General features: G+C 44.9%; 3 protein-coding genes and 2 long non-coding RNA genes across 19 annotated transcripts; 2 read left to right on the top strand and 3 right to left on the bottom strand.

The window, feature by feature from the left end:
- Positions 1-81143: 81143 nt before the first annotated feature.
- On the bottom strand, positions 81144-191945 carry PCGF3 (polycomb group ring finger 3). Of its 12 annotated transcripts, XM_043546303.1 has the most exons (14): positions 189590-189708; positions 159102-159216; positions 151946-152101; positions 151578-151769; positions 148213-148319; positions 129251-129293; positions 110290-110407; positions 106199-106295; positions 102023-102078; positions 100769-100879; positions 98253-98341; positions 91574-91711; positions 89051-89131; positions 81144-86347 (listed from the first exon to the last, which is right to left on the bottom strand). In XM_043546303.1, exons 7-14 carry the CDS (start codon positions 110396-110398, stop codon positions 86300-86302), a joined length of 729 nt encoding a protein of 242 aa, XP_043402238.1. In that variant the 5' UTR covers positions 110399-110407; positions 129251-129293; positions 148213-148319; positions 151578-151769; positions 151946-152101; positions 159102-159216; positions 189590-189708; the 3' UTR covers positions 81144-86299. The 12 variants fall into 12 exon arrangements, with proteins under 12 accessions (XP_043402238.1, XP_037758154.1, XP_043402237.1 ...); XM_037902226.2 differs by lacking the exon at positions 151578-151769 and having other exon boundaries at positions 148213-148267; XM_043546302.1 differs by lacking the exon at positions 151578-151769.
- LOC122465775 lies at positions 130798-138704 on the top strand. The gene is made up of 3 exons (XR_006290817.1): positions 130798-130976; positions 131190-131192; positions 138694-138704. It is a non-coding gene; the product is annotated as an uncharacterized LOC122465775 (long non-coding RNA).
- Positions 191946-239392: 47447 nt separating the features above from the next.
- SLC49A3 (solute carrier family 49 member 3) lies at positions 239393-282050 on the top strand. 3 transcript variants are annotated; one of them, XR_006291115.1, is made up of 11 exons: positions 239496-239916; positions 252584-252742; positions 253647-253866; positions 256109-256185; positions 256292-256429; positions 256694-256810; positions 258239-258391; positions 261869-262026; positions 263324-263469; positions 264473-264585; positions 278003-278020. XR_006291115.1 is itself a non-coding variant. In XM_027819230.3 (10 exons), the coding sequence occupies exons 1-10, from the start codon at positions 239770-239772 to the stop codon at positions 278152-278154; spliced, it is 1434 nt and encodes a 477-aa protein (XP_027675031.2). In that variant the 5' UTR covers positions 239393-239769; the 3' UTR covers positions 278155-282050. The 3 variants fall into 3 exon arrangements, 2 of the variants coding, with proteins under 2 accessions (XP_027675031.2, XP_037758162.1); XM_027819230.3 differs by lacking the exon at positions 263324-263469 and having other exon boundaries at positions 239393-239916; positions 278003-282050; XM_037902234.2 differs by lacking the exons at positions 258239-258391; positions 263324-263469 and having other exon boundaries at positions 239509-239916; positions 278003-282050.
- On the bottom strand, positions 256205-260696 carry LOC122465955. 2 transcript variants are annotated; one of them, XR_006291116.1, is made up of 3 exons: positions 260329-260696; positions 257938-258065; positions 256205-256786 (listed from the first exon to the last, which is right to left on the bottom strand). It is a non-coding gene; the product is annotated as an uncharacterized LOC122465955 (long non-coding RNA). The 2 variants fall into 2 exon arrangements; XR_006291117.1 differs by lacking the exon at positions 260329-260696 and adding an exon at positions 258194-258325.
- Positions 282051-287146: 5096 nt separating the features above from the next.
- On the bottom strand, positions 287147-467470 carry DGKQ (diacylglycerol kinase theta). Its single transcript, XM_007056846.4, is given in 24 exon segments — positions 287147-295704; positions 297020-297172; positions 299693-299804; positions 301009-301155; positions 308046-308146; positions 309872-310053; positions 317543-317691; positions 319324-319475; positions 327132-327247; positions 328643-328681; positions 329769-329919; positions 330230-330291; positions 332565-332619; positions 342116-342206; positions 343202-343425; positions 344943-345043; positions 357021-357077; positions 364184-364262; positions 364264-364338; positions 366982-367107; positions 369260-369345; positions 372176-372275; positions 414259-414338; positions 467195-467470. Coding segments are annotated over 24 exon segments (2745 nt in total). The 5' UTR covers positions 467403-467470; the 3' UTR covers positions 287147-295605.
- Positions 467471-476535: the final 9065 nt, after the last annotated feature.

Here is a 476535-nt window from a genome sequence, read left to right on the forward strand (position 1 = left end):
TCCAGTTTTGGGCCCCACACTACAAGAAGGATGTGGATAAATTGGAGAGAGTCCAGCGAAGAGCAACAAAAATGATTAGGGGTCTAGAGCACATGACTTATGAGGAGAGGCTGAGGGAGCTGGGATTGTTTAGTCTGCAGAAGAGAAGAATGAGGGGGGATTTGATAGCTGCTTTCAACTACCTGAAAGGGGGTTCCAAAGAGGATGGCTCTAGACTGTTCTCAATGGTAGCAGATGACAGAACGAGGAGTAATGGTCTCAAGTTGCAATGGGGGAGGTTTAGATTGGATATTAGGAAAAACTTTTTCACTAAGAGGGTGGTGAAACACTGGAATGCGTTACCTAGGGAGGTGGTAGAATCTCCTTCCTTGGAGGTTTTTAAGGTCAGGCTTGACAAAGCCCTGGCTGGGATGATTTAACTGAGAATTGGTCCTGCTTCGAGCAGGGGGTTGGACTAGATGACCTTCTGGGGTCCCTTCCAACCCTGATATTCTATGATTCTATGATTATGATTCTATGTCCTGGCCAGACCAAGTGCGAGAAGGCACTGATGTCACAACCTCCACTGGGTCAAGCTAAATCCCAACCACCATCCAAATGAGAACCTGAAGTTCCTGCTGTCATCCTCTCCTCTCGTGTGTCATTTTTCTCCCTCCTCGCCTTATTTTTCCTCTCATTTTGTGTCTCTCTATTAAGAGAGTCAGGCTTTGCCACTGAGAAAACTCCACCTATGGCAGCACTGCTGTGAACTTGTCACAGGACAGGTGACGAGCCGCATATCGGCACAACTTTGCCAAGACTCAGGGTGACCGAATGGACTGTGCGCTGGCCCTGTCATTTCTCAGCTTCAAGCACAAAAACCACGGATACAGAAGACACCTTTGCTCTCTTTCATGATTGTCTTTGTCCCATTGCATGTGTTTTGGTTTTGTCTTTAAAGGGAAAAGATTGAACTAGTCAGCTCCCAGACAACTGCACTGGGCAGCACAGCATGGGGAGGAGGTGACCAGCCCTCTGTGGAGAAAGAAGTGGTTCGGGACTATTTAGAAAAGCTGGACCAGCACAAGTCCATGGGGCCGGATGCGCTGCATCCGAGAGTGCTAAAGGAGTTGGCAGATGTGATTGCAGAGCCATTGGCCATTATCTTTGAAAACTCATGGCAATCCGGGCAAGTCCCGGACAACTGGAAAAAGGCTAATGTAGTGCCCATCTTTAAAAAAGGGAAGGAGGAGGATCTGGGGAACTACAGGCCAGTCAGCCTCACTTCAGTCCCTGGAAAAATCATGGAGCAGGAACTCAAGGAATCAATTCTGAAGCACTTAGAGGGGAAGGAAAGTGATCAGGAACAGTCAGCATGGATTCACCAAGGGCAAGTCATGCCTGATTAATCTAATTGCCTTCTATGATGAGATAACTGGCTCTGTGGATGAGGGGAAAGCAGTGGATGTCTTATTCCTTGACTTTAGCAAAGCTTTTGATATGGTCTCCCACAGTATTTTTGCCAGCAAGTTAAAGAAGTATGGGCTGGATAAATGGACTATAAGGTGGATAGAAAGCTGGCTAGATTGTCGGGCTCAATGGGTAGTGATCAATGGCTCCATGTCTAGTTGGCAGCCGGTATCAAGCCGAGTGCCCCAAAGGTCAGTTCTGGGGCCGGTTTTGTTCAATATCTTCATTAATGATCTGGAGGATGGCGTGGATTGCACCCTCAGCAAGTTTGCAGATGACACTAAACTGGGAGGAGAGGTAGATATGCTGGAGGGTAGGGATAGGATACAGAGGGACCTAGACAAATTATAGGATTGGACCAAAAGAAATCTGATGAGGTTCAACAAGGACAAGTGCAGAGTCCTGCGCTTAGGACGGAAGAATCCCATGCACCGCTGCAGACTAGGGATCGAATGGCTAGGCAGCAGTTCTGCAGAAAAGGACCTAGGGGTTACAGTGGACGAGAAACTGGATATGAGTCAGCCTTCTTGGCAAGAAGGGCACACTGTTAAGGGCATTTTGGGCTGTATAAGTAGGGGCATTGCCAGCAGATCGAGGGATGTGATTGTTCCCCTCTATTCGACATTGGTGAGGCCTCATCTGGAGTACTGTGTCCAGTTTTGGGCCCCACACTACAAGAAGGATGTGGAAAAATTGGACAACGTCCAGCGCAGGACAACAAAAATTATTAGGGGGCTGGAGCACATGACTTATGAGGAGAGGCTGAGGGAACTGAGATTGTTTAGTCTGCAGAAGAGAAGAATGAGGGGGGATTTGATAGCTGCCTTCAACTACCTGAAAGGAGGTTCCAAAGAGGATGGATCTAGACTGTTCTCAGTGGTAGCAGATGACAAAACAAGGAGTAGTGGTCTCAAGTTACAGTGGGGGAGGTTTAGGTTGGATATTAGGAAAAACTTTTTCATTAGGAGGGTGGTGAAGCACTGGAATGGGTTACCTAGGGAGGTGGTGGAATCTTCTTTCTTAGAGGTTTTTAAGGTAAGGCCTGACAAAGCCCTGGCCAGGATGATTTAGTTGGGGATTGACCCTGCTTTGAGCAGGGGGTTGGACTAGATGACCTTCTGAGGTCCCTTCCAACCCTGATATTTATGATTCTATGATGCAAACACACAACCCACAATGAACGGTTTGTTGTAATAGTAAACAATCATTTTATAAGACCTCCAAGTCTTTTCGGCCTGGCACAATCCCCCATGCCCTCAACATCACAATCAAGAGTCAAATTGCCTTTTAGGAACACAGAAACTGCACGGTAACATTCATGACTACAGCATTAGTCCCTTCTGTTTACTTCCTAAAATAAGATAAATATGATCAGAGAAAAACTACATTTCCACATCTATTCAGTCAGATATAGTGGAAGAAAGAAAACAGAGCTTCTTCCACAAACTGCTTGAGGCAGCCTATGGACAGGCATAATGTCCCAGTCTGGAGCAGTACATTCCATTTTAGACACCTTGGTGACAGATATATTGACAGGCTGAGAGCAAAGAAAGGCTACAAACATAATTGAGGGTTGGAGAGAGCAACTTCTGTGGAGAGAGGAAGAAAGCTACATATGCACAACTTGACACTGAGACAACAGAGAACTTAGAGACGTATGTAGAGTTGAAGGGGTGACTACCAGGAAGGGAGAGGAAGCATTTAGAATAGTACAAAGAATTTAACGGCGTGGCGGGGGGGAGAGAAAAATTAAGAAATCGCAATTTACCAAGGATCACAGCAGATACTCCATCACTGGAAATTTGTAAACATCAAGATTGGATTTTTTCTAAAAGACATGCTCTCGTTCAACCAGGAATTAATTCAGGGGTGTTCTCTGGCATGTGTTACGCAGGCGGTCAGACTAGAGATGATCACCATGGTCCCTTCTGGCCTGGAAATCTATGCAAAATTCAGGGTGGATATCAGGAAAAAACAATCTTACCAGTAAGGTCTCTTGGGCTTAAGGGAAGCGGTGGAAGCCCTGTTGTGCTTGAGACATTTAACACACAAATGGACAAAACCAGAAAATATAGTCTAGTGAACAATCCTGATAAAATGATGGACTATCTGATCTACTCATTTTCTCTCTGATCTGTATGGTTCTTGTGTTTTAGGCGCACTTTAGAAGAGTTATTTCCACATATTGACTTGGACACCTAAGAAAGGCACAAAATAGCCTCGATACATGCATGCAACATCTCATTAAAAGAAATCCATCTCTGATTAGCAGAGAAGAGCTACACTAAAATTCTTTACCTTCTCCCCACAGAATCTCTGCAGTTTAGCAAACATTTACCCATGAAAAATCCCTGCTCAAGTTTAGGTCACTTCTAAAATCTTTAGGTTTTATAAGAAACAGCGAGGTAGCTAGTTAGACATCTATATGTTCAGGAGGTTTAAGGGGCTTGTTCACCAAACTTTGACTCAATGAATGTACAAATAGTACCGCAGAGCTGCAACCGACTTTGCTTATCGGGGTCACAAAGACCATCCATGAAGGACAGGCCTGAATTATCTAAAGCACTTACCTTGTAATTCACTTGGAATCACTTGGCCTTTTGCACTTGCACTGACAGCAAAATCAGAATGAAATGAAAATAGAGAAACTGTTAAGTGCCCCTGCAGTCCATCACATAAAAGCATAAACCAAAGACAAGCACAGGTAATTAATAAAGGTCTGGTGTGTGAGTGTAATCCATGCATATGCACCATGGAGCTCTGTCTCCTGTATCAAGATCTATTAGTCTACTACTGCCTCTTTGCTCATGGGTATGGTCCTTTAGCTCAGGCAACAGAGACTCATGCTTTTAGATCAAGTGGTCCTATGTTCCATCCCCACTGATGACCCAGTCAGAAGGCTTTGTCACATGTGCTGTACACAGGCTGCACTGAGAGAAATTGTACCTGAGGGGAGACAGGGTGCATGAGGGAATCCTTGGCCAGCATAGTTGGCTCAACCCCCTCCTTCCAAATAGGGGTTGTGGTGGGGAAGAAGAGGGTGGTTGAGTGCACTGTGCCCTGGCAATCCCTCACTGTCATAATGGCTCCTTGGGAGCTCTTACAAGCTGATATAGTAGAGCAGTCGGGGGGGCTGCTCTAAGTTATACTGGGGCCAAAAATTGACACCTCTGCCACTCCCACCCCCACTGAAGTGCACTAAGATCAACATTGGTGCCTCTGAGATTTGATCCCAACATAAGTAAAGGTTGCAGAAAAATAAAAAAGTATGTAGAGGAGATTATCAAATATCTATAAATCTGCTTTACAGTCTCAGTAGAGAAAGTGCTATTGACCATCCCTCCTTGCTTACTAATGTAAAAGGACTATGGATAATAGCTACCATCTGTTGGGTGAGCAATTTGCATTCCCTAGACCCGATTCTTGAAGCGTTCACACACACCCACATGAGCTGTGGGTCCCTTTGCCATCAGTAAGACTACTCCTATGAGCCAAGACTTTAGGGTCAGGCCCCCATTACTACAGTAAGCATGTAGAGTTGCTGTGCCCCTTTATGAGGAAGCTGGTGAGTGCTTGGAATAAAAACAATTCCATAGCTGTACGAGGCATCCATTCATAATAGCAACCACATTAATTTTAGCAAGATACTGATAAAGTGGCATAAGGAGGGCAGGGCTCACTCCCAATGCAAACTATGCCTGGGAGAAACAGACAAGAGAAGTTGTCTCCTTTCTCTTTAAACTTTTCAAAGACTATATTTTTGATTGATTTGATAAGTTTCAAAAAAACAAAACCATCTGCCTAGGCCACTTTGTATAATCCCAGCCTTCTGGCAATAATAGTCATCCAAGCTCAGTCTAACCACAGATACAGCACAGGGGAAAGAGATCATCAACATCATCATCATCACTCCCATAACCGCATTGGTCATTGGGGCACCATCATTGATGAGCAATCAACCAATTGTCTCCACGCCTGACGATTGTGCGTCAGATCTTGAGTCTCCGTGAAGTCCATTCCTGGCCATTCTTTTATGTTGTCAATCCATCTTTTCTTCTATCTACCTCTTCTTCTCTTCCCCTGTACTGTCCCTTGGAGGATGATCTTGGATAGGCCACATGATCTTGTTACATGGCCATACTACTTCAGCTTGTGCTTCTTCACGGTCTTCATGAGACCCAGCACATTGGGTGATGATGTTTCAGACCTCTTCATTAGTGACATGGTCGAAGTAGGAGATGCCCAGGATTTTACGGAAGTATCTCACTGGGGGGAGGGATAGCTCAGTGGTTTGAGCATTGGCTTGCTAAACCCAGGGTTGTGAGTTCAATCCTTGAGGGGGCCATTTAGGGATCTGGGGCAAAAATTGGGGATTGGTCCTGCTTTGAGCAGGGAGTTGGACTAGATGACCTCCTGAGGTACCTTCCAACCCTGATATTCTATGATACTACCTGTATTTTCTGTTCAAGTTCTGCCATAAGGGTCCATGTCTCACATGCATACAGAAAAATGGAGATGATCAATGCATGCAGCAGTTTCAGTTTGGATTACAGGGAGATGTTCTTATTCCTCCAAATTGGCTTTAGCTTTGCCACTGCTGCTTGTGCAGTTTTTGCCAGAATTTCTGCCTCGGATCCTTCATCAGTAATGATTGCCCCCAAATACTTGAACGGTTTCATTGTCTCCAGCTCTCGTCCACTGACAATGATATGTGAGTGGATCCCATCGCGTTTGTTTGTCATCAGCTTGGTTTTCTCTGCACTGATTTCCATGCCATTTTTTGTGGAGGTTTCATCCAATCATTTCACAAGGTTGGCAAGTTCATCTTCGCTGCCTGCCAGGCCATCAATGTCATCAGTGAACCAAAGATTTGAGATTGTTTGCCTCCCAGTGCTGACTGTGCATATGTAATCTTCTAGGGCAGCAGTCATTTTGCGCTCCAAGTAGACGTTGAACATCACCATAGCCACATGGACTGTAAGGGCATTGAGACAAATAGGGACGTTGAAAGAACTCATGTACAAAATGGAACAATACACCTGGTACCTCCTAGGAATCTCTGAGTTCTAATGGAAGAACGTTGGAGAGGCATTAATGGAAGAAGGCCATGTACTCTATTACAGTGGAGAGGACAAACATGTCAATGGCGTAGGATTTCTTGTGCATAAAGATATCAAGAATTCAGTCTTAGGATGCCGCCCAATGTCCAGCAGGCTTATTTCCATCTGTCTAAAGGCAGTACCGTTTAATATCACAGTGGTATAAGTCTACAACAGACTATGATGATGTGCAAATTGAAGATTTTTACAATCAGCTCCACGACATCATTGATAAGGTGCACAAGAAAGATATCCTGATTGTACAGGGAGATTGGAATGCTAAAGTGGGTTCTGATGCACAGGCAGATTGGCGAGATTATTGTGGCCTTTTCTGTAATGCAGTAACCAATGAGAGAGGATTGAGACTTCTGGAGTTTGCTAGCTATAACAATCTGGTTCTTGCAAATACATTAGGAGCACATAAAGCATCTAGATGATGGCATGCACCTAATGGTCTACATCACAGCCAGATCGACTACAACATGGTGCAAAACCGATTTCATTCTAGGATTAACAGAGCTAAAACAAGAAGCTTTCAAGCAGTAATCGGCAGAAAATTTGCCCTGCTGCTTGTGCTGGAAGAAAAACGTAGAAACAATGACCAAAAATTTCAGCACTGTAATGAATGAGACAGCAATAGACATCCTTGGGAAACATGGTAAGAAGACAAAACCATGGGTCACAAATGAAATACTACAAATGTGTGACATTAGAAGAGAATTTAAGAGCCAAGAACAGCACTGAGGGAGCTGAGAGCAATTGGCAGAAAGATCAAGAAAGGAATGAAGGTGGCCAAGGAGATATGGATTAAAAACAAAAGGGGAAAGAGATAATATTTGACAAATAGCTAAATCATAGCAAAAAGAGGAATAACGAGTAGATTAAGATGGCAATAAGTGATTAGCAAAGGTCAAAAAGAAAAGCAAAAACAAAACTCAGTCATTGGGAACTGGGGATTCAAGGCAACATTTCTCGTTTCCACTTACTATGCAAAATCCAAGATCCTACGCACGCAGCTCAAAACAGAAACAAATGGGGATAAAATGAATAGTCAACAAAGCAACACAGGTCTGTAATTATCCAGACTGCAGCCTTTTAAAGGACCTTCTGTAGCTTCTGCAGGGAGCTTAATTTCTACTGGAGATTCAGCCAACTTCTGCCAAGTGATTCTCCCATCTGCCTGAAGCTGAAAAGCCTCTAATGGAGGAATTCCTTTTTCTCTCTAATTAGAGCTTGGTTAGCTTTCAGAGGAGATTTCTCTTTCTCAAAGAGTAGCTCTGATAAGGCCCATTGGGTTTTCTCTCTATTTCCTTGCACTTAAAAAATAATTTTCTTTCCAGTTGTTTGCAAACATGCTGACGTTCTTTTGTCTCTAAACAAAACGAAACATTCTCTGTCAGTTTCTTGCGTTGCTGCTAGCCCAGGGGCAAGGAAAACCACTCTTCTCCCAGAGGTAGTTGAACATCTTTGTCCCCCTTGAAATACGACATGCTTGGGAATTGAGTTGGACACCATGCCAACAAATCAGCAGTTCCGGTGATGTTGATCTTGAGGATTTCCTAATGCCTGCCACGGTATGAGCTGTATGTTTCCCAAGTGAAACATATCATCAAACAGATACCTCTAGTGCCCTTACTTCCTGGAGTCTTCTGTTCTAGTCCTTTCCCTGGTCATCAGAAGCCTTGCTTGGTAGCTGTGCATAGAGAAGTCATTTTTAGTATCCTTCTGATCCTGGTGGGAAAACTTTCTCAAAGAGGAGGTGTGAAGAGCATGGAAGGTATCTGTATTATTTTTATGAACACTGTGTGTATCTCTATCTGATAATGGAGTCACTGCATGTTCATATGGCTCATATCTCCTGTAGGGAAGTCTAGGGCAGGGGCCAAACCCAGGTGGACTGGCTGAGGAGAAACGATTGATGAATAGCAATGCTGTGATCTGGAGACCCGGTCTAAAATGAAGGTGAAACATGGGATTCTACTCTGAGAGAAGTGTAGGCGCCAAATATGTTATGGCAAAGGGTTGTTGGGAGTTTTAGCCATTTTGTTTTTGTCACTGTCTTTTACCCTCCGTTTTGGTACACTTCATGCTTGATTTGGAGCCCTTTTTGTGGAGTCCAGTTTTTGACTGGTTAATGTTTATGTAATCCTGCCCAGCAGCAACTGAGCAAAGCACCCAATTTTGTGTGCAGGTCGCGGAGTCCTGCTCAGGTGCACCAGAGGTTGGTCCTGGCAGAAGTCACCAGAATCAGAGACCTCCTGGACTACGACCGGGGAGATTGGCTGGATCTCATGATGCTCACTCAGCGCATGGGGCTCTCCACCCTTTGTACTCCCCGGCGCCTACTTCAGGAGGTGAAGGCAGCCTCAGTGCCCACTGCTAGCGTTTACCTCGACTGGGTCCTGTGGGAAGGTACTCCCTGCCCAGGATGCACCCCAGGTCCTCTGGACCTTTACATCGGGCCCCTGCCTCGTGAACCCCCCCGACAGTCCCACCCATACACCACAAGCCAGCTACATGACTTGCAGCTGGTTCACTTCTGGACTGCACCAAGGAAACATCTGTACATGCTCATGCTCCACATCCTGCATTTCCTCACCCTCCTGTCCCACCCCGACATGAAGTGGTGAGACCTATTGCCCCCTGTTGAGGGTGAGGAGCCCCAGTCGGCCAGCCTATACTCCACCTTGGTCCCATGGCCCACTGGGCATATCAGCTGGCGGCTCCTCCACGGAGCTGTGAGCATGGCATGTACTTGGCAGGTTCACCTCCGTCCTCGACACATGTCCCTTTTGCGGCATAAGGGAGACCCTGGCACACGTATATCTGGAGTGCGCTAGGTTGCAGCCCATAGACATCCTTTAATGTTTTTGGCTGAATTTTTCCATTCACCTTCTTATATACGCACACCCTATCCATGGCTCCACTAAGTCGCGGGACCTCCTTGTCAATCTCCTCCTAGCGCTGGCCAAAGTGGCCATCTATAAGACCAGGGAGAGAGAGTTTCCTGCAACTGTGAGGCCTATTTCCGATCCTCCCTCCATTCACGCATCCCGGCAGAGTTCCTCTGGGCAGCGTCCGCTGGCTCCCTTGACACTTTAGAGGAGCAGTGGGCACTGTCCGAAATTCTCTGTTCATTGCTCCATTAAAAAGAGCAAAGGTGGGCAGCTCAGACAAAAGACAGGAAGGGTCACATGATCCTAAGTAATCCGCCTAGTAACAGGACATGATATAAGTGACTGAAACAGCGTGACAGGTTGCTGTCCGCCGAGGAAGCAGCCCGTGTTCCTGCGTTCAGGTCGTGCGGTTCTTCAAGAGAACATCAACCACCTACCATCTGGTGATGGTTACCTGCTCCAGACATCTGTGGTTCCTGATCCCTGGTGGCGTGGTCCTTGGAGTTTCCTGATCCTGGTTCCCTTTACCTGCAGGAGATATAGAAATGAGCTGATCCCATCCAACCTATGGTCATCTAATTGTAACGTTGAGACTATTTGCTTGTTAGCCCATTTATCCTTGTTGGGCCTGGTCTTAATGCCCGTTGTGTTTGGTAAACCACCAAGCTGTTTTCCACCTGTTTCATATCTGTTTTAGATCTGTTCCATACCTGCCTTATATCTGTTTTACCCTCCCTGTTAATAAACCCTATCTTAGTTTATCCTTTAAAAGTGCTTCAGGTTTTTTTTTTTATTGCGGCTATAGGTGATAGACCCGAATTCGGGGGACTCGAGCTTGATTTTGAGAGCAGGGGTCCCTAAACATCTCTTTAATTTTCTTCTGGTAACAGGGTGTCCATGGATTGAAGGTGTGAGGGGTCAAAGGTATAGCTAACCACAACAGGTGGCTCTAACATCACACCCTGAAGGCGGTCATAGCATCTGGACGGGAGGTCTGACTGAAATATCTTAACAGGCGTGATGTTGAAAACACTGTGGTATATGAAAAGGATGGGTAAAAAAGCTGAATTCAAACTTCCAACTACACTCATAAGTAGAGCTGATGAACATTTTCTCATGAAAACTTTTTTCTTTTGTATAATGAAAAACAGGATTTTGACCAAAATGACCAGTTTTGTGGCAGCCCATCTGCAAACCCTCTGTGCACTTCAACCAAGAACAGGGTGAGCAGAGCCATTCTGGGGGCGAGCAGATCAAAGTCCCTAAAACCACAGGACCTGCTGAGCTAGGCTCAGGAGCACCAGAGCCAGTGCCCCTGTGCCAAGGTGCCAAACCATATCCAGAGCACCAATTTCTAAAGAGAAAGAAAAGCCAATCCTGTAGCCACCTAATGTAGGATGTCTGCAGGGGACTGAGTCTTTAGAAGGAGTCCACAGACTCAGGCCCAGCTTGTTCTAGCCCAAAATGAACAAGAGATCCAAAGATGCCTCACCTTCGCCCAACTCACCAAGTCCACAGACGTTTCAAAGTCAGACACACCTGCTGTTCGGCCAGCCAGAACCCAAGACAGAGTCCAAAAAAGGGTGGATCCCAAAACTCTGATGAGTCATAAACCAAAACCCAAAAAGGAGGCTGCCTTCATCACCTCCAGCAGAGGAATCAAATCCATCTCATCAGAGAAAGAAACCAAAGAGCAATGCACAGAAGCCAAGAAGCAAATACTCTTCAACTGTCATCCTTTTCTTTCTCTGAAGATGGGGGAAAACATCCTGCTCAAACCCAGAAGAGCCGAAGCTCAAGGGAGACTCTCCCACACACAAATTGGACACAAGGTTCTCAAAGATGTAGATATCCTCATTCTGCAGCCTACCCTTGCTGTTTATGACCACAGATGAGCCAATCTGCAGTTGTGTTTAACCCCACTCTGGACAGTCTAGTGGCAATTTTCTGGATGAAATTCCTGAGGTGGTCCCCCATGTGGCCATGTGGAATTAATCTCTCTCTTCCCGATCTGTGCATCTCAGCAATTGATGTGATGATTACAGCTTTGCCCTCAAATGGCTGCAATTCTGTAAAGGGAACCACATCTTCAGGAAGACCCAGCAACTGCTGACATTTGCCATATCAGCCCTGACAAGTGACTTGACACCAGTGCACATGAAAGAAACACCAGTAAAACTTCTTAAAACACCATGATGATGGAAGCAGATGGAAAATGCTACTGCCTGACTTAAGATACTTGAATCCTCCCAGAATAGCAGTCCTGGGGCAAATGATTTGCAGGGAAAGACCCCAATCTGACAAATTGCAATTCACCCCTATGTGGGCACACAGCCTAAAGGAAGTCTGTCCACCTGCACAGAGCAGTTTGAAGTGATGCGATGTTGGGAATACACAGTGTGCCTGGGCCAAGGAATAGATCAAGAGCATTCCAAGCAAGATTGAAACGGTAAAGAATACGTTTGTTCGATGATAATTAAATTTACAAAGATGTTACCCTGTCTAATCAGTCATCTGTCACATTTATATTAAAGCTAGTTGTACTTGGATCCAAGTTATAACAACTTTTCCATGTTTCAGGGAATTTAAAAAACAGCCCTTGAAAGAAGGTGGAGTCTTGCAATTTTTAGGATGAATTCAAGGTGGATAGGCCTATATTCCAACGGAATTAATTTTTTCATTTAAACTTCATCTGCCTTTTACCAAAGGTAAAGCAATCATCTTTTTTCTAGTAAAGCTGCAAGCCTTTTCTATTTTTTATTGGGAAGCATTCAGGATTGCTCTGTTGTTTACACTAGAATGGTTTTAGGATAGCATTTGCTTTCCACCATAGTTCTCTAGACTTCTCCATCAGTTTATTAGAATAGGCTTTTTCTCCCTATCTTTTATTACTGCAAATCAATATTTATCGAATATATTGTTACAAGTCCCTTTGTAAATCTGGATTTATTCCTGAAGTTACCAACTTTCAAATGTTGCCCAGAGCCTGCAGAGGGTTTGTGCTAACTTTTGGACAGCCTATCTTAAGAGGTTCTCTTTTTAAATAGCAAAATTAAATTAGAAATAAAAAATTGAAGAGCTGAATAAAGATCAAAGGAGGAAGAGTATTAAAGTTAATCTTCCTGAAGTCCGCTGCTCAGCCATATAAAATTAAGTCTCATGCAATTTAATGATTCAGAGTTTCACATTTTTCCGAGTATTAAAATCCATTCAAAAAAATAAAATAATCATTTCCAATGGCTCTGTCTTAAGAGATTCAACCAGCTAAAAGAAAAAAGGAGCATGCAGCAGAGTTAAAAATGACAAAATATTTTAAAAGATGAAACCAAAATGGACTGCCCTGTTGCAAAACAGTTACAACACACATTGGTGGATTTAAGTATGCGAATTAGGTTCTATCCTGCCAAGGGGCAGAGAAGGAGAAGAGCACGACACCGAGTCACTGACAGGGCTGCCGAGCATGGCATACTGTCATGATCCAATCAGACCAATAAAGCGGAGCAGGTCAGTAAGGATCCTACATGCAGAATGTGTCATGAGGCTGGCTGGGAGAAACACTGTGTTCATTTCTGAACCATTTTGCATTAGTGTCTGGTCCAGCCCAGAATCAGAAAAATTAGAGGAGGGCCAGACCTAGTCATGCAGGTTTCTTCCTTACAGCGCATTCCCTAGCACTTGCTTCAACTTTCATCAAACTGCTCCAAGCAATCCAGGCTCCAGCACCGCCCTGCGAGAGCCAATAGATCTCATTGTCAGGAGATTTTCAACCTAAATATTCCTTTTCCAAAGTTCACCCCATTACTTTTCCACTCTATTCCTACATGCTATCCAAAACAACTCCTTGCTGCCCTTGGCATATAGGCCGTTGTTAATAATAATCTACAAATATTTAATTTAAATTGCCCCAATCATGCTAGGCACCCCGAAGAGTTCATGATGTCAATAGACAAACGACAGCATGGAAAAAGCAGCAACAGGGTGAGCAGTGGAATTCTGCCTTGACTGAGAGTGGAATAAACTGTTGATATGTGATTTTCTAATGGTGATCATCATCCATGGCTGAACTGCTGTCCATAAGATCCAAACCACTAGAAAGCTTCTAAGAACTAATAAGAGAAAGACGCTCTCACATGTTGACATGAAGCCAGACTTCTTCTGCTCCTTTTAATTTAGTTCTTAATTTCATAATACAAAGTTACAAAAAAAAACCAGATACAATTGTAGAATTTCAAAATACATCTAAAAATAGGAAAGGGACAAGCCAACACTTAGTACAGCCCCTAATCCAGTTCTATGAAGCCCATACTAATTATGTAGTAAAGCACCACAGTTTACTTAAACAGACTAAAATGGGGGAGGGTGCAGAAATGTTCACTATAGAAAACACTTAGATATCAAGAACAGCTCAAATATAAGACTGTACAATATGCTACAGTATTAGCAAGCTCACTGCAATAACTTTGGGCTGCAGCATTCCAGAATCTGTACCATTCCATATGGAATTAGTGCCGGAGAAACAACAGAGACCAGAATAGAGGTGGACTTGAAAACAAACAGGCCAGATCAGAATTCTGGTGTAAGAGTTTCCCAACAAGACCTTTCTCCATCAATTTAAGCACTTGAGTAGCCTACTTTGACTTCAGCAGGTCTGTTTGGGCACTTAAAAATAAGCATGCACTTAAGCGCTTTGTTGGATTGGGGGCCACAATCATAACGCAGATCAAGCAAGTTCTCCAAGTCTTGGTTCTACTATTTATTATACACTCTTGACTGCCTCACCTACTCTCTGCCCATTCACCCATGTCTCCTCCCACCCTACCGAGGAGAATCATAGTATATCAGGGTTGGAAGGGACATCAGGAGGTCATCTAGTCCAACCCCCTGCTCAAAGCAGGACCAATCCCCAACTAAATCATCAAAGCCAGGACTTTGTCAAGCCTGACCTTAAAAATATCTAAGGAAGGAGATTCCACCATCTCCCTAAGTAACCCATTCCAGTGTTTCACCACCCTCCTAGTGAAAATTTTTTTCCTAATATCCAACCTAAACCTCCCCCACTGCAACTTGAGACCATTACTCCTCTTTCTGTCATCAGCTACCACTGAGAACAGTCTAGAGCCATCCTCTTTGGAACCCTCTTTCAGGTAGTTGAAAGCAGCTATCAAATCCCCCCTCATTCTTCTTTTCCGCGGACTAAACAATCCCAGTTCCCTCAGCCTCTCCTCATAAGTCATGTGTTCCAGTCCCCTAATCATTTTTGTTGCTCTCTGCTGGACTCTTTCCAATTTTTCCATATCCTTCTTGTAGTGTGGGGTCCAAAACTGGACACAGTACTCCAGATGAGGCCTCACCAGTGTCAAATAGAGGGGAACGATCACGTCCCTTGATCTGCTGGCAATGTCCCTACATATACATCCCAAAATGCCATTGGCCTTCTTGGCAACAAGGGCACACTGTTGACTCATATCCAGCTTCTCGTCCACTGTAACCCCTAGGTCCTTTTCTGCAGAACTGTTGCCGAGCCATTCGGTCCCTAGTCTGTAGCGGTGCATGGGATTCTTCCATCCTAAGTGCAGGACTCTGCACTTGTCCTTGTTAAACCTCATCAGATTTCTTTTGGCCCAATCCTCTAATTTGTCTAGGGCCCTCTGTATCCTATCCCTACCCTCCAGTGTATCTACCTCTCCTCCCAGTTTAGTGTCATCAGCAAACTTGCTGAGGGTGCAATCCACACCATCCTCCAGATCATTTATGAAGATATTGAACAAAACTGGCCCCAGGACCGACCCTTGGGGCACTCCACTTGATACCGGCTGCCAACTAGACATGGAGCTATTGATCACTACCCATTGAGCCCGACAATCTAGCCAACTTTCTATCCACCTTGTAGTCCATTCATCCATCCCATACTTCTTTAACTTGCTGGCAAGAATACTGTGGGAGACGGTGTCAAAAGCTTTGCTAAAGTCAAGGAATAACACGTCCACCGCTTTCCCCTCATCCACAGAGTCAGTTATCTCATCATAGAAGGCAAATAGATTAGTCAGGCTTGACTTGCCCTTGGTGAATCCATGCTGACTGTTCCTGATCACTTTCCTCTCCTCTAAGTGCTTCAGAATTGATTCCTTGAGGACCTGCTCCATGATTTTTCCGGGGACTGAGGTGAGGCTGACTGGCCTGTAGTTCTTAGGATCCTCCTCCTTCCCTTTTTTAAAGATGGGCACTACATTAGCCTTTTTCCAGTTGTCCGGGACTTGCCCGGATTGCCATGAGTTTTCAAAGATAATGGCCAATGGCTCTGCAATCACATCTGCCAACTCCTTTAGCACTCTCGGATGCAGCGCATCCGGCCCCATGGACTTGTGCTGGTCCAGCTTTTCTAAATAGTCCCAAACCACTTCTTTCTCCACAGAGTGCTGGTCACCTCTTCCCCATGCTGTCCTGCCCAGTGCAGTAGTCTGGGAGCTGACCTTGCTCGTGAAGACAGAGGCAAAAAAAGCATTGAGTACATTAGCTTTTTCCACATCCTCTGTCACTAGGTTGCCTCCCTCATTCAGTAAGGGGCCCACACTTTCCTTGACTTTCTTCTTGTTGCTAACATACCTGAAGAAACCCTTCTTGTTACTCTTAACATCTCTTGCTAGCTGCAACTCCAGGTGTGATTTGGCCTTCCTGATTTCACTCCTGCATGCCCGAGCAATATTTTTATACTCTTCCCTGGTCATTTGTCCAATCTTCCACTTCTTGTGAGCTTCTTTTTTGTGTTCAAGATCAGCAAGGATTTCACTGTTAAGCCAAGCTGGTCTCCTGCCATACTTACTATTCTTTCGACACATCGGGATGGTTTGTCCCTGTAACCTCAATAAGGATTCTTTAAAATACAGCTAGCTCTCCTGGACTCCTTTCTCCCTCATGTTATTCTCCTAGGGGATCCTGCCCATCAGTTCCCTGAGGGAGTCAAAGTCTGCTTTTCTGAAGTCCAGGGTCCGTATTCTGCTGCTCTCCTTTCTTCCCTGTGTCAGGATCCTGAACTCGACCATCTCATGGTCACTGCCTCCCAGGTTCCCATCCACTTTTGCTTCCCCTACTAATTCTTCTCGGTTTGTGAGCAGCAGGTCAAGAAGAGCTCTGCCCCTAGTTGGTTCCTCCAGCACTTGCACCAGGAAATTGTCCCCTACCCTTTCCAAAAACTTCCTGGATTGTCTATGCACCGCTGTATTTCTCTCCCAGCAGATATCAGGGTGATTGAAGTCTCCCATGAGAACCAGGGCATGCGATCTAGTAACTTCCGTGAGTTGCCGGAAGAAAGCCTCTTCCACCTCATCCCCCTGGTCTGGTGGTCTATAGCAGACTCCCACCACGACATCACCCTTGTTGCTCACACTTCTAAACTTAATCCAGAGACACTCAGGTTTTTCTGCAGTTTCATATTTGAGCTCTGAGCAGTCGTACCGCTCCCTTACATACAGTACAACTCCCCCACCTTTTCTGCCCTGCCTGTCCTTCCTGAACAGTTTATATCCATCCATGACAGTACTCCAGTCATGTGAGTTATCCCACCAAGTCTCTGTTATTCCAATCACATCATAATTCCTTGACTGTGCCAGGACTTCCAGTTCTCCCTGCTTGTTTCCCAGGTTTCTTGGATTTGTGTCTAGGCACTTGAGATAACTCGCTGATTGTCCCTCTTTCTCAGTATGAGGCAGGACCCCTGCCCTCTCGCGTGCTCCTGCTCGTACTTCCTCCCGGTATCCCACTTCCCCACTTACCTCAGGGCTTTGGTCTCCTTCCCCCGGTGAACCTAGTTTAAAGCCCTCCTCACTAGGTTAGCCAGCCTGCTTACGAAGATGCTCTTCCCTCTCTTCATTAGGTGGAGCCCATCTCTGCCTAGCACTCCTCCTTCTTGGAGCACCATCCCATGGTCAAAGAATCCAAAGCCTTCTCTCCGACACCACCTGCGTAGCCATTTGTTGACTTCCACGATTCGACGGTCTCTACCCAAGCCTTTTCATTCCACGGGGGGGATGGACGAGAAGACCACTTGCGCCTCAAACTCCTTTATCCTTCTTCCCAGAGCCACGTAGTCCACAGTGATCCGCTCGAGGTCATTCTTGGCAGTATCATTGGTGCCCACGTGGAGAAGCAGGAAGGGATAGCGATCCGAGGGCTTGATGAGTCTCGGCAGTCTCTCTGTCACATCGTGAATCCTAGCTCCTGGCAAGCAGCAGACTTCTCGGTTTTCCCGATCGGGGCGGCAGATAGATGACTCAGTCCCCCTGAGGAGAGAGTCCCCGACCACCACCACCTGCCTCCTTCTCTTGGGAGCGGTGGTCGTAGAACCCCCAACCCTAGGACACTGCATCTCATGCCTTTCAATCGGCGGAGTCTCTGTATGCCATACAACAGGATGAGGCAGCAGGCTCCTTGAGAGCAAGCCTCCCCCCACTGAAGACAAAGGGCAATTCAGCCTTTTGTGTCACACCTGCTGACTCTAGCACCCAAAGGAACATTTTATGACTCTTCGCTCCCATTAAGACACAAGTGGAATGACATTTTATGGATATTTATTCAAGAACAGGTTGCGTTTTGGCATGCTGAATCCCCTGGGACAGTCCAGCTAACATGGGTCTATGCCTTAAGGGCACAATGAAGACTTGTGGGCTTGATCCTGCACCATTAAAGCCAATGGGATTTTTGCCATCGACTTCAGTGACAGCATGATTAGGCCCGAAAAAAGGCCAAGAAAAACACAAATAGTAGTAAATGCAAAGCAAACACTTGACTGAATACCAGGACTCATGCCAAAACCTATCGTGTGATGAACTTCTTGTCACACCAATAGATAAGCTATTGTCTATAGTGAGAAAGTGAGGGAGGGGACGGTGCGATATGGTTCGGTTGCATTACAACTGTTCTATCTATGGGCACCAGCAAAATTTTACATCACGTGACATGTTGCAATCAGTTAGATTGCAAATTATAATTCCAGGTTGTGACGTGCTGTGGTGGACAATGTACATGGGCAATACAGTCCCTCTGCTAACAGGCTGGCTTCTGAGAGATGGTGGGAAGTTTTCAAACAGAACGTTCTTCCATCTGAAAATGCCAATTGGTCAAAACTGAAATGTTCATCAGGAACATGTCAATTCTGATGAAATTTCGGCATCCCAGGGAGGCTTCAAAGGGAAACCTGCCTGGTTCTCTGCCAGCTTGCTCACCTCGCACCCCCCTGGTGCTGGGGACCCTGAGCTTCTGGCTCCTCTGCAGCCTGCCAAGAAGGCCACTGAAAATCCAGGACTGGAATTATCCAAAAAAAAAAATCTGTTTCGATTCCCTCCCAACCCACCCCCCAAATGTTAATTTCCCATTCTGTAGGAAATGTCACATTTCCGATTCTTCATTCAGAATGGGAACACATTTCTTTTTCAGAAACCTGCCATTCCTGGTGGACAGAAATTCCAGTTCCAGCCCAGCTCTATGGCTTAGAGAGTCCTCAATGCTCTCTGGCCCTCACTGTTGCCCATAGTGCAATGAGCAGTGTCACGCTATCTGGAGTGGCTCACGACCATGAGTGCCTACTTGAGAGCAGACTGTAGAAACAGGGCAGACACCTCAAGATGGCGGTTTGTTCTATAATTAGATTTCATCAAGCCAGTGACAAATATGAACTCCTGGATCACTGTAACAGTCCCACCATGGAGCCACAGGCAGTCCCCTTAGACTCTCCAGTCTATCTTGCCACCCAGACAAACTGGACTTCGTGATAAACGGCCACAAACCAAAAATCACACCTCACCAGGTCAGTCCCAAAAGACCAGTCACTTTCCCCAGATCAATTGGAACTTCAGACCTTACACCCTGGCAGTCAATTCTGTTGTAAACTAACTAAAGATTTATTAACTAAGAAAAATGTTATTGAGAGGTTAAAACAGGTAAAATATATTAACCGGTGAGTCACAGTTTGTAAGTCCAAATGGTGGCAATGATGTACTGTACTGAACTGCCTGTTTCCCAAAAGTCTTTTCAAGGTACCCAGATTGTCTCTGGGGATCTCTGCTTTGCATCCGGCACACTTCCCTGTAGGAGTCCAAACAGTTCAGAGCTAAAGCCTCTTTCTTTGAATCCATATTTATAGCTTTTTCTGATGGAAAACAAGCTGACAGTCTCTCTACCCACATGGGCTTTTCCTTTGCTGATGGTGTGGGAGGAATGCACTTAGTCTTTTAACCTCCGACCATGATACATAATGGCCATTTGCTTTGAAATGGTCCTTATGTTAGGTCCTTCATTAGCATTCCACAAGATTTCTCTGATGGGTTACTAGTTATATGGGCATACACCATGGAAATGTTGGCTGTTACATTATAACAGGAACAGATAAGTGAAAACAATACAAGTAACATTCCACTAGTTTTCATGAAGTTTAAACATCTGCATACACACTTATACATTTAATACTTGAGTCTGTACTAACACACAAGTGACTTGGCCTGGGATTCTGACCTGAGCTGGCACCTGGTTTGCCAGCGGCACAGCTGTTAAAAGGTTAAATTTGATCATGAGGGTTTTAAGGATTAGAGAGTAGTCGCAATGGGTGAATCACAGTCATACAAGGGTCTTGGGAGAAAAGATCTTGAGGATTTGTGCCTGCAAAGGGGGTTGTCCTTTAAGAAGAAAACCTCAGATCAGGAACAGAGAACATCGCTCAAAAATCAGGGCCTGACCCCCCCCCCCCCCCCACCCAAATGTGCAATTTTCTCCTGGATGGAAATTCCAGTTCCTGCCCAACTCTCCTACTTACAGGTTCCTCGAGTCTCTCTTCATAAAGCAGCGCATCTGCCTTTCTAAAATTGACCAAAAGAATCAACTACTTCTCCTTTAGAATAAATGAGCTGCAAAAGCATCCCAGGTTGGAAACAGACAGTGAAAGATCATCCCACTTTGCTCTCTCACGCCCCCTTACATTGTCTACTGCTCTGCTAGCAGTTCACTAGGCTCGTGATGGCCTCACCAGCAAAAAAGGAAAAATGGTTGAAGCTGCTGCCATGTATTGCATAGTAACACTACCCAGGGTCTTCCTTGAACACTTTTCCCCTCGACAAGAATGGTGCAAGAACCCTGAAAGGAGCAGCACTGCATTGCTCAAAAGAGCAACCCGCCTCCCATAGAAGCCAGAACTTCAGCTGTAGCCAAAGAAAGCCACAAAAGACACAAAGACCTCTCAGCAAAGATACACTGAAGTTACACCGGGTTCTACAACATGACTGGAACTCTTAGGCTAAGACATTTGGAGTTAAGACTCCCATCAGCCCCTAATTTTCCTACTTCCCCCTTCCCACACATGTACACGCACCCACACCTGCTGTGTTCTGGTATCGCTGCTCATACCAAGGGCCAGATCAGGCGTAGAAACTATAGCAAATGCCCCTTCTCCTGGACTCATGTGATTACATCAGAATCTCAGCTTTTGTGGGGGAAAAGTAACTTCCTAGCTCTCCCTGTTGCAAAGAAAAGCTTGGAAAAGTATGAGCGAAGAGCAGTGACCCGGGCCTGAATCTGCAGACGTCCTGAGTCAATCCTTTGGAGGGACATGGACAGCCCTATGATGCATCTCTATGGAGCTTTAATGCCAAGACCCACTGCTCTCGGGGCCACCACCAACACCACCATCATTCCCAAGGGAGAGCTTGCTGCTGCTTCTGAGAGGACTGAGGGGGTGGGGGGCAAAAAAGGTCTCATACCCCTGCCTCTCTGGGAGGCGACGTGGCAGAGGACCCTTGTCAAGGTGTCTGTAGGATCCCGAGTTGTCTCAATGTCACTCTGCTCATATGGTCTCCTGTAAGGGCCTCGGGGGATGGAGTGATGTTACAACCACACATAGCTATTATAGAGCATTAAGAAAAGAGTGAAGTCCCCAACGCTGAATTCCTTTGCTGTTGTGCATGTAAATGGAGCCCTTACTGCTATTTTTTACACAATAAGGGCCATTGGAAGCTCTGCTCTTAAAAAGCAGGTGTTGAATCTGGGGAGGAACAGGTTTGCACTCCCCCCCGCTCTGGAGGGCAGTCGGTCAGGAGTGATGAGGAGAACAAGGGATTGGAATGTGGGAATCATAAGCAAAGCCCAGACGATGGATCTGCTGTTCCACAAGCTGGGAGAAGGATGGAGACACCGACTTCCCAGCATAAAGCGTCCCATGAAGTGCAGCAGCCCAATGACACCTGGCCTGATCCAGCCTTGAACAAGGGCTGGCGAACAGGAGCCTGAAGACAAGGGGTGTGTGCTCTGTCACACTGTGGTCCCCAAAGGGGTGGTGCCTGAGGTGCCTGGGTCACAAAGCAATACCACAACCGGTGGCTACTGGCCAGGCTGGCACAGGTCGGAGGTGAAGCAAGGACTGTTTTGCGAGGGACTCCTGGGAAGTGTTTGAGGGCATGTTGGGAACAATTGCTGTCTGACACCCAAACCAGGCAGAGTGCGTCAATCGGCAACTCTTCTCCCTCCTGCTCTGTGGGTGAGGAGGCAAAGAAGGCTCTGTGCGGGGAGGGTTGCAGAGACTGGGAGGCACTGGGAGAAGTTAGCAGAGTGCTTTGGGGGCCCAGCAGTGGATGACTCACACAAGGCCCTAGCTGCTGAAGTGCCATCAGTGCTTGCCCTTGAGCCATGGGACGCACGGTGCTAACACACACAGTACCTGACATGGTTGCTGTTCCTGCCCCGCCCCGGTGACATGAGAATGGCAGCCATTAGCTAAGGCTGGCACCTCTTCATATAGCAAGGGAAAAAAAACTTCAGTGAACTTAAAAATCAGGTCTGGCAGCTCCCGCTTGCAATGCTTCACCAGTTACATCAGTAAGCCCCGGTGGTGAGGACCAACTCCGACAGGGGTCGATGACGTGGGCCATGTGATGCAAGCCGAAGAGTCTTGTGCAGGTTGTGCTATTGCTGCTGGATAAGAAAAATCAGACACAAAAACGATCCCAGGTGCTGAACATCAGCCAAACCCAGCTATCCCTCCCCCTTTCCCTTCCAGCAAACCCTACTGGGAGCGGCAGGGTGCTGGAGTAGCTGGGTGACTCCTTCATAACCAATGCAGCACTTACACATCAGTTCCCACAGAAATCCTCTCCTGGAAGTGGCTGGGGACTGATTCTCTGCGAGCTCCCTGACAGCCCAAATTCCCATAGCATTCCCAACATTGCCATCTGCTGGGCTACTGGAGATGAGCCACCCGAATGCTCTCCAGTCAGTGCTGTTTCCAGCCAGATCAAAATGCCAATACAGAGCCTTCTAATCCACATCTTTGACCCTGGTCTTCTATGATGTCCCTCCATATCCCTGGAGGCAAGAAAGAGCCAAGATATAACCCCTGAAAATAGGGCTTAAAATAGAAAGACTAATAGACCTAATATATTAGAGAGACAAGGTGGGTGAGATCATATGTTTTAGTGGACCAACTTCTGCTGGTGATAGAGGCAGGCTTTCGATCTTGTCTTGAAGAAGAGCTCTGTATAAGCTCAAAAGCTCATCTCTCTCACCAACAGAAGTTGGTCCAATAAAAGATATCACCTCCCCCGCCTTGTCTCTCTAATATCCTGGGACTAACAGGCTCCAACACTGCTACTCATACATGATGACAGAAGCCACACTCTTTGCACAGTAAAGAGAATTAAGAGGACTTGTGGCACCTTAGAGACTAACACATGTATCTGGGCATAAGCTTTTGTGGGCTAAAATTCACTTCATCGGATGATTGCAGGGGAAAATACAGTAGGAAGATAGATATATACACACAGAGAACACGAAAAAATGGGTGTTGCCATATCCACTATAACGAGAGTGATCAGCTAAGGTGAGCTATTATCAGCAGGAGACACTATTATCTAAGGTGAGCTATTATCAGCAGTGTGACAGCTCTGACAGGAATCATGGTAGCTATACGGGCAGTTTTGTAGGCCACAAAAATAAACTAATGCCAGCAATACTTAGCACTTTCCATCATCCCAGGGCTTTACAAACATCAACTAATTAATGCTGAAACATGCACATAAAAGCATACGTCCCAGACAGATATATTTCTTCCAGATTTTGCACAGACAATACTAATCCAGAGGCAACAATTTATAACATTCATAGCCAAGTTATCAGCTACAGCACCATTCTGCGCCCTTTGATGTGAATGCACAACTCTCCTTAGGTTCAACGATATAGGGGCATCCCTATGTGATTTGCCATCATCCAGGGTCAGATGTAGGTTTAAAAATTATGACATGGCAGATAATTCTCTCAAGGTACTTTTTAAATTAAAATTGGATGTTTTTTCTATAAGATGTGCTCTAGTTCAAACAGCAATTAGTTCCGGGACTTCCTATGTGACACAGGAGGGCAGACTAGATGAGATTACAGTGGATCCTTCTGGGCTTAAAATTTATGAATCCGTGATCTAGTCAGCCCAGAGGACTCATTGCCACTAGATATTGCTGAGGGCAAAAACTTAGCAAAATTCAAGAAAAGGATTGGACATTTACATAGGAAACAAGAATATCCAGGTTTCAGAGTAGCAGCCGTGTTAGTCTGTATTTGCAAAAAGAAAAGGACAGTCTCTACATAAAAGAATAAATGGACACAAATCAGATGTCAAGAATTATAACATTCATAAACCAGTGGGAGAACACTTCAATCTCTCTGGTCACGCATTTACAGACATGAAGGTCGCTATCTTACAACAAAAAAACTTCAAATCCAGACTCCAGCGAGAAACTGCTGAATTGGAATTCATTTGCAAATTGGATACTATTAATTTAGGCTTAAATAGAGACTGGGAGTGGCTAAGTCATTATGCAAGGTAGCCTACTTCCCCTTGTTTTTTCCTACCCCCCCCCCAGACATTCTGGTTAAACTTGGATTTATGCTGGAAATGGCCCACCTTGATTATCATACACATTGTAAGGAGAGTGGTCAGTTTGGATGAGCTATTACCAGCAGGAGAGTGAGTTTTTGTGTTTGGGGGGGGGGGGGTGAGAAAACCTGGATTTGTGCTGGAAATGGCCCACCTTGATTGTAGGGAGAGTGGTCACTTTGGATGAGCTACTACCAGCAGGAGAGTGAGTTTTGTGTGTGTATGGGGGTGGGGGGGTGAGAAAACCTGGATTTGTGCTGGAAATGGCCCACCTTGATTATCATGCACATTGTAGGGAGAGTGTGTTTTGGGGGGGGGGGGTGAGAAAACCTGGATTTGTGCTGGAAATGGCCCAACTTGATCATCATACACATTGTAAGGAGAGTGATCACTTTAGATAAGCTATTACCAGCAGGAGAGTGGGGTGGGAGGAGGTATTGTTTCATGGTCTCTGTGTATATAATGTCTTCTGCAGTTTCCACAGTATGCATCCGATGAAGTGAGCTGTAGCTCATGAAAGCTTATGCTCAAATAAATTGGTTAGTCTCTAAGGTGCCACAAGTACTCCTTTTCTTTTTTTAAAAAGAAAAGGAGTACTAGTGGCACCTTAGAGACTAACCAATTTATTTGAGCATAAGCTTTTGTGAGCTACAGCTCACTTCATCGGATGAATATCCAGAGTGGCAATAGCAAAGATTTTTTTTTTTAAGTGCCCAGGGAGTTTGGGAAGGGATAGAAACTCATGTTTCAGGTCAAAAGTCAACAGCTAACTATCCAAAATTCTCATTTTAATTCAACATTAAGGTGGAGAAATCAAGCATTTAAAAGTCAAGAAATGAAATGTTAAGGTTGAAAGCTTAACTTCATGCCTTGAAAACATGGTCCCGTCTTCATTCAGGGCCTCCAAAGAGCTTAACAACATCCTCCAGGAAAGAGAGGGAGGCCAGATGTGCTGACACTGCTGGTTTAAACGAAAAGAAAAACTTTAATGGTTCTGAAGCAGAAAGGACAAAGCTAACAGAGCTTCTCCTTCTCTCTTCAGTTTACTTTTGGATAAAGACAAATCAATACACACTTTAAGACTTACCTCAGAAAGATCAGCATTATTTAAGGTCAGAGCACAACTCCCACACAGTCTGAGGAGGTGGCGTTCCTTCGCTGGGGGCGGGGGGGGATCAATCCAAACCCTGAGGCAAGAACAGTTGACAATAGAGAGTGTTCTGGCTAGGAGGGGCGGTTTTGATCTCAGTTAAGTTAGAGATGCAGGATGAACAATAATTTCCTCAGACAGGTTCATTATGCAGTACATAATTGATCATTCCATTCTTGAACTCTTTTTCTTGCAGACAATCAGATACTTTCTTGGCTCTAATTTCTCTCTCTCTCTTTTTGTGGGGGGAGGGGAGGGAAACTCATTTCCTTTCCAAGCATCCCTCAGGAAGCTTTCGTAACCAAGACAGCGTTTCGTTAATGGAAGATGCATTGTATCTGGCTGTTCAAATTCACTCCACCTCTGCCATCCACCTGGTGGAAACATTTCCCTCTTTGCTTCACGGACATTGTGCAAGACATAGCAGCCAGCTATAACCATTGGGATATTTTTTCACACTGAGGTCCAATCTTGTGAGTAAATAGTGTGCTAGCATCCCTTCAATTGACCGAAATCACTTCCAACTGTCATTCTGCACCAGCTGAGCTGATAGCTGAATCATTCGGTGGCTGGTGTATGGCTTCATTAGCCAGGGGATCAAGGGGTACACTTGGACCACAGGATCACTACTGGTATTTCAACATTGCCAAGGGGAATACACCCATCGAGAAAGAAAGTCCCTGCTTGAAAAGTCCTATGTTCTTAAAGATGCCTGTCATGCATCTTCAGCCCACACTGATGCCAGTCAAGCGTTCCTGGTGATCTGCTGGCACTTGCATAATCATAGAAAAGCAGCCCTTCCTGTTGGTGTACTCTGTCGCTAGGTGGACTGGTGCCAAAATAGGAATGTGTGAGCCATCTATTACTTCCCCCCCCCCCGCCAGTTCGAAAGCCCCATTGCTGCAAATCCATGCACTATGTCTGCACATTGCAAGAGTCACAGTCCTGCATCTAGCCAGACCATTTGTCATGCACATAATGCACATCTAGATTAGGAAGAGGAAAAATATACACATTTTGCTCCTTGATCAAACACTGCTGAGTAGCTGTAAGTACTCAGCAAACGCAAATGGGATTGTATGTCCTCACAGATCACATGCCACCGCTAGGGCGGCATCGTTTTGAAGATGGTGAGATGGGAGCGTCCATCAATGCACAGAGCTGCCGGCATGTGTAACCAATTCATGATCTGCCAACTTCTAAATGGGCCAGTCTGAGAAACGGGTGATAACATGGGCTGGGCTCCATCTGAAGCTGTAAGATACCCCCTACCTCATGAGGCTGAGTGCCGGGACAGTCTCCAGTTATGTTTCTGATGGTCACAACCCTGCCTACCTGAAAGTGCACCTTCCACCCCCGGGGAGGGCTTCTGAGCTCAGTCTCCAGCAGTGTCACAGCATTTGCTAACCCCACTGTTCCACTAGGCTGTTGACAAGTTGTTGGGGGAAGAGGGAGCTGAAGGGGATCCCGATACCCAGCCTTGGGTAGACTTAGAATGCAGCTTTCCAAGCCCTTCCCAATAGCCCACTAGAGCGAGCGGGGTGGGTGGGGGAAGCAGGCAGCCATAGGAGCCTCACCATGCACCGACAAGCTTAGGCAACTCTCGAGCACACAGCTTGGCTAGTACAGTGCTACATTCGGTGACCCACCAGCTTTGTCCTTGCCTCAGCCATCTGACAGGGTCAGCAGTACACAGCCCGGAGTCACCAGCACAATTAGACAGTGCATGGGGAACATTGTGTGTATCTACACATAGAATATGTCGGGGGGGGCGGGGGTTGGCTCATACATCAAAACGCCGGGACAGTTCTTTTGTATGTACTTGAATGCTCTGTAGAGTGTTTTCTATGGTATTTAGCCATACCTCCCTCTCCCAATCCTTCCACCGCAAGCAGCCAGGATATTCATAAACCAGGCCTGTTCTGAGCTCAATGTCAGCCAAATACAAATTCATTTAGAAACTGCTGCATCTGTGTATGATCCCACCTTTGTCCCATCCCTCCCGTACAGAGCATAAATACAATCTGTGTCACACAAGCCACCCCTGGGTGCTAAGCTAGTTCAGAAGGAGAACAGCACTTCTGAAATAAACAGGCTTCCCTCTAATCTTCGCAAATTGGCTTGCCTGAATCTCTAGTTTCATGAATGGAAATATTTTTCAACCTTAATCTTAGGATCACTCACGACCATGACAGGAAAATATCCGAGTTGCTTTATATTTGGGACAAAGTACGACTTAAGCATGAGAAAGTCTTGCAGTAAAGTATGCTGAGCCATTAAGATCAATTATTTCTTATGTCCCTTGAATATACTAGGTTCTGTCCCTGGGCTAATGGCTCATATCCTGTTTGTTCTATTCAAGCCAAACTCTTAGCTGTAAGGGTAACTCCACAGTGGTATTTTCGTGCATTTTGTTCATTAAGATTATAAAACTTCTTCTCAGTGCTCTACCGTGTGGGTGGACAAATTATGGATACAGCTGATGACACAAGATTCTGGTGCAATGTAACGTAGACAAGAGTCTGCAGAAGTTAAAAAAGACAGATAATATTGAGCAACTCTTGCTAGCTTTAAAGCACATTAGCTGCAATGGTAAACAGAGCAATAAGCAATATGTAGTGTAATTAGGTTTGCCAAGTTGGGATCAATTGCTGAAATCTCCCCAGGTATCAGGAATATGCTGCAACCTTGGCTTTAGGTTACAGCTAATCTTATCTAAAAGGGACCCACTGACAATTCAACTTCAGAGTATTTGGGGTAAGCAAGAGGAACAGCATCCCCATGTCATTTTTAGGCAGCATAAGAGGCTAATATGGGAAAACTGAAGTAGCTGAAGCCTGGAAAAGCTCTTCAAATATGCCTCAATGACACACACAGCCATAGGTACAGGCAAAGGAAACAGACATGTCCTTCACTGATGAAGTGACCAAAGGATTTAAAGATACAACAAGACTGAAATGTGGTCAGGTAACCTCCGTGGTAAACTTTTAGGGGACAATGAAGTAAGTTTATCTGTTATGACCCAATCTAGGTGGCCCTGGTTAGTCAAACGTGTGTGCACATGCCCATTTCTCCACCTGCGTCATGTCCCACCACAAATGATACAAAATCATCTTGCTCCATGCATATACCACAATGGTGAGCAACCTTGTAAAGACGGATAGAGCTGCTGGACTGGGGAGCTCAGACATCTGTTTTGATCGACTTTCACCATTAGTGTTGAGCTGGCTGAAGAGGGATAGAGACCTGTGCTGTCCCATCAGCCCGGCATGTTAGAGATGCTGCACCAGCCGCCCCTCAAACCTCTGCAAGAATTCAAGTGAAGTGGGAGTCAGCTCTTTAACTGTCCCCACAGACCCATGAGGAACAGTCGGGGAATGAGGGGCAAGCAGTATGTGACCAGTGGAGCCTCTCCCCTCATATACAGGTGAATTGGTCCCTGGCTGGGTAAGCAGGTGCCCAGCCCTTAACTCCTGGATGATGATCCATTCACCAGAAGCCAGGTCAGCTTTGGGGTTGGATTAGAGGCTGTGTGTGAGGAATAATGGAGCAGTGCCGGGGTGAGAATCGAGTGCTGCTACTCTTGCCTTTCTGCGCAGGAGGGTGATGGGTCACCAGCTGGGGAAGTTCCCTGGCAATTGGGGAACAGTGTCACGGGGCATGGGGCTGGAGTTAGGAGGCTTGCCAGCCTGAATCCGTCTAGATTTGGTGGCAGTGTCCTTCCCAAAGGCAGAAACACCCCTTCCATGGGGTCTCTGGGCATCCCCAAATCCTCCCAAATTCCCCTCCCTGCTCTTTAGGGAGGACCTTCTGAAATGATCCATGCCTCAAGGTGGGAGATCAGGTCAGAGAGAGATTCCCCTCTGCTGCTCCTTCTGGGGCCAGTCACAGCAGCTGAACCAAAAGATGCAGGCCCAGCAGCACCCTGGCAACACCGAGGATCCCAGGACGGAGCAGCCAGGTAACAGATTCCAACGAGGACAGGAGCTGTTGTGACCTGGGACCCTGCTGGAATTCAAGTAATTCCAAACTGGAAGGGTTACTTGGCCCCACTGCCCGTCCTGAGGTTTTGTCGTCTCTGACACCCAACAGATCAAATGGCACTTGCACCTCACCAAGCCCTGTCCCTGCCTTTCAGGCTGGGGGTGGCTGCACCAGAGAGCTCACAGAGGTTTGCACCTTGGACAGCCTGATGAAGGGGCTGGGCAGGTGAATACTCTAAGTCCTGGGACATCAGCCCAGACGTGTAGAGCTCAAAAAGAGTTAAGGACCTCTCATTTGCTACGTGCCAATGTCTCCCAATCTTTCTGAACCACCAGGAAGAGAAGGGTCCATGGCACTTGAGAACAACTGGGGACCTGCAGGGAAGGTAACTGATCCTGGTGACTGCACAGGTTGCCTGAGTCTCTCTCCCAGTAAGATCCATGCACCTGAGTTCTGTCAACAAATGACATCCAAGCTGGCTGACCATCACTTTCTCAGACACTGGAAATTAACATAAAATCAACCTCCACTCAGCTGAGGCGATAAGACTTACAACATCAACCCTGCTAACGATTTCACGGGTCAAAGCCTGCCAGGAAGGAGATGAAGGATCGCCGTACCTACCCAAAGTGCACTCGCTTGGGTCGGCCTTCAACGGTGCATGGCTGGGTTGCCCGGGGGATTGTAGTCTTCCCTTTTTTGCCAGTCCTAGCAAGTTTTCCTTTCATTAGCGCTTTGCAGCTGGTTGCTTCCCGGGAACCAGCAGGAGCTAGCGCCGTGAAGGCCATGGGCCTGAAGCACCTGCAGTGGCTGCTCCTGAGCTGGCATGCTGCCACGTAGCCAGAGATGTCAGGTGGCCCCCAGCACTTCAGAGACCCCATGGGCCGGGACAGTGACACGTACTCTGTGCTTTCACTCGACCTTTAGCCAAAGATTTGAAAGAAAACACACCAACATTACGTGTGAATTCCCTCCCGTCCCTGGGAGTCTCTGCAGGGCTCATGCTGCATGGGTATGAGTCAACAGTGTGCCCTTGTTCCCAAGAAGGCCAACGGCATTTGGGGCTGTATAAGTAGGAGCATTGCCAGGAGATCGAGGGACATGATTGTTCTCCTCTATTTGACATTGGTAAGGCCTCATCTGGAGTACTGTGTCCAGTTTTGGGCCCCACTCCAAAAGGATGTGGAAAAATTGGAAAGAGTCCAGCGGCGGGCAACAGAAATGACTAGGGGGCTGGAGCACATCATTTATGAGGAGCGGCTGAGGGAACTGGGATTATTTAGTCTGCAGAAGAGAAGAGTGAGGGAGGATTTGATAGCTGCTTTCAACTACCTGAAAGGGGGCTCCAAAGAGGATGGATCTAGACTGTTCTCAGTGGTAGCTGATGACAGAACAAGGAGTAATGGTCTCAAGTTGCAGTGGGGGAGGTTTAGGTTGGATATTAGGAAAAGCTTTTTCACTAGGAGGGTGGTGAAGCATTGGGATGGGTTACCTAGAGAGGTGGTGGAATCTCCTTCCTTAGACCTTTTTAATGTCAGGCTTGACAAAGCCCTGGCTGGGATGATTTAGTTGGGGTTGGTCCTGCTTTGAGCAGGGGGTTGGACTAGATGACCTCCTGAGGTCCCTTCCAACCCTGATATTCTATGATTCGATAAGCATCTCCAACCACAGCACTGCAATGTCATCACCAGTTGTATGAATCCCGCTCCTGGTTTAAGACAGAAGCCGCCTAAGCTTCTCACGCTGAGACAGGGCACTGCAAGCTGAGCCCCTTGGACAGAGCGATGGGTCTTTTACAGGTTAGGGATGTGGTAATGGATACACCTGGGTGCAAAGCTGGTTTCCTTTGAAAGTTACTGCCAGTCTCGTGTAAATAAAGAACAGCGGGCACCAGTGTCAGGAATGAGAAACAAAGGCAATGCAGACTGGTGGCTAGAAAAGGGTTAAATTGGGAGCGTTGTGAAAGAAGTGGCAAAAGCAAATGAAGCTGGACTGAGCTGAACTGAGAACAGGTAAATACATAAGAGGCAGCTCTGGGATTGGGTTGGTAAATCCCCACCCTCCCGCGTTCAGCACCTGGGGACTTCATTTTATGTTATCAAACAGCAGGAAAATTATCGTCACTAGGTCTGACACAGAGAGATTGGAAAGTGGGTATTTCAGACCGGGGAGAGCAGGAACGTGATCTTGGGAAGCTGCAAAGTCTGAGGAAGACTACAAATAGATTAAAAGCTGGCTACATCCGTCGTTCTCTGCACTTGAGGATGTGTTGTGAGAACTTAAGAACGGGGTCTGCAAGAATATTTTCTTGTCCAGAAGGGAAGCTGGTGTGAATAGTAGCCTTAGAGGCTGAAAAATAAGCCCAGAGGATGCTATTACCACATAGACACAAACACGGACTCAGATGGACCACTCCCATGAGAACAGCTCTTTGTGTGCCTAAGTCCCTGCAGGATTTGGCCCAAGATTCATAGAAGACCTAGTCATTAAAGCGCAACCCTGGCCCTCCTGCATCCTGCACAGCCTGCCCTGAGTGCCTAGCACAGGGGCCCCACACATCAGGGTGCCAGCTCTTTCCCACTGACTCAGTCAACAAGGACAATCAAGGTTAGCCACCAAGAAGCTGTACATAGAAGAGCTGATTGACTCAGTTTGATTTTTTTTCCTCCTCCCCCAGATTTTCAATTCACAAAAAATTTCAAGATGAACTTTTTGTCCTGATGCAGAACAGGAAAATTTTTTGAAATCTCAAAAATTCTTTTGGGACAGGAAAACCATGAGCCACCCCACTCTAGTCCCTGGGGTCCATCACAACAAAAGTCCCCCATGACAACCAGAAGCAATACTCTTCCACAACCCACACTCAGTTCCCCCAAGAGGCATCTTCTCCTGGGAAAAAAACAGCTTGGAGACCCGATGAAGCTACAGTAACTCCTGGGCTCTAACCCAGGGAACCACATGGGTAATCTCTGCTGTGAGGCCAGGAGATGAATGGATCTGGAAATTAAACTCTCTCTCACCTCTAGAAGTGGATCCTTCAGGGGGTGCTGTGGGGGAGCATACACTGCCATGGCTTGGGCTAAAAGATCCAGGGTTTGCAAGCCAATACATTTACCGCAGAGAGGAGATTTTGAAATAGTCCTTATTTTAACGTAATTGTCTGTATACACAGAACTCATGATGTTGGAGGATGAGATAAAGGTCACATCAGCTTAAGTTTGAACTTGCTGCATTACTCTCAAGAGAAACAGCAACTACTGAATAACAGGCCCATCCCTAACACATGCTACTGAAAAGGTGATACCACTGCAGCAGGTCATCAGTATGTGGCATAACTTTTATAGGGAAAAAAACATTTTATGAATGTTTCCAACATGTTTTTACAACGCTCTTGCAACTCTTCCCAGCATTCCCCACTCAGCTGAAAAACCAGAAGAAAATGCTTTAGTTACCATGAGACCAACTCTACTCAGGGGTGAGAAGAACATTTGAAAGTTACTGATAAATATAAAACATCCCTAAAAAAAAAGAACCAAAACAACTTCTCTGTATAAGAATACCATGGCTTTAAAGTCCAACATTTTGGGAGCTTATGAGCCTAGAAACATTTGAAAGATAGGAATCTCACCTTTCCAGTGGAATGAGGCTCCCATGTATCCATTCAAAAGGGACCACAGGGCATCAGACCTTAAACCTGCCTCTGGACAGTTCTCTCTTCAGGGCAGGGACCACTTCTCATCATGTGTCCAGACCACATATTGCCCAAGGAGGCCCAAACTCATCTGGGACTTTATGCACTAGTGTAATGGAAATGAATAATCTCTCATCCAGGGCTAATACCACCTATCCTGGGCCTCAGGCCAGTGCTGGTTGTGTGGTGAGCGAACATTACAATTCCACATTTGTGGCAAAAGAAGGAAAGATTTCATGCAAGGTGTTTTGTTAGCACTGTTTGAGAAAGTCCTGCTGCCAATGGGGGAAAGGGGAAAAGGGCACCACAGGTGCCCAGAGCGGCATGTGAAATGCCATTTTGGCCATGGCTCTGCAATTCAACACACAGCTCTCGCCTCCATAGCACATATGCGCTCATGCACAGAGAGAGCATTCGATCCATAAACACAAAACTGCATGAATACTGGTAACTTTGTTTTCTCTTCCACATTTTGTCATAACAAATCCTCGCCCATCGAAAAACAAGACAATCATCCTTGCCAGCACAGATTCATTTTATTATTGATTCTTCGCTGCTGAGGGGACAAACCTGGCTTTGAGATTTAAATCTACTTAATTCAATTGTTTTTCTATTGCTGCTAGATGAGATGAAAATTGAAGCTTCTCTTGTTTATGACTCACGCAGGCTGCTCTGAGTTAGGAGCTTGAAAACCTTATTTTCCTTAACAGCAACGTGGAAACCTGACACAGGCTGCAACAAATCTGAATCTTAACCAAAGCTCTGACTGTCAAATCCAATTGTGCACTCCCCAGGAGACCAGCAAGCAACAACCAACCACCGTACCGCCCCTGAACAGAGCCCACCCTCTCTCTAAGGCCACCCAACATTCCCCTTCCAGCCCATGTCTCTCGCTACAATATACCACTAACTGTCCCCTCTTCTTCAAGTCCCCTCTCTTTGATGATCCATGGGAAGAGGCAGATTTGCTAGCCTCACTCCTGTACCTTGGACTCTTAACACCTTGCAGCTTCTACCCTGGTCCCACCATCTGCCTTAAGATCTGAAAGAGATGGGAGGTGGCCAGTGAAGATGGGAAGTCCCACATGAACGCTGCTTCCTTCCACACACAAGTTCTCTTCTCTGCAAGCCTCCAGTGAAGTCTCTCTCCAACCCTTACTTCACACGCCTTGTCCATGGTAGAGCTGGGAGGGACACTGTCATAAATATAAAGGGAAGGGTACACACTTTTAAAATCCCTCCTGGCCAGAGGAAAAACCCTTTCACCTGTAAAGGGTTAAGAAGCTAGGATAACCTCTCTGGCACCTGACCAAAATGACCAATGAGGAGACAAGATACTTTCAAAGCTGGAGGGGGGTGGGGGGAAGAAACAAAGGCTCTCTCTGTCTGTGTGATGCTTTTGCCGGGAACAGAAAAGGAATGGAGTCTTAGAACTTAGTAACTAATCTAGCTAGATATGCGTTAGATTCTGTTTTGTTTAAAATGACTAATAAAATAAGCTGTGCTGAATGGAATGTATATTCCTGTTTTTGTGTCTTTTTGTAACTTAAGGTTTTGCCTAGAGGGATTCTCTATGTTTTTAATCTGATTACCCTGTAAGTTATTTACCACCCTGATTTTACAGAGGTGATTCTTTTACTTTTTTTCTTCAATTAAAATTCTTCTTTTAAGAACCTGATTGCTTGTTCATTATTCTTAAGATCCAAGGGTTTGGGTCTGCGTTCACCTATGCAAATTGGTGAGGATTTTTATCAAGCCTTCCCCAGAAAAGGGGGTGTAGGGTTTAGGGAGGATTTTGGGGGGAAAGACGTTTCCAAGCGGGCTCTTTCCCTGTTATATATTTGTTAGACGCTTGGTGGTAGCAGCAATAAAGTCCAGGGGCAAAAGGAAAAATAGTTTGTACCTTGGGGAAGTTTTAACCTAAGCTGGTAAAAATAAGCTTAGGGGGTTTTCATGCAGGTCCCCACATCTGTACCCTAGAGTTCAGAGTGGGAAAGGAACCTTGACAGACGCCGAAAGAATGGGTGTTACCATACAGACTGTAACAATTTCATGTTCTCTGTGTTTATAAAATCTCCCCACTATATTTTCCACTGTATGTATCTGATGAAGTGAGCTGTAGCTCATGAAAGCTTATGCTCTAATAGATTTGTTAGTCTCTAAGGTGCCACAAGTACTCCTTTTCTTTTTACAGATATAGACTAACATGGCTGCTACTCTGAAACCATTCTAAAGAGAAGTGATACAGTGATATACATGCAGATAACTAGAATCCTTTGTCAAGTGCTAAATGTTTTTCAGAACTCCATGTTTCTCTCATCCTAGCTGAAGGTCTCTTTGAAGTTGAAATTACTTTAATTCTAATATGTCAATGCAGGCAATATACAGTGACTGTTCCTACAAAATGTGCACATCCTAGTACTTTAGGTACCTCGTCTCCCTCAACCTCAGCTGTTACGTCTTTTCTTACATTGTGAACCCTTTGGGACAGGGACAGTCATTTATGATATATTTGCGCACAGTACCTAGTGTCACGGGACCCAGACTTGTTTGGTATCTAGACACTGTCACAACACAAATGCTTAATAATGACACATTTGCATAGCTCTTTGCAGCAAATCTTCCAAGTCCTGGGCAAACCCATCTATTTTAGATCATCATTATAAGCTTAGCACTATGGAATAGTAACATCTGCCAAAATCAATAATGTCAAAAGATGGACATAATTAAAACACTATAATTGCAATTCTCCCAAAAATCAGCTTTGGCACACTGTTTGCTGTAGCTTGGAACAGAGCTATTCCAGTGGGCTCAGATTCCTATCTAAACCACTGTCGTTTATGCGTGAATGTTTGAAATTACTGCAGTAAGGTAATGCAATTTGCTTTCTTTAAAAAAAAGGTGTTCCACTACCCTGAAGTTTGATGTGTGTGGAATCCAAGCACAGACCCATATTTTAATCGCTGATTTCTGTTGTTAATACGAGCTAAATCAAAATCTCAAATCCAAACATCCCTAAACATTGGAAGTTTTGAAATCCTGATTCAGTTCTGAATTTTGCTGCTTGGGATCACAGCTAATAAAAACTAAATCTTCATCTAAAACCTGAATGGAATATTTTTTAAGATTCTGAAAACTGGGGCTTGTCTCAACTTTTGCGGGGGTTGATTTTCAGATGCCTTTGTGATCTCATGTGTGGACAATAACTCAACCAAGAGACAGGCTGTTCTGCAATTAATTCTGTCTCAGTTGAAAACAGGACACACTATCCTGGAAATCTCAAAAATCTCCCATATTCTCTCTCAAAGATCTGATCTCACTGAAATTCCAAGAAATTAGGAGAAATGCAGGTCAGTTCTTGGCTCTCTCACCTCGTGGTGCATCTAGCTTGTATCTATTTTGACTTGTTCTGTTCTCTTAATATACAATGAAGATCATTCCAAATCATAAGTCTATTGCTGGTAATTTGAGTATGAAACAACATGGACACATACCTTTGATTACTTATCTAAGCTGAGCCAGTATGACACAACTTGTCCTCTCCACTCATGCTTTCCCCTGAGATGGGATGGAATCCTACTGGATTCCTTAACTACACAGTTGCAGCTGGTTCAACCCTCCTGACTCTCCAATGTCGCTCACTGGATAATTGATGGATGATGTTCAGGAAGCCAATATTTGGCTTGTAAGCACAGACACAGGCTAAGTATATGCTGCCATGGTAAAGCTGTGTGTCTTCATACTGCTCTAATAGGGAGTCTTCATTTCCTTTCAAGAGAAGAAAAATTGTTTGATTTATTTCAAATAAAAGCTTTACCCTATGGATATGTCAATAGTTATTCTTCAAATGGCTTTCCACCCACCAAAAGTTATACTGATTTCAATTTGGGATTTGCACTGGCTGCGTTACAAAACCCTTCCAACTGAAAATGCCTATTGGAAAGTTTTGGATAAGCCCAGAGCTTTCTCTACTGAGTCCACAAGTTTTATAACATAGCCGTCTGCTCTTTATTTACTTCTCCTGTCCCGGTTACTTTATCACTACCAAACTTTACAGCCTCTTTTCAATGGAGGAGAGATTCCCCTTCACATCTACCATTTTGAACAAGTCAGCTGATGGCTGCATCTCCATGCCTATCACTTAAGTGATACAAAGGCACAATAGCAGCTCCCTGGAAAAAGGTGGGGCAAAAGGAGCATGTCCAATTCCATTTCCTCTATTCCCCTCCTAGACTCGACTCATGTCTCCCGGTTGATCTTGTTCCCTTAAGTGTCATATCTGATCTTGAAACCTCATTCACCTGAATCTAATACAAGTAAATCTGCTTCCCCTACTCTGGGCAGAACAGGGTGGGGCTGTGGGTGGGGCCGTGGTGGAAAGGGGCAGAATGGGGGCGGGACTGCAGGCGGAAGGGGTGGGAAGGGCCCCCTCCCACCCACTTGTTCTGGCCCAGGGCCCCACGAAACCTTTATCCACCTCTGCTTTTCACTGCGGGGTGCAGCTACATATTGCCACCAGTGGTGTGAAGTAGACATAGCCTTGGAGTGTCTTTAAATGCATTTCCCAGTATTTGCCATGTAAATCTGCCAATACCCAAGACCTTTTTATCCCCATTACGGCTGATAATGCTTTGTACATTTGTCTTTATTAGTGGCGCCCTTAGGGAGGAAATGCAGCTCCAAACATTCTTCATCGTTATTTACTGGGTGGTCATATATGCGGTGAGTGCTTCACAAAAACAGCTAGCACTCCCTTACAGTGCAAACCTAAGACCAGACACAAGTGTCAGTTACAAACAATGAGGAGTTTCAGAGTAGCAGCCACGTTAGTCTGTATCCCCCCCCCCCAAAAAAAAAAAAAAGGAGGACTTGTAGCACCTTAGAGACTAATAAATTTATTTGAGCATAAGCTTTCATGAGCTACAACTCACTTCAATGGATGCATACAGTGGAAAATACAGTGGGGAGATTTATATACACAGAGAACATGAAACAATGGGTGTTACCATACACACTGTAACAAGAGTGATCAGGTAAGGTGAGCTATTACCAGCAGGAGGTGGGGTGGAATCTTTTGTCGTGATAATCAAGGTGGGCCATTTCCAGCAGTTGACAAGAATGTGTGAGGAACAGTGCGGGGGGATAAACATGGGGAAATGTTTGTGTACAAAGTAAAACTATTTCCCCATGTTTATTTCCCCACCCCCGACTGTTCCGCACACGTTCTTGTCAACTGCCGGAAATGGCCCACCTTGATTATCACTACAAAAGGTCCCCCCCTCCCCCCCGGCTCTCCTGCTGGTAATAGCTCACCTTACCTGATCACTCTCATCACAGTGTGTATGGTAACACCCATTGTTTCATGTTCTCGGTGTATATAAATCTCCCCACTGTATTTTCCACTGTATGCATCCCATGAAACGAGCTGTAGCTCACGAAAGCTTATGCTCAAACAATGAGTAACAGGAAAAAGGATGAAAAATGAGGATGGTTGGGCAGGTGGTCAGGGCACTAGCCTAGGACCTGGGAGACCTGGATGCAGTTCCCTGCTCTGCCACAGAATTCCTGTGTGACCCTGGGCAAATCACAAACTCTCTGCGCCTCAGGTCCCCAAACATAAAAAGAGGATAATAGACCTGCCCTGTCTTACAGGGCTGCTGTGAGGGTAAACACATTAACAAGTATAAGGTTCTCAGATACCATATTAATGGGGACCATAGAAGACACTACGATAAACAGAAGACAGACAATACTCCCAGACTGAGGTTTGTTTGTTTTTTAAACTGTCAGGATAAGAGAACATTTTTAATACCAAAATCATAGTATAAATGTAAGCAAACCCAACTTATTTTTAAAAAATTAATAGTAAGTTTAAAATTATGCATTGTCATATTTCAGGGTTTTTTTTTTTTTTCCTGAATGTAGAACAGTTATATATCAGTGAAAAATAATAGAGGTTACTTATGTGAAATTCACTTTAGTACTATTCCCTATAAATTTCAGCTACATGTCTTCCTTGATCCCTATGGACTAAAAAGTTTAATTAATAAAGAACACAGTTATCAGAGTGCTTCCAGAAAACTCATTTTAGCATGAATTTCAAGGTAGGGTTTGGCTCCCCCTGGGTAACATTAATTCACTTTTTTTGACCTTACCTCTGGAAGCAGATCAGGGAAAGGAAAGATATAGAATCCTAAAGAGCCACATTAACAGATCTTGCAGTGCAAAGTGTGATCTCTGCATAAATAAATGCAGTGTAGATTTTGACAAGCACCAAGACAAGAATGGAAGCACTGAAAACAAGTAACAAAAGTCTATGGCGAACAGGGTTGGGTGGGAATGAAAATACAAGTAGTTTCACCAGGATCTCAAATTAGCACAAATTTTATTATATTCAATATTAAATTAACAAAAAATCTCTTATGTTCAGTAAATATTTCTTTGTTGATGGCCAATTATTATATTTTTCAGGAAGGTTACAAGTCAATTTTTATTATTCACTCAAATTCTATATTATTCACAAACAAAAAACTTTGTTTCAACATTCTTTAAGGTTGCTCTCATCAAAGTAAACCATAAAAATAGGAAATACAAATTTAAGGATTAAAAAGGTTCAGAAGGTTGCAAAGCTGAGCACTCTCCAGCTAGGATATGTGAGAATGAACATTTCCCAGGCAATCTTAATTCAGCCCCCTTTTGTGCGGTTGCAATATGACACCACCTTTACTAACATTGAATGAAGTTTTTTGTTCCCTTCATCTTTCAATAGAAATAAAATCTTTTATATATGTACTATTTAAGTAACAGAGCACTAGCACATTTGTGGTCTTAAATGTGTATTTTATTGCTAAAATCAACACCGTTTTTAATGCAACTTCTAAAGGACTTTTTTTTTTTTAATTGTGCAACAGAAAACTAAGTCAGGACTCAGCTAGAATTTTGCACTTTTTGAAAAGGTAAACATTCATGAAGACAGAGTCCTCAGTTGGGAAGAAGCAGGGAAACGATCTACATGAAAAGGAGCTGGAATTTTGGGTTTTCTTTTCATGTCCCCCTCTTGAAGAAAGTAACGAACAATTACCATTTGAAAAGAAACCGTAGAAATTTATCCCAGTACAAGCCCAAAGGAGCACAGCTGGAGCTCCTCCAAATCCAGTCTGCTCCGTCCCAGCTCCTCCTGGGACCCTGCATTATGGTCAGCTGAAGGAGACCAGTTATCAAAGTCAGCTGTTGCCATGACAACCAGGGCACTAGTGATTCTCCCCAAGTATGCAATGAACTGGAGGGAGGGAGTGGTGAATGGCTGATTATCTCTGATGTCACAATGTTACTGCTCAGGCAGCCACAAAAGGACGGGAAACAGACTGCGGGGGGTAGGGGGGGAGGTGTCAGGTTTTGCCAAATTTCCTGAAGAAACAACATACAAAAATACACATTGGAGATCAGCCACTAATTAATACCTGTGTGGAATAAAATTTGGTTCAAATTCCCCATAGTATTTTTACAAAAAAGGGTTACATACAAAAAAAAAAAAAAAGATACTGAGGTACAGACCCTGTAAAACCGACACCGCCCTGGTTAACTGTGGCCTTACTACAGCACACTGTGTTTTAAATAAGTCAAAGACCACTGAAATATGAGTCGTAAATTAAACAGGAGTTGGACCTTCTCACTAATATAGTTTAATTAGATTATTATTAAGGTGGCAGTTTAAGTATGGTGCTGCCTACAGTCTGTTGTTTTTGTCTGAGAATATGGCGTGACCCCGGGGCCTCTTGATGCCAACCAGCAGAGAGGTTGCAGCACTCCTCTGGGTCTGGTGTTTACATTCTAGTTCAAAGAGTATCCCTGTGAAGTCTCTAATGAAAGCCTGTGTCACGCTGGTCATCAACATCCTTGTGAAACACATGTATGGATGTTGTGTGAGGTGTTATGTATATACAAATATTAACGTTCTTCAGGTCTGTGACTCGGGCCTGGTCCTCAGAAAAGGCAAAAGGCAGGTTCTCTTTCAGGCAAGAAATCATTATCTGTCTACATGTAAATTAAGTTTTGAGTGGTTCACACTGGGCCTTCACTCACTCATTAGCCAAATGCTAATGAAAGACTGGGAAATCTTCAGTGAGAAAACTAACAGGAAAAGGTAAACAGCAGGAGTTATCCTGTGTATGGGCTAAGACAATAAACTTTTAAAGCTGTACCTGAGGTACAGATGAATCCCTAGGTATTCCTTCAGTCTGAGGATAACCTGTCAGCTGGCTTGATCTTATGAGAAGGGGTCTCAACCAAACTGGCTGAAAATGCTAGGGAAAGAATTTGGGGTAAGGTTTCTTGAAGGAGATAGCACAATGCCTTGTTAGTTATGTTCCATCTCTAGAAAGCCTGTCATGCTTTGGTTTTACATGTAACCTTTTGTTTCTGATTTTCTTACTCACAACCACTTGAATTGCTGTGCTTTGATAATAAACGGAGTCACATTTTCACTATAACCAAAGTGCTGTGTGGTCAGCAGAGCTGTGGTCTAAGGTGTAACCAATACACTGGTGTGGACGGTTCCCTTGGGGACAGCTGGCCTGGTAATTCCGGGAGAGTGTTCAGTGGAACAGGGGCTGGATACTACAGCGAGCACTTGCGGGTTGGTGAATGCAAGTCACTAACCTGTACAGAGAGCACAAGGAGGCCTGGAAGGCAGAGCTTGTGTGGCCAGAGGCTGGTGGATTCAGGGAGCTGATCCACCGCAGGCCCGGGCAAGACTCCCTCAGGCTAAGGGCAGGTTGTGGTGAGGTGCCTCACTCCCTGGGTACCCTGGGAATGTCAGATACGGCAATCATAGTAAAACTGAAATTGAATTGATTCTGTCAGTTCAGCTGCCTAGCCAGGATAAGTCGAATGTATCAATTAAATAATACAGCTCTCAAGTAATATAGCAGTTCCATATGGTATCTCATGCCAAGAAACAGCTCGAGTACCCAAGTCAGGAAAGTGGCTAGTGATGATCAGATTCGTGAGCCCTGATGTTATCTATGTAGTTCTAGATGTTCTAAGATTAACTGTAATCTGCAGAAATTCACGCTATTGCTAAAAAGTTAAGCAATGCTAGTGACAACGAAGAGTTTTACATGAACGTCTCTGTATTGCATCCAGGCTCTCTAGCCATACACTGTGACTGAGTTTTGGCACGGGCAGTCTGAAAAATGTGGGAGAAATTTCTGGCATCAAAATCATGTAAAAACTAGAATTTTAGGAGCAGCATTTGCTGCAGTCTTTGGCGCTCCCCCTATAGGGAAAGTGACTAGTAAGAGTGCTAAGCTGATGAATGAACATACAAACTCAGCGTCCAGAAGAAAAATCTCTGTTTTGGGCCAGGACATGTAAATATTTAAAATAAATCAGCTTCCCAAATAGAGGATCCCCTGGGAAATCTCAGTTTAAAAGTCAAGGCAGAAGAGCCTTCAACTGGGCTGGTATACTCTGAAATGGCAAACCTGGGAAACTCAAGAAAAAGATCAAATTGACTGTGTTCAAAAGCCCTCAGGAGGGAACCAACACTAGCCACAATCTAGATAATTTGAAAGCTATTTAATTGGTATCACCAGCTACACAGGAAGAGCTTTGGATCCTGCTGTCTGTCTTTGAAATTAGTCTCACGACACATTTGCCCAAACAAGAATGTGCGCTCACGTCACTGTCTGAGTAGGAGCAGGGCAGGTAACGAGTCGACAGCAAAGGGCTGGCAGGTGATGCACACCCCTTATAAAGCTCTTCCATATGCGGGGCAGGCCAGAGCACTATACTTCCTGCAAAGACACTCCTCCTGAGATGCCCATAAATAGTGAAACACTTGCAGAAGGAAAAAGGCCCCAAGTCAGACGCCTCCTTTAGGGGTCACCATTTTCTTGGTATCCGCCTCCTAGACTGGAAGCTCCTCCCGGCAGGGACGCTCTTCATTTCTGCATCTTGCTGAGTGCCCAGCACACCCCATAATACCTGAAAGTGATGAATCAAAGAGTATGATGAGGTTCTGGAACAGCCTTCCAACAGGAAGTGGAAGCGACCTATCTGGTCTGATAATGCAGCTTGATAGGATTATGAACAGGATTATGTGAGGAGAACTGCCTTTGACGGGGGGACTGGACCCAGTGACCCAGGAGGTCTCTTCCAATGCTATGTTCTTTCAATACAATTGTCAGAACAATAAGCATTAAAATGTTTAAAATGCTTTTAAAAATGGACCAGAATAACACTGTCATGCCTGGCACTGTGCAGGCTCAGAGTTCATCTCTTACTCCCCACCCAGGTAGGGGCTAGACAGGAAGCCGGCTGAGGCCCAGGCTGGATATGGAGCATCCTGCAGCCCTTTCCAGTAGTTGTCCATGCTTGAGTGAAGGCCCTGAAGGAATCCAAAAGGAAACTCTCACCCATCTCCTCCCCAAAGGTTCAGCTGCTATTGTGTTTCAGGTTCCTGGGGGCCTTGAATCCTTGTGCTAAGTGTCAGTATTAAGGATCCAGATCCAGACACTACACTTTGGGCAAGTTCTGAATGCTGTGGCTTTTGGCTCATCTCCACTATTAACATAAAGAATGAGCAGCTGTTATGACATATTGCCCAGGCACGTACTCCCCAGCTGTCCTGCTCCCGTATGCACAGGGCCTGAGGAGCAACTGAATTGCTCAGGGGCTGCCTCTGCTTAGTTCGTTCCTGAAACAGAAAAGGCCTTTCAGGGCCATCACATGACAGAAGTTCTGAGTCAAAGATTTTCTGGGAGAGACAATTCAAAAAGCAAGAAGGGATGGGACACAAGAGGCTCCCTCCCCACAAGACAACACATGATGTGGGCAACAGAGTGAAATCAACAATTCTCCATTTGTTAGGCTTCAAGTTTTTGGTTTGTTTCTCTCCTGCCTGAAGCATCTCATGGTCAGCGGAGCAGTCACAAGGCTGGCCCAAATGGGGGCACGGGAAAGAATCCATCAGGCTCTCCAACATACCAGTCCCAGCGTAGGTGGTACATATTCATTACACAGTCGGTGTCTTAACAGATTCACCTTCTGGCTTTTCCCCAATCTCTCTAATTTCTCCTCGCAGCTGCACCCAGAGAATTAAATCAAATTCACAGCCACAAAGTTGGGAATAGCTGCTGGCATCCCAAAGCTGACAGCAGCTTCCAAGTGAGCAGATGGCCACATGGAATCTCTCCTATGGCAGAGGTTTAAACTACTCCAGTTAGTAGCTGTGTAGTCCCACAGAATCCTATTGTCCTATAACTTTTCTTTAAGACAGGCAACAGTCCTACGTGGCTAAAAAAATAAGGTTGCGGAAAAACATGTGGTTATTTAATCCTCCTGTGATGATTGGTTTTTTAGCCTGGCTGTATTACAAATATTTGGAGAACATTGGCTCTGCCTTGCTTCAAGTGCCACATGGACTATGCAACTGGAACTGAAGAGTCTTGGTATTAAAAATACCTCCCTGCAGAGATATTTGCATGTGGTTTACAAAACTGCTGCATTGCATCTTTTCTTACCATATCCAGGCAGCAGCACATGAAGGAGCCTTGTAAATGTTTCGTTACGTCAGGCACATGGCACATTTTCAACAACTGCAGACTACCTTGATCGAAAAGCAGTTGTGAAATGTCCCTGCGAAAGGTGCAAAACAATATTCACCTGTATTTTACACACACAAAAACTATTCAAAATGGGTGAGCAACACTGAAGATATTGAGACCCACAAGCTATATTTTAACTTGTGGATCTGAGGGTTATGTTCATTTCCTCCAAAGAATCTGTCCTTTTTGTTATAAATGTAACAAGAATAAAACGACATGAATTTACAGCAACCAAACATACATGTGCAGGCAGAGATGGTTACAGACAGCATTAGGTTCAGGTAAACTGTTACCACTGAATCTGAAATATAAGACAGAGAATTTAGTCCAGCTTTGGAACAGCAGTATCAGGATAAGATTTCATTAATTCTTTACAGCTTGACGCTGCTCATAATGGTTCCTCGCTGCACTTGAACATACATATTAGCTCCTTGGTGGTAACCTTTAAGGCAGTGAACAGAGCTAAGAAGAGTTAGGAAAAGCCTGAAGCAACTTACCATCCAAGCCATGATAGGAAACTCAATCTAGTCAAATCCTGCCTGGCCAGCATTCCTTACACTCAGCTGCCACAGCCAGTGTTCAAACCAGTCCAAGAAGCTGGAACCCAGACTACAACGGCAAGAGGCAAAAACCAAGGAAAGGCAGCTGATTAAGGGAGGCCTTACACAGAGTGGTGGGAAAGCCCTGAGTCTACCAAGACTGAAGGGACAAGTGAAATGGTAGATCTAATCAGCACACGAGACTAAGGTGGTGTTCTCTTACCCGCATTATATATTCAGCAGGATTCAGTGTTAACTCCATAAAGCTACCCTCACCAGCTTACCATACGTACAGGGCAGCAGGCAAATGCAAGCCAGCAGAAAGGACAGCATAAACAGCCAGACATCTGGTGGGACACACTAAAAACAAATATCCCCTTCTTCACAGCTAAGGCAAATGACCTGCCCCCGACTGTGTCTTCGGCTTGCTTTGTCTAAAATCCATTGCTCTCATCTGGAGAGACCAATCCTCTCATGGCCAAGTCTAGTGGTTCAGGAAAGGAGTCTTTGCAGAGCATTTAACAAATGCAAATATTTTTATATACCTATCTGTATAGACATATACACGTGCATGTGCCACATTCTGCTGAGGTTTGACTTTGGCTGCAGCCTGGCAGAATTTTCCCCTGGCACCACCACCCCTTGGCTGTGGCTCAAACCACTACTATGGCAGCACACTTTATAGCATTTGACACCAAGACCCCACATCGCTTGTGTCCCACAAGGTCACTTCTCATCAAGATGGCTGATGCCAGTTCAAAGTCAGTCAACTTCTTTTCATGCACGTTTTAAATTTCTGTCATCTATATCTATATTGAAACATGCTTCTTATGCCACAACCCTTCAGAAAGTGGAGTTAAACAAGATGAGTAGTAGTACTTGCCAACAGTAAGCACTCAAAAATCATGAGGCAGGCCCCAAAAATCATGAAAGGCGTTTTTTGTTTTGTTTTAGATAATGAATTTTGGGTTTCTTATTTACCTCATGGTTTAAGCCTTTAGAGGTCATATTTTCAAGCTTATGGCTGCAACCACGGTTGTTAGAAACTTACCTCTCCTAATGAAAACTGAGAGTCTCGTGTGATCACATGACTCCAGGTACTGGGTCTTTACGAAAGAAACCAAATATCAGTGAGACTCACGATGAAACCACAAGAATGGGCGACACTGGGTAATGTTTTTAACTAACTTCCCAAGACAATAACATTCTCCCAAAACTTATTTCCTGAATCTTTTCTGTAGGAGCTGGAAAGAAAATTGGCTTGGATGACCAGAGGAAGGTTTATCATTTCTGTTCATTAATTAATTTCTTTACCCAGGAAATCTACCGTCTACATCTCTTTGTGCAGCAAAGATCCAAAGTGATTTGACAAACCAGCAGCACATGACAAATGGAAACAAACTACCATGTTTTGCTTGAGCTGTTATACACAAAATTGTTCTCTAATTGCAAGGTGTGATGTTGTGAGGTACATCATCAAAGGCCAACTACTTGAGCAGCATGATTGTGCCACAATTATATCTTACAGCAATAAGAAGGTAAAACTGTGTTGGAACAAACCAATACAAGACACTTCTGAAATGATTTCATGGGCTGCATTTGTCAGATCATGGCACATGTAATTGCTAGAACGTAATCACTCGATTATAGCTCAGCAGTAGCTTGGTAACTCTTGCTCACAATTCACTGTCATAATAAGTAGCATAGAAGTTCAGAATGGGTTGCAAAGTGGCATCTCCATCATTTTCTGCCACCTACTGTCCCCAAAGGCCTCTGCTCAGAGCAGTAAAACTTTGGTCCTCTCTCTCTCTCTCTCTCTCTCTCTGCCCTGCTGCTGCTCTGTGGAAAGATTATTATTCTGGGGGGAGCTGGGCACCTCAGTACAGACAGGAGGGCCCGGGCCCCAAAAGAGTTTACAGCCTTTTAGAGGACATACAGGCTTTGCCCTCATTGAGATTAGAATAGAATTGTTCACCAAGGCCAGTGCACAGCATGCTGCAAGGTTTTGCAATTGGTGTTTTTTAAATGTTTGATTCATTTCTTTTTAAGGCATCACAGCAGAAGTGGGCCTTGCAGACGAAAGGTGGAAGATTCCCTTATTGTTGTGCTGGATGGCCCAGAGAAACACTAGCCATCTTCATGGCAAATCTGTCGCTTTCAGTCCATCTAGGCAAACATGCAACACCCTGCTGTTGGTTCTTTAGCTCTCCAAGTTTCATTATTCGTTCATTCTACTCAATTTTCAGACTAGTTTGTATCAGAGGCTCTTTTTATTATGAAACAGCTGACTGTTCTAGTTTATAGTCTTTTTCCCCTGGAAAGCAGCTGTGTAGTAAGAAAAGCAACATTAATTTGCACAGACATGGTGGATGAAGCCACATCTTTTATTGGACCAACTTCTGCTGGTGAGAGAGACGAGCTTTGAGCCACACGGAGCTCTTCTTCAGAGCTGGGAAAGGCACTCCCAGCATCACAGGGATGTCTAGTTGGCAGCTGGTATCAAGTGGAGTGCCTCAAGGGTCGGTCCTGGGGCCGGTTTTGTTCAATATCTTCATAAATGATCTGGAGGATGGTGTGGATTGCACCCTCAGCAAGTTTGCAGATGACATTAAACTGGGAGGAGAGGTAAATATGCTGGAGGGTAGGGATAGGATACAGAAGGACCTAGACAAATTGGAGGATTGAACCAAAAGAAATCTGATGAAGTTCAACAAGGACAAATGCAGAGTCCTGCACTTAGGACGGAAGAATCCCATGTACCGCTACAGACTAGGGACCGAATGGCTCGGCAACAGTTCTGCAGAAAAGGACCTAGGGGTTACAGTGGACGAGAAGCTGGATATGAGTCAACAGTGTGCCCTTGTTGCCAAGAAGGCCAATGGCATTTTGGGATGTATAAGTAGGGGCATTGCCAGCAGATCAAGGGACGTGATCATTCCCCTCTAGTCGACACTGGTGAGGCCTCATCTGGAGTACTGTGTCCAGTTTTGGGCTCTACACAACAAGAAGGATGTGGAAAAATTGGACAACGTCCAGCGGAGGGCAACAAAAATTATTAGGGGACTGGAACACATGAGTTATGAGGAGAGGCTGAGGGAACTGGGGATGTTTAGTCTATGGCAGAGAAGAACGAGGGGGGATTTGTTAGCTGCTTTCAACTACCTGAAAGGGGGTTCCAAAGAGGATGGCTCTAGACTGTTCTCAGTGGTAGCAGATGACAGACCAAGGAGTAATGGTCTCAAGTTGCAGTGGGGGAGGTTTAGGTTGGATATTAGGAAAAACTTTTTCACTAGGAGGGTGGTAAAACACTGGAATGCGTTACCTAGGGAGGTGGTGGAATCTCCTTCGTTAGAAGTTTTTAAGGTCAGGCTTGACAAAGCCCGGGCTGGGATGATTTAATTGGGGATCGGTGCTGCTTTGAGCAGGGGGTTGGACTACATGACCTCCTGAGGTCCCTTCCAACCCTGATATTCTATGATCACAGCAAAACACAAGGTGGAACAGATTGTAGGTAGTTAGCACATATTGTAAGGGACCATTCACGGTAGAGTGGCCCGTTAACATCTCTGCAGTCATAGGACAAACAGAAGGGGTTAGTGTGCTTGTTGTAATAAGCCATAAATCCAGTGTCTCTGTTCAGTCCATGATATTGAGTGTCTCACAGAGTCATAAATTTAAACTCCCAGGCTTGTCTTTTGAAAGTGTTGTGCACAGTTTCCACAGCACTATGTTTTATTTGGAGCAGGGTCAGATCAGGGGCTCCTCAGTAGAAGTAGGCGAATAACTGACTTTTTGTTTGGCTGGCAGTCCCCAACAACCAGGGGGGAAAATGCCTCATGTTGAACTGAATTCAAAAATTCCAAAAAGTTTCAGTGTGCTGAAAAAGTCCATTTCAGGTCAAATGAAAAATGTCATTCAATCTGAAATGCTTTGTTTACAGGCATTTTTAAATGAGTAGAATCTCAAAACAGCCAGAGGAGGCAGCAAGGGTAGTGGCAGATGACACAGCCTTCTTATACCTTTTAGCCCACTGGTTAGGGAGCTCACCTGGGATGTGGGGGAGACAGGTTCAGTTCCCCACTCAGCCTGATGTTGTACTTAGGTCTCCCCTCTCCCAGGAGGGTGCCCTACCCACCAAGCTATAGTCATTTTCTCCCTCTGTCAATTCCTGACTATTCAAGTGTTTCATACAAAGTAGAAAAGCTTCGAAGGGGGAGACTGAGCTAGACATTCTCCAGGGTATTCCATAGCCCAGACGTTAGGGCGCTCTCCAGAGAGGTTCAGAAGGCGATGTAAGAGGAACTTAAAATGAGGGACTTTAGCAGGAGTTCTCTGGATCTCTGCTCAAGCACATGGAGTCTATGGTTTTTCAACACACAGTCCAAACTACAATCCATACTCAATGGAGACCCCCAACCTGAAAGAAATCTTTCTGAACCCCCACTTCTGGTCTTCAAACAAACCCCTCAACCATCATCACCTCTCCAAACTCATCAGAAGTAAGCTCCCCACAGACCAGGACACACCAACTCAAAGCAGCACCAGACCCTGCCATAACAACAGATGCAAAACCTCCACTGATACAATGATCAACATCCCCCACAACACACCTTTCAGGATCAAAGGGTCCTACACATGCCTATCACAACAAGTGGTGTACTTCATCCAGTGCACTAAATGTCCCAAAAACAACTATTTGGGTGAAACCAGACAAATCACTATGCTCTCGAATGAACGCACACAGGAAAATAATAAAATATCACTCTATATCTGACCTATCAGTGCTCATCCTCAAAGGAAACCTGCATCACATTTTCAAAAGACAAGCCTGGGAAGCTTAAATTCATAGCTTTGCTAGACACCAAAAATCATGGACTGAACACACACACTTTTACAACAACCTATAACCTACTAAGCCCCCTATGACTGCAGAGATGGTAACTGGCCACTCCACCTTGAATGGCCCCTCATAATATGTGCTAACTACTTATGCTTAACAATCGGTTCCACCTTGTGTTTTACTTTGACACTGGGAGTTCCTTTCCCAGACCGGAAGAAGAGCTCGGTGTGGCTCAAAAGCTCATCTCTCTCACCAACAGAAGCTGGTCCAATAAAAGTTATCACCTCCCCCACCTGTCTCACTAATATCCTGGGACCAACACAGCTACAACTACACTGCTTAATGCAAACTTCATAACCTCACAGGTGATCTCCAAATACTGCAGAAGGCAGAGCTCAGGCTCAGAAGCTGGCACACTCCCCTGTGAATCAGCATCGAGCCAACATCTCAGCAAGCTCTTTACTGAAGGAGTTCCCACCTTCCAGGTGAGCCGTAAAACTGAGGTCCCTAGAGTAGACGTGTCAATTCGGGAATCCTGAAGCCTACATTCCTACTAGAATCATAGAATATCAGGGTTGGAAGGGACCTCAGAAGGTCATCTAGTCCAACCGCCTGCTCAAAGCAGGACCAACCCCAACTAAATCATCCCAGCCAGAGCTTTGTCAAGCCGGACCTTAAAAACCTCTAAGGATGGAGATTCCACCGCCTCCCTAGGTAACCCCTTCCAGTGAGTAGTTACATGCTGGCTACCAAAATTCCCCCTACCGCACAGGGGCATGTGCAGAAATTTAACTTTTAGCCCTTTTGGGGGGGGGGACGTTCTGTGGCAGGAGCTCTGGCCACTCTGGCAGGAGCTCAGTCTTCATTCCCTCCTGCCCTCTCCCTCCACTCCAGCAGGAGCTTGCTCTCCTCCGCACAGCCCCAGGAGTGGGAGGAGCTTTCTCTCCCCATCACCGCCGCCCCCTGGAGTTCTGTGGATGGAGGAGTTCTGTGCCCCTGACAATTATTGGGGGAGCATCACCCTGCCCGACCCCCCTTGTACATACCCCTACACAGCATCAGGGTAATCAGGGGTTCTTCACTTCCTGTCCTAAACTGTTCTCTCATGTTGCTAAGCCCTGATTTTCAGTATTGGCCACCTGATTCCTTCAGAGTGCTTTGGGATCCTCACGGCTGAAAGGTGCTATATAAAGACACTAGCTCGAGTTACTAAAATAGACAAACCTAGGAGCTTGAAAACTAATTTCTCTCCCATTCCCCAGCACAGGTAAGGGGCTGAAACAGGATTTGTTCCAAACGCCTTGGAAATCTGATAACCTAGTTTTAAAGCTGAAAAAGACCCAAGTAAGCATCAGACAGAGGCACAAACTCACACGCAGAGGATAATCCTTGCAGCGTTCAAACCATAGGGACAATGTACACATCCGTAATGCAGAGTCAGCAGCACATTAGCAATACAGTGCACGCACCCGCACGAACGCTCCTGGCTTCATTTAATACTTCATGAGTCCTGCTTGGGAAAACAGATAAAGGTTTGAGCAAGTCGCTAATTCAGAATGGCAGTGTCCTTTTAACAGCAGCATGCACAGGAGACCACAAAATGGTGACAGTGTGGGTCAGGGGAACCGAACAATGGACGGGGAGTTGGGTTCTATTCCCAGCACTGTCACTGGCCAACTGGTTGACTTTGGGCAAGTCATTTCCCCCTCTGTGCCTCAGTTTCCCCCAAAACAAAATAGGGATGACTTTCCCTTGTAAAGCGCTTTGAGTAAGAGTGGAGTATTGTGCATCACTAAAAGGAATACATTTAATAGCCGCAAACGTAAAACCAATTTGCCATGTACATTGTGGGGCTTGAACTTGCAGTCGACAAGAATACAAGTACTAAGATTTTAAAAGGTTAAGCCACTGAGAAGAGTGACTTGGTATGGCACTGCTGTCAGAATACAGCCCAGTCCATATACCATGTTTGCTATCCCATCTCCTTTAGCCTGGCTTCTCGCTCTTCTAGACTTCACATGAACATGTCCACAGTTGCAAGTGAATAATTTATTTGTACTAGAGAACAATTTTTTTTCCGATTTAATTTGTGAGGGAACAAATCCAGCCCTTTGTGACTGTTAATTTACTACCCACTTTTACTCATAGGTGCTTTTGGGAACCTCAGAAGGCAGGGACAACGCACAGTAGAGGTCAAATAATTAGTTTCGGTGCGCTGAAAAAGTCCATTTCAGGTCAAATGAAAAGAAGAAAAGAAAAGAAAAAAGGCAGCGGGAATGCAAATAGAGTTTGTTCAGCATTCTGTGCAGCAATTAAATTCTATCATTTGGAATTTAATTTACCAGCCATTATTTAAGGATTTCAGTCACACACAGACGGTGCCAGGCTAGACAAAGAGCATATGAACAGGGAGATGAAGGTGGGAAACTACTAACTAACTTTGATATAAAAAACAAGATCATCAGATAGTGACTTCAATTAAAGATGATCAGGGAATCATAGAATCCTAGACCTGTATCTAGTCCAGCCCCCCCCACCCCACCCCCCCACTGAGGCAGGACCAAGTAAACTTGGACCATCCCTGGCAGGTGTTTGTCCAACCTGTTCTTAAAACCCTCCAATGACCAGGATTCCAGACTCACTAGGTAACCTGTTCTGTGCGGGTCCACTGCACTGGAAGAGCATGCTGGGGAGAGCCAGGCTCTGTGTTTGATCCATCTGGCAGCCTCAAAGGGGCTTTTAGTAGGCAGGATGGGGAAGAATGGGAGAGGAGAAGGCATGTGCCACTGAAGATCCACCCGCCGTCTCCTACCCTATGCACACAGGAACCCACCCCCTGCCCTCAATGCAGTGCCCATTTAACGGAGGCTCTGCATAGCAATGGAGGGCTTGGGCCAGAGTTTAAAGGTGCACCAGGCACATGTGTGGCTGCTCATATTTAGTACTTGGCAGTAAGGTTTCTACACGTAAGCTGGGGAGGAAGTTGGCTGACCTAGCTGCCGGAAAGCTCCCAGAATTGGGTGTCCGGTGTATTACAGGCTATTTTTATTGCCACTCACTGATCAAGGACTTACAACTGACGTCTCCACCTTAACCCTCCTCTACCAGAAAGGAACCTTAAATGATGGAGAGGCCCAAAACTCCCTCATGCCCTATTTCTTGATGCCCAAGTGAATCCATGGAGACCCCCCACCCCTGCCACTGTAACTGTCTTTCAGGGGATGCAGGGGGTCAGTGGCCTGCTACCAAAGCCCCACCACCACCACATCCCCAGAGTATTCAGGAGGAGAATGCTAGGGCCTGTGTTCAGTGTCCTACGCCATAGCCATCAGCACACCAAGAATGTTGCCTGGGGGAGTTCTCCAGATAAGGCCGGGGCCTGAGGGCTGGGGTCACCTGTGCTTCTCCTGAGGAACTTTACGCTATTTTCTTCTCATGAAGAGAGGCTGGAGCGGGGCAAGCAGGAGCACCATTGAGAATGGCTGCAGACTCGCACACACCCCTCTCCCTGGGCACACGTTCCGGATTCAATTACACAAGACCCTCCAAAAGCCCCGTCACTCCCTGTCACAGAGGCCAAGTGGCTGGGGCAGTGCTCCAGGCCAGGTAAAGAAACACATGGAGTCAGCATGAGAACCTCTCCCACCAGAGGAAAAGGGTCCAGAACAGAAACTGAGCTACCACGTTTCCAAGCCACATGGAATAAAGCTCACATACCAAGCTCTGCAGCTGGCTCCCAACCCTCTTTTCAGGGCTTTCCCAGCCATACTCACCATCTCCAGGGGTTCCTGCTTATTTCCTGCAGCTGCCGGTGCCTCAGGTTCGCAGGGATTGTTCCTGGGCTGCACCTGAGATGGCATCAAGGCTGGGCTCATGAGGCTCTACCAGGCCTCAATCGTCAGACAACCACCAGCATCCACTCTCTTCCTTCCTTCGGGATGGATATTTGCACATTACTGCATTTCCTAGTCATGGGAAGACCGAGTGAGAGAGCAAACGCACACTATGGGCCCCTGCAAACACATGCCCCCAAGGTAGCAGATATTGGAGTTCTACTGAGAGAAATACAGATAGGTCTACCTGTGGGCAATTAATAGAGAGTGCACAGTCTACTGGCATACAGGAATATGCAGCATGGTTCATAGCTTACTCGGTTCAATATGTTGCATCAAGGCCAGTCCCATCCATAAAGTTAAGCACTTGCAGGATGAAGGACTTAAAAATAAACCAACCGAGAGGTCACCCCCCTCCCCTGTCTACTCGTCTCAGCCAAAGCCCAGAGAACAGATGAAAGACTGCTCCTCAAGGAAAACACAACAAAGATCAAAAGAGCATCTTGGGGTGGCTGGCCTGCCAGGCACACATTCCCTCCTCCTCTAACCTGACAGTTTCTCCCCACACCACTTAGCTCTCACTACAACCTCAATCCTCTTCCCCCATTCCCCTTTTTCTACCTATAGCTTCTGCCCTCCACATGCAGATTGCCCCTCTCAGTCCCCAGCTCCCTGCTCTGTACCCCGCTGCCAAGAATGGTGTTCAGTGGGGCACGGCTGGCTGCTGAGAGAAGCAGCTGGCAGGGAGCAGTAGAGGAGCCGGGACAGGGTGTGCAAACCCAGGAGTGTCCCAGGCAAACCCCACTGCTGCGGGGATTGCAGGGGAACGTCTCCAAACCTCCGGATAAGGCTGCACTGGGGTTGGTTCTTTACTTGAACTAAACAAGTGTCCTGTTTCCTGGAGACAGCTCTGTTGGCTAACCTGAGGCAGGAAACTCTGCACCCAGCACGGGGAGGGATCCTTCCAAGGAAACCCCTTCAGCCAGCTCGCTGTTCCTGCAAAGGCTCAGAATCCCCACCTGAGCAAAAGCAGCACATGAAAGAGCCTAACGGCAGACCGCCACTAAAAAGCCACACCAAGGCACAATAAAAAACCCAGCCCGGAGGCAACCTGTAGGGTCACTCACTGAAGAAATGACTGGAGATAGGTAGCCTCTCTGCCTATCCAAAAAAGTCCGAACTCTCGCGACAGCAAAGCAACAGCAAAAAGAGATCTGCCTAATACTTCACTCTTATTGAGTGCTTTTCATCCCCAGATCTCACCTCAAGTATGAGGGCGCTTTGTAATGCATCACCCCATTTTACAGATTGGGAAACCGAGGGACCAAAGTGAGTTGGGCTGACAAATTGACCCTAATTGTGAGCTCAGCTGTATAAAATATGTAAGCATTCATAAGACGTCCTGATGACCTATAACAAAGGCTAATGGGAAAAGACACGAAAGGGAAAAGACAGACTGAATTAGTCTAAACAAAAAAGCCTCCTGATACAACATGAAGACTATGTTAAGCTCATGCCCGGTAAACATGAAAACGGGGGTCTGGAAATCAGAGAACTAAAACCAACGGTTTGAAAACTAGGTGAGATTGGTGGACAAGATAAGGCGGGGCTGGGCTACTCCAACCAGCACTCCCTTTCTACGTCCTTACAGAAAGGGACTTTGTGGGGCAAAGGGCGGAAGAACAGACGAAGGCTACTGGAGCGAGCTTCACCATCCTGGCTGCCACCCCCACCATCTGCTGGGAGCCCAGGCCTTCGCCATCCAGAGCTTGACAGAGGTTCTGGCCAAACCGGGCCAAAGAAAGGGATCCACCCATACCAGCTCCAGCTGAATCACACTTAAACAGCCTCAGCAGCTCAACTCACTTCTTATCTTTTCCCCCAAAGGACAGTTATCATCGCCTTTGATAGGGTGTCAAACAGGGGGGTTTTCCTTCTGAAACTCTCTACAGACGAAGGGAAAGGAAACAAGGGATGCTGTTAAAATGAAAGCCTGACTTCAGAGTTTACAGTTGAAATGTTTCATCTGTTTTTCCTTCTTTTCTGTCCCTTCAATAAAAGGTTAAAGGATTTTTAACGGTGTGTTGCCCTGGCTGAAGTCTCTGTATACCAAACCCTGAACTTTGTTCAACTCTCTTCAATGTTGGACAGTGACTGGCTTATGGTAACACCTCTGGCCCATCTAAATGTATTCCATTTAAATTACACAACAGTTGCTCAAGGTCACCCAGCAGGGCAGAGGCAAAGCCAGAAACAGAATCCGAGTCTCCTGAGTACAAGCCCAGTGCCCTAGCTATTAGACCACACTGCCTTACTGCCCCAGGCAAATTCTGGTCATTTCCTGACTTACCCATTTAGTTATTTTTTTATTGGTATGACTGTAGTACCTACGAGCGCTAGTCCAGGACCAAAACCCCATTGTGCTGGTTGCAGCACTAACCCAGAACAAAAACAAAGAAGAAAGTGCCTGCCCCAAAGAGCTTACAACCTAAGAGCAGCGATGGGCCTGCACCAAAACCCTAGATCCAAACGCCACCAGCAGCTGGGGCATCTTGGATGCCGATCCAAGTATTGTGGCTCTGGCCCATTTCTAATAGAGAGATAGTCAGAATTTCCTTTTTCTATTTGTCATCACTGAGGTTCCCATGGAATTTTTCACAAGCATCAGGCCCCGGTGTCCTGGCAGGTTTCCTTCTGGATAACCCTGCCCTACTGGAATTGCTCACGCAGTTATAATAATCCTATGGTTCTTGGTTTCCATGTGCCAGAGCAGAAATGTTGCTTTGCTGTAGCAGTTCCTTGGCTGCATTCTTGCTCTCTCAATCATCCTTCTCATTTCTAATTCCCAGAAAGTATTTGGAGTCTTGATTCAGCTTGAAGTTCTGATAATACAGACAGATTAACCCTGCCCTCTGACAAATCATCTTCCCTGCTCCTGCAGCCAGCACACATCAGAAATATTGGGCTGGGAATAGCACAATTGCAGTGCTATTCTAAGTATCAGACGGGTCATACCAAATGGACCAAAGGTAAAAAAATCCATTCCCATCAACATACTACACTGGCTATGGTGAGAGATTGTGCCACACACTCTCAAAGAAACTGAGGAACCACCTGATCAGCATCCTGTACAGCAGACAGGAGAAGATCAAGAATGAGCTCTCAAAACTGGAGACTCTCACATAAAACCAACCTTCCACACAAACTCCCACGTGGCTGGACTTTACAAAAGCGAGACAAGCCATTTACAATGTACACTTTGCTTCTCTACAGAAGAAAAAGGACAGTACGCTATCTAAACTCCTACATGCCACAGGGGGCTACAATAGTAGTACCCTTAACTCACTCAACAATATTGTTAATCTATCCAACAACACACCTAACCCAGCAGAAGACTCTGTCCTATCTCGGGGACTCTCTTTCTGCCCAACCACCCCCATGCACATGATACAGTTCTGCAGTGATCTGGAAGCCTATTTTTGCTGCCTCCAACTCAAGGAATATTTTCAAACACACCACTGAACAGTGCACTGACCCACAGGAATCCTCCTACCAACACTACAAGAAGAATAATTCTGCGTGGCCTCCTCTTGATGGTCAAAATGACAGACTGGATTTCTACATAGAGTGCTTCTGCAGACGTGCACAGGCTAAAATTGCAAACAAACAGCATCACCTGCCCCATAACCTCAGCAGTACAGAACGCAACGCCACCCACAGCCTCAGAAACAACTCTGACGTTATAATCAAAGGGGCTGACAAAGAAGGTGCTGTAGTCATCATGAACAGGTTGGATTATGAACAGGAGGCTGCCAGGCAACTCTCCAACACCACATTCTACAGGCCACTATCCTCTGATCCCACTGAGGGGTACCAAAAGAAACTACACCATCTGTACAAACTCCCTGCTATAGCATGGGAACAAATCTACACAGACACACCCCCAACCAGGGGTATTCTATCTGCTACCCAATATCCATAAACGTGGAAATCCTGGACGCCCCATCGTCTCAGGCATTGGCACCCTGACAGCAGGATTATCTGGCTATTTGAACTCTCTCCTCAGACCCTACGCTACCAGCACTCCTAGCTATCTTTGCAATACCACCAACTTCCTGAGGAAACTACAATGCATTGGTGATCTTCCTGAAAACACCATCCTGGCCAGCATGAATGTAGAAGCTCTTTACACCAATATTCCACAGGAGGATGGACTACAAGCTGTCAGGAACAGTATCCCTGATGAGGCCACGGCACACCTGGTGGCCAAGCTTTGTGACTTTGTCCTCACCCACAACCATTTCAGATTTGGGGACAACTTCAAGTCAGCAGCACTGCTAGGGGCACCCGCATGGCCCCACAGTATGCCAACATTTTTATGGCTGACTTAGAACAACGCTTCCTCAACTCTCGTCCCCTAGTGCCCCTACTCCACTTGCACTACATTGACGACATCTTCATCATATGGACTCACGGGAAGGAGGCCCTTGAAGAATTCCACCATGATTTCAACAATTTCCACCCCACCATCAACCACTTCCTGGACAAATAAGTAATGGTCACATAAATACCACTCTATATCGGAAACCTACTGACCACTATACTTACCTACATGCCTCCAGCTTCCATCCAGGATACATCGCATGATCCATTGTCTTCAGTCAAGTCCTAAGATACAACCGCATTTGCTCCAATCCCTCAGACAGAGACAAACATCTACAAGATCTTTATCAAGCATTCTTAAAACTACAATACCCATCTGGGGAAGTGAGGAAACAGATTGACAGAGCGAGACAGGTACCCAGAAGTCATGTACTACAGGACAGGCCCAACAAGCAAAACAACAGAACACCACCGGCCATCACGTACTGCCCTCAGCTAAAACCTCTCCAGCACATCATCAATGATCTACAGCCTATCCTGGAAAATGATCCCTCACTCTCACAGACCTTGGGAAGCAGGCCAGTCCTCGCTTACAGACAGCCCCCCAACCTGAAGCAAATACTCACCAGCAACCACACACCACACAACAGAACCACTAACCCAGGAACCTATCCTTGTAACAAACCTCGTTGCCTTCTCTGTCCCCATATCTACTCTAGCATCAGAGGACCCAACCACAGCAGCTACAACATCAGGGGCTCATTCACCTGCACATCTACTGATGTGATATATGCCATCATGTGCCAGCAATGCCCCTCTGCCATGCACATTGGCCAAACAGGACAGTCTCTACATAAAAGAATAAATGGACACAAATTGGACATCAGGAATGGTAACATACAAAAGCCAGTAGGAGAACACTTCAATCTCCCTGGACATTCAATAACAGATTTAAAAGTAGCCATCCTTCAACAAAAAACTTCAAAAACAGACTTCAAAGAGAAACTGCAGAGCTACAATTCATTTGCAAATTTAACACCATTCATTTAGGCTTGAATAGGGACTGGGAGCAGCTGGCTCACTACAAAAGCAATTTTCCCTCTCTTTGTATTGACACGTCCTCATCAGCCATTGGGAGCGGGCCACATCCACCCTGACTGAATTGGCCTTGTTCACACTGGTTCTCCACTTGTAAGGTAACTCCCTTCTCTTCATTGTCAGTATATTTATACCTGCATCTGTAATTTTCACTCCATGCATCTGAAGAAGTCGGTTTTTTACCCACGAAAGCTTATGCCCAAATAAATCTGTTAGTCTTTAAGGTGCCACCGGACTCCTTGTTGTTTTAGTGCTATTCTAGGGTCTCCTTAGTTCAAATGACTGGGATTAGTGGGAGAACAGAAGTTGAAAAAGGTACCACATTCCTATAGAAAACTGGGAAGTGTTAAAAAATACATCTGAAAAAAAAAAACCCATAAAAATTGATGTGTGTATCTAAACATTTAACTCCAAGTAGCCCTTTTGCTATAGGAGTTGGTTCACCTCTAGCTCACAATAACCTTCTCTCTCTGCGGCAGCCTGGTATCAGGAAGTGGTGTGCCTTCTCAACTCCAGCTGAAGCCAGTAGGAATTCATAGCACTCACATATGAGAGGCTGGATAGCTCCTTTCTAAAGAGCTGCTGCCCTCTTCAGGCAATTTTTGGTTAACCTGATCTCTATTTAACTTTTATTTCCTATTCTTGCCAATTACCAAGATATCTGATTATAGAGGCATAGGTTATAAAGCCAAAAGGGATCATTGTGATCATCTAGGCTGAGCCCCTGCACAACACAGGCCATAGGACTTCCCTGAATTAATTACTGTTTGAACTACAGTACATCTTTTAGAAAAACATCCAACCTTGATTTAAAAATTGACAATGGTACAGAATCCGCCAGAGCCCTTGCTACGTAATTCCAATGGTTAAGTACCTTCACTGTGAAACGTTTGTGCCTTATTTCTAGTCTGAATTTGTCTAGCAACAGTTTCCAGCCTTTGGTTCTTGATATGCAAACTTCTGTTCCTCACATAAAGAACAGGAGTACTTGTGGCACCTTAGAGACTAACCAATTTATTTGAGCATAAGCTTTCGTGAGCTACAGCTCAACTGGTTAGTCTCTAAGGTGCCACAAGCACTGCTTTTCTTTTTGCGAATACAGACTAACACGGCTGTTACTCTGAAACCTGTTCCTCACATAGATACTTATAGACTGTGCTCAAGTCACCTTGATGCTTTTGTCTTTCTAATCAGGCAGTTGCTCCTGCTCGTTCTATACACATCCAGGGTAATGAATCACAATGTCACACTGGATTGGGAGGGCACTGATCTATTTAGGGAGCAGATAATGAAGGCAAGAGAAAAACACACACTTCTTATACTTAAAATCAGCAACGAGATTGCAAGAGAAAGTAACAGTCGGTAGCATAAAGGGGTATATACGAAAATATTTACAGCCAGCAGGAGTCCAATGAATGCAGAGCTTGGCTATAGTATTTTGAAGCGTTGCCCAGATCTGACAGCAACATTTTAAAGCAGACTCACTTTACCCTAAAAGCATGGCCCAAAGCCTGGATTATTTGGCTATGTAATACGGAGACCTTTTCAGATTCTAACAGCTCACTCATTGCTATGAAACAGTCCTGCAACTGGGCTTTCTTAGAAGTGATAGGAAGAAAAGAGTAAGTCACCCAAACACGCAGGCCCTGGGACAAATCAATGGCCCTATGATAGGGCCTTCAGTGGCCGGGCAGCCTAGTGGCTAGATTGTTGGTTGCGGGGGCTGAAGGGGGGAACCTGACCTCTCCTTCTCCCTCAGGTCCTGGTCCAGGATCCTGTGTCACTCACCCAGCCGTGAGGAGGGCTTCAGGGCCTGTTTTCCTGGGCTTCTCTCTATGCAAGTCCTTTTAGTTTGGGGCGTGGCCCCGCTAGTCCAGTTTTCCCACAACTGGGGCTAGTCTTCAGGCTCCCCTTAGCAGGGGAAGATTTACTTGCCTCCAGTGGCTGCGTTGGCAGGTTGCTGGTCTGTGCCTTCAGGCAGGCACACAGAGAGCTCCTGCCTCTTCACCAGTCAGCCCGCGGCTGAGCCAGGCTCCCTTCTTTTCTCCCCCCTCCAGGCCTGGCATTGGCTGCAGGTATAATGGAGCGGGGCTAGCTGAACCCACAGGTGTTCTTTAACCCATTGTGCCCGGCTGCAGTCTCTCTGCTCTTTCATAGGTCCTAACAGTTCAGCAAGACAGACTTGCTCCTCAAAGCAGGAGTTCCCAATCAAGAGAACAGCCACACATCCCCAGGGGCCCTACTCAGATCAAGCGAGCACATGGCTTAGTATTAATGCAATAATTGAGAAGCAAGTCCAAAGGGATTTTCAAATTCAGAAATTAATGGGGGAATGAGAATCATTAGCATTCAACCATGTGCCGGCACTGGCACTAGATCAGTTCATCAGCTAGCACTGTTCTTTACAGCACTCATTACCAGATCGTTAGTGTTTTTTTAGGGGCTGGCCTGTTGTAACTCCAATTTTGTATTCCCAATCCACCCAGGCCGTCTCTCTGAATCTGACACCACAGGCAATGAAGCACATTTTATTTATTATTGTCTAAGAGCTCCTTATCCAGTATTATGTGGTGTTTTAGCAGGAAGTTTGTCCCCAAGTCTCAGACGGCAGAAATCAGTCTTTAGTCTCAGATTCTAAGGCCAGAGGGGACCATCATGATGGTCTAGTCTGACTCCTGCCCACCGTAGGCCACAGAACCTCATCTACCAACTCCTGTGTACTAGACCCCTAATCTTACAGAGGGAGCAGAGAATTCCCTCCTCCTAAGTCTCCTGACCCTGTGGCTTGCATGTGTTTGTAAAGCATGTTGACTCCTTCAGACTATAAGATTAAACCTACTGTGTGGCCTTCCCCTCCCTCATTACCTGGGTAATTACCAGCTAATATCTGGGTTAGGCGTGGGGCCCAAAGCCTTTTATTCCACCCAGCTCTGCATGGGAGAGGGGCAACAGAAAGGCCCCCTGCAACTCTATCTCCCTGAAATTGAGGGTAAAAACCTTCCCAGGCCTTTTTGCTATAGAACTCTAAGGATTTCATACTGCTGCCCATCACCATAGTATTTGGGTTCCTTCCACGTAAAATCCACAGCAGTAACAGACTTCTCCCTGAAAAGGGAGAGGGGGCCAAAAACTCTACAGGCCTTGTGGGTTTTTTGGGGGCTTGGGAACAAGGGGAGGGTTAGAACTCTGAGCATGGCTTGTGGTGGAAAGGGTCTCACATTACTCTCTGAAACGCTCCCCCAGCTCCTGACGCTACCGGCCATTTAACCATCTTGGGCTGAGATGCCCAAGGGTCCACTGGGGTTACAGTGATGTCTCACTCAGCGTTCCATGGGGCATTTAAATTCCTAAGTGTTAAAAAGCAAGACTGGGAGCTATAGTTCCTATCCTTGTATGGAAGAAGCAGCAGGCAGGTTGTCAACTTCTCAGATGGTCCTTATAAGGCATTGCTGGGTTGTGGAAGAGCAGTCTCAGCTTAGCTAGTGAAAAGACAAGGGAGGGACATGGCCCTGGAGCCTTTGGGAAAGTGATGGACAGCTGTTAAGCTACTTCCCCTGCTGCACCATCAAACAGCTCAGGGTAAGACAGGAGACCTTGTGGCCTATTGAATGGATTGGGATCCCATGGGTAAGACGCCCCACGGGGAGGAGCAGAGGGCTCCAGACACTTGAGAGGAAGGATGAGAGGGGGCTGAAAAATCTTAAGATCCCTGAACATTGAAGTCTGCCTATTGGCCTCCACCACCAACTCAACATTAGCCTGTCGGTGGAGACTTGGTTGTCCCCTGAAGCCTCTGTCACTCTTACAGCATCATTGTTACTCTGTTTCATACAACATCTTCTAAAGACATGTACCACAGAACTCTTTAGAGAGCAGCAGCTACAGAAAGATGTCATAGGTAGGGACCACTGCCACGCCGGGCACAGAGCAGCTGAGGTGTGCAATTCTCAAGACACAGAAGGGTTTTCCAGTGACATTTGAAGAGAGATGGAAACACATGAGTGGCGGGGGGGTCGAACAAGGTGGGAATGGAGGAAGTGAAGGGACAAAGGGCAGCTAGTGAGGATTAGGAAGAGAGGAGATAAGAGCACATGGGGAGTTTGGAGGGCTAAGAGTGGATATGGAGAGGGAAGCATGAGACACCAGTTAGAGTAAGATGAAAAATGCAATATCCACACCGGAAGACAATTTAAACCTATCCGATGCTATGGTAATGGTTAGAGTGAAGCAGGGACAGTCTAAGAGTTCTTCACTCAAATGCCACCAGTGCCTGATCTTGCAGCTGTTCAGAGAGTGGGCTCCCAGAAAGGGGCTGGGGTGGATTGCGTCTGCCCTCTGCTGGGCTTTCTGATATTTATTGCTGGCCGGTTTCTCCGCTCTAGACACACTTGGCTGCCTTGCAGTTCAATCGTTTTCACCCCACTCTGCTGGGATAGCAATCATTTAGCATCCTCCAAGAAGCTTTTCATCTGAATTTGATGAATAGAGCTTGCTGATTTCTCCAGTGTTACTTCTCCCTTTTTGATCTTGAGGGATTTTAATTTGCTTATTGATTGCTTGTCCAAACCTTCTGGCTTCAGTTTTAATGGGATTCTGGGGCCCCTTGCCTTGAGGCAGAGGGTGGGCTAAGGTCACTCATTCAAGCTGGCCACTGTCTTGACCCCATTTTTATACAACAATGCCCTGTTGTCGATTTGCTGGGCTAACAAGCTGTTACAGTCAAAAAAATCAAACCAGGTTCAGAGCACAAATGTTTAACACTTTGGCTCCTGCATTCCACTGCCGTGGTACATGGTAGGAGTTTCTCTGTGGGAATGAACATAGCAAGAATGGATTAACAATGGATTAACCATCACTTAACTGCAGAACATGCCAGAGGGGACAAATGTACCTGAGAAGCTGGCCCATGGCCCAGTTGATTCTCTGTAACGTACCGAGAACATAGGACAGTATCTGAGGTGTATTGGCCTACGCGTGCAGCAATTCTCCAAGAGGGACATATTTTTGGTTTACCATACTCATCCTGCACACAGCCACATCAGATACCATTTGAAAGCTTAGTTTATGTACTGTGACGGGACAAGGCCAGATGTCTATAGAAAAGTGGTGAGAGATAGATATATTAGCTCCAGGCTAAACAAATCCCTGGTACCAGGATAAGTTAAATGGCAGCTGCTCCAGGTCAATTAAGACACCTGGGGCCAATTAAGAACTTCCCAGAAGGCAGGGAGAACACTAGGTTGATTAATCACGGAGACTGGGAGACAACAGAGACTGTGCAAGGGAGGATAGCTTCTCCTCACCTCCCTCGCTGGCTTATGATGAAAATGGCTCAGTAGACTGTGACCCTTGTCTCTAGAGAGAGAAGGGTTACGTGGAGGGTCACAGTGAGCCTCTGAGGCTAGCGAAATCCACCAGGAAACGTGGGACCCACGGAGACAAGGACAGAGCTTTGTCACAGTATGTATAGATGAGGTTTGATGTGGAACTGTTAAGTGGTCCATAAGTCTGTAGGTGAGGTGAAACAATGGAACCGACATGAGAAAGTGTCACTTTTTGCACAGTTGCAGAAACACTGCAACATGACTATGACTACCGTTTTTACGGTTTAAGTTAAACACCTTAAGGTGGTGTTTACTGCTCAAAGCCACCAACTGACAATGTATTAAAAGCTTTGTTATTGGTTTTGCATGAGCAATTTTTTTTTTTAAGCAATGCTGAAGCTGAATATTGTCATCTCTAATACCGGCAAATATCAACATTTTGCAATATACTAAACATGAAATGATTTCATATTGCATTTTCTTAACTGTCAAAGTATCTCACATGTGATAATACTTGTCTATATTTTCAATTGAAATTCATTGATGAGATCCGTCTCACACTGAAAGTTGTGCACCAGTAGCAATGGATTGCGTGCTTATAGTTGTATTGCATAGTAGGTAGATATAAATATACGTGAATTCCTAATGTTATGCTTCTCTGTGCTACTCCACAGTATTCTTGCGAGCAAGTTAAAGAAGTATGGGCTGAATGAATGGACTACAAGGTGGATAGAAAGTTGGCTAGATTGTCAGGCTCAACGGGTAGTGATCAACGGCTCCACGTCTAGTTGGCAGCCAGTATCAAGTGGAGTGCCCCTAGGGTCAGTCCTCGGGCGAGTTTTGTTCAATATCTTCATTAATGATCTGGAGGATGGTGTGGATTGCACCCTCAGCAAGTTTGCTGATGACACTAAACTGGGAGGAGAGGTAGATACGCTGGGGGGTAGGGATAGGATACAGAGGGACCTAGACAAATTAGAGGATTGGGCCAAAAGAAATCTGATGAGGTTCAACAAGGACAAGCGCAGAGTCCTGCACTTAGGACGGAAGAATCCCATGCACCGCTACAGACTAGGGACCGAATGGCTAGGCAGCAGTTCTGCAGAAAAAGACCTAGGGGTTACAGTGGACGAGAAGCTGGATATGAGTCAACAGTGTGCCCTTGTTGCCAAGAAGGCCAATGGCATTTTGGGATGTGTAAGTAGGGGCATTGCCAGCAGATCGAGGGACGTGATCGTTCCCCTCTATTCGACACTGGTGAGGCCTTATCTGGAGTACTGTGTCCAGTTTTGGGCCCCACACTACAAGAAGGATGTGGAAAAATTGGACAACGTCCAGCGGAGGGCAACAAAAATTATTAGGGGACTGGAACACATGAGTTATGAGGAGAGGCTGAGGGAACTGGGGATGTTTAATCTACGGCAGAGAAGAACGAGGGGGGATTTGTTAGCTGCTTTCAACTACTTGAAAGGGGGTTCCAAAGACGATGGCTCTAGACTGTTCTCAGTGGTAGCAGATGACAGACCAAGGAGTAATGGTCTCAAGTTGCAGTGGGGGAGGTTTAGGTTGGATATTAGGAAAAACTTTTTCACTAGGAGGGTGGTGAAACACTGGAATGCGTTACCTAGGGAGGGGGTGGAATCTCCTTCGTTAGAAGTTTTTAAGGTCAGGCTTGACAAAGCCCAGGCTGGGATGATTTAATTGGGGATCGGTGCTGCTTTGAGCAGGGGGTTGGACTAGATGACCGCCTGAGGTCCCTTCCAACCCTGATATTCTATGATTCTATTTGTAAGCTTTTGTATGTACAATGTAGCATCTAGTCTTTCCGGTAGACTGTTTTAATTTGTAATTGTTTCCTCATGCAGTAGTAGCCTTTTAAAAAGCTAGTTTCTAAAATATTTAATTCACAAATCTGTATACTTGTACAAAACAAAAAATTGTGAACAAAAAAAATGCTGACAATGTACTTTGGGAATTTTACCTCTACAGAAAAGTTACAGTATATGAAGACATGGAGGATACATGCTCCTTAAAGCTTACGTCAAAGAGAAAAAGTCTCTCCACAAACTTTGAAAAACGTGTTAATTTGCCAAGAAAATCAAAAAGAAAGAATGAAAAAAAAAAACTGTCAAAAGCCAACAGTGCTGGGCAGAATTCAGTCATGATGGCAACAGAGGCCAAGAGAGATTAATTTTTTTGATGGCTACAGGAAAAGTTTTCTTGTTTGGATGATGTGCCACCAATACTTTCCACAAGGACTGCTTTCAGCAATACATAAGCATGTCAAATTTGGCACACATCAGAGCTGTATTGAACTCATGAATGAAAACTGACTCTGAATCCGATCAGAGAGCATGATATTCACCTGCTTCTATAGCCATCAGAACAAGTACATCCTCTAGCGATTGGTCTTGTTGCATTGTTTGCTTGAGAAAACCCAAGAGACAAGAAATTTCATAAAATAGAAACATTTGAGAGAGCAACCAACCTAAGGGAGGCAGCACTTCAAAAGAAAAGATGACAACATGTTGTATAGAATATCTGTGGAAGATTTGGCCCTGGTCTACATGATGAGTTTAGGTTGATTTTAGCAGCATTACATCGATTTAACCCTATACCCGTCCACACAACGAAGCCATTTTTGTCGACTTAATGGACTCTTAAAATCGATTTCTGTACTCCTCCCTGATGAGGGGATTAGCACTGAAATCGACATCGCCGGGGCGAATTTGGGGTAGTGTGTACGCAATTCAACAGTATTGGCATCCGGGAGCTATCCCAGAGTGCTCCATTGTGACTGCTCTGGACAGCGCTCTCAACTTGGATGCACTGGCCAGGTAGACAGGAAATGCCCTGAGAACTTTTGAATTTCATTTCCTGTTTGGCCAGCATGGCAAGCTGATCAGCACAGGTGACCATACAGATCTCATCATCAGCAGACCTCACCATGGAGTCCCAGAATCGCAAAAGAGCTCCAGCATGGACCGAATGGGAGATACTTGATCTGATCGCTGTATGGGGAGACGAATCCATGCTATCAGAACTCTATTCCAAAAGATGAAATGCCAAAGTATTTGAAAAAAAATCTCCAAGGGCATGAAGGACAGAGGCTATAACAGGGACCCGCAGCAGTGCCATGTGAAACTTAAGGAGCTCAGGCAAGCGTACCAAAAAACCCAAGAGGCAAACGTCTGCTCGGGGTCAGGGCCTCAGACATGCCGCTTCTATGATGAGCTGCATGCAATTCTAGGGGATGCTGCTACAACTACCCCACACCTGTACATGGACTCCTGCAAGGGAGTCTCACGCAACAGGGATGAGGATTTTGGGGACGAGGAAGACAATGAGGAGGGGGAGGTTGAAGATAGCACACACCAGGCAAGCAGAGAAACCATTCTCCCAGACAGCCAGGAACTGTTTATCACCTGGAGCCAATACCCTCCCATCCCGGGCTCCCAGACCTTGAAGGTGGAGAAGGCACATCTGGTGAGTGTACCTTTGTAAATATAATACATGGTTTATAAGCAAGTGTGTTTAATGATTAATTTGCCCTGAAGACTTGGGATGCATTCACGGCCAGTGCAGCTACTGGAAAAGTCTGTTAACGTGTCTGAGGATAGAGCAGAAATCCTCCAGGGACATGTCCATGAAGCTCTCCTGGAGGTATTCCCAAAGCCTTTGCAAAAGGTTTCTGGGGAGGGCAGCCTTATTGCGTCCTCCATGGTAGGACGCTTTACCACAGCAGGTCTGTAGAATGTAGTCTGGAATCATTGCATAAGAAAGCATGGCAGCATGTGGTCCCGGTGTTTGCTGGCATTCAAGCAACATCCATTCTTTATCTCTCTGTGTTATCCTCAGGAGAGTGATATCATTAATGGTCATCTGGTTGAAATAGGGGAATTTTATTAAGGGTACATTCAGAGGTGGCCGTTCCTGCTGGGCTCTTTGCCTATGACTGAAAAGAAATCATCCCCGCTGTTAGCCACGCAGTGGGGAGAGGGGTGAAGTGATCATCCCAGAGAATTGGGCAGGGGGAGGGGTTAGCTGGGTTTGTGCTGCACGTTAAAGCAAAAACATCAGCTTCTCCTTTTAAATGGCCAGTGTGTCTTTCAATTTTACTCTCCCTTTTTCCTCCCACAGCTGAAAATGTTTCAACACTGCCACTAGCATCTCCGTGCCAGAGGCTAGCATAGATAAGACAATGAAAAAAAATGACTCACGATGAAATGTTCTCTGAGCTCATGCAGTCCACCCAAACTGAAAGAGTCCAGCAGAATGCGTGGAGGCAGACAATGGCAGAGTCCAGGAAAGCACAAAATGAACACAAGGACAGGAGGGACGCACAAGAGGATAAATGGCTGGAGCAACAGGAGAGGTGGCGGCAGCATGATGAAAGGAGGCAGGACGCAATGCTGAGGGTACTGGAGGATCAAACTGATATGCTCCAGCATACGGCTGAGGTGCAGGAAAGGCACACAGACGACCACTGCAGCCCCTGTGCGATCAACTGCCCTCCTCCCTGTGTTCCATAGCCTCCTCACCCAGATGCCCAAGAACACGGGGGCGAGGGGGCGGCACTCCGGGCACCCAACCACTCCACCCCAGAGGGCTGCCCAAGCAACAGAAGGCTGGCATTCAATAAGTTTTGAAGCACAGTGTGGCCTTGTCCTTCCCTCCTCCTGCACCCCTCCTGGGCTACTTGGCAGTTATCCCCCTATTTGTGTGACAAATTAAGACAGAATGCATGAATTTGAAACAATGATGACTTTATTGCTTCTGCAAAAGGTGATCGAAGGTGGGAGGGGAGGGTGGTTGGCTTACAGGGAAGTAGAGTGAACCAAGGGGCGGGTTTTCATCAAGGAGAAACAAACAGAACTGTCACACCGTAGCCTGGTCAGCCATGAAACTGGTTTTCAAAGCTTCTCTGATGCGCAGAGCAACCTGCTGTGCTCTTCTAACTGCCCTGGTGTCTAGCTGCGCGTAATCAGCGGCCAGACGATTTGCCTCAACTTCCCACCGCGCCATAAACGTCTCCCCCTTACTCTCACAGATATTGTGGAGCCCACAGCAAGCAGTAATAACAGTGGGAATATTGGTTTTGCTGAGGTCTAACTGAGTCAGTAAACCGCACCAGCGTGCTTTTAAACACCCAAATACACACTCTACCACCATTCTGCACTTGCTCAGCCTATAGTTGAACAGCTCCTGACTACTGTCCAGGGTGCCTGTGTATGGCTTCATGATCCATGGCATTAAGGGGTAGGCTGGGTCCCCAAGGATAACTATTTCATTTCAACATCCCCAATAGTTATTTTCTGGTCTGGAAAGTAAGTCCCTTGCTGCAGCTTTTGAAACAGACCAGAGTTCCTGAAGATGCGAGCGTCATGTACCTTTCCTGGCCATCCCACGTTGATGTTGGTGAAACGTCCCTTGTGATCCACCAGTGCTTCCAGCACCATTGAGAAGTACCTCTTTCAGTTTATGTACCGACTGCCTTGGTGCTCCGGTCCCAAGATAGGGATATGCGTTCTATCTATCGCCCCACCACAGTTAGGGAATCGCATTGCAGCAAAGCCATCCACTATGACCTGCACATTTCCCAGAGTCACTACCCCTGATAGCAGCGGCTCAGTGATTGCATTGGCTACTTGGATCACAGCAGCCCCCACAGTAGATTTGCCTACTCCAAATTGATTCCCGACTGACCGGTAGCTGTCTGGCATTGCAAGCTTCCAGAGGGCTATCGTCACTCACTTGTGAACTGTGAGGGCTGCTCTCATCTTGGTATTCTTGGGCTTCAGGGCAGGAGAAAGCAAGTCACAAAGTTCTATGAAAGTGCCCTTACGCATGCGAAAGTTTCACAGCCACTGGGAATCATCCCAGACCTGCAACACTATGCGGTCCCACCAGTCTGTGCTTGTTTCACCGGCCCAGAATCGGTGTTCCATGGCATGAGCCTGCCCCATTGCCACCAGAACAGCCAAACTGCCAGGGCCCGTGCTTTGAGAGAAGTCTGTGTCCATGTCCTCATCACTCTCGTCACCGCGCTGCCGTCGCCTGCTTTTGCAGGTTCTAGTTCTGCATATACTGCCTGATAATGTGTGAGGTGTTTACAATGCTCATAACTGCCGCAGTGATCTGAGCGAGCTCCATGCATGCCATGGTATGATGTCTGCAGGAGAGCAGAGTTGCAGGGGAAGCGGCGATTGGATGACCAGTTTTGCAGACCTACTGCACAGTCTGCTGCCAGGACACAACAGCTGAGCGGGCTGCACGCTTGCCATGGTATGGCAAGACAAGAGCAGGAGAGCAGAGTGGCAGCGGAAGCGGTGGATGACGATGGTCATATACAGGACCTGCGAGGTGGATTCATAGCAGCAGGAGAGCAGAGTGACAGCGGAAGCGGTCGTTCGATGACAACGGTTTGCAGCCCTACTGCACCATCTGCTGAAAGCAGTATGGCGCCCGCATGGAAAAAAGGCGCAAAATGATTGTCTGCCATTGCTTTCACGGAGGGAGGGGCAACTGACGACATGTACCCAAAACCACTCGCGACAATGTTTTTGCCCCATCAGGCATTGGGAGCTTAACCCAGAATTCCAATGGGCGGCGGAGACTGTGGGAACTGTGGGATAGCTACCCACAGTGCAACGCTCCGAAAGTCGACGCTAGCCTCGGTACTGTGGACGCACTCCGCCGACTTAATGTGCTTAGTGGGGCTTAGTGGGGACATACAATCGACTGTATTAAATCACTTTCTAAAAAAATCAACTTCCATAAATTCGACCTAATTTTGTAGTGTAGACATACCTTTGGTTGCTAAGGATGCAGTTTATCACTCAACATGCCGCTCTTCCTACTTGAGTAAAGCAAATCATCTAGTTACACTGCACCAATAGTCATCTTATGACATTGCGTATTATCAGCTGATTGAAGAGATAAACAACAGTACAAGATGTCTCTTCTCTTATCCAAGCTGCTACGAAGATATAAAGCCCTACTTCCCTCAGATGTAGCAACTGCAAGCTATTCCAGTAGCAAATTACAGGCAAGATCAGAAAAACATTATGGTTCCACAATTTCATTCCATGCACAGCATGGACAAGGCAAGTCTACCATTGTTCTATGCAGTTCAACAACATTACCTGATGCTATCCACACTGCTAGTAATCTGAAGCAGGAACTTAAGTCGTCCAAATGTTTTGTGGAAGATCTAGCAAGTGATCCTGATTTCAAATGAATGAGTGGTTTTGTATAATGCCGCTTCAATCCTTTGATCTGGAATAGCCAAAATGAAAGCCTCAGAATATTACCCAAAGCCAGGTCACTGACACAGGTGAGCTACTTTATTACCCTAACCAGTGCAGCAATTTGTCCTTTGTTTGATAAAGAAGCATATAATTCAGCAGGCAATGAGTATCATCCTTCAGAAGACGTACAAAAAAGGTGCAGAGTCCATAGTATTTAGCACCCTCATATATAAGCCTCGATGCACAGCAAGCCCATGAGTTTGGGTCTCACAAACGTACTACCACTTTCATGGATTCTGCATCACTTACAATGAGCTGAGGAAGTTCATCACTGGTGCTGCAGAAACTGAAGTAGAAAGACTCCTAGGAGGTGTGTTTATTCCAAATGGAATGGTGCCACTTCATGCCGGTGGAAATCTCATCCATGAAGGAGAGGATGATATAGACATCAACCCAGAGACCATTGATGGAAAGAACACTTTCCATTCAATGGCTAGAGTGATATTGAAGAACAGTCTGCAGACAGTTCAACATCACAAGAAATATCACTGAAGCACGGGAAAGAAAAGTCACTCTCCCCAGGCAATCTTCCCTGCACAGAACCATGTACATGCCAAGGCAATGAAGACTGTGTCAACCCACACAACGTCAAGAGAGATCATAATGAGGAACGATGATAAAAATGTTGACTAGAAATGTCATCAGCCCTATTACATTTCAGTGATACCTGTACACATTATATTTTGTTTTACATGTTAGCGTGTTGTGATGCTTTGAGGTCACAAATAAATCAATTTTTGTGTCTTAAAATAATACAGTCTCATTAAGCTAAAAAAAAGCAAATATTTCAAAGTGGTCATTTTAATGTGTTGATGGTGTCATTATTTATCCCATTTCTATGGTAATGGCACCACTTGACAGCTCTACATCATACCTCCTCATAAAAGTAGGCATAATAAGCTTTCAAATTATGTATGATGTGCATATATGTAGAGAGGGCATATTAACTCAACCAAATCAATGGTGTCTGCCATTCGCCTACACGTAGGTAATGCTCTAATTCATCATGGATCCAGTTGGTTGTCTCCCCCCCCCCCCAAAACTGCCAGATTGAGGGCTCCTCATTGGTCCTATCCACATCTTCTCTGAACAGCTTAACACCCTTGGGAGGAAGAGCTGCTAGTTTAGACTTTGCACCTACATCTGCGCCAGAGCTTTGATTCCAGCTACAACAGCACTCGAAAGCAGCGTCCAGTGGGTCTGACAATAGCCCAGGCATTATCCAAAATGCATCATGTAGGTAGGAGGCTGTCAGAGTAGGTTCTACTAGGATGCCCACAGCTGCTTAGTTTGGATCTAGATAAGCAGGCTGGGAGGACTGCAACAGGCTTGACACTCTCATCCAATCCGTTCCAAAGGGACTTAAATGCAGAGGCCAAAAGACAGTCATGGTAACAAACTCAGACAAAAGCAGGAGTGAATAGGGGAGCAAGACAACTGTGGTGAGTTCTCTCCCCTAAGCTCCAGAATACTGGTACAAGTACTCAGTTTTGTAGTACTGGTACAAGATTCAGTAATTTGTGGATGCCGAGATCTGGAAGCTGTAACAAATGCAGAAATTAATAGCACTGCCTGTTGCTGAAAGTGAGAAATGCAAGTGCTTATAGAACATTCTCCTCCTACACTATCTACCTACTTTGGTACAGGGCAAATGATGATTGTTCACCAATGTGTGTTCCATGCTAAAATGTCCAAGTGTACACGTTCCTTTTCCAGAACTTTCTAGTTAGCCTTTGCTTTGGCTAAGTGAGAACTTTAAATATCTGTCTCTAGTTCACCTTGACAACTCACCCAACATTTTCTAGACTCAACCTATAATGTTTTTGCAAAAATTAAGTTTTTACAGCTGTTGTGTTCTCTTCTCCTCCTAATTTTATTATTCTATTCAAAAGCAGTTTGCCAATTAGCACGATTTTCACAAACAGTGCAGGCCTCTTTTTTAAGTTAGTTATTCATATAAGCTAGGTGTTAAACTACCCTTCTTGAAATACTCAGTGATTTTATTTATATCAAAAGCTTGATAGAATCTTATCTGCCTACATCATCAGAAACCAAAGCAAACTTTCAGTCAAGATATCTTGTACTCCGGTCACTGTTTAGATTACTATGTCTCTTTACTGTGTGTTTCTATGGCATCTAACACAATGGAGCCCTAACTCCTAATTAAGTCTCTTTTACTCAATGCCTCATGCACAAATTACTGCTTTTAGCTTTCCGGCAGGTCCTCTGGGATTTCAGATTCCAAGAAAGCAGCTCTCAGGGTCCAGTGCACATCAAGTTAGTTGAAAACACAAGGGATGAGGGCTCAGAAGGAACTCAACTGTGTGTCTGTTTCAAACCACCATTGCAACAGCATCTAATGAATTGCACTGCCTAGGACACCACCAAGGTCATGAGACACACTCCAAACTGAATTTGAGTGCAAGACTAGAGCAGTAAGGGAAAGCTTTCAGTTAAATTCTTTGCAGGCATACACTGAGTGGACAGCTAAAATCAAGCATAGGAAAGAGTCTTGTCTGGAAGGTAAAAAAAATTGCTCCTGGGGGTAGCAGCAGAGGAAGGAGGTAGAACATAACCAGAAGCTCTTCTACTGGGTCCCAGTACTAAGAGGAGGAAGACAAGACTTAAGGGAGCAGGTGACTGCCAGATTGAGGGCTCCTCATTGGTCCTATCCACATCTTCTCTGAACAGCTTAACACCCTTGGGAGGAAGAGCTGCTAGTTTAGACTTTGCACCTACATCTGTGCCAGAGCTTTGATTCCAGCTACAACAGCACTCGAAAGCAGCGTCCAGTGGGTCTGACAATAGCCCAGGCATTATCCAAAATGCATCATGTAGGTAGGAGGCTGTCAGAGTAGGTTCTACTAGGATGCCCACAGCTGCTTAGTTTGGATCTAGATAAGCAGGCTGGGAGGACTGCAACAGGCTTGACACTCTCATCCAATCCGTTCCAAAGGGACTTAAATGCAGAGGCCAAAAGACAGTCATGGTAACAAACTCAGACAAAAGCAGGAGTGAATAGGGGAGCAAGACAACTGTGGTGAGTTCTCTCCCCTAAGCTCCAGAATACTGGTACAAGTACTGCCTGTAACTGACTCTGCCTCTGAGATAGTAGACGGAATCACAGAGCCACTGCTGTTGCTGGATAGGATGGGAGAAAAGCAACATTCAACAAGCATGTGAAATGACCACATAGTGCATAAGCCAGGAGTTATTTCTTCCTGATACAGTATTACCCAACTAGGCAGTACACTACTGCTGAGGCCCAAAAGAAAGCAGCAATTGTCTGATTCATTAACATGAGGTGCCAATGGGTTCTCTAAGTTTATTTTAACATAGCCCCAGTGTTTGGGCCTCTAAGATGTTAAAGAAACAACTCTCAACTAGGAAGGCTTTACTACCTCTTAATAGATGCTTCAGGCAGATGCTGCAGTGATACACTGAAGGGAACTTTTGAGGTCTCCAGAGAGTACTTTGTTAAGCTTGGCTACCAGAGACTGTATGAAGCTGGGGTGTTTTCCCTGTTGCTGATGGAATTCTCCTCCTTGCTGAATATTGTTAGAGCATTCTTGACTTATTCCTGAGCTCATCAAAATACTTCTGAAGAGCAAATCAATAAAGAGTCTTAGGAAAGGACTATATTGCCCCAAATAGCTAGTGCTTCCAAAATATTTTGGTGGGGCGGGGGCGGGGAGAAATACTCCTAATCTTCCCCTTATTGACAAGTGTGTTATTCCTGCTCCTATTTCAACTTATTTCATTCCAACCCTGGCCTATCAGTGCACACGCTGGATTTTTCAGGAAAAAGCACAAGCCCTCAGATACTCAGCTGATAATCCAAATGATACTGTCTCCCTTCCTTTGTTGTTTGAAGACTTGAAGACATTTGTTTAAATGGGAAACTAAATATGACACCTGCCCCATTAAATTACATTCTTTGCAAGCTCACACAACACACACTACCGTGGATATATTGTGTGGCAGCTCATTACTGAAGGATTGTCAGCATATCACTGAGGTACTGGTACCACCTTAGATGCACTAGGACAGGGGTTCTCAATGCCTGGGGGTACGCAGAGGTCTTCCAAGGGGTACATCAACTCATCTAGAGATGTGCCTAGTTTTACAACACGCTACATAAAAAGCACTAGCAAAGTCAGTACCAACTACAATTTCATAGTCACTGAAATGTAAGTACAATGTTTATAGTCCAATTGATTTATGATTATATGGTAAAAATGAGAAAGTCCATCATTTTTAAGTAATACTGTGCTGACACTTTTTTTCTATTTTTATGTCTCATTTTGTTTTTAAGTGAGGTGAAACTTGGTGGTACACAAGACAAATCAGACTCCTGAGAGTGGTACAGGAATCTGAAAAGGTTGAGAGCCACTGCACTAGGCCATCACTCATGAAAGTAATGGGGACCCGACTACGGTGTATGCTAGAGTCACCAAAACCAGAGGAATTGTTTCTGTTTTCCTGTTGATGAAATACGCAGCAATTCTTGCAAGAGAGAGTGAACCTTATGTCGCAAGAGTGCAAGTATCATTGAAATCTTACTTAAAACTTTGCTCCTCTTCTGCACATGAAGAAACAATGGTAATAGTGATGTCATGGCTATGGGGTTAGCCACAGCTCTGGCCTCTTTCTGGCCTCAGAGCATCCCATCAGGTATTAAAACTCTAATGCTTACCCGTCTTGGGGTGCAATCTCCGTTCTCCCATTCTTAGACCAGCATATGCTTACAACACCCCATCGATGCCAACTGCTTATTACTGGTCAGTCCCCACACGGGGATTTAGGTGCCTGCTTGATCCTCCATTCAGGAGCCAGCTACCAGTGGTAGCGACCAACCACCTTCTTAAAACAGTTACATTTATTAGCAAGTGGATCAAAGCATTTGAGAAAATGATTTTGAAACAAAAAGCCTACACGCATCTTTAGTCTCATCTAATCTTATGCTTCATGACAAGCTATATTAGATGGGCTTTCCTTGAAAGCTACAGGAAACAACATTTACTCTTAGGAATTCCAGGAACTCTTGGGACCCAGGCTGGTCACAGTTTGTGTCTAAATGTCTGTCCCAGTCTGTTTTCCCTCTTTAAGAGAAGCTGGTATTTTCTCCAACTCCACACTCCATGTGAGAGTCAGTGGCCCCCAGTTACGACACTGCTTATGGGTCTGTTACAGGCCACGGTGTGAGAAGTCTTCCTTTGCTTGAAACTGTTTTTTCATGATTGGCCAGCATGGGCATCTCGGAAAATAACCCCACCATGGTGACTCCACTGTTTGGCAGCTAAGCCCATTCAGCCTCCATGGCTTGCAATCACAGGTCTTTTGACTGTACCCACCTGTGTGTGGAAGGAAGTGTATTGAAACTGTGTAATCCCCATGTTGGGGACACTGGGGCATGGCCACTAGGTAACTCAAGCGGATGGAAGACCACGAGTGTCAATGAAGCCCCCTTGCTCTAGGCCCAAGTGTCCTTGGCCCCCCCCCCCCGACCCCGCCTGGAGGCACTCGCAGCAGCTCTGCGTACTAGGCCCAAGTGTCCTTGGCCCCCCCGCCTGGAGGCACTCGCAGCAGTTATGCTGAGGATTTGCAACAATATGTTGTAGAATCAGACTGCCTGAAACTAAGCAAGGCCGAACAGCGCAGATATGGAAGAACAATGCTGAATAAAGCAGCTTTATGTATGGTTTAACAAATGATACAGAGAACAAGGGAACTAGCTGGGAACTGGATTGGCTGGCTATATGGATACTTAGGGCAGCTTGCTATTGAATAAGTATGCTGGAAAAAAGGATGTATAAAAGCCAGTGTAACTTCCTGCTCTGGGTGCAGGATTTGAGATCTTATTCTCCCTGTACCTTTTTGCAGCTGCAAATAAACCTTTCTGCTTCTCCACCCCGTTGTGATTATTGGGTGTAGCACACCGGGTAGCAAACCAACCCCAGCTGTTGTTTAGCCTCTCGGCACTGGGTGCCGGCAACACCCAGATATTTGAAAACATCTCGGAAATCCTTAACGCGAGCCACATTACAAGGTACAGATTCATTGCTGAGCATCCCCACATTTGTCGCAACTGGAAATAACAGAACCAAAGAAGAAAGCTTGGTACTTCCCCCACTTTCGCTGTTTGTCGACCACCCTATCTTCTCAATTCTCTCTCTCTCGCTCTCTCTCTGCCATAGATACTGAAAGTAACTTCAATTGCACAAAATGCACCAATAAGTCTTTCTTTCCCCCTCAAGCATGGCATATAAACAACCTTCATACAAGCATAGACCACAAAATATATCCAAGAAAAACCACCAGGTGAAAAACTTCTGTTTAGAACAGTCTCCAAATGTGAAATGCCACTCAAACCTCATCGGCAGACATCTCTGAAGCATATTATATATTCATAAATGCCTCATCAACACTGTTGACAGCATGTCAAAGAATGTGTTTAACTTCAAAGCATGCAAAACAGCTCACTTCAAAGTCAAAATCAAGCAAACTGTTCTTCCTCTAAGCCCAAATATACTGCAGCTGGGGATTTCTCAGATAAAGGAAAATAAAGTTTTTAGGGTAAATGGCCCACATATTGGAAACCTGAAGACACTGAGTAAGTTATAAGACAGAATAATGAGACCGTCACTTTTGATGCCAGCCCTAAATATTTTATAGAAATTTCTATCTATCTGAACCACTGACTATGAGAACAATTAACCAATTCTTTGACTTAGCATTAACCCACCACTAAAAAGGGTACTACTTCAGATGTATGCAGGTAACGGAACTTCCATATACGAAAGTTACTGAATTTAATTTTTTTTTAAATCAATTTTTAGCTTAAGTGTTGTTCTCACTGAAGAGTATTGGAAATATTCAACCAGGGAGAGTCACAGTAGGCAAAGGACTATTAGGATTTCTGAACTTTTCCAGGGCTTGCTTACCTCTTGGGAGAATTTTAGTTTGTTGCTCAATAAGAGCTGCATTGGCAGATGGATAGCTTTCAGAGCTCGATAGGAGCATGGGTATATTCACACTAACATGACTATTAGGCTATGTTTGTGAGGCTCTGGGAATTCCACAACCAAGCTCAAGTAGATTCTACTATTGTCCTGTAGAATAGCAATTGTGGTTTGGGATGCTAATTTTTTTTGTTTTGTTTTGTTCCCCCTACATTTCTCCTGTTTAGTTTTCTACGACTCACAATCAAACCTAATTTAGATCCATCAGTTCAGACTAGCACAAAAATCATGGAAATTAAAATTAATGATCAAAGAATTTATTTTTATGTCCAAAATCAACGCCAAAGACAATCTGAATAACTACAAGTCGAATATATTGTACACAAAGCAATACAAAACATTAGCTTATAAAACAAGTGTTGCAAGAGCATATTTCAAAAGGTCCCAATCACAACAGATGCCAATGGTGGTGCCTTTATCCATTCCTGAAATGAGGTATATGTGCGCATCATTCTTACTGTACACCTGAGCAACTTTCTCACCATGTAGATGCTTATTAAAAACAGACTAGAGTGCAGATTTGTGTTCTTATGTATTTTTGTGTAGAGCATGGCTCAAGGGTCACAGCTGGCAAAGACATTTGGTCATCACTTAACTATTCCAGCAAGTTACAGGAGGGGCAGTGTGGAACATACAATTACACTATTGGGAAATACATCCGCTGGTTTCGAGCGCTGTTAATTTCTCTCTAGATGCCTGGAATACTTGCCAATAGTGCAGTGTGCTGAACTGAACAGAAACACCCATGCATAAATCACTAGTCTGTAGGTGCATTTCAAGCAACCAACAAAGGAAAGTCATGGAGAAATGATAGATCAACCAACAGCGAGAATAAGGAGATGAAATATAGTGCTTGCTGACACAGCAGAATTAGTGCTAAACTTAGAAGTTTATTATTTATTCACTTTTTAGTGACACACATGAACAAAGGGACCTTTCTGAGACAGATTTCTCCCACCGGTATTTAAATGGCCAATCAATGGCAGAACTATCTAGTGGGCCTCATCTCCTGAGGAAGATTACACATCACTACCATTAGTGCAAGTGAGAACCCTGTGCAGGAACAGACCGCTACATGGTTTAGAACCAGAGTTCCTTACAATTCCAAGCAAAATGGCAGAAACATTAAACCTTTTGCCTCTCCCAATAAGAAGAAAACACCACACACAATTCTGAAAATATACATTACTGTATGCAGATATTGCAAAGAAATTCACCTAGGGTTTTATATGCTTTGCAGTTTACTAGAGTATCTAGATTAACCTTGAGCTTCATTTAAGCCAAAAACAGTAAATCCTTTTGAGGAGTTCCTACATAATCCTTGATGATCTTAAACATTTAGGGAAGAAACTACTAAAATAACCCAGAAAGCAACCAAAAATTAGATCAACACTTTGAAGGCAAATTTACCTCTGGTTAATGAGCCAAAGCTCTCTGGAGTGGCATTTTATAGCTACTCTAAGACCTTTTTCTATCTTTCAACCAGGGAGGAAATAGACAATCAGTATCTGTCAATCATTAACAATTAAAACAAAATAAGGATTTCGGCAGGTTTGGTTTTTTGATTTAACATTTGTCAATTGTGTCCAACAGAACGTTGGACTCCAATATGACCCCTCACAGCGACGTTAACAGATGAGGAGCAAGTCTGATACCATGTACAGCGTGGCAAATATATCCATACACACAAATACAGGAAGAGTCCAAAGCACCTAAAATAACCTCCTCCATCCAACAGAAGTCACTTTATTTGCTAATGAATAGACTGCCATGTATTTGACAAAAACATTTTACCAATTTAAGGAGTTTTGTAGTTAGTGTAACGTTTTGTTCAGTGCTAGTGTTGGATTCAAGCAAAAAAAAAAAAAGTGGTATACATTTCAGGGGGAAGATACATTATAGAACTATATAAGGGGAATGTTCTGGTTTATGCAGTATTGTATAGTACTGTTGTATTGTACTAGCTAGTCCTTTAGGTTCTTGGGAAAAAATGGACAAACTTTCAGCCTGACAGAATTTTAGTTAGCTTTTTTGCTTTTATTCACAAGCATATAATATTAATTGGCAAAACACTGAATACAAGCTTCACTATCATAAAATCAAAACATTAAGCAATAATCCCAAAAGGCTTATTCAGACAAAAACTAGCCACCAATAGTACAAAAATTACACAGCAACACAAAGCATAAAAAAAATGTAAACTTTCAAATGAAACTAAGTCAAAAATATGATTTTATACTGTGATAGTTTCAGTATCTTTATTTTACCACATATTGAGGATAAAGGCTTAGTGGTTGCACTGGCTTATTGTCCCTTAACCCTAAATTAATCTTGTTCCAGAAAAAAAAGTTTTCTTTTGTCCAGTTAAATCATTTGGATGTTCAGGATTATATTAAACCAATGTTGTAAATCATAAGAACTTCTGCAGGCATGCTGCTAAGTTACTCTGCTCCTGTGAATAATCCCACTGGACTGAAATAGAACCATCCATGTGAGTAAAGTTACAAGGTCAGCATTTGCAGTATTGGACATTTACGCCCCAATCCTACAATCTGCTCTGGGGCAGGCCACATTGACTTCAACTGGATTCTGCGAGGGCATAAGGATCTGCCAGGTGGATCAGATTGCAGGACTGGATATTAAGTTTGTACATGAGCAAATTCAAACTCAATAATATAAAATAAAAATAAAAAAGTGGGCTTACCATGAGGAGCAAGTTTCCAGAAAATCTGTACCTAATCTCCGCTTTCATCAAAACGCAGTTCAAAGTTAAATTATGCACCTTAAAATAAGCGTTCTCTCTGCACCTGGTACCTAAGGAAATGTTAAGTGAACCTCTCCGTTATAGTTAAGCATAGTTAAGTTATGCAAAAATTCTAGCCTATATGGGATTTTTTCTTTTCTTTAACTTTGAAGCAGAGGAACAAATGAGTAGGTTGCTTTAAAACTTCCAGTGAAGCATCTGAACTGAAGTGATTACCTGAGGAAATACAGAAAGTGGATTTTTCTGTAGAGTACAGTTTACGCTGTCTGCATTAAATGCATTTCTTAAGTACTGATTACAATATAAATTTATCAAAGATTCATCTGTTGATGTAAAAACTGGTTGGCTTTTTCCTATTACATTTATCTCAATGGTAAGATTCTCCTAAGACTAATTATGCTGTTACGAAGACAATAGAGCCAGATAAGCTTTCAAAGGCTCATAGCCTATTGGAAAAAATAGCACCATCATAGTTGTAGTCTGATATTTCATATGGTCCCATATCCCCAGAGGTTATAGTGTTGTGTATAGTATTGCACAACCAATAAAAAATAAATATTCCCAGGTTAGATGGTACACAAAGATACCAGACATAACAATGGCACAAAAACAATTTCGGATAGGCTGCAAGTCTTGCAGATTGCTTCCACAATTCACATTAAGGTTTCTTGCCAGATCATTTATTTTAAAATATTGCTGACAGGTAGTTCTTGCACTTACACACAATTTTAAAACCCCAAACTTCACTTCAAAATAAAAATAAAAAAAAAATAAAAAATGAAAATTAAAAAAACCAAACAAAAACCCATTTGAATGTACATTTTAAAAATCCCACCTACATTCCTTCTCAATTTAGCGGTAAGTAGATGCTACATTTACAATTTAAACATATGCCTTATAAATGCATGTTTCAAACCTATTGCACAAAAGCATAAGTAATGCTCTTTATCCATACAAAAACATCAAATAAAAACTACTCAAACTCAAAGTAAAAGGAAGAAGCTTGTAAAAACATCTCACAATTTCATTTTATATGCCCGTAAATAAAGCTGGACCATAGAAACCAAAATACTTGGATGGTAAAATAAGATAGAAGGCTTAAAATAGAATAAATAATTTTATAAAGTTAATTTTTTTTAAAACCCCCAAATCTTATTTAAATTCAATATTATATATTCTATCTGAATTCTCTATTTTAAATGAAAACTATATCTAGTGAGACTATGAGCCTGGGTAATTAGTCTCATTGCTGCTGAGGATAATGCAACAAGATACTTGTACTGCAATTATTTACCAGCGTAAGCAGTTGTGAAAACTACTTCACAGTAACTCCATCTTCACTAAAACCAAAATAAACTGAACATGACCAAGCAGGACCAAGAGATATCTAAGCTGAGCCTGACTTTCAGACCTTAAACAATACTTAAAAAAATCAATAGTTATTTTTCCCCAATATAGTTTTGACATTAAATCAACTGTCTCTTAAGCTTCACAGAAGTAAAACAGAACTTTCAGAAATAGAATCCTTAAGGTCTCACACTGACTGTTGAATTTAATTGTATGCTACTCTTTCTACAAAGTTAAAATGAAACCAAATGGTGCAGCAAACCCCTCTGGGAAATAGTTTCTGTAGTGAAGCTATTCTGACATGATGCAATTTAGAAAAATAGGTATTTTTACCACTGAGGTTTTATCAGGTTAATACATTTAAAAAAAGCAGAGTTACACACAATTATGAGCTATAACCAGCTGTTGGTGTCAATACAGGCTTCAGATTTACGTATCTATACAGATATCAACAGATATTTAAATATATTGATATAGCACCATAGCAAATTCAAGTGATTCCAAAGATAGCTACAAACTTACAAATATATGTTCTGTACTGTAGATTGCTACAGTGAGAGTTAAAACTGAATGGCAGAGGGTTTTTTGAATTTGCACGTTCATCTGTTTAATTGCTCCTCAGTTTAATTACACAGGAAAATATTCAAATTCTGATGTACTTCAATGGCACTACAGTAACGTCTGGTTTTACAAAATGCTGCTGCAGTGCATGTTTTGAGGTAGACACATCATGTATATATATTTATTAAACCCTTAGATGCAAATTAATCAGATTGATTAGGATAGGGTCATTTGGTTGAAGTTCTCTGACGCACCCCACAATGCGGACAACTGATTAACAGTTCCACAAAGTCCTGGTAAATCAACGGACTTATAGGGTCACGTCGCCTAGGTTCATTTTGTGAAAAGCTCACAAAGGGCCAGTTGCTAGAACTAAACTACTGAAGTCTCTCCTTTCCTCTTCTGACACTTCTATTTTTTCGTCATGTTATACATAGATAAAAGCTGAACTGCAGGTAGGTGCATATAGGAACAGAAAAATCAAACCAAAGCCAAACTCTATTCCCCACACCCTCCAAGGCCTAGATGTGAAGTTGTCCTGCCTAGCCCAATGAGCCCTCAGTACATTTACATCTCTCCTGCCCTAGATTTGCAGAGATGGCACTCCTACTAGTCCAGTAGATTCCCTTGTTTCTCCATTTGCACCCATTCTGATTTCCGCCTCATTCATCTCTACGATTATGAATAAAAATAAAAGAACGCAGCTTTATAACGCTGTTTTGAAATATATACAGGTGAGATTGTGTTCCCTCTCACAAGTGTGGCAGTAGGAAAACTAAGAGAGGAGTCAAATGGAGGACCGGCAGGCTCCAGGCAAGTACGTGTAAGGAGGCACACAGGAACATGCTGTTTTGGGGAGGCGGTGGATTTCTTTCAGACCCAGGAGAAAAGCGAATGTACATGTTTGGATAAGCCAGTATTTCTCAGCATTTACTTCCTGATGTTAAATCTAATTTTAAATAATGATTTCTTGCAGGGCAGAGGAGCACAACTGGATGGAGTAGGGTGGTGCCAACAGGCATAATGCTTATGTTAGCCAGTGAGATTTGCCTTATGGAGGAATAAAAGGGTTTAATAATATGTATACAAAACTGGTTTTCAGCTGACAGGGGAACTTTCCCTCCTGAGCATTTAAAAAGAAAGTAATAACCTCCAGCTGCCAGTGTGTCATACTGCACACCCTCTTTTCAGTATCTTACAATCCCCCATGCCAGTCAAACATTTTAACATTTCATATTTTTATTATGTTATACAGTATATCGCCTGCAGAAATCACTTTCAACCAATATTAACAGTTTTTTTAAGTCACCTATTTTTAAAAGCCTTTCAAGGTTTTTTTTTTTTTTTAGTTAACACCCCTCTAAGCATTATCTGAGCGCGGACTTGATGACATACATAGTGTCCTGCATCTCTCGAGGCTGAACACAAAATCTAGATTAATAGATTTAAGGCCAGAAGGTACTGCTGCGATCTAGTCTGACCTCCAAGATAGCTAATGATGACACTAAAGAAAACAATGGCTTTTTAAGGAAACCATTAAAGGAAATCTAGAACTGGTCAGTAATTAACAACTGAATTTTTAAACCAGTGAAATGGAAACTTGTGTAATGTTTCTATGGGGTGTTTCTCAAAATAAAAATGCTTTAACCACTAGTTACAAATTTAGCGAAAAAACATTCTCCGTGAAGAAAAAATAAATTTCTGCAAGCCCTTACTGTATAAGACAAGTCTACCTTAAAATTCACAAATTTAGCACTTGGAGTACTCTTGTGTTATGATCGGATGCAATTTATGTCACAGCAAAATATTGGGCCATGTTAAAAAAGTAAACTCATTTTCATTAGCCTCATCAAAACATGCAGAGGATGCCAAAACATTAATGAAATATAAAATGAGATCAAGCACTGTGTGAAACTCATGAAGTTTTCAGATGCCTAGTTTTTTAGGAAGTTTTTAATGCAGCATAAATATCACCAGTCTCTATAATCATAAGGTACGTTCAATGCTCTTCAAAGGGCTCAATGAAAGCCAAAGTAACTGAGCCATACTATGTCAGACGGAACACCTTGCAGAATATCTCAAAATAAGCTTTAGAAGTTTCAAAAGATGGAAAGTAACTAAAGGTAATTTTGGTGTCAAAGACAACCTTTAAACCCCTACAACATTTTAACTTATTTTTGTGGAACTGCAGCAAAGAGATGAATGAAGTTGAGCTACATGGAACTGTGAAGTGTTTTCAGGATCTGTAAACTTAGTGCTGGTAGTGTCCTCTTGTGATTTATTTCTTTCGTACAAAAAAAGTATAAATATTTTCTGTCCAGAAATCTGGGCAACACATCTCCAGAAGAAATATTCAGAAGGTTGGTTGGCTGTGAGAGCACTATAGTCTTCCAAAACAATTCTGCTGGTTCGTGTCACATGTGAGTTAAGTGATGCACTAAGAAGGTGCCTGATGATAGTCTCTGCAAAAAACGCTGTCCAGAAGGACAATAAAGGTCTCTTACAGCAAGTCCATTTTGGGTCTGTAATGTAGCAGGAGAGGTGCTTTCTGCAAGATAAAATAATGAGCTAATTTAAAAAGCAAAAGCAAAATGAATCCTCCTATGTGATAGGTAATCAACTCATCAAAATATGTTATCGATTAATATTTTAAGGCCAGAAGGGACTGACCATGTATCATCTAGTCTGACTTTATGTATAACAGATCACAGAATTTCACCCAGTTAGCTGTATACTGAGCCTAACTAGAACATCCAGTGTGTTTTGAAGAGAAGAGATGGAGAATCCACCACTTACCTTTGTAGTTTGTTCTAAAGGTTAACTACCTTCACTGCTAAAAATGTGTCTTATTTCTAATTTGAATGTGTCTGACCAACTTCCAGCCACTAGTTCTTGTTATGTCATTCTCTGCTAGCTTAGAAAGCCCTTTAGTACTCAGCAGTTTCTACCCATGAAGGTACTTTTACACTATAAGCAAGTTACCTCTCAATATTATTTCTGATAAGCTAAACAGATTGAGTTCTAAGTCTCACCATCAGGTATTTTTTCCAACCTACAGACCATTTTAATAGCTTTTCTCTTCACCCTCTCCAATTTTTCAACACTGATGCCACATATGGAAGTAAAATCACTTTCCTATTCCAGTTCATTACTCCCCTGTTTATATGGTCAAGGATCACATCCACAGTATCGTACTTGGAGCACACACTGAGCTGCTTGTCCACCACTACGACCCCATAATCATTTTCAGAGTCATTGCAGCCTAAGATACAGTCCCCCATTCTGTAAGTATGGCCTGCATTCCTTCTTCCTAGATGTGTCATTTTGCTTTTGGAAAATATAATTTGTTTGAATGGGCCCAGCTTAGTAAGCGATCCAGATCGCTCTGTATGACTGCTCTGGCCTCATCTTTATTTACTACCTGGCCAATCTGTGTCATCTGCAAATTTTATCAGCAATAATTTTATATTCACTTTCAGATCTTTGATAAAAATACCAAACAGCATAGGTCTAGTACTGATCACTGGGGGACCCCACTAAAAACATCCCACTCAATGATTATTCCCTTTGGACCATTACTTTGAGATCTGTCAGTCAACTAATCTATTTAAGGTATGTTTTGTTGATATTGTATAGTTCGAATTTTTAAAACCAGAATGCTGTGTAGTACTAAGTTGAACCTCTTACAAAAGTGTAAGAATATTACATCTACGCAACTACCTTTATTAACCAAATTTGTAATTGTCAAAAAACAAAATCAGGCTTAAGACATTTTCCATAAAACCATGTTGGCTAGCATTAATTATTTTCCCATCCTTCAATTCTATATTGTTTGAATCCTGTATCAGCTTCTCCGTTATTTTGCCTGGGATTGATGTCAGCTATTTACCCACGTCATCCTGCTTGCCCTTTGTTAATGTTTTGCCCATATGCATAGTTTCAGGCGAGAAGGGAACATGAGATCTTTTAGTCTGACCTCCTGCATACCACAGGCCATTAGTTTTCGTCTTTTTCTATTAAGGCTGAAGACTTTAAGTTAGACCAAAGCATTCCAGACCTCAGGAAACTAAACTATTGTGTGCCACAGGGAGAGAACATGAGAGACCAAGGTGCCACCAATGCCCAAAGCCCCTGCAATGGCAGGGAATGGATCTGGTGGAGTCATGCCCAGATGATCCCAGCAGGCAAACCACATCCCATGCTGCAGAGGAAGGCCAAAAAAACCCCGAAGTCCCAGCCAATCTGACTTAGGGGAATATTCCTTCCCATCCCCAAATCTAGCAATCAGTGTGACCCTGAGTATGTGAGCAAGACACCAGCTGGGCACTGAGAAAGAGGATTGTTGGAACCACCTCAGAGCGATGGCCAACCCCACCAAGTGTCCCATCTCCAGTTGTGGAGAAACTCTTCTCATCTCCCGGAATTTCCCCATTATTCCAAGGGCTCCTAGGTGCTATGGTAATATAAATAATAAACAGCACCAGCAACCCAGAGATGTCCTGAACCAACCCTCTTAGGGCTCTTGGGTGCACACTATCTGGGCCTGCTGGATGACCTTTGGTAAGTCACTTCATTTCCATGTGCCTCAGTTTTCCCATCTGTAAAATGGGGACAATGTTTCTTATCTGCTTTGTAAAACACTGAGATCTACTGATAAAAAGTACTATATAAGAGCTAATTATTATCATCATCATCCCTAGCATCCTTAATGCCCTCAATTCCCAATGGACCGAAAAGTAGTTCATCATCGTCACGTAACACAAGTATATCATCTTGCTTCTTTCCAAATACAGAACTATACATTGATCGCTTTTACCTTTTCTGCATTATTAACATTTGCACCATCTCCATATAGTAAAGAGCCTATACCACTGTTAGAATTTCTCTTTTTCCTGATTTATCTGAAAAACCTACTGTCCTTAGCCTCGCCAGCCATGGATTTTTTTCCTGTTGTCTTTAGTTTTCCCTCTCCAATTTTCTACACTTCATAATTTCTAATTTATATTGATAGCTATCTACTTCCCCCTTTTTCCCCAGTTGTTATATATTGTTCTTTATTTCGAGCTGTTGCCCTCACTTTGCCCCTAAACCAGGATGGACTTTTAACCAATTTTTTAGCCAGTTTTAAAGTTACTGCAGGTATAAAACTGTGTACGATAGATACTTTATGAACTCTGTTCTATAACCAGGTTAATGACTTAATTTTCATTCTAAATATGAGTGAATTTATGAAAAAGCAGTTGTGTCGTACCTTAAATCTCCATCTAGTGACAACTACAAATTTGAGCGTATGGTCCTTGCCAAGAATTTCTTCATTGCATAATATATCCAGCTGATTGAAAAGGGAGAGAGACTTAAATTCATTAAGAGACACATAGAACACACTTCTGTGACAAGACAATGCAGATGGATAAAAGTCATGTTAAACATGTCCAAAATCAACTGAAGACAATGGAAAAATCCTAATGCTTCCCACACTGTGTGAAATAAAACTTTCAGTCCTAATGGAGAGAGCACCTAGGTCTGTTCTCTGATTTCTGGATGTTGAAAGACATCCTCAACCCATGAAAGTCCACCATGGGAATGTTTCTTAATGTAGACCCTAACTTTTTGATCCACTGACTCTTTATGTGATATTGACACCTTCCCCTAACTCCAAACCATCATCGGGACTTAAAAAACCTGTACAAACTTTACTTCCTTCCAAGTCTCATGTGAAGACAGCTTATCCTGTTTGACATGCTATGAAAACTGTTTAGCATCATATGTATGCAATGTTGTTGGTCCTAGGACATTAGAAAGACAAGGTGGGTGAGGGAATATCTTTTATTGAACCAACTTCTGTTGGTGAGAGAGATGAGCTTTTACCTTGAAGTGGCTTTCACCTTGAATGGACCCTTGAAATGTGTGTTAACTACTCACGCTAAACAATCTGTTCCACATTGTACTCAGAGTGACACAGCTAAATACATTTCCCAGACCTGAAGAAGAGCTCTGTGTGAGGTCAAAAGCTTGTCTCCCTCACCAACAGAAGTTGGTCCAATAAAAGATATTCCCTCACCCGCCTTGTCTCTCTAGGCATCATATGGCAGATGACAACCAGGGTTGGAAGCTGTATTTTTAATGGTTGGTCTCTTCCACACAGGGACTACGTTTTATATAAATTAACATTGGCTACAGTACCTTTTTGCAGATTTGAAAACTAACATCTTAGTAAAAAGGTGTAAGAACTAGTAAGAGTCTCTGTGATAATTTAAGTGTGCAATTACTTCAGTCCTTAAGTCTATTCTTCACTTGGTACAGGAATGCAACTTCCCTTTGTGAGAACTCCATGCGACCACACAGGGGAAAAGACCACTTATAAATACAATTAAGAGCCAATAAAATTAAGCATGTTCCTTCCTTCACACTACCCAAATAAGTTTTTTAATTGGTGATCGTAACAAGAGTACAGGTGGTCTTCTCTTGTTATATACATGAACAAGTGAAGCTGTTTCAGTTGACAATTTCTATTTTAAGTAAAAGTAGCCTTCACAATAATTTTGAATAGAGGTAGGTAGATAGATTACACACTGGGGGGTGCAAGGAGTGGGTGACTTCTGAGCCAGGTGACAGTGGCTGTGGTCAGGTAGGAAGGGGAAGGGTTCAGAGTCTGAAAGGCTGGCTGTTTTTGTAGGTTGTATTCTGAGCATGGGAGAGGATGTTTCAGAGCTGTGGAGAGGTTAGGTAGGAAGAGGAGAGAGGTGTGCATAAGTGGGGACAGGGGTATTTCTGAGCAGGAAGGAGGTTCTGAGCTGGGAAACAGACAAGGAGTTGGCAGGGCTGAATACCAAGGCAACACTCAATTGGGAATGAGGCCATGAATGAACTGGTGGTATGTTCTTTGGGCTAGGACATGGTAGAGTAAGTACTAGGTTGTGCGAGGAGAGGATGGGACTGTTTATATGGCTGCTGCCCTTCATAATAATGTGCCCTAGTTTTACAATCTGAAATGGAGGAGATCAGAGGGAAGATGACGACCCCCTTTTTCTTCCTACTTCTTCATTCACCTCTCTTTCCCCCCCACCAAATGGCTTCCCAGTGACCCACAGTCTCCTAGTTTTTCCACTTTGGAAGCATGATCAACCTGCAAGGAAACGTAGGCGCATGACCAGCAGTCCCCCCAGTTTATGTTGGATACATGCTGACCCTATACTTTGGGTGAAATTCATCCTTGTGCATAAGAGCAACGCAACGGCTATGGACCACTTAAGCTATATGGCTTAAAAAAGACTTCAGTGGTGGATAGGCCTGGCACTGGCCTTATGCACTGGGGTGAAATTCTCCATTTTCACTTACACACATGATCATATAAACATTAACACTAGTGGAAGCCTATGCCAAAGCTTACCTTAATGACAATGATTTAAAACTGGATGTGGAAAAAGGTGTTAAAGTATTAGACAAGCCATGTGGCTTATATTACTAGCCCAAGTACCAACAAGGGCTGAAACCCAAGGGGATTAAGTTGGGGAAGGAAGGAGGTAAGTGCTTTAACATTCATATTTTGCCTTTATATTTTTATAAAAAGGCTACAGATTTGCCTTGATCCAGCTCAGATGAAAAAGCTATTTTAGTCCTACTACAATAATCACATTTTACCTTAAAGTGGTTTGTTCAGTTCTCTCTAAGAACAAGATTACAAGGAAAAGCTTTGCTTTTAAAAAATGAGCTTCATACACTTGCTACAAGCTTTTTATTTACAGTGCGATTTTCTCTTATGTTAAAATATTACCTCATTAAAAGAAGAAAGATTAAGTTTTTTGGCAATGAACTTCTTCAGATGTAAGACTGTTGCTTGTGCTGAGCAGCGGATCCATTTTCGTTTCAATCCACGCAATTTGCTGCTATTGCATTCCAAGCAGATGCTCACCTTTAGGGAAAAGCAAACATAGTCCTGAGTTGGTTAATAGGATTTCCTGCAATCCTGATTATGCATTCTATAGGCAGCCTTCATTGGTTTAACAAAATAAGGTCAAAACTTAAAAGTTAAGCACCTTTGAAGTCAAATGTTCACCGTCACCTTACTTAAAGCAAACGAGTTGTCTATAACTTGTGAGCTTACAGTTACACTTCATTTACCTCTTAAATGTCTGGACAGAAGTTGGCAGCCGCTAACCTGTTCATTTTAGAGGTCATTCTGACTAACTCAGGAGTAGTCAAGGTCAAACCACAAACCAAAGGTGTAAACACTAACAAGTGTACAATAAAAAGAAAAGGAGTACTTGTAGCACCTTAGAGACTAACAAATTTATTTGAGCGTAAGCTTTCGTGAGCTACAGCTCACTTCATCGGATGCATTCAGTGGAAAATACAGTGGGGAGATTTATATACACAGAGAACATGAAACAATGGGTGTTACCATACACACTGTAATGAGAGCGATCACTTAAGGTGAGCTATTACCAGCAGGGGGGGAAAGGGGGTGGGGAGAACCTTTTGTAGTGATAATCAAGGTGGGCCATTTCCAGTAGTTGACAAGAACTCTGAGGGGGGGGGGGGGGGGGCAGGAAATAAACATTGGGAAATAGTTTTACTTTGTGTAATGACCCATCCCAGCCTAAGTTAATTGTGTCCACTTTGCAAATTAATTACAATTCAGCAGTCTCTTGTTGGAGTCTGGTTTTGAAGTTTTTTTTTGTTGTAATATTGCGACTTTTAGGTCTGTAATCGAGTGACCAAAGAGATTGAAGTGTTCTCCAACTGGTTTTTGAATGTTCTAATTCTTGACATCTGATTTGTGTCCATTTATTCTTTTACATAGAGACTGTCCAGTTTGACCAATGTACATGGCAGAGGGGCATTGCTGGCACATGATGGCATATATCACATTGGTAGATGTGCAAGTGAACGAGCCTCTGATAGTGTGGCTGATGTGATTAGGCCCTATGATGGTGTCCCCTGAACAGATATGTGGACACAGTTGGCAACGGGCTTTGTTGCAAGGATAGATTCCTGGGTTAGTGGTTCTGTTGCGTGGTTGCTGGTGAGTATTTGCTTCAGGTTGGGGGGCTGTCTGTAAGCAAGGACTGGCCTGTCTCCCAAGATCTGTGAGAGTGATGGGTCGTTGTCCTTCAGGATAGGCTGTAGATCCTTGATGATGCGTTGGAGAGGTTTTAGTTGAGGGCTGAAGGTGATGGCTAGTGGCGTTCTGTTATTTTCTTTGTTGGGCCTGTCCTGTAGTAGGTGACTTCTGGGTACTCTTCTGGCTCTGTCAATCTGTTTCTTCACTTCTGCAGGTGGGTATTGTAGTTGTAAGAATGCTTGATAGAGATCTTGTAGGTGTTTGTCTCTGTCTGAGGGGTTGGAGCAAATGCGGTTGTATCGTACAGCTTGGCTGTAGACAATGGATCATGTGGTGTGGTCTGGATGAAAGCTGGAGGCATGTAGGTAGGAATAGTGGTCAGTAGGTTTCCGGTATAGGGTGGGGTTTATGTGACCATCGCTTATTAGCACCGTAGTGTCCTGGAAGTGATCTCTTGTGTGGACTGGTCCAGGCTGAGGTTGATGGTGCAATGGAAATTGTTGAAATCATGGTGGAATTCCTCAGGGGCTTCTTTTCCATGGGTCCAGATGATGAAGATGTCATCAATGTAGCGCAAGTAGAGTAGGGGCATTAGGGGACGAGAGTTGAGGAAGCGTTGTTCTAAGTCAGCCATAAAAATGTTGGTATACTGTGGGGCCATGCGGGTACCCATAAGAGTGCCACTGATTTGAAGGTATACATTGTCCCCAAATGTGAAATAGTTATGAGTGAGGACAAAGTCACAAAGTTCAGCCACCAGGTTTGCCGTGACATTATCAGGGATACTGTTCCTGACGGCTTGTAGTCCATCTTTGTGTGGAATGTTGGTGTATAGGGCTTCTACATCCATAGTGGCCAGGATGGCGTTTTCAGGAAGATCACCAATGCATCGTAGTTTCCTCAGGAAGTCAGTGGTATCGCAAAGATAGCTAGGAGTGCTGGTAGCATAGGGCCTGAGGAGGGAGTCTACATAGCCAGACAATCCTGCTGTCAGGGTGCCAATGCCTGAGATGATGGGGCATCCAGGATTTCCAGGTTTTATGGATCTTGGGTAGCAGACAGAATACCCCAGGTCGGGGTTCCAGGGGTGTGTCTGTGCGGATTTGTTCTTGTGCTTTTTCAGGGAGTTTCTTGAGCAAATGATGTAGTTTCTTTTGGTAACCCTCAGTGGGATCAGAGGGTAATGACTTGTAGAAAGTGGTGTTGGAGAGCTGCCTAGCAGCCTCTTGTCAACATGAATAGGTCGGAATATGAACGACAGCACCTCCTTTGTCAACCTTTTTGATTATGATGTCAGAGCTGTTTCCGAGGCTGTGGATGGCATTGTTTTCTGCACGACTGAGGTTATGGGGCAAGTGATGCTGCTTTTCCACAATTTCAGCCCGTGCACGTCGACAGAAGCACTCTATATAGAAGTCCAGTCTGTTGTTTCGACCTTCAGGAGGAGTCCACCCAGAATCCTTCTTTTTGTAGTCTTGGTAGGAAGGTCTCTTTGGGTTAGTATGTTGTTCAGAGGTGTGTTGTTCAGAGGTCGAAAATAGGATTCTAGGTCACCACACAACTGTATCATGTTTGTGGGGGTGGAGGGGCAGAAGGAGAGGCCCCGAGACAGGACAGCTGCTTCTGCTGGGCTAAGAGTATAGTTGGATAGATTAACAATATTGCTGGGTGGGTTAAGGGAACCACTGTTGTGGCCCCTTGTGGCATGTAGTAGTTTAGATAGTTTAGTGTCCTTTTTCTTTTGTAGAGAAGCAAAGTGTGTGTTGTAAATGGCTTGTCTAGTTTTTGTAAAGTCCAGCCATGAGGAAGTGTGTGTGGAAGGTTGGTTTTTGATGAGAATATCCAGTTTTGAGAGCTCATTCTTAATCTTTCCCTGTTTGCTGTAGAGGATGTTGATCACGTGGTTCCGCAGTTTCTTTGAGAGTGTGTGGCACAAGCTGTCAGCATAGTCTGTGTGGTATGTACAGTGTGAAAACCACCTTCACTTTTTCAATGACTGTTTAGAGTGTCATCTTTACATAATTTTAAAGGCCATGTTAACATACATTCAGATTATATGCATGTTTTAAAAAGGATCATCAACTTGAAAGTTATTTTGTCTGAGATTTAAAGGTGTTACAAGAAAACAGGTAAAAATTTTTCAGAAAGAAGCTAGTAAAACACCAAAAGATTTTTACTCAAATTACTGATAGGCTAGGCTATGATTTTTTCATGGAAATTTTAATAAAGGTCATGACAGAGGTGCGGGAAAAAAGGCTTATGTCACAGAAATGGGGGAAAGCAGATGACCCATGGGGATGTGAGGTGGCTTGGACAGCAAGCTCTCTCCACACTCCCCCCAGTGGCAGCTCCTCTCCCACAAGGCTAAGCCGAGTTTTTTGGTCCGGGCACCCTGTCACCATCCACACGGGGTGGAAACACCAAACCTGAGTGGTCCTGCAACCACGTGGGCCAGATTGCAATATTTGGAAGGGAAGGACGGGTTGACTAACTTTATTCAAATTTACAATTACCATGAACACTGACAGCTGTCCCAAAATCATAGCCTTACTAACAGGTACTCAACCGTAACAAGGTACTTTTATATTACCGTTTAATTTTTAACTAATCCTAACCTAAGACTGTGAAGAACACTGCACTGTGGGAAGCATGAAAAGCAGAACAGAGGGCAATCTTCATGACTTCCAGGAGCAGAGAAGGTTTTGCCATAGGTGGTGCATGGCAACAGAGCCCCACTTAGCAAAGTGCCATCAGCCCCCCCAAAATCTTAGTGGTTTGTCACCAAACCCCACCACCTTAGGCACCTCATCAGGGTCCCCATCCCAAATGAGTAGGGCCTTACCAAATTCACGGCCATGAAAAATGCATCACAGACCATGGAATCTGGTCTCCCGCCATGAAATCTGGTCTTGTGTGCTTTTACCCTATACTATACAGATTTCACAGGGGAGATCAGCGTTTCTCAAATTGGGGGTCCCAAAAGGGAGTTGCAAGAAGGATCACAGGGTTATTGGGGGGGGTGGAGGGGGAAGAAATCGCAGTATTGCCACCCTTATTTCTGCACCGCCTTCAGAGCTGGGTGGCCGGAGAGTGACGGCTGTTGGCCAGGTTCCCAGTTCTGAAGGCAGCGCCCCGCCAGCAGCAGCGCAGAAGTATGGGTGGCAACACCATACCGTGCCTCCCTTACTTCTGTGCTGCTGCTGACGGCAGCTCTGCCTTCAGAGCCGGGCTCCCGGCCAGCAGCCACCGCTCTCCAGTTGCCCAGCTCTGAAGGCAGCGTTGCTGTTGGGTAAGAGTAGCAGTACCACAAAGACACACTCCCACACAACCCCACCCCCCCTCCACACACACACACACACACCCCTTCCTCCTTTTTGGGACAGGACTCCTAAAATTACAACACCTTGAAATTTCAGATTTAAATAGCTGAAAACATGAAATTTACTATTTTTAAAATCCTACGACCATGAAATTGACCAAAATGGACCATGAATTTGGTAGGGCCCTACAAATGACCCTTAGGCGCCACATATTCCTGCATGAAGTTATTAATGCTCACCGGGGGCTGGCAAAGCTTACCGAGGTTCACGGCGTTGAGCCCTACATGAATCTCCTAAGGCTTGCAGGGGAGTTGGCTGTGGGTCACAAGAGGTACAGTGTCCCCTCACACAATCCTGAGCCACTGTATTAGGAAGGGGAAAATCCCCCTAAAATTCTCCCACAAAGCCCTCTTGCAACCTCCAAACTTTAGGTATGCAGGAGAGGGTAACTCTCCATCTCCTCACTGGGCTTTGCACAGGAGAACTGACGAACAGGCAACCCCTCCCTTTTTGCTTTCTTTTGCCTCCCCAGGCCTGTCTCCGGAACTTGCAGCAAGTCAAAGCAAGCTCAGCAGCTCCTGACATTCTATTCTGAAGCTCCTGTTTAATGTGTTAATAACCTTAAAATTAGACTAACCAACTAGCATCTCTTGTTTACACACCCACACGCATGCAAGCACTGGAAGTGTGGAGATCCTTTGCTCGGAACGCTCCTGGCCACATGATAAAAGTATAGTTACAGACTGCTCCCACTTTGGACTTTATGGACTCCCACTTTGCCCAGTAAAAAGCACTTAAATCCCCACCCAGCAGGGGTAGACATGGAAAAGGTGTATAATCAGCTCCTACTAGCATCCTTCCAACCCTTCATAGCTTGGGAAAACACAAATGGGACTTGCAGTGTGCCACGAAGTGGATTAATGAGAGCAGCTTCAGACAGGGAGCGAGTATCCCAAACCTAAAGGAGCCTTCAGAAAATGCTTTGCCAGCGGCCCTGTATCTGGGTGGCATCCCCACTGATCGCAATGTGGCAGGATGGCACAGGGAGAGAGGTCATCTTTCAGAAAAGTAGGTCCCAGGCCATTTATGCCTTTATAGGTAAAAGGCCAACACCTTCAATTGTAGCCAGTACTTGGGGGATGGGAAACCAGTGTAGATTTAAAAGCATGGTTTCCTATGCTATATTGGGGGGACAGGGGAGGGAGGGGGAATGGATGGATTCCATAACAGATGAGTTAGTTTATTCTTCACTTTTTTTTAACCGAAGAGTGGTTTAAGCTGTAGTGCGGTTAACAAATACAATCTCCTGGCCATACGAAAAGGTGAAAAAACTGACCTACTTTACTAGCAGATGACAGTCCAGACAGACTGATAAAATGCACACCTGCCCCACAAACGGCAACTGAACACCCTCAGCAGAGGTGGTATCTCTGCCATTTTTTCCTGTTTTTTCCCAATCAACATCACAACTCCAACTTCTATGGATTTTGCCTCAGCCATCTGGCTCTCATCCAAACAGCAGGCTAGGCAATCAATTGCTTTGCCTAGGTAAGGGGCTATGGAGCTGGTCCTATGACAGCTATTTTGGTCCTGATCTGGAGTATAAAAAGATGCCATTAGTTCTCTTCCTTCCTTGCTGTTTTTGCTACAAAGTAGCAAAAAAAAATCATCATCTGTATTAAATATCTTTTAAGGTGTTAGATAAAGTTCTAGATTTAAATTACTTTGCATTTTTAGAGAGTAATTTTCTCAGCCACAGACCTCACATACCAGTTTTGAGGCACATTTTTTAATTCACTTCAGGCTAGAGGACAATCAATCACAATTATAATGGCCACTGATCCTTAATGAGATTTTCTTGAAAAACAAACGCCACCCCTTCCCTCCACATAAAGGCACTTGGTTCAACTTTATACATTCTACTAAAAAGCATGGAAAAACAGTACCTTGCTTCCATCAACTGATGAAAGTATGGATATAAAAGATTATTCGTCCTTCATAGCACATAATGAAAATAAAGTTAAATGGCAACCTAAAACTAAGTAAAAGTTGCCTGAAAGATATTCTACCTGTTCATCACTTCTGTGATAGTCATTATCTTCTTCCTGTTTTTCTTCTGATGTTTCTTTGTTTGAACTCTCATCAGCTTTAGTTTCACCTTAAATAAAAAAGGAAAGCATTATAATCATGAAATTAAAAGACGTTAAACTATAGGTAATCTCAATCGATAGTAACAAAAATAAACTCAAGACAAAGCAAATGGGGTTTTATAAGTTTCTGAATGCGTCAGACTGGGGGTGAGCTCATTTTATAAAAGTTAAAAAGGAGCTTAACCATCTTTGGGATTTTCTGGATGCATACTTAGCTAGGTGTAGATTCACAGGCAGTGCACCTATGTTTCAAGAGCCCTAATCCAAAACCCACTGAGGACAATGGAAAGACTGACACTGAGCTTTAAAGCAGGACATAAATGCAGAGCTAAGGAAGAACGCATTTGTTGCTTTGAAGGACTTACAAGCTCGACAGTCACCATGTCCAAAAATAATTTTCTCCTTAAAAAAAAGATTATCAATGCACCATTACTGTCCCAAGATTGTATTCAAAAGTCAGGAAGTTCAAAAACTTCAGGTTGCCAAAGAAATGTCAACTCTGCTAAGTATTATATACACAGTAATTTCTATTCCTTTTCCTCTCAAAAGGAAGCCTTACGGTATTACATTTATTAGTAAAATATAATTCCAGCCCTAACTGCTCATATTTCCTAGTATTAGAGTGTGATATCCCTAGCTTTATGCATTGATGTGCTGTTCACTCAAATTTTAAGTAAACTCTGAAAACTGTTGTGTGATACTTTTTTTTTTTGGTCACTAAAACTATATTTAATGGGAAATTTGGGAGGGGGCGGGGGGTTGAATTATGCATGCACAATCAATCTCTACCGACAAACAAAATTATGGTCCAAATCCCTGGATATAGCAAGAGGGGAAATGACAGCTCAGGAATGTGATCTTTGCTCTCCACGAAATCTTGGGCTTGCTACTTTAAGCGACTGTCAACAGCCCCACGGGTCCATGGTGGCAACTGGGTATCAGCAGATCATAACCCTCATCATGGCCAACTTTGCTAGCAGCCAGTATCATGGTAGTGTAGGAGCCCCTACACCAGCACTATTCCAAAAGATCTCCCATGCTGGGGTGGTCTTCCTATGGCCAGTTAAGATGGTTTCAGAGTAGAGGTAGTGTGATGCAAAGCGGACTCACCACACCCTAGGAGGTGAGCATATAGTACTCCTGAGGGAATTCTGCGCCAAAAAATTAAAAATTCTGCAAGTTTTATTTATCAAGGAATAAATGTGGAGGTTCCAGCATGGCAGCGAGGAACACAGGCCACTGGCTACACAGAGGTGGGAGATCACCCTGCAGCCTCCCTCCCCCATCCCAGGATACTGACTTGGTGCTGAGGCTGCACCCAACTTTACGTAGCGCAAGGGCTGAGCCTGCCCCAGAAACACTGCGGGGCCCTGCCCCTCCATGCCAAATGCACCAGGTGTGGGGTAGGCAGGCTCAACCAGGCAGGTACCAAGTGTGGAGGGGCTCAGTGTGTGGGGATCCAGGTGTGGAGTGAGAGGGTTCTGTGTGGGACAATCTGGGTGCAGACAGCTCAGTGAGGGATCCAGGTGCGGAGGTAATCTGGATGCACAGAGGCTTGTTCTGGGGTTTCAGGTGCAGGGGCAATAGGACTCCGCAGGGGAGGGTCTGAGTATGAGGGGCTCAGCGGGAGGGTGGGGGGCTAGGTGCTGGGGGAGTGGGGCTTGGGGGTCCAGATGCAGCTAGCTAGGACTCAGTGGGGTGGGGGATCTGGGTATGAGGGAGCTCATTGGGGTGGTCCAGGTGCAGGGGGTGGTTTGGGCGCAGAGGTGGAGGTCTGGAGACAGGGCGTCTGGGTGCAAGGGGGTCTCCAGATGTAGGGGCTGAGGTTCAGCAGGGTAGGATTCAGGTATGGAGGGGTGTGGGGGGCAGATTCTGGGATGAGGCTTGGCAGGAGGGGTCCGAGTATGGGGGGGTCCAGATGCAGGGGGTTGGGCGGACAGGGGAGCAGCTCCCCATACAGTGACCCCTTCCCTGCAGCTGAGGCGTGATGAGGGCAGGAAGCAAGGGAGGATGCTGAGCTTCCTGCAGCCAGGGGAGGTTTCTGGGGGTTGGTCTAGCAGCTGATCCCAGTGCAGGGTAGGAGCCACCATAGTGATTTGCCTCTCCGCCAGCTGCTCCAGGTGCATGAAACTATGTGCCTGAGCTGCTAGGGAGAGGTGCGTGACCGCTCTTGCAACTTCCCTTTGCTTCCCCTGTCAGAAAGTCATTTTTCTGAGGGGAAGCAAAGAAATCCGTGGGGGACATGAATTCTGTGTGTGCATAGTGATGCAGAATTTCTCCAGGAGTAGTACAACTTAACACCATTAGATGTTTAATGCAGTCACATTCAGAATGTACAATACTACATAACAATTTCTATAATTATGATTGGTGTTTAGAATAATCTTATTAGCATAATGGCATTTTTCCAAAGACAGCAAACAAAAATAAATTACCATTCCGATGCGAATCTAAATGTTGCTTAGCAGAGCAGGTCTCCCCTTTGATGTCCCCTGGTACTTCCATGCCTAGTTTATGATAGAATTCTCTCTGCTTTCTCATTTCCGCTGTTTAAAAATTTAAACAGTTTCATTAATAAGTGTCAATGTAACATTTATAAAATTGTTTCAAACCCCTCCCACTTCCTCATAGAAGAAACTTCCCAGCAAGAAGAGGCACTTATCGGAGCGTGAACAACACTATCCCTTCACTTTTGGCTGCCTCTCTGCTTTTCTTAATTGCCATTTTATCAAGTTACACCACATATCTTGTCATTCAGCTGTAGAATAACCACCTCATCTTCCCAGGCTGCTATTACATCATTTCTGTGATTTCAGATCATATGGATTTTAAAGCTACTCCATATTTTTCCATGTATCCTTCTACAAATCTCTCAGTTGAAGTACATGATACATGCCTGTTTAGTTACACATGTAAGAGATTCTGAATTTCCTTTTTTCTCCCTACTTCTAATTTTTAGCCTTAAAGAATTTCATTTATATATAGTCTCTTTACTTAAACTTGCATATTTAAAAAAGTGAGAGAATGTCCTCTTGACATGACAACTTAGTTTCAGTGAAAATTTTCCACCTAAACAGGTAGTAAAACACTACTGAAAAAAAATGAGAATGGTCCAGTAGTTGGTACAGAATATTCCTTCAGCTCAAGACACCCAATATCGTCAAACTATTACTGTTATGAGAAGAAGCACACAAATTAGAAGTTACCTGTTAGCAAAGGCCTAAAGTACAAAAGGAAGAAAATTATGCTGAAACCAAACATTTTCTCTGCATTAAATGTTTCACTTTTGACAACTTGGGAAAGCAGCAATGAAATGACTGAATAAACGTAGAATTTAAAACAAAATGTGCATACAAAATATAATGCCAACACAAAAAAAGTTTGCTTTAAGGTGTTACACAACATTATACAATGTTTTAATTTTCCTGAAACATCCCCACAATTTTCATTACTGGAACATTTTCTAGTACTGGGTGTCTAACATTAACAGAAAGCACATATTGAAGGATAAAGTGAAATCAGTGCTAGAATTTGAATAAGTGCAGAAATGCTTCTACTGTATATTTTTCACCACTATCTTTGTCTAAAAGCAGCAAACAGGTGAAAAACCTATGCTATCCCTTAAACATGCACAGTAGCTCTTTGTAAATCTAATATTTACAGCTAAAAGACGACATACCAAGACTTACCATCTTGAAGGCCTGGCACAAGTTTGTAAACAATATCTTGCATTGTTCTGTCATGACTGGCAAAAAGAACAAAACAATTAGAATTTGAAAACTTCCTGTTTTTTAATCAATCATCTCTATTCTAAATGTCATCTCATTTAAAGAGAAAGACTCCAATATTAAATAGATTATGCAAACAGGAATATAGACTTTTAAACATCACAGTAGAGAATATTCAGATTTATAAATGGTAATTGAACATCAGAAAGATGTAATATGAGAAAATGATTTTAGTGGACTGGAAGGAGCAAGATGAGAAAGGAAGCCTGATAAGGCCCCAACAGTCAAGGCAGAAGGTAATAAAGTGGCCCATGTGACGTGGAGAATGACATACTAGAATGTTAACAGGCTGTGTGAATTTTCTGAAGTCCACCCTTAACAGAACACAGAAGAACATGAATGATCCGTCTAGAGCAGACTGTGGAATTGCGCCCAACTGCATCAAGGTACACATGTTGGTAATGCACATTTTACTATACCTCGATAGAATTTTGACCTAAGGCAGGCAATTTTTGGCTCAAGATGAGGAAAAATACACTTTAACACGGCCTTCCTATTCAGCACGGTATCAGCCAAAGGATATTACTGAAGGTTTGCAATGGTACAAACATCTTTATGAATAACTGTACATTTCTCATACATGTGGAACAATACTTAAATCAAATTTTCATTAGTTATAGTACACTGCACCAGAGAATCTGGTCCCAGCTATTTCTGCTGCTATGCAGCTTGACTATCTAAATTACAGGGTCCCTATTCTGTTACAAAATTCTTATTTCTCTTACAGCTGTTTTAAATAGAGTCTAGAAGATTTTGTTTTCCTCCATACACAGCTGTTTCATGAAGTTACATACCACATTCTTTACTGGTGATAAACTGGTGCAACTACAACAACTTCAACAGATATTTACCTATTTCCACCAGCAATGAATTTGCCCATATGGGATTAGACCAACATTCCTATATAAATAGATAGAGATAGACCATTTTGTTACGAGAATGCACAGAGATACTAGGAGATGTTAACATCCCCAGGTCCTTCAAGCTCGCATTTGGGGATGTTTGGGGAAATTATCCATACTATGTTCCTTTTCTAACGAACAGCTAGAGAAAAGCATGCACAGGAAAAGCATATAAATCAAGAAAAAGGAGTTAAGCCCATACATTAGGCTGTTTATAGGCAGAGGTAGTAAATTGCTCTTAATCCAACCACTTCCATTCAAATTTAAGAGCAGCAATGAGCAGCTCACAAAGCTGTGTTGTCCAGTGATTCTTAAGCAGAAAGGTAAGGTGGCCTGACACTAGGCATGGAGGGGGAAAAAAGCAAAATTGGTCAAGACCCTAAATCTCTAGCCCTCAACCTCCTTGGAGAAACTAATCTACTGATTTGCTTTCAACAGAAATTCAAACAAAGAAAAATCAAGAAAGGGCAATTCTATCTAGAAAAGTACCATTTGAAAGGGCCAGAATGTTACCAGACCTCTGAAACGATACTACCAAGTTCTAATATTAAGCAAAAACAGTGCAATAATTTTAAAAATACACCCATCCCAGCTGGAAAAATGTATTACCCTGGGCATTACCCTGGAAAAATGTACCATGTTGAGGAGTGGCTCTGACTCCACAGCAGGAGTGTATGCTCATAACAGAGGTCAGTTCTCAGCAGTACTCCACAACAGTGGAGACCACTCAGACAGAAACAGCAGTAACAGTTAGTAGCAGTTTATTAGTTACTTCAACCTTTTAAACAATATTTTAAGAGCATGAGGAGAACAATTAGGTTTAAATGAACTAATGGAACATCCCCATTTTAGCTAAGTCTCTAACATGAGTGTGAGGGGTCTATTTCCAGATTGCAGACGCTTCACCAAGAGCATTTCAATATAAATGAACCACAGTCAAGCAGTCAGTCAATCTACAGTAACCAATACATAGCAGCAAGCAGGTATGAAAACTTAACTGCCTTCTCACTTCTGAATCACGAGAGGTGCTTAGGTTACCTATTTCCCAGCTGGACTGGGGGCTGTGGAGGCGAAGAAGTCAAGCTATGGGTCTGCATAACAAGTGGTTAACAGAATTAAGATTTATGTAAAACAATTTCCTTCCTGTACACATTCTCTAGTGCAAAAATCTTATATCTTCAACAGCAGCCTGAACAAAGGAACCATTGTGACCATCTAGTCTGACTTCTATATAACACAGGCCAGACAACTTTCCCAAAATAATTCCTAGAGAATCTCTTAGAATGACATCCAATTTTGATTTAAAAGTTACTAGGGATGAAAAATCCTCCGCGACCCTTGGCAAATTTTTCCAATGGTTACTTTCTCTCTCTCTCTCTCTCTCTCTCTCTCACTGTTAAAAATTTACACCTTATTTCCAGTCTGAATTTGTCTAGATTCAACTTCCAGCCGCTGAATTATCTTAAGCCTTTCTCTGCTAGACTGAAGAGCTTATTATCAAATATTTGTTCCCATATAGGTAGGTACCTACAGACTGTAATCAAGTCACCACTTAACCTTCTCTTTGTTAAGCTAAATAGATAGAGCTTCTTGAAACTATCACTCTAAGCCAAGTTTTCTAATCCTTTACTCATTCTCATGCCTCCTCTCTGAACTGTCTCCAATTTATCAACAGACACTAGAGCTCTGGATACAGTAGTCCAGCAGCGGTGGCACCAGTGCCAAATACAGAGGTAAAATAACCTCTCTGGGAAACTCAAGTTTTCCATTTTTATGCATCCCACGACTACACTAATCCTTTTGGACAGTGTCACACAACAGTTCATGTTCAACTGATTATTCATCAGGATCCCCCAATCTTTTTCTGAGTCACTGATTCTAGAATAGAATCCCCCATCCCGTAAGCATGGCCTACATTCTTAGTTCCTAGATGTACACAGTTACATTTGCCATATTAAAAAACACATTGTTTGCTTGCACCCAGCTCATCAAGTGATCCAGATCGCTCTGAATCAGTGACCTGTCTTCTTCGTTATTTACCACTCCCTAAATTTGTGTCATCGACTAGAAAATGGGGGGAAGGAAGGCAGGGGGTTGATTACACTTTTCAAAATCCACTGCTTTCAGCATCTGTGCCAGGGACTGTGGGATACATATTCAAAGTAGTGCAACTAACAATTTCATCAAATACTTTGCTTGGAGGCAGGGCAGAAGTGCACCTTAAAAGAAATAGCTGGTGTGGATGCACTGCCCCGATCCAACTTACAGCGCTGCATTTTCAGTAGTGAAATCTGCAGTGGTACAGTTCTTTAGTGTGGACCAAGCCAGGTGAGGAAATAGCAGCAGTTGATTATCATGGTGACCGATGCCTTAGAAATATTTAAGTTGAGAGGAAACTGTAGGAGAAAAAGTAAGGGAAAGCACAACCTGCAAAAATATATTATACAGTAGAGACACAGAAAGAGAGGACAATACAAGCAGGATACCACAACCATGTTAGGGCATGTTGTGAATGGACATTGAGTGGCTGTGGGCTTAGAAAGAGGGCAGGTACAAATCCTTCAGCATTGGCTCCAACCAAAAGAGGTCGGTCTAACCTTTCTGCTGCTCTACCTCTTATGTGTAAATAGATTATCCTGCAAATTAACTGTCACTCAGAAGACTAAACAATGACAATGCTGCTACCTTCAGATTTCAGTCTTTGAATAGTACCTCAAATAAAAGATTAAAACCACAGTGCATCTGCCATAACAAAAAATACATTTGAACTACCAGTCATGTGAATATAATGAAATATTAGATAAACATGTAATTCGCACAATCAGAAATAGATTATATATAACCTATGAGAGCCAGATAAAGTCTAACCAGAAATTACTAAATCCAACTAAACTTCAGTAGAAACTGGTAAAAACTAGACAAATATTTTGCTTGTTCTTAAATTTGACCAAACACATTAAGTTTCAAAGATCACTTCAAAGTTCAATCTCCCACTTTGCTTACACAGAACCATTATTTTAATTTCAAATCAAGCTGCTCGCTTTTAAGTATTTAAGAAAGAATAGCAGGGAAGTAAGAAAATCTGGTAAAGAATCGTACCATAATCGGAGATATCTACACATGACCTTTAATGATTTTAATTATCTGTGATTTTCATTTTATGCTGCACACTTACCCGATATACTGTAGTGGATGGCTCTGATGTATAACAATTCTACATGTTGGACAGGTGTTATTTTCCTCCAAATACTTCACCAGGCAACTTCTACAGACTGCAGACACATTTATAATTAGGAAGAAAAAAAAACTACTAAAACAAGTTTACATTTAATTTCTTTTCAAATGTTCACAAAAACACAAATTGCATAGAAATAGAAACAGAACTCACACACAATTCAGATTTTGTCCCTTATATTTTATATAAATAAGTTTAATATACCACTGAATAACACACAATTTCTATTATCTTTCATGGGAGTTCTTAGAACAATGGTAGATTACAATCACGTATGAAGGACATATTATGTTATTGTCCTGTTCCTGAACAGGTAAAGCTTACTTCAAAACTATTAGAATACATAATACACAACCCAAAATACCATATGCTAGAAAGAAAGTTAGAGCTGTGGTTGTAAACGAAAGGAAACTTAGCCAAGGAAATAAACTTTGGGCAAAGAAAATATTTCCTTCCGAGAAGTTGCTGTTTAGTGAACATGCAGCTCCCAGCTGAAAGTGCATTCAGGTGCTATTTCACCTCAGACCAAATACAACGTACGTTATAATTACAAATATTAAAACAATCACAATAGAGCACTACACAATAGTTTGCTTTTGGACCTGTTTCAAAGTCTGCATACATAATTGTATTCATTTCATTTTACATAAATTTACAAACAAGTTACTCATTTTAACCAAATACTATTAACTGTTTAAAGGAAAATCATACAAAATTATTTACTTGGACAGTAATTGCTTATAGAGACAAGATAGGCGAAAGAGACAAGATTTTGATCTACAAAGAGCTCTTCTTCTGGACTGTGTAGCTCAAAACTTGTCTTTCTCCAACAGAAGTTGGTCCAATAAAAGATATTACTTCACCCATCTTGTCTCCCTAATATCCCAGGACCAACACAAGTACAACACTGCAAACAGTAATTACTTATGTGATAAATGAATTCCAGCTAAAGATTTTTCTTTTTTCTAATGATTTTTGAGTTACTGAAATTTCTGTGCAAATATAAAGTGGGAAATTTGGGTAAGTGAGCATCTTTCCAATAACTCAGGCTGATTCATTATTTTTACCCAACAGTGCTATAAGAGTTCTAAAGACTAAGTTACAGAGGTATACTTTCTGCAGTTAAACAGTGCCATCTACCTCTCACACAAGTTGATGTATGTTTGAAGAATAATTACAAGTCAAAAGCCAAAAGTCAGCGAAGGTGTAATGTATGAACGGATTACAGTATTTTCAGTCATTACATTTAAGATAACATTGCTAGCAGCTGTTGTCAATGACTTAACTAGTAGGACAGCATTCTTATCCTGAACCATAAACCAAGTCTAGTAGCACTGCTCACTGAAGCCCAGATCCTGCAGAGGAATCTGCCTCAGTGGGACTTTACACAGGTGAAGGGGTCCAGACTAGCAGATTCTCATGCAGAGAGGAAGCCCAGGAAGGCAACCAGGAAGCCCAAATCCTGCTCTCAATGAGTCAATGAAAACAGAATCAAACCCATCATTTATAGCTTTAAACTCAATTGTAAGTTTTTTTTCTTAGTTTAAACTATAATTCAGAATGTTTATTTTAAAAAGCATCCACTAGAAAATAGCAGTCACTATCCACTGTAATCTCCTACACTACCTTTCTTACATTTTCATTCCTGCTAGCTTTTTTTTTTTTTTTTTTGGTTGTTTATAACCAAGAAATCTATCTTTCCTCATTCTTTTATTATCCCTTTGAATGATGAAGATAAAAATCTATATTTGGAGCATAACTTTTCATGACACATTAAGACAGCTTTCATATACATCCTGCCGTCCAAGTATCAAGGTAGAAGATGAAGTATTAAAACAATTTTAACAGAAGCTGCATTTTGTTATTGCCATTGTTAATAAAAAGGCATGAATAGGAAAAGACTGTTAATAGCTACCAAAGCACAGTATCTGTTGGAGTTTGTCCTGGCCATGTCATAAGACTGGAAAGTTATAATTACCAAGATACATGTGAAGGAAGAGAGCATGGGAAGAGATGGAGGAAATTTACTTTCCCCATAATTCTCCTCCTCTGGAGGGCATCTTGCAGGGATTCTCACTCTAGTTTTAAGCACCTAGCATGACAGATGGAATCCCTGAAATTCTAAAGGTTTGAGTAACCCCGAAAGCAATAAGTAGCAGCCAGACATGTGAGCCACCCCGCCAGTGCCCATACAGTACCTTGGAATCTTCCAGTTTGGTTCTCAGTTAGTAGAAAACAAAATTAAAGCCAGACACAAAAATAGCATTGATTGAGAGAAGTCAGTGCCTTGAAAGCATGTAATATATGTAAATGTTGCAAATAATCCAACATCTAAAACAGACTCCTCCAAGATATTTCCCAAAAGGGAAAATAAAAAAGACAATTAATTTTCCTTCCTCTAAAGATACTTTACAGCAGTGTGTCCTGTATAGAGTGTCCTGCATACTCAAGGAATATCCCAAAAGACAAACATAGTACTATCCAACAGCACATGCAATTTGAACAATGCCAATACCAACAAGATTTGTTGTAGTTTTTCAATTATAGTAAGGTAACATACCTCCTGTCACCTGTCCAGCTTAACATAAGACTAAAGGATGGATCCAGAAGTAACAAAACTTTCCAAAAGCACGGACAACACAAATGAGCGACAGACCTGAAAACATAAAAGCTCGAGGGGCTGGAGATTTGAGCTTTCTTATTTCAGATACAGGTTCTGCATGATTGGTCACCCCAAAACAGTATTCTTCTCGAGTCCCAATCCAAGAAATAGTGCTTGGCAAGCATATGTAGCAACGACCATATGTATGCCTTGCCTACATGAACGGAACGTGCTTGCCTGCCATGCACAGTTCTGAGCTACAGGCAAGCAAAGGCTTTCCTGCTTCAGATCGAATGAGCCTTGACATGACTTTCTAGCCTTAGGTCTGGCAGATCGTTTCAATCAGCCATTTAAAACATAGTCCTTTTAGTGACAGCGTTGCTAAAGTTTGGTACTAGATGGATCAGCAAAAAAAACCCTTTCAACTCATTCCACCAGGGAGGAATCATTCCAAAACTAGACTGGTAATTCATGAAGCAAAGAGTAGCAGCCACGTACTGGCAACCTCTTCATCAGAGCAGATCCCAGCCTTGGATCATAACATTTCAGGGTTATGGGGCACAGTACAGCCCAGGCCACCTGTACAACCAAGTTCTTGCATTGGGGTGGGAGAAGTAAAAACTGGTTACAGGATAGGGTGGCAAGACTGGACGGTGTTTAATCCTAGTACCTCTCTCTGATGGCCCTTATCAACATAATCAGAATAGACAGAAAGCAGAGAAAAACCACTAGAAAGAGACACTGCACCACCCCAAAGCTGGAGGAGATGAAGAGCTAGAGTGGTAATTGAAGAAGAAGTTGACCAGGTGGTTTAAAGGCAAGTAGTAAGGTTACTGTAAGGGTAGGGCATGACCACCAGTTTGGGGAGAAGGGACTAGCACTCATGGCTGCTACTGCCTATAGTGTACTCTAGAATTTCGGAGCTCTGCCCATCTCACTCCAGCGTGAGTTCTGAACAGACACAATAACCAGAGAATAAGGTTTGGTTTTTTTCCAAATCAACTTAGTTACAATTCAAAGTCCTTTTAGCATTTGTCTTCATATTCTGACGTACAAATTTTCTAACAAGTATTTAGTATGATTTTTTTTTTAACTACCAATATTGCGTATGTGAAAAATCAGTCTGATTATTGCTGTTGAGATAACTACTACTTTTTTAATCAGTGCAAGATATTTTTTAAAACCACTTCCATTTATTATATATGGTGTCAGCTCTGTGCAACACATCTAGGGCTCATGGTTTTGCTTCTCTTGTTCTCTTCATGAGAATATAATTTTTGCTTAAAACATGACGTATATAGCAAAATTTGCATTGTTTTGGCAGAGCCACAATAGATTTTTAAACGTCAACTGAAAACTGAAGTGTCTAGTATGTGAAGTAAAAAAACATTAATTTTCTTTAACACGCTATAGAATCAGTCATACTCACAGGTATGCAGGCATTCTGTTACAGTGGTGGCATCAATAAGGTATCCATTGCAGAGACGACAGGTTATATGGGCATTAATATCCCAGAGTTTAATCTTTCTAGTCAGCATCTTTGGTGTCTGTAGAAGAAACACACAATTGTTAGCATGTCAGGTGTACTGATTATGTAGCAAGTCGTGGAGTAACCTAATTACAATAATTTGTATTAGGGATATCAATATGCGACTTCAGGCTCCCAGGCATTTTATGTATGGAATAAGGGTATTATATAATTTTAAAGGATTTACCTGATAAAAATGGGCAGTGAAACAAACAATGTAAGACCTACAGTATTTTGAGGTTTGAATAATGTAGATGAGAGGATTGGTAATTACTACATTAATATAGCTCAGATTCCGTAAGCAACTAGAAGGAGTTTGATATTCTGATCTTAACAGTTTTTCTTCTAAGTTATGCCAGCATGTGGCATAACAGAGCTCCTTTACTGATGAAAAAGACTAAATTTTAGGGCGAAATCCTGCTCGTTTTACTCATGTAAGTAATCCCATTCAAGCCAATAATTAAAGTATATGAAAGTGAGAAGAGTGGACCCTGAAGAAAGTTCATCAGAGCACAATATCAAAAGGAGTAGGTCTGGCTGGGTAAAATTTATCAAGTTGTACTTTGTATTTATAGCCTATTTTCTCTATAGTTAAAACTTCACTTCGAAATTGAAGAAAAGTTGTATTTGAATAAAGTGGCTGTAAAGTAAAACAGAAATGGTTTTCCTAAAAGCTAAAACTAGGTTCTGAGAAAGAAAAACAGATGACTTCAAACATAAAATTAGCTATATACCGACAAAGTTACCTCCTATGAAACTAAGAAATCTGAACTGCATGTGTTTTTCCTTCCAAGGTGAAGGAGATTACAAATACCATAACGAAAGAAAAGGAAGACAGGGATTCTAAAACAGAATAGCTCTTTTCAAACCATTTTTCATAGCATTTCTGATATCGCTGGCAGAGCAAAGAGAAATCTGCAAAAGCCTTTTTAGGGGATGGTACATGCCTCTGATTGTAAACTGGATAGTGGTGTATTTTAACTAAGAAATAGGTATGTACTTTTTCCTCTTCTGGAATCGCAAGAAAGTCTGCTTGAAATTTTAAGAACTTTGTACTTCACCCTTAAAACCATTTTAGGATGACAGATATTTATCAAGAGCACTTGAAGCCCGAGAGCCAAACTTGTAATTCACTAGTATTACCTTTCACAACATAATGTTTTTGATAAGCTGTATTTTTTTTTAAAAAAAAAAAAACAGCTTTTCGATTCAGAGAACATAATGATATATTTTTTTTAACACTACATACATTTTGGTGCAAAACTGAAATATTTTGTTGGAACTGTGTGGGAAAACTTCACAAGAAAACAAAGTAAATGGTTAGGATAACGCATTTTGTCAAAAAACAGCTTAACAAAGTTGGTTAAACTAAGGGCTCTCACACAAACAAGTAGCTCATACCTGAAATTAGACTACAGCGCGCAACGCTATATAGCTTCCATATCCCTTTACTTCCATAAGCATACAGTAAACAAGCAACATATATGGATTTAGATTTAAATGCTGGCCCCTAGAATATTTTAACACACTAATCTTTTCCAAAATGTCAATAGATGAGCACTTAGTGTATAATTTATCTCCTCTGTTGCTGTTAGCTGATCCTCCTGGAAAAATGTGACTTCGTTGCTGACCCAATTAATGCAGGTAGTTTGTTAGCCCCAGCCAAATATTAAGGAGCAAGGATTGGCTCTGTAGAAAGGACCCAGGGTGTGAACTGAGCAGCCCACAAAGCAGAATATGGGAAGCAACCAAGTCTGAGGAAAACGCTAAATTCTGCTAAATTAAGCCAAATTCTGTGCATCATTTTAGATCCTTTTATTTAAACAGCAGACCCAGAAAGGGCCAAGCTATGACCTGCTAAAATCTGTGCAATTTTAAGCACAGTAAAGAAGCCACCACTTACACATTCTTGCTGTAAAGGAACATATATTGGTAGAATAAAATGATAGAACTAACATTAAAGCAGGAAGAAAAACTGGTTTTACAATGTGTTACATTCAGCTCCCATACTGCAGGTATCACCAAACTGCTTTTCAGTAAAATGATTGACAGTGTTTGGTTCAGAACTACAAATTTTAGTTTATTTTTGAATACATTTCATAATCTGAATGAAGTTCTTCAGAGCATGCAAGCTTTCCTATTTGTATACAGCAAGAAGATAGTGTTTAACCTTTACCTTGCACTCTTTGCTTTTTTATTCTTTCCCTCTGTTTAATTCAAGTATGTAATTAAACATAATGGGCCAGCGGAAACCAAGCTTTTGAACCAATGGGAGGAGTAATGGGACTGAAAAAAGTACATTACTCTCTATTTTAAGCCACTAAAATGCATTTCACCTCTAGCACTGTAAAAACATAGCATGTGACATGAGAAAAAACTTGAAGTACTTCAAATTCTTAAGGCTGAGAAGACAAGTAAATGTAAAAAGAAGTGTTGTATGGAATTCTAAGGTTTCATAATTAAATGAAGTAGTGAGTAGCTGCTAAGGACACACCAAAAGTGCATTTAACTTGTGCTGTATAACAGATAGGTCAGAATCTAATTCCGTAGCATAAATTACTCCTTTTTCAATATTCATTTTCTAGCTTAGTTTCCAAGCAACTGAAAGATTTAGCAGTTCATAGATAGTAGGAGTCTCGTTAAAAAGATTGTTGCATAGAAGACAGCTATGTTTACAGAACCCAAAGAGGAGAGACTATTTGTGACTTATTCTTAAAATGATGTACAGTAGTTGGTATAAGTAGTAGCTACTGTTAAACCACTAGATAATGGTGATCACAACAGAATTAGGTTCCACATCTTTGTGGGGGGAAGGGAAAGAATCATACTGTCATGGTGACAGCCAAACCTTAGAAAAGGGCATTTTAAAAATGATTAAGCTAGCCAAATAAAACTAGTGTAAGTAAACTTACACGTAGCCATACAATAATCAAAAGGCACACATATCACTAAACAAAGTAAAAAGGTAAAAAAGTCTGGTGAAATGGCAAGTTTCAAGAAGTTGATCACGCCAAATAGGAGTCACTCAGAAAATGGGAATTCAACACTAGAAGCTCATAGAAAGTATAAATTAGAATAGATAACATGTTAGTTAGGAAGGCTAAGAAGATATTTGAAGGGCAAATAGCCAAAGCCATAAAAACAAATATGACTAAGTATTTTAGTAGGAATCCAGCCAAAGAACTGATGAGTCCACAGAAACAGCAAGGAGTAAACAGAGTAATTAATAAGGATAAAAATACTCGTGAACATTTACTTCTCTAGAGAATGATGGGGGAATTCTTCACATTGTAAAGATGAGCTATCATCAAACACTGAAGGATCAACATAAGTGGTGCTAGAACAATCTGAGCAGTTAGCTAGCAAAAGGCTACCAGGACCAAGTGTTATACATCTACCAGGTTTGAAAGAGCTAACGAATGAAGCAGCTGAGATACTAACAAAAATACGCAACCTCATTAAAATCAGCTATTATACCAGAAAACCAGAGGTACCAAACGTTGTACACCAATATCTAGAAAAATGCAGTAGGGGCAAACCTGGGAATGAATTAATAGTTTAACTAACTGTTCTGGTAGGGGAAGTCTTAATTAATAAATCCCTGAATGAACAGGAAAGCAGAACAAACCAGCATGGTTTCTGTAAAGGAAAACTACACATCTACAATCCATTAAAATTCCTTGAGCATATTAACGAACTAGAAAACAACACTGGTTGACAAACTTTCTTAGAACTTTCAAGGAGTCTGGATAACTCACAAAAGAGATTTAAAGCAATCAACTACTGTGAAATTAAAAATTGGCTAGAGAATAAAAAAAGAGTAGACATGATTGTTCAGTTTTCAACATACTGTAGCTGTTAACAGTGGTGTGCCTCAAAGTTCTGTATTACAACCAGTGCCAGATATATTTGTAAATATTTGGAAAAGGGGTGAGCAGCAAGATGTCAAATTATGAAGTTCCCAATTACTTAGTCAAACCTAAGACTGAGGTAGTACAGAGGGAAGGTAGATAAATGGGGACATAATGGTAAATTCAATGTTAATAAATGCATATTAATGCACATTGGAAGGAATAATTCCAACCACTCATATTACTGGGTTCAGTATCACCTGTAAGCACTTAAGCCCAGATTTTACTCCACTCAGCGTCACAAGGCTTGAGTCACTTAGGAGGTATCTGCACCACAATCAGGAGGCATGATTGCAGTTTAGGCAGGCATATCCACACTAACCTTAATCTAGCTACTGCTACTAAAAATAGCAGTGAAAATGCAGCAACACAGACCCCAGCACAGATGAGCAACGTGAGTCCTTACCCAGTGTTCTGGGCAGGGTTCTACAGCCCACGTTAAAGCCTGTGATTACATACTCTTAGGTACTTAGGCCCTATTTTTTATAACTATTTAGGCATTGCTCAGCTCAGCATCACAGTGCCTGACTTAGGAGCCTAAGGAGATGTCTATACTACAAACTGCAGTTGACGCAAGCCACATCAGCATACAGCCGCCAAACTTCGCATATTGCTTAGGCATGTGGATACTTGGCTGCTTGTAGCAGCACTGCACACAGACACGCATTCCTGGCGAACATGTAAATGCAGGTAGGAAATTATGATGTGATTGGAATAACAGAGATTTGGTGGGATAACTCATGACTGGAGTACTGTCATGGATGGGTATAAACTGTTCAGGAAGGACAGGGAGGCCAGAAAAGGTGGGGGAGTTGCACTGTATGTAAGGGAGCAGTATGACTGTTCAGAGCTCAAGTATGAAACTGCAGAAAAACCTGAGAGTCTCTGGATTAAGTTTAGAAGTGTGAGCAACAAGGGTGATGTCGTGGTGGGAGTCTGCTATAGACCACCGGACCAGGGGGATGAGGTGGATGAGGCTTTCTTCCGGCAACTCACAGAAGCTACTAGATCGCACGCCCTGGTTCTCATGGGCGACTTCAATCATCCTGATATCTGCTAGGAGAGCAATACAGCGGAGCACAGACAATCCAGGAAGTTTTTGGAAACTGTAGGGGACAACTTCCTGGTGCAAGTGCTGGAGGAACCAACTGGGGCGGAGCTCTTCTTGACCTGCTGCTCACAAACCGGGAAGAATTAGCAGGGGAAGTAAAAGTGGATGGGAACCTGGGAGGCAGTGACCATGAGATGGTCGAGTTCAGGATCCTGACACAAGGAAGAAAGGAAAGCAGCAGAATACGGACCCTGGACTTCAGAAAAGCAGACTTTGACTCCCTCAGGGAACTGATGGGCAAGATCCCCTAGGAGAATAGCATGAGGGGGAAAGGAGTCCAGGAGAGGTGGCTGTATTTTAAAGAATCCTTATTGAGGTTACAGTGACAAACCATCCCGATGTGTAGAAAGAATAGTAAATATGGCAGGCGACCGGCTTGCCTTAACAGTGAAATCCTTGCTGATCTTAAACACAAAAAAGAGGCTTACAAGAAGTGGAAGATTGGACAAATGACCAGGGAGGAGTATATAAATATTGCTCGGGCATGTAGGAATGAAATCAGGAAGGCTAAATCACACCTGGAGTTGCAGCTAGCGAGGGATGTTAAGAGTAACAAGAAGGGTTTCTTCAGGTATGTTCGCAATAAGAAGAAAGCCAAGGAAAGTGTGGGCCCCTTACTGAATGAGGGAGGCAACCCAGTGACAGAGGATGTGGAAAAAGCTAATGTACTCAATGCTTTTTTTGCCTCTGTCTTCACGAACAAGGTCAGCTCCCAGACTACTGCACTGGGCAGTACAGCATGGGGAAGAGGTGGCCAGCCTTCTGTGAAGGAAGAAGTGGTTCGGGACTATTTAGAAAAACTGGACGTGCACAAGTCCATCGGGCCGGATGCGTTGCATCCGAGAGTGCTAAAGGAATTGGCGGATGTGATTGCAGAGCCATTGGCCATTATCTTTGAAAACTCATGGCGATCGGGGGAAGTCCCGGAAGACTGGAAAAAGGCTAATGTAGTGCCCAACTTTAAAAAAGGGAAGGAGGAGGATCCTGGGAACTACAGGCCGGTCAGCCTCACCTCAGTCCCTGGAAAAATCATGGAGCACGTCCTCAAGGAATCAATTCTGAAGCACTTAGAGGAGAGGAAAGTGATCAGGAACAGTCAGCATGGATTCACCAAGGGAAAGTCATGCCTGGCTAATCTAACTGCCTTCTATGATGAGATAACCGGTTCTGTGGATGAAGGGAAAGCAGTGGACGTGTTATTCCTCGACTTTAGCAAAGCTTTTGACACGGTCCCCCACAGTATTCTTGTCAGCAAGTTAAAGAAGTATGGGCTGGATGGATGCACTACAAGGTGGGTAGAAAGTTGGCTAGATTGTCAGGCTCAACGGGTAGTGAACCAATGGCTCCATGTCTAGTTGGCAGCTGGTATCTAGCGGAGTGCCCCAAGGGTCAGTCCTGGGGCTGGTTTTGTTCAATATCTTCATAAATGATCTGGAGGACGGTGTGGATTGCACTCTCAGCAAGTTTGCAGATGACACTAACCTGGGAGGAGTGGTAGATACGCTGGAGGGTAGGGATAGGATACAGAAGGACCTATACAAATTGGAGGATTGGGCCAAAAGAAATCTGATGAGGTTCAATAAGGATAAGTGCAGGGTCCTGCACTTAGGACGGAAGAATCCAATGCACCGCTACAGACTAGGGACCGAATGGCTAGGCAGCAGTTCTGCCGAGAAGAACCTAGGGGTGACAGTGGACGAGAAGCTGGATATGAGTCAACAGTGTGCCCTTGTTGCCAAGAAGGCCAATGGCATTTTGGGGTGTATAAGTAGGGGCACTGCCAGCAGATCGAGGGACATGATCGTTCCCCTCTATTCGACACTGGTGAGGCCTCATCTGGAGACTGTGTCCAGTTTTGGGCCCCACACTACAAGAAGGATGTGGAGAAATTGGAGAGAGTCCAGCGGAGGGCAACAAAAATGATTAGGGGACTGGAACACATGACTTATGAGGAGAGGCTGAGGTAACTGGGATTGTTTTGTCTACGGAAGAGAAGAATGAGGGGGGATTTGATAGCTGCTTTTAACTACCTGAAAGGTTGATCCAAAGAGGATGGATCTAGACTATTCTCAGTGATAGCAGATGACAGGAGAAGGAGTAATGGTCTCAAGTTGCAGTGGGGGAGATTTAGGTTGGATATTAGGAAAAACTTTTTCACTAGGAGCGTGGTGAAACACTGAAATGAGTTACCTAGGGAGGTGGTGGAATCCCCTTCCTTAGAAGTTTTTAACGTCAGGCTTGACAAAGCCCTGGCTGGGATGATTTAGTTGGGATTGGTCCTGCTCTGGGCAGGGGGTTGGACTAGATGGCCTCCAGAGGTCCCTTCCAACTCTGTTATTCTATGATCTGTCACTCTCACTGTGCCACCTGTCACTGTCCAGCACAATAAGTTTTGGGAAATTTTTGCAACATATTGTGGGATAGAAATGGCTTGCCCAGGGATCTCCTGGAGCTAGGGGTCGAATTCCCACCGTGCAACTTTCTCCATCCCACAATGCCATCCATATCCCATAATTCTGACACCACTTTTTTAAAATCCGACAAACCCACGAGGCACTTTTTGGTGCTTGCCATCTGTGACATGCATGGAGTTTGCAGAGCTCTGCACTCTTCTCATGAACACTGCAAATACCCGATAAACGATTCTCCTGTATTTGCAGACCTGGAAGTAGTACTGCAGCAATGAGGGACAGGAGGATCTCTCCAAGGACAGCTTGCTGAGAGACACAGAGAAAGAAAATTCAGGGTTGCTGGTGGCATTCAAAAAGCAGTTGCAGACTGTGCAGCACTGCTTCTGGGCCTGAGAAACAAGCACCGACTGTACCACAGGTATGGGACAACAAGCATCAGCGGCTGCAACACTTTAAGATGCAAAAGGCCACATTCCAGGATCTGTGTGCAGAGCTTGCCTCAGCCCTCGAGCACATGGACACCAGAATGAGAGCTGCATTGACAGTGGACAAGCAGGTAGCAATCTCACTCTGGAAACTTGCAACATGGGACTGCTACCGGTCAGTGGGAAATCATTTTGAAGTTGGAAAATTCAGTGGAGTGTTCTTTGTGCCTGGAGCTTGGGACGCTGTTTGAATTGTGTAGTGCTTGTTGTACATTCATATAGATGACAGGGTTTTTCCTGAAGCTATGAATTCTTTGGTGTGTATTTATAAGTACTGTATGCTTTGACTGACTTGGCATTCTGCAATCTTTGTTGTGAACTAATATAGATAATAAAATTACCCCAAAATAGACTTTACTGAAGGAGGAGGTAGGGTAGTGCAGAAAACCAATGTGCCAAAAACATAAACCAACCTTGTCCCCACCCCACACACACACACACACAAAGTTAAACAAATTTCTAACATAAAACAAAGATAAAAATTTAAAATTAGAAGAACAAATAATTTTGTCCATTTGAATGCATAAATGTAGTCTGTTATGGCTACAGATATATTGAGCTGTGTAAGCCACAGATTAGTGTATGTGAAAGTGTGGTTTTCCTTGCTGTCCCCTTACGTGGAGTGGTAGGAGTAAGGATACAGTCTGTGATGACACAGGATATCTGGGGGGGGGGGGAGGGAGTAGTGACCAAGGAGTTCTCCAAGGACTGCAAAGGGTAGAGTCCAGCATTTTTGGACTTGTAGGTCAACCAGGGTCTGCAGCATTTGGGTATGCAGCCTGAGAAAACCCATTATGTCCAGGTGCATTTCCCTCTTTTCGTCCTGCTAGGACTCCTGGGTCTTTTCCTATCCTCTCTGCCTTTCTCCATGCTGTCAGTCATATTGGCCCTTCAAGCCCTTTGTTCAGTCTGATGCAGCACTGGCTTGAAAGATCTCACAGCACACGTCCTCCTTAGTCCTCTTCTTTTCATCAGGGTCAGCCATTCTGTGAGTGTGGAAGGGACATCCCTCAAGTCCACCATGCCAGAAGCTGCTGATAAAAACAGACAGACTAAATCCAGTGGTGCCAGTCACAATGGAAAGGGAAAGAATTTTCCAAACTCCCTTCCCTTATTCCCATAAATACTTTTTAATAAGAAATTCTTATTGACACTTCAGCTTCAGAATGCATCGGCACAGCATCAATCTCCTGCCCCAGCCACAGTGAGCATGGCCCACGAAGGGCAAGGGTGGGAAAATATTTTCTCTTGCATGAAGCTATAACATTTCAGTCCTTATTCCATGGGTAGGAATATAGGACAATGGCATTGAGCATTGGCACTATTTTCCACAGGTGGTGGTTATTTCAGCTGATATCTCACTCCTGAGCATCACAAAGGCACAGCTGCTACTGGCATCCCGAAGCTGCCATGGCCTGCAATGCTTCTTGCCTGTTTAGTCTCAAAACAGATCCTGGCTCATGGCATGGCTGGAGCCCCTCCCCACATCTCCCCCTCCTCCTCACTGTTCAAGTCAGGGGTCTGTGTCTTGGACTCCTCTGAGGTATCCACAGTCATCTATGCAGTGCTGGTGGGGTCTCCACCAAGTATGGTATCCAATTCCTTGTAGAGGCAGCAGGTCAGCAGCGCAACAGCAGACCTATACTTGCACTCTCAGGCCTGGGGTATCCCTGGAAAAGTTCATTCACTTTCACCCGGTACTGCTGCTGTACCCACTTGCCTGCATCATCTCTCCAATCTCTGCTCATAGGTGTCCACATTTCTACAGCTGTATTTGCACTGCCTCTTCTCCCCACAAGCCCAGGAGAGCCAATACTTCATGTTTACTCCAGGCACGGGTGCATCTGGTGCATGCAGCCCACATGAGTTGGGCAATTGCACACAATTGCTAAGTGTGCTCACCATGTTGGCCAACTGAAATATTTTTAAAATGCCTCTTCAGGGGCTTTTAAAGGGGGGTGGCTTCCAGTCTCTATGCCCCTGTGCAACGGAGTTTAAAATTGTGACCAGAGTGTTCACACCAGTTAGTAAATATTAACCCTTTTAGTCCTCTTTTCCTTTGTATAGATTATATTCATTTGCATATTAACTATTCTTTATGATATTACCAAAGAGCGTGTTTGAATTTTAAGGCCAAGGTTTTGCTGTTTAATCTGGGAGGAACCTGTATTCAGGAATTTCATGTGACCAAATATTGGGCTGTACTTTATGATGGCTGGCATCGCCAAGTCTGTGGGAAAAATAGATGTGTAGGGAAAGACCTCCCTCAAACTACAGAAATATAATACCAGAGAACCTCAGAGTTACGAACACCAGAGTTACAAACTGACCAGTCAACCACACACCTCATTTAGAACCAGAAGTATGCAATCAAGCAACAGGAGACCAACAAACAAAAAAAAGGCAAATACAGTACAGTACTTTGTTTAATGTAAACTACTAAAAAAATAAAGGGAAAGATTTGACAAGGTTAAAAAAAAGATTTCACAAGGTAAGGAAACTCTTTGTGCTTATTTCATTTAAATTACGATGGTTAAAAGCATTTTTCTTCTGCACAGTAAAGTTTCAAAGCTGAATTAAGTCAATGTTCAGTTGTAAACTTTTGAAAGAACAACTATAACGTTTTGTTCAGAGTTACAAAAAACCTCCATTCCCAAAGAGTTCGTAACTCTGAGATGCCACTGTAAAAACAACACAGTGATTGATAAGGGGTGCCTAAGATTTAGTTATGCTCTTTGATTAAGTAGGATCTTGTTATTGCAGATATTTTCTCTTATGGATAAAATAAGGATCAAATGAAAGATGTTTAGGTTAACTCAGTTAGAATTACTGGTTGTCACAGCTGTCAGTAATTATGACTGGATTATAAATTCCCTTTATTTTACCAAATCATGTAACCCAAAGATAAAGGCAATTCCAGAAGTAATCAGGTAAAAAGAAAACATCAAAATAGGACACAGTGGAAATTAATTGTGGGAAAGATTTTTCCCCTCCAAAAAGGGGGTTTCTGTGTCTCAGACCCTATTTTAAAAAAGAGAGGGGTTTGGAAATTAGGTAGGGAGTGCAAAACTGTCAGCATCCCACCAGTTACAGAGGTGAAAGACACAGAGGCCAGCTCCTTCCCTCACATCCCACAATAATGTATCTATTATTTCTGTATAATGTTGTACTAATCTCGGATTGATAATCTTTGACTAAATAATACTGTGATCAATGTGGGGGGGGGGTGGGAAGGGGGGAGAAAAGTAGCTCCCTTTTATGGACACCCAGCTAGCCAACAGCTATAAAATCCCTCTTCGTAGCTGTTCTGTAATTGCTCTACCTGTAAAGGGTTAAAAAGTCTTACTGCTACGCATAGGTAAAAGGAAATGAATGGGCACCTGGCCAAAAGAGCCAATGGGAAGGCTAGAACTTTTTAAAATTGAAAAGAAGACTCCCCTTTTGTCTGTCTGTCTTGTTCTCCCAGGGAGAGGCGGACAGGGCAGCAGCTATGATGTAAGAAGCTTGGGCCAGGTATGAAAAAATCATCAGTATCATACCTAGAAACTACTCATTTAAAACCCCAGATATGTAACTAGATCAGGAAATGTCTAGGAAGACGCGATTAGGTTTATCCCTTTTATTTCATTATGGCTTGTGGATTCCTCTGTGCCAATCCCAAGTGCTTTTGTTTTGCTTGCAACCTTTAAACTGGACCTCAAGAAAGCTATGCTTGGTGCTTAATCCTTGTAGTTGCTCTTTTAAAATCTAGCCGTAGCCTGAGTTCCCACATGTATTTTCTTTCTTTCTTTTTTTTATTAATAAGATTTACCTTTTTTAAGAACAGAATTGGATTTGTGTGTCTTAAGAGGTTTATGCACATGTTGTTTAATTAGCCGGTGGCAACAGCCTTTCCCCCCTCCCCCCTTTTCTCAGCTCTTCCCTGGATGGGGGGGTGAAAGGGCTTGAGAGTACCCCACAGGAAGGAATTCCCAAGTGCGCCTTCCTGGGCTCTCAAAGGGGTTCTGCACTTGGGTGCTGGCAACATCTACCAATCCAAGGTCAGAGAAAAGCTGTAACCTTGGGAGTTTAATACAAGCCTGGAGTGGCCAGTGTTAATTTTTAGAATCTTTGCGGGCCCCACCTTCTGCACTCAAAGTGCCAGAGTGGGGAATTAGCCTTGACAAATACCATTTAAACCTGTTGTTTAACAATCAAATTATTAAAATCAAACACGCAACAGTGTACAGGAACTCCTCACTTAACATTGCAGTTATATTCCTGAAAAATGCGACTTTAAGCAAAACGATGTTAAGCGAATCCAATTTCCCCATAAGTCTTAATGTAAATGAGGGGGTTAGGTTACAGGGAAATTTTTTTCACCAGACAAGAGACTATATTTTACACACACACACACACACACACACACACACACACACACACACACTATAAGTTTTAAACAAATAATTTAATACTGGTACACGATGATGATTGTGAAGCTTGGTTGAGGTGGAGGAGTCAGAGGGTGGGATATTTCCAGGGAATACCTTACTGCTAAATGATGAACTAGCAATTGGCTGAGCCCTCAAGGGTTAACTCTCCCACTCTACAAGGCAGCAAGAAAGGAGGGAGAGCAAACAGAGACAGAAAGACACACCCTGTGTGTGTTTGAGAGATAGAGATGCGCATTTCCCCTTTAAGTATGAAGAGTGGGGTCAGAAGTACACTGCCTTGCTAATTAGATCAGCAAGCTGAGAACAGACCGCACCTCCCTCCCTCCATGTGTGTCCCCTGCTCTATGGAAGATGGCGTAAGCGGGGTGCAGGTGCAGGAGCAGGGGGACACCCTGAAATTAGCCCCCCTTTTCTTCCCCTTCCCCCCACACAGTAAGCAGTAAGTCTCAGGGAGCAGCTCCAAGACAGAGGGCAGGAGCAGTACATGGCAGTGGGAGGAGGGACAGCTGAACTGCCGGCAATTGATAGCCTGCTGAGCAGCTGCTGCACAGGGAATTTAGGGGACCGGGGAGCTGCTGGTCCACCCTGGTTCCAACCATCCACCAGCTAGCTGCAACGAGCTGCTCTTCCTACAAGCAGTGGACAAAGCAGGTGGCTGCCAAATGATGTTAGAAGGGAGCACTGCACAACTTTAAACGAGCATGTTCCCTAATTGATCAGCAACCTAACATTAACAGGGACAACTTTAAATGAGGAGTTCCTGTACACTGTTACAGAGAATGGGGCACTGTGGGATAGCCTGGAGGGCTGTTGGGGTTGCCAGAGGTCATGCAGTGTCTACACTCACACTAGTGGTGGACCTCAGTATGCTGACCACGCCTCTGTGCCATTCAGGGAGGTGGTTTTACTGTGTCGTTGTGAAAAGGCACTTACATTGGCCAGAGACAAATTGAGTGTTAGAGACCATACATGTAGAGAGACACATCGACCTAACTTTGTAGTGTAGATCAAGCTTTATGTCCCATTAAGTTTCAGTGAGAATTAAATTCCTAAATGCTTAAGTCACTTTTGAAGAGAAGACTTAAGCCTTGTAACGTTGAGCTGAACAATGACTAAATACTTTAAAAATCTGGTCTTTAAGACCTGGCCCTTACTGTGGATGGCTCCACATTGGCAGTCAAATAAAGGAATGAAGTGTTAGTATACACAGAGAATACCGTATCATTGATTTAACATCTCAAATGCTCTTTTCAATTATCGTCACACTATCTCAAAAACTATACAGCAGACAGAGGGGTTCTGAGCCATTAAAGAGTGACTTCTACAAGATTTGACCTAGAAAGACCTGACACGGTTTCATTTAGAGAGGAAATGAATAAGGAAGACATGAAGAGGTACAGCAATTACTGATATACAAAAAGTAATTTGAATCTTATTCATCCTCCCTCATAGAATCATAGAATATCAGGGTTGGAAGGGACCTCTGGAGGTCATCTAGTCCAACCCCCTGCTCAAAGCAGGACCAATCCCCAACTAAATCATCCCAGCCAGGGCTTTGTCAAGCCTGACCTTAAAAACTTCAAAGGAAGGAGATTCCACCACCTCCCTAGGTAACGCATTCCAGTGTTTCACCACTCTCCTAGTGAAAAAGTTTTTCCTAATATCCAACCTAAACCTCCCCCACTGCAACTTGAGACCATTACTCCTCTTTCTGTCGTCAGCTACCACTGAGAACAGTCTAGAGCCATCCTCTTTGGAATTCCCTTTCAGGTAGCTGAAAGCAGCTATCAAATCCCCCCTCATTCTTCTCTTCTGCAGACTAAACAATCCCAGTTCCCTCAGCCTCTCCTCATAAGTCATGTGTTCCAGTCCCCTAATCATTTTTGTTGCCCTCCGCTGGACTCTCTGCAATTTCTCCACATCCTTCTTGTAGTGTGCGGCCCAAAACTGGACACAGTACTCCAGATGAGGCCTCACCAGTGTCGAATTGAGGGGAATGATCACATTTCTCGATCTGCTGGCAATGCCCCTACGTATACATCCCAAAATGCCATTGGCCTTCTTGGCAACAAGGGCACACTGTTGACTCATATCCAGCTTCTCGTCCACTGTAACCCCAGGTCCTTTTCTGCAGAACTGCTTCTGAGCCATTTGGTCCCTAGTCTGTAGCGGTGCATGGGATTCTTCCGTCCTAAGTGCAGGACTCTGCACTTGTCCTTGTTGAACTTCATCAGATTTCCTTTGGCCCAATCCTCTAATTTGTCTAGGGCCCTCTGTATCCTATCCCTACCCTCCAGCACATCTACCTCTCCTCCCAGTTTAGTGTCATCTGCAAACTTGCTGAGGGTGCAATCCACACCATCCTCCAGATCATTTATGAAGATATTGAACAAAACCGGCCCAAGGACCGACCCTTGGGGCACTCCACTTGATACTGGCTGCCAACTAGACATGGAGCCGTTGATCACTACCCGTTGAGCCCGACAATCTAGCCAACTTTCTATCCACCTTATAGTCCATTCATCCAGCCCATACTTCTTTAACTTGCTGGCAAGAATACTGTGGGAGACCGTGTCAAAAGATTTGCTAAAGTCAAGGAACAACACGTCCACCGCTTTCCCCTCATCCACAGAGCCAGTTATCTCATCATAGAAGGCAATTAGACTAGTCAGGCATGACTTGCCCTTGGTGAATCCATGCTGACTGTTCCTGATCACTTTCCTCTCCTCTAAGTGCTTCAGAATGCAAGAGAAGGTTCAATAATATAAAAACAACAAATATAGGATTAATTAATTAATATACAAAGGTTCAAATAATATAAAGACAACAAATTTTTAAAAGAACAAAAGGAATTATCTTGTAGGAATCAGTTACCCAAGTTGATTATGTATTAGGTATAGTATTGAGGGCAGGTGCATGGAATTATTGATACCAACATAACCATGTGGAATTTTTTCTTGAGAACTATGAAATAGTTGAGTAGAACCCTCTCCCTTGATACTGAGGTGGCACTTACTGTACAGCTCCTCACTCAAGGAGAGTCTCCACCTCCTGCTGGAGGATCTCCTTGGGAGAGTGGTCCCTGAAGATGGGCCTGGAGCAGGTTTTGGAGGAGGTAGAGAATGGCTACAGCTCTGAGTTTCTAAGTGGATGATATTTGGTACCCACGTGTCCTTTGTTACAGCATTCCAGTTGTGGGCAAAGTAAGGTAGGTGGATGCCAAAAGGGGAGTTTGGAAACAGGTGGCGATGGCGTCACTGTCAGGTTGCATCTCTCAAGTGTCCTGTCAAAAGGGATCTTTAGAAGTGAATGAGGTTGGGTGACTGTCATTGAGGTGAATGTAACTGCATACCTTGACCTGCACCCTTCGATGCTTGCGTGGTGAATCGTATGGTTGCTGGTGATAGAAAGGCTGGGGAAGAGGCCTTGGCTTATATATGCCTGTTTGTGTTACCTTCCTCTTCAGGGACAGGATATAAATGCCCAGAGACCAGAGGGCTGTCCTGGAGTCATTTTATGAGTGCAAAGACTGTTTTCTCATTAAAGATATTGGTTTCATCAAAGGGCAAGTCCCCAATGGTGCTGCTCACAGTTCAACAGGCTCCATGATAAGTCCCCAGTTTATAAACTGTCTCTTGGAGGAACCCCTTCACCTCTGCAAGTATCCATAGTGGCATCCAAGCAGTGTTTTCAAAACAGCGTAGGATTTATTAGTCAACTGGAACACAGCACTGGAAATCCTTAGGTTAGCACAGAAAAATAAAGGTTAATGCATAGTCAAGCCAGATCAATTCACCAGCCAAGCAATAATGAACTCCATTTTCAGGCTCTGTCTCTCTGATTTTCTTATTCAGTCCCAGTAGACAGCAGCCTGCTTCTTCCAGAAATTCACCCCCACCTGAAACCTTAGTCTTTTGCTCTCAAGCCGGTGACTCTGCTCAGCTTCCTTCTCCTCTCTCTAGGTCATTGTTTCTAGGGTTTTCCATTGTCTCCTCAGATTTTCCACTGATATGGGTCTGCCTGCCAGTCTTTTTAATGACCCAGTCAGTCTGCTCAGATAGACCTGGGGTTTTTATAACATACGGCTTCCACAAACCCAATCTTCCTACCTCCACAGCATCTTAGTTGTGGGTGATCAGCAAGCAGCAACAATTTTCAAAGGAGGGAGGCTAAGGAGCTGGTAGAGGATTGCTCAGCCAATGCAAGCAATCCAATCTAGCTTTGACACTGAAAAAGGAGTGCTGAATAATACGTATACGTTCAACATCATACAGCCATCTCACAATTTCTGAATATTGTAACATTCTAAGACAAGTTATTATAGTGCTCACAAGTACCACCTGGAGCCTTACCTGGACTGAAGTTTAAATGCAGTTATATATTTTCTGTTTATAATAAATAAAAAGTATCCAAACAGAGACTAAGCACCCTGCCAATTATTTAAAATTATGAATACAAAGCACAATAAAAATAATTCACACCTACCTAGCAGCAGCAAATCAAATACTAAGGCATCATATTAGCCTATTTAGGCAATATTTGAACTGAATTTTCTTACCATTTGGACTTCTCTCCAACTGCAGTGAATACCTAGGAAAATCTAAGATCCTTTGCCGAATCAAAGTATAAATTAACAACTCTCTATGATCAATTAATGTAGTGTGGACACACTAGGTACACTGTTGTGTTAGAAGACTGGCAGCATATGATTCAAATGGAAGTCAAACACTAGTTCTGGCAAGAACTTGAAGTAGAATGAGGATGTAAATTCAGGCTTTCAGGGTCTGGAGCTGAACTGCAAGCAAACTAGACTGCATCTGAGATATTTTAATTGTCATTGTAGGGATCTGTATGGGAGAAACTTACCCTGCATCCCTACCCCCCATTTAAGGTGTTTTAGCAATAGTCCACAACAGCAGAGACTCCCAGACAAACCAAACAATATGTAACATTTTGCCAAAGATTTTTATGATCTAGTGACTACTGAGGGTTGGATTTGAAAACTTGCATTCTTAACCTAACAAAGGCGCAAGTGCCCAAGGTCATGAGAGTTAACATATGTTAGTATTGTAATCTAGGTTCATGGACTATAAAAATAAGACACTCTGGACTTTACAGTAACTCTTTCTAACTCTGATAATCATAAAACCTTTGTAAACTCTAGGACAGACCTGAAATTAATCTGAGTCCAAGTTGTTCAAAGAGGGAACAGGACGCCTGAAACATAGGTCAGCCCTTGGCAAAACTGAGCTCTGGTGAGCCAGCCTTTCAATTGGGAGGTTCTTGATGACCTTGACAATGGAACTTAATAGCAAGTGATGCCAGACTCTTAGTTAACAGATGGAGAGTCACTGCTAACCCAAACAGAAGCAGTTTATACTGGGAATGGTCATTGTTCAGTCTGAACTAAAGGTAATACTTGTGGCCACGGTGGAGAAATGTGAAACCTCCCAAAGTTTGAGAGTTCTGAACTAATCCTGACAAAAAAAGGAAAAGATTATAGCTGTTACTTTGAAAAAGTTGCTGAGCTCTCACTGCACTAAAATTGGTTGACTGTTTTCTTTTTGTGCATAAGGGGAAAAAAAACCCTATTCTTGTGAAGTTCTCCAAAACCTGGTTCTATTGCTTCGAATTGCAGAAAGAACACTTTTCCTGTTTGAGAGTCATCCTTGAAATGGATAGGAAAACAGTAGGGTGAGGAAGCAGCACAGATTTAAATTGTAGAGGATTGCCATCTCTAGCATCTGTAAAACTAAATTTAGAAGTGATAAATGGACAAAATCTTGGGAGAGAAAGGAAAGCAGGCCCCTAAGAGATGCAACATGGAGGCCAAACAGGAATCAAAGAGCAATACCAAGCTCCCTCTCAACATACCTAAGTTATTGCTTTGATAGAAGCTGTGGCTGGAACCAAGGCAGTTGAAAAGAGTACTGGTGAAAATATGATTTTATGGATCACTGGGACTGTTTTACAGTGCTTTTTGCATCTGATACCCCAAGTAAGCCAGTGGGGGTGACTAACAAGGGTATTTGGAGTACAGTCCCATCCTAAAGGAAGAAAAATCTTTGACTGGGGGGGATCGGCTGGGTGTTAAGTTACAGTCCTAGTCATCTTGTGGTTTCCCAGAGTATTGTTCTGTCAACAAGAAAGAGGTCAAGATCATCAAACAGAAAGTTAAGCAGTTTATTCTGAACCTCTTATAGAAAACTGAAGATTTTAAGTGGCAACAGTGATGAGACATTCTTTCTGGTGAAACTGAAAGCCTTCTGTTCAGATATGCAAAGAGACTCCGGCGCTGAAAATAGAATTTTACTTTTTAGCATGGACTATAGATGTACTGCCCATAGATTTTGAGAACCCATTTTGGTCTAGTGGAAGTTCAGTTTGGAGCCTCTTCATATTTTCTGGGACTTGAGTACAGGACAAGCAAATGGACATCCCTTGAAAGAATGGCCTTGTCCCCAGTGGCGTACATGCTAGTCAGGAATATTTCTGGCTATATGAGGCATACCTCTTAAAACTGCATTTCTTTTCAGAGTCTGCCATCCAGAGACCTGAAAAGACAGAAAAATAATCTGAAAGTTAAACACTAAAGTGGCCAGAAATCCAACCACCGCTAATAAGATTTAGCTGACCAATTTACCTAATACTAATCTAAATTAGCTAGTTTAACAGTCAGCAGCAAAATGTGTTCCGTTTCTCTACAAAAAGTAAGGGAAAACCCTGACATAGTAGTAGAAAAAGGAATTCCGGGAAGCTCTCATATGATGTTCCTTAACATGGCTCATCATATCATGGGAAATTACTTAAAACTCAAGTGTTTCTGTCACCATACAGTGGCAAGGAAGACCAATATCCATTTATCTGCACAAATAAGACAATGACAAAAAACTCAGCGGGACCAAAAATTGCATGCTTAATTTAATAGACCATTCATTTCCCATCTGAGGTCAAAAGATTTTGGACGAGAGACAGTTTATCGACCTCCAAAGTGAATTTCAGTATTTCAATTTTCAAGTTTAGACAGAGCCTAAGCTTTTAAAAATACACTACAGATCTTACAGCAGCTCAGCTGTACCACTGCAGCTGTGCCCCTGTAAGGTCTCCCGTATAGCTGCTGTATGCCGACGGGACAGAGCTCTCCTGTTGGCATAAGTAAGCCACCCCCAACGACGGCTGGTAACTATGTCGGCGGGAGAGCATCTCCCGCCAACATAACGCTGTCCACACCTGTTCACTGTCAGTGAAACTTATGTTGGTCAGGGGTGTGTTTTTTCACACCCGACTGACAAAAGTGCTGGTGTAGATATAGCCTTATCTGCTATCTATTTCTATTAGTTTGCACAAATATTTCCAAAATGAAAAACTCCCTATTCCATTTATATATATATACATATATACACACACACACACACTTGAACACTTTTACAACTTAAGGGTCATAAAAGGAAATCGTCTCCATTATTTTTGGGGATAAAGTCATCGCATGTTAATGGTTTTAGTTTGACAAAAGAAGCAAGTTTTTTATTACAGTAACTTTACACAGGAAATACTCAGGTATTATAAAGAAAACAATGAGAACTCCCTCTTCAGTCTCTTTCCTTAGGCTATGTCTACACTTAAAATGCTACGGCATGCTGCTGTAGCACTTCAGTGTGGTCACTTACTATAGCAATAGGAGGGGTTCTCCCATCGCTCTAGTAAATCCACCTCCCTGAGAAGCACAGAGCTAGATTAACAGACGTCTTCTATTGAGCTAGTGCTGTCTACACAGAGACTTGGGTTGGCTAAGCTATGTTGCTCAGGGGTGTGGATTTTTCACACCCTGAGTGACCAAGCTGGGTCGATCTAATTTTTTAGTGTAGACCAGCCTTTAGAAACTGAAGAAATAGTGAACAGTATGTTAAAGGACTTATTTCTTCACCCTCCCACTTCCCTGGTCCTTCTCGCATGAACAGAGAGCAACAATACCCGAAGTCCGAAAGTGCAAATAATTCGATGTTTATTGGAGTGAACTTTCAGCAAGCTTAAATCCAAGTTCTTTTTTCCCAAATCCCAATTTACTTCCTGTTTGCCCCTAATTTATATAGTAATATTTTCAGCTATACCTTAACCAATCATTTTACTGAAATTTACCTAACCAATCCTAACATATTGTAACATGATTAGCTAACCAATCATATCCCAACACCTTAATTAGTTTAGATCCAGCAAAATTAATTATACATCCTAACACAGTAAGGTACAATTCACAACCACCCTTGCATTAGACCAGAATTGGGATAACATGCAACAGAAAAATCTACCAGCAACCTGTGTGGGAACATTTCTGCTGACTGCATTCAGAAATGAATTCACCACTGCTGTATTAAAAGCAGCTTAGATTCTTTGGAGTAAATGACATGAAATGTCCCTGTGCTGAAATCAATAACTCGGGGTTTTAAACTGAGGAAGTTCCTGGACGCTCATGTATATAAGAGTAGGATTCTAAAAGGTATCATTTGACACCCCAGCAAAAAAAAAACAAAACCACGAACATTAATGCTGGCAATAACATTACAATATTGTGACTATAAAAATTGAGTCAATTTTACAAATAGAGCATTTTCGAAGTGTTATGTGTGTTTTAAGAATACATCACTTATCTCTTTACAACCCAAGCCTAATAAGCAAAAGTCAATCCAGGTGTCTGTAAAGGATCACTAACCTTCTCTCCCTTACTGCTTCCTGGCTGCCTGGAGGGGATGTAGAGCACCCCGTGGTACTCCCCACTCACGTGACCCATGGGAGAAGGGTGTGTGACTTTCCTCCATTGTGTTTTTGGGTTTTATTTTTGTTGTGTGTTTGGATGGGTAGCACATTCCAATTCTCTGCTATTGAGGCAAAGTCAGGATTGATCATAAGCATGCCTTTGGACTTTCCAATACACATGTATCTGACATGGCTCAAGTTGGACTGTGATGTGAAAGTGCAAGAGTACATATACACACACTGGGGAAAGCTGATAGCTGCTCATCTGTGTAAATGCATTTCTCAGCAGCTCTCACTATTTCTGCCTGCTCTTTCACTAGTAGCAGCATATGGGTAGTTCCATTATTATTGTTGTTAAATATTTAGGCAATAGTAGTGTCCAGAGACATCCTGAAGGATCACGTGTCCTCACTATGCTCAAAGCCATACAAGAGACTAGAATACCCTATGACTGGGACTAATCTTCACGATCAAAGCATTTAACAGGGCCTGGTGGCATAGGACCTTCATGCTCTGGGCATGACTCATCAGTGATGTGCCTGGTCTACGCTTAAAACTTATACTGGCATAGCTATGTCTGTTAGGGGTGCAATATTTTTACCAACACAGCTACGCTAGTATAAGCCCTAGTACAGATGTGCTTTTATGCTGGTATAAGGTACTTTTGCTGGTATGTCTTATGTTTCTCATTGAACTGTTGTAAGCTACGCCAGCAGAAGCAATTTTATGCCAGTATAAACTGCAGCTACACTAGGAAGGTTTGCCAGTACCGTTTTGCTGGTAGTGCTATACCAGCAAAACTTTTCTCGTGTAGACAGTGCCATGGAGAGAGAAGAGTGAAATTGATCACTATTAAGACTGGCTGCTGGTGAACAGGCAAGTGTGTTTTTGAACATGTACAATAACTTAAAATACGAACACAGCGACTTGGTCCTAAAAATGTAAGTCAAACAATATCCATATTAGTAGAGTCACAGCCTTCTCAGGGGCTAGCACAGGATTGGGCTGAATTCCCTCAGGAACTATGAACCACCACAAAAGTCATCACCTCACTTTCCACATGCAAAGCATACTCTGACCTTGCTTTTACCAATATAAATACAGTGCAGTATACAGTTTTTTTTATAAACCAATGCCAACAAAACTACAGTGTACACACAAATTCTCCTCTTGGGGAGAGGGTAAGGGAAAAGAGGGAACCCCACGTGACTGATGTTCATCACGGTGCTCAGTGAACTACTGGAAGGTGCTCAGATGTTACAGTGATGAGAGATTACAATGTCAAAACTTTTATAGAATAGAATACGTATGCTCTATTTCATAACGGTTGGCATTAAAAGAAAGTGAAAATGCCAGCTTCAGGAACAATCACCACATTACACATTCCCATGAGTCAACCAGACATCTTCGAATGTGTGGAGGGTTCGAATCAGGAGAATAAATCCTGCCTAACACACACTTACTTGACCTGTAGCCCTATCTGACATCCTGTTTCTGCTTGGATGCACCAATCAGATGAACCGAAGTGGCCAAACCTAGGGCAAGGTTTAGAAACAGACACTGCCTGCCCTGGTGACCAGCGTTATTACTCCTATTGACTACCAACAGTTTTCAGTTCAAAAACAAGCTCTCTTCAGACTTCACAGCTCTTTTCATCTGGTTCAATAATTACCAGCTCATGCTAGCTAGACAGGAGATACCTTCAAAATTCTGATTCCAGAAAGAAGAGGCTATCCTGAATCCTTTCTCACTATAAACATACATTTCAGTTTAACTGAAGTGTAAGATCACTGCTGAAGAGATCATAATCAAGACTTAAAGCATAATGTAATTGGATGGCAGTATTGCATTGCCATTCGGTCATAGACATGAAGTATGAAAACCCAGAACCTTAACCTTATTTCAAGCACCAGGACTGCAGTATACAAGTGAACAAGACAACGACATCATGATTGATCAAGTTCAGCCACCACAATACCACCACTATTTTTCACAGTCTTGATATCAAAGTTTAAATCAAAATGGATGTCCTTTTTTTACCAACACACTTTAAAAAGCCACACATAGCACACATGCATACTCCTTGATGTTCTGATGACATTTTCATAGTATTTATATCTATTCTGCATAGTTTTCTTCCTTTGGACACTGTCATCTATGGTTAAAAAAAGAAGATTTAAACCTAGATTGTAAAGGATGAACGAAACAGGTTGTGCATCATCAGGTCAAGCCCTGCCCCACTTCCTCACTCTGCTAACCACTGAAGGAATTTCAAAGGGCAGTCTCACGCCCAGCTGCTACAGGCCAAAAATCAAGGATAAGTTTAATGAATTACATTGCCACCAGATAAATGCTAATACTTGGCACCATGCAAAACCTTTCCATCCAAGTATATCACCAGTTGACCTCCAATACACCTGGGGATAATATCCCCTATTTTGTTGATCATCGCTTTCTATACAGCAGGGTGAACCAATTTTAATCAAAGTGATTTAAATCACTTATTTTAAATCAATATTTAAATCACCAGGCAGGAAACCTTAATTTAAATAATCAATTTTAATGATGTTTGTATTTATACTTTTTAGTTAGTTATTTTCTTAAAGGTTGATTTCACTGGTTGGTAACCATTAAAACATGTGATTTGTAACTAATTATACCCTTTACACTAAATGTGGTGCTTCTTTTTGCTAACCAGGAGGACATGCTTAAGTCTGTTATTGAGTGTCCAGGGAGATCGAAGTGCTCTCCTACCAGCTCTTCAATCTCCCTGGACACTCAGTAACAGACTTAAAAGTGGCCATTCTTCAACAAAAAAACTTCAAAAACAGACTGCAAAGAGAAACTGCAGAACTGGAACTAATTTGCAAACTTGACAACATCAAGTTAGGCCTCAATAAAGACTGGGAGTAGCTGGGTCACTACAAAAAGTAATTTTTCCTCTGTTGATATTCACCCCTTCTTGTCAACTGTTGGGAATAGGCTGCACCCACCCTCTTTGAATTGGCCTCGTTAGCACTGACCCCCGACTTGGTAAGGTAACGCCTATCTTTTCATGTGCTGTAATATATATACCTGCCTACTGTATTTTTCACTCATGCATCTGATGAAGTGGGTTTTAGCCCACAAAGGCTTATGCCTAAATAAATTAGTTAGTCTCTAAGGCCTGGTCTACACTACAAGTTTAGGCTGAATTTAGCAGCGTTATCTTGATTTGACCCTGCACCCGTCCACACGATGAAGCCCTTTTTTTTTTTTTTTTTTTTTTTTTTTTTGACTTAAAGGGCTCTTAAAATAGATTTCTTTACTCCACCCCTGACGAGGGGATTAGCGCTGAAATCGGCATTGCCGGGTCAAATTTGGGGTACCGTGGACACAATTCGACGGCATTGGCCTCCAGGAGCTATCCCAGAGTGCTCAGTTGTGACCACTCTGGACAGCGCTCTCAACTCAGATGCACTGGCCAGGTAGACAGTAAAAGGCCCGCGAACTTTTGAATGTCATTTCCTGTTTGGCCAGCGTGGCGAGCTCACCTGCACAGGTCATCATGCAGAGCTCATCATCACAGGAGACCATGCAGTCCCAGAATCGCCGAAGAGCTCCAGCATGGACCGAAGGGGAGGTACTGGATCTGATCGCTGTATGGGGAGACGAATCCGTGCTGGCAGAACTCCGTTCAAAAAGACGAAATGCCAAAATATTTGAAAAAATCTCCAACGGCATGAAGCACAGAGGCTATAACAGGGACCCGCACCAGTGCCGCGTGAAAATTAAGGAGCTCAGGCAAGCCTACCAGAAAACCAGAGAGGAAAACGGCCGCTCCGGTTCAGAGCCCCAGACATGCCGCTTCTATGATGAGCTGCATGCCATTCTACGGGGTGCAGCCACTACTATCCCAACCCTGTGCTTTGTCTCCGTCCAAGGAGTGGGAGGCAACACGGAAGCGGATTTTGGGGGCGAGGAAGATGAGGAGGAGGAGGAAGTTGTAGATAGCTCACAGGAAGCAAGCGGAGAAACCAGTTTCCCCCAACAGCCAGGATCGGTTTCTCACCCTGGACCTGGAGCCAGTACCCCCCGAACCCACCCAAGGCGGGCTCCTGGACCCTGAAGGCGGAGAAGGGACATCTGGTGAGTGTACCTTTGTAAACATTGTACATGGTTTAAAAGCAAGCCTGTTTAATGATTAATTTGCCCTGGCATTCATGGCCAGTACAGCTACTGGAAAAGTCTGTTAACGTGTCTGGGGATGGAGCGGAAATCCTCCAGGGACATCTCCATAAAGCTCTCCTGGAGGTACTCCCAAAGCCTTTGCAAAAGGTTTCTGGGGAGGGCAGCCTTATTCCGTCCTCCATGGTAGGACACTTTACCACGCCAGGCCAGTAGCACATAGTTGGGAATCATTGCAGAACAATGCATTGCAGCGTATGGTCCCGGTGTTTGCTGGCATTCAAACAACATCCGTTCTTCATCTCTCTGTGTTTCCCTCAGGAGAGTGATATCATTCATGGTCACCTGGTTGAAATAGGGTGGTTTTAGTAAGCGGACATTCATAGGTGCCCGTTCCTGCTGGACTGTTTGCCTGTGGCTGAACAAAAATCTTCCCCGCTGTTAACCACAGCCCCTCCTTTTAAATTGCCAACCCATTTTTAATGGTCAACCCAATGGCTACTTCGTATGGGAAATGAGGGCACTGCTGTTTGAAACCATTCCCACATGTTATGAAGGTTAAAGAAGCCAAAAGGGGAAAGGAGTCCAGGAGAGCTGGCTGTATTTCAAGGAATCCCTATTGAGGTTACAGGGACAAACCATCCCAATGTGTCGAAAGAATAGTAAATATGGCAGGCGACCAGCTTGGCTTAACAGTGAGATCCTTGCGGATCTTAAACATAAAAAAGAAGCTTACAAGAAGTGGAAGATTGGACAAATGACCAGGGAAGAGTATAAAAATATTGCTCAGGCATGTAGGAATGAAATCAGGAGGACCAAATCACACCTGGAGCTGCAGCTAGCAAGAGATGTTAAGAGTAACAAGAAAGGTTTCTTCAGGTATGTTGGCAACAAGAAGAAAGCCAAGGAAAGTGTGGGCCCCTTACTGAATGAGGGAGGCAACCTAGTGACAGAGGATGTGGAAAAAGCTAAATGTACTCAATGCTTTTTTTGCCTCTGTCTTCACGAACAAGCTCAGCTCCCAGACTGCTGCGCTGGGCATCACAGCATGGGGAGTAGGTGGCCAGCCCTCTGTGGAGAAAGAGGTGGTTAGGGACTATTTAGAAAAGCTGGATGTGCACAAGTCCATCGGGCCGGATGCGTTGCATCCGAGAGTGCTAAAGGAATTGGCAGCTGTGATTGCAGAGCCATTGGCCATTATCATCTTTGAAAACTCGTGGCGAACGGGGGAAGTCCCGGATGACTGGAAAAAGGCTAATGTAGTGCCAATCTTTAAAAAAGGGAAGGAGGAGGATCCTGGGAACTACAGGCCAGTCAGCCTCACCTCAGTCCCCGGAAAAATCATGGAGCAGGTCCTCAAGGAATCAATCCTGAAGCACTTACACGAGAGGAAAGTGATCAGGAACAGTCAGCATGGATTCACCAAGGGAAGGTCATGCCTGACTAATCTAATTGCCTTCTATGATAAGATTACTGGTTCTGTGGATGAAGGGAAAGCAGTGGATGTATTGTTTCTTGACTTTAGCAAAGCTTTTGACACGGTCTCCCACAGTATTCTTGTCAGCAAGTTAAAGTAGTATGGGCTGGATGAATGCACTATAAGGTGGGTAGAAAGTTGGCTAGATTGTCGGGCTCAACGGGTAGTGATCAATGGCTCCATGTCTAGTTGGCAGCCGGTATCAAGTGGAGTGCCCCAAGGGTGGGTCCTGGGGCCGGTTTTGTTCAATATCTTCATAAATGATCTGGAGGATGGTATGGATTGCACTCTCAGCAAATTTGTGGATGATACTAAACTAGGAGGAGTGGTAGATACGCTGGAGGGTAGGGATAGGATACAGAGGGACCTAGACAAATTGGAGGATTGGGCCAAAAGAAATCTGATGAGGTTCAACAAGGATAAGTGCAGGGTCCTGCACTTAGGACGGAAGAACCCAATGTACCGCTACAGACTAGGGACCAAATGGCTAGGCAGCAGTTCTGCGGAAAAGGACCTAGGGGTTACAGTGGACGAGAAGCTGGATATGAGTCAACAGTGTGCCCTTGTTGCCAAGAAGGCCAATGGCACTTTGGGATGTATAAGTAGGGGCATAGCCAGCAGATCGAGGGATGTGATCGTTCCCCTCTGTTCAACATTGGTGAGGCCTCATCTGGAGTACTGTGTCCAGTTTTGGGCCCCGCACTACAAGAAGGATGTGGATAAATTGGAGAGAGTCCAGCGAAGAGCAACAGAAATGATTAGGGGTCTGGAACACATGACTTATGAGGAGAGGCTGAGGGAACTGGGATTGTTTAGTCTGCAGAAGAGAAGAATGAGGGGGGATTTGATAGCTGCTTTCAAATACCTGAAAGGTGGTTCCAAAGAGGATGGTTCTAGACTATTCTCAGTGGTAGAAGAGGACAGGACAAGGAGTAATGGTCTCAAGTTGCAGTGGGGGAGGTTTAGGTTGGATATTAGGAAAAACTTTTTCACTAGGAGGGTGGTGAAACACTGGAATGCGTTACCTAGGGAGGTGGTAGAATCTCCTTCCTTAGAAGCTTTTAAGGTCAGGCTTGACAAAGCCCTGGCTGTGATGATTTAATTGGGGATTGGTCCTGCTTTGAGCAGGGGGTTGGACTAGATGACCTCCTGACGTCCCTTCCAACCCTGATATTCTATGAATCTATGATTCTGTTATTCAAAAGACTGTGGCTTACCGTGACTCCCTGCAAGCCAAATTCTGCTGCCTGGCTCTGCGTGACTGATCTCTCACACCAAACTGGCATACCCTCAGTAAGAGGCAAAATGCGACCTTGTAATGAAAGCACATGTGCTATGGAATGTTAACAGCAAGGTTTACCATGAAAAAGCGTACACTTTGTTCTATAAAATGTGTCTAACTACCACTCTCCCTTTTTTTCCCTCCACCAGCTGCATATGTTTCTCCTTCCCAGAGGCTAGCAAAGATTAGAAGACGAAAAAAAGCACTCGATGAAATGTTCTTTGACCTCATGCTGTCCTCCCACACTGACAGAGCACAGCAAAATACGTGGAGGCAGACAATCTCAGAGTGCAGGAAAACACAATATGACCGCAAGGAGAGGTGGCAGGCTGAAGATGGTAGGTGGCGTCAGCTTGCTGAAAGAAAGCAGGAGTCAATGCTCAGGTTGCTGGAGGATCAAACGAATATGCTCCAGCATATAGCTGAGCAGCAGGAAAGGCAGCAGGAGCACAGACCACCTCTACAGCCCCTGTGTAACTAACCGCCCTCCTCCCCAAGTTCCATAGCCTCCTCACCCAGATGCCCAAGAACGCAGTGAGGGGGCCTCCGGTCACCCAGCCACTCCACCCCAGAGGATTGGCCAAGCAACAGAAGGCTGGCATTCAATAAGTTTTAAAGTGCTGTGTGGCCTGGTCCTTCCCTCCTCCACCACCCCACCCAGTGCTTCGCTCCTCAACACCCCTCCCGGGCTACCTTGGCAGTTATCCCCCTATTTGTGTGATGAATAAATAAAGAATGCATGAATCTGAAGCAACAATGACTTTATTGCCTCTGCAAGCGGTGATCGAAGTGGGGAGGGGAAGGTACTTAGCTTACAAGAAAGTAGAGTGAAACCAGGGGGGTTCCATCAAGGAGAAAAACAGAACTTTCACACCATAGCCTGGCCATTCCTGAAACTGGTTTTCAAAGCTTCTCTGATGTGCACCACACCCTCCTGTACTCTTCTAACCGCCCTGGTGTCTGGCTGTGCGTAATCAGCGGTCAGGCGATTTGCCTCAACCTCCCACCCAGCCATAAACGTCTCCTCCTTACTTTCACAGATATTGTGGAGCACACAGCAAGCACTAATAACAATGGGAATATTGGTTTCGTTGAGGTCTAACCGAGTCAGTAAACTGCGCCAGCGCGCCTTTAAATGTCCAAATGCACATTCTACCACCATTCTGCACTTGCTCAGCCTGTAGTTGAACAGCTCCTGACTACTGTCCAGGGTGCTTGAGTATGGCTTCATGATCCATGGCATTAAGGGGTAGGCTAGGTCCCCAAGCATAACTATAAGCATTTCAACATCCCCAATGGTTATTTTCTGGTCTGGAAAGTAAGCCCCTTGCTGCAGCTTTTGAAACAGACCAGAGTTCCTGAAGATGCGAGCGTCATGTACCTTTCCTGGTCATCCCACATTGATGTTGGTGAAACGTCCCTTGTGATCCACCAGTGCTTGCAGCACTATTGAAAAGTACCCCTTTCAGTTTATGTACTTGCTGCCTTGGTACTCAGGTGCCAAGATAGGGATATGGGTTCCGTTTATCACCCCACCACACTTAGGGAATCCCATTGCAGCAAAGCCATCCACTATGACCTGCACATTTCCCAGAGTCACTACCCTTGATATCAGCAGCTCAGTGATTGCGTTGGCTCCTTGGATCACAGCAGCCCCCACAGTAGATTTGCCTACTCCAAATTGATTCCCGACTGACCGGTAGCTGTCTGGCGTTGCAAGCTTCCAGAGGGCTATTGCCACTCACTTCTCAACTGTGAGGGCTGCTCTCATCTTGGTATTCATGCGCTTCAGGGCAGGGGAAAGCAAGTCACAAAGTTCCATGAAAGTGCCCTTACGCATGCGAAAGTTTCGCAGCCACTGGGAATCGTCCCAGACCTGCAACACTAGCGGTCCCACCACTCTGTGCTTGTTTCCCATGCCCAGAATCGGCATTCCACGCCATGAACCTGCCCAATTGACACCATGATGTGAACACTGCAGGGGCCCGTACTTTGTGAGAAGTCTATGTCCATGTTCCCATCACTCTCGTCACTGCACTGCAGTTGCCTCCTCCTCGCCTGGTTTTGCTTTTCTTGCAGGTTATGGTTCTGCATATCCTGCTGGATAACGCATGCAGTGTTTATAGTGCTCATAATTGCCACGGTGCTCTGAGCGGGCTCCATGTTCCCAGTGCTATGGCATCTGCACTGAAAAAAGGCGCGAAACAATTGTCTCCTGTTGCTCTGACGGAGGGAGGGGCAACTGACAACATGGCTTACAGGGAACTAAAAATCAACAAATGGGGTGGCTTTGCATCAAGGAGAAACAGAATGGCCCCCTCAAGGATAGAATTCAAAAGCCTGGGTTTAGCAGGTCGTTGATTTCACAGAGGGAGGGAGGAAGGAAGGAGAACATGAATACAAAACAAATCTCGTCTATTTTTTGTTTTGATCCACTTCATCTATCTTTATACATCTTGCTGGCAGCAGACGGTGCAGTACGACTGCTGGCCATCGTCATCTCCTGGGTTCTCGGCAGAAGACGGTGCAGTACGACTGCTGGCAGGACTGAATCACCATGAGACGAAACTTAAAAGGGAAAAGACCTGGCTGAGTCACTCCCATGTTTTCCCAGGAGTCGCTGACCGACCACACCGAGGTCGGCTAAAAGAGCACCCTGGAGTATGGCGACAATGGCTACCAGTCATACTGCACTGTCCACTGCCGAAAGGCAATGAGCTGCTGCTGTGTAGCAATGCAGTACCATGTCTGCCAGCACCCAGGAGACATACGGTGACGGTGAGCTGAGCGGCTTACGGCGTATGGCAGCGTATGGCGTCTGCACGGGTAACCCAGGAAAAAAGGCATGAAACGATTGCTTTCATGGAAGGAAGGAGGGAGGGAAGGGCTTGCCTGACGATATGTACCCAGAACCACCCGCGACAATGTTTTTACCCCCATCAGGCATTGGGATTTCTACCCAGAATTCAAATGGGCAGAGACGACTGCAGGAATTGTGGGATAGTCAACGGTTACCTCGGTACTGTGTATGCACTCCACCTACTAAATACCGACTAAATGCACTTAGAGCATTTGTGTTGGGACACACACAATCGACTGTATAAAAACGCTTTCTATAAAAACGCTTTCTACAAAACCAACTTCTATAAATTCGACTTAATTTCGTAGTGTAGACTTACACTAAGATGCCACAAGGACTCCTTGTTGTTTTTGCTGATACAGACCAAGACGGCTACCCCTCTGAAATGTGACTCATGTAATTCTGCATAAAGTTGTTGGGTATGGTGTGCAAGCTTCATACATACGTATAGAAATATATATTATGCTAGCCTTATTTTTTAAATTCTCAAAAATTTAAGTAGTACTCTTAACAACTCAACAGAAAAATAATAGCTCCAGTGGAGGGCACCAAACCACCAACTTTATAAAGCAAGCATATAAGCTGCTAATAGATTCATTTTCTGCAGATCTGGGGAAAGAAGAGACTAAAAGCCCAGTCATGCAAGCTCTTCTAATGCAGTCAAAACCAGCTTCATACCAGGCACCTGAACCTGAGAGGTGCCGAACACAATAGCAGCATACACTTTTTAAAAGACGTACGCTGTGCTGTATTTTGACAGTACTTGAAACAATTATGACCCAATCAAAATCCTCAGTAATCAGAGCTACAAAGACTTTCTGTACAAAACAAAGTTGTGAGGAATCCATTTCAATTCCAAGCCCATTGCATTCCAGTTGATTAATTGGTTGTGATCTCGGACATAGAAACGAGATCATTAGCAGTTCAGTTCTCACCGGTTCTTGGGAAGATCAGTATTTTAATGATTTTCAAGATTTAAAAGTCTGAGCTGCTCTCATTTCTATGCCACAGTAACAGTCCACCATCTGTTTTGTATGTCAGAGAACCTACTTCTCTCCTGAGCACTGATAAATTATTAGCTAAATAATTAAGCTGAAAAGCTGATCATATAAGGAATGTTCCTCAGGTGACTACTAAGTGATCTGAGGTTAAAAGAATAGATACCTTACTTTAACACAAACCATTTCAAAGCAAATCAACCTGTCTTCTCTGGCCAAGACTGAAAGGACACCAGGATATAGGTCATTGAATGCAGCCCTAAAACATTCAGTAGGGCTCACTCGCTTGCTCTCTCTCTAGAAAGCTACATTCTTCTCAAGTGTTTCAGGGCAGTCTTCGGGGCAGGGACTGTCTTATTCACTGTGTTTCCCCAGCAAAATAGGTCCCTGGGACTTCAAGCACCACCAGAATACAAGTATTTACTCTCTACCACCTTGAGCCTCATACCCTACGATACAGGAAGGGTGTTAGTGTCAAGTACAAGCAAGTGGGTACATAATTCACTTACAAGTCAGAGGACAGCAGAAATGAGGAAATACACACTAGCCTTATTTTAAAGAGCTTTATTCTAATAAGTATGACGTTTATAGCACAAAGTAAATGGCCTTGAGGTTCTCACACAATAGACTTAGGGTATGTCTACACTATGAAATCAGGTCGAATTTATAGAAGTCAGTTTTTTAGAAATCGGTTTTATATATTCGAGTGTGTGTCCCCACAGAAAATGCTCTAAATGCATTAAGTACATTAACTCGGCGGAGTGCTTCACAGTACCGAGGCTAGCGTCGACTTCCAGAGTGTTGCACTGTGGGTGGCTATCCCACAGTTCCCGCAGTCTCCGCTGCCCATTGGAATTCTGGGTTGAGATCCCAATGCCTGATGGGGCTAAAACATTGTCGCGGGTGGTTCTGGGTACATATCGTCAGGCTCCCGTTCCCTCCCTCCCTCTGTGAAAGCAAGGGCAGACAATCGTTTCGCGCCTTTTTTCCTGAGTTACCTGTGCAGACACCATACCACGGCAAGCATGGAGCCCGCTCAGGTAACCGTCACAGTATGTCTCCTAGGTGCTGGCAGACACGGTACTGCATTGCTACACAGTAGCAGCAACCCATTGCTTTCTGGCAGCAGACGGTGCAATATGACTGGTAGCCGTCATCGTCATGTCCGAGGTGCTCCTGGCCACGTCGGCCGGGAGCGCCTGGACAGACATGGGCGCAGGGACTAAGTTTGGAGTGACTTGACTAGGTCATTCTCTTTAGTCCTGCAGTCAGTCCTATTGAACCGTCTTATGGTGAGCAGGCCGGCAATACGGATTGCTAGCAGTCGTACTGTACCATCTTCTGCCGGGCAGGCAAGAGATGGGGATGGCTAGCAGTCATATTGCACCATCTTCTGCTGGGCAGGCAAGAGATGAGAATGGCTTGCTGTCCTTCTGCGCCGTCTGCTGCCAGCCAAAGATGTAAAAGATAGATGGAGTGGATCAAAACAAGAAATAGACCAGATTTGTTTTGTACTCATTTGCTTCCCCCCCACTCCCCCGTCTAGGGAACTCATTCCTCTAGGTCACACTGCAGTCACTCACAGAGAAGGTGAAGCAAGGCAAATCTAGCCATGTATCAATCAGAGGCCAGACTAACCTCATTGTTCCAATAAGAACAATAACTTAGGTGCACCATTTCTTATTGGAACCCTCCGTGAAGTCCTGCCTGAAATACTCCTTGATGTAAAGCCACCCCCTTTGTTGATTTTAGCTCCCTGAAGCCAACCCTGTAAGCCGTGTCCTCAGTCACCCCTCCCTCCGTCAGAGCAATGGCAGACAATTGTTCCGTGCCTTTTTTCTGTGCGGACGCCATACCAAGGCAAGCATGGAGCCCGCTCAGCTCACTTTGGCAATTAGGAGCACATTAAACACCACACGCATTATCCAGCAGCATATGCAGCACCAGAACCTGGCAAAGCGATACCGGGCGAGGAGGCGACGTCAGCGCGGTCACGTGAGTGATCAGGACATGGACACAGATTTCTCTGAAAGCATGGGCCCTGCCAATGCATGCATCATGGTGCTAATGGGGAAGGTTCATGCTGTGGAACGCCGATTCTGGGCTCGGGAAACAAGCACAGACTGGTGGGACCGCACAGTGTTGCGGGTCTGGGACGATTCACCAACATCAACGTGGGATGGCCGGGAAAGGTACATGACACTCGCATCTTCAGGAACTCTGGTCTGTTTCAAAAGCTGCAGGAAGGGACTTTATTCCCAGACCAGAAAATAACTGTTGGGGACGTTGAAATGCCTATATGTATCCTTGGGGACCCAGCCTACCCCTTAATGCCATGGATCATGAAGCCGTACACAGGCAGCCTGGACAGTAGTCAGGAGCTGTTCAACTACAGGCTGAGCAAGTGCAGAATGGTGGTAGAATGTGCATTTGGACGTTTAAAGGCGTGCTGGCGCAGTTTACTGACTCGCTTAGACCTCAGCGAAACCAATATTCCCACTGTTATTACTGCTTGCTGTGTGCTCCACAATATCTGTGAGAGTAAGGGGGAGATGTTTATGGCGGGGTGGGAGGTTGAGGCAAATCGCCTGGCTGCTGGTTATGCGCAGCCAGACACCAGGGCGGTTAGAAGAGCACAGGAGGGCGCGGTACGCATCAGAGAAGCTTTGAAAACCAGTTTCATGACTGGCCAGGCTACGGTGTGAAAGTTCTCTTTGTTTCTCCTTGATGAAACCCCCCGCCCCTTGGTTCCCTCTACTTCCCTGCAAGCTAACCACCCTCCCTCCTCCCTTTAATCATTGCTTGCAGAGGCAATAAAGTCATTGTTGCTTCACATTCACGCATTCTTTATTCATTCATCACACAAATAGGGGGATGACTACCAAGGTAGCCCAGGAGGGGTGGTGGTGGAGGGAAGGAAAATGCCACACAGCACTTTAAAAGTTTACAACTTTAAAATTTATTGAATGCCAGCCTTCTGTTTTTTGGGAAATCCTCTGTGGCGGAGTGGCTGGTTGGCCGGTGGCCCCCCCACCACGTTCTTGGGCGTCTGGGTGTGGAGGCTATGGAACTTGGGGAGGAGGGCGGTTGGTTACACAGGGGCTGTAGTGGCAGTCTGTGCTCCAGCTGCCTTTGCTGCAGCTCAACCATACACTGGAACATACTGGTTTGGTCCTCCAGCAGCCTCAGCATTGAATCCTGCCTCCTCTCATCACGCTGCCGCCACATTTGAGCTTCACCCCTGTCTTCAGCCCGCCACTTACTCTCTTCAGCCCGCCACCTCTCCTCCCGGTCATTTTGTGCTTTCCTGCACTCTGACATTATTTGCCTCCACACATTCGTCTGTGCTCTGTCAGTGTGGGAGGACAGCATGAGCTCAGAGAACATTTCATCGCGAGTGCGTTTTTTTTTCTTTCTAATCTTCACTTGCCTCTGGGAAGGAGAAGATCCTGTGATCATTGAAACACATGCAGCTGGTGGAGAAAAAAAAAAGGGACAGCGGTATTTAAAAAGACACATTTTATAAAACAGTGGCTACACTCTTTCAGGGTAAACCTTGCTGTTAACATTACATACACAGCACATGTGCTTTCGTTACAAGGTCGCATTTTGCCTCCCCCTACCGCGTGGCTACCCCCTCAACCCTCCCCCCCTCCCCGTGGCTAACAGCGGGGAACATTTCTGTTCAGCCACAGGTAAACAGCCCAGCAGGAACGGGCTCCTCTGAGTGTCCCCTGAAGAAAAGCACCCTATTTCAACCAGGTGACCATGAATGATATCTCACTCTCCTGAGGATAACACAGAGAGATAAAGAACGGATGTTGTTTGAACACCAGCAAACATACACTGCAATGCTTTGTTGTACAATGATTCCCGAGTACGTGTTACTGGCCTGGAGTGGTAAAGTGTCCTACCATGGAGGATGCAATAAGGCTGCCCTCCCCAGAAACCTTTTGCAAAGGCTTTGGGAGTACATCCAGGAGAGCCGCGAATGCCAGGGCAAAGTAATCCTTTCACATGCTTGCTTTTAAACCATGTATAGTATTTTAAAAGGTACACTCACCGGAGGTCCCTTCTCCGCCTGCTGGGTCCAGGAAGCAGCCTTGGGTGGGTTCGGGGGTTACTGGCTCCAGGTCCAAGGTGAGAAACAGTTCCTGGCTGTCCGGAAAACCGGTTTCTCCGCTTGCTTGCTGTGAGCTATCTACAACCTCATCATTATCATCATCATCATCTTCTTCGTCCCCAAAACCTGCTTCCGTGTTGCCTCCATCTCCATTGAAGGAGTCAAACAACACGGCTGGGGTAGTGGTGGCTGAACCCCCTAAAATGGCATGCAGCTCATCATAGAAGCGGCATGTTTGGGGCTCTGACCCGGAGCGGCCGTTCGCCTCTCTGGTTTTCTGGTAGGCTTGCCTCAGCTCCTTCAGTTTCACGCGGCACTGCTTCGGGTCCCTGTTATGGCCTCTGTCCTTCATGCCCTGGGAGATTTTGACAAAGGTTTTGGCATTTCGAAAACTGGAACGGAGTTCTGATAGCACGGATTCCTCTCCCCATACAGCGATCAGATCCCGTACCTCCCGTTCAGTCCATGCTGGAGCTCTTTTGCGATTCTGGGACTCCATCATGGTCACCTCTGCTGATGAGCTCTGCATGGTCACCTGCAGCTTGCCACGCTGGCCAAACAGGAAATGAGATTCAAAAGTTCGCGGTTCTTTTCCTGTCTACCTGGCTAGTGCATCTGAGTTGAGAGTGCTGTCCAGAGCGGTCACAATGGAGCACTCTGGGATAGCTCCCGGAGGCCAATACTGTCGAATTGTGTCCACAATACCCCAAATTCGACCCGGCAAGGCCGATTTAAGCGCTAATCCACTTGTCAGGGGTGGAGTAAGGAAATCGATTTTAAGAGCCCTTTAAGTCGAAATAAAGGGCTTCATCGTGTGGACGGGTGCAGGTTTACATCGATTTAACGCTGCTAAATTTGACCTAAAGTCCTAGTGTAGACCAGGGCTTAAGTGAACAAGATTAAGATAGTTTGGGGTTTGTGAACAGGATCAAGGTGCTCCACCAAGATTTAAAATAAATGCTCATTCCATAAAATCCTCTTAATTAAGACATCCTATTACATATCTTTTCCCAATTAAGAGAAGATGCCATTTTTATAAAACTGAAAATCCTTAAAATATACTAAATTAATAAAAACACAAGACAAATCCATTTTAATTCATTCCATCAGAAAACCTAATTGCTCCCTGCAAAAAACAAAAACCTTCAGGAAAACCTAATGAATACACCTGATAATAAGCATGAAGAGTTCCTTTAATACAGGATTTTTCTGGAAAGCTTAAGGGAAGTCAGCCACAGATTTAAACTTGGTGATTGGAGTTAATGGTCTGCACTTACAGCCACAACTGAACCTTAAGCGATCAGAAACCTGGAGTTTAGACTGGGTAATCATTTAACCACTTTATATTGACTAAACAAGTCCCTATTTAGAACTTTAGGGTATGACTACATTGCAATTTAAAAAAAACCATGCCACCATGTCTCAGAGCTGACTCGGGCTCACAGGGCTAGGGCTGCAGGCTTATAAAACTACAGTGTAGAAGTCTGAGATCAGGCTAGACCCCAGGCTCCGAAACCTTGCAAGGAGGGGAGGGTCTCAGAGCCTGGGGTCCAGCCTGACCCAGAACGTCTGCACTGCAATTTCATAGCCCCGCAGCCCCAGCGTGAGTCAGCTGACCCAGATCAGCTGTCGCGGATCTTTTATTGCTGTCTAAACATACCCTTAGCTAATACTATTCCAATTAAGCAGAAATAACTGTTCATTAACACTGAGCTAAACTGATTCCCCTGAAATGTCTCAGGGATTGCCCGTCATCTGTACAGTAATGTGAATCAAGTCCAACAAGCTATACCCTAAAAGGATGAATAAACCTACCCTAGTTTCTCCAGTATTTGAGTTTCCATCCAATTTAAGCGCTGGGTCTCCTCATCTGAAAAAAATTTACAAACAGTATTCCAAAAATCGGTCTCAAGTTCTCTTCACTAAAAGGGAAAAGAGGACAGGATATGACATACAAAATGTTTAAATCTCCACATATAACCCTTAACATCAACATACATCTCTTACCACGTCATAGAAAGGCCAGAACGTGAAGTCCCAGGACCCCTCTAAGTTTAATTAACGTGCCTTCACATGCACAAAGAGAGACAAGTATTTTTCAAGTGTGGTGGAAACGAAGAATATTCTCCCATAAAACCCAATTAATTTTGAATCTGGTGCAAAAGCAGACCACACTTGTTGCCTGAAGAAGCATGTTTAAAACTGTAACAAAGATGCTTTTCACAATTACTTTAGGGAGGACTTAAGTGCCTGAGGCAGACTACTGATTTCTTCCTAGTATTGTATATTAGATGAAGTTCACACCTTAGGTGCACTCTATTGACATAAACGTACTTCGTCTATTTCCTAATGAGACCAGAAATAACTTGCACAGCAGCACAACTCTTAATGCACACTTAAGAGGCAAGCAGAAGGTGGGAATATGAAAGCATCTGGAAAATAAATTTGTATTCAAAGCTTTAGACCTTAGAGTGTTCTTCACTCTTGGGACTCTCTCAGTTCTTCACTCAATACTGCAGGGTTTTCTTTTTTAAGAGAGACACCATCATTAACTTACACACATTTCTTGTTTGATGGACAGCAGAATAAAATCATTAAGATAGTAGGTAGAAACTTTTCACTAATATCTCAACAGTACTACTGTTACACGATGGCCAAGATTTTAGAAAACTGGTAAAGTTAGGCTCCTAGGCTAGTATTTTTAAGGGGCCTCAGGCAGTTGGGTGCCTAAGCTCCTTTGAATATCCCAAGCAAAGGCCCATTAGACAGCTCTTAAGTGGCCTGATTTGTTATGGGTGCTGAGAACCCAACAGCTCCTGTTGACTTCAATAATTTTGTAATTAAATGGTTGATAAGTAGTCATTGCCATGTAACTAGGTCTTAATATGGCTTCCTGAGTAACTGCTTCCATGCCATGTTTCAGACTAGCCCAATTTGAAATACTGGCAATATTTACTATTTTATGCAAGTTAAAACATCCAGCTTACATAAGAATGGCCATACTGGGTCAGACCAAAGGTCCATCTAGCCCAGTATCCTGTCTTCTGACAGTGACCAGTGCCAGGTGCCCCAGAGGGAATGAACAGAACGGTAATCATCAAGTGATCCATCCCTTGTTGCCCATTCCCAGCTTCTGGCAAACAGAGGCTAGGGACACTTCAGAGCGTGGTTTTCCATCCCTGCCCATCCTGGCTAATAGCCACTGATGGACCTATCCTCTGTAAGTTTATCTAGCGCACTTCATGCTACTCTCTGAATTGGCAACAGAACATAAACAGTCAAACATCAGAAACACTCAGGGAGGTATATTTTTATCGGATTCTTCAAACAGTTGAACCAATGTAACTTTTGTTAAGTAAAACAAAATACGTCTAAACAGGCCTGATCTTCAGCCACAGGCTATTTGAAATGGTTAAGGTATTAAACCCTTAAACACAGGTTTTAAGAATAAGAAAAAAAAAAAAAAAAAAAACCTGACAGACCTTAGTAGTAACATCAGCAGTCAGGTAAGACAAAACAAAGAACAAACAGATGGTAGGAGCATATCACTTCTCTGTAAATCTCCTGTGAGACTCACTGTGTGATCAGATACATAGATTTTATTAAATTTGTATCTACTACTAAGTCAACACCAGGTTTTACTCAATACTGTGGCTTAGCATGCTCAAGGGGCCAGATCTAGTGCAGGTTGCATTTACATCTACTTTGAATAGACTTTTATGATTCTTAGGTTAAGGGATATTTTAGTTTACTCCTATGATCCTGGCTGGTAACACTGTTTAAAGAAAGTCATAATTAGATTTAGTGACATTCAACATGACAAAGAAATAAAAATGACATGGTGATGAACAAAGACGAAACGGTCACGACAGAACATGAATGGACTTCACAAGTTTTGTAGCGTATCACCTACAAAGAATTTATTTGTAGATTGAGAAATAAGACAAAATTCAAATTCTTGGCTAGACACTTGACCTAAGTACTTCCGATGTCTTCACAGCAAAATATGGTGTGTTAACTATCACCATTTATAAAACACACCCTTTTTTCCCCACTGAGGATATAGCCTTAATGCTACAGTTACAGACACTGTATTAAACTGAGCACAACTCCTCACAATAAGGCACTCTATTAGGCAACTGCGTCTTTAACATACATATATGTATTTTAAAGCAGCAGCAACTATGGTGATTTCAGAGTAGCAGCCATGTTAGTCTGTATTCATAAAAAGAAAAGGAGTACTTGTGCCACCTTAGAGACTAACAAATTTATTTGAGCATACGCTTTCGTGAGCTACAGCTCGTAACACTTTTAATAATTCCTCCAACCAATTTGCAGGCGGGGGAGAGACTTCTATTTCCTCCATGCACTGCAGCAATAGCTTGAAACTTGCTGGCAGCATAAAACCAATCCAGCTTTGGCCAAGTTTTGGAGCTAAATTAAGATGGTAATTTTCCACCAATGATTTGACCGGTACAGCTTGCTCCCAGTTTGCTGCCAAAAACCTCTATAATTCTGCCAGCACTGTGTCTTATTCCAGCCAAACCACGGCTCCAAATAAGAAAAAAAACGTGCAACTGATTTATCAAAATAGGCTTTGTACTAGGCTAAGGTACAACAGACTGGGAACCCAGAAATCATGTGTTCGAATTTAATGTTTACCGACTTGTGATTGTCCTATCTACCTCACTACTAATTGAACAAAGCCTCCTATCCCACTGAGGGATTATACAACTGGGAATAAAACAACTCTCTAATATGACAGACCTAAGTCCCAGTCACTTCAGATACAATGGGTATGTCTACTCAGCGTTTTGGAGCGAACAGGAGCAAGCCTCCCAGCCCACATTGACAGACTGTGTAGCACGGCTCACTCTAGTGCTCTAAAAAGAACTGTAGAGTCAGAACTTTGCAGTTGCAGCTCAGGCTCTGCAACCCCGAGAGTAGGGTGGGCTTCAACATCTGGAGCACAACTTCAGAGCTCGTCTATAGAGCTATTTTCAGAGAACTAGCACAAGCCCCTCTAGTCCGAGTCTGCCAACCTGAGCTGGGAGGCTCACTCCCGCTCGCTCCGGAATGCTGTGTAGACATACCTAATGTCCCAATGGAAAAAAGTTGGCCCAACTTTAATTATCTGCTATGCTGTTCAAAATGGGGCTATTCAGGCATATAAAACCTACTGTTATGGCGTATTATGCAACAGCATCTCCTAGTGGGTGATGCACAAATGGTAACAGGTTATTCCTTCTGTCAGCATTTGTAATTAATATCTTAGCACAGGTGCTAGTAATCTGTGCTGCAATGCTGGAAGCCCAGAGTTCCAACTCTGCTGATTCTGGAGGGTTATTTGCACATAATTCTCTTTATTTTACCTTTAAAAAAAACAAAGCAAATTACATATAGAAAGTGTCAAAAAAGTTAAGGTTTGAAAAATCAAATACATTAGGACAACTAGAATAAAGCTTACTTGTTTAACTTCAATTCACTAACCACCAGCCCCCCACCACTTGCTATGAATTATGAGAGTCTGTAATTACAGAGCACATACTATTTTTTCCACAGGACCCTTGCTTCATTCAGTGGACAGGATGGATGCTGCTCAGGGAATAAATCAGTGCTGTGTAGGGAAGCAGGCTGTTGTCTGTTGAACTTCTGTCTCATCTGTTGTAGAAGTTGAAACGTGTATAGCGAATGAGACAGAGGACTGCAAAAAGAGAAAGGACGGTCATAGGGTTAAAGCACTTGAATACCTACACCTCAGGGAATTCTGCACCAAAAAAAATTCAAGTTTCTGTGCACAATATTTTAAAATTCTACAAAATTCTGCATTGTTTTGACAAAACAACACAATATAATCACTCTGGTTTCAATTATTTTGGTAACTTATTTAAACTACAATACAATGGATGGAGAATGGGAAGCAATGGAGGAAATTCCCAAACACTAATGTACTAGGTTTGACCCTTTATTTCTAGGTTATTAGTCAACAAATGTATGCAGCCATATGCTCAGTGCTACATCATAGGTAACTGAAGAGCAAGTGAGGGCTGGAGAATCAAACTCACAATTTATACTGGCTACTGACCATCTCCAGAAAGGTCAGTAGCAAACAGTTCACGGAGCATATTTTGACAGGAAATTTTTTCAGTCCAAAAATGTAGACCAGTTCTAATCACGAAACCACCATAAGCATTTATAAGGCCATACTGTCCTTTACACCCCTCTGGCAATGTGAAGGAGCCCTAAAATTTTTTACACCTCTTTTATACTCCTGTGGGAATTCACAAAGACAATGGGAACAATTCACAAAGCAGCCAGAGCAGAAGGGACAGGGCCTGCCCCCTGCCTACCTCCTCAGAAACACCCTGAAGCCCTGCCCCTCCATGTTGACTGTGCTGCAATAGCGAGTGAGAGGGACAGAGTCTCTCTCTCTCTCGCACGACTGCCCAGCCCTCTCCCCCCCGCCACACACACACCCCCAGGCAGTGATTTACACCTCTGCCGGCTGCTCCAGCACCCGAGCCAACCTGCCTGTGCTGCCAGGGAGGGGCACATGACCTCTCCTGCAGCTTCTCTTTGCTTTCCCATCAGAAGTCATTTTTCTACAGGGAAGCAAAGAAATCTGCAGGGGACATGAATTCTGCGTATGTGCAGGGACGCAGAATTCCCCCAGGAATAGAATATCACTCAGAACAACTAGGTCCTACCTCTGTTTCTCTCATAGCCCTTTTACATGATGCTGGGCAATGCACTTTACCTTTGTTTCAGTTTCCCATCAGAAAAGTACTATGAAAATGTGTGTTAAGTGTCATAGTTTCTGGGCAAATGAACCTGTTTTCCCCTGGCATGTTCCAGCAAGGGCACTCACTTAAGGCTTCCAGCTCCCACCAGCCACTTCTCTTGGGTGCAGACTAGTGTCTCTCACCCTCCTGACCAGGGATTTTCAGACTGCACAACTCCCTGCCTTACACTGTGATATCCCCAGCAAGGCAGACTGCCTAAAACAGGCCAGCACCTGCGCTTTGCTTTCTCTCATAAGGCTATAACCACTGTATTGCCTACAGTTATAAATTACCACACAATTCCTTCCAAGTAAGCACATTTATTCTGAAGATAAAAGCATGAGAAAAACAAAAACAAAAAACCACCAGTAAGAGTTCCTACACACATACTAAAAATCTTACCAGAAGTGACCCCCAACCCCAGCCTAGGGCTCAGGTAGGTTTTAGTCCTTCAAAACCCACAGATGAGTCTTCCCCAAGGTTACGAGTTCATATTCAATTTAGATCCAGAACAAGAACAAAGGCTGGGCAAATCAGCTGTTTCTTCGAACTTGGCCTTCTGTAACAGATAATCCGCAGACAAAGACCCTCGTCTCAGGGCATAGATAGTAAAAGCTGGGGGGTTTTCATAACTGGAGTTGGATAATTTCCATTATTCTCTCCCTAGAGATTCCCCAGGGAACCCACTTATTGTCCAAAAATTCCATATTCATCTGAGACATTTTCAATACAGTCTTTTGAACTCTCAGGTCTTCCATCGGTTACATCTCCCCACTATTGACATTACAGGCAATCCTGGCACACAATAATACATAAACTTAATACTATATGGTCTTTCAAGGAAATTGCAGGAAATTGCCCTATTGGTCACATTAAGAACTTTGAAAAATTGATCTCTGAGGCCTCAAGTTTGGCAACCAATCAGTAGACACACAAGATTAGCAGAGACTTGCAAGTTTTGGTCTGAGGGCCTCAGTTCCCAGTATATGAAAGCCCTCCATATCTAGAAGTGTGCTGAGGGAATCCCATGGAAAAAAAAAAAAAACAGTGTATAACCACAGCGCTACCAATTCGTTTTATGACAAGTTGCATGATATTTGGTGTTTCTTAAAGCCCCAGATCCTGGAGTCCTGCAACTACATGTAGGTTTTCAGCTCTCATTTAAAGTTTCTAGCTCTCAGGTTTGAGAGAAAAGCTTGAACAAATGACAAACTGTACCTTAAAAACTCAAAACCCAAACGTAAATAAAAGCCCAAATCTTTTTTCACCCAATCTCATGATTTTTTCCAACACTTGGGATTGGCAATACTGCAATCATGTAGCTGAAGCCTATAATGCATAAGCAGGAAGCCAAATTATGTATAATCAAAATTATTTCAAACATTTAACTTTTTTGAGCTTGACTTTGCAAGCTTAAAAACTTTAACCTAGGTTTTCTGGAAATAAAAGACCTTGGTAACAAGTGAATCAAAGTTATGTCAAGTAACAGCTTTTCCCAATGATGAAGTAAAAAAGTGTTTGGTTTATCAGTGACAGAGGAAGGCCGAAAGAGTAAATGGGAATCATAAAACACTAAGAACTCGACCCATTTACACGTGTGCTTAGGTACAACTAATACATTTTTTCATTTGATCTAGTGCAGTATTGAAGTTACAGCCTAGGGTAATAATGAACATTTACAAGAAAGGAAGTATTAGGCTGCTTATATCTGAATTTGTGACAACCACGGAGTAAGCTGCAGAATCATGAAATTTGTGATAAGACCTTCCATCTGAGGCTCTCATAGCACCTTACAAAGAAACCTGTTACATCACCCATGAGATAGGCTAGTATTACCCCTATTTTAAAGGTGATGCAGAGCAATTTGCTCAAGGCTACACACAAAACCTGCGGCAAATCCAGGAGCAAGAGCCATGTCCCCTGACTCCCTGTTCCATATCTTTAGTTCAAGACCATCTTTCCTTCTCATGCAATCAACTGCAGATTGACATATGAAGGCATACTATTGCGTATCTTTGACCTTCTCGTCTGCACAATGCCCACTAAACCACTCAAAGCAGGACTACTTCTAACTCCAAATTTAGGAGGAATTTGCCAATAGTCCTTTTTCTTTGAAGAGTCTGCGATAAAAGAGATTTCTTTCACAAATATGGGGAGTGGGGGGAACTGCCTTAAAAATCACAGATAGGCTTTTCAAAGAAACCTAAGGGAGTTTGGCACCCATTATCAAATGTAAATGGGATCTTGGTATTAAATCCCTTAGGCTCCTTTGGAAATCTCAGCCTTCAGAGATCACAGGTCTGATGTCCAAGATTTACATTATTCAATCCTGCATTACTGACCAATTTAAGATCTATTACCTCAACATCTAGAAACGTTCATCGCTGGAGACCTGAGCTTCATAGCTTTCCAGTTAAATACAGCACTAGACATCAGACCTTAGGACCATTCAATCTTGGATGGGAGGCAGGGAAAGGAGTATTTTAGGGGCGGGGGGAGGTGTCTTCTAAAGCTATTTAAAGTCTATACTACTACTAAGTTCGTCCTCCCTCTGCATGTATAGTTGTGTTCATAGTACTAGAGTCATCTGGCTCCTCAGGAAGAAGGATGTTAAAGAGTATCTTTTAAAAAAAAATAAGAATAAAAAACTCTACAAAACTTAAGTGAAGCATGACTTCACAGTCTGATGGTTTAAAAGTTTTATAATCTTTTGGAATGACCATACTTCATTTCTGCCCATTTGATTCTGAAATTAGGTGGAACAAGCAGAAAGTCAAACAGAAGTTATTTCAGCTCCCTTCACCAAGGTAGTACGATTGTCATTTATTAGTGAGGTTGGCAACCTAAAATCTTGTTCTCTGCTACTCTGATATCCAAATAGGAAAAGCTGCCTTACGTGATTTCGCACTGAGCTCAGCAAGGTGACCACCTCCTCATTCTAATGTGGACCTCACCAGAGTTATTCATGCCTTTGTCACCTTCAGACTGAATCACAACAATTGGCTTTTGTGGATACAGAGCCAATGTAGTTTTTATACATTTTCACAAAATGCACACTTAAATCTTAGAAATATATTTCAGCTTGCCAATGTGTTATAAACTTGTGGCTTGTGATTTTCAAGAACCATATATTTATGTTTGTGGGTTATAACTTGACACACACGACTATAATATTTGCTGTCCAAAGCGCAATGTCAATTCTACCACACGTGCAAACTGGCTATGACAAGTTAACTCAAATACCCCCAACTTTCCAAAGCAGAGTTAGAAACCACTTCTGAAGTTATGTTACTTTCCACAAGTGATGTCAGCAGCTTTTCACAGTTTAACTGGTCAGAGCATAGCTAGCTCTTTGTAAATAAATTTATACTGTCAGTATAAAGTGGAGTCAAACACACTTGCTTTTACAAGTTGCTTATTAGTACATAACTCCTTCACTGAAAGACACGTTACTCAGTCTTACCACTTGTCAAGGTTGCTTCCCCACTCTGAACTCTAGGGTACAGATGTGGGGACCTGCATGAAAGACCCCCTAAGCTTATTCTTACCAGCTTAGGTTAAAAGCTGCCACCACCAAAGTGTTACACAAAGAACAGGGGAAGTGCCCATTTGGAAAAAAGTCTTCCCCCCTCCCCCCCCCCCCCAAAAATATCCCCCCAAGCACTACACTCCCTTTCCTGGGGAAGGCTTGATAAAAATCCTCACCAATTTGCATAGGTGAACACAGACCCAAACCCTTGGATCTTAAGAACAATGAAAAAAGCAATCAGGTTCTTAAAAGAAAAATATTAATTAAAGAAAAAGTAAAAGAATCACCTCTGTAAAATCAGGATGGTAAATACCTTACAGGGTAATCAGATTCAAAACATAGAGAATCCCTCTAGGCAAAATCCCTTAAGTTACAAAGACACAAAAACAGGAATATACATTCCATTCAGCACAACTTATTTTATCAGCCATTTAAACAAAACAGAATCTAACGCGTATCTAACTAGATTGCTTACTAACGCTTTACAGGAGTTCTGACCTGCATTCCTGCTCTGGTCCCGGCAAGAAACATCACGCAAACAGAGAGAACCTTTGTTTCTCCCCCCTCCAGCTTTGAAAGTATCTTGTCTCCTCATTAGTCATTTTGGTCAGGTGCCAGCGTGGTTATCTTAGCTTCTTAACCCTTTACAGGTAAAAGGGTTTTTCCTCTGGCCAGGAGGGATTTAAAGGTGATTAGCCTTCCCTTTATATTTATGACACCACTACAGAGTCATGATCTACTTATTTCTCACTTCTCCATTCTTCTTTTCATCTGTTTTATTTTTGGCAATTCTATCAGTGTTCATAGGCCCAGCCTCCTCCAAATTATTAAGAATAGTTTGCAGCGCACCATTACCCTTTACACACAAAAAGGCATCCCCAGACAAGTTATTCAGTAAATCAGGAAGTGTAATCAGCACCCCCCTTACAAGCTTTGTAGAACAGTAACACCTTCAAAAATTTATGCTCTAAAGAAAATAACGATACATTTTGAGAACAAAGACCAGAATTAGAACAGTTTTACTGTTCACAGGGCTCATGAGGATAGAATCATAGTCCCATCATACAAGACACTAATACAATAAGCTCTGCAGGGGACCCCAAAGGGCCTGATACACCCTGTCACAGCCCCTTAGTTGTGTCTTTTCTAAACTCAACAGCGCCACGTTTTTTAATCTCTCTTCATATGGAAACTGTTCCATACCCCTAATCATTTTTGTTGCCTTTCTCTGTACCTTTTCCATTTCTAATGTATTTTCTGAGATGGGAGACCAGAACTGCATGCGGTATCCAAGGTGTGAGCAGATGTATATAGTGGCATTATGATATTTACTGTCTTATTATCTATCCCTTTTCCTAAGGTTCCTAACATTGTTAGCTTTTGTGACTGCTGCTTCACATTGAGCAGATGTTTTCAGATAACTATTCATGATGACTTCAAGATCTTTTCTTGAGTGCTAACAGCTCATTTAGACCCGTAATTTAGTTTGTTGAAGCTAATGCCTCAAACCTTTCTAAACCTGTAGTAATCCTATCCAAATAAAGAACTGTTACAGGGGCAACCTTTTTTTTTTTTTTAAACCAATCCCATTGTATTCTTCTCTAAATACAGTCTAGCTCATTAATAAGTGATCAAAATCACCGCTGGAGGCATCAGGCTTTTGGGGAGAAAAGCTATTCATTTTCATGTGCTATCCCAAATTAAGTATTCTAGCAAAAGTTACAGAAAGAATTTGTAATATACTAGGAGAAAATGTTACAATGGATTTTTTTGTTGGGAATTAAAAGCCACAAATTACCAGTCATTAAAAAGGCACTTGGATTCAATTTAGATCACACTCTTGTGTAAAAACATGTATTAAAAGGAGATGAAGATTCTTAACTTCCAGTTATTAAAGAATTGTTTAAAGAACCCTTATACTATTATGTCATGAAGGACAAAGTCCCTTCAAAATCATCAAGATGTCAACGGAAGGCAAAATCTGTGGTGAGACACCAACCACCACTAGCTGCTAAAAGCAGAACGGTGCTGGAATTTAATTGATTGCACCTATTTTATTTGTAACTTCTCATTTTTACTGGGATGTTAAAAGTTTTATTAAACAAAGCCTGAATTAGAGCATTACAGTGATTCAGCTCTCACTAAACTTCAGGCTTCAACGGAAAATCTGAATATCTGTATATTTGTGTCACCAAAAGTCTCAAACAATGATCAACGTCTTCACGTTCCTTGAGCTTTCTGACCCAGGGACAACTGTCTCCTATTAATTGGCAAATCAGAAGGTGAAAAAGGTCATTCTGCTGAAATGCTCCACAAAAATCCTTGTAACTGCAAGAAAATCCCCCCCAATCCCTTCCTAGGCTTAATATTTAGACATTTGAGTAAAGGGATACCTTCATTCAGACTTGCATGAAGTGAAGTCATCCAAGAGCCTTACAGAGCTCAATGCAAAATGAGCCTTCCATAAACTCCTCTGGTCAGCAGCTCTTGAAACCCACAGGATGGTGCCTGCAACAACATACAGAAGTACTATGCTCTCATCTTGCCACCTACTCTCCCCAGTATTTTGGTCTTTCAGAGAAACTGAAGCAGCCATGAGAATATAGATTGTACAGTTTGTTGACCTCATTTAACATCTATATCTGGGGGCTTGGAAAGCTGCAGTTCAGGTTTCTGTGATTTAACTATCCTGGTCCTCCAACGACATTGTCAAACTCCAACAAAAAAGAAAGGTTAGAACCTGATGTTCTGCTTTGTTTACTTACACAACTTTTTTTTTTTAATATGGCTTTTTTTAAAACCCAAGATTATCTTTAATCATGAAAGTATTAATAGGCCCCCAATAATTGATTTTCAGTTATTCTTTAAGCATTCTCCATATTTAAGTCTTATACAGTTTCATACATGCGTTCAACTTGGGGCCATGAAACAAATTTTGAAAGATTAGCCTTTAACTTTCCTAAACTTTAAAGAACTATGTAGCTAAAGAGGCAAAACAGATTAATTGTTAGATTGTAAGCACTGAGGCAGGAATTCTCTTACTATATGAATGCACAGCTTTTAACAATGGGACTTTCTTCTCAACTGGGGCTTCTGGTACTGCTGCAGATATAGCCAAAACAGAATTACAGAATGTGCATTTAAATGTGGTATTGCACCCAAGATACAAAACTTTCTCTTTGTCCAAAAGAAATTCAGCTTTTCAGAGACAATAGGCAAATTGATCTGTTGACCTGTAAGTTTCCTTTCTTCATGTAATTAGATCCAGAGATGCGTTACAATGAGTACTTCAGCCTGTTTGCAGCTCAGGGGCGGAACCAGACCTGTCAGCCACTGGAAGCAGAAGAATGTCCCACACTCCAAAGCTGCCTCCAGTTGCCATCTACCACCTCTCTTCTCCACATTAAAAGGTTGAACAAACATGGCAAACAGCTTAGATTCATCAGCAGAAAACTAATCACTTGCTTTACTTAGCTACCGAGTAAGAAGTCTGAAAATGTATCCAGAGTAACAATTCTTCATATGAGGACTTTCTACTTTGCTGATACAGAAGGATTTTGCATTCCTAGCAAAGGAGACTATAAAATTCAGTGAGTAACAGACATATTTCAGCCTATGCATAGTCTCTAATTTCCAATTAACTTTGACTTCTAAACTTTATTACATGAAAGCATTTAAACACTGCCCATAAATTCAGAAGTCAAGCTATTTATTAAACATTACCAAGTCTGCAGAGATACCGTATGCTTAGAAACTATGACATAGCTACAGGTTAATCTAGATAGAGTAGAAGTTTATATTCTTAATTTACTTTGTCACTATCATAACATTAGTGTTAAGAGAATTCCCCTTTGTAAACTAAGAAAAAGTTTCACAGTAACGGTTTCCAAGAAATCATGAATGTCGATGTGAACATAAGACATTTCAAATCAATTTAAACACCTTCAGTTGAAAACATATGGGTTTTACCTTCAGATAAGTGTACAACAGGTTACCATCTGAAGTTACTATTTATTGCACATATAGCAAGAAAGTGTTCTTATCATTATTAGTCAAATCAGAACACATAAGAGCACACACAGCACTGAGCAGTCTAGTATGAAATGTAACTTTCACTAATCTGTTGGGCTTGCCTTGTTTCAAAACAGATATAGTTAAAGCAGAACCACCAGCTACACAAATTTTGTCAGCATAACCCATGTATGTTAGCATGGAACAGGGGAGGAGCACACCCACATTTGTAACCAGCCTAGCCATGCAAGCAAAAGATCTGGTGTAGATGCAGGCAAAGAGTTATTTTGCAGGAATAGCTGATTTTGTTCAGAGAGCTAGTATAAGCTACCCTCTTGACAATATAAACTCCATCTCCCCTGGGAGATTTTGCTGGACCTAGCTACTATTGCTCAGGGAGGTGGTGTTCCTACAGTGACTGAAAAACCCTTTACAATTTAAAGGGTAGCTGCTTCTACACTATGAGCTTATACTGGCATAGTTATGGCACCATAGCTATGCTGCTGTAGTTCCATGGTGCAGACATGGCCTAAACTATAAACCACATTTACACCCACTGCATTAAGTAAGTTGTTTTAATTCACATAATTGGTGGTTTATCTCATATTAGCATCCTAGTATAAACAGGGCAACTTGTAGTTTTCACACATTAGCAGGTCAAAAACTGTATTTATCTAGATCTGCTAATATATGTAAAAATTACAAGCTGCCTTGTCCACACTAGGATTTTACCAGGTATTCATTACCATGAGATTGATCCATCTTTTTCCTAATGAAAAGTCACAGGTTATACTTACACTAGATAACTTTGGCAATCAATTAACTCAAGGAAAGTAAACTACCTAGTGTAGACAAGTCCCAAGCATAGTACACTTCTAGTGATATGTCAGGGAAATAACATAACTATTTCTAGTTAATGACATTTGGTATAAATGTTCTATAGCACTATATATTTAGTGTAGTGGATTTCTCAAGTTAATTTCTGGAGAAAATAGTAATAAGTAGTGTAAAATTTTGGTAAAGTGGGTTAAAAAAAAAAAAACTTAATAGCCTTGTTTTCTGAAATCTTTTCTTCTCCCTGCTCTTCAAAACACCAAAAAAAAAATAAAAAAAAAATCAAGGTCTCCCTCTGCCTCTCATTACCGATCTCACATCAAGAGGGAAAACCTAGAGCACAGCCTTTCAATGGGTTGACCAGTCAGGAAGCAGCCAACAGTTGCCTCCTGGGGATGAAGAATCTACAGTCACAGTCTCTTGCGCCATCAAACATTCTGGCCTACAAAGGGTGTCAAAAGAAAATTAAATGGGTAGCTAATACAAAGACTTGAGCACAGATGTTGCACTCAGAGCTGCTTGCCCTACATAGGTGGTGGGCAACTATACTGTAAATTAGCTATACAGCCGAAATATTTGAGAATCCATACTCCACACAAACTAACAGGCAACAAACTCTCATTGGCAGACACATTTTGGTAGCTCCCTGATGATTTAACTGTCACATACAAAGGTGGGCAATGCACACAGAAATGTGTGAACAAGGACAAGTTGTAAATTTTCAAGAGGGTCTGAGACCGTACTTACAAGTTGTTAAGTACAGTTTCAGACCCTCTTGAAAATATGGCTCACACATTCTAGCTTCACTTCAAGTATGACCCTAAGCATAGTTTCTTTTACTAGTTTATCTCTGAGATGTCCAGGTCAGGGAGAACCACTGCAAAGTCTGCTTTCGAGAGAAATGTCACAGCTTTCCAACCAGCCGTAGATCATAAGGCACTACAATCCATAAAACCTAGGAACAGAGACAGATATCTGAACTCTAAGGTTGTAAACCATTTTGGCAGAAGGTGAAGACGGGCCAACAAACTAGAAAATCCCTTCATGCCCTGCTTCAGTTCACTTCAATCCAGAGCTCAGATGCTAGAAGACTAATAAAGCCTGCAGAATCTTGGTTTGGTAAGATTCTATGTTTTTATACAAAGCTTAGCACAATGGGGTCCAGATTCAGGCTTCTAGGCATTACCAGAATACAAATCAAGGGTATCTACAGCTAAGTATCAGCATATTGAGGACACTGCAGCCCAGAAAATCATATTTCTCTCACACATACATTGAGCAAAAGAGGATGCTGTGGAATCCAAACACTACCCTCAAAACTTTTGGGAGATAAGCAGCAAACCCAGTTGGGTCATGCAGGAGAGAACAGAGCAGCACCTAACAAGCAAATTAAGAGGACCTTGTGGTTAATGGTATAGAGCAGGGGTCGGCAACCTATGGCACGCGTGCCAAAGACGGCACATGAGCCCATTTTTAATGGCACGCTGCTGCCTACCGGGTCCCAGTCACCAGCCCCGCTCAGCCCTCTGTCCCCCCCAGCCTGCTCTTCTCCACCCCCTACTGCGGGGGCAGGGTGAAGAAGCTTGGTCCTGCCGGCTACTGTTGCAGTGCAGGAAAGGTGCCCCCGCCCCGCCTTTTCCCCAAGAGTGCTGGGTCCCGGCCACTCCTCCTCTCCCTCCCTGCCGCGCATCAGCTGATGGCCCTTGCGAGAGAGGGGGAGAAGCAGAGCTGCAGCGCACCTGCTGCTCTGGGGAGGAGGCGGAGAAGGGGTGGGGACGGGGCCATGGGGTGGAATCAGGGCCTATCCCCTCCAGCCCCCTGCCATGAGCCACTCTGGACAGGGGGCTGGGAGCACCCCCAGGACCCTAGCCCATGCCCCCAACCCCCTGCCCTGACCCCTGCACCCCCACACACCCCAGCCTCCTGCCCTGACCCCCACGACCCCAGCCCTGACTCCAGCACCCCTCACACACCCAGCCCCCTGCCCTGACCCCTGCACCCCTCACACACCCCAGTCTCCTCCCACAACCCCAGCACCCCCACACATACCCAGCCCCTTCCACACCCTGACTCCTGCACCCCTCACATGCCCCCAGCCCCCTGCCCTGACTCCTGCACTCCTCACACCCCATGCCCTGGCTCTTGCAGCCCCCCACATTCCCACCCCCACCCTGAGCACCAAACAGGAGCTCCTGCACCCCCCCCCCCCACATCCCTCGCACCAAATGGGAGCTGCCTTGGTAAGCACTCCACACCCAAAACTCCTGCCCCAAAACTGAGCCCCCCCCCCCCCCATTCTAGCTGCTGGCCAGACTCTACACCCCAACCCCCAGCCTGATCCTTCACCCCCAGCTCTGTGCTCCGTGCACTCCCACCCTCAGCTCAGTGCAGAGAGGAAGAGAATGGTCTAGAACCAGGGAGAAGCTAGGTATCCGCTCTATGTGGGCAGGGCCGGGATCCCAGAGCGGGCTGAGCGGGGCCAACAGCCAGGACCCTGGCTGGCAGGAGCCGGTGGATGGAACCCCAGACCGGCAGCGGGCTGAGCAGCTCAGCCCACTGCCAGTCTGGGGTCCCGGCTGCCGGCCCCGCTCAGCCCACTGCCAGTCGGGGATTCTGGCTGCCGGCCCCTTGCCAGCCGGGGTCCTGGCCACAGGCCCCGCTCAGCCTCCTGCCGGCCTAGGTGAACGGACCCCCAGGCTGGCAGCAGGCTGAGTGGGCCGGCAGCATAAGATCAGCATTTTAAATTTAATTTTAAATGAAGCTTCTTAAACATTTTGAAAACCTTGTTTACTTCACATATGACAATATTTTAATTATATAATATACAGACTTATAGAGAGAGACCTTCTAAAAAACGTTAAAATGTATTACTGGCAGGCGAAACCTTAAATTAAAGTGAACAAATGAAGACTCGGCACACCACTTCTGAAAGGCTGCCGACCCCTGATATAGAGAATTGCTGGCAGGCACAGTACAATCAGCATGAACCCCTCTACTTCACTATCAGAGGGGTAGCTGTGTTAGTCTGGATCTGTAAAAGCGTCAGAGTCCTGTAGCACCTTATAGGCTAACAGACGTATTGGAGCATAAGCTTATGCTCCAATACGTTTGTTAGTCTATAAGGTGCTACAGGACTCTTTGAAGCTTCTACTTCACTAGAAGTTCAATCAACAACGATATTAGGCTGTATTCTATATCAAAGTCTGAACACAAACTGACAAAGATTAAGAAAAATCTGACAAATCTTTGAATTGCCGAGTTGGCCCAATACCACCTTCTCAATAGCTTTATGTAAAATCTACAGGGAGGTTAGAGACCATAGTAATTGGCGAGGTTATTAAATTCCCAATATATTTATTTCAGCAATAGCTTAACCACAATTAAAACATGACTGTACATTGCCTTTTGGATTGATCTCTATTCTCATTTTAGCTATGAAGGTCATAGGTTCAATCTACCAATGTTTCCCTAAAGTTCCCAAATACACTAAAAGCCCCAGTAAGTGCAACTGGGTAAAATCAAACCAATGGATTTTACTTCTCACTGAAGTCAAAACAGCCCATATCTGTTGAACTTCACCTGTTAAATCTGGCAATGCCTTACCAGTGGAACAGGTTTGAAAAACACTTGTTTCTTCCCTCCTCCAATCCCCTGCTTCCCGGATCTGTTACAGCCTTACAGAATTCATGTGTTTAGTAGTCTACACACATTTGTCTGTCCTCTGTATCAGGGTAGGGGGGAAAACATTCTACTCCCTTAAAAAGAGATAATTTGAAATAACTTGAGTTTTGTAAAGCTACTAAAAAAATCCACCTCCAAATCTTCACTCACTAGAAAAACAGCCAGCATAGACTAAAGATGAAGTTTTCAGTACCGAGTACCTACAGTTAAACACTCAAATTAAAAAAAAGCCTTATTTTCAGAGGTACTATGCACACAGATCCCACTGACCAATAAAAAAAAAAAAAACTGACCTAAGTAAAGCCCTTTGAGTTTACTTGGGATAGTAATCTTACCTGGGAATCTAATAATCAGTTTCTAGACAATAAATATTACTTCACCTTCACTTTTGTAGGCGTTAGATGTGCATTACTGCAGTTATTTAAGATTTCTCATTAATATACCCATTCATTAACTGTTGGGTCGCCCTCACAGTTATATGAGTATGATAGAATTCTAATTATGTAGTAGTAGAAATAAAGATAAACAAAAAAGTATATAGGTATTGTAAAAAGGTATGAACAGCAGTTCCATGCTGTTGAATTTCACTCTGTAACAAATGCAAGGCCAAAGTGCTAATTATTTCAGCCCGGTAAGGGACAGCTTCTGTGCTGGAAAGTGATAAGAATTTTGAGAAAAGAATGCTGTTCTTTAAAACAACACTCTGATGCTCTTCCCCCGCAGGGGCCCCTTGTCATGCCTATGTAAATCTTGGTATCCAAAGAGGGAAAAATAGATAGTGGGATAAAACTTGTTAAACAAATCAAGAGCCGTAGATTGTGTTGTTAAGTAAAAGAATGAATGATGAGTGCATGGAATTGAGAGCCTGAAGCAGGAAAATAATTGGTTAGTAAATGGTGCCAGCCTAATCCTAAGAATTTCAACCTTGGTATCGATGGGCCGAAGAACATACAAAGTGGAGATAACCGGATGACCTGCGGAGTACAAACCGGAATCCACCCAAAACCCATCAAGGAAGAACAAAAAGATAACACCTAGCCATCATGGAGCCGTCATGGATGTACCACCTGCTGATTGATGGTAATCTCAATTGTAAATTCAGCATGATGAAGCAACTTCCATAGACTTGTATTGAACCAGAGACCTATAAAACTTGGGTCCAGGGACTGTGTTCTTTGAGTCCGGTTCTTCGACCACCCTCCAGGAGTATCGGATGCGCATCTGACAACAACTCTGCTCCACTCTTGTGTCCAGGCCACCTGGCCAGTGACTTGGCACGAGCAACGACTAGACTGGTAACTATAACAACCTTTTTGTAGAACCTGTGTGTGAATGTCTGTGTGTGTGAATGGATCTATATAGAAATTGCATATAGGAATATTTTGTTGTATTTACAATAAACGTGGCAAATTTGCCTTGTCCCTCTTACAAGATCCTGTTGGTATCATTTTTATTAGTGCAATATTAACTACAAAAGTAAATGGCACCAAAAGACAACATTTGAAGTATCAGTTCAATGTACATAATCTGCTTTGAGGGAATAACCTGCAATACTGCAGTCAGATTTCAATTACAATTCTAATAATAGAATCCTAGAATATCAGGGTTGGAAGGGACCTCAGGAGGTCATCTAGTCCAACCCCCTGCTCAAAGCAGGACCAGTCCCGAACTAAATCATCCCAGCCAGGGCTTTGTCAAGCCTGACCTTAAAAACTTCAAAGGAAGGAGATTCCACCACCTCCCTAGGTAACGCATTCCAGTGTTTCACCACCCTCCTAGTGAAAAAGTTTTTCCTAATATCCAACCTAAACCTCCCCCACTGCAACTTGAGACCATTACTCCTTGTTCTGTCATCAGCTACCACTGAGAACAGTCTAGATCCATCCTCTTTGGAACCCCCTTTCAGGTAGTTGAAAGCAGCTATCAAATCCCCCCTCATTCTTCTCTTCCGCAGACAAAAACAATCCCAATTCCCTCAGCCTCTCCTCATAAGTCATGTGTTCCAGTCCCCTAATCACTTTTGTTGCCCTCCGCTGGACGTTTTCCAATTTTTCCACGTCCTTCTTGTAGTGTGGGGCCCAAAACTGGACACAGTACTCCAGATGAGGCCTCACCAATGTCGAATAGAGGGGAATGCATTATAAATTCAAAGCACTGTCACAAAAAGTGAAATATTATTTTGATCACAACAATGTCATGAAATTTTTCAAATTTTACCATGAAAATTCTTAACCTTAATTATGCCACCCAACTCTGTAAGCCAAAGAGCACTGCAGGCCTTCCACTATTATTTAAGCAACAACTGCTTTACATGGACAAGCAGGAAACGATCATTCATTTTAGACCTACAGATTGTTTAATGACAAGTACAGTATGCCCTCTCTTATTCTTGCAGACACTAACACCTATTATGAGCCCCAAGGCCATTTGTAGCCTCTGATTTCTTGTGGTCAATGATACCACGCAGATACCAAGCATTGCAAAATTTTAAAACTCTCCTTGTATAGACTGTAGGTTACAACTCCTGTGAGTCAAAACACCATTTTCACTGCCCTGCCCCAGATGTACAATAATTGTAAAATCCCCACAACCATTGTGTCTATTTACAAGGAACGCCTTTTTCGTGGCAGGACAACATCACAGGTTGATTCTCTCTCCTCTACAGAGCTAAGGAGCACTTGAAAAGATAACAATACACCTGTCAGCCTTCCACAGAAAGGAAAGAGCTACCAACACAAAGCACACTCAGAACGTGTGCTCCTTTTTCCCCGCACGACCACGACCACATTCCATTCCCCGACACACACGAGGTGCACATTTTGGGCTAGTCTATGTGAAAAAATCCACACCCCAAGTGCCATAGCTATGCTGGCTGAACCCCAGTGCAGATGCCGCTAAACTGACTGATCAATGCTTGCAATGCTGAAATCTTCATTTTTCATGTGACACTTGGGTATTCAACAGGAGCAACTGCTCTTCAATTAAGCTAATTTTGAAGAACAGCATGAAAGGCCTAAATTATTGTGGCTGGGTATCAAGGTCAGTGGTGGTCTCAAAAAGTCTCAAATGCACGAATCTCAGTGTGGAACCCTGGCACTCGTGTAATTCAATGGCATATCTGATTTTGAAAATCTTTTTAAAATCTATATTTGTGATGAGCATAAATCTTTTTTATCTTGCTGCTTAACTCCTGACAAGGTTTATATTTTACTTCCAATGGACTGAAGTTCCAAAAATAATTTTTAATTGCTTGTTGCCAATCACTTCATTCACCTTCAGGGAAGGAAACTGATTGCCAGTTATCTATGTGTGAATGTATCCAACACTAATTTCACTATTGATCAGCAGCTTTCACATTTACTAGTTAGAATGACAGGTTTCAGAGTAACAGCCGTGTTAGTCTGTATTCGCAAAAAGAAAAGAAGTACTTGGGGCACCTTAGAGACTAACCAATTTATTTGAGCATAAGCTTTCGTGAGCTACAGCTCACTTCATCGGATGCATACTGTGGAAAGTACAGAAGATCTTTTTATACACACAAAGCATGAAAAAATGGGTGTTTACCACTACAAAAGGTTTTCTCTCCCCCCACCCCACTCTCCTGCTGGTAATAGCTTACCTAAAGTGATCACTCTCCTTACAATGTGTATGATAATCAAGTTGGGCCATTTCCAGCACAAATCCAGGGTTTAACAAGAACGTCTGGGGGGGGGGGGTGAGAAAACCTGGATTTGTGCTGGAAATGGCCCAACTTGATTCTCACCCCCCCCCACCCCGACGTTCTTGTTAAACCCTGGATTTGTGCTGGAAATGGCCCAACTTGATTATCATACACATTGTAAGGAGAGTGATCACTTTAGGTAAGCTATTACCAGCAGGAGAGTGGGGTGGGGGGAGAGAAAACCTTTTGTAGTGGTAAACATCCATTTTTTCATGCTTTGTGTGTATAAAAAGATCTTCTGTACTTTCCACAGTATGCATCCGATGAAGTGAGCTGTAGCTCACGAAAGCTTATGCTCAAATAAATTGGTTAGTCTCTAAGGTGCCACAAGTACTCCTTTTCTAGTTAGAATGAGAAATGAGCACCTCATGAAGTGAACACGAGACTAAAAGCTGTGCCAGTTTTACATACAACCATATAACCACATGCCATGCTCACTAGTATTCTAGAAAGTTAAGAGATTCTAGCAACCAAGCCGGCCTATCCTACTATTCACAAAATCAGCCCACTGCCCTCTTAAAGAGCCAATGACAGTAGATTCCACCCTCTAGCCCACTTCTAATTAGCAACACTCAACTACTCCAGGTTTCAGACAATATTTACTGTTTTCTAATAGGCCTAACAAGAACCTGAATGTTGTCATCCCTTCCCTTTTAACTTTTAGGATAGTTTAGCTTCAGTCAATTAATGGAAATGTTTTGTCTAATATGCCCATTCTCAAACCTCAATAAATGTTGTTTTCTTGTAATTACTCCATAATGATATTCAAAACCACCAAGAAAATCCCTAGAAAAAAAGCACAGAAGACGCTAGTTTTTACCCAACCTGAGGAAGCATCATTGGGGAAGAATGAGGATGGAGTAGATACAGGAAAGAAAACAGATGGAGTAGAGGTTCCCAATTCGAGATCTGCAGAGAGCTGACTGCTAACATGTTGCTGACCCTTTGTTCCATCTGACAAAAATTGAACAGATGGGGAAGATGATGAAGAAGTGAAGAGCGAAAGTGAATAATGTGAGTAACTGTTTGAAGGGATAAAACACAGACTCTAAAGACAACTTTAAAATACATGGGAAAGTAAGAATGAAGTTAGATAAGCAATGGTGCAATTAGGCTTGTACAGTCCCTTCATATACAAATAGGAATATTTTAATGTATTAATTTGCCAGTGTCACATAAACATTACATGGAGACATAAGCTAATTGCATGTACAGCACAGAACCTCACTAATTCACAAGAGTGATTGAGAAGCCTATTGAAACTAGCAAGTAAAGAAAAGAGCAAAGTGATCTATCTAAAAGTATAAATAGTTGATAAATAGTTCAGCTTGGTTGTGTTCCTTTCTTATATATGTAATACACTTGGAGATATGAAATCAATTTGAGAACTTTTGACACTACTATAACAGCCTTGTTGATAAGTAGATAAAAGCCACCATTTTCAGCGTGCCAGTTAGCAAGGTTCTGCGTATACTGTATAGAGACCTAGTATTTGAACTAAATGTCGGATGGAGTTCATCCCTCTGTAAAGAAACTGACACTCCATACCATATAGTTGACATATTCTTAGCAACAAGACCCCTCTAAAATCCAGTTGTTTGCCTTTGCAGTATAGTATCCTATTATTTGATGACAGGTACTTTCTAAAAGCATTCTTAGGGAAATTAACCCTGAAGCCTCCCTACTGGCCCTCATTCCTTCCTCACCTCAAAACTACTCAGTTCAAACACTGGATGAAAAATGAAGGTGGTAGACATGAGAGGGGAGATGGTGATTTTTAAATGTAAAGATGCCAAAAAACTAATGCAGTCCCTTCAGTGGTACTCCAATGGTAGAATTTGGATCCTGGCTGTAAGTCATCAAGTACCACTCTGGCTGATCAATTTGTGCCATAAAGCAAAATTTGAAATATCAATCATTATGCTCAGCTTAAACAGACAGAATAATCCAGAATAATCCTAACTCGCAGAAACAGTTTACTTACCTACATATAGCCAAGTTATATTATTCATCTAGTGGGACCTCACTTTACTGCATCAGTCTAGCCTTTTCAAGCTGAGATAGGTTTTCCTTTCATTTTATGGCTATACATACAGAAGACCAATTGTTATATAGAACAGCCCATTTAATAACTTATTTAGACTAAGTATAATTTATGTCTATCCTTGGAGCTTGTAAAAAATATGACGTTATTTAATGAAGCAAATGTTTTCTCTCATAAAGTCAGAAAGTGCAACTACTATAAACCTAGAGTTCTACAATCTGTTACAGTTGATGATCCTCCAAGGTGGCCAGAAAAGATCACAGATGCTCCAGAGCTGCAAGTTGCATTGCTGGTTTTAGAGGCAGGAAGACATCTTTTATCAACATGTTCCCCTTAAATTATTAAAAAGAAGCAGCGTATTGTGTGCTTTATGTTGAAAATCCACTTGACCAGGCACAAGTGGTAAAACACATGTTTTCCTTGTAAGTGAGGTGGGCCTAAACTGCTCCTGCAGAATTTAAATAGTTTCTAGCTGCAAAGGTAACTATCCATATGTTAAAAGAAAAGGAGTACTTGTGGCACCTTAGAGACTAACCAATTTATTTGAGCATAAGCTTTCATGAGCTACAGCTCCCTTCATCGGATGCATTTTCCACTGAATGCATCCGATGAAGTGAGCTGTAGCTCACGAAAGCTTATGCTCAAATAAATTGGTTAGTCTCTAAGGTGCCACAAGTACTCCTTTTCTTTTTGCGAATACAGACTAACACGGCTGCTACTCTGAAACCTATCCATATGTTAATTGTCTCTGTTTTTAATTTGCTTTCATACCAATATAGCACTGCTCACCACCATATCTAGGCACTGATGTCACCTTCCTCAGTCTGGAGACAAACAGCTCCAGTGCATCTACCGCTTTCCCTAAGCCAGGGGTGGGCAAACTTTTTGGCCTGAGGGCCACATCGGGTTTTGGAAATTGTATGGAGGGCCGGATAGTGAAGGGGGAGCGTGGCCTGCTCCCACCCCCGACTCCTGCCCCATCCAAACCCCCCTGTTCCCTGGGACCCCTGCCCCATCCACCCCACCCTCCCTGCCCCGACTGCCCCCCACTGCTCCATCCAACCCCTCCTCTCATTCCTGACTGCCCCTTGGGACCCCAGCCCCGTCCAACCATTCCTTCTCCCTGACCACCCCCAGAACCCCTGCCCCGACTGCCCCCTGCCGCCCGATCCAACCCCCGCTCCTTCCTGACTGCCCCCATTCAACCCTCCTGTTCCCCACTCTCTGACCGCCCCGACCCTTATCCACATCCCCACCCCTTGACCACCACTCCAAACACCCCTGCCTTCTATGCAACCCTTCCGCTCCCTGTCCCCTTACCACGCTGCCTGGAGCAACAGTGGCTGGCGGCGCTACAGCCACGCCACCCGGCTGGAGCCAGCCATGCACCGCGCAGCACAGAGCACTGGGTCAGGCCAGGCTCTGCAGCTGCGCTGCCCTAGGGGTTCGCCCCTGCCCCCCATGCCGCCCAAAGCATTGAGCCAGTGGCACAGCATGCTGAGGGGGAACAGCGGGGGAGGGGTTGGGGGCGAGCCTCCTGGGACAGGAGCTCAGGGGCCTGGCAGGAGGGTCCTGCGGGCCATAGTTTGCCCACCTCTGCCCTAAGCAGAGGCAGAGCAAAGTTAACAAAAACACCAGTCATATTCTCAGCTGCTATTCAGAATGCTGAGGGCAAACTGTGAAACTAACAATATTCATTCCAGTCTTGCTTAGCTGCTATGTGAAGAAGCTGCAAGCACCTAAAGTAGGCACTGGGAGTTGTTCAAAGAAAGATTTCCAAAAAAAGAATGCTAGAGTAGCACAGATGCACCAGTCCCAACAGGTCAGGAGTTTCTGGTCCAACAAGTTGTTGTTCTTGCACCAGTGAAGTACCCCCCTACAATTTGGTGCACACTGCCCAACTCCTACTTTTTCCACCCACCCTTTTTGGGAAAAGCTGTGGCTTCTCAGAACTCTACTGGCCTCTGACTAGGATGTTATTCCCACTGGCTAGCTGGAGCCTAGTAACTTTTTCCTGCTTTGCCCAGACACTATCAATTATTTAAAAATAAAAACAAACAAACCTTTCAAATCAATTCAAAAATATTTTAATATTGAGGGGAAAAAAATATAAATGTTATCAGATTTAAACCTACATCTATTCACACTTCATTTTATTTTTACTATCTTTGCTGTTTAAATTGTTTTAATACAAACATTTTCCCTTTTTCTATTTGAATCTACAGTGAAATAATAACGCTGAATAACAAAATTTCTATGGTAACAAATGTCAGAAGGAGGAGGATTATGATTTAACTGAGAGATCAAATAGAAATATAAACCAGACAGAAAAAAATTATTAAAATATAAGCAACTTTTGGAGGGATAGCTCAGTGGGTGGGAGGGATAGCTCAGTGGTTTGAGCATTGGCCTGCTAAACTCAGGGTTGTGAGTTCAATCCTTGAGGGGGCCATTTAGGGATCTGGGGCAAAAATTGGGGATTGGTCCTGCTTCAAGCAGAGGGTTGGACTAGATGACCTCCTAAGGTCCCTTCCAACCCTAACCTTCTACGAATCTATAAGATAGATCCGTATGAGGGATTTTTTTATTATTTGTTTTAGGTTGAAAGTATCTCTTAAAATAGGACTTGCACATTGTGACAATCAGAAATTTATAGTTATCCAACACTGCCACTACAGCCAGATTTTTTCCTTACTCTTTGTTTGATAACCTTTTGGACCATTTTGTTATAAAGTGAAGTGTTAAAAGCGAAAAGTTCGGATGGCTGATAGGAGAGAGGATCCCACTTGGGAAGCCACATGAACAGCTCTGCACACAATACACCCAGATAATCTAAGAGTGATTCTCAGCAAGGGGCATGTGTACCCCAGGGGGCACTCAGAGTTCTTCCGAGGGTACATCAACTTAGCTAGATATTTGCCTAATTTTACAACAGACTACATAGAAAGCACTAGCGAAGTCAGTACAAACTAAAATTTCATACAGACAATGACTTGTTTATACTGCTCTATATACTATACACTGAAATGTAAGTACGACATTTATATTCCAATTGATTTATACGTATATGGTAAAAATGAGAAAGTAAGCAATTAAGTGACAGTGTGCTGTGACACTTTTGTATTTTTATGTCTGATTTTGTAAACAAGTAGTTTTTAAACTGAGCCGAAACTTGGGGGTATGCAAGACAAATCAGACTCCTGAAAGGGGTACAGTAGTCTGGAGAGGCTGAGAGCCACTGATCTAAGAAACTCTTTTCAGAAACATTTGGTCCCTTTTTGCTTTTAGGTCTAGAGAAAATCCAGGGAATGTTTTTGAAAATTATTTCCTTTTCAAAAAAAATCTTTAATATTTGTTAATGGCCATACTGGTGATTAGCTAGGGAAGTGGTTCATTAATATGGGGAGCTTTGAGTGACTAAGGCAGTTGTGAGAGAACTCACAGAGCAGCTCACCCTCACTTATTTTGCACCAATTAAAGGGTCATAGAACAATGCCAAGGCCAACTGATTAAGGCTAAAATGGAGAAACACTTTCCTCTTAAAAAGAAAAAGGAGTACTTGTGGCACCTTAGAGATTAACCAATTTATTTGAGCATAAGCTTTCGTGAGCTACAGCTCACTTCATCGGATGCATCAGAAAGCTTGTGCTCAAATAAACTGGTTAGTCTCTAAGGTGCCACAAGTACTCCTTTTCTTTTTGCGAATACAGACTAACACAGCTGTTACTCTGAAACTTTCCTCTTAACCACTTTAAAAAGATTGCATATCCACACTTTAAAGAGTATAAATATATTTGCATGATGCCTTTTTGGTCACTGTAATGTATTCAGTTCAAATTCGCTCATATTATGGAAGCATCATAGTGGCTCCATAGTTATGGCTGTATTTAAATTTACACTTTTAAATTTAATCTGGTTTTATGTTTGCGTGATATGAGAGGAAGAATTATGCAGCGTTTAAGGCAGTAGCCTAGGATTTAGGAGACCTACTTCAAGTCCCTCAACAATCTTGGGTAAGTCACTTAACCTATGCGCCTCAGTTCTCCATTTGCGAAATGGGAACGGTACTACCCAACCTCACCAGAGTGTTGCGAGGATAAACACACTGCAAGGCTCTCAGACATTACATTTTGGGGGTCATAAGTATAGAGTAACTCCAAACAGAATATGGTGTCTCATTAAGAGTTGCTGATTTTACTGGGACTACTACTGGGATAAATGAATACCCAGTTTGAATATTGGTAACACAGTATTATCCTCTACATGCTTACAGCATTTACTCCAAGTATAGTCTAATTTTCTGAAAAGTCTCAAGTAAACAATTCATGAGATAGCATTTACAAATGCTCCCTTTAAGAGATTTGAGTAACATTTTTAGCTCCCTATAGCAAATACATTCCAGATTATAGAAATCATTATTCTTAAAGGTAGCAACAACTAAGATTTAGTGGCTAAAAAGTTACTACATTAATAACGGATTACGACCAGTAGGCTACTTTTTAAATTTTATGTATATCACAGTGATAGCCAATATTCAGTCAATGAAAGCTTCAAAATGCAAGCCTTTCATTTAAAAATACACCAACATAACTTTCCTGGCCTTCAGGAGTCTTCTTGAAATCAAGTGGTAAACTAACCTTAGTAGCACACAGGAGTGTAGATACATGAAAATTCACTCACTTTGGCTGGCTAAAAGTCTTTCCAGTTGACCACTGCATAGTGTGTACTGCCATAGGAAGACTCCCATGTTGGTCTAGACCAGTGAGCCACAGTCCTGTATCCTTGTCTGACGATGGCCAACATAAGATGCTTCAATGAAGCTGTAAATCATCTCATAAAGGGACAATTAAGCAATAACCCACCCAGAGAAGAAATTTCTTCCCAACTCCAGGCAGTTAGTGACTATTTATACCCTGAAGGATGAGGATTTGTGAGGTGGGCCCTATAAGCATACAGCAACATAAATACAAAACTAAGTTTGATTATAAAGCATTTTTCAGTTAGGCTGCTCTTGTACAATGATGGTTAAATCCAAACTTTTTGACAGGGTACATAACGATGCTATCATCCACAACTTCAGTTAAGAAAAGGACTTCCCAGACATTATACAGGTGGGTTGCATCAGTAACCAGGAGTGACACAAATTCCAGACACAATGACAGTTCACTAAACTTATAGATCTTTCGGAGGGAGAGAAAGGGAGGGAGAAAGAGGGAAATGCTTCACAATCAGATTATCCACGGTGTCTGCTGCGGGGGGGGGGGGGGGGGGGGGGGCGGGCATAGGGAGGCTGCCTGCTGTGGAGAAAGCAGGCAGCCAAAACAACGTAAGAGTGGAGCATTGCTCAACTTTAAACGAGTGTGTTCCCTAATTGATCAGCAACGAAACAACATTAAACCGGGACAACTTTAAGCAAGGAGTTCCTGTATTCTCAATTCATTACAATACAGCAAGTTAGAGCACCTATTGGATTTGATTTTGAGAGTTAAAATATACTTTGCCAACTTTATCACCACCAGGTTGTCCTTTCAGAGGCAGCCTTACTCCAACTGTGGGACACAACACGTGGGGAAAGCAAACCACCAACTGGGACGTGTGGAAGTATTTTGTAAGATGGGTAGGCTTTTAACAAATGGCATGGGCGCACACTTTATTTATTTTTCCTGAAGGAGGATTATATAGCAAGGGTTTGTGAAAAACTGTGCATATGGAAACAATTCAGGGTTCACAGCGGACAAGTAACTCATCACAAGATCCAAGTGCAATGCTTTGGCAAAAAGTGCTAATGTAATCTTTGAATATCTAAACAGGAGCAGGAGTAATGAGCAGGCTTAGGAAGCTGGTTTTACCTCCGTTTACAACATTTGTGAAACCAATAATGAAACACTGTATCCAGTTCTGGTGTCCGTATTTTTAAAAGGATGCTGAAAAGCTGGAGAGGTTGCAGGAAAGAGCCACAAAAATGCACAAGCTAGCGTAAGTGCCTTACAGTGAGATTTAAACAGCTCAATCTGTTTATTTTATCAAAAAGATAGATTATAGTGTAGAAGTACCTTCACAGGAAGAAAATACCAGTTACTAACGGGTCTTTAATCTAGCAGAGAAAGGCATACCAACAAATGGCCAGAAGTGAAAGCCAAACAAAGTCAAATTAGAAATTAGGCACAAATTTTCAACGGAGTACATGATTAATCATTGGCACAAACTATCAAGGGAAGCGATGTCTTCAAATCAAAAGTTCTGGAACACAAGTTATGTGTCTCAAGACAGGGGCAGCTGCGTGAAATTTAATGGCCTGTGCTATACAGGAGGTCAGACTAGATGATCTAATGGCACCTTCTGGCATTAAACTCTATCATTGGAAGCCTCACTTCCAATGGCCTGAGATATTCTGGGGTTTGGACAAGTCATTCAGAAAGAATGAAGCATGCCATCATTTACACCACCCCACTCCCACAAATCTAGCCTATTCATAGCCACTGTTAACTGGTAGAACACAAACTTAGTATATAACACCCAGGGTGGATAAAAATCAATGATTTAAAAAAAAAAAAAAATCAAAAAACTCGGATGTTTTTTTATTTAAATTGGATTTTTTTGGATAAAATGCTTTTTGAGGAAAAACCCTATCTCATCATGGAATAGGGATTACAAATTCTAATTCTATAGTATGAGACAATATATTCATGTAATGTTTAAGAACAGTTTTGTATATGAATTCCAATAGTTCATGGATTAGGGACCCAATCTTATGGGGTTCCAAGGGCTTCAGTATAGATTATTTAGGTTAATCTTTTTATCTACCCAATGGGACTCAGTGCTCAGTCTAAAAGATACCATCAGAGATGCTTAGTTTTGCAGTTCTCAAATGGTGGATTTGTGTCTCCAGAGATAATATGCTTTTTAACAGCACAAATGTAAGTAAATAAATAAATAAAGGTGAGAAATAACAGACCTCAATCCTATTGTCCCTCTGCAAATGTGTGTACACAGAGTCAACCCCTTACCTCTCTCTCTAAAGGTGCAAAGTTTCAAAAAGTTCAATGAATAGAAGATTGTTGGGAGTGAAATAGATCTGGACAAGGAGAAGTCTGGAGATAAATAAATGTGAGAAGGGAGGTACAGGTAGTAGAAACAAAAGTGAAACTGTTTGAGCATCATATTCCAGAAGTCTTCAGGTCTTTCTGAGTGTAGCCTTCATTGATCAGAGATCTACCATACCATTCTCTCACTGGAAGGAAAAACCTATAAGGGCAGCAGGCTGTAAAAGAGGCCCCGTTTGGGAATATTTTAATGAAGTTCCTCTACCTGTGGGTAAGACAGGCATGCGTGCAAAATGCAAACAGTGCAACAAAGGAATGCAAGGCCTGGTTGCCCTAATGAAACAACATCATGAGAAGTTTCAGAGTAACAGCTGTGTTAGTCTGTATTCGCAAAAAGAAAAGGAGTACTTGTGGCACCTTAGAGACTAACCAATTTATTTGAGCATAAGCTTTCATGAGCTACAGCTCACTTCATCGGATGCATACTGTGGAAAATACAGAAGATGTTTTTATATACACAAACCATGAAAAAATGGGTGTTTACCACAACAAAAGGTTTTCCTCTCCCCCCACCCCACTCTCCTGCTGGTAATAGCTTATCTAAAGTGATCACTCTCCTTACAATGTGCATGATAACCAAGGTGGGCCACTTCCAGCACAAATCCAGGGTTTAACAAGAACGTCTAAGGAATGGGGGGGGTAGGAAAAAACAAGGGGAAATAGGCTTGAGTAGAGACTGGGAGTGGCTAAGTCATTATGCAAGGTAACCTAAGTTAATTGTATCCAATTTGCAAATGAATTCCAATTCAGCAGTCTCTCGCTGGAATCTGGATTTGAAGTTTTTCTGTTGTAATATCGCAACTTTCATGTCTGTAATCGAGTGACCAGAGAGACTGAAGTGTTCTCCGACTGGTTTATGAATGTTATAATTCTTGACATCTGATTTGTGTCCATTTATTCTTTTACGTAGAGACTGTCCAGTTTGACCAATGTACATGGCAGAGGGGCATTGCTGGCACATGATGGCATATATCACATTGGTAGATGTGCACGTGAACGAGCCTCTGATAGTGTGGCTGATGTTATTAGGCTCTGTGATGGTGTCCCCTGAATAGATATGTGGGCACAGTTGGCAACGGGCTTTGTTGCAAGGATAGGTTCCTGGGTTAGTGGTTCTGTTGTGTGGTATGTGGTTGCTGGTGAGTATTCGCTTCAGGTTGGGGGGCTGTCTGTAGGCAAGGACTGGCCTGTCTCCCAAGATTTGTGAGAGTGTCGGGTCATCCTTCAGGATAGGTTGTAGATCCTTCATAATGAGTTGAAGGGGGTTTAGTTGGGGGCTGAAGGTGACGGCTAGTGGCGTTCTGTTATTTTCTTTGTTAGGCCTGTCCTGTAGTAGGTGACTTCTGGGAACTCTTCTGGCTCTATCAATCTGTTTCTTCACTTCCGCAGGTGGGTATTGTAGTTGTAAGAATGCTTGAAAGAGATCTTGTAGGTGTTTGTCTCTGTCTGAGGGGTTGGAGCAAATGCGGTTGTATCGCAGAGCTTGGCTGTAGACAATGGATCGTGTGGTGTGGTCAGGGTGAAAGCTGGAGGCATGTAGGTAGGAATAGCGGTCAGTAGACTTCCGGTATAGGGTGGTGTTTATGTGACCATCGTTTATTAGCACTGTAGTGTCCAGGAAGTGGATCTCTTGTGTGGACTGGACCAGGCTGAGGTTGATGGTGGGACGGAAATTGTTGAAATCATGGTGGAATTCCTCAAGGGCTTCTTTTCCATGGGTCCAGATGATGAAGATGTCATCAATATAGGGCGAGTAGGGACGTTAGGGGATGAGAGCTGAGGAAGCATTGTTCTAAGTCAGCCATAAAAATGTTGGCATACTGTGGGGCCATGCGGGTACCCATAGCAGTGCCGCTGATCTGAAGGTATACATTGTCCCCAAATGTAAAATAGTTATGGGTAAGGACAAAGTCACAAAGTTCAGCCACTAGGTTAGCCGTGACATTATCGGGGATAGTGTTCTTGACGGCTTGTAGTCCATCTTTGTGTGGAATGTTGGTGTAGAGGGCTTCTACATCCATAGTGGCCAGGATGGTGTTATCAGGAAGATCACCGATGGATTGTAGTTTCCTCAGGAAGTCAGTGGTGTCTCGAAGGTAGCTGGGAGTGCTGGTAGCGTAGGGCCTGAGGAGGGAGTCTACATAGCCAGACAATCCTGCTATCAGGGTGCCAATGCCTGAGATGATAGGGCGCCCAGGATTTCCAGGTTTATGGATCTTGGGTAGTAGATAGAATATCCCAGGTCGGGGTTCCAGGGGTGTGTCTGTGCAGATTTGATCTTGTGCTTTTTCAGGGAGTTTCTTGAGCAAATGCTGTAGTTTCTTTTGGTAACTCTCAGTGGGATCAGAGGGTAATGGCTTGTAGAAAGTGGTGTTGAAGAGCTGCCGAGCAGCCTCTTGTTCATATTCTGACCTATTCAGGATGACAACAGCACCTCCTTTGTCAGCCTTTTTGATTATGATGTCAGAGTTGTTTCTGAGGCTGTGGATGGCATTGTGTTCTGCACGGCTGAGGTTGTGGGGCAAGTGATGCTGCTTTTCCACAATTTCAGCCTGTGCACGTCGGCGAAAGCACTCTATGTAGAAGTCCAGTCTGCTGTCTCAACCTTCAGGAGGATTATCATACACATACCTTGATTATCATACACATTGTAAGGAGAGTGATCACTTTAGATAAGCTATTACCAGCACGAGAGTGGGGTGGGGGGAGAGAAAACCTTTTGTAGTGATAAACACCCATTTTTTCATGGTTTGTGTGTATAAAAACATCTTCTGTATTTTCCACAGTATGCATCCGATGAAGTGAGCTGTAGCTCACGAAAGCTTATGCTCAAATAAATTGGTTAGTCTCTAAGGTGCCACAAGTACTCCTTTTCTTTTTGCGAATACAGACTAACACGGCTGTTACTCTGAAACCTATCACTACAAAAGGTTTTCTCTCCCCCCACCCCACTCTCCTGCTGGTAATAGCTTATCTAAAGTGATCACTCTCCTCACAATGTGTATGATAATCAAGGTGGGCCACTTCCAGCACAAACCCAGGGTTTAACAAGAACGTCTGAGGAACAGTTGGGGGGGTGGGGGGGGAGGAATAAACAAGGGGAAATAGGTTACTTTTTATAATAACTCAACCATTCCCAGTCTCTATTCAAGCCTAAGTTAATTGTATCCAATTTGCAAATTAATTCCAATTCATGAGAAGTGTTCCTTCTCAAGAGGAAGCTGCGTTGAAGATGATGAAAGGAACAGGTCTGAACATGCAGAATCTTCAGGTTTGTAAACTTTTTTTTATTTCATACTTCTTTCTTAAGGACTGCCTGTCTTCCCTCTGGACTATTCTTGAATGTTTGAGCAAAAAAATATAGTTGTTACTCTATGGTACTATCAATTTTAGATGCAGTTGTGATAAAAAAAAAAAAAAAAACAGCTGAAATAGGCAGATCTTCCTTGCACAATTTCACCTTTGAAGTAGTACTGAGTGTTAGTGAATGCAATAAGTAATACTAAATGAGCAGTATGGTAATAATAATTAAATAACTGCATTGACTTATTTTGTTTAGGAGAATCGATCCTCAACATACAGGATTCTGAAGACTATCCACCTTCAAGATCACCATCATTTTCTATAGTTTCAGAGCTATCTGACAACGATAGTGTTTCAGTCACATCATGTATGTCACATAGCCACAATATAACACCTGTAGCAAAGAGGGGAAAAAAACTCCATCATCCAAAAACAACCATAGATAAGTTTGTGATAAGAACCCAGCAGATTACAAAAAGAGTTAATTGATGAAAAAATTGCCCGGTTTGTTTATGCAATAAACTCTCCTTTTTGTATGATTGAGAACCCACACTTCATTAACATGGTTCAGTCATTAAGACCAGGATACAGTCCACCCAACAGAGCAGATATTGCAGGCAAATTGCTGGATAAAGTGTATGAAAGAGAAACTGAGCAGTGTGCAAAAGGTCTAGAGGGTGAAATTGTTAACCTGAGTCTTGATGGGTGGAGCAATGTCCACAATGATCCTGTTGTATGTGCTTGTGTGACAACAGAAGAAGGGAATGTCTTCCTTACAGAAACAACTGATACATCAGGAAATGCACATACAGCAGAATATTTACAAGAAGTAGCAGTAAAAGCTATAACAAACTGAAAAAAAATTCAAATGTCTAGTACGCCGCTTGGTCACAGACAATGCTGCAAATGTATCAGAGAAGAAATTATTTAGGAGAGAGTGAAGAGAGTCCCAAGCTAATAATATATGGTCGCAGTGCTCATTTGATGCACCTCCTAGCCAAAGACTTCAGTGTTCCAGAAATAAAGGCTAATGTTGTTGAAACTGTAAAGTACTTCCCGTAACAACCACTTTGCAGCAGCTGCTCTGAAAAAAGTGGGAGGAACCAAGCCAACTCTCCCACAAGACGTGCGATGAACTCAGTAGTGGACAATTTTGAGCACTATATCAAGAACTGGCCTAATCTCATGACAGTTTGTGAACAAAATCGTGAAAAAATAGATGGCACTGTCATAGCCAAAGATCTCAACATTGGGCTTAAGAGAAATGTAGAACACATGCTGAGTACCCTGAAGCCTATTTCTGTAGCCTTGAACAAAAAGCACAGAAATAGCTGTTTTATTGCTGACACTGTTGAAATTTGAAAGGAACTGAGTGAGATCTTAAAAAGAGAAATATACAATGACAGAGTTAAATTACAAGCATTAAAAAAAACGAATGGGACAAGCACTATCTCCAGCTCATTTTCTTGCAAATATTCTCAGTACTTGGTACCAGGGTCAAACCTTAACTGCTGAAGAGGAGTTGGCTAGGACATGGACATCCAGCAATCATCCCTTCATTAATGCCAACTATAATAAACTTCAGAGCTAAGGGTGAACCGTTCAAGAAATATATGTTTGCTGATGATGTTTTAAAGAAAGTCACACCAGTGAACTGGTGGAAGTCACTTAAGCACTTGGATTCAGAGACTACTGAAGTGATAAACTCACTTTTAACAACAGTAGCTTCTTCCACCGACGTAGAAAGAACATTTTCTTCCTTTGGACTAATTCATTCCAAATTGAGAAATTGTTTGGGACCTGAAAAAGCAGGAAAGCTTGTTTTTCTTTTCCAGATTATGAACAAACAGGAAAATGAAGGTGAAGACAACTGAGTTAGCTGCAGGAGCCAATATTTTAAGTTTCTCATGTTGACCTGGCCGATATAGTCAATTTAATTTTTTTTTAATATTTCATTTAACTATTTTAGTTAAAATCAATTTTAAACACAAACAAACCTGATTTTAAAAAACTTGAATGTTTAACTAAATTCAAAAATTCATATGCTTGTTTTGTTAAAAAAATTATACGTTTGCTGTTGGAAGAAAAAAATCCAGAATACATAACATTGTTGTTTTAGTTAACTAAAACAATTTAAATGTCTGCCTGGTGACGTTCTCGTCCTAATACAGCACGGCAAGAAAATCCTCCAAATATTAATGAATTGGAGACAGTTCACCTCCCAATTACTTCATAAATATCTGCTTCAATTACCCTTGGTAAATGATATAACCAAACAATCATTCATTTTCTGATATAGCTGTAAAACTAATCTGAAAAGTTTTCAAAATAAATCACTTTAAAAATATATAGTGTGTACCTTCTAAAAATGAAACCTACATCTATCTCTGAGTTGTGAAGAATATGTTTTAAGGTTATAACAACCAACAAGCATGCACTTTTATGTAGAAATCTATGACTAAATCGAGTCTTCCTGACTAGTGATTTAAATCAATTTGATTTAAATCAAATCCACACAGATTACACCACAAAAAATGCCTTGTCTAATACGTTAACACATATAGAATTATTTTGGCAATACAATGCACTTCAACTTAGTAATCAATTTACTAATAGCTTCAATTATGACAATCTATGTACTTAAACCAATAAATGACTCCCACATATTAGAAAACACTATCAGCAGAAGTGAACCATAGCTTTCTAAATAAAATACTTGAAAGTACAAGAGAACTAACTAACTTCAAGTTGTTCCTTCAGCTGACAAAATGAAAACAGCGTTGTACAAGAATGACATTTCATACGAAAGCTGTGCAATCTGGGGACGCCGGCTGGGTTTACATATTGTTCTAAATAGGCTGAGGTTTATATTTGTACATGGGTAGATTATGTTTTTGAGTGCACGCTGTTAGAGAATCTCTCAGAGTCTATTGGGCTAGGTCTTTTTTCATTTTGAATTACAGTCATAATTCACCTAAGATTTATAATACATCCACTACCACCACAATGGATATATGTTCTATTGAAGATACAGAAGAAGTGTCACATATTGAATATCTGGATATAAGAATAAGGGTGAAAAATTATTCATGTGTAGGTTAAATTGAGAGGTTTGTCGACAAGATAATCATTTGCAAGCCAGCAATTCAATGATATTCACTTTTAGCTAGCTGAAAAAACTTGCTTTCATAATTAATCAGCTACTGCATATCAGCATCAGGTGTGTATTAAGGAATAAATGTTTCCCATCTTAACAGAAGCCAAGACAAAGCTATGTTATTAGTGAAGTGTAGACAATTATCCCCAAGTTCATCTGATACAAATGGAAGTTATTGCCACTGAATTACAAGTTTTAACCTTAAAACTTTGGGACATTTTAAGTTACTGTCAGTCACAAGGTTAGAATATGAAAGGATCATAAAGTTATCTGTCAAAAGCAGCTCAAATGCATGTCCATGGGGATATCATAAATTCACTTCCTGTCACTCTAGAGCGAGATGAAAAATAATGATTTTGAGGTAGTTGAAAGAAATATGGAAGGAACTTTCAGTTGAGAGGGCTTTAAAACACACACAGACTATAATGATGAAAAGTACAAAGATGTGGAACTGCTACTTGGGGTTTCCTTAAAGTAAACTATTCTCTTGCAGCAAATCCACTTTTCAAATTAATCTTCTATAAATGTTTAAAAATTATGTATTTGAGAATATCTTCATTAATAAAACTCTCAGAAAACAAATGGGAAGGCTGCATTCCATTGTCAAATGCTTCATACCCTCATCAAAACAATGCAAATGCACTGTACTGACAGTACATGGGCTCTTACCATATGATTTAACATTTTTCATGAATCAAGTTAATTGCAGTACATACATAGGTAGATACATTTCCAGAGTTTGCATACATAAGCACAGCTCCTGATCAGAAGCACCTCTGGGGAAAAGCACCATTAGCACTAGTTCAGGTATACACAGCAACACAACAACTGATTTGGTTATAGTAGGAGGTGGCCTTTTTCAATAAGCAAATACAGTAACCTATTTTGTCTGGCAACGGCTGACAAGTCAATTCAGGAACTGACAATTTTCTGATTTTCCTCTGAAGAGAATTTTCACTATTTTGCACAGTACATAGTTCTGTCTCTGTAGTTGCTTCAGAAAGGTTAGAGAACTCTCACTCTCAACCAAACAACAGCCTTTCTAAGAGTAAAAAAAGTGTCTGAATTATCAAGCCATTGTTTGCTTCTGTTCCACTCCCTCCTCCCCACAAACTTAGCCCTGTAACATACCTGGAAGAATTCTAAACCTCTGAGATGAGGGGTTTTGTTAAACTTTTCTCCAGTTTGTTTTCCCCCTTGTTACTATATATGCTGTGAACTTGACACACACAGGTAGAATATTAATTAGGAAATATATGAATTATATTTTCTTGAGAGAATCTAAGTATGGCAATGTTCCTAAACTGCTGAAAATTTGTACTGTTTCACTGCAGTACAAGAGTGTAGTGTATGGATCTCTTCTACCAGACTAGTGGCATCATCTCTAACAAAAAGCCAGTGGCATTTCACAACAGGTGGGATTGCTTTTGATGCAAAGCAACTTTCTTTTATCGTCTCTAGTCTACATGAACGCAGCAAATAGAGAGTCTTTAAGCCAATCAGCCTGACCCTTATTTAATTGCTTAACATTTGCCTTTAGTTTTACTATGAATTTAGTTTAGACAGAACTTTTGTTAATAAAAATGCAACACATAACTAGCAGATTCTGGACATTGACAGCATGTGCCCAGATCTGAACTTATTTTGATCAGACTGAAGGACAGCCAAGCTAGAGCACACTAGCACAAGACAAAATTGACAGTGTACTTATACCAACACTACTGCATAGCCCTAGATGACATTCAACCATTTTTGTAGTGATGTCAAAAAGTAGTAAACATTCAAGAGCATCCGGAGGTGGAAGATCTAAAGTTAGTCGTATATCACCAAGCACAATGTGCTCCAAATTATTAATAAATGCTTCTAAGTATTTCTGTTTCAAACTATGTACCAACTGGGCCCCCTGCCCAATATGAAAGAACACCAGAAAATGCTGGTGCTCAAATTCCTGCAAGACATCTTGCTCCACTTCATGTTTTTAAGATATTACAGCTTCAAAGACGCAGTTGATGGGAAGCAGATGATTACAGACTTGAATGGTTTTCAAAACACAGGTTCACATCAATTCAACAGGTGACTTCTTCCTAACATCAATAAGCCAGTTGGAGTTTCCATGCAAAGATTTATTTTAATGTATTCCATGGGTGGTTTACTGTAGAGTCCAATTTTCAAAAAGATTCTAGTTTTTCAGCTCTTAGTAACCACCAATTTTGTCCATTTTTTCCAGTTAACTAAAGACCACCTAGTTTAAGGAGCCATTTGGGAACACAATATTGAAGTCCATTAAAGCAGAAATGTAATACTCAAGTATGTTAGTGGAGAAGTAATATTTAGTAAGGTTACCTGTTTACAATATAAGTCTGTTTCACATCTAGTGGACACAGTTTGGGCAGGTCTACACAACAGCGGGGATCGATGCTTTGAGATCAATCCACCAGCGGTCGATTTAGCGGGTCTAGTAAAGACCCACCAAATCAACTGCAGATTTCTCATCGGGGGTGGACTACAGTGGTGGACTGGAGAGCAGAGTAAGGTAAATCGATGGGAGATTTTCTCCCGCAGACCCCCCGGTAACTCAACCTAAGGTACGTCGACTCCAGATATGTTATTCACATAGATGGAGTTGCATAACGTAGGTCGACTTACCGCAGTAGTGTAGACATAGCCTTAGTCGGATGAGTCTACGAAAATGCAGGATTAAGTTGATCAGAACTAATGATTATAGTACTGTACCTTGAGGTTCTGGTTCAGAGTTTATCTAGTAGTAAAAAACCTTCATACAATGGTGTTTAGTTTTATCTAGATAGGCATTTATACTGTGCTAGCATTGCTATCAAATCTCAATCAACTTCAAGACTCACATGATAAGATTTGGCTAGATCAGTCCATATGAATAAAAAATATGACAGATTTTTGGTCTGATAAGGGCTTTGAAAAAAAAATGCAATCTTTATACCAGCACCCAAATTTAAATCAATTAACTTTTCTGCTGTAGCTTCTGAAGGGCACTCTTTAAAAAGATTGGTGTCCCCCACCCTACTGAAGTAAATGATCACTGACTTCTTCCAGTTCCACACAGAATGTATTCCCTTACATACGCTTTTAATTAATATGTTTTAGTGGGCAACTAAGAAATTTAAACAAGGCCTTTCTATGAAGCATAAAAGTCATCCATTACTAGAAAGGAAACTTCTAACCTATCAAATAAGTCTTATGAATTACAAACAAACCTTTACAAGGCACATCACTAGCTAAAACAGCTTTTTATTTAAATCAGTCACTGAGGGAATGAGAAGTTCTCATTGTTAAAAGACCCAATACTGGTCAATATGGAACATACAACACTTAGCACTAAGAAAAGTTGTATTTAAGTCCTCGAAGTACACGGAATTCCAATTAATAATCTGAACTTTAGATTGTTTTACAGTGTAAAACAATGTAAGTTACACATCTGATTTACAAGTTGTAGTATACATTACATCTTGAGGTTTACATGCCTATAGATGTGAAGCGTTTTTCTAAAAGGATATTTGTTTTTCTAACAACAAGTAGGACAGTTTAACAGTAATAAACCTGGAGAACAACAAAGTTAAAAGTTTTCAAAAGGAAAAGTCCAGAGCACAATGTGATAATTAAGCAAAATCTATAAAGACTGGATTTGATACATTGATAACCAGGGCCCTGAGTGTAGAAAAACAGTTACACTAACTCTGGATTAAAGTTATGTTAAATTAGAAGTATTTAATTTTTTCAGAGTGAGTTCCACTTGCACTAGTAAAAGGGCATTCAAATAGTAATATGGTGCAAGTACCAAGACCTTTAACCACTATAGCATCAAGTTCACGATACACTACATTTCTTCACAGGCCAGTTTGAGGTGACCCTAATCACTTGTGGACTTAAAAGACACTGCAGTGCTACTATTAAATTGCACCTTGCTGAGAAGACACAACATCACAGCTGAAAACAACCAAACTTCACTGTGTAACATCAGGGCCATGAGAAAATTTTGGCAAAAAAAACGATCCATTATTTTACCAATTGGTACCACCTTCGGGTGATGCTTTTCACAAGCCTAAAAACCTATAAGCTATTCCAGATTCCTACACACACCTCATGCCACTAAGAGCCATAGCTATCCACAGCTCAGGTCACTTCTCACGCAGTTTAACCCTACTTCTCTCGATGGACGCAGGAACAGACATTTTTCAAAAGATGGGGGGTTTCTTAGCAACGTAAACCAACCCCTGATTGGGGGGGGGGGGTTCAGAAGGAGACTCCGCCAGCCCCCACCCCACACCAGACCCAGACACACCTGAGATACTGCACAGCAGGGGCGTCTGTGCCAAGCTTGTGGGACACACGGAGCTGGGGCCAGGCACTACCAGGGCAGGCCGAGCGGGCTCCCCCACATGCCAGGCGGCTCTGCACCCTGGGAGAAGGGGGCTGCAGAGAGGAGAGCCCTTGCCATACAAAGCCGGGAGAGGGACGGACGGACGGACAGACAGCGGGGGGGGGGGGGGGGCGAGCGGACAGAAACACAGACAGACACCCACAGCGCAGCCCGGGGGGGGGGGGGGACAGACGGGGGCGGGCTGCTAGAAGCGGACAGACAGACAGAGGAGGGGACGGACAGACAGGCACAGCGGGGACGGACGAATGGACACACACGGGGGGGACAGAGAAGCGGACAAACAGACAGACACAGCCGGGGGGGAGGGGTGCAGACGTCCTTGACAAACCCCGCTGTTGCCGCCGACGCAGAAAGTTAAAGCGCCCCCTCCCCAGGCTAGGGGGACGGAGGGGCCGGCCCTGCTCCCCTCCCGGCGCCCACTCCCCGGGGAAAGGCTGGGGGAGACGGGGGAGGCGACGGCGGCGGCGACTCCCGGGGGAGCGGGCGCCGGACCCTCCCCCGCCTCGCGCCGGGGGTCTCGGGGCTGCTCCTCGGCAGCTTGCCATGGCGCGGCCCGCCGGAGCGGGGGCAGCCCCGCGGGGCCGCCGCGGGGGGAAGGGGGCCCGGCACTGACCTGGCGGCGCGGGGGCCGGGCGGCGGGGCGCCGTGTCCGCCCGCGGGGGGGGCCTCCACTCCCTCCGACTCTCCCCCCAAAAGAAGGAAAAAATTCCGGCCGGAGTTTAAAACAAAGAGGCGGAAATAGCCGAGCGGCGCCGAGCGCGGCCGAGCGGGGGCGCCGCGCACCGGGAGCATGCGCACTGCCCGCGCCCGCCTCCCACACGCGCGGAGGGAAGGGGGCTGCGCTCGTGTCGCCGACCGCGGGGGGTCGGCTCTCAGCCCTGCGCGAGGGAGGGGAGGTGACGTGCGCGCGCGGGGAGCATTAGAGCAGCCGTGTGCCCCCTCCTCCCTGCGGGGAGCCCTACCTCCCCCCTCCCCCCGCAGGGAATCCCCATGGGAACCTGCCCCGTGCCTCCACTAGTGCGGGGGGGCTGGGAACGCCCCGCCCACCGACAGGGGGTGCGGGCTTCAGAAGCACCTAGCAACAGCCTGCGCCCCCCCTCCCGCTAGACACCCCCAACCCTCCACTAACCCCCACCCACACACACACCCCATCACACAGAACTGGACACCCCCCATCTCCACTAAACCCCTTCCCCCACACCCACCTTCATCACACAGGGCTGGACACCCCCATCCTCACTGCCAGACCCCTCCCCCAACTCTCCACTAAACCCCTTTCCCCCCACACACACACAGCCTCATCCTCACTGCCAGACCCCTCCCCCAACTCTCCACTAAACCCCTTTTCCCCCACACACACAGCCTCATCCTCACTGCCAGACCCCTCCCCCAACTCTCCACTAAACCCCTTTCCCCCACACACACACACCCTCATCCTCACTGCCAGACCCCTCCCCCAACTCTCCACTAAACCCCTTTCCCCCCCACACACACACACCCGCATCACACAGGGCTGGACACCCTGATCCCTACTGTCAGACACCCCCCAATTCTCCACTAAACCCCTTTCCCCCACATACACACCCTCATCACACAGGGCTGGACACCCTGATCCCTACTGCCAGACACCCCCTCCCCAACTCTCCACTAAACCCCTTCCCACACACACATCACACAGGGCTGGACACCCCCATCCTCACTGCCAGACCCCTCCCCCAACTCTCCACTAAACCCCTTTCCCCCCACACACACACAGCCTCATCCTCACTGCCAGACCCCTCCCCCAACTCTCCACTAAACCCCTTTTCCCCCACACACACAGCCTCATCCTCACTGCCAGACCCCTCCCCCAACTCTCCACTAAACCCCTTTCCCCCACACACACACACCCTCATCCTCACTGCCAGACCCCTCCCCCAACTCTCCACTAAACCCCTTTCCCCCCCACACACACACACCCGCATCACACAGGGCTGGACACCCTGATCCCTACTGTCAGACACCCCCCAATTCTCCACTAAACCCCTTTCCCCCACATACACACCCTCATCACACAGGGCTGGACACCCTGATCCCTACTGCCAGACACCCCCTCCCCAACTCTCCACTAAACCCCTTCCCACACACACATCACACAGGGCTGGACACCCCCATCCCCACTGCCAACCCCCCCCCCAACCCTCCACTAAAGGCTCTAGGACAACCCCTCCCCCCACATACAAACACCCCCTCACACAAGGTTGGACACCCCAATCCCCACTGCCAGACAACCCCCAAACCTCCACTAGCTCTAGGATAACCGCTCCCCCACGCACGCCCTCACACAGGGCTGCACACCCGCATCCCACCAGGCCAGACTCCCCCCAGCCCCACACACACACACAGCCAGATACCCCCGAACTCTCACCAACACCCTCAATGCAATACAAAAAGCTCTGTGACAAACCACTTAGACACACACCCCCCATATGAAACAGTCAGACACCCCCAACCCTCCACCCTAGCACTAAAGACTCCTTGACAACCCACCAACACACCCCAACAATCTCATCACAGACTGCTAAACACCCCCTACTGCCAGCTCACCATAACACCCAGGCATGCATGAACACCACCACAAGCAAAAGGCTCCAGAAATATCTGCTGGTGCCCACTCCAAAACACACAGCACCAATCCCCTACACACTGCTAAAGGCACCAGAAAAACATCTACTGAAACCCCCACACAGCACTGCCAAAACACTCAATTCACTTAAAAATCCTGACCATTTAAAGACAATTTTGGGGTGCTATTTACTTGCTTTCCAGTTTGAGGCTCAGGTTACACATCTTTTTAAGGTTTTTTTCCTACAACTTTGAGGGCTAGAAACCTAACTTTTTAAATAAAAAAAGAAAAAGAAGAAAGCTGAGACATTCAATCATATACCTCCATGAGCTGAGGTTTAAGAAATACACCAGTTAATGAGAGGCTCACAAGAGCTGGCAAAACTGAATTATATGCAAATTACCTAATGAGCTAATTTGCGGATAGACCATACACTGCAGTTTATGAAAGTAGGTGGATTTAGTGCTGGTGAAAAGCATTGACTTCACAAGCGTACCTGAAGTCCTCTGCACTTAGTGGACAAGCTTCCTGCATTGCCATTAGAGCAAAAGGCAATAAGAAGAAGGATAGCTCAGTGGTTTGAGCACTTTGCTAAACCCAGGGTTGTGAATTCAATCCTTGAGGGGGCCATTTAGAGATCTGGGCCAAAAATTGGGGATTGGTCCTGCTTTGAGAAGGGGGTTGGACTAGATGACCTCCTGAGGTCCCTTCCAACCCTGATATTCTGTGTGAATACTGATCTGGGGGAGGAGCTTCCTCTAGGAGTAAAAGGAGGGGGTAGTTCAAACTCCATGCAGTTATTACATTCTATCAGGTCTTTCAGATCTGAAGAAGAGCTCTGTGTAGCTCAAGAGCGTGTCTCTTCCTCATCCACCTTGTCTCTCTATCAAGTCTGTCAATTCATGCAAGCATCATGGTGAGTTTGTGATGTGGGATCTGTAACTGAGGACCAAACTCATCCCAAATAGGGGATACTAATCATCATCCCTTCGACGGAAAATTATAAACTCTACTGAGCTGGACTGGGGTCAAACTGGTGACCTATAGATGAAAGGCTCTGTAGCTCATTAGTAGTGCCCTGAGGCATCCAATCCCTCACAAAAATGCTAATAACACACCATCAAAAATTAGGCTTGTTTTCTTGAAATATAAATTTATTAAATGCAGTTCTAATACAATATTAACACAACAGCCAAATTCTCTTCTCCACAGATTGTTTCTGCAATATAATACCATTTCCCATTAGAACTATTCCATGATCACATTTGGGGTGGGGGGGACACATACATACACAAAAACCACGTAAAAGAACATTAAGATTGCAAAGACAAGTACTCCAAAATTAAGACTTTCCGGAATTAAAATTACCAGTGCAAACCTGCATCTTCCCATATGTTCATGGTACTCTTTAGTTACATGCTCACACACTATTTTCCCACATAGTTGTTCAGCAGTATTTTAACCCAGGACTTTCAGAGCCAAAGGATAGGTGGCTTCCAGTTCAACTAGAAGAGCAACTGGTAGCACAGGTAGGCTGTCCTGTGTGGTACAGTCCCTAGAGGGGACATAGCACTTTGCCCATTTGTTACCCAATATTCCACTATTGTCTTAAGCATTTATGTATCTACTCCTGAGGTCTTTTCCTGGTTCTAAGAGCAAAGTGTTATCTAGTGGCAAGATCAGTGGGTACATACAGTAAGCCAAACCTATAGAAGCTGGATATGAGTCAACAGTGTGCCATTGTTGCCAAGAAGGCCAATGGCATTTTGGGATGTATAAGTAGGGGCATAGCCAGCAGATCGAGGGATGTGATCATTCCCCTCTATTTGACATTGGTGAGGCCTCATCTGGAGTACTGTGTCCAGTTTTGGGCCCCACACTACAAGAAGGATGTGAAAAAATTGGAAAGCATCCAGTGGAAGGCAACAAAAATGATTAGGGGACTGGAACCCATGACTTATGAGGAGAGGCTGAGGGAACTGGGATTGTTTAGTCTGCAGAAGAGAAGAATGAGGGGGGATTTGATAGCTGCTTTCAACTACCTGAAAGGGGGTTCCAAAGAGGATGGATCTAGACTGTTCTCAGTGGTAGCAGATGACAGAACAAGGAGTAATGGTCTCAAGTTGCAGTGGGGGAGGTTTAGGTTGGATATTAGGAAAAACTTTTTCACTAGGAGGGTGGTGAAACATTGGAATGCGTTACTTAGGGAGGTGGTGGAATCTCCTTCCTTTGAAGTTTTTAAGGTCAGGCTTGACAAAGCCCTGGCTGGGACGATTTAGTTGGGGATTGGTCCTGCTTTGAGCGGGGGTTGGAGTGGATGACCTCCTGAGGTCCCTTCCAACCCTGATATTCTATGATTTGGCACATTTAGCTTCAAAGGCAGTATGGCCAAGTGGAGGAGACTTGTCTGGAAGAGAACTGGGTCCTATTCCCAGTTTTGCCTCAAATGACCTTATGCAGTTCTTCTGTTACCTTATTTAAAACATGAAAACTGATGGTTGCCTGCCTCCTGGGGTTGGGATATGAGACGCTGATGAGTAAAAAAGGTAGTGAACTGCACAGAAATATTAACAGCACTTAACAGAAGTGAAACTAAAACCCATAGTCTCCTGGCTTTTTCCAGCCCAGTGTGTCTTCTCTTAGGCCAAATTATCTTTTTGGTGGGGAAAGGTCTCTGGGCAAGCATGGCAGAGCTAACAAATGTGCAAGTGTCACAAGGGGAGATGCAACACCAACTGACCCCAGTCGGCGGTGGGCGGGATCAAAGCTGGCAGCTCTGGAGCTTAGTGTGTGAGCCTCTGCATGACCTAAAAGCCATATGGCTATTAGCTAAGGCTGTAGAGCAGACTCATTAATCTCTCTCTTTAAGTGGTATCGGTGCCCCAAGATGGGACAGAACACCACACCCAGGTGGTGTGTGGGTTACAGAGACACTTAACTAATCAAGTAAAGGCTGCAAGACAAATCCATCAGCACCTCCCCAGTATGTATGTCAAAGGCTCCAGGATATTAAGGTTCCATTACCTTCTATCAGTTCTTTTAAAAGTTTATATGACGTTTTGTATTACTGAAGGGCCTACATCCCACCCTAGAGCTGGGGAAAGATAAGGTCTGAACTCTGCAGCTCCATCTCTAGTTACAAATATTTTGTAAGAGTCTGCTTCCTTGGGATGTCTACATCAGAGAGAGATGACAAGACCATGTCTGCTCAAGGAATTAATTTACTTTAAAAATACCCTTGAGAGCAAACATGTGAAGTGACTGTCCTGACCCTTCAGTGAGAGCTGAGGCCATAGTTTTTTCTCACTGTAACCTCTTTGCCCTAACATTAGTTCTGCTGCTGCTGCTACCCATTGAACAGTGATTTAACCTGTAAATAACATTTCTGACAGGCAAGGTCAGCCTGTAACTAAATACAGTTCTACTTACATTGTGATTGAACAGGTACAAGCAGTCATAGGAACTGTAGCATTTGGAACAAATGCTGAGCTGGAACTTCCTGTTAGCATCTCAATCATCAACAGTATTGCACTAAGGGGAAAGCAACAAGAAGAGGGAAAGAGATCTGGATGGAACAACAAGAATTAGCAGTTAAAGAATTTCTCCTTGATATGTTTGACAAACTTTAATCCTCAACATCCCTGTGAAATCAAAGTGTTACAATTATAAATGAAGCTGAGGTTAAGAAACTTGCAGAAGATTACAAGGGGAATCAGTGTTAGTGCTCAGTACTGGAAACACTCCAGGCTGAATAAGATTAAAGAGCAAAAATCCTAGCTAAAACTGAGGGGGGGAAATAGTTTTCGCTTTTTGGTTGCAGAGAAATATGACAATATATCCAAGCAATACATTTCTGGGCAGTGTCAAAACACAGCAAACTATACAACATTTTAGAGATACCAGCTAAAGTACAGGATGGTCCAAGAATTATTTTTGGAGATATCATTTACAAGCAACCGAAGCTTGAAGTAGACAAAGTCACCCTAACTTGCAGAGATCTAAACTGCAGTCCCACAAAAGTAACAAGAAGGGATTACTTCTCAAGTACAGAAGCCAGAATGGCTCAGCAAAAGGCTCCATTTGTACAAGCATAAGTGTCCAGAGTGGCTAATAAAAGAATGCATGGAAGACAAAACCACACCTTTACTGATCTGCTCTAAGGGAGCATTACCGTTCAGCTCATGAGGTGAAAAATACTATTCTAGAAGAGTAAGCCTTAACATTTGACCTTTGACATCTGGACTATGACAGCATTCAGTATTGCCAACTCCTGCAATTTCATCATGAGTCTCACGATATTTTGTGTTGTACTTCCTTAAAGCCCCAGTTCCTGGAGATAAACACTTAGGCAAGAGTCTCAGCTTGAAGTTAAAAAGTTGGTGCAACTTTGAGAGCTAGAGAAAAAGCTTGAAAACATGACTTGAGTGCACTCAGAGTTTCAAAAATGGATATTAAATAACTCCAAATTATGTAAGATTTACTCAGTTTTAAGCTGATTTCGTAATTTTTTGGGCTGGACTCATGGATTTTTAAAAACATTTGGGCTGGTAATATTAGCATCTCAGCCTCACTGAAGTTTAAGGGAAATTGAAACAGAGCACAATTTCCTCATGGGAACTGGAGAAGCACATATGAATGGAGGAAGGGATAACACACAGGGCAACCTTATCTTTGGAAACACCAGTAATGAAGGTTTAATGAGCCAGAGACAATAGTTTATACACTGGGCACACCAATATAATGGCTTTTAGAAGAACCTACTTAAGAGTTAAATATTTCAGAGAAACAAAGCAATGTTCATAAGTATTGATACAGAGAAGATGTAGTACAGGAATCTGTCTCCATGGAAATCCTTAATTCTCACTATAGCTCTAAAGGAACATTTGAAAGAGGACATTGACGTATGAGACCCCCTTGAATACTTCCTGATAGCCAAGCTTGCATCAAAACTCTGATAAAAGAAACCCACGGTCTTGTTGATGGGGTCCTTGAGCTTAATCATAGAACCATAGGGTTAAAAGGGACTGCAAGGGTCATCTAGTCTAACCCCCTGCTGAGATGCAGGATTTGTTGTATCTAAATGGATGTGTCACACCAGAATGACAACTTGCTCAAAATTCTGTAAAACAGGAAACAGATGGTCTCATGAACCTTTAAAGTCATAGATTCTGAGGCCAGCAAGGACCACTGTGATCATCTAGTCTAATCTCCTGTATAGCACAGACCATAGAACTTTCCCAAAATACTTCCTAGAACATGTCTTTTAGAAAAACATCCAGTCTTGATAAATTGTCAGTGATGGAGAATCCACCACCACCCGTGGTAAATTGTTCCAGGGGTTAATTACCCTCACTGTTAAAAACGTATGTTCTATTTCCAGTCTGAATTTGTCTAGCTTCAACTTCCAGTCGTTAGATGGTGTTATACCTTTCTCTCCCAGACTGAAGAGCCCATTATCAAATATTTGTTCCCCATATTGGTACTTATATATGTTTGTAATCAAGTCACCCCTTAACCTTCTCTTTGTGAAACTATATAGATTGAGCACCTTGAGTCTATCACTAGAAGGCAGCTTTTCTAACCCTTTAATCATTCTCAAGACTCTTCTCTGAACCCTGTCCAATTTATCAACATTCTTCTTGAGAATAATGCTCTCAAATACATCTTTAAGGTGACATGGCATCCTAGAAGCTGGCTATTTGGGCAGGGGAGGATTCAGTTCCAGCTCCCAACAAGTTCCCCAATGTACAAGCTTGGCTCTCAGGAGGGCAGAATTTGTGCCCAACAATGAAGCATGATGCCCTTTTCCTGACTCCTGTTCTGCTACTCTGGTTCCTCGTCAGTTAAAGATCTGGCAGACAGTCTGGTATGACAGCAACAGCGAGGCTAAAGTGCAGTGCCTCACCAATAAATAAATCAAACAATGAACATGAATTCACAGTCTTCTCCACCTTCTTGGCTATTTTAACATCCCATGAATTTGAAGGCCTGTCTAGACTGGCAAAATCTGAGCTAAGAAAGCAAAAGGTGGTTCTGGACAAGATGAAATCTTTTCCTCTCCACCGTGCAAGGCAGAGCAAGAGTGGGATGTTGACAAGAGGCTCCAGCACAGCTGGACCAGCACACCAAAATTATGCCATTCAACTGGTAGATGGTGCTGCTTCTCAAAGCAGTGAGAGAGTGGAAGTGAAGGACCCAGTCCTTTTCACCCAAAGCCCAATTAATTTCTGTTTGTTCATTCTGGATTCTCTGTGTGTCTTCTCCATGCCTAGACACATAGCATACAGTTAGAACAAGCTTTACTACAATACCAGCTTCATCCACTAAGTCTTAAACTTCCTAAAGCATCCACAGGATCACCAGCACATCACAATGGCCATGCTAGATCAGACCAATGGTCCATTTAGTCCAGTATCCTGTCTTCTGGCAGTGGCCAATGCCAAGTGTTTCAGAGGGAATGAACAGAACATGGAAATTATCAAGTGATCCATCCCCCATCATCCACTCTCAGCTTCTGGCAGTCAGCAGTTAGGGACACCCAGACCATGGGGTCTCATCCCTGGTGATTAACCATTGATGGACATTTGCAAATTCTTTTTTGAATCCAGTTATACTTCTGGCCTTCAGAACATCCCCTGGCAACATGTTCCAAAAATTGACTGTGTGTTGTGTGAAGAAAGGACTTCCTTTTGTTCCTTTTAAACCTGCTGCATATTAATTTCATTGGGTGACACCTGGTTCTTGTATTATGTGGAGGAGTAAATAACGTTTCCTTATTCATTTTCTCCACACCATTCATGATTTTATAGACCTCTATCATCTCCCCTCTTGGTCGTCTCTTTTCCAAGCTGAAAAGTCCCAGTGTTTTTAATCTCTCCTCATGTGGAAGCTCTTACATATCTTTAATCATTTTTGTTACCCTTCTCTGTACCTTTTCCAATTCTAATATATCTTTTTTGAGATGGGGCAACTAGAACTGCATGTAGTTTTCAAGGTGATGCTGTACAATAGATTTATGTAGTGGCATTATGATATTTACTGCCTTATTATCTATCCCTTTCCTAATGGTTCCTAACATTGTTCACTTTTTTGACTGCTTCTGCACATTGAGCGAATGTTCTCAGAGAATATCCACAATAACTCCAAGATCTCTTTCTTGAGTGGTAACAGCTAATTTAGACCCATCATTTTGATGTATAGTTGGGATTATGTTTTCCAATGTGCATTACTTTGCATTTATCAACACTGATTTTCATGTGCCATTTTGTTACCCAGTCACTCAGTTTTGTGAGATCCCTTTGTAACTCTTCACAATCTGCTTTGTACTTAACTATCTTGAGTAATTTTGTATTGTCTGCAAATTTTGCCACCTCACTCTTTACCCCTTTTTCCAGATAATTTATGAATACGTTAAACAGCACTCGTCCCAGTGGGACACCACTATTTACCTCTCTCCAGTCTGAAAACTGACCATTTATTGCTACCCTTTGTTTCCTGTCTTTTAACCTGTTACTGATCCATGAGAGGATCTTCCTTCTTATCCCATGACTGCTTACTTTGCTTAAGTGCCTTTGGCGAGGGACCTTGTCAAAGATTTTCTGAAAGTCCAAGTACACTATATCCACTGGATCACCCTTGTCTACCTGTTTGTTGACCCTCTCAAAGAATTCTAATAGATTGGTGAGGCATAATTTCCCTTAACAAAAGCTGTTTTGACTCCTGTCTCCAACAAATTGCGTTCATCTATATGTCTGATAATTCTGTTTTTTATTATAGTTTCAACCAATTTGCCTGGTGCTGAAGTTAGGCTTACCAACCTGTAATTGGCAGGATCACCTCTGGAGCCTTTTTTTAAAAAATTGATGTCACATTAGCTATCTTCCAGTCATCTGGTACAGAACCTAATTTAAGTGATACATTACATACCACAGTTAGTAGTTCTGTAGTTTCATATCTTAGTTCCTTCAGAATTCTTGGGTGAATATCATCTGGCCTGATGACTTATTACTGTTTAATTTTTCAGTATTTTCCAAAACCTCCACTATTGACACCTCAATCTGGGACAGTTCCTCAGATTGGTTCCTTAAAAAGAATGGCTTAGGTGTGGGGATCTCCCTTACATCCCTTACAGTGAAGATCAATGCAAAGAATTCATTTAGTTTCTCAGCAATGGCCTTATCGTCCTTGAGTGCTCTTTTAGCACCTCGATGATCCAGTGACTCAACTGATTGTTTGGCAGGCTTCCTGCTTCTGATGTACTTTAATAAGTTTTTGTTGTTAATTTGAGCCTTTTGCCAGTTGTTCTTCAAATTCTTTTTTGGACTCCCTAATTATAGGTTTACACTTGACTTGCCAGAGTCTATGCTCCTTTTTATTTTCCTCAGTAGGATTTAATGTCCAACTTTTTAAAGGATGCCTTTTTGCTTCTAATTGCTTCTTTTACTTTCTTGTTTAGCTATGGTGGCACTTTTTTGTCCTCACCATGTTTTTTAATTTGGGTATACATTTAATTTGAGCCTCTATTATAATGGTTTTAATAAGTTTCCATGCAGCTTTTGGGCAATTCACTTTTGTGACTGTACCTTTTAATTTTCATTGAACTAGCCTCCTCATTTTTATGTACTTGCCCTTTCCTAGATTAAATGCTACTGTGGTGGGCTTCTTTGGCATTCCCCCCACCCGCCAAGGATGTCAAATTTATGGCTGCTATTACTGAGCAGTTCAGCTATTGTCACTTGTTGTACCAAATCCTGTGCTCCACTTAGGACTAAATCAAGAACTACTTCTCCTCTTGTGGGTACCAGGACCAGCTGCTCCAAGAAGCAGTCTCTTTGACTAGCCAGATGTTTCTATCTTTCCCCTCATTGCCCCTGCTACACAGCTGACAAGGTCTCGTGTCTCAGCCTCTAGCTGAACAACTTTAGCCACTGTTCTGATCTGCAGTGTTTTTTATTTTCTTGAAGGATAACAAACACAATACCCCAGGCAATTTAAACCTAAAAGACTGGTATTTAGCTGTACCTTCAGTCCTAACAACCCAGCTGAGCTCTTCATTCCCCACTTTCATTTTCCTCAGATATACCTACATTCCCCATCAAAAAACCTTCTGTTTTCTCTCTATTGCCAAATTCAAATAACCCATTGGTTTCTTTACAATTTGTAACAAAATCCATTAAGCTGCATTTAATGAGATGAACCTAGTTATAGATCACTGGAAAAAATGCAATATGAACATTATTTTAGCAAGTATGACAACATGTGAAATAATCATATTCCTGGAAATATCCCCACTAGTGAGAGATCAAAATTACTGGGTTGGCTTATTAGCCACTGTTAGCTGGTATAGTGGATCGGTTTATTCAGCAAAGAGCCATCCAGGAGTTTATGGTTCACTGGGGTAGTAAAAACTCCTGAATCCTGCTAGAATCTATGCTAGTGGTAGAATCCCTACTGGGAAATGACACTAAATTAACTTCTGTAAATATATCCTGGGTGTGGAACACTCCTTTCACAGAGACTTTAGTCCCCCTACTTAGAGAATAGCCATCCTTAGCTTCCAATATTAGTCATCTGAACCTATTGGCCCTTCTACCCACCAGTCCTGCTTTCTTATTTGCTCTAGATATTGTGTTAGACCTAAGAAGGGAGATAACTTCCTGCTTGGTATAATTCAGCTAGAGAATGTGCACTGTCACAATCACGAATGATTCATCAACTGATGTATCAGACTTTGCATATATTTAACAGGGGGAAGGATTTTTAACTGCAAGGTCATAGCACTCCTCAATGTGTGGAAAACACTCCAAGTCCCACCTTATTTCTAACCATCTTCATTGTCCTTTTCTAGAACTTTTGCATCTAAGTTATGTTTCTAAGATGACTCTCAAGGCTGGACATGCAACTCCTGGTCAAATATAGCATAACATTTTCAAGTTCTTTTTAATGCACCAAAGTATCCGATGTGACTGTACAAACTGATCTCTCCCACTGGGCTGACGTCTGTTCAGCTACCCACCACTGTTGCTCCTGAATCTTCTTCCTAACAGTTCGGAGCTCGGCCTGAGAGTCTGAGGAGCCAAATTGACTACGTGCGTTGAACTCCACTGAAGCTAATGGATTTATACCCACTTATGCCAGCAGTGTATTTTGCCATTGTGTACTACCTTATACCTACAGAAATATCATCAGTCATGTTTATTACACAACATGATCAGCCTGCAGCTATCCTCCTTCAGTCTTCCACATATTTTACTACCCAGAATACTGGATTTAGGACTCTGCAGACTTCATCAGCTCCCTGTCCACTTCCTCCCTCAATGGTTTCTATGGATCTGCAGCTCTGGTCCCAAGACCAACCCCTGGAGAGTCCAGGCATCAACCTCTCTGCCCTAAGAAACAGCAATTTACTACTGGCCAGAAACAGCCTGGTGTAAAGCTCTACTGACCTCAACTGAGTTGCATTTGCTGATTCTAAGGCTAGATTTAGTCATATGACTCTTGTATTAATAACCAGTTATTTCACAACCAAGCTTGCGTGTTACCCTGTTTATTGCATTCATTATTTATTTTCCTTATGACTTTTTGAGGAACTCTGCCAAAAGTTCTTGTTTAGTTTTTTCAATGCATTCTAGAGAGGCACAATATTCCCTTGCGGACACTGTGCTGGCGTAACGTGTGCTGACCGCAGTCTCCTCTTGTACACTGAGTGCTAACAACACTGTACATCCCGACTGAAGCTTTAGACACAAGCTCCTAATTTGTCTCCATGCCATAGGCTGTGATGCTTTTTCCTCTCTGGAGGGATATGCCTATCAACCCTTGTCAGGTTACCATAGCCCTAACATGCAACTCACTCTTTAAGATGACTTATCCCACTCTAGATAGAGAACACCAAGGATACTAATTAGGTCCCACCTTACAGAGAAATCTGAAAGTAGAGTGCAGTATAACAGGGTTCATTAGGGTCAGGTCCAATACAAGACACCATACCACATTCTTTAGTAAACTGTATTGCTTCAAGAGATACCACTTTCTTTAAGCTCCATTGTCTCCACATGTCCTGCGCATCTAAGATCAGATCTGCTTTGATGCATGGATTTCAGGTTCAAATGACAGTTCTTGCCAGTATCCCAAACCTCTATGCTTTCCTGGGTCAACATCTCTGCCAGGCGAAGACCAGTGATTGGACTTTAAAGGACTTCAAGCAGAGAAAGCTTTTGACTAAACAGAGTCACATTCAGAGGCCTTAGGAGATCTCAGGTGCTCTGCTCTCTCTGGACAGCTTGGGTTAATACCTTCAGGACAGGGAAAGACCCTAACAATCCCAAAGGACTGAATTCATGAACACGATTTCAGGCCAGTCTAGGAGAAGACAAACACAGAAACAATCTCCAGGTGCTCAGAAGATCCAAAGCTGATGGTCAAGAGCCAAGGCCATCAATATGCAGGATGTTCAAAGTATCACCCTGCCAGGAAAATCTGGCCACAGAGAGCCACAATCAACCCAGATAAACTGCTGCAGCCCAGAAACATGCTGCTTCTGATGCAACTCAAGTAACCCAATTTTTACAGCTAAGTGTCAGCGGAAACTAGAGAGTGAGGAGATGCCATGGGGAACTAAAGGGGAACAGGACAAACCAGTTAGAGGCCACACAAATACCATCCAAACCAAAGCTGAAGTCCATGGGGCAGCAGTGGCTGGGACCAGGCTAAAAGGATCCAGTTCCAGTGGGGAGCCCCTTAGCTGAGTGTGGACAGAAAGTAACTCATAGAATGTTCAAGAGGTGGGTGCTGAGGCCCTGGCAAAAAGAAGCTGTGCAGCTAGTGGCTCAAAGGGCCAACAAAATCTGAGAGTTGGGGCAGTTCTTACTGGTCTCACGCTGCAACCCAAGACCTGGGAGCAGGAATCCAGCCAGCATGATGTTCTCAGAGAATCAGCCTGTGTATATCAAGTACTATATCAGTGTACATATCAAGTACTTTGAGACCACTGGCTGAAAGACACTAGGGGTTTGTGGCAGGATCTCACCTCTTTGCCATAGGAATACAGCCATTTCCTTGCTTGTTTTCTCTCTCCAGCAGAACTAGACCACCCCTCTCCATAGTACCTATCATCCAAATAAACCAGAGACCCAAATCAAAATGAACTTGGTTTTTACTCTTAAATTAGAGAGGTCCTCTCAACATTAACCACAATTTAAAGTCCTTTGTGGCTTGAATTAGGAACTGTGTGATTTAGAGTATCTATCCTCAGCTGGGAGACAGTCTAAGGAACATTTTGTTATCCCTTAAGTCATTCTGGACCATGAAGATCACTTTATGCAATGTAATGCCCTGGCTCCAAAGTTTTGCCAGGCCAAAATCATTGTTTGAAGTTCCCTAAAGAGCCGTTTAAAGAGACATGCCCTTGTTTACTCACCTTTGACAAAGGTTTTTCTGGGTTTACCAATACCATCTGTGACCTTTTCCCCAGTGTTGGTGTGTTGAAACACCTCTTAGCTTGAGCAGATTAAGGTGGCCCTAGGCTCCCCACTTCAACCAGCTCAATGGAGGGAAAGAGGGACTGCGATGCCTGCTCCCTAGGGAGGAGGCAGTGGTCACACAGATGTAGAGGTTTTTCCAATGCAGACATGCCCCTTCATAGCTATAAGCTGATGTGTCACCACAGGGTAACGCCACCTCCATGACACTGTCTGGCCAGAGAGCTCCCAGCAGTAAGATTCTTCTGCAGAGTCCTGCAGTCCCCGCCCCTGCCTGCCAGACAGGGCTGTGATCATCTGGCTCTTCCTGCCTGTAGCTGGCAGCAGCCGCTTCTGTGCCTCTCCCCATGCTGGCTAGCTGCTCCCAACTATCAGTGCCTCAGGAGACAGCCATCCATCCAGCACCCCTAAGATGGGGCTGGGTTCAAAGGGGGAGCAGAGCATGGTTCCTAGTGGGAAGAAAGGAGAAGCAGATAGGGGCTGGTGCAGAGAGGCGCAGAGGCACTGGCTGGGTACTGAGGGTTTATGGAGGGAAAGCAGGGGCCAGGACTTAATTCTGAGCAGGAGACAGAGGGGTGGTTTTTCGGGGTATAGGGGAGGGAGAGGCAGCTACTCCCTGGGAGTTCCGCAGCAGGGCAGGCAGGGGCAGAGGAGGGTTCCTGGGGGCAGCTGGATGGGTGTGACAGGAAGTTAGGAAGTGCTGGAAGCAGAATTGCTCGGGGTCATGGAGCAGAATGAGGAAGTGACTGGCTGCTACCGGCACAAGGAGCAAGTTGGAGACGGGGTGCGAAGAAGGGGAAGAGATGGGCAAATGCAGACAGGAGAGAAACTGAGCAGGAGAAAACAAGGGAGGCTAATGGAATGGAAGGGAAGGCTGGATAGCGGGTACCTAGTAAAGAGTGACTGAGCAGGGGCTGCTGCTGGAATTTGGTGGAGGGTGGGCTGAAGGAGAGGGGGGCTTTGAGATCAATGAGGAATGAATGGGTGGGGTGACAAAGTTCCTCCTCTACCTTGGTGGGTCTTGTGCTTATTGGTGGATTTGCTTGCCTTGGAGCTTCACAATAGCCCTTAGTTTGGCCGTTTTCATGAACCCACAGTCCAGGTCAACTCCTCCTGTGTCTGACCAGGAGTTGGGAGGTTTGGGGGGAACCCGGGCCTGCCGTCTACTCTGGGTTCCAGCCCAGGGCCCTGTGGAATGCAGCTGTTTAGAGTGCCTCCTGGAACAGCTGTACAACAGCTACAACTCCCTGGGCTACTTCCCCATGGCCTCCTCCCAACACCTTCTTTATCCTCACCATAGGACCTTCCTCCTGGTGTATGAGAATGCTTGTACTCCTCAGTCCTCCAACAGCATGCATTCTCACTCTCAGCTCCTAGTGCCTCTTGCTCCCAGCTCCTCACACGCACACCATAAACTGAAGTGAGCTCCTTTTTAAACCCTGGTGCCCTGATTAGCCTGCCTTAATTGATTCTAGCAGCTTCTTGATAGGCTGCAGGTGTTCTAATCAGCCTGTCTGTCTTAATTGTCTCCAGAAGGTTCCTGATTGTTCTGGAACCTTCCCTGTTACCTCACCCAGGGAAAAGGGACCTACTTAGCCTGGGGCTGATATATCTGCCTTCTATTACTCTCCTATAGCCATCTGGCCGACCCTGTCACAGAGCCCAGATTAGGTTGAATTGACTTGTAAAGATGTTATATTACTTTTCATTTTATTTTTGGGAGAGAATTCCGAGAAACTCCCCCAAATTTTTTTTAACTGCCTCCCATCAGTTCCCTCCAGCCTCCCCCATGGGCTAGCTGCAAGCCTGGGCCTAGAAGAAACATTTGCAGAAACACAGAGCAATGTAGCGTTTGAATGGAAACAAACAATAAAACAAATTGCATTGGAGTTGTGCAGCTCCCCCGTAACGGAGGCAGTAGAGGACTATCAGTCTGGAAGCCCAGAACTGCCTTTCCAGAAATCCTCCTCTAACAGAGATTAGGCAGTGCACACCACCTGCCATTAGCATGAAATGTAAGGTAGATGAGCAACCTATCTCTAACTAGAACAGTACACAACAATTAGCACATGGGTTTCTATTAAACTATATACACCTTATTTTAAGCAGACACTCCCAAAAGGGAGCCAGTCTGATGCATCGCTTTCTGGCGTGCAAACTAGTCACCCAATGATTAACAGTTTGTCCTAAGGATCAGTGAGTCAGCCAAATCACCCACACAGTATGAGAGCCAGCCACACATCTGAAAATTAAATGTGCACATCACTTCCTTGCAAAAAAGGCACTTCTGCATAATGAATCTCAGTCCACTGAGGCATCCAATTGTGACAGAGGCATACTTTACCCTTCCTGTCAATGGAGCCTGAGATTTTCAAAAGTGACTAGCAAGTTGGGTGCCTCATTGAGAGCCCTGAAGAGACCACCTGAACACGCACCTTCAGAAAGTCAGGACACCTGTAAAGGTGTCAAGCTGGGAACTCAAAATTAGTCACTCGAAACATGCTGGCCTTTAATTATTTTTAAACATTTTGGAAAGGCAATGTCCTCTCCATAATTAAAGTAACAATCTGCTTTCATGCTGAAACCCTGGTTTAGCAGCCCCCAAAAGCATTGCTTACAAGCTTGCTTTGAGTGGAACTTTGTCACATTTCTCTGGAAGCCAAGGAAAAGGTTTGTGAGGCTTGAAGAAAATTGAAAAGACTTTTGTTAGAGGTCATTGAAAAGTACCCTGCTTTGAACCATTGATTTTTGTCTGCTATTTCTATGTCTCCCTGTAACTCAAAAAAAGTCTTGTTATCGCCAGTTCAGACTTCCCACATAGTTACACCCCCTGAAGAACTCACGTACTGACTATATTGGAAGAAAATAGGTTGAAGTTAAGCTAAGCTAAAGGATTTAGGGGTATAGTTTGGGCCCAGCTGAGCAACCATTGAGTTCAATGAGAGCTTTTTGCCGTTGATTTGATGGGAGTAGGTTCAGCCACTATGGCAAAATACTCGAGCTTAAGTGCCTAAATTAAACATTTAAATCCATACTTAAGACATTATCTTGAAAGATTGTCAAGACTCTACCTCTAAAAATACACAACTTACTGATCGAACAGTTTACTCAAACTACTCCCATGCAGCTGTGGGCTGGAGGTTTTATCTTAATCTTTGATTCACATGATTGGCTCACCCAAGAATTCTAAATTCTTAGCTAGCTAATCATAGAATATCAGGGTTGGAAGGGACCTCAGGAGGTCATCCACTCCAACCCCCTGCTCAAAGCAGGACCAATCCCCAACTAAATCATCCCAGTCAGGACTTTGTCAAGCCTGACCTTAAAAACTTCAAAGGAGGGAGATTCCACCACCTCCCTAGTAACACATTCCAGTGTTTCACCACCCTCCTAGTGAAGAAGTTTTTCCTAATATCCAACCTAAATCTCCCCCACTGCAACTTGAGACCATTACTCCTTGTTCTGTCAACTGCTACCACTGAGAACAGTCTAGATCCATCCTCTTTGGAATCCCCTTTCAGGTAGTTGAAAACAGCTATCAAATCCCCCCTCATTCTTCTCTTCCGCAGACTAAACAATCCCAGTTCCCTCAGCCTCCCCTCATAAGTCATGTGTTCCAGTCCCCTAATCATTTTTGTTGCCCTCCGCTGGACGCTTTCCAATTTTTCCACATCCTTCTTGTAGTGTGGGGCCCAAAACTGGACACAGTACTCCAGATGAGGCCTCACCAATGTCGAATTGAGGGGAACGATCACGTCCCTCAATCTGCTGGCAATGCCCCTACTTATACATCCCAAAATGCCATTGGCCTTCTTGGCAACAAGGGCACACTGTTGACTCATATCCAGTTTCTTGTCCACTGTAACCCCTAGGTCCTTTTCTGCAGAACTGCTGCCTAGCCGTTCGGTCCCTAGTCTGTAGCGGTGCATGGGATTCTTCCGTCCTAAGTGCAGGACTCTGCACTTGTCCTTGTTGAACCTCGTCAGATTTCTTTTGGCCCAATCCTCTAATTTGTCTAGGGCCCTCTGTATCCTATCCCTACCCTCCAGCGTATCTACCACTCCTCCCAGTTTAGTGTCATCTGCAAACTTGCTGAGGATGCAATCCACGCCATCCTCCAGATCATTAATGAAGATATGGAACAAAACCGGCCCCAGGACCGACCCTTGGGGCACTCGGCTTGATACCAGCTGCCAACTAGACATGGAGCCATTGATCACTACCCGTTGAGCCCGACAATCTAGCCAGCTTTCTATCCACCTTATAGTCCATTCATCCAGCCCATACTTCTTTAACTTGCTGGCAAGAATATTGTGGGAGACCGTGTCAAAAGCTTTGCTAAAGTCAAGGAACAACACGTCCACTGCTTTCCCCTCATCCACAGAGCCAGTTATCTCTTCATAGAAGGCAATTAGATTAGTCAGGCATGACTTGCCCTTGGTGAATCCATGCTGACTGTTCCTGATCACTTTCCTCTCCTCTAAGTGCTTCAGAATTGATTCCTTGAGGAACTGCTCCATGATTTTTCCAGGGACTGAGGTGAGGCTGACTGGCCTGTCGTTTCCAAGATCCTCCTTCTTCCCTTTTTTAGAGATGGGCACTACATTAGCCTTTTTCCAGTCGTCCGGGACTTCCCCCGATCGCCATGAGTTTTCAATCACATCCGCCAACTCCTTTAGCACTCTCGGATGCAGTGCATCCGGCCTTATGGACTTGTGCTGGTCCAGTTTTTTAAATAGCCCCGAACGACTTCTTTCTCCACAGGGGCTGGTCACCTCCTCCCCATGCTGTGCTGCGCAGTGCAGTAGTCTGGGAGCTGACCTTGTTCGTGAAGACAGAGGCAAAAAAAGCATTGAGTACATTAGCTTTTTCCACATCCTCTGTCACTAGGTTGCCTCCCTCATTCAGTAAGGGGCCCACACTTTCCTTGACTTCTTGTTGCTAACATACCTGAAGAAACCCTTCTTGTTACTCTTAACATCTCTTGCTAGCTGCAACTCCAGGTGTGATTGGGCCTTCCTGATTTCACTCCTGCATGCCCAAGCAATATTTTTATACTCTTCCCTGGTCATTTGTCCAATCTTCCACTTCTTGTAAGCTTCTTTTTTGTGTTCAAGATCAGCAAGGATTTCACAGTTAAGCCAAGCTGGTCTCCTGCCATACTTACTATTCTTTCTACTCATCGGGATGGTTTGTCCCTGTAACCTCAATAAGGATTCTTTAAAATACAGCCAGCTCTCCTGGACTCCTTTCCCCCTCATGTTATTCTCCCAGGGGATCCTGCCCATCAGTTCCTTGAGGGAGTCAAAGTCTGCTTTTCTGAAGTCCAGGGTCCGTATTCTGCTGCTTTCCTTTCTTCCTTGTGTCAAGATCCTGAACTCGACCATCTCATGGTCACTGCCTCCCAGGATCCCATCCACCTTTACTTCCCCTACTAATTCTTCCCTGTTTGTGAGCAGCAGGTCAAGAAGAGCTCTGCCCCTAGTTGGTTCCTCCAGCTCTTGCACCAGGAAATTGTCCCCTACCCTTTCCAAAAACTTCCTGGATTGTCTGTGCACCGCTGTATTGCTCTCCCAGCAGATAGCAGGGTGAATGAAGTCTCCCATGAGAACCAGGGCCTGCGATCTAGTAACTTCCATTAGTTGCTGGAAGAAAGCCTCGTCCACCTCATCCCCCTGGTCCGGTGGTCTATAGCAGACTCCCACCACTACATCACCCTTGGTCGCGGTGGTCGTGGAACCCGCATCCCTAGGACAGTGCATCTCATGCCTTCCAATCAGCGGAGTCTCCTTCTGCTCCCTTCCCTCAGATGTATCATCTTGTCCACTCTCCGCATTAGTACCTGTGGAGAGAACATGAAAACAGTTACTTACCTGGATCTGCATTCCTGGTACATGGACGCTCCCCTTTCTTCTTCTGGAGGTCACATGCTGCCAAATTTCTTCACCGTCCTTCTGTCACCGCTGCGCGGCCTGCTCTGAATCTTCAGAACATTGTGTCGGTAGAAGCATATTCTGACGTCTGTCCAGGAAATCTTCAGTTTCTCTTATGCAACACAGGGTCAATACTTGTTCCTCCAGACCTTGAACCTTCTCTTCCAATATGGAGACCAGTTTGCACTTTGTACAGACAAAGTCGCTTCTGTCCTGTGGAAGAAAGACAAACATGGCACATCCTATGCAGGTCACAACAGCTGAAAGCTCACCATCCATATTATCTTCCTTCTATGAGCTTCCTCAGGAGTTGTAGTAACTACTCAGAGAAGCCTGCAAGATGTAAGCCTCAGTGAGCTCTCCCCAGACGAACTCCCAGGCAAACTCCCTCTGTTGGCCTCTTTGCTGTTCACCCATGGCAGATTCTGAAATGAGCATCTTTTACAATTGGTACCCTGAAAAAAAATATACAATACAGCCCAAATCTGTTGCAAAGAAGATTCCTTGCCATTTAATACTGCAAAGTAGAATTAAAGCGATACCTGAAGAGGAATCTCTAATGGTTAATCCACACCCATATATTTGAATGCCAAAATGAACAATTTCCATTCTAAATATGCTTCTCTTTAGTGAGATCTAGTGGCACTGAACATTTGTAGACTAGCTAACTACACATAAGAACATAAAAGCAGCCATACCGGGTCAGACCAAAAGTCCATCTAGCCCAGTATCCTGTCTTCCGACAGTGGTCAATGCCAGGTGCCCCAGAGGGAATGAACAGAACAGGGAATCATCAAGTGATCCATCCCCTATCACCTATTCCAAGCTTCTGGCAAACAGAGGCTAGGGACACCATCCCTGACCATCCTGGCTAATAGCTAGTGATGGACCTATCCTCCATGAACTTATCTAGTTCTTTTTTTAACCCTGTTGTAGTCTTGGCCTTCACACCATCCTCTGGCAAAGAGTTCCACAGACTCACTGTGCGTTGTATAAACAAATACTTCCTTCTCTTTGTTTTATACCTGCTACCTACTGATTTCATTTGGTGACCCCTAGTTCTTGTGTCATGAGAAGGAGTAAATAACACTTCCTTATTTACTTTCTCCACACCAGTCATGATTTTATGGACCTCAATCATATCCCCCCTTAGTCATCTCTTTTCCAAGCTGAACAGTCCCAGTCTTATTAAACTCTTCTCATACAGAAGCCGTTTCATACCTCTAATAATTTTTGTTGCCCTTTTCGGAACCTTTTCCAATTCCATTATATATTTTTTGAGATGGGGCAACCACATCTGCACGCAGTATTCAAGATGTGGGCGTACCATGGATTTATATAGAGGCAATATGATATCTTCTGTCTTATTATCTGTCCCTTGCGTAATGATGCCCAACATTCTGTTCACTTTTTTGACTGCTGCTGCACATTGAGTGGATGTTTTCAGAGAACTATCCACAATGACTCCAAGATCTCTTTCTTGAGTGGTATCAGCTAATTTAGACCCCATCATTTTATATGTATAGTCGGGTTTATGTTTTCCAATGTGCATTACTTTGCATGAATTAACATTGAATTTCATCCGCCATTTTCTTGCCCAGTCACCCAATTTTGAGAGATCCTTTTGTAGCTCTTCGCAGTCTGCCTGGGACTTAACTATCTTGAGTAGTATCAGAAGTTGTTAAACAAGCCATGCTCATTCCATGGTTTATGAAATCCACCTGGAGAATCAGACAGTTAATTGGGAATGTTTGCATTTAATCCTCACATATTATAAAATAGTTTAGTGGATGTATTTATGGCAGTGACCAAATTCTATAAAGGCTAAATTATGCAAATACCAAATCACTAAGTGGAGTAATAAGCTATTAATCAGATATTTTTATTGTCAATAATATTACCAGCTCTGGTGACAGCAAGTGAACACTTTGAAAATAATGGAACCATTACAAGAACAAAGCACCACTTGGTGTTTCTTTCTGACGACAGGGAATTCTGCTACTAACCATTTTAGTAGCTTAAAACTACAGACACATTCAGACATGAAAGCATTGGTTGGAGTCAGATAATAGGAGTGAAGGAATTCTGCCAGGTCCAGCTCATCTTCCCCTTTCCTTATACAGGTGCTTAGGGAGAGGCTGCTTAGCAGACAGAGGAGGGGGAGAAGGTTGCTGCCCCTGGTCCCTCTTCTGTGGGTAAACAGGATGACATTACTCTGAGCTGCCACTGGCACCTACAGAAGCATAAAAAGAAAACATTGTGACAACCTTTTTCCCTGGAAATCTCCTCCTCTGTCCCCCTTGTGGATTCATCAGACATTCTGAGAAGTCTGTTTGTGTTGTTTTATTTCCTTTTGAAGGGGGAAGATACCTGTTTATCTGGATCACTCGATCATACGAAAAGCCCACTGCGTGAGCTCCACAACAACTGAGGTCCATGGAAGGGCACAGGCACATCTGTCCCCTGCTTTATCCTCCTCCCTCCAACCCCACAAGACTGCAGTGAATCAGTTTGCATTAACCCTGTCAGGAGTAACTCAGCCACTCTCTTTCTCCAGCGTGGAATCCCCACTGACAGCACCTGCCATATTGCCATGCAAATGGGGGAGGAGCTGCAGACTACATAAATATGTTACTGACCTGGGGCCTCCACAGATGTCTTGGGCTCTTGCAGACAGGGGTGAAAGTAACTTAAAGGATTTACCGGTATGCTGGAGTTCTGAGCAGGGGGCGGGGCCTCAATTGGAAGAGGCAGGGCCTTTAAAGCCCCCGGCCCTTTAAATTGCCGGCCTGGGGAAGCCAGTACGGTCGGCGGTGTATCAGCTCTTGTCAGGACGCCGGACCAGACCGGACCAGCTTACTTTCACCTCTGCTTGCAGATCTCTGGGGCTGAAAGTCCAACTCATGCTAAGTGCAGGGAGTGAGAGGAAGCACTCTGCCCACCGGGTGTAACAATCTGGTGGGAAGCTGACGAGTGCAGAATCATTGGGTTCCCAGTCTCATCCGTGGGTGTAACCTATACAGTGGATACTGTAGCCTGACAGGGATTAATGTAGCATACCTCAGAGACCTCATTTAAGTGCCAGTTTAAATTAAGATACAAAATTTGAAAACCAAAAATGTTATGTACACTGAAAAATGCACCTGGATCGCTAGTGTGAAAGTTCATAACCGTGGTGATTAAATGCAGTGCGGGATATAGACTAGAACAATGAAAGGGGCTAATGGCTTGCCATCAAGTGAGTCTTTGATCCAAAGACAATCCCAGACCTCACTGAAGTCAGTGGGTGCACCAAAGCTCTCTTTCAGGCTCAAAAAAAAAGGAGCAATTAGGTCTCTTCCTATAGACAACAGCTACAGACAACAGCAGGACTGCCCAGGACGCATGGCAGATCAGAGCTCAGCCATGTGGGTGATTGCAAATGCAGGGGCTAGGTTAGGGGTATCGCAGCCTGCAAGCTAGGATATTGGGTTTGCAGCTTGTGTGAGAGGCCGAAAGCTGCCCAGCTGAAGCAGTGGTAAGCGTGACAATCACCAAGTATTCCCCGGTGGGCCAGGATGACCCAGCCACAACAGAAACAGGATGGGAGGAAAGGAAGCCAGAGATGGAGCAGTTCTTGAAAAAGGTGTTGGTAAAATAGGTACCAGTGCATTTGCACCAACTTACTTTTAGTCCCATTTGCCTCCATAAGACCCAAGCACAGCATCCTAAGTGCAATCAAAGTCTTTGCCCTTTCTGGGAAGCCCTCAGTCTTTACAGGCTGGCTCCAGCTTGTGCCCAAAGGTGGTACTTGCTTTTCCAATGTGTTGTTTCTCCTCAGATGCTGACCTGGTGCTGACTAGAAGTGGGCGGAAAATGGCATTTCTCCCCTAATGTACAGAATCATAGGACTGGAAGGGACCCCGAGAGGTCATCTAGTCCAGTCCCCTGCACTCGAGGCAGGACTAAGTATTATCTAGACCATCCCTGACAGGTGTTTGTCTAACCTGCTCTTAAAAATATTCAATGATGGAGATTCCACAACCTTCCTGGGCCATTTATTCTAGTGCTTAACCACCCTGACAGTTAGGAGTTTTTTCCTAAAGTCCAACCTAAACCACCCTTGCTGCAACTTAAGGCCATTGTGTCTTCTCCTATCCTCAGAGGTTAAGGATTTTATAGATATATAAACATTTTCATCCTGAATCAAGACAACGAGTCAAAAGTTTGATTTTTGCACAGGAGGAAATGGAATTTTTCAGCTGCTCCCAATTGCCCAACTCAGTGGGCAGCTGCTTGACTCCCCAGACCTCCAGCCCAGGGAAGTAGCTGCTCAGGGAGATGGGCAGCCAGAGGAGCCCAGACTGGCACTCTGGTCTGCCTGGTTTCTACTGGAAGTTTCAAGGGAATCAACATGCTCCCACAGAACATTTTGACTCCATCAACTCAGCATTTTCCAGTGGAAAAGCGCTCTGTTGGCCAAGTGGTAGCAGATGTCTGCAGCCTTGCATGCTGCTTTTCCGGTGCAGGGGAAATCAGCAACATGGAGTCTGGGTATATTCTAAGTGTGACCTATTTTACTGACACGTATCTGCCCATTCTGAAACAGAGGAGGACTGACAGCATGTGGGGCAATTGTCCTTTCAGGAACCTCAGCCCAGCACCAATCCATGGCTCCAAAGCAGCAACTCTGCCGTAAGAACTGACTCCAATCAGAGAGAGCCCAAGACAGAGCAAACTCTCCTGTGGTCATGCAGCTCCCACTTCTTCACCACAGCCTTTACACAGAACCTAACTACCCCCACTGCATAACATGTGTTCTGAAGACTGAAGATTTGCTCGCACACTAAAAAAAAGTACTTGGGAACACATGGTGACACCTGCCATAATAGCTCTTTTATATCTCTAATTTATATGGTTCTACAGGAAGTGTAATTTTTTAAATAGCTTCTTAAAAAGGGACTTATAACCGCAACTCACTTTTCCAAAAGACTTATTTTTAAAGAGCCTAGGCTGAACTCCACATCCTGGCTTAAGAACCTGGCACATTTCATTCCAACAATAGCTATTTTCAGGACTCCAAAAGATGCATCTAAAACCATCTTTAAAGCTTCTCTCAAGAAGCAGGCTGAGATTTAATTTAAAATGTAATAAAATAAAATCTTAAACTTCGCTACCAGGCTCAACAAATTTATTGCTAGTTTCATTTAAAAAACAAGCATTTACACCTGTGATTTAAGTGGTGCAAGGAGGAGTCAAATGTAAACACTCAAAACAACCCTTCTAGCAGCCCTGGGGTAAACAGGCCCAATTCCACCAAGCTGAGCCTGAGTTCAACCAGTGGAATTTGGTCCCATGCCACACCTGGAGTATTGTGTCCAGTTTTGGTCCTCCCCAAAACAGAAGGGATGTGGACAAATTGGAGAGAGTCCAGCAAAATGCAACAAAAATAATCAGGGGGCTGGGGCACATGACTTACGAGGAGAGGCTGAGGGAACTGGGGTTATTTAGTCTGCAGAAGAGAAGAGTGAGGGGGGATTTGATAGCAGCCTTCAACTACCTAAAAGGGGTTCCAAAGAGGATGGAGCTCGGCTGTTCTCAGTGGTGGCAGATGACAGAACAAGGAGTAATGGTCTCAAGTTGCAGGGGGGAGGTCTAGGTTGGATATCAGGAAAAACTATTTCACTAGGCAGGTGGTGAAGCACTGGAATTTGTTACCTAGGGAGGTGGTGGAATCTCCAACCTTAGAGGTTTTTAAGGCCTGGCTTGACAAAGCCCTGGCTGGGATGGTTTAGTTTGGGTTGGTCCTGCTTTGAGCAGGGGATTGGACTAGATGACCTCCTGAGGTCTCTTCCAACCCGAATATTTTATGATTCTATGATTCTAATAAATTACAGTACAGAGTAAGAAAAAGGAAATAAATACTGTACACAAGGTAATGATCGACATTTAGAAGCCAAGTTCATTTCTTATTTAGAAGCCAAGCGTGAGTAACTATTACAACTAGTCTTAAAAACCAGCATTGCTTAACTTTCTGACTAGTAAATGCAGATCTATCACCTCTTAGGACAGAAAATCTGTCTAGCCATGATGTTAGGATGTTTGCTATAAAAGCCACAGAATTACCAATAGAGGAGACAACATACTCCTGTCAATGCTCATATGTCTTTGAAGGCCTAGGATGTCTGGAAGGAGTGTGAGCAGATGATTTCATGTGCTTAAGTGCTTAGCTGAATCAAGGTCTAGATCAACTCTAATGATCCATGCACAAAGAACAGAGCCATTTCTCCCAACAGATAAAGAGCAGACTTGCGGGAAGTATGGATAAGGTGGCACATATAAACTACATCCAGGAATTACACGCCCCTCGGTTGCCCCATGCAATGTGGTGCCAGTCCATAAACTTGCTGTGGCCCTGCTCTACTCCTATCTTTGCATCCCTCTTTTGTTGGGTTTTCTGCTTCACTTGCTTCGACCTTTGCTGTTCCCGTGCCCCCATTATATCACATTATATTACTCCCCATGTAAAACATGCCACCTCCGTCCCCCTTTCTCTCACCTCCCCCATACCAAAAGCCACTTCTGCAGCAGGTGGGAGAAGGGGAAGGACAGACAGATGCCAAAGGGGTGATTCAAACAAAGCCCCCAACATCAACTGTATCTGATGCAGGCTGTTGAACCAGCAGCAGGAAAGCTACCAGCAGCAAAACTATGTCTGTTTAGACAAAGGACATACAGTTTGGCAAGGGAAGTTCACACAAGTCAAGCTCTCAACTGGTGACTTTCACTGCCCCCATTTGGACATTATTAAGATAAGCAAATCCTTAGTGTGTTTAGTTCTACTCCTGAGGTATTTAACAGATCACATGGCCTTGACCTTCTAATGACTGATGTTTTAATTTGGGCTACTGACCTGAAAGAGCACAATGACAGGCCGGGTGGGTTCCTGCTCTCTGCACAGTTTGTTCAAGACCACACAATATAAAATATTGGTATAACAAATCACCCCTACTGGACATAAATTGAACACAGATAGCTTAACGCTGAGCCAGCTAAAAGAAAAACAAGCGCCATGATTCCTAAATACAGAGCGTCCTGCAGAGTTGTGTGTGGGGACGGCAAGACCTAATTTGGAAAGTTTCATTCCAGGGTCAAAAAACTCAGAAGGTAAAGCCTGGAAAGTGACACAGCCCAGGGCATCAGAAAGCCAAGCAAATGGGAAGTGATCACAGTGTGGTCAACTCTCACAGTTTTATCACAAGTCTCACAATAGTGATGTTTTAGCTGAAGATCACAGAATCTAGTGATTACATGAGAATCTCAAGCTTTCAATTAAAAAAAAAAAAAAGGGAAGTTTCTAGCCCTCCTGGTTACAGAGAAAAACTTGAAAATGTGAACCAAGTGCACCCTAAAATCTTAGACACCACAAGGCAATTATGAAATCAACCATATTTTATAGTTCTTTACAATATCATGATTTTTAAGCCAATCTTGTGATTTTTGGGAGGGAGTGGGTGGAAGAAAGGGTTTATTTTAAATGCTTGGGGTTGGCAAGATGGTTATTTCCAAACCACCAGTTTTGAAATGTTCTACTGTAACTAAGATGGTTACAGCGCCTGGAAGAAGATCTTCTGCATCATGTTTCTTGCACAAAGATGTTTTGTTATTTGTCTGTGAGGGGCAGGCTTTTTCCAATCTACGTAAGGCAGAGTTTCATAAGGCCATCATTTTTCCCACTTACATTTTTGTGTGGCTGGCTTCCAGGTCTACATCCTCTCCTGTTCAAAGCTTTTCATTTTCAAAAGTGCTAACATTAAAAATAGTGTCAGTGCAAGGAGAGAAAGATCACCATTCCAACAAGCTTGCAGCTGTTGACTTGATCCTAGCTTCCTTTATTGCATTTGTATTCACTGTTCTCAGAATATACAATTATCCAAGGCTGATAAACATCCATCTTAGAGAGACAAGGTAGGTGAGGCAATATTTTTATTGGACCAACTTCTGTTGATGAGAGAGAAGTTGGTCCAGTAAAAATATTGCCTCACCTACCTTGTCTCTTCAATATCCTGGAACCAACACAGCTACAATAATACTGCATACAAATATCAATCTTGTACGCATACTGTCTCCAATGGAGAATGTCGCCTACATGAATCTTGATCCAAATGCTATACAGTTATGATTTTCTTATGTGCCTAAGTCAGTTAGGAGCACAATTCCTTTTTAAAGTCAGGAAGACTTGCCCACCTAAGTTTGTGGTGCTGTATAAAATAAAATTCTAGTCTAATAGGCTCTTAACAAATATTACTAGATGCTATTACATATTTTTTGGCAATTTTCTGGCTCCATGACAAAGCCAACAGTCATTAAGGAGTATATGAATCTCAAAAGGGCAGGAAAAAACCCCTAAAAGATTATTTTAACAAATTGGATTGAATCCCTTGTATATTTGAGATCTAGAGTAATAACCATTAAAAAAATATCAGGGCTACCCCAACAGAAAAATAAATAAATCCCATATAATAAAAGTTTCCTTAGCTGTGAAAAAAGACACAGCAGTTCCAAAGCACAATCCCATTCCACAAAAGAACTAACTAAAAAAATGAGCCCAAATCTTTTTTAACGCAAAGCATGCTGGGAAAGGAGCAGAGCTTGCAGTCCTACAAAATACAACGTCTTCTGTCTTTCACTTAGTAGTGAAAAAACATTCCTAGGAATAGAAATGCTGGTTGACGTAGGGAGGAAAATGCTAAGAAATAAGTCCAATCCTCCCTCCCCCCAAAACCCTAGGTAAGGCCCTAGAATGCTTCTTTCATTTGCAATGCTTAAGAGATACTAGCTGTGACTCTGTTGAGTTTCACACTTAAAGCAAGAACTAAATTACTTTACTATCCTGTATAAATACAGCATATCTATTCCAAATACATAGCACTCCTTGAGGACAGAAAACTTTCAGACTCTCTAGGTAAATATTTAGTGAGAGTTAAATTTCATTTAAAAGAGTCACTTCAGAAACTTAGTACCTTGTGGGTTTTAGATTTTTGTCCCAAATGCTCCCTATTTACATTTTGTCTAAATACACAATAGGGAGCAAAATACATCTGGAGCTGACTTTGTAGAGTGGTGTGTTCTGGAAAAGAATACTATTAAGAATAGCCACTTATTACTTTTCATGGCTGAAATCTTCTCCTCCAGCAGAGGTTGAGAATGTTTTTGGTGAAACTTGTACAGATTTGCTTTCACTCAAAACATCTGCCGTGTCCTATTTTCAGCGGGATTGAAGTCAGACGCTGCCCTTAGCCAAGATAGCCATCTTACCTCCCCTTTTAAGTGTTCTTTGTCTCCTGAAAGCACAGGAGCTAATACTTGGACTAAGGGCAACTTAATTTCACCTCTATTAATAACAATGGGTGGCAAGGGCCTTCTTTGCTAAGAGCAGTCTATGGGTTCAGTCCAGTTGAGAGCAATCTGTGATCATGGCCGTTTTAAAAGAGGACAGTTCTTTGTGAGTTTCTCCCAAAACTTTGCATTAACAAACTTGTAAATGTGAGAAAAATTACCCTTGGTCCCCAATTTCTTTCTTAAAAAGCACCTGTTGCACTTTGTCTAAGAAGGCAAGAAGGAAAAAAATGGTTTGTGTGCAGGGGAATGTGGAGCAATGAAGTAGGGAGGGGGAATTTGTGGGTGCAGGGAAAGGTGGAGAACAGAAGGAAAAGGGGGAAGTGAGTATGTACTCCAGCTCCTTTGTGCTGATCTGATATTGCAAAGCAGCTGTCAGCCCAGTTTAACTGGCCTATATACGCCGGCTGCTCCAGCACAGGGTAAAGCAGCAAGAGCTGAATCTGGCTATCCATGGGGAAAAAATGTAAGGATGATACTTCAGATCTTCAGAACCACCACATGGCAAAATCCTCTGTGGTTTCTTACTTAATGTTTGTCACAGGCTGACTGAGCCCTTTAAGAGAGAACTGTTCCAGCCCACCTGTGTCTCATTAACAGCTTCTGGATGGGGTCCGATTGGGTATGTCTACACTAAAACCCGCAGCTGGCCCGTGCCAGCTGACTCAGGCTCACGGGACTCGGGCTAAGGGGCTGTTTAATCGCTGTGCAGATGTTCGGTTTTGGACCCAGGCTCCAGGACCTGGAGGTGGGAAGCGCCCAGAGCTCAGGCTGCAGCCTGATCCAAAACGTCTACACTGCAGCAAAACAGCCCCTTAGCCCAAGCCTCTCAGCCTAAGACAGCTGGCATGGGCCAGCCGCAGGTGTCTAATTGCAGCGTAGCCATGCCCATCGGGGGACACTATAAAGAAAGAGAAAGCTGGGGCAGAGGCCCTTGAGGGAACCATTTGTGCCTGGAGGACAACACGGACACGGAGCCTGTGAGATTCCAGGTAGAAAAATCTGGGAATTCCTGTAGAGATAAAGAATGGGGAAACACTCCAGGCAGGAAGGCCTAGGGGTGGCTGCTCCAAGAACAACTAGGGGTGCTTGAAAGAGCCCAGGGTAGACTGAGTGGAGAGCCTGAGCAGAGCCTAAAAACTGTGCCCAGCTTGGAACTCAAAGATAGACAGACCTCAGCGAGAAGGGGCTGAGCCCTGTGTGAGCCTGGGCTGGAAGACTCTTGGGTGTGTGTTGAGTTTCATGTTAATAAGCCAGACCCCAAGAAGGGATATTATTGGACTCATGCCTTTGGGGAGTTACTGAGAAACCCTGAGGGGAAACTGAGGCCAAAGAGCCACCCCAGCCCAAGAGGCAGGCAGCAAACCCTGTCACAGTGTTTGTAAACTGTAACTTTTAATTTAAAAAGAAGCTCCCAGATATAAAGTAATTAATACAGAATTGAGGTTGACAGTATGTATCAATAATTTAGGGTAAACTACATGACAGTAAACCCAGGAAAATCAAAGAGTTAAGGTTAAAAAAACAAAACATGGTCAACCATGTCCAATTAAGTTCCCAAACAATTTCAAAAAAGAAACATCAGGGAGAAAAAAAAATCATAAACCACATTGTCTGGGAGTACAAACAGTAAAATGCATTAATCATAATTCTATGATCATTGTATGGCATCCCAACACGGCAGAATTAAGGTTGTTTGCTTGCCTTCACTGTTCACTTCCATTCCGTAGCATCTTTGCAGTTCTTTTAAGCTTAACATTAACCTTCAATTTGCTTTATAGTGCTTGTATTTTGGAACAGAGTATCCCTATAATATATTCTATTACACCCTAAATTCCTGAAAAATAAATGCTCAACCTTAATTCCCCATGTAATGTAGTTTTCAGCAGGGGAGAATATGGTAGGCAGCTTGTGAACAGTATCTCTGAGCACTCTAGAGGAACTAGTCTTATAGCCAATGATTGCTGTAACACTTAAAAAAGTAACCTGTTCCCTGCATCCTTTGTCATATGTCGGGGCAGGCATTCTGCTCTGTGTGTGGGTGAGGGAGGCTTTTGTTGACTTTCTGGGTAGAGCCAAGTTATGGGCTCAGCCATCAGACACAAGGGATCAAATATGCTGACTCACGGCTGTACCTAGTGATGGCTTCACTCCAGCCTAGCAAGTAAACATGAGTGGAACAACATAAAAACGTTTAACACTCCAAGGCCTCATTGCCAATGTAGCCAGCTGTAAAAGTACTGTCACAACTTCAGCAGGCTAGAAATTGAATTTAAGGACCTATTCAATCGGTAATATACCAAAAAATATAGAATGTGATCATTTAGGGAGAACTACATGGTCAGTCTCTATGACCTTTATTGATGCTTTAGTTGAAGTCTGTCATTTATAACCCTGACTGTATTTAAAAACCTGCATGCGTATAGTTAGGGCTACCACACATGGAACACAATTTTAAGTAAACGCTGGAAGTTGTGAAACTCAAGTTTTACAACTGCACATGTTTGTTACAGTCAGGCAATTCTAAGGGCTCTCTCTGCTGGTAAACTACAAACAAGAGGAACATCCAGTGCTCTCTCAAATAAAGTTAAAAGAAAAGGAGTACTTGTGGTACCGTAGAGACTAACAAGTGCCACAAGTACTCCTTTTCTTTTTACGGATACAGACTAACACGGCTGCTACTCTGAAACCTGTCAAATAAAGTTATTAACCTTTAGCATGCAGGACCTAGAAAGTACTCTAGGGCAGTGGTTTTCAACCCTTTTTCATTTGTGGACCCCTAAAAAATTTCAAATGGCAGTGTGGCTCCCTTTGGAAATCAGATAGGGTTGTCAACCCTCTGGGATTGCCCTGGAGCCTCCAGGAATTACAGATTAATCTTTAACTAGAGATGATGTCATGTGATGAAACCTCCAGGAATATCTCCAACCAAAACTGGCAACTGTTCTATGGTAATGACAACCTTTCGCAGACCCCTTAGACATAGTGTGTGGACCCCAGAGGTCCACGAACCACAGGTTGTAAACCACTGCTCTAGGTGTTAATACAGAAGCTTCTGATGCTCTTAGAGAGACCTGAGGATTTATGATATGCCATAGATTAAGCATAGGAACTGACTTTTCAGGGTTGGATTCTCCCCCTGGAGAGATGGTCCTGTTTCCCAGTAGAAACAAACTGCAGGCAGGTTCCTTCAAAATTCCCCAGGTCGCCTACTCCAGGGAGTCCTGTGTCCAAGAGTCTCTCTCTCTGTTCCCTCTCAGGGTCATATTCACAACTGCTTCTCCAGGGTTTCTGCTCAGCCCACACGTTTTAGCTCTGATCTGCTGTGTGGCTTGGGCAGCCCCTCCATTGGTTGTAGCTGTCTCAACAACATATGCATAGAATCATAGAATATCAGGGTTGGAAGAGACCCCAGGAGGTCATCTAGTCCAACCCCTGCTCAAAGCAGGACCAACCCCAACTAAATCATCCCAGCCAGGGCTTTGTCAAGCCGGGCCTTAAAAACCTCTAAAGGATGGAGATTCCACCACCTCCCTAGGCTCCTGGAGACAATCCAGTGAGTGATGGGCAGTGAGGGGGAGAAGAGCTGGTGGCGGGGGTGGGGCAGGGCCTTGGGGGTCTGGTTGCCAGCAATTAGAAAGGTGGCAACCCTAGGCCTAGAAGAGCTGTTGTTACCTACTGTAGGAGGACAGCCTTTTTAAATCCTGCCTGCCCTGTCAGAGAGGGGGCAGCAGTAACAGCCTGGTCAAGCCCAGTATCACCATGCAGCAGTAGCACGGGGAGCAGGGAGCCTTGGCCAGCCTAGAAGGGGGAGGAGTCTGGTAACTGGGCCTATCTTGGGTCAAGGTCTTAGTATCATTCAACATTTATTTTGCAGGGCGGCTATCAGGTCCGGGGGCTACTGTAGTAGGAGCTGCAAACTCCTTGTTGTCCGTCTGCCAAGCAGCAGCAGATTGCAGGGCCTTACAGGTCAGTTTCTCATTGGAGGAGGGAATCAGTGACATGGAATCTAGGTATTTGGTCTCTTATGTACACTATTACGTACAAAAATTGCACTAAGAATGCCAAATCAAACACAAGTTAGGAAATGCCAAAAATGAAGGCTACCCCTTTCAATCTTATTTTGCCCCACTTGTGCCTGTGCGTTATGATAGTCTTTCATTACACAATCACATACTTTTTTCTGCCTCGTTCATTGCACAGGATGAATGATGTTGGGGGATGAATCAGGGTTGTGTAGTAATATAGACCATTGTCTGTAGGCCCTGTTGTTGTCTGTCTCCTGGCACTGTTGTTGCAGAAGCTGGAATGTGTGTAATATATATGTACTTTGAGCAGGGGATTGAACTAGATGACCTCCTGAGGTCTCTTCCAACCCTGATATTCTATATGAGAATTAAATCCTGTGGCACCTTATTGATCCCCCGCAACTTGGGTTATCAGCAGGGTTTGGAACTCCACCTTTAAAGCATAGATGTCTTCCACGTGAGCTAACAGAGTCACTAGTAGTCGCTGTGTGCGTGGATCAGGCACTAGAGAGAGAGGAGACATACTTTGCAAGTGGGTTCCACAGCTGTTTGCTGAGAGCAGAGGAGTGTTGAGTCTATGGACACCTGGGTCCCATTCACGTTCTGAGGAGTGTGCTACAGAGGTCACAAACCCTTCTGTCCCTGTCCCTTACAGCCTATCAGACCCCCTACCCTCACAGTCATTGCAGTCAGGCTGCAGCCTCCTCCAGGGGCCAGCAGAGGGCACTGAGAGAACAGGAGAGACAGTCTCTCTACTTGCAGTTTCTGTGTTCAGGAACATGGCAAGCCACTCGCCCTGGGAACAGCAATTGCAGGGTAAGTCTTACTCAGCCTCTGCATCCCTGGGACAGAGCACAACCACTTTTGGCAGTATCTTCAGAGAATTTAGCTGCCAAATTCTGACTAGTCTCTACTGAGCATGTGCAAACCAGGATGTTTCACTGACACACGTTGGCCAAATTTTCCCAGGGCTGGCAAGAGGCACTTCCCTAACTCTAGAGTGGCCCCCAGCCAAATATCAAGTGCCAGGCTCCACAGTCCGGAGACTCCAGAGCTCGCCAACAAAACAGTTAAGCATCCTTAACACAAGCAAACATCCTCTTTTTCTTCAGTCAGGTTCTGAGAAACGACTGAATCATTTTTGCAGAATCTTTCCCCAAAAATTCAGCCAGAGGCAGACACTCAACATGCACTATTTCCACCCAAACCAATCCAGAAAATGGATGTCAAAAAAAAAAAAAAAGCTAAAACCGTGTCTGCAGCAGCTTGCGAAAAGCAGTATCCAGCAGGAGTTTTACACAGCAGTGGACGGAAGCTCCTCTGTATCCCCTACAGTGTTACTGTTGATCAGAAAAGGGTCTATAGACAGGCATCTATAATCGGGTATTCACCAAACAAGAGAGATGAAAATACACAACAGTATAGCGACTGCTTTACTTGTGACGAAACAAAAACGGTGACTTCTTGTTTCACTATGCCACTGAAAACCATGAAGCACATCGCTCCCTAAATTTTGACTTGACAGGCCTTTAATTTCACAAATATCCCTCCTCAAAAACTGGACAACCAAAAGCTAAGGGAATTCTTCAGATGGGATGCAGCAAATGGAGCGATTCCTTCATCAACCCAGCAGAGATCATTTTTTACCTAACGCTGCCCAGTGTCACAAGCAGGAGATTATGGAATGAGTGAAGCAGTCAGGTTGCTTGTCTGGTCACTGACTAATCAACTGATGCCCATGCTCAGAAGGTTAACCAGGTGCCTGAATGGGCCACATTTGGGCCACATTCTCACATTGAGAATGCCACACTCAGGGCAGACTGCAAGAATTAGGGCAGACAATCCCCAAATAATTAGATTCACCAAGCCAGTAACAAGAGAGCAGTCCCACACTGGTTAACCAGAAGCCAAACACAGTCCCTGTTAGGCATTCCAGCTCCCATCCCAACAAACAGGTCTAATGTAGCAAGAGGCTAGTGAAAACCCATTTCACCATATGCGAGGTTCTACTAATCCCAAAGGATCAGACACGTATCCCCATGTCAACGTGAAGCTCAGATCTTACCCAGATCTTACGTCAGCCAATCCTTAGTAAACTCACTAAAGGTTTCTTAAGAACAGAAAAGAAGAGAGTTCTAAATGGCTAATAGATCGTATACATACAAATGACAGTAAAGTCTTTATATCAGGCGTGTAGCAGTGATGGAATAGACAGCTGGCTTGTAAAGTTTCTCTGGTGACTTCCACAAGATTGGAAGGCTCCTCAGTCCATAGTTCAAGATGCTTCTTTTTGTTGTAAATCCACAGTCCAGAGAATTAGAGCAGGAAGGCAACAAAATGGAGTGTCTCTGTGATCTCTTATATCCTCTGTCCTGTGCATGGAAATGAACTGTCCCAAACAAAGCCCACAGCCCCTGTACATGGAAAGTCACTGGCCCAAGATGGAGTCGAGGGTCACATGAGCATATCACCTGCCCTGACATGTTTTGCTGAATAACAGCCAATGGCCACCATTGACTCCTTGCTGTCTGAAGCATCCCCAGGAAGAGATACCAGGGTGGGATGAGTTTTTTCAATGGCCCATTGTGAGAGTGGAGTGCTCTTGATGGGCCATCAACACGTAGCTATCTAGCCCTAATGTAAATTTATCTGGGGAGGTGTCTCTCAGGAATATGACACACATTTAAGATACCAGTAGCCAATATTCATAACTTCAGATACAAAGATGACACATGCACATAAACAAGATAATCATACTTAGCAAATCATAAGTTTTCTACAGACACTTTACATGACATATTTTGTACAAGATTTGTTGCAATTGTATAACAGTGGTAGCAACAATGATACAAATGATCATCTTTCTTATACACAGCATCACGGTCGGTATTACATATTTTGTTTGTTTTTCACGGCCTAAATGGTGAAAATGCACCTGACTTGAAACTGAAAGCCGTCCTCACTTTTACAGTTTACCTATTGGTATGGCCCTACCAAATTCACGGCCAAGAAAAACGTGTCATGGACCATGAAATCTGGTCTCCCCCCATGAAATCTGGTCTTTTGTGTGCTTTTACCCTATACTATACAGATTTCATGGGGGAGACCAGCGTTTCTCAAATTGGGGGTCCTGACCCAAAAGGGAGTTGCAGAGGGATCGCAAGGTTATTTTAGGGAGGTCACAGTATTGCCACCCTTACTTCTGCGCTGCCTTCAGAGCTGGGCAGCCAGAGAGCAGCAGCTGGGGACCGGGCACCCAGCTCTGAAGGCAGTGTCCCGCCAGCAGCAGCCCAGAAGTAAGGGGGCAATGTAAGCATGTGGGACTCACCCCTGGGGCACCTCCTGCTGGTATCCTGTGAATTAGCTCTACTTCCAGCCTTGGAGCACCCTCTGCAGGCCAGTGTCCCACTTACCCCTGGCAGTAACCCCTCACTTGTAGGGTCTCCCCTCCCCGGGGAACCCCCACCCCCTACCCCTAGCTCGCCTCAGTCGTAGGCTACTGCCAGTCACCCGCTAGCCTCATGCCCTGCTGCAGACTGCAGTATAAGCCACTCATCACAAACAAGGTTGGGTTTGGACTTGCTGCCTCTGTCTAACCTTGGGCTGTCCCCTGCAACCCCAGTACCTGTTGGGCCTAATGCTAGGCTGCAGCCTGGGGCTTTCCTGGCCAGAGCTCCCCAGCTCCTCAGGCCCTTCCCCAGCCCTCCTCCAATCCTGGTACTCTGCTTAGGTCCCTGCAGCCAGGTCCCTACCCCTCAGAAGCTAGAGAGAGTCTCCTGAGCTTCATTCTAGCAGCCCCTTCATAGGGCCAGCCGAGTCTGTTTGGGGCATGGCCACAGCTGAGGCTGCCTCCCAATCAGCGCAGCCTAAGTGTCCCAGCGGCAGCCCTCTCCCAGGGCTGGCTTTTAACCCCTTTGGGCCGGGAGTGGGTGACCACCCCGCTACAGGAGGGAGAGGTCAGTCTGCTCGGGCTGCCCTGCTGGCTGGAGCTCTCTCCCTTCCTGGGCTGCTGCTGGTGCTGTTTGGAGCTCCCTCCCTGGGCTGTTGCTGCTGGATGGAGCTCTCTGCCTCCCGCCCTGGAAGACCACTGCTGGCTGGGACCCCGTCTGGGAGCCACTGCTGTTGCTGCTACTGCTGTGGGGAAAGGGGGGCTTTGCCGGCCTGCCCCCCCATCCCCACCCCTCTGGAGGGAGGAGGAGCGAGGACCCCACCACCACCACTACCGTTGTCACCCCTTCTGCCTGGGTCCCCACCTGGCTGGCTGCCCACCGCCCGCTTGCTGCTGCTCCTGAGCTGGCTGCCTCCTCGAGGAGGAAGACCGCTGCGAGGAATTGTGGAGGGGGTTGGTTCTTGGCCTGAGTGACTTTAACAGCTGTGCTCTTGGGGTGGTGGTAGCTTTTTGCTGCTGTGGGGGGCCGGGGGAGAGGCGTGGAGCCCTCCCCCAGTCCTGTTGCCCCCCCCCCCCGCCATATCTTCCTTCACCACCACCACCCCTTTTTGCCACCGCCCCCTCCACCAACCCAGCTGACCATCAACACCTGCTGCTCGCCCCTCAACGGGGCTGCTTGCTTCCTCGCCCACCACCATCCAGGACTGTTTCCAGCAGCGAGCAAGGACTGGAGTGAGCCCCACAAGTGCTCGTGGGTGCACTCCCCCCCTCCTTTGTTTGGACTTGGCCCCCCTCCCTCAGTTGCATTTGGGTGGGGGGTCTCCCCATTACCCCCCAGCCCAGTTTTTTTTTTCCTCCCTTCCTCCCATAGCTCCCCGAAAGAATTTTCCTTGGTTGTTTGCCTGTCCCACCCTGGCCCCATCCTAGGATCCTGGGTCTGTTAGTGTGCCTACCCCGCCCTAACCCTTCCAAGTTTGTCACTCCCTTCCCACCCTTCCCTGGAGTTTGGTTCCCCCCTGCCTTTGTGCTCTACTTGCCCACCCTCAGTTGTTTGCTGTTCCCCCTGGCCCTCCCTGCCCCATCCAACCCACAGTTTGGTGTGCCCATGTCCCTTTTCAGAGCGCTTGTGCCCCATTCCCCCTTTTAAGTTGTCTATCCTGATCACTGCACCTCCCCTGATGCAATTTTAGTCCTTCCCCTTCCGAGTGCAGCCGGAGGAGCCAGCGCCCCGCCCTGCGCCCGTGATTGTCCCCCTCTCCTTTGTTGTCCCCGTGTCCTCCTGTGGTTAGCGCCCTCCTCCCCTGCCTGCAGCCTAGCGGGGAGGAGTGGTTGCTTCTTCCCTTCCCCCGGTGCCCCTCTCCATTTCCCTCCTCCGCTCACGCTGGTACCCTCCCTCCTGCATACAGTCTAGCAGGGGGGAGTGGTTTGCCCTGTCCCACCTTTCCTACTCCCACTACCCTGTCTGTTGGACCCTCCTCCCCTGCCTGCCGTCTAGTGGGGAGGAGTAGTTGTCCATTGTCCCACCCCCAATTTAGGGCCTCCTCCTGCTTCTTTCTACCATGGCGGAGGACCCTACCTCTGCCCCTGGTCCCGACCCTGCCCCTGCCCCCGCTGCTCCCATTGTTCCTCCCCTGCCACCACCCTTGCCCGCCCCAGTGGCTACCCTCTTGGCCACCACTAGCCTAGACTCCGCTGCTGCCATGGCTGCCCCTTCCACCGGCAAAAAGGGCCAGGGGAATAAAAAGGGCAAAGGCCCCACCCAGAAAACAAAACCTCCCGTTGGCGGGGCTGCCCTCCCTGCCCTGGCCCCGACATCTGCCGCCGCCCCTTCCTCCCCAGCCGTTCCCTCCACCGGCTCTGGGGGCGCTCCATCCCTAGCCCCAAGAGCGTACGCCCAGGTGGCTGTCGCCCCCCCGCATGCCGCTGAGACATCTGCCCCGACTGCCGCCTCCGGTACCGTTCCTGGTGGCCGGGGCCCCTTCCCCTCGCTGACCAGGAGGCACGGTGTCCACTGCCTCCTGGTGTCCGCCTCGCCCCACGTTGAAATGTACGTGCGGGCATTGGCAAGGGTGGTAGGGCCCATGGCCATCGTGGCGGCCTCCAAGATGTACAGCAAGGTTGTGTTCTTCCTAGCGTTGGAGGCTGCCGCTCAGGAGGCGGTAGAGAAGGGCATGGCGGTGGGGGGCGTTTGTTCCCTTAGAACCTTTGGAAGACTTGGGCGTACAGGTGGTATTGACCTCCGTCCCGCCCTTCCTGCCCAACATCACCCTGTTGCCTGCCCTCTCCACCCTGGGGAAACCCATCTCCATCATCAGCCCTCTCCCACTGGGCTGCAAGGACCCTGCCCTCCGCCATGTTCTGTCCTTCCGCCGGCAGGTGCAGATTCAAGTGCCGCCAGCGACGAGTGGTGGGGTGGCGCTCGAGGGGTCCTTCTTGGTGCCCTATCAGGGGGCCCATTACCATGTCCACTAGTCGACAGGGGAGGCCTGGTGTTTCCTCTGCCGGGCGACAGGGCACGTCCGGAGGGACTGCCCCCTGGCCCGGCCCAGAGGAGCGTCCGGGACCCCTGAGACCCGGGAGGGCGCCGGCCCTGTCACCGCCGGCGACCCGGGCAGCCCGGCTGCCACTGCCGCTGCCCCTCCTCCCATGGAGGAGAGGGCGGCGAGACCTCTGCTGGCTGAGGGAGAGGGCTCACCCCAGGGGGAGGTTTCCCTTCCTTCCGTTGTCCCACCCTTGCCGCCCCGAGCCCCGAAACGATCGCCCTTGCCCCCTGGCCCTATCCCTGCTGACCGGCCCTCCACCTCCACTTCGGAGGGCAGGGTGCTTGTCCGGGGGAAGCGCGGCGCCCGTAAGTCATGGGCTCGATCCCTCCCGTCCGACGAGGAGGGAGAGGAGGCCCCCCGAAAAATGCTGCAGGAGGCTGATGCTGTTACGTCTTCTGCCACGCCTCCGGATGGAGCTCAGCAGGGGACGCTGGCTACGGCAGCCATGGCAGCATACGGAGGTGTCACCGCCCCCCTTGTTGAGTCCCCTCCCGAGGAGGCCTCTGCAGGAGTTCCCCCAGCCCCTTTGCCATCTGCACCCCCTGCCATTGTCGATAGCAGAGCTATTACTGCCCTGGCTCCTGACGGGGAGGACTCTGGGGCCGCGGGGACTGGATTTACGTCCATATTCGAGGAGATCGAGGCCCTGGGTCTGACCCCAGTCACCCAGGGGGAGGACGACCCCCAGTCAGTGGGCCTCGATCTGGGTGGTGGCTCAGTTCCACCACCCCCTCCTCCTTCTCCCTGCCCCTCACTCCCAACTGTAGCCCCCGCTCTGGTCCTGGGGTCGCCCCTGGCTCTCCCTCTTTGTCCAGCCACGGATGGCACCTCACCTGAGGCCGCCGGGCCCCTAGAGGCGACGGCCGATGCCGAGCAGTCGGGCCCCGAGCCTGTGGGCGTGCCCTCCAGTGCCCGGACTCAGCGGTTGGCTTCCCCTCCGGAGGGGGGCCCCACTGAAATTTCCGTAGTGCCTGACGCCGTGGCTGCGGGTGACGTACTGTCCACAGCTCCCGTGCCCGGCGTCAGCGAAGGCCCCTCTCTGACCCCTGTCACGTTATCCCCCAATCCCGGCTGAGAGGAGCTGCACCCCGATAACCCGGCTACCAGGGACCATGAATCCATCAGTGTCCCCGTTCCTGTTCCTATCCCTGCTTCCGGCCCCCTTTCTGCCCCGGTCCCAATGTTGGCCCTTGTCCCTGATCCTGTCCCTTCTTCTGTCCTCGTCCCTGACCCCGCCCCTGCCCCGATCCTGTTTCCATCCCCATTGAGTCGCTCGCCCCCTTCCCTGCCACCACCCATACTATTGCCGCCCCCGAGATCGTCTCGTTTCCTCTGTCTACGGACAATTCTCAGGGGGCGGTTTTCATGTCCCCTCTTCCCAACATTATGGGGGCTGCACTATTCCCTCCGCCGCCCGCTCCAGTGCCAGGGATGGGGACGGGCTGCCCGGTGCAACTGCGCCGGGGTTCTGCTCCATGCTTGCCTGTCTCTACAGGCCGCGAAGATGTTTCAGGGGCCGCACCGGAGGATGACACCAGGTTGGCTGCTGCATCCCCCTCTGCACTGAGGGAAGAGCTGCGCCGTTTCCTGCAGGACACTTGTGGCTCAGAGGGCAAGGTGCAGCTTGCTCTCCAGCGCTGGGGGGACTTCCATCACGTCCTCCGGGCTGTGAAGGGCCTTTTGGGGGAGGGGAGAGGGACCAGGAGGCAGGGCCTCATGGCCTACCGGCAGGCCCATAAGTTCCGCGACTCCCTGATGACCTTTGGGGTTGAACATGGGTTGTTGCGGGGCCCGCTGGAGGCCGTCGATTCCCCTGCCCATGAGGATTCACCCCAGCCCTCCCTATGAAGGAATCCCATCTTTGCCACGCTGAACACCAGGGGCTGTAGCATGGGTCTCCGCAGGAGCCAGGTGCTCTCCTTCCTTCAGGAGGGGGGGTACTCTGTGATCTTCCTGCAGGAAACCCACATGGCTCCAGCCGTTGAGGCTAGCTGGCGGCTGGAGTCAGGGGACGAGGTTTACTTTAGCCACCTCGGGGCCCGTTCGGCTGCGGTGGCCACCCTGTTCTCCCCCGAGCTACGGCCTGAGGTGCTGGGGGTAGCCGAGGTCATGCTGGGTCGCCTGTTGCACATCCGGGCTTGCGTGGAGGGGCTGAGAATAAACCTGGTCAACGTTTACGCCCCGAACGCAGGCCCGGAACGAGTGCAGTTCTATCGGCAAGCATCGGCCTTCCTCGGCACCCTGGATCCTCACGAGTACCTGGTCCTGGGCGGGGACTTCAACACCACCCTCGAGGAGCGGGACCGCTCAGGAGTCGAGACATCCCAGGCAGCCGTGGGCGTCCTCAGGGAGATTGTGGATCATCACTCCCTGGTGGACATCTGGCGCGACCACCACCCGGACGACGATGTTAACTTTACTTATGTCCGGGTGGAGGGGGATCGGTCTCGCCACTCCCGGTTGGACTGCATTTATATCTCACGTTTCCATCTGGCACGAGCCTACGCCTCTGGCATCCGGACAGCCCCGTTCTCGGATCACCACTTGGTGACCGTGACAGCCTCTCTCAGTCCGGAGAGGCCGGGGCCGGCCTATTGGCATTTTAATAACAGTTTGTTGGAGAACGTGGGCTTCGTGGCGTCCTTCCGGGAGTTCTGGCTGGCCTGGCGGGGTCAGCGGCGTGCCTTTCCCTCGGCGAGGCAGTGGTGGGCTGTGGGGAAGGTGCTCACGGCTCTTCTGCCGCGACTACACCTGGTGCGCCACCCGGCAGAGGGATGCGGTGATAGGGCAGTTGGAACGGGAGGTTTTAGAGCTAGAGAGGCGTCTCGCCTCCAGCCCCGAGGATCCACCCCTCCGCAGCGTACTGGGAGAAGTGGGAGGAGCTCCGGGACCTGGAGGACCATCGAGCCCAGAGCGCTTTTGTTCGATCCCGCATCCGCCTCCTTCGGGAGATGGATCACGGCTCCCGCTTCTTCTATGCCCTGGAGAAGAGGAGGGGGGCCAAAAAGCACATCACCTGCCTCCTGGTGGAGGACGGGACCCCCCTCACGGATCCGGAGGAGATGCGTGGAAGGGCCAGGGCTTCTACACTAACCTTTTCTCCCCGGATCTGACCGACGCCGATGCCTGCAGGGTGCTCTGGACCGAACTCCCGATGGTCAGCGCGGGCGACCGGGACCGGCTGGAGCTGCCTCTCTCTGGTCGAGCTCTCGGAAGCCCTCCGTCGCATGCCCACTAACAAATCTCCGGGCATGGATGGGCTGACCGTGGAGTTCTACCGCGTGTTCTGGGACGTCCTCGGCCCGGACCTTGTCATCGTCTGGGCCGAGTCCTTGCAAAGCAGGGTCCTCCCTCTCTCGTGCAGGCGAGCTGTGCTCGCCTTATTGCCGAAGAAGGGGGACCTCCGTGATTTACGGAATTGTTGTCCCGTCTCACTCCTCAGCATGGACTACAAGGTCGTAGCGAAGGCCATCTTGCTGCAGCTGGGGTCCATGCTGGCAGACGTGGTCCATCCCGACCAGACCTACACCATCCTGGGCCGTACCATCTTTGACAACTTGTATTTGGTCCGGGACCTCTTGGAGCTGGGGCGTGGGGATGGTCTGTCGTTCGCCCTCCTGTCCCTGGACCAGGAGAAGGCGTTCGACAGGGTGGACGACGGGTATCTCCTGGGCACCCTGCGGGCGTTTGGCTTCGGGCCCCAGTTTGTGGGCTTTCTCCAGGTGCTGTATGCTGACGCGGAGTGTCTGGTCAGGCTCAACTGGACCCTGACCGAGCCAGTCAGCTTCGGGCGGGGAGTACAGCAAGGGTGCCCCCTCTTGGACCAGCTGTACGCTCTGGGGCTCGAGCCCTTCCTCCGTCTCCTCTGCCGGAGTTTGACGGGGTTGGTGCTTCGGGAGCCGGAGCTGCGGCTGGTCCTGTCGACATACGCCGACAACGTGCTCTTTGTGGTCCAGGACCTGGACGACCTGGTGCGGGTGGAGGCCTGCCAGGTCATGTACTCGGCAGCCTCCTCCGCCTGGGTCAACTGGGTCAAGAGCTCTGGCCTGGTGGTTGGGGATGGGTGGCAGGCAAGCTCCCTCCCACCCGCGCTTCAAGCCATTCGGTGGAGCGCGGGTCCGCTGCTCTATCTTGGCGTTTATTTATCCGCCACGCATCCTTCTCCGCCGGAGAACTGGCAGGATTTGGAGGCCAGGGTGGATGAGCGGCTGCGGAGATGGACAGGACTGTTCCGGTGTCTCTCCCTGCGAGGGAGGGCGCTGGTGCTGAACCAACTGGACCTGTCCATGCTCTGGCACCGTCTCAACACCCTGAGCCCAGCCCCGAGGATCCTGGCCAGGCTCCAGAGGATGGCTCTGGAGTTCTTCTGGCCGGGGCTGCACTGGGTCTCTGCAGGGGCTTTGAGTCTTCCCCTGGAGGAGGGAGGACAGGGCCTGGTTTGCTTGCTCCAGGCCCTGCAGAGGCTCCTTTATAGTGCAGGTAGTCCGGCGTGGAGTACGTTGATGCACACCTTCCTCCGCTGCCTCCGAGGGCTCCGATATGACCAGCAGCTCTTTTTTCTCCATCTGAGAGGCCTTCCGCGAGACCTCTCTGAGCTGCTGGTCTTCTACCAGGACCTCCTCCGGACCTGGAAACTTTTTTCGGTGACCAGGTCATTTGTGGCCACCGAGGGAGTGGACCTCCTCGCGGACCCCCTGCTATACAACCTCGATCTTCGAGTGCAGGTGGCGGAGTCTCCCGCGGTGTGTCGGAGGTTGGTCCTGGCAGAAACCACCAGAGTTGGAGACCTCCTGGACTATGACAGGGGGGATTGGGTGGAGCCCCGCGCGCTTGGATGCCGCATGGGGCTTTCCACCCTTCCGACCCCTAGGCGCGTACTCCGGGAGGTGAAGGCCGCCTTGTCACCCGATTCTCTCGCTTTCATGCGGCGAGCCCTGCGAGAGGGCACTCCCCACCCACCCCTCACCCCTTGCCCTGCGGACATTTTTCTCGGGCCCCTGTCCCGCGAGCCCCCCCAGCCTCCCCGCTCCCACACTCCGAGCCGGCTCACACCCTGCAGGTGGTCCGGATTCGAACCGCACCCAGAAACCATCTGTACACACTCGTGCTCCATACCTTACATTTCCTCACCCTCATGTCCCGCCCCGACACCAAATGGCGGGACTGTCTTCCACCTAAAGAGGGTGAGGAGCCCTGGTGGGCCAGCCTTTATTCCACCTTGGTCCCACGGCCCGCCGGGGACATTAGTTGGCAGCTCCTTCATGGAGCCGTGAGCACGGGCGTGCACCTGGCGCGGTTCACCCCTACACCTGAGGCCTGCCCCTTTTGCGGCGTGAGGGAGAACCTGGCACATGCCTGTCTCGAATGCACCAGGTTGCAGCTCCTGGTTCCTATTCCGACTCCTCCAGAACCTCTTGTTGAGGTTCTGGCTGCACTTTTCCCCACACTTGTTCCTTTTTGCACACCCTGTCCGTGGCCCCACGAAGTCGCGAGACCTCCTCGTCAACCTCCTCCTGGCTCTGGCCAAAGTCTCCATCTACAGTACCTGGAGGAGGATGTTGGACGAGGGGGTGCTCTGCGACTGCGGGGCCTATTTCCGTTCCTCCCTAGTTTCACGCATCTGGGCAGAGTTCCACTGGGCAGCATCCGCTGGCTCCCTCGACAGCTTTGAGGAGCAGTGGGCGCTGTCCGGGGTCCTATGCTCGGTGTCCTCATCCGGCATCCTTAATTTGAACCTTTGACCCTCACTCCTGTCCCTGTTTTTCATTAGTTGTCCCCCGTAATCAGTTGGTCCCTGGGTCCAGTGGTCCCTCCCACTAGGCTGGGGGAGGGGCCTTTAGCAGTGGGTGGGCTTGCGCCCACCCACTTCCTGGGTTTTTCCAATACGACCCCGCTACAGGCAGTACCATACCATCCACCCTTACTTCTGCTGTGCTGCTGGCAGTGGCTCTGCCTTCAGAGCTGGGCTCCCGGCCAGCAACGGCCGCTCTCCAGCTGCCCAGCTCTGAAGGCAGCGCCACCGCCAGCAGCAGTGCAGAAGTAAGAGTAGCAGTACCGCAACCCCCCCTACAATAACCTTGCAACCCCCCACAACTCCTTTTTGGGCCAGGACCCCGACAATTACACCACTGTGAAATTTCAGACTTAAATAGCTGAAATCATGAAATTAACGATTTTTAAAATCCTATGACGCTGAAATTGACCAAAATAGACTGTGAATTTGGTAGGGCCCTACCTATAGGCTTTTAATTACACCACCATTGCAAAAGCTATTGTAAAGAGCTTGAATACGATTTGAGGACTTCAATAGCACAGATATAGGTGAGAGGTTTTTTGCAGGAGTGGTGGGTGAAATTCTGTGGCCTGCGTTGTGCAGGAGGTCAGACTAGATGATCATAATGGTCCCTTCTGACCTAAATATCTATGAATCTATGAATACTTTTGGGTGTGGATTTTGATGATAGTGCATTTATCACTGACAATGCATCCCACATGTCTAAAGCTTACCTTCAAGTGCTTCAGGGATTCCTGCCGAATTCATTTATTTTATCTTTAGCCCTCACATAGTAGCTAGCCCAGGCTAGTGACATCTGGAGGCCCAATTTCCCAGACATTTAAGAAGCTAACAGGCAAAAGTTTTTAAAATTTTGAGCAGAAAATTGCATTTTAAAGAACATCCACAAAGGGCAGGGCAGGCTGTGGGTTCAAATCCTCCTCTGAAATCGCCCTGTGAACCATTCCAGCGACTGCAGTGTTGAACCCTCATTGAATAGATAGTAGTCCTGCCTTACCAATCCAAGCCTCCAACTGGGATGCTAGCTCTAGTGTGTAGTGCCCTGCGAAAGCGTGGGTAGAGCTGCAACTCGCAGCTCTTCGTGTTTCCAAAATTACAACATGCCATGCCAAGGAAGTAGCCATGGCCCTTGCGGAATGTGATCTATTGCTCTGACCGGGAGGATTTCTAGGTTTCTTTGTAGCTTTCTTCTTTGCACAACCAATAAGCCCCTTAGACACGCATAACGACTGGATGTCGGGAATCTGGGCCTGCAGCAGAGGCAGTCTCCAGGCAAGGGCGCTTGAGCCTTCCCAAAAGTGGGGTGGGCCCTACCTCCCAAGGCCCCGCCCCCACCCCTCCTCTTCCCCTGGAGAGCCCAGGGCAGGTGGAGAGACCTAGGCTCCCCACAGCTGCCCATGTGACTCTCCACAACCCGGCTCCGGCCAGGGGGCGGGGCCTTGGAGCCTCAGGCCAGCCATGATAAGAGCCATGCGGACAGCTGTGGGGTACCGGGGTGGACCCTCCACCTGCCTGCGGTGCAGCGGGTCCAAGAGCAGCCCCTGGCCTGTATCCCCGCCCCCCGGGATCCCCCGCCCAGGGCAAGTGGAGGGTCCATGGCTTCCCACAGCTGCCTGTGCGGCTCTTACCATGGCCGTACTGGAGCTCCAAGGGCCCCCTGGCCAGAGCTGGGTCAATTTCAGAGCCACACAAGCAGCTGTGGTGAACCGGCATGGAGTCGCGGACCCTATACCTGCTCGGGGTGGGACATGGGCTGGGCACTGCTTTCAGTCCCCACACCGTGTGCAGGTGGAGGGTCTCTGCAGCTCCCACAACTGCCCAGGCACCCCGGCCAGGCTCCACGCTGGCCTCGCTGGGAGGTGGGGCCTCAGGGGGAAGAGGAGGGGAAGGGGGTGGGGTCCGCCCTGGCAAAAAGTGGACGGGCCATGTCCATCCACTTTCAAAGCGTGGGAGGGCTATGGCTCCCCCGGCCTCCCCAGTTCCAGTGCCACTGTCTCCAGGCTACTTAATGAGCGCTGCAGGCCTATAGTTAGCTCCATTGCCTGATTGGTTGGAAGAGTCACTAGACCAGCTCTCAAACCCAGCATCTGCTCAAAGCACTCACCCACGGCTGCAACAGCTCCTCTGCTTGCTTGTTCCCAGCCATGCTCCTGCTGTGCCTCGCCGCGGGTAACAGGGTCCTGATCCTCGGCTCCTACTCCTGACTGCTGGCTTCAGCACTGACCCTTGGCTCTGGCATCTGGCCTCTGACGTCATCTGCGACTCCTCAGCTCCAACTCCCGCTCTGACCACTAGGCACAACCACCCACGTGCCAGTCACTGATGCCGGGGAACTCTGTAACTGGGAGGGGATTCTCTTTTACTTTCCCAGTGGAGAAGTGGGACAACAACATGAGCCCTCAGTTTTCCTTAGTCCCTTTACCTTTTTCCCCCTGAGGATCCCTGACCGGGGTGTTTTCAAATCCATGTACAGACCCACCTGTGGATCCAACTGATGTGCTGGAAAGGGGGAAGCAGACAGTGCCAGGGAGTCTGAAGTTGTCTCCAGCCTCTTTTTTGGCCACCATGTTTGGAACCAATATGCTTGTTCCATTTGGGGTACGACCCTCCGTGGGGGCTTTCCTATCACAAGGCCCTTTGGTTTTGGGGACAGAAGGTTTCACCATGGAGGCCATGGGGTCTGAGGGTGTCCAGGTGTGCAGATGGGCTCTGTTAACAGAGGCTGCCCCCTGCAGGCTCCTGCCATGCTAAGAGATCAGCGCTGATGGCTGCGGATCCGGCAGTACCATGATCTTGGCCTTTTCCCTGCTAGTGGAGCTCGGTACTTTGGGTGATCTCTTGTACTGTTTTTTAGCTCCTGAAGGAGCTGGGCAGTGCTTACAGTATCCTGAAGAATGTGAGAGAGGCTCTCACATCCACAGGAGCAGCTTTAATAGAATAGTGGGTGCCCTGGCTTGATTTTTTTTTTTAAACTAGGTCTACAACCTCTTGTGACCCCTACTTTAAACACTGGTGCTGAGGCAGGCTTATCCATACGCTCAAATCCTTCAGACTTGAACCAGAGGGCTTGGCAGCTAAAGCTCCCTGGAAAAGCAGGTTTTAATGCCCCTTAGGAGCTCTTGAGGTGGAGGCACTGTGTGTCTGGGTGTAGCGCAGCAAGCTGGAGAATCTCTCCCCGCTTCCCAAGCAAATCAGGCACCCAACATGGGTGTCTGAAGCAGGCAATGCAGCAGGCCAAGAGGCCCGCCTCTTAAATCCTGGCCAATTCCCTTTCAGATCCATGGATCCGGGCTAGTACAGGGGAGCTGATCAAATCAATCAAGATATAAACATGAAACCCTCTGGAATGAGTCAGAGCCACCCAGCGAGGTTTCTGGTCATCTGCAGCAGCAGCGGGAAAGGGCCCAGGTGGGCAGAGCAGCACACCCCCTTTTATAGCCTGTTCAGGAACAGCATAGGGAAGGCCAGGAGGGGGCGAGAGAGGAGGCCCACAGGCACTGCCATGAAACCCACCACTGCCAGCGGCCCCACCAGCACACCCTGTGAGCGGGACTGTGCAGAGGCCACCCGAAGAACAAATCAGTCTGCTGTGGGGGATGAGAGGGAGCAATGCTTTGCCAGTCAGTAGTGATCGTAGCTTGCAGTGCTGATGTGGCACGTGGCGAAGGCCTGCGTTACCCCCCCTGCCACCTGCAGGCCTCGCTCGTGGGGCTCCCTGGCATTGCAGCAGAGGAGTGCAGCGCTCTGTGTTTGCTCGGCTTTGCAGACTTTGGCCGACAGAACTTGCTGTGCTGGCTCCAAGCTGCAGAGCGGAGTGTTTCAGCCAGGCCAGCACTAGGACCCCGTGGGGTGTGGAGAAGGGAGCAGAGAGGGAGTGGTTGTGGGAGCAGAAAAAGGAACTCCTTTATAAACTGGGCGGGCACTCCTCCTGCTGAACCAGGCAGGAAGGGAAAGGCAGGGACAGGCTCGCCCAAGGGCAGCTGTTGCACCCAGAAGAAAGCAGCCAGCATTTAGAGCGCCTGGAAAGCGAGTGTTGTGCAGTGAACAATGTGCCCAGGGTCTGCCCCTTACACCCTATTGCTGCCTGGCCTCCCCCAAGAGAACCACCAGAGACAGGCGCTCTGACTGTTCCGAGGCGGGGAAAATGGATGAGGAAACAACAGGCGACTTGGAGACCTTGCTGGAAAAGCCAGAGCCGGCTGAGCTGAGGAAACCGGTGCTCTTCAGAACTTACAGGCAGCGATGGTTCCTGCTGGTGGTGGTCTGCCTGCTGAACTGCTCCAATGCCATGGTGAGTACCGGTGATACTGCCCTCAGCGCTTACCCCTGTTTTCTTGTGGAATCCTGACATTCTGGTCCGGAACAAGCCTGCCTTTCTGTGACACTGGTGGGGAGAGAGCTCTCTCCCAACTAGCATCTGCAGCAGACGAGCTTCTAACAAACAAAGATTTGTCTTAATGCATGACCTGTGATAATAAATACACTGTGTCCTAAGCACCTGTCTAGGCAGCAGCCACTTAGGATTTGAAAAGAGCAGAAACTTTACTCAGTGTGATGGGCTAAAAGGTGTGGTAACCTTAGCCCAGGCCGAGAGATTTCACAGCAAAACTAAAATATGGAGGACACTATCTTCAAATGGATTTAACGAGGAGGAAAAAATCTGATCCAAGCAGCCTGCCGAGGATTCCTTTGGGAACTTCCCCTGGTCTCGTGTATTTACATAGTTTGTTTGGGAAGTTACAAAGAACTATTTTCCATGGCAACCTAACAGCAGCAAGCGTTAGACAAAACCGAGCTGGAAAATATGCCAACACAGCTGGTATAAATTTAACGGGGTGCTTGGTTAATCATGCCTGATTTTTGTATGCTGCTTTTATTATTTTAAAGTGTTTGGAGAGCTTGGATGGGGTATTTGAATTGGAATCCTGCCACAAAGGCCTAGTTCACACTAGGAAATGCTTGTCAATACAGCTATAGATATAGCCTAGAGGCAGCTTGTTCCAGAAAAAGGGTGATTTGCCAGCATAGTTGATGCCAGTTCCCCAAATGAAATAAGCTGTATCACTGATATAACTGCATCTACACTAGGGGCTTTTGCTGGTATAAAAAAATTATAAAAAAAAAAATCACATCCCTAAACAACATTACTACACTAGCAAAAGTTTTAGTGTAGACCTGGCCAAAACCTTGTACCTTGGTCCAGGACTGGCCTTGGCAGACCAGTGGGGGGAAGCCAGGACTCTGTATCCTTGGCTCACAGCAATGTTTCTTTCTCTGAGAAATGTCAGTCACATTGCAAGAGGAAATGAAAAACCTTAAATCATTTTAAAGTCAAACATCCTTGCCAATGTCTTGTCTGCAGTGATGTGAACATGGATGGCATCTTACTTCATACAAGTAAGAACATAAGAATTGCCATATTGGGTCAGACCAATAGTCCATCAAGGCCAGTATCCTGTCTGCCGACAGCGGCCCATACCCAAACTTTGAGGGCGGTGTACAGAACGGGGCTGTTGGAGTGATCGACCTCTGTCTTCCCCTCCTCACTTCTGGCAGTCAGAAGTTTAGGGTCACCCATGGGCTACCCCCATGGCCCTGCCCCTTCTACACAAGGCCCCACCCTTTGCAGCAGGAGCCCTGAACCTCCTCCTGTGGCCAGAGAAGTCCTGGGCTGTCTGGCTTGAACCTTCCCCCCCGCAACACCCCCGCCACCAGAGCAGCCCCGGGCTTGCCCCAGTCCCAGCCAGCCGGTTAGCAGCACCAGGTCAGTGTCCCACTGCAGAGCCTTCCCTGGCCTATTATCCCTGCCATCCATGGTGTCACCCAGAGTATGGGGTTGCATCCCTGACCATCTTGGCTAATAGCCATTGATGGACCTATCCTCCATGAACTTATCTAGTTCTGTTTTATAGAGTCAAAGCTCTTCAGCAAGGAACTCAAAAGTAAGAACTGAGCACACTAGAAGACCTAAACTTGCCATCAACCAAGTGCAAGTAACGAGCATCTTTTTGTCTTGAACATGCTATTTTCTTGCTTCTTTTCCAATCTGCATCACAACACTTCCTTTCTCACCAGCAAGATACAACATGGGACCCCCCGGAAGGCTGCTTGCCGTAAAGCAAAGTGGCTAGCAACAGGAATTACAAGATCACACCAGACTGAAATGGTGCAAATTCTATTAAATGGCATTAATGACATTTGCCGCTTAAAGGAGCGGATGTGCCCTAGGTACACTGAGTAGCTCCTCAGTCTGCAAAGACCTAGCAGGATTAGTAACAGAGGAAGGTGCTATTCAGCATGAGCAAGGGTGGCACAATCTAGCCCATAATGTTTTAAAGACAGAGTTGGAAATAGCTAGGCATTGGTGAATGGGCATTAGGCTTGGTTTCCTCACTGGCGTAAAGCAACAGGCTCATCTAATTCTCAGAAAATGGACCAAATGTGCTTCCTTTAGAGCCTCTTATGAGCTGTTTGTTATGATCCAGGTTTAGAAAAATTGGATTTATCGGACAAAGCAGGCATCTTTTCTGTAAGGGCTTGCCTGCCTTATAAGTACAATGGAGTTATTATGTGTGCTTCAATGCTCTGATCTAATCCTGCCTTCAGACGGGATTGAATTGTGCCCTGGCAGCACCTTTCCACAACTGTCAGCTCATGTGTGCTCACTCCCACTACCCTGCCCAAGTCTTGCAAACAGCTGTGCACATGAGCAACAATCCAAAGGGGCTACTCGTGGGCCTGTGTTTACAGGATTGGGGACCCTGTTTGTATAAGTGCATTCTCTGCATAGCTCTCCTATACTGCCTCAGCCACGGATCAAGTGGTTTTTGATATGCACGCAGAATGACACCAATAGAAACACTGTGCTAATGCCTGGGAGAATTAGCTGAACTGCGTTGCACAGATCCTGGGGCTCTGTTCACAGAGCAAAACCAGCATAATGAACACGAACACAAGCAGGCAGACAGGCAGTCCAGGGAGCTCAAAGAATAGGAAGAGCTGGAGAAAGGATGAAAATTCCTTGTGAATGTTTTATTATAAAAGTTTTGCAAGACTTGTAATATTTGAAAATGGCTGCCCAGTCCTACTAAGCTGGCAAATAAAGAATCATAGAATCATAGAATATCAGGGTTGGAAGGGACCTCAGGAGGTCATCTAGTCCAACCCCCTACTCAAAGCAGGACCAATCCCCAATCAAATCATCCCAGCCAGGGCTTTGTCAAGCCTGACCTTAAAAACTTCTAAGGAAGGAGAACTAAGCTTTAATCAAATAAACAGGTACAACTTTTATTCAACCAGTGCCAGCAACAAACAATTGAGGTGCAGTTGGAAAGACTTAGAGCCTAAACTCATTGCCCAAAGTCAATGGGAGTATTTTCATTGAACTTTGGTGGTCAGGTTCTAAAAGCAAGGGTCCTGAAAAGTTACTTGTATGCTTAAGTGCTTGCAGCAGAACCAAGCTATAAACACCATACATTGGCTAACTGACAGCTAAGCTATAAACACCATACATTGGCTAACTGACAGCTAAGCTATAAACACCATACATTGGCTAACTGACAGCTTGCATGCATGGGCATGCAAATCATTCATAGATATTAGCAGGATTTAAATATGATATAAGAAGAGAGTGATTGGGAGAAATAGGATGAAATTAAGAAAGGGAAACTCTAGGTTAAATATCCTGAAAAACCTGTTAGCTCTAAGACTGTGGAACAATCTGTCCAGGGAAATGATGGAAGCCCTGTTTTTTTGAGATCACAGCTCTTGCAAATACATGGCAGGAAAGAGGATGGAGTAGATGTAGGAATGGAAGGTTTCTGGCCAGTGGGAGCTGCGGAGCCAGCGCTCGGGGAGGGGGCAGCATGCAGAGCTTCCCTGGCCACCCCTGCACTTAGGGGCCGCAGGGACATGCCAGCCACGTCTGGGAGCCACGCAGAGCCAGGGCAGGCAGGGAGCCTGCCTTAGCCCCGCTGCACCGCCGACCGGACTTTTAATGGCCCAGTCACCAGTGCTGACCAGAGCTGCCAGGGTCCCTTTTCAACCTGGTGTTCCGGTCAAAAACCGGACATCTGGTAAACCTACTTCATGGCTATAAGGGACAGGGCATTGCCAGTCAGTCTTACATGACAGGGATAAATCTTGCATGCAAATCATGCATCCAAGTCATGAAATAGGCTACAAATGCAATAAAAAATAAGGTATTCAGAAGTTTAACAAATGGGGGCGGGAGGGGGGCACCGAAGACACTCCTCATCTGCGGCGCCTTTTGGTCTAGGACCGGCCCTGATCAAAACTGTATGAATAATGGACACTTAAAATGGGTCCCCTCCACAAGTATGCAGATATAAGTCTGGGTTGGCTTTGTTCTTGGCCTCTTTCCCAGCCCCAGAGATTCTAACCTTCCTGCTGCCCAGTCAGTCTCTTTGCCACCCTCCCGACACTGGCCATGGCGTGAATGAAACTCTCTCACACAGTAAGTCCCCATGCCAAAGACTGAAACGTGGTAAAATGTGTGTTTTAATAAATCCGTAAGTGTAGAAACGTTGCGATCTTAAAACAGAAATAAAACCAGTGAGGAGAAAGGAAACCACACACACACACTGCCAATTCAGTCCCATTCGGTGCCAGTCTCAGATTGTCCTGCAGTGCCTATGTATCAATGATTACAACCTTGAAAAATCAAGATAGAATTATTGACCCTCCCAGAGGTGCTCTCTCTGCTCCAGCTGTCCACAGGGGTCTCCAATGTGACAGGAAAAAAAAAAGAAAGGCACTTAGGTACATGGTGTAATAAAGTGCCCATGCAGCTAAACACACTGGCTCCAATTCCCCGTTGCTCTGCACCTTGTCACGTACAGCCGTGCACAGTGGCTGTGTGCCGCTGACATTCTGCTCTCGTTGTGCTGTGTGCCCATTGTACAGGTGTGCAGAGTGGTGGGGAATCAGACTCACAACACTGACTTAGGACCGAGGCATAAGGAAAGCTCTTCTAGCAAAATGTCACAGGTCTCATTACCCAGGTCTGTATGTGGTATCTCAATCAACTTAAGCCATAAAACTTGGTACTTTGCAAACTTTAAAAATTCCCAAACTCACTGGGTCAATATCTACATTTTCAAGTAAAACTACAATAATTTCTATAAGGCCAATATACTGTAGGAATCAATTGGCTTATGAAGCTCCTTCCTTCCTTAGACTATGTAATAAATTGGCCTTAATTAAATTCCTTGCCCCACAAAAGCTTGTGGCTGAAAAAGCCACACTTGTAACCAGGCAACAAGTAAAAATGTATTGGGGAGGGAGGTTGTGGGGGGGAATATTCTGGCTTCAGGAAAGGTTGTATAGAAATAAAGTTAGGGTGAAGCTAGCTATGTCTAGTTAGCTAATTCCTTTAAAAGGACCAGCCTAACTCCTCTGCCCTACACCCAACTGAGTCTTAAGTCAAAAGATCACGTAAGAAGTTTCACCTAGAACTCAAGCAGCAAACAGAAAAAGGGAGACCAAATCCAGAGCAGAAAGTCCATCCCCTGCGCCCTCCAGGTCCTTGTGCCAGAGCTGTCGTTGCTCAGTTGAGGCCAGTATTGCTGACAGATGATTATAGGAGGAACATGAAACTCAGAGGTTAGCAGTGTCTCTCCAGAGGCTGGCCTGATTTCCACACACATGGGTGTGGCCAGACCTCCTGATGTGATCTGACTCGTGAGCCTGGAGCAGGAGGAAGTTCCCACAGTGCTGTACAACACTCCATAGCTGGACAGAATGCCCCAAAGGGTCCACACACTCCTTGTCTGGATTATTCTGCACAACCACACACTTGCTATGTGATTCTGACCCTGACCTCTGCAGAAAGATAGATCAGGGTTGATTCACCCCGAGGGGGTGGGGGTGAGCATTCACCCCCTTAACCCCAAGAGCGGGACAGATGACAGTGCTGGTTCCAGGGGGGGCAGTTCTAAATTCCAGCCAGGACTCCATAGCTCCCCTGTTGGTAGCAGGTGGCAGCTCTCTGTACCTTTGCGTCCGGAGCACCTCACTTGCTTTCTGGCTGCTTCAGCCAGCTCTGGCCTCCCAGTGCAGCTAGGGGTCACTGAGCCCATTCTGGGAGGACGTCCTGCCGACGGCAGAAGGCAAGGGGTGAATCTGCACTGCAGAGACTCAAAAGTGCCCCAGGGTTAAGCTACTTGTTCGCTGCAGGCTAGGGGCCCAATTCTACTCCCAGTGCATGGTGCAAGTCTCACTGACTCCACTGGGATTGCACCTACGTAACTGAGCAGAATCTGGCCCTCAGCCTCTGGTGAGAGAGAAGTTCTCTGCCAATGACCTCATCATACTAGTGAGGGAGGGAGGAGCTAGTTGACTTCATGCAGAAGGACTATGCGTGTATGGCTGAGTAAAACAATGCAGCCAGCCCTGCCCAGCTGGCTTTGAAGTTGGAACAGTTTTCTGTAAAGCCAAGCCCTGACTCTGGTGCACAGCATGCTGTTAGCATTTGAAAGCCTGCAGAAACAAACCACATTAGCTGTACAAGCTTCACAAACACATTGCCACGTCATGCAAAGATACCTCAGCCAGACAGCAGCAAGCTGACTTGCCTGGAGGCTTTAAGCCCTGGCTGGGATGATTTAGTTGGGGATTGGCCCTGCTTTGAGCAGGGGGTTGGACTAGATGACCTCCTGAGGTCCCTTCCAACCCTGATATTCTATGAATTGCCTACAATAGGTGCCCCTTTAAATGAATGCTGTAAAATGGCTTCGTGTCTAACCCCCTAATTTTGGCATGCTCATTAGTGTACCAATCAGTTAACATTTTTGACTGACCCTCCCAGCTGCCTGATGCTTGGGTGTCTTGGAGTTGGCTGAAAATGCTGTCCCTGTTGCAAAAGAAACATTCCTATAATGTTTTTGAGAGGGCTCTAGCTAAATGTAAGTGTGAACTGTCAGCATGTGAGCAGTCCTCACGGTAGCTGGCTACTCAAGGAGGCAGAGAAGAGAAAAGATGGCCCCTCAGCCAGAGAGCTGCCTGGGTGGGGAAAGGCAGCGTGAGAGGAAGGGGAAAGATAGCCCCAGGTGGGATTTCAGGCTACCTCAGAATGAATGGAGAGAAGGTGAGTCCTGAGCATGAAGAGGGGATTGCCAAGAAGATAGGGAGCCTACAGGGGGAACAAGGTAGGTGAAGCACCTCGGAGGTGGAGGAAGCAGAGACCTGCGGTCGCGGGGGAGGGGGGGGGGCCCTCCGGGCTCCAGCGGGGGAAGGGTCCTCGGGTGGTGGGCGGGGCCAGCTGGGGGCTAGTCTAACTTCAGTCTAACCCAGTATGGCCGTTCTTATGTTCAGAATGTAGAAAAGGCAATGAGGAAAGCTTACGTCACAAACATCTTCAGTGTAAAATTAGCATGACTGGGGTTGAGTAGAAATCCAGTGCTTTCCATGCTCAAGAGTGAACATTGCACATGCAAATATAAACTCAGCTTGGACTCCCAGTTTCAGATCTTATTGTACTTTTCTGTAGAATAGAGGGGCCCAAACTGGACCATGCGGTTAGAATCCCTCTAATGCCGGGACGTTCCAAACCCAGTCCAAACTCTTCTGGGCTCAGGCACATCCATACGATCGATTCAAACACAAGACCCCAACAACTCAAATTGTGGGCAGAGTGCGGTTCTGGATTTCATCTAATTTGTTAGGCAGATATGATTTCCTACGAGAACCCAAGGGCTACGGAGTTACACTCTCAGAATAGCACAATTGGGGCAGGATATTCCAGGCTGCAAGGAAGAGGTAGGCGGATCCAAATTCCTAACAGCATTGTTTTCCTGATGTGAATCATCTCACACAAGCCTAAAAGTGTTAATTCTCCCAAACACTGCAAAATATTTTCCTGTTTGTACCATCACAGTATAGTTCTAATTAAACACTTCTCTTGGCTAGCGAAGCAGCAGTTCTGGCCTCTTGACACTTGGCTCTTTCCTGAAGTGAGTCCCTCTAATCTAGCTGGCAATTTTAGCAATCACACTTCCTCTGAGGCAGGAGTCCTTTGCACAATTACTTTGATTATGGGAACAAGTGGAGCCATCTCAAACTCTCAGTTGTACAAAACAAAATTCCACCATGCATGTTTGTAGACCACAGTACATCTCATCTTCTGAGGCAGTTGCTGCTGGCATTTTGTTTCCCACACATCAGAAGCACTTTCTACAGAGTTGAATGCAGTGCCATACAGAGAAGCGATTCTTTAAGTAACAAGTTTTAAGGCAAGGATGCGCATACCATGGCAACTTCAGAACATCTTATCATCTCCTTTAAAGCCGTAGCCATCCTAAATGTTTGTCTGATCATCCTCCTCCACAAAAGATGGACAGATGGATGCACACCCAAGCAACGTTGCTGTACTGCACATTTAAAAACCATTTGATTTTTCTGGTTCCACGGCTCCATGCAAATTATCTTCCTTTCAAAGTTTTTACATACTGTCATTTTTAAATTGTGTCAATGTTTCTATTGCAGCTGTACTGGCAGCTCTTATAAGAAAGCTAGAATAAGATCCTATCTGCAGGGTCTTCCTTGCTGAAAAATAACTTGTTTTGGGCCTGTCTCTCTAGTCCAGGGGTGGGAAAACTACGGCCCACAAGCTGGATCCGGCCACTCGGGGCTTTGGATCTGGCCCGTGGGATTGAACCCCGTGGTGTCACAGGCCCTGCGCCACTCTCAGAAGCGGCCAGCCCACGTCCCTGGGACCCCGGGGTGGCGGGGCGGAGCAGAGGGCTCCGTGCATTGCCTTTGCCTCCAGGCACCAGCCCCCACAGCTCCCATTGGCCGGGAATGGGGAACCCCGGCCAATGGGAGCTTCGGGGGAGGTACCTGGAGGCATGACAAGGGCAGCGCATGGAGCCCTGTGCCCCCCCCGCAGGGGCCGCGCAGGGACGTGGTTCCGGCCACTTCCCGGGCGCGGTGTGGGGCCAGGGCAGGCAGGCAGGCAGCCTGCCCTGGCCCCGGTGCGCACCGCTCCCACCCCAGAGCCACTTTAGATAAATTCCAGAGCCCAAACCCCTCCTGCACCCTGCCCCAAGCCCCCTGCCTGCACCTCGCACCCCTCCTGCATCCCAACTCCCTACCCTGCACCCCTGTGCACCCCAACTCCCTGCCCTGAGCTCCCTGTCACACCCGCACCCCTCTTGCACCCCTGCCCTGAGCCCCTTCCTGCACTCCGCACTCCTGCACCCTAACTCCCTTCCCTGAGCCTCCTCATACACCCCACACCCCACCTCTGCCCCAATCCCTTGCCCTGAGCCCGTTCCTGCACACCTTACCCACTCCCACATGTCGCACTCCCTCCCACACCCCAACGCCTTGTCCCGGCCCTGCATACAATTTCCCCACCCAGATGTGGCCCTCGGCCCAAAAAGTTTGCCCACTTCTGCTCTAGTCCCATGGCTGATGTGAACATCTGTTCCGCTGTTTGAGTTAGTGCATGTCAGGGGAGAAAAGTCTCAGGCTATAGAAATACCTGCCTTGCATTTAAGAATATACTTTTAGCTTCCCACTTTTAAATATAGGAACCTCTTGTTCTTCAAGTGCCTGGGCACAGGGGAGAGACGGCACATTTTGACCTGTCAGCAAGAGCATCTTTGAACTAGTTTATTGCTCGTGTCAACAAAGAATGAGAAGCAACACACTCCGGGCGACCATGCATGGATGGGACTAAGACAGGAACTCAAGCTCTGGCTCAGACACTGACTAACCATGTACCCAGGAGCTACACTCTAAAAGACAGATTTTTATGGCTTGTCCACTAGTTCTGCGTGCCGTGGTCCGTGGGTCCCATCGTGCACAGCGAGCACCTGATGTTGAGGTAGATGAAAGCAGCAGGGTTCTCAACGTGTTTGAACAATCTGTCCCCTTTAAAGCATCAAGCTGAGCGCTCAGATGAGGTACCCAAAGCTCGTGGACCCTTCTTGTGTTGGCTTTCACCTCTGTCCGTTTCAATATGGAAATAACACTCCTGATCTCACGGGGTGCTTGGGAAGGTTCTTAGGGGAATAGGCTACTCCGGTGCAGGAGGCAGGTGTAATGTGGTTTTTAGCACTCAGTGTAAGGGAGGGGCAAGCTCCTGCTTTCAGCAGTGCTGAATGCTCCAGAGGAAATGCGTCCATGACTTCACTCACCAGCCAGTGGCTGCAGGGCTGTGCTGGGGAATAGGATGTTACACCTCTCCCAGGGGGCTGGAAACAGCGGCTGAAGTTAGCTCTGACTGAGACTGCTCTTCAAGGAAAACACTAATCTGTGCTCAGACCTGCTTATCAAATGTATCCGGAGCATATTGCACTGAAAGCTGAAGATTCTCTTTAAGAGCTGCAGTAGCTTCAATCAAATTAAATGTGGCGACCCCCAAATTAAATGGACAAAAGCCTGAGATTGAGAGAGTTCTATAATCTGTTAGGGTCTTGGTCCTGTCTCAGCTCAGGGGGCTGGACTTGATGACGTCTCAAGATCCCTTCCAGCCCGACATTTCTATGATTCTGTGCCATCTCTAGGTAAAATAGGCTTTGAATTGAAATGTTATGTGGGATGACTTCTCAGTGTTGAGCAACTGGACTTGAAAAACATTGAAACAAAGTCTACGCAGGCATTTTGAAACTCAGACAATGCCCCACATGTTTCAGTGTGGTTGGATGCTTTCAGGGAAAAGTTGCCGGATATTGAAAGGTGCTGAGCACCTGATCGCAACAGGAATTCTGGGCACTCAGCAAAGCAGGCTGATGATCCAGGTGCCTCAAAGTCAGGTTTTGGTGAAGAACTTCAGGCACCAAGTTTGGAGAAATAGATCAACATGCCCTTATTCCCGTCATGGGAATGGAGGCGGAGATGGACTGACGCGCTGGATGTAATGAACCCCATTATACTGATAGTCTGTAGGTACTCTTCTCAAATGGGTGAAAATTTTAAACTGTAAGCTATCAGAACTGTCTCTCACTAGCAGGGAAACGCTGTGCGAGACAAACTCTTCTCTGGCAGGGTAAGACTTCCGTTTAAACCAGTTGTTGACACCGATCTCATACGTGCAAATTATGTGAGGAAAAAAAGCTCTCTTTTTAGGGTTTTGTAGCAACACCGGTATTTAAATTCCCAAGACATTGTACTCTGAATGCAAACAAGCTGATGGGATCAAAAGGCACAGTGTGAGCACTCCATTAGCCTACCTAATAAAACACTATTCATATAAATTGCCTAACAAACTACGTTGTAGCTACCCAAAGAATCTTCATGAATTATGCTACCTCTGCTTTTGGCGATGTGTAGCTACAAGTGTCAGTAATAAGCTCTGGCAGGGGGGGAGGCAGCAGGACACTACACGGTTAAAAATAGCTGTGTAGACAGGCAGGCAAGGCTTGGGCAAGAAGAGAACCATATGTATGTATTCACATACATACCCACACCCTTCCGGTGTGTCTTTACTCACCTAAGGTGTGCCTCACTGTCTACATCACTACTTAAACCCCTGCTGGGGGGGGGGGCACAGGGGTCCCACCCGAGTGCATACTCTACATGCCACCAGAAGCGTGCGGTATACACATAGCTTTAGAAACCCTTTCAAAGGGCATATTTTGATGTCATTTGGACGTAAATGTTAAATCTCAAAATTGGGGTGTTTTTTTAAGAAGGATCTTTGTATTATCCCAGTGGGGTATACAGATAATTCCTTCAGTTCTGGTTTCTGCAGATATCTGCTAATGACATAACAGGAAGGATCCTGTAGTTTGCTACAGTGCTTGGCCTGTGCCGCCTGCTAGACTTGCAGTTACAGGTAAATGGTGCTCATTGTGAAGATGAGATGACCAAAAGTCTCTCAATCAATCACAAGGGGATGCAGGAATTACTTGGTGAAATCATATGATGTGTGCTACACAGGAGGTCAGATTAGGAAGATCATAGTTGTGTCCCTTATGGCCTTAAATTTGGCATTATAATAACTGTATTTTGCATTTTTAAAAAAGGAGTACTTGTGGCACCTTAGAGACTAACATTTATTTGAGCATAAGCTTTCGTGAGCGACAGCTCACTTCATCGGATGCAAGTGAGCTGTAGCTCACGAAAGCTTATGCTCAAATAAATTTGTTAGTCTCTAAGGTGCCACAAGTACTCCTTTTCTTTTTGCGGATACAGACTAACATGGCTGCTACTCTGAAACTTGCATTTTTAAAGGAGACGATGATAGCGAAGAGCAGACTATAAATACCTCTTCCCTCATAATGGCTGGGTGTGTATAGTAGAATATCCAAGTAACATTCTTTGTAGCAAACTCTGGAGTGCCTCTCAACTTGCAGCTGTAATAAGTGGTTGAGGGCCAAATGCAGTCGTGATAACTCAGCGGGGGTGTAACTTACCTGTCAGTCTAATAGACTGTAGGGCAATCTAATGGGGCCTGCTCAGCTTTCTTACAGTAACTCAGTGGGGTTACTCTAGGTTTACACCAGGGTAAATGACAAAACTTGGCTCAGGAAGTCCTAAGCTGGTGATGTAAATACCATAGAAAATGGGAATTACACCAGTTTAGACTCCCTACCATCACCTCTGAATCTGACCCAAATGGTGATCGTCACCATGGGGGGGCACCTGCATTGAAGAAGACTCAGTGTGGGACATGGTGGGGGCACTGGCAGACTGGCAGTGCAGCAGAGCATCTGCATTCACGTGCCATCCAGTGGCTGTGCTCCCACCCCTGACACTGAGGAGTGGGCTAGGAGCCATGAAAATGCTCATCACCGTGACAACAGCAGCAACAGAGATTCTGGCCTTTGCACTGGACTAGCAGGTGGATGGCGGCTGATTTCCAATGGGGGTGAAACTGCACCACCACCTGGTGTCCCTCCAAAGCACAATCATGCAGGGATTGTACGGGGCAAAGCTCACCCTGGCAGACCGAGTGTTAACTCTTAACCTCTCTGTTCTGTTTTTGGCAGCTGTGGCTGACATTTGCTCCAGTGGCTGACAAAACAGCAGCCTACTTCCACATCTCCATGGATACAATTAACTGGCTGTCCCTGGTGTACCTTCTCATATCTATCCCGTTTGGACTGGTGGCAACCTGGATTCTCGACACCGTGGGACTCAAGTGTGCTGTAAGTTTGAATGAGAAGCTGCATTAACTAACTAAAGTTGGGGCTATTGTGTATTTTTGTATATGCAAGCATCATCTTTGCTAACTAATACTCAATGTACGTAGCAGCCTAAGTCATGACATTCTGACTAAGTATTGTGTGAGATGAATGTACTTAAAACTATCCTTCCTACCTTGCAATGAATAGAATCTGGTCCAAGAGGAAATGAAGTGAGGAACAACAAGAAAAGAAAAAACAAAGTAGAGTGGAAATTACTGTCTGATACCTTCCCCTTTTTCTCTTTAGGTCCACTAATTTACATTTCTCCCTGAACTTCACTTGTTTGTATTTACCAGGAAGCCTTTTCTGATAACTTGAAACTTCATCAAGTTATCATGAAGCGCTCGGAGATGGTCTCTGTCCCGTACCAAACAAACTTTTGTCACACATGAACTCGATCAGAGTATTGAGACCAAATGCATTATGGAACCTGAAAGTCTGTCTTTATTTCAGACATCCAACTGGGGTTGGTTTTGTTGCTCTTTTACCAGTGTCTTTTGAGGCCATAATCTTCCTAAATTAGCCAGGACAAAACTTGCTTGTCATGTGAGAAAAGGTGGCTTCACACTACCTGAGGCTCAGCAGACATGAGTGCATCTTTCAACACATGCAAGCCCCAGTCAGTTGATGGCTGTGGTGAGACTGTATGGAATGAAAGAGGAAAATAAAACGAGTGAGTATTTCCGATGGAACCACGATGCTGCCAGCACCTCTGCATGTGTCTGAAGGAGAGGGAAGGGATTAGGAGCCTGGGATATGCCAGATTGGTCACCTAGAGTCATGCCACATCCTAGAACTTAATTCCGTCTCCCTCAGTCTGCAGCTAAGTCAGCAAGTGACTCCAGTCCCTCTTTACGTGTTGTAGGTGATGCTTAGCGCTTGGCTGAACATGGTTGGAAGCGTCATCCGGACTTTCAGCGTCATCAGCTTCCTGAGTCTGGGATCCCTGACCTACATGTATCTGTTCATAGGACAGTGCCTCTGTGCTCTGGCCCAGCCACTTGTCATATTTTCTCCAACAAAACTAGCGGCCCTGTGGTTCCCAGACCACCAGAGAGCTACAGCAAATATGATCTCTTCAATGTGTAAGTAACAGCTACAAACATGCCAAGCTAGAGCGAGGTCACTCCATAGCAGAACCTTCCTGTGGTATACGTTGCCTATGGAGCTGTATTATAGGGACTGCGCAATGTGTAAGTGAACTAAAGCGTCACAAAACCCCATGAAGTAGGCATGTATCTCCACATTGCAGATGGAGAACAGGTCATATGACTTACTCATCACATGGAAAGTCTGGAGTAAAAACCCCAGACCTCACAGTCTCTTCCCTCTGCCTTAGCCACAAGACCATTTTCCTCCTGCAAATCCCGTGCAGGCTGCTAGTAGCTCAGAATAGTCACCAAATCTTAACTCATAACTTGAACCCAGCTCCTCAAGTAAGCAGGTGTCCAAATCACTACTGACTTGAACAGCTAGGTGCTTTGGCAGTGTAAGGGCTTGTCTACACGGCACCGCAATCTGGACTACAGGGCTATGAATTGTAGAGCGCTCTGAAGTGTTAACCTCTAATTGCCTCATGTAGATCCTGCTGGTGTGAACAGGGTCCTCCCACCTTGTAATTAATACACCTTGATCCTGTGAAGGAGGAAGATTAACTGCAGGAAAGGGAAAATAAAAATAAAGAACCCAGAAGAAAGGAAACCGGATAACTTAATTTTCTCCCTAAATTTGAATAGTTATTTTCCAAGGTTCTAGAAAAGGCTGTGAACAGAAACTAGTTCATCATAAAACATTACACCTAGAAACCATCCTTAGCTGTGGGTTTTTGCCATTTGCAGAGCTTACTTCTCTCCCGGCACAGTGTTGCTACTGACAGCTCTCTCAGTTGCATGCAATAGCTAGTTAAAATCCTTAAAAATCAAAAGCATCCCTGCTATTCTCCTGTTGAATAAATGTGCACTGGAAAGGTACATACTACAATGAATATTGAGTATCTAGCTGATAAATGTCAACATTCCTTAAAATCTTTGAGCATTTTTAAGATGTGGGATATACTCTGTGTAGTGTGCGACGAGTTCCTGTTATTTTTAATGGGATGTTGGAAAGTTCCTTTGTGATAGTTTGAAAAATAAATGGTTGTTTTTCTGTTTAAAAAAAAATCACGTGTGTATTGAGCTGTCAGATCTAGGTATTGTTCATTACCGGTAAGTATGAGAACAGTAAGTGTACCATGCAAGCACACCAGAATACGATAGCTTGCCCAACACCTGCTATTTCTGTTGGCTCCCCACTGGCCCTAATTAACCAGTCTAAACAGACTCTACTATAGTCATGGAAAAAATTGAAACGGCATCGGAGGTAGCCTGGATTGTCTGGCTGAGCTGCAAGGTGCTTATAGAAGTCTATAAATTGTTCAAATTTGCAGTGAAAACCCGTCTCAGATCTGGTTCTTAAATCTGCTAGCTGTGTAGTTGGATAATTGTATTTACACCTGTGAGGTGAAAGTGCAAGCGGTGTAAAGTACTATTAGATGTTCGGCTAGTGGCAATGACTGCAGAGACATGATGTTGTAATATACCGGTACGTTTGAAAGTGGGTCAGCTAGTACAGAGGTATGTTGTATTTTACTTGACAAAGGAAATGCGAGTCTGCACTGCATAGCGTATGGGCCTGTACTATCACTGGGGGCGGATAGCATTTGGACTGACAACTAGAGTTGTTCCAGCTTCATTTTTGTTCCTCCCGCAAGCCATTTACCTGGGCAACTTGGTGAGAAGGGATGAAGAATTATTTAAAGACCAGGATGGATGTGTTTTTTTACCATGCTTAGGGGGAACAATTAAATCAAAAAGTTAAGGTGACACAAGAACAAATGGAGGTAAAGTGGCCAGGAATACCTTTAGGCTGGAAATTAGAAGGAGGCTTCTAACCATCAGAGGAGTGAGGTTCTGCAGGGCCAAACACCCCAACTAGCTTGAAGAGAGAAAGCTTGACAAGTTTATGAACAGGATGATAGGACAGGATTGCCTGCAGTAGCAGGGGACTGGACTTAATGACCCAGGAGATCCTGCCTAGTCTTATGTCCCTAGTTGAATTCCAGGTAAAATTTCCAGAAAAGGCTAAGACACTTAAGTATTTTTGCGAGTTTTACCCTCCAAATGTAACCTTACAGATGTCTTGTTCCTGATCCCCTCTGCCCCTCCCCCCCAGCCATGGCTTCATTTAAGCTGAGGATGCTGTGAAATGGATGTCTCATGACATTTTGATACATGTGGAACATTCTCTCAATTTATATAGAAAAACATTGTCTTTTTTATTTCAATCTAGCTAATCCCTTGGGAATTCTTACCGCTAACTTGCTGTCCCCTGCACTTGTGTCTGAAGAAAAAGATATACCACTGATGGTAAGCAAAAGCTGATTAATTAGTATGCAGTGTCATTTTGGTTTATATATTCAGTAGCACTGGAGTCAGGCAACCTGGTTACGTGTCTTTGCTTTGGGTTTCCTAGCTTGGACTGTACGTCATCCCTGCAGTCACAGCCTGCATCCTAGCCATGGTTGGTGTTCACGACAAGGTCCCTCCAACTCCACCATCAGCAAGCGCCACTTATTCCACCTCGCAGCCATTTTTCACAGGCTTGAAAATGGTAAGTGTCATGCAGAGAAGTAAGCCCCGGAATCAAACATAGCATCCTAGAACTGTAGGGCAGGACATGACCTTGAGAGGTCACCATGTCCAGCCCTCTATGCTGAGGCAGGAGCAAGTGTACATGCTGCCTGGCTTCCATGGTGTCATTGTCACCTTCAGCTATCCTGTTGTTGTGGGCAGGCCAGCAGGTGGGCAGGTGCTGAGATTTGTTGCCCAAGTAACTGGAACCTATTTTTTTAAACCTACATTTTGAACTTTGCAGCTTCTGAGAAATAAACCATACATCATCCTGATGGTCTGTTTTGGAGCAGGGATTGGAATGTTCACCTGCTTTTCGACTCTTCTGGAACAGATCCTGTGTGTAAAGGGGTATTCAAATGTAAGGCCTTTTTGCATCTTATGCATTATTTGTTATACGGTTGAAATGAACCTCCACTAATTAGTGATCAAAACAAGATGAAGCCACTTGATGTGGTGCACTTGTCTAAACTAGCTTATCAGTGTCTGAGATGTACCAGACTAGCATACATCAAGGTACATCATCAGTCTTTAAATACGATACGTTATCTGATGTTTAATTCGTATCCTTGGCTGGGTCACCACTTGTGAATGAAACTCTTCTCTTGCTGGATTTTACTTTGTAAAATAAAGGCTTTTAATTGATTGTAGAGGGGTTACATGCAGCTAAATGCAGTCCCTTATGATCCTCTCCCAATGTGCAAATATGGGGCAAAGGCTCAGACAGAGGTGAGAGGGAACTGGAAACTCAAAGCAAGGTGGACTGGGTTATTTCATTGCCGCACATGTCCTTAGCCAAATGCACATGAGCAGAGGTGGTCACCTCTCGGCTACATTTATACCCTCCAATAAACATCTCCCCCAAAGCCCTCTCTTGTGGCTCAGCCTTGTATTTGTCTCCAGCACCTCAGTTTGTGCGGCATGCAGTCTCCAACCCAGCATGGTCACAGCAAAACTCATAAGTGCTCCCTCCATTGCAGTAGGTGATCCCAGGGCAATGGGAAGAGGATGTGAGCTATGAGTTCTCCCTCAATTCCAGGCATGTTTAAAGGGAAGTTCGGAAGGCTGTGCATGGAAGCCCATACTGGCCCTGCTGGCTAAGGCGGCCAGATGGAGAATAAACAATGGTGTTCTGCATAGCTAGGCAAATCACGACAAAGCACAGGAGGAATGAGATGAGGAAACTCAGAAGGGAGATAAGGTTGAGGAGCACAACACACACACATGGGTACCACTGTACGTGGTTCTCTGTTCCTCTGTATTCATGAAACGTTGCCCTTCAAGTCACTGTCTAGTAAAAACAGAGTAATATTGAAAATGGGTTTTTTACCTTTTGAGGTACACGACCACCACTTAAAGAGGCTCCTATCACATTCACTTAGAAAGCAGTAGTACATACTTAAGAGTAACAGTTGTTTGCTCTGGGGGAAATCAAGCTCCACCGTTCTATGTATACCATGTTAAAATGACCAGCCTAGATGCACTTACCCAGTCTGCTTTTATCCGCGTATGGTCTTACTCCACTCCCGTCTCTACGGCATCTGAGCTCTTCCTCCTCATAAACTTTTGGGATTGTCACCCCCTGGGCCAGTTGCTTGCTATTCTAGATGCGTGTCCTGGGGAGGTTTTGAATATTGGCATGGATACAATGGAAAAGCATGTTAAATAGACTCTGGTGGCCCACAGCCTACTGTTCATAAATCAGTCCGTGTGGTTAAATATTGGTAATGTAACTAACTCTCACCTCCTAATACTAGTTGCTCAGACACTCATTTCTATTCCCCTGTAGTTCTTTGCAGGCCTGAATGGTGCATTGTTCACTGTGTTTGGGTTACTTGGCGCCTTCCTTCTGGGACTGTACGTCGACAAGACCAGAAAATTTATAGAATCCACCAAGGTCTGTTTCTGCCTGGCTGCACTAGCCAGCATCGCATTTGCAGTAGTAAGTTCTGCGTCACACTTCCTCTTGTCTGCGAAGATGTAGTTAAAGCCCATTTCTGCAGTTGTCTGATAAAACATTCAGTAACTCCCAGTGACTTCAATCCGCTACTAGGTCACTTTCACTGACGACAATTCTGTTTATTAGGACTAGGGTTCTTTGTTACAATATAACTTGGGGGATTGTTCCCCGTGGATTGGGGCAGTTCAATGAACACCATTTCCAGAATCTGCCACTAACTCAGTGTGCAACCTTGGAACCGTTGCCTTGTCTTATCATAGAATCATAGAATATCAGGGTTGGAAGGGACCCCAGAAGGTCATCTAGTCCAACCCCCTGCTCGAAGCAGGACCAATTCCCAGTTAAATCATCCCAGCCAGGGCTTTGTCAAGCCTGACCTTAAAAACCTCTAAGGAAGGAGATTCTACCACCTCCCTAGGTAACGCATTCCAGTGTTTCACCACCCTCTTAGTGAAAAAGTTTTTCCTAATATCCAATCTAAACCTCCCCCATTGCAACTTGAGACCATTACTCCTCGTTCTGTCATCTGCTACCATTGAGAACAGTCTAGAGCCATCCTCTTTGGAACCCCCTTTCAGGTAGTTGAAAGCAGCTATCAAATCCCCCCTCATTCTTCTCTTCTGCAGACTAAACAATCCCAGCTCCCTCAGCCTCTCCTCATAAGTCATGTGCTCTAGACCCCTAATCATTTTTGTTGCCCTTCGCTGGACTCTCTCCAATTTATCCACATCCTTCTTGTAGTGTGGGGCCCAAAACTGGACACAGTACTCCAGATGAGGCCTCACCAGTGTCGAATAGAGGGGAACGATCACGTCCCTCGATCTACTCGCTATGCCCCTACTTATACATCCCAAAATGCCATTGGCCTTCTTGGCAACAAGGGCACACTGTTGACTCATATCCAGCTTCCCGTCCACTGTCACCCCTAGGTCCTTTTCCGCAGAACTGCTGCCTAGCCATTCGGTCCCTAGTCTGTAGCGGTGCATTGGATTCTTCCATCCTAAGTGCAGGACCCTGCACTTATCCTTATTGAACCTCATCAGATTTCTTTTGGCCCAATCCTCCAATTTGTCTAGGTCCTTCTGTATCCTATCCCTCCCCTCCAGCGTATCTACCACTCCTCCCAGTTTAGTATCATCCGCAAATTTGCTGAGAGTGCAATCCACACCATCCTCCAGATCATTTATGAAGATATTGAACAAAACCGGCCCCAGGACCGACCCCTGGGGCACTCCACTTGACACCGGCTGCCAACTAGACATGGAGCCATTGATCACTACCCGTTGAGCCCGACAATCTAGCCAGCTTTCTACCCACCTTATAGTCTTCTTCAATCTGGAGCAATGGGGTTAATTTATTTAATTCCCAGGAACGTTGTGAGCATTAATTAACATCGGGGCAGTGCCTTGTGAGCATAAAGCATTTGAATTGCTAAGTATCATTAAACACCTAATCCTGCCTGCTGGCTCTGACAGTGGCCAATACCAGATGACCAAGAAGGCAGGGAACTCTGTGTAATGCATCTAACTGGGCAGCCTATCCCACAGAGACCAGGGTTAGGGGAAGTCATCTCCTGAACTCAGCTAGAGATCAGTTTAGGCCCTGACGCATGAGTCTTAATCGCTTTTATCCCAGGTAGCGCACAAGACCATACATTCAAAGATGATGGAAATGTTTGCCAGAGACAGCAAAGCCCTCCTAAATGTGGGATTGCTCCAAGGGGAATCAAGCACAGGACTGTAAAGTAGACATGGCAAGCGTCAGGCCATTTTTGTGGGTATGGCTGGTGGCAGGCTCTTAGTTCTTCGATGGACTGATACTAGAGCACTAGGTCCATAGCTTCTTCTGTCTCTAAAATCTCAACATGCTCCACAAACATGACTGAAATATGCCTCAAAATAGCCCTGTGAGTCGAGTACCTTTATAACCCCACTGTAAAGAGAGGCACAGTGACTCGCCTGACATCGTACAAGATGTCTGTGGCCAAGCTTCATTAGACCCCAGATCTCTCAGTTGATGCCTTCTCCACAGGCGGATCCCTCCTTCCCTGAGGGAGTGATGAACACAGCATCCATCTGCACTCAGGCAGTAGAACCTCAGAGTTATGAACACCAGAGTTATACACTGACCGGTCAACCCCACACCTCGTTTGGAACCAGAAGCGTGCAATCAGGCAGCAGCAGAGACCAAAAAGAAATGGCAGATACAGTATTGTGTTAAACGTAAACTACTAAAAAAAATAAAGGGAAAGTAGCATTTTTTTCTGCATAGTAAATTTCAGAGCTGTGTTGAGTCACGGTTCAGTTGTAAACTTTTGAAAGAACAGCCATAAGGTTTTGTTCAGAGTTATTAACATTTCAGTCTTATGAACAACCTCCATTCCTAGGGGTTCTACTACATAGATACAGAACGGAAGTGATGCTGATCCAGAAGAAACAAAAAACCACTTCCTAATATTGTACTAAAATATTGGGGACGGTGAACTACTTAAGCTACTTAGAGCAGAGTTAGATCTTTTTGCCACGTGTTTGTACAGCACCTTGCCCAATGGGGCTCTTGCCCAAGGCTGAGGTTCCTAGATGCTGTGACAACACAAATACCTCTGTTAAAATATTGCCATCCAAATCCATTGGGTACTTTGACAGTTTTGAACATGGATATTGCGGATGCACAGAGTCTTGACAGGTCCCTGTCTGCCCAGTGCTTGTAAATCAGCATGTCTGGGCAGGATTGGCCATGTGTTTGGAGCATTCTGGCTACAGACATGCCAAAGAGCCCACCTCGTGTCTTTCTCTGCCTCACAAGTCTCTGCACAGCACTGTCTCAAGTAGCATCTGGAGAGAAATGAGACGTGTCAGGACCAACTGTGCAGAGGAGAGAGAAGGCCCTCTCCCCTGGAACCGCCTGACTTACCAATTTAGCTCTTTCAGTGGCTGGACTGGGCTCTGCTTTTTACCACTCGCTCTGAGCTGGGGTGAGCTTGGTCCACGCTGAATTCATCAGAGCAGTTGGTGGAATTGGTTTGGGGTTTTTCAAATGCCCCAGGGACACAGACAGAAAGAAACTGAACTTAAACCCTGGGAGTTTTCTGAGCTCCCATCTCTCTGGAGGCCAAACTGAGCCACCACTGGGCCATTGCCCCTGCACGAAACAAAAGCCTGACTTTCCAAAGTGCTGACCCGCCCCCCCCACACACACACACTGCCCCAGCTCCATTGACGTCACTAGGAGCTGCGGGGGCCAAGCACACAAGAAAACGAATGTCTCCATCCCCTAACACACAGTTCCATGCAAATAGGTCACATTTGAGAGCTTTAGGGAAGGTGGGGAGGCCGCCAACAGAAATGGTAAATACCGTGGACTTCATATTGGTGACTGCCTGATGTTGACTCGAAGCACCCCGTAGACTTGCCAAGCAGCTGTGCTGATGTAATGCCTTGCCACTCTCTCTCACTGCAGATGTCTCAGTTCAGGAATCAGGCCATTCCACTGGCTCTGATCAGCTCGCTGTTTGGGTTCTTTGGCTTTTCTATCTACCCCATTGCTATGGAGCTAGCGGTAGAATGCTCCTACCCCGTGGGAGAGGGAACATCCACAGGCTTCATTTTTGTTTCAAGGTAAGTCACCTAGTCAGACTCAACAGAAATGTAGTTCAGCCATCAACAGCAGTATCTTGCAGATAAAGAACAGCAGAGCGCTATGTTCTAGTCACATTACCAGTTTCTTCCACCTCCGTTACCTACGACAATGAGTGAAGTCAATGCTGGTAGCAGCCAGCTGTCAGTATGTGGTCTGAGGTGGAAGGTAAAAGGATCCCAGCTGCTCTGAGAACGCTGGTTGATGCTGTACAGCTGATTCACTGCAACTGGCCGTGATAGTTTCATGTTGCTGGAGGGAGCTATTCAAAGGAGTCGCTGCAAAAGACAACTAGCTAGACGTAAAGAGAGCTGTGGGATTGGTGTATGGGAGGGGACAAAGAGAAAGTCCATTGGGAGCTCAGGATCAGTCCCGCTCGGAAGTTCGGAAACAGCCTCTCTTAACAGCTAGCTTTGAAACCTGTTGAGACCATGCTGCCCCGTGCTTCAGTTTCTAGCCACTGGATCATGATGTACCTATCTCAGTCTAGCAGAGGAAGGCCTAACATGCCCCAATGACTGGAAGTTGAAGCTAGACAAATTCAGACTGGAAATATGTCATACATTTGTAACAGTTTGGAACAATTTACCCAGGGGTGAAAGTAATTTAAAGGACTTACTGGTATGCCGGAGTCCTGAGCAGGGGGCGTGGCCTCAATCAGAAGAGGCAGGGCCTTTAAATACCCAGGGCCTTTAAATCAAGATTTAAAGACCTCGGGACTCCAGCTGTGGTAGCGGTGGCTGTGATCCCCTGGCCCTTTAAATCACCCCCGGAGCTACCAGCTGCAGAGGCGGCTGGGAGCCCCCAGGGCTCAGGGGCGATTTAAAGGGCCCAGGCCACCACTACCACAGCAGAGTCCCGGGCCCTTTAAATCGCCAACAGAGCCCCAGGGGCTCCCAGCTGCCGCTGCTACCCCAGGGCTCAGGCGGATATTTAAAGGACCTGGGGGTCCACTGCGGTAGCAGCGGCTGGAGCCCGGGGCCCTTTAAATCACTGCTGGAGCCCTGCCACTGCTACCCCAGGGCTCTGGCAGCGGGGCTCGGGCAGCGATGTAAAGGGCGTGGGGCTCTGGCTGCTGCAGGGAGCCCCGGGTCCTTTAAATCACCAGCCTGGGGAAGCTGGTCTAGTCTGGCATGGCACACCGGCTCTTGCCGGTATGCCTTACCGGACCATACCGGCTTACTTTCACCTCTGAATTTACCAAAGGTCGTAGTAGATTCTCCTTCACCAACCCTTTTAAAATCAGGATTGTATATTCTTCTAAAAAATCTGTTCTAGGAATTATTTTGGGGAAGTTCCTTTGCCTGTCATGCAGGAGGTCAGACTAGACAACCACTTCTGGTCTTGAAATCTACGGAGCTTTGAAAACCTGCATCCCCAGCAAAAAGAACAGATGATCACTGAGCAGTGGGGAGAACTTCAAGGTGAAGCATAGAGGATGTTGCATATTGCTCTCCTACTGGCCCAGATTTGGTCAAAATGCTCCTCTGGGACAGACAGAAGTATGGTGGCATCCGTCACGGGTCAATCACACTTGGTCTTCCACTGTCTTAGATACCTATTTAATCAGTTAATGGGATTGGAACATTTCCTTCTAAGGTCGCCTGGCTGTGTCTTGGGCAATGTGCTTTAGAGATAGGTTCTCCTTTAATGGGATGCAGTAGTGCTGAATTTACAATGCAGATTCTGACATTACTGTTCTGGGATCTAGCCAGGAGTGCATTTGCCCACAGGCCAGGAGAAAGATTCAGGAAAACAAACACAGGGCACCCTCCAGAGTCTAAAGCAGGGATTACCAGACCTTTTCACAATTGGCTTCTCTGTTTGATTGGTTGTGTGGCTTGTTATGGCCCCACTCCAAGATAAGCAGGGTGGAAGCAAGTTTTTCTTCTGCTCAGTGGAGCAGTGGGGAAGAGAATTTTAAGCCTCTACCACTTGCCAAGCCACCACTTTTAACAGTCCAAAAGGGTGTGGTTTGACAGGAGGTGTGGTGGCAGCCATGGCATCCTGTTATTCATACTCTAATGCATATCTCTGGGATGCAATCCTCCACACACCAGAAACACTGCCCTTCAGGTAGGCTTGTGTGCTTGGTTAAGTGCTCGTGGTCTCTACCTATTGTACATCTGTGTATAAAATTTTCAAAAGTACTACATTACTGGATGTTTGTTAATTGTATTCTTGTCTACACACGAGACAAAGGCTTAACCTAGTAACTGCCTTTGGGTAGCGTATCTACATCATACAAGACAAGGGGATGAAAGGCCCTTGGAGAATTAATCATATCTGTCCCCGTCCCTGCTTACGGATGAGAAGCTAGCTGTGCAAGGGGAGACTCCATCTGCCTGAGGGGTGGCCCTGCTTTGGCTATGGGACTGATGAATCAGGACTAGGAGATTAGCTCAATGATGGTTTCTCTCTGTGCAGTCAGATCCAAGGAGTGATCTTAATGCTCCTAGTGCAAGCCCTCACGGTGCAGATTTCCGCGGCTCCATTCTCTACCTGTGACATTGAGGAAGGTGGAGCATTAGACTGGACAGGTAAGTGCCCCTTGTCTTAAAACGCATTGATGTGTATAACTGAGGGGTGTCCTACCCGATCCCCAGGCAGTCTATGACCAGAGTTCTTTACTGTGCCATGGAATGGATTCCTGGTGGAATATGCTTCATTACCATCCCTTGGGCTGATGCCGGGCTGGCCAACTGGGAGCCAGCAGCTATTCCTCACACCCCACTTGCTGGTGCTTTCCCTGCTGTCATTGCTATGACAGCAGTTTCCGGGTGGGAGGGTGGAATGAAAAGCCAAATCGGATGCCAATAATGCTGCTAAACAATCCAATTTAAACGGTTCCCTTCCTCCCACCCTGGAGAAGCCTGATGCCTTTTTGGAGCTTCATGTAACCGACTTGCAGTGCATGCATGTCTCCAAACACTGCATGTCTCACGGGATCTCCAGCAGAACTCTGCAATTGCACAACGTGACAAAGCAGCAAGACTAGCCACTACAAAACCGGGCAGCACGACACAGCCGTAACGTGGTACAGCAATGGAGACAATTCTGGGGGTGGGAGAGCAGGGGAGCTGGAACAGTGGAGTGAGGATGGAGGTGGCAAGGGGACGAGATGGGCTGGCCATGAGGCAGGGGCTAGCTGACCCACTATTAGCAACAGTAGCTGAGGGAGCTTCCTTGGAAGAAGAGCTATGGCGGTGCATTCTGCTGTGCTGCAATGGGGCATGAGCTCATTTAGGAGCTGCAGAGCCGCTTAGGGAGCCCGGCTCTATGAAACCTTAGTCCTGCAACCCCTTTAGCTGATGCTGTTCCCAATGTGCCACTAACTCAGTCTTCATAATCTACTAGGATAGATAAACGCCATGTCCCCCAGTGCTGCAGCTGCATGGCTTGTCATGCCTGAACTTCCTAAAGAAACGCGTGTGGATCTAGTGTCCCTCACCAGCTAGAAGTAGACAGGCAGCAGGAAGGAAAGCCTGTAGCAGATACTGGACCTGCCAGCAGTCCTACAGCAATGACACAAACAAGCATTAACACCAGAGCAGACAACAAAAGCATCCAGGTCTTTTGTTCACAAGTGAAGGGTGTCTCCTCAAGTTTGCTGGGCTCTCCTGAAAAATCTAAGGCTCCCAGTAAAAGAATTGTTGCTGTTCCATCTCTGCCCTGCAATGAATCAGTCCATATATGTTAGTGTAGAGGTAGATTTCATGCTGATAACGCTTGAGCCCAATCTAGAGCTTTTATAGAGGTGGGAGGAGCTGCAGAAAAAGCAGGGAAGTATTTTCTCAGTGTGGCAGTCTCCTATGGTCATTTTGTTTCCAGGGCCAATCAATTTTAGACGGAGTGTTTAATGGTAATTTTTGGGGGTGGGGGCCGAGCTGGTCAGGAGATCCCAAAGAGATGATTGCATGTGCACCCTTAGCCCACGGCAGCTGACTGGCTAATAGATTTTGGTCTTCCATCGCAGCATCGCCTTCCTTAGGTGCAAGTTGGGCATACGGCTGTTAGCTGCAGAGTGCATTTAGTTGAAAGCATAGTTGGCCTGTATATGCCAGCAAACTGTCCTTTCGTGTTACAGAACAAACTGCCTTAAAAGTGTGTTGCTTGGGTTGCAAAGTCAAGCAGGCCAAAGGTGGGGAATGCGAGATTTAGTTGCCCGTGTAACCTTAATTCTGCCCATCCAGTATCCATCTTGTGCATGAATGAGGCAAGGGTCCTGTAGGAAAAAGTGTGATCATGTAATTAGACTATTGTAATGCATACACACAAGGGGCAGAATTAAGGTTGCACAGGCAACCTTGATTCTAGCATTTCCTAATTTTTGAGTGCTTTAACTGCACCCTAATCAACTCCTTGTTCTTATAACAGTTTTTCTAATGTAATTTCCTAGTTTGTTTACTTTGTAAAAATATTCTATGATGTGCAGCAGTTTTGCATCCCTGCCCATCCTGGCTAATGGGGGGGAGGGATAGAGCTCAGTGGTTTGAGCATTGGCCTGCTAAACCCAGGGTTGTGAGTTCAATCCTTGAGGGGGCCATTTAGGGATCTGGAGCAAAAATTGGGGATTGGCCCAATTGGACCTCCTGAGGTCCCTTCCAACCCTGATATTCTGTGATTCTATGATTAATAGCCATTGATGGACATATCCTCCATGCAAATGCAACCGTTTTTGGAGGGTGTTCCTGAGGAAATAGAAAGGTATATCCTAGATGGGAAACCCAAAACTGTAATCGAGGCGGGGGAGATTGGAGCCAAATGGGTGGAAGTGGCAGAGAAGAAAAAAACTGGTCGCAGTTGGAGCGGATACCAGAAGGGACAACCTCAGACCACACCCTATTACCGGGGGCCGCCCAAGGCCCCACCTACCCCCCAAGGAACCCTCCAGCCACCTTATCGTCCCGCCACACTGTTCTCCAGCAACCCACCTCGCCCCAGTGACCCGTCAGCTGGACGATGTTTTAAACGTAACAAGCTAGGGCATGTAAAGGCCAACTGCCCCAAGAACCCAAACAGATTACAGTTCATTGCATCGGAATCACGCCAGAGGTCCTCAGGCCCAGATACCTCCCAGATACCCTTGGAGCAGAGGGAAACTGTGAGTGTGGGCGGGAAGGTCACCGCATGGAGGGACACCGGAGCACAAGTGTCAGCTATCCATGCTTCCTTAGTGGACGCCAATTTAATCAACCCAGAGATCCAAGTGACGACTCAACCCTTCAAGTCCAACTCTTTCAATTTGCCTACAGCCACGTTGCCTGTCCAGTACCAGGGCTGGTCAGGAACGTGGACTTTTGCAGTCTATGATGATTATCCCATCCCCATGCTGTTGGGGGAAGACTTGGCCAATCATGTGAAGCGGGCCAAGAGGGTGGGAATGGTCACCCGCAGCCAGGCTAAACAAGCCGTGACGCCTAGCTCTGTTCATAGTGTTGCCGGCACCCAGTGCCGAGAGGCTAAACAACAGCTTGGGTTGGTTCGCTACCCGGTGTGCTACACCCAATAATCACAACGGGGTGGAGAAGCAGAAAAGTTTATTTGCAGCTGCAAAAAGGTACAGGGAGAATAGAATCTCAAATCCTGCACACAGAGCAGGAAGTTACACAGGCTTTTATGCATCCTTTCTTTAGCATACTTATCCAATAGCAAGCTGCCCCAAGTATCCATATAGCCAGCCAATCCAGTTACCAGCTAGTTCCCTTGTCCTCTGTATCATTTGTTAAACTATACATAAAGCTGCTTTATTCAGCATTGTTCTTCCATATCTGCCCTGTTCGGCCTTGCTTAGTTTCAGGCAGTCTGACTCTGCAACATATTGTTGCAGATCCTCAGCATAACTGCTGTGAGTGCCTCCAGGCGGGGGGGCCAAGGACACTTGGGCCTAGTTCGCAGAGCTGCTGCGAGTGCCTCCAGGCAAGGAGGGGGGCCAAGGACACTTGGGCCTAGTGCGAGGGGGGCTTCATCGACTCTCGTGGTCTTCCATCCCCTCAAGTTACCTAATGGCCATGCCCCAGTGTCCCAACAACTCCCTCCTTTGAGAACACTCAACAACCTTGGCTCTGAGTTTTCTCACTTGGGCTACTTATTTCTTTACAATAGAACTTTGCATAAGCACTTTGTGATAGCCCTGAAGAGAATGACTTATTAACTTTTGCAAAAGGGCCCTAACACGTGATACTGCACAGCATAATACCAGTAATGCAAGCAATACAGGAAAGAGAAGTTTCAATAACAGGCTAAATAAACCACCAAGCCAAAACGACAAACCCCAGCCTGAAAACAAGGTTTGCAACCAATCACTCTCGGGGGCAGTATAGGTAACCTGTGCTCCGGCTCGGGCATGGGCCTCAGCCTGTACCACCTTTTCATAGATTTCATAACTGCTATCATTTACATATACACAACATCGGGGCCTGATGAGGGCACCAACCCCTCCTTGGGATGCCAAGAGATAGTCCAAAGCCAGCCTGTTTTGGAGGGAAAACGTCCTGCGCTGCTGTACCTCTTTCTTTAGTGTTTTTACTGCTGACCCTAAATCACTAACCGACTAGTCCTCTAACTCTAAGGCCAATTTCTCAAGTACCATTTGCAGCCTTACAGTATAGCGGCCTATGCATGCCATGGCTGGCCCGGTAAACAGTGGCGCTATTCCCAGTACAGAGCACCCTACAAGCTTCTCAGTTGTGAGGGAATTCTTCATATTGCCCTCCAATGCCGTAGTCAGTCACCGCAGGGTCTTTTCTCGTGACTCAACAGAGGTGTCTCGGGCATTTCTAATCTTTCAATTTGGGCAGTGTGGCAGTTATTGACAGATGAGGAACTCCATGAGCTATATAACAGCTACCTGTCCAATTGGCTGGCAGCACCCTGTAAGCCTTTCGGCCACATACAAAATAGTGACCCTGTAGGGCCCAGTAAGGACTGTTTCTTAATGGGATTCCTGGGATATTTAAGGCTGCTTTGGCTGCTTTTTTAAACAGTTCATATGCCCCTAAGGGGGCATCCCATCCTCCTGATTGGGTACAAGCGGGGGCGTTTCTAATTGTGCCATTCAAATTACACTCGCCATAGGGACCACTACAAACCCACCATTGGCTTGCTACATTGGAGATATTAACTGGATGGAAAGTTATATTTCCAAACCTTTCTTTTGTGGTAAGATTATTTGTAAGAGTTTCCCTAAAAGGGGAGGAACCATTACACCCACACTGTTGGCCTCCCCTTTTGGTCTTTATCCAATACCCATCAGCCCACTGTGTAATAACACAGAAGCTTTTTACCACAGGACGCCCATAGTGATCAGATTGGTTTCAGGTAAAACATAACACTCCCTCAGTGAGTACTGCAACTGAATACTCCTGGTCCTGATAGGTGGCTTGCTGTAAAGAGGTCTTATTCCAGAACGGCGAGTCCGTTCTTTCCTGCTCTTTGGTGGCGGCTAATTCTGCTAGGGTCAAGGGCAGCATGTCAAGGGGCATTCCCGTTTTGGGGGACAGTGGAGTTGGAGCACATACCCAGCAATCAGTCTGGTTTGTTAAAGTAGCAACATGGTGCGCAAGCGAAACAAAGGAGTTATGCTCCTGATATGCACGGTTTGGAACACCAATACAGAGAATAACAATGTTACCCAATTAATTATCACCAGAGTCTTTTCAACCCAGGGTCTCCTGTACCTGGGTGGGCCCATTTTAGCATAAAGGTGCCCACTATTTGTGTCTTTTAAACAGTAGCTTTAGCCCGAGATCGTCACTAGATGAGGAGTCAGCAGGTTGGACGGTCCACTGTTCTGCTGACGAGGGGGCGGGTACTGCCTTCAGACGAGAGTGATGGATCCAGTTCTTGTGTCCCTCGATCTTTGCCGCTGTATGGGAGATCAGCAGGACGGTATACGGTCCTTTCCACTTTTCCTGGAGAGGCTCGTCTTTCCAGGTACAAACAAGCACAGAGTCACCGGGCTGTAAGGAGTGGACGGGATAGTCCAAGGGGAGAGGCTGGGAATCCTTGGTATACCTGTGAAGAGACAAGAGAACAGCAGACAGGGAACACATATACTGTGACAAAAAAAAACATTACCCAGCTCCCATTCCCCTGACAAAACCGGGATGCCATTCATAGGCCATGCCCTTCCAAACATAATTTCAAAGGGACTAAGCCCTAATCTACCCTTTGGGAGAACGCGGATACGAAGTAGGACGAGGGGCAAAGCATCAGGCCATCGCAGTGAGGCTTCTTGGTACACTTTTGAGAGATGCCGTTTAAGGGTCTGATTGGTACGCTCCACTACACCACTGGCTTGCAATCTCCAGGGCGTATGGAGTTTCCAGGGGATCTGTAAGGCATGTGAGATGCTTTGAAAGATTTTTGACGTGAAATGTGTCCCGTTGTCAGATTCCATCCACAGGGGGAGTCCAATGAGAGGAATGATCTCCTTAAGAAACTTGGGGGCCACTGTTCTGGCAGTGCAATTACGGCATGGGAAGGCTTCTGGCCATTCCGCTGAACCGATCCACTATGACAAGGAGATATTTGAACGCTTGGGTCTGGGGAAACTCAGTAAAGTCTATTTGCCACACTTGTCCGGGGCCCGGAGTGGGGTCTAGGTCAGCTGGTGGCACACGATGTCCCGGTCGGGGGTTATTCTTTTGGCAGACTAAGCAGTCCGCTTGTACCTGGGGAGCCAGGGGTCGGAGTCCGGAAGTGATAAAGTATTTTACCATTAGCTGGATAAGTGCTTCCCTGCCAGCATGAGTGGTTTGATGTAGTTTCTGCAGCACTGGCTGGATCAGGCCCTTTGGTAAGGGGACCTTCCCTTCCGGGGAATGGAGCCATCCCTCCTTTTCCCGGAGACCGAGTTTGTCAGTTAGCTGTCTCTCCTCCCCAGAGTACTGAGGGGTTGGAAGCTCCCCTACTGATGGGATAAGGGCATGCATATGGGCGTTCTCGGTCTGAGGGGATGGCAGGGTGGCAGCATGCTTAGCCTGTCTATCTGCTGGGCGTTACCTCTGGCCACATCTTGATCCTCCCTTTGATGGGCTTTACAGTGTACCACCGCCACTTCCAAGGGAAGTTGTACAGCTTCTAGGAGCCGGAGGATTTGGGGCCCGTACTTGACTAGGGAGCCTTGGGCTGTCAGCATTCCCCTTTGCTTCCATAGGCCAGCATGAGCATGGAGCACACCAAAAGCATACTTTGAATCAGTAAAAATGTTGACCCGCTTTCCTTTTGACAGTTCAAGTGCCCGGGTCAGGGCTATCAGTTCGGCAAGCTGGGCAGAGGTCCCAGCAGGCAAACCTTCAGCTTCCACAGTGTTATGGAGGGTCACAACAGCATAACCCGCCCTCCTTTGCCCATCTATTACAGTACTGCTACCATCAGTGTACCACTCATAATCTGCATTTGGGAGGGGTACATCCTTTAAATCTGGACGGCTGGAGTACTGGACATCTATGAGCTCTAAACAGTCATGTTTCTGTTCCTCTGTTTCTGGCAAGAGAGTGGCTGGGTTAAGGGAGGGGCAAGGCTGTAAGGTGACTTCAGAGTTCTCTAATAGCTTAGCCTGGTACCAAGCAATCCAAGCCTGGGTGAGCCAGAGCCCACCCTTTGCATCCAATAAGGCTCGGACCATATGGGGAGTATAGATTTGCATAACTCCTCCCAATGTTAGCTTCTCGGCTTCCTCAAGCACTAGGGCAGTAGCTGCAACCGCCCGTAAACATGCCGGCCAACCCTTTGCAACCTGATCCAATTGCTTAGAAAAATAAGCCACGGGACGTCTCCATGCTCCTAACAGCTGTGTGAGCACTCCTAGGGCCACCCCCTTTCGTTCATGTACATACAACTGAAATGGCTTAGAGAGATCCGGCAGGCCCAGAGCCGGGGCTTCCATCAATTTTCTTTTCAGGATTTTAAATGCCCTGTCAGCCTCTGGGGTCCAATAGAAGGGGTCATGATCTGCTCCTTTTACACAGTCGTACAGGGGTTTAGCCCACAGTCCAAACTCTGGGATCCATATCCTGCAAAAGCCTGCCATACCCAGAAATGCCCTGAGCCGCTTACAATTACTTGGGGTAGGAACTTGACAGATAGCGTCCTTTCTTTTTTTTTTTTTTTTCTTTTCTCTTGAACGCTGATGCTCCCCTTGCCTGTAACCTGATTCCTTTACCTCAGACAACAGAGTTCTCAGGAGGATATTACAGTTGTCCCAATCCGGCTTGTGACTACTGAGGCACCCCTCAAAGACTGAAATAAACCTGCTTGGGTTCGTTGAGAATTCCCCAGCCTGTGTTTTAAAAGCTGCTAAGTCTATTGGATTGAATGGCACATGGATGTAAACTTGCATAGTGGTAGCCTGATGTCCGTCTGCCCCTGGGCAAGCCACAACAGTCTCGGTAAGCAAAGGATAGAGTCCCACCGAGGGGGCAATCTCTGTAACCCGAGGCATCCTACCCTTATAAGGTGGGGGTTTGGGGGCCGAAGGGGACACCGGCTCTGCCATTACAGTGGGGGTGGGGATCTGAGGACTAACATTAGCTACTACCGAACCAGTCGGAATCAGATTACAGCTCTGCAGAATTACAGCTCTGTTCTATTTCTTAAAGCCATAAACACTTGTGCATACAAATGTTCATTCCATTTTCCCATTCACTGACAAAACAAAACTAATTGGAGGATTGTGTTGTAATTAATTGACCCTCCTGGTGGCCACCACTTATGGTCCTCTAGTTGATATTGAGGCCAGTCAACTTTACAGAATCGTTTTAATTGGCTCTTAGTCATCGGATCTGCACCAAATACCTTCCAGTTTGCTAGAATGCATTCTAGGGGCGTACACCGTGCCCTAACCCCTGAGCTCTGTCCCTGTCCCATACCTACAGGGTAACTCTTGGCATCCCCAGGTTCCAACAGAGCATACAATCCGGATTTCAAAAGGTTCCTACCTTATCCAAGGGACCGGTTCTTCACCGTTGTCCGCAGCTGCTCCACCCCTATGTCTAAGGGACTGGTTCTTCACCGTCATCCACAGCTGCTTCTCCACTATATGAGTGTGTTGCACCGTTGTGCCCTCCGGGGTCGATCAAATCGCGTCTCCTCCGAGGCCCCCGATGAACTCACCGGTGCGCGCTGGGCGTCGGTTCTCGCCGCAATCCTCGACCTCCAGGAGGGGTCCGGGCAAGGCTGAATAGCAGCCTCGTCACCCACCCAAGGACGCCAAAAGCTGTTGCCGGTACCCAGTGCCGAGAGGCTAAACAACAGCTTGGGTTGGTTCACTACCCAGTGTGCTACACCCAATAATCACAACGGGGTGGAGAAGCAGAAAAGTTTATTTGCAGCTGCAAAAAGGTACAGGGAGAATAGAATCTCAAATCCTGCACACAGAGCAGGAAGTTACACAGGCTTTTATACATCCTTTTTTCCAGCATACTTATCCAATAGCAAGCTGCCCCAAGTATCCATGTAGCCAGCCAATCCAGTTCCCAGCTAGTTCCCTTATTCTCTGTATCATTTGTTAAACTATACATAAAGCTGCTTTATTCAGCACTGTTCTTCCATATCTGCCCTGTTCAGCCTTGCTTAGTTTCAGGCAGTCTGACTCTGCAACATAATGTTGCAGATCCTCAGCATAACTGCTGTGAGTGCCTCCAGGCGGGGGGGCCAAGGACACTTGGGCCTCGTACTCAGAGCTGCTGCGAGTGCCTCCAGGCAAGGGGGGGCCAAGGACACTTGGGCCTAGTGCGAGGGGGCTTCATCGACTCTCGTGGTCTTCCATCCCCTTGAGTTGCCTAGTGGCCATGCCCCAGTGTCCCCAACAATAGAATCATAAAATCATAGAATATCAGAGTTGGAAGGGACCTCTGGAGGTCATTTAGTCCAACCCCCCTGCCCAGAGCAGGACCAATCCCCAACTAAATCATCCCAGCCAGGGCTTTGTCAAGCCTGACCTTAAAAACTTCTAAGGAAGGGGATTCCACCACCTCCCTAGGTAACGCATTCCAGTGTTTCACCACCCTCCTAGTGAAAAAAATGTTCCGGAAACTTCTATTAGGACCCAGTCAGAGGTGATGGACCCGGACCTCAGGCCAATGTCTGCAACAGCAGTAGTGGATCCAGTCCCAGAGACCCAGATGGAACCAGTCCCAGAACCGAAACCAGCGGAACAACCAGCACCAGACCCATTGCCAGCACTGAATCCAGTACTTGCAACCCCAACACCAGAGGGTCCCACCGAACCTGAACCAACAGCAGCCCATAACCCTACACAAGAGGCTCAACCAGAGCCTGAACCCCAACATAGTTCCCCAGCAGAGAGCGGTTCACAGTCAACGGAAACAGCCCCATCCCCTACATCGCTTCCAGAGGGACCAAGCATAGGTCCACAATCCAATGAGGAACTGATGTCTCCAGCATCAAGGGAACAGTTCCAGACTGAACAGGAAGCAGATGAAAGCCTCCAGAGAGCTTGGACGGCGGCACGGAGCAACCCACCGCTTCTCAGCTCTTCTAATCGATCCAGGTTTGTTGTAGAAAGAGGACTTTTATACAAGGAAACTCTTTCTGGTGGACACCAGGAAGACTGGCATCCTCAGAGACAGTTGGTAGTTCCAACTAAATACCGGGTCAAACTCTTGAGCTTAGCCCATGATCATCCTAGTGGCCATGCTGGGGTGAACAGAACCAAAGACCACTGCGGGGGGTCATTCCACTGGGAGGGAATGGGCAAGGATGTATCTACCTATGTCCGGTCTTGTGAAGTATGCCAAAGAGTGGGAAAACCCCAAGACCAGGTCAAAGCCCCTCTCCAGCCACTCCCCATCATTGAAGTTCCATTTCAGCGAGTAGCTGTGGATATTCTAGGTCCTTTTCTGAAAAAGACACCCAGAGGAAAGCAGTACATACTGACTTTCATGGATTTTGCCACGCGATGGCCAGAAGCTTTGGGGGCCATGATACATAAATTCGTAAATGAGCATTCCAATGATTGGGACCTAGTGTTGCAGCAGTTGCTTTTTGCCTACAGAGCTGTACCACATCCCAGTTTAGGGTTTTCCCCATTTGAACTTGTCTATGGCCACGAGGTTAAGGGACCATTACAGTTGGTGAAGCAGCAATGGGAGGGATTTACACCTTCTCCAGGAACTAACATTCTGAACTTTGTAACCAACCTACAAAACACCCTCCGAACCTCTTTAGCCCTTGCTAAAGAAAACTTACAGGATGCTCAAAAAGAGCAAAAAGCCTGGTTTGATAAACATGCCAGAGAGCGTTCCTTCAAAGTAGGAAACCAAGTCATGGTCTTAAAGGCGCTCCAGGCCCATAAAATGGAAGCATCGTCGGAAGGGCCATTCACGGTCCAGGACCGCCTGGGAGATGTTAATTATCTCATAGCATTCCCCACCTCCAACCGAAAGCCTAAGGTGTACCATATTAATTCTCTAAAGCCCTTTTATTCCAGAGAATTAAAGGTTTGTCAGTTTACAGCCCAGGGAGGAGATGACGCTGAGTGGCCTGAAGGTGTCTACTACGAAGGGAAAAGTGCAGGTGGCGTGGAAGAGGTGAACCTCTCCATGATCCTTGGGTGTATGCAGCGACAGCAGATCCAGGAGCTGTGCGCTAACTACGCACCGACGTTCTCAGCCACCCCAGGACTGACTGAACGGGCATACCACTCCATTGACACAGGTAATGCTCACCCAATTAAAGTCCAACCTTACCGGGTGTCTCCTCAAGCTAAACTGCTATAGAACTGGAGATCCAGGATATGTTACAGATGGGTGTAATCCGCCCCTCTGGAAGTGCATGGGCATCTCCAGTGGTTCTAGTTCCCAAACCAGAATGGGAGCTACGTTTTTGCGTGGACTACCGTAAGCTAAATGCTGTAACTCGCCCAGACAACTATCCAATGCCACGCACAGATGAACTATTAGAGAAACTGGGATGGGCCCAGTTCATCTCTACCTTGGACTTAACCAAGGGGTACTGGCAGGTACCGCTAGATGAATCCGCCAAGGAAAGGTCAGCCTTCACCACACATCTCGGGCTGTATGAATTTAATGTACTCCCTTTCGGGCTGCGAAATGCACCCGCCACCTTCCAAAGACTTGTAGATGGTCTCCTAGTGGGATTAGGAGAATATGCAGTCGCCTACCTTGACGATGTGGCCATATTTTCTGATTCCTGGGCAGAACACCTGGAACATCTACAAAAAGTCTTCGAGCACATAAGGGAGGCAGGACTAACTGTTAAGGCTAAGAAGTGTCAAATAGGCCTAAACAGAGTGACTTACCTTGGACACCAGGTGGGTCAAGGAACTATCAACCCCCTACAGGCCAAAGTGGATGCTATCCAAAAGTGGCCTGTCCCAAGGTCAAAGAAACAGGTTCAATCCTTCTTAGGCTTGGCCGGTTATTACAGGCGATTTGTACCGCAATACAGCCAAATTGCTGCCCCTCTGACAGACCTAACCAAAAAGAAACAGCCAAATGCCGTTCAGTGGACAGAAGAGTGTCAGAAGGCCTTTAACCAGCTTAAAGCAACACTCATGTCTGACCCTGTACTAAGGGCCCCAGACCTTGACAAGCTGTTCCTAGAAACCACAGATGCGTCCGAGCGTGGTGTGGGAGCAGTTTTAATGCAGGAAGGACCGGATCAAGAATTCCACCCTGTAGTGTTTCTCAGCAAAAAACTGTCTGAGAGGGAAAGCAACTGGTCAGTCAGTGAAAAAGAATGTTACGCCATTGTCTATGCTCTGGAAAAGCTACACCCATATGTTTGGGGACGGCGTTTCCACCTGCAAACCAACCATGCTGCGCTACAGTGGCTTCATACCGCCACGGGAAATAACAAAAAACTTATTCGGTGGAGTTTAGCTCTCCAAGATTTTGATTTCAAGATACAACACATCTCAGGAGCTTCTAACAAAGTGGCTGATGCACTCTCCCATGAAAGTTTCCCAGAATCAACTGGTTAAAATCTTCCTTGAGATGTGGAAAATATTGTTAGTCTTTATGTACTTGGTAGTATATTTAGAGGTGCATGTGTCTTATTAACTCTGTTTTTTCCTAGAGCTCCAGGAAGAAATCCCAGCCAGCGTTTCACCCTAGCTGTGATTTGGGGGACGTGTCATAAATATAAAGGGAAGGGTAAACCCCTTTAAAATCCCTCCTGGCCAGAGGAAAAATCCTCTCACCTGTAAAGGGTTAAGAAGCTAGGATAACCTCGCTGGCACCTGACCAAAATGACCAATGAGGAGACAAGATACTTTCAAAAGCTGGGGGGAGGAAAAAACAAAGGGTCTGTCTGGGTGATGCTTTTGCCGGGGACAGAACAGGAATGGAGTCTTAGAACTTAGTAAGTAATCTAGCTAGATATGCGTTAGATTATGATTTCTTTAAATGGCTGAGAAATTAAGTTGTGCTGAATAGAATGAATATTCCTGTCTGTGTGTCTTTTTTGTAACTTAAGGTTTTGCCTAGAGGGATTCTCTATGTTTTTAATCTAATTACCCTGTAAAGTATCTACCATCCTGATTTTACAGAGGTGATTCTTTTTACTGTTTCGTCTATTAAAATGTTTCTTTTCAAGAACTGAATGCTTTTTTCATTGTTCTAAGATCCAAGGGTTTGGGTCTGTGGTCACCTATGCAAATTGGTGAGGATTTTTACCAAACCTTCCCCAGGAAGTGGGGTGCAAGGGTTGGGAGGATTTTGGGGGGAAAGACGTTTCCAAACAACATTTTCCCAATAAACCCAGATAAACGTTTGGTGGTGGCAGTGGAAGTCCAAGGGCAAAGGGTAAAATAGTTTGTACCTTGGGGAAGTTTTAACCAAAGCTGGTAAAAGTAAGCTTGGGGGGTTTTCATGCAGGTCCCCACATCTGTACCCTAGAGTTCAGAGTGGGGAAGGAACCTTGACAAGTGACGTTCACTTTCTAACGTGGTTATTTCTTTGTATACAGTTTCCACACTGGTGATGGCTGGAGCATGCAGTGTTGTAGCCTGCTTCTATGTTATCTTCTTCCACTCCGACTACAAGAGACTCCACGCCGAAGCATCGAATGCCACCTCAGTCAACAAAATTGGAATAGAAGCAACAGCTCCTGAAGCCTAAAATGTCTTATTTACAACTGTACACTAGCATGCTGGGAAAAACGGACTAATCTCTGTGGGAAAGGGCCAGTCACACCTGTGCATTCAGCTGGCATGCTGGGGCCCCGAGCCTGGTATGGATCTTATAGGTGCTACGACAATACAAATGCTACTCCAAGTTTGATGACAGAGGAGCTGGAATGTTGTCCGTCCCTGTGGTTCTCCACCAGAGCCCAAGCTGGACTTTTAGGACAAGATGCAAGGGAGGGAGATTTGTGCTATTTGGATCTTGCTAAAGTGATTAAAAGAACCAAAGATGGATTGGACATTTACAGAGATAAGAATATTCCGTTGAAATAGTAATGCTGAAGTATTGCAAGGGAGATAAACCTCACGTTTCAGGAGTTAAGGCCATTGTTTAAATACTAGAGGTTGGGGAGAGAGAATTGGGGAGCTAGCTGCTAGCTATCAGAACCAGGGTCCTTCGAGGCCAGTGTTCTGTCTCTAGCTGCGCCACTGCTAGAGACAGAACACTGGCCTCGAAGGACCATGGTTCTGATCAGCATGACAATTCTGATGGCTTGGGGTGACCTTTCATCAAGGGATGGGGGTAGTAAAAACTGGGCAGGTGGGTTTTATCTTTGCCTGCTGCTAGTTTGTTCAATGTTCTGTAAGCTCCCATGCTGGGCACAGCACATGCTTCTAAAATTACCTGCAGCATCTTTACCAGTAGACATGCGAAGGACAGCCCTGATATTTAAGCACCAAATGTAAAGGAGAATTGACCCTCCCCCCCGCCCCTGGAGAAGGAGAGTTTAAGAGCCAGCGCATGTTACGAGACTGGGTTTTATACCACCCTCCCTCCACCCACTCACCTGCCATACGATCAGTGGTGCAGAATTCATTTCTAGCCTGTTGCTGAACCTTAACCTTAACACAAACCCTTGACCCATTTCTAATAGTTACAATTTAACAAGCAAAGGCACCTGCTGCCCTCTGAACTCCCTGACCCTGGAGCAGGCCTGTGCTCACTGCCCAGGAGATGGTGAGGTTAAACGTGATGCACTAGCACTGTTGGACATGGCAGGAAAATGATGATTTAGCTCCTTCCCACAGCAGGTACTGCCCATGACACCCCTAAGAACTCCAAGGAGGGGCAAAGGCCAACCGTCAGTGGGAACCTGCTGGAGGCCAGTAATGGTAGCACGGGGGCGATTCACCCCTCGGGGGCCTAGACTAATGCACAGTGTCCCGGGCGAGTGCAGGGGGCTGTAACAGACCTGCAGGTGCTGCCAGGAATGATTGAGGCCCAAGGACTAAAACTCGACCCATGGGAAATTGACATTTCCAGCGCGGGACTCGGTCCAATTCGAAACAAAACAATTTTTTCAGCCTTTCCAGGGAAGAGGAAATTCCTAGGAATCTTCATTTTGGGACTATGGACAGGTGGTGTTTCCAAGAGGAAATATGCTCCCCAGGCCCAGTCAGCTGCTGAGTGAAATTAACACGATTCATGTCAGTTTCGCGGCTGCCCACCACCAACCAGCAGCTGCAAAATCATGTCCCTTTTACTCAGCAGCTGCCTGGCTTTGCAGGGGCTGCATTTCGGAGGCATCCTGAGCTGGGGCCACAGGGTGTGGACTCTGCAAGCCCAACCCCAGGAATTCCAGGCTCCCAGCTCCAGGGAGGAAGCTTGGAAGCCTCGCAAGCCCAAGCTCAGGTGTGGCACTCAGGGCCACCAAGCTCCCAGCCCCACAGTGGGGAGTTTGGAGGCCCTACAGTCCCCAACTCCGGTGCAGCCTTGGAGCTGCAGACCCTGGAAGCCCGGGGTGTCCAGCAGCCTGCCAGGTAAGCTGGCAGGGAACCAGGGAGGTTTTGTTCCAAACTGCCACCTGTGGTTTGATGAATGTTAACTGAACCTGCCACATGCCTGTGAAACATTTTGGGTTAGACAGATCAGCATTTTCCTATGCAACCCTGTGCTGGCAGACAATTCCTGACCAGTTCTACAGAGGCCACAAGTTGCTGTCCAAGGGACGCTAATGACTCCGTCCCTGCCCCCTGCCATCTCTCCATTGTAGCTGTCTGTGACCCAGGCACTATTTGCACTTTGGAAACAGCTAAGACGTGGTTGGGGAAACTTTCCCTTGCTGTAAAACTGCAGTCTCTTGGGAACGAGCCATGTGGTGTGTTGGCTGTAACACAAACACACATTAGAACGGAGGCAGGACCATTTCAGATTCCTTCTAGGAGGCAGCAGGGGTGTCTTAAAGTGACATTTGGGTTGTCTCCCAAGAGCCATGCACAGATGTTCTCATACCTGCAACCTGCATAGAAAGGAGGCCTGCTGCCTTTAAGACCCCGCTTCGCTCTCCCTACAACCAGGAGAGGTGATCCTCAGTGTAGATATGATGGGCAGGAGCAGAGGATTAGCCTGAAGCAGCATTATCTCTCCGCACGGTCCTCATTAACTATAAGAGAGCAGCCAAAGGGGAACCCAGTCAATAGCAACCAGGAGACTGCTGGATCCATGCTGCCAGGACATAGTGGGAGGGGTCCAGAGGGGCCAGGAGTCATCTGTGATTTATAAAACTTAATGACTGTAATGACTGCAGTGGACAGAAAACGGATTCCGACTTCTCTGCAGTGAACTGCAAGCAAAATGGTTTGTATCCAATATACCTCCACAGCAACACTGCACTGCAGTTCTTTGGCAAGGAGTTACAAATGAAGTTAAACTTTCCAAGTCTGAATACTTGTTCCCATGTATGGCCTTTCAGTGCTAACAGGTAACCTGGGGTGGTGCTTGTAAAAAGCTACTGGATAAAGTGCTGTAAATGACACTTGCAAATATTAGGATCAGTTTGTCCCGCTCTCCAGTCCACTTACAGGAAAAAGGGACTTGATGTCCTTCAGGACTTAGTATTAAGTGAGTTTTAGCAATGCAGATTGTATACGGCCCTTTCTCCTATTGGAGGGAGCTAATTGTTCAAAAGCATGTATTATTTCGCTCTCGGTACACTGCAAACTAGATTAAACACATTTGCAATTCATTCTTTCTTCCTGCCTTCCAGGCATGTACTGTCACAAGAAATCTGACTGCGTCTGCAGTGGAATTTCTTCCTGGTTGGCTATAGTCTGTGTGAGTGAGGGTCAAACTTCAGGCAGTCTAGTATAATCCAGTGTGTGAACTGATCAAGCCTGAGATTCAGCCAAGGATTTAGGCTACACTGACACTTGTTGAGGACCAGGTGCACTGGTCACCTTCACAATCTCTTTTACTAGTTGATCACCATTTGTTAGTTTGTACTGTTACCCATTAGGCTGTCTACACTACAGATCTCAAAGCAGCACAACTGTACGGCTGCAACTGCGCTGCTGTAAAGTCTCCTGTGTAGCCACTCTATGCCAGCAGGACCCCTGGCATACCTGGCATAACTAAACCACCACCAATGAGCGGTGCTAGCTATGTCGGCAGGAGATGCTCTCCCAGCGAAATACCACTGTACACATCAGTGCTTTTGTTGGTGAAACTTATGTCCATCAGGGAGGCGTTTTTTCACACCCCCAAGTGACAAAAATGCTGCTGACAAAAGTGCTAATATAGACAAAGCCTTACATTCCCATTAGACTAAAATTCACAGAATGAAGGGGAGGAATTGTCTAAAGTAGAGGCTTAAGCGGATAACAGATTAAGATTCAAGGAGATAACTTCAAAGTACTTCAGAAGAACAGACTGTGAAGTTATCTGACAAGCAGACTTTAGTTTGTCAACTCTGCAACTGTGGCACTAAATGCCTAATAAAGTATGACTGAATCGTGTCAGCCATTCCTCAATCCTGATCAAAATGCTCTCGGTACATGATTGGTTTGTATCTCTGCAAACTGTCCAATTTAATAAATGGTGCTTTTTCAAAATGACAACTGTGGCACCACTTATAAGTATTTTGTACATGTGAGGGTGCACAAAATGAACTAATCAGAACAATTCTGTTACACTAGAGACGTATAATTAGTATAGTGTGAAAAACATGCATTTCAGGCTCTCCCTCTCTCTCTCAAATGCCTTGAACAGTTGGTGGCAAATTAATCCCAGGTAGACACCTGACTTCAACTGGTTGTGGCAGTGGGGAGAAATGCAGTGCAAGCAGGTGTATCCAGAATCAGCTGTCACACTGCGGCCTGTGGGCCTGCATAAGACTGAGCCAGAAAGCATCAGCTTGATTTCCATAGAGCATTTTATAGAAGAATAGCAAGAGCAGACAAGAGGCTTTTGCACTTTCTAAGTAGCTAATGTGAAAGTGTGACCCAAGCCAATCAAGGATGCATTTGGCCTGTTTAAACGGTAAGTGTGAATGTTCTAAATGTGGGACAGGGCCATGGTGTTGGTTGTGTGATCGTTTATCTGGACATCACAACAGTCTGTTAGCAGGACATTACTGCAAACCTAAACCATCAGCCCCTCATAGATTGCTCAGGAGCACACCCTGCCAAAAGAACTACTGAAGGGTGGTCATTTATCTGTAAAACAAAGTGTCAAGCATGAGGACCTGCAGCTGGGCCTGGGATTAGGTAACCAGCTGAAAGACCTAATTGAGCAGATGGCTGGATTGGTTCAGCGGCATTGCCCTGACTGTTCTTAAGCCCAGCAGTAGTACTTGGCCAGTGGTTGCCAGTGCTGTGATTAATCCTTTCCCTGCCTTCTTCCCAGCCTTGCTTCAGTCCTCTTGAGCCCTGCTTCGTTTCTGACTCTGGGTTCCTGACACCGGCTCTGACTCTTCGATCTCGATTCCGACTCCGACCACTAGGATGGATTGCTATTGCTCTAACCACTAGGCCAGAGTGCCCACACCCCAGTCTGTGACACAAAGCCTGGCACAATTCCCTTCAATTCATGCATTCTATGAGTAGTAGTTCCTAGTGAATGAGAACTACTACTACTGTTATCTACTTACCTATTGCTCTGAACTTAACATTTTGCGGATCACCCTGGCCAGTGAGGGATTCTGTCACCATCTGCCTTGTAACCTTGGATGTCTTAAAGCCATGCTGCTGTGGTTCAGTGCTCCGACACCAGTACCCACCCTGCAAGCAGGAGGTCCCACCCTGGATTCCACCAGCCTTGTTACTTCTTGCAGAGTGAGCTCAACAATCCCTTCCAGTCCCGAGTGCCCCCAAATCCGGCTCCCCATGTTCCTCACTACCAGACACTCATGACTTTTCCCTCTGGTTCGTCACTGCCAAAGGCATGAAACCCGTCCCAGGTTAGCAGTTCACTTTGGTGCATGGACTCCACAGTTTGCACAACAGAGGAGCTGCTTGAGGTGCAAATAAACAAAACTAAATCGATTCAAAGATGAAACAACAAGGAAAAGCAAACACAGGCGAGGTGCACAGAAAATAAACAAAGACACAAGCTCAGGCTTTCACCATTAGCTAAATTCCCTCATCTAATACAAGTGACCTATTGCCTCTGGACAGGTTGTTCCCAGCGTGCCCATTTCCCTAAAGAGGATCCAGTGCTTCACAGAGAGCACGCCACTAAGATGCTGACCCTCAGTTTCTGGATACCCTTTAAATCCCTTCCCCATTAACAGGGTTTTTTCTCTTTTTTTCTCAGACTCTGGCAATTCATGGTTGCACAGAGCAGGGTGTTTCCCACACAAGGGGTTTGTTTTCCAGTTCAAGTTGTTTCGATGTTTGCCCATTAACTGTGATGGTCCAACATTGTCATGTCCTGGCTGGACAACGTTAGATGCTACGGAAAACACCCCTGCCTGATTGTCTCACCACCCTGCTCTGAGGGGATGCTGCAGTTGCACTGTAGTTACAATTACAATGCTCTACACACATAACCCTGCATACCCAGAACCTGTACGCACATCTCCTAATGACCAGCAAGTTCAGGACATTACAAGCTTTCATAACAGACCTTATTTGACATATTTTGATACACAATAACATTGTCTACAACCTGTTGATTCAGTTGCTTATTTTGGGGGATTCACACCCCCCAGTAACCCCTCAAGGTGTGTGGACCTTGACTGTCACACCTACCCAGTGAGTTGATGCTGGAGTCATGGCCACTAGTCATGATAGAAGATTCACCTCTGTCCTCTCTTCTCTGGGCACGGCCCTGGCTACCTTGTTCTCCGACCCCTCAATAGGTTTAATCTCCATATCATACTACTGTAAAGCTATGCTCCAGCAGAGACATCTGGCATTGGTTCCTTTTGTTCTATGGACCCATACTAATGGAGAGTGGTCTATTAATACCCTGAGCTGCTTATTGAACAGGCACGGTCTGAGTTGTTTCACAGCCCATACTATGGCATAGCGCTCTTTTTAAATTACAGAGTAGTTCTGTTCAGAGGGAGACAGTTTTGGGCACAGATACACAATAGGGTGGATTTTGGTCATCTTCCCTTGTTTGCATTAGTATGGCTCTGAGACCTGTGCTGGATGCATCAACACACAATTCAAACGTTTTCTTGAAATCTTTAATAAAATCTGTTTCACTGCATCAAAACCTTTTTGACTGGCATCTGACCAGACTCCTTTTCTGTTTTTGCTTTCTAACACAGGCTTGTGATAGGAGCGACAGTGTCGCTGAAACTTCCCACAGGCCAATTCACAATAGCTTCCACTTTCAGAGATCTGAGTGGACTTGACCTCCATCCACCCAGCCGAAGGATCTTTGGTGCCCGTACTGTACACTTTGGGTATGTCTAAATGGGTATAAGGAAGGTTTTGGTCATGAGTAGGGCCCTACCAAATTCACAGCCATGAAAAACGCATCACAGACCATGAAATCTGGTCTCCCCTGTGAAATCCGGTCTTTTGTGCTTTTACTTTATACTATACAGATTTCATGGGGGAGACCAGTGTTTCTCAAATTGGGGGTCCTGACCCAAAAGGGGGTCACAAGGTTATTTTAGGGGGGTTGCGGTATTGCCATCCTTACTTCTGCGCTGCCTTCAGAGCTGGGTGGCCAGAGCGCGACGGTGATTGGCTGGGCGCCCAGCTCTACAGGCAGCAGCGCAGAAGTAAGGTGGCAATACCATACCAGGCCATCCTTACTTCTGCGCTGCTGATGACGGCGGCTCTGCCTTCAGAGCTGGGCTCCCAGCCAGCGGCCGCCGCTCTCCAGCTGCCCAGCTCTGAAGGCAGCGCCACCACCAGCTGCGTAGAAGTCAGGGTAGCAGTACCGCAATCTCCCCTACAACAACCTTGCAACACCCCGCCCTCCAACTCCTTTATGGATCAGGACCCCTACAATTGCAACACCATGAAATTTCAGATTTAAATAGCTGAAATAATGAAATTTACGATTTTTAAAATCCCATGACCATGAAATTGACCAAAATGGAACATGAATTTGGTAGGGCCCTTCTCATGAGGAAGTAGTGGGAGTGTCCACTAAGCTGTCCGAAAGCTCATGCTCAAATAAATTGGTTAGTCTCTAAGGTGCCACAAGTACTCCTTTTCTTTTGGTGAATACAGAATAACACGGCTGCTACTCTGAAACCTATAATTGTGTGAAGGATCTATATATTGGGGTATTGCCCTAATTAAGTCTGAAGGCAAGAGGGCAGCAATCCTAAACGGCCAAATAAACTAGACAGCAAAGTCCATCAATATGTTCTAGGTGATAAATATTTTATTAAAAGAAAAGGAGTATTTGTGGCACCTTAGAGACTAACCAATCTATTTGAGCATAAGCTTTCATCGGATGAATCCGATGAAGTGAGCTGTAGCTCACGAAAGCCTATGCTCAAATAAATTGGTTAGTCTCTAAGGTGCCACAAGTACTCCTTTTCTTTTTGCGAATACAGACTAACACAGCTGCTACTCTGAAATATTTTATTGTGCAAATAAATCAACAGCCAAAAAGAAAGCCATATTCAGCTACACTGATGCTGTCATGATATTCCCTCCCGCCACCCCCAACCTTAGTTCTCCCACCGTGAGTCATTTGTCAAAAGTTTAAGATTTTAAAATTAACAAACTACTACAACCACCAACGATCTCATCGACATTCAGATTCAGTGTGGTTCTGGACACACATTATCTTACGTGTAAAAAATCTGATCAAAGCTGGGGATGCACCATAATATGCATATAAAAACTCCTTCCAAAAAGAAGCATCACTTAATCTTGAGTCAACAAAAGGGATGAGTTTGAAAATACTGTATAAGATTTTTCAAGCTGAGTGTAAATATCTAAAACAATTGTGTGAACCGAACTTTGAAAATCTGGACCCTTGTTAGAATTATCCACAAGGGAAAAATGCAAGGTGAAAAAAACCCGCAAATACCATCAAGTGTGCTAACAAATAAAGACAAAAGCAGCTAAACATTTTTAAGAAGTTGGCACAAAAGATATGGTGTAGGACGACAAAATAGCAATGTCTAAGTTGCAGAGAAAAATCGGGAACTAGCTAAATACTCAGGTGATCAACTATCAAACACCATGATCTGCAATACAGAAAGAGAGCAATTATTTTTATGGCACCCACCACAGCAGTATGTAGGTGTCACCACAGAAATTCAGGACAGAAGCCAATAGTGCAGCATCAGAAAACAGTAGCCATAATGATGGCACATTAGGTAAGTTAATGGAGGACAGGTCCATCAATGGCTATTAGCCAAGATGCTCAGGGATGCAACCCCATCCTCTGGGTGTCCCTAGCCTCTGACTGCCAGAAGCTGAGAGTGAACGACAGGGATGGATCGCTCAATGATTGCCTGTTCTGTTCATTCCCTCTGAAGCACCTGGCACTAGCCCCTGTGGCAGACAGGACACTAGGCTAGATGGACCATTGGCCTGACCCTCTATGGCCATTCTTGTGTTATGTTGAGCACTAGGTATTCTTGGACACTTGAACTGTAAAATGCTCATTCAAGCAGTGTCTGGAGAATGAGTGAAACAAAGCAAGTTTGTTTGCTCTTTGCAGAAACACATTTCACCACTTGTAACAAGAAATTTTTAACCACCACACACAGACACATCCAGGCTGTAACAGAAATTACCAATTATATTTGTCACAGACATAAATTCTAGTTATAGATCTCTGGTACTCACAAATTATACTTAGAATACAGAATTTCAATCAGTGCAAAATGTACAGTCAAAATTACACACAAAACCATATCGCAAAATATATACAGAATTATTCTAAGAACATAATCTGAGGACAAACTGATGTTTAAATATAAAAGAAAAGTCCACCTCTTTTTATTTTTTAGTTACTACATTTTAGGAACATTAATTCATAGAGACAGATTACCAGCACAGTGGTCTGCAAGGCAGAAAACTAGAAACTAGTTATACCATGAAAACCATCTTTTTTAAGATCAAACCACAAGTAAACAAGTGTGATATGCTTTATTAGTTTGAGGCACACAACACAGAAATAGAATTCAACCTCATTAATGGCTACACTTTCTACAAATTGTTTCTAAGAATTATCAGGCAGAAGCACAGAGAATAAGCACTTCACACTAGCCGAATGGTCAGTTTAGCTTAGGTTGACGGTGTAATCCACGTGGCCCAACACGTTACAACATTCACAAGAAATGCCGTAAGACATCATGAAGTACCTTGTTTTTAAAAACTTGTTAAAGAGCTAGTCCAATGAAATCGGCTGCTTGGACCACTTGGAAATGGAAAACACCACAATTTTTCAGCTAATGATAATTTACCACATAATGGAACTTTTGCGTACAGGAGGATAATCAAACTTTTCTATGGCTAACCAAAGAATTTGTGCTTCTCTGATTTTGATATCAAGATATCAGATCCCTCCCCCGCGCCCCCCCCATCTCAATCTACAGCTTCACCGAGGTATCTTACTGTTTGTCTCTCAGCCATTTCCAATTAAAAATGTTCTCTTAGCACTTTTGAAAAGCTGAAATGAGCCAACTACTTCTATGACACAGACCTCGCAGGATTTTGCTTTAAAGGAGTTAGGTTTAGATTTTCCAAGCACCTATATTTGCTCACTTTTAATACTTACTCACTAATTTCTTTGGCACCTCTTGCTACTCCCTATTTGGCAAATTTAAAAGCATAAAGGGAGGAGAGCAATCGCGAGAGCAGCATTTGCCCGATATAGGATTCTGTGTCCCTTACTGGTGTACACTTGGCCAAAGCGACAGCTGTCTTTGGAAGCAAAGGATGGCTGTATGGCACATTCACTTTAGGCAGACAGGGTAATAATCAGAATTGTCACAATTTTGTCCTTTCATCTGTAGAAATTCATAGATGGAAAGTTAAGCCTCTTAAACAGGTGTTTATATTGTGAATTGCTACAAGAGAAGCGTAAAAGGTCAAGGCGATTAGCACAATACAGCATAAATTGAAGATAAATTAAGCCACATCTTCTGAGAATAAGTTTCCTCTTAATAGATAAGCTAAACATAGAACAGAACTAAGGGTAGTGAAAATATCATTTCACTGCTCTATAAAGAAAAAATGCTTATCTGCTTTGAAATACATTTTTAAATCATGATAATACACTTGTTTCAAGAGCTCATACCAACTTTTTCAACACTACTTAATTGTTTATAAAACCATCTTATACATTATCAAAAATAAACTTGTCCTTTAGGAAGAAATGTTCAATCTAATACTTTTATCAGCACAAAGTCGGTTCTATCAGTTCATAGCAGAAAAGTGAAAATCCACACTTATATATTTCCGAAGAGTTACTTAAGAGCCCAAACTCAAAAGGCAACGATTCCACTCATGGGCATGGGAAGTAGAAACAACACTTCCAAAATATAAACCAGTGCACTGTGTCAAAAGCGAACCAGGGTGCGTACAATCAATAGTCACCAATCTGTAAACATTGAAACTGCTGGTCTAATCAGACATTTAGAAACAATTTTTAATAAGTTGTGTTCAAACCATTGCATTCCATGTAATGCCTTTACATTGGTCAGTGCCAAAGCACAGAGAGGTCAAAGAAGTGAAGGCCTTTCAGTTGAACTTCTTATCACACATCCTGTGTGTCAAATTAACTAGCTGTTAACATAATAAATAAATTTAAAATGAATCTCATGCATTATAAAAATTAGTCTATTAAACTAATTCATAGTTTATTTATAATGGCCATAGCCATTTTATAATGGTTTAAAGTTTAAATGAACTTTCAGTCAGTTAGATATAAATATGTATTGCAAAAATGTTACAATCTCCTCTCCTTCCCTAATGGGGCATTAAAAGACAGTACAGTAATTTCAGCTAGGGAATGGTACAATTACAAGAATAAGTAGCATTTTAAATGGCATTCTACAGACTTCTTTGTATTTTAACCTGAAAGTGCATTTTAAGTCTGCAAAAAGGTTTTCCTTATTTACACTACAAACACAAAAAGTTCTGCCATACACTAAACAATGTCTGTTCCACATTTACTTGTTAAATGCAAAATGTGTGTAAAATAATGGAAACACACACAATATGGGATCTATGTTTGAAAATGAGCCAAAGTTCCCAATAGGAATCTGAGCCAGTTCAGTAGTAACTGAAGATCTTTGCATTTCGTGGCTGTTGAAGGATGTAAGTGGAAATGAGTGGGTGGTCTCATACCCGCTGCTAGTGAACAGTCATTCAGATCAAACAGCACCATCAGAATTGGCACTAATTAGTCATCAGTTTCAGCAGAAGGGCTGAGAACAAAGGACATGAAGGAGGCACCCACAGAGTATGGCAGAGGCACACAGTCATTGTGGTGGCGGTGTGAAAGCAGCCTGTGTTGTAGACTGAAAAAACTTCTATTTCCAGGTCGCAATACTGCACTTTTCAAAAAAATATACAGCTGAACAATAAACAGGCTGCACAAAATACACAAAGCATCAGGCAACGCTATGGTATGTTTTAAATCATTTGCACTGCTATAGCTTTATCGTTGTTAAACCTTACCATTTTCAACAATTTACCCCAGGTGTATACATTTGCTACAATGGTTTAATTTTGTTTTACATTAGGCAATGTTTAGCAATGACTCTACTCACACAACAATAGGTGGGCGACTGGGTAAAACACATATATGCATAAACACATCCACCATTCAAACATTCATCCAATAGTTAGGGTCTGGACTGAGTAGATAAAAATGCCACTTACACAATAAGCTTGTATAGGATATGAAGGATTAATGAGTAAATATCCATAAGAGTTTCATTAATTATTTACAGTCTTGTGACTACTATACTACTAAAATATTTTCCTAGTTTTTTATTAAATGTGTTACACATGAAGAGTTGTGGTTTAGTTTAATATCCAGGGCCTGATTTAAATCTACAGGAAGATATACAGAGGTAAAGCTAAAATATATGCCGATGCTGAATTCTAATCTCATTGCTGGATTTTATAACCAGTGAATCTTGTTGAAAAATGCAGGTTCCTTAGATCCATGAGGTCTGTGTTGGGAATCTTAATGACACAGTGTATCTCACGGACCAGCAAGAAGGGGCTCAACACATTGTCCAATGACAATCAGACCACTCATGTGTTATCAATAAGGATCGGAAGCAAATGATGTCAGAACGTAGTCACCCAGCTAAATCCACATGCGGATATACTGTGACCAGATGTTCAATTCGCCCAGACGACTTGGTCGTTTTTTGGCAAAATAAGTCACTGACCGTTCACTAAGATCAATTTAGATTAAGCATCACTAAGTAGAAGCTTATACTACTCTAAACCAGACCATAAGTGTTGGAATAATGTTGAGGGAATAAATTACAACCATAAAAGCCAGAAATTGTGAAGTTATGGCTAAAACTCAGAGCTGACATTTTGTCCTTCCCCTGTACTATTCAATAACATACTTATCTATGACTGTATACCTTAAACATGCATTTTACCTGGGTTGGAAATTTGAGATATTGAATAGCACTTTTAGTGACCACCTTCTCCTCCCCTACTGACAAGAACTGGAAAGCCAGGAGGTAGAGGCCAAATGCAACTTTCCAAGCGGGAAGCAGGACAGGCAATACAAGTATGCCCCGAGGCTTGCAGAGGAGGTCATCAGAGAGGGGCCTCGACAAAGGATCAAGCCTGTGCTTGGGACAGCACAGTGTATGTCTCCTTATGAGCCCACAAGGACTACCCACAAGCATGACCCAGCCACACCAGGATTTCACCTCACTCCCAATATCGTTTCTGAGCTCTCTGCACCACATTTTCTAAACCACTCTAGCTTCAAATTTGTTAATGCTATTTTAAGCATTGGCCGGGGAACCACCGTAAGTTTATATAATTATCACATTTTACAACATTCTCCACTAAGAGCTGATAATGGTATGAACCATGCATTAGAACATCAAAATGTAATTATATTGCATTATCTCACTGGATTTACATAAAACCTAATTATCAGCTGTTACACATGTTTAACGTAACTTATAAGCAATGCCACCTTTCTGCAGGGAAGCCTCCAAGTAATTAATATGAATGCAAAGACTGTACATGATTAACCCTATCCCCACACACAGCAGGTGTAAGTTTGATGAAAACAAAATTACAGCTCTACAATTCCCTAAGCATCTTAGCCTTTTTAATACCTGAAATTGAAACAGCTTAAAAATGGTTACTCCAGAGAATTCTCTGTTTTTAAATTGGTTTGCTTATTCTGTGTATATTCAGTTTTCCATTCCACTTGCCCAAAAATCTGTTGTGTCTTGAAAACATACAGAAGATATTTCAGAATCAGACAAAGAGACATTAAGCTTTTAAAAAAGTATCTATTTTCATTTCCAACGTGCCAATCACCAAACTGTCTAGATACCACATACATCAGACTTCATTTCTGCATGAGCAAGGACCAGAAGCTTCCATCACTTCTTCTATTAACACACAATCCCTATCAGTGTCCTCTCTGGTGGCTGCCTGCCAGGAAAGCACTATTGCACCAGACTATGGGAGGTATGCACAAAGAGATGGATCTTGCACTGTGCTCTAAGTGTGGAAAGAGTCTGGCATTTATAACAATCAGATGGCAGGAAATTCCACAGCCAAAACGTCTTCCACTTAAAATATGCTGTGCAAAGAGTTTCACCTTTGGGATTGTAAACCACACTATTTCAGATAACAGCCACTGCAATGGGGCAGCGGGGGAGAGAGACAGGACTTAGCACATTACGATCTGTGAAGGTCAGGACTAGCAGCATGAAACAGATCCAGAGTATCAATTGAAGCCAGTGTAGGAATGGTGCACTGGTGAGACAGGCTCTCTGGTGTGGCCCGTGGAGTAGAGAGGCTTCTGTTTCTGCATGGTCTTTGCAGTCAACCCAGGTAGAGTCTGCAAATGACAAAAACATTCATCTCCATAGCTAGGCTGCATCAAAGAGAACAGAATTGATCTCTCAACTACGTAAAAGAAGCTAAAAGCAGCTACCTAAAAGCAGCATTCCTGGCCACTGTTGTGCCTTGGGTACCCATGAGCAGTGATGTATTTCCTTAGTCTGTTGACTTCACCCTGAGAGAGCAGAGAGCTTGAAATACAATGCTTTCCTCCTCCCACTATCAGCAGAAGTACCCACACTGAAGCTGAGCTCAAGCCGCTTGCTTTTCATGCACGTACCAATTTCCAAGTGCCGAAGTGGAGCTGATGCTGTGTTAGAAGAGGAAAGATGCCCATGAAATATCTGCACCATCAGCATGCAGATATCTCACTCTCAACAGAAATCTTGTTCTGATGCTGAATAAGAGGGGATGGAGTCCTGTAGCACCCTTAAGGTCAGGACACGTGGGGAAAAGGAGCAGCTGTCCCATAAGTGAGTAAAAAGCATCTCTTGATGACGGATGATAGAAACTGTTGTTTGATCAAACCGCATTTGCACTGAAGTTTCAGCTCTGTCCGTGGCAATAAGCTGATTATCAAAGCTGCTGCCATGCCTTAGCCACGTCCGAAGCATGACTAGAAGGTGTCTATAACACTGGTAGAAAACAACTGCTGCGGGCATTGACTTGCAACCACTCGCTGAGGAGACCGTGAAAAGGGGATGGCTGGCAAGAACACTGGCATCAATTGCTTGCTAAACAAAGGCTGGGCTTTTGCACATTTCACAGTCTACAGAATGCCATTCTGGAGGTAGCCCTCACGTGGGACATGGTTTCAAAGGTGCATTCCACAAGCAGCAACAGTAAGAGTCTTTTCAGAGCCTCTGCTTGAGTGATTGAGCCACGCTTCCAGTACGGTCATCATTTTTTTCTGATTTGTTGCCCCCCGAGCAGAGGTGACTGTAATGTATTTCATCAGCTCTTTCTACAGCCGAGGGTAAGTGTGCCTTGTCACCTGCTAACAGGACTCAGGTTCATGAGGACATAGCTGGGAGCAGTTCCATTGGTCAAGGACTTACCGTACACAATGCTGAAAGATATTCATCGCCTTTCCCTGTGTGGGGTAGAACTGTACAAATTCCTTCCACCACAATTGTTCTGCATCTTTCCACACTGCTGTTCAAGCCCATTCATTTCCACCTGACTTAGCTCACCAGAGAACCCTGGTGAGCTGAGAGTGAAGCAAAGAGAAGGGGTGTTTAGAAAGGCCCATGCGGGAATGGCTGTTGACAACAGATGTAGCGTTCTACAAGACCTTCAGCACATTAGCCCTGGGGCTGGGCAGTATTCTCAAACACCCTGACCCATCAGTCTTCAGCAGGTGGGCAAGCAGTCAGATCACCTTTCTGGGAGGACTGGCATGCCCTAACCTGGGCTTACAACACACACTGGTCCAGCTAGATTACAGTACAGTCACTATGGCCCAGATCCTCAAATGTATTCAGGCTCCACTTCCACTGAAATCAATGTGAGTTAGGTGCCTAAATAGCTTTGAGAATCTGGGCCTACACCCCTTCTCCATGCCCCAAATGCTAAGCTATACTGGCAGCCTGCAAGAAAGAGCCATGGCTAAACAGTTGCGGGAAGGCTGTTTTCAGAAGTATACTGGAAAATAAGCCTTTCGTTACTTTATTGCTAAATACTCAGTCATCTGAAGTCACAGCATTTTCTACAGCAACGACGTACATATTGCCAGACGTACAGTCTTATTGAACACGCACTATGCCTCATAAGAAAACTCAAGGAATTAAATTATTGTGTATTTCCATTTAATGTTAGCCTGCCTCTATGTTCACGTATCATAGGCTATGTCTACACTACAAGCCAGGGGTGTGAATCCGCTGCTTGCGAACACATCTCACGGTAACCCAATGAGAGCCAGTGCAGATATAAATAGTAGTGTAGCCATGGTAGCACGGGCAGCAGAGGCACGGCTTAGCTGTGCCAAGCACATGCCTGCCGATTTCAGGCTGGTTTGTACATGGTGAAGTTCAGCCATGCCTCCACTACTACATACGCTCACGCTAGCTTTCATCGAGCTAGCATAGGAGAGGAATCACGCCCCTTGTAGAGAAACAGCCTTAATGAACTGATAATCAATGAAACAGTCGTTTTCAGCAGCTTTTTACCAGAATTAGTACCCATTCTTCAAGTCTCTGGAGCTTGTATGGAAAGTCATAGTCACAATACATTTACACATAGGGCATTTTTTTTTTTAGAACTTGAATTTGAAACAAGACCAATGAGGACCTGTGGAGGAGTATGGAGTCACCAAAGGTAGAACGCGCAGCGGGGGAGAAAAATAAGAGCCCAAGAAGTCTGTCGTCTACATATATTACTGAGGTAAACTTTGCCCCCATTTAGTCAAGAGATAGCTGCTGAACTTTACCAACCCTTCCACAGTGTTTGATGTCTGGAAGAGGCTAGACCATTTCATAACTGCTTAAAACAGATTTTTGTCCCCATTTACTTTATCCAAGTAAACCATGTTGAAACTATCCTGTCTTAGCCATTTTGACTTGAGCGTTTCAGCACAGGTTTTCTCCTCTGTACACGGCACTCTTCATGTTGGGATCATTATCACGACAGTCATTCATCTCGAGTAACATGATCTCAAACTGCAACGCCTCAAATTGTGTTCTTTGGCCTTACCCAGGAAGGTCACAGTACAACAGCAAAGAGATGCAACCACTACTCTTCTGTTTGTTGGAAGACTGTTGTTCAGGGCTACTTTAACAGAACCTTGTGATGATTTCTCGATGGAAGATTATGTAAGAAAAAGGCAAGAAATTTCTTAACAAAATGAAAATTCTGCAAAACCAAGTGTGAAGAGCTCCATAGGATAGATCTGTGTTATCTATTGGTACTGGGCAGTGCTTTAGGGAAGGCTACCAAAGGCAAACATTTCGAATGAAATTAGTGGTATACAAGTAGGTGTGCATCAGCCATCTAATGAGGCACAATCATTTAACAAAACAAGCAGAACACAGTACTATTACAATGGAATAAAGGGCAGGCTCATTAGGACCCCTTCTTTACCAGACCCCAGCACCCAGCTGTACAGTGCAGGCTCCTTTCATCGACAGTAGTTCTGCTGCTTCTGTTCTGGAAAGGTCCGCTCCACTTAATGTCCCACTTCAGTGACTGAGACACTATCCGTTCTTGTCTCTTTCAAGCTTCCAGTTTTTTTTGGCTTCTGTTTGGATTTTTTCAACATGTGGACCTTCAATAAAACATTTGTAGAGACGATAAACGAAAGCAACAAAACATCTCTTTATTCAAGCAAATTTAAGAAAGGTATGCTTAGGAATGAATAATATACACATTAATGCTGCAACAGAAAAGCAATTTAATAAAGATACTATTAACTTAACTCTCACTTGTCTTTTTTAACCTCTTATAATTATATCACCCAAGATGACTAACAGAGTCAAGAAAAGCCTAATTTTTGATTTGCTTACTTTGTGCATTTCAGAGCAGTTTCTGTAGAGCGACTCCAAATTACAAAATGTGTATCTCTCTCTCTCTCGTGCAAGAAGGGAAGAGTTTTTAAACACTGGTCCTCTTTACAAAAAAGGTTAATACTTTGAAAGAGGCAAGGTGGGTGAGTGAATATCTTTTATTGAAGCAACTTCTGTTGGTGAAAGAAAAGCTTTTGAGCTACACAGGGTTCTTTTTTAATCTGAAGAAGAGCTCTGTGTAGCTGCAAATACTTTTCAAATAATAAAGGCACATTCTGCAAACGCCTTTTTTTTTTTCCCAAGACAAAAGCTTGGCATTCGATGAGATTTCTGTAACTCTTTCTGTAGCAACAGATTTCTGCAGTCGTTCTTAAAGGGGTCATTCAACGAACTTCTGTGGCAGGAACTTGTGTGTGTGAGAGTTATCAAATGCACTGACAGTGCAAAAGAATCATTTGGCTGCTTCACTGTCAGCAGAAACTTTAATTCCTTGGATGGGGGACACTTTACTCTCAATCCCCCAGCCGCTCTTCTCCTTCCCCTCCCATTGCTCATACGTCTCATTTCTCCACTTTCTTGCTAGCTAAATTCTGTCCATAGATTCCTTGACCACTGAACAGGGAATGCACTGTCCCTCATACACCATGCTCCTGGATTGTCTGAATAACCCTGATCTGCTGCAACGCAAACAATGTAATTAGAACATGGCTCCCTGCTGTCTCATGCGAGGGTAAGCCACATTACCAAACACCCAGGGGACTGTTTTCTTAAACTTGATCTCTCAATACTGTAGTTTTGCTGGTGCAGACAGGCCCTTTAACTAATATATGTGAACTTCTTTGAATTTCATGGCGTAGATTCCGTAGCGTATATTCATCCAACAGTGATCACATTATGTTGATTAGTACCTTAAAAATGAAATGCACTAAGAGGATGAGGAGCCAGACAAATAGTAGGAGATGAGTCAAACAAATGGCATGACTTAGACTAAGGAACAAAAACAAACAGGAGAAAACTTTAACGGCAACCATTTACATTTTTCTAATGCAAAAAGGCAAACTGCCGAGGCAAGCTTACCTTTGGTCCTGCAACAGAAATGATAATCTGGCCTGGTGGCTGAATCCAGGGCTCTCCATCTACTTGAACAGGTATTGGTTTCAGAAGCGTAACACGAAAGTAAGATCCTTGGGCTATGCGGATCCCTGATCGCAGACCGCCCTGCACTTGACCCTATCAGAATATCAGAACTGCCATTATTTTCTAAAACTCTCTGGTATTTATTGGTACAAATAAGCCTTATAAAAGCAAGGACAGGTGCATATCATGCTTAAGACTTTTGCAGCGCTGGAGTACATCCTGGCCTCTTCGTGTCTGAGGTTTCTACCCCCTAGAAGATTCCAAAATTATGACCTGAAATTTTCAAAAGTAACACCTGCATTAACCCCATGCTGCCGTAAGGCTCTGATCCAGAAGGTGGCTCCAAGCCAATGGACCTCAACTTCGTCTGAACGCCACTGAAGTCAAAGGGGCTCCCTGCTGCTGCCAATTTATTTGTAGGATTGGGGTCTAAATTTATAAAGGAGTCCAAGTAATTGTTATCCTCAGCCCACCACATTTATCAGGATTTGTTCAAAAATATTTTTGTCTCAAGACACCTAAAAGACCCATAGAAAATAATGAGATTTTAAATTAGTTAAAAATAAAGAATTTTAAAAATCATATACAAATCAACTATATTATAATAAATTCAAATAAAGTCTAGTGCTAAGTGCTCTGCCATCATAGGATTTTGCTATCTTAAGGTAATGAATCCTAGAATATCAGGGTTGGAAGGGACCTCAGGAGGTCATCTAGTCCAACCCCCTGCTCAAAGCAGGACCAACCCCAACTAAATCATCCCAGCCAGGGCTTTGTCAAGCCTGACCTTAAAAACCTCTAAGGAAGGAGATTCCACCGCCTCCCTAGATAACGCATTCCAGTGCTTCACCACCCCCTTAGTGAAAAAGGTTTTCCTAATATCCAACCTAAACCTCCCCCACTGCAACTTGAGACCATTACTCCTCGTTCTGTCATCTACTACCACTAAGAACAGTCTAGATCCATCCTCTTTGGAACGCCCTTTCAGGTAGCTGAAGGCAGCTATCAAATCCCCCCTCATTCTTCTCTTCCGCAGACTAAACAATCCCAGTTCCCTCAGCCTCTCCTCATAAGTCATGGGTTCCAGTCCCCTAATCATTTTTGTTGCCCTCCACTGGACGCTTTCCAACTTTTTCACATCCTTCTTGTAGTGTGGGGCCCAAAACTGGACACAGTACTCCAGATGAGGCCTCATCAATGTCGAATAGAGGGGAACGATCACTTCCCTCAGTCTGCTGGCAATGCCCCTACTTATACATCCCAAAATGCCATTGGCCTTCTTGGCAACAAGGGCACACTGTTGACTCATATCCAGCTTCTCGTCCACTGTAACCTTTTCTGCAGAACTGCTGCCTAGCCGTTCGGTCCCCAGTCTGTAGCAGTGCATGGGATTCTTCAGTCCTAAGTGCAGGACTCTGCACTTGTCCTTGTTGAACCTCATCAGATTTCTTTTGGCCCAATCCTCTAATTTGTCTAGGGCCTTCTGTATCCTATCCCTACCCTCCAGCGTATCTACCTCTCCTCCCAGTTTAGTGTCATCTGCAAACTTGCTGAGGGTGCAAGCCACGCCAGCCTCCAGATCATTAATGAAGATACTGAACAAAACCATCCCCAGGACCGACCCTTGGGGCACTCTACTTGATACCGGCTGCCAACTAGACATGGAGCCACTGATCACTACCTCTTGAGCCCAATAATCTAGCCAGCTTTCTATCCACCTTATAACCTTAAATGCCGCAGGTTATTTAATGTATTATGTTAGTAATTCCTTTTATCATTTTTCTCCTTATAATTTTATTGAGAAGCTTATGAACAATGTGGAATAAGTTTATAAGTTGAAAGGGGATGTAAAAGCAAACCTCCAATAAATGAGTTTCAAATTGGTAAGCTGAAACAATATATGTAGTATCAATGATCCACAGCCTAATAAAGCAACCAAGGAAACAAAAATGAAGCCATCTCTACCCATTCTAACTTCATTTTTTAAGTTATCAGCCTTTGAAATTTCATTCACCATCCACTTCTATTTTGAAAGAGGGAAAACAAAAGCACCCGACTGCCCTAATCTATACCTCTCATTGTTTTGTGCAGCTAACATCTCTCTAAATTAAACAGTCCCATTCTTTATACAGACGTCTTTCAGGGCTTGATCCAAAGCCCTCTGAAATCACTGGGAGTATTTCCATTTACTTGAACAAGGGTACAGCAGACCCCTCAATGCCTCTAAAACTTTTTACCATCCAGCTCCAGCTTCCTTCTATATATTGCTGAATTTGGGCACCTGAACAAGGATTTCCAGAGCAGGCTTCAAAAGCTGTCTAAGCCCACTCTCCAATGGCTATCACAGCCACTGCCCCACAGCATAACAGCCGACTACTTTTGTAGTCTAATTTGACTAATATATTTTGTATTCTTACGATTCTTGGAATTTGTGTTCTGACTTTTGAGTGCTTCATTTTACAACCTAAAATTATTTTTTGAAGGTGTTTTGAGCAAAATATTTACCACAGGGCAAATTCACAGAGATGCTTAACATGGGTTAAGTGACGAGTCACTGTTTTCACTTGCTCAGTACCCCCAAACAAACAAAAAGCAGGCTCAGCACTAACTTACCATGTGCACAACTCCAGTCACCCCCACGACTTCCAGTAAGCCATCATCGATTCTTGGTTTCTCAAATCGATTATCATGGTCAGATCCCCAGAGATCAGCTCCAGACCCCCAACTGGAACAGAGCACACAAGCGTGGCCGCTGAGAGTCGGAATCTGTCAAGACTCAAGCAGTATCCAAATATCTGATCGGTTAACAATTTACGAAGCCATTCTGCTCTTCCACAGATTCTCCTTGAGTGGGGTTATGTATTTCTCCTTTTCCACTTTACAAAACACGGCATTTGCTTTCCTAAAATTTGGTAACCTCTTGATAACACTGCTGTGGGGGAGGGAAGGGGGAAGAGGTGAAAGCAGTGGGGGAGGGCTAAGTAGGTTTTCAGCTGAGAAAAGTGGATAAGAGGGAAACAGCCTCATGTCATTTTGGGTTGCTGGAAACCACAGGTTAAACCTGTGAAGTCTTAACTTTTATGATTACTACTCAGAAGGTTACCAGAGTTTTTGGTAATATCAATATGTTTTTTCTTTCGGAAGACATGATATGTTGAAGGGAAGCTAAATACTGAGAAACTGCTCTATCAAATTATTACATTTAGGCTTCAAATAGCTTTGTAGAATTAAGCAAATCAAAATCATTCCCCTAAAATCCTGATGCCAGTGGGAAATTAATATAATTTTACTTCCTAGAAAAGGCTTGAATTTCCAGTAAGAATAGTATGTTTGCATCTCCAATACACAGCTACTGCTCAACAGCGGATATGATTTTTTTCCTTTTCTAGTTCTCTCAGGAATAAAAAAAAATAGATTTAAAAAGAGAGAAAATCTCTAACTCTTGAAGCCATGACCTAAATTAGAACAAAAAGTACAGCCAATTAACTTCTCTTAACAGAGAACCCTAATTAATAGAGCCTTTTAAGATAGTTGCTACAGTTAAATACTGTGGCAGACATTTCAGTAACTAGTACACATTTGTGCAAACAAAAAGAAAGCCTGCATGCAATGTACGGGAGTTGGTAAAAGTTACTAGAAACAAATGTTATGAAATAAGAGCAGAGATAGCAAAGCGGTTCTCATTGCACTGTAAAAACAAGGGTTAGTTTCTATGAACTCAGGCCAGGACTTTCAGAAGAACTGAAGTGAGTTATCTGTCCGAATCTCATACCAGTTGAGCAGCTAGCTGCCTTACGCACCTTTGAAAATCCCAGCCAAAAAAAGTAAAGAAAACCCCTTTCATCTAGTTCTATTGACCACAGAGATTTTGGTGAGTACAACAGGGTGTTTGATGTGTACCGACACAGATTCATTTCTCACAGTTTTACCTGGGGATATTAATGAAAATGAGTCCCTCGATACTTGGTAACTCAACTTCATGCTGGTCCACTTTAAGTTTTATATCTCTGTGAAGATTTCTGGTGTGACTTATCCTCTGCAGTCCAACTTTTACATATACTCCTTTGTTGTGAAACCTATGAACAGAATAGCACTCTGTCACTGCAAGGTTTGACACTATATTGTGGCACTGTTTTAATCATGCTCATTTAAGCTAACACTTTTCTTCTAATTTTGGAACACGTTCATTTAAAGTTTCCTTTAACTAAAATCACACTTAAGTCTTCTTGTTTTAATCAACAAATCAAGCTATTTCAGGTGATAAACTGTTACTTCATATAGATTTTAATGAATAGACAGAAAGATAATTTAGGAATTAGGCATAGAACACATGGAAACATATACAAGTAAATATTCAGAACTGCCTTTCAGAAGGCTTTCTGCTTGAAAATAATTTTATTTTAATCAAAATCTACTACTATGAAAACTGAGTGTGAAAACACAGAATAATTAAAATTGGCACTGTGCCCATAAACCATCAAGAGTCTGGATAAACAGAGCACTAAATAAGTCATTTGAAAATATAAACTGCCCAAGCTGAAGTGAGAAAAATTTCTAAATACTTATTATACTGATAACCCTCAACAATTCTGTGATGTAGCCACTTGCAAGTGTTCCAATTTTACAGAGAAAAAAACTGAGGACAAGGTTAATGCCTTGTTTACAATATTTTTAAATGTTATTTTAGCAAATACATTTTAATTAAGTGCTGTTTAAAATCAGGTTAGTAAAATGACAGCTATGGATAAGTTGTCTGCAGGCATCTCTAGATCTAAAAGCATGAGCCTCCACTGTTTGAGCTAAAGGATCAGATCCACTAGCTTGCAGACAGTAGTAGTGGACAAACCCCTGTGGTACTCTAGTCACTAAATAGGTGCAAAGAACCACACTATGTTAGCAGGGATTACATCAGCTCCTCGGGCAGACAGCACCTTTAAAAACATTAGCTGGGTAGGGCGTGCTAACATATTTTAAATAGCACTTAATTAAAACATGTAACCCACCTCCCCACCCTCCATATTAGCTAACTATTTATTTGTTTAGGAATTTTTAACAGATTTACCATGCCATGCAAATATCACAGAGGAAATACTTTCCCCTAGTCTAGAGAAGGCTTAAAGGTGGCTTGGTAAATGCAGTAAGGGCGAAGTTGTGTTTTAATACCGTAGCTGGGAGAGGTGAACTGTAAGCACCCCCATAGGCACACTCCATAGGACTCATACACAGAAAATAAAGCCTGAGACATCTGGCTGTCTCAGCGGGTAAATCCCTCCCCCTGAAGCTTTCTAGGAAAAAATGCCATGGAATAGCTGTGTCCAGCGGGGCTCTGGTGAGCTACGCAGGTAACACCTGAGAGTTACGTCGTGCTTCCTGCGGACTCAGGAAGACCTCGTGCATCAGTTCACATTTTCCAGGTTCTCGTCACAAGAAGGAGAGCTAGAAACATTGTATTTTAAAACAAAAGCTGGATTCTGCAGCACAATTCCATGGGGCCGTGTCAAAAGTCCCTTCACCAAGGAGCACCAGGGCTGTTATGCCACCGCCTTAATACTCCTTCTCACACATTTCGGTTCTCTAGAGAGAGGACCAGAATGTCAGTTTTGCCTCCCAGATACATGCAGGAGCAGAGCAACCACATCCAAGCAGCATGTACCTCAGGATCAGTAAACAGAACAACTGCACCTTGACGTGGCGGTGACCACAACCACCACTTTTTTAAAAATAGTCCAAGGTGACAGACCAGGTGCAGGGACTTACAGTTCATGAACAGGGAAGCTCGATCAGTAATTGAGTCGTTGATAACCTCCCTCGCATTTAAGTCCTTAGCTTGTTACCATGGTGACTGCCGTAATAAGTCTGTGACCCCAAAGCCCCTTTATGCCAACTGTTAAAGGACACACTCTGCACACCTCGGTCAGAATATTTAGCCAAACACCGTGTCTTGTTAAGTATCATGTAAAAACTGGTATCATGTGGGTCACTACTATCACTATGTGATATATCTATGGATGGCATGTAAAGAGTTGTGTGCGCATGCTGGGAATACTTTCCTAAAATATGCTTTGGGGGAAGACTTGATAAACAAGTTTGCTCTTGACAAAGGAACGTTGGTTTCCCTGTGTCTGCAAAGTAAACTGAGCAATGAAAGTTACACTGACATACAAATCAACAGGGGGACTGGGAAGTGACCAGGAAGAAACACACAGCAGGGGAGAAGAACTTATCTGGGGATACATATTTCGAAGGTTTACTAGACTATAAAAAGAAGGGGAGAGAAGCCCTTATGTATCCATCACTTAAGGAACAAAAGAGGCCAGAGCTCTTGGAATCTGTGAAAGGTGGATCCTTCAGCAACCTGGGTCAAAGGCTCTGGGAACTGACTGTAGGTGAGAAATTGCCTGAGACCAGGACTGTGAACTGTTAAGTTGTAGACGCTAGAAAGCATGTTTTTACTTTTGTTTTATTTGTACCCATACCTGTCTCTTTTTCTTTTTCTTAGTGCCACTTAAATCTATGCTCTTTATTAATAAACTTGTTTTACTATAAAACCATCCCCATGCTGTGCATAAAGGTAAAGAGCATATCCTCAGGGAGCCAACAGGCTGTTGTACGCTCTGTCTCTTTGGAGACAGCAGACTTAATAAATTCTGTGATTGCCAATGAGAGGGACTGGACATTGCAGAGACGTCTCTGGGGACCTCAGGAGCACCAGATGTAACTGCAAGGCAAGGTTAAGACTGGCAGAGTCTCAGGGAGTTGACTGGTGAGGCTACCAAAACTAGTGTGTCATAGTTTAAGCCAGGGCAAAGTTCTCCTTTGGAAAGGCAACACAATGGCTTACAGTTCACGGCTCCCTGGGGAGTGTATTACACATACTAGAAACAAATAATTACAATTAGCATTGGCAGCTGCGCTTACAGGCAGGCGTATAAAACAAATTAATTTTGGCTTTATCAAATCCTTGATTAGTCATTATATACCCATTAACAACAATCTTAAGGTGATTTGTGACAAATCTATTTATGTCTGAAAGGCAGCAATAATCAAGTACTTCTGCTGAGTGGAGAAGATCACAACTCAGTTTTCCGTCAGAAAATGCCATTTCAACAAAATCCAAATTTTTCATTGAAACATATCTATTTCAACCACATTTTTGAAGACGTTAAAACAGGACATTTTTGAAATGAAAGTTTCAATTTTTCATTTCAAAAGGACTTTTCATTTTGAAATGTATTTTAACATAAAAACCAATTAAAATAGAAAAACAAAATCTAAAGGACATTTCAGTTGACATGAGATGATTTTTTTTTCTTCAAAATTTTGTTTTGCAAACACATCTGACATTTCTGGGGACAAAAATAGATTTTTGTGGGATGGAAAATCAGTTTTCCAAACAGATCTCCAAAGAACCAGCCAATCTCATTCTGTTTACACACGAGTCTCATTGTGTTTGGGAATCTGTCCTTTTTCCTCTCATGTACAACTCTTAAACACGATACTAGAAGCCCCTATAGTGTCACCCATTACTAGGCATTTGTAATTTGGTGCAGCATGATAAAAATCACCAGAAGAGACGGAATTGTAAATGTACATGTGGCTACATTTCATCTAAAGCAAATAAATAAATGAGACATTAGCAGCTGCTCCAAATGTTAATTCAGTATGCCTACAGCAAAAACACTTGGAGCCTATTCCTGTCTTTCCTTAGAACATTGCACATGAACTGCTATGTGCTGTTAGCTATATGAGGAGGAAAAACAGTCTCAAGGTACACAAAAGCTATTTAGAATGTCATTATGATTATACTCCCTATATTATAAACTCTGCTGACCAATTATAAGTCACTAGAAAGCTACTGCAATACTCCATGCCACGCAAAAAACAAACATGATTTTCCAAAAAAAAAAAGAAAAATGTTCAAAATGTATTACTGCATATAAGCAAGCAAACTTAAGTGCAAAAGTCAAGTTCTTAAAGACCATCTGTACAAGTAGCCACACCAAATATGACTAAAAATATCTACCATTAAACATCAAAGAGAAATGTATGACATGTAAGACATCAGGCTTGCTCCTTTACTTATGAGTTTGACCTTTCAAAACAACCTCACGTGTAAGTTAATATATGCATAATGCTTGTGAGGCACAAAAAAAGCTTTAAAATTCTGTGAGAAGATACTTAAACCCTACCCCCAAAACCAAGCACTATATTTTACCTGGACTGGGAAGTAAGACCAAGACCCAAATTCCAAACAGAATGCAACACTGTATTAGGAAGGACAATAGAGGAGAAAGCATGCAAAATAGAGTGCTCTGCATGGACACTCCATAGACATACAAACGCTTCAGAGTATTTTCAAGTCTAATGCCTTGATTCAGGCCAGCGTGTAAGTCCATGTTTCATTTTAGGCATGCACTTAATGTTGTCCTGAATAGAGATGCTTTCGTGAATTGCGGTCTGTTGTGGGATCACACACTTATTCAATAGTAGCTAAAAGCATCTTGGATTTTCAAACTAGAGCTTTCTCATCTGATACTTTGGCCCAGATTTACTTGATCATATGGCTCTGTATCGAACGCATAATGCTAAAATTAAAATGCCCTGGGAAGTTGTGCACGTATTTTAAACTCCAGATACGAGTATCATAGATATTTCGTTTCTGAATACAAAATAGTGCAAAATCCTCACCAGAATATATCTGTGCAAAGTATATGCATGCAGTGGTTTTTTTGACTGATTTAAGGTTTCATTTTAAGAAGGTGGATTGGTATACCTAAATTTATCAATTAACTTTAATGAGAAGAAACATTCAGCAACAAACTTAACCAAGCAGTAAGTACAGCATGGTACATACAACATGTGAAGTTTATTTAAGATAATTCAAGTTTGTCTTGTATCAACCATTAGGAGGAATTTCCCTTTCTTCTCTACCCTTGAGGCCCCCTCACCCCTCACCAATATAGTGAACAACATATTCACACACATACACAATAACTCATGTAAGACAAATTGAACCACTGCCTCCCTTCACAGAGTACTGTTCATCTTCTGCACTCATTGAGACAGGGATCCTGTGGAAAAAACACTGTCATCTAGTATTGTGCTGCTTATGTACAAAGAAAAAAGTTAAGGTTGCATCATTTCCTGACTTTTGAGTACTTCACTTTGCAACCTTGCTGTTCTTTTAGTGTAGTTGGTTTTGTATGAACTACCTAAATACATGTGTCTGTGTAACTTTACATTGTATTAATTACACAAACAAGGCTAAAATTATTTTCTCTGTGCCCTGTTCTAGTTATACTTTATAGTCAATGCTTGTTATTTTCTGTTCTCAACCCAGAGAGTTGGAGAAGATTTAATTTTTTTTTTGTAAGTAATATAGTTCTTGAATGTATTACTCGTACGCAGTATATACAGTGTTAAGTGCTATTTTCCCCATGTACTTTGTAATGTATGAGAGCACGAACAGTAGATTTTCATTATCCTAACTCTTGAGAAAAATATACTGCTTGAGAATACTCATATCAAACTGTAATGGGGAGAGGACTGAATAATGTTTTACAGTATTGATAACTGGTTGCAGTATTTCTGAATATAAATAATTAGGGTTTATTTAATCCATGAGTATGACTGTTTGTGCTGGTATCATAAAGACAAATCAAAGGATCTTTCAAGCACAATCAAAGATGGATATAAAACAGTGGTGGATTGCGCTTACTGAAAGTGATATTGAAGAATTGCTGAATTGATTAATTACATACAGAGGTTATTTCTTTTTCTTGGTGTTCTTAGAAGAGGGTTTTGTGGGGTTTTTGTTTGTTTTTTGTGTTTATGACCTCCCATGAAACAGATTGTAATAAATAAATAAAACAGATTGTGTTTTTATATATATGTATAAATAAAACAATATGTTCCATGGGAGGTCATAAATACACACACACACTCCAGTACAAAGTTATACAAAGAAAATTCTGGACACTGAGAATTTGTAATGTGGATTTTTCCCTGCTTTATATTACTGTACATACTTCTACTAATGCCGCCAGCTGTCATATATCCTGGATCACTGATTTTAATATAAAAGTTATTGGAAAAGAAGTAAATTTCGAAACCATGACCAAGTGCTTCCCAAACATTGTACTTTTGATTGCCTCTAGCATGCTATTGTCTGTAAAAATCTGGCAGACTAACACTCTTATCACATGGATCTGACTGTAACCTGATGTTTTGTTTTCCATTTTTGGAAGCACCATGTGACCGAGTACCCTCCCTGCATGCCCCCTTATGGGGGTGGGGCAGTGATTCTGCCTCTGTCCTCAAGGTCTCCAACTGATCCCCGCAGCCTCTGGCGCATTCCCGGTTGAGGTGACTTAGCCCTCTGACTAGGTCCTGTAAAAGTTCCACCCCTGCTGGGGCTCGCAAAGTCCAAAACAAACAAAGAAATGTAAATTCTTCTGTCCCTACTGGGCTCAGTCCTCACCACACTCGTCAGCCCTGCCGCGCTCTGCAGAGTCCCAGGAAAGTGCACACTTCCCACCCCGCCAGGGCTCATGCAAGCCTAAGTCAGTTGCTGGCAGCCAAAGAAGGCAATTGGCTCCTGCCAGGCCAACCTTTCCATGGGGAGACTGACAGTCTGCTGGCTTTCTTGGTTCCTGGCCTCAGGCAGCCTGCTCTCCTGCAGTGAAAGCTGCAGATCTGCTCTGCCGTCTACCAGAGCTGGGCTCTCCCTTTTTAGCACTTCCCTCAAAGCCTCATACTTGCTTCAGGGCAGGGCTGTTTCACCTTCAGCCTTTGGGCTGTTTTCGCCCAAAAAAGCAGGCCATTAACTCTTTCCTGACGTGTGTGGTTTGTACACTACGTCACGCACCACTATTTGTGAATGCCTGTAGAGTTGTTATATCATACATAGACTCTGCATATGTGGTACTATGAACATTCAGTTCACAAAGATTTTTCCTGAGATTACCTGCTATTAAATTTGCCCGGTTCTTCTTCTCGAGCATGGTGAAAGCCCAAGGTCAATTCTGCATCAATTCCAAGGCCACAATAGTTGTTCATTTGTACAATCTGAAAAACAAAACAAAAATAGCATTATACTGTGGTATACCACTGAGACTCAGATGTACCACATCAGAGGGTCCCATATTGGTACTGAAAATTTTCAGTGAAATTGACATTTGCCGATTTTTCAAGTCACTGCACACAAAGCAATTTAGGAGTACATTTTCTCTCACAGATAACCCCAGTACAAAACACAACATTAAAATGAAGATAAGGTTGAGAGTATTTATCAGTAACTTCTGGGTGAAAAATACTGCAGGGATATAGTAATTATTCCTAAACCAAGCATTCCAAACCCAGGAAATCTGCAATTAATAAGGTTACATTTAAAAGAAACCCAAACATGGTAAAGCATGGAAATGCACCTAAACAACCTTCGCTCGACCTAGTGCTACCATTTAATAGCCATATGACTATGACTGAGAAATTGTACTGTTCGTTGTCCCAGATTAAACCAATTTCTAAAGACATTCGTTTTTTTCATATTTCCCTTCATGGTGTCACTATAGGGGAGAACTTGGCAACTTGTGTATGCGTGGAAGGAAGCATTAAACAGTATCACCATCACGGCTGTCACATCATGCAGCCTTTGTTTCTTTATCCTGAAAGATGTTCTAAACACACCAGACCAGAAGATGGAACCAGAGAACACCAACATTTTCACATCTGTGTCCTGAGCAACTCCTTTGGTGTGAACCTCAGGTTTCTATTATTAAATCCTCCCCAGTGTGTCAGTTTCAACCACAGCAATTTTCCTCCTGGCACATACCCACACACTCACTCTCTCTCTGCCTTCCATCTTTAGACAATTTAGACAGCAACGCACTATTGTGACCAGAGTGGTAAGCTAACCACAATGACTTCACAGCCTGATTCTGCTTAAAAATCCCTGAGTGGCTAATAAAGTCACAAGCCATGTACTGAGCCTGGGGTGTTCCAGCAACTGAACTGCAAAGACAGAATCTCCATTTTTTGGTAATCATCTGCTATTCTTCTCTTTTTCTCTTATGTCTTGTTTTGTCTTAAAACAGAACCAGACTTTAAACAATGAGTCCCAGGATTACATCTGCAAACGACATTCTCCCTTTCCCAAACAAGGAGATCTGATGTCACGAGGGCCTGTCAAGCAAGATTTTCACTTAAAAGACACTATATGCAAACAGGGAAAAAGATAAAGTAGATGATTAAATTAAAGTTTTACTGAATCTCACGCTAGTGATGTCTAGCAGAACTTTAACAAGTAACTTTCTGGATTGTTTAACAAAGTGTAAGGATTCCAGTTCCACTATAGAGGTCTGAAATGTAGCTTTGATCTTCCTTCAAAGAGCTTTCTCTCAACCAAACCTGTTCTCACCTGAGCTGGGAACCCATTCCTTCCCAACTTCAGAAAGCAGACACAACTACTGTTAACTGAGCACTTGTAATCAGTTACCGTCCCAGGCAGACATGCTTTGTGCCAGAGAAATAATTAATATCTAAAATGTCCATAAAGAATATATTGTGTAACTAATCTCTGACTTCAAGTGTTTTAGAACTGTACTCAAAACAGCACATCAGGTTTACCTTTCTTCACCCGCAGGTTTAGTGAATGAGCTAAGCCATATAGAATTATTATAGTAACACCAAACGTGTGTTGAAATAAAAGACAAATTACAAGCAGCTATGGTACACTATAATTTCATTCATCCTGTAATAAACCAATAGTTTCTAGAAAACAAAACCGTGAAATACCTTTGGAGGCTCAGGTTCCAAAATACCATTCTCTGCACTTTCAACAGCCTCCTGAGCATCTAAAAGGATGGTCCAGCGATCCATAAGTACATCATCAGCTTCATCTACAGATATCAGAACCGAGTAGGGATCTTCCCCACTATAACCAGCTCCCCAGCGAAGCACCCTCCCTAAATCATTACCTGGACAAGGAAAAAGCAAACTGTTAACTTGTAATGTTAACTTGTAATGTAAACTGTTAACTTGTAATGCCTTGTAATTTCTCCAACCGCAAGGGTACTAGTCAGACAGCGATCACAACTTCCCAGCAGTAAAACTGAACTGAAAATGTATATTTAACATACATGAAAAGCCTGTAAGTAAATGTTGTCTTTGCTGTTCTGTAAGTAAATTATTAAATATATCATGTACTGCTTTATGTAAGAGACACACAAAATAGGAATATTTATACAATATCACCTGAAAATTTCCTCTCACAGTAATAAGGTCGGGAGACCTGTTATAAAGGGTGCACCGAGCTGTTAAATTTCAGCCTGCTTGCGAGCAGAAGCAGACGCAGACCAGTCCTCCACTGAAGTTTCTATTGCTTGAGACAACTTCTGCACCAACGATAATGCCATCTTATTTTCCTACACTAGAAGTTGGGATGATAATATTTTGAAAAGGAAAAGTTTCTCCTACTGAAGTGTATGGGAATAATTTCCCCAGATAAAATAGTCCCAAAGCTTTGGATATCAATTTCCATCTGTACTCTGGATGTCCACTTTGTTTCCACAATGGGCCGGGGCCATGGTCCTTATAAACTGAAGAAAGGGAATTTTAAAGTAAACTCAGATAAATTATCCTATTATTTTCTAGCATGCTGGTATCTCCAGATCCCCTACGATGGGCTTTTTACAGCACAGAACTGCATGTAGCTCCCATTATCTTCGGTTAGGGTCTACCATAAGGGTGGCTCTGCCTAGTTCACTCATGAGGGATTCCTTCAAACAATCTGATTCTCTGCATCCTCTGTTGAAGGAATGGAAGAACAGGCCATAGGACCTTGACATCTGCCAATCACAGTGATAAGGAGAGATGCAGAGGGGCTTAAAAGAGTAGCTGGATAACAATTACATGAACTTAGGTCCATTGAAACACATCTCTGCATGACCCCAGCATTCTCAATCGCCTTCTGCAGAGATTGGACCTTTTTTCTTTCTCTCTCTTTTTTTTTTGGAAGCACCACTTGTTCTTTTCCTTTATGGCCATCTTCATCTTCTGAGAACATTCTCCCAAGATGAGACTTGTACCTAATGGTATCCATCCTCGCCTCAAAACCTATGATTGATTTCCCTGATGTCATGCCTGTTATGAATCCAAGATGCTCTAGAAATGGAAACGCTGTGTGTGGTTTATGCTCTCTCTCTATGCAGAGCCCTAATCAGCAAACTGTCTAGGAAAGGATAGGCATGAATGCCATCCTTCCCTGAAGTTGTTATTAATAGTACCATGGAAAAGACTCAGAGCATGGGTCTGACTGAATGGCATTAATTGGAGCTGGAACAGGTGGTACCCTCGTGCATAACAAGGGAATAGTTTGTGGGGTGGTAAATGGATCGATGGAAGACAATCTGCATACGGTTGTCTGAGTTAACTTGAGAACCTCCATTTTGAACTTTGGCTCCTTTAGGAACCTGGTCAGATGTACGTCTGGGGGGAGAAAGCAGAAGGAGACTCCACTGGTTGGAAGGCATGAGATGCACTGTCCTAAGGTTGGGGGTTCCACGACCACCACTCCCAGAAACTACTAGATCGCACGCCCTAGTTCTCATGGGCGACCTTAATCATCCTGATATCTTCTGGGAGAGCACTACAGCGGTGCACAGACAATCCAGGAAGTTTTTGGAAAATGTAGGGGACAATTTCCTGGTGCAAGTGCTGGAGGAGCCAAAAAGGGGGAGAGCTTTTCTTGACCTGCTGCTCACAAACCGGGAAGAATTAGTAGGGGGAAGCAAAAGTGGATGGGAATCTGGGAGGCAGTGACCATGAGTTGGTCGACTTCAGGATCCTGACACAGGGAAGAAAGGGAAGCAGCAGAATACGGACCCTGGACTTCAGGAAAGCAGACTTCGACTCCCTCAGGGAACTGATGGGTAGGATCCCCTGGGGGAATAACATGAGGGGGAAAGGAGTCCAGGAGAGCTGGCTGTATTTCAAAGAATCCCTATTGAGGTTACAGGGACAAACCATCCCGATGTGTCGAAAGAATAGTAAATATGGCAGGGGACCAGCTTGGCTTAAGAGTGAAATCCTTGCGGATCTTAAACATAAAAAAGAAGCTTACAAGATGTGGAAGATTGGACAAATGACCAGGGAAGAGTATAAAAATGTTGCTCAGGCATGTAGGAATGAAATCAGGAGGGCCAAATCGCACCTGGAGCTGCAGCTAACAAGAGATGTTAAGAGTAACAAGAAGGGTTTCTTCAGGTATGTTGGCAACAAGAAGAAAGCCAAGGAAAGTGTGGGCCCCTTACTGAATGAGGGAGGCAACCTAGTGACAGAGGATGTGGAAAAAGCTAAATGTACTCAATGCTTTTTTTGCCTCTGTCTTCACGAACAAGCTCAGCTCCCAGACTGCTGCGCTGGGCAACACAGCATGGGGAGTAGGTGGCCAGCCCTCTGTGGAGAAAGAAGTGGTTCGGGACTATTTAGAAAAGCTGGACATGCACAAGTCCATGGGGCCGGATGCGTTGCATCCGAGAGTGCTAAAGGAGTTGGCGGCTGTGATTGCAGAGCCATTGGCCATTATCTTTGAAAACTCATGGCGATCGGGGGAAGTCCCGGACGACTGGAAAAAGGCTAATGTAGTGCCCATCTTTAAAAAAGGGAAGAAGGAGGATCCTGGGAACTACAGGCCAGTCAGCTTCACCTCAGTCCCCGGAAAAATCATGGAGCAGGTCCTCAAGGAATCAATCCTGAAGCACTTACACGAGAGGAAAGTGATCAAGAACAGTCAGCATGGATTCACCAAGGGAAGGTCATGCCTGACTAATCTAATCGCCTTCTATGATGAGATTACTGGTTCTGTGGATGAAGGGAAAGCAGTGGATGTATTGTTTCTTGACTTTAGCAAAGCTTTTGACACGGTCTCCCACAGTATTCTTGCCAGCAAGTTAAAGAAGTATGGGCTGGATGAATGCACTATAAGTTGGGTAGAAAGTTGGCTAGATTGTCGGGCTCAACGGGTAGTGCTCAATGGCTCCATGTCTAGATGGCAGCCGGTATCAAGTGGAGTGCCCCAAGGGTCGGTCCTGGGGCCAGTTTTGTTCAATATCTTCATAAATGATCTGGAGGATGGTGTGGATTGCACTCTCAGCAAATTTGCGGATGATACTAAACTAGGAGGAGTGGTAGATACGGTGGCAGGTAGGGATAGGATACAGAGGGACCTAGACAAATTGGAGGATTGGGCCAAAAGAAATCTGATGAGGTTCAACAAGGATAAGTGCAGGGTCCTGCACTTAGGACGGAAGAATCCAATGCACCGCTACAGACTAGGGACCAAATGGCTCGGCAGCAGTTCTGCGGAAAAGGACCTAGGGGTTACAGTGGACGAGAAGCTGGATATGAGTCAACAGTGTGCCCTTGTTGCCAAGAAGGCCAATGGCATTTTGGGATGTAGAAGTAGGGGCATTGCCAGCAGATCGAGGGACGTGATCGTCCCCCTCTATTCGACATTGGTGAGGCCTCACCTGGAGTACTGTGTCCAGTTTTGGGCCCCACACTACAAGAAGGATGTGGAAAAATTGGAGAGAGTCCAGCGAAGGGCAACAAAAATGATTAGGGGTCTGGAACATATGACTTATGAGGAGAGGCTGAGGGAACTGGGGGTGTTTAATCTACAGAAGAGAAGAATGAGGGGGGATTTGATAGCTGCTTTCAACTACCTGAAAGGGCATTCCAAAGAGGATGGCTCTAGACTGTTCTCAGTGGTAGCAGATGACAGGACAAGGAGTAATAGTCTCAAGTTGCAGTGGGGGAGGTTTAGGTTGGATATTAGGAAAAACTTTTTCACTAGGAGGGTGGTGAAACACTGGAATGCGTTACCTAGGGAGGTGGTGGAATCTCCTTCCTTGGAAGTTTTTAAGGTCAGGCTTGACAAAGCCCTGGCTGGGATGATTTAATTGGGGATTGGTCCTGCTTTGAGCAGGGGGTTGGACTAGATGACCTCCTGAGGTCCATTCCAACCCTGATATTCTATGATTCTATGATTCACACAGAGCCTGGCTCTGTTTTTCTCCCCTTCTTTGAGGACAGAAAAAGGAATGGGAACACCACTCAGGTTCTTGCTACATGGGTTGCATTGTTCTGAGTGGTTCCAGCCATTTCCAGGTTGCTAGAGATTGGGAATGGGACAATAGCATGCCTGTGGATTCTTGCAAAGTTTCAAAGAGCAACAAAGCCGAGAGCAGCCATTTGCTTCCAAACTGAAAGAGCGTGGCACCAATTTGGGGGTCTAACTTCAAACAAAGGCTGGCTCTGAGGAGGTTGAGAACCTTGCCTCCACAATAGCATATGGGCATTTCTTTTAGTACAGCCCCTGGCAAAGCAGTACTCTCTCCTGCTGAATTTCAGAGACGGCTTCAATTTGCAGAATGACCCACATTTCTATCGTACCTGGCTGGGGCCAGAATCTAAATAGGTTTGATGACTCCATTACTACCTTATCCCTTGTATTTCTGAAAATATTCTCACACTGAAGTACTAAGAGCCTGGAACTGATATGCCTAAGTATCTAACTCAATGACCAAAGATTTGATGTCCAGAGAAGAGAACAGGATAATGCTGGGACATCAAATACCTGTGGCTTGACAGCCCAGCATGGCATAGCTGGTTAAAGTGAGGGCCTCTCAGAGTCCTGTGGCTTGACATCAGCCCTGCAGGGGAAATCACAAAGGCCTATGGCATGAAATACTATATGCTTGCATGAAAATTATTGTAACCCATTAGTCTAGGTAAAAACTGAAGGGTATCCCTAGAGGAGGGGGCCAAGGTGACCTCACACAGATGGGGCTCAGAGGGACAACTCCAGTTTGTCTACAGACAGAGCCACGTTCCCCAATAGGACACGCTATAAGGCAAGTGAGGGAGGATGCACAAGCCTCCCCTTTGGCTTTCTCAGCTTACCCGTCTCCCCAACCCACTGCAGGGTCACCAAATGGTGCAGCACTTCAAAAGAGACAGAGCTGAGGAGAAAAATTCCCCAAAAGGCAAATGCAGCCCTGGAACATGACTGGCATTTAGATGTCCAACTGTTAGTCAGAACTTTGAAACAAAAAGCGTGGGATTCTTCTTAGAAAACCTCTGTAGCAGGAAAGGGGTGGGGTTGAGCCCCACACCTGGCATTAGGCAGACAAAGGAAAATGATGGAGATGGGGGACTCCCCAGCTGCCAGCAACTGTCACGTCTGTTTCTGTCCCCAAGCAGCAAGCAGGCTGAAGTACCAAGTCTGTTGGCCGTAGCACAGTGGAGAAAGTGTTGGCTATGCTAGGTAGCCATGCTCTGCCTGAAACAGAGGAGCTAATGCTGTTGACAGCCATGCCTTATCTATCAGCAATATGTTGCCACCCCACAGCGGTGAGGTAAATTCATTAGAATCTTCTACGTCCTGGTTACAGGCAGAATGTGAGACAAGGCATTTAGCATACAGTCACGTGTGATTCACCTATTTGTGAATTTAGTTCCCAACTGTATTTTGTTAGCACAGCTAAGCACACGCATCTCATGAAAGATTTTCTGCATCTAGATAAATTCATTACCATGAGATACTGGCTGTATACTATGGGGGGGAGGGATAGCTCAGTGGTTTGAGCATTGGCCTGCTAAACCCAGGGTTGTGAGTTCAATCCTTGAGGGGGCCATTTAGGGATCTGAGGCAAAAATTGGTGATTAGCCCTGCTTTGAGCAGGGGGTTGGACTAGATGACCTCCTGAGGTCCCTTCCAACCCTGATATTCTATGATTACATGACATGAAACAACTGTTCCTTATGACTGCATGTGGACACAAACCCGGAATGAGCGACCATGATGGCAAGGCATTGGCATAAAACAACTTGACAAAATAAAGTGAATTCATACTGGACACGGAGGGAAAAAGTAAGTTGTTAGGTACTGAAGATGACATGTCCCTTTATATGATAAATATTCCCCCCAGATGGGTGAAGAGAGACCAGATCTCTTTTAGTTCCTCATGCTGTCTGTTAATCCACGTTTCAGTGGTTAATTATTTTCTGCACGCAATAGGTTGAAGATCCTAAGTTTTGTTCCTTTTTTCTTGATAAGCCTGTGAACTCATGCTGAGCTGATAAGCCATAGAATGAGTGTGGGAAAAATAAGAGTTAATCACTTGCATCTGATAAGTTGTCTGAGTGTTATGGGAAGATTAGTTTATTCTACTTTTCTCAATTCAGATTTCTAATTTCTCACTTTAAGTTTACATTAATGCTAATGAATTTTCCCTCCCCCATCAATGCTTCTGACAGTGATCAAGAGAATTCATTATAAACTAATTAGTCTCAATACATTTCCAGCCTCACAGGTTCTCGATCAAATTAATCACATTTCAATGTGTTAAGGATGTACAAAAGTTTTCAGGTCTAATTTTACTATAGAAGAATCCTGCCTATAACCATATTCAGTCAGTGAGACAGCCCCTAAATCAATGTGGAATAACTCTCAGGTGTATTCTACAGGTGGGGAGAAACACTCTGGCCTTTTCTTAGATGTAATTCTATAATAATCATAAGGGTGGGAGGACTGGAGAACCAGGCAGTCACTAGGGTAAGAGGGACTGGGACTGGTCACTTACTGGAGGGAGGGCCGTAGCATATGGGAAGGAAGGAAAACAGTGCGCTAACCTAGGTGAACAAGCAAGAGGATAGTGGCAGCAAGAGAAGGAGCGAGCGGCTGACACGCATCACTAGCAGCTAGACAGAGTAAAGAGGAGCCGATTAGAGAGAGAATTGATCCCACTATTGCACTGGGATTGCAAAGCAACTAAAGAGCTGCTGCCTCTGGTTAGGCCCTTAGGCAGTAGTCCGGGTGTTTCTGGAAACCTGAATACAGATAATGAGATCATCTGGTTTATCTGGACTTCCACAGTGCTACGTTCATACCACTTCTGGTGACTCTTTGGGCAAGTGGTTCTCAACCTATTTACCATTGTGGGCCACATATGCAGCTCTCTGTGTTATGTGGGCTGCATCCACACAATATATACACTGCCTGTATGGCCCTGAGGATGTCACATGGGCCGTAGCTGTGTGCTGATTGGGCTGCAAGTGGCCTGCGGGCTGAGAACCACTGCTTTGGCCAATGCTGTAAGCACCACTGATGGGTTCTGAACAGAGGATTGCTGCAACTTTAAAGCCCGTTGAGGCAGGATGGAAGAGTCAAAGAATAATACTGATGAAATGGTCTTAGCTGTTTCCCTCCTGGATGCATGCCGATTGCTTGAATGTAACATAAGAAACTAAAACAAAATGTCATTCGTGCTACAAAGCCAGTCACAGGTGCCATGTTATGAGAAAAATCAACACAAAAAGAAAAACTACTAAGTTTTGAGCATGCTTAATAGCTTCCTATTAACATTCCTCAAATCAACCCTATTCCATACTGTTATTTCTCACCTGTTCCTAAAGGTAAGATGGCTACAGAGGGCTCTGAACAGACAAGGGTGTGTCTGATTTCCTCCAGCGCACCCAGGACCCAACCAACCGTGCCATCGCCACCGCACACCAGCACTCGGAAATAGGGAACTTGAGAGAATGTATGAAATCTTCATTTAAAACAAAAGCATAAGAAATAATATTACACTGTAATGCAGAAAATTAATTAGGCCTTCCATAATATTCTCTTTAAAATAACACAGTAGAGTTCTTAGTAATTATTGCTTTTTCCTTCCCTCGCTTTAGAGTTTCGATTAAGAAAAGCTGATAAAATGGACAATAAAACTTAGAACTATCAGAGGAGTTTTCTGCCTAACAAACTTGAAATTATATTTCTCACTATTTTTCCCCATAGCCAAAGATGGTAGTTGAGTTCTCTCCCACAGGGAATTAACAAGACACAGACACAAAACAGTCTACATTTTTAAAATATGTCTATTTGTGTTTTCGTTTACACATCTGTAATTCTGTTAATTGCTTGAGATTTCTATCTGGTTTTAAATGGAAGTTTACAACACCATTGTCATTCATGTTGAATGCAGTATTTGGTTATGCAGTGTGCATTTCCTTGTCCGCTGGCATATACTGCTGGGACTGCCAAAACCAGAAGGGGGTATTTCTGTACAACTATGGATTTGTAAAAAATGAGACTCTAAATAGGATACCATTTGCACAACACTTTTCAGCCCTACCAATCAAGGCACTTTACAATGGAGTTTATCTTTCTTCCCATTTCACAGATGGAAAACTGAGGCCCAGAGAGGTGAAGTGTCTTGCCCATAGTAACAGAGAAATACTGCAGCCAACAAGAGGTTCAATGGTCATAACACTGACAGTCATGCTGTAGGAACTAGCCTAAATGAACCATGGCCCTGACAAAGTTAGAAGACCAGTATTGCTTATTTTTTACTGCCTTTTCATTATGGACTGTTGAACCCACTTGCACTGGATGAAGGTAAAATAATAAAGTTAACCTTTTGAGAGTTTTATTTCAAGGCACTGGAGTCAATTTAGATAGTACAAAAATAAACAATGTAGTAGGATTTAAAAAAAACATGTTTTTCCATTATAATAAGCAGGCAATAGTATTACTCATTGGTGACTAAACTGTGTTTTTAAAAAAACGGTAACACATTGCTTTTGTTTTTCCCATCACATTGTTTCTTGCGTCTTAGAAATGGGGTTACCATTTCTGAACGATCAGCTCCTCTTAAATTTCTGCAACTGTAGACAAATTCCAAGAGTAGAAAGAGAGACATTTATTACACCTTTCTATTACCTGACGTTAAGAATTGTTGGAAATAGTGGCAAAAATTACGACTTGACAGCAGTGTTGCTCAAAGCCCTCTCTTTCCTCCCTTCCTTCTCCATCAATTGTGTTAACCACCAGTAGTTATTTGCATTATGGTGATGTGAACATGCTCCCAACAGGATCTGGACCCTACTGTGCTAGCCACTGATAAACACATCAGAAACAATTCTGTCCTCTCCTCTTTGTGAAACATGAACGTTTTCAATTTGTTTTTAAAATAAGGACCACTATTTCTAAGAGCGGCCCTGCAGTATAATTCTCACACATGCAATACAGGAGTAAATAAAATGAGTTGGAGGAAATTTTAGCGTGTGTGTGTGTGTGTGTGTGTGTGTGTGTGTGTGAGTGACAGATCTAACAAGTATCAGTAAATTACAATTTTGGTGATACTATTCCATTAACTAAAGAACTACTGTGATAAAAGATTTACCCAGGCAGTGGACCTCCATTAGTGAGTTCAAAAACCTGATGAGGATTTAGCAGTTTTCTAAAACTGTAGAGTAGATCTCGGCCTTTCAGACCTCCACTTTTGGGATTCACAAACACAAGTAGTGGACAGCAGTTCTGTGGTAGCTTGGTATGCTGGAAGATGCAAAGAGGTGTTAGAACAAATGTGTACATGTTAGATTATTACAGTATTCCAAGAATATCCATTCAGTCCTTTAGTAAAAACCTCACAATCAACAGGTAATAGTGTAGCTTGAGTGCATATTTGATTTTGCCTTTTGGAACAGTGAAGTATAGTTAGTTTGGCCATGTGGTAAAAATGAAGACATTACATGACACAATATTTCCAAGGTATGCATATCAGGATCAGTTTCTATTGACTTTAGAAAGAACCATTTCAATAATCTGATTCCATTGGATTCAAACAGCAAAACCTATCCACTGGGGCTATAAATACTTTTACCCAAAAAAAAAAAAAAAAAAAAGTCATAAATGGCCCTGTATGGAGCCTGAAGGCCTGTCTAGGAAAACAGCAATTGCCAGACTGGATCACAGTCATGATCCAACTAATACAGCAGCCTGTCTCCAAGAGTGGTCCGTGCCAGATGCTTTAGAGGAAGGTGCAAGAAACCTGAACTAGGTGGAGCTAGGGAATGACCTACCAAACAGGAAATATTTTTCCTCAACCCCATCAGTGACAGATTGGCTCGTGCCATGAAGCATGAGGTTTATTATCCCATACAAATTCAGGGGATTTTTTTGGGTTTTTTCCCCTTGATAATGTAACTATTACGTTAGGCTCCAGGCCTCTCTTGCCACGAAGCCCATGGAGCCTCCGCTGCCTGTCAGTGTAGACTTGAAATGTAAAGGTCTGTCACACTGTTGCCCTGGATTTGAGGGGTGTGTATACCCCAGAACGTGATCAAGCTAATTGCGACCATATTATGTGCATTCAGCCACCCTGAGTTAATGAAATAGAACACCACATAGTTAAGGGTTAATTTGGAGACAAGCATTTAGAAGCAAGGTCATATCTAGCTGGCAGTTTCTGCTAATCAGAATGGGAGGAGGAAACAGACAAGTAAATAACTGAGACTGAAAACTTGGTGGTTGGAAAACCTTGAGTCTAGACGCCTCTGATATTAAGTTTATTGAAAGTTAGAAAAGTGATGACACAGTAGGGGTCATTAAGGCCTCTGTGTTTTGTAGAAGTTAGTTCTAAAGGATTAGCTAATAGAGTGTACTTTGGAGCAGTCCTCTGAAGCCATCTTAAGAGATGTTTTTTCCTAACACCCTTTCTCCCTGGTTGGTGAGCAACTGGCAATACCGTTCCAGATGTTACGTAAATATCTGGGATGTTCTAAACCTACCGCTTATGTCTGTGTGTGTTTAAATCTAATAAACTGCAGTGTTAGATAGAGCACATTTAGTTGCATGAATCTTATCAGACAGAATTGCTGTGTTCCTGTTGATTTATTCCGAACATCGCCTGGAGTGAAATAGTTAAGTTGCTCCGGTTGGGGGTTCTGACAACCCCAGGTAATAGCACCAAATAGCAATCCAGGAAAACAGAGGGGGCATGATGCATGCCACTAAAATCTACCCTTCTGATTCTGACCCTTGAAAGCCTGAACAGTCATGACCAAAAAGGTCCAGTGATCCTGATCCCCGCAAAAGCCAAGTGCCATCGCACAAGCTATCAAATCACTACTATGAACAGAATTTAATAATAAACACTGGGGAAGTTTTAAATGAGCCCTAATCTGCCTCTCTCTGACTCTGTCAGTACCCCTACAGCTAACCACTGAAAGGAAGGGACTGGAGTAGCTGGGGCCATATCTCTCTTATAACCTCAGCCTCAAGTATTCAGTGCTGTGAGCGTGTGGTCACGTGACCTCATCTGGCACTACTTTCACCAGAGCTCCCAAAGCTCAGTGGGGGTGGGTATCCTTCCAGAAGCCACCCCGAAAGAAGAACACTTCCCTGCATTGTGGGCGCTAGACCCAGTAGGCCGCTTCTGGGATAAGGTAAACATACTGCGCAGAAGCAGCACACAGGGCTTCACTGGAAGTCGGTAAGGAACAGATGCCAGAAGTATGGTATTGGAACTCTTTTAAAGCTGTTCTCAAACGATTGGACAAACATCAGGAAACGCCAAGCTCCTCTCTTTTCGTTTCCTGCAGCCAGGCACTATAGAAGAACGGCCTCCATAGAGATACAAAGAAAAGGTGCTTCTTTATTTCTCTATCAGGCATTTTCAAGTGAGAGTCTCCAAACCCAAGTGTTGGTGATGGCCCTTTATCCATGGCCAGGGCATTCACCCGCGGGAGAGCATTCGGAGAACAGCAGTTTGGCATGAGGCTGGAAGGAATGATTTATGAGGAAAGATGAAAAGAACTAAAATATCAGTAGTTTGGCTAAGCAGTGATTAAGGGGATCATGATGACAGACTACAAACACTTGAAGGGTATCTACACCTAGGAAGGGGAGAAACTAGTGCCCACATAATATGGGGATTGTTCCCTACTTGTCGTTACAATGGAGTGTAACTAAGGGTAACGAGATAAAACCAAGATATGGAAGATGTAAGCTGAATATGAGGAAATACTTCCTGACACAGAGATATGTTTGCCAAGATTTTCACAAGCGAATAATGACTTTGGGTGTCCCAATTTTTGAGTTCCTAACCTGAGATATCTTACAGGTGCTGGTTTTCAGAAAGCACAGAGCACCTGCACCCTGAAAATCAGGCCTTTTAAGATGTCTCAAATCACTTATCATTATGAAAATGTTTGTCTTTAGCATATTAGTCTCCAAAGAGATCCTGCGGGCCATAGCCCCTTTCACTTGGGACTTGGAAAAGTAGAATGGACAAAAGGCTGGAAACACTGCTACAGTAAAAATCTTGCACTGGCAGGGAGAGAGCTTTTCTACCTACAGCTTCTAAGGTTCTAGTGGGTAATAAAAGAAAACAGCCAACTTGAGCTGTAACAATTTGAGAGTTTATGCTATAAATATGCAAATAAGGACAATTTAGGCTGTCAAAGTTTAAAAACAGATACAAGACTTAAAAGTCTGGGAGCATTATCCAGCTGCTCATCTGGGGCAGCAAATGGCAGAATTACTTCTCTTCATCCCAGAAGTCATGTATGACAATACTATTGGGTACATCGTGAAAATTGGTTAGCTTTGAATATAAGCGGAGCGGACAGGGAAAGGTACCCACTTTATAGAACAACAATGAAGTTAACTAAGAAATGCTGTGAGGGAGAAAAGAAAAGAGATGTCAAAGGATTATATGTGAATACACAGGAATCTGTCATATTTTATCAATACTCCAGCTAAGGGTTCAGGAAGGATGCATTGTCAAAGCTTCATTTTCAGTCTTTTAAAACTTTCTCCACAAGATGGGTTGGTTTTTGTTTTTTTGGAGAGGGTGGGAAGGGCTCTGATAGTTCTGACATTTGGTCTCAAGCCCAGAAAAAATTAAAAAATAATCTTAAAAATGTATTTTGCTGCTTGACTTATCCAAATGTGAGGGGAAAGCTTTGACAAGTATTAAAAGGATATTTCAGACACTTTCTCTGCTTTATAGCTGAAAACTTTAAAACACTACAAACTAGTCAAGTATCTCATGTCAAATGAGAACTTTTGCTTTTAATTTTTCTTCTCAAGAAATCTAGTTTTAAAATATATTGTGGGCATTTAAAAACAGCGTCAGAAGCATGTATTTTCTATTATTTCCCTTAATTTTAGAGATCAATACAGAATTTGGTTTTAAATGTGCTCATTCAAACATTTCCTGAAAGCCTGCTTGAAAGTCCACCAAAACAGGTGTCTTACCACTGATTGCTATGAGCTTCAGATCAAGTCCTACATTCTTAATCAAAAACACGTTTACAGTTTGGAAAGGACCTTGCAATCTTGCTTAAACAGAGATGATACAATCATGTACCCTCTATCAAACTTTTCTTTAATGTTTCTACTTATACACAAAATGCTTTTTTATAAACAAAAAAAACATTGGTACAATACATTAAATAAGAAGACAATAACGATAAAAGTACATATATTTGCACATCATGGGGTGAAGTCGCAGGGATAGCGGCTGTACTACAAAAAGGAATTATAAGTGGTAATATGACAGCTAGAGAGTGAATTATTTTTTCGGTTGTCCTACCACCTTTGGATGCATGCTTACCTTGCTCAAGAGGATTCCTCATTACCACAGGTAATTCTTTATCAGATACTAATTTGGAGCTCAATTCTACAGAAATGCTTAAATAGCAGAATCCTGTAAGGGAAGAAACTTTAAGTGTGTTCGGCATAATGCTTAATTTGTTCTTAATCCTACGATCTGCAGTAAAGTTAAGCAGGACAGTGCCAAACTCCTATTTGTAAGAGACAAAGCAGCTTCATTTAGAAGACTGTTCTCCTTTGCGTGGGGATTAAATAGTTCCGTGCAAACTGGTTACCCTGGTCAGTACAGGGAAGAACAGCTTCACCAGCTTCTAAGAGGTACGTGTCTCCTTTTGTTATTGGTGCAGATGACTGTGCACTGGTCACGCTGGCATTGCAGAATTTTTTTTAATCCCCTAGTGAAGGCCAAATGGGAAAATATGAATTACGGTTCGTTACTTTGTAGAATGGAATATGTGACTCACACAGTCTTGTGTAGGATAGTTTTTTCTTTATCCTGACTTTGGTATGATGATTGAAAAGTGAAATCTGCAGAGGGGTTTTGCATTGGCTGGTTTTTAGTCAGAAATTTATTCCTTATCCCCCAAAGATAGCTGGAGGGGCATGATTTACATGCTATGGCCGTCACCACAAGTTGTTTTATTTGTCAGGATTAGTAGGCTGTAGTTTTGTGCTGTGACAGAGTTGTTATTCATCCTAATCCCATTTCTGCTGAATAGCGGGCACAGCCGTGTCTGGTGGCAGCAGAATGGAATGCTTAAACAGTAAATGAATATAAAGTGTTCTGTGCTGCAAACTGTATCCATTTTTTCCAGTGGGAGCAGTTTTTACCCAGGAGATGCAGACCAGAAAACGCAGCTCTGCAATCAAAGAAGGCATTTACGCATGAATGCTCTGCAGCAGCTCTGTGTGAAAGGTACTTAGGATTCCCAGAGTTTGGATCCCCATCTCCCTGAGTCCAGGTAAGAGGGGTAGTCTTAGCATATTGTAACTTTCACATAATTCTTTATACTTACAGGTCACTAACACCAGGGCCTGACAAGAGGCTGTGTAGAGGTTTGTATATATTTTTGTAATGGGATGGGGGGGCTAGAATGGACCCGCTGCAATAATTTGGCTATGAGGGGCGTTATTACTGCCTCTGCTCTCCAGGATGGCCAAATTCTGCTGGTGAACACATTTGTCTAAACATTTACCGCAATTTATGACTCAACACAATATTTTTAGGTCAAACTGGCTGCTATGCATTTTATTTCCTTGCCTAGGATCACACTTCAGCCACGATTCCTTACCCCCTCTCTAAATTTGTTTTTTAAAGAATTATTTGTCAACACAATAAAATTATATTCAACTAGTTTAAGATTTTAGTTTGCACGCAGGTCCAGCAATTCGGGGTTCAGGTATTCATGGCACAAGGGAAAATAATCCCATTTAAAGTGACAGAAACTGAATTTGATATTTGTTGATTATCCTTATTATTAACATGTATACTTCAGTCGTACCTACAAAGCCCCATCAGGAGCGGGGCCTAAGTGCTGTGCAAACATAAGATGCTACTGCCACTATAGTGCCCTGTAAAAACCTGGCCTTGAGATGTACTGCTGATGTCTTCTCATTTGCTCAGAATTTATTGGAGAGACTAACAATAGACACTGACTACAGACATAGAAATAGCTGCAGTGCTGAGGATGTCAACACATCTCTGGAAAGAGGATATGTTATATCATTTGTATGCCCTCTGATGGCTCTGCAGAAAATGATCATGCCACATTTTTTTAATCTAGGTCCTACATCAATTATGCTGTTTTAAAATAACCTCACTGAACTGCTTTCCCCCACCTCACCCCAATAGCTCATTCAAATCTGAAAGCTATTACAAATTAAAAACATTTTTAGGAATATTTATTTGGTGGCACAAAGAGGATAACATGCTGTCCTTTTCAAATCAATTGATATTTTCTGAGATTACTTGCAGATTGGAGAGAAAAGTTATTGGTCAATCAGTACAGTTTAGGAATAAAACACTTCCGCAGAGTCACAGATTTTAAGACCAGAACAGGATCATCTATTCTAACCTCCTGCACAACACAGGCCAGGGAATTTAACCAAATGATTCCTGCACCTAGCCCACAACTTCTGCCTGAGCACTTCTTTTAGAAAGACAACCAATCCTCTTTTAAAGACTTCAAGTGATGAAGAATTCACCAGATCACTTCATTAAGCATACTTCACTGAAGTTTATTCAATTAAGGATATTAAACTGTAACAAAGTAAATGACTTATGTCATAACTTTACCACAGAACTCTCACTTTGCCTGGGTTAAAAAGCACAGCATTGAGTTAACTCTCTTCCATTTCTCTTTCAGGCAGGGCCCTTTAAAAAAACCTCTCCAGAGCTGATCCTAAGTACCAGTCAGAGGTGCCACAAAACAGCACATGATGCATCTTCCTCTCAGGAAAAGCGTCTAGCTTTCTGCATTGCCAGCCTCTATTGCCTGGCAAGGAAGAGCAAAGAAACAGACTCTTTGCAAGGTGACATATTTCAATGGCTTTAAAGAAAGACTGCAGCTTCATCTTAACCTACTTTTTGTACTGTTTACTGGAATGCTAGAGAGGTCAGCTAATGAGTACAGATTAACGTAGTATGCAATTATAGTTTAAATATTTGTTGATGTCATTAGTTTTAGATATAAAAAAAGAAGGTGATTTCACCTGCAATCAGAGCTCGGAATGACCTCTGCACGTTTACAGCCATTGGCAGGCTGCACGGTCAGCCATCCCATGAGTAAGAACATGTAGAGGTCACTCGAAGGAGGAACAAAGTGTATGTCTACAATGCAATTAGACACCCGCAGCTGGCCCCTGCCAGCAGACCCAGGCTCACGGGGCTTAGGCTAACAGGCTGTTTAATTGCGGTGTAGATGTTTAGGCTTGGGCTGCAGCCCAAGCTCTGGGACCTCCCACCGCGCAGTGTCCTAGAGCCCAGGCTTACCCTAAGATTCCTTGGCCCTCTTGTTCCTCCCTCAGGAGGGAGAGGGTGCCCAGACTCCTCCTGGGAGGCAGCCCAACAATACAGTATACAGGGAATAAGTTGGTAAACATGCATGTGCACTCCCTCCCCTACCCCAAACAAGGGAATTCAGCCACTCAGCAAAGGCAAGATCAACCAAGAGCAGGTGGGTCTATCCCAGAACTACCAAGGTTAAACACTGAAGTAACTTCGGTATAGATGCTACAGCAAATTGCTATTCAAAGTAAAGGGATTCCATCGAATTTTAGTGATAGTGGAAAGAATATAGGGAAAAGAATTAAAATAGCTTTTCGCTCCTTTATAGCTTTGTAACTACACTCACATCACCGTTCAGCACTTCACGATCAGTATCAACGAAACAAGCAGCCATTCATACACAGATGCACATCAGGGACAGAAAATGCAGGCTCTTTCTCTATTCTTTATCATAATGTTTACAAAAGCTCAATTTCAGTCTATTTTTGTCCACCCGTCCCTTCAAAGACCGAACAATTTTCCCTCCTCTCTCTCAGAAGAGAGCCTGGCTTTTTCTTACACAGGATGTAACCTAAAGATCTTACCAGAACTTCGGGAATCACAGCGGCAGTAAGCTGTTTGTCATTGACCATTGTATCTTTAGCTAGCATATATATTCTTTCAGCTTCAGAAAAACAAGACATTTCAAGTACAACAGCACCTGTAACAAATGTATTTAAGTGATTCTTTAGTTGCAAATAAACAATCTTAATATGAAGTTAGGGTAAGGTGAAAAAAAAGAAGGAAACAAAAATATTAATGGAATTTTGAATGTTTCCTAAGAGCCATCATACCATGGTCCAGGAAGGTATGATTCCCAGCTAGGGCTTCGCACGCTGTTGGTGAGAGTCGCAGAAATAGAAAAATATTAAAGGAACCGAAAAGACTTCAAACGGCAATAAAAATGATTACATTGATTAAATCATGGGGAGAGATCTCTGTAAAACACATACATGTAAACTGGATTTAAAATAAACTCTGGGTAAGAGGAGGATCATAATCTACAATTCTTTTCCATGCTGCAAATACAAAAAAGGAAAAGGAGTTGTTCAAAAACATCCCAGGGGGTTCCAATGGCCTTTATGAGGAAAAACATCAGTGTTTACCAGCCACACAGGGATATAGCTGGTACATCAGCAGGAAACACAGGCTATTTGGTATGGATTAATGGAATGCAACTGGGCAAAGGAGTATCTAAACAGGATATCAGGAACATTTTCTGAAGATTATTCCCAAATTAAGTCACTGATGCCTCACTAATGCAGTCATTTGAAATTGAGACTGGACAATGCATTTGAAAATAAGCTTTTATGAATCATCACTTGTTGGAAGATGGATAAAAGCTAAAGAAAGTCTTTTCTATTTCATTGCTGATGATACTAAGAATACAGATGTGTAGCGGTCAGGTTGCAGCACTCCTGGTGCTAAATATTCTAGTGGTTTTGGAGGTGTTTCTTACTTCCCCAATTTCCTTCACACCAGGATGAAATAAACCTCATTCTTTAACACCAGTAGCAAAGCAACATCTCATAAAAAACATGTGTGTTCAATGGAAGAGTATCTAAAAAACGAAAGTAAGAATTTTCCAAAGGTAACAGATTAGCCTCATCACCTCCAGTGTACTTATTAAAACCAAAATGCTGGATCTATGAAACACTGACCTTGAAATTTCATTTAGTTAAGTTTAACAACAGAAACAAATTCTAATATCTTATTTTTTAAAAGAACAAAATGAGAATAGGACATACGGTATTGCCTGCAACAACTGACTCTTCTAGCTGCTCAGAATTAACATTCAAAACTCACTCTTAACAGACAGAACTTCATCACATTCATATGAGGCACGAAGCCACCTTATGAAAAAGAAGGTTCTAATAAAATATATTGGGGCTTATATAAATATGCTACCATGTTTTACATCTGATTTTTAAAAACTTTTTGTTGAGATAAGATCTCTAATACATTCATTCATCTTCGAGCTTTTAGCACGTGACTGAATTTCGGAGGTTGGTATGTTTTTACAATACTGAACTCAGTTTAAACGTTAGAGGCTTACCTTGCATTGAGTAAACATGACTCAAAGAAAGCAGATTTGCTGCAAAGATTAAAAGAGAATGTACTTCAGACTTGGGTAGATGAACAGTAAATATTAAAAGCACTGATTTCAAATCAAAAACTTTTTAAAATCGCAAAAAACAAACAGCATCCCCAACACACACTTTCTCTCTTCCAAAGTCACGTTAAACATTGGTGGTTGTTTTTTAAACTTTGTACAAGTAGAAGACACATTCCCCATGGTGTTTAACTTTGAAAAGTAAAAGCTACATGAGACTATGAAAAGATACATTTGTTTACTGTAGAAAGGTACAAAGTGAATTTTCAGTAGCATAGAGTATATTAGTTGTAATAAAGACAAAACTGTTAAATGTACTCACCCCTTTTCACTTCTGAATTAAATTGTGTTGCCACAATTTGAATTCATATGTCTTGTCTGCCATATGACAGGTACCGTTAATGTATCTGTTAACGTCACTAAATTTACCTTCTTAAAGGAAGTTAAATCCCAAGTAGTATTCTTGGGGAACGAATAATATAATCTTACATATTCTTTGATTAAAAAAAAAAAACCTGACTTTCAGCTGGTTACTTTCAGAGAGAATGCACTCATTTAGAATTCACCTGTGTTGTTTAAACAGAAAGTAATAGTACTTTTAGAAAAATGGCTAAAAAGGTCAGTGTAACCAAGAATATATAAAGGCGACCGAAATGCCTTACTAACTATCCTATTAAACAAAAAGCAAGCTGTCACATACATTTTTATTTCTTACACAGAACCGTCAGCATGTTAAGATACATAGAGCCCTGCGCAGATACAAAATTTGTATCCGCATCATAGCCGCAAAAATGACCCGCAGATATAAAGTGGATATCTTTATATGTGGATTTGCAGAGCTCTAAAGATAAAACCAGAGGGAAAATGTCACTATTTCAGATAAAATGTAACAAGAAAAAAAAAATGGTGATCTTTGCAAGACAACATTTGCCAACAAAGAGGTCACAAACATACATAAGCAAAATTGGAAGAGAAGGAACACAATTTTATTATAGCATGTTATTCTATACATAGGAATAGACAGTGAAATCAAGGATTTGTAGTCCAAAGATAACACTATTTGACTTACTTTTGATAGCTAAGTCATCCTTGAGGATGTTAGTGTATTCTTCAGCAGAGAGTTGAGGTGGCAAGCCACCCACAAACAAATTTACCCGCACGACAGATTTACTGTTTTCTACAATGTAAAATCTTGTTTGAGTCATCTGACGTATTGAAGTCTAGAATAAAGAAATCAGAACTAATCATGCTACAACACGTTATATAGCAGGAGAAAACACACAATGTCATAAAAAAAAAATCGATGTAGCTCTGAAGCAATGCCAGTCACAACCAGAACTTTGTGCTCGGAAAGAATGACAAATTACAAAACCTTATGCTCCAAAACCTGACTGTTCTGTTTTTGAGCCTATATAGAAGCTGCAGCTCCTCAGTTTAATGAAAATTAAAATTACCCAGAAATTGAGAAAAAAAATTCCCCCAACTGATCAGAAAGCACAAATCAGATTGATTATTTCTTTATTTGTTTACCTTTCTTATGTCTTTAAGTCTGCTAAGGATCATCTCCTGGTCATCCAGCACCATTCGCTGCACTAGAGAAATAAAAGCAATGATAGCGTTTTTCTTTAAAAAGTCTGAATTATTGCATAACTCAAATAAAAAGCAAAAGCAAATAAAAATGACTATTTTAGGGAAATTAATGCCTTGACCTATGTTTTACCACTTTCTTTAATATTAAATACAAGTAGAAATATGAAAACACAAGCTACAACCCATATTCAGCAGCAAAACTCTGAAGAGGCTTTAAATTGCACTACTGTTAATTTGCACAAAGCTTTTAAGTACCCTTCTGGACCCACACCCTTAAAATATATATTTATTTTAAGGATAGTAACATTTTGCAGCAGATGATTGGGAAAAACATGATTCATCCTGACAGATAAAGAAGAAAACACTAACCACGACATTTTAATACATTACCATTGTGGCAAACAGATGTACGGGTTATGCATGACCCTAAACAATAGCCCTTTTGCTCTACTGCTGCAAAACCAAATCATCAGCAAAAGGAACATACCAAACATAAACCCCATTCCCAGGGCTCTGTGATGAAATAATTTGACGAAGTCTTTGATTTTTTGATTAAATAATTCATTATGGTTATAAAGGAAACAAGGGAAGGTTACAATCACATGTTAAAACTCTACTTAAGTATTTCTATGGCTTACATCACAAGAGTATTCGAGTGCTTCACACGCTTTAATTTATCCTGCCACTGTACAGATTGGGAACTGGAATACAGAGTGTGAGAAACACCTTGGGCAAGTCACTTAGGGTCCGTCTCCACTGAAAATAAAAGGTGTGTTTCAAACTCTGGTTCGCTAACTCTGGTAATACAGCAGTAAAGACAGCACCCCCACTTCTAACTCGGGTTAAAAGCATGAGTTCAACCCCAGCTTTGCTGCTGTATCTCTATGCAGCAAAGCGACGCATGGGCTGGCTTCTCCGAGCTTGCTTGACTCCAGCTAGTGCAACTAGTGAGAGCAGTGAAGACAGTGAATTGTGGGCTTCAGCTCAGGCTAGTGAGCCAAGTGCATAGCCAGGGTCCATGCCGGGCTGGTACTACATGCACTGAAGCCAGCACTGGGATGTCTTCACTACTATTGCTAGCTACCCACACAAGCTGGATTCAAGATAGCTTGGGTAGGCTAGGCCATGCGCAGCTCTGTAGACCTAACCCTAGGGGATTTAACTCAAGCTGCTAACCTGAATGCTGTGTCTTCCCTGCTACTTTAATCCACATTAAGAACACCTTTTTTTGCAGTGTAGACACATCCTTAGCTCCTTGCTCAACCACAGAGTTCCTGCAGGACTGGGCTGAACCCAGATCGAGAGTCCCAGTCTAGCCTCTTCACCACCAGGCCGTCCCTTCAACCAGAGCAACACAGCCGCTACAGGGACCCGAGCATCCGGCCCTACGTGTTCCTGAAAGGTGCTTTGATATCCCTGAACTCAGATTCTTGTTTTATTCATGGAATAGATACAGCAGCACCAAAAAGCTTCTCTGCACTGGCCTGTGTGTGATCTGCTTTAATAACAAAAAGTTATTGACCCCCAATTAAATAACAGCTGCCATCAAAGGGTATCTTCCAAAAAAAACAGTCCTTTTCATCAGTGGGTAAGTATGCATCAGAAAACTAGACAGCTAGGTGAAATTTCTCATGCAAATAATTTTTTCCACTGCAAAAATGCAGATTGGTGTCAACCAAAACAATTAACAAATTCAGGTCAGTTTTGGCAAATGGTTTCAGTCAAATAAAAATTTTCAGTAACTTCTAAACAGTTTGTTTCAGCATTTCTGAAATATGTTTCAACTTTTTGTTTTGGAATTTCACTATTTTCTTTAAAAAAATTAAAGCCTTCAAAAACAAAACTTTCAACCCAAAACTATTTTTTCGACTTTTGCTTTTCTTCGGGGGGAAGGGAAAAAAAACAAAACAAAACTCCGTTTTGGTTCAACTTGAACTGATTTCTGCCCTCCCCCCCCGTGATTTTTTGGTTTGGCCACTAACCTGAAAAATCTCATATTTGCACATCTCTTCAGAAAACACAACCTTGACATATGCTTTCTTTTAGTACAAAGAAGGAAGAGTAAAGTACTAAACAAAAAATCTATGGTGACAATTTAAAAAAAAAAGCATTTCTGATTCAATATTTCATCATTTTTCAGCATAATTATACACCAAGTATCTATCAGTTATTGAGGGATCAACTGTAAAAATTAAATATGGATGTATTAAAATTAAAATACGTAAATGCATACTACAGGACTCAACTATGGAAAAGCAAATAACTCTTGATTTACCTTGCTTACTGCCCATAAGTACTTCTAGAAGTTTGAAATTCTGGAGGCATTCCGTCTGCCAAGAGAACACATTTAGATGTACATTGTAATAGGTAATACATTTGCCATAGTTTTGTATTCTTTTAGTAGTTACATTATAATATTAACAGGCACAAGAAAATTAAATACCTTAAATTAAATTGAGACACAAGCTGGGTGAGGCAATATCTTTTACTGGACCGCTTCTTTTGGTGGAAGAGGGAAGCTTTCAAGCTCCACGGAGCTCTTCTTCGGGTCAAAGCCTCAAGAAGAGCTCTGTGGAGCTCAAAAGTTTGTCTTTTTCCACCAACAGAAGAAAACCACAATGGAAGATACTGAATTGTACTTTTCCTTCTCTAGAAAAACCTTCCCTTTCCGTTTCCATTGTCTCTCCCACACAAAGCCTCAAACTTCCCCATTTCTTAGTTAACCAACGCAACCCATAAATCAACTGGAGAGAGAGCTGCTGAACAGCACAGTTAACTCTCCCCGCTCAGAAGCTGGTGGGCCTATTAACGCATATCCACACAGATGATCTTGCCAAAGGGAGCAGAATGGGGAATGGAACACAGCTCTCACAAATGGCAATGAAAACACTGGCCTATCAGGCCAACCAGTGGAAGTAGACTTCACTAACAAGGTATATTAATTATCTAACAGCTATTGACACCACAGATCCATACTCTTGGGAGCAAAACACTACTGCATGAACATGGGACTGTTTAAAGTCTTGACACATTAGGACGGGGGAGGAGGAGGAATCTTATCTACATACCCCTTAGCCCTTGCCTAGAATCATTCATTCAGAATAGAAGAGAAACACCCCATACTACTCACTTCAGACACACACACCAGAATGGGCAGCTAAAAACCTGAATATCAGATTAAAATAGCTGGTATCCTTACTATTAAAGAATTTAATAATATGATTGTCCAACACTGCCCTAGATACATCTGCTACACGGGACTGGTGAAAGCATACATTCAGTGTTACCATTACTCTAGTGGAATAGTTCATGAGACTTTGGGGACATGATACCTTTCTAACAGGTCTTGACTAGGAAGTGACAAAATCCCTAACTAAAATCCCTAGGTTCACTTTTTTTATTAATTGAGGCTGAGGGCATTTGGAATCTCTCAAAGAAAGACTTCAACATCCACAAGCTTTGGATAATCATCGATCACCAGTTGATGTACAAATGTATCTGCTCTGCTGGATATGAGAAACATTGTACAGGAGGACCTTTCACATAAGTCAGAATTCCCCCTGCTAAGATGTTAGACATTCCTGCCCATGGAAACCTATATGCCACACGTACATAGTGTTTCAAAGTAGCCAAAACCAAGAGCTATGTAGAGAGCTATCTCAGAGGATGCATTACTGTGAATTCCCCACAGTTTCATCAACTCCAGGGTATGTGATAGCAGCTGCTAACCAGAGAACTACACACTACTGTGAAGGAATTGAGCTTTTGGAAAAACTAGTAAAGCTGTCAGAATTTTCATTCTAGCTCCAGGACTGCATATTTCCACCAAATAATCATTGAAATGTTGGGCTGGAACGGACCTTGAAAAGTCATCTAGTCCAGCCCCCTGCACAGAGGCAGGACCAAGTAAAGCTAGACCATCCCTGACAAGTGTTTGTCGAAACTGTTCTTAAAAACCTCCAGTGACTTCTTTAAAACACAGCAACACTGTGGGGAAATAGGGAATTACACTTTGAGAAGATGTCAATTGCACACCAAGTCCTTACTAGGACAGATCTGATAAAAAAGACAAGAGGGACAGGGAAGCAGATGCAGCATTGAAGTCGCTGGGCCAACAATTCAATCTCTCAGGGGAAAGAGATTACACATTTTAGTCACACCATCATCGGTTCTATACTAGAAGAGATGTAACGTTAATCTCTAAATCCTTAATGAAGCAGACAAGATTTGCAGAAACTGGCAATATTATATGGTCAGATCATGAACCAGTGGGAGTAATATTTGATAGCTGGGATGGACAATCAGCAAAAGATAGTTACACTCTCTAATTAAATATGGGCTACTTTTGCGGCCGATAAAAATCTCTATACCTCAGATACTCCAGGCTCTGAAGTTATTTGGAAATATCCTGAAGTAGCAGGCTTGCCAAAGATAAGCAAAATTGTTAAAGAAACTTTAGATTAAAAAAACAACAAAAGAAGAAATCCTAGAGGCAACAGAAAGTAAGAAAAGTGCTAAAACTCTAGGACCCAATGGCTCTCCAGCTGAATTTTACAAGATATTTGAGGAGGTATTCGTGGGTCTCTTGAGAAGCACCTAGGGGAAGAACTTCCAGAAACTATGAAAGAAGCTTCTGTGATGGTTCTCCCTAACAATGGAAAAGACTTTACCTTCTGCACTTCCTATACTGCCATATCACTGTTAAAAGATACAATTCCCTTGTTATCATTAGACAGAGAAAGCTTTTAATAGAATAGAATGGAACATTTTGTTTCACATCCTGTCCCAAATGGACTTTGGCCTCCAGTTCCTTTAATGGATAATGCTCTTCACACCAGCCCAAAAGCAGCTTTGCGAGTTAATGGGGTTAAATCCCCGCTTTCAATTACACAGAGGGACTAGGCAGGGATGTCCATTGTCTCCTTTACTTTTTGCACTGGCTATCAAGCCTTTTGCCCAGAGGATAAGGGAGAATGGATCGATCACAGGAATAAATTTTGCAGGACCACATCAGAAAACAGCACAGTGTAAACACTGTTAGCCTACCAGAATTTTACATACATCCTTTAGCAAAGGCTATTCTATGGGTTTGGAACAGAACTAGAGGTAAAATAATTTCATTTCCCTCGCCAACACCACCCATTGCAAATAATCCAGATCTTAACCCAAATAGCGAACACAGAGAGCTTCAAACATTGAGCACGCTATGGAATACACCCAGTTGGCCAGCTATTTGTTAAAGCAACTCTTAACTTATTTAGAGATCAAAACTAACTTCAACTGGCCCCCTCTCCCTGGTACCAGTACTTTCAAGTCAGGCATTATGGTTCTTAACTGTCTAGTTTATACAGAAAGCGAACTTTAATAGATGTGATAGCAACTGGACAATTAGGAAACAAAAAAATTATAACGGACTTATATCAATCTTTGTAAACAGCGTAATCTGTTTACAAAGTTGTAATCTGCTGGCAATGCCCCTACTTATACATCCCAAAGTACCATTGGCCTTCGTGGCAACAAGGGCACACTGTTGACTCATATCCAGCTTCTCGTCCACTGTAACCCCTAGGTCCTTTTCTGCAGAACAGCTGCCGAGCCATTTGGTCCCTAGTCTGTAGCGGTGCATGGGATTCTTCCGTCCTAAGTGCAGGACTCTGCACTTGTCCTTGTTGAACCTCATCAGATTTCTTTTGGCCCAATCCACTAATTTGTCTAGGGCCCTCTGTATCCTATCCCTACCCTCCAGCATATCTACCTCTCTTCCCAGTTTAGTGTCATCTGCAAACTTGCTGAGGGTGCAATCCACGCCATCCTCCAGATCATTTATGAAGATATTGAACAAAAACGGCCCGAGGACTGACCCTTGGGGCACTCTACTTGATACCGGCTGCCAACTAGACATGGAGCCATTGAGCACTACCCGTTGAGCCCGACAATCTAGCCAACTTTCTATCCACCTTAGAGTCCATTCATCCAGCCCATACTTCTTTAACTTGCTGGCAAGAATACTGTGGGAGACCATGTCAAAAGCTTTGCTAAAGTCAAGGAACAACACATCCACTGCTTTCCCCTCATCCACAGAGCCAGTTATCTCTTCATAGAAGGCAATTAGATTAGTCAGGCATGACTTGCCCTTGGTGAATCCATGTTGACTGTTCCTGATCACTTTCCTCTCCTCTAAGTGCTTCAGAATTGATTCCTTGAGGAACTGCTCCATGATTTTTCCAGGGACTGAGGTGGGGCTGTCTGGCCTGTAGTTCCCAGGATCCTCCTTCTTCCCTTTTTTAAAGATGGGCACTACATTAGCCTTTTTCCAGTCGTCCGGGACTTCCCCCGATCGCCATGAGTTTTCAAAGATAATGGCCAATGGCTCTACAATCACATCCACCAACTTCTTTAGTACTCTCGGATGCAGCGCATCCGGCCCCGTGGACTTGTGCTCGTCCAGCTTTTCTAAATAGTCCCGAACACTTCTTTCTCCACAGGGGGCTGGTCACCTCCTCCCCATACTGTGCACCCCAGTACAGTAATCTGGGAGCTGACCTTGTTCGTGAAGAAAGAGGCAAAAAAAGCATTGAGTACATTAGCTTTTTCCACATCCTCTGTCACTAGGTTGCCTCCCTCATTCAGTAAGGGGCCCACACTTTCCTTGACTTTCTTCTTGTTGCTAACATACCTGAAGAAACCCTTCTTGTTACTCTTAACATCTCCTGCTAGCTGCAACTCCAGGTGTGATTGGGCCTTCCTGATTTCACTCCTGCATGCCCGAGCAATATTTTTATACTCATCCCTGGTCATTTGTCCAATCTTCCGCTTCTTGTGAGCTTCTTTTTTGTGTTTAAGATCAGCAAGGATTTCACTGTGAAGCCAAGCTGGTCGCCTGCCATATTTACTATTCTTTCTCCACATCGGGGTGGTTTGTCCTTGCAACCTGCATAAGGATTCTTTAAAATACAGCCAGCTCTCCTGGACTTCTTTCCCCCTCAAGTTTCAGAGTAACAGCCGTGTTAGTCTGTATTCGCAAAAAGAAAAGGAGGACTTGTGGCACCTTAGAGACTAACCAATTTATTGGAGCGTGAGCTTTCGTGAGCTACAGCTCACTTCATCGGATGCATACTGTGGAAATCGCAGAAGACATTATATACACAGACACCATGAAACAATACCTCCTCCCACCCCACTCTCCTGCTGGTAATAGCTTATCTAAAGTGATCATCAAGTTGGGCCATTTCCAGCACAAATCCAGGTTTTCTCATCCTCCGCCCTCCCACAAACAAACTCACTCTCTTGCTGGTAATAGCCCATCCAAAGTGACCACTGTCTTCACAATGTGTATGATAATCAAGGTGGGCCATTTCCTGCAGAAATCCAGGTTCTCTCACCCCCTCACCCCCCTCCAAAAAACACACACACAAACTCACTCTCCTGCTGGTAATAGCCTATCCAAAGTGACCACTCTCCTTACAACCTGCATGAAAATCAAAGTGGGCCATTTCCAGCACAAATCCAGGTTTTCTCACTCCCCCACCCCCATACTCACACAAACTCACTCTCCTGCTGGTAATGGCTCATCCGAAGTGACCACTCCCCCTACAATGTGCATGATAATCAAGGTGGGCCATTTCCAGCACAATGTGCATGATAATCAAAGGTGGGCCATTTCCAGCACAAATCCAGGTTTTCTCACCCCCCCCCCCCCCCCAAACTCACTCTCCTGCTGGCAATAGCTCATCCAAACTGACCACTCTCCCCACACTGTGCATGACAATCAAGGTGGGCCACTTCCAGCATAAATCCAAGTTTAACCAGAACGTCTGGGGCGGGGGAAGAAAAAACAAGGGGAAATAGGCTACCTTGCATAATGACTTAGCCACTCCCAGTCTCTATTTAAGCCTAAATTAATAGTATCCAATTTGCAAATGAATTCCAATTCAGCAGCTTCTCGCTGGACTCTGGATTTGAAGTTTTTTTGTTGTAAGATAGCGACCTTCATGTCTCTGATTGCGTGACCAGAGAGATTGAAGTGTTCTCCGACTGGTTTATGAATGTTATAATTCTTGACATCTGATTTGTGTCCATTTATTCTTTTACGTAGAGACTGTCCAGTTTGACCAATGTACATGGCAGAGGGGCATTGCTGGCACATGATGGCATATATCACATTGGTGGATGTGCAGGTGAACGAGCCTCTGATAGTGTGGCTGATGTTATTAGGCCCTGTGATGGTGTCCCCTGAATAGATATGTGGGCACAGTTGGCAACGGGCTTTGTTGCAAGGATAGGTTCCTGGGTTAGTGGTTCTGTTGTGTGGTATGTGGTTGTTGGTGAGTATTCGCTTCAGGTTGGGGGGTTGTCTGTAGGCAAGGACTGGCCTTTCTCCCAAGATTTGTGAGAGTGTTGGGTCATCCTTCAGGATAGGTTGTAGATCCTTAATAATGCGTTGGAGGGGTTTTAGTTGGGGGCTGAAGGTGACAGCTAGTGGCGTTCTGTTATTTTCTTTGTTAGGCCTGTCCTGTAGTAGGTGACTTCTGGGAACTCTTCTGGCTCTATCAATCTGTTTCTTCACTTCCGCAGGTGGGTATTGTAGTTGTAAGAATGCTTGATAGAGATCTTGTAGGTGTTTGTCTCTGTCTGAGGGATTGGAGCAAATGCAGTTGTATCGCAGAGCTTGGCTGTAGACGATGGATCGTGTGGTGTGGTCAGGGTGAAAGCTGGAGGCATGTAGGTAGGAATAGCGGTCAGTAGGTTTCCGGTATAGGGTGGTGTTTATGTGACCATCGCTTATTAGCACTGTAGTGTCCAGGAAGTGGATCTCTTGTGTGGACTGGACCAGGCTGAGGTTGATGGTGGGATGGAAATTGTTGAAATCATGGTGGAATTCCTCAAGGGCTTCTTTTCCATGGGTCCAGATGATGAAGATGTCATCAATATAGTGCAAGTAGAGTAGGGGCGTTAGGGGACGAGAGCTGAGGAAGCGTTGTTCTAAATCAGCCATAAAAATGTTGGCATACTGTGGGGCCATGCGGGTACCCATAGCAGTGCCGCTGATCTGAAGGTATACATTGTCCCCAAATGTAAAATAGTTATGGGTAAGGACAAAGTCACAAAGTTCAGCCACCAGGTTAGCCGTGACATTATCGGGGATAGTGTTCTTGACGGCTTGTAGTCCATCTTTGTGTGGAATGTTGGTGTAGAGGGCTTCTACATCCATTGTGGCCAGGATGGTGTTATCAGGAAGATCACCGATGGATTGTAGTTTCCTCAGGAAGTCAGTGGTATCTCGAAGGTAGCTGGGAGTGCTGGTAGCGTAGGGCCTGAGGAGGGAGTCTACATAGCCAGACAATCCTGCTGTCAGGGTGCCAATGCCTGAGATGATGGGGCGCCCAGGATTTCCAGGTTTATGGATCTTGGGTAGTAGATAGAATATCCCAGGTCGGGGTTCCAGGGGTGTGTCTGTGCGGATTTGATCTTGTGCTTTTTCAGGAAGTTTCTTGAGCAAATGCTGTAGTTGCTTTTGGTAACTCTCAGTGGGATCATAGGGTAATGGCTTGTAGAAAGTGGTCTTGGAGAGCTGCCGAGCAGCCTCTTGTTCATATTCCGACCTATTCATGATGACAACAGCACCTCCTTTGTCAGCCTTTTTGATTATGATGTCAGAGTTGTTTCTGAGGCTGTGGATGGCATTGTGTTCCGCACGGCTGAGGTTATGGGGCAAGTGATGCTGCTTTTCCACAATTTCAGCCCGTGCATGTCGGCGGAAGCACTCTATGTAGAAGTCCAGTCTGCTGTTTCGACCTTCAGGAGGAGTCCACCTAGAATCCTTCTTTTTGTAATGTTGGTCGGGAGGCCTCTGTGGATTAGTATGTTGTTCAGAGGTATTTTGGAAATATTCCTTGAGTCGGAGACGTCGAAAATAGGATTCTAGGTCACCACAGAACTGTATCATGTTCGTGGGGGTGGAGGGGCAGAAGGAGAGGCCCCGAGATAGGACAGCTGCTTCTGCTGGGCTGAGAGTATAGTTGGATAGATTAACAATATTGCTGGGTGGGTTGAGGGAACCATTGCTGTGGCCCATGTTTCATGGTGTCTGTGTATATAATGTCTTCTGCGATTTCCACAGTATGCATCCGATGAAGTGAGCTGTAGCTCACGAAAGCTCATGCTCAAATAAATTGGTTAGTCTCTAAGGTGCCACAAGTCCTCCTTTTCTTTTTCCCCCTCAAGTTATTCTCCTAGGGGATCCTGCCCATTAGTTCCCTGAGGGAGTCAAAGTCTGCTTTTCTGAAGTCCAGGGTCCGTATTCTGCTGCTCTCCTTTCTTCCCTGTGTCAGGATCCTGAACTTGACCATCTCATGGTCACTGCCTCCCAGGTTCCCATCCACTTTAGCTTCCCCTACTAATTCTTCCCGGTTTGTGAGCAGCAGGTCAAGAAGAGCTCTGCCCCTAGTTAGTTCCTTCAGCACCTGCACCAGGAAATTGTCCCCTACACTTTCCAAAAACTTCCTGGATTGTCTGTGCACCGCTGTATTCCTTTCCCAGCAGACATCAGGGTGATTGAAGTCTCCCATGAGAACCAGGGCTTGCGATCTAGTAACTTCCGTGAGTTGCCGGAAGAAAGCCTCGTCCACCTCATCCCCCTGTCCGGTTGTCTATAGCAGACTCCCACCACGACTTCACCCTTGTTGCTCACACTTCTAAACTTAATCCAGAGACTCTCAGGTTTTTCTGCAGTTTCATACTGGAGCTCTGAGCAGTCATACTACTCCCTTACATACAATGCAACTCCCCCCCTTTTCTGCCCTGCCTATCCTCTTGGGTTGAATGTGCTGCAGACAGAGCATCGCGAAGTACAGCAGCACTCAACAAACAGCTATTATGGGCAGCCATGCTGGGAAGTCTGCTGGACAAGAGTTGCACCTTTGAAAGCCTGGTCTCTTCAACTTCAGGTCTGCTATGGAACCAGTAATGGGAATCAAACAGCTCTCTCTAAACGATACTAAAAATAAAACTTGACTTAACAGTTAACTTATCCTAAGTCTAACACAAACTATGCAACAGTAAACTAAGGCACCACGGTCTTCTAAGTGAAGGAGCTGGCTCCAAAGGAACCCAATAGGTGTACGTCCATCTGTTGCTGTGGATGGAAGATGCTAAGGCAGCTGAGGGTATTGCATCCCATTTTATCATCTTGCCCTTGGCACGTTCAGGAATGCAGATGGGAGGGACAGGAGAGATGCATGAGTGCGCCAACAGGCCCTGCTATGAGAAGGTTCCACCATGTGACCTGCACTAGCCAGCACATCCCACGAGCTGGACAATGCAGAAGACACCTCAAACAAGAATGCAAGGTTTTCTCCAGTTCCAGCAGGACTCAGTCTTGCGTATCAGCCTGATTTCAATATTCAAGAGATACACAAGCAGAAAAGACGTATGCTCTAGATTGAGAATTCTCCTCTTTGCATGTGTAAATTTGCTTGGCCCGTAAGAAATGGACGAAGTTTTCAGTATAGAGCTATTCGGTCTGTTGTATTATTCAGTGCGGTAGCCGTGTCAGAAAGCTTGTCTCTCTCACCAAAAGAAGTTGGTCCAATAAAAGATATTACCCTACCCACCTTGTTTGTCTGTTTTATTATGTTCAGGTAATGTTTTACCCCCAATTTTGGCACTATGCAAGGCAGGAGTTATCATTCGCTGAGCATTAAGACTATTTAGTACAGGGAAAGTCATACATAAATTTTTTGTAAAGTATGCTTTTTCTTTTGAATGAACTGTTAGGATAGTTCATACAAGGCACAAAGAAATGGTTATGAGCTTTATATCGCTTACCTGCCGTCCTAATTGCAGGAGAACTTCTTTAATTATTGTCTCGGTGGTGCTTTCCTTATCTATTCGTAGAGAGATATATGCCATTCCCACTCTAGACAAAAAAAAATCTTTAAAATTAAAATCACTTATGCAGTTGGATTAGCTCAGGAAATTGTACCAGGATCCGAAGAGCTTCCCTCTAAGATCCCAGTTACAATTCAGCCCCATTCAGTAAAAAACTTGTTACCAGCTTATAAAATTCAGCTGTCCACAAGCCTCAGTCCCACTCACATTGGACAGGTGGGAACCCACTATCCCGGAGACCAGTCATTGAAGCCTCAATACTGCTGGTGACTTCACACATGTAGGCCTGTATGAAGGCCCACTGAAACCCATGGGCCTCTGTCTGTGCAGCCTCACTTGCAGGACCGTGGAGTAAAGTTTTTGTCAATACAATTGGGACCAAGTTGGCAATCTCAGCAGTAAGGACAGATACACAACTCATGAAACAATTCGGGAACCTTTGGAATGAAAGGTGCAATTATAAAATGAAAGTGACTATAAACTGATCAGTCTTATTTCACTGTGGAGGGTGCATAAAATGCAAAACAGTTTCAGTAGTAAAAAACAAGTAAGGTTTAAAAAAAACCTATTTTAATCATCTAACCTATTACTAACATGGAAAAGAATGTAACATACATACCTTTATCTTAATGTTCCCTTTAAAAATATGAAGTTCTCACAAGAAAGCTTCTGCTCATCATTTGTATATGGATACAATTTGCTTAAAAAGTTATGTCTCCTTGGATTAATATGTGCTACAACTAAACAAAGATGCCCGATCATGCACAGGCACCTGTTGACTCTTAAACATGCATGACTGGGGGCTAAATCATGTAACAGTTAATGTCAGAGTCTAGAAATGAAGAAAACTGAAAGCTAAAAAAATAAATATCTGTTACACCAACAGAGATCCTTGAAAGGTAGTGGATTTTGTCCTCCTTTTCCCTCATGCAACTTTAAAGACTGCAACACATTTTCCTGGCCACAACAGAAGGCAAAATTGTCTGAGCAGAGTAACCTTGCAAAAAGAAGGAAAGCACTCACTTCAGCCAACCAGGATAAATTCTTATTATTTCGTGATCCTTAGATTTGGCTCTGATGATCCAAGCTTCGGGAACCGCCTCTCTGAACACTGGACCTGGGTTGGTTTCTTCAGTGGCATCATTCCTGTTGATGATGTCATCAGAAAACAAGGTCTGCTGAGAAAATGTCTGGAGCTCATAGTGCTGTTGATCATCATTTACGTAGTATGCCCTCAGCGCTGCCTCCTACAACACCACAGAAAATAGAGTGATTTGCCCTCCTCTGAAAATGTGCACTGATGTATGGTTGGGACACAGTTATGAAATTCAGTCAGTTCACTTATTCTAAAAGAGTCTCTTAAAGGAACATAAAAACAGCTGATAGGCCACTATAGAAAATAAGCATATAGTTTCGCAATGAAGTTTTAGTGATATAAAACACAAGAGGAAATTTCTCACCAGAATCCCAATATATAGCTTTTGATGGTGCCTGGAGTATTTTTGTCTAGCTATTGATTTATCATTTTAATATAAATGTAGTGAGATGCAATAGAGACACAGCTTCAGGATTCACTCTTGTACGGAGAGGTAAGTTGTACTTCTCTGTGCTGTGGGGCATACAGCTGCCTGCCTTTCATCCAGGTTTAAATCAAAGAGACCACTTTAAGCCCTGGATGCGCTAATCATCCCTGCTTCATAGCCACTCCGTTCCCCAGGTCCACATCACCCTCTTTGGGGCTCTCCTGGCCAGGTAAAGACACTCCACCTGCAGCAGAGGGAACTTTGTAGCCTTCCTGTGCCATTACAGCCCAGTTCCAAAACTGGAGACCCTCTATCACAGCCTGCATCACCTTCAGCCACCACAGACCCTGGAGCGAATATGTCCCAGGATGGCACTTTTTGTGGACTAGGAATTTTTTTTAATTTGGGAGAAGACAACAGCCAAAATAATTATGCTTGAAAAATACCAAGCAATCCTAAATAGCAAACATTTTTTGCACTGCATATTATCTTTAGATGTGGATCATCAACAGTAATTTTCAAAATTTCAGTTAATTTTGAGCACATTATCAATGCAGAAGAGGGTATATAATAACAGTTATTTATTGACTGAAGCTGAAAAACATTGGTAATATTCTATATAGGTTCCTACCCTGCATCTATCAGAGTGCTTTTAAGAGTGAACACAGGAAGAGCTCCTATCATTCTGTCTTTTCCCTCATTCGGCAGAGTGTTGGGTTTTTATTCAACAGCAATTTTAGTACGCCTCGTTTGATAAACAGAAAAATGGATATAACCAGCAGTCTTGAAAGATCGTTTGTTTCATGTACGTGTAACCTTCTGATGACTTTCCAGACCGAAGTTAAAATAATTAAATACTATATATTTAGAGAGAAGAATAGGGAGCTTGTTAGCAACCCTGGTAAACCAGCCAATATCCCAGCTATCACTAAAACCACATTTGAATGTTCGACAGGATAGGTGAGTTACAGCTTAACACATAACGGTTGCTGCATACATCTATGAAGTCTCTGCAGTCTGCACATCTAACCTCAGTACTGCATAAAATGGTCGGAAGTACCAGGAATATCAACAGTGCTAGATAGAACCAAATTATGTTCTAATATTCTAGCTAGGGTACAAGCAGGTTTTGTCATCGTCATTGTGAGATGCATTACATTTGTAAATCATTATATGTTGGGATAGCTGGAAGCCAACATAATCTATCAGACAAAAACGTTATCCATTTGAGAGTCTCTTACCACAACCTCTTCACTTTTTGCAATCCTTGGAACGGAAATCAGTCGAAATTGATTGCGTTTTACTGCATCATTACCATCAAATATCTTTAATGTTTGTTTACCTAAAGAAAACAAATATTTATGTTACAACAACAACATTTAATATATTCATGTCACAATAAGAAGTGCGTACGCAACTAGTGGACAATGCAACTTACAAAAATCTGTTTTTAACCAGTTTTAAAGAGTAACATTTATTTGCATTTTCTTAAGTTTACTTTTATTTTCCTGCTGTTAGGCTAAAATGTAACTTAACAAGAGGAAAATGAACTAAAAATTTCTTTCAAATGGCAATTTCACCATCAGTTTTCATCCAAGTGTTTTGTCCACGATTTTCTAATTATTTCCCCCTTAATTTCTAATCTTTATCAATTCAGCAACATGGAACCCAAAACAACAGACTGATGCGTCAGAACAGTTGTGGCAAGTCTGATGACTATGATTTGGAGAACAAAACATTGTTTAAAATAACCATTATCTACAAGCCAATTACATGTCAAAGGGAAAATTTAAAATTGCCCCACAAATTTTTAAAAATTAAATGTTTTCCTGATCTGCATTATATTTTAAATCTAAAATCTTCAATAAAACTGCAACAAATCATGAACTATAAGTAGACAGCAAACTAATACCTCCCAAATAGTGACGAATCAAGGCTTTTGGGTTCAGCCCTCCACAAAATGGAGGTAGTAGTGGAATCTGGTACACTCCACTGAACATTTTTTTAAAATATTAGTTAATTACACAAATTTAAAACAAATTCTAACTCTGCACACAAATCTTACAGAACGTTTGGGGGTTTTTTAAGCCGGTGTAAGACCACCAATCCAACAGAGTCATCTTGCCACCTGCAACATGGGGGTCAAATTTGTTTCATTAATAAGGGGCTACAATCTGAGGAACACCTTTCACCCTTCTGATCCCATTACTACAGAAGAGGTGTGGGGAGTAGGGGGGTAGTTATATTTAGTCCCCTCCACAGTCTCCAATGAACAGAGAAGTCCAGCAATATATCACGGCTGTTACCCAGTTTCCTGCACAAAAGACAAACCGTTTTTGCTCTAGAGGTGTGATTAACAGTTTGAACTCTAGGTCACTCTTCACTGGCAACGTTGGGAGCGTTCTCAAACAAATCCGATGTCGTAACCAATCCCTCCTCATGCATTCAGCACACACTGATATGGTCACAAACCCAGCACAACCTTTAAGGAATGTGGGCAAATACCTTTTACCATTAAACTAATAAAAGCCTGAAAGATAATCCTTTTTGTACCTTGATATGAGGCATGTGAAGAATGAATCCTGAGCTCAACAGAAATAAATGTATGTGCACTTAGTTATGCTGGTTTGCAACTTCTTCCCTCACTTGGAATTAGTTCAGAGTATGACAGCAAGGACTCAAGGGGTTTTGCCCGCAAATAATCTTGATATCTATGTTCCATTTATTGTGTTAACCCATCAGAATTTCCAACAAAAAGAGGACAGCAGATGAGATGGGTGGACATGGACGAGTAAAATGAAAAACTAGCTACTGCAAAAACAAGGTATAGAAGCACAGAAACCTATAGAGATATCCAGCCCAACTGATCTCTTCAATCAGACACCCAGACACTACAATGATGGGCAAACCATCAACACCGACAATAAATACGCAGCCAGGGAACTTCAATATCTTGCTGCAAGCTTTCAGAGCCATCTGAGACATGGAAACAGCATCTCCGATGGATCATCTCTGGTTCTACTATATATTCTGTCACCACAATTAACAGGCCTGGCTTGGAACAAATGGTCCGTACCAAATTACGCTCATAACGAACAGAATCTTTCCAAACAAAAGGCCTATATTTCTATGGCCCTTGCCCTTGGCCTATTGTCCTGCAATAGGAAGTGCAAGACTTCTATTTCCTTTCCACTTTTCTTAAGAGGTAAAGCCCACACATTGTAAGGGTACTGACAGAGATTTGGGGTGGGGAAGAGGGCAGGAAGGTATTTGTTAGTTTTCCCCCTCCTCTATGATTTTTCTTCTCCATTGCCTCTCCCACCCCCATCATAACACAAAAGTTATGGCCTGTTAAGGTACTGCCAGTGTCTTTTGGGCATGACTCCCAGAATTGTATAACTTCATATCTGCAGGTGAAGGCGTCCAGGCGGCACTATGAACAAGTTCCACTCAGTGTGGAAGTGATAAGCAATACGGACGTAAGTCTGGTTCTCAGGCCCAGCAACTCACTCTCTTCTGGTATTCATGATGGCAATATTGTACAAAATGGGTGTGAGAGCCAAGATCTTGTCTATATTACATTTTTACAAGGTATGTGTTATAACCACGAGCTTTTATGCACAAGTAGCTGTAAGTGTCCTGTTTATTCTCCTCGTTACAACAGTGGCTACAACGGCTATGAAAGAAACCAGACGTGGAGATAAAAATTCTCCAACTCTGTGTGATGACAAGCAAGGAGAGCTGGGCTGTATTAAACAGCAGGGACGCTAGCCTTGCACAGAAGGCTCCCATGAGGTGGGGGGGAGGAGGGGGAGTGGGATGCTTTAGTTTGTTGAAAAGTGTTTACTTCAATTGGCCGTTTACTCAACACTTTCTTCTTCAGGGTCACCCTGCTACTTCCCCCTCACTCATGCTACTTCCATCATGTAGATCTTCCCTCTTGCCATACTATGGCAGTATGGATGCTGCTCCTTTTGCGGCCCATCAATGTTGCCCTGAGCATTGGTCCTTCAGGAGCTGAGCACAGGACACAGGCAGGAGCTTGTGACCTAAGGCTCTGAACTGTGATTCACCACAACCAGATCACCATGCCAGCAGCTCAGGGGGAAAGACCCATTTTAAAGTAGAGCTCCAAACTCCCCCAAACACAAGCACCCAAGGGCTTCTACTGTACACTCTGCAGCACGTACAAGAGGAACATTTAATTACTCAGCAGGAGCTTAGTCAAAGCAGCTGTCAGGAGTAATTAAAGATCACTACAATATGAGACAATACAATAAGTGCTCAAATTTTGCCTCTGTTACATGGATGTTTTACAACCACCCTAAGCTACTGTACACCACGCATCATCACTACTGTGTTCTGATTTTCCGTGACAAGGGAGAAATGTATTGAATTTATTTTAGGGTTTTTGGATACCATGGAGATCGGTCCTGTTCTGAAGCAGGGTGGGCAGGGCATAGATAGATGGCTCTGCACTGCTTAAGGCTGTAGTAAGACTGATGAAAGGGTAAAGATGTCAAGGTTAGGAAATGCCTTCTTCAACTAAAGGATTCCCATTATTCACCATAAGCCTGAAGAAGTCTCTCCCTGGGGGGAAAAGGGAAGAAAGAGGAGAAGAAAACCTTTTAGCAATCACAGTACTGAAAATTCTGCAGCCAAAGGCTGTATCCGTAGTCCCCTGTTCAAGTGCTGTCACCTCTATAGTGCTTTTCACTTCAGCCTTTTCCACTGCATCCAAATAGTATGTAACGTGATCTAGAACAAAAAGGCTTCAGCTACATTTAAAGCCACTGCTAGGGAGGAAATGGGTACAAGTTAACGTAGCAAATAAGGGGTGGAAAGGCGGGTGCTTACAGAAGGAAAAAAGAGTAACTATAACACTCAACTCAAAGACATCTTGAACCAACCTACCAATTCAGCCATCTGCATTACAAACAACGCTTACAGAAGCGGCAGCGAGAGCTACACCTTCCCGGTCTCCACCTTCCCTGATTTTGCCGAAAATTTCATTCCTGTCTATTGCCACAGTGGAATGAACTTTGGAAGCAGACCTCAAGTTTCTTCTTTCCTATAGGAATGCTTTAAAAATGGGTATCTAAAGAGCAATTTTATAGAAGCCTCACAGTGCCTAAGATCGTTTTAAGAAACACACGATCTAGATATAGTCTATTGACTGACAACATTAAGAGAGCCCAAATTCTTTTTCCAGAAGCTGGCTTGGGGATATAATGATAGGTGGTAAAGATTGGAAGTGTCCTCAGATAAATGGAAATCCTTATGTATTTATTTGGCATAATCCATTTTAAAAGGTCTGTTGAGAGTCTGGTATTACAATCTGATGAAAGACTGTGTCTGCTTTACTTCACTTCAGCTGCTGGGAATGAACTCATGCAAGGCCACTTAACTAAGAGTATGCAGAATGCCCTGTGATCTAATAAGAACTAGAATGTCTGTCCAGATTCAAGTCAGCACAGTGAAGTTCTTTCAACAGCACTTTTTTTTTTTTAAATGTTACACTTTTTAGAGTAGGACATACAATTTTTTTTATTTATTTATTTATTTTGGTGGTAATGACTGTATTCTAAGAGAAAGATTTGTATGTGATTACACAACTCTTCCCCTAGATTGACCATCAGGTCCACTTTCTGAAATGAACCCCACACTTTTCATTCTGATGCTAATGCTCAAAGCAGTCGTTATTAAAATTAGTCCTCTAGGTATGACACTCCTTCTTTGGTCAGCATCTTATTACCACAACTCGTCATTTGTACAAATATTTCTATTCTGATCTGTGTGTAAACCCACCACAAAGGGGTCATTATATAAATAATGGCAGGTTTCAGAGTAGCAGCCGTGTTAGTCTGTATTCACAAAAAGAAAAGGAGTACTTGTGGCACCTTAGAGACTAACAAATTTATTTGAGCACAAGCTTTCATGAGCTACAGCTCACTTCATCGGATGCATTCAGTGGAAAATACAGTGGGGAGATTTATATACACAGAGAACTTGAAACAATGGGTGTTACCATACACACTGTAACGAGAGGGATCACTTAAGATGAGCTAATACCAGCAGGAGAGCGGGGTGGGGGGAGAAAACCTTTTGTAGTGATAATCAAGGTGGGCCATTTCCAGCAGTTGACAAGAATATCCGAGGAACAGTGGGGTGGGGGGGTAATAAACATGGGGAAATAGTTTTACTTTGTGTAATGACCCATCCACTCCCAGTCTCTATTCAAACCTAAGTTAACAGCAACCACACACCACACTAACCCAGGAACCTATCCTTGCAACAAAGCCTGTTGCCAACTGTGTCCACATATCTATTCAGGGGACACCATCATAGGGCCTAATCACATCAGCCACACTATCAGAGGCTCGTTCACCTGCACATCTACCAATGTGATATATGCCATCATGTGCCAGCAATGCCCCTCTGCCATGTACATTGGTCAAACTGGACAGTCTCTACGTAAAAGAATAAATGGACACATATCAGATATCAAGAATTATAACATTCATAAACTAGTCGGAGAACACTTCAATCTCTCTGGTCACTCGATTACAGACCTAAAAGTCGCAATACTACAACAAAAAGACTTCAAAAACAGACTCCAATGAGAGACTGCTGAATTGGAATTAATTTGCAAACTGGATACAATTAATTTAGGCTTGAATAGAGACTGGGAGTGGATGGGTCATTACACAAAGTAAAACTATTTCCCCTTGTTTACCCCCCCCCCACTGTTCCTCAGACATTCTTGTCAACTGCTGGAAATGGCCCACCTTGATTATCACTACAAAAGGTTCTCTCCCTCCCCCCGCTCCCCTGCTGGTATTAGCTCATCTTAAGTGATCACTCTCCTTACAGCGTGTAAGATAACACCCATTGTTTCACGTTCTCAGTGTATATAAATCTCCCCACTGTATTTTCCACTGAATGCATCTGATGAAGTGAGCTGTAGCTCACGAAAGCTTATGCTCAAATAAATTTGTTAGCCTCTAAGGTGCCACAAGTACTACTCCTTTTCTTATTATATAAATAATTTGCATACAACTTGTCTGACTTCTTTTCTTTTGGAAAAGATATTTAAATATTTGTAATTTATGTTAGATAAGGCTCTATTTATGTTAGTAGCCTCTCCAATTCTCATTGTTAAAGGAAAAGGCCAGGGAGATCAACTGTGAAATGAAGTTGGCATATAGCTTAACCTAAAAGCTTCCTCTTTCTACTATGTAACTAACTATAAGATGATTTCTGATAAGAGTTATCAACTGATGTATCATGCAAATGACTCCTTGCAACAGATTTTTTTTACCTCCTCGAGTCTTTAGGCCTCAAGTCGTCTCTTCTTACAACTAAATCATAGTTTCACCTTCTGAAAGGGGCTTTTATCTTTCCCATCATTGGGTTCTTTCACAGCTGTTCAATTTATAGAGCAAAACTGGTTTGGTTTTGTTGTTTTTTAAGCAGGAGGCTACTGCATGGTCAATGTTAGGTACTTGTTTACCAAACCATGAAACCTGATTCAGAAACACCGAGTTTCTTTGGGGACAGGATATGTAATACTTGGTGAAACCAAAACAGATTTCCTCATATTCTGAGAGTTTTGTGGATAGGGAGAGCCTTTTTACTTTTTTCTTACTTTTCAAAAATCTTAAGCACAGCTTGAAAAATATATCTATCAATGATGAGTGGGAAGCTTTTCCCTGGCAAGAACAGGAGCCTAATCCGACAGTATCAGCAGAATTTAAGGTTTTGAAAAATAAGAAAATCTTCCAAATCTGAACGGAGTGCAAACCAACTGCAGTGCTGTCTTCCTTACCCTGGCTGCTCCCTTACCTGGATTTCTACTGCTCTCAGCTGCCCCAAGCAGCAGCAAGGAGAAATTAGCAAGACTCTGGTCAGTTTCATTGCTGCCATTCAAAACCCAGTTGGGCAGCTATGAACCTGACAAGAATCATGTAAATGTCATGCTGTTGTTCCTTCGAAAAACCAACCTCTTTCCCCATGTCATCCTGGTTCTCTGAATATATCACTGGTCGTTTCATCAGTACTGGGGTCTCACCTTCTTACCATGAGACAGGCTGAAACTTCAGCTCTAAGGGATTTTGGGACCACAAGGCTGTGAAAGCTGCCAGCCTTTCACACAGTGGCTGCATGCTCACCCTGAGCCTTAACAGCTGTTCATGGAACTTTTTCACACATCTGCCATGAGCTCCACTGCAGATTCCAACCACAGCAGCATCTGATCCACTTTCCTCTGTTCACCTCTAGCTTCAGGGGACACGGATCATAGGCTTTGAATCCATCTGAGCAGTGCCCCAGAGGAATAAGCTGCACCCATGACTACCTGTGAAGCACTGTAATGAGCTCAAATGTCTTCTTCGAAAAAGACTGGACTTGTCTGTGGAGCAGAGTGAAACCCCACCTTTGAGACCTATTCTCTCCTTTGCCACTCTGGAAAGTGCAGCACCCACTCACAGATCCTCAGTAAACACCTCCGTTTCTCTGTCAACAGATTCAGCACTTGCCCAAGCAGGGTGCAGAGCCAGCTGATCCGGGCATGTCCACTCTCACATCACAATGTCCTACCCCATGACCTGGAGGTTGGGGACCACCGGACAAACAGGCTGCAGTCTTGATGGGCAACAGATGGGGGCAAAGGCCCACTTTGCCCCTTGTTTCTTGGATATGATCCTTTAGGCCCTCCCACCCCCCACAATGAAGGGGAGGGGGAGAGAAGGGAAGGGAGAGAGTATTCCTTGGCAGCTGCCCCAGTGTTGTCCTCTTGGTTACTCCCTGGGAAATCTGTGGGTGTCAGATACGCTGAGTCCCACAACAGGCAGTAAGCAGCTCCCTGGAGACAGCTACAAAGTATGGGTGTCCCAGTGCAAGGGGAATTTCTGGGGTCACAAGCTCTTCTTTTCCCTTCAGTCCTCTGCATCTGCCAGCAAAAGTAATGATCTTTCCACCTGTTGGAAATACCAACAATAAGCTTACACAGAGAGCAAGCCCCCTGTGTACAGGGGATGACACCTCCAAACACATTTTGCATACTATCCCCATCTGCTGCCAGGGACAAATTATACCTAAGCATCTGGACTGGCATAGGGGATCTAAGAGAATCTGCAAACAGGACAGACTGAGTGAAAGTGTGATGGCAGTCTTAATTTATTAATTCATTAAACCAAATCATAAAAACTGTAAAGCTAAAATAAAATCAATCGATCAAAGAAGACAGTGTGTGATGCTCAGAATGTCTTTATTCCTTTTCAAAAGTCACACACTGACAATCCAGACAGAGGAGGAGGTTTGAGCTTTGCATCACACTAAAGCCATCAACCTGGCTGAAGCTCTACTCTGCACAACAGCATCTTTCAAAAGATGTTTGTTACTCTTAAGTGTCAATGGGAAGTAGCCTCGGGAAGAATGGCCCAGTGCCTAACACGATACACTGTAAATCCCAGTCTGTAATGAACACCCTTTGAGAATAATCACCACAGAGTTTTACCTGTTGTTTGGGCAGCAGGGGGTTCTCATCGCTAGCTGTGACCGACAGAAGACTTAAATGAACAAAAACACCAGGGCTTGATCATGCAAGCTGCATGTACCCTCAACCTGCCTTGATTTCTGGCACACAACCAAAGGCAGAGTCTCTAACATCTTTATGTTCTGGGATCCCTGCAGATCCAGGAACTAAGAGCTCAACATAAATAATTTTTATTTTGAGAATTATGGAGATCTCTCTTCTGGGGATTTGTTACATCCGTACGATATCATCCAAACATTAGTATTTCCATCCTCTAAATCGCCAGTTATGAAGAAATATTAGCAATGATGGGAAATTAAAGCCTGTTTTGTTGTTTGTTTGCCAGACTAGGACTGTGATTCTTTATGTTCAGCATCATTTTCAAACACGGCCTCAGCTAAGAACAATGTGCGTTGTCTCTAGGAACACAGAAATTGACATCCTGGGTATCCCGTCTCCAGTTATACTGTATAGTTTAACAGGTACAACCCTCTGTGGGAACAACTCTTTTCAGGTTAGCTTAAACCCCTTCCCAAAAGACATGAGCTAAACAGAGAAAAGGGCCTCAAACCAGAATAAAAGGCTTTCATGACGGAATAAGAGTAACCACACAGGGATTACGTTCTATTGGTTAAAATTCACACTTTAGCTTATACCAATATAACTTTCCTGTGTAGACAAGCCTGTAGATGCTGCTTTATGTCCTCAAGTGTGAGGGTTCAGATCTCTTCCCAAACTCTTTTAAAAAATATTTACTATTGTAACTAGATATCTGTGCTACCCATCTAAAATATCCTAATTACCCCTGATAAGTTCTTGGCCTCAATAATATCTTGTTACAATAAGTTCCACAGTTTAATAACGCATTGTCTTAAAAAGCCTCTATCAGTTTTAATTTTTCTCCCTATCAATTCCATTTAATGTCCCCTTGTTCTCACATTATGAGAAAGGATGAACCAAAGATCCTAATGTAACTTTGTTTATAAACCATTCTTTATTTTGTACACTTTTTATCAAGGTTCTCGTTTGTTCCTTCTCTAACGAAAATAGCGTGTCATACAAACCAAAGTCGGCCAGACATCCTTTCACATCCTAAAAAATATCCTGTGTGTTATTTTTCACTGCCCTTTTTTTTTAAACAGAGCTGTATCTGTGACGTAAACTGAGAAAAACACAACAGCTACATCTTTTCTGGAAGATAAATAGCAGGCTAGCTACCATAACTGTAAAGGTGACCACCATTTCTAGTATCATGTTCCCTTGCACAGTAAATGTCTGTGCACTCTGAAAGAAGAGCTTGACTTGAAACAGTGATGCAACAAATTTAAAGATCTCTCCTGCAAAGTCAATGAGTGGATCTCTCTCGACCTGCAAAGTCAATGAGTGGATCTCTCGACTCCTTGGGCTACATACAGCAGTGGGCAGGATCAGCTGTAGGAGGAGTAAAGCCTTACTACCTGGTATCAGTTACACTAATATCTGAAAGTGTGAAACCAACGATTAATCAATACTTCCCACTGAGCACAATGCCTTTGTCTTCAATAGAAGCATTAGAATTTCTCTCCTCCTAACACAGTGCTCATCAAAAATCATGGCATGAAAGAGAGCCAGTTATACTGGAACATCTGTATCCATTTATGTTGTGTTAATATATAGTAACGGGAAGCAATTCATTTTAGTACAACCACTTTATTTAAACCACAGGATTAAAGATTCTTTGCATTAGTCTTTGAAAATGTACAGCGTGTTCCTGTTCTCCCCAGTTTTACTGATTGACACTGTAGAGAAATATGTGTAAGGAAAAACAAAGTTTAGAATCTCTTTTTGAGCACAAAGAAAAGGAGTACTTGTGGCACCTTAGAGACTAACCAATTTATTTGAGCATGAGCTTTCGTGAGCTACAGCTCACTTCATCGGATGCATACTGTGGAAGCTGCAGAAGACATTATATACACACAGAGACCATGAAACAATACCTCCTCCCACCCCACTCTCCTGCTGGTAATAGCTTATCTAAAGTGATCATCAAGTTGGGCCATTTCCAGCACAAATCCAGGTTTTCTCACCCTCCGCCCCCCACCCCCCCACAAACTCACTCTCCTGCTGGTAGTAGCCCATCCAAAGTGACCACTCTCCTTACAACGTGCATGAAAATCAAGGTGGGACATTTCCAGCACAAATACAGGTTTTCTCACCCCCCCCCTTTTTTTTTTCCCAAAAAACACACACACACAAACTCACTCTCCTGCTGGTAATAGCTTATCCAAAGTGACCACTCTCCCTACAATGTGCATGATAATCAAGGTGAGCACAATGTCTTCATCTTCTTGGTAAGTCCGTATAAAATAAGGCGTACTGGATTAACAGTGTCAACCAAGCCATCTGAGATACCAGGATAGACATCTCACTCCCTTTGACAGCCACTGATGGAGAAATACCAGCCTCAGTCAGTAAGATATAGAAGTAAAAACAGGTGCTGGCACATAAAGGATTATTCCGCTTTGCTATTTGAAAAGCTGCCCACTGGAAAATGTGCAAGTTTATTTGACAAACCACAGCTGGTCACAATCTGATCCTACAATATGGAAGTATGTGGGGTGTCATAAATTGTGGTATGTGGTGGAATCTCCTTCCTTAGAAGTTTTTAAGGTCAGGCTTGACAAAGCCCTGGCTCGGATGATTTGATTGGGGATAGGTCCTGCTTTGAGCAGGCGGTTGGACTAGATGACCTCCTGAGGTCCCTTCCAACCCTGATATTCTATGATTCTATGAAATTCCTCATAGTCATCCAGAGAGAGTGAAGTTTAAACCCTATTTTAAAATAAAGGGGACATACTAACACATTTGAGCACATTGTCAGAACTATGCTAAGTATTGATCTGGAATGGCCCTTGTCACATGGCAATTTCCTCAATAGTCTTAGATCTTGAAAGAACATGAAGGGGACACGGAAGGTTCTTTCTTTCTTTACTTTTTCTTCAATCTACTTTTTCGTACTAGAGCCATTTATGCAACCACATCATGAAAAATGTGAAGATTTGCTGGTTTTAGTCATTTATTCCACTTCCTTTTATTTTGTTTTAATAAACTGTGATTGACTATACTAGTCAAGAAAATGAGATTAATAATAGCTAATATCAAACACAGAGCAGTCAATGGGTACAAAAACTGTACTACACACTTGCCAATGGACTTCAATCCTGACAAACAAACACCACTATATTTATTCTTACTGGGCCTCACCTGAGCAGAGGGTAGACCTCATTTTACTTATGTCCTTGGTAAGATTTGAACCCAAGTAGCCACGGATGAAAAGCTAGTGCTTTAAAGAAATGTACTGCCTGCCCTCCAAATCTATCACTTAACATTACCGGATCATTAAATACAAACACATGATTTCTCAACTGCTATTGTGAGAGATGCCTAGCTGTGACTTACAGAGAATACTACTTATAGAAAGCAATTAACTCCAGTGATACTGACCTGTGGAAAACACCTGGAGAGAAGGTTGACTGCAATGATCTAATGAATACCATCACCTCTTTTCACTAAAATGCTGAAGTGGATTTCACAGAAGGGCCTATCCATTATCACTTCATATACATAAAGATGTGCTGACCCAATATTGAATACACAAGATCTGTAATTACCATTAGAATGCAATTGTCTGACCAAAGTGAAGCTTTATTTAGGAGTACTATTCTTCATAAGGAAAATCAGGTTACGCTAATATAATAAAGGCTGTGTTGAGCCAATATTCCCAATTTACTAAAATTTGACTTACTTGAATCTGTTGAAATCACTGACCCTTGTGTTAAGCCATCAACATCCTCATCTTCATCTGTGGAAAGAAAAGTTTCAAGGAGAAGGTTACCTTTTAATTGCACAAAATAATAGTTGAATCTTATTTTAAAATAGTTTAATGGAAGTAACAAAGACAACAAAAGTCACAGGGGGTGCATACACTACAGCAACAACCACATTTCCTCTTCCAATACTTAGCTTTTTAAAACTAAAATCACTACCACAACATCCCAATGAATGTAGCAGTGTAACACACACTGACAATAAGAATTAACATGTAACTACTGTGTGGGTCATAGCTTCAAATTCTCTCTCACTGATTGTCTCAGTATTACTATTTGCAAATTTCATCAACCTGTCATGTCTGCCCATAAATTAAAAATATACTTTCTGATCATAAGTTTTAAACTACGACATTGTAACAGGAATCAGAGTATTAAATGGTGTCCGATCAGATCTATCGATTTAATAAAAATAATTCTAGAACTGAATAGTTGCAAATAACACAAGATTTTGTTTGTCCAGCTCTAGAAGAGAAAACTTGAGTTGATTTATTACTTAAAACTGGGAGTCAGTGTATTAGATGATATTTGTAGTTTATATATTCAAATGTTTAATGTTGGCAAAATAATTAAGAGGAAATGACTGACCTGTGATTTTGCTTCTCTGAAGGTATCATCCTGACTGAAATCTCACTCCTGTGTCTCGCTTCTCTAGTGCAAGACGGATGGAACTTCCTCTTGACAGATTTCATTCTCCAAGAGCAGCAATAGCAAGGTGGAACACAAGCCAGACCACCATACTGATAAACTGTGTGGAGGCCACGTGTCTAACTGCTGCCCTTGGAAACCTCCAATCAATTACTGACTGTGATTGGCCAAAAATAAAAAAAAGTCAGCCAATAAAAAAATGATTAAAAATCTGACTCAAGAAGAGACGAAAAAAAATCAAGGCCCCCAAACACCGCTTCAACAAAGATAAACCTCCAGGATTTGAGGAAAGGTGGGTGAGTGAGTGAGAGAAAATCCTGATATAATGACATCTTCAAAGATGCAGAATTACAGGTCAGTAATTTTCCCTTCTCTAAAACTACCATTTACCAGAATTCTCACTACTGGAGAGTAAACAACTTGACAGATCTCTCAGTGAAGAGTTATAGTAATGTTGCAACAATTAAAAAAAACAAGTTCCAGTCTATTTAACCCTCCCTTGTTACTCCTCCTCCTCTTTATGTTTATGTAGGTCTTTTCCTATTTTATTACTGTAACCCCCACCCAAATGTGTTATGTCTTTATAGGATTGTGTGGTCTTGCAGCTTTGACAAATTGTAAGATTACATAATTCTCTTTGAGATCCCATGAAGCATGTGGCATTTTGGAACGTATACAAGCTATAAGTCATTTGCCTTTTGGGGCTTTCCATTGTTTGGTTTTATTATATAAAAATCAATACAAAATTAATCACCATACCAAAAGGCCAATGCCAACAGTGTTACCAGCAATGCTGTTTTGGAGATTATGGTTTTTAAATAAAGAAGAGATCCGACATTTGCCCGTCACCACCATAAGTAACAACAATAGCATCCTGCACGATTAATTAGAACCAAAACTCGAAAAAGTGTATAGCATCAATACAGGACAACTCCAAAGAAACAAAACAGAGCTTAGACTTTCTTTCTTGGAAAGTAATTATGGAACATGGAAACCCTAAAAGAGAATTCCTTCTGGACTCCAAGCAAAAACGCTTTGTGAAAGCACAGAGAGTGCAACGAGCCTGCCTTATGTACGTCTGGGATGGAAATATCCTTTGCTGTGATCAAGCCTTGACAGGCCAGCCACATCACAGCCATGCAAAAAGCTAACAGTTAGAAAGGGCTGCTTATCAAGTCGGTGCAAAATGAAAAAGTGTGATGGTCTTTCTAAGGCATTAGTCAGCTCTAGTTAAAGATCTATGGACCTCTGAACCTCAAGGATTTAGAGGAGATGGGCATTCAGGCATTGGAAACAGACTAGAGAGAACAGGGTCATTAAGGTGGAACTTGAGCACCTCTAGAGGGGAGCCTCAAATGAGTTTATAGCAACAGCTTATCCTTAGGCGATTTGGTATAGACAGGAAGGAATGCTTTCAGGGCCTGAGGCTTGCTCACTCAGATACAGTTGCTACCACCACTGAAATGGCCATTCACGTAAGAAATTAAAACTCCTAGGAACCAGGTGGTTCAAAAGGAGCTTTCCAGACTGAAAGGAAACAAGAGGGATGGAAGGAGACACATCCCCACAGTCACCAACAACAGCCTGCAAATACCACTCTCCCCGGAGGAAAAGAGTTGGGAATAGCTCCCTGCGCCCACTACTTGCCACAGCCCCTACACCGGTCTGTCCTCAAGTCCAGAGGGAGCGGAGCTGGCATCTATACCCCATGCTCCTGGGCCTGTCACCCACGCCAAGGGAAATGAGCAGGAAGGCTCTGCACTGTCAACAAGGAGTTTGCACAGGATTTTATATAATGTTTAAGCAATTTAATATCTACCCTCGTATATCAAACTGTGTTGGCAGGTACGTTCCTACTGGGGGCCAGGCAGCAGGCTCCGGAGCTGGGATGCACTGCGACACCATGGTCTCAAATGATGATATGAGGCCAGAGACTCATTCTGAGGGGAGCAGCTTTTACCATGTAAAACTGCATTGAAAACCACTCTTGCCTGGGCCAATATAGTGCTGTTATGATAACTGAAATTCCGTCACTCTTGAGCTTTGAACAGACCTTGATACAAGAGGTGTCAGTGGAAAAACATATAGCACCATCCTCCGTCAGCAAATGGGGAAGGTAGTAGTAATAAAAGACTGGAAGATTCTTGTTTAGGTCGGAGGTGATGCCACTCACCTCCAGCATCCCACACTGGAGGAAGAGGTGAACCGAGCAGCCACTCCCCAATCCAGAAGACATTCAGAAGGATGCAACACAGATTAACTCAAGCTGACTGTGATCATGTGGTCTTTACTTGCTAGGTCTAGGATGAGGAGGAATAACTTGTGAGAAAATGCCCACTCCGGCCTCCCAAAGGCTTTCCCAATACACAGATTGCCCATTTGACTCAGGACCTCCTTTTGGAATACTAGGTCTCTGATCGTCCTTAGCAGATACATGACTGACCTTAACAGAGTAACTGGTGAATGGCTACTGCTGGAGAGGCCAAATTCCCTTGGTGTAGAGTTCCACTGTGTGAGCTCCCTAGACTATACAGGAGATAGCCATGGCCAATACAAGTTACGGAGGTGGTGTTTGGAATTCCTCATTAAAAACTGTTCCTGGACAGTCACCAAGTCAGACTTGCCCAGAGGGTCTCTGTTATTCAGGGGCAATGTAAAAAGTCCCTGTATTGCTTGTGCTTCCTTTGGTGTCTCAGCTCCAGAGAGGTTAAACTCAATGTGGAGACGTGCTACAGGTGTTGGCCAGGAGAGCCAGCATTTGCAACATGGGGTGAGTTGCTGCCTCCTGATTCTGACCATTGCACCCCATCAGACGGGTGATGCATCACACCTGACCCCTGGCAGGAAGGCTGGACATGAGCTGGGTAGCAGGGCTTGTACGCATTCCAATGGTCAGTCTGCGGTGAGTTGAGGTTTTGGCTGAGTTACCACAAACTCTGGTGACTCCCACTCTCCAGTGGTGACACAAGCTGATCTGACACCCAACTGAATGAGGCCCTCCATCAACCACCAAATGAAGGAACACTTCACTGCCAGCCTGGCAGAGTGGCCCCAACTATTCCCAAGCATTTAATGACCATCCTTCCCTGAAGGCTAAACAAGGAACTAGCAGTGCAGCTCTCCTGTAACAAAACAGACATCAACAGGGCTTGAGAAATGCCCATAATATGCACACGAGCCTTAGAAAGACCCACAGCACATAGCCAGTCCCCCTTCTCTAGGGAAGGCAGCTCCCAGAGTGACCATCTTGAATTTTTCCTTGACCAAATAGGCAGCTCCCAGCCTCCTCAGTCAGGAAGGTCCTGACCAGCTACCGTGGCTGTACACACCCAGGATGCTTTCACAAACCCTTTAGTCCTTGGTGCTCACTGACAGGGAGCGTGGGACCATTCCATGACTGGTGTTGATGCAGAGTGCTCAGCTCAGTGGGGTACTGAGCTGATGCAAAAGCCAGCTTCCAAAGCAGATTCCTTAGCCTTCCTGGAAGAAGGGATCTGAGAGACGAGTTAAAGGTCCAAAAGTGCAGAGTGACAACTGTCTCCTTGGCACTCAACGATGACACATCCACCTGCTCCCCAAACACGTTATCTCCAGTGGAGGGTAGGACCTGGGAGTTGTGCTCAGGGCTGTGGGAAGAGCTCTGACCATAGAGGTGCCAAAGCCCGAAGGCAGGCAGCAGAATGCTGCATTCCAGGGTGAAGAGCACCAAGACAATGCCCTGAGCCCCAAACACTGACTGGAAAGTACCATCAAGGCACTGAAGTGTTCAGAGAAAAACAGGGGCCGACTCGCTGACCAAAATGCTTCCAGCAAAAGCCCTCCCATGGCCATTATTCCGGAGAGCCAGGCCTGACTGAATGACAGGCACTCTACTGCCGTGCTTCAGAAAGTCTGGGGAGAAGAGCTGAAGCAGCAATGGCAGAAGCATAGCTCCTTTGCCGACCAGCCAAGAAGAAATGTCTGGTGAGGTCCAAGGCAGCTGTTCAGGTTAGCAGGCGGCGCGCAACCTGAGAGGGGAGGGTGATTGACTGGCTCGCTCGCTCTCAACAGCACAACTGCTGCCTCAGTGATCAAAAGTCTTTCGAAGTCTGGGGAGCTCTACCAATCTCATGCTAGGGAGCCGAGACCCAGGAGAGAGAATCCTGGCAGCTGGGTGGTATCTCTACAGAAGAGACTTTTCAGAGACTGACTATATATCCTTTGTCTACATGGGCTGGAGCTGCAAAACATGGATCTGAATTTCAAACACCCCAAAGTTTGTGTTTTGGTTTCACTTATGAGAGTTGAAGGAATCATCCATAAAGTTCATATCCAAGTTCAGTTACTACTAACACCTGCCCCCTGCCAAAGGAAAGCGGCTTTCAGGTCTGGTGCTGTGGTGGGGGCCTCACTGTTGGTTGTTGGATGTTCTGCTTTCTGCGCTTTGAACATGCAGATTTAATGACATGAAATGTACCCTGTTAAAATGTACTCAGGCAACTTGAATTTGGGTAATGCAACTTCGTATGATGAGCATATATAATCCTAAGTATTAAAATGGAGAAAACCTTTGTCTGTCACTTAATGTATACAAGCTAGTGACTAAAGCGGCAATTGTTAACATACTAGTCTTTCCTCCACAGAGATCTGGGTTCAAATTTCACTTAAAGATGACCTGCAAATAAGGAACAATGAATATTAAACTTGTGGTTTGTTTTTTTAAATGATGTATGAAGGCATCCTGAAAGGATGACCTCACAAGAGGAAAAATTACGGAATATTGAACTAGAGGATTTTTAATCAGACAGTTTTAAAGTCTGGTTTTTGTTCATCCCAATTTAATGACTAACATTTTGAGAATGGAAGACTTTGTTAAAGATTAAATGACTAATAATATTCATCGTCTGAGACCCTGAAGAAGCCCTCCAGCAAAACCAGGGAGGTCCAGAGTAAACATTCCTGATATTTCTAAAATAAAAAACAAGTAGGAAAAAACCATTAAAACCACTCAATTTTCCAGCACTTTATGTACATCATAAAAAAGCAACAAAGAGTACAAAACCAGTTATTAAAAACCACACATTTGCAGGTCACTTTAAGTCATAAGTGAAACTAGGTTGGATGGTCTTTACCAGTTGTGTTTCACTGCATGGTTTTTGTAATATAGATAAATGTCCACTAAAAACTAGCTTGTCTCTGCTCAAGAGAGGCTCCAATAGTTGAGAGAGTGTAGGTCAGGATTGAGGTCCATTACCAGAGATGCTGGGGTAATATTACAGCTTGTGCATGTATTACAGATGACTCTCGCTAGTGATAGCTATTAAATATCTATCTTCATGAGTACCAAGATACGCTCAACTGTTCAACACCACCACTGTAAACTAACGTCCAACTTCTCAGGAAGCTCTTAAGGAAACAAGTTTCTAACATTTTAACCTCCCAAGACTGGCAAAGTTTGGTGTGTTTATCTTCCCTTTCATTCTTAACGTACAAAAATAATTTCTAAGAAAAAAAGATAAGTTTACATTTGGGATGTTTGAAATTTAAAGCACAAAAAGAAACAAGGCAAAGGCATAAGAAAAAGACTTGCTCCTGAAAACTAAAGTAAATAAGTAATACATACACTAGGTGGCAGCAAAACGTTATCCTACAAATTAAATCCCTTCCACTTGGAAAGGGCAAATGTTTAATTACAAACAGGGAAAGCAAAATATTTCAACTAATAAAAAAAACCTAACATGAGTTGCTAAATAAAAGTAGCATTTATATCAATGATTGCTTATATCATCCGCATCAGCATCCTAGTTAGTCAAACAAGACTCTGGTCTACAGTTTCCACAATATACACTACAACTGTTAAGTTACTACATGTATGTGAGGTGGGGGGTAAGAAATGTTTGACCAAAAAAGGTGCTTAAAATGCAGTTTCTTTCTCCTCTGCCCCCCCGCCCTTCCCTTGCATATGGAAATTTATTTTTCCTATAATGCAGAAGTGATATACCTGCTGCTTCAGCTCTGGAATAATAGAAGCTACAGGTTAAGACATGATTTTGCTCACAAAAAAAACTGGTCCTCTCCTTCACAAAAAATGTCCTATGTTTGTAAATATACAATCATGTTATGTGCAAGTTAGAACTAAACTTTCTTTAGAACATGTTATAGCAAGAAAACCAAGGTGCCTACATATTTATGGTCAAACTCAGTAGAATTGATGCCAAATAGTCAAGCAGAAACACGAATTCAGGCTTGGTATTCTATACAGCAGGCTCTGTATTTAGGATCCATATCAGGTAGCAGAAGCAGCAGCCTTAGCTAGTAACAGATTAATATTACATCCTCAAAAAAGACATACTACATGATCAGCAACCTTAAAAGATTCAGTTAAATACTGACGTAAAACACAGTAACTCCACCTATTCAGCACTTTATTGGATACCATTTTCAGAGTCTTTACCTGGTTCTGTTTGCAGGCTCTCTGATATTCGAAAACAGTGCATTTTGCTGAAATTGCGAGAAACTAAACACACACAAATTCGGAGGAAGAATCATATTTCTTAATCTTCCAAAAGTACATTCTGGTGGTACAGTAATGTAGCAAGAAGCATGAGCCTATAAACAGAAACATCATTAAACACTTGTCAAACCTCAGACATTAAACTTGTAAAAAAAATTAACTCACTATAACAAAATAGGCAGTGGCCTTGCAAACCATGCTGGAACAAATTCATACTTACTGTAAATTGGTCCATCTCCTGTGCGATGAATGGAGTTGCATCGATTTATATCAGGTTTGATTTTAATTCACTATATTTTTATTGACATAACAGTGAGAATTCTTAACATGTGACAACATTTTTTAAAATATTAAAAACATATTCTACTGAAATCTAAAGTTTTACATACATTGACGTAAAGGAACAATAGTAAGACTGTTCTGCATCTGAACCACAGATTTTGCATTCTAGTGGTATTCACAAGTGGGAAGATGATCAAAACATGGACAATTGTGTTATAAAAAATAAGTTATCCAGTAGGGAGTCGGGGCTGCGATTTCTTCCTGGGGTTTTACTTGTTAAATTCAGGAATTGTCCTTTCTGAAGCTTATGTCATCAGCCCAGACCCTTGAGTAAATTTCTGCCTTGCATTTATTCTAGAGACCATCTATTATCCTTGGAATCAGGTTATGGTAAATACATATTACAAACTGATGAACAAAGCCAATAAAAGAAGTTCACAAAAAAAATTAAAAAAATTTAAAGAAAAAATAGTGATGTGTAATTTCAGTTATTTGTTTTTTAAAAGTATTTTTGAATATCTAAATAATTCAAATAAAATATACCTGAAACACTGAATAATTGTTTAGCCTTAAGATACAGGTAAGTTTGCTATTGTAAGTTTTAAGACTGAGTGTGGTAATTCAAAAATACTTTTGTTTTTAATTATTAAATTTATTTTTCATTTCCTATCCCCTAATGCTTTGTGTGTTATTTCTAGGCACTGTTTCTGCATTTCACCCTCTTGGTGACTAATGATGCATTCAATGACCCCTATCTACACAGTAGGCTCTATATCAGTTTTAAGTCTATAACGAGTTTTGGCTCTCTTCTGGATGAGAGAGAGCATATAAAGGTAGGATACTTTTATGTTGTATGGGAATAAAACATTAGCAGTACAAAGGGATGACCACAAAATCAAATACACGTTCAGAAATGTTGGGAACAATCTCCAGGGTTCAAAAACATTCCATGCTGAAAGGGAACACGAGCAGGTTAGAAAGAGGGATTCTATGTAATCAGCATAAATTTTTGTTTCTTTTGTGACAAAGTTCCTACTCTACCTTGGGTCTTGCGCTTATTGGCGGATTTGCTCGTCTTGGAGCTTCATGGCAGCCCTCAGCTTGGCACTTTTTCTGAACCCACAGTCCAGGTCAACTCCTCCTGTGTCTGACCAGGAGTTGGGAGGTTTGGGGGGAACCCGGGCCTGCCCTCTACTCCGGGTTCCAGCCCAGGGCCCTGTGGAATGCAGCTGTCTAGAGTGCCTCCTGGAACAGCTGTGCGACAGCTACAACTCCCTGGACTACTTCCCCATGGCCTCCTCCCAACACCTGCTTTATCCTCACCATAGGACCTTCCTCCTGGTGTCTGATAATGCTTGTACACCTCAGTCCTCTAACAGTCCGTGTTCTCACTCTCAGCTCCTAGTGCCTCTTGCTCCCAGCTTCTCATATTCACACCACAAACTGAAGTTAGCTCCTTTTTAAAACCCAGGTGCCCTGATTAGCGTGCTTTAATTGATTCTAGCAGCTTCTTGATTGGCTGCAGGTGTTCTAATCAGCCTGTCTTAATTGTCTCCAGAAGGTTCCTGATTGTTCTGGAACCTTCCCTGTTACCTTACCCAGGGAAAAGGGACCTACTTAGCCTGGGGCTAATATATCTGCCTTCTATTACTCTCCTATAGCCATCTGGCCCGACCCTCTCACACTTTTTACAATTCACATCAATAATACAAGGACTAACTGGTAATATACCGAATGTGTGAGAACCACAAGACAAGAAATGGAATAGCAGCCGTGTACTGAATGAAGAAGCATCAGTTAACTATGCAGTGTTAGTACCCCCAAAGAATCCTGTTAAGACACAGCATTAAGAATTCCTTAATTTTATCCACTTATTTTAAAATTCCTCCACTTTGGAGACTAAAGGAAACAAATCCCAAACTTACTTTCACTCTGATTTATTGAGTGTCATCTAACAAATGACTGACTTACGAGGAGAGGCTGAGGGAACTGGGATTGTTTAGTCTACAGAAGAGAAGAATGAGGGGAGATTTGATAACTGCTTTTAACTACCTGAAAGGTGGTTCCAAAGAGGATGGATCTAGACTATTCTCAGTGGTAGCGGATGACACGACAAGGAGTAATGGTCTCAAGTTGCAGTGGGAGAGATTTAGGTTGGATATTAGGAAAAACTTTTTCACTAGGAGGGTGGTGAAACACTGGAATGCGTTACCTAGGGAGGTGGTGGAATCTCCTTCCTTAGAAGTCTTTAAGGTCAGGCTTGACAAAGCCCTGGCTGGGATGATTTAATTGGGGATCGGTCCTGCTTTGAGCAGGGGGTTGGACTAGATGACCTCCTGGAGGTCCCTTCCAACCCTGATATTCTATGATTCTATGACTTATTCATGGCCAGTTTTAAATACATAAAATTAACAAGGCTTTTATTTCCACAGATATGCCCAATGACGCTTACATACCAGAATGCCACACCACTCACACCTCATGCCAGACAGCACCTCTGAAGAACCACAGGTTTTCTTGCAGACCTCACAACGAGCACTGGACGAGAGATTTCCCTCCCTCCAATGATGATGGTATGTATCCTGAGAAAATGGATCAATCAACTGTATTATACCGAATGGTAAACACAACCATGTCCCTACATTATTAATTTAAAATTAACCCTAAAGGCTTTAGGAAAAACATCACAGAACGTTGCACATATTTAATGTAATTAATATATACAATATTTAAGTATTTTCCTATTGAAATATGGAGTAAGCAAGTTTGCAGCAGGCCATTAAAATCCCACAGAAAATCAAGGATAAAGAAGTCTCACTGGCCCGTTTTCCTGAGCATTGTAATGTTTAGCTCTGTAATAAATGCATCAACATAAGGAACAATATTTGGCACTTACATAGCACTTTCCATCTTTACAGCCCATTACAAAACTTAGTTTTCAAAATATTCAGAGAGACTAGAATTAGCATTTTACGGATTAAGATATTGAGCAGCAAACATTAAACATTTTGCCTGAGACATAAGCAGCAGCCAGCCTGAGGAATGGGTTTAGAGATCTCAGAAATGTGTGGCTTCTATAATAACTCTCTGTGTCCTTGGGGTGTGTCACGTTGCTCAAAAGCTCAAAATGCAGAAAAACCACAGGAAAACGATAAAAGACAAAAACCTCACATCACCTGTGGGTAAACACTTTTCACAATTCACTTTATCACTCTATGTCCGCCATATCAGTCCTCATCCTCAAAGGAAACCTGCACAATCCTTTCAAAAGACGAGCCCGGGAGCTTAAATTCATAACTTTGCTGAACACTCAATATCATGGATTGAACAGAGACAGTGTAGTTATAACTTATTACAACAATCTGTAACCCACTAACAGTCCCCCCAGGTCCCCATCTTCCTTTCCTCCCCTGACTGCAGGGATGTTAACAGGCCGTTTCCCCTGGAGTGGTCCCTTGAAATATTTTTGTTAATAAATTTGTTAGTCTCTAAGGTGTAACAAGTACTCCTTGTTCTTTTTGAAATATGTGATCACTACTTATGCTAAACAATCTGTTCCACCTTGTATTTAGCTGTGACACTCTGAGTACATTTCCCAGACCAAAAGAAGAGCTCTGTGTAAGCTCGAAAGCTTGTCTCTCTCACCAACAGATGTTGGTCCAATAAAGATATCACCTCACTCACCTTGTCTCTAATATCTTGAGGCCGACATTGCTACAACACTGCATACAGAAATATTAATTTTTATTTCATGTTCTACAAACAGTCCACAATGTATTATTCTTACACTAAACTTATACACAGCAAATTACTTTGCATTTGATCTTTGGCACCTATAGCTACTACAATAACGTGCCCTTTCAAAATGCTTGGTCAGTCTTTAGTACGAGAGATAGAAGGCCAAAAATTTTAAAGAGTGGTGCTAAAAGCTACGGTACAACTAACACCACATTTAGGCCTGAATTTCAGAAGTGCTCAGCATTCAGCACTAACTCTCTACTACCATGGAAGCTGCTGGTTGCTCAGCACCTCTGAAAATCAGGCCTCAATATCCACTTAATTACCAGAATTTTCAGCAGCCATCTTTTAAAGTTTTGGCCATGAAATCTGAGGTACAACAGGGAGAAGTGCAACAGCTATACAATCATTTTCCCCCTTCACAAAGAGAACACTACAATTTAGAAATGATGCATCAGTATGAAGGGCACATTGTACTTTGATGGTAATTCTATTCGTCCTGCCAACAGGCTTGTACTGTTTAGCATTACAGTTTCTCTAAAAAAGGTTCACATCATAAGAAGCAAAAAAAAAAAAAAAAAACTCTCAGAGAGAAGAGGGAATTTCCATTTCCCCATCACCAGAGCGGTCTTTTGTTTTTTAAATAAAGACCGAGATTTTCTGAACGCTCCTGGATATGTTCAACTTGAGCTCCACTGAGCATGTCTAAAATTCAGCAGCAATAACCTGCTGTCCATTGGACAAATGTCAGTAACATGTCAGAAAACAAAAAGTAACATCAGTTCCAATAAAATCCAATAATATACAGGATGTATTTTTCTGTTCCTTATAGATAAGGAACATATCTACCAAACCCATGTCGCTCACGCAGTAAACCACACAACAGAAACTGGAGGAGGATGTTATTGGGGGAGGGAGGGGAATCAGGTTTGTTTTACATTGAAAGTAACCGATTGTACTTCATGCTCTGTTCTAGCCACACAAGTTAACACTCACATGATCCTGATGCCCATCTTGATGGCACTGACGACAATCGCTACAAGCAAATGGGACACAATCCGTATGCACGTGTAGTTCACACACTGAAAGTAAAAAAATTAAACAGGAAATGTCTTTAACATCCAGGTTTGTTTTATTTTCCTATCTCCCCACATAGCATTTCTCATGCCTTTTACTGTTCAGCAAAGACAGGCAAAATACAAGACATTTATCTGTATTATGGTGTGTGTTATTCAATTTACTTTGCATTTAATTGATGCAACTATTATTTAACTGAAAAAGCAAGTATGTAGGAAGGCAAAACTAATTTTGCGCTTAAGTGATTTAATTATTTCTTCCAATAAAGTAAGATAAGAACAATTGGCTGGCTTATTATAAGGATGTCTATAGTCTGATTCAAAGAAACCAGTCCTCTTCCCTACCATAATCACCTCTCTCACCTTAAACTGGAAATTTTGCTTTAACAAAATGAGAAAGAGTTCAGGAGATTCCCATTAATAGGAAGGGCAACTTTCCCTATTTTCTATTGCTGAAAAATAACAAAGTCCTAAACACAGAAGAGTGATAGCCAGCCAAGACACACCCCAAACAAAAATTACACAGGGACAAATAGCCATGAACCTATTTGGAAGAAGAAGAAAAAGAAAAGAAAATTAGCTACAATCTAAGTTGTAAATAGAACTGTTCTTTAAAAGTGACCGTTCTGGGCGGACAGCAACATTTGTCTCTTCAAATAAATCAAGAACATGAATCTCAGGATTCCACCAAGCCTGCAAACCACCTCTTTCTGTAGCATTCAAGGAATCCATTGTTCCAACCACCTCACACAACTCGGACGAGTATTCCAGATCTGACGCAGGAGGTCAGCCCCGCTGACAGCCATTAACAATGACAGTCATGCTTTTACAAGAATCATCAAGTTACCCATTCTGTAAGCTTAATTTTAAAAGTGCTCTATAAGTTGTAAGAAATAAAGTCAATAAGCACATTCTAGCTAATTATTGCCCTACACACTGCTGTGGATGTAATTCTCCATTGCACATAAGCAAAGACGGTCTTTGTTTAAATCTACAGGAGAAGCAATATTGTTTTTCTTTTCTGAAAAGAATCCTTCTGAAAACTGCTATAACAAGATAGTAAGTATGAGATCCCTAAATAGATTAAATATTTCTTAACTTGACTACAAATCTACCCCAAAAATTACTTGGTAAAAAAAGATATTGTGCAGTTCCAGGGTTGTTATTTGTCAACTATTTTTAAAAAAAAATACACATTTGATAAGGAAAATGTTGACAGTTTTGTAAATTCAACCTGGGCTTAGAGACAAGCTGAGTTCTTTCCAGCCACACATCCAGTAATAAAGTTTCTTTAAACCAAATAAGGATTTCAGCGAGGTTACACAAGAGTAGCTGATTGGAGCGTAGCAACAATTCTGCTGTTGGTACACTTGGTAGAGTACAATCTGCAGCTCACGCAGCAAAGCTATGTTGGCTCTGCAGTACTAATAGGAGTAAAAGCTGGAACATGCATTTCAGTTTGGATATGGATATTGGATATGCCTCCAAATACCGAAAAGAATGAATTTGTTGAGTAGGATGGGGACAGTTTAGAGACAGCCACTTTCCCAAGAGAAACGGTCTTTAAAAAGCAAGATTTAGAAATGACTGGGGAGAACTGCTAAATGTGTCAACTTCAGCCCAGGAACTTAGGGTCAGAACTGAGCAGTCTTTATGGGCTCTTTCATAATGCATACTTTGATTGTTTAGTTTACAACTGAAGGACAGTATCTGCAGAAAGGTAGAGGAATTGGTCTATCAAATACAAAGTCATCAAATCAAAACTCATCTCAAGCTCTAAGTGCCTCTCTAACTGTCAACATTTCCATTTCTTTGAACTAGTCAATATGAAAACCATCAAAAGAGAACACAAGTTTTATCACCCAATTAAAAAAAGTATTTAAAACTAACTTTATAAAGCTTTTTTCTGATCCCTGATGCTGCTTACAAGGGTCTTCAGAATGGGCCCAAGACTACCCAACATAACTCCAGGTTCATCCCTATTGCCTCCATGCATGCTCAAACCTATTGTCTCTTCAGTTTCAGCCCTCCGGCCATGCATACAGGGGAACACTAGAGCAGGGATAAAATTTTCAGCAGTGCCTTACCAACTCCCAATGACTTTCATTTTTGAAACGGACATGTCATTCATGAACGGCATGGCCATGCGGGAGTTAGGCAGATTGCCCCAAACAAGTGCCAACGAAGCCTTCAGACCAACATGTATTATGTTTACAGCACTTTTTACAGAAAAGCTACTTTGGAACATTTTTACTGATACTATTTTCATGTCCCTTTAGGTGCCCTAACTACCATCAACAGACCGTGGCAGAGAAGTGAGAATATGTTAAAAGCAGTCTAAAATAGGTTTTCTGTCAAAATTGTTGGTATTTATTTAAGTCCCAGTATTTCAAAATACTTCAGGGGTAGGTGTTCGTGCTACACACTAACAGAAAGCTCAGAATCACATTTCTCCAAGGGGAGGAGGCTTGCTTTTGGGCCTGTCACTGACCCGCAGCAGCATCAACAATAATTCAAGGACCAGAGTAAAATCAGGGGATGGAAACCACATTTGGTGAAGAGACTTATGTCTGCATGTATTTTTGTTCCTTGTTTTTAAGGTAACTGTTTGAAGGTGCTTGGTAGTTTGCAATGTTGGTTCAGACACAAAGATTATTGGACAGAACACAAATGAAGCAGTCCAGAGAACAAATTAAGTAGAGTTTATCTCATGAATGCAAAAAGAAAGGAATTTATGTCAGGGTTATCATTAGCATACATTATATATCTTTAGAAATACACATATATCTATTTTTATGTGACACAAATGACTGTGCATATACACATTTTAAATTACCTTCACATCGAAATGCAAGGGACTCTAACTGCTTTCTGCATACGGTGCAAAACTTTTTTTTGTAATGTCCCAGAGGTCCAAAACAATGTGCAACTGGAACCTGTCAATGAAAATATACAGGGTAAATCTTTAACAATCACTGTCAATGACTATTAAGAAGAATTCTAAATCATTGAAAGTTCCTTTATATACTATATGCTCCAATACATGACTTTATACTATGTGCACACACAGAAATGGGGAGGAACACAAATTGAAAACAAATACACTAGTTTTATTATAAACACCCAGGCATCTCAAAATTTAAAAAGTGAAACAAGAAAAGGGTGGCACTCATGAGGTTTTATTATTGAAATAGCATCCGAAGGCTCCAATTATTATCAGGGTCCCACACAGAGACATGGTCCTTGCCCTTAAAAGTATTTGAACAGACAAGATGAACACAAACAATATACAAGAAAAATGCCAAAAGATGCATATATATCCAGTGAATAATCATTTTTAAAATTAAAGATTTTCTTCCACCCCACTATGCTCCATGTCTTTTGGCCCATCTCAGTCCCATTGCCAAGGAAGGCCATGTCTACACTACGAAAGTACTCCGATTTTACAGAAGTCGATTTTTGGGAACAAATTGTATAAAGTCGAGTGCATGCGCCCACACTAAGCACAGTAATTCGACGGTGTGCGTCCACAGTACTGTGGCAAGCGTCAACATTCTGAGCAGTACACTGTGGGTAGCTATCCCACAGTTCCCGGAGTCCCCGCTGCTCATTGGAATTCTGGGCTGAGCTCCCAATGCCTGATGGGGCCAAAAGTTTGTCACAGGTGGTTCTGGGTAAATGTCGTCAGTCAACCCTCCCTCCCTCCGTGAAAGCACAGCAGACAATCGTTTCGCGCCCTTTTCCCTGGATTGCCCGAGCAGACGCCATAGCACAGTAAGCATGGAGCCCGTTCAGCTCACCACAGCAGTTATGACCATTGTAAACACCCCGTGCATTATCGTGCAGTTTATGCAGAACCAGCACCTGAAAAACCAGGCGAGGAGGCGACGGAAGTGCGGTGATGAGGACATGAACACAGATTTCTCTAAAACCGCGGTCCCCAGCAATTTGGAGATCATGGTATTACTGGGACAGGCTCATGCTGTGGAACACCGATTCTGGGCCCGGGAAACAAGCACAGAGTGGTGGGACCGCATAGTGTTGCAGGTTTGGGATGATTCCCAGTGGCTCCGAAACTTTCACATGCGTAAGGGCACTTTCATAGAACTTTGTGACTTGCTTTCCCCTGCCCTGAAGCGCAAGAATACCAAGATGAGACCAGCCCCCACAGTTCACAAGCGAGTGGCAATAGCCCTGTGGAAGCTTGCAACACCAGACAGCTACCGGTCAGTCGGTAATCAATTTGGAGTGGGCATATCTACTGCAGGGGTTGCTGTGATGTAAGTAGCCAATGCAATCATTGAGCTGCTGCTATCAAAGGTAGTGACTCTGGGAAATGTGCAGGTCATACTAGATGGCTTTGCTGCAATGGGATTCCCTAACTATGGTGGGGCTATAGACAGAACCTATATCCCTATCTTGGGACCGGACCACCAGTGCAGCCGGTATATAAACCGCAAGGGATACTTTTCAGTGGTGCTGCAAGCACTGGTGGATCACAAGGGACGTTTCACCAACTTCAACGTGGGATGGCCGGGAAAGGTTCATGACGCTCGCGTCTTCAGGAACTCTGGTCTGTTTAAATGGCTGCAGGAAGGGATTTACTTCCGAGACCAGAAAATAACTGTTGGGGATGTTGAAATGCCTATAGTTATCCTTGGGGACCCAGCCTACTCCTTAATGCCCTGGCTTATGAAGCCGTACACAGGCACCCTGGACAGTAGTTAGGAACTGTTCAACTATAGGCTGAGCAAGTGCAGAATGGTGGTAGAGTGTGCATTTGGACGTTTAAAAGGTCGCTGGCGCAGTTTACTGGCTCGCTCAGACCTCAGCAAAACCAATATTCCCATTGTTATTGCTGCTTGCTGTGTGCTCCACAATCTCTGTGAAAGTAAGGGGGAGACATTTATGACTGGGTGAGAGGTGGATGCAAATCACCTGGCTGCTGAATAAGCGCAGCCAGACACCAGGGCGGTTAGAAGAGCACAGGAGGGCGCGGTACGCATCAGAGAAGCTTTGAAAACCAGTTTCATGACTGGCGAGGGTACTGTGTGACACTTCTGTTTGTTTCTCCTTGATGAAAACCCACCCCCTTGGTTGTCTCTAAATTCCCTGTAAGCCACCCGCTCTCCCCACTTCGATCAAAGCTTGCTTGCAAAGGAAATAAAGTCACTATCGTTTAAAAAACATGTATTCTTTATTAATTGATTATAAAAATAGGGAGATAACTCACAAGGTAGCCTGGGTGGGGTGTGGGAGGAGGGTAGGAGGGAAGGAAAAGGCCACTTTAAAACTTCTTGAATGACAGCCTTCTGTTGTTTGGGCTGTCCACTGGTGTGGAGTGGTTGTGTGCCCGGAGCCTTCTTCTCTCCCCCCGCCCCCCACCGGCATTCTTGGGCATCTGGGTGAGGAGGCTATGGAACCTGGGGAGGAGGGAGTGCGGTTAAACAGGGGCTGCAGCAGCAGTCTGTGATCCTGCTGCCGTTCATGAACCTCCACCAGACGCCAGAGCATGTCCGTTTGATCCCGCAGTAGCCCCAGCGTTGCCTCATGCCTCCTCCAATCTTCCTGCCGCCACCTCTCCTCACGTTCATCAGCCACTTTCCTGTACTCTGCTACTGTGTCCCTCCACACATTCTGCTGAGCTCTGTCAGTGCCGGACGACTGCATGAGCTCAGAGAACTTTTCATCGCGTGTACATTTTTTTCGCCGCCTTATCTGAGATAGCCTTTGGGACGGAGGAGGGAGGCTTGAAACATTTGCAGCTGTTGGAGGAAAAAAAAGGGAGTGAAGTATTTTAAAAGATACATTTTACAGAACAATGGCTATACTCTTTCATGGTGAACAACACTATTCACATTACATAGCACATGTGATTTTGGTACACGGTCACATTTTGCATCTTATATTGAGTGCCTGCGGCTTTGGCGTTAGAGATCACACACACAGTGCCAGGCAACAGAATTCGGCTTGCAGGCAGCCATGGTAAGCCATAGTCTTTCGGCTTCTGCAACCTTCATAACAGCAGCACCCTCCTCTCCCATACCAAGCAAAGCACGTTGAGTTGGCCATTTAGTGCTGCAGTTTTCCTATTAACATGCAGTAGCAGAAACCAAACTAACCCCCCCCGCAATTCTCTGGGATGATCGCTTTACCCCTCCCCCCACCGCATGGCTGGTATCAGGGAAGATGCCTGCTAGCCAAACGCGAACAGCTCAGCACCAATACCCCCCCCCCACACACACACACACAACATGGTTAACTGCGGGGAGGATTTCTTTTCAGCCACAGGCAAACAGCCCAGTAGGAACGGGCACCTCTGAATGTCCCCTTAAATTCCCCTATTTCAACCAGGTTACCATGAATGATATCACTCTTCTGAGGATAACACAGAGAGATAAAGAATGGATGTTGCTTGAATGCCAGCAAACACCGGGACCAAACACTGCCAGGCTTTGTCATGCAATGATACCAGATTACTTGCTACTAGCATGGCGTGGTAAAGTGTCCTACCATGGAGGACGGAATAAGGCTGCTCTCCCCAGAAACCTTCTGCAAAGGCTTTTAGAGTACCTCCAGGAGAGCTTCGTGGAGATGTCCCTGGCAGATTTCCGCTCCATCCCCAGACACGTTAGCAGACTTTTCCAGTAGCTGTACTGGCCACGAATCCATCCCAAGTCCTCAGGGCTACTTAATCATTAAAAAATGCTTGCTTTTATAACATGTATTATATTTTAAAAGGTACACTCACCAGAGGTCCCTTCTCTGGCTTCGTTGGGTTGGGAGGGTATTTCAGTCAGGGTGATAAAAAGATCCTGGCTGTCAGGGAGAACAGTGTGCTGTGTGCTCTCCTCAAGCTTCTCCTCCTCCTCCTCCTCATCTTCCCCATCCACAAAATCCTCAGGCATGGTGGAGAGTACCCCATCATTGGAGTCCACAGACAGGGGTAGTGGTGGCGGCCCCCCCTAGAATTGCATGCAGCTCAGCGTAGAAGCGGCATGTCTGGGGCTCTGTCCCGGAGCATCCGTTTGATTCTTTGGTTTTCTGGTACGCGTGTCTGAGCTCCTTAAGTTTCACGTGGCACTGTGTTGCGTCCCTGCTGTAGCCTCTGGCCCTCATGGCCTCGGAGATTTTTTGAAATGTTTTGGCATTTCGTGTTTTGGAACGTAGTTCTGATAGCACGGATTCCTCTCCCCATACAGCGATCAGATCCAGTACCTCCCATTCGGTCCATGCTGGAGCTCTTTTTCGATTCTGGGACTGCATGGTCACCTGTGCTGATGAGCTCTGCATGGTCACCTGTGCTGATGAGCTCGCCTGGCCAAACAGGAAATGAGATTCAAAAGTACAGGCTTTTCCTGTACACCTGGCCAGTGCATCCGAGTTCAGAGTGCTGTCCAGAGCAGTCACAATGGTGCACTGTGGGATAGCTCCCGGAGGCCAATACCTTCGAATTGCATCCACACTAACTCTAATTTGAAACAGCGATGTCGATTTCAGCACTAATCCCCTTGTTGGGGATGAGTACAGAAATCGGTTTTAAGAGCCCTTTATGTAGAAAAAAATGGCTTTGTTGTGTGGACGGGTGCAGGGTTAATTCGATTTAACGCTGCTAAAGCCAAAATAAACTCATAGCGTAGATCAGGCCGAACTGACCAAGGGTGTCCTCTCCACATGGCCCTCCCAAGGCACAAACTGACAATTATCCAAAAGAACAACTTAACCTTGCAAAGCCTGGACAGCAAAGACACCCATGCCAAACTGCGGCAGTTACAATAGCCTGAATATCCCTTATTACAGCGAGGTGGAAGACGACCAGATTGTGTAAATTACTGTGCTGAATCACAAGGATGGATGTATTAGTATTATTGCGACACTGGGAGCCAAATCTGTGGCTTGGCTCAAAGAGGAATTGCTCATCTTCCCACTGGACAGTGGTATCTCAAGATTCTGTTGCTATGGACAGCACTAACAGGTTTAACAAAACATTTTTAGTGCCGCTATACTCTTCTCATAAAGTAATGCAACAAAAATCTAATGATTTTTCTCACACATTGATGATTGCTGCTAGATTGGGAAGTGCAGGGCCAATGGAAAAAAGCACATGTGGAATTCCATCTTCCAATATAGTAGGAAAAATGCCCCAACTTAGAGTCTTTTAACACTACATCTCCCTATTCATAACACAGCCTGGATCTAGTAACAACAACTACAGCTGACTCTTTGGACTGGATCTTTCTTCAGGTGCAATGATGCTTCCAAACAAACAACAACAGACAGGAATAAGAACATAAGAACAGCGATACTGGGTCAGACGAAAGGTCCATCTAACCCAGTATCCTGTCTTCCAACAGTAGCCAATCCCAGGTGCCCCAGAGGGAATGAACAGAACAGGTAATCATCAAGTGACCCATCCCCTGTCTCCCATTTCCAGCTTCTGGCAAACAGAGGGTAGGGACTCCATCCCTGCCCATCCTGGCTAATAGCCATTTATGGACCTATCCTCCATGAATTTATCTAATTCTTTTTTGAACACTGTTATAGTCTTGGTCTTCACAACATCCTCTGGCAAGGAGTTCCACAGTTTGATTGTGCATTGTGGGAAGAAATACTTCCTTTTATTTGTTTTAAACCTGCTGCCTATTAATTTCATTTGGTGACCTCTAATTCTTGTGTTATGAGAAGGAGTAAATAACACTTCCTTATTTACTTTCTCCACACCAGTCATGATGTTATAGACCTCAATCATATCCCTTCCAAGCTGAAAAGTCCCAGTCTTATTAATCTCTCCTCATATGGAAGCTATTCCATACCCCTTATAATTTTTATGCCTTTTTCTGAGCCTTTTCCAATTCCAAAATATCTTTTCTGAGATGGGGTGACCACATCTGCACACAGAATTCAAGATGCGGGCGTACCATGGATTTATATAGAGGCAATATGATATTTTCTGTTTTATTATCTATCCCTTTCCTATTTAAGGATTCCCAACATTGTTAGCTTTTTAGACTCCCGCTGCACACTGAGTGGATGTTTTCAGAGAACTATCCACATTGACTCCAAGATCTCTTTCTTGAGTGCTCCAGCTAATTTAGACCCCATCATTTTATATGTATAGTTGGGATTATGTTTTCCAATGTGCTTTACTTTGCATTTATCAACATTGAATTTCATCTGCCATTGTGTTGTCCCGTCACCCAGTTTTGTGAGAGCCTTTTGTAAGTCCCAAGCAGACTGTGAGGAGTTAACTATCTTGAGTAGTTTCGTATCATCTGTAAATTTTGCCAACTTTACCCCTTTTTCCAGATCATTTCTGAATATGTTGAACGGTACTTGTCCCAGTACAGATCCCTGAGGGACACCACTATTTATGAATGAAAAGTAAAAACATGAAATGGAAAATTTTAAAGGATTATTTACGTATTTAATCCACACTGAAGACACACTAGTATTTGAAGTAGCATATTCCTGTCACATTAGTACACTCATACAATAAGCCAAAAGTACAAATGTCTCTTTTAGACTTTAGAATTCAAATGACTGGTGTCACAAAGTTCAGGTATAATTTAGGTTAACTGCATTTTAAAATTTCAAATTTACAATTTTATATTACACAGTCTGCCTCTTGAACGGAGTAATCCACGTACCCTTCATGACAAGATATGATATCACATCATTTATCATCATCTATGGCTCCATGACAATTAGCCTTGTCACATTTCTGATAAGAACTATCTGAAGTACATTTGGAACAACATTTCACTACAATATTGCACAATAAAAATCATTTCCAGTAAAAATGTGTTAACAGCAGCTTTTAGATGATACTTGAGATCACACAAATACCACATTTCCATACTCACTCCAGCAGACAATCCCACAGAATTATTTAGCAGGATCTGACTGTTCCTTGAGTATTAGGATTTTCCTGTATTTGCTAGCAGCAATCTGAAATTGATCAGAATCACATCATTCCAGTCAGCTTCTAAAGGGTTCGCACTGGGAAGCTCTAGTATACCAGAACACAGGCATGATTATGCTAAGCAATTCTATTCCGGAAATGTTCATGACAAAGTAAGTGAAACAAAGGTTTGCCAGTCGCAGGATGGGGAAAGAGACCCCAGGTGACTGGATGGGTGCAGAATGATGGGACAGAGACTGACACATAAATGAAACAAGGGATAGTGAAATGAAAAACTAAAAGTAAAATACTTTTTTTTTTAAATTGGCTGAGCAGATTCCTAACATGAATTATTGATCTAATCTGAATTAATTCTGATGGACAAAAGGGGGAAAGAAGATGATGATGAAAGGATTCCCTCCCTAAAGGCAAAAATACAACTAAAACACTTACTTAAACATATTCCCAGGTATATTAAGATAGGAAAACATTAACGCTAAAGTTACAACCACAGACGCATAAATGTCAATATAATTCCCATGGCAAACATAACTCACAGCCCTGCGTATATGCACTAGTTTTTAAATTTTCTATTAAGACATAAAATGGCACTTTGGTCAAGTTACATTGATTCCTATAAATATACATGTATACACTGTAATTTAAAGTTTCCTAATATGCATGTGTAACATCTCAACCACAAGATTGTATTCACATTAGAGCTGGTCAAAAATTTTCAGACGGAACACTTTTCTGTCAGAAAGTGTTGATTTGACGGAAGCCAAATGTTCTGTAGCAAAAGAGAATCATAGAAATGTTGGGCTGGAAGGGACCTCAGGAGGTCATCTAGTCCAGCCCCCTGTGCTGAGGAAGGACCAAGTAAACCTAGACCATCCCTGACAAGTGTTTGTCCAGCCTGTTCTTAAAAACCTCCAATGATGTGATTCCACAACCTCCCTTGGAAGCTTGTTCCAGAGCTTAACTATCCTTAGGGTATGTCTACACTACGGAATAAGGTCGAATTTATAGAAGTCGGTTTTTTAGAAATCGGTTTTATATATTCGAGTGTGTGTGTCCCCACAGAAAATGCTCTAAGTGCATTAAGTGCATTAACTCGGCAGAGTGTTTCCACAGTACTGAGGCTAGAGTCGACTTCCGGAGCGTTGCACTGTGGACAGCTATCCCACAGTTCCTGCAGTCTCCGCTGCCCACTGGAATTCTGGGTTGAGATCCCAATGCCTGATGGAGCTAAAACATTGTCGCGGGTGGTTCTGGGTACATATCGTCAGTCCCCCCTTCCCTCCCTCCCTCCGTGAAAGCAAGGGCAGACAATCGTTTCGCGCCTTTTTTCCTGAGTTACCTGTGCAGACGCCATACCACCGCAAGCATGGAGCCCGCTCAGGTAACCATCACCGTATGTCTCCTGGGTGCTGGCAGACGCGGTACTGCATTGCTACACAGTAGCAGCAACCCATTGCCTTGTGGCAGCAGACGGTGCAATACGACTGGTAGCCGTCCTCGTCATGTCCGAGGTGCTCCTGGCCGCGTCGGCTGGGAGCGCCTGGGCAGCCATGGGCGCAGGGACTAAATTTGGAGTGACTTCACCAGGTCATTTTCTTTAGTCCTGCAGTCAGTCCTATTGAACCATCTTATGGTGAGCAGGCAGGCAATACGGATTGCTAGCAGTCGTACTGTACCATCTTCTGCCGGGCAGGCAAGAGATGACGATGGCTAGCAGTGGTATTGTACCATCTTCTGCCGGACAGGCAAGAGATGATGATGGCTAGCAGTCGTACTGTACCATCTTCTGCCAAGCAGCCATGAGATGTGGATGGCATGCAGTCCTTCTGCACCGTCTGCTGCCAGCCAAAGATGTAAAAGATAGATGGAGTGGATCAAAACAAGAAATAGACCAGATTTGTTTTGTACTCATTTGCCTCCTCCCCCGTCTAGGGGACTCATTCCTCTAGGTCACACTGCAGTCTCTCACAGAGAAGGTGCAGCGAGGTAAATCTAGCCATGTATCAATCAGAGGCCAGGCTAACCTCCTTGTTCCAATAAGAACAATAACTTAGGTGCACCATTTCTTATTGGAACCCTCCGTGAAGTCCTGCCTGAAATACTCCTTGATGTAAAGCCACCCCCTTTGTTGATTTTAGCTCCCTGAAGCCAACCCTGTAAGTCGTGTCCTCAGTCACCCCTCCCTCCGTCAGAGCAACGGCAGACAATCGTTCCGTGCCTTTTTTCTGTGCGGACGCCATACCAAGGCAAGCATGGAGCCCGCTCAGCTCACTTTGGCAATTAGGAGCACATTAAACACCACACGCATTATCCAGCAGCATATGCAGCACCAGAACCTGGCAAAGCGATACCGGGCGAGGAGGCGACGTCAGCGCGGTCACGTGAGTGATCAGGACATGGACACAGATTTCTCTGAAAGCATGGGCCCTGCCAATGCATGCATCATGGTGCTAATGGGGCAGGTTCATGCTGTGGAACGCCAATTCTGGGCTCGGGAAACAAGCACAGACTGGTGGGACCGCATAGTGTTGCAGGTCTGGGACGATTCCCAGTGGCTGCGAAACTTTCGCATGCGTAAGGGCACTTTCATGGAACTTTGTGACTTGCTTTCCCCTGCCCTGAAGCGCATGAATACCAAGATGAGAGCAGCCCTCACAGTTGAGAAGCGAGTGGCAATAGCCCTGTGGAAGCTTGCAACGCCAGACAGCTACCGGTCAGTTGGGAATTAATTTGGAGTGGGCAAATCTACTGTTGGGGCTGCTGTGATGCAAGTAGCCCACACAAACAAAGATCTGCTGATATCAAGGGTAGTGACCCTGGGAAATGTGCAGGTCATAGTGGATGGCTTTGCTGCAATGGGATTCCCTAACTGTGGTGGGGCCATAGACGGAACCCATATCCCTGTCTTGGCACCGGAGCACCAAGCCGGCGAGTACATAAACCGCAAGGGGTACTTTTCAATAGTGTTGCAAGCTCTGGTGGATCACAAGGGACGTTTCACCAACATCAACTTGGGATGGCCGAGAAAGGTACATGACGCTCGCATCTTCAGGAACTCTGGTCTGTTTCAAAAGCTGCAGGAAGGGACTTTATTCCCAGACCAGAAAATAACTGTTGGGGATGTTGAAATGCCTATATGTATCCTTGGGGACCCAGCCTACCCCTTAATGCCATGGCTCATGAAGCCGTACACAGGCAGCCTGGACAGTAGTCAGGAGCTGTTCAACTACAGGCTGAGCAAGTGCAGAATGGTGGTAGAATGTGCATTTGGACGTTTAAAGGCGCGCTAGGGCAGTTTACTGACTCGCTTAGACCTCAGCAAAACCAATATTCCCACTGTTATTACTGCTTGCTGTGTGCTCCACAATATCTGTGAGAGTAAGGGGGAGACGTTTATGGCGGGGTGGGAGGTTGAGGCAAATCGCCTGGCTGCTGGTTACGCGCAGCCAGACACCAGGGCGGTTAGAAGAGCACAGGAGGGCGCGGTACGCATCAGAGAAGCTTTGAAAACCAGTTTCATGACTGGCCAGGCTACGGTGTGAAAGTTCCCTTTGTTTCTCCTTGATGAAACCCCCCGCCCCTTGGTTCACTCTACTTCCCTGTAAGCTAACCACCCTCCCCTCCTCCCTTCGATCACCGCTTGCAGAGGCAATAAAGTCATTGTTGCTTCACATTCATGCATTCTTTATTCATTCATCACACAAATAGGGGGATGACTACTAAGGTAGCCCAGGAGGGGTGGTGGAGGAGGGAAGGAAAATGCCACACAGCACTTTAAAAGTTTACAACTTTAAAATTTATTGAATGACAGCCTTCTTTTTTTTGGGCAATCCTCTGTGGCGGAGTGGCCGGTTGGCCGGTGGCCCCCCCACCGCGTTCTTGGGCGTCTGGGTGTGGAGGCTATGGAACTTGAGGAGGGTGGTTGGTTACACAGGGGCTGTAGTGGCAGTCTGTGCTCCAGCTGCCTTTGCTGCAGCTCAACCATATACTGGAGCATACTGGTTTGGTCCTCCAGCAGCCTCAGCATTGAATCCTGCCTCCTCTCATCACGCTGCCGCCACATTTGAGCTTCAGCCCTGTCTTCAGCCCGCCACTTACTCTCTTCAGCCCGCCACTTACTCTCTTCAGCCTGCCACCTCTCCTCCCGGTCATTTTGTGCTTTCCTGCACTCTGACATTATTTGCCTCCACGCATTCGTCTGTGCTCTGTCAGTGTGGGAGGACAGCATGAGCTCGGAGAACATTTCATCTCGAGTGCGTTTTTTTTTTCTTTCTAATCTTCACTAGCCTCTGGGAAGAAGAAGATCCTGTGATCATTGAAACACACGCAGCTGGTGGAGAAAAAAAAGGGACAGCGGTATTTAAAAAGACACATTTTATAAAACACTGGCTACACTCTTTCAGGGTAAACCTTGCTGTTAACATTACATACATAGCACATGTGCTTTTGTTACAAGGTCGCATTTTGCCTCCCCCCACCGCGTGGCTACCCCCTCAACCCTCCTCCCTCCCTGTGGCTAACAGCGGGGAACATTTCTGTTCAGCCGCAGGCAAACAGCCCAGCAGGAATGGGCTCCTCTGAGTGTCTCCTGAAGAAAAGCACCCTATTTCAACCAGGTGACCATGGATTATATCTCACTCTCCTGAGGATAACACAGAGATAAAGAACGGATGTTGTTTGAACGCCAGCAAACATACACTGCAATGCTTTGTTGTACAATGATTCCCGAGTACGTGTTACTGGCCTGGAGTGGTAAAGTGTCCTACCATGAAGGACGCAATAAGTCTGCCCTCCCCAGAAACCTTTTGCAAAGGCTTTGGGAGTATATCCAGGAGAGCCGCGAATGCCAGGGCAAAGTAATCCTTTCACATGCTTGCTTTTAAACCATGTATAGTATTTTAAAAGGTACACTCACCGGAGGTCCCTTCTCCGCCTGCTGGGTCCAGGAGGCAGCCTTGGGTGGGTTCGGGGGGTACTGGCTCCAGGTCCAGGGTGAGAAACAGTTCCTGGCTGTCGGGAAAACCGGTTTCTCCGCTTGCTTGCTGTGAGCTATCTACAACCTCATCATCATCATCATCATCATCTTCTTCGTCCCCAAAACCTGCTTCCGTATTGCCTCCATCTCCATTGAAGGAGTCAAACAACACGGCTGGGGTAGTGGTGGCTGAACCCCCTAAAATGGCATGCAGCTCATCATAGAAGCGGCATGTTTGGGGCTCTGATCCGGAGCAGCCGTTCGCCTCTCTGGTTTTCTGGTAGGCTTGCCTCAGCTCCTTCAGTTTCACGCGGCACTGCTTCGGGTCCCTGTTATGGCCTCTGTCCTTCATGCCCTGGGAGATTTTGACAAAGGTTTTGGCATTTCGAAAACTGGAACGGAGTTCTGATAGCACAGATTCCTCTCCCCATACAGCGATCAGATCCCGTACCTCCTGTTCGGTCCATGCTGGAGCTCTTTTGCGATTCTGGGACTCCATCATGGTCACCTCTGCTGATGAGTTCTGCATGGTCACCTGCAGCTTGCCACGCTGGCCAAACAGGAAATGAGATTCAAAAGTTCGCGGTTCTTTTCCTGTCTACCTGGCCAGTGCATCTGAGTTGAGAGTGCTGTCCAGAGCGGTCAAAATGGAGCACTCTGGGATAGCTCCCGGAGGCCAATACCGTCGAATTGTGTCCACAGTGCCCCAAATTCGACCCGGCAAGGCCGATTTAAGCGCTAATCCACTTGTCAGGGGTGGAGTAAGGAAATCGATTTTAAGAGCCCTTTAAGTCGAAATAAAGGGTTTCATCGTGTGGACGGGTGCAGGTTTACATCGATTTAATGCTGCTAAATTCGACCTAAAGTCCTAGTGTAGACCAGGGCTTAGAGTTAGGAAGTGTAATAGCTAGTGTTAAGTCTCCCTTTGTTGCAGATTAGGCCCATCACTTCTCGTCCTGCCTTCAGGACAATCCCTTACCATGGAAGGTCTGGTGATGAGTTTGTAGTCCAAGTCCTGAAATAGTACTCATTTTGAAATGAGATTAAGTAGCTGTATTAATATTGTGCATTAAAAGCACGTGAGATGGCTTACATGGTCACAAAGAGTTGTAATTTCTTGGTTCTCATCAATTACTGAGCTCCTTTTGCAGTCCGATGACACTAAAATCAATCTGTACAGAACGATATAGAAACTTTATCCAAGAAATGCCATTAAAAATGTCTAAGTGCCAATATAGTACTGACCAAACACCTATTGACACAAAGGACAGTGTTAGTGCTTATTTCAATTTATACCCTGAAATGCCCTTGAATTCCCAGTTTACTTATGAACAGAGTATTCCCTAATTCTTCATTTCAGCATTTTGTTTCCAGCCATAACTCATGAAGACATCTGAGCATTGCCCTTTGGATACGGTCTTGCTGTGTAACTGGACATTGTCTTGCTGTATTACTTACGATATCATATAGAAATGTAGTGTACAGTATAAACAAACTGCTTTTACCATCATCAAATGGCTCTGCTTTCAATAATCTTCAAAGGCCTTTTGTTGCCACCACTATAAACACTATCCTTTACAATGATTAACCTTATTTTCTTCTACATTTATATGATTTACTGACCATGGCACTTCTAAATTATGTTAAAAATTCTTCCTATCAGGTGGCTTAGATGCAGACTACTGTTCAGAAAGTGAAATCAAGAGCATTGTGTACAAAGAAACATTAACAAGTATTTGTGGTACGGGGATGACTATTCTGTTTTCACCTATCTATAGCAGCTGTACTTGCCTTTTCTAATTCTGCTAGGGATTTTCCAATTCTCTTAACCTTTGCTCTACAGATAAGCTCCCAACAATGCCACGCATAATTGCTTCTGGCCCACAAAACACTCACAAAAGTATATACCCAGTCAAAAGACTTAAGGCTTTGAAAGCATTCTCCCTGGGAGAACAATGTGTTATTGGAATGTTAGCTTTTAAAAAATTAACATTACATTAGATTGTAAGCTCTTCAGGGCAGGGCAGTACAGTGCTGTGAAACAGGGGACAGGAAAAATCAAAAAAAATCTTTCCACTTGTTTGCAAAGCACTTGACACAATGGGGCCCTATTCCGGTCTGGTGCCATGGGGAACTGCTATGATACACTATTAAATAATGAAAAAACAAAGTATGTTCAGAAGTCTGGAAATTCTCAGCTAACATTCGAACAACTGATTTACCATGGTTGCCGTAATCCAAACCATTATCTGCTTTCAAAACAGACTTCCGTTAGCTGCCACATGAAGAAAGTGAATTCTGCCTTCCTATGTATATTTATTCCACAGGTATGGAACTTGCTTGAGTGATATCGAGGAACTTTCTTCCTGAAGGAAAGGCCATCTGGCCTCACTCTTGTTTAAGGAACTTGGTTTTCACCTGTGAGTGCTGAAAGTCATCACATCATCATGACAGCCAGTCCTCAGCCCGCCAGTGGGGAGATCTAATTACCAGCACCACAAAAACATGCAAGATCCTGTATTGTAGTCCCTTCTCTTGTATTATCTTCTGCCATGTGGTTTTTCTTTCTTTCTTCCTAGCCTATCTCACTCCTGGCTTTTCACTGAATCCTGAAGTCAACTATACTGCAGTCATCCAAGCCTGCCTTGTCTAAGGAGAAAGGATCCAACCAGATGACAGCCCTGACAGGATCATAACTAACCAGGGTCAAAGCAGCAGGTGTCTTGGTCGACTAGCCAGCCAAAGCATCCACTCGTAACTAACCAGAGATCCAGTGTTCCAAAAATATCGGCCAAAGCCATATTTCACCCATCTTTTCTACCCTGTCTCTCCTCCACCTTTAGTCTGCCTGCTTATTAAGAACAGGATAAGTAGATGCCCTTCACATCAGGACAGAGTAAAATTAACCTTTGCCTTTTCTTCAAAGAAAGGCTGTTCTGAAAATAAGAGACTGATAGTTTGACACCAGAAGGAGAGAGACTTTGATAAGGTTTAACTAAGTCTGTTTTGCATAACCACTCAACCACAGTTTCAATATAAATGCTTGTTTTAATTTCATGTTCTTTCTCGTGTTTAATCAATAAACTTTCAATATGAATGAATACTTTTGGGTGTTTGCTAAGTAACTGAGTAAAACCAAGGGCTCTGTTTAAAAATAACCCTGAACCCACTGTGGAAGTATAACATTGTATAAGGGGACATGCTGGATACATTGTATATGAGAGGGCATGCCAAAACATGTTACAAAAGTATCTGAGGGAGCACACGTAGGGACAGTTAGCTTTTGAATGGAGAAGCAATTAAGATAGAGCCAGCACGTCTAAGAAGCAGGCATCAGAATGGAAGGTGTGAGGGGCAATTAGTTAAGTTAACTGGAAGCTGTTAAAGGAGATTGTTAAGGGTGGCAGGTAATTGAAGATACGTGACTGGTCTCAGGGATCTCGAAGGGTGGTGACTAAAATCTTTTTTCTTCTTTTGTCTGTAACTTCTCTGTAACTTGTTCTCCAGCAAGCTGTATAAATTAACAGACACAAGCCCCACTCGGGGGACTCACTTCTAAATGTATTAGCAGAGCAGCTTTGCTAATAAAACAGAGTGGTCTGATAAATTGTGAGTCTGAGTCAAACTTTGACAATTTGGAGGTTCCACCGAGATGGCAAGCGGCTTCACAGAGGCTGTGTGATCCCTGACTGCCTTGCAGGACGATCGTGGCAGCCGGCGCCTGGACGCTTAGTCGAAGCGATCCTCCACAAGACAGAAAGGTACACAGCAGCAGCGCAGTCTACGCCATTGAACTTGTTGGTTCCCACTCTGTTCGGGTAGGGGTCTTTGGATCCAGCTTCTGGAATCAGACGTCTCAGGTAATTATTATTTTTGTGCTTTAACCGGTTTGAGGACTGTCTTGTCTTTGTGTCTATCCGTCTTCCCCGTGGTGTGTGTGTGAATCTGGGAGCCATCTCTGTCCGGAGACTGGCTGACCAAGGGGTCCCCGTCCCCACGGTCTGAATAAGTGGAATCTGCACAGCTGCAGCCGCACAACGCCTTGGGTATAACCCCTGGTGTGAAAGCAAGGGCAGTTGAGGCAGTAGCCTGTGGGCTCCTTTCTGTGTGTTGCACCGGGTACCGCTCTGCTGAGCCCAAATTTCCTTCTTGTGTGAGTGCTGTGTGAAGTCCTCCTGGATGGGTAATCAGAAGTCTAAGGTAGAACAGTTCCCTAAGGGAACTCCAGCTTATTTTATGTATTTTAGGAGGGGTCCGGACTCTTGTAGGTTTCTTGAAAAATGGTCCAAATTAGCTCTAGAGAACCCCAAATTACAGTGGCCACTGTTAGGTTCTTGGGACAAGGATCGAGTGGACGCTTTAAAAAGCAAACTCGTCCTCCCAAAAACCAAATTGGAGAGAGGAGAAGTAGACTGCTTCATGCAGTGATGGGAAGAGGCAAATCGCAGATGGACTGAGTCAAAACTCACCTCTCTTAAAAATTCTATCAAAAAACTAACAGTTCAATTGGATGCAGTCTCTCCCACCACTAGTCCGAGCGCTCCCCTTTGCCCAGTCCTGTGCAATGATCCGGATCAAACCCGACCCCCACCATACTCCTGCGCAAATAAGAAATCAAAAAAGGAAAAATCTTCAGTGACTACAGATAATGAAAGTGAAGAAAATACCCTCATTGGCCTCGCAGCTCTGCAAAATATTATGAAGAAGAAATCCAAAGCAGACTGCAAAGATTCTCTTGACATCTCTTCTTGGAAAAGAGAACCTAATGGGAGGTTAATGAGAGACTCTGATCAAACTGTTGTGGCACCCTTACGAGTCCTTAAGATGGGAGAAAGTGAGTCCATATGGGATTATAAGCCCTGGACTCGTACGGAACTTTTATCTATAGTTAAAAGTTTTCCCAAACCACAGGAAAACTCTGTCAAATTTGCTGAGGAGTTTCTGTTAATCTGTGAAACCTATGAACCCTCTGAGACAGATCTCCTCCAACTGTGTAAATTGTTAGCTCCTGCCAGTTATTATGAAAAATGGTTGGCTGCCGCAGACTGGCCAGCTGAGGCACGCCACTCAACCATAAAAAGTACTGGCCCAGATTCGGCATACAGAGACTGGTGTATGGCTCTTTGGAAGTGCCTGCATCAAGCCATTCCCAAAGTGTGGTCTCCTAAAACAAACTGGACAGCAATACCTTGCTGTAAGCAAGGGCAAGGAGAAAGCCCAGGCGACTATAGGTCCCGGCTAACTGATATTTTCCTACAACATTCAGGAATACAAGAGCCCGATGTAAATGGGCAGGGGGCCTTGGCACATGCATTTGTTGATGGTCTTCTCCCTGCCACAGGCAGCATGTTAAAACAAATAAGTGTGGGATGGGAGACTGAAACCATGGACAAATCGCTGGCAGTAGCAGAGCATTGCCACCGCACTTTAAAAGGAAAGGAGGAACAGTCCTCCCAAAAGTTAATAGCTCTGCAGATACAGCATTATTCAGGACTAAGCAGACCACACCGGCGACAGGGACGGGGTTGCGGAAGGGGGCGGGGGGCTGGATTAACTGGGGTTTGTAACTACTGTAAACAGCCTGGACACTGGAAAAAAGAGTGTCCAAGACGACCTAATAATTGTATGGGAAATCAAGTGAACCCCCTGCTGGTTCCTCCAGCTGATCCCCAACCCTATTTTTCACCCCAACAATGACGGGATGCTGGGGAACCTCACAAAGTTTTAGCTCCCTTATTACCTCTGTCCCCTATTGGAGAATGTGTCCTGACTGTAAATGATCTCTCTCTCCCTTTCCTTGTTAATACTGGAGCTTCTCTTTCTACAATCCGCACCACTGACTTGCCTGAGGTTCCCCGATCTGGAAAATCTGTGTCTGCTGTTGGCATTACAGGGATCCCTACCTCTTTTCCCCTCTCAAAACCCTTGTCTGTTCAGGTCGGTCCCCTCTCTGAGGAGCATGCATTCCTCCTCTCTGATTCCACCCCTGCAAACCTTCTGAGACGGGACTTGCTACGCAAACTTGGCTGTTCTATTTACTGCTCCCCAGATGGTGTCTATCTGCAAATCCCTCAGTCTTCCTTATGTGATTCTGTAGCCTCCCTGAAACCTTGGACCCTGTAGCCCAGGGTTTACCACCTTGCCTACGCGCTGTAGCTGCTGCAGTGCGCCTGGTCGAGATGTCTGAGTCCCTTGTCCTCCGCTCTCCTCTCACTCTCATGGTTCCCCATTCTGTGGAAACTCTCCTTCTGCAACGCAACACTGCTCACCTCTCCTCTGCTCGCCTCACTAGGTATGAACTTTTGATGCTTTCAGCCTCACACATCACTATTAAGCGCTGCTCCCGGTTAAACCTTGCTACCCTCCTTCCTTTACCTAGTGATGGTGAACCCCATGACTGCCTTGCAACTGTTTCCGCTATCACTGTCCCACGCCCCGACCTTTCAGATGTACCTCTCCCTAACTCTGACCTGGTATTATTCACTGATGGGTCCTGTTATAGAAATGACCAAGGCCACCTTCTTGCAGGGTACGCTGTGGTCTCTCTCTCTGAGACCATAGAAGCTGCGCCCTTACCCTCTGTGACCTCTGCCCAGGTGGCTGAACTGATTGCTCTAACCCGTGCCTGCTTTCTAGCCGAGGTGCTCTCTGCCACTATTTTTACTGATTCTCGGTATGCCTTTGGGTTGAAGCGTTTCTTGGTCCCCTCTCTGTCTCTGTAACGCCACCATCCCTGTCTCATCTCGCTCAGCTCCAGGATTCTGCCCCAGAAACAGAGAAAGACTCCTGGAGTGCTTTGGGTTGCTCTTTGCATTCCGATTCCCTTTGGTGATCGCCCACCGGTACCTTTGTAGCTCCCCTGCTACATGGTGTTTCGCATGTCGGCAAGGAGGGGATGGTCTCTGCTATGAGTAAGGCGGGGTGGTGGGCTCCCCATTTCAGCTCCTTTTCAACCCGCCACTGTGCGGCTTGTGTTACTTGTCAAAGCCACAATGTAGGCAAATCTGTAAAAGTCACACCAGGGTTCCGGGGTTTGCCTCAAGCACCTTTCCTACACTGGCAACTTGATTTTGTACAAATGCCGAAGTGTCAGAAATATGAATTCATTTTAGTTATAATATGTCTGTTTTCGGGTTGGATTGAAGCCTTTCCCTGTCGCAAAGCTGATTCATTGTCCGTTGCAAAATGTCTGTTAAACCACATTATCCCTACCAAGGGAATTCCTTCCACTTTGTCTAGTGACCGGGGAACACATTTTACTGGAAAAATTGTTCAACATCTAAACCAGGTATTACATGTCACCCACCTGTTGCACTGCCCTTACCATCCACAGAGTGCAGGGGCAGTTGAAAGGCGAAATGGTGTGCTTAAAAATAAGCTGGCAAAAATCTGTAGTTCCACAGGGTTAAACTGGCCAGCTGCTTTACCACTGGCCCTTATGGAAATTCGGTCATCCCCATCCCCGAGACACAAATTGAGTCCATTTGAAATCATCATGGGACACCCTATGCGAACAATGGCTACTATTACCCCAGCCCCAGACCTAAACCTAACTCACAGCATGCTCCTCCAGTACTGCAAAGGGTTAATGCAAGCTGTGAGCTCCTTCCATTCGCAGGTGTGAGCAGCTTGGCCGACGGAGCCCACCTCTGCTGCCTGTCACACTCTTGAGCCTGGTGATTGGGTCTACCTGCGGCACCACCTTCGGAAGCACGCCTTGGAACCCCGGTGGAAGGGTCCATACCAGGTACTGCTCACCACCCAGACAGCAGTGAAATTATCCGGCATCGCTGCATGGATCCACGTCTCACAGTGTAAGCCAGTGCCACCTCAAGGGGACCAAGCACCTCTGCAAGACCACGCAGAACCAGCTTCAACCCCAGAAGACAAAGAGGAACAGCCTGCAATACCTTACAATCTGCGCTCTCATAAGGGTTGCCAGAAGCAGAGGGTAAGCAGACAGCAGGACCCAACAAACAAGAAGCAGTAGTGAGCCTAGCGCCTGGTGGACGTAAAACCGTGACTGCGGTTCCCTCGAAAGGGGTTGTCAGAACCAGAAAGGGTCCTGCTTCCAACATGTGTCCTTTGAGAAGCTTAACCCTCAGCTACTGTGTCCTGAGGGTCTGGGGAATCCAGAGTGACAGTGACAATTCTTTCATCCAACAACAGGTGCAGGTAGCCCAGATCCTGAATATTTCTAATTGCTGGGTCTGCAGCCACATCCCAGCTCACTCACAAGCTAGTATCCCCACCATGGCAATCCCTTTGAATTCCTCAGAGCTTGCTGGAGAACCCTATCCACTTAAAAGGACATGGAAGGAAAATGACACTTGGGGGACACACCATCCATCAGGTTACCCCTAACCAGAGTGCTAATCTAATGTTGTTAAATGTCACCAGTGAAAGTAATGAAAAAGAACGATTGATGTATGGAATCCAGTAAGTCATTGGTCATGGGCGTAGCCTTGACCAAAAGGGGGGATTGTAGAAGTATAACATTGTATAAGGGGACATGCTGGATACATTGTATATGAGAGGGCATGCCAAAACATGTTACAAAAGTATCTGAGGGAGCACACGTAGGGACAGTTAGCTTTTGAATGGAGAAGCAATTAAGATAGAGCCAGCACGTCTAAGAAGCAGGCATCAGAATGGAAGGTGTGAAGGGCAATTAGTTAAGTTAACTGGAAGCTGTTAAAGGAGATTGTTAAGGGTGGCAGGTAATTGAAGATACGTGACTGGTCTCAGGGATCTCGAAGGGTGGTGACTAAAATCTTTTTTCTTCTTTTGTCTGTAACTTCTCTGTAACTTGTTCTCCAGCAAGCTGTATAAATTAAGAGACACAAGCCCCCCTCGGGGGGCTCACTTCTAAATGTATTAGCAGAGCAGCTTTGCTAATAAAACAGAGTGGTCTGATAAATTGTGAGTCTGAGTCAAACTTTGACACCACCTATTGCTATTTAATGTTGGACAGTGAAAGAGTTCATGAACACCTTTAACTCTTTAGGCCTTTAAGATCATTATCAACACAACATGTCTTTAACAGAGGGAAAGGACTTTGAAATATTACATATATGCAGAGTGGATGAATTAACATTACTTGAAATAATCTTAATCTTCAGAATTTTCCTGACTTTTAAAGGGCTTGATCTCATAACAAAAACAAAAAAACCTAACAACCGGCAGAAGTCTACTTTTTCCAACTTCTCCACCATGCAATTTCTTCTTTCAGACAATTTCTAATTTGTTATAGCAAGGGCACTACCAAATTCACATCTGTGAAAAATGCGTCACGGACCGTGAAATCTGGTCTCCCCCATGAAATCTAGTCTTTTGAGTACTTTTACCCTATACTATATAGATTTATTTCTCAAACTGGGGTTTCTGACGCAAAAGAGGGTTATGGGGGGGGTTGGAAAGTTATTTTTGGGGGGTTGCAGTATTGCTACCCTTACTTCTGTGCTGACTTCAGAGCTGGGTGGCCGGACAGTGGCAACTGCTGGCCAAGCGCCCAGCTCTGAAGGCAGCGCCCTGCCAGCAGCAGCACAGAAGTAAAGGTGGCAATACCAGACCATACCATCCTTACTTCTGCCCTGCTGCGAGCTGGGTAGGACTCCTACAGTTATGATACTGTGAATTTTCAGATTTAAATAGCTGAAATCATGAAATTTATTATTTTTTAAAACCTATGACCGTGAAATTGACCAGTATGGACTGTGAATTTGGTAGGGCCCTAGTTATAGAGTTTTATTTTTCACCCCAGGATTAGTTACCTTTATAGTCCCTTGTGAAAGATCTGAAGGTCTTTTGAACAGCCAAATAAGTCACTTCAGCTGCTTCTCCTTTATCCACTATTTTGTTGAGATGCTCAATAAAATTCTAGTTTACTGTTAGGGTACAAAATACCTGAACAAGATCTCGATCACATCATGCTCAACTAGGTGTTTTAGAATGGTCTTTAATTAATACTTCAAACAATATACCTAATAATGAAGTAACACTCACTGGTCTAATTCCCAGAATAATCCCCTAGTGCCCTTTTAAAAAAATAGGTAAGTTTGCTATCCTCCAGTCTAGAAGCTGATTTTAATACATGATATCTTACATTTTTAAACAGATTAGCCACAGGAATGGAAGACATGTCTAAATCCCCAGGACTCCTTTGAAAATCATAACACACTCACTCCCAGTTTCTTCAGAACTCTTGGATGAATGCAGTCCAGTCCCTGCGACTACCTGAAGAAGAGCTCTGTGTAGCATGAAAGCTCGTCTCTTTCACCAACAGAAATTGGTCCAATGTGGTCCAATAAAAGATATTACCTCACCCACCTTGTCTCTTTGCTATTCAATTTATTAATAAATCTCAATTCATCATTTTATTCCAGTATTTCTTATTTTGACATTTCAGTCTCTGTTAGTGCCTCATCTGGAAAGACTAAAAGTCTGGAGTAGATGTCAAGTCCACATTCTATGTGTGGGAGATTATTTCAGAGAAATAACGTAGCTTCTCTACAACATTCACATCTGCCTTGATTGCTCCCTTGATACGGTGGTTGTCCAGGGGACACCTTCCTGCTTCTAATATATCTCAAGAATTCCCTGGGTTTTGATTTTTTTTTTTTATTTTTTTTTTTATTTTGGTATTTTTCAGTTCTCTCTCCAAATTTTCTTTGCTTTCCTTACATTTTACCAGCCACCACTGTTGTTTTCTAGTGACTTCACTTGGTCTGGACTTTTATTTTTTGAAAAGTAGGTTTAGTTTGAATAACCTCTAATCTTGTATTTTAACTAGATTGGGTTTTAGCTTGCCTTCCTGCTTTCTTTTTGGTTAGGAGTACATGCACCTTCTGTGACTGCTATTTATTTGTTTTTATAAATTGGTCTAAAGAACACAAGTAGTCTCCATGCTGAGTAACAATGCTAATTTCACCACTTTACTTGGGACAAGAAGAATGAGAGTTAAAAGCAATTTCTGGTAAAAAGTCTAAAGTCTTTCACATACAACTTTTGTAATCAAGCAAGTATCTCTGTTAGAATTAACATTACAAAGGGGAGGGAACATATCAGAGGACCGGAAACAGATGAATACAGTTCAAATTAGCTAATATAGCCAATACCCAAAATTTCTATTGTGGCTGATGCAAGGGAAGCAGTATAAATCTGTACATTACTTCACTGTATCAGAAGCAAATGTATTCCTACAGTTGACCCAATTTGTCTGACATGTGTCATACACAACAACAGATTAGACCCAGTGTTGGTGGCAGTTCTCAAGGGCAGCCTTGCAATTGGAAAGCTTATTGTCAATTTCATGCAGTCTGAATACACAGGTCCCCTTAGACCCTAGGGTACTTCTATAGAAGAAAACTTTTTTGTATGAGTCATACTTCTACTTGGAAGAGTTTTCTGCTATCAAGACCTGCTGGAGACTGTTCCTTTTTGCAACATCAAAAGCAAACCTGATAACTGAGAATAAAAGAAAAGGAGTACTTGTGGCACCTTAGACACTAGCATATGCTCAAATAAATTTGTTAGTCTCTAAGGTGCCACAAGTACTCCTTTTCTTTTTGCGAATACAGACTAACACGGCTGCTACTCTGAAACCTGAGAATAAAAGGACACCTCACTTTTATTACCACTACGGAAATCAATGCTTTTATGGATCCTATTAAGGGAAGAAAATGCAAAAACAAGAATAGAAAATGAAATTACAACCTTCCCCTATACCAGGGGTCAGCAACCTTTCAGAAGTGGTGTGCCAAGTCTTCATTTATTCACTGTAATTTAAGTTTTGCGTGCCAGTAATACATTTTAACGTTTTTAGAAGGTCTCTCTCTCTAAGTCTGTATTATATAACTAAACTATTGTTGTATGTAAAGTAAAAAAGGTTTTTAAAATGTTTAAGAAGTTTCATTTAAAATTAAATTAAAATGCAGATCTTATCAGTTTAGTGTGATCCTTGCCCTTGCTTTTCCTTACTGGAGTTTTCCAATGTCCCCAGGCAGGCAGCGGGCTGAGTGAGGCCGGCAGACAGGACCCCAGCTGGCAAGGGGCCGGCGGCCGGAACCCCAGAACGGAAGCGAGTTGAGTGGGGCCAGCAGCTGGTATACCAGGCCGGCAGCAGGCTGAGATGGGCAAGTGGAACCCCAGACTGGCAGCGGGCTGAGCGGGGCCGGCAGCCAGGACTCCGGTTGGCAAGGGTACAGCAGACAGAACCCCAGGGCAGCAGCAGAGTGCCACTGAAAATCAGCTTTCCATAGGTTGTTGACCTCTGATCTATACTATTTCTGAATGTGAAAGATTGTGGATTCAAAGCTAGTATGTTAATTCTCATGACAGGCTATAGCTTGTATCAAGTTTACAAGAGTTTAGATGGAGCATTCTCCTGTCTAGAGAGGACGGACATGAGGGCTTGAAAGAGGAGATGAAGAATTTGGAGCAGCGAAAACATTTAGAACATTCAAAAAATTGTATTGGTTTAAGTTTCCTGTGCTTATAATGTAAGAAAAAAAGTGCACTGTGCCCAGCTTTGTTGGTAGCTCAACAATTAGTCACATCATATCTCCCACCCTTTTGTGAGGCTCCAGGCAATTGTCCTGGGGGAACAATGCAGCTCACAAAACCCAGGATGAACCACAAGAGATCTATAGGCACATCTTCTCAGTCAAGGGGGCACATCTGTCAAACAAAACAACCTTCCAGATAAGACTGGATTAGTCTGGAGCCTAACCACTTCGAGGATATGCTGCAAGACTCCCTTGGCTTGAACAAAACTTTCACACTATAGCCAAAGAAACAAACAGGGGAGGAGCAGAAACAACAGAGTCAAAAACTTGTACACCCCAAATATACCCAGGAAAAGGAGAAGAGCAGAAATCTCATGAAGTCCACTACGGGGGACCTCACCTTGCAGTCCTAATTTTCCAGAGAAGCACTTAGGCAGTACAACAATTGGCACTAGATGAAGTCCTCAGAATGATGCATCTTGAACATGATTGTTACATGTACAAGTTTACGCAAAGAAAATAGTTTTTAAAAAAAATAAAAAGTTTAGTGTTGGTATTTTAACCTACATATTTGCTAATCTTCAAATGATTGACTAAAATTAAATAACTTCTAATTAAAATTTTAAATAAATTAATAATTAAGTAGCGTGGCAAATTGCAGGCACTACTTTGATGGGTCTCGCGCTTTCTCTTCTTGGGGAGGGTTCAGGGCACCATTTCTCGCCCCTGAACTGGGGTATTAACTGCCCCACTAGTGTCCTAGAGGAGGGGAGTGGAGAGGGAGGGACCCAGGCCCACCCTCTACTCTGGGTCCCAGCCCAGGGGCCCTAGGGATAGCAGTAAACCTCTTGAACTAGCGGTTCCTTCCCCTGGGCTACTTCCCTCTCCTGCCCTTCAGCTTGTGGGGCTTCCTGCCCTCCTTCTGCACAAACCAGGTGTCCCATTACCTAGGGTCTTGGTCTTCTTAGCCCACTGCAGCACTTCTCTAAACTCTCCTCTGCTTCCCTCCAAACTGCTCCTTAAATCTGCAAATGCTCCTTCTACCACATCAGTCCACTCTACTATCTCGGGGCCGCGAGCCTGTATCAAATCCATCAATGGCCCTGCTCTTGTGGCGAAATGAGGGATGAATCTCCAATAATATCCTACTATCCCTAGAAATGCTCTGACCTGCTTTTTGCGGACTGGTCGAGGCCAACCTTGTATTGCCTCCACTTTGTTCCACTGGGGTTTCACCTAACCTCTCCCTACTACATACCTGAGGTATCTGGCCTCAGCTAGTCCTACCACACATTTGAGAGGGTTGGCAGTGAGGCCGGCCTTCCGCAGGGCGTCTAGCACCGCTTCTACTTTTCCGAGGTGTGTTTCCCAGTCAGGGCTATGGATGACTATGTCGTCTAGACAGGCGGCGGCATACTTGGCGTGGGGTCACAGCAATTTGTCCCTAAGTCATTGGAATGTTGCAGGGGCCCCATGGAGTCCGAAAGGGAGGACAGTGTATTGGAACAGGCCATCGGGTGTAGAGAAGGCAGTCTTTTCCTTGGCATTCTCAGCCAGGGGAATTTGCCAATATCCTTTGGTCAGGTCTAGAGTGGTTAGGTATCGGGCCTTCCCTAACTGATCAACTAGCTCATCAATGCATGGTATCGGATAGGCATTGAATTGGGATACTTCATTCAACTTCCGGAAGTCATTGCAAAACCTCAGGTGCCGTCAGGCTTGGGGACTAGGACGATAGGGCTGAACCACTGGCTGTGGGATTCTTCAATAACCCCGAGTTCCAGCATCTTCTTCACTTCTGTCCTAATTTCTTCCCTCTTAGCTTCCGGTATTCGGTATGGTCTTATCGTCACCCTTACTCCGGGACTGGTGACAATATGATGTTGGACCAGTGTTGTATGGCCCAGCTGTGTACAGAACACGTCCTGGTTCTGCTGGAGCATATCAATGACCTCTGTTCGTTGTTCTGGAGTTAACTCAGAAGATATCTTCACCTGCACCTGTGGGTCATCTGTCTGGGGTGGAGCTCCCCGAATGACCAGGCATGTCTCTCGGTCATGCCAGGGCTTCAGTAAGTTGATGTGGTAGATTTGCTCTGGCCTTCGGCAGTCTGGTTGTCTGACCTTATAGTCCACCTCCCCAATGGCTTCCACTATCTCATATGGTCCATGCCAGCTGTCTAGGAGTTTGCTTTCTGCTGTTGGTACTAGCACCATTACCCATTCCCCCGGCTGAGATCTCCGTACTTTTGCCCAACGGTTGTAATATGTCCACTGGGCCTCTTCTGCTTTTTCCAAATGTTCTCATACTATAGGAGTTACTCGAGTTATTCGCTCTCTCATCTGTGTCACATGCTCAGTGACATTCTTTCCTGGGTTGCGTTGTTCTTCCCAATCTTCCTTGGCAATATCTAATATTCCGCGAGGGTGGCATCCGTATAGTAGTTCAAAGGGAGAGAAACCAGTGGACGCCTGGGGGACTTCCCGTATAGCAAACATTAGATACAGTAGAAGGGTACCCCAGTCTTTTCCATCCTGTGCTACCACCTTCCGGATCGTACTTTTAAGGGTACGGTTAAACCACTCGACCAGTCCATCTGTTTGTGGGTGGTAGACTGAGGTCTGTATGGGCTGGATGTGGAGTAGGGTACACAAGTCTTTCATTAATTTTGACATGAACGGGGTTCCTTGGTCTGTCAGGATCTCCTTAGGGATGCCCACTCTGGCAAAAACCTGGAGTAGTTCTTTTGCTACTGCCTTGGATGTGGGGTTTCTTAAAGGAATGGCTTCTGGATACCAGTCAAGTTTCGGTGGCCCCGTGCCGATCTTTCCAGTGGGCCCACTATATCCATTGCTATCCTCTCGAAAGGGACTTCAATAATAGGCAAAGGTACTAATGGGGCCCGCAAGTGAGGTCGGAGGCTATGCAACTGGCATTCAGTGCAGGAGGCGCAACAGCGCTGGACCTCTGCACGTATTCCTGGCCAATAAAACCTTCTTAGGACTCTATCCAGTGTCTTGTCTACTCCTAGATGTCCCCCAAATAGATGACTGTGAGCTAACTCTAGTACTGCCCTTGTGTGTTTCCGTGGGACTAAGAGTTGCTCTACTTCTTCCCCTTGTATTTGCGCTATCCTGTACAACAGACTGCGTTTGAGCACATAATATGGCCTTGGGCCTTTGGTCTTTCCTTCCACGGGTACGCCATTTACCTCCACTACCTCCTCCCTCACATTCGCATATAGCCAGTCATTGGCTTGGTCCTGCCCGAGATTCTCACATGCAGTACCAATCTGACCTAATTCCAGGGTCCTGTTTCTACTCCACCCCCTGAGTTGCCCCTACTTGGGCTAGGAACCGCCTCTGAGTCCTCACTGGCCTGAATTATCTCCTGGCCTCCTGAACGGGTTCGCCTACCAACAAGGGAGGTTCTCTGGTTCTCTGCTAGAATCCTGGTCCCTACTCTTATCTGCCCTCCTTTCTCGCCTAGATTTTTGGGGTTTTCCAGGGGATGAGAATAACTCCAGGGCAAATTCGGCAAACATTGGGGTGAGGCTATCTGTAGGTGTGTCCATCTCAGCCCGGGCGTTGCTACCCTCCCCTGGCTCTACTGGGGGGAGTAAGTTCTCAAACCCAGGGAAGTCCCTACAAATTAAGACAGGGTAGGGGAGCCTGGGGACCACCCCTGCAGTCACCCTGGTAGTATTCCCCTGGATCTCAATCCGTACCGGGATTGTGGGGTAGAAATTTACAGTGCCATGAACGCACATTACCCTTGTGTTTTTGGCCCGGGTTAGTTGGTCTTGCCCCACCAACTTCCCCGAGACCAGCGTGACAGCACTCCCGCAATCTACTAATGCTACGGTTTCAATTCCATTCATTTTTACTGATCTTGTATACCCACGCAAGGTCATTGCAACCCCTACCAGGCCAATTAGGCCACATTGCTCCCCGTGATCCCCCAGATTACATTGCATAGGCTCTTCCCTGTTGGGGCATTGGGTTGCTATATGCCCCAATTACCCACACTCATAACACTACCCCCTTATTCCGGTTGCCGCCCTCTGCCTGGGGCTATTTGGCCGGCCCCCCCAGCACTCTCTTCCCAAACCCCCAGGTCCCTTCTTAGCCTCGGGCCATTCCTCAGTTTATTTCCTCCCAGTTATGGTTCTCCTGGAGTTCTCGACAGTCCGGGGCCTTGGATTTGGGACTGGCTTCCTGGTTTGCCGTGTCTCACCCCCTGGGGTCTGGAACAGTTCGCGGGCTGCCAGCTGTCTTTCCACAAGGGAGACCAACTCATCATAGGTGGAGGGGTCATTCTGACCAACCTAAGCCCGGAGGCCTGGTGGTAGCCCCCTCATATACCGGTCCAGTACCAGGAGTTCCATCATCTTCTCAGAGCTGAGGGCCTCAGGGCGCAGCCATTTCCGGGTCAGGTGGATCAGGTCAAACAATTGCGATCGGGGTGTCTTGTCCTCCATATACTGCCACTCATGGAACCTCTGGACTCGCAAAGCCATCATTACTCCAGCTCTGGCCAGGATCTCTGACTTCAGCTGGGGGTAATCTGCTGCAGTCTCCGCGGCCATATCATAGTAGACCTTCTGGGCCTCCCCACACAGGAACGGGGCGAGGATACCAGACCACTGATCTCGGGACCAGGCCTCCCACAGGGCAGCTCTTTCAAAAGCCAGGAGGTATGCCTCCACATCATCCTCCCGCGTCATTTTCTGTAGGCAGTGGCTGGCCCATATGGTCCAGGTCCCGTCGTAGTTGCAGTTCAGCTCTATAAGGGCCTTCTTCTGGTTCACCAGCTCTTGCAGCAGGGCTCGGTCCTGGGCAGCCTGACTCATCAACATAGAATCATAGAATATCAGGGTTGGAAGGGACCTCAGGAGGTCATCTAGTCCAACCCCCTGCTCAAAGCAGGACCAATCCCCAATCAAATCATCCCAGCCAAGGCTTTGTCAAGCCTGACCTTAAAAACTTCCAAGGAAGGAGATTCTACCACCTCCCTAGGTAACGCATTCCAGTGTTTCACCACCCTCCTAGTGAAAAAGTTTTTCCTAATATCCAACCTAAACCTCCCCCACTGCAACTTGAGACCATTACTCCTTGTCCTGTCCTCTTCTACCATTGAGAATAGTCTAGAACCATCCTCTCTGGAACCATCTCTCAGGTAGTTGAAAGCAGCTATCAAATCCCCCCTCATTCTTCTCTTCTGCAGACTAAACAATCCCAGTTCCCTCAGCATCTCCTCATAAGTCATGTGTTCCAGACCCCTAATCATTTTTGTTGCCCTTCGCTGGACTCTCTCCAATTTATCTACATCCAGGAGACGATTAGTCTCCTGCTGCATCCGAGTCGCCTCCTGTTAGGCGGTTGCTTGGACCCAGGTAGCCTCCTGCTGGGCTGCGGTGGCTTGTATTAGGCCCTTGACCACGTCGTTCATCTTAGGGATGGGAGGGTTTTGGCTAACCCTGGTTTAAGTCCCCAGCGCGTAGATCCCACTACTAACACCACGTGTGGCAAATTGCTGGAACTACTATGATGGGTCTCGAGCTCTCTCTTCTTGGGTAGGGTTCAGAGCACCATTTCTCACCCCTGAACTGGGGTATTAACTGCCCCACTAGTGTCCTAGAGGAGGGGAGTGGAGAGGGAGAGACCCGGGCCCGCCCTCTACTCCAGGTCCCAGCCCAGGGGCCCTAGGGATAGCGGTAAACCGCTTGAACTAGTAGTTCCTTCCCTTGGGCTACTTCCCTCTCCTGCCCTTCAGCTTGTGGGGCTTCCTGCCCTCCCTCTGCACAAACCAGGTGTCCCTTTACCTAGGGTCTTGGTCTTCTTAGCCCACTGCAACACTTCTCCAAACTCTCCTCTGCTTCCCTCCAAACTGCTCTCTGCTCCAACACCAACCCACTCTGCTTCGACTCTTCCAAACTGCTCTCTGCTCCAACACCAATCCACTCTGTTTCAACTCCTCCCCTTCTGATTGAAACAGGGGGGTTTTATCAGGTGACTGGGTTCAGGTGCTCTAATTGGCTTCAGGTGCTTTAATTAATCTATAGCAAACTTTCTTCCCTCTATAGGGAATAAGGCTCCCTTCTAACACTCTCCTGCTGCCCTCTGGCCATGCTGTATCACAGTAGTAATATTAATAAGTTGATAATTTAACTTTCAACTAAGAATTAACTTTATTTGTTACACGATAATTAAATTCACAATCATAAGCCCACAACAGAAGTTTTGACTGTTGTTACAACCTACAACACAAGACCTTCTAACAACACTTATTGCTAAAATTGACACAAATGAAAAATCTCCTAACTGAAAACCTGTCCAGCTTTTGTGGAAGTCAAAATTAAAAAAAAAAGGGGCGGGGGGAGAGGGAGTGCAGAAGGTGGGGGCCCGCAAGGATTCAAAAAATTAATACTGGTCACTCCGGCTGGTATTAAACTTCCAAGGTTACAGCTTTTCTCCCACCTTGGCTTGATAAATGCTGCCACCACCCAAATGCAACAACCCTCTTGGAACCAGGAAGGAGCACTTGGGAATTCCTCCCTGTGGGGTGCCCTCAAGTCCTTTCACCCCCCTCTGGGGAAGAGCTGAGAAAGAAAACAAAAGGAAACAAGTATTGACCCTGCATTGCATAAGAGAAACTGAAGATTTCCTGGACAGATGTCAGGATATGTTTCTACAGGCACAATGTTCTGAAGATTCAGAGCAGGCTGCGCAGCGGGGACAGAAGGACAGTGAAGAAATTTGGCAGCATGTGACCTCCAGAAGAAGCAGCAGCAAAGCAGATACAGGTAAGCAACCGTTTTCATGTTCTCTCCACAGGCACTAATGCGGAGAGTGGACTAGATGATACATCTGAGGGAAGGGAACAGAAGGAGACTCCGCCGATTGGAAGGCATGAGTTGGGGGTTCCATGACCACCGTTCCCAAGAGGAGGAGGCAGGTGGTGGCGGTCGGGGACTCTCTCCTCAGGGGGACTGAGTCATCTATCTGCCGCTCCAACCGGGAAAACTGAGAAGTCTGTTGCTTGCCAGGAGCTAGGATTCACGATGTGACGGAGAGACTGCCGAGACTCATCAAGCCCTCGGATCGCTACCCCTTCCTGCTTCTCCAAGTGGGCACCAATGATACTGCCAAGAATGACCTTGAGCGGATCACTGCAGACTACGTGGTTCTGGAAAGAAGGATAAAGGAGTTTGAGGCACAAGTGGTGTTCTCGTCCATCCGCCCAGTGGAAGGAAGAGGCCTGGGTAGAGAACATCGAATCGTGGAAGTCAACGAATGGCAATGCAGGTGGTGTCGGAGTGAAGGCTTTGGATTCTTGGACCATGGGATGGTGTTCCAAGAAGGAGGAGTGCTAGGCAGAGATGGGCTCCACCTAATGAAGAGAGGGAAGAGCATCTTCACAAGCAGGCTGGCTAACCTAGTGAGGAGGGCTTTAAACTAGGATACAGGGAGGAAGCACGAGCAGGAGAGCACGAGAGGGGAGGGCTCCTGCCTCATACTAAGAAAGCAGGACAAACAGCAAGTATCTCAAGTGCCTATACACAAATGCAAGAAGCCTGGGAAACAAGCAGGGAGAACTGGAAGTCCTGGCACAGTCAAGGAATTATGATGTGATTGGAATAACAGAGACTTGGTGGGATAACTCACATGACTGGAGTACTGTCATGGATGGATATAAACTGTTCAAGAAGGACAGGCAGGGCAGAAAAGGTGGGGGAGTTGCATTGTATGTAAGAGAGCAGTATGACTGCTCAGAGCTCCAGTATGAAACTGCAGAAAAACCTGAGTGTCTCTGGATTAAGTTTAGAAGTGTGAGCAACAAGGGTGATATCGTGGTGGGAGTCTGCTATAGACCACCGGACCAGAGGGATGAGGTGGACGAGGCTTTCTTCCGGCAACTCACGGAAGTTACTAGATCGCAGACCCTGGTTCTCATGGGAGACTTCAATCACCCTGATATCTGCTGGGAGAGGAATACAGCGGTGCACAGACAATCCAGGAAGTTTTTGGAAAGTGTAGGGGACAATTTCCTGGTGCAAGTGCTGAAGGAACCAACTCGGGGCAGAGCTCTTCTTGACCTGCTGCTCACAAACCGGGAAGAATTAGTAGGGGAAGCTAAAGTGGATGGGAACCTGGGAGGCAGTGACCATGAGATGGTCAAGTTCAGGATCCGGACACAGGGAAGAAAGGAGAGCAGCAGAATACGGACCCTGGACTTCAGAAAAGCAGACTTTGACTCCCTCAGGGAACTAATGGGCAGGATCCCCTAGGAGAATAGCATGAGGGGGAAAGGAGTCCAGGAGAGCTGGCTGTATTTTAAAGAATCCTTATGGAGGTTACAAGGACAAACCATCGCGATGTGTAGAAAGAATAGTAAATATGGCAGGCAACCAGCTTGGCTTAAACAGTGAAATCCTTGCTGATCTTGAACACAAAAAAGAAGCTTACAAGAAGTGGAAGATTGGACAAATGACCAGGGAAGAGTATAAAAATATTGCTTGGGCTTGCAGGAGTGAAATCAGGAAGGCCAAATCACACCTGAAGTTGCAGCTAGCAGGAGATGTTAAGAGTAACAAGAAGGGTTTCTTCAGGTATGTTAACAACAAGAAGAAAGTCAAGGAAAGTGTGGGCCCCTTACTGAATGAGGGAGGCAACCTAGTGACAGAGGAGGTGGAAAAAGCTAATGTACTCAATGCTTTTTTTGCCTCTTTCTTCACGAACAAGGTCAGCTCCCAGATTACTGTACTGGGGTGCACAGCATGGGGAGGAGGTGACCAGCCCCCTGTGGAGAAAGAAGTGGTTCGGGACTATTTAGAAAAGCTGGACATGCACAAGTCCACGGGGCCGGATGCGCTGCATCCGAGAGTGCTAAAGGAGTTGGCAAATGTGATTGCAGAGCCATTGGCCATTATCTTTGAAAACTCATGGCGATCGGGGGAGGTCCCAGACAACTGGAAAAAGGCTAATGTAGTGCCCATCTTTAAAGGGGGGAAGGAGGATCCTGGGAACTACAGGCCAGTCAGCTTCACCTCAGTCCCTGGAAAAATCATGGAGCAGGTCCTCAAGGAATCAATTCTGAAGCACTTAGAGGAGAGGAAAGTGATCAGGAACAGTCAGCATGGATTCACCAAGGGAAAGTCATGCCTGACTAATCTAATTGCCTTCTATGAAGAGATAACCGGTTCTGTGGATGAGGGGAAAGCAGTGGATGTGTTGTTCCTTGACTTTAGCAAAGCTTTTGACACGGTCTCCCACAGTATTCTTGTCAGCAAGTTAAAGAAGTATGGGCTGGATGAATGGACTCTAAGGTGGATAGAAAGCTGGCTAAATTGTCGGGCTCAACGGGTAGTGATCAATGGCTCCATGTCTAGTTGGCAGCCAGTATCAAGCGGAGTGCCCCAAGGGTCGGTCCTGGGGCCGGTTTTGTTCAATATCTTCATTAATGATCTGGAGGATGGCGTGGATTGCACCCTCAGCAAGTTTGCAGATGACACTAAACTGGGAGGAGAGGTAGATACGCTGGAGGGTAGGGATAGGATACAGAGGGACCTAGACAAATGGAGGATTGGGCCAAAAGAAATCTGATGAGGTTCAACAAGGACAAGTGCAGAGTCCTGCACTTAGGACGGAAGAATCCCATGCACCACTACAGACTAGGGACCGAATGGCTAGGCAGCAGTTCTGCAGAAAAGAACCGAGGGGTTACAGTGGACGAGAAGCTGGATATGAGTCAACAGTGTGCCCTTGTTGCCAAGAAGGCCAATGGCATTTTGGGATGTAGAAGTAGGGGCATTACCAGCAGATCGAGGGACGTGATCGTTCCCCTCTCTTCGACATTGGTGAGGCTTCATCTGGAGTACTGTGTCCAGTTTTGGGCCCTACATACAAGAAGGATGTGGAAAAATTGGAGAGAGTCCAGCGGAGGGCAATAAAAATGATTAGGGGACTGGAACACATGACTTATGAGGAGAGGCTGAGGGAACTGGGATTGTTTAGTCTACGGAAGAGAAGAATGAGGGGGGATTTGATAGCTGCTTTCAACTACCTGAAAGGGCATTCCAAAGAGGATGGCTCTAGACTGTTCTCAGTGGTAGCAGATGACAGGACAAGGAGTAATGGTCTCAAGTTGCAGTGGGGGAGGTTTAGGTTGGATATTAGGAAAAACTTTTTCACTAGGAGGGTGGTAAAGCACTGGAATGCGTTACCTAGGGAGGTGGTGGAATCTCCTTCCTTAGAAGTTTTTAAGGTCAGGCTTGACAAAGCCCTGACTGGGATGATTTAGTTGGGGATCGGTCCTGCTTTGAGCAGGGGGTTGGACTAGATGACCTCCTGAGGTCCCTTCCAACCCTCATATTCTATGATTCTATGAAATTAGCTGTTGCTAATCGAACAATTTGTGCACAAACGTCTTAAGACACCAAAAATCCAATCCTGTTCTTAAAAAAGGTAAATTTTATTAAAAAAGAAAAAAAAATACATCTGGAACTTAGGCTTTTGCTAGTTTTTAAAAGAGCAATTCCAAAAATTAAGTACTCAAAATTGCTTTCTAGGGGGTTTAGCTTAAAGATTACAAGGAAACAAAAGCATCATGGTTTAGCACAGAGGAGTCTACAAGCCTTTCAGAAATAAAAGAAAATAACCTAATCGCATCTTTCTAAAGATTTCTGATCCACTTACACATCTGGGGTTTCAGATAAGTGGGTTTGAAGTATGAATTGATGTTTTTTCATACCTGATTTTAAAGCTGCTTACAGCATAACTTCAACCCTGTCCTGCTCTGTCCCTTCTCTCCGGAGAACAACCACAGACACAAAGGAAAAGCGTCTTTCCCAATTTTAAAAAGTTCTAGCCCTCCTACTGGCTCTTTTGGTCAGGTGCCTTTTTCTTTACCTGGGGGTCTTTGTTAATTCTTGACAGGTAAAGCAAGCAGAGAACAGCCACCAAGAGGCTGTTATAGCTACTGGCTGGCTGGATGTCCATAAAAGGGAGCTACCCCCACCCCTTCATTTATCACAGGGAGAATATATAAACTTTCCTTTTTTAAATCCATGAGTGCTGAAGTCTCTCACCTCATACCCAAATATGTTTATGTGAGAGTGAGAGAAGAGTTTTATAACCAGTGTCACTATTTGTGATTCATATCTGTCATAGAATCATAGAATATCAGGGTTGGAAGGGACTTCAGGAGGTCACCCAGTCCAACCCCCTGCTCAAAGCAGGACCCATCCCCAATTTTTGCCCCAAGATCCCTAAACAGCCCCCTCAAGGATTGAACTCACAACCCTGGGGTTAGCAGGCCAATGCTCAAACCACTGAGCTATCCCTCCCCTCCCTGTCCACCTACTTCCCGGCCTCTTAACTCACAAATACACACACACACACACACACACAAAATTTACCATTTAAAAAAAACCAAAATGGAGTTCTCTCATTTTCACCTCTAAAATCAAACTGTCTCTCACAGGAATAATGTTTGATGTCAGCTGATTTTTAGAACAAAGAAACAAGACCTGCAATCATACTAACCAGTCTAATCTTCAAAGCTCAGGAGGGCTGGGCTAGGTCAATACTTGGATGGGACACTTCCAAGGAATGATTTTGATGATTCAACAGGTACTACTCATCTCACTGAGCTGTAACTGAACCAGAGCCCCTATTACAGGGCACTGTGAAACTGGAAATGTCACCGCTCAGAAGGTGAGCTATAAAACAAAGCTGGGGTCATTTTAAGGTTCTATTGCACCTCATTAGAGAGCTCATGATCCTGGCCAAGATCAAAGTTAGTAACTAGCTGCTCTGTTCGACTTCAGATCATCCTGAGTTATATTTACATACCCCTTCACACACCCCCACTTCCCCGGGGCACCAGGCCCCAGCAGACGCCGACCCTCCCCAGCTACAGGAACCGCAAGCAGCACCACAGCACTCTGGGCAGCAGAAGCAGATCCCAGTAGCAAGCAGCAACTCCTGAAAACAGAAGTGAGGGAAGGCTGAGGCACCTTCAGACAGGTAATGTCAGGAGACAGCATTCTCCACTGGGATTCTGGACACTGTTTTCTACCTTCTGATAGGCTGTTTGCCCCAACCTCCTCCCACCCCTCACTCTCACCCAGTCCCTCCACCACTAGCCTCACTTTCTCTGCCTTCCCCGCTCCTCTCCATCTTTCCATCCCTCATTTCCCCAAGCTATACCTGTCCCGACGTTCTTCCCTCTATCTGACTGTAACATGTTTGTATCTGAAGTCTTGGAAGTTATCAAATGCCTGATTTTGATAAACCTTAGTAAGTGATTGAGCATTCTTAGGCACTTCCTTAAAATCTGAGGCAAACAGTGACGGTGATGACGATGCTATTTGGACTTTCACCCCTTTGGTGGAACTCACTCGTGTGAAGCTCCTAATGCCGAGGCAAAATGCTATAGTGGTGAAGACTAGAAAAAGAAGCATGGAACTGTAACCACTAAACATGGAATGTTTAATGCAGAACAGATTACCAATAGTTTTAAATGGGGATTAACCCCCTCCCCCCGCCATTTTCACTTCTTCCAGCCCCTTATGAGCAATACAACAACTGACAAATACAACCAATCTCTTGTACATAGCTGGAGCCAATGGGGAAAAAAAAGAATCAGGTCAACAGACAAGGTCAACCACCTGCTTATGAAGTCACAGACCCCTGGAAAGCTGCACTGATGCTTCCCCGCCACACTGTCACCTGATCTGTGACCGGGGCAATAAATCTGTCATTTGTGAAAAAGAAACTTAAATAATGTAAGCTTTCCCAGGGTTCAAAGGGATATGGTCTCTGGAAAGAAAGTTAGATTTCTACCTACTGGGAGCAAATGCTGCTCAGTAAATCACAATTCATGGGCAGGGGACAAGGAGATGCTACATTCACCAGTTTCAGTGGTAAAAGGATCAGTTATTAAACATCCACCCAGGACACTAGTAGTCTGAGGTAATAGTAGTGACATCTCTTCCGCAAGACAGTCAACAGCAAATTCTGGTCTCTGGGCAACATTTTAGGGGAACTATAATCTTGATTTCCCAGTATCTGAATCAGCAAGAAAAAAATTAAGACCAATATCACACATGCAAGCAACCAATAACTAATACGTTCTAAACAAATTACTATACAGAAAATTTGTAAAAGCCTTAATATAGATTTGCAGTTCTACTTCAGCATATGTGCAATCAAGAACTGTAGAGGGGGTCTATCTCTGCACGCTTTTGTATAGATACCCTAGTTTGCACAAAATTAATACAATACTGTTGGACTATGACAGATTCCAGTCCACATACAACTCCAGAAATATAAATCTTGGGTAACAATTGCATTAAACACAACTACATTCAAAAAAGACTACAAATACCTAACTTCTCTAAAAGCAAGCATTTATCATAGAAAACACGTAAAAACTAAAAAAATTCTCTATATGGCCACAATCTGTTAAATCAACACAAAAAAATTCAAATATTTCTATGTCCAGGCAAAGCTTACACAACACATAACGTCACCTACATAACTAGGATGAAATACACAGTGAGGATGTGTAGTGTTTACCACTAAGCACAATACAGTTAGTTTTTTAAACATCTCAGACCGTACAAAGAGTAATTTTCTTTTAAATGATAATAGCAGAGATACTTAACAGCCCCACAACACACAGAACTAAAACAGAAACACCCCATGAACAGTAAAAATGGACGCTTGGCAAGTTGGACTCTCTACAAAAACAGGTTTTGAAATACCATGGCCTGATTCCAGTCTGAAACACTGAGTCCAAGCAAAAACCAACTTTGTAAGGCATCCTTGCAAATCTCCTAGTCAGGAACTTATCTGAGACTAGCTGCAATCATGACATGGTTGAGACTGTATGAGCTTTTACTTGATCCTGGAAAGCAAGCTCTGTTTAGGTATGAAAATTTCCATGAGACAATCATTGAAAAATGGTTCTCTGACAGTTTGATTTAACAACAAATGAAACACTGTCACAGATGGACTTTAAAGTCTGTTCCAGATAAAATCCAAGAGATTAAAAATGTAATTTATGTCATAAGCTTAATATTAATATATGAGGAGAAAATGACAAGAAAAATACCCTCTTAACACCACTTCATACATCAGAGCTTTTCATAAAGAACCACATGTAAATAATCTGAAGGGATGGTGACTGATGCAAAAATAAAATTTCCACACATATTATAAACCGTCATTAGTTGTTTTGCTTTGTTATGTTTTTAAATTAAGAGTGAAGTTCAATATTTACTTCATATAGACTGCACACAAAACAAGATCTCCCACATGGCAGCCTTACCCCTGGCCCGCTGAGCAAGTGAACAGAACTCAGATACCCAAATCAAGAAAACAAGAACATAAGAAAGGCCAGACTGGGTCAGACCAAAGGTCCAGCTAGCCCAGTATCCTGTCTTCCAACAGCGGCCAATGCCAGGTGTCCCAGAGGGAATGAACAGAACAGATAATCATCAAGTGATCCTTTCCCCTGTCACTCATTCCCAGCATCTGGCAAACAGAGGCTAGGGACACAATCTCTGCCCATCCTGGCTAATAGCCATTGATGGACCTATCCTCCATGAACTTATCTAGTTCTTTTTTGAACCCTGTTATAGTCTTGGCCTTCACAACATCCTCTGGCAAAGAGTTCCACAGAGTACCATTGTGTGAAGAAACTGTTCAGTTTACTTCTGGACTATCTTAAATTTTATATAGCACCTTTCGACATGAAGGCTCTTCAACCCTTTACAATTCTGTTCAGCAACACTGACAGGTGGACAATTCAGAGTGTGGAAAGCTGCCAATTGTTACAAGGCATGCTGCACAACTGTAGGAGAGGATGATCTAAAGTTAAATAAAATATGCTATTGTTTGTATTTTGATTGTTTAAGCAAAAATAAAACATCAGATAAAATATATAACAATACACATTTGAGAAAAGTGAGGAAAACAACCTGCACCCAGACAAAAGTAAAAACAACTAGACTACAATATTGTAATATCAAACAGATTTTAACATTAATACATTCAGACTGATGGTTTTCAACACAAAATTAAGAAGAATTGATATTTTAAATCACACGCCAAATTTAAACGAACGAATGAATACTTGGTCAGTCACACATTTCCAAAAAAGATGATCATTTCTCTCTCTCTCTCAGAACCTGAACTAGTTAAATGTTACTTCATTGATCTATGACCCTCTCCAAACTTACTCACAAACTTATTCATATGTCATGATGTAGCTGACCCAGTTGTTGACTTACCGAGCTGTAATATCTGCCTCTTTGCAGAGGGTGACATGAACAGCAAAATAAATAAAGCATGTAGCCTTAGAAATAGTGTCTATTGTTGCAGCCACAAGCCCATACATCTAAAACAACAGGATCTGGAGCAGTACTTTCCAGCCCAGGGGCCATGATCCACAAGTAGGTTCACCAGGAGTGCCTGGTAAGTCATGTCCCAGGAGCTGAACGAAAAAGTAGCAAAATCTGATGGACGCTAGGATCCAGAAGTTGTGAATGAAGAAGACAGGTGAGCTCTTCTTGCCATCCTTTTCCTGTTGCCTCTGCCCACCCTATCCAGCCACTCTTATCAAGCACATCCTCCACCAAAAATAGCCACAGCCTCTTACCATGACCCCACCCTCAGCATCCTAGTCCATTCATATTCGCAGGTCCTAGGTCACATGCAGTGTAAAAACATACCTAAGAAAAAGTTTAAATCAGACAGAATGGGTGGGTTTTAATGACATTATATATAAGAACTTGCAGTACACATCCGAGATATCAGTATAAGATGACACTGGTTCTCCATCTAAATGTTCCCAAAAGTATCTGATTATTTTCTCTGTTATACCTGTATCAACATCCCTTTGATTCACTGAGATTGTTTTAATGACAGATGTCTCTAACTGTTCCAGGTTTTCCTTATTTAAAGCTTTCGCACCACTTTACACTTCACCAGGCATTTTACTGCCCCCATTTCCCTCTTCCTCCGGCTCCACAATACCTTTTTGTGCCTTTCTTCTTCAGTATTTAAATTGAATCCAATTTTTGTGTGTGTATTCATACTTATGTTCTGCAGGAACATGTTCCTGAGAGAGACATCATGTGTGAAAGAATCATGCTGCAGTACCAAAATTATAAAGCACCCAGCTACGGTTCCAAAGCCGCGTATGCCTCCACATAAGGATTTAGAAATATTACCAAGTTAAAACGTAAAAAAACAAAAAAAACCCACAACAAAAAATCAGAAAGTGTACATAAGATCAGTCATACTGGGTGAGACCAAAGGTCCATCTAGCCCAGTATCCAGTCTTCTGACAGGGGCCAATGCCAGGTGCCCCAGAGGCAATGAACAGAACAGGTAATCATCAAGTGATCCATGACCCAATCCCAGCTTCTGGCAAACAGAGGCTAGGGACACCATCACTGCTCATCCTGTCTAATAGCCTCCAGGAACTTATCTAGTTCTTTTTTTTAACTCTGTTATTGTCTTGGTCTCCACACCATCCTCTGGCAAAGAGTTCCACAGGTTGACTGTGCATTGTGTGAAGAAATACTTCCTTCTCTTTGTTTTATACCTGCTACCTACAGATTTCATTTGGTGACCCCTAGTTCTTGTGTTATGAGAAGGAGTAAATAACACTTCCTTATTTACTTTCTCCACACCAGTCATGATTTTATAGACCTCTACCATATCCCGCCCCCTTAGTCATCTCTTTTCCAAGCTGAAAAGTCCTCGTCTTCTTAATCAATCCTCATATGGAAGCCCTTCCATACCCCTAATCATTTTTATTGCCCTTTTCTGAACCTTTTCCAATTCCAATATATCTTTTTTGAGATGGGGCAACCAGATATTCACACAGTGTTCAAGATGTGGGCATACCATGAATTTATATAGAGACAATATGATATTTTCTGTCTGAATTCACCGCTACAGTTAAGACCCAAAAAAGGGCACACATGAACAAAAATGTTAAGATGCACCAACCTACAGAAGTCAAAAACAGCTCTTTCATTCAACACCAAAGGCTTATAACCCTCTACTGAAATGTAATTGCTGTAAAAAATGTGGTAATGTCCAAAAACCTTGCTCAGAAAACCATGTATAAGAGTGTATTGTACTTATGCACCTCATCTGAATCAGTTACCACATTCAAGCATGACAATTCTTCCAGGTAATGACACACCATTAAACCACTTTAGTAATCTTTAAGGAAAGCAAAACAGCATTTTTCAAAGCAGTTTGTGCATAACCACCTGTTCCAGGCAGGTTCAGAAGGGCTTAGATTTAAAACTTTTGTCATGGAAAGGATGTAAGAGTTTGAACCAATGAATAACATATTTAGCTTATATTAAAATCATTACATTAATGAGCCAGTCTATTTTTTTCAATTAATTTACTAATGAGAAAGATATAGCAAATAAACTCAAGCCACTGGCTAGGTAAAGTATATCATAACACTTGCCAACTCACCCTTACGAGACTCGGCGCAATACACGAGCATGGTATCTTCACATGCTTGAGGCACTTTTCATGAGACATAAAGTTGCAAACTGTGGAAATAAAACATGCATGTTTCAGAAATGTGGGACTTTTTTTTTTTTTTTCCAAAGCAGATCAAATAGATTCAAGAACTACTTTCTAAACTGTACTATTACTAACGCCTCTGGGTTTGAGACTGAGGAAGAGGAACAGAGTTCACCCTATCCCTGTATTACCCATTCTCCTCTTCCCAGCTGTCCCACAAGCCATGTCCCCCCCCCCCCCCCCCCCCCACATCAACGCCACATTAGGGGTCTGCTACCCCAAGCAGCTTTAACTAAAGGGAGCTACCTACAGCCAGAATCGGCCCTAGGACATGGCCCAAGTGGGCGGGCTGTGTACGGAGTGATTCTTACCCCTACAATTCATGACATGGAGGAGGAATATATGGTGGATAAACATGGCGTCAAACCCACTGGAGCAGTGGAGAAAGAGAAGACAAAGCACAGGCTGCTTAGAGAATTGAAAATGAATTGCAATTTTTATTACAGAAGTCATTAGTAACACTTCCATGTAAATTTTGCTAAAATTAATAAATATATTATTAATAACTACAAAGGGCTGGAAAATTGTTTCACTATCTTGGTTTTAATGCTCAGGAAAAAACATCATAACTGCATAGGTGAAGTGTTTAGTTCAAGCAACAATACGCATCTCAACTCCTGGAGTAGGAATCTCTGGAAGGAGTTTTGTGATGGGTGACTGTTGGTCTGGGACCAAATCAGGAGTCAATATTTTAATACAAAGTTTCAGAAGTACAAAGTTTTAAGGAAAGCTCATTGAGAACAGTTTGGGGAAAAGGACACACTGTCCTGACGATGTGAGACTCTTTATAGAACGCTTATTGCTGAACATTAAAATTAATCATGATCTACTAAGAGGGATACTGTTGAATAAGAAATAAACTCCCTGCCGTTCATTATCTGTATAAAGAAAAGGAGTACTTCTGTCACCTTAGAGACTAACAAATTTATTTGAGCATAAGCTTTCGTGAGCTACAGCTCACTTCATCAGATGCATTCAGTGGAAAATACAGTGGGGAGATTTATATACATAGAGAACATGAAACAATGGGTGTTACCATACACACTGTGATGAGAGTGATCAGGTAAGGTGAGCTATTCCAGCAGGAGAGCGGGGGGTGGGGGGGGGACCTTTTGTAGTGATAATCAAGGTGGGCCATTTCCAGCAGTTGACAAGAACGTCTGAGGAACAGTGGGGGGTGGGGGGCGGGGGGCGGAATAAACAAGGGGAAATAGTTTTACTTTGTGTAATGACCCATCCACTCCCAGTCTCTATTCAAGCCTAAGTTAATTGTATCCAGTTTGCAAATTAATTCCAAATCAGCAGTCTCTCGTTGGAGTCTGTTTTTGAAGTTTTTTTGTTGAAGAATTGCAACTTTTAGGTCTGTAATCGAGTGACCAAAGAGATTGAAGTGTTCTCCAACTGGTTTTTGAATGTTATAATTCTAGACATTTGATTTGTGTCCATTTATACTTTTACGTAGAGACTGTCCAGTTTGACCAATCTACATGGCAGAGGGGCATTGCTGGCACATGATGGCATATATCACATTGGTAGATGTGCAGGTGAACGAGCCTCTGATAGTGTGGCTGATGTGATTAGGCCCTATGATGGTGTCCCCTTAATAGCTATGTGGACACAGTTGGCAACGGGCTTTGTTGCAAGGATAGAATCATAGAATATGAGGGTTGGAAGGGACCTCAGGAGGTCATCTAGTCCAACCCCCTGCTCAAAGCAGGACCGATCCTCAATTAAATCATCCCAGCCAGGGCTTTGTCAAGCCTGACCTTAAAAACTTCCAAGGAAGGAGATTCCACCACCTCCCTAGGTAACGCATTCCAGTGTTTCACCACCCTCCTAGTGAAAAAGTTTTTCCTAATATCCAACCTAAACCTCCCCCACTGCAACTTGAGACCATTACTCCTTGTCCTGTCATCTGCTACCACTGAGAACAGTCTAGAGCCATCCTCTTTGGAATGCCCTTTCAGGTAGTTGAAAGCAGCTATCAAATCCCCCCTCATTCTTCTCTTCTGTAGACTAAACATCCCCAGTTCCCTCAGCCTCTCCTCATAAGTCATGTGTTCCAGTCCCCTAATCATTTTTATTGCCCTCCGCTGGACTCTCTCCAATTTTTCCACATCCTTCTTGTAGTGTGGGACCCAAAACTGGACACAGTACTCCAGATGAGGCCTCACCAGTGTCGAATAGAGGGGAATGATCACGTCCCTCGACCTGCTGGCAATGTCCCGACGTATACATCCCAAAATGCCATTGGCCTTCTTGGCAACAAGGGCACACTGTTGACTCATATCCAGCTTCTCGTCCACTGTAACCCCTAGGTCCTTTTCTGCAGAACTGCTGCTGAGCCATTCGGTCCCTAGTCTGTAGCGGTGCATGGGATTCTTCCGTTCTAAGTGCAGGACTCTGCACTTGTCCTTGTTGAACCTCATCAGATTTCTTTTGGCCCAATCCTCCAATTTGTCTAGGTCCCTCTGTATCCTATCCCTACCCTCCAGCGTATCTACCTCTCCTCCCAGTTTAGTGTCAGTTCAGTACCTCTCCTCCCAGTTTAGATAGGTTCCTGGGTTAGTGGTTCTGTTGTGTGGTTGCTGGTGAGCATTTGCTTCAGGTTGGGGGGCTGTCTGTAAGCAAGGATTGGCCTGTCTCCCAAGATCTGTGAGAGTGATGCGTCGTCCTTCAGGATAGGTTGTAGATCCTTGATGATGCGTTGGAGAGGTTTTAGTTGGGGGCTGAAGGTGATGGCTAGCGGTGTTCTGTTATTTTCTTTGTTGGGCCTGTAGTAGGTGACTTCTGGGTACTCTTCTGGCTCTGTCAATCTGTTTTTTCACTTCCCCAAGTGGGTACTGTAGTTGTAAGAATGCTTGATAGAGATCTTGTAGGTATTTGTCTCTGTCTGAGGGGTTGGAGCAAATGCGGTTGTATCGTACAGCTTGGCTGTAGACAATGGATCGTGTGGTGTGGTCTGGATGAAAGCTGGAGGCATGTAGGTAGGAATAGTGGTCAGTAGCTTTCCGGTGTAGGGCAGTGTTTATGTGACCATCGCTTATTAGCAGCGTAGTGTCCATGAAGTGGATCTCTTGTGTGGACTGGTCCAGGCTGAGGTTGATGGTAGGATGGCAATTGTTGAAATCATGGTGGAATTCCTCAAGGGCTTCTTTTCCATGGGTCCAGATGATGATGATGTCATTAATGTAGCGCAAGTAGAGTAGGGGCATTAGGGGACGAGAGCTGAGGAAGCGTTGTTCTAAGTCAGCCATAAAAATGTTGGCATACTGTGGGGCCATGCGGGTAATGTCACTAGCTGGGATTACATAGGAATTAACGCGTCAGCCAGTTGATGATACACAGAGCTCACTGTATTCAGAATCAGACAGTGGCAGCTGGATCATGAGGATGAACATACTACTGTAAGTTTCCAGAACTTGACAAACCACACAGATGCAGACATTTCAGAGCATTGATGACTTTGAGAGACGTTAACAGCAGAACTAGGTTACTCACAATATCCGTAACTGGAACTATCTAGACAAAATGCCTTCACAGACCCCTGCTTTTGGAGTTCTCTCTCTCACCACATGGTGTCTAGTGTGGGATAAGACCCCACAACTGATAGAAATCCATTAAAATAGTCTATACAATTCACTTATGCCAATTGCCACCAAATCTATCTATCTGACTGGCAAGACGTTGGTCTGTCTTCTCATTCAATTCCTCAGCTTGCTTGAGCAAGGGCAGAACACTGCATCAAAGTCACCACCCAAAGACTAGTGAGCCGCAAGACGCTCCTGTACAGAGAGGTAGCAGCCATTCACAGAAGACAAACTGCAAAACCAACATCCCAAATCAGATACACCATTTCCAAACTACACACCAAAGCTGAATACATGATTTACTGAGCCCCACATAGTTCCTCTACAAATTTCAGAGAGGAATTATTTACGGAGGGAAAGCAGAGAAGATAGGGGGAGGGATAGCTCAGTGGTTTGAGCATTGGTCTGCTAAACCCAGGGTTGTGAGTTCAATCCTTGAGGGGGCCATTTAGGGATCTGTGGCAAAAATTGGGGATTGGTCCTGCTTTGAGCAGGGGGCTGGACTAGATGACCTCCTGAGGTCCCTTCCAACCCTGATATTCTATGATAACCTAGCTCTGATAGGATAAGCCTTGAGATCTTCTAATATTTGCCACTCTCAATTCATCTAGACAATCTACACAAAGATAGATTTCTTCTCAGCTCATCGGCAACACAAAGTGGGAAAACAGCTTACAAAAAGACTTTTAATGGAATCATTTTCACCTAAAAAATGAGTATCCAGTTGGGTAAAAGCGTTGGGCAAGGAGTATCATGGAGCACAGGGGAATGCACAGAGATGTTGTTAAGGAATAACTCCAACAATACAAATCTTAGGCAAGGACAAAGTTCCATCTTAGCATTTTTTCATAATGATAAAATGTGAGTCAGACATAAGCACCTGCAGTTTACTGATCTGGCTCGGGGAGTACAAGCAAAAATGGCCAGTCTCAGGAACAAAAGTTAACAAGTGTAAAATTTCAGAAAGAGGATTACTGCTTTTACTGGGAAGCAAATTAAGGAAGCCCAGAGACTGCAAGAGCTGTCACCAGAGAATCTGCGGGGAGCTGGCAGCAATCACTATGCTGAGGTCACTCAATAGTTCCATAATAAAAGATTCGTTTAACCATTTTTTGTGAAGCTCTCCCATGTCCATTGTTTGCACACTGCCTTGGAATTCAGCAGGGAGAAAAGCTCTGACAGCAACAGTGCCTCTTCTTTGTCTCACGAAACTCCACTCAGGTTTAGCCAAGGCATGAACTGCTAAAAGTCACCACTTCCCTTTCCTGTCCTGTTCCTCAGGAAAATTTGGCAGCCCACCAAAACAACAACTGACTATAAGAAAAGGAGTACTTGTGGCACCTTAGAGACTAACCAATTTATTTGAGCACAAGCTTTCGTGAGCTACAGCTCACTTCATCGGATGCATACTGTGGAAAGTATAGAAGATCTTTTTACACACACAAAGCATGAAAAAATGGGTGTTTACCACTACAAAAGGTTTTCTCTCCCCCCACCCCACTCTCCTGCTGGTAATAGCTTATCTAAAGTGATCACTCTCCTTACAATGTGTATGATAATCAAGTTGGGCCATTTCCAGCACAAATCCAGGGTTTAACAAGAACGTCGGGGGAGGGGGGGGGGTAGGAAAAAACAAGGGGAAATAGGTTACCTTGCATAATGATTTAGCCACTCCCAGAGTGATCACTTTAGATAAGCTATTACCAGCAGGAGAGTGGGGTGGGGGGAGAGAAAACCTTTTGTAGTGGTAAACACCCATTTTTTCATGCTTTGTGTGTATAAAAAGATCTTCTATACTTTCCACAGTATGCATCCGATGAAGTGAGCTGTAGCTCACGAAAGCTTGTGCTCAAATAAACTGGTTAGTCTCTAAGGTGCCACAAGTACTCCTTTTCTTTTTGCGAATACAGACTAACACGGCTGTTACTCTGGAACAACTGACTATGGATATCCTAAAATGTTGGGTCCAAGCTCCCAACCGAGCAGCAGCACCACAAGCTGCTCTAGAACCAGGGCCAGCTCTTGGCACCAGCAAAACAAGCAGGTGCTTGGGGCGGCACATTTCTAGGGGTGGCATTCCAGCGCCGGCCATGCTGCCCCTAGAAATGGGTCCCCGCTGCCCCAGCTCGCCTCCGCTCCGCCTCCACCTGCTCCCCTGAGCGTGCCGCTGACGCTCCGCTTCTCCCCCCTCCCTCCCAGGCTTGCTGTTTGCTTGCAGCCTACACAGAGAGAGAAATATAAATCCGGCCATGCAGTGCCAGCTCCATGACCTAAGAAGCAGGAGTTAAACAGAAGACAAGGACGGAAGAGGTTTTGTGTTTCCATTAAAACAGCACATGCTAGCTGGATATCTAATGCACCAAACCATTCAGTCTGGTAAAGTGAAGCATCTCAACTCCTGGAGTAGGAATCTCTGGAAGGAGTTTTGTGATGGGTGATCGTTATCTATGGGACCAAATCAGGAGTCATTATTTTGAATACAAAGTCTCAGAAGTACAAAATTTTAGGGAAAGCTCATTGAGAAACTGTTTGGGAAAAGGACATGCTGTCCTGACAATTTGAGACTATTTATAGAGATGCTTATTGTTGAACATTAAAATTGATCAGGAGCTACTAAGAGGGATACAGCAGGGAGTGCAACAGCAATGTCTTATTTTTCTAAACCATTTTGAACACACAGTTTTTAATATATTAATAGATTATGTTTGGGAGGTAAAAATTTTCAGTGGCGTAATCTGTTTAAACAATATTTTAACTATTACTTCAAGTTCCTGAGGGAAAAAGACTATGAAGTATTTGTGTTTTCTTACCTTAATTTATCAGATTTTGCCAAATTTTTCAGAAGCCTGAAACTAGACACCTACATCCCTGTTCAAGCTTCACCAAGTCACCCAATATTCAGAGATGCTGAGCACCCATAATTTCCACTGACATCACTGACAATCCGTGGGCACTTACTGCCAGTGAAAAAAACATTAGACACCCTCTCTAAGCACCTAAATATAGATTTAGGTGGTGTGATAGACCCAGGCCAGTTGGGTACAGCAGAGTAGCCTTATTGGGATCCACTGCTAAAGGATCCCCACCCAGCCTAAGAGGGTCCACAGGACTTGGAAAACCAAATAATTACAGGGGACAACTAATGAAATAACAGGGACAGGAGTGGGGTCAAAGAGTCAAACAAAGGGAACCAGACGGGGACACCGAGCAGAGAACCCCGGACAGTGCCCACTGCTCCTCGAAGGCATCAAAGGAGTCAGTGGACGCCGCCCAGAGGAACTCTGCCCGGAGGTGTGAATGGACGGAGGATCAGAAATACGCCCCACAGTCACAGGAGACTCCATCGGCCAACCTCCTCACCCTGGTTTTATAGATGGCCACTTTAGCCAGGGCCAGGAGAAGGTTGACCAGGAGGTCCCGTGACTTAGTGGGGCCACAGATAGGGAGTCCACAGATAAGGAGGTGAGGGGAAAAGTGCAACCAAAATCATAAAAAAAGGTTTGTGAGGAGCCGGAATAGGGACTTCAGCCTGGCACACTACAGGTATACGTGCACCAGGGTTTCCCTCACACCGCAAAAGGGGCAGGTGTCTGGGATTGGGGTGAACAGCGCCAAGTACACGCCCGTGCTCACGGCCCTATGAAGGAGCCGCCAACTGATATCCCCGGTGGGCCTCGGGACCAGGGTGGAATATAGGCTGGCCCACCGGGGCTCCACACCCTCTAGAGGTAGCAGGAGGTCCCGCCACTTTGTGTTGGGGTGGGACGCGAGGGTGTGGACGTGATGGGTGTGGCGCACGAGCATGTATAGATGTTTCCTTGGCACGGGCTGGAAACGGATCAGCTGCAGCTCGTGTAGCCGGCTTACGGTGAAGAGGCAGGGGGGTCAGTCAGGTCCACGGGGCAGGGGCCCGATGAAAAGGTCCAGACGGCCTGGGGTGGAGGGTGGGCGGGGCGCACCCTCTCGCAGGACCCGGTCAAGGTAAACCCGAGCAGCGGGCGGCAAACCGGCCCTCACCTCCTGAAGTACGCACCGGGGAGTACGAGGTCTGGAGAGCCCCATGCGCTGAGCGAGCGTCAGGGGATCCAGCCAGTCTCCCCTGTCATAGTCCAGGAGGTCTCCGACTCTGGTGACTTCTGCCAGGACCAACCTCGAGTGCACCGAGGGGGACTCCGCCGCCTGTACACGGAGCTGGGGGCTGTGTAGCAGGGGCTCCGCGAGGAGATCTGCCCCCACGGACCTGGTCGCTGTGAACAGTTTCCAGGTAGGGAAGTCCTGGTAGAAGACCGGCAGCCCGGAGAGGTCTCGCAGAAGACCTCTCGGATGGAGATAAAGGAGCTGCCGGTCATATCGGAGCCCTCGGAAGCGGTGCAGGAAGGCATGCGCCAGTACGCTCCACGCCGGACTACCTGCACCTAAAGGAGCCTCTACAGAGCCTGGAGGCGGAAGACATGGACCTGAGTGTGGAGACACTTCAGGCCCTGCCCTCCCTCCTCCAGGGGTAGATGGAGAACCCCTGCAGAGACCCAGTGCAGTCCTGACCAGAAGAACTCCAGAATCGATGTCCGGAGGTTGGCCAGCAAACCCGGGGCTGGGACCAGGGTGTTGAGCAGGTACCAGAGCATGGACAGGACTAGTTGATTAAGCACCAGTGCCCTCCCTCGAAGGGAGAGGCACCGGAGTAGTCCTGTCCATTTTCGGAGCCGCTCTATCACCCTGCCCTCTAAACCATGCCAGTTCTCCGGCGGAGACGGATACATGGCAGAAAGGTAAACGCCGAGATAGAGCAGGGGACCCGCACTCCACCAGATGGCCTGAAGCGCAGGTGGGAGGGAGCTCGTCTACCACCGTTCCCCTTCCACCAGGCCAGAGCTCTTGACCCAGTTGACCCGGGCGGAGGAGGCTGCCGAATAGATGGCCTGGCAAGCCTCCACCTGCACCAAGTCACCCAAGTCCTGGACCACGAGGAGCACATCGTTGGCGTATGCCGACAGGACCAGCTGCAGCTCCGGCTCCCGCAGCACCAACCCCGTCAACCTCCTACGGAGGAGACAGAAAAAGGGATCGATCGCCAAAGCGTACAGCTGGCCTGAGAGGGACCACCCCTGTCGTACTCCTCGCCCGAAGCTGACTGGTTCGGTCAGGGTCCAGTTGAGCCTGACCACACACTCTGCGGAGGCGTACAGCACCTGGAGAAAACCCACAAACTGGGGTCCCAAGCCCAACGCTCACAGAGTGCTCAGGAGATACCCATGGTCCACACTGTCAAACACCTTCTCCTGATCCAGGGACAGGAGGGTGAATGACAGACCGTCCCTACACCTGAGTTCCACAAGGTCCAAGACCAGATACAGGTTGTCGAACATGGTGCGGCCCGGGACGGTGTAGGTCTGGTCTGGGTGGACCAGGTCCGCCAGCATGGACCCTAGCCGCAGTGAGATGGCTTTCGCTACGACTTTGTAGTCTGTGCTGAGGAGCGAGACGGGACGCCAATTTCGTAAATCGCGGAGGTCCCCCTTCTACGCCAATAAGGCGAGCATGGCTTGTCTGCACAAAAGAGGGAGGACTCCACTCTACAAAAACTCGGCCCAGACGGTGACTAGGTCTGGGCCAAGGACATCCCAGAACATGAGGTAGAACTCCATGGTCAGCCCGTCCATGCCTGGAGATTTATTGGTGGGCATGCAGTGGAGGGCTTCCGAGAACTCGGCCAGAGTGAGAGGCAGCTCTAGCCGGTCTCGGTCGCCCACACTGACCGTCGGGAGCTCATCCCAGAGCACTCTGCAAGCGTTAGGATCGGTCAGATCCGGGGAGAAAAGGCCTGCGTAGAAGGCCCTGGCCCTCCCGCACATCTCCACTGGATCCGTGAGGGGGGTGCCGTCCTCTGCGAGGAGGCAGGTGACGTGCTTCTTGGCCCCCCTCTTTTTCTCCAGGGCATAGAAGAAGCTGGAGCCGCGATCCATCTCCTGAAGTAGGCGGATGCGGGATCGAACAAAGGCACCCTGGGCCCAATGGTCCTCGAGGGCCCGGAGTGCCTCCCGCTTCTCCTGGCATGCCCCACAGAGGGATGGATCCTCGGGGCTGGCGGCCAGACGCCTCTCCAGCTTTAAGACCTCCCGTTCCAACTGCCCTATCTGTCGGCTGGCACCCCAGGTGTAGTCACAGCAGAAGAGCCAGGCGCGCACCTTCCCCAGGTCCCACCACCACCGCACCAACGGAAAGGCACGCCGCTGCCCTCGCCAGGCCAGCCAGAACTCCCAGAAGGACGCCACGAAGCCCACATCCTCCAACAAACTGTTGTTGAAATGCCCACAGGCCGGCCCCGGCCTCTCTGCGCAGAGAGAGGCCGTCACGGTGGCTAAATGATGATCAGAGAACGGGGCCGGCCGGATGCTGGAGGAGTGGGCCTGTGAGAGGTGGAAACGTGATAAATAGATGTGGTCCAACCGGGAGTGGCAAGACCGATGGGCCTCCACCCGGACAAAGGTGAACGTTGAGATATCGTCCGGGTGGTGGTCGCGCCAGACGACCACCAGGGAGTGATGTTTGACTATCTCCCGGACGTCCGCGGCAGCCAGGCACTGCTCAGTCCCCCAGCGGTCCCGCTCCTCGAGGGTGGCGTTAAAGTCCCCGCCCAGGACCTGGCACTCGTGAGGATCCAAAGTGCCGAGGAAGGCGGACGCCTGCTGAAAGAAACGTAGCCGCTCCGGGCCCGATGTCGGGGCATAGACATTGACGAGGTTGACCACGAGCCCCTCCATGCGGACCCGGAGGTGCAGCAGGCAGCCCGGCACAACCTCAACAACCCCCAGCACCTCAGGCCGTAGGTCGGGGGAGAACAGGGTCGCCACTCCAGCCGTACAAACTGTGAGATGGGTAAAGTAGACCCTGTCCCCCCATTCCAGCCACCAGCTGTCTTCGGCGGCCGGTTCCGTATGGGTCTCCTGCAGGAAAACCACAGAGTACCCCCTCCAGAAGGAAGGGGAGCACGTGGCACCTGCGGAGACTCATCCTACAGCCCCGGGTGTTCAATGTTGCGATGGTGAGAGGTGCCATGAGGAGGGCTGGAGGGGATCCTCGCCGGCAGGTTCGCTCGCGGCCCCCATCGGGCCGTGCAGCAAACCGTGACCTACCCCATAAGTGAGTAAGAAGTCACGGAAGAGGCAGACCCCATGAGGGCCCTCGCGGCCTGGAGGATTTGATGGAAGCCCCCCATTGCTGGAGAGCAAGCTGTACCTTGTTACAGGAGCCACGGACGTCCTCAAGGAACTCCCGCAGCTCCTCTCGCAGCATATGGAGGGCCGGGGTCACTAGCCCCCGGCTATCCTCCAGAGGGGCCTTTGACACAGCCCTGTGGCCTATCGAGATAGGCAGGCAAGGGGAGGACCCCCAACGTGGTGCCCGATGGGCTGGCGCCACGCAGCCACCCTCAAACTCTGGCTCAATTGGGGGTGGCAGAGGGAATATAGCAGCCCCTGGTGAGTCAGGACAGGGAAATACAGAGGCCGCTCCCCGGGGGCTATCCTCTGGGAGTGAGGAGATGACGGCCCCAGGGGCAGCAATGGTATCACGGGAGGTGAAGGGGATAGGGACGGGGTTGGCATCAAGGGCACAGCAGGGATCAAGAGTAAGGGCAGGGCAGGGCAGGGGTCAGGAGCAGAGTCAGGGAGAGGGGCAGAGGCAGGATCCTGGGCCCCAGTTACCAGGCCGCTGGGAAGCGGCCCCTCTCGGACAGGCTCAGGGATTTGGGGGGTGGGAAGGGGGCCCTCTGTGGTGCCGGGCTCTGGCTCCATGTCCGGCGTAGCAGCCGCGGCATCGCAAGGTGGACAGTCTTCAGTGGGGTCCCTGCCCGGAAAGGAGGTCGGGTTGCCCCACACCTACGAGGGACACCCCAGGGGGCTCGGGTCCCGGCCGCGTGGCACCGGCCATCACCTCAGCGGCCGTCAGCAGGGTGCCACCTGCGGCCAGGCAGATGGAAGAGCCCAGGGGACCCTTGGAGGCAGAAGCGGAAGCAGCGGTTGGAGGGGGAGCACGCAGAAGGGGGCGCTAGGATGAGGTTGCTCTGCTCGAGGCCCTCTGGCAGAGGGTCATCCTCCCCCAGGGTGACCAGGGTCAGACCCAGGGCCTTGATCTCCTCGTAGATGGAAGGGAGATCTCCTTCCACCACCCCGGAGTTCTCCCCGCCAGCGCCCGAAGCGATGCTCACCTTGGGGCTCACAGGGGCTCCAGATGTTAACAGGGCAGGGGCTCCATCGGGGGCCTCTGAGGGAAGGGACTCCAATGGAGGGGCGGTACTGCCTTCCCGTGCTGCCACGTCTTTCCCAGCCGGCACCGGTGGACGGAACGCACCCGCAGGCAAGGCAGAAGGCTCGGCATCGATGCCCCCTTTCCTGGTCTTCTGGGGGGCTTCCGCATCAGTGGAAAGGAGTGGAGCTCAAGCCTTCCGCTTGCCCCGCTTTCCCTGTACTAGGGCCCAGCCCTCCATGACATCATCTGAGGGCTGGCTAACAGGGGTCGGGGGTCAGGGGCGATGGCTCAGGGACTTCGGGAGGCAGCAATGGGGCGGCATGAGGGAGGGAAGATCCCATCTGGGGCGGGCCCTCTCCCATGCTCGGCAGTATCCCCGCCGCATCCTCCTCTAGGGACCCTGCCGGATTGCAAGCAGCAGAGGCGGGGCTCTCCCACTCTTCTGGGCGTGCTGGAGGAAGTACCCCTTGGGCCCAAGCGGGAGCAGTGGTGGACTGAGGAGGAGGAGGGGCAGCTCCGGGCGCCAGGCAGCCGGGGGCACCAGCGATGACGGGGCCGGCGCCCTGCCGGGGCTCGGGAGTCCCAGATGCCTCTCCTTGCTAGGCCAAGGGGCAGTCCCTCCGGATGTGCTCCATCACCCGGAAGAGGTAGCACCGGGCCTCCCCCGTAGAGTAATGCACCCGGCAACGGGTCCCCTGGTAGGGGACCAGGAAGGACCCCTCGAGCGCCTCTCCACCACGCGCTGCCGGCGGCAGTTGAAGCTGCACTTGCCGGCGGAATGGGAGAACGTGACGGAGGGCGGGGTCCTTACAGCCCAGTGGGAGAGGGCTGACCATGGAGATGGCCTTTTTTTAGGGTAGAGAGGGCAGGTAACAGGGTGGCACTGGGACGAAAGGCAGGGACAAAGGTCAGGACCAGACGGACGCCCAGGTCTTCCAGGGCTCCAGGGGGACAAACACGCCCCCCACCGCCAGACCCTTCTCCACCGCTTCCTGGGCGGCAGCCTCCAATGCTAGGAAGAAGACGACCTTGCCATACATTTTGGAGGCCGCCACGATGGCCGTGGGCCCCATCACCCTTGCCAACAACCGCACGTAGGTCTCCACGTGGAGAGAGGCGGGCACCAGGAGGCAACAGACACCGTGTGTCCTGGTCATGGTGGGAAAGGGGCCCCGGCCACTATAGCTGGTCGTGGAGGCGGTGGGCGGGAGAGATGACATAGCAGCAGGTGGGGGGGCTGCCGCCACCTGGGCGTACGCCCTGGGGGCCGGGCCCCGGCAGAGCTAGTGGAGGGAGCAGCGGGGAGGGACCCCGCGGCCGGTGGTGGGGCTGCAGCAGTGGGGGCAGTCCCTGCCATGGAGGGCCTGGTCTTTTTAGTGGGGCCCTTCCCCCCGGTTGGGGGGGCTCCCCCAGAATCTGAGGGGGCAAGGGACGTGGCAGCAGCAGAGGTCACCCCGGTGCCCGCCGTTGCTGGCGCCCCAGCGGGGCGGTGGCAGGTGGTTTGGCAGTGGCAATTGAGGCAGAGGCTTGGGGGGGGTGTCAGAGGGACAGGCGGGGGAGGGGCAGCTGGGGCTGCTGGAGGGGCCCCACTCACCGTGTCCCCCACCATAATGAGCAGGGAGGGAGGGGAAAACACCAGAGAGAGATGGGGAAAGGCAAGAAAGTCAAACACTCCTCCCCGCTAAGCTGCAGGCAGTGGAGGAAGGCGCCAAAAGGGGTGGGCTGGACGTGGGGGCTATCAAGGGCTTGTGGGGGACAGTCACCGACTCAGGATGGGAATCCGGCTCCTCTAGCTGCACTAGGGGAGGGGAGTTATAACAACGTTGTGGGGGTGCAGTGAAATAGGGGCAAACTCAAACAGGGGAAGGGCACAAGCGCATGGGAGGGGGTATGGGCGGATGAGGGAAGGGGCTAATCAGGGCAGGGGAACCGCATCGGGAGGGAAAACAAACAGGCTGGAGGTCGGACAGGGAACCAACAGGCTAGCTTCAGAGGCTGGGGCGCAAACAAACAAAAGCTGCAGAGGGAAAAGGGCGGGGCAGGCAAACACACTGAAGCTAGTAAGGGGGGGGGGCTGGGGCAAAAGGCTGCAAGGGGCAAAATGGGGCAGGTAGCAAGGGACAAAGCTGGGGGCTTCCTGAAGGGTCCAGTCCAAGGGCCGGGGTGGGGTGGCACGTGCACTTGCACAAAAAAGTCAGTGCGGCTGGCTGCTGCTTCAGGCCCAAAAGGTGGTGAAGGGGCGGCAGGCCAAGCAAGCAGCGGAGTCCCAGAGGCAGGAGCTGAAGGCAGATGGTAAGTGTCCACTGGGGGTGGTGGAGGGGGCAGCGATGATGGGGGGGGGCACACAGATGGACTAGGGGCAGGCTTTACGCCACACCCACTGTGTCCCCACAAACACAGTCAAAACCCCCACCACAAGAGCACAGTTCAAGTTACTCAGTCTTAAGGCCCCCTCCACAGTGGTCTGCAGGGTCCCTGGGCACTCCCCCAGCAGCAAATGGCCTCTTCTCCTCCTCCTCGGGGCTCCAGCAGCTCCAAGCAGCAGTCCGGTAGCCAGGCAGGCAGAAAGGACCCCTCACAGGTGGTGGTGCTGTCCACAGCAGCAACAGCCGGGGCTGGGGTCCCTCACTCCCCCTCCTCTGAGGAGCGGGCCAGCAGCCCCCCCCCAGGGGCTGTAGCTGGAGCACTAGCAAGCAAGGGGGGGGCGGGGCTCCAGCAGCTATCCAGCAACCAGATAGCAGAGAAGAGAGTGGTGGTGGTGTCCGGCCCAGCCAGGGGAGCAGCTGGAGCAGTAGCAGCAGCAGCAAGAGCCCAAGGCCCAGCAGCAGGAGCAGCAGTCTCCCTCCTCCCTCCAGGCCAGTCGGGTTCAACAGAGGAGCCTTATTGGGATCCAGGAAGTGGGCGGGAGAAGCTCGCCCACTGCTAAAGGATCCCCCCCAGCCTAAGGGGGAGATCCACAGGACCTGGGAAACCAAATAATTACGGGGGACAACTAATGAACAACAGGGACGGGAGTGCGGTCAAAGGGTCAAACGAAGGGAACCGGACGGGGACACCGAGCAGGGAACCCCGGACAGCGCCCACCGCTCCTTAAGGCGTCAAGGGAGTCAGTGGACGCCGCCCAGAGGCGTGAACGGACAGAGGATCGGAAGTAGGCCCCGCAGTCGCAGGAGACTCCATCGGCCAACCTCCTCACCCTGGATTTATAGATGGCCACTTTAGCCAGGGCCAGGAGAAGGTTGACCTGGAGGTCCCGCGACTCAGTGGGGCCACGGACAGGGAGTGCATAGATAAGGAGGTGAGGAGAAAAGTGCAACCAAAATCATAAAAAAAGGTTTGTGAGGAGCCGGAATAGGGGCTGCAACCTGGCGCACTCCAGATAGACGTGCGCCAGGGTTTTCCTCACGCCGCAAAAGGGGCATGTGTCCGGGATTGGGGTGAACCGCGCCAAGTACACGCCCGTGCTCACGGCCCCATGAAGGAGCCGCCAACTGATATCCCCGGCGGGCTTTGGGACTAAGGTGGAATAGAGGCTGGCCCACCGGGGCTCCTCACCCTCTAGAGGTGGCAGGAGGTCCCGCCACTTTGTGTCAAGGCGGGATGCGAGGGTGAGGACATGAAGGGTGTGGAGCACGAGCGTGTAGAGATGTTGTTTTGGCGCGGTCTGGAACCGGACCGGCTGCAGCTCGCGTAGCCGGCTCACGGTGAAGGGGCGGGGTGGTCGGTCGGGTCCACAGGGCAGGGGACCGATGAAAAGGTCCGGAGGGCCTGGGGTGGAGGGTGGGCGGGGCGCGCCCTCTCGCAGGACCCGGTCGAGGTAAACCCGAGCAGCGGGCGGCAAACCGGCCCTCACCTCCTGAAGTACGCGCAGGGCAGTACGAGGTCTGGAGAGCCCCATGCGCTGAGCGAGCGTCAGGGGATCCAGCCAGTCTCCCCGGTCGTAGTCCAGGAGGTCTCCGACTTTGGTGACTTCTGCCAGGACCAACCTCTGGCGCACCGAGGGGGACTCCGCCGCCTGTACACAGAGCTGGGGGTTGTGTAGCAGGGGCTCCACGAGGAGATCTTCCCCCACGGAGGCCACCACGGACCTGGTCGCTGCGAACAGTTTCCAGGTCCGGAGGAGGTCCTGGTAGAAGACCGGCAGCCCGGAGAGGTCTCGCGGAAGACCCCTCGGATGGAGATAAAGGAGCTGCCGGTCATATCGGAGCCCTCGGAGGTGGCGCAGGAAGGCGCGCCAATGTGCTCCATGCCGGACTACCTGCACCATAAAGGAGCCTCTGCAGGGCCTGGAGGCGGAAGACATGGACCTGAGTGCGGAGACACTTCAAGCCCTGCCCTCCCTCTTCCAGGGGTAGATGGAGAACCCCTGCAGAGACCCAGTGCAGTCCTGACCAGAAGAACTCCAGAATCAATTTCCGGAGGTTGGCCAGGAAATCCGGGGCCGGAACCAGGGTGTTGAGCCGGTACCAGAGCATGGACAGGACTAGTTCATTGAGCACCAGTGCCCGCCCTCGAAAGGACAGACACCGGAGTAGTCCTGTCCATCTCCGGAGCTGCTCTATCACCCTGCCCTCTAAACCGTGCCAATTCTCCGGCGGAGACGGATGCGTGGCAGAAAGGTAAACGCCGAGATAGAGCAGCGGACCCACGCTCCACCGGATGGCTTAAAGCGCGGGTGGGAGGGAGCTCGCCTGCCGCCAGTCCCCTACCACCAAGCCAGAGCTCTTGACCCAGTTGACCCGGGCGGAGGAGGCTGCCGAGTACACAGCCTGGCAAGCCTCCACCCACGCCAAGTCGCCCGGGTCCTGGACCACGAGGAGTACATCGTCGGCGTATGCCGACAGGACCAGCTGCAGCTGCGGCTCCCGTAGCGCCAACCCCGTCAACCTCCTGCGGAGGAGACAGAGGAAGGGCTCGATCGCCAGAGCGTACAGCTGGCCCGAGAGGGGGCACCCCTGCCGTACTCCTCGCCCGAAGCTGACCGGTTCGGTCAGGGTCCAGTTGAGCCTGACCAGACACTCTGCGGAGGCATACAGCACCTGGAGAAAACCCACAAACTGGGGTCCCAAGCCAAACGCTCGCAGAGTGCCCAGGAGATACCCGTGATCCACCCTGTTGAACGCCTTCTCCTGATCCAGGGACAGGAGGGCGAACGACAGACCGTCCCTACATCCGAGTTCCAAAAGGTCTCGGACCAGATATAGGTTGTCGAAGATGGTGCGGCCCGGGACGGTGTAGGTCTGGTCTGGGTGGATCACGTCCGCCAGCACGGACCCTAGCCGCAGCAAGATGGCTTTCGCTACGACCTTGTAGTCCGTGCTGAGGAGCGAGACGGGATGCCAATTTCGTAAATCGCGGAGGTCTCCCTTCTTTGGCAATACGGCTCGCCTGCGCGAAAGAGGGAGGACCCCGCTCTGCAAAGACTCGGCCCAGACAGTAGCTAAGTCTGGGCCGAGGACGTCCCAGAAGGCGCGGTAGAACTCCACCGTCAGCCTATCCATGCCTGGAGATTTATTGGTGGGCATGCGGCGGAGGGCTTCCGAGAACTCGGCCAGAGTGAGAGGCAGCTCTAGACGGTCTCGGTCGCCCACACTGACCGTCGGGAGTTCATCCCAGAGCACTCTGCAAGCATTAGGATCGGTCAGATCCGGGGAGGAAAGGCCTGCGTAGAAGGCCCTGGCCCTCCCGCACATCTCCACCGGATCCGTGAGGGGCGTGCCATCCTCTGCAAGGAGGCAGGTGACGTGCTTCTTGGCCCCCCTCTTTTTCTCCAGGGCATAGAAGAAGCTGGAGCCGCGATCCATCTCCCAAAGGAGGCGGATGCGGGATTGAACAAAAGCACCCCGGGCCCGATGGTCCTCGAGGGCCCGGAACTCCTCCCGCTTCTCCCGGCACGCCCCGCAGAGGGATGGATCCTCAGGGCTGGCGGCCAGACACCTCTCCAGCTCTAAGACCTCCCGTTCCAACTGCCCTATCGCCGCATCCCTCCGTCAGCTGGCGCCCCGTGTGTAGTCACGGCAGAAGAGCCGGCCGGGCACCTTCCCTAGGTCCCACCACCGCCGCGCCGAGGGAAAGGCACGCCACTGCCCTCGCCAGGCCAACCAGAACTCCCGGAAGGACGCCACAAAGCCCACGTCCTCCAACAAGCTGTTATTAAAATGCCAATAGGCCGGCCCCGGCCTCTCTGCACAGAGAGAGACCGTCACGGTGGCCAGATGATGATCGGAGAATGGGGCCGGCCAGATGCTGGAGGAGTGGGCCTGTGAAAGATGGAAACGTGATAAATAGATGCGGTCCAACCGGGAGTAGCGCGACCGACGGGCCTCCACCCGGACAAAGGTGAACGTCAAGACGTCGTCCGCGTGGTGGTCGCGCCAGACGTCCACCAGGGAGTGATGGTCGACTATTTCCTGGAGGACGCCCGCGGTGGCAAGGCACTGCTCGGTCCCCGAGCGGTCCTGCTCCTCGAGGGTCGTATTAAACTCCCCGCCCAGGACCAGGCACTCGTGAGGATCCAAAGTGCCGAGGAAGGCGGACGCCTGCTGAAAGAAACGTAGCCACTCCGGGCCCGATGTCGGGGCATAGACATTGACAAGATTGACCACGAGCCCCTCCAAACGGAGCCGGAGGTGCAGCAGGCGGCCCGGCACAGCCTCGGCGACCCCCAGCACCTCGGGCCGTAGGTCGGGGGAGAACAGGGTTGCCACTCCAGCCGTACGAACTGCGAGATGGGTAAAGTAGACCCTGTCCCCCCATTCCAGCCGCCAGCTAGCTTTGGCGGCCGGATCCGTATGGGTCTCCTGCAGGAAAATCACAGAGTATCCCCCCTCCCGAAGAAAGGAGAGCACCTGGCACCTGCGGAGACCCATCCTACAACCCCAGGTGTTTAACGTGATGATGGTAAGAGGTGCCATGAGGAGGGCTAGGGGGGATCCTCGCCGGCAGGGACGCTCGCGGTTCCCAACGGGCCACGCAACAATCCGTGACCTACCCCGTAGGTAATTAGGGAGTCACGGAAGAGGCGGACCCGCTGGTAAGTCGTGGCGGCCTGCTTCCCGGTCCTTTTACCCTCCCCCATAAGGGCCCTCGCGGCCCGGAGGATGAGATGGAAATCCCCCCATCGCTTCATGGCGAGCTGCACCTTATTACGGGAGCCCCGGACGTCCTCAAGGAACTCCAGCAGCTCCTCCCGCAGCGTATGGGAGGCCGGGGCCACTAGCCCCCGGCTGTCCTCCGGAGGGACTAGTGACACAGCCTCGTGGCCCACCGAAATGAGCAGGCAAGGGGCAGACCCCCGACATGGCGCCCGATGGGCTGGCGCCACGCAGCCTCCCTCAAACCCTGGCTCGATTGGGGGCGGCGGAGGGAAGGTAGCAGCCCCTAGTGAGTCAGGACTGGGGAATACAGAAGCCGCTCCGTGGGGGCTATCCTCTAGGAGCGAGGAGATGACGGTCCCAGGGGTGGCAGTGACAGCACGGAAGGTGGGGGGGACAGGGGCGGGGTTGACATCAGGGGCAGGGCAGGGATCCAGAGTAAGGGCAAGGCAGGGGTTGGGTGCAGAGCCAGGGAGAGGTACAAAGGTAGGATCCTGGGCCCCAGGAGCCAAGCCATTGGAAAATGGCTCCTCTCGATCAGGCTCTGGGAGGTGGGGGTGGGGTAGGGGGCCCTCCATGATGCTGGGCTCTGGCACCACGGCCGGCATAGTAGCCACAGCACCGTGAGTGGGGTCCCCGCCCGGGAAGGAGGTCAGTTGCCCCACGCGCTTGAGGGGCAACCCGTGGGGCTCGGGTCCCAGCCGCAGTGCACCAGCGGTCACCTCGGTGGGCTTGGCGGCTAAGCGCAGGGTGCCACCCACGGCCGGGCCGATGGAGGAGCCCTGGGAACCCTCGGAGGCGGGAGCAAAGGTAGCTGTTAGGGGAAGGGGACATGGGGAAGGCGGGGCCGGGGTGAGGTCGCTCAGATCGAGGCCCGCTAGCAGTGGGTCGTCCTCCCCCTGGGTGACTGGGGTCAGACCCAGGGCCTCGATCTCCTCGTATATGGAGGGGAGCTCTCCTTCCGCCACCCCGGAAGTCTCCCCGCCAGTGCCCGAAGCGACACTCTCCCCGAAGCTCACTGTGGTTGCGGATGGTAACGGGGCAGGTGGGGCTCCATCGGGGTCCTTCGAGGGAAGGGACTCTAAGGGAGGGACGGCACTGCCCTCCCGTGCTGCCACGTTTTCCCCAGTTGGCACCAGGGGATGGTGTGCACCCGCGGGCAAGGCAGAGGGCTCGGCATCGGTGCCCCCCCTTCTGGTCTTCTGGGGGGCTTCCACATCGGTAGAAAGGGGCGGAGCTCAAGCCTTCCGTTTGCCCCGCTTCCCCTGGACTAGGGCCCAGCCCTCCATGGCATCATCGGGGGGCCGGCTAACAGGGGTCAGGTCAGGGGGCAAGATCGATGGCTCAGGGACCGTGGGAGGCAGCGGCGGGGCGGAATAAGGGAGGGAAGAGTCCCCCTGGGTCGGGCCCTCTCCCACGCTTGGCGGTATCCCTGCCGCACCCTCCTCTAGGGGCCCTGCCGAATTGCAGGCAACAGAGGCGGGGCTCTCCCGCATGTCTGGGCATGCTGGGGGGAGCGCCCCTTGGGCCCAAGCGGGAGCAGGGATGGACTGAGTGGGAGGAGGGGCGACTTTGGGTGCCGGGCAGCCAGGGGCACCGGCGATGACAGTGCCAGCGCCCTGCCAGGGCTCGGGGGTCCCAGATGCCTCTCCTTGCGGGCCAAGGGGCAGTCCCTCCGGATGTGCCCCATCGCCCGGCAGAGGTAGCACCGGGCCTCCCCCGTAAAATAATGCACCCGGTAGTGGGCCCCCTGGTAGGGGATCAAAAAGGACCCCTCAAGCACCTCTCCATCACGCGCCGCCGGCGGCAGTTGCAGCTGCACTTGCTGGCGGAACGAGAGGACGTGACGGAGGGCTGGGTCCTTGCAGCCCAAGGAGAGAGGGCTCAAAACAGAGATGGGCTTCCCCAGGGTAAAGAGGGCAGGTAACAGGGCGGCATTGGGAAGGAAGGGAGGGACGGAAGTCAGGACCAGGCGGACGCCCAGGTCGTCCAGCGGCTCGAGGGGGACGAACACGCCCCCCACCGCCAGGCCCTTCTCCACCGCCTCCTGGGCAGCAGCCTCCGATGCCAGGAAGACCACCTTCCCGTACATTTTGGAGGCCACCACAATGGCCGTGGGCCCCACCGCCCTCGCCAACGCCCGCACGTAGGTCTCCACGTGGGGCGAGGCGGGCACCAGGAGGCAATGGACGCCGTGCTTCCTGGTCATGGTGGGAAAGGGGCTCTGGCCGCTATAGCTGGTAGAGGAGGCGGCGGGCGGGAGAGATGACGTAATAGTAGGCGGGGGGGCTGCCGCCACCTGGGCGTATACCCTGGGGGCCGGGGGAGGGACACCCGCAGAGCTGGTGGAAGGAGCAGCAGGGTGGGAGGCCGCAGCCAGTGGCGGGGCCGCGGCAGTGAGGGCAGTCCCTGCCATGGAGGGCCTGGACTTTTTGGCAGGGCCCTTCCCCTTCTTCCTACGCTGGCCCTTCCCGCCGGCTGGGGGGGCTCCCCCAGAATCTAAGGGGGGGAGGAACGTGGCAGCAACGGAGGTCACCCCGGTGCCCGCCGCTTCCGGCGCCCCGGCGGGGGCGGTGAAGGATGGTTTGGAAGCGGCGGCTGAGGTAGAGGCTTGGGGGGGTGACGGAGGGGCAGGCGGGGGAGGGGTAACTAGGGCTGCTGGAGGGGCCCCACCCGTCGTATCCCCCGCCATAATGAGTGGGGAGGGAGGGAAGGACACCAGAAAGAGGAAGGGAAAGGGGAAGCAGGTCAACCACTCCTCCCCGCTAGGCTGCAGGCAGGGGAGGAGGGCACCAAAGGGGATGGGCTGGACGGGGGGGTTTCGAGGGCTTGTGGGGGACAGTCACTGACTCAGGGTAGAAAACCGGCTCCTCTAGCTGCACTAGGGGAGGGGGGTCGTAATAACATTCGGGGAGTGCAGTGAGATCGGGCAAACTCAAACAGGGGAAGGGCACAAGCGCATGGGAGGGGGCATGGGCGCACTGAATAAGGGGTCAATCAGGGCAGGGGTATCACATGGAGGGGGGGGAGCCAGGCTGGAGGCAGGACAGGGAACCTAGGGGCTGACTTCAGAGGCAAGGGCGGGGCAAACAAGCAAAGGCTGCAGAGGAAGAAGGGCGGGGCAGGCAAACAAACTGAAGCCAGCAAGGTGCTGGGGTAAAGGGGAGGGCAAAAGGGCTGCAAGGTGAAAAATGGGCAGGGAGCCAGGGACAAAGCTGGGGGGTGCTGAAGGGGGGCAGTCCAGGATGGGGCGGGGGGCACATGCGCCCACGTGCGCTTGCGAAAGAGTCAGCGCGGGCTGGCTGCTGCTGCAGGCCCAAAAGGTGGTGAAGGGGGCAGCAGGCCGAGCAAGCAGCGGAATCCCAGAAGCAGGAGCTTGAGGCAGCTGGTAAATGTCCACTGGGGGTGGTGGAGGGGGCAGCGCCGACGGTGGGGGGGGGGGTTGGGGGGAGACACACTGATGGACTAGGGGGCAGGCTCCACACCACACCCCCTGTGTCCCCTCAAACACAGTCAAAACCCCCACCACAAGAGCACAGTCCGAAAGTTACTCAGCTTTCAAGCCCCCTCCACAGTGGTCTACAGAGTCCTTGTGTGCTCCCCCAGCAGCAGATGGCCTCATCCCCTCCTCCTTCGGGGTCCCGCAGCTCCCAGGCAGCAGCAAAGGCAGCAGCAGCAGCTCCAGGCAGCAGCCCGGTGGCCTGGCAGGCAGAGAGGACCCCTCACAGGTGGTGGTGATGGTATCCACAGCAGCGGTAGCAGCAACGGCTGGGGTAGGGGTCCCTCACTCCTCCCTTCTGGAGAGCGGGCCAGCAGCCCCCCCCCACCAAGCGGCTGCAGTTGGAACAATAGCAACAGCACCCAAGGGTGGGTGGGTGGGGGAGTCCAGCAGCTAGCCAACAACCAGATAGGGGAGAAGGGGGGTGGGTGCGTGGGTGGTGTCCGGCCCGGCCAGGGGAGGAGCTGGAGCAGGGGCAGCGGCGGCAGCAGCAAGGGCTCAAGGCCCAGCAACAGGAGCAGCAGTCTCCCTCCTCCCTCCAGGCCAGTCAGGTTCAGCAGAGGAGCCTAAGGTGAGTCTACTGGCCATTGGATGAACAAGTTTCTGTTCCCTGACTGACCAGAGCAGGGGCTGCTCTAGGCTAATGAGAACACCTGATTCCAATTAACCTGCAAAGAGTCAGGTGAGGCCATTAAGCTAATGTGACCACCTGACTCTAATTAAGGCCCCTCTGATAATATAAAAAGGGCTCACTCCAGTCAGGCAGAGAGGAGCAGAAGTGCAGCTGAAGGGCTGGTTAATGAAGACATCCTCAAATCATTGGTAAGGGAGCCCTAAGGTTAGGGTGAAGAAGGGAGAAGCAGGAGAGCTGTGGGGAAGTGGCCCAGGGAAATGTAGCAACTCTGGCAGTGAAAGGTTGGCTGCCAACAGCTGCTACCATTAGGGTCCCTGGGCTGGAACCCGGAGTAGAGGGCGGGCCCGGGTTCCCCCCAACCCACCACTATAGAAACACCTCCTGGGAGGGGAAAACAGGCCCCTGTCAGGATAGGAGGCTAAACTGTTTTGGCACGAGGCCGTAGGAGCAATGGAGACTGTGGGAATTCTCTCACCAACCTCCATTGCTGGCTTATGATGAAAAGGGCTCAGTAGACTGTATCCCTGACCCGAGAGAGAGAGAGGGGCTGCGTGGAGGGTTGTAGTGAGCCTCTGAAGCTAGCATAAACCCCCTGGAAGCGCGGGACCCATGGGGACAAGGTCGGAGCTCTGCCACAGTGGGTAATAGCAACCATGTTTGAAAATTTGGGCTATTTTCTGTAAGTACCAACATGACTCAGGCATTTCACAGGATGACAAAGGAACATGTGGCTATCAGAAGCTAAAAAGAAAAGGAGTACTTGTGGCACCTTAGAAACTAACAAATTTATTAGAGCATAAGCTTTCATGAGCTACAGCTCACTTCATTGGATGCATATCAGAAGCTGGGGCACTTATGGTTTGTAACTGACCCGACCCCCCACACACACCCAGTCCACCCTTTTGTCTCATACTGGGCACCATTCCAACACAGGGACAGGGCCTGACATGTGGTAAAGGTACGGGGCGTGAGAGGGAAGGCAAAACTGAGGGAGTGGCCATGTATCTACAGTATCAGTGGCTTGTCAGAACTACTCTGTTTGCCAAGAAACCAACTGTACTCTGTTTGCCCTTGAGTCAGGAAGGAGGGAGATGCCAGTGGGAACTGTTGTGTGTTATTGCAGAGTTGTGGTAAGCATTCTAGTGAAACTATTTATAAGTTCGACTGTGCCACACTTGTTCACATCCTATCGCATTTCCTCCCAGCCCTGAAGGCAGAGTTCAAGGTTGGTTCCAAAAAGGAAACCTAGCCAGGCAGATCACAGAGACCTATCCTATATGATACAAGCAGTGTATCTGATTCACATGCAAATAGAAGGCAGAGTCAGAGCCACTTATGATACCAAGAAATAAAGCAAACCCTTTCTCTCACCTATGCCTCATAATGCGCTTTGGCAACCAAAGACTTTAATACTAAGATTAAGCTCTTTGGCAAAGAGACTGTTTCTACCTCTCCATTTGAAAGCAGCTAGCACAATGAGGCCTCAACCAGGACTACTGCCTCTGGCTGTTACAACATTAACAACTAATCATAAATTGTGATTTCTACAGAAACATGCAGAAATTCCTTTGTCCCCTACCTGAGCTATTCCACACAATTCCATTTCTTTTTTTGTTTATCTTTTCTGAGCTCTTCTTGCATTTGCCAAATCAACCAGAACAACTGCTCTCTAGGTATTCGGCAGGAGCAGGATCAATGAAAGGCAGCCGAAAAGCTAAGACATCAATGGGTTTATTTTCTAATTCAAACATGATTAATTTATGACATGGAGCCAATGCACTATGGCCCAACTCCTGTACCATTTATTTTGCCACTGATTTCAGTGGAAGCTGGAGTGGGCTTTATGGGCTTGATCTAACTCCCGCTGGAGTAAATGGAAGTACTCTCATGCACTTCAAAATGGGTTTTGAATCAGATCCTCTGGTCCCAATTCAGGGAAGCTCAAGTGGGTTTAAGCACATGCTCAAGTGCTTTCTTGAATCCTGGCCAAACATTGATGTGATCATCACAAGTTCTATACACTCCTCTGAAGCACCGGAGACAGGATTCTGGGCTAGATGGACCATTGGTCTGACCCAGTATGGCCATTCTTAGATTCACCATCTTGGATGACACAGCAGGGACTGAACTGGGACCCTCCAGACGAAACGTATGAGCTGCTACGGCTTGAACTAAAGAGAAAAGCCTCTGAAATGGGTGACTGTACAGCATATACTTTATGGACTGGCACACAGGGGGAGCTGTAACACACTCACCAGTGGGTTACATGAACTCATTAGAAATAGCCATTTCAGCGCTTGTCACAGACTCGGCACCAAAGAAACTCAATCTCCAGCATGAAGTGATTACAGTAGAACCCACTAATTTTCATGAATAACTGGGCCACCTGTTGTGAATGATTGGATTTTGTGTTTTAGCAAGCAGCATACCCCTCATTGATTTCCGCTTTGCTCATCTGCATACCCCATAAATTTCACTAGGGGGGAAAAAAAACCCACAGGTCTCTCCCAACCACTTTTCAAAAATGATAGAATGACAGATTAACAAAGGGAATTCTGGGATACCCTATCCTTGCTTTTACTATTAATTTGCAAAATTAAGTCACTAACAGCTCCCCAGTCATTAATGCAAATAGTAAGGTTCTTCTGTAAATGAGCAAAGAATTGAAGTATAATGCATCACAGAATGTACTTTGTTCATTTATTCTGGCAATGGCAGTTTTGTTTTATTTATACCAATATACTAACGCATGTTCTGTAAAATATCTTGTAAAAGTCAAGGACTGCTTTCTGAGGCAAAGACTTCTTACAAGTCTATTAGTGCCTAGCCCACAATATGAAACCTCTCTACCATTCTAATATCAAACATGCAAAGGTGGGAAGACCTGCAATGTTTATCTGGATCGTAACATCAAAGGATTAGCAAAGTCCTGCAGCACAGCGTATTTCTAGCATACAAGTTAAACATTAAAGGTCTTTTTCAAGTCTGATGGCATATGAAAGCACCAAGGGCCTCACTCTCAGTTGTCCCGCACAATACGCAGACATTTACGGCAGTGAAAGTGGATTTAATATACCACCAAAATCAGAATGGCAGCATTTTCACCCACTTTCACTGGCATCAATAACTACAGAAGGTGCAGAGCAACACAGAATCAGGCCCTATGGTTTTACTCTGGTTTTTCACATATGATCACCAGAGAAATTGTCAAAAAATGAACCCTTATATAGTATCTTTGGATCCATTTTGCTTAAATTACAGGGTCAACAAAAACAACATAAGGAAAAGGCTAAATTTCAGGTTACCATGTTCATATGGCCATCACTTACAGCCCCAAGCTAAAACCTCTCCAGCACATTAGCAACGGTCTACAACCTATCCTGGAAAATGATCCCTCACTCTCACAGACCTTGGGAGGCAGGCCAGTCCTCGCTTATGGACAGCCCCCCAACCTGAAGCAAATACTCACCAGCAACTACATACCACACCACAGAAACACTAACTCAGGAACCAATCCCTGTAGCAAACCTCGTTGCCTACTCTGTCCCCATATCTACTCTAGCGACACCATCAGAGGACCCAGCCACATCAGCCACACCATCAGAGGCTCATTCACCTCCATGTCTACTAATGTGATATACGCCATCATGTGCCAGCAATGCCCCTCTGCCATGTACATTGGCCAAACCGGACAGTCCCTACATAAAAATATAAAGGGACACAAATCGGACATCAGGAATGGTAACATACAAAGCCAGTGGGAGAACACTTCAATCTTCCTTGACATTTTATAACAGATTTAAAAGTTGCCATCCTTCAACAAAATCCTTCAAAAACAGACTTCAAAGAGAAACTGCAGAGCTACAATTCATTTGCAAATTTAACACCATTAATTTGGGCTTGAATAGGGACTGGGAATGGCTGGCTCACTACAAAAGCAGCTTTGCCTCTCCTGGAATTGACACCTCCTCATCAATTATTGGGAGTGGACCACATCCACCCTGATCAAATTGGCCCTGTCAACACTGGTTCTCCACTTGTAAGGTAACTCCCTTCTCTTCATGTGTCATTATATAACGCCTGCATCTGTAATTTTCACTCCATGCATCTGAAGAAGTGGGTTTTTTACCCACAAAAGCTTATGCCCAAATAAATCTGTTAGTCTTCAAGGTTCCTTGTTGTTTTCATGTTCATATGACAATGCACCCTACTGTTGGTGAGCAGGGGGCATGTTCCTGCCATATCCTCTCCCAAAGTCACATAACCCAACAAACCAATGACAACTGCAAATGGAATAGACCAAATACATTACACTCAAACTTGTGATCGCAAAACAGAAGATAATCTTGAATGTTATTTTTGATTCAATGACTGCCTAAAAATGTTCTAGGTACCATCTAAACATAAAACAACCCCATCTACTGTCCCAAGGAACTTGCATTCTCAGTAAGCCAATTTATAGCGAACATTTATAGATGAAGGGACAGGGTTATTTATTGTATTTTAAGAAATTTAATCCAGATTTAAATCTCTTTTTTGATGCTTGCCTCCACACTTAACCACTGCCTGTTTTGTTTTGTTTTTTGGTCTCCTTCATAAATCTAGCTTGCTGTGAAATGTAACACTACGCTCACATATATTTTAACAGGTTTTAATCTAACCTTCACCTTTTCTATGTAATCTATTCTAATCCTTTACTGTTTATATTTAACCGTTGCATATTCCTACTGTATATGTAAATTTTAAGCTTTAGCTTTGTTTTCACTTTAACCCTATTCAAATCATTTTAACCTTTAAAAGCCCATTTCCTACTGCAACATGTTCATAAATCCACAAGCTTCCATATAAGGCAGCCCTCATTTATTCATCGTATGGCAATCTTCTGCCCACCCTCCTGGCAGGAATCAGCAATAAATGCAGTCCTGTTTGCTTCTGAACACCATCTGCTCTGGTCAAGCCCTTCCTTTTCCATCTGCACAAACCCCATCAACTACAGAGAACAGTTTACTGAAACAAAACGTGCTAATGGCCAAAGGGTAGGAGCAGGCTCCTGAAGCAAAGGAAATATGCCTTTTATAGAGTGAGCCCAGCAGATGTGGGACAGAAGGAAGCTCCCGACGTACAGTGACTATAGGACACGTTGGGAAGGCAGGGAGAAGAGGCAGCGTTCCCTGAAGTCTGGGTCCAGGAGAGGGGCAAAGAGATAAAGCATGGAATACAACTTTAAGAGGAATAATGCATAAATGCTTAACATTTGCATCACTGCGATTGTTTTGGACGTATTCTGGACACGTGCTAAGGCCCCAGTCCTGTCCTGTCATTTGTACGGGTGCAGCACCTGAGATGACAATGCAGGACTGGGGCGTTTGCTTCTAAAAAGCAGATGTATGCAAGTGTCCATGCGCTTCAGTTTTAGCGGCAGGAATTCATTTTTAAGTGCATCAACAAGGCCTTAAATCCGTTACAGTAGGTCATCAAATCTGAGAGCAAGTTAACAAAAAAATACAGAACTTCACAAGAAGTCACAATCACTATATGAATCTGTTTCAACATATTCTGCTACAGCATAATGAAATTTAAGAAATTCACCTACAACATCACATAGTATAGTATATAGCATTAGCGTATACTAAAATATTATAAACTTTAAAAGCAAACATAAAATAATCTACAGATGAAGGGCCAGATGCTCAGATTGTATAAACCAGCATACCTCCATTAACTTCAGCAATTGGGTGGCCAACTTTCTAATCGCACAAAACTGAACACCCTAGCCCCTGCCTTCACCAAGACCCCGCCCCTGCCCCACCCCTTCTCCAAGGCCCCGCCCCTGCTCACTCCATCCCCTCTCTGTCCATCACTCCCTCTCCCCCACCCTCACTCACTTTCACCAGGCTGGGGCAGAGGGTTGGGGTGTGGGAGGGGGTGTGGGCTCCAGGGTGAGGCCAGAAATGAGGGGTTCAGGGTGCAGGAGGGAACTCTGGGCTGGGGCCAAGGGTTTGGGGTGCCAGAGGTGGTGCAGGCTCTGGGGTGGGGACAGGGATGAGTGGCTTGGAGTGCAAGGGGGGGTGTAGGGAGGGAGTTAGGAGGAAACTCAGGGCTGGGGCAGGGGGTTGTGATGCGGGCACTGTGAGGGAGTTAAGGTGTGGGAGGGGACTCAGGGCCGGGGCAGGTGGTTGTGGTGTGGGCTCTGTGAAGAAGTTAGGGTGCAGAAGGGGGTTCCGACCTGGGGCAGGAGTTTGGGGGGTGCAGGCTCCTGCCAGGCAGCGCTTACCTCAGGCAGCTCCCAGAAGTGGCTGGCATGTCTGGTTCGTAGGTGCAGGGGCAGCTACAGAGGCTCCACACGTTGCCCGTGCCCCCAGGCATTGCCCCAGCAGCTCCCATTGGCCACAGTTCCCAATGGGAGTGGAGACGGCACTTGGGGGAGGAGCAGCGTGTGGAGCCCCCGTGGCCACCCTACGTGTAGGAGCTGGACATGCCAGCCACTTGCGGGAGCCACAGAGAGCCTGCCTTAGTCCCACTGCATTGCTGACCGGACTTTTAACGGCCCAGTGAACGGTGCTGACCGGAGCTGCCATGGTCCCTTTTTGACCGGGCATTCCAGTTGAAAACCGGACACCTGACAACCCTGTTCAGGAAAGCTATAACAATCTACACCAGCTGAGAATCTGACACAGTGTTTCTATTTGGACTCAACACAATAAATCGTAAGTAGCACCATGTCACTGCAACTCTTCTATATTTGTATTTATCAACATGAAAAAAACATTGAAATACATTATGCACCAGGAAACATTTCCAGTGCTTCCTGCCAAGCTGACCTGATAAAAGATGACAGGAAATTCTAACAGTACATCCAAAGACAGAAATATTTCTTTTACTGAGACGTAATTATGGCAACTCTTGTGTTTTGTGTATCACCAGCCCAAATAAACCATTAAGAATATAGGGCAAGCGAAATCCATTTCAATTTGCACCATACTACTGCAGCTGTTCCTAAACCTACCGCCTTTATGAGAACTGATATTTTTTAAAGTAGAAACTAAATATTTCTTTAAAATGATACAATGCCCTCCTGCTCCAGACAGCCAAGCTTCAGAATGTTGCAAACTCAGCAAACATCATTCAATAACAAACCCCCCCGATGTAAATCAATGATACGATCCAAATTGAGTCCCACATGGGGCACCTCTGAGGAGATGGCTGATGTGGAGGGAAATGATGGGGACCTTGCCAGTGGAAAAGAAGGGATGCCTTTTAAATATATTAAATACGAAAACTCAAAAATGGGGTTCAAACCCATTTGTGACTCACACCAACCAGAAATGAACCTAAGCACAAAGTGATCTAAGAAGACTGGCAGCTTCTCTAGTTTGGTGGGTTTAATGTCCACTTTGATAATAAGAGAATGTGTGCCGATTGGGCCACAAGCAGCGCGCCCACGGGCCACAAGCTGAGAACCGCTGTGCTATCAAACAATAGTCTGAAGCTGGCACATTTGCAATAACATTTGAAGACAAAATGCCCTGTGCATGCGGGTGAGCCAGTAGAATTTTTTTCAAAGGAAACTTTGAGTTTCAGATTTGCCAGCTTAAAATGAAAGCAGCTTTAACTATTTCTACAAAAGCACTTGAAGCTTTGCATGCGGTCTCCCTTCTTGTAGGAAAATCAGAGAAGCCGTACACAATTGCAGACAGTCTGATTCTGCCTGCCCCTGCAGCGCTTGCAGAAAAACCATGCTTGATTAAAAAAAAAAGCTTCCGATTCTCTTAAGAAAGTACACTGATGAAATGACATTGTGTGTTGTTGAATTAAAGAAATGGCTGAGGATATCGTCTCTCAACTTGCAGAGAAACTTAAAATGGCAGAAACATTTGCCCTTCAGCTTGATGAGTCCATGAATATGAGTGGAGAAGCTCAGCTGATTGCTTACATTCAATACCCTGAAACCATTCATATCAATGAGCATGGACTATTTTGCAAAAGTATAAAGGCAAACTCAACCGGAGAGGACATTTTTAAACTAATTGACATTTTTTTTCTGATCATGATATGAGTTTGAATTTACGCAAATTCCTCTCCACTGACAGAGACCACTGCAATGACCGGGAGAGTAAGGCTAGGATCAGGAAAGAAAGTCCTGCCTTGCAGTGGGTGCACTGTAACATACACAGGGAGGCATTTGCTTCAAAAAAAGATGAGTTCTGAGCTGCATGAAGTTTTAAATGAGTCTGTCAAAACAGTCAACTTTCTCAAGTCCAGGTCACTCAATGCTCACCAGTTTCGCATTCTTTGTGAAGAGATGGGGTCAGAACATCAGCAACTGTTGCTTCACACAGAGGTTAGCTGACTTTCAAGAGCAAAAGTACTAGACAGACTGTTTGTATCACACACACGGGTTCACACATTTCTTTCTGATCATTCATCCCCTCTTCGCCTCTGTCTTTGACCATACTGTGTGGTTAGCTCAACTTGCCAACCTCACAGATATATTTAGCAAGCTGAATGATCTAAATTTGTCCTGATGCAAGGCCATGATACTGACACTCAATCTCTATGACAAAGTGAATGCTTTTATCGAGAAAACTGAATTCGGGAAGTCCAAATGTGGAGACAAAGACTTGATTCGTTTTTCACTGCTTCGTGCGTATGTCACTGATGTCTGCACAGGAGAAATTGAGCAGACCAAAATTAAAGGAATAATAGAAGATTATTTACTTGACATCTGAGATCAAGTCATATTTCCCCAACATTCAACACAACTCGACTGGGTAAGAAACGCATTCATTTTGTCAGATGTTAGCAGCAGTAACCTCTCTGCCAGTCAGCAAGAACATCTTCTTGAGTTATCTTCAGACCGTAGTCTGCAAATGAAGTTTAATGCCTCTGCACCAGTGGTTCTGAACCTATTTACCACTGTGGGCCGCATCCAATATTACCTGTATGGCCCTGAGGATGTCACATGGGTCGCAGCTCTGTGCTGATTGAGCCGCAGGCGGCCTGCAGGTTGAGGCCACTGCTTCACAGTAACCCAGTTCTGATGTTTAGTACAGAAAGAGCACAACTGCCTTAGGAGCCAGGCTTTGGATGTTCTGTTACCTTTTGAGTCAACGTATCTTTGTGAAGTCTTGTCTTCTGCTACGACTGCCCTCAAGACAAACTAGGAACACACAGCGTGGAGAAAAACTGAATTGTTGCTGTTGCTTCACCATTCACAAGTGAAAAAACAGGCTCTCAAGTATCACACTGAAATGTGAGTATGATGTTTATAGTCCAATGGATTTATTTTATAATTATATGGTAAAAATGAGAAAGTCAGCAATTTTTCAGTACTAGTGTGCTCTGACACTTTTGTATTATGTCTGATTGTGTAAGCAAGTAGTTTTCAAGTGAGGTGAAACTTGGGGGTACACAAGACAAGTCAGACTCCAGAAAGGGGTACAGTAGTCTGGAAAGGTTGAGAACCACTGGACTAGATGACCCTTGTGGTCCCTTCTAACTGTATGGTTCTATGATTCTAAAACAAAAAGAGAAATTATAGCAATTGGCCTGGGTGCCAATTGAGGGGAATATCATCCAACTTGTAGCTGCTGCAAAATACTTAGTTACCAAAGGGAAGGGGGATCTAAAAGGACAAACATCTGTAAATGGATTCAGTAAAATAACAGAGAAATCTAACAAAGTTCCTGAGCAAACAAACTTCCATGCTGTTGTGCAAGGTGACACCAACATACGATCGACAACAGATAATCTCGTTCTTTAATCAGTGGAAAGTATGATAGAGTAAAATGCATGCACCAGAAACAGTGAGACAGAGCAGCACAGTTCAATCAAAAGAAAGCAATGAAAAGGATGATTCTCACATTTTTGCTAACAGTATTTGGCTTAGATTGTCTCCTTCCCCAACCCCATCCTAGCATGCTCCCTCTGTTCAGAGGTTTCATTGTTATGAGCAGATGATCTGGTACAAAACACTGAATGTGTCATATGTTAATTTTACAGCTCAGTGGGTTTTACAACTTTATTTCTTGAGTTGTTGGTTTCTTTCTACTCTAGGATTTTCTCTTCCCATGGGAATTGGCTCTGGAGCACCAAGGATAATGATAATTGGAACCTAACTGCTTTGATGAGAAGCTGGGGACCAGATCAGCTAGGACCGGCAAAACAGGTGGATTTTCTTAAAACATGAGACGGCCAACAGATGGCCTTATATGGGCTGGAGCTTTCAGGCTAATGGATATGGGGATATTTATGGATAACTTCACAAAGTAATGTTTTCTTTCCACTGGGTGCATGGGGGATTAACTTTTACATTTGTCATATAGCTCTGATCTCTTTATATTGTACTAGCCTTGCCAGCATGCAGTTACATTCAGCTATTTTCCACAAAGAAGGAAAAAAGCAAATGCTCTGGATAAAACAAAAGACTCTAATTTCAGGCACCTCACAGGGCTTCCTTCAGCCTGACAATGGGGACTAGCCTCCTTCAGCCTGACAATGGGGACTAGCCTCAAGGTGTCTCTACCTAAACTGCGTTTTAGCAACTATTCGGGCTGTCCCAAGGAGTGTTCTCTTCCCACCAGTAGTATTCCCTCCACTGCCCCTTGACTTTGGTCTCTTGGGATTTTATAATCCTTAGGAGTCTGATAGGCCTTCGGTGCTGTCAATTTTCCATCTTAGGGAAGTACCACCACATTTGATTTCAGGCTTTTGCCACAAGTCTGCAACTGTCCCTTTAAAAATGTTCCTACAAGGTCAGCCACCATTTTTTAGAAGGATTTTCAGGTGAGCGCCAGCAACTTCTGCAGAAATTAGCCTTCATCAAATAAAAGCAAAAAACAATCTAAGTCACTGTGAATACGTAATAGGAACAGAACGGAATCTCATGCAGTGTTGTCTTCCTAAGTCCACAGATAGCTTCAGTGCCTCTGCTTCTGCTCAGAGCTTTCCCAAGCTACAGCGGAGAGAAAAATGACCCATCTTATCACTTTTTTACAGTTGCTGTTCAGAACCCTGAAGACAGCATGGAAACTTAGCGCAGTTGGGTAAGTTACATTTTTCTGCTGCTGGGGTAAGCTCAGAGCAGCACAAAAGGCTGTCACTGATGCTATTCATTGGTGAGAATAATCCAAGAGAGGGGGGCTGGGGAAGGGTGTGTGCAAGGGAAACATTCCCCTTCCAGTTGCCTGAAAGCAAAGTCGCAGTTGAGTAGTGGAGATGCACAGCTCTATCACTGCAGCCAGATACCTGAGGGATGTCAAAGTAATGGAGATGCCACCATCCCAACTCCTAGCAGCCAGGGAGCTCTTGAGCAGGTTTGGGAAGCAGAAAAAGTGCTCCTTCTCCCCTCCAATAGCAAGAAGGAGGTTGAGGAAATAGTTTTGGGTTTACCCAGATACACAAAAAGCACACTCGTAAAATACTTATGTTCTACAAACCCCTTTCCCTCTTGGCGTTCTCCTGTCCTGCTACCTAACGCACTAATGTGGAGCTTCATGTTTAAAATGGAAGGCCATACAAGCACAACCATGGTCTTTTCAAAATCCACCTACTGCCTCTTGGAAGGTCAGACTCACAATATTGCAAACTTCCCAACAGTGTATGCACCAGAAAGCAATACATTTAAGGGGATGGTCGTACATCTACACAAAGTTGTCAGTGAGAAGGCATTGTTGTTTCCCTTTCAGACACGTTGCTAGAAAAAATACAGCAGGAAATCAAATGATATTGAACTGACAGTCAAGCAAGTGCAATAACGTACTTGAACAGTGATTCATAAAAGCAGAATTCAGTTATAGTAAGCTGGCTTGACTTGTAAAAGCCTCAAAAAGGCCACAGGGCATGCTGAGAATCACCATTTCCATTATGATTTAGGATTTACTCATTTCAAGATATGAAAAATAAATTTCTCTTGCTTTGATGTTTTCCATGATGCAACACCACAAGGACAGACAAATGGATGAGTCTTCATCTGTCAGTCAGCCCAGTTGTACCCAATCCAGATCAGGTTTTTCATGTCTCGCTCCTCCTCACAACTTGCAGGCAAGATTCCCAGTTAAGAACCTCCAGAGCTAGAGAGAATATATGGCTAATCTACACTAGGTTTACTAGCTAGGTCCATACTAAGCCTGCATATTACAGGAAACAATTAGTCAGGTATGAGCATTCCTTTTGCCATGGTATAACTGACACCAGTTTGGACAAATAGGCCTGACTGGCAGTGACCATACTCAGGGAGGGAAAGAGAAACTATAGACAAGCTGATGAAATCCAACTTGAAGCCACATCAGCTGATGCATTCAAATCCATCCAGTAATGTCCTAATTCTCTGAACAGAGTGCCAGGTGGCAGCCAACAGAGTCAGGCTTCCCCACTCTACACCCATTACATAGCCACTAACCATGTCAAGCGTCCTTGAAGTTTCTTGACATGGGAGGCCTGAAAGTGAGTAGGAAAGTTAAATGCAGACGCCAATCAAGCAGGAAAGGCAAATGCTCATCCCATTTTCAGGCCTTTCAATCAGCAAAAACAAGTCTGAACAAGGATCTGGCCACCTCTGAGATCACGCTAGACCCCGAGTTTGAGGGGCAGGATGAGATCCTTTCCTTCCCAAAGGAATAGCTAAAAGGGGTCCACAAACCAGGTCCCTCTAGTCCAACCTAGGGTTTTGATCATCAGAAGGCACGATCCCTTTCCACTTTCTTCAGATCCCACCTGCAATATGGAGAAAGCATCCTACACCCAGGCCTTGGGGTCCAGGTGTCTGCTGAAATGCCTGGAGACTAGGGAGTTGCAGCCAAACACAGAGGCTAATAGAGGGAAAGCCAGGAGCAGGCAGCTAATTGATTTAAAATCTTTCAGTGGCGGGACCCTTTCTCCAAAAAGAGAGATTTTCAATTCATGATTTAGAGAACTACATACATGTAGACCCTTGACAGACCCCAGATTTTCTTCTGTGTAGCAGAACAGCATGTTGGATTCCCTCTGGAGGGAAATGCTCCAAGTTCTGCAGTGCCAAGATGCATCTGATCAGGATGTGGCTGTGGGAAGAGATCTCTAGCAACCTGAGAACCAACCTGATAGCCCTGAGCTCTCTGATGCCAAAGTAGAGCTTCCACGCCTGAGGAGACCATTCCTTGGCCCAGCTGAGATTAATTCTGAGCCTCCAGTGTACAGAGGCTTGCATTAGTCTGTGGTGATGTAGAGGTGGGAGAGCCCCACCCCACCCCAAAAATCCTCCCTGTCATGTGAAATCAGTCCAGCAGCTGGTTGAGGAGAGCCAGCTAAATGCTTGACATCCTCTTCCACAGGGGGAAGGTAACAGAGATCGGAATGGTTGAGAACCCAGCCCATGGGACAGAGTCCTGGCACAATGCCAGGCCTTCCAGCAAGGTTCTACATAACTGGATGGATGCTGAGCCCCTGGACCAGCAGAGATTAATCACAGCCCCTAGCTTGAGGATTGCTGGGGGGCAGGGGCAGAGAATGGCTTACCTGGCATGTTTACAACCACTCGCAGAATATCTGAAGGAAGATGCATCTCTTTTCACAATTTACCACCATGCCAAAATCATTGAGCATCATCAGGGTCCTGGAGCACCTGAGTCCAGCCTAGCCCATCATCATCCAGGTAGAGAATTAGGCAGACACCTAATGTGACTACTGCAACCCACAACCACAGGGCCAAGGGCAAATTGAAGAGCAAGTGCAATGAGCTAGAAATGCAGCTGTCCAGAAGAAAATCTAATGAATCTCTGATAGGCTTAAAACATAGGGGAATGGGAAGACAAGTGTCCTACAAATCAATGGATACTAACAGTCTCACAGATCTATGGCCACAAGAAATGAATGACAAAACATTGTTAAATTTTGTTATCTGTCAAACCAATTCAGTCATTTTAAATCTAGAATCAGCCTCTGATCTCCTCAGCTTTTGAGGACTACAAAGTACCTGGGATACACTGTGTTGCCCTCCAATTTTTGGAAGTTAGACATATGGCTCTTTTCTCGTGGAAAAGTTCACTAGCCGTCTGAGGCTCGTAGGGAAGCAGGGTGAAAGAGAGCTGGTGAGAAGGAACTCTGACATATCCACCCATGTACAACAGAAATCTCCAACGAGTCTGAAGTAATCCTGGTCCAGGAGATTCAAGGAACACCAGTGTCTTGATGTTCCTGGAGGTCCAATTCTATCCCACTGGCTCCCAATGGGATGAAATGGAACATGGTCTCCCACCCCTGCTCAGAACAGCTATGGCACTTCAGTGGGAGGCTATTGGGACTACAAGACGGGCTGGAGAAACCTGCTTCTAAAGATTGCACAGCAGACATACATGAGACACAATCTTTGGTCTTTTTCCCCAGCTTTTACTAGGCGGAAACTTCCTTTGTTGGCCTCTGTGGTGGCCAAGAGCTCCAAGAATAACTCAAAGAAGGATGGATTGCATTTTAATAGAGAAGAACTGGCTTCAACTCTTTCCGGTAAAGCAGAGGAACTTCTGCAGACTAAGAGGAGGGAAAATGCAGACAAAAATCCTGCATTCCAATTGGTTATCAGTGCCTGACTGACAGCTGAGGACTCAGCCCATTCAGTCCATAAGGGAGATAGTCCACAGAACAGCCTTTTGCAGCACCGTGTTTACACATCTAATTTACATACTTACATTCTAATTATTTAAAATAAAACCAGTGGTATTCCTATGACAGACTTCTGTTGTTGCCCACAACAGCTTTTGCATTCTACTGAAAACAACAGAATTCCCTATGAAAAGGAATGCATTGTGTCAATTGCCTACTATTGTTCCTCAGCTGAATCACAATTATTCTTGCCAAAACAAAGAACTGTAGGCCTCAGCATTCAAAACAGATTAATGTGATAAGTACTATACAATCTCCATCCTTGTGATCAGTTACCAAAAACACTGGTTTTTAAATAATTTGACATTGGCCGCAGGCATTTCCACTACACTGTATGCTACACAGTGAACGTAGCTCTTTCATTTTTAAATTTGTATCCCCCACGTTCAGTGTCTGGTCCCCTACCTCATTCACCACACACGATCCAATCTGCCATGTTGTTGGAAAGAAACAGTATGTGATCATGAAAAACTATCCACATGGGGACAGAGCTAAGCCTGTTCAGACAATCTGACTTTCGTGTGCTCCAAAGAATATCAAGAATGCCAAGTGAATATCATTTTTTAGCCTGAACTTTTTTTTAAAAAAAAGAAAAATGAACAAAAATCCCACGACAAGAAAACCTCTTATAAGCAAGACACTTTGTCCTGCACAAGCATCACAGTGTGAGGCAAGAGTCCCTGTGGCCTTTAACAAATCCTGCAGAATGAAGCAGGGCTTTCAAGTAGCACAGTGCACACGCCTGCACTCCATGTCATTATGAGGTCAGGCAGACAACCACCATGGGTCTAGAAGAAATCAAGGTTTTGTTCACAGCTCTGTGACTCTGAGCACGTCTGTATCACCATTCCCCTATCCATAAAATGGAAATGATATTTAAGCCTCATAGGGGGTCACAAAAGACGATCTGTGAAGTGCACAGAATTATTAAAGCCACTGGCAGCAGAAGGTAAGAATACAATTTAGGACCTATTTCCCACAGGCTACGGTGGAGGAGAATGTTGCAACAGCAGCAATCAACCTCCTTTGGATGAGATCCAGAATCTCCCATAATATTCCGAAAGTGTGTCCAGTTGAGAGCCATTCTGAAACGTAAAGCATCCTTAACCTAGCTATGCAGTGAATACTCAGGCACATACTTCTTACGTTTAGCAAAAGGTTTACTGCACACGAGCAGTGATGTAATTTGAAGATACAAATAAGCGAATGCAAAGCAATGTCTTGAGGAATGAAGCTGTTTCAACTTACTTAATGCAAAATTGCAACTTTCTAACCTCAGTCTTTTCAAAAACAGTAACACTTTCAAAATACTGGAGCAAAGTATTTTCCTTCACTCAGCTCTCACTCAAAAACAGGTGAACATGAAGCATAAAAAAAATTCAATGTGACTGGAAAGAAGGGGTTGAATGGAAACTGTTTAACCTTAGCTACAGCAGTAGCTACCATGCAACCACTGTAATGTTATGGCTTTACAAGAAATACGTTTATTGACATTTTAACATATGCTGAATTATTTCTTAATCACCCAACCTATATGCCATTTCTATATTTACTCAGTGAACTTTTTTGCAAGATATTAACTAGTATGTCACACCACCCAACTACACGACTGTATGTTCTTTTGTTTCATAAAGGCATAGATGAAAGGTTGCCATAGCAACCTTTACTTTTAGCTTTTGAGTTGTTCAGTTCCTAACCTGGAACCATGGAACATCAAAAGGTGTGTAAACATTCACAGATGTCTAGGACTCTACCAAATTCATGGCCATGAAAAACGCATCACGGACCATGAAATCTGGTCTTCCACTGTGAAATCTGGTCTTTTGTGTGCTTTTACCCTATGCTATACAGATTTCATGGGGGAGACCAGCGTTTCTCAAATTGGGGATTCTGACCCCAAAGGGAGTTGCAGGGGGAGCTTCAGAGCTGGGTGGCTGGAGAGCGACGGTGATTGGCTGGGCGCCCAGCTCTGAGGGCAGCACCCCACCAGCTGCAGTGCAGAAGTAAGGGTGGCAATGCCATACTATTCCATCCTTATTTCTGCGCTGCTGCTTTCAGAGCTGGGCGGCTAGAGAGTGGCGGCTGCTGACTGAGGGCCCAGCTCTGCAGGCAGCAGCACAGAAGGAAGGGTGGCAATACCATACCGTGCCATCCTTACATCTGCGCCATCCTTACATCTGTGCTGCTGCTGGCAGCAGCTCTGCCTTTTTTCTGCCTTTACACAGTATTCAAGATGTGGGCGTACCATGGATTTATATAGAGGCAATAAGAAAAGGAGTACTTGTGGCACCTCAGAGACTAACCAATTTATTTGAGCATAAGCTTTCGTGATGCATCAGATGAAGTGAGCTGCAGCTCACGAAAGCTTATGCTCAAATAAATTGGTTAGTCTCTGAGGTGCCACAAGTACTCCTTTTCTTTTTGCGAATACAGACTAACTCGGCTGCTACTCTGAAAGCTGTCATTATAGAGGCAATATATTTTCTGTTTTATCTATCCCTTTCCTAAGGATTCCCAACATTCTGTTCACTTTTTTGACTGCCACTGCACATTGAGTGGATGTTTTCAGAGAACTATCCACAAGGACTCCACGATCTCTTTCTTGAGTGGTAACAACTAATTTAGACCCCATCATTGTATATGTATAGTTGGGATTATGTTTTCCAATGTGCATTACTTTGCATTTATCAACATTGAATTTCATCTGCCATTTTGTTGCCCAGTCACCCAGTTTTGTGAGATCCTTTTGTAGCTCTTTGCAGTCTGCCTGGGACTTAACTATCTTGAGCAGTTTTGTATCATCTGCAAATTTTGCCATCTCACTGTTCACCCCTTTTTCCAGATCATTTATGAATACGTTGAATAGGACTGGTCCCAGTACAGATCCATCGGGGACACCACTATTTACCTGTCTCCATTCTGAGAATTGACCATTTATTCCTACCCTTTGTTTCCTATCTTTTAACCAGTTACCAATCCATGAGAGGCCCTTCCCTCTTATCCCATGGCTGCTTACTTTGCTTAAGAGCCTTTGGTGAAGGACCTTGTCAAAGTCTTTCTGAACATCTAAGTACACTGGATTAATAAGACTTAAGCACACACTTAACTGTAATTATGGAACATCCCATTCAAGTCAATGAGACTATTCACAGGATTTTATATACATCCTTAACTTCATGCACTATTTTTCAAGTAAAGAAAATATTTGCTCCTATCAACAAAAAAAACAAAAAACAGCTTTTAATGAAAAATACAGGAAAGCTTCAATTTTGTTTCCATCAAAGCTCAAGGCATTTGCTAATACAGGAGCAATTTTGGAGTAAAAAGGAGAGAGAGAGAGAGAAACAGAATGACAGAGGACAAAGGCAGCAAGGACACCAAGATATATTTTTCTTAAATGTACTGAAGGGTATTTTTAACTGTATGCTCCTGCCTAGTTTTGCAAAAGCAGCAGGATTTCACTGGGGAGGTTTTATAGGATCAGCTACCCTGCGGAACTTGAGGCACTGGCTAACTCCTTTTCATCACCATTCGCAAGAGAGACTACAGTTATATAAGTTAATGGCGCAGAAACCAGAGCAGGAATTATTTCGTTAGTTTTTATGCCCATGGGAAACCTCTCTTCACAAATCCTTACAAACATAAGGGGATGAGTGCTACATTTTAGCTGGAGTTTTATTTCTGAATCTCTTAAACTATCACTTCAGTTAAATAGAGCTAATACATTAGGACCTAAAACCTAATATAATGTTCCCCACCTTACCCCACCACCATGACAAAAACACTAAGCAATCCACTTGTTCTTGGCTTACCTGCATTTCTCTGCATCCCTAGCTCTTTATTTTGGTACCTCTCTCAGCCTGTCCCTGTCCATCTGCATTTAACCGCACAGTAGGGTTCATGCAACTACCCACTGTTGTGGTAAATTCTGAATGCCTCACACAATCTACAATAAGCAAGCACTTCAGGCATGCGTTAAATGAAGATGTGGTGGCCTTAAGTCAAAGTTCTCAATTTTTGTGGTTTTAAACGTTAAACAAAGTTATTTTTATACAGCAAGTGATGTGTTTAACATTAAGTAGTACCACACAAGTGTTATTTAGAATGGAACAAACAAGATGACTAACATCAGCATAAAGGGCATTTATAATGCTGAACATAAATACAAATGGATCACTCTCAGACCACCTTCCAACAGAAAGGAATTCTCTCACTCTAGTCACGGGGAGAGGGGGAGAACTAGAAGCAAAACAAAAAGGAGATTATGATCTAGTGAGCGGCGCTGTAACTTGGTGGGATTATTTTCATAACTGCAGTGTTAACAAAGAGTGATATAATTTATAAAGAAGAGAGAAGGGGGTAGCACTTCATTGAAAGCCATTTGCAGCACATTACAATTCAGCTAAAAAAGTGTAGTAGTACCCATAGGTGTTTCCACACACAGTCCCACCCTCAACAAACATACAATCTAAAAAGACAAGAGACAAAAGATGGGGCAAAGGGAGACAATATAAAAACAAAGTGATCAAGGAGATGGTAACATACATTATTTAGTAGCTTGCTGTTTCGGGGTTTCTATATACAGTTTTGTATAGAATACTTCCATCTACAGAACTGAGGTTATTCAAGAAATACAGGTCAATTGATAAGTAGATAACTCAGTGATATCGTTTCCTGTAGGAGTTGTGAAAGAAGTGGGTTTGCAGGAGGGAGAACAGTGTCTTTGCGAACCAGCTCAGGAAGGCCATGTCATGAGTAGAGGACAGCATGAAAGAGCATAGTGTGATGAAGGAGGCAAAACTGAGACTGACACAAGGTCACAGCAGTGAGGGACAGAGTTATGTAAGGCTCACCATAGTCATACAGGGAAAATTCAAGGTAAGGGGTGAGAAAGGAAGAAGCTGCCTTAAAATGGAATGACTCCAGAGATAATTTCAGAAGAGGATCTGGATTTCTGAGTGCCTGGATAGAGCCCTGCAAATCCATGGATATCCGCTTTATATCCATGGATGCGGATATCCGTGAGCCCTTTCTGCAGATCAGATGCGGATACAAATTTGACTTTGCGTGTGGAGATGGCTGGAGCAATAAATGAAAACATTATGGATGGCTGATCATTTTGAGATGGAATAACCAAAAAGAGCAGGAGAAGAAAAAAGGATGAACATGGGGTAATGTTGTCCAAAAACTGACCAGTGGGAAAACAAGATAACAGTCTATGTCTAAGGATAAGAAATTAAGCACAAAAGTAGAAACCTCCATAGGCATATCTGCTACATGCTACCAGGACTAGAGAAGAACATTAACAAAAAGGCGCTGAATCAACTGTTGAGAACTCTAAATAACATGATACTCTACTCAGATGGCATTTGCTGCTGGGTAACTGATACAACCAACATGCAAAAAAGATTCCTATTTTCTGTAATAGTTGTCAATAGGGAATTGTCACTGAACAGATGCGTTTCTTGTGGGGTTCCACAGGGATCTGAATTATACACAATGCTATTCAACAGCTTCATCTATGATCTGGAAGTAAATATAAATCACTGCTTACAAAATTTGAAAACAAAAAAAAAATCACAAAAAAATTGGCCAAGTAGTAAATAATGAGGAGGATAGGCAATCAAACAGAACAATTTGGATCAGTTGGTATCCTAAGCCCATTCAAACAAAACATGTTTTAATACAGCCAGATGTCAGGTCAAACGTCTACGAACAAGGAATGCAGGTGATACCTACAGAATGGGGGACTGCCTTCTGCAAAGCAGCAACTCCTATGTCCCACTTTATTATACATACCCAATAGCTTCATATTTACAGTTCCTATCTTTGCATCCAATGCGTGGAACTTTGGGTCCAGCAGGTTTGAATGGCTTCCATCTTAGAGGTGTAAGCCTCTAAGACGGAAGCATTCCCTGTGTATGGTTTTAGTTGCTTAAATGGGTCTAGAAAATTCAAGCTGCCTGTGGGATGGAAACAGGTGGCTTCAAAAACAAGTCATGTCTCAGATTGTACTTTGGTTTTGCCCATTTGTAGCTTTTATTTTTAGTTGAAACATGCACCAGATATGTGCCAAAGCTTGCCAGCCACAGAGAGAATTTCTAGGGCTCTGTAATTGTGAATGTTAAACCTTCCTTTCTGGAGCTATCTCAGCACATTTGCTTTTCTCACAACTAAGCTATGCCCCCACTTGGGGAATTTCAAGTGCTTGTCCCCAGGAGGAAATTAGCTAGGGATCTGAAGTCTGATTAGGCTGTTCAACAGGACATCTTTGCTTACTTCCTTTCTCCTAGCACCACCTCTGCACGTCTGGGGAAACAAACACCCTGTTAGTCTAGCTCCCAGCTCTAAACTGAACCACACACCCTTCCTGAATGGGTTCCAGTTACACACAGAAGTTGGGAAGTAGTCAGACTTCAACCAAAAGATGCATGGAATGTGCGTCTCTGGGTTGCTATAGAGATGCTGTGTAGACATCTCCAAATTCAAGTGTAGCAACAGAACACACACAACAGATAGATCAGATCAGAACCACAAAAGGTTCTCAAGGAAAAGCCTTTTTACAGCTGTGTTACCTAGCTTTGTTTATGTTATAAATTTCTACTTTCAGTCCAAAGTCTACATCCTATTTTGGAAGAATCCCATGTTTTCAGACATCGTAAAGGCAGATCAAAAGACAAACAAGCACTACAGGAGTTGTGCTTCTATGAAGTTTTCTTAGAGTCATTTTGGGTGATCTGCTTAGAATACAAGCCTGAATACATGAAAGCTAGATTAATTTCTACAGTATCATTGCACTTGCAGTAGCTGCTGTCTAAATAAAATGAATGCAGTATTTGTCCAAAAAAGCACACAGATTTTAACCATGACACCTACGTTCATACACTGTAAGCTACCACTAAAAAGTTTAGTGAAATACTTGTGCACCCAAAAATACAACCATGAAATTACATTTGATTTTTAAGCCAATGTCTTTTTCCTCCTCTACAGCTAATTTATCATATTCTTTAACCCAAAAAAAAAAGTGCTTATTCTCAAATTTGGTTAAAATAAACCAAATTGAACTCAAGTTAGGATTACAGTGATTTGCAGCAATGGAAGTATCTGAGATCCACACAAACCTATAGCTCTTCTACCTCTAAATGTTGATTATTTTCAAGCCAATAAAAGAGGTTTTGGTGCTATTATGAAGACAAGGCACTGCAGAGGAAAATATTTGGGGTCGGAAGAAATCTTCAAAAACTCCTAACTATAAAATATAAACAGTAAATATTTAATTGGTTGTACTTTGCATTGTTGATAAGAAATACATATACTGCAATTCTGACCCCGTTCATTACATATGCAAGACTTTACATATTAAGAAAGGTTTCAGAGTAGCAGCCGTGTTAGTCTGTATTCGCAAAAAGAAAAGGAGTACTTGTGGCACCTTAGAGACTAACAAATTTATTTGAGCATAAGCTTTCATGAGCTACAGATCACTTCATCGGATGCATTCAGTGGAAAATACAGTGGGGAGATTTATATACATAGAGAACATGAAACAATGGGTGTTACTATACACACTGTAACCAGAGTGATCACTTAAGGTAAGCTATTACCAGCGGGGGGGCTGGGGGGGTCCTTTTGTAGTGATAATCAAGGTGGGCCATTTCCAGCAGTTCACAAGAACGTCTGAGGAACAGTGGGGGGTGGGGGATAAACATGGGGAAATAGTTTTACTTTGTGTAATGGTACTCTTCTAGCTCTGTCAACCGCATTTGCTCCAACCCCTCAGACAGAGACAAACACCTACAAGATCTCTACCAAGCATTCTTACAACTACAGTACCCACCTGCTGAAGTGAAGAAACAGATTGACAGAGCCCGAAGAGTACCCAGAAGTCACCTACTACAGGACAGGCCCAACAAAGAAAATAACAGAACGCCACTAGCCATCACCTTCAGCCCCCAACTAAAACCTCTCCAATGCATCATCAAGGATCTACAACCTATCCTGAAGGACGACCCATCACTCTCACAGATCTTGGGAGACAGGCCAGTCCTTGCTTACAGACAGCCCCCCAACGTGAAGCAAATACTCACCAGCAACCACACACCACACAACAGAACCACTAACCCAGGAACCTATCCTTGCAACAAAGCCCGCTGCCAACTGTGTCCATATCTATATTCAGGGGACACCATCATAGGGCCTAATCACATCAGCCACACTATCAGAGGCTCGTTCACCTGCACATCTACCAATGTGATATATGCCATCATGTGCCAGCAATGCCCCTCTGCCATGTACATTGGTCAAACTGGACAGTCTCTACGTAAAAGACTAAATGGACACAAATCAGACATCAAGAATTAGAACATTCAAAAACCAGTTGGAGAACACTTCAATCTCTCTGGTGACTCGATTACAGACCTAAAAGTGGCAATACTTCAACAAAAAAACTTCAGAAACAGACTCCAATGAGAGACTGCTGAATTGGAATTAATTTGCAAACTGGATACAATTAACTTAGGCTTGAATAGAGACCGGGAGTGGATGGGTCATTACACAAAGAAACTATTTCCCCATGTTTATCCCCCACCCCCCACTGTTCCTCAGACGTTCTTGTGAACTGCTGGAGATGGCCCACTTTGATTATCACGACAAAAGGTCGTTCCCCCCACACACACCCCCGCTCTCCTGCTTGTAATAGCTCACCTTAAGTGATCACTCTGGTTACAGTGTGTATAGTAACACCCATTGTTTCATGTTCTCTATGTATATAAATCTCCCCACTGTATTTTCCACTGAATGCATCCGATGAAGTGAGCTGTAGCTCATGAAAGCTTATGCTCAAATAAATTTGTTAGTCTCTAAGATGCCACAAGTACTCCTTTTCATATTAAGAAAGATTCTTGATTTTTTTTTGAAGGGACTGTCAAGGTTCCTTCCCCACTCTGAACTCTAGGGTACAGATGTGGGGACCTGCATGAAAAACCCCCTAAGCTTATTTTTACCAGCTTAAGTTAAAACTTCCCCAAGGTACAAACTATTTTACCTTTTGCCCTTGGCCTTTATTGCTGCCACCACCAAGCGTCTAACAAATATATAACAGGGAAAGAGCCCGCTTGGAAACGTCTTTCCCCCCAAAATCCTCCCAAACCCTACACCCTCTTTCCTGGGAACGCTTGATAAACATCCTCACCAATTTGCATTGGTGAACCCAGACCCAAACCCTTGGATCTTAAGAACAATGAAAAAGCAATCAGGCTCTTAAAAGAAAAATTTTAATTGAAGTAAAAGAATCACCTCTGTAAAATCAGGATGGTAAATACCTTACAGGGTAATCAGATTCAAAACACAGAGAATCCCTCTAGGCAAAACCTTAAGTTACAAAAAGACACAAAAACAGGAATATACATTCCATTCAGCACAGCTTATTTTATCAGCCATTTAAACAAAACAGAATCTAATGCATATCTAGCTAGATTACTTACTAAGTTCTAAGACTCCATTCCTTTTTTGTTCCCGGCAAAAGCATCACACAGACAGCTTTGAAAGTATCTTGTCTCCTCATTGGTCACTTTGGTCAGGTGCCAGCAAGGTTATCCAGCTTCTTAACCCTTCACAGGTGAAAGGGTTTTTCCTCTGACCAGGAGGGATTTAAAGGTGTTTACCCTTCCCTTTATATTTATGACAGGGACAAAATGAAAAAACAGTAGACGTCTTAAACTATGTCTCCCTCCACACCTCTGATAAGTCAAAGGAGTTTGTCATAAAAATTAATGACTGTTCAGGCTTTGGAGAGTGTGGGCCAATAAGTCCTGTACGTAAGGGTCTGAATATTATTTGTCTGCTTGGCCAAGATAAAAAACAACCACAGAGACAACCTCCCTTAGCTGCAAAAGTTACAAATTCAGTGAGAAACCCAGTGGACAATGTATGTGTAGCATGTGATTTTCAAAGAGTTATACTTCTGTCAGATAATTAAATTTCAACCCCTAGCCCTTTAGACTATAAAGGTGCTCCAAACACAAAAGGTAGAAGAACTGCATTTGGATTTATAAAAGGAAAAATGTATTCTTTTTAAATACTCAAACACACCACCACTAATTTTGCTCAAACTTAAAAAAAAAAAAAAAAAAGTACTTTTGAACAGAAACCAAGTATATAGAACTTCATCACAGAGGGTAAAAGTTTCAGAAAACTGTGAGCAGCTGAAAATGGGGAGTTAGAATAGAAACCACTACACAATCTTACGCACTGTAAACTCATTAAAGTTAGGAAACAGCTTCTGATTTTTAGGAATACACTAAATTCATCTAACCACAAATTCATCCAATGATGGCTTTTTATACATACACTCACTACCAGGCCGATTGTCCTGAAGTTTGCAATTTTATCCTTACTGGGTTTGTTTGGGTTGAGTTGATCAAAAGCGGAGTTGATCAAGTTCCTTCTCCGTACATTAACAAAAACAATTTATTAAGTAGAGGATTACTGAGCACGAGTCAGCTAAGAACATTCAAGAAATTTCACCAGTAATCATTGAACACTTTGACAATTTTTTGCATTATGTGACTAGCTAGAAAGCAGCAAGTATATTAATCAAATACCAGTAAAATGCCTCTAATAATATATCTGAATTATTTTTCTTATGATTTGCTCAGTAATAAATTATTTGGAAAAAATCTAATCGAAAACTGGTAAAGTTATTGTTAAATACAGTGGCGTTTGAACAACAAACTACTATTTTATTCTTTTAAACTGAAGGCATGTGGGATATGACAGCATACTTTTTCCCCCCTTGACTAGCAGAGGCTAGGTCTTCAGACTGATGTGTGTCAAGTGCAACGTTGAAATTCTGCTGGACTTTTTTTTAAGCAAAAGATTAAACAATACACATCTCTTAAGGGCACAACCGATATGCCATTGGTCAATTAGGACTGGGAAATCATACCGGAAGATTTGGATGACCTTGTAAACTGGATTAATAGTAATAGGGTGAAATTTAATAGTGAGAAGTGTAAGGTTATGCATTTAGGGATTAATAACAAGAATTTTAGTTATAAGCTGGGGACGCATCAATTAGAAGTAACGGAAGAGGAGAAGGACCTTGGAGTACTGGTTGATCATAGGATGACTATGAGCCGCCAATGTGATATAGCCGTGAAAAAAGCTAATGCGGTCTTGGGATGCATCAGGCGAGGTATTTCCAGTAGCGATAAGGAGGTGTTAGTACCGTTATACAAGGCACTGGTGAGACCTCACCTGGAATACTGTGTGCAGTTCTGGTCTCCCATGTTTAAGAAAGATGAATTCAAATTGGAACAGGTACAGAGAAGGGCTACAGGATGATCCGAGGAAAGGAAAACCTGTCTTATGAAAGGAGACTCAAGGAGCTTGGCTTGTTTAGCCTAACTAAAAGACGGTTATGGGGAGATATGATTGCTCTCTATAAATATATCAGAGAGATAAATACCGGAGAGGGAGAGGAATTATTTAAGCTCAGTACCAATGTGGACACAAGAACAAATAGATATAAACTGGTCATTGGGAAGTTTAGACTTGAAATTAGACAAAGGTTTCTAACCATCAGAGGAGTGAAGTTTTGGAATAGCCTTCCAAAGGAAGCAGTGGGGGCAAAAGACCTATCTGGCTTTAAGATTAAACTGGATAAGTTTATGGAGGAAATGGTATGATGGGATAACATGATTTTGGTAATTAATTGATCTTTAAATATTCATGGTAAATAGGCCCAATGGCCTGTGATGGGATGTTAGATGGGGTGGGATCTGAGTTACTACAGAAAATTCTTTCCTGGGTATCTGGCTGGTGAATCTTGCCCATATGCTCAGGGTTTAGCTGATCGCCATATTTGGGGTCGGGAAGGAATTTTCCTCCAGGGCAGATTGGAAGAGGCCCTGGAGGTTTTTCGCCTTCCTCTGTAGCATGGGGCACGGGTCACTTGCTGGAGGATTCTCTGCTCCTTGAAGTCTTTAAACCACGATTTGAGGACTTCAATAGCTCAGACATAGGTGAGAGGTTTATCGCAGGAGTGGGTGGGTGAGATTCTGTGGCCTGCGTTGTGCAGGAGGTCGGACTAGATGATCATAATGGTCCCGTCTGACCTTAGTATCTATGAATTACAAAAGGGTATTGATAAATACTATTCAGGATTTCTAACCTGCCAGACTTCACAGATGACCATAACACCAGATTATTATTGCAGTTTTCAAATTAAGGTATAGTACATTAAGTATACTGTCGCACATGTGTATCAAATCTTTGAGCAGTAGTGCACATTCAAGCCCCCACAACAGGTTCTTTCTCTCTTTTTTTTTTTTTCCTATATTTTTCAGTGCAGAATGAAATCAACAATATGGACTAAAGCCTTCCTGTTCTTCTCACACATTGACACATCAAAGCGGTCTGAAACTCAGAAGTGCAAAACAGGCAGCTGAACATTTTCATAATTTCAAGAGAAAGACTGATTTAAAATGATTATCTAGCAAAACCTTCCAGTACAAGACAGTATAAATAAATCAAGTTCTAGAAAAGTTAAAGTTTTCTCCTTGGTTGTAAATATTAAGTAATAAACTTGCTTTCTGATAATTCTATTTTCCTGACAAAATACAATCTTTTATGGACTGCAGTGTTACTTCTAACTCAAAGTATGTTTTTTTAAATAAAAGTTTGAATCATATGGAAGTGCACAACTTTAAGACAACAATTTCCATTCTCACAAGACTGTCCCTCACCAGGTAAAAAGAACACAGAGGCTTCTGCTGAATTCTGCTTGATCCTTCTTTCACCCCAGAGCGCCCAGTAAACCATGCTAGCTGTCATAAATACTAAGGCTGCACAATTGTTATCCAAGGCCTGCTTTATTTTGTAAGAAACTACATTTTTGTTTATAGTTTCACAGCCCTCGATATCTCAAAAATGAAGCCCAGAGCCCCCCTGATTTGCCATCTCTCAAATGCAGAGATTCAGCTCACAAGGCTATGAGACTACAGGTCAGTTACTTCTCCCACACAAACACAATATAACAACCCAAAGCCACAATTCTAAGTTTTCTTTACCTTAATGCAGTGGGAAGGAGGGGGTGTCTAAAAGCCCTCTTAGCTGATTTTACAGACCAATATTACAATAGCTACTAGCTTTGGGGAATGAGAGGAGAAAAAGATAGAAGATAAAACTGCAAGGCTGCCACTAACAGACAGAAGATATTTTTTGAAAGAGGATGGAACAGAGAAGAGCATCCCAAACTTTTTTTTTTAAATGATGCAAGTCTTTGTCCTATATTGCACTAAAACAAGCTGGGTTTTATGTCCTTTTCTGCCATCTGTCTATGAAGAATTATCTTATCGATGTTGGTCATGGACAGCTTCCCAAGGAACCCAATAAGTGTTCCTCTCTAGTTTTAGGATTTTTTCAAGCCACACAAGTTCTAGGTACATTTATCTGAACATTAGGTGCAGCTGTAAGATTCCTAGAAAGTTGCCCACACAGTGCCACATTTGGGAACCTTTTCTGTAGAGCCACACATCCATGCTTAGCAAAAGGCAAATGCTGAACAATACCCCCCAAATTACAAGATTGCTCAACTATACCAGATTTCGGAGTACATCATTCATTGTGGACAGGAAGTGACCTTTTTCCCATAGCAATCGGACACACTCATTGTTACTGAACATGGATATGAGCAAGGCTGAATCATGACAATGTTGCTATAGCATTTAACGGGGTAGAACTCACAATTTTTAAGGTCAGGATGATCATGTCATCTGACCACCTGCAGGGCACAGGCCAGAGAATTTCCCAGTGACCTTTCCTTCCCATCAAGCTTGTAACTTCTGGTTGAGCCCGGGCAGGCACTTTGGGAAAATCAATCCAGATGGGGTGCTCGCACATTTTAAAGGCTAGACACCAGAATCTTACCAAGTTATAACTGACACAAGAAATCACCCAAAAAGCAAGGATTTCAAATAACTTGCAGAGACGCCCAGCCCCAAATCAGGTGTATAAAGAGCCAGCCTCTTGCAAGAGATGCTGTGAGACATGAACACAACACAGAGAAAGAGTATGAGAAACGGAACAGACCCCAATTTGAAGTGGACAGGCTGAAGTCCTGGGAAGGGTGTGAGGGAGCAGCCCTCTGCCCCCATAAGACACTCACAGATGAGGACTCCAGACAAGCGGGCAAAAAGGCAGGCTCCACCAACAATGTGAGACACACACATACGACCTGGCTGGGGAGAACTCTTACCCTGGTGCTGGTAGCCCTCCAGCCCTGGCGAAGGTCAGTAGCCTCAGGCAGGGGTATGGTGGTGCCCTGGGAAGGGGTCTCTTACCCTGGCACTGGCAGCTCACTAGACCTAGGTGGCATATGCAGGGGTAATCCCAGGCAGGGAAGGGGTACAGGAAGTGCTCTGGGCACAAGGGCTGCCAGCCCCGGGCAAGGTGTGTAGGGGTACCCCCTGGCAGGGGGTGTCCCGGGGAAGGGTCTCTTACCCTCACACTGGTAGTCTGCCAGCCCTGGGCACAATGTTCAGGGGTAGCCCCGGCAAGGGGTGTTCTGGGAGGTATCACTGCCAGCCCTGGGCAGGGTGGCTAGGGGTATCCCAGATAGGGGGTGTCCTGGGGAACGTGAATAGGGGAACCCACCAGCAGGGGTGCCTAGGGGAAGGACGCACGGGGGGTAGGCCCAGGGGAAGGTGGGTAGGGGGTGTCCTTGGCACGGTCCCTTACCCTCACACTGCTAGCCTGGGGCAGGGTGTGTAGGGGTTAGCCCCGGCAGGGGGTGTCCCAGGGAAGGTAGATAGGGGAATCTGCAGGCTGGGGGTGTCCCGGGGCAGGGCACACGGGGGGAGCCGAAGAAGGGGGGGAGCCCCGGGCGGTCCCTTACCCTCGCACTGGTAGCCCGCCAGCCCCGGGCAGGGTGTGTAGGGGTACCTGCCGGCAGGGGCTGTCCCAGGGAAGGCGCAGGGGGCTAGCCCCAGGCAGAGTGTGTAGGCGTAGCCCCGGCAGGGAGTACCCCAGGGAAGGTGGACAGGGGGAATCTGCGGGCTGGGGGTGTCCCGAGGCAGGGCGCACGGGGTTAGTCCAGGGGAAGGGGGAGCCCCGGGCGGTCCCTTACCGTCGCACTGGTAGCCCGCCAGCCCCCAGATGAAGTCGGTGCAGCAGTGGCAGAAGGTGGGCTTGGTCAGGGTCACCCTGCGGAAGCCGTGCCCGGGCGCACCGAACGGAGCCGGCGGCGGCTGCGAGCGGCTCCTGCCACCCAGCTGGGGGCTGGAGGCCGGGCTGCCCCCGCGGCTGCCGAGCAGGGCGCGGGCTCCGACCGCCATGGCCCCGCAGCCCGGGCCGGCCGGGTCCGCTCCCTCCTCCCGCGGGGCAGCGGGGCGGTCCCTGCGCCGCCGGGCCCCAGCCCCGGAGGCTGCTACGCGCCGCGCTTCCGCCCGGCTGGGGAGCGAGGGGGCGGCGCTTCGCACGCAGCGCCCCGCCGCAGAGCCGCTCGCCTCTCCCGGGCCGGGGCCGGGGCCGCTCAGCTCTCCGCTCGCCTCCGCCCTGGGCCGGGCTGCCCCGCTCGCCTCCCTACTCTGCGTCCCCAGTGGGCGCGTACAAGCCCGGGCGGACCAGCCGGAGCAGCAGCCCTGCGGGGAGAGAGCTGCTGCGGGAGCCCGTCTGTCTCTCTCCCCTCCTAGCCCGGGGGCTCTCCGGGCTTCGCCACCCGGGGACCCCCCGCCAGCCACCCTTGGGCCATGTGGGCAACCTGGGGTCAGGCCCGGGGGGAGTTTGGTGCGCAAAGCAAAGGGGCTGCCGCACCAAACTCCCCGCGGGCCTGACCCCACGTTGCCCACATGGCCCAAGGCTGGCTGGCGGGGATCCCCGGCTGGCGGAGCCGGGAGAAGAGGTTTCCCTCATATTCGGGGTTCACAGTTTGGTTCAATGGCTCTCAGCCCCCCCCCAATCCAGCGCCCCTGCTCCCAGGATTTTGTCTCTTAATCATCTTTTGCCCCCACCCCCCAGCCGTTCCCCGGGCAGCAAGCCAGGCCTGCCCCAGCACAGGGGCTGGCCGCGTGCCAGGGCCTTGCACTGAACTAACCCCAACAGCCGGGCAGCTGCAGGAAACCCGAGGGGTTCAGCTGGGTGGGCGCTGCAATCAGAAAGTGAGAAGTGGCAGTTGGGGTGGGCGGTGTTGTTCCTTTGATGCCCTTCAAAAGCTCTTGTGTTTGGCTGGAAGGAGGAGCGTGTGCCGGGTGTCACCACAAGCAAAGCTGTCTAGGGGGCATGGTTCAAATGAAGATGCAAAGGGCACCGGTAGGTGTACGCCAGGGCTTACGGAGCCTTTCCTCTCCGGAGAGGATGGCTGAGAAAGGACCAACAGTGTTTCCATGGGGGTGGCTCTAACTGCTAGAGCAGCTCGGACAACCAAACTGGGAAAAGATGCTGATGTGATTCCAAGGAGCTTAGAAAGGCCACACCTTCCTTCCTGGGCAGTCTCACGCTGTTTGGAACAGGTAGAGAGAGACCAGGTGGGCGAGGTACTGTCCTGTAATGGGCCAACTTCGGGTGGTGAGAGAGACAAGCTTTCGAGCTTACTTCAGCTTTAGGAAGAAGAGCTCTGTGTGGCTCAAAGGCTTGTCTCTATCTCTAACAGAAGTAGGTCCAATAAAAGATATTCCCTCCCCCAACTTGACTCTCTATCCTGGACCCACACAGCTACAACACTGCATGAAACAGCTAGAGGGGAGGCAACCACCTCCCGCTCAGGGATTGCTGCCCTAGGTTGATAACCAACCACCCCTTTGATTTCCTCATTGGCTCCATTCATCTCTTTTCCCCTCCTCCTCGGGGAAAAAAGGAGCTGGCTAACTAGTGTCCTGCCAACAGGCTGTGCTGGTTTAAAAGGCGTAAGGGCTAGCCTGCGGGAGTGTTGCTCGCTGAAATAAATGTTAAGCCTTCTGCATTGTAATTCTTGGCAAGAGACACATTTTCAGAGGTTGCTAAAGAGAGCACCTATTTCCTTGGGGAGAGATTCTTGTCAGGTTTAAATTACCTAAATAAAGAGCGATTTTAAAATGAATATCGGGAAAATAAACTGTCTGATGGTGAGATCAGTTATGTGAAGGAATGATTTCCCATGAGAAAACGGTGGAAGCCCCAGCACCCGGGCAGTCTGAAAATAAAATGGACAATGTACTAGAAATTGTGAGTAAGAATCCTCTGTTGGCTAGGGGCACAGAAGAAATCCTCCGCTATACCAGCTCTTTCCTTGTTCAATTTCTGTTACCTTCATAGAGGTTAGGAGGTTCTTCAACCCGGAGCTGGCTGAAGATGTAATAATCACAGAGCCAACCAAATACAGATCCCACCCACTACGAAATACATGATGCACCAAGGAAAGAAAAGGAACCGCCAGAACCTGGCTCGTTAAAAAGCCACCTAGTGGTGAAACTGTGGCCTTAAGATTGATAAAGTCGGAAGAGTTGCAAGATTTATAGTTTGCTGAATCTGATGGCAGTGTAATCATTCCCTATCAGCCAACGTCCTTAACTGTAAAAGGAGTCACCTGTAAATTGGCACATTTTCATATATTTGCATAAATTCAGACAAGCCACTAGCAGCATGTTCTGTCCAATTTTAATGTTATACTGTAACGTTCTTAACTTGAGGATATAAGTGCATTGTTTGTAATTGCCAAAAGTGAGAATATGGCATATAATTATTTTTTCTGCTATTTGTAGAAAGTAATATACAAAGACCCCCCAAACAGGATCAAAAGCCTGCAGAGTGTTAAAAACTATACACATAGTGAGAAAAAATCCCTGACCTATGACCTAATTTTAAAATAATTGTAAGTGATGTCTCTCTTGGGGAGAGGTAGGGGTTTACACTTTGGTGACATTTGAACCATACTGAATCAGATCAACAGTCCATCCGGTCCAGCATCCTGTATTTGACAGTGGCAAATACCAGCTGCTTTGAAAGAAGAAACCCTGAAGCAGACAATTATAGAATAACCTGGTCCCAGGAAAAGTTTGTGCCTAACTTCAAATAGTTACTTTGGGATATGCCCTACAGCATGAGATTTAATGTCCTTCCAAAATGTTATCAATTATAACTTTGGACATTTGTATTATCCATATAAACATTGAATCCATTTTTTAATCCTCCTAAGCTCTTGGCCTTAACACAGTGATTCCCAAATTTTAACAACCTGTGAACCCCTTTCAATAAAATGTCAAGTCTCGCGAACCCCCCCCCGAAAAATTAATATTTCCAGGGATTTTCTCCTTTACCTGAGTATAAATTATAAAAGCAGTGATCTTGGAAATATAAAATTTGTTTTTATGACATGCTTATTGCACACTATTTATTATTATTTATCATTACAGTATTTTTATTACATTATGAAAACAGCAACACTCTTCCAAGATCTCACTTTCGTAGCTTGTATCACTTTGATTAAGCCTGTTATAAGACAAGGCTCCTATGTTTCATCAAGGAGTATCAGATGTGAAAGAGCATGAAGATATTTAAGAAGCCAACTCAAAGAGTTCCTCCTACACAAGCATTCAGGTCTTGAGCAGTCTGGGCAAACAACTCACATTACAACAAAGCTTAAACTTGTTCTTCATAATAATTTTAAAAACAATACTAGCTGCCTATTGAATTTTAAAAACAGCAACAAATATCCACCTCCCTTTCCATTTCTTATAAGGAGTCTTGAAGTTTAAATCTCCTCAGTGTGATAGATATGCTTGCTTTGATCTGCTTAGCTCTTGGAAGTCCAGGAGCTTCCTGCTGGCCCCGTGCTGTCTGAGATCCCTAAGGACAGCTCTCTCCGCCATTAGGGAATTTTTTCCTGAGAACTCCCTGTAACATTTTGTGAACCCCAGTTTGGGAACCACAGCCTTAACACTACCTTGCGCCAATGAGTTCAAGTCTAATTGTGCATTGTATGAAAAGGTATTTTCTTTTCGGTTTTGAATTGGCAATCTTTCAGTTTCATTGAAAGTCACCTCATTCTGGTGTGATCAGAAATGCAGAATAGACACTTCTTCTCCATACCATTTTTTAATTTGTACACTTTGATCATATTCCCTCATATTTGTCTCCTTCTTCTGCTAAACTGGCCCAATTTTTAAAATCTCTCTTCAAATGCAAGCGTTTCCAAGTCCCTCTTCATTTTCATCATCTGCCACTGAAACTTCCTGTGTCTCATCCATCCTTATTGAGAAGAATGATCAGAATTGAACACAGTATCATTGTAGATGGGGCTATACCCTTGATTTATATAATAGCATAATTTTTCCCACATTATTTTCTCAGTCCTTAGGCATCCTCACTTTCTCTGTTTCTGGACCTCAACTGCACATTGACTAGAGATAGTCACTGAGCTGTCCATTAGGATACCCAGCTCTTTTCTTTGAGTTTATAGTTAATTTAGGATCTAGTAAGATATTTGAGCAGTTCAGATGATTGCTTTCAATAAGCATTAATTACTTGGTAGTTGTTAACAGGTACTTGTATATAGCATCATGTGGCTCATTAACTTAGGTGACTAAAGTTACTCAGTCTTCTTGGGTCTTTACTAATCTCATTTGTTCCACCTGCAAGTTGCCACCTCACTTCTCACCCCTTTTCCAAATCATTAATATATTAACCATCAGTACAGCACTCTGGGGCTCCTACTGAACTGGTACGAAGAGTTTACAGTCTATATCCAGTATTGGGCCTGTTCTCTTTGATCCTAAGAATCCTTGGGTTGAAAAGGAACAATTGCTTTTTGGTAGTACTTAATTGACCCCTCCCCCCCCCCCCGAACATCTAAAGAAAAGGCAGAAGCATAAAGCCATTTTGAGCAGCTCCTACAACATGGTTTAGAAAAGCTGCTTCTGGTACATAGAAAGGTATGGGACCTAAAACAATGCAGTCTGATTTTTTCCCCCTTAAAAAAATGCTTGTTCTCAGACCAGAGGGAACCCGATGAGCAATCCCAAGGTAACTCCCAGAAAGTTGTTTTCCAACCATTCATATCTGAATGGGATTAATTCAAGAAAACGTTTAAAACAATGGGCCAGATGCACAACTGATTTAGAGCAGCGTAGCTCCATTAACTGCACCAACTTTAACTTTACCCCAGCTGAGGACCTGGCCCACAATATAGGGTCTCTGGCTTTGCATATTCTAAATTAGGAAAGAAGACATAAATTAAAGACTCCTTCTCAGCAGTGTTATTGGATTTTATTTTATTTATGAAACACCCACCAATTAGTCCCAGCTTTACTATGCAGTTTGCTTGCCCTGACTCTGCCAGCAGCCCTTTACCCAGAAGTCACCACTGCAAACCCAAGGCAGTTTGTTAGTGTCTGAGAGCTGACATTTGATGGCAGGTCCATAGCTTGCAACAGTTTTAGATCAGATTGGACCTATCAATATCCATTTAATTAGAGTTCACCCTGCTCTCTGTGGTGAATTCACACTTGTCTCTCCTTGGGATGTTCATGCTCAGGCACAAGGTCTAAATCCCTCCATTCTCAACATTAAACAAGGCCATTAACCTCTCCCCTACGGCCAAGGCCTTCTTCATACTGCAGCTTCTGGGGCCTTGTCCCAGCTTGGTCTCCAAAGCCTTCTGGGGGAGTTTTCTGCCTCAGCTACCCATCATGAGTGTGATGCAAGCACCTCTCCCCTCCCCTTCCCGCATCTGTCCAGCTGCATGGAACCTCACAAATCCTCAGTTCTCCTGTTAAGCCACGTATACCCCATGGGACAGAAACACTGCTGCTGAAGCCACTTTGAAAAACTCTTCCATGCATTCAAAAGCAGGTCACACCCTACTGCTTTACAGGGTCATCAAGAGATGACCTTGCCTCACTTATTAGCAGGGGGGAAGGAAGCTAAAAATACATCCTGTTTTCTAAGTCTGTATGTTTATCAAGTTTATTTTAATTAAACCTTCATGCTGCAGTTAAAGCACATTATACATCAATGCAGCGTAAGCACAGAGTTCCCTTAGTTCAGGGGTTCTCAAACTGGGGGTTGGGACCCCTCAGGGGGTCACAAGGTTATTACATGGGGGGTCACGAGCTATCAGCCTCCACCCCAAACCCCGCTTTACCTCCATCATTTATAATTGTGTTAAATATATTTTAAAAAGTGTTTTTAATTTATATGGGGGAGTGTTCACTCAGAGGCTTGCTATGTGAACAGAGTCACCAATATAAAAGTTTGAGACCCATTGCCTTAGTTTTTTACATCTGATGTTCCACTCGGATTTATAAGCAGTTCAGACACAGGTGCTGTATATATTGTAGAGGTCCGCCAGAATCCCAAACATTTCTCCTCTTATCTCTGGGAAACCAACTTAACCCAACAGGATGGCAGTTTCCTTGTGCAATTTGCTAGTGACCTTCTGCAGGATAGTCAGTCATCACTGGCAGCAACTATCAGAGACAGCAGCAGTTGAAGTGTGACTTAATTTCAGCTGTATTTCAAGGGCAAAATCTAAGACCTTTGAGAAAATCTCTGTTAAAGGACTATCACCAGCTGTCAGTGTTACACATCTGATAGCAAACTAGAAGGATCTGACACCAGTTGCAAATTCAGAGCTGGCCAGGTTTGCATGTGCAGGTTGGATTCATACCCAAAGAGTATTCTAGAACAGAGTGGGGGTGGGTAACTATGCCTATCTTCTTTCACAAAGGGAGGTTTTCCTTTACAAGAGGGACATATCATTATTAGCTTTAAAATAATGGCATTTAAGCCTTTTCTTCCCCCTTCCCCCAAAGAGTCCTCCTCACTCTTCATTTGAGCCAAAGCCTGTATGATCTCTAACTTGCCTACTGTGACTAAGCCTGTAAGAGAACAGGCAGCTGTAAAGCTGCAGGAAGAAATGCAAGGAAATGATCAAACAAGTATCAGTACAGATGGAAGTGTAGCCAAATACAGACTGTTAGTCTTGAATGATGACCTAATCACAACACGTAAGGTGGCTGTCTTTGGACCAGACATACCTTATTATAGATACAATGCTGCACTGAGGGCAGTGTGAAGCCACAACCTCCTTATGGGAACTCAGATCACTTTCTAGAGCTCCACAGGACAGAGGTCCCACTCACTGAGCAGGGTACTGCTTGCTCATCTTGCCTCTCCCTGCCCATGTTTGAGTTGCCAATAGGTCAGGGGATACCTGCAGCTAAGAAGACATAGCATAACAAGAAAGGAAAGCTATCTAAGTCCTTCCCACTGTGCACCCTTGGCAGTAAGAGGCAGTGTTATGCACCAATTGACCTTCTAGTAGTGTGAATGGTTTTGCTTGCTGTTTCACATAGGGATCAACCATGCTGCTGAGCTGGGTTTGCTCTAGAAACATACTGAGACAGTTCCTGACTGCCAATTAACTAGCAAAACTGAATTTAAGATGATGGGTTGGGTCACGCCATTTGAGGAGGACATGCTCCAGAAATTCCAGTCTCTGGGGGGAAAAATTGCTTCAATGGCCAGTTTTTCCACTTAACTCTGCTCTGGGACTGACTCCAGATGACTGAGTAGCAGCAATAGTCAAAGCATATTATTATCATCCTAAAAACATCAGGTCTGTGTGTGACTGTCTGTATTCCTACGTTCACCCTTTTTACAAAACTATAATGGATTTTGTACAAAGTATGCCTTGTGAGGTATCATTTGAAAATTCATAATGTGCTGATCATCATTTTCCTGGTAAAATGTGTGGCAACAGTGTGTAGCATAATGTAAAGTTAAGAGTCTACTTTATGATGTTGCTTAGACATATTCTAAATCTAAGGAAACAGCCACAATCCAGTTCCTCAGAGACAAAAGACAAACTGATGCCTCAGCCAGGTGGCAATGAAATCATATGGACCATCACCTGGTCAAGCAGCCCTTCTTTCACAGGAAAAAGGGTGTGATTGAGAAATTTACATTTTGTTAACAAACAGCTGGAGGTTCCTGTCTCCACAGGCTGGTTGTCTCCTGAACCTCAGCTGGAGATGATTTTCGAAGAAAAAGAGAGCTATAAGAAAGGAGAACAAAGGCCCCAAAATACCTCTCCTTTCATTTCTACTCACAGCATCACCACCACCTGAAGGACAAGAAAATTAACATTGAACTGGGGGAGAGGTCCTGGGTGAAGGGCTTTCAGCAAGTACAACTACTAGAGAGAAACCTTTTCTTTGTTTGGTATTAGTTTGTGTTTTACCTTTTATTTCTGGGTGACCTGGGGAATGTCACACCATGACAATTCAGTTCAAATCTGAAAACCATGGTGTCTGTTTCCCTATGGGAGTTGGGAGTAATTTTCTCCTTACATTGGACAAACATAAGAAACTCCATACACTTAACTGCATGTTTTTCACTGACTGGACAGAAAGAGTATGCTGCCCACTCCCTTTCGACTGGTGCATGCCCTGACATACAGCTCAGAGATGCCCTAAAGACAAAGGCACCCTGCCCCTTGCCTGACTGCCACTATAGTCTTTCCACCCTACTAGAATGCTTTGGGTCCCTACAGGGAGGATTCTTTGGAACCCCTGAGACTAGGCCATTGAACTGACTCCTGAAAACTCCAGCATAGACTGCAGTTACTGGGGAGTAAGTACAGGGGTTCCCCCTGCCCATGTTTTAATCATGGAATCTAGACATGGCAAAGGCCAGTGGTCTGTTCCTAGGGTGTATTCTTCAGTGTCTAGTCTAGTCAAATTGTATATTGAGTTATAATTTAAGTGATGGGGCTTCCACCAGCTCCCTTGACTGACAATTTAATAGGTGTCTTCTCCTTTCTTCCACCCCAAATCCCCCAGAAAAGAAGGAATTTTGTGTTGATCGAGGAACTAACACTGAATAGGCTTCCATGAAGTCAGTATCACTGACATCTGAAGGAAGCAATGTCAGGGACTACAAAACCTCTCAGTGATAGATTGGTCGGGGACAGGGAGATATTTTTTGTTTAAACTCACAATAAGAAGTGTCATACTGAGATAAGAACAGGCATGTGTCTAAAAAAGTCAGTTTTTCTATGCCTTGGCAAGATCACTGGAGCAGGGCAAAGCTATAAGAGAGCCGGTCAGGCAATTTTATACTTAGATCATTTGAGAGTTACATTTACAAATATGAACAATTAGCCTTCAAGAGTCTAGTGAGATTGCAGTTTCTGCTGTACTTCCCCTTTTCCAGTCTTGGCTTCGGAGACTTGAATTTAATAAGTCAGGAATATGCTGGTTTGACTTCTTGTGCTTCGTATTTGCTTCCATCTTGCTGAGTTCTTGATCTACGCAGCTGGTATTCAAACCCCACCCCCCGCAACACACACACACTTACTTTTCCAGATGGAATTGATAGTCTAGCAACTAGGAAGGATTTGAATAATTGGGGCCTGATAAATCAGGATTCCAATGTATTATTGCCATTTTACAGATGGGTAAAGTGACTTGCCCACCTGAGTGTAGCAGAATC

Source organism: Chelonia mydas, chromosome 5 (assembly GCF_015237465.2).
Source record: "Chelonia mydas isolate rCheMyd1 chromosome 5, rCheMyd1.pri.v2, whole genome shotgun sequence".
NCBI lineage: Eukaryota > Metazoa > Chordata > Testudines > Cheloniidae > Chelonia > Chelonia mydas.

What these genes read in the sequence shown, in the direction of transcription:
- PCGF3 (XM_043546306.1), bottom strand. Translation starts at nt 110,398, where the DNA reads ATGCTGACTAGAAAGATTAAACTCTGGGATATTAATGCCCATATAACC. An exon ending in CATCCACTACAGTATATCGG is followed by an intron (nt 102,079 to 106,198) that starts GTAAGTGTGCAG and finishes TCTTTTTGCCAG; the next exon opens with TCATGACAGAACAATGCAAG. An exon ending in TTTAGATTCGCATCGGAATG is followed by an intron (nt 98,342 to 100,768) that starts GTAATTTATTTT and finishes TTTTTATTTAAG; the next exon opens with GTGAAACTAAAGCTGATGAG.
- SLC49A3 (XM_027819230.3), top strand. Translation starts at nt 239,770, where the DNA reads ATGGATGAGGAAACAACAGGCGACTTGGAGACCTTGCTGGAAAAGCCA. An exon ending in TGAACTGCTCCAATGCCATG is followed by an intron (nt 239,917 to 252,583) that starts GTGAGTACCGGT and finishes TGTTTTTGGCAG; the next exon opens with CTGTGGCTGACATTTGCTCC. An exon ending in GTGTAAAGGGGTATTCAAAT is followed by an intron (nt 256,811 to 258,238) that starts GTAAGGCCTTTT and finishes ATTCCCCTGTAG; the next exon opens with TTCTTTGCAGGCCTGAATGG.